The sequence below is a fragment of the Simochromis diagramma genome, unplaced genomic scaffold (assembly GCF_900408965.1).
Source record: "Simochromis diagramma unplaced genomic scaffold, fSimDia1.1 OVJJ01000816.1, whole genome shotgun sequence".
In the NCBI taxonomy this organism is placed as follows: domain Eukaryota; kingdom Metazoa; phylum Chordata; class Actinopteri; order Cichliformes; family Cichlidae; genus Simochromis; species Simochromis diagramma.
Genome location: NW_024386908.1, coordinates 2,500,095 through 2,929,797, shown reverse-complemented (window position 1 = coordinate 2,929,797; position 429,703 = coordinate 2,500,095). Strand labels below are relative to the sequence as shown.

The 429,703-nt window shown below is 41.1% G+C and overlaps 8 protein-coding genes and 2 long non-coding RNA genes across 25 annotated transcripts in view; 7 read left to right on the top strand and 3 right to left on the bottom strand.

Moving 5' to 3' along the window:
- The first annotated feature begins 3,519 nt into the window (after positions 1-3,519).
- Positions 3,520-19,762, top strand: LOC120735983 (solute carrier organic anion transporter family member 1C1-like). The gene is made up of 15 exons (XM_040035874.1): positions 3,520-3,712; positions 3,889-3,995; positions 6,021-6,162; positions 6,383-6,515; positions 6,767-6,891; positions 7,057-7,203; positions 15,390-15,488; positions 15,956-16,204; positions 16,593-16,757; positions 17,415-17,610; positions 17,766-17,931; positions 18,064-18,245; positions 18,767-18,831; positions 18,917-19,034; positions 19,276-19,762. Exons 2-15 carry the CDS (start codon positions 3,945-3,947, stop codon positions 19,484-19,486), a joined length of 2,049 nt encoding a protein of 682 aa, XP_039891808.1. The 5' UTR covers positions 3,520-3,712; positions 3,889-3,944; the 3' UTR covers positions 19,487-19,762.
- A 137-nt stretch (positions 19,763-19,899) lies between these two features.
- LOC120735982 (solute carrier organic anion transporter family member 1C1-like) lies at positions 19,900-40,637 on the top strand. 3 transcript variants are annotated; one of them, XM_040035871.1, is made up of 15 exons: positions 19,900-23,894; positions 28,704-28,838; positions 29,850-29,991; positions 30,112-30,244; positions 30,332-30,462; positions 31,735-31,881; positions 32,780-32,878; positions 33,494-33,727; positions 33,801-33,965; positions 34,741-34,936; positions 35,026-35,191; positions 37,327-37,511; positions 38,396-38,460; positions 38,580-38,697; positions 38,825-40,637. In XM_040035871.1, the coding sequence occupies exons 2-15, from the start codon at positions 28,734-28,736 to the stop codon at positions 39,315-39,317; spliced, it is 2,379 nt and encodes a 792-aa protein (XP_039891805.1). In that variant the 5' UTR covers positions 19,900-23,894; positions 28,704-28,733; the 3' UTR covers positions 39,318-40,637. The 3 variants fall into 3 exon arrangements, with proteins under 3 accessions (XP_039891805.1, XP_039891807.1, XP_039891806.1); XM_040035873.1 differs by lacking the exon at positions 19,900-23,894 and adding an exon at positions 23,904-24,844; XM_040035872.1 differs by lacking the exon at positions 19,900-23,894 and having other exon boundaries at positions 27,595-28,838.
- Positions 40,638-44,811: 4,174 nt separating this feature from the next.
- LOC120735547 (calcitonin gene-related peptide 2) lies at positions 44,812-47,458 on the top strand. Its single transcript, XM_040034942.1, has 4 exons — positions 44,812-45,164; positions 46,390-46,486; positions 46,735-46,875; positions 46,965-47,458. The coding sequence occupies exons 2-4, from the start codon at positions 46,407-46,409 to the stop codon at positions 47,137-47,139; spliced, it is 396 nt and encodes a 131-aa protein (XP_039890876.1). The 5' UTR covers positions 44,812-45,164; positions 46,390-46,406; the 3' UTR covers positions 47,140-47,458.
- A 5,283-nt stretch (positions 47,459-52,741) lies between these two features.
- Positions 52,742-64,105, top strand: pyroxd1 (pyridine nucleotide-disulphide oxidoreductase domain 1). 2 transcript variants are annotated; one of them, XM_040036072.1, is made up of 13 exons: positions 52,742-52,774; positions 53,493-53,573; positions 53,904-54,023; positions 54,990-55,118; positions 55,550-55,623; positions 55,707-55,903; positions 55,995-56,092; positions 57,843-57,945; positions 58,046-58,158; positions 58,765-58,887; positions 61,438-61,575; positions 61,764-61,853; positions 63,833-64,105. In XM_040036072.1, the coding sequence occupies exons 1-13, from the start codon at positions 52,772-52,774 to the stop codon at positions 63,989-63,991; spliced, it is 1,428 nt and encodes a 475-aa protein (XP_039892006.1). In that variant the 5' UTR covers positions 52,742-52,771; the 3' UTR covers positions 63,992-64,105. The 2 variants fall into 2 exon arrangements, with proteins under 2 accessions (XP_039892006.1, XP_039892005.1); XM_040036071.1 differs by lacking the exon at positions 52,742-52,774 and adding an exon at positions 53,069-53,401.
- A 5,014-nt stretch (positions 64,106-69,119) lies between these two features.
- On the top strand, positions 69,120-81,883 carry etnk1 (ethanolamine kinase 1). The gene is made up of 8 exons (XM_040035599.1): positions 69,120-69,417; positions 71,007-71,266; positions 71,909-72,049; positions 74,246-74,388; positions 78,458-78,541; positions 78,643-78,803; positions 79,830-79,903; positions 80,138-81,883. The coding sequence occupies exons 1-8, from the start codon at positions 69,271-69,273 to the stop codon at positions 80,208-80,210; spliced, it is 1,083 nt and encodes a 360-aa protein (XP_039891533.1). The 5' UTR covers positions 69,120-69,270; the 3' UTR covers positions 80,211-81,883.
- Positions 81,884-89,306: 7,423 nt separating this feature from the next.
- LOC120735866 lies at positions 89,307-90,605 on the top strand. The gene is made up of 2 exons (XR_005696360.1): positions 89,307-89,477; positions 89,614-90,605. It is a non-coding gene; the product is annotated as an uncharacterized LOC120735866 (long non-coding RNA).
- Positions 90,606-92,013: 1,408 nt separating this feature from the next.
- On the bottom strand, positions 92,014-93,973 carry LOC120735867. The gene is made up of 3 exons (XR_005696361.1): positions 93,889-93,973; positions 93,421-93,543; positions 92,014-92,792 (listed from the first exon to the last, which is right to left on the bottom strand). It is a non-coding gene; the product is annotated as an uncharacterized LOC120735867 (long non-coding RNA).
- A 44,850-nt stretch (positions 93,974-138,823) lies between these two features.
- sox5 (SRY-box transcription factor 5) lies at positions 138,824-386,642 on the bottom strand. Of its 5 annotated transcripts, XM_040035586.1 has the most exons (18): positions 378,647-386,641; positions 378,202-378,427; positions 279,812-279,888; positions 253,489-253,581; positions 214,149-214,344; positions 205,678-205,900; positions 183,140-183,226; positions 178,218-178,390; positions 176,883-176,951; positions 168,483-168,609; positions 164,832-164,917; positions 156,548-156,712; positions 150,671-150,866; positions 146,732-146,907; positions 143,817-143,919; positions 143,052-143,225; positions 141,891-142,107; positions 138,824-140,259 (listed from the first exon to the last, which is right to left on the bottom strand). In XM_040035586.1, exons 4-18 carry the CDS (start codon positions 253,512-253,514, stop codon positions 139,962-139,964), a joined length of 2,316 nt encoding a protein of 771 aa, XP_039891520.1. In that variant the 5' UTR covers positions 253,515-253,581; positions 279,812-279,888; positions 378,202-378,427; positions 378,647-386,641; the 3' UTR covers positions 138,824-139,961. The 5 variants fall into 5 exon arrangements, with proteins under 5 accessions (XP_039891520.1, XP_039891522.1, XP_039891519.1 ...); XM_040035588.1 differs by lacking the exons at positions 253,489-253,581; positions 378,202-378,427 and having other exon boundaries at positions 386,381-386,642; XM_040035585.1 differs by lacking the exons at positions 253,489-253,581; positions 279,812-279,888; positions 378,202-378,427; positions 378,647-386,641 and adding an exon at positions 224,685-225,078.
- Positions 386,643-405,038: 18,396 nt separating this feature from the next.
- bcat1 (branched chain amino-acid transaminase 1, cytosolic) lies at positions 405,039-419,730 on the bottom strand. The gene is made up of 10 exons (XM_040035597.1): positions 419,312-419,730; positions 416,848-417,042; positions 416,248-416,358; positions 416,000-416,119; positions 415,754-415,914; positions 415,424-415,566; positions 414,765-414,850; positions 414,381-414,521; positions 411,499-411,576; positions 405,039-406,025 (listed from the first exon to the last, which is right to left on the bottom strand). Exons 1-10 carry the CDS (start codon positions 419,339-419,341, stop codon positions 405,987-405,989), a joined length of 1,104 nt encoding a protein of 367 aa, XP_039891531.1. The 5' UTR covers positions 419,342-419,730; the 3' UTR covers positions 405,039-405,986.
- LOC120735849 (lymphoid-restricted membrane protein) overlaps positions 419,048-429,703 on the top strand; it is a 29,466-nt gene continuing 18,810 nt past the window's right edge. For 2 of the 9 annotated variants that reach the window (XM_040035579.1, XM_040035573.1), the window contains exons 1-17: positions 420,178-420,356; positions 421,257-421,972; positions 423,215-423,325; positions 424,158-424,338; positions 425,062-425,123; positions 425,267-425,342; positions 425,494-425,652; positions 425,751-425,868; positions 426,296-426,346; positions 426,507-426,584; positions 426,774-426,830; positions 426,980-427,039; positions 427,368-427,432; positions 427,623-427,716; positions 428,110-428,253; positions 428,404-428,499; positions 429,173-429,324. In XM_040035579.1, the coding sequence (XP_039891513.1) occupies positions 421,312-421,972; positions 423,215-423,325; positions 424,158-424,338; positions 425,062-425,123; positions 425,267-425,342; positions 425,494-425,652; positions 425,751-425,868; positions 426,296-426,346; positions 426,507-426,584; positions 426,774-426,830; positions 426,980-427,039; positions 427,368-427,432; positions 427,623-427,716; positions 428,110-428,253; positions 428,404-428,499; positions 429,173-429,324 (2,165 nt within the window). In that variant the 5' untranslated portion in view covers positions 420,178-420,356; positions 421,257-421,311. Of the gene's footprint in view, positions 419,258-420,177; positions 420,357-420,581; positions 420,786-421,085; positions 421,110-421,256; positions 421,973-423,214; positions 423,326-424,157; positions 424,339-425,061; positions 425,124-425,266; positions 425,343-425,493; positions 425,653-425,750; positions 425,869-426,295; positions 426,347-426,506; positions 426,585-426,773; positions 426,831-426,979; positions 427,040-427,367; positions 427,433-427,622; positions 427,717-428,109; positions 428,254-428,403; positions 428,500-429,172; positions 429,325-429,703 lie in introns of those variants that run through there. The other 7 variants (XM_040035581.1, XM_040035580.1, XM_040035575.1 and 4 more) reach the window with 6 other exon arrangements.

The window sequence follows — 429,703 nt, the reverse complement described above, 5'->3', positions numbered from 1 at the left end:
CATCTCTCTTGTGATAATAGGACCATCTTTATTTAAAGGAAAGGCAAAGCAAGCAAGGAGTACATGAATGGGTGTATAAACGAGTCTTTGTGTTCTCCAAAGAGAGCACACAGTGAAGTCGTGTTAAATTAAACATTTTATTACAGAAACTTACATATATGTGACCTTTACACACACTAATGTTAAATTGTGATGATTATAGCAACACTCTTTGGCCTGGTTTTCTCCTTAAACATAAAAAACAAAGACACCTAAATAGAACTAGCACATTTAGAATTAAAGCAGGTTTTTATTAGTTATCGTTTGATTATCAATGTTTCATTAATTATATGCCTATTAAACTTCATGACACTTCATGATACATCAACTTCATGACATCATGATACTCAGAAGTCCTGCCTTTGCATTTATTATCAGTGTGCGTCTGGGTTTTATCCTAATATAAAAGAAAACTGTGGCAAGCATTCTTGCTGTGGACCTGAATTTGTTGGTCTCTACAGAAACAGAGAAAAAAAGCATGTAGTTACATGTTTTTAAGTGTTATTATAAATCACAGCTGTCATCTTTAACAGTCCAGAAAGTAATGGAAACTGAACATTACATAGCAGCAATGCTAAAATATGCCAAGGGTTCATTTGGTGAAAGCTGTCACAGGCAGTGCTGTGGGTACAGATAAGGTGCTGTCCCCAGCATCTGCTGCACAAACTAGAGATCTAGTTAAAATACTAGGAGATGGTGGAGTGCATTGTTGCGGAGGCCAGGGTGGAAACAGCTGGATTCTCTGTATCATGTGGCATCTCATCTGCTGTGGTGATTTTCTCTTTCTCGAGTGTTGTGAAGGTAAACTTGCACCACTTCATCACACCACTGCTTTGGCTGTGGAGTTACTCAATACCTATAAAGCCAACCAAAAACTAAACTGGCTTGGGCATTCTGTCACAGTCTGGCTGAGGCAGACTGTATGTATTGAGAAGAGTGGACCCAAAATGCAGACACAAAAGGAATGTGGAACAAAACTTGGATTAATAAAAAGCGAGCCGTTTAACGAGGCTGGTAAAAACGGTACAAACAAAGGGCAAGGCAAACTGAAGTAAAACTAACATTAACCTAAACTGGGAGAACTAAACAAACAACATGAAAAACCTGTAATATGAAACCTAGAAACATGGCATGGAGAACATGACGCGAACACAGACGACCAGACAAAGAATGAACAGAAACACAGAGACTAAATACACACAAGGGTGATTAGGGGAAGTGGAAACTCATGGGGAAACAGCTGAAACTAGTCTGACATAACGAGACAAAGGAAGCAAAGCTGTCTACATTGACATAGGACACAGACCTTCAAAATAAAACAGGAAACATAATGAAACACAGACCTGACAACATGAACTTAACAAAAGACATGCAGACATGAAACACACGAAGGGCAAGGGAGACTTAACACAGGGGTAGGAAGACACAGGGGGAATCTAATAACTAAGAACTGTAATGACAACTTAGGCATAATAGGAATGAACTTAGAAAACAGGGACTTAAAGGACTTAAACATAAAAATAAACTAAAACTCAAAATGCTGGGTTAGAAGATCCAGGATCGTGACACATTCAGCATGCGGAAGAAGGCTACTCCAACCCAACTGTCCTCGCCATTTCCTGATTCCCTGCTCCAACAATCAGAAATACCTGGATAAATGTCTCATTTTCCAGGGATCCTGAAAACTATTAAATATTTATTGCATGCAAAGAAGTCAAATCATGATTTTCCTCATTCCTACTTAAATTTGAGTAATTTACAGTTTCTAGTTAAAAGGCACAGCAGTTGCTAAATTTTGGACCAATTGCAAATGTGAAAATGTCTCTTGACTTATATATATCTCCATCTTCAGCTAGATAACATAACATCCCTCAGGACAATGTGGAATGTAGCTATTTTGTTGTGTGAATCAGTTTCCCGTCCCCTCCAATATCAACATAATGCAGCACATTCTCATTCAACCACTGAGAGGTTTGGTGCCCGAAGCTCCTGAACTGCAACTGATGTAAGTCCAGTCTGCTTATTATCTTGGTCCCCACCATGACTCAGAGAGCCATGTTTGCTGTTTGTCTATACGTACACTTGCACAGAGTTTTTGAAGGAACTCGGCTGGTAGGTTGTTCCAAACATCTTGGAGAAGTAACCACAGATCTTCTGTGGATGTAGGCTTCCTCACATCCTTCTGCCTCTTCATGTAATCCCAGACACACTCAATGATGTTGAGATCAGGGCTCTGTGGGCGCCATGCCCTCACTTCCAGTACTTCTTGTTCTTCTTCATGCTGAAGCTTGTTTTCAAAAGCCTGGATCCTTGATGGGAATGCATCATATTATGGAATTGGGAGATGTGGAAAGGCACCATCAGTGCTGAAATATTTTGGCAGATTTTAAAATGACATATCCCATTTAGATGATGGCTTTTTGGGGGGTTGCATACTTCAGCAAGACAAAGCTAAACCACAAACTGTATCTATTACAACACCAGGGCTCTGTGGTACAGGACTCCAGGTGCTTAAATGGCCTGTCTGCTGTCCAGACCTTTCACCAACTGGAAATGTGCCGAAGCACATTACAAAAATAAACATATGACAAAGAAGGCCAAGGGCTGTTGAGCAGTCCAATATCAGATAAGAATGAAACAATATTCGTCAGTTGCCAAAAGAAGAGGGGATGCTGCACAGTGGTAAACATGCCCATATCCCAACTTTTCTCAGATGTGTTTTTAAATTCAAAGTTAGCTAATAATAATAATAATAATAATAAAATAACACTCCCACAAAGCGATATGGGGTAATAATATGTGAGAACTGATCTTAGGCCTAATTCTTTTAAATGTGCAGTGCTAATGCAGTGAAACAGTCACCCCTTCCCGCTATTACAAACACACTTTATATCCATCCAGTGTCCAGATGCACTACACATTATTTTGCTGCGAATTTACAATAACCATGATGTTTGCAGATAGTTTAACAAACAACTGTTAACCTAAAAAAAACCCCATCATTTCACAGCTTTATTGACAAGTTTCCAATCTGTCTCACAAAGGTGACAAGTCATTGTGATTTGATGTGATTTGCCGTACTCACTGAGAAGGACATGCAGAGAGAAAACCATTGTTAAAGGCTATCAATAGGACAGGAAGACTTTGATCACATCTTTGAGGCACCCAACCGTACAAAAAGGCCGAGTTTCTCCGGAGGAGGAAAGTATTTCACTTTGAAAGCAGCAGACCAACAGAAACAGCAGGTTTGTATTACAATAAGTTTTGACCCGTTTCATGCTGCTGTTTGTTGTCTGTTCAACAGGATGGCTACTCAGGAGGCTTATGAAGTTCTCAGAGGAGGATGTGCGGGTCTGTGAATATCTGTGTGTGTGTGTTTGTGTGTTCAGTGAACTTCTGAACCTTTAGATGCTGTTCATACAATCACTCGACGAAAGCCACCACCGCTGTCACATTTGTACTTGTGTGAACGAGTGGCTGTGTGTGAGAGTTGAAGGGGTTGGATGATATTGACATGAAAACAAACTCACATGAGTGGCTGAGTTACTGATTACAGGTGATGTTCACTTGTAATTTGTTAAAGATAAGACTCCCGTTTTCAGCACAAAGTCCTACGCAAAGGGACAGTCTGCCTTCCACCGCCATCCCTCAGAGGACCACTGCTGGTTGTCAGGTAAGTGCACTTTTTTTTTTTGAGACAAAATAGTTGCGTTGATCTTTTTGGGGCAAACTCTGGAAACAAATCAATGCACTGCAGCTAGACACCTTTTAGGATGTTACTACCTGAGACAGTATCTAGACAACGTTAGGGTTTTTTTTCCTGCTCGTTATCTTGTTGTGGCTTTTCAGGTCTTGTGCTATTCCATTTTCTACTGTCCTGGATTTCTCTGAAGCACGGCAGCATCATGAGCGTAGAATCCAAGAAAACACGTGAGGCATGCTGCTCCAAGCTTAAGGTCAGAAACCCTCACTGCTTTAATGACTGGAAATTTAAATGTAAACGTGAATGAGCCAAAAGCCAAACCTGTGAAAGTTCATGTTACTGTAAAGCTGCTTTTATCATCTTTGTGGTATTCTTTGCAAAGCAGAGTTAGAAAGCAATCATTAAATCAAACTTTCAGTTTTTTTGTTTTTTGTTTGGGGGGGGTGGGGGTATATGGCTGTGAGATGTTTTAATTAAATGCCATTTACTGATGTTTACTGCCCCATTTTATCAACAATGTGACAGTTTAATAGTCCATTACAGGCTTATTTGATTTATGTTACATTGCACATAACAGACTGCAATTTAGAAAACACAGGGTACTAGCAGCTCTAAAGTAAGTTGATAATGCCTGTTTATATGAATATTGATTTTGGTGTGTTTCTTTGCTTGTTTGCATTGTGTTGTTTTCAACAAAAAGTCACCAGCACCCCTTGGGAAAGACTGAAATGTCCCCGAACTGTTTGTGATCATTCACAGTTTGTTCTGTGACCTTCAACTTGAGTCCCTTTTCAATCATTAACGATCTTACTGTCAAACGTAAAGCTGGATGCAAGGCTTGCATTCCTAAAATAAAAATAATAATTGATTCATGGCTTTTTGTCAGAAGTCTTCAAAAAAACAAACAAACAAACAAACAAACAAAAAAAAAAACGAAAAACCAAAATGAATGCACGATGCTTTTTTAAGGAACAAATTGCAAAAAATTTTTTTTTAAAAATGCCCGATGTAGTAAATATGATGCAAATTTTAATATTTTTTACATTTTGCCAGAAGGCTCAATAAACACTCCATTTTCAATTTTCTATCAATTATTTTATGGTACAAAGGTTTATGGGGTTCAATTCGGCGACCGTGGCTCAAGGGGTTGGGAAGCGCATCTGTCGCCGGTTCAATCCCCAGGCTCTCTGTCCCAGCCGCCTACTGGTGTTGGCCAGAGGGGCCGATGGCGCAATATGGCAGCCTCGCTTCTGTCAGTTGTTGTGGCTACAACCGTAGCTGCCTCCACCAGTGTGTGAATGTGAGAGTGAATGAATAGTGGCATTGTAAAGCGCTTTGGGTGCCTTGAAAAGCGCTATATAAATCCAATCCATTATTAGTATTATTAATTCAGTGAGATAGTTAAGAAAAGAATGTGTTCAGTGATTAACTTTTCATCAAGCTGGATACATTATATTATGCTAAACACTTTTTTAAATGTAGAACACAGTGCACATCTATAGCAAAATGTTTGCTGTCTGTTTAACATTTTACAAGTTATGGGTTTTCTTTTTTAGGGTTTTTTTTGTATTGCAACCAAAAAAGAGGCTTTTTGGCTGGAATACAAAGAGAATTGTTTCTAACATTACCTAAACTGGTTGCAAAGCTTGCATACATGTTCTTATATTTGTAAAGAATATACTTGCTCATTACAAGAAAAGATATTTCTTAGAAAGAGGACTAACCAATCTAACTGAAAGGGATTTATCACCAATGGTCTTGGTCTTGATTCGTACTTTGGGTAGGTAGCTAGCGATTGTTAGAAACAATAAACAGAGTTTGTCTAGTGCTTAATGTTTTACCCTGATGGGATCAATAGTGGGATCATCTGTTACTCCCAGTGGTGTGTGCTACAACTTTGACAAGATCAGTTCAGGGAAGATGATTAATAAGTGATGGATTAGTGTGGTGAGTTTTTAAAATCTGTTGTAACCACTCTTATTCTGGTATCAGTACTCTAATCCCATCAAATGTCACTTAATGTAAATCACTGGTAAAAGCATTTGTGAAGTGCTGTGGTTATCTTTAGTGTGTGAGTTGATTCTATTATGGGAAACAGTGTCATTCACCTCCCTATAGGTCACATCAGAAGAAGGGATTACAATTCAATCATCCAGGTCACAACAATCATTTTGACTGTTTAAAGAAGTTCTGAGAAACCATTTGGCAGCTCTTTCCAGTAATCCAGTCCAATTAAATCTAGAAAAGCTCAATCTAACTGGTTATGTGTGTTTTCCAGCTCTTCCTGGCCTCCCTGGCATTTGTATATTTTGCCAAAGCCTTTGCTGGAGCTTACATGAAGAGCTCCATCACACAGATTGAAAGACGGTTTGATATCCCAAGCTCCCTGATTGGTGTTATAGATGGCAGCTTCGAAATGGGTATGCGCTTTTTTTTTACTGAATGCAGCATGTTAGCATTATGGTTTATATCAACTACAGGAATTTATCTAATTTATTGACTACAAAGCACAAATTTCAGGTTATGTTATATTTAAAGCAAGATAAGCAGACTGCTGAACTCTCATGCCTGGCAAAGACTGTAGCTGTTCATTGATTCATTCCATAATCATTCTTAGTTATTTTTAATTCTTCTCTACAGGCAACCTGCTCGTCATCGCTTTTGTGAGCTACTTTGGTGCCAAGCTCCATCGTCCCAGACTGATTGGAATTGGTTGTCTGATCATGGCTGTGGGATCCTTCCTTGTAGCCCTGCCTCACTTCTTCCAGGGACTGTCAGTACAAAGTTTCCTTCTTCTTCATGAATATAACAATGAACCAATCAAATAATCAGATTACTAAGAGTTATGTTGAGCTCCCAGAGAATAAAGACTGGAAATGTTTGATAAGATTCATAAATGCCCAAAAGCTGTAATCGCATAAAATGGCTAAAAGTGCATGTGTGTTCTATAGCATCCAAGCAATGAAGGAGTATGTGTACTTACATGTTTCACAATTTTCAGATAATACTTTGAATATTTTCCAGGTATAAATATGAGACCAGTGTGTCTCACAAAGCTGCTGTCAACAGCACTGAGACCATCCTGCCCTGTCTGTCCAACCACAGCATGACTGATGCAGATGACACACTTGATGCAGAGACCAAATTAGGTATTTAACAGCCACATTCCCTGCAATGGATCAGAAGTAAGATCACTCAAGTCTGAAATAGACTGTTTTGGGGTGATTTTAGTCATTTTTCTGTTTTAGATTTTATACACTATTCCGTTCATGATATGCACAATGTAAAGTCAAGTTTCTCCCCCCGCCCCACAGAGTGTGAAAAGGCTGCTGGTTCACCCATGTGGATCTATGTATTCTTGGGAAACATGCTGCGAGGAATTGGGGAGACTCCCGTCATGCCACTGGGAATTTCCTATCTGGATGACTTCTCCAGAGAAGAGAACACCCCTTTTTATTTGGGTTAGTCATCATTCACGGTTTTGCTGTCTTTCACTTGTATTTATTATTTTATCCATTTTTCATAACTGCTGTATCATGAACTTTGACATATTACCCTCTGTTTTTTGACATTTCTTTGACCTTGTACTCAATTATCCCTTGGTGTTTCCTCACCTACGGTGGCCCCTAGAGACAAAGCACGTACAAACTAAAAAACACATGCAAATTCCAAAACACATGCAAACTCCAAAACACGTACAAACTCCAAAACACTTGCAAAATCCAAAACACGTACAAACTCCAAAACACTTGCAAACTCCAAAACACATGCAAATTCCAAAACACATGCAAACTCAAAAACACATGCAAACTCCAAAACACTTGCAAACTCCAAAACACATGCAAACTCCAAAACACGTACAAACTCCAAAACACTTGCAAAATCCAAAACACGTACAAACTAAAAAACACATGCAAACTCCAAAACACTTGCAAACTCCAAAACACTTGCAAACTCCAAAACACTTGCAAACTCCAAAACACATGCAAACTCCAAAACACTTGCAAACTCCAAAACACGTACAAACTCCAAAACACTTGCAAACTCCAAAACACGTACAAACTCAAAAACACATGCAAATTCCAAAACACAACGGAAGTGCTCCAGGATGCTAGGGGCAGTGTTGAGCTTTTGTTATCTAGTAACTACACAAGCCAGGAAGTTCCAATGACCGGATTTGGGGTTTGCAGCCTTAAAGGCCGCATTTTAAGGCCGATTATGTTACAGCGACAACAGAAGGCTTTCCCAATTCAAAGGCTGCTCGAAATGCGGCCCTCAAATGCGTCCTTAATTTCCCTGAATTTTAAGGATGGGTCGGTGTAGCCTTCATGGCCCAACATATCCCAGACTTCATAGTGCGGTGGTGGTGTGGATAATTTTGCCGAAAAAAAACGGTGGAAGCGGAGCGGAGGAAGAGTAAACTTTCAGAAGTAAGTACTGAATATTATGTCACTTATTTATGCGCAAATATTTTTTTAATGAAGAACATTAAACCATTATTGTTGGCCACATGTCGGGAAAGTTATGTGACATTAGCGATGTCTGTACTTTCAGAATTAACTTGGTTTTAAAGCCTTTACTTTAAAAAATATATATATAGTCGACCTTAATCTTACAGAGATTGTGATGATTTTGTGGATAATTAAAGTCAGTCATATATCCACAAACACAACAAGCTGAAAGTCAGTGATGCTGCTCGGTTTGCAGTCCTGAATATCACGGCACAAGCAGGATCCACTGCGCTGTTTAACGTGTGTTTGAACGAGCTGCCGGTTCACTCGTTAAGCTGAAAGAAAGATGCTTTAATCACAGGAGTCACACATGTGTCCACTGCACCATCTGGGAACTCTTCTTGTTTCGTAATAACACAAACACTAAATCCTCCTTCTTTTGTGCTGTTTTGTAGCAGTGTGTACACCTGAGACTGTCACCTGTCTGTCTGTCCTGCACTCTCTCTCTGTTTCTTTCTCTCTGATTGTGTAATAAAAGTATGAACATGTGTTTATAAGTTACACTTGTGTTTGAATCCTGCAGCTTATCACACATTTGATTTCCATGTGTGACGACTGTAAGTGTCCAGAGTGAGGACAGACTGAGGGACCCACTGCTGCACATCATCTGTGAGGCTTTGCACCCCTAATGATCCACCAGGAAAAACTCAACAGTGTGTGAGGAAGAGGAGGAGGAAGAGCCAGCAGCAGCTGACAGATGGAGAGAATAGACAGACTGTTCCCTGTTTGTGAAGGACTGCTAGGAAAGTTTAAAATAACTAACTGTCTGTCCTGAATCAGTCTTATTAGGTAATGTTCAAATAATTTGATCATTCCAGTGTTTTCAGTGTGGGAGAAAGTACTCAGGGCCTTCAAGTTACACACTATGAAAGGCAGCAACAAGTGTAATATTCAGAAACCTAAAGTATGTATCAGCAGCAGAATGGAGCTAAAAATAAATGTTTGTTCCAGTTCTATTAAGCTTTGAGTATTTTGGATTAGTAGCACTGCTGTGTTTGTTGCATCATATTGCTGTAATTGTTTATATGCTTTATATATTCTGAGGTAAGTTGATCTATAGTGTTACATCATATTCTATAAGGATGTTATGTGTTTGTAGACTTTCTGCCCAGTTTGACCCATTTAGCAGAAGCCAGCCTGTTTAAGGCTCTGATATCTATTCTGTATGACTTAAAGCAGTTATGACATGGTCTGATTTTCTCACCCAATAAAGGAATATTTAATATATCAGTCTACTCTTCATTTTATCAGAAACAGTTATCACAGCTTGTACATTTTCTTTTTATAAATATATGGGTCATTCCTACTATTCGGTGCCATTTCAGTGTGATCACTCTTCATCAAAAAATACAAAATTTTGAATTATTTTAACATTTCATCTAAAAGAGGGATTTTCAACCTATAAGAAAAATGTATTGGTCCAGCTAAGGATATTATATTATAATATTTTTTAAAATCAGTCTTTACCCATGACGTGCCAAATGTCCACCCTGTTACAGGACATTCAATTTTCTATTAATAACTGTTTTGAATACACAGTTATAGTAATATTTACATTTTCTAAAAGCTACAATGTCCCTTTTTAAAATCTGCAAGGAAATTTCAAGGAAGTATTTTAAACAAGCATTATATTGAAAGAAGACAGGTTCAGTTTTAAGACAGTGTAATTTCAAAAGATTGTTTTTAGATTCAAAGGGAATATAAAAAAAAAATTGGCTCCATTTTTAAGTAACTTAATTTTGCTGATTCATTCCCTCCCAATAACCAAAGAGACATGCATTATGTTTGTTGATTTGATTTAATTAACAAAAGAAACACACAGGTAACAGGGTGGACAGAGGAGAAACAGGGTGGACAGGAGGTAACAGGGTGGACATAACATCAGTGACAAAAAATACCACCTTAAAGAAACTTTGAACACCTTCACCATGCCCGTCCAACCAACACAGGTAGATACATGTCCACATTAAACAAGCAAATTTTCACTGTACACCCAACATAATGAACATTTTTCTCACACATTTTACCTATGCAACAGACCAGCAACTCCAGTTTTTTTCAAGGAAATCCCACACTTTCCTCTCCAGCTGAACTGACCTCTTATTCAAAGGTGTTGGTTCTTTCATCAGACACACAACCTGGTCATCCCTATACCAGGTTATGTCCTCACGTGGACTTGGCCAGTGGAACTTGTTGGTCCCGTTCTTGTGCATGCATTTCACTTTAACATCCTCTTCAACCTCCAGAATGATTCCTGGGTAGGGTTCACCATCGTAGTTGATAATGCACCACTGACCAATATGATCTTTTGTGATGTTCTCAGGCTGGGTTGGTCCCTCAGTGCAATGTGGACTTGCCTCTTGACTAAGGCTTATCTCCTTCAGGCCATAGCATTCACAGTCCAGTACACCTTTGTCTGCCTGGCAAAGGCAGGTTATGTCCCTGTATTTTATTGTTCCTGGAGAGAAACTGAGTACTTGGTGGATTTTCATGGTTCCTTTGACAGGCACAAGTGTCGGTCCATCAATAATTTCTTTTACTTTCCTCTCAACATCATCTTCTCCCACAAAAAAAAGTTCCACTGAAGTGCCCATGTCTCTCAGCTTGTGAAACATAGCTTCTGCGTTGGGGATATCTCCTCCATGGCGGACAATTGTGTCAGCTGACCTTTTAAGGGTGGCTCCAATACCATCTGGAGCCCCCTTTCCATGGCTGGCCTCAAAAAAGTTCCAGCTGATGTTTTTGAACCCTTTTTTGAATGGCTCTTTTGAGAGCAGGTAAAAGTTGCCCTTTTGTTTGTATTGTGTAGCTGGACCATCGCTGAAGACATGGAGGTGTTTGATAAGAGGGTATCTTTCTCTGATCATGTCTAACACAGGGTCAAGATGGGCCCATATCGCAGGGGGATCATGCCGCCTGGAAGGTGAGATAGAGCAGAATGTTACTGGTGACTGTTCAGCTGCAGTGTACAGTACTCCAGTATGTAGGGTTGCCTGCTGGTGTGACCCTCCGAAGTGGACTGCTTGTACTTCTTGAGAATACTTACAGGAGTAGTTCTCACTAAAATCTACATGTAGCAGACATTCATCGTTTCTCAAATTTTCTCTCAGTTGTCTGTAGGCCCTATACTGCCATCGGATATTAAAGACGTGCCGCCTAAATCTGAGTAGTCCGTCATGAAATTCCCCTGCAAGTGCATCCTCTGTTGTCATGACAGTTGTCTTCACTGTAATTGTTGACTTTTTACCAGATACCTCTCCATCATTTAATTTTTCATTCTCTTCTAGAGACCACTTGGTAAAGGCTATCTCTGTGTTGTTAGGAGGTCTCAAGAGTGTGTGTGTTGTACTGAAACAGTCTTTGCACTCACCGTATGCACAGACTTTGGATTTAGCATCACACATTGTTGCATCTACCATCTCTTCAATGTGTTTTGTTGCTGACAGACCTTGGACGTACAGGGCATTGGCCATGAACTGTAAGTTCTCATGTGTCCTGCACTGACAGGTTTCACGATCAGCTTCTGTGGGCACCACAACCCAAAATGGTCTTAAGGTGCAGAAACAAGAATATGAGACCTGATGCTCAGTTTCTGAAAGAAACTTATGGTGCAGATTCTTCAGTGAATCAGTTAGCAAACGTTTCTGTTTTTTTATTTTCTTTTGAGTTACAGTTTGCTTTCGTCCTGTTGTCATCCGACTGACGTCATCTCTTAAGAAGAAGGCCTTTATTTTCTGCTTGCAATCAACTGGTAATCTATTGCTTTCCTTTCTTTCAAAGGTTATGAGCCCTCCATCTTGTCTTTGACCACGCTTTTTTGAAAAGCCTAGAGCTGTCTGTGCAGCCCTCTGTAGCCTGTATTTCTTTATAATTTTTCCTATTGTCGTTTTTGCAATAATTTGCCTCTCTCGTTCCTTTTTGGTGTTTTTGTATTTATTCCTGATTTCCTCAATGATTGATTCCTGCAGTAATAGTCTTTTCCTAATTGTGTTGCTAACTGTTTCATGACGCAGCAGTGCATCCACTTTAGAACGTGGGGATTTTTTTCCCCCACCCAAACGCTGGCACCTCTTCTTGTATTTTTCTTTTTTTCTCTTTTCCTTTTCCAACAAGGCCTTTAGCTCTTTAATTTCATTCTTGAGTCTCCTTCTTCCCTGTCTAATATTCCTTCGTCCAACAATGTATTGCCTACAACACAGGAAATATTGTCACAATTATTATATATATATGTTTAGATAAATGTTTAGATACAGTATAAGATAGACGTTGGATATTATATGTTTATAATGTATTAGGCAGGTAGACTCTCTCTCTCTCTCTCTCTCTCTCCCTCTCTGGCAAAATCACGTTTTATCATTCAAATACAAAATCTACCTAATCAGCAAAGCATTGAACTGTCAACTCTTCTTCTAACCTTGAGGGTCCTGGTTGCGGGGCATTTTCTGGCTCTAGGGAATATTCTGGACTTAGGGGAGGAGTATTCATAGCCTCAAATTCTGTCCTGCCTTTGGCACTAGCCCTCTGCTTTCTTTTCCTTTCTCGCCACTGCTTTCTCTGTGCTCTCTTCTGTCGTTCACTGAGATCTGCCACTTTCTTTTTTTTCCCTTCCTCTCTGTCCTTTCTCCACTTCTCTTTCTCTTTATTGAGATATATCTGTCTTCTCTCAGGGTCAGCATCACGACGTGCTCGGTAGCGCCGCTGCTTCTCCGCAGCAGACATTGGTGCCATTCCCTGAAAAATGTATACTATTCAAAATCTTCTAAAAGTATATATATACAGGTTAATAATAATTACCAATACACACTTGTATAAATAACCCTAAACACTAAACTTCTATCATCTTACGTCCCCCCTGTTACCATGTGTCCCCCCTGTTACAGTGCATAGCAATAACAGGGGTGACGGTAACAGGGGAGAGATTTTATGCTAAACTTAGCCATTACTACTAGTATGATGAACAACAAGCTAGTACATGGTGACCACTAAGAACCATTTTTAACATGTTTATTAGCCATATTATAAAAATTACAAAAAAAAAAATTGTTTCCACTATTAATAAGCGGAACAGGTTGGACGTGTTATGCTTTGCCACATTACAAAATCTTGCTAAAACATTGAAAAAAGGGTTGATTAAAGAGTGGTACTTACTCGTCTTCTTCTTGAAAGTTTTCTCTCCAAAATATGTTACACCCGGGAGTGTCATGTGACTAAAAGAATAATCAGGTGATGTGTTCTATGGAATTCTTATCAGAGTAACAGGGGTGACAGTTGATTCAGGGACACAACATTTTTTAAAGATTTCAAGTATTAAACATGCATTAATAATAAAAAAGAACATTTGATGAGGAACATTAGAAATAAGCCAATCCAGAAATGATGAAAAATCTAGATTTTTTTTTTTTTTTTAAGTTATATTTGTAACTGAAGTCGAGCAAGCATGACTGGGGACATAGTACTTTAGTGACTTGTGCTAAAATAAAAGTAATTTACTTTTAATGTATTTATCCTGTGTATATATCAATGTGTTCTATGGTAGAGGGGGGTTAAACATACAAGAAAATGGTTTAGAAATAAGCATTAGACAAGTTTTACACTAAATATACCATATTATGTCATTAGGACTCAAATGGCACCGAATAGTAAGAATGACCCATATGTAAGCAATGAGCCAAATTTAGTAATGCCAACATACTGAAGGAACAACATTTGTCTCTTATATATCATACACCTATATATGCACTGTCAAAGATACTTGTCTTTGAGTGAAGATTTAAGGTGATAGGACATATAAATAACTGCAACTTGAATCTGTACTGAAGCTCAGTATTTGACACAGAGTTCATGTTCACTGCTGTAATAGCTAATAATGATTAATATAATAACTATAATATTGGCCATATTATATTTACATTACCAAAGTGATATGACTTTAGTCTCATGAACAACATCAGCTAATTCTTATTTACTAACTAATCTTGAAATAACTGTTCAGTACAGAAATGAAGCCCAAAAATCATGTTTTACTGTCCTGTGGTCTCAGCCCCAGATACTTATCAAATCACACAAAGCTCTTGTAGAAACAAACAAACAAATGAACAAAATATGTTCTCCCTCATTTCTGTCAAACCAAGTTGTATGACACGTTTCCAGCGGTTAGTATCATGGTTGCTAGGCAACCTGGGAAGCGCGACGGAGACTAGACCGTCCCATACAGACAAACTTGCCGTTTATTTTGCAAATCGAGCTCAACACTGCCCCTAGCGTCCTGGAGCACTTCCGTTGTGCTTTGGAATTTGCAAGTGTTTTGGAGTTTGTACGTGTTTTGGAGTTTGTACGTGTTTTGGAGTTTGTACGTGTTTTGGAGTTTGTACGTGTTTTGGAGTTTGCATGTGTTTTGGAGTTTGCAAGTGTTTTGGAATTTGCAAGTGTTTTGGAGTTTGCAAGTGTTTTGGAGTTTGCAAGTGTTTTGGAGTTTGTACGTGTTTTTTAGTTTGCATGTGTTTTGGAATTTGCAAGTGTTTTGGAGTTTGTACGTGTTTTTTAGTTTGCATGTGTTTTGGAATTTGCAAGTGTTTTGGAGTTTGTACGTGTTTTGGAGTTTGCATGTGTTTTGGAGTTTGCAAGTGTTTTGGAGTTTGCAAGTGTTTTGGAGTTTGTACGTGTTTTGGAGTTTGCAAGTGTTTTGGAGTTTGTACGTGTTTTGGAGTTTGTACGTGTTTTTTAGTTTGCAAGTGTTTTGGAGTTTGTACGTGTTTTGGAGTTTGCAAGTGTTTTGGAGTTTGTACGTGTTTTGGATTTTGCAAGTGTTTTGGAGTTTGTATGTGTTTTGGATTTTGCAAGTGTTTTGGAGTTTGTATGTGTTTTGGATTTTGCAAGTGTTTTGGAGTTTGTATGTGTTTTTTAGTTTGCAAGTGTTTTGGAGTTTGCATGTGTTTTGGAATTTGCAAGTGTTTTGGAGTTTGCATGTGTTTTTTAGTTTGCAAGTGTTTTGGAGTTTGTACGTGCTTTGTCTCTAGGGGCCACCGTACCTCACTGCCTAAAATCCTAAACAGTTCAGAAGGCCGCTGTACTCCTCCATCATGGCCAAATCTCAAACTGCTCAATACTTATCTTCTCTTTTCCGCTCTGTTTGCCAGCCTGCATCCATACAGTAGGAATCTTGGGACCTATGTTTGGCTTCATGCTTGGGTCCTTCCTTTCCAAGATTTATGTGGACACTGGATTTGTGAATTTAGGTATGGTATTACAAAAAGTAATTTTTAATATTGTGTAGCAATACTGTTTACCTGCGATGTTAGCAATATCCTGAATGAAGTGTTTAATTAGGCAGAGAAGACTTCTGGTTGACTTGAGCAACACTGAAACTCATTCGTGTCTCAATTTAGCAAAATGTTTTCTTCCATTTGGACTTTCTAACGCAACATGACATTACAAAAGTCAAACCATTTCTTTACTGAGAAATTATGGGTCTACCAGAAGCAAGAGGATTTCACAACACTTCATCCTGTTGACATAGTTGACATAAACTCTTCCTTCACTACTTGGATTAGAGCTATTGACATTCCCTGAGCCAGAGAACTGCCTCCATACTTCTACTAATGACTAAGCTGTTATGATGAAAGGGCTTAGAAGTCACTTATAAAAGTCCTACACATAAAATGTCTGTAATAACCTGCGGTCTTTGCCTTTCCCCTTCTTCCAGACACCATCACCATCACCTATAAGGACTCCCGCTGGGTGGGAGCCTGGTGGCTGGGCTTCATAGTGACTGGCACAGTGGTTCTACTGTCTAGTATCCCATTTTTTTTCCTTCCAAAGTCTTTACCCAAGCAAGGGCAAGAGCAAGAGGAAATTCAAAGCAAAAGCACAGAGCTTGCAACAAAGACCGAGCAGGAACAATTCCTGCCAGAGGAAACCCAGGAGAAAGTCAAATTTCAGGAAATGGCTAAAGGTAATTCACTGCTCAGTAGAGCATTTATCCTAACAGATCTTTAAGAAAGTCTTGTGAAAATGCATAATTTTGTAGATATAACTGCTAGATTCAAATTCCCATTTAGTATAATTTGAGATTATTATTAAATTTTGATCTCAAAAAATCCATCATGAAAAGTATTAAACATGATAAATAGTACATTCTCACTGGGGAAACGAGGTTTAGTAACGAGGTAATTTATGTCATTACAATCAGGCATGCCTTACAAACCCTATCCTGCTAATAGATAGTTTATACAATATTTTAACACAGCAATAATATTTTTATTTTACTTTATATTTACTTAGTTTTATGTGTCTATAAAAGTATTTTCCTCTTCTCTTTGATGTGCTTTGCACTTCACCAGATTTCATTCCATCTCTGAAGCGACTCTTCAGAAACAGAATCTACTCGCTGATTATCCTTGCCTCCCTCGTGGCTGTCAACGGCTTTATTGGCCTGATCACCTTCAAGCCAAAGTACATAGAGCAAGTCTACGGCCAGTCAGCCACCAAAGCCATTTTCCTCATAGGTACGGAGCAAAAACTGGCTTTCATTCACTTTCTGTTTTCTTCACTATGTAGCCCAAGGCAACTGAAACAATGATGTTATTGAAGGGAAGTCTGATTGCGAGTGATAAGGCAGACTGAAAATGCAAGAACTACTCCTTTTCTCTCTCTCTCTGTGTGTGTGTGTGTGTGTGTGTGTGTGTGTGTGTGTGTGTGTGTGTGCTAGAATGTTTGTCAAGTAGCATTTAATTACCAAGTGGCTAACCGGCAGGGTTATTGTTAGAATATGAATTGTTCTATCACCAAACGTTATAAAAACAGTTGGCTGCTGAACAAAACCATTTAATGCAAACAACTTTTGTGTGTACTCAGTACTCTGCGCATGAATGAACATAAATAGACCTGCAAAGTCTGCTTATGGTACATTGCTGCAATTGCAAGAGCTTCTTGCTGGATTGTGAAAACATTATGGAGTTACCTTTTTGTTAAAATAAAACTGGTTCAGAAAATATACGGAAAACTGGAATTTATGCAGTTCCTAAATCCACTTATTTTACTATTCAAGTGCTCCTGTTTATGTGTTACAAGCTGATTTGCAGAACGAATGTTACTATGACAAAGCTAAAATTTTGACACACTGAAAAGGTTGATGTTTATAACATTTCTATCCTTCCTTGTAGGTATATTGAACCTGCCAGCGGTAGCTCTGGGTTTCATCACTGGAGGTTTTTTGCTGAAGCGTTTCAAGTTGGGTATTGTTGGAGCAGCCAGGGTGGCAATTAGTGCTTCTTTGGGGTCGTTTTGCCTGCTTGCCGTTCAGATTTTCGTCCAGTGTGAAAATGCAGAGGTGGCCGGTCTCAGCATGTCATATCAGAGGTGAGTGGAATGGACACACAAGCCTATTTGTTAAGCTAGGTTACACTAAATTTTTGGAAGTTAAATGGTTTATTTTAGTCTTATAAACTAAAAATATGCTCATAAATGTCTCCACTGACAGTGTTAATGTGTCTTTACTTGTCTGTCTGTACCAGAGTCCCTCAAGTGTCCTACAACCCACAGACTTTGCTGTCTCAGTGCAATGGACATTGCTTCTGCTCAGTGAAGCACTGGGACCCGGTCTGTGCATACAACGGCATGACTTATGCCTCACCCTGCCTGGCCGGCTGCCAGACCTCCACCGGAATGGGCAAAGAAATGGTGATGATGGTCTAGACAAACAGAGAGCTTAGAACAGATAAAGATTTACTGTGAATAAAATAAAAAACAGCTCAAACTCACCGACAGACCACAATTAAGACTGATTTTTAACCTTTTCTTCTTGGTTTTTAGGTGTTTCATAACTGCACCTGCATTAATGAGGCAGGACTAGCTGCAAACGCATCTGCAGTGCTGGGCCAGTGTCCCAGGAAGGATGATTGTGACATAAAATTTAAAATCTACATGGCGTTGTCTGTAATTGGGTCCTACATTTCTGCCTGTGGAGGAACGCCAGGATACATTGTTCTGCTCAGGTGCGAGACACAATTTGACTAAAGAACATCTGCTTCTAAGTTTGTGGTTAAGCAGATGTTCAAGCTTTTAGGGGTAACAAAAATCCATTTCTTTTGTGGAGTTCTAGTTTGGCAAACATGCATATACAATATGTACCCAGTGTTGGGAAGGTTACTTTTAAAACATATTCCACTACAGATTACAGAATACATGCCCCAAAATGTATTTTTAATGTATTCCATTATGTTACTCAATGAGAGTAACGTATTCTGAAAACTTGCAGCAATCTTGTATAGAAAACTATTCCGCATGGATATAAAACGGGTCCACGCCGGGCCCGCGCCTCCGAACCGTAGTAAAAACACTAAATATGCCTACAATTGCCATAAATTTTGCCAGTTGATGATTTCTTATTTTTTTTCTCTTTAAATTATCTGATACTATATTAATTGAATTTAAAGTTCCAATCTGATACCACCTTATTGTGTGTTTTAATGCTCACATGTGTATCTGATATGGTATAATTTGGTCAACAATTCAGGTCTATACAACCAGACTTGAAGTCGCTGGCTTTGGGTATGCAGACACTGATCGTAAGAACTCTGGGTGAGTACTAAAACTAAAACCCAACCCACACATCAAGCCTTTAGGGGTAAAATTGTTTTTTAATCACATGTGATTTGTTTTACAGGTGGCATCCCTCCACCTATATATTTTGGAGCACTGATTGACCGAACCTGTTTGAAGTGGGGTACGAAGCATTGCGGTGGCCGTGGAGCATGCAGACTCTATAATGCTAATGCGTTTAGGTACAGTTAAATCTTCATCATTGTGCTTGAATATGTCACTTGTAATGTACCACAGTTTAATTACCTCAATGCAGTGGTTTCTAACCAGTGAAGTGACAATCTTTATATTTTATGGAATTTGTGTACCTAAACTTGTACACAGACAGTTTGACTTGTACAAATATATGTTTTATGTAAACAAAAATGTTTAACATACAAATTAGAGCAAGCAATCAGACAGATGAATGTACTTTACTTTCAGACTTACATACCTAGGAATGATTACTGGACTCTACTTCTTGGCCAACACAGTGTGGGGCTACCTCTACTACAGCATTGTCAAGCGACAGAAGAAAATAGCACTGAAGAATCAGTCCAAAGAAAATGGACAGGAGAGTAATGCAGTGACCAATGGACATGCCAATATCAACATTGCAGACATAGACGACATGGGCACGGAGTGCACTATTTAATGTGTTTTAGGAAGACCACACTATTGTTAAATATAAGTGAATGCCTGAATATTGTGCTGCATCCATACTGGACCAAATATTGGTCATTCTACAGCATCAGTACTTTTCGGAATTAAGCAGTAAACCTTGTTCTTTCGGGTAAAATGTAACAAAGCTCTAAAATGTAACAAAGCTTAATAAAACTAAAATGACACATTTTATACAGTACATCATAGGTGTCAAACTCTGGCCCGCGGGCCAAATTTGGCCCGCAGCCTAATTACATTTGGCCCGCGAAGCCAATACTAAATTATTATTAGAGCTGGCCTACTGGTATTATACAGCTAATATATATATTGTTTAGTATTAAGCTTTGCTTGTTCCATATTCAGTTTTTCAGCAAAACTTGTTTGAGTCCATAAGAAGAGATTCATTCTTAAATCTGGAGGAAGATTTTTTTTTTCAGTAAATATTAACGTTAGCCCGCGACCTTGTTCCAGTTTTGAATTTTGGCCCACTGTGTATTTGAGTTTGACAGCCCTGCAGTACATGAACGTGCAGTCAACAAAACAGAGCAGGGACACATGCTTTTCTTAATATCTGTCAGCAACACACCTGAGCAGAAACACACATTTCATGTATGCTGAGACAAAGTAAGAAGAAAACGTGTCAGATTTTCGAAACAAGCTTGTCTCTGTTCCTCTGTTTAAACTCAAGCAGCATTAGGTCAGGTAAAGCTAACAATGTCTTACCCTACAAGCTTATTTTAAAAGTGATCTTGTGGAGTACTAGTTTGATAGACATGTATATACTATATGTACCACATACTGCTTGTGGTAGCATAACCTGGTAATATTTTTTTATTAGTTAATTTCATAAATATACAATATAAAGTTTTGGGGGAATACACTTATGTGCAGTTTTCTAAAAATCAATACCACTCCTTTGTCTATGTGAAGTCACTTACCTTAGTATAACACAAAGAGTAGAAACATGGAAAAATAGGTAGCTGTCTAAAGGTAACAAACACCTCTAGCATCCCTAAATCTCACATCTGCTCAAGCCATGTAGAATAGAAACTCCAGAAGTCACGGAGAGTTAGCTGTGCTACAGTATTTCCTAACTAGCACCAGTGACTTTGATTTACAACTACGAAAAGACAAACAGCATATCGCTAACTGTGTCTTAGAGATACTTGATGTTACAGCTAGCCTTGCTGCAACAGTAATTTTTAGGAAATATTCTAAGTCCGGTTCTTACTAAGTTAGAGAATGGACTTAGCATATTTCCTAAAATGTGAAATTAGTAGAGTAACATATTATTTTATTAAGTCTATAAGTTTATTTGTACTAAGTTACAGTAGATGTGACAGACATTTACATGTTGTCAAATAAACATACAGAATAGGATCTCAGTATCCACTGAAAATGTGAATTCATTGTTTGAATGTCCTTCCTGAAATATGAATAATTGAGCTGCTTTATATACGTGCTAATCAAACTGATTGTGAAGGCTCATTAGCCATTCAGAGACTGTTCTGCACCAGCTCCAGACGAGCTTATCAGCCATGTTTCCAGTTTAATACCTCACAAACTTTGACACACATTTTTTAATGCACATGCATTTTGAGCCATGAAGGAGAGGAAGATGAGGGGGCCATTGAAAGTTAGTTGCATTTAACAGCTTGAGGTAACCTTTATTCTGAAAAGGTTGCCTTTCAGACACATATGTTACATCACATTGTAACACACAAATCCAAAGGTCATGAGAGTTCACAGAATCCTCGACTCAACAGTGTTTGCTTGGAAAAAGTTCGTAATGGTTGAGGCAGTGGACTGAGAGTGAGTGGGATAAATGAGAACTTGGATTTTATTTTGTTTTATTTTCCTACACCATGGTTGTTGTCTGAATGTATTATCAATCACTAGACAAAATTACTAGCAATAATGATGAGTTCTATATAGTGTTGGATATATTTGAGTTTGCCCGTACATGTTGTTTGGAAATCTTTTCAACCTTTTTACAATTTCTTTTTTGTCCTTGAAAAATATCTCTTGCATTAAAGACCAGTTTTGTCCAGATACATTTTGTTCTGCATTTTTTTGAATAACAACTCATTTTATCCTTTCACTCTAAAAGCGACAGAATTCTCTATACACTCACTAAGTTATGAATCAACAAGCTCTACAATATGTTACATTATTTTAAAAAAAGAGTAGCAATTAATAGTGACAAACTAACAGGTAAATACAATATACAAGACAAAGTAAGAATTTGTACAATTCTTTATGACCACCTTTATTCTTTGACACAGCCTGAAGTCTCTTAGCCAAGCTTTCCTGTAATCTCTTCAAGAAGGGTTCTCCAGGTTTGTGAAAGGACATTCAAAGCTCTTCTTTTTATGTTGGCTGCCTTTTGTATAAAAATGTAACAGTTCCACTGTTCCACAGTTCCACTGTTACGTAACAGTTACAAAAACGTAACAGTTCCACTGTTACGTTTTGTTGTATATATATTTTTTCCTATTTCTTTAGAGCATGACTTTCAGATACTTTATCTGTTGGATATGAACTTTAAGGCCTGCCACATCTTTTGTCTTCCATTTGTCCAGTTTTCTAAACGTTTTTAAGAACACACTACACACCATGGTGAACTTTGCTGTTGCTGGCATTTTTCGTAAAATAAACAAAAGAAATCACCGGATTAAAAATGTTCTGTCCAAAGATAAATGATTTCACTGAAAATTGGACCGAAAAAGAACCGGACTTGCTGGAAATCCTGGAGAGCTATTTCTCAAAAACACCTTAGAAAACTACAAGAAAGTCTGGCAAGGTCACCACTGTGGTTATGACTCTTTTTTTCAGTGATTCAGTCTCTGTGTTTGCAGTTGTGAGTCTACAGAGCCGTTTGAGAACATTGATTCAGAATGATTCTCCTGAAATAAAAAGAAATGTTGTGCTTTTGCAGTGTTAGGGTACATCTTTTTTTCAGTCATTTCAGTGTTTTTCTGGTACTTACTGTCACTGTTTTCTTGTTTCTTTTTTTGCATTTTCATCACGTCGCCTAGTTTAAAGTTGAAGGTTTGGATTACGTAACCTGGCTTTTTAAAATTACATAAGCTTTTTTAAACAAACATTGACTATCCTGTGTTTAATTTCCACTTGTTAAATACTGCTCCCCTTTCTCTTATTGGCCTAGAGACTATGTTTGAACTTAAGCCACGCTGTGTAAAGTGTTATAAATGTTATAACCTCCCTTATGTTATTACTTCTAATCACCTTTATTGCTAAAATGACTATTTGACCTGCTTTAGTTTGGTCTAGATAAAATTTAAGATGTTAGCTTTTTTTATGTTACACTTTTAATCATCATGGTAAAACAGTTAACTGAATCCCATGACATGCTTAGTAGCATTAAGTGTTATCTTATTTCACCTGCAGGCTGTGCTCTACACAAGAAAATATCCACGGAAAAAATATGCAACTTCAGTGCTCTCACAACTTCTATTTACACAAACCAAAGATAATCAGATTTTTAAGCAAGATTGAAAGAATAACATTAACAAATTGAATCTTTAAAAAAAAATCATCTTTTTTTCCAGGCAGTACAGCTGCTGTTAGTCTAAAACGGAGTGCTGCAGTTATGGCCAGCAGCCCTGTCTGAATGCACTTGTAATTAAATTAAATATAGTAGCAGAAGACGTGTAAAGTATTCAAGTCAACTATACTTTTCTGGAGACAAGTATAATTTCTGGTAATTAGTAAATGTGTCCCTCGCTGTTGCTGTGCAGGAATGTGAAGGCGCTAATCATAATCCCTGGAATGTTTGCAGGGACAAAGCTGATTGTGTGACCTGCTGCTTGGCTGCCAGGACCCCTCCTGCGGTCACTGGACTAATAGCACATTCTCGGGCAAAGGTTAATACAGAGACATATTGTTCCACATTTGAGGTCATCATCAAATCCATCCAACTCATCTGGTATCATTTGGTGCGTGAAATGCTGCTTGAACATTCACCACGCTGACAGTTCCCTTTTACACAGACATACTTTTTAAGCAGACTTTTAATCCCGTATAATTCGTCACCATGCACCTGATGTTTTACCTTGTGAGGAAAAATAAAAATCCTTAGGGACTGGTTTGAAGTTATTAATCTTCGCCCCCACACCTCCTCCTTACCCCTTTAACCCCCACTAAATCCAACCACCCACTGGAAGGACTAGCTGGCATGTGTTCGGAATAAAAATGTGTGAGGCCTTTTGTCTGCTTGTACCAAGCAAAAGCTTTGCCCTCAGACGGGAGAATAGGAGCTCAGGGAGAACAGATCTGTCTGCTCTCAGTAGGAAGAGCAATATATGGCTGCTTAAAGAGGAGCAAAAGAGGAAGAAGAAGGGGGAGACCATAGTCCCTTTCACCTGACGATGCACTAGGTATTTCATCAAACTTCCCAAGTGCTTCTTTTGCAGTTGTGATTTTACTAACGATTCCTCTTGCTATTACTAAAAATAATACATCTAAATTTCTTCAAATTCCTTCCACCAAGGATAAGGTGAGCTTGTAGGTCAAGAACGACTTAGACAGTAAGGTTAAGCCGCACTTTGAGTGGGAGTATTAACAAGTCTGAACTTGAAAAGGATTTATGGAGTTATGAGACAAAAGCATACGGACTTTTCTGTCAGATTTTCACCCCCACAGTTTTTCTAACAGATCAGTGCTGCCAAAGTTGTCACTGGAGAGTTTTTCTTCCTGATATGGGCTTTGGCTGGAGCACCTGACATTTATAGACCTGAGAGGACAGTGGATTTTATACAGGTACCATCTGCTTTTAGATTTCACCTCCTTTCCATCACTGAAAACAGACTTGTGCATTGGAACCAAAAGGATTGACTTTGCACTGTAAAAAGTGTTTAGAATTGTTTATAGAGTCGTGTGAATAAGAAAACAACACGACTCAGTAGCTTATAGAGCCAATTTTAGCAGCAATAACTTGGATTAATGGTTTTCTGTATGCCTTTATTAGTCTCTCACATCATCATGATCGTCATGGAAAAATTACAACTTTGCTTCAGTTCATTGAGTTTTGGGGTCATTTGTTTATGCACAGCTCAGGTCCCACATTCCAAAGGAATTTGACTGGATCATTGCAACGCTTTCTTTTTCGAGTACCCTGTTGGAAGTTTGTTGCTGTGCGTGAGATTGTATTGCATTGTGTTATCAAGTTTCAGCTAAGCTTTAACAATCGGACAGACAGTCTCACATTTGGCTCTGGAATACTTTGGTGTGCAGAGGAGTTCATGGCTGACTAAAGCTGACTGCAAGGGGGCCAGGTCCTGTGGCTATAAAACAAGCTCAAATTATCAGCGCTCCACCACTGTGCTTGGTAGGTTTGAGGTCTGTGTGTGCTGCTGTACTGTATTTGTCTTTTCACCAAATGTGCCGCTGTTCATTGTGACCAAAAGCACTTTGTTCTTGTCTGCCCAAAGGATATTGTTCAAGAAATCTTGGGATTTTTTTGAGGCAAGGCAAGGCAAGTTTATTTATATAGCACAATTCAACAACAAGGTGATTCAAAGTGCTTTACAGAGACATTAAAAAACAAACAATAAAAAGCATGATTTAAAATTGATTAAAAAAAACAGTAGATAAAATCAGTAGTTAAAATGTAAGTTTTGAAATTGAAGCTTAACAGTGTGGATTTGGTGCTTTATTCAAATGCAGCTGAGAACAGGTGAGTCTTCAACCTGGATTTAAATAAACTGAGTGTTTCAGCTGATCTGAGGCTTTCTGGGAGTTTGTTCCAGATATAAGGAGCATAAAAGCTGAATGCAGCTTCTCCGTGTCTGGTTCTGACTCTGGGAACTGATAAAAAAAACGGATCCAGATGACCTGAGGGATCTGGAAGGTTCATACTGGGTCAGGAGGTCACTGATGTATTTTGGTCCTAAACCATTCAGAGCTTTATAGACCAGCATCAGGACTTTAAAGTCTATCCTCTGACGGACAGGCGGCCAGTGTAACGACCTCAGAGCTGGACTGATGTGGTCCACTTTTCTGGTCTTAGTTTAGGTGCAACACTGCAAACCAAAGCCCAGTCATGGTATTTTAGAGAGGAGGCTTTCTCTTGGCAACAATGAATACTTGTTCAGTTTTTTCCTCAATGCACTGTCATGAACTTTAACATTTAACTTGCTCACTGAGGTCTGTAGAGTCTGAGATGTAGCTTTCAGGTTGTTTACAATTGTTCTAAGCATTACATGGTCTGACCCTGGGATTCATTTTTCTAGATTGTACACTCCTGGGAAGATTGTGACATGGTGTTAACACACACTTGAATGCGTATAAACACAAATGGCAACGTAAAGCTTGTGTTTTTTATAGAGGTGCTCAGACTCAGTGGTGATCAGTTAATCAAGTGTATTTGATTAACAGCACCTCGCTGCTTACAGTAAGTACTTAGCTTCTCACAGACTCCTTTCTTTTTTACCTGACTGTTATACAGAAACTTCAGTGTTCTGAACAATGGTCTTACTCAGGTTTTGCACATACCCGTATTTTCACGACCAGAAGACGCACCGTACTAAAAGGCGCAGTCTCAGTTATGTGTGCCATTACTGTATTTAACACACACACATAAGGCGCACCTGATTATAGGGCGCATACAAGTATGCATGTTTAAAAATAAAGCGGGAGCAAAACTGAGTTTGGTACTCACATTTTTATTACCGGTAATTGTCATCAATCAAACCCATCGAAGTCCTCATCCTCTGTGTCTGAATTGAACAGCTGTGCTAAATCTCCATCAAACATGCCAGGTTCACTGTCTTCACCGTCAGAGTCACTTTCCGTGCCGTGCGGCTCCTCGGAAATTATGCCGGCTTTTGCGAAAGCTCGAACAACAGTGCCAGCAGACATGTTAGCCCAAGCATCTACAATCCATTCGCAAATTGTGGCGTAACTCGCCCGGCGCTGCCTTCCACTCTTAGTGAAACTGTGGTCCCAATCGGTCATCCATCGCTCCCAGGCCGCTCGCAGCCTTACTTTGAACGGGCGGTTCACACCGATGTCCAGCGGCTGGAGTTCCTTTGTCAGGCCTCCCGGAATGACAGCAAGCTCACAGTTCATTTGTTTCACTTGTTTTTTCACATTGGCTGTGAGATGGGCACGCATAGAGTCACAGATCAACAGCGATGGTGATGCGTGGAAAAAACCACCTGGTCTCCTTACATACACCTCCCTCAGCCAGTCTTTCATCATTTCCTCATCCATCCAGCCCTTTTCATTTGCCTTAATGATGATTCCTGCTGGAAACTTCTCTTTAGGCAAAGTCTTTCGCTTAAAAATCACCATAGGCGGCAGTTTCTGTCCATTAGCATGGCAGCCAAGCACAACAGTAAAAGAAGACTTTTCATACCCCGTTGTGCGTATCGCTACTGTGCTGGTCCCCTTCTTCTCCACAGTGTGACTCACCGGGATGTCGAAAGTGAGCGGGACCTCGTCCATGTTTGTGATGTGGCTGGGCTGGATGTTTTTGTCGGCGATGTGTTTGCTGCAGTAGGAGCGGAAGATGGCCAGCTTTTCATTACCGGTATAATCCGCTGGAAGTTGCTGCGCTACCGTAGTCCTGGTCCGGATGGAAAAATGGCACCGTTTCATAAAACGAAAGCACCAAGACGGACCTCCTCGGAAATGTTCAATTTTCATTTCTTCTGCTAGCGAAACCGCTTTTAGTCGAATGGTGACCGTCGAAACGATTCTCCCGCTCGTTCTTTGCTCGATGATCCACCGCTCGAGTCTTTCCTCCAACTCGGGCCACCTCGCCTTATGTCCGCGGAAACTCAGCTGCGTCTTCTTGACCTGTCGGAGCTTGTTTTCCAGCTTCCTCCACTTGCGAACCATCGATTCATTAATCTTAAATTCTCTCGCCGCTGCTCGATTTCCATGTTCCTCCGCGTAGCTGATGGCCTTCAGTTTAAACTGTGCTTCATAAGCGTGTCTCTTTGCCATTTTCAGGGTTGTTAAAACAACGATGTTCCACATAATGCACATACCTGTCCTTTTATACAGGTATGTGCGATTGTCCGGTATATACGAGCAACGCCCACACTTCACCCTTTAGCGTTCTCATGGTGTTCTCTACTACGCCCTCCTTACAACACACAGGGCGCACTGCACTATAGGGCGCGCCGCACTTTTTAAAGAAAATCTAAGGCTTTTATGTGCACCTTATAGTTGCGAAAATACGGTAGGTATGATTTTGGGCTGAGTAAAGATGAATAGCTTCTCATTACAACTGCATCATTTGCAGTTGGTATCATTTTCTCATGGCTTATTTCCTTTTTCTAACTTTTTGTATATGCATCCTTCATTTTACTGATTTATCTATACTATTAGGACCAGGTTTTTGGACAATGGTATGTTTTAATGTCTTAATGCATGCTTGATCATCCAGGTAAGGAAATCACAGGAAGCTGTCAATGGAAGAATTGTTTTGTCACAGATCCCAGTGACGTCCTCAGCCTCAGCTGACTGCATATTTCCCTAATCTTATAAATATAGTATAGTATATTTGCTGTGAGATAACCTATACTGGAAAATACACACTGGCTAGAGGACAACATCACTGAAGAGTAACTTTGTGAGGCCAGGGCACTGAAACCTGGTCACGCCCAGTAGCTACTCTTTAAGTGATGAGGATGACATCCTGGGCAGGAAGGAACGCTGGTTTGAGTGGGGGGTCTTGTAGCCATTCTTAAACTCTCTGAATAGTGGCCATTGATCAATCGTTAAGATAATTTGCATATTAATGAACATGAACCTGGCCTCATAGTCCATTGTTAGTCAGCGGTGCCAGTTTCTTATGCAAATTATGCACTTATGTTTACAAGGATAAACATAAATGATGAAACATTTCTCCCACTGAAGACACTTACAGAGCAACAGAATTCACTTTCTGGGACAATGACGCATTCTTTGTAATTTTGCCTTTTTGCAACACCGCGAACAATCTGCATGTGACTAAAGTGTAGATGTTCAGCTTCAATTCAAGTAGTTTACCAAAAGTGTATAATAGCTCTTTAGGAATTATAGCAAACACTTCATTTTTAAAGTGTCATTGATCACAAACTTAAACCTAAATATATGTACACTGGCTTTTCTAAATAAGCAAATCCGAAAATACCCACAGTAAAGTTTTATTAGATGAATGCAGCTGAAATATATTTTCTCCTCTATTAAACTAGTGCTCTAAGGAAAGGAAGACCAAGAGGAAAATGGAAAACACAGCACAGGACACAGCCAACATGACGAGCGAAGAGGCTCTGTGTAGCCCCGTCGACCACAAGACCAGAAAGCGCCCTGGCTTCTCCAATCTCAAAGTACTAAAGCTATCTGTGATCAACACTCTGACACCTTTTTTATCCTGCTTTTGATCTCGGACTGCGGTTCATTCTGTTGATGCACTCAGTGTAAAGTGGCCCAGATAAAAATGCCAGTTAAAAGCGTAAAAGGCAGTAGGTGGTGCAGTTGTTAGCGCTGTCTCCTCACAGCAAGAAGGCTCTGGGTTTAAACTCTTACCCCGCTGGCACTGCTGCCTGTTTAGACTTGTTGTAGTTTCCTCTAAAGACATTCGGGTTTTGGTGAATCAGTGACACAAAATTGCCCATAACTGTAAATGTTTTTCTCTTCATGTGTCAGCCCTGCGCTAGGCAGGAAACCTGTCGTGCCTGTGCGCATCTCTCGCTAGAGTGAGCTCTAACAGCCTCCCCTTTTGACCCGGCACAGGCTAAAGATAGATGATAGGTGGATAAATGCTCAGAAAGCCAGATGCACATCTGTTTTCAGTTGATTGAACAACATTTTCAGAGATATGTTTTTCCCAAAGTAGGTAAAATCAAGCCAAGAGCTGATCTTGTGTTGTTACTGAAAATCTCAGCATGCCAAATTTCTGCTCTAAATGAGCTTTCGTCAGACACTTCTGTAGCTGCCCGGAGCTACGCTTTGCCTGATTACAGCAGTACACTGGAGTCATCATATTTCTGTTTTCATCCCTTTCTTTTTTCCATTAATTTTGAGACAGAGTGTCAAAATTCAAAAAGCTTATTGTTGTTAACTGTGATGTCAAGACATTACACCAGATTTTGTGCACTGATTCAACACAACATAAGTTGTAGTTCAAGTTAAGAATAAAGGGGTAATGCAACATTAAACAAGGACCACAATTACACAGTAGAAAGTAGTGGAGACTCAGAAAAGGGGGCAGAATCATTTCCATGATTACACTATGACATTGTTTGGGTATGTAGACACATAGTCCTAGTTTTATCCAGAACATCTTTGCATTATTAGAATGTGAGTTTTTATATTGTCTTCTGTTTTCTGTCTTCCAGCTGTTTATTGTAGCGCTTTCCTTCGCCTATTTCTCCAAAGCCCTGACAGGAACCTACATGAAGAGCTCCATCACTCAGATAGAGAGGCGCTTTGACCTCTCCAGCACACACATCGGTCTCATAGACGGCAGTTTTGAGATGGGTAACATCAACCAGTTCATTTAAAAATAAACGCTTTGATGGTTTTTTTTAGTGATACAGTGGAGAAAAAGTCATTCTTTTTGCTTACTTGATTTCAATCTTTTTTGGGGTGTGTGTGTAGGCAACTTGTTGTTTCTAGCTGTGGTCAGCCATTTTGGGGCTAAGCTGCACCGACCCAGACTCATCGCTGCGGGCTGTTTCCTCATGGCTGTGGGGGCGTTTCTCACTGGCCTCACACATTTCTTCATGGGACGGTACAGGTCAAATTTAAATGAGAAACTTCTATAAGCAAAAACGATGACAGAAGAAATTGACATGGACTTTTTGTTTGTTTTTTGCAGGTATAAGTATGACACGGTGATTCAGGTCTTTCAGAATGACAACCTGAGCATTGCTGCCTGTGTGGATCCTCTGAAAACACTAGATCACGTGCCAGAAATTCAAATAGAGCCTTCGTTGGAGGACAATAAAGGTAAGAGTGTGGAATACATGCCAGGATTAAATATAATTAAAGATAGTAAAACATTCACTTTCACTATTTAGTGCAGTCAAATGCATTTCTGCTTTCTGCTGCAGCGGGTACAGTAAATACCTGTAAATAGGAGAGAATAGCATGGCAATGTCAGCTATTTATTGTTATTATTACTTATTTATTTATTGCTTAAAACTCATGGTTTTTGTAGATTTTCTTTTACAAAAAAAACATGAAACTTTAACATGAAACCTTGTTAAACCTACTAACAACTCACCGGCCAATCAGCTTTCTCCTGGTGCATCTTTGTCACCAGGAATAAACAAAGACACAACAGCATGCACGTCCGCAACAATAAGCCCGGACGCAGACTCTAGAGCTAGCCAACGAGAGACGACTTTTAAAAAGAAAAGACTGAAAGGAGGCAGAATAATAAGAAAGCAGACATTTGTAATATTTATGGTAATGAACTCAGTTTGGCTCTGTGTGCCCATGTGTTTTTCAGTGTTTTTAGGAGCTCCTCTTGTTCCCATTAATTTTGGTCCCTGAGATGGGCTTTAGTTGCAATGTTGCTTCAGTCTCACTATTGTTAAACTATAATTAATTCTGCTTCTCACAAAACCATGTGATGCTCTCACAAAATGCAATCTATTGATCCTGTTCAGCTATTCAGATGAGACGTATTTGGAAAGAAATATAATGGAAGTCACGTACAATGTGGTGATATACAACAAGCCACTATTAAGATGGTACTGAATATCGGCAGATTTTATTCATGTCTTGTTTGACGTAGTCTCCGTAATGAAAAAGCAGATATAGCAGATATAGATGTAAAACTGTGTCTTTCTCATTTTCATGTAACTGGGCTTTTTCCTGCATAGAGGAATTTTTGGCCCCTCCACTCCCACTACTTGCATTGCTTTAATCAATTGGGCATATTGTGTTATATTTTCATAGTTCATTATTAAATATTATAAATATTTCATATTTTACTGAGTAAAGAATATATTTTTTTGTGTACTAAATACTGAGAAAGAACCAGAAAAGACACTGGTGTGTCGTGAACAGGCTGAGGCTGTTAAGTCTGTAAAGCTCATTCAGAGCCAGGAAAATACTGGTGAACCTGATCAAGAGGATCCATGCAATATTTAGTGTGTTTTTTATTGTAGTACGCATGCTCCATGTATAACTTTGATGCTGTGCGAGCCACTGTGTGTGAACTCTTTGTAACAAAATCAATATCACAGATTTCTAGTTTGTGTCATTATGCAGCCTGTGTGAGAGATTCTGGTTCCAGCATGTGGATCTACGTATTCCTGGGCAATGCTCTGCGGGGGATTGGAGAAACTCCAGTCACACCTCTTGGCATCTCCTACATCGATGACTTTGCTAAGGCGGAAAACTCCCCTTTTTATATTGGTAATATGGGGTTCAAAGGGATTTTAAAGTCTTCCACCTGACTTAAAAGGTGTTACTTAATAAATAAATTCCTTAAAATGCCCTATAAGCCATGTGAGAATGCACACATTCATCATTCCTGTATGTACAGCATTTTTATGCTGGTTAATGTGTGATTTTTATCAGGGTAAACCTACAATTAATCTCGTATTCAGTAAATTTAACTGAGGGTCAAGGAAATATCTCATTTTACATCCTATCCTTTAGATCAGGGGTCTCAAACCTGCCGCTCGGGGACCACTTGCGGCCCACCTCACCCCTACTTATGGCCCTTATATCAACGTGAAGACATATAATGCAATTTGGCCCTTGATGTTGTTTTATTAGGGAGGATGTGTTTGTTGTTAAGTGCAATGTTAAAATAAGTTCTTTAAAAAGCAAAAAATGATCTAATATGAAGGCAATATGAGCAGAGACTACAAACATGTGGAGGGATTGGCTCTGTTAGTCTAGTGAAAGAGTCAAAAACTGATGCGTACACTTATGTCTGCACTTTTTTATTTTATTTTTTTAATACGAACAAAATTATTCTGGCCACGTGTTTATTTGGTGGGTCAATGAAAGGCTTCAGTTAGTTAAGAGTGAGGTAAAAAAGAAATTGCGTTGATGTTTGCAATTTTGTCTTGTGATACAATATTGGAAATTTTAAAAAACAAACAAAAGAAAACATTTTTGGAAATATTTGTGGGTGCTTTCTTGTTTTCGCTTGTTTTTTTTTTTTGTATTACTCGACCACTAAAGTGGCCCTCCAATGAGATGACAGTGCCAGTAGTGGCCCACAGCTCATTTAAGTTTGAGACCCTTCTTTAGATTGTTTAATATCACATCGTAGACTTCTGATCTATTTTGTCATTGGCAGCTTGTCTCCAGACCATTACTCTCCTGGGTCCCATGTTTGGCTTCCTTTTGGGTTCCTATTGTGCCAGACTATATGTTGACATTGGATATGTTGATATGGGTAAGGTTTTTCTTTGTGTGTCTGGGTTTTGTTTTTTGTTTTTTACATGATACACGACTCATTATGGTTAGAGCTCATCTTAAAAGTATCCGATAGATGGCAAAAGCTGACAAAATTCAAAGCAGTGATTTTAGCTGAGAGAATATAAAAACCTGTCTGCGTTAGAAACAAAAAGAAAATGTACACATTTAGATCTTTTTAGGCAACCACACATTTTTCTGCAATTTTGCCTATATATTTTAAATCAAATATTTTAAATAAATTAAATCAAATATTTCAAATTGACTGTAAAATTAATGCAAACATATTTTTTTTAAATAAAGTTAAAAGTTTAAAGTCTGCACTTCAATCACATCATGATTATTTGGGTTGACATTGAATGGGATGGTGTCTGGAGGCTAAAATGACAAAAACTGTCTTTGTCTAACAAATCAAGTTTATGTACCGTGTAAGACCAAGAAGCTGGATGGGGGTAACAAGAGTTAAAGAACAACCTTTCACAAGTTAAAAACATTTTAGCCAGTCTACACTTTTGTCAACAGAGATATTTTGATTGAGACTTGTTTATGCGAAGACTTCCTGAAGAAAACTTGAAAATTCTTCTCTTTTACATAGAAAGTGTGACCATCACTCCTAAAGATTCCCGCTGGGTGGGTGCTTGGTGGATGGGTTTTCTTGTGTCCTCTGGCCTTCTGCTTATCTCCAGCATTCCCTTCTGGTTTCTGCCCCGTTCGATGCCCAAGCAGGAGAGTGAAGAAAACCATGAAACTCCAGCCTGCGAGATCCTAAACAAGACAGAGGATGCGCGAAGCAACAACCAAAACTTCAAGCTGACTGAAATTGCCAAAGGTAGAGTCGTCGTCTGTGTTTGCATGTGCAGGTTGATGGTTCTTACGTGATTTTTGTGGATGTTCCTGCCCAGGTTTCCTTCCATCATTGAGGCGTCTGTTAGGAACTCCTGCTTACTTCCTGCTTCTTTGCGGGAGCATCCTGAAGTTCAATGCATTCATCGGTCTACTCACCTTTAAAGCCAAATACATGGAGCAACAGTTTGGACAGTCTGCATCCAGGGCAAACTTCCTCATAGGTAAAAATACTGAAATCAATAAATTACGTGTTCATATTGAACTTTTGATAGAAAAGTGGAACATAGGCGCAGTAATTTATTGACACGTGTTCAAACATACATGAAAATAGTGTTTTTACAACTCTATCAAGCTTGAAGGTCAGCATTTGCAATGACCACCAACACAACACAGCCTGAACACTCCCAGAGAAACTTTCTTTTAATTTGCTACCCTTCAGGAATAGTTCTCCAGGCTTCTTTAAAAACATTCAAAGCTCTCCTTTGGCTGCCTTTTGTTCTGTTCTCTGTCAAAATGATCCCACACTGCTTCAGAGCTTGATAAATCAACTCAGAACAGGTTCGGAGAGGACAGCCTGTGAAGGAAAACTGTACTCGTAGGTGTATAGATACCCAGCGCCAACCTACTCAGGTGTGGATAAAAGCATACCTGAAGCAGGCTTTCAGAGAGAGGCTCACTAGTTTTTGCCTTGGTGGTTCCAGCCATTTTAGCCAACCTGCTATGCATTTTAAGATAAAACCTCTTCTCACTGAAATTCTGGTATTCTTCTCCTTATTTATGTTGCGGCTTTTGAGCCGGGTTGTAACACGTTCACCTTCTGTGAATAAGCAGTGTGTACTTTTAGATAAGGTTTAAATGATCAAAATGCACTCAAATATTTAACATCTAACAAACAAATCATTAATAATCATTAAGGAAAATGTGCTTGGTATAAAGTATGTATATGTGACATGATGTATGACGTATACAAGCAATATTCCCCTGTGTTTCCTTCAGGTGTCCTGAACCTGCCAGCAGTGGCAATAGGGATCTTCCTCGGAGGGCTGCTGATGAAGAGGTATAAGCTGAGTGTGGTATCAGGAGCTCAGCTTTCCTTTGCAACATCCTTTATGTCCTATCTCCTCATGCTGCTGCAGTTTGGCACCAAGTGTGATAACATACCCATAGCGGGGCTCACTGTATCGTACAACGGGTCAGTGCTGAGACAAATATCACTGATTTAGCAACTTTCTTCCTGTGTCCACTGTAGATCAAAATATGCATTGCTTCACTCCCTTGCAGGACAAAAGGTGTATTGTACAGCAGAGAAATGCTCTTCTCTGAGTGTAACAGGGACTGCTTGTGTTCAGCAGAGGAGTGGGACCCCGTTTGCTCAAATAGCGGCATCACTTACATCTCTCCATGCATGGCTGGCTGCCTCAGCTCCAGCGGACACGGCAAAAACACCGTAAGGACAATTACAAGAGAGCACAGAGGTATAATGTAAAGTGTAAACACGTGTATCAGCCACTTGTTGGAAGATATTTGGGTCAAGAATGTCTTGATTGCTGTGTATTGAGGTTACATTACATTTTAAATACTGCTACTTTGTAACATGAACTCTTGATATTTATATATGTCTCATCCTTAAATGCATTTGAACAGCACTCCCATGGTAAATGGATTGCATTTACATTTTCTGCTCTTACTGACCACTCAGAGAGCTTCACAGACCACATGTTCACGGCACTTTGTATCCCTTTCATTTACATTTATACTTTTACTCACACACAGTGATGACACACATCAAAGGCAGTTCTTAGGGTTCAGTATCTTTCCCAATTACACTTCAACACTTTGACACATGGGTTGAGCTGAGGTTGAACCACTGTAACCTGATAAAACATGTTCATAAGCAGTACTGTGGGCCATTTCAAAGGAACACCCTTTATTAGCTACACTGAAAAAAATTAAGAAAATTTAAGCTATCAAAATGCTTTGATAGCTTAAATTCTGAAATAAAATAAATATTTTTTTACAATGCTTTAAAATGTACTGTGATGGTTAATTCACCAGTATGTGAAAGCTCTTCAATCAATAAAAAAAATATTTTTTTTTAATGCTAGAATGTCTGAAACCAGCACCACTGACTGAAACTGACTGAAACTAGTACACTGGGAACAATAGGCTGTGAGGTCAGTTCTTTGATTGTTAATATGCAAATTCTCATGACCATTGATCAACAACCCCTCATCAAAACCCACTGATCAAAGGCAATGAGTACCATTCACAGAGAGTTGGGGAATGGCTGCAATCACAGCATTGTAAGATGGTAAATGGCCTGTATTTGTATAGCTCTTTACTTAGTCCCTATGGACCCCAAAGCGCTTTACACTACATTTAGTCATCCACCCATTCACACACACTGGTGATGGCAAGCTATGTTGTAGCCACAGCTGCCCTGGGGCGCACTGACAGAGGCGAGGCTGCCGGACACTGGCGCCACCATTCGGCAACGGGTGAAGTGTCTTGCCCAAGGACACAACGACCGAGACTGTCGGAGCCGGGGCTCAAACCGGCAATATAATATTTACAGATTTCTAAAATACTTGTGTTTTCTTATTTTTTGTGACAGGTGGTCTAATGAATACCATCCATGTGACTATGATAAGCAGTCAGAATAATAAAAATCCTCCACTTTTCTCACTTTTTATCACTTTAAAAACTATTTTTAAAAGTCTTTTAAAACTATTTTAAAAACTGAAAACTCACTCTCTTTTAAAAGCTCACTCATTACCATCTAATTATTTTACACTTATCAATTAACATTAAAAAAGGGTCAACTTTTAATTAACCCCAAAATGTATTAATTTGATCAGACACATACAGTATATAGTGTTATTTTGTTGCATGTATAATAAATGAATAGAAAGCACATATGTCAGTGTTTGTGATATAGCTTGAGCGTTGCAGTACATTTCAATATTCAGTTTTGTTTTCACAAAATTTCAAGTATTACTCCGAGAAGTTAGCAGAGGTTTCGCAGCATTCTCTGAAACATGATCACATATAGTACTTATATATAATACTTACAGATTAGATTATTTGTGTTGCAAAGATATAATCCAGTACAAAATCATCACTATTGTTGTTCTTCAATGTTTCTACTAGTTGCTGTTGAGGAAGATGATGTTAGCCAGGAGGCATGATGTTACACTGTTGCTACTAAAGCATTTTTCAGCGTGTACTCTCAGTGTATTTTCCTATTGTTGTAAATGTTATTGATTAGCTGTTATGTGCTTTTCTTCTTATGCTCTTGTAAATATCCCCTACCTTTTCTTCGACTATAAAATCCTCTGGGTGAAGTGTCAGATGTTATGCGGAGAGCAGTTTTGTCCCTTGTCTCTTCAGGAAACTCACATCTCAGTTGCTTTAAACTTTAAAAAGTGTAATTTTACGGACTTTTAACGTGTTTGATTAACAATGCTTACTTTTCCTGGGTAGAAAATGCAAAATGAAATAATTTTACAATCCAGTTCCAAAAATGCCTGGATGTAAAAGACATAAAAATATATATAAATGTAAATATTCTCTCTTTCCCAGGTCTTTCACAACTGCACCTGTGTGTCCACCTCCTTTCCAGCAGGCAGCAGTACATCAGTGAAACTGGGCCAGTGCCCTCATGCCAAGGACTGCAGCCGAAGCTTCACTTCCTATATGGCCATATCTGTTCTCAGCTCCTTTATCAATGCTCTGGGAGCCACACCTGGCTACATGGTCATTATACGGTCTGTAAAAACTTAGTGTTGCTTTCATGTCTATTAGCAGCCTAAAGTAGTGGTAGACAGTGAAATGGAAGGACTCAAAATAGTTATAACGTAACGCGGCTAAGTGAGGTGGAGAGAGTATAGATAGATTGGCAGGAACTTGGAAGCGTGGGGGCCAAATAGAGACTGAGCAGGCATGCGGAGGGCCGGTGAGGTTAAAAACCTGGGAGGCACAAAGACAGGAAGGTTTAAACCTTTGACACATTGTCTTCTGCCACAAAAGATGATAGAACGATCATGCAAAGACTGGATAAAATACCTGGTTAGATAAACTACTCAGGATGATTGATCATTTGACATGGAGGCACATCAATCCACTGGCTGCTAAGGAGCAGGAGGGAGGCACTAAAAACACACACAGAGCAAGAAGAAACAAAATGGAAAGGCAGACAGAGAGAAAGACAGAGACAAGATAATTCCAGTGAGAGGAGAAAACTTTGCTGTTTTGATGCAATCAAGTATTGGCTGCTGTGACCCTGACTCAAGGGAAGCATAAACAAAGTTACTTTTTGACAAGTTTTTTTTCTACACATTTCTAAAAGTGTGGTGGTGACACATGCAATGAAAGAACGTACGTAAGTATCACCTGAAAAGGGTTTAAAGGAATAGTTTCACCTTTTAAAGAACTAATGTCCAGCATTAACTAACAGTATTAAGCAAAAACTGCAAGATAGTTCCCCAATAATTCCACTAAAATTTAGCCTAGCCAAAGTCTGTTCCTGCATCCTGCGTATCACTTCACGTCTATCCATTGCTGCTATTGAGACCTGTCAGCCTACTGTGACCAGTTTATTTTTTATAATGTACTCCTTATTTTCTTGATTTGTTTTGTTTTGTACTTGCAGATGCATCACACCCGAGCTCAAATCCCTTGCTCTGGGTATTCAGACCTTGGTAACTAGGACTCTTGGTAAGCTTCAGTACTTTCACTTTGACGTAAAGCATAAATATATGTCACTCTGCTTGAATCCCAAAAGGTTTATTTTCTCTGGATAAAAGTTTTGTCCCCATTGCCAATGCTGTCTGTAGGTGGAATTCCTGCACCGGTGTATTTCGGCGCTTTGATTGATTCAACTTGCCTTAAATGGTCTATGAAGAGTTGTGGCGGTAGGGGGGCATGCCGTATTTACAACTCTGATATGTACAGGTACCCCACGGAGAAATTCCAGTTTACACTATTTAAACAAATTTGCCAAAAATTATTGACTAGCATTATAATTGTTGTAAAGACCTTTGCTGATTTGCCTCAATCCAATTCTGTTCTCTACTTTTAGGATCATTTTCCTGGGTTTGATCACTTGTATCAGTGGCTCCTCTTATTTTTTCCTCATTGCTGTCATCATCCTTCTCAGACGCCAGTTCCGAAAGCCAGAGAAGGACACAGACAAGCAGGAGCAAAAAGCATCAAAGGATTTTGAACTAAAGACTCCATTAAACCTCACTGAGGAGATTAGAGCCAGTCCTGAAACTCCCAACTTACCCAGTGCTACAAAAATTTGGGTAAAGATTGCTACAGATTTGGAGGAAGGAGGAGAGGTCCACACAGTAGAACTGCCCCCTCATAATGATGGAGTAATCTCTACAAGTAATGCGCAGGAGGCTAAATACATGGCAGATACCTGCGCTGAAGTTATTCCTCTGTCTTCTGATGGCACAAACACAGAGATAGTCCGTAAAGAATCCATCGGACACAAAGTAATAGAGAAGCAGGACGATCACATTGATGACAAGAGCAAATTGGAGAAAGAGAGGCAGCAACTAAACTGATGGACCACATAAAGACTGTGTTTAGCAGAGTGGTCTCCAACACAAAATCAAACTGGAATGGATGGAACAAGTCCCAAAGTTTGGTCAAAATATAATTTTCCTGTTAAGAGGGACTACTTTCAGGACAATGTCACGGTTAATGCTAATAGTATTTTCCATCCTTTTTTTGCAGGATGCAGCTATTATAATCAGTGTTGGGTGTTAAATGTAACAAAGTAACAAATCCTTAGATAAAAATTTGGGGGGGGGGGTGTTTTTCAGTTCACAAACTCAATTAGGTACTTTTTAAATATTTAAAAGTACCTAATTAAATATTTCCAGTTGTTTCACAATATTTTTGGCTCCTTTCAACTCATTAGCATCCAGCTACATACTGGAATGTATCCAGTTGTAGAGCTCAGCAAGCATGATTGTGCATATGACAACATTTACATTGCAGAAGAATTTGCATTACTGTGTACCACAGTTATATTTATTGTCTGTCAGCTGCTAAGGAGCTGTGCTTCATGTTTTGAAGTAATCTGCAGTCAAAGTAAGTGGTAAGGCCAGTTGAGAAAGAGACTGATGACTGTATGTGGCATGAATGATGGACCACATTATAACACTCATTAACACACACTTTCTCGGTTGTTGTTCGAACACTCTCGCGGTTGCATCTTCTCAGCTCCCAACCGCCCATACACCAACAACAACACCATTCAGGAGCCAGTTCACTCTCATATGCCAGGGAGGCTTGATGACCCAATGCAACTCAGGTGTGTCCGCCTCCCCGCAGTCGTGCTCCACCACACTCTGCTTCTCCAAAACGTCAGCTAAAGCTTGCTCTACGAGGGAAATTAACAAGCTTGATGCTGGTTCTGTGGAACTGAAGAGGATGCTGTCAACATGCTAATCAATGAAGTAAAGTCAGTACAGTAGACTACAAGCCCTCTGGACGTATAACCAGCATGCTGTATGCAAAAGGGGTTTTATTTTTTGTTTTTATTTTTTTTAGGTAATTTTAGGCTTTAATGTAACTGATTACTTTTTATATCCAGTAATCTTTTAAATTTACATGCTATTTTTAAAAGTAATGTTACCCAACACTGGTTATATCACGCTTAATCCTGTGAAGAAAGAGCGCTACCAGCGGTCCCATTTCCACATTTGTAGAAACAGTCTCTGGAACAAAAATGAAGTTGTGCTGATGTATGTATGTGATCACATGACCGCTTTGCAAGGTCCCAGAATGAAAAATTTTATAGATTACTTCAACTTCTTGAAAAAAAATGTTCTTTTGTGTAAATAAATGGATGTTTGAATGACTAGAATTATTTTTGCATGTATACACAGTACAGACTTTGAATGGAATGCATTTGTCTATAAATGCAGTCATAGAGATGCAATGAAATTGTGAAACGTTTGGGCATGGCAGCAACACATTCAGAAAGTTTGCCTTCAAAGTAAAAGCTCCGAGGCACAACGTTTACTTTGAAGGCAGTCCATCTCCATTTCTGGTTTGTGACACGATCTTTCAAGGTTTTTTTTTTACAGCTGGGCTGGTAAGTAGCAAGTATTTGCCTGAAAAATGGGAAAAACCTCAGGGAACCACAGTTCCCTTTCCCTTTTTTATAGATAATATAAAGTCATCTTCTATGTACAATCCCAGTTCCAAAAGGTTAGGACATTTTAAAATGGAAATCAAAACAAAATGCAATGATTTGCAAATTCCATAAACCACAAAAATGCTAGGTCATTTTGAATTTGGTGGCAACAACACGTCTCCAAAAGGGTTAGTTTACCTGACAACAGCTCAGTAACATGATTCTGTATTGTAATAAAAGCAGGTAAGAGAGGCAAAGTTTCTCAAAAGTAAAAAAGGTCAGAGGTTTATCACTATGCAGTAACCAAAAAACAAAAAAATAAGTATCTCCAGATTGTGCAGCAATTTCAGAATAATTTTTCTCAACATGAAATTGTGAGGACTTTAGGACAAGCCTGAAAAAACATATCAGGTGCCTGTGATCTTCAAGTGGCACTGCATTAAAAACAGGCATGATCACTGACCGTGCCATCCAGAAATGCAGCCCTGTCATGCAAAAAAGAAGCCATAAGTGAACATGATCCAGAAACATTGCTGTTGTCTGTGGACCAAGGCTCATATAAAATGGACCGAGGCAAAATGGAAAACTGTTCTGTGCTGAGACAGACCGACCCTTGAAATACTTTTTGGAAAACATGGAGCCCAAATACTTCAGACTGAAAAGCAGACTTGTCATTCAGGAGGAATATGTGGAAATGTGTCATGAATGTTGAAAACGTTTTAGAGGAATATATTTTTAACCCTAAGGCCAATTCGAAATTGTATACTGCATTTGTTTCAGTAGCATGGCTTCATAGTAGAAGAGTCTGGATGCTAAACTGGAATGCCTGCAGTCAAGATCTTTTATCAACTGAAAACATGATGAGATGAAAAACATTCCAAACAAGATCAGGAATATTGATACGTTTTAGGGGATGGGGGGTATTTTTAGACTGTACGGTGAGGCTCAAACATCAAGGTGAAGTACAAAAGACTAGATCACAAATGTAGCTGCTAAATGTGTCTTTGTTTTCACCAGCTGTTTTGACCAGTGTAAAAATCTGTGTGCTTGATTTTGCGTCAGTTGGGAAAAGGTTGAAAAGAAAAAACACTCCAGAGAGGTGTGAGAGAGAGTTGCTGTGTTAAGAGTTGTGTGAAATGTACAACCAGCCTATGCTGTTAAGCTCCGGGCAGCAGGAGAAAATAAAAGTATTTTTAGGTGCAGATCCTCAGCAGGTTTTGTCCCTAAGCTTGAATCTTTCATGTCACATTTGGTCTTTTGAACAACGATTCCTAATCAGATTTAAGTTTAGGCAAAATCGAGGACTTGTTTTGCGCACAGAAGTATGTCTTAAAGTATGTTTCTTCTCATTAGCAGAGATATTTTTACAAATACCACTGAAATATGAGGGTTTCTCTGCACTTATGCACGCTGTCCAAGAAGAAAGAAAACACCAGAATCGTAGCTTTATGCATAAGACTGCTTGATGTACAAGAGATATTTAGTAGGAAGGTAAAAAAATGCATTCACAAAGCAACAAAACAAAACACCTTCCTGACTAAGATGTCATTAATGCAATTAATTCAAAAAACATGCTATTTGGTTTCCATGTAGAGGTAGATGTTGGTGACGTCAAGTGTTTATTTTTATCTGTGGATGCATCACGGGCCAGAGAGTTGACACACACAGGTGCCGTGTGTGAGTGCTCCTCCCTCGAATAAACAAAAGTGATGAAATCATGTGACCAAAGAGTTTTCCCACACCAATCAGGTAATGCATCGTGCCAAACTGCCCATGTGACAGTAGTTAACTACAAACATGGAAACATTTCCAGGCGTCGACGCTCTCAGTGCAAACAAGTCATAGCACTGCGCTGCCGGCACTCCTTGCTTACGTCCGAATGATTCTCCAGTGAGGTTTCATCCCACTTAGATTCAGTGCTACAAGAATACTAATGAACCATGCTGACCATATTTATTGATGCTTACAAGCAGAAATCTCTGCACTAAAAGTGAAAGGGAGAAAAACTGGATTAAACAGGATTTGATGAAGCTTGTGAAGGTTCACTTGGTTTTGTGTGAGCTTTGTTTTTGTGCTAAATCAAACTGTAAGGTTGGACTTCTCGCATGTACAAAATCAATCCAAGGCACCACATGATGACATGACTTGACTCAATGTTTTCCAGGACTTCCATTAAAAGAAAGAAAATTTCTTTTCTCTCTTCTTCCTCAAAAAGTTGTAAATTACCAAAAGTCCTGAGGCACAAAATCTCTGGTTTATAGCTAAATCAAGTAATTGTTTTCAGACTCTCACGTGATTATGCATTAATGTAAATAAATCAGTCACAACTTTGAAACTTTGAGCTGATATTGTGCAAAGAAATAATAAAAACCCATGTAGCTGCAGAGGAATCAGAAAAATATCCTGTCACTGTCACTGCAGTTACCTTTTTTTTTTTTTTTTTGAAGCTTACAGGAAACTCAGGGAGGTGTTCGTCAGACCGCAGTGGGTTTGGGGGTGTTATACGTCCATTAAGAGTGCACTATATGTCTGTTAGCTCAATCTGCGGTGAAAACCACTAGCACTTACCAGCAGCCTGCTGCCTGTGCTGGCATCTCCCCAGTGAGATAGTAGGATGCTCTCTTTGGCTCACCAGTAACAATAACTATGACATTAAGAGTCATGCACTGTGTTGTTGTGAAACTGGTGGTCTTTTTTTTTTCTTGCAGTGTTTTATGACTACATTTTTATGAGATATCTTTCTGTGAAAACCACAGCTCATCAGAATTGTCTATTTGTATTTGCTGCTTATTTTCTGTAGATTTATATAAATGTGTGTTACTATTAAAACATACTATATATACAGATTTATAATACATATTACATTACACATTACTTAATAACATGATTATCAGTTCAAAGGGAGGCTGATATTCCCTGACTGTAGATAGGAATTTTTTCACACTATCTGTCTAAGTGCACCTTATCGTTCAGTAGCTTTTAGAACCACCTTTAGCAGCAATAACTTGAACTAATCATTATCTGTGTGACTTTATCAGTCTCTCACATTCCTGTGGAGGAATTTTGGCTCACTCTTCTGTACAATCTTGCTTCCGTTCATTGATTTTTGCAGGCATTGATTTATGCACAGCTCTCTCAGCATTTCAGCCAGGTTGAGGTCTGGACTTTGACTGGACCATTGTAACACGTTCATTGACTCCGTGAGTCACTGCAAGGTGCCCAGGTAACGTGGCTGTAAAACAAGCCCAAATCATCACCCCTCCACCGCCATGCTTGACAGCCAGTATGAGGTGTTTGTGCTGATATGCTGTGAACACGGTGCTGTGTAGTACGGCCAAACAGCTCCACTTTGGTCTCATTTGCCCAAAGGACATTGTTCTAAAAGTCTTGTGGTTGTTAAGGACACGTTTTCTGTTTAGATGCGGTGATTAAGCGCACAAGTCAGAGAGCAATCTCTCTTGTTGGGTTTTTATCTCAGTAAATAAAACCTCGATCAATCACCTCTTGGATTCCAAGCGATGCATATTGTTTACTTAAAAGAAAACAACTTAATATTTGCTTATACAGTCTTTAGGAAACTAAATAAGAAGATGCAACTACTAGTCTAGTTTTCAACTTGTCACACTGCTGGGTCGTGCGGTTCTAAAGTGTCTCAAATTTTACCATCAATTCATTAATTAATACTGTGTTGCTTGTGACACGTCCCATCAAAATAATGAGGCACCATTTATTATTGATGATAATTCATCTTCACATGTTTTATTCATCGTCGTTGAAGCCCAGAGGAAGGCGCTAAGGCCAGAGTTTGGTGACCTACAGTAAAAGTTCACTACATGTCTCAAGGTAAATAGGAAGACAGCCTGACAGTGTTCTTCTCCCTGGTGTGGGTTTGTGGCGGGTCAGTCCCATCACGGCAGCTGATGACAATAGTGACGACTGTGATGATGAGGATGGTGACGTATGCAGACGTGCGTGTGTTTGTGTACTGCGATTATCTTTCGTTCTTTTTTTTTTATTCTGCTCATGTGAATATTAAAGAGTGTACATTACGGTAGAACCGAGTGTTATATGACATGTATAAGACCCGCTTTATTCCCTACCCCACCCTTTTGTAGATGAAAATGCAAGGCTATATTTGGAGAGAGCTGATGTCACAAGTGGTTTGAGCAGAGAGCCTATAACTGTTGCAGTCGGCTTGTGTGACAGTCTGACAAACCTTGGAGAGCTCCAGTAGCAGACTGGGATCTAGCCAAGACTACAGAAAGTGAGTATTTTGTCTTTCCTATGGCTTGGATGTCTTTTTCCCCCACAGGTTTTATTTATAGTTGTTAATGAGGTGCTAGAAGAAACTGACATTTATCTCAGTTTGTATATAGTAACATTTTTCTTTAAAAAATTAAAAAGGGAATATTTTAGTAAGTCTATTTCTTGCATATTTTTTAAGTAAGTAAAAGAGAGGTTAGAAGATTAAGTAAAAGATTGAAATTCACATAGAGCACAGGGAAATGTGTAGATGAAATCTACATTAAGTTAGATGATTCTGTGGAAATATAACTAAGACTGAAATGTACAAAAACGGAAAAAAAACAAACTATTTATTTTAAAAAAATATTATGTGTTGTTCTGTAAACAGATGTAACAGTGAGATTGCTGCTACTATTTTCATACGACTAACACAATAAAAGACTTTGTCATCATTTGAACACATATGCAGCTGATTAATTAGTAATGAAATGTTATAAAATGATGTCATTATAATCTAACATTTAAGCTACTCAGCAAATTTGGATATATATTACAAAATAATACATTCTTAATTACTTTTACTTCAAAATCAAATCCCGAAAATATTGCACCCTATACTAAAAATGCACATGGTCAGGACATGTTTATATATTTAAAATATATTCAATGTGAATAAAATGATACGTGCATGTTCAACATTTAAATCTGGTGCCATTAAATTACCTTTAAGAAACCAGTACTGGCAAATGTACTGTCCTAGTTGAAGTAAAATTCTAAATGAATCCATCCCATATTGTTTTTGCAAAGTCAGCTCAAGTGTTCCTTCAGATTTGCATTTAAAAGCAACTGTATTCTAATTATTGTGCTGCACGTTGCTGAAGTTGAAATAATGTCAGCATTTCCAGGAACAACAAGCTTTGTTTTTCAGACTGCTCCTGCTTGAAAATGTCTGCTTGCTCCATTTTATGGTGGAAAAATCCCAGTATCAGATGAGTCGATACCATGGATTTAATTGCTTTTAAAACTATTTCAAAGATTTTTTTAAAAATGCATTTTTGGCAATCTAACTATAACTTTATTGCATTTTTTCAAATATAATTTAACATAGCTTAACACTTATGTTAAACCCTGACATCTATTTTGATGATGTACCTAATTTGTTGGGAATCAGACAGAACTATCACACGTCTCGCTGGTTTTCCCTGAAGCACAATAAACTAATGTAACTCCTGTTGTGTTTGCAGGTAATCACGCTTACAGCATGTATCACCTCAGGGTGCCTGTGCTTCTTCTCATGCTGCTTGTGCTGCTGCACTGCATCACCGCTGCCCCAAGCTATAGGTAAGCCAACACATTCAAAGCAGAGAGCCGAGGTGCAGGAGAACTTTGGCTTTCATTTGGCTCAAATGTTGATAATCAAAGATGGAAACCAACTGTGCTCATTTGTGGGGAAAGTGTTTCACTGTGCAGGGAGAAGTGGGGCTGGAGCTAAGTGGCCACTTTCTCTCCTTGTTCTCGGGAGTTGTGGATATCTTCAAGAGCCTATCATCAATGTCAAATGGTTTAGCCCTTTGTCCTCTGTGATTCAGGTACTTCAGTCCCAGCTCATCCAGCGAGCAAGAAAGCGATCTCCCAGATAGCGAAGCCTGGTTGCTTCCCGGGCTAATCTCCAACCCATTTCTCAGCCTCGTGGGTACACGGCCACGAAGGGGGCTCACAGCTATGAACAGGTAGCAGCATTATTGCTTGATTTCATTATAAAAAAGTTGAAATCTACGAGTATTTTTGAGGTGTTTCTTAATATCTGTGCTTTTCTTAGTCACCATATAGAGAAGAGAAAGTGCAACACAGCCACCTGCGTCACCCAGAGGCTAGCAGACTTCCTGGTCCGTTCCAGTAACACTATTGGTACTGTGTACGCACCAACCAATGTGGGATCTGCCACCTACGGCAAGAGAGACCTACTGGAGCCTTCAGGCTACGTGAATCTCTAGTGCCAACTGAGGAGACTCCACAGCATTTGCAGCAATCCTCACAGCTCTGATGATATAACCAATCATGTAACAATGATTGTGAGAATGACATATATATAATGATGGCAATGATGGCAATGATCACAGACTTTTCTTGATTACTTTCTTAACTTAAGAAACAGTGCCTTTGATTTAAAACATCACTGTATATTTTTTTTCTGCCTTTTTGTGTGTTGTGGCTTCATATGTTGTTGCACAATGGCATGATGGGAATAATAATAATAAAAAACAACCAAATGTTAAAGTAATTCATGGGAAATAAAATAAAGGAAAAAACATGTAAAGCAATATAAAATAAATGTTATTTGTTGTTTTGATAATAAAATTGTAAAAAAAAAATATATTTATATTTTTTAAAACCTTTATGCATTTTAAGCCACATTATTGTATTAGAGCTGCACGCAGGAGCTGTGAGCTGTTAGCATCCATCTGATGAGTACAGAAAACGTTTTCTTTCAGGAGATGTCCATTAATCAAATAAAATTATTTCACTTTGATTATGAGCAAACTCTGAAAGTTGCATTGCCACTGGAATAAACGTAAAAAATGAAGTAGCCATCCTATTTCACGCAGCTCATTAATTCACCCAGCTCCATAACACCAAGAAATAAACAACTCACGTTTGCCATAACGTCAAGCTTTCATGAGGAACACAGCAGCCAAAGAAACTCAGAGGAAATGCTGATAATTCAGCCCCAAATTCAATCTCATCTTTCACTCTCATCACAAGCAAACGATGGTTCAGCATTTTGAGAATAACACTTGTTCACTTTCTTGCTAGACAAGATAAACACCACCTTCATTTCTGTAAAACAAAAAAGTCGTATATGTTGCTGACGCAAGCAAATGCTCAAGACACACAAAACAGGGGAAGCGGTAGGAACTTCTGAGGGACTTTTAACACTAAATAATTAGTCTGACTTCCTGGTATTATGAAATGCAGAAGCTTATGAGGTACCATTTTCTTCAAGTCATTTTTAGTGCCTGTTATTTGAGTCCATATCAAACCAACTTTGCACATCAATGCCATGAAGACGATGCACCCCAAAGCATCCAAAAAGTACCTTAAGTGGCGTGCTATGAACTCATCGGCCACCGTATTATCTACACCTTCTTAGTCCTTCGTTAAAGCCACTTTTTTTTCAGGACGCTCTTAATTCTTCATGGAAGAGATTCAATGAGTTTCTGGAAACATTCCTCAGAGTTTCAGGCCCATATCGACATGACAGCGTCACACAGCTCCTGCAGATTTGTTAGTTGCACGTCCATGATGTGACTACACCTTTTCACTATACTGTTTAAGTACAGGGAACTCATTGTCAAGTTTGAGATGATTTGTGACATGATGCTGAAAACAGCAATCAGAAGATGGGTACACTGTGGTCATACAGGGACGGACATGACCAGCAACAATAGTCAGACTGTGGTGTATAAATGCTCAGTTGGTACTAAGTGTCCCAAAGTTTGCTACACCATTACAACAACACCAGCACTGATACGGGGAAGGATGGATCCATAGTTTGATGTTGCTTACAGCTAATGTCACAGCAAATAATTGAGACTCATTAGACCAGGCAAGTTTATTCCAGTTTTCCAATTTTTGTGATCCTGTGGGAATTCCAGTCTCAGCTGTGACAGAAATAGTACCCGATGTGGTTTTCTGCTGCTGTAGCCCATCTACTTTGTGACTTGATGTGCTGTGCATACATAGATATTCTACTGCATACCTTGGTTATAACGAGTGGTTATTTGAGTTACTGTTCCCTTCCTATCAGCTCGAGGCAGTTTGGCCATTATCTTCATTTTCACCCAGAGAACTGGATGTTTTCTGTTTTTCAGACCACTCTCTACATAAATCCTAGAGATGGTTGTTTGGGACCATCCCAAAGATCAGCAGTTTCTGAAATACTCAGACCAGCCTCTCCCGTCCCAACAACCATGCCACTCTCACAGTCACTGTCATATTTATTCTGATGCTCGGTTTGAACTTCAGGAGTAGACTCAGTTGTTGCCATGTGATTTACTGATTAGATATTTGTGTTAAGGAACAGCTGAACAGGTGTAGCAGAGAAAGTGACCAGTGAGTGCAGGTTTATAGTTTTTATATTGTACCTTACTTCAGTATGTAACCTTCAGTATGTAATATTGCACAGTATATACTTCAGGTGACTAATTTGATTTATGCTACAGTGTAATCAGATTCACAGCTCTTCATCATCATGGCCCTCTTCATCATGGCCCTCTTCTGCTTTCTTCACTTTCTCCTTTATAATTTCCCACCTGCTGAGGGAATTAACTAAAGAATGATGTGACATTAAAGATAGATAGATAGATAGATAGATAGATAGATAGATAGATAGATAGATAGATAGATAGATAGATAGATAGATAGATAGATAGATAGATAGATAGATAGATAGCTTAGCTTTCACGTAATCTGTAAATAAATCTCCTCACTTCTTTTTTAAAAGTCTTGCTCTGGTGCCTTTCTCTCATGCAGATGTGAAGATACATGAATAGGTAAAGTTCCCCATTCTAAGCTAAGTAAAAGTCTAGTAATTGCCACAAATACTGTATTCCCATATAGTCATGTGTTGCCTTTCTGCAGAGGTTATTCAGGGTAATGAATATCAAGAGGCGACGTATGACGCACAGCATTAACCTCTGTTTGATTAGCAGCGACCCAATCATCTCAGACACTGACATCAACACTCCCATGCACGGTTAGCACCTGCATAAAAGGTTTTTCAAAAATAGAACAAGTGCCGGCTTTTGCTGATGAATCCAAAAACAATGCAGCCATTATCCCCCAAACACTCTGACGGTGAATGGGGATCATGTCAAGATCTGTCGATTGCCTCATGTAAAACCACAAATGGCACTGCAACCGCTATCTGCTGCGGGGTTGTTTATCACTGCGGTAATGACGGTTGATGAATGTTTTGATGGAATTTTAGATCTGCTTCATGGCCTGGTGACCACATTGATCGGTGGCATTAAAGGTACAGTTGTGTTTCAATATAAACAAGAAGGTTGCTGTGCCACCAAAATTCAAAACAAAGGACTTTAACCTCCTCTCACTACTAAATTGATTTACATGTCTTTTACAGTAATAAAGGGTCTCTGTAGTGACTAAAATTATTAATTTCTCTGATACTGAAAGTGTTATTGTTATATATATATATTATATATGTATTATATATGTATATATATGCCAAGAGAGCTTCACAAATTACAGCAAATATAACACATATGAATATCACAAGTAAAGAAAAGAGCAACAAGTTGCACCTCAACCAGATTCTTTGGTAGTCATCAACACACTCCTGGCATTATTCTGGCTGGATATTGGACTACTTTTCAGTTGCCAGGAAGTAACAGTTGGCAGCAATTCAACGAGACAAAGAATTAGACTAGACTGATGCTTTAAGTAGGCATGTGAGGTAATATGGGAAACTCCAGAGTACACAGTTAAAAACTGAACACAGTTAAAACTAAACAGCCATAGTAAGACAAGGGAGCTAAAATCCAATGCACACAAGAGAAGCGCTACCAAAAAATCCCCAAAAAACAGGATGTATGCCAAACAGAAAAACACCTACCACAGAGACTAAAATATGACAACATGATTGAGGGAATAAAGGTGAAATAAATGGAAAACTTGAAGCCTAAATTCTAACCTATGAAGAAACTCAAAAGATATTCTTCATAAGCCTGTCGTACAGGAAACCATTAATCTGAGTTATTATTGGTTTTTCACAAACTGCTTTTGCAGTTAAATGAGCAGCTTTTGGCTTAATTGGTGTTAAATAAATAATAGCATGGTCTAACAGGTCATGTTTTGTAGTTTATCTGAGGTTGTAGTCTTCACATTTTTAAGATCTAATAAGGAATAGATTATTTGTCTTATGCCCTGAAACATAAACCATTAAAACTAAAGGACTGACTGTACATAATATAACCAGAAAGAATGTAAGCTTCATTAATTTGTAATATAATGAAATAACGATGCAAATATTATTAATAATAATAACAATAAGAAGAAGAATTATTGATGAACAACAATAAGACAGAGGGTCATTTTATCCAGAGACCAGGCGAGCTACACTTAAGGCCAGTGTAGCATCACTTCTCTTAATAATATCTGAATGTAATCCAAAATATTAATACAAGCTGGTTGTTTGGAGCTGTTTGAGCCTTTTCTCTGAGTTTCTTAAAGAATGTTTCAAGAATTTGTATCTTCAAATGGGGACTTACGTGGACACATACATGGTGCATAAGAGATCTTCATTATATTATATATTATTTATTTGCAATCACAAAAAACAGGGTACAAAACTCAGTCTGTCTCCAAACAATGACCTCCACCCTGTTTCAGTACTATGGACAGATCTCTTCTGAACAAAACAAACAGTGCTGTCCTTGGTTCTGAAATCTGAAACAATACCCTTTATTGTTGTTGATTTTAATTTTGTTATTGCTTCTTTGACTGTCTTTCTATTTACACAAAAAGATCAAACAGAGAGGTAAAAAAAAAATATGGACGCAAACACTAACAATTAAACGGGGAAGTAAAATGTATCCAATAGTACTGAGCAAAAATTTTGAGGCACCCCACATTTCTTTACATGTTGCACAGAAAATTAGAAACATTTATTGAAACATGTCCAAACATAAATGAAAATACAGTACATCTGCTCTTGTTTTTTGGGCCTGTCACTACTATTTTTTTTTCTTTTCTTCCGTTTGCCCAGCTTTCCCCTCCCTTTAAGAGCATATCTCAGGACACCATGCTGAGATATACACGTTTCTGTCTAAAAGCTAAAAAAAAAAAAGGAATAAGTTTTTGAGACTAGCTGATAGCAACAGTGCTGCTGATACGAACTAGTTCTTTGTTGTTATGTGTAGACATAACGCTGGTTCATTCCTCGAGTTAGGTGCCTTTTTATTTTACATTTGAATGATTCATTGTGGTGTGGTGCTTAACAAACAAACACATCTTCTGAAGACGGTCAGCTATGAGTGAAAAAAAAAAATTTTTCCAAAGAAAAACTTCTGATGAACTATTACTCAAGACCACTAAAAAGATTACAAGGAAGTAGGGTAACATAGTAACAAAATTAAGACAGGCTCAAGAAGTTTGCACATTACTGTATGTACAAGACATTTTGTGATCCATAGCTAATTCGTATATAGCACACAAAACTTTAGGAAGTAAGCAGAAACAATTACTACAAGGCTACGGTATTTCTAAATCTAACCCACTGTTATTAGAAGACTAAAATTTAAATGATTAAATGTTTAATCTTTCCTGCTTCTTAGTCAACCATACCTTTGTTTAGGCACAAACATATATTTTCGTTCCTGGAAAATATTCATGGCTCTTTAGGAATTAGATGTCACAAGCACACGTCGATGAAATAAAGCAAAGAAAAAAAATATCTAAATTCTAGATGTACGCGTTTCATAGGTTTTCCTGTCGCTTGCCGTCGCTACGCATAAACACGGAAGTTACAATACTGTGGCCGTGTTGCATTCGTAAACACCCGTAAAATCGGAATTCCTCTACTCCAACCCAGAGAAATGTCAAAATATGGTAAGATTACTTAACTGTGACTTCCACCTTACGTAAAATCCAAACAAAATAGCACCTTAAAAGTTAACCATACTTTCTCTATCTATATCGATTTTAGCTGTCTAACAGTCCTTTAAATCTGTTAAATTAGAATCAAAGTTCATTCATTTCATAATATTTCACTGAACTTTTTCACTAATGGCTTTTAAGACAGTTGCTCACTTAACTCCAAGTGGATTCAGTTTCATATTTGTAAAATGTTAAGCGTGCGGAGGTCGTAAATGATGTCTTTTTAATTTTAAAATTTCTAATTTCCGAGGCTTTTTAAATGCAGCATCAGTCTCATGTGCGCTAAATCAACCTCGCTTCCTCGAGAATAACTTTAAAGTATTTTTGATATTTCAGCCCGACAGCCAGTTGGGCTTCCACGTTTCTAATGTGTGCAGACGTCTCCTCGTTATGGCGGAAAGTGTCCGAGAAATCTTTTGACTGTTAAAACAAATTTAGGCGTCTTCAGAATACTAAGGGTCTGGTTTTAGCTAGGTTCTGTTAGCTGATCATTTCAGAAGAATGGAAAATAAAAAAGAGAAAACGTTTCAGTTTGTGGTCGTGGGGGGTGGCATCGCTGGCGTGACATGTGTGGAGCAGGTGAAATGAGATGAATGGCATGTAAAAGCTTTGCTAGTACAATGCGTGTGCCATGTAGCTACTTAACGTACATGTTAATCTACATTGACAGCTGTCGTCCCAGATTCCGTCCGCTGACGTGGCTCTGATAACTGCAGGTCCCCACATCAAGGCAGTGACCAACTACAAGCAGGTCAGAGGGACATTGATGACGATGATGGTGGCGGTAGCTCAGTGGGAGCTTCATCTCTGACAGAGTTATGGATTTGTTCTCACAAACTCCCACGTTACAAATGCATGCGCTCATGTATTTAAAGTCATCAACTGTACTAAAAAAAAGAAATAATCAGTATTTCATTATGATGATTCATTATGATTCACATACAAGCTGCCTTTAAAAACATAATATGATCATCATGGACACACTGTATTTTACTGTTCGGGTTTGACTATCAACAGGCTATCTTATCACTTCTCTGAATGGCTTTTAATGCTGTAATTTTCCACTGTCCTCCTTTCAAAGGTGTCCAGGACACTGGAAGAGTTTGACGTGGAGGAGCAACCATCTAGTGTTCTGGAAGAAAAATTCCCCAACCTTACTATCATCCATTCTGCTGTTAAATCACTCCACACAAAGTCACATGTAAGGTTTGGCCGCATGTAGGATGCATATGTGACAGCAAAGGCCACACATGTTGTTTACTTACTGTAATTATTGCAGAGTGCAAACTGATTTCATGCAACAAGCACTTTACTATTAACTGTGTACTATTGCCACCTTGTGGACATATGGTGGGCAGGTTCCATGGAACAAGAATGAGATTATTGTTGCAGTACAATAGTGAATTTCACTATAATGAACGGTGCCTCCGTTTAGGAAAACAGAGGAGATGGTGCGTCCTCTGTCTCATGAAAATAAATGATCAACATAACAGTCAAGAGACTGCGTTTTATATCATAACTTGCAAATATGCAAGCAATTTTTTAAATGTGGTAATTGAAATATAAATGTTACGCAATGTTGTTATAGTTTGCCTGATATGAAAGTTTGCTGCTTTCCTTGAAGCACTTTGTTACGAGTTTAGTGACATGTCTCGTAATCAAAGATAATGAGCCAAATCAAAGTTCAAAGTGAAGTGAAGGTTGTCGTGAAGTGAAGGTTGTCGTGCAGGTCAGTCTGTACTGGTTGTGCCTTCATTTTAGACGTCAGCTTTTAGGATTATCAATAATTAATTTGACTTGAGAGGTGCTGAGAGCTTTAATAAAGGTGAGTGTAGCAGATCTTCAGCTGGAAAAGAAAACTGTGTTATGGCCTGCATAACACAACACAAAAAGAACATGGGTGAAGGATTAAGGATGAGATTTGGTTTGATGAGTTGTTTTTTTTTACATTGCAACCCCTTCTCAGGGATTTGCGTCTCCTCCTGGATCGTAAATTAAGATCTTTTGTGTGTTAGGCAAATGTGTTAAATGCTTACAAGGTTAGGAGGATTAAAAGACGACCTTTATGTTTAAATCACACCTTTTTTCAAGAAACAGGTTGTCAGAGACAACAGTTAAAGCTCACAATTGATTGCCATTTCCCTTGTAATGCTCCTCTCTTCGTCAGTGTGTGGAAACTGCAGATGGCCGGGTTTTTGGTTACAAGAAGCTGTGTATCTGCAGCGGTGCCAGACCCAAGCTGCTAACCCAGGACAACCCTTATGTGCTGGGGATACGGGACACAGATAGTGCTCAGGTACAAGCCAAATCTTCTGGATGTTTGTGTAGCTAGTAGCATGTGGGTCTGAAATTCCTGAGGAAACTAACCTCATAAGACTTTCATAGTAACACCAAACAGTTTGTCCAAAGAAAACAGCTTGACTGCTTGTCCTTGTATTTTAGTCCCTCTTCTCTGGTCTTCATTAAGGTGATATTACTTAACTGGATGTGACATTAGCGACTAATTACCAGTCTACTAACCCTTTGAGCTTCTGTACAACTAAACAGTGTTTGAATTTCAGCTATTACAGCTTCTGTAAGATCTTATTGGTTTCACTGAACAAAAAAAGGGTGTTTGTGTATTTTCTACATCTGCATTAGTTACACATAGTCTGTCTGTAAATGATTGTGTTTTATTAATAACCTTTAAACATAGATGAGTCACTAGTTTTCTTTGTTCTTTTAAAGGAGTTTCAGAAGAGGTTATCCAAAGCTAAGAGGATTGTTATTGTTGGGAATGGAGGAATTGCCTTGGAATTAGTGTAAGTCTGCTGCAGCCAGAATGCCATTTGAGCCCACAGTTATTCATGCTTTACTGAGTACTTGTGAACTTTGTGATCTTTAGGTATGAGGTGGAAGGCTGTGAGGTGATCTGGGCGGTAAAGGACAAGGCCATAGGAAACACATTCTTTGACGCAGGAGCAGCACAATTCCTCATCCCATCGCTTGAGGCCGACAAACCCCAAACAGCTGCCCCCTGTAAGAGGCCTCGCTTCACTACAGAGGAAGCAGCTCCCGGAGGCTCACACATCTTCACAGCAGGTTCTTTCTTTTCCTTCCTGTTCTACACTTCTGCTCTTCTCTCCTTTAGTACAGAAAAAAGTATATAAAGCAAATGTTTGTCTTCTCTCAGATAGAAGCTCGCAAGCGTACGGTCACGGTCCTACGGATTCTGGAAGTGCCCTGGGTCCTGACTGGCATGAAGGAATAGCTCTTCGAGGAGCAGAGCAGGTGAGATCCTGTATGCGTGGTTGAAGTCTGTGGGGAGTAAAAAAAAAAGGCTAATGTTCTGTTTGAACAAGGTCCTAAAATGTCTTACATGTTCTGTTTCTGTGGGAGTTGAATTTTCAGAATGTGTTTTTAACTTAAAAACAGTACAGTTAATTTGGGAAATTAGTTTTGTGATCTTTATCTAAATGCATGTCACTTCCTCTGTGTTGTTCCGCCTTTCTAAGATACCTATTGTTATATTTTACAGTGCAGTTAAATGGGTTCACACCCTAACGCCCATTAACTTAATAGCATAGCTGCGGGTACCTTCTGTTGGTTCATTATCAGATTCATAGTCTCAAAATCCCTCTTGAACCTTATCTTGCTACTCAACAGCTATAATGGAAAAACATTTTTTATTTTAGTAGTTAAGTTAATGTCATTGAACTGTAGAAAGTCAAATGGGATTAAACAAGGATTAAAACATTTTGCTAACATTGCAAATAAGGTTTAAAAAGCTTTTTCACCCAGGTTATACTTCTTTTCCAGTCATGCTGACCACTCAGTTTTAACTGTGCATTCATAATGTGCTTTATTCTAAAAGCTTTATCTGACTGTCGTGGCCTGTTTAAAATCATCAGTTAACCAATCATGTAAATCTTTTGACTCCTCCAACAGTCAAAAGGCACATAAACAACATGCAAATTCTACACACACAGGCCCAGTGCTATCCACTATGAGATGTTACAGAACTCTTCCCATAAATTTCTATTCAGGTTTGTTTCAGTGCCATGTCTCCTCATTATACAGTCACAGTCAAAAGAAAGTACACCGTCTGTCAGATCTAAGATTTTACATATCAGGTCACAAAATTGCGTAAATACAGACCTAAAAGCCCAGACCTACAAACTGCCAAAACCCCTGCTTGTAGAAAGGTGCTCACACTTGCTGATGATGAGTTAATCATCTGCATTTGATCAGCAGCACCTGACTGCTGCTTACCCTCTTAAGTCATACGGAAGCAGTAAGCAGTAAGCAGTGGTGTTCCACACGCTAGTTTTGTGTTTCATGTGATCGCGTATTTAACTAATTCTAAGATCTGCTCAGATGATTTTTAATCTGTCTTGATATGTCGAACCTTAAACCTAAAAGAGGGTTTCTTTTTACTGTGACTGTACAGTAAAATCTCTAACAGATGATGTAAAGTTGTTTGTTTCAGACATGGCAAAAATGCAGTGAGAGAAATGGGGAAGTGGTTATTTCCACTTCGGCACACAAAAATAACGTAGGCTGTGGTGGTGAGGCAGCACAGAATTACTGCTAACCTCGTTCACAACTACACGAAATGCTAAACAAGTGGACAATCTAAAAGTTTAACAGTATTAGGTTCTAAAGTTGCTTTTTGCTTCTTTTTAACATTGTTTTACTAACCATTTCAGCCTGGTTGCAATAACACTAGCCTCATAAGGCCGAAATTAATGGTTGTAGCTTATGTAAAAACTAAAAAAAAATCTTCGAAATACAGACTTTTTGGATTACTAGACTCAGTGAGTCCCTGGGTTAGCAACACAACAATAATTTGTCTGACCATCAGTCACAAATCCACACTTACTTTACTGGCAGGGATTAAATATCAAATGATGTGTTGTATGGCTCACTGCACATAGACACATTTAGTAGTTTATAAAAGCCTGAGTGTAGCACACAGTTTATCCTGTCATACTGTCCTCCTGTTCTGACGAATCCCCTCACACTGCTGGCATTTGCTCAGGTGTCCCACAGAGTTTCAGTGGAGTACCAGTGTGAGGTGGAAAAGATCTTCACCTGTGAGGAGCTTCATAAATCCCCAGAGCAAACACTAAGAACTGAGTGTGGTGAGGATTAAATTTACTGCTCTGTGTTTTTCTCTGACCCTGCTCCTTTCTTGCTCACTTTTTTGTTTGTTTTTTTACACTCTGCCCTTTGTCTGAGTAGGAGACTGGCCAGTTTACGTCCGGCTGACTAATGCCCAGACATTTGGCTGCGATTTTGTTGTCAGCGCCACAGGTGTCGTTCCAAACACTGAGCCCTTTCTCCAAGGCAACACGGTAAGAAAACTCATCCATATGCAAAGTGGAAATTCCTAGTGACTCTGCCAGAGCTTTCAGGCTTTGGGAACGTTGTTGTTTTGCATTATTATTAAATGCGTTCGTGCCATTTGTCATTCATCGTACGGTCATGCGTCTGGCCAGTACCGTGTTAGATTTTACCAAAAGTTGTTGAGCTGCACACAGTTTCATGACTGTATCTGCTATGCTACATTAAATACTCATGTTCCCACATAAAGTGCCTTTTCCCTCTTGATTCCCAAGTGTTTTCAGCCTCACTAATAGTACACACTCTACCTCTTCTCGTGTCTGCTCACTTCGATGTAATGTTCAGTGTTTTGCAAGGCAAATTGCATGAGACCTACTTGTACGGCTTATCTATTTTTGTAAGTGGAAATGTGGTTTTAATGCCTCTAGATGTCAGTAAAGCATAGGTGAGCTTTTTCATTACTCTGGTTTTTCAGCCTGTTTGGATTTCCAGCAAAGTGCCACTGCATCAAAGTTAGTGTAAAGTCTACAGCAACCACTCTGATTTACTTATATGTACTACATCTTCCTTTGTTTTGTTTTTTTATTACTGGTGCTGATCATTTCTCTGTGTGAAAGTTTGTGGTTGCAGACGATGGCGGCCTACAAGTAGATGATCACATGATGACATCCGAGGCAGATGTGTACGCTGCAGGTGACGTGTGCACTGCGTGCTGGGAGCAGAGCCCTCTGTGGCAGCAGGTAAAAAAACAGTCAGTTAATCTACAGTGCAGCATTTTTCTCCTTTAAACATTACGTACTGCTCATGTCGTTTAAGTAATCCAGTGTAAAAATTAGAAAAAGTAGCGTACCATGTGTTTCCTGATTTTTGACTTAAAACAAAATTATAATGCCAAGCAATTGTTTCTGTTTTAAGCAGCTTCTATATGTGGAAAACAATTAAAAGTTAGATAATTAGATGTATTAGCTTATGCCATGGCAAAGCATCCATCTGTCCATCCGCAAGTCATAGGAATTGCTACTTCTGGACACAATGAGCAGCTAATCATCTTAATTGTGCTCAAGGTCAAGATTGAGATCTTATGGGTCATTTTACAGGCACAGTTTTCACAACACTCACTACTCCTTCTAGACAATTGGACAGATTTTAGTGAAACAAGATTAGTTTGTCCCAGATATGACTGCTTGCAAGGCTTCTTTATATTCAATTCAATTCAATTTTATTTATATAGCACCAAATCACAACAAAAGTCACCTCAAGGCGCTTCATAGATACAGAGAAAAACCCAACAATCATATGACCCCCTATGAGCAAGCACTTTGGCGACAGTGGGAAGGAAAAACTCCCTTTTAACAGGAAGAAACCTCCAGCAGAACCAGGCTCAGGGAGGGGCGGGGCCATCTGCTGCGACCGGTTGGGGAGAGAGAAGGAAGACAGGATAAAGACATGCTGTGGAAGAGAGACAGAGGTTAATAACAGATATGATTCAATGCAGAGAGGTCTGTTAATACATAGTGAGTGAGAAAGGTGACTGGAAAGGAAAAACTCAATGCATCATGGGAATCCCCGGCAGCCTACGTCTATTGCAGCATAACTAAGGGAGGATTCAGGGTCACCTGGTCCAGCCCTAACTATATGCTTTAGCAAAAAGGAAAGTTTTAAGCCTAATCTTGAAAGTAGAGATAGTCTCTGTCTCCCGAATCCAAACTGGAAGCTGGTTCCACAGAAGAGGGGCCTGAAAACTGAAGGCTCTGCCTCCCATTCTACTTTTAAATACTCTACGAACAACAAGTAGGCCTGCAGAGCGAGAGCGAAGTGCTCTAATAGGGTGATATGGTACTACAAGGTCATTAAGATAAGATGGGGCCTGATTATTTAAGACCTTGTATGTGAGGAGCAGGATTTTGAATTCAATTCTGGATTTAACAGGAAGCCAATGAAGGGAAGCCAAAACAGGAGAAATATGCTCTCTCTTTCTAGTCCCTGTCAGGACTCTTGCTGCAGCATTTTGGATTAGCTGAAGGCTTTTCAGCAAGTTTTTAGGACATCCTGTTAATAATGAATTACAGTAGTCCAGTCTAGAATTACTAAAAGCATGAACTAGTTTTTCAGCGTCACTCTGAGACAGGATATTTCTAATTTTAGAGATGTTGCGCAAATGGAAGAACGCAGTCTTACATATTTGTTTAATATGTGCGTTGAAGGACATGTGTTGGTGAAAAATGACTCCAAGGTTCCTCACAGTGTTACTGGAGGCCAAGGTAATGCCATCCAGAGTAAGAATCTGGTTAGATACCATATTTCTAAGATTTTCAGGGCCGAGTACAATAACCTCAGTTTTATCTGAATTAAGAAGCAGAAAGTTAGCGGCCATCCAGGTCTTTATGTCTTTAAGACATTCCTGCAGTTTAACTCATTGGTGTGTGTTATCTGGCTTCATAGATAGAAAGATGCTCTGTCATCTGCATAGCAGTGAAAATTTATGCTATGTCTTCTAATGAAGCTGCCTAGGGGGAGCACGTATAATGTAAACAGAATTCGTCCCAGCACTGAACCCTGTGGAACTCCATAATTAACCTCAGTGTGTGAAGAGGACTCTCCATTTACATGTACAAATTGGAGTCTATTAGATAGATATGATACAATATCCCCGTGCTTTTGAATTCTCAGTAGTTTGTACAATACAACAAAACTTTTCCATTTCTTTCTGTGAAACAAGCTGTGAAACTGCGATAGATGTGGGTTTTAATCGACACTGAAAGGTGTCAGTTTAGACCCAGCGTGCCAGCAGTAATTCAGTTCGCTGACTTAACGACAAGTTTAATGAAAAATGGTTTGAGAAAGCGCACGCTTGAACAGGCTTACAAAGCTAACTGCACTGCATGGTGAAGGTGTTTCAAACTTTAAACAAATGAGATTATTTAAGAAAATAATTATATCTGGATTTTATTTTTTAAATTAAGAAGCATTTGTCAGTATTTTTAAACTCATTACTTTACTTTGGAAATTAATTTCTCCTTTTTTCCCCGTCACGGTGTATTTTATTTTGTTAGTTTAATCTTAGAAAATGTTTAATTCTGCTTTTTTATGGCTGTAGTCATCCTGTAAAACATGATCGCATACATACACATAAAGATTTTTTGCTAAAAAGAAAAGTAGGCTGTAACGTTTCATACACAATGTTACATAAAGACACTTCGCGCAGTGTTAGAAAAGTGTGGAGAGCAGCTGTCATATTTGCACTGTCATGCATATTTGAATGTAACACTGTGTATGTGTTGTGTGTACAGATGCGTTTATGGACGCAAGCTCGTCAGATGGGTTGGTATGCAGGCCGTTGCATGGCAGCACACATCCTGTCAGAACCAGTGGAGCTGGACTTCTGCTTTGAACTCTTCTCACATATTACTAAATTCTTCAACTACAAGGTAAGAGATGTTTTACTAAAGTGCAGCAAAGTTATTTAAATGATAACTAATAGGTTAAACATCAACTATGCAAAGTGGAAAAGTTTTCATTCTTTTCAAGGTGATTTCACAGGGCCGCATGGTTTTAGCCTCAAGGTTGATTCACAGTGCTTTTTTAAAAAACATGTCTCCTTCTGATTATTCCACAGGTGGTCCTACTGGGAAAGTTTAATGGTCAAGGGCTTGGGCCAGACCATGAGCTGCTGGTACGCTGCACTAAAGGCCAGGAGTATGTCAAGGTGAAACTGCAGGGATAAACAATGTGATGACAGTAAATGGTAAAAGGACTGGTACTTACAGTGCTGTGAAAATGTATTTGCCCCCTTTCTGAATTTTTACTTATTTATTTTGACATACTTATCAAACTTACATGTTTCAGATCATCACACAAATTATATCAGACAAATATAACCCGAGCACGAACAGACACATCCTGAAGTTTGCTGATGACACAGTGATCGTCAGTCTTCTGGTGGGGGACGAGTCAGGCCATGGGCAGGTTGTAGATGATTTTGTGGATTGGTGTGATGAGTCCTTCCTTTCACTAAATGTGTCAAAAACTAAAGACATGATTATTGATTTTAGGAAGTCCTCTTATAGCTCATCCCCTACTATCATTAAAACTGCTGATATTGGGATCGTTGAGAGTTATAAATATCTAGGTGTGGTACTTGACCATAAACTGTGTTTTGAATCTCATGCTGATGCCACTCGTTTTAGAGTACCTCTGAGGAAGACCAAAAGACTCAAGGCTTCTTTTGTCCCTACTGCATCCTGTCTCCTAAATGGCATATAACCGTCCTGGGATTTTCTATTACTATTATTGTCATTTTATATTATGTTTTGTTTACTTTTATCCTGCTGCTAAACTAATTTCCCTTTTGGGACAATAAAGAATTTGAATTGAATTGAATTGAATGTATTAATGGCTATCCCTGCCATTATCTCACTGGAGTGGAGTCCTAAACCCTTAGAAAATAAAACCTTGCATTATTACCCTTCCCAAACTGACAGATGTTAATGACTTTCTCTCATCTGTTTTTGAGTGTTTTAGATTGTGACATGATGTGTTGTTTTTGAGAACTTCAGCCTACATCATGGCAAACAACATCTTGTTACAACAGGTCTGACAGTAAACAAACCTGGGTGTAGCTTGTGAAAGTTAACTCAGCTTTTGAAAACTATGTCATGGCTCAACAAGGGTGGGACAAAAGCATTTTTCACACAGGGCCAGGTAGCTTTGGATAGCTTCATAGTCATCATTTAAAAGCTGCATTTTGTATACACTATCTACAAATGGAGTTCCAAGGCGAAAACTGCTGTCGAAAAAGGCTCATCTCACATTTTCCAAAAAACATCTTGATGATTCCCAAGACTTTTGGGAAAATATTCTGTGGAATGGAGAGACAAAAGTTTAACTTTTTGGAAGGCTTGAGTCCCGTTCCATCTGGCGTACAGCTAATACAGCATTTGATAAAGAGACAATGATACCACCAGTCAAACAAGCAGCAAAGCAGTCCTCGTGATGGTCGAGGACTGCTTTGCTGCTTTAGGACGACTTGCTGTAATTGATGGAAACATGAATTTTTTTTCTTCTCACAAAATCCTGAAGCTCAAGCACACTTTGGTTATGCAGCAGGTCAATTATCCAAAACACCAGCATGTCCACCTCTGAATAGCTTAGAGCAGGGGTGTCCAACTCCAGGCCTCAAGGGCCGGTGTCCTGCAGGTTTTAGATGTGTCCTTAATCCAACACCGCTGATTTAAATGGCTAAATTACCTCCTTAACATTAAGGTCTCCAGAGGCCTGGTAACTAACTAATCATTTGATTCAGGTGTGTTGACACAGGGTGATATCTAAAACGTGCAGGGCACCAGCCCTTGAGGCCTGAAGTTGGACACCCCGGGCTTAGAGAGAAAAACAAAATAGAGGTTTTGGAGTGGCCTTGTCAAAATCCAGGCTTGTATCAGACTGACGACCTTAGCACAGTGCTGAAGGGAGGGCTTTAAAGTTGCCTGTACTGAAGTGTGCATGCACATGCAGAAATACTTTTTCACAGCATTGTAACTTCTTCAGTCTTCAAAATTAAAATCACCAAAGGCTAATCTGGAACCCAGAAATCAATGGGAGCTGCCAGGGTGTCTTTGTCTTTTGTATACAGTCTTTAGCTAATATCAATATTTTGTCCATCTCATTGCAATTAAATGTTTGTTCCAGGTTGTTCTCAGTGGAGGGAGGATGGTGGGAGCCGTGCTTATTGGAGAAACAGACCTGGAAGAAACATTTGAAAACCTGATACTCAACCAGATGGATCTGACGCCATATGGAGAAGAATTGCTTAACCCTGACATTGACATAGAAGACTACTTCGACTGAGCTCTGCTGGAGAGTTTGAACAATGGCAATTTGCTGTGTGAAAGAAAGATTATGTTTGCAATAGTAAATGAAATTATTTATTTTTGCTTTAAATAAAAAAAATTCTAAACCACATGCACTAAATTGTTGGTTGAAATATGTATTAGGTAAAAGTATTTTTGTAGCAGTATATACAATACCGTGCAAGTCTTGAGCCATCCCCCATTTCTTCAGAGTTCAACAATTTATTGAAAAGTGCAAACAGATGTGGACATTTGCACAAGCTTGAAAGTCAATATTCGGTATGACCACCTTTATTCTTCAACACAGCCTGAACTCTCTTAGGCAACATTTCTTGTCATTTCTTCAAGCAGTCTTCAGCAATAGTTCTCTAGGCATCTTGAATGATATTCAAAGCTCTTCTTTGGATATTGGCTGTCTCTTGTTCTGTTCTCTGTTAAGATGAACACACACTCAGTAATATTGAAGCCCAGGCTTTGTGGAGGCCAGTCCATGACTGATAGTGGTCCATTGTGCAATTTTCTATCTAGGTATGCTTTTACTGCGTTATCTGTTTTTGGGATCATTGTCACATTGAAATTGAAGCCATTTCCATTTCAAATATTTCCAGATGGTATGTATGGTTATTCAAAATCTGATTGTACTTTTCTGTGTTCATAATTCCATGGTTTTTGACCAATCGCATTAGACACCAATGGCTAATGCAGTCCCAAACATGACAGAGCCTCCACCAGGCTTTACAGATGGCTGTAGACACTTAATGTGATTCATCCCTCTATAAGCTGCTTCAGATTTTCAGCCCAGTTATTGTGTAGCCTTTTCTCCTTGTTTCCCTTCATTAAGAATGGCTTCCTGACATCCACGCTTCCAGTGAGAAGATTTCTGATGAGGCTTCAGTGAACAGTAGATCAACTGGAGGGCGAGAGGCATCTCTTATTGCTGGATTTTTTTCATATTGCTTAAAGACAAATACTGTTCATCTGCTATAGGTTTTAGGCCTGACAGTTTTATCAATTTTTTAAGGACACCCTGCACACCACGTTGACATACACCAAGTTTTGTTTTTATTATTATTATTACCAATAGCTCTTTGGAAATATTCTTGTTGATGCCAAAATACAATTTTATACCCATGAAACTGCATTATCTTTCTTTCATTAAAGAAATAAAAATTAGTGAGAAAGTAGCCAGTGTCTAAAAGAAAATGTTGAAAAACCTTCAGAGAGTATTGAAAACTATTGCTCAAGAGCACTTTTCAAAATTCCAAGAAGGTCTAGCTGCTTGGAGGTAAATAAATAGAAATGGGTGTGGCTGGAGATTTTCCACAGCACTGTAAATCCATCACTCTATTGTCATGGTTTAAACTAATCATGGTTGATTTAAATCAGATATATACTGAGGTACAAGATACACAGGGTAGTATGAAAATGGCATGCACTAACACTCACTTGACCCATTGATTTTAATAGGCAAACGTGTTCTACGTGAGAGCGAAAAGGAAAATCTCTTTGTTTCTATGTTGTCCTAGTAACTCGTGATCAGATTTCAGCCTGAGCAGTAACTAGAGCTCCTCCCAGGCCTCAGCAACAATCTAGATTGTGCTGCCCATTGTTACTGTGAGACGTTGCTTTTGTGGTATAACTACTTGAAAACCCACCAAATGACAAAGGACAAGAAACATTAAAGGTGTAATGATTTAATCATGACCAGAACGCCCACACACTCAATTCTCGTGTATAGTTTACCTTTAGGCTTCTGTTTGTAGGTCAGTGGTTTTATTTAGTCACATCTATTGACTGATTGGCTGAGTGAGCACCAAAGGTTGAGTTGACTCACTGGACTTGAAAAGTGACAAAAAATAACGATGTAAATGAGCAACAACAATTGTGCAACACAGAATGATATCCTTGTCTTTTTAGTAAAGAAACATGAACAACAAACTCCTCTGCTGCTACTCCTGCTGCTGTTAAAGTTTCTCTGGGCTAGACCACATTTTCCCATTTTGGTCAGTTGGAGTTGCCCAGCAATCAGCAGGAATTGACACTGTGATTGCACTGAGTGGTTTTCCCTGGTGTACCTGCACAGGTGGAAAACGGGGAATTGTTTACAGGGTGAGTCAACACTGCTTAGGTGGCCAAATGAATCAAGATAAAATTCAAGTCCTTGTTTATATGCAAACTGCTGGAGTGGAGGGCAGGGCTGAGATGCCAGGTGCCACTGTAGACAGATTGTGTGTTACTAAGCAACTGAGATCAGGCATAAACATTAGTATGGCAAAAAAGACAGAAAAGGATTATATGCCTAGTTAATTTCCTGCTATTAAAGTTGATATCGCTGAAAATAGGCAAATATGAAAACCAAATAAGATTTTATAATCTTTAATAATCTGTTTTAATTGACTGATTGATTGACTGGAAGTCCCAACTACCCCCAAATTTTGGGTGGTGGCCAGTCCCCCACACCCTGGCATGGGTGATTATAAAGAATTCATAAACATGAATCTGAATCAGCATACTTTATTAATCCCTAAAGAAATAACTGAGGGTTACAGTTGCTCCAGTACAGTAACAGAAACAGACTAGATTATTTAACAATACAATATGTTACAGATTTAAGAAATAGCACGATATATACAAATCACTCAATAATAAATATCAAGGATTGACAGAGGTGATTATAAATAAATATCAAGAAAATCGACAAGAATATTACAGAGTAGAAAAGAGCGTGTTGTTGTTGTACAGGAAGATGGCCATAGGCAGGAATGATTTCCTGCGTCATTCAGTGGTGCTTTTTGGTAATCTCAGTCTCCCACTAAACATGCTCCTATGGCTAGCCAGCATGTCATGGAGTGGGCGGGAGGTATTATCCAACATTGTCTTTATCTTAGACAACATCTGCCTCTGACACCAGTTCCATCCCCACAACATTACTGGCCTTGCGGATATATAAGTTAAGGACATTACTAATGCTCTGTTTTCATCTTAGCATTTAGAAGAGGTAACTGAATATATGTGTCCTTTTCCAAGTAACCTATATTTCACAACAGCATAATATAATAGTGGAAATTATTTTTTTGGCACATTTATATTTTTTTTTAATATGGCCACCCCTAAAAAAAAAAATTCCGGAGGTGCCCCTGCCGTTCAGTCGCACCCATCACCGAGAGGACAGTTGAAACCATTGTAAGACATTGCTCAACCTCACCATTATGTGTGCTATTGACGTCACCTGAGGCAGGGTGTGATTTGGGGTTTAAACACCCCAGGGTTGGGAATAGATTGCAGGTGCATTGAGGAGGATGAAACCTCCATGCTGAAGTTCATCAGAAAACCACAAACACACAAAAAGTACCTATTCTTTGACTCCCCCACCCACTGGAGCACCAGTGGGTGGTGGGACCTTGGGGTGTTGAGGACCCTACACCACTGACAAAAACATTTTCCCTCTAAAGAAGAAGGGAAAGAAAAGGAACACATAAATGCAAAGAAAGCACTTAAAACATGCAGTTAACCTTAACTGGGCCTTCATTATATCAGCAAAGATGTCTCAACATAGGAGAGCCACCTCAACACGACAAGACTCAGGTGTACATCTGTGCCTTAAGGACAAAGGGCACTCTTTTGAGGACCCCAATGTTAACCTTTTGGACCAGGAAGACAGGATGGTTTCTGTGAACTAATATTGTTGAAATGAGGTGGTGGATTATGAAACCAGGTATCACACTGTTTCTATGAACAAATATTGTTTCTGTGAATGAATTTTCTCAAAATGAGGTGATGGCTTAGAAAACCAGGTATTAGCTACTTACAATGACTGACTCCTCCCTAGGCGTTTCAATCCCCATTCTTACCTTACCTCAGGTGACGTCAATAACTAATTTAATGGTGAGATTGGGCAATGTCTCACAGAGGTTTCACCTGTCGACTGGCATGTCCTATGTCTGTTATCACACGGTAAATAAATAACTAGTGGGTTAGCGACTCTCAGTAACAACTCCAAAGCAACTGACCCCACTAGGTGTTGTTGTAGAACTAAAGAACCAAAATATCTGCAAAAACCTCATGAAGTCCAGTTGTGTTTGCCTCTAAGATTGCCTTCCTGAGCCTGGTTCTACAAAAGAGCTCTTCCTTTTAAAGGGCGTTCTTCCTTCCTACTACTGCCAACTCCTTGCTCAAAGTAGACTATTAAGGTTATCTCTCTCACTTTATGAAGATTTCATCATTCAAAATTAAAGGATTTGAGATGAGTATTCATGCTGTCCTTATAATGTGACTTTCCCCACCGCACTTACAGGCTTTTTTTTTTTTTTTTTAATGTAAACTGGTGAACACCCAGGCTGTCTACAAACATAATCTCATCTGTTTTATTGGAATACAGTACTCAGTTCCTAGTAGTGGTTGCAAATCAATACTCAGTATTCCAGTAAATACTGGAAAAGTCCAATTGATGTGTGTGCATTGTCTTTGGCTGTGACTTAGATAAAGATCAGACTGTAAAAACGCAAGGCGTATCCATCGTGCTACAAATACGACTTGACATAGCGATCACTATCTTAGTGACGGATACACTTTTAGTTTTTATTGAAAAGTTATAACGTTAGTACTGGTTGAGTGGCTTCATTAATACAGATATTTAAGCAGATTTACCCTCTCCTTGTCGGCCTAAATTAGTCGTCTCACTTTTAGCGTAAACGTTTAACGTTAAGCCCAGACGTGTCACGCAGGGGATTTCATTCAAGTAGATTGCGGATGTGACGGCAGTAGCATGACGGTTTGCTCATGCAAAAGTGTACGCTTGTGTGTAACACCAGCGACCGCCGCCGCCGCAAAATAAAAATAATCAAAAAAGGTCGAGGATTTTGAGTGATGTATTTGATTGCTGTTCGTTTTTTATCTGGTAATTTGTTGTTGTTGTTGTTTTTGCTTGCATTGCATCTCTGCCAATTAATTAACATGACTTGGGTTTTTTTTTCCATGAGCAGGAAGTCATTTTTAAAAATTAAGCTCCGCCACCGGTGCGCGCTAAATCTTTGAGCATGCGCTTCTTTTGGTCATTCGATTACCAGCATGCATCAGGAGAACATCTTTTTTTCCCCTGGTGGGTGGGGCTTTTTGAGAGGCGTTGCCGCACAGCAAGGACTCAGGGATTATATACCCTGTGCTGGTCTTCGAGCAGTTTCATACATTGCGCATTTGGAAGCAGATAGGTGCACTGCAGTTTAAGAACAACAACAAAATAATAATATTTCAAGTATTTCAACAAATATCGACTCCGCTATGGCTAGCTACATCCATGTTCCCGACGAGGCTCCCGCTGTGCCCAAAATAGATGTGACAGTTGACGAGAACGACTACAGACCTGGTGCACTGAAACTGATGAAGGAGCTGAGACCAAGCTGGAGGCCGTTCGAGATCAAAATGAAGGTGCGGTTTATTTCATTACACGCACTTTCATTTCATGTGAAATATTTACTGATTTTTACCATAGCTTTTAATTCTCTCACATATCAAGTATTTATAACTTTACCGTTTAAAATAAGGGACGTTAGCTATTAAGGAGTAAACCACTTAAAAACTGTTGCCGATGTTAAATATTTACTGGTGTCGTACATTAACTGTTAACGGTTAAACAGGTGGGATGACTTCAGACTTCATTTTTGTGAGTCGCTACCACCAAACCAGGAAATGAACGCAGTGAATAGTTGATCTTTAAATTTGTATGTCTTATTGTTTGTTTGTTTTTTTTTTTCGTTACACGACACACGCAAAAAAAGGAAGGAAAAAAAAAGAAAACAGAAAGAAAGAAAGAAATTGCAAGTGTACGTTTATGTAGGGACTGCGCTAAAGAACGATTGATTTGACTGCGCAGATGCGGGCTCATAATATCGCCGACGCTAAACTGTTCGCTAGATGTTCTTGTTGCAAGTAAATGTTCATGCTGCTTATCCTTCCCACACACCCTTATGCAGCACACACTTTTATATTGTCCTCACTCAGTGGATGCTGATGCTACGCTGTGTCAGGGTGTGACCGTCAAACCATATTAACCCGTGACACACATATCTGGCTATATTCGGAACACGTTTTAACCGAACAATTCCAGTTTGCAGTTCAAGACATCAGACAACTGCAGCTTTGTGTTTCAATGGCCTGCACTATTAAAAAGATGCTATGCATAATAAAGTGTCATGACGTGGATATTTTCAGTTTACTATATTTATGATTTCACGAATAAAAGGCAGTCGATTGTTTGTTTGATTTTTTTTTAACAGAATGCGTTAACAGTAGTACAGTATTGAAGTATGTATTAAACGTAAGGTTCAGGAAGAAATACTGACTCGAAACGCAACATGACTGTGGGCTATTTACATAAGAGGCTTGATCTAATCTTATGAGAGTGCAAATTGATCTTCCAAAGTTTAACACTTTACGTTACCCTGCAGGATAACAGTGTGACAGGTATACATTACAACTATAAACAGACACCCAGAAAGTGGTATTTTTCCTTTCTGCGAACAAAGTGGAGGTGTTTGGTAAATAGTGAGAATGAAAGCTTGTCAGGGCATCTGCTGTTCTTGCCTGTATTACTCATCAATGAGCTCAAAGTGGGGAGTCAGCAAATGCCAGCCATTGCTATCTAATGGAAAATAAAATTCCTGACAGTCCTGTCATTCTCCGTCAATCCTAGATGGAGTAAACAATTAGGGTTGGTATGCTGACCCCTCAACCTTTACAAAAGTGTTCAGAGATTGTAAAGCGAAAATCAGCCAAAATGACACAACCCAAATTTTTGTAGGATTCCGCTTTGCTTTGCAGTATTTTGCCACTTCTGACGCCTCTCAGAACTTATGTAACACCAAAAAGGTGTGGGCTCTCAGGCTCAGAATTTAAATAGAATCATGTGGACAGTCCCACTTCCTCTAATTGTAGGTGTCAAGTTCAAATTTTGAAGAATGGGACAGATGAAATCCCACTGATTAATCTGTCCTCTGCTCTTGTCTTCCTCTCTGCAGTTTTTCACAGATGGAATAACCAATAAACTGCTTGGCTGCTACGTGGGTGCAACCATGCAGGATGTGGTTCTGGTCCGTATTTATGGCAACAAAACAGAACTGCTGATCGATAGGGAAAATGAGGTGAAGGGTTTCAGAGTACTGCATGCACACTGCTGTGCCCCACGCCTTTACTGTACCTTCAACAATGGCCTGTGCTATGAATTTCTGCAAGGAACTGCACTGGAGCCTGAGCACATTCGCAGCCAGCCTGTTTTTAGGTAAAAAAAAAAAAAATCTTGCTATGCAAAATGGAGCTTCTACAGTGTCACTTGACTGAGTGTTATGTGCTCCACCTTTCACCGCCTACCTGTCTGAGGCTAAAAATAGATTCTGAACAGAGTTGTGCAATACCTGCATCAGTGTTTTGGTTGATTGTATCGGCACATTCTAGGCACCAAATATTAGCCTTTTAGCTGGATGTAGCTTTTTTTTTCTTCCCTTTACAAAAATGACATGAACCATGTGATTGCATGGCTCTCAGTTACAGTCTATAACAACTTGCAGAAAGAGTATGAAGCAGTCAATTCCATTCAGTTAACTGGGAAAAGCCATAAAGACAGCAATTGACTACATCCCAGAAATCAGCTTTTGAGAACAGAATAAGTTCGTTTTCAGTTGTAAGGTTTTTAATTTTTCTTGAAATATACCACGAGTTTAAATAAGACACATTAAATGCTGTTAGCTTTAACTTTAATAACTTTTTGAAAGCAGGTTTTTTTTTTTTTTTTAATAATTACTTACTGACAAGACTGCATAATCTGATCCATAATAAAGTTAAAGCAATTCCCCTCCTTTTATAGCCCATTTTTGTGTTGCTGCTTGCTGTTGTAGTTACAGTCTTCTTGTTTTCTACCTTGCAGGCTCATTGCTAGGCAGCTGGCCAAGTACCACGCCATACACGCCCATAATGGCTGGTTACCCCAGTCTGACCTGTGGCTGAAGATGGGCAAGTACTTTACTCTCATCCCCAAATCCTTCAAGGACCCTGAGCAGAATGCCAGGTGAGACCACATAGATCAAACTTAGTCTGCCAGATCTGTTAGAGAGCTGGTTAGTACTCAGGTTCTCATATGTCTCAAAGTCCCAGTTGAGTTTCACTTCTACTGTCTAAAGAAGTGAAATGCATTTCTTATATTGTTCAGCTCACTTACACTATGTATATGTCCATTTTTTTCACGCATGACTTCAATTGACTGTTTCATATAGGATCAAGAATCAAGAGTTGGCATTGTAACAAAAGTGGTTATGTAATGTTTATTACTACTATTATGTTTAGGTTTTGGTATTTTTAAAGACTTTATTAAGTTCTGAAAATGAATTTGCCACGCCTTTTTATCAGCATGGCGTGATATGACCTCATAGCTTTATCTGTGAGTCACACGATCCCTCAGGTTTTAAAGACAAAACACAGGGATATTTATCAGGTGATCGTATCTGGGGAAGTACGTCAAGTCCTTTGCATAGTTTCAGGACATTTGTTTTGCATTCCCAAGAGACTATGCACGTCTTTCCCTAAGTTTTGCTACATCAATGACCAGCAACCTAGAATAGTAAAGTAGCTCATTTATGGCTTAAAAAAAAAAGAGGGGCTGCGTAACATAAAAATTAGTTATGATTACAGTGTCTCCCTCACGTGCTTTTGCCATTTTGTCTAACAGTAATAGCTGCCTTCAAATCTACTGGCACTTAAAATGAATCCAAAACAAACATTTGCTTTATATGCTGTTCCATGCAGGTCAAGCAAATATTAATACTGTAAGAAATACTATTAAGTTGAGTCGGAGTGTAAGAGGCGTGGCATCTCGAGTCTTGTTTACTGAAGTGTCGGAATGTTTAATGAGCACGGACACTGAATACTCTTCTTTCCAATTTCTTGCCACATTCTACAAATGACAAAGAAAAGGAATTCATTTAACACGAGTCTTTTAAGAATCCAAACAGGAAGTACAGAGCAAAACTCTCTGCCAGTGAGTGTTGTGGGAACAGTGTCTATTTTCTGTTCCTGGTGTTCACGATTTGTGCTTACTGCAGTTTAAGCAGTGAGGCCATTGATAAAAGGCTCTAATGTAACGCCATTAGTTGTAAAGATACAACTGATAGTTTTAATCTCTGATTTTTATTTCTTTTTTTAATTCCTGTAGTGATGCTTAGCCACCTTCTTTATTTGTTTTCTGCTCAGTTTCGTTTTGTCATTCTGGGCTTTACTGACAAGTGTGATGTACGTATTTGCATTTAAATTAACAATACACTACAAAAATAGACTACTTGTACCTATTTGCACCTCATAAAGTGCCACATTTGATTTTCTTGCCTTCTAGTGCCTGTTGTTCTGTTCCTGTTTTCTCCCATACTTCTGTTTCTACCTCTACTTTCAGGTTCCCCATACTGACTTATCCATCTCCATCTCCCATTGAATACTGCTCAAAAAAGTAACACTTTTCAATCAGAGTACAACATCAAGTCAGTTAAACTTCTGGGATGTTGATCTGGTCAGTTAAGTAGCAGAGGTGGCTGTTAAGCAGTCTCAGCTGCTTTGCTGTGAAAGAAATGAACAAAAGAGGGACTGACTGTTTTTGTTGTTTGTTTTTTTTCACTAGTTTTATGTTTGGCTAGGGTTAGCGTCACTGCTGCTATCATGAGGTGATGCCTGGACCGTACAGGGGTTGCACAGGTAGTCCAACTCCTCCAGGATGGCACGTTAATATGTGTCATTACCTGAAGGTTTGGTGTGTCTCTCAGCACCGTCTCAAGAGCATGAAGGAGATTCTGTGAGAGCTGGAGAGGGCCATAGAAAGTCCTTAACCCATCAGCAGGACTGGTATTCACTCCTTTGTGGAAGTAGGAGCAGGATGAGCACTACCAGAACTCTACAAAAAAACCTGAGGTCCTGAAGTCCTTTAGTGGACTCTATGCTCACTGCCCAGCGCCGTGGAGCCCGACTGGCAATTGTATTAGAATACCAGAATTGGCTTGGCAGCAGCACCCTGAAAGCCATTAGGTAGCGAGACAAAGTCCTTGGACCTCACTCCAATAGAATAACTCTTTTGTTTTTAACGTGCTACCCAGTTCGTATCAGTATAGATATAAGCCCCCCCCTCCTCTAAATTGAGATCTGATCTGTGTCCTTTAATTTTTTTTTTTTTGAGCAGTCTATGAATAACTTGGTAACCAACTTGTAAACTCTCTGCCTCTTTCAGGTTGAGCAGGGAGGTTCCCAGCGCACGGAGCCTCAGAGAAGAGCTGTTGTGGCTCCAGCAGAGCTTGTCTGTGCTCGGCTCCCCCGTCGTTCTCTGCCACAACGACCTTCTCTGCAAAAACATCATCTATAACCAGAAGGAAGGTGAGTATGACGGGGTGTAGTCGCATACTTTTCTGTGTGACTGAGTGCGAACTACACTGCTCCCTGTACCCAGATATGATTGCATTAATTAGATGATTTCAACCCTAATCACATGCTACACTCATTGTCAGTGTTTGCATTGGACAGTAGCTGTAGAATTAGAACGGTCAGACAAGACAATCTGTGAGTTTGGCTAAGGCTCTTGATTAAATCATTTCTCCAAAGTCATAGTTATAGTTTATTTATTTATATAGTACATTTAATTACAACAGGAACGTTGACCAAAGTGCTGTACAAGAATACAAAATGCCTAGTAAAAAGTCATGGCTGTTAGGGTAAAAAGTTGTGCAAAGAGAAAAGCCCTGACTCATGGATTTATTCTGTTTTCTAAATTTGTCTAATCTGTCGTTCTAATTCTGTGTTGAAAATACAATTAGAAATGTTATCAGCTTGAAAAGGCAGCATCATTGCATCATGCTACATACATAGTCTGTGTTACTGGCAGCATATGTTTTTGGTGCTATGTTGCCATTTTTGTTGGTGTGAATGTGAAGCAAACAGTCTTCGGGTAAACTTACTTGTGCACTGAGCTACTGCAATTATACCAGCCTATGAATCCAGTGGATTTATGTATGTGGGAGGGGGGTTGTTTAAGAGCTGTCAGCCCCCTCGTCAGTGTGTGACGAGGGGCGAGACCCTTCTTACAGCTCCTTGTGTCTAGCCTTTCTCCCTCAGGAATAACAGCAGAGGCTGTGGCTGCCCCACCCTGCCCCAGGGAGGCAATGGAGAGAGACAGACCTCACACACGGTCGGCTCTGAGGGCCCTCGCATACTCTGCCCACTCCTCAGACTAATCTGGATGAGTTCATGGCAGCAGTAGGAGCCAACTATCTAAACTATCTACCTGTCACCTTCTTTTTGCTACTTGGCCAACAGTTGTCCATCTGACAAACTATTGTTCCTACAGTACTGGTTATTACACACCCGTTTTTATAGGTGTCTTTGCTGTAAGTAACTCTGAGCACCACTCAAATGGCTAAATTTTAAAGCTGCTTTCTGCTTCTCTTCAGTTTTTTTTTTTTTTTTTTTTTTTTTTTTAATTTTGTCAATATTAATCACTAGAAAGAAAAGGACGTGGTGATACAGTATTCTGTATTTTTTTCTGTAAACTAACCCCATGATAAGATCCACACTGAATCCAGGTACAGCTAAAGGTCCATGTTTTGGGATTATTTCATGTGTAATATAGCACAGTGGATTTAAAATGAAGCCCTCAAATGTGGTTCAAGTCTAGACCAACTTTTGTTCATGAGAAATACAGTATGAGTTAAGGTGTTGTTGGCATTTACTACCTAGTTACTTCATTTTTAACAATACATTTCTCACACATTGCTCTAATAGATGCTCCTAATTGCACTAAATGTGTGTTCATCGGCTGGTCATGTCAACAAATTCACTATTTTACTCTTGTGACTGAAAACAATTTAAAGAAAACCACTGAGACTTCTTTGAAATGGGTAAAAAATTGTAGCAATTTTTGGAGGTCTGGCTTAAAAAGTCAAAAAATAATAACGTGTAAGTCATTCTTAGTAATTGTCTTTTCATGGGAATAGTTGACAGTAACAATAAAGAATATAATCTAACTTTCAATAAAAAGATATAACTATAAAGCTTGTGAAAAAACATTTTGCCAGGGCGCTCCTAAAAAAAAAAACTCCTGCATACAAATATATTTCTGAGAGTGTTGCCACTTATAGAACTTGAATAAAATCTGTGTTGCACATCAGGCGAAGGCTGAGCAAGGGAAAAGTTCTAGTGTCACCCGGCTTTGCGTCACAATGCAACACTCAACTCTGCAACATTGCCTGGAGCCTGTACTCTAAAGTTAATTTCTTGTATAGGCATGTAAAAGTTTGGGCACTCAAAATGCATGTTTGTGGAATTACAGAAGCATATTACAATCTTCAATAAGTACTGGATAAAAAGATCTAGTGTAATTGTATCTGCCTCAAACATCCAAACAGAACTAAACCACACGTACAAATGACAACTGTAATGGAATGACACCACAATAAACTCTGGGCCTTTCAGCTCCAAGCAAACTTTATTGTATTTCTGGCTGCGCCCACTCAGTTGTCTAAGGTGTCGTTTTTGTAAATGCAGTTGCTGTCTTATAGTGCACTTACATCCTTTTGTTGAGTTGGCATAAAAAGAAACTGAATGACTTCCATGTCACTTCCTGTCACTTCTGTTCAGCTGTAGATGCTGACTTGAAACCACTTGTCTGCTAACGTGACAGCATAAAAGCTACCACTTCCTGCATTGATAAACAAAAGAGCTGGAAGCGGTCATCTTTTTTTCTTTCTTTCTTGTTTTTTAAGCTGTCGCACACTTATAACAAAGGCTGTATTACATTTTCCTGCTTGTTCCTGTCTCTCGGTCCCAGTCACAGGATCTTTTACTCTCCCCACTCCTCTAACTGTTGCTCAGATTTTTCTTTTTCAAAACAACCAAATCTCTTGACTCTGGCCCAAAGCCCTGTAAGTCTGCAGCTCAGCAGCTAACAGCAAGCCTCTCAGAGCTACTTTGCAGAAGCAGTAGTGATGTTAGGCTATTGGATATTCAGCGGACCAATAGGAAGGGAGTGATGAAGGGGAGTGTTAAGTCAAGGGGTGGTGGTTAGGCTTGATGGAATGGGCGTGAAAGAATGGCTAAAAGACAACTGTGTCAGTGAGAGTGAGCATGTGTGAAAGATGTTTGCCCCAACCTTTTCATCTGCTGCACAGGGGGGCTATAGCCACTGCCCGGAGGTGTTCAGTTGTGTCCCGCTAGGACCCACACGCCGGCTGGTAACCCACCTCAAAGTGTCTTTCTTTGTAGTCCAGCACCAACTCAAAATCTAATGTTCCATACACTAGGGTAAAGAAGCTAGCTAAAGCCAAAAATAATTAGTAGAGTAGAGACATTTTAATTAAAAGTACTGTTAAAAAAAAAAAAAATCTGTATTTGTTAATGTCTCTGTAACAACTGGGCTTGTGAAAGTAAGTGTTTGCATTTTGACTTTGACTGGATGCTTCTCTCTTTGTTCATTGTCTGTGCAGTGAAATCACATTTTCAGCAACCTGCAGATGCACTCACGCAGCACCATATTCTTTGAATTTTACCTTCCATGCTCTTACATCAGATTCCAAATGACAGTAAATATAAGTGCATATATTTTGCAAACCTGGCCTGAAACTGGTGCCTACATTAGCGGCTGTGTGGGATTTTGTGTGCGCACTTGTGTGCGTGTGTGTGTGACTCATACACATCACGAGAATTTGTCTGAAGCTCTCAGTTAAGCTGAGAGTTGTTGCTCCTGTTTGTCTTCAGCCATCATCACTGCTGGTGCGTAGTTTCTTAGAACTTGTAAGTAGACTTGTGCTTGTAAGTACGTGGAACTTGAACTTTCTGAGAGCATGGATCAAATAGTGTGGTTGCTGTACATTTGCTTTGGCTGCTCACCGGCTACTTATTTCACATGTGTGAAATGTCTCTCTTCTTTGTATCTCTTTGTATTTTATTATCTTCCTCCTTTTGTTCCCTGTGCCCCGTTTCCTTGTTTCTGTCTTCAAAGCATAACATTGACTTGGCCATTTTCCTTTTACTCTGTGTTTGTGTCCAAAACAAATGTTCTCTGAGAAGCAGGCTCTGCTCCTTTTCCTTTACCATTTGCACATGTTTCACGTATTACAGCATGCTCTGTACTCTTTGATTTCTGCTAATATGTTCCAGCTGCCTTAAGATTTATAACTCAGCTTTCAAATGAACACAGACATGCACATCTTGATCTTTGTTTCATCAAAATTGTCTGTTCCCCAACACTTCTGCTACATTCAAAATGCAAACTCTTACTCATCAGCCCTTAAAACTAGCTCAGTAACCGTGCCAGTCCAGTTAGGAAGTCAGAAAGATAGGAAATTACATGAAAAACCTTGACATTCTGAGTTATCAAAGGGAAATGCAACATAATCATTGTAATGTCTGCCTCCTCGTGTCTTTGTCTAAATGATGACGCTTCTGTTTCCAGGGAATGTAAAGTTCATTGACTACGAGTACACTGGGTACAATTACCAAGCCTATGACATTGGGAACCATTTCAATGAGTTTGCTGGTAAGTGTAACTGAAACCACTCACATGTGTGAAAGTAATTTGTGTTTGCTGCTTTGCTATGGTATAGATGCACAATATTTACTATTATTTCTGTTTTATAGGCCTGAATGAAGTGGACTATAGTCACTACCCTGGGCGGGACTTTCAGCTTCAGTGGCTGCATTCTTATCTCGAAGCCTATAAGGAACACAAAGGCCAAGGTAGTGCAGTCACTGACAGAGAAGTGGAGAGCCTCTATGTCCAAGTCAACCAGTTTGCCCTGGTAAGTATTTGTAGTTGGTCCGGCGTCATCTACTCAATAATGGATGGATTGGTAGTTGGATGTGAAGTGAACACAACAGACACAGCCTGGCTTCAGTAAAATAATCATTTTAAGCCAAATGTTTGCACTGTTGCAGTAAAGCTGCACCTGGTCTACAGTTTATCAGACCAAGCTGCATTTATTTTTTTATTTTATTTTAGCCTTTCTGGATTAAGTATTTGAGCTACCGTATCACCAGCTTACTATAAATCTGGTATATTAGTGTTAGTGTGAGGGATTGGCCACAAAGGTGCACTTTATATTGTGTCTCTCATCAAATGTTGTTTATCACAAAACAAACTCTGTTAAGAACTCCAACAGTATTCTAGTAATGGTGTCGATCACCCACATTTATTTTGTGTGACTAAACGCACATGTGCTTCGGAGAAAATAATAGGAACCGCCTGCAAAGCAAACTTGTCACTTGAAGTCTCGAACTAGTACAAATATTTACTCTGTAGTTTAAAAAGATAAAATAGTTACCTGAACAGACAAATGTTACTTCTGTATAATTCAGCCTTTCCCCCAAAATGGTCAAAAATAAAGCATTAACATTAGACATTGACCAAGTACAGTGAGGTCCTTAGGGCTTGTTCTGAGTGATTCTCCACACTGTAAGCTGTTGGGTCAGAGTGGTGCATGCTATACAGATCACACAGACATAAACTACCTGCTCTGAATATGAGAGAAGGATGACTGACACACTCACTAATCTAGCCACCACATGGGTAACAATAACTAAAGATAACTTGCAGCCTTGGAGAGACTCGCCGTTGTCCCGTGAGACAGATTCTGCCTTGTTTACTCTAAAGAGGAATAGAGGGCAGTGTGGAGGATGGGCAACTGAAACAATTGTATTTCTGTGTGAGCTGTTTGTAATTGCTGCCATAGGGCCTCCTCTAGTTTTATACGTACTTGTGTGTGTGTGTCATGTTCGATAATTGGAAATGACATGAACCTTTCTCTCTCTCTCTCCTTTTTGCCAAGGCTTCTCATTTTTTCTGGGGTCTCTGGGCTCTGATTCAGGCCAGATTCTCCACCATCGACTTTGACTTCTTGGGGTAAGTTGCCATCTTTAAATAATCTAGCGAGCACACTTTTCTTTGAGCCGTTATATCTTGGTGTGGCAAGCACAATTTAGTAACTTAATCACGTTTAAGAACAAAATGTTAAGCATCCACATGGATATTTCAGGATGTTCTGTTATTTTTGCACTGGCATTTCGTGGTAACATGTCACGTACATATTTATCTCACTGCTGGCACTGCTGCTGTGTGTCTCTACTTTACAATCAGATATGCAGTCCTGCGGTTTAACCAGTATTTCAAGATGAAACCAGAAGCGGCTGCACTAAAATTACCAGAATAAAAGCCCGCACCTCCCTCATCATCATCTCCTCTTCGTCCTCAAACCTGCTCTGCACCTCACACGATGACCTCAGAGTGCCCTTTAGAGGTCCCTGTTGAGAAGAAGCCAGACTCTGAGTCCAGTTTAGTTTCTGAAGATCCCCTCTAAAGTCCACATCCATAAAGACTGAATGGGCAATGATAAACACTGTTAATCAGGATAAAGCCCATACTGTCAACATGGGTGTGTGAAGGACCAATTTTAAGATCCGCTATAATGTGAAGTCCACTTGGTTAAATTTATTTTCATTATCTATTCAGTTGATATTTGCATATCAGCTTATTGTATTTATAAGCAGCTCTTCAGATGGCTCAGCTCTGTCTAAGGCAGAGAAGAAGCATCATGTGAGCAAATACATGGCAACTACCAGCATTATTTTTTGTCTTTCTTTAAAAGTTGTCCAGATATTAATCTGACTGCCTAGACACCTTCCTAATATCACATTCATGGGTAAACCCCCTCAGAACCAGCCAAGTCATAGACCACATTTATGACAACGGGCAAATAAAGCCTGCTTTATTTGCCAAGGAGCCAAGATAAATGGTAGAAAATGCTAACATGGAAAGGTCAGTCCTGTCTCTCGGTCCCATGTGATAGGAGCCACGCCACACCAAAAACACTTGAGGTCTGTCTTGTGATTCTTGTTTTCACCCCCACCCCCTACATTTCCTGTCCATGCATGGGTGGTGCCTAAGAATAGCCATGTAGTAAATGTTTTACTTTGTAAAGGTAGAAAAGGGGGTTTCAGGGGAGCAGCTTGTGTTTACCTCTAAAATCTTCCTTAAATGAAATAGTTGTAGATCATTGAAAAGCCATTTGGTTTGACAGTAGTTCTCACTGTACTTCTAGTTTTGTTACTTTTGACACTTTTGTTAACTTAACACAAAGATACATTTTACTGTAATTTTTACATTCCGCACTTGTAGTACTAGATTGTAAAATTGGTGGATTTCACGTGGTAAGTTAGCAGCGTCCATCCTGATAGGGAAGGATTTGGAGTCTTCGTCAATATTATGAATCACTTTTGTCCTAAAGTTCCAAGGACTAAGCATTTTGTGAACACGTTCTCATTTAGAGGTGTGTGTGACGTGGCCTTGCTGGCTGTCAGATTTTTGAAGCAGAGTTGGCATTTATCATGTTAAATGATGGATGTTAAATGGTATGGAAAAGTGGAATTCTGGTAAAAGAAAGTCAAAATGATTATCTCAGGCTGCCAGTGGAACTTGAAGATAATTTTTAACAGCAATAACTATTGAAGTTGGTAAAGAACTCTTTAAACAAACTGTTTTTAAAAGAATCTTTTAGGAGCTTTTATGAAAACTAAGAAAGCGTAGCTCTCGGCGATTTAACAAGCAGACACCAAAGTGCTGATCGCCGTAAACACTTGCAAGAAAAATGTTTAGAAGAACCTAAGCGTTTCAGATCCCTAAACTGTTTAAATGTGAACATGACCCAGCAACTCTTGCAACTGGTTTTTGTTTAGTCCAAAACAAAATCACACGTTTGCAGAGCTCGGTGAAAGCAGTTATTGACACAAAGTTGTCCACTCATACTCATGCAGTTATAAATACATATAGAAGTGTCAGTCTGCCTTTGTGCCTTTTTTTTTTTTTTTTTAAGTCTTATTTTTCACTCAAAGCAATGAACTTAAAGATTATTACTCTTCTGTTTTTAATTAAGTGTTGCTTTTTTTTTATGCTGGAGGATTAAGATGGATAGATAATAAAATTCTCCTGTTGGACCTAGGGTAAATTAGAAATTCTTGTCTTTTAACCTGTGACTTATAAACCCAACCATCTACTTGGTGGTAAAGGGTTTTTAATTTGCTGGTTTGGATTGTGCTGAGAGAACATTTCTAAAGGGTCTCTCGGAAAGTTGTTTGGAGTATTAAGATAGTAGACAAGACTAAGTGTACAAAAAATCCATCTGAATAATTAAACTGGATGAGTGCATTTTCACTGTATATCGAGTAATCTCTCTAGTCTTTTAACTTGAACCACTACATCTTAGAAATGCATTTATATTTAACATTATTGGAGGGGGAAAGGTTAAACTCTGGCCACTGTAGCATATGTTTATATGTATAACTAACGTAATGATAGCTTTTTTTTTTTTCTCATGTGAATATGTGTACATAGAGGGAGGTTTTTTCTAAGAAATGAATTAAGGTGGAAAAACTGCTCAATGTAAAGAGTGAAACTGGAAAAACTAAATATGCTTAAAAATAAAGTATATTTACATTTATGTCTGCTTTTGTCTTTTTTTTTCTCCCCCTGTGGCTTTAATATTGGACTTGGGGGGGTATATAGCAGGTGTCACTGAATTTTCATTTAAAAGTTCATTTTAATTGAAATCTTACAATTTTGACCTTCCCCTTTCTTATGGGTCATATAGAGTGAAACAGCGCCCCTCTACAAACTGTAAGGGAATGTCAGTTAGCCAGACACACTGAGAAAATGCTGGAAAGGTTTTTTTGTTTTGTTTTTTTTCCTGAAAAGTTGCTTCTCTTTATTTGGTCGTAACGTTTTCAGGGGGAGAAACATTTGGTCATTCATCCAAGTGACATCAAGCGCTAGCATTTCCAGCACCGGTAATCATTAATTTTGCAGTTTTAATCCCTACTTGCATTTTATTTGCCCCAAAAACAGTTATGTACAAAACGACGGAGAACAGGACAGGTCTGTACAAAGACTGACTTGACTTGACTTGAGGAAAAAAATCAAAGGAGTGAAAGAGTCAGACCCATACGAGCATACAGAGTGGAGTAAGGACGTTAGCGTGCTGCCCAACTTCCATCACGCACATATTTATTATTATATGGTCCTAAGTGTGAGTGCATACACTCACAAAATGTTTAGTAACTTCAGATCCCTGCAACAAGCCCAGGTCCAGTTTACTTTGGTGATTTGGACTATTCCATTTCACAGCTGTTGTTACATTTTTTTTTTTTTTTTTTTTTCCTTTGCCTTGGCCTGTACAGGAGACGATCTATTTGTCGTTTCAGGTTGTAGTATTACACAACATTTTCAGATCTTTTTTTTTTTAATTTTTTTATTTTTTGTCCCGTTTGGATCTTTAGCCATCAGAATTGTTGTCTTAAGGCCAAGAAAGATGCCAAGCGGATTTATTTTACCAAGTGGATCATCATGGCCTTGCCATATTGGTCCATTTGATTGACCTTTTATTATAATTATGTATTTATTTTATTTTCAGTTGCTACAAATGGGACAGACATGACTGGGGGATAGGACAGGGAGAAAGAAAGAGAGGGAGAGAAAGAAAACCAGAGGGGAGAAGAGACGGTGAGAAAGGGGGAAAGAAAACAAACAAAACACCTGGATCACCTGTATGGAGGAAAAAAAAAAACAGAAGAGAAAGCAAACAAAAAAAGAGCAACATAATAAAAAAACAACACCATCACAATAAACTAGCTAGCAGTAGATACTGAATATTAAACGATATTGTGCAGCACGCAAGATAGACAGCGCACAATGTGCTTTGAGGCAGCAGCCAAGAAAGGTGTAGTCCGCGTCTGAACACCCGTGTGTACACCTGTGTGGATCAGCATGCTTGTATTCCAAAGGTTTCTCCATGTAACGATCTGCTAGGGAGTGTGGGGAGCCACAGCCCCGTCCACCAGGGTATGAAGCAGGTATGGAGGAGATCCAGGCCCCAGATATCCAGAGGCCCCAGAGTACGAGGAGGACCACCAAAAGGGGGGGAACCGTGCCACCCTCCTGGGAAGAGCTGAGTAGAGCCCCAAACGAGAGGTCACCCAGCAGCTACGGAGCAGAGGCCAGAGGGGTTGCAGTGGCGTGCCCGCGGGCTCTGCCGGCAGCCAGCTGTGCCAGAGAGGACCGAGCTTCAGGCCCATCGTGTGATCTGAACATTTTCAGATCTAATAGAAATAAAATAAGTGTTTCTTAATTCATTCCATTTATTGTCTTTATTTATAACTGGCAGTATTGTTTCATTCTATTATAGATTCTTACAAGATAGAGGCAAAATTGTATTCCATTATGCTTTATTAGCTGCTTCGGTGAAAAACAAATCAACAATGCAAAAAAAAAAACCCCCACTGCAAAACAACATACTGGAAAACAGTTATTCATCACTTGATTGCTTCAGTGGATCTGCGCTCGACAGTGCAGCCTGGGCGGAGTAGTCGAACGCAGATCCACTGAGCTCTCAACACAGACAGCATCGTCAGAAGAAAAGTTGATAAAATAAATTAAAAATTTAGTAATAAATTTAGTATTGTTCGATACATATGCTACCGAACCGAAAGCACTGTATCGAACGGTTCAATACCGATACGAGTATCGTTGCACCCCTACAAAACACATCACCTTTATCAGTGATGCATTTTGATTCACTTGGATTTCACTTAGTTTCTCTGTGTGTAAAAACAAGCCAAACCACATGGAAAAGCTACTGCTGATTTGGGCCAGAGTAAACAAACTATAGGTGTGAAAACACTCTCAGACTTTCCAGGAGCCCTGGACAGTCAGACCTAGCCTCTGTTTGCAGCGTTCTTTCATGCTCTTAAATACCTCTCCATGGTGGTGTCTCACTCCCTTTTCACTTGTTGGTCTTAAGAGTGAGTGGAGGTTTAATCCATTAGTGTGTACTATGTAGTCCAGGCAACATAATGTCATGTTCATATATTTAAAGATAATATAATATTACTTTGACATTTCTTTTGTCTTGTGCAGAGATGGAAAAAAATATTTGAAAGCTACTTAAGAGTTGACATAAAGATGTCCACAAGATGGCGACACAACCCACTAAAAGAAAGTACCCACATAGCTCCTCCAGGCTGGCAGAAAGCTCACCACAGGGTACAGAAATAATCCCATTCAGCATTTATTATTTGTGATATTAATGCCTATTAGCATAGATTTCTATATTTAAAACAAAGGCATCTCAGTAATATGCCTTGTGTTGAACATCTACACTCAAATGTACAGGAAAATAGGACATTTCCTTTTTCTTTTCTTTTTTTTTTTTTATGTCTTTTCCTGTCTGGAAGCACTTGCAATCAAATTTATGATCTGATTGCACTAGTGTGGCAAACACATTTCGCTTTTCTGAGATGTTTTCTATAAGTTCTCTATAGGCTCCTCTTGTTCAGGGTTTATCTGCTTATTTCCTCATTTCAATTTGTGTTATTTCAGTTATTACATTATATGTAGTATATTCTGTGACAATGTCTAAGGTAGGACAGACAGGAGAAAGGGGGGGGAGGGGGGGCACAGTAAATAGAAATACACAGCGTATCGCCCACTGCCACATCTGTAAGAAGAAAACAAACATTCAACACCTGGAGTGCAAAAATTAAAAAGCGCACAGGTACATAAATTAACGATCTTCTTGTGGTGTGTGTGTGTGTATCTGTGTGTGAGATACACACGTGTGTGAGAGAGAAAGATGGAGTATGTTTGTGTCTTTGACATGAAATGTGGGTGGGAAGCTGCAATAACGCCACCTAGGAGCCAGAAGCAGACAGAAATGGATCCGGGAGAACCCGGCCATCCGAAGCCCCCAAGAGTACTGAAGACCTCAGGCCACACATCTCAGCGATATCTGCGTATCTGCGGGGCATGGAAAGATCAGGGTCCCAGTGTTCTAGGAGCCCAAGAACCACACTGTTTGTATTTGGTCACTCACTTACCCACTAATGACACAGAGACACATATATCACACATGCACACACATTGACCCTCCCCTTTGAGGTGCCAGCAAGCAGATGCCCCCCGAATAAGCAGTGAACTGAGACGCTGCCAGAGCATCGCATCAAACCACCTGTAGACCTCCGTACCGGGCAGGGTGTATGAAACGGGTGCAGGAAGATGCTGACCATCCCCACTAAGTAATAGAATTGATCAGTGGGGACCAGAGGGAAACAAATTCATCCAGTTAGTTTTGTGAGGAGGCAGACGTTCTCTCCAGATAGTGTGATCTAGAAGTAAATTTCTTTATTGAACAATACATAAAATGTTTTTGGATTTCCAGTTCATGAGCATAGGTTTCTTAGCGATGCATAAGGCAGTATCTATTTCACATATGTCACCTATAATGCACAGCTTGGGTGAGGTTGGGATACAATGACTAGACCATGTGGATAGGTAGGGTGTGCAGACCCATATAACATGCATATAGTTGTGAGCAGAGTTGTCTTTGCAATGGGTGCATGTATTTGAGTGTGTGAGACCCATTTGGAACAACCGTTCTCCTATATAGTTTGTTCTGTAGACAATTTTATATTGTAAGTTGTAAGTTGGGGATTTCAGTTATTTTGAAGGTGTTCAGACAGTTTTGATCCGGACTGATGGAAAGATCTCGCTCCCAATTTATGGTTGGGAGGGGAAATAATTCATTAGTTTTAAATAAAAGTTAACTTTTTTTTTTGATCACCATTTGAGGTTACAAATATTTATTTATTTTACCCAAGACTGATATGAATCTTTAATAGGGCTGTCAAAATTGAGAGCAAACAAAACAACTGCTATAATGCCCTCTGCTATCTTAGTTTAATTGGTCACATGACTGCACCGTGTGACTAACATGCGTCATTGTTTTAGAAAGTCTCCGTTTTCGCTGTCCACACTGCGACGTGAAAGCACCGTTTTGAAATATATGCGTTTCGGGAGCGTTTTCAAAACGTTGCGTTTTCCATCAGCGAAAATTGCCGTTTCAGTGTGGGCAGGAGGCCAAAACGGAGAGAAAACGATGACGTAGCCTAAGTGAGATTGTAAGTAGTGTACTGGTGAAAAAAAGGTGTGATCCCTGACAGTTGGGTGATGTGAGCGCCAAGCACCGCAAAGAGCAAAATCATCCATGTATTGTTTAAGAATATCTGCCATCAGTTCAAATAAACATAAGTGAACTTAAATCAACTGAAATTAAGTTCAACATGCACACAGCTACACTGATCTGGTCCTTTTCCCTGAACACCTGTGTTCATCTGCTTAAATAGTTCATTTACGCCTGGACTATTTCATTAGGTAGGTGAGACAAACATTTCTATACTCAAACCTATACTCTCCTTCCTAGCGGTAAAACTCTGCAGTGTATAGTCGATACATATTACAACAAATCTATTTCTCCATAAACACACTCTAAAATCAGCTTTATTAAATTACCAATATTCTCCCCCTTCTTCACCTGGTCACTTCCTGTGACCTCAGATTAGCCAGGAAGCTATAAATACAGGAAGTGAAACTATATTTCCTCTTGTTCCTGGAACACAGGTAGGTAAGGTGAGTTCAAACTAAACCAATTAACAGGTGAAATAAATAACATGTTAACTTAACAAACTTTTGTCAGAATTGATTTAAACCAATATGTTGTGTTATATAATCTGTAAAAGTGTAAAACATAAACAAACCCAGGATATTAGATGTTTGCCTACTACAGAATACATATGAGATATGGCTAAATCAAAAACAAGAATGTTGACTAATACTACGGACAAATGGTGTTCTCATCCGCTTTGTTGCAAACCTCTTTTCCCTGGAACCAACTCCATGTGTGACAAACCTCAGTGTGATCATGTTTAAACTAATTATTGGAGTGTTGAATGTTTCCTAAAGTTCAGTGATAGTTTGAGTACCTAAAATCAAATATGATAACAACAAAAAAACAAAACGAAAACAGGCTGTGGCTGATTAAACTGGGTGTTATTTGAGCTATGTAGACATTTCTATTAGTGGTAAAGGAGAGCAAAGTAGAACGAGGAGTTGTCTGTATATACAGATTACCCCAGTTAATACAGCCATGGTGTGGTGTTTTGGTTGCGATAAAGCGGGTCGTTGACGTACAGTTTATCGACTGTGATGACAGCTTGGGAGCCTCCTTGGATGAAATTCTCTCGGATCGGGAACTGGGCTCTGCGTCTCTCCAGGATCTCTTTTGGAAACTGGTCGTTCACGCTGAAGTCATTCTCAGCCAGCGGACTGGCCATCGGCACCATTGCCGGGGCCGGTGGAGATTTTTCATTTTTATGGGCTGATGGGGTTTTTTTCCCGTAACGGTATAAACACTGAAAGGTGGTGGATTGGCCAGATGCTGGGAGATGTGTAAAAATAAGTCAGTTGTTTGGTGGTGGCTATTGTGGAGCTTATACAGATTCAGTAACATTAGCAAGTGGTGGAGGCCAGCAGATGCAACACGCTGGCAGGTGGATGACGGAAAGGCAGGAGGAGCAGAGACCCGAGGCAGTGAACTGAACTTCAGGTAAGAAGTTATGACCTGCAGTCTATCTGGGTCAGATATAAACCAAGTTTAGGTGGAGTTTGTTTTCGTTGCGCTGACTTTTTACAGTCAGTTACAATAACTCGTACTGCGTACTAGCTAGCATGACGGAGTTTCTATACAGCTGGGTGGGTGCTATGAAGTTACTGATAGTGAACTTTATTCATAAGGTTAATTAATAGAGTTGCCGTCCCGTATCCAGAGAAAATATTATGCGTTTCGTATTGAGCTGAAAAGGAACAGTTTGTCCCGTACTTCAGCTAGAATGGAAAAAGACACAAAGCTGGAGTTATTCTGTGCCTTTACGCTGTCAGCTGCTTCTTCTTCTCTCATTCTCTCCCCCTCCCTCTCCTGTTGCTACTTCAATCATGAAACTGATCAATGATCAGCTGATCGGCTTTTGTGTCTTGTTTGTTTATCGCCCACTTTGCACCAGAAAAAGGAAACCAGTGGATGTAGCGCTAAACAACAGCATGATCAGCTGTTAAGCTTGATCAGCTGTTGTTAGAATTTATTTAATTTTACTTTCTAGTATCAGCTGAGGTTATCTGGTGAGAGGGAAGCACAAAGAAATACTTTTCTTTCTTATTCTCATTTAAAATGTCTCGTTTTTATTAAATAATTATCTGAATCATACAACCAAAGTTTTTATCTGATGTAAAATGCATAGAAATCATACATATACCAACAAGACTGTGTACGTCACTGTCACAACAGCGTCTGTTTTCATTCAAAGGCTTTATGGCTTTTCCTGTAATACCTGGTGGGCCGGTCTCTAGTCAAAATGCCCGGGCCGATTTTTTTTTTTTTTTTGTCCCAGTCCAGCCCTGCTCTCAGCTCCTGGCTGTGGCTTTTCACCAGCTCTTTCTGTTTGAAGTGTTCGCAATTGGCCATGATCAGTCTGGGTCGACTTCCCAAATGATGGACATGATGAAAAGTGATGTTTTCAGCAACGGCCTCCGGGAGTTTCAGGTAAGTCTGACTCACCATTGTTTCCGGGTCGTCTTCTGTCTTCTCTGGTAGTTTCTTTGACAGTTTCATTGATTTTTAACATTTTCTTCAGAGAGTCAGACCATTCCCTCTGTGACACACTCTTCACTCTTTGAAGGTGGCGTTTTCAGCACCAAGTGTTTCGACCTGCTGCTGGCTGAACTCCACGGACTCACGCGTGCGTGAAAATCTTTATGGAGGATTTCCAAGAGGGCCCGGCATGCATCAAAGCTGGACAGTTTTTGTTTTGTTATTTTAATCTATGGACATCAAAATATTCACCATGTCGTTGTTTTGTGGTGAAGCTCACTCAGGTTAGTCTCAGGATTGTGTTCGTTTGCTGCTGAAGGGAGTCTGCACCTTGTTACCTGGTTTCCCCATAACAACTTGCTCGCAACACTCGCTAATATGCGGCTGCAAACTGTCCAGGTCTTCTTTGCGGTTGTCCAGAATGGTGAAGTTGGTTGGAATGCAAGTACAATTCCTATTGTTGTAAACTTAAAAGCTGTCAATGAATAGACTTGGCAGAGAAAAGAAATTATGGTTGAAATGTTCTCAATGACGCACCGTGCTCGGTGTTGCCAAGATTTTGCTGTGTCTCTCATTACTATAGAATAGCTTCTCCTCACTTACCCGTCTCACTTACCTGTCACTTCCTCCAAATGGTGAGTTTCTGAGGAAAACACCACATTGAAATAGGCTTTGACTGCTTTGCACCACTGAGCTTTGGAGACAGCAGTTGGTTATGCAGCCAATTTTAGTTCTATAATTAATAATGAAATGGACAAAGGATATAACTTATTTAATAAGTGGCTAATTGAACACTATAAGCAGGGATTCTGTGATGTGTTTAGTACTGTGCAGAACTGTAAAGATGAGCAGTGAACACACAAACTTTTAATAGTGCATATGTTTACAGTAACCCAAGAGTTAAATTAGAAACTCAGTCATGCCTCACACCCCAAAACCAAACAAGTAATTTCTTACCATTCTCTTGAAGCAAATCAGGCCTGCCTTTCGTCTCCCTAATGCGAGCACTGTCTTATGCAGTCGAACAATTACAACAGCGCATTATCCAACTCGCTGACTGTAATTCAATTAACTTCCTCCCCCTGGCTTCATCCACCCAGATAATACACACATTAATTAACAACAGAATCCAATATCGCCTGTTCTGCGCCTCCACTTATTTTCATTTCCCATAAAAAGGTCATAGCAGCCACTTCCAGCTGAAGACAATTAGTGTAAGTGCGTAGTAATAGATTACACTTGTATATCACCAAGACCCACGCGTCTGTGACAGGGAGTGGTGAAGTAAGCCTGTTGGTAGTCAGAGGCTATGGCCTGGGAGGAGAGAAATGCTGACACAGCTGTGATGTGCATCCATCAGAGGTGTCATTTCGCCAAACTCATAAAGCCAAATCTCCATGGAGTGGATTTTTAACAACAATTTCATGCTTCAGTTAAATGGAAAAAGTCTGGTTGCTTTCTTCAGCATTTCTCAAGATTAGGGATGAGAATCGAGAACGGATCCCTGTAGAGAACCAGTTATCACTAGTTAAAATCTTGGGATTGTTAGTCACCTTGCCTATTGATCCAGCTTATAGGTTTCACTTCCACTTGAGCTGCAGTCAGCTGATAGTCTGTGTGTTGTAGGAGGAAAACAGTGGTGCAGTCTGGATGTGGAAATGTGATATTTAATGTTTGTATTATTTAAATTTGGTTATACTTCATTTAGATGTATATTTAACTTGACAGTGAAATGGCTTCAAAAACAAGAAAAAGAATAGCTATAAAAAGATTCAAGTATTTGTTCTACACTATACATGAAAGTGCAGAATCATATTCAGAAATAACAACGTTAAACAGTAACTTAACAGAGTTCCTTGGATACTCAGTGCTATAATATCTACAGTTAAAATTCCAGATGTTGCATCATCACTATCAACTGATGTTCAAACTGAAATGACTTAAATATTCTGACTTGAATGCCACTGACTTGAACAGTGGCATTCCATCAGGGGCAAGCACGGCCGTCAATACTTGCCCGTCAATACTTGCCCAATGAAACATACATAACTTAAAGCCTACTAAGTAAAAGCAATCTCTCTCTTTCCATCTCAAACACAATTCTGTAATAAAGCTTTTCCCATTACCTGTTCAAGTGTGAGCCATTGGAATATGGAACATAGATTCTGTTGTTTTCGTGAGTGTGTCCGTATCCTGCTTACAAACTAGTGGCAAGCAACCTTTTTTGGAGGGTTTTGGTGCATGTACGTTGTAGACTAGTCTCTGGTCTTTGACAGGAAACTTATGGGAGACTAGTGCACTAGACAAGCTGCTCCTGGCTGTGCTTTTACTGCTCTGAGAACTAGATGTGTGGAAACGTAGGTACCATAGCATTCCAAGTAAAAGGCCCCGCCATGATTCATCATAACCGATAAGTTTTACTGTATGTTAAATAAAACTTTTAATAACTCCTTTAGCACATTATCATGGAATTATGATAGAGAGGGAAACATGTCTAGTTTAACAAACAGGCAAGTTGAACAGGTGCTGGCTCCACCAGTATTTTCAGGTTAACATCTCCGATATATCACTTGGTTGACTGAAGGTTCAAAGTTTACCCAGCTGTTTTGCTAACACACCAACTTAAGTTTTGTATTAATATTTTAAAAGAAAGCATTCTTAGTACCCTGTGTAAACCTGTGAGAAACTAAGTACATCTTTAGTGCTTCTATAAGACTTAAGAGGGCAAGTAGCTAATCAAATGCACATTATTAACTGACCATTGACAAATGTACTATCTCTAAAAGCAGATGTTTTGGCAGTTTGTTTGTCTGGAACATTCAGGTGTTTGTTAACTCAATGACACAATCTTCCCAAGAACGTCATTTAGCAAATTAAATCTTACAATTCATAACAGTATAGTTAGAAAACCTCTGAACAAGTATATCTGCCCAGCGTTTAAAGCTTGGCTGAAATTGGGCCATACAACAGGACAATGATCCCAAGTGTATCTTTACATTTACAGCAGAATTGTTGAAAAAGAAAAGAATCAAGATGCTGCAATGGCTCTGCGCCCCCACACACACACTCTATTTCTGGAATTCTACAATGGTTTAAGTCCTATAGGCAGGCTAAGCTCTATTGGGTGGCCAACGCTGACACCTGTAAATTCCAATTAGCCATTGCAGGTGCCAGAGTACAATATAGAAATATGACCAGCTTCCTTTTATATCTGCAGCTCAAAAGAAGATGGTACACATTTCACCTCAACCATCTTCTTGAAGATGCCTAAAACAAAGAGACAAGAAAGCAGACACAAAAGCAATCGCACATCAGTGGATTGGTATTGAGGGGCGGGGGGTAGGGTCAGGGCAGTCTCAGTCATCCCTATTCAAAGCAGCAACCTAATTACCAGAGGAGAGGGAAACAGTAATTAGCAGCGAGTCTCACCTCGTTAATCACAAAGGGCTCCTTCGCTCTATTTATATCTGATTAATGGCTTGCTTAAGCATGGCGAGATATTTATGTTTCTGTTAATTGTGTGCAGCTTGTATCCTCCTCTCAGTGCGCTCCTGCGTGTTCACACCCCCCAACAGATACACACACTGACACACCTCCACTACACCTACCACATCTCATTACTACTCACTGTCTGCAACAACAGTCAGAGCTGTCTAAAGACTGTAATTTGTTTCGTACCTGATTTGTTTCATAGTTATAATTAGCCTATTAGCCTGGCTACCTTTCCTGCATTTCCTGCAGCTGTAACAAGGGAAGCCCCTTTTTTCACCTTTGTGTTCTTGTTTTGGATATACTGGTGCCGCTCGGTGAACTTGGCTACACTTAAGACGAGGTAGAAGCACAATATCACGTGAAACTGTAAGCAGGCAGGGATTTTGTGATTTCAGGTTATTACCTTTGTTTATTTTTCTACATCCAAACACTGTTTGTGCAAGCCAAAACATAACCCTCATTTTACTGTGGAGGCACGAATGAGGGATAACCAGGGAAGGTGAGTAAAGGATGTTGACAACGCCACCTGTGGAGAGAGTTACACCCCAGGAAAGATTTTTATAGCCAATGTAGATGTTACACTGGCTACCAAGACCCACAGGCTCGTTATTAACAGCAGAGGTGAGGCAGATCAGTTTTACGAATCAAAATTTATTTAGAAAAACTGCTAAAAGCATAGAACTGTAAAATCAGAGAAGTTCTTAAGGTAGCAGGGCTGAGTCTGCAAGACTGTTAATTAAAACACTTTATTAACAATTAACAATGATTAAAACGGTGCTACCCTAGTAAAACAACAACTCGATAAACTAAACAAAATGGTGGAGACCAAACCTACAGAGAGGAGTGCCCAAGGGTGCCACCAATTACTCACCTGTGTAGTTCCACTGCAAAACTCACTGTCACTCACACTGAAATCTAAATGGTGCAATCTACCTATGTACACTCTCATGCACCAGGGAGGGGATTCCACCTCACGTGCCTAGCCCCTCAACAGGTGGCCGCACCTCCACTAAAGCAATGAAACAACAAAACATTAAACAAATTAGTAAAAGACATATACATAAAGCAAATACACCCTAAGTTACAGTTCTATATAAAAGTATGATTAAAATGTATAAAGCAATTCTGAGTAAAAGACCATAAAACCAGAAGTCAGTCGAGGCCAGTCTATAAATGTTTGTAAGACGATAACAGGCCACAACGAGACAAAACAAGACAGCAGCAGTATGGCACAATCCTGTAACAAAAAGAGGGAAAGAGTCGTCAAGGTCCACCCTACTATATGCCACAGTATAACAAACACAAGAGTCCTACTCACCACTCTCTGAAGGGCAATACTAAAATGAGCAGCTTTCCTGAGGAGCTCTGCAGTGCTTAAGCTGCCTAATACTCTCAACCACCTTGGATGGGAAAAGACTGCCAAATGCCTCCATGTGGTAGTGAAGGCAGCTGTTTCGTATAGGGCCTCTAATTATCAGCTGGGAAGGTGTGGATGTTAGTGCTGCATTCGTGGACACCACGTAAAATCCTACCCCAAAATCTACTTCACTAAATTACAGAAAGCACAAAACACACTGGCATCTAAAATTATGGTTTAACAATAGGAGCTTTTGCATAGTTTTAGTGAGTGCTGGAGGTAGTACCAGTCATTCCCAGAAGTCTGTTGTAGGGTCTTTTTCTGGATAAGAGGAACTTTGAGTGTATTGCGAGTATACTTGATTGTTCATGTGCATACAAATTTTAGTAACTGCAGCAACGCCATATGTCATATAAACATTGGTAATGCATCACTTTGGAATTTGTATTAGCAATGTGAATGCAAACAGGAAAAACCTTGGAATGTATGCAGTTCCCTGAAGACCTACCTCGGTGACTATTTACCTCTAAATGGTCCCCACATTTGTTAAATATATAATTTCCCATTGGTTGTAAAATTTGAGGGTCTGTTCTCATTATTTTCAATATACTCCAAAACAAAAATAAAGTTTGTGTTCCTCAAAAAAGTTTTCAGTCCCCCAACAAAGCTAATAATGGGCTGAAATATGCAAATCCACCAGTGCAATAACATTTTCACCAAATGTGTATTTTTAAGGTCTAATTTCAGCTGTGGTATATTCAGCCATGACCACGCTGCACTTCACTTCCTTTAGAAGTTTCTTACAACAGCGTAAGTGCTGGTGTGTCACATCAGAGCACAGAACACTTTGAACGAAAAGTAAGGCGTGCGATATAATATGTGCATGTCACTACTACCGTGTTTCTACTTGCCTTTGGTCGTGTAGCAAAGGCCAGTGCTCCCCAAGTATCCTGCACACTTGTGGCATCCCGTGACTGTGCACTGAGCGCCACTGATTCAACCACACAGCTTCTTTCAATGTCGTGATTGCGCCTCACACAAAGACTGGAACTTAAACCGTGAGCTGAAGTGATGTTAACCACTAAGCTTGCGTCTCGGGGGAATGGAAACCTTGCTCTTAACCACAGCCTCTGGGTGAGACTCTGAATAGAAAAAAATGAGAGGTCTGTCAGCTATAAAGGGAGAAGCATTCTTCCTGTGTTATTTCAGAGGACCTGTGCGTGTCTGTCTTCACTCCTCTGCTCCTGTCTGTCTGGTGTATGTGACAGGTGTAAATGCACAGTGAGAGACACGTGGAAAGACTGTAAGAAACATCTGTTAGCTGGAGGGTTTCTGATGGGAGCACTGTGTATTTTTCCCCCTTCGTCTTCTCTCTCTTTCTCACTCTGTTTTCCTGCTATCTATCCAACATTCCAGCACAGCTTTGCCAAAGCTCAGTCGCTTGTTGCGATGGAAAGGGAGGCATAATGGGAGAGGATCAAAGAGCTAAACGAGGGGCTAAAGATACTGAAGCAGATTAGCAGCGCTTCCCACAATGCCGACAGCTGCTCATAACCACGCTGGGCCTAAAGATATTGTTTCAGATTAGCGGCAGCGCTACAATGCCCAGGCAGCTGCCGTCTGCTGCCCATATTACAATAGGAGAGGGAGGATCAACGCACACACTGAAAAACATGTGTTATCATCACAAAGGGATTGTCAGCTTCAAACGCCTTACATCCCTCTGCCATCCCTCAGGATCAAACAGGCTGTTTGCTGGCAGTTATCACAGAGCTCTCTCTTCTAGTCTAGTCACATCTATTCTCCACTCTTCACTCTTCTTCCCTCGCTCTCTTTTTTTTCCCACTCCTATTTTATTTCGCCCCCTCTTTCTCTTTCTCAGCAGGGCCCTAATCTCAATCACCGTTATCCTCGAAGCCATCGCTTTTCATAATATGCTCCTGCCATCGCTGACAGACAAATAATCAAGACAATCCCTTTTGTCTGGAGTTTGCTTCGTTCTCCCCCGCCCCTCCCTCCCTTTCGAAATTATCAACAACACAGGATCTTATTGTGGGGCTCTTGATATATCTCAAAGCCATATATTGTTTGTCTGAATTCTCTGACAACCTCAGAGCCATACTCAGCATCATAAAGAGCGAAATGTCTGAAACAGATAGGGGATCGCTTTGTTCTTTATTGTAATGGATGATGAACTCGCTAACTCAATCCACAGCATCCTAAACAGACTGCCGCTGAATGCATTCGCTGATATGAATGTGTCACATTATGAGGCAACAATTACAAGAATTGGATGAGAATTGTTCTTGAGGGGGAAAAAATGACAGCAATTCGTTCACGCAGGAAATGTTTTCCGTCACTGCTCATCTGATTGTTTTTTTTGTTTTGTTTGTTTGGTTGGGGATTTTTTGCCTCTCCTCCGCAGGGAACCATTTCCTAACTCACACACAGACATATAGATATTTAGACAGACACATAAAAATGAAGAGGTGAGGGATGAGACAGACTGAATCTGACAATTTTCACATAATAAAAAAAAATTCTTTGGCTCAGTCACTGCACTTGAAGCTGCACGGACAGAAAACATTTTTGTTACGTGATTGTAATTATGGTGTCTAAATATTTTTAACAATGTTTTACGGCACGTCGTGCCTCTGTGCAGCTTGCAGCCTTTAAACTTTAGTAAAAGCGGCGTGATGTGTTAAATGCACAAATGCTTTTACTCACAAAAAGTCACATGCGGCATATTTCAAATGATTTTTGTTGCTTTCTTTATTTTCCCAATGAAAACATTTTCGCACATCAATTTGGGATCTTTATGATGAAAAGCATGAATGAGCTGGAGTAAGTGATTTTTGATGTTTATATTTCTCTGCATCACGGTATTCGATCATGTCTGCCAAGAACATCACGATGAAGTGAAACACCTAAAACCATCAGCAGTTTAAAAGTGATCTTTTTTCACTTTTAATAACCACATAAAGCCTTAGAAAACCAGCTGTGAGGAGCTTAAAGTGCAATAAGTGACATTCAAGCTCTCATTCAAATTCTGTATCCAAACAAGAACTTGTCATGATCAGGATTTGTAGTTAGTTTTATTTTGCTTTGTAAATTAAATCCATATTAAGTTATTGATACAAACTGACGGGGTGTTAATAACAATAAGAAGAGATGCATTTTTTTTTCGTTGTTCTTCTTCATCAGACAAATCTCCTTTATGTTTGGATGAGAAGTTGAGATACAGTATGATTCACCTACCAGTGTTTTTTTTATTTTATTTTTTTTATTTGAAGCTTCACCAGAATGCCAGTATTTTAATCATATATCTGTCATTTAGTGTAATTCATGTCTTTGCCAAACCACATAATGGGTGTTATTCGTGGTATGCGTGATGCTGGAATTGGAGGTTATGCCTCATCTGCGGAGTTACTCATCCCTTTGGAAGGCGAGATGAATGCCTCTGCGAGTAAAAAGAGCGAGGGTCCGCTGGGTGCCGTCAGCGCCGGGACTTCCCCGTTTCTCCAGTAGATGCCAGCAGTGAACCATTTAAAAACACGGCCACGTCTCGCTCTCTCTCCCTCTCTCGCTCCCCCTCTAAATTGTGAGGGCGCTCTGCATCTAGCTGCTTTGGAGTTGGAGATGGTACAGATGGCTGGCCTAAACGCAACACTTATCCAGACATTTCACTGTTCGCAGAATGATATCAAAGTCAACTCAAAATGGAGGCTGTGCCATCAACTTGAAACAAATTCTAACACTTCCAACAGAATTGTATTGTGAGTAAAGTCGCGGTGGATTTGGTCAGCGTTCAGCACAGATGTCCCCCCTGTGTGTGTTTGCGTTAAATAAAAACTAGTGCTCACATCCTCTTAAAAATTCAGCTGTGGGATTTTCGGGGATAACTGCTCACAATTATAATGTTTTAATCCAGATTGAATTCAGACACATTTATTTATTTCAGAGCGTGAGAGTTTAAATCGTGCTTTAAAACATAAAAAAACGACAGAGTGGTTCAGGGAACACAAATGCCCTAAATTATGGGAAATATGAGGAGCTGAAATAGCAACGTGTGCGCTTTTGTGTTTGAAGTGCTGAAGAAAACGTTAATTAAGGTTTATTTACATTTTTACACGTACATTTAGTACAATTCCAGTGCGAAAAATAAAAATAAAATGTAAGAAACGATTTTCCCTTATTTCTGCCCTTTGTCCTCATCCTGACATGGATTGCAGTCACACAAGCTCAGATCAAAGTCATCAAATTCCCCCACGTGGGCACGCAGACCTGCTGTCATTTTAATGTTACAGTGCAAACGTCACATCACATTGACGCGCGCGAATTAAAGAGCACAAATTTATCTCTCAATAGGCTCCCTTGTACCCTCAAAGTGTGTGCTTGTGTGCGCGAGGAGCGAAGACGCATGCTTGTAATGTGACATTACATTTACCAAGAATACCTTTTATTTTTATTTATTTATTTTCCTCTCTTACAGCCCGAGTGCCCTCTCCTCACTGTCTTTCTCTCCTCTGCTTTTTACTCCCATCCATTAGTTTCCATTAGTTTCTCGGTGCGCGCAACAGTTTTTGGGATTAAATAGCTGTGAAAACACTCGCGGTACCTGCCACTCTCTCAGATCCAGTTTTTCACAAAACATGTTTACAACTGGTTTCGCAAGTAATGCTCACTCTGAATGTGTGTTTTTGTGCGTGAGGTCATCCGCGAGTGTGTGCGAGTCCACTGTTTGGGCTCCAACAATAGGTTATCTGTGCCTATTTCGGAAGGCGGGGCCCCAGAGACCTGGCTCCACTGTGTGATTGGCTGTGAGAAGTTTACTTTGGAGGGTGCTGTATGGTGGATTTTTTTTCTTTTGCTTGGTGTTTTTTTTTTTTTATACTTCCAATTAAATGTGGAATGCAGGACTCTTGAAGGCCATTTGAAGTGTGCTGTGTTTGCATGTGTATGAGCGTGCGTGTGCATGCATGTGTGTGTATGTTTGTTTGTCTCCCTAGCCTTCTCTTTCATTTCCACACACAGAGGTCCGTCTGTGGAGATGAGACAACCTCCCAAGCAGGTAAGATGGGACCCGAAACGCGCTCAGTTATTTTTCCATGTCAGTTTGATTCCATCTGCGTTTGCCGTAGTGACCTTAGGTGGAAACAAGGAGGCTGTGAACACAACCGCAAATTATTTCTTTCTGTGGCAAAATCTTCTCATCCAGAGAGGAATAACACTTTCAGCAAATGTGTGTGAGTCCCCTGTGAGTCATGCAAGACTTCTGGCTCCCTGTTTACTGTTTGTCAGAGGTGTCTTTTGTCTGGATGTGATTAGTAGCCGCCTTTTTTCCTCTTTCATGCGCAGGAGTATATGCGGCCTGCTTTCAAAGGGCCCGCTCGGACCAAAGACGACTATTGTAACTGTAATGTCAGCGAATGCTTCAGTTTTTTTCAAGAGAACTTGAACACAGCGCAAACACAGAAAAACACAAATATTAGCACCCGGACTCAAATGTGAAGAGGAGGTGGAAATAAAAGAGAATTTAAACTTAATGAACATGCATTACTGGCATAGAAGTGCTTTCATCAGACTCCTTTTCAAACGTGTTTTCACATCCCCTCAGATGCAACATCACAGCACCAGTGAATCTGACAGAGAGGAGAGAAAGTCTTTATTTAGACTCAAATGGGTCTCATCTGAAATAATGAATATGTCCTTGAGAAAAACAAAGAGCCCCACAAAACAGGCTACTCTTCTACAGAGGCAACGGAGATGGCAGATAATTGTTTTCAAGTCTGGCACTGCTCTGTAAATGAGTTTGTTCTGTTCTGCAGGCGGCTAACTGTGGCTTTCCTTCCTTTCATTTCTCCCTTTTTCGCAGACACACACACAGCAAGCACGCTTTTTGATTTTTCTTCTCTTTGTCTTTGTTTTCTTGTTATCTGGCCTCCATGTTTACCCTCTCCTTGGCTCTCTTGATACCCTCTTTCTTTCTCTTCGGTCTTTCTTTTCTCCCCTCTTTTCTCTCAGTTCGGCATTCTTAGGAGCGGCAGACTTTTTTACATCTTTGCCTTACTCGTTGTTCCCTTTCTTTGTCTTGTTTGCTCACTAAGCGCTAACAACAGAGGAATTCTCTATTTTGCTGTGCGTTCTTCACAACAAATAGTTTACCTTGACTTCAGCTGCCTCGTCCTGCTGCTTTCACGTCTAACTGTTGTTATTCCTCCACAACAATTGATCATTCCCTCAAAACACAAGATCAGTTGAGCTCTGAGCCACTGTGGACATTTGAGTTGTGCACAGAAGTGTCTGTGTAGACAAGTGATAAACATGGAAATAATGACCGCTATACCTATTACAACGTACACTGTGCAGTAAATTAACTTTTCACTTTTTTTCACTCTGGCATATTTCTATGTGAAAATATTGCGCAGTGTATTTCTCAACAGCATGGATTCATTTCAAGGCTTCTATCCTCCTAACGTTTAAACCATCCAAATCAACTTAGTTCTACAAAGGTGTAGGCCTTTTTCAACTTCAGGATTCAACTACAACCATAAATTGTTCCATCACCAAAAGCACACTGACTAAAGGTGCAACAAAAAAGTGTTACTTTGGTTCCAAGTTTCAGTATTTGGATTTGAGAAGAAAGCAACCAATCAGAACAGGTTTAGAAACTGGTAGTTCATCATCCTGCATAATACATGTAGAACAGGAAAAAATATCAAGAAAACCTGAAGTAAATTACTCATCTCATCTAATATAAGAAACATACCTGGACTAAGTAACCAATCAGCTGACATGTTTTTATTTATCAGGACAAAAATATAATATTTATTTAAACATTTATGCAACATAAAGAAGGTTGAGTCTATAAATGAAATTGCAGTACACTCTATCAAAAATAAAAGCTCATCCCAATAATTGGATTACCACCATAATATTTAAAGTTTTATTAAAGTTTTTTATGTGATATATATTATTATATGTCACTTTATATATCAACAGTGCTATGATTGTTACACCAAAAAGGGGACTTACTTTTTAAATAAGTAGTGCATTTGTTCACTCCTTACTTCCCATACAGAGTATTCATTATATTACTGTTGTGTTAGTTGTGTAATTGTCAGCATAACATCAAACTTTTCACATGCCCACACATCATCTCAAATCTCTGATCAGTGTTTCTATACCAAGCACACATTTTGCTCTTTACCATTACATTCTTGGCCCTTTGTGCAATAAATTAGAAGTAATGTGCAAATCACTCCTCCTCCTCACAAGCTGTAGATCACTCTGCCATTTTTGTCCTATCTCCCATATGAACCGAGGTCTACAAAGAGCAAATGAATGTTGCTAGTCCAAGTAATTGCATATTTCTTTGTGAGTTACTGTTATTTGAGAACTAAATTTGGTACAGAAATGAGTTAGATTTCAATAACACACCCAACACTGGTCAACATTGTCAACAACTGTAGACAACTGAGCAGTGAAGCGCAGAAGAAACCTATTCTACATCAACAGAATTGTCAAAACCTTCTGGCCGGGTCAAACAATCCAGCTGCTGCAGAGACAGCAGAGCATGTGTAGAGCAAGTGTTGTCACTCTAGAATATTTTCAATTATAAGGCAAAATTAATGAAAACTGTGGGGTTTGAGAAAAAAAACAGCCCCTCGCCCATTAATGAATCACAGGAAAGTAATATATAAAACGTAAACATTTGCAGCTGAAGGGAATAAAACTTTTTTCCATACCAAAGTTAGCAAGTTGCCTAGCTAGCTAACTAGCTATCATAGCTACCATTCTTGCTAAATTCTGAGAAAACAATGAAAGAAAAAACAAACTCAATTCAATTCATAAGTTGTGAACTTTGGCTAAAGGTATGGCTGTATTTACCCGTGTCTCATTCATATAGAGAGTAGTTTAACCTGAATGGGATATTTAGACAGGCTTCCCGGGATTATTTTATAATCACAGGAAAATGCAAACTTACACTTAAAGGTATAATAAAAGAAGTACTGTCCTTCCTCCCTTTTCTTTTTCCTTTCCTTCATTCCCTTCTCATTCTCATGGGGTTTTTATTCCCAGGGTCCCACTCTGGAGTGCCTGCTGTCCCTTGAGAACCATATGAAGCCCTCTCTGGCAGGGTAATAATGGCTTTCCAACATCACCTATTTAGACTGCAAGTTTCCATTAAATCTCACCATGTCATTACAGTTCATATTCTTAATTATGCAGCAAATGTCCCCAAGGGAATATCATGGAGGCCACTACTCCACAATCTGTCCATATGGCACTTAATTAAAAGTTTTCTTAAGAATAAATTGTATTCAATTCAATTAAAACTGTAATGTCATACCAAAATAATGGGCATAGCCTCCTACAACGTGCAGCTCAGAACACACACACAAAAAATCTTTTCTGTCTCTCTCTCTTTCTTTTTTTTTTTTTTTGCAATGTTTGCAATGGGAAAAGTGCATATCTCCCTTCCAAAATGGAAAAAAAAAAACCCTAGTAGAAAATATGCAAAAAGCAAATATCACCAAAGCCTCCTACATGCCACCGAGCCCCAGGCAACAACCGCGCTTGAACACTCGAGCTATTTCTAGATTCCACTCTTGGAATTCACACCATGACAAATGAACCATTGGAGTTTGGAATTCCTATTTATCTGCCGCGCACAGAGGCACTTGATTTGGGTGTGAAGAATAAAGGAATTATATGGACAAAAAAACAGACGACTTAAAGGATAAATGATAAAAAATAAATAAATAGATTGTGCGTGTGCTTTTCCTCTGAAGCCAGAGTTGTTTGTTCATCTGATTGAGGGCGTTTAGGTGGGCGTGTCCTTATCATCTGGATGCTCTGATCTCAGTGAAGCAAAGACAATTTCAAATATGCAGCATCTGATATTAAACATCCAGCGTACCTCCACCAAGCTCTGCAGGATTATTTCCAAGAAAAGACAGTTTTGCTTTGAACAATAAATTATATATATATATATATATAAAATCTTTTTTTCCCACATTTCCTTTTTTGACAACCAGCCTGATGTCACAACAAGTTCAGAGCGACAATGAGCGCCGACGCACGCCTCAAGTAATCACACTTTTGATTCAAAAGGCACCTTCCGTAACCTTCCACTCACATCTCAGAGGGTTATCACACAGACGATGAGCATTGATTAGTAGACCGGGAAAAGGGAAATGAAGTCCATTTGGTAAAGTAGGCTGCTGTTCCCCGCACCCCATCTGTTGGGTGTGAGATGCTGACTTCATCTGTTGACGACGCAGCAGTGGCTAGGGAACCAGGGATGAGTTGATTTCCCTCTTTCACTGGTTGAGCAGTGAAGGGCCCTAAAGCGTAAACAAAGTGTTTTTCTTGTTCTAAACACAGTCTTGGCTCGGGTCTGGCTTGGACTTGGCTGCTATGTAGGTGTGTACGTGTGTGTGTGTGTGTGTGTGTGTGTGTGTCTGTCCCTCTGCTGCTCACTCAGCCTCTATCTACAGACCTGATCGGCCCAAACACAGCACCCCACTCCGAACAGGTAACAAATACACATAAAATGTCCGTACGTGCGTACCAACGGGCAACCACACCCACATTCCCGCAATACACACGTGCACACACACCACACACGCGCGCACACGGAGACCAGGCTACTTTGTGAGTAATCATATTGCTGAATGTCAACACATTGAAAGCTTTCCTCTGAATGAAAACACGCATATAAAGATTTTAAGGTTGAGGGTCACATCATTTTTGCTCCAATCATTGCATCTATTTTTCATCTGCTGCCTACACACAAATACTCTGACTCACAGGGAAGAACAGTGGGTTTCAAATCAATCATACAATCACATCAATCCACGCCTTAGCTACATAAAAAAACACAAAAAAAACATGTCTTTCTATCATCGCTGCTATTCACTCAGATGTGAGAGGGAAGAGAGATTATTAGAGCCCGTGCTGAGGTGGCAGATGATAGCCCATCAGAGTTATGTGGCCTCGACCTGCCCTCGCTCCACTGGAAATGGGGGTGAAACGCGGACAAAGCATTTATTTTTAAATGGCTTCAAATATTTCTTCTGCTAGAGGTATGATTGATTTAACTTAGTAGCTGGTGCACCAGGAGGACAGAGAGTTTGTATAAGAGAAACAGTGGCAGCGACGGAGAGCGAGAGAGAGAAAGAAAGAAAGCGAAAATGAATGCGTCCTCTTCCCTGCACAGGAGTATATGATAACTCACAATGTGGGCCTGAGTGAAAACATTTGCTGTCAACAGCCAGTTTCACTGTACTAAGCCAGTCTAACAGATGTGCGCTCACCCAAAGACTTGTGCAGCTGCTGCTGCTGTATGTGTGTGTGTGTGTGTGTGTAAGCCCACTTGTCAATGTGTGTATACGCTTGTGTTTGTGCACCGTTCTGGAGGGTTTATGCGCCTTCATACCTTAAAAAAAAAAAAAGCACCATAAATAAACTTAAAAAAACAAATTTGTTCTTCTTAGATTTGATGTTGATTGAATTACCAGATGAACACATTCTTGGCTATTGTCCTGGTCCCCGGGGCCGACTCAGGCTCAGTTTTGGACCACACTGAGATGGCCTCCGGAATCTCTCTGCCCTGGGAGAGGCATTCAAGAGACCAGGGGGCATCCTGCAGCCCGGTTTAGCCTCTCATTCTGGTTCAGGGCACCTGGGTCGCTGCCCTAACCTCCCCCTTGAGGTCTGGACAGAACTGGGCTTCAGTGCCTGCTTTGTTTCCCCAGAATCTTAAAAGGTAAACATGCTTTTAACAGTGCTTGTAGCTTAATTCCATGGATTATCTTTTTAGGGGTTTTTTTGATGATGATTGACTTGATAGATGTCATTGTAAGTTCATTATTCAAATGTGACATGCAAATTTGTGCATGCTAAGGAATATGCAATAATAGGTACATGTGCAAAATGTAGCTGCTGTTTTAAAATGTTCATCTAATTACCCAAGTAAGGAGCTATTTGAATTACTTTAAATCGTTTTTTATAGCAGGAACTGACATCAACAGACTTTTCAAACATTTTCTACATATGCTAGTCAACTAAAAATAGTTTTGTTTGATGAAACAAGATATCCAAACATGTCACTTTGGAATCTGACAGAAATAGTGAAAAATACTCACAACCAATCATTTAATTAACAGGTGCATTTCTTTTGCACTTTATTTTCAAACAAAGAACCTGCAACATAACAAGAAACAGAGACATCCATCTGTTGCTCTTAGATCACTCACTCGGCTGCAATTGATCATCATATTATTTCAATACCATGGAAGGTAAACAAAGAAACTGCAGCAGTCCTTAAGCTAAATGCATTTTACAGCTCTGGTAGCTCCAAGAACAAGTGTGTTTTGTCTCTTTCCCAGTTTGGTGGGCAGAATTCAGCTAAATAACCTGCTAGTGAGTGGATCCTTATTACCTTAATGAGATCAGAGAATCTTAATTTTAAATAATAAATTGTGCAATTGAATCGATAAAAGGAGACCTACTCTTTTGATTTGATTTCCTGCAGACTGGGGCTATAGCTCACTGGCTCCAAAACAGTGAATCCTCATACAGCCCCATAATAAAACTTTGCAGCAGAATAATAAAAAAAAAAAACATTTCTGTAGTCTGATGCAAAAACATTCTTAATCTCTTTCGCTAATTGCTCTTTAGTTAATTTCAGCTAATTATTATTATTATTATTTTTTAATAATAAGGGTTAGTTTCCACGTTTAGGCACGTTGCTGCTGTAAATGAAATGTTAGTATTTGTACTGTTTGCTAGGTGTTAAATAAGCTAATTTGAAGTCTGAGAAACTGAGAAAGTCTGCTTTGTGTTACAGTCTGCATTATAAGAGTTTGCTCCTTTTGTGGTAAGTAGAATTCTAGTATTTCAGTTCAGCCTAGCAATAAGTAGCGTGTATTTGCATCTGTTTATAATGTAGATGTAGCAAGATGTAGCTTGCTAACATAGCTTGCTAACATAGCTTGCTAACATAGCTTGCTAGCGTAAGTTATTAACTAAATTTCATCTATCAACGGTCTTTTCTTTTTTTTAGAAACAAGGTGATGTCAACAAATCCAATGTTCTTATAAAACACAAAGCTTCTAAATCAATAGGTGACATCCCAGTGGCTACATCTGTGTTTTATATACAGTCCAAGGTTTTTACCAATTTTACTGTCGTCTTTGTGCTAATATGTAATTCCTTCAATTGTAATAGAGATTTTTGTTAATATGTGGTCATGTATAAGGTTTAGCACTATATTGTCAACTTGTAATTCCACAATAACTTATCACATGATATTTCAGAGTGAGCCAAATGTAATTTAACGAGTAGTGTGAGATGTTACTTTATCCATCCATCCATCCATTTTCTTGTGCTTATCTCGTGTAAATTAGTAAATTATTCTATTACTTTTTTTTTTAGAAAAGATAACCATTAATGTACAATACATTTTCTTAAAAGCAGCACACAAATCATACACACACACAGGAGTGCCATCATGCATGTGTGCGTGCATATGCATGACTGGCACACACACACCAGTCTTTCTTCTTGTCTCATTGGCAGACTCATATCCCATCTGCTCTCCAGGGGGGCGGACAGAGAGATAGTTGTCATTGTGGAACATCTCTGCACATGCACACACACACACACACACACACACACACACACACACCCCTCGGTACCAAACTCATCGACACATACACCCCGACAAGCGCACCCCATCAACCCCCTTACATTCACTTTCCTGCATCTTGAGTCCGGCTGTATTCTTCTCTGCTAATTGACTGTCATAACGGCGGGTGAGATTAACTTCAGCTCAATCCGCTGCAAAAGATAAAGGATAAAGATGTGGGGGCCAAACTTGGCTGGGACGAGGGTGTGGCGGCGGCGGTGGTGAAACTGGGTGAAGGGGGCTAATACCAGCACATCTTCTATTTGTTATTGATATTTACAGCCTGCTGCTAGCCACTGCCCCTCCTTTGCTCGTCACCCATAAGGATTAGTGTTAATGGCAGGCTTATAGAGTAAGCGAGCCCCTGTCAAACCGATGTCCCCTCTTTGCCATCTCTCAGATTAGCTGAAGCTTTGTGATGGGCTGCCTCTGCAAGACACAAGCCCCAAAGTATAAGGAGAAGGAGGGAACTTTGTTTAAACTTCTCTTAAAGTGGGAGAAAAGGAGCTTGTGGCTGTGTTTTTTGTGTGTATGTGTGTTTGTATTTGTGTGTGTGTGTGTGTGTGTGTGTGATGAAATCATGCTTTTTCGGTGGTATTAACTTGCGCTTATAGTACATTTGAAAAGTGCTTTTTTATTTTGTGGCAGAGTGAGTGGTGGCAAAGGCTTAAAGCAAATCAGGGTACTGCTTTTTAGACGACATTTACTGGATCCTCTGGATTTCAAAATGCAGAATTATGAACTAATATGAATATAAAGAACAGTAAATAAAATGCATATACTGTATGCTTGATGTGGTGGAACAAAAACACACTTTTATCTATCTTACAGTTCATATATAAGACGTATGACCACTCTCATAGGCAGATCATATTAGGTGGTGATGCCGCTCTCTTGATCTGACCCCCCTACGAAAATCTTTCTACAAAACATTTGACAAAGTATTGAATCCTTGAGCAAGAAGTTAAAAAAGTGTACAGGCATGCTTCTCAGGCCATTTAATACTGGCTGTATTGGGGTCCTTTGTTGTCACATTTAAATGCATGGCATTTTAAACTACCAGGGTTAATGTTAATAACAGGCATATTTCTTCCCATATTTTTAACCTGACCTAATAGGGGGGGTTTTTTTGTTGCCTAAATAACTAGTAAGCAAGTGAAAGTGAGCATATAAAATCAGAGCAGGACGAATCAGCAAGTAAAAAAGAAATGTCAGGCGCTGGCGCCAAAGAACGCCTTGCTGTGTGTCTGTTACGCCAGTGGCATTTGACACAAAAGCAGTATTTGACGCCCTGAAATCAGAACTTGTTGGCAGAGATTTGATGATAAGTGGCTTCTTCACCACAGATGCACAGTCACTGTACCGGTTCTAATTAAGATTTATTGTGTCAGTAATGCTTTCCTTTGGAACACATTGGTAAAGAGCAAGATGATGCAAATGTGACGCGTTGTCGTAAAAGTCAGAGAGTTAAAGCTAATTATTTTATTTCCTTAATTGGTTATTTATTGATTCTTTGCATTGATTTGTTTGCTGCTCTTTTATTTCACGGAACTGATAAAAAATGACACTCAGCAGACCAACACATGTCATCCTTAGCTGTTCTGAAAAGTCAGGAAACGGAGTTTTGTGATTATTCGAGATAAGATGAGGTTGTTTTCATGCATTTTATTAATTTTTGCAAATGCTCAATTACATTTTTAATTCAATTTTATTTATACATTTGCAATTCACAAATGCAGTCAGCTACAATATTGGAAAGAAATTTCAACAATCACAACATTGACCCCCTACGAGCGAGCACACAATGATTAACTATAGCAGCGATGTATAAACATGTAGAGTTTGAAAAGAGGTAAGTGAAGAAGAAGCACTCAGTGCATTATGGGAAGCCCCCGCCAGCCTAGGCCTATCGCAGCGCAACTAAAGGATTGTTGAGGGTCACCTGATCGAGCCCTTACAGCATTATCAAAAAGGAAAGATGCTGTCTGTCTCCTCAATCCAAACTGGGAGCTGGTTCCTCAGAGAAGAGGCCTGAAAGCTGAAGAGCCAATGAAGAGAATCTAATAAGGGGGAAATCTGCTCTCTCATATGTGAGATGACATTTGCAGTCAGGGGCAGTTATATGTATTGCGTGTCTTTTGTTGTGTCTTTTCTGATAGAGAGAGATTATATTTCTCTTGGCATTTATTAAGCTTGTCACCGTGAGTGTGTAATATGCAGAGTTTAGGATACTATAAGTACAGACAGAATCAGTATGTGGTGCAGCCACCCTTTAAGGCACTACTCAGTCCAGTTGCACAGAGGTTTTTAATGTGGTTTCATCACACTGAACTTCAGTGTGTCTCATTTGCTTGTGTTGTCATTTAGTTTCAGACTGATTCGGTGATGTCAAGATCAGGGCTCAGCATCTGTTGCGGGACTGAAGATCGTCCTCTAGTTGGATGTTTAAGTTTGTCATCTCGTGCTGCAGACTGAATTTGTGGCTGATGAGACAACACAGTTTGTGTAATAGTCACAGCCTCTTCTGTTCAGTCAAGCTGATGGACACAAATTGCGCTTCCATTACCACAGGGGGCGTCAATGTTTTTACACTTTATTGCTTTTTCATTTGTTGTATTTCCTTTCACTGTTTTTCTTTTTTTTACATTAAAATCCTAAATTTCAGTACATTTGGGAACAAAATATCCAAGTTAAGGCACCAGCCTACAACGGTCATAGTTTAATTACAACATTTGCCTCCCGTTTCTGGTTTTCGTAGCGTTTGCATGTGCACGCGTCAGTCTGTGTGTAAACACGATAGCTCAAAAAGTTTCAAATGGGTTCTGATAAAATGTTGTTGGGGCGTGTAGTGGGCTCATGTTAATCATCCATTAAATGTGGCTCACATCCACCGAGGCCTTCAAGGTCAACTTAGTGATTTATTGTTTGAAAATTGAAAGAAAAAGCCTTATAACCTAGAAACTATGACCCTTACAGGTGTGGTGTGAACTGTCAAGAAAGAGTTAAACTATCACGTCACATTTAACCTCTGATGTCTCCTGAAAGTGATAATTGTGCCACATACAGCAATTTTTTTTAAACAAAATTTTAAAAAACATTTTTTTCAACTGATATTTATTACCAAACATTTAAACAAATTTTACTAACCAACGAGATGAATGCTACGCATGCACTACAGCAACATAAATTTACTGACATAATCAAAATAATGTCCAATATATTACAATAGGTTTCAACTATTACGTTTCAAATAACAAAATACTGCACATTGCACCTGCTTTTACTGCAGTGTTAACTTCTTAAAGTATGTTTAAAAAGAACAAAGAAAACAAACTAATACACACAAAATATAATAGAATTCCATTTAAGTAAATCCTGCCCGGAGAGTGAGCTGCCTTGGTGGAGGTTTGCGCTCTCAGAGTGCTTCGTGTTAATGGTTGGGGATAAGAGATAAGAATCCAAACGTGCTGAGTGTTTAAACCTTTACACAGCACTGCACATCGATGCCACATACAGACAGAGAACATGTGAGGAACAGTGAAAATCTGATTATATAGATTACAAGAAATTTAAATTTCTACTGTTTAAACAAGGATCAGGGTTGTTGTAGGTAATTATGGCCAAGTGATTTCATGAACACATTCACAAAATGCTTAAAAGAAAAACAGGATTCTTTCAGAGTACAACATTTAGAGGAGGTGGGGGGGATTATTTCTTTCCACTTGTCTTTATTATTTATAATTATTGCACCGTGAAGTGTCATGATGCATTATGTGTGTGCTTTGTCAATCACTGCAAGAGTTTTTAGGACAAGAAAGTGAAAACGTTCTGCATTTACTTCACATTTAAACTCCTTGTTGCCGAATCCTAAAAGTTTCCTCTTCGTTTTTCTTTCTTTTTCCCTTTACCTAAATGTTCCCTGGTCTCCTCCATCCCACGTCCATTTCATTCTTCATTACAATTTTCTCCATTTCACTAGCCTTCTTTGCCCCCTTGTCTTCTTTCCTTCACTTTTCTCCTTCCACTCCTCTTCCCTCTCCTCCCTCCATCCTGGCTGTGCGGATGACAGCCGTGCTCTCATGGCATCTGTCTGCTGCTCCCCAGCTTGTCTGTGTGTGATCAGCTCCTCTCCAGCTCTCCTCCACACTTTATCTCCTCGTCTTAGTGCTCCCTTTTTTTCACAGACCGCCGCTCAGCTGCCTCGCTGCCAACTCACTGTCGCTGTTAACTCACATACCATCTTATGTATTGCCAAAGCAGATTGTGTTTGGAGGGCAAGCAATTAAGGGGGAGGCAAGCGCAAAACTGTAATGTAATTTTGGCTGCGATATTTACGGGGGAGAGGGGGAGTGGGGTGGCGGGCTGTGGTGGTGGTGGTGGGGGGGACGACAAAAAAGCACAGAGGAGGGCTTAAGCGGGTCGGACATTGCAGAGTCAACACCGTCGAGAATAATGATTTTGAGCTGAGATTTAGTGGGACGGAATCTGGCACTTCCCTAATTACGAGAGGCCAAATGTCAAGCCTGCTCGCTGTCAGCTTGGTGGCGGGCGGTGCTGCTTTCTCTCCTTCTCTCGCTTTCACTCCCTCCCTCTGTTTCTTTCTCTCTCTCCCTCGCACGCTCTCCCTTTTTCTGCAAGTTTCTGCATGTTTTATGAATCTCATTAAAAGTCATTAAAAGTGTGGTGAGATTTTCACAGCCTCCACTCCGTGGCCCTGTAGTCCTCTTTCTATCTGTCACAGATCTGAGAGAAAGAAACACACAGAGGGAGAGAGGATTGGGAGGGAAGGGGCGGGGGGCATAAAAACTGAGACAGATTTGAGTCGGAGAGAGGGAGGCATTCGAGGTAAACAAGACATAGGAAAAAGAAAAAGAAAGGAGGACTCGAGGGCAGGGTTTCTAAGTGGATTAGGTGCTAAGCTTCGCTGGGCTAACTCTCCGAAAGGTCTAATTTTTTTTACAGTGCCGCAGCATTATCACCACTTTTCAAGAAGCGAGCACTCTAATAAAATAAGAAAAAGTGAGAATGTGAACAAACACCTTGTAGGAGGGGTGTTTACAGACAATTTGGCCTATCTGGTGATCAACATCTTTCGGGCACAGCATTCTTTTCAATGAAAACTGTTCTGCATTTACAGCTCCCATTTTGGTTGATGCCCGATACAACGCCGGGTCAAAGTCAAGGTCCCTCTGCATCGCTGAGTGGGTGAAACTTCAGATCTTGCTTACAAGCCGATACAAAGACCTGTTTTTCCTCGTTTTGGGGTGGGTCGGGTCGGGGTGAGCGGGCCCTGCTCCCTGTACGCAGCGCACAGTCTTGGCGAGGATGTGCGGCTGACAAAAGAATGAGCTTCCATCGCCATTCAGGAAAGACACGTGGATGGAGGGGTGGGAGGTGAAAACCGGCAATGTAAAGTGATTGGATGCGAGGTGCAAACGAGAGAGAAAGGGAAAGAGAGAAGGCACTAAAAGCAGTTAGTCTGACATATAGCATTCCAGTCCCTACACTGTCGGTCACGCTCCCAATTACACCACTTCAATAGAGAGGCTGAAATCACATTGGCCCCCTGTATTTGTGCACTCCTGCTACAGTGTCTCCTTCAGAGCACACTTCCACACCTACACGCACACACACCGAAAAAGCCTCCTGCCGCCATACAAATACACACACAAAGCCGCACATTGTTGCTGACTGTGTAGCTAATTGAAGTGTGCGGCGCCTGTGAGAGGTAAAAGTAGTTGTGCAACTGCAAGGTGACTTGGCTCACAGCGACAGCATACAAAGGCTCCACAGATGGTCCGGTGCTGGCGAGGTGGTGACGTCCGGTTTTGTGTGTGTGTGTGTGTGTGTTTGTGTGTGACTTGGCACTGCCAGGGGCCCCCTGTGTATTGGGAAGATGTAGTCTTTGTGGGCGGTTACCGGCAGAGGTATGAAATTATGTGTAGAAGGTGGCGGTCATGGTTGTCAATGTATGCAGCTGTGTCAACTTCAAATATCTGCTCAATTTATCAAGACATCACATTTTTGCAAAAGCTCAGCTCGATAGCTGACTGGGAGGTCGAGGCTCACTAGAGCCGGCGAGAACTCCCGGCACGTCGTTTTCAGATCCCCGCGGTCTTTCGCTACATAGGTTAAACATGTTATATAAGTCACTTAGATAACTTAAAAATGTTTGGCTTTTTTTTTGTGTGTGTTTTATTTGTTCATGAGTAAATCGGTATGACTGAGATTAAAGTTATAGTTTTCACACAGCTGAATAAACGTCAAACAGAAAACTGATTAAACAGAAGTGTGAGATGGTAGAGAATTTATTCCAATGTCCTGTTATATTTTAGAGAGCAAAGAGAAGACGGCTAAGTTTATTAAACTCTACCGAGACAGCTGGTGACGCAAATCTGAAGGTTAGACCGTCCAATTTCACAATCTCGCACTTCCAGCCTTCTCGGTCTTCAAAGGACCCGGCCCACGTAGACCGCGAAGGCCGGGTCCTCTGAAGGATGCAGCCTAGAACTGGGACACACCTAGAGAGAGACGAATGTGCAGGAGACCAGTGCTGATTTGCACCACTGAGGTAATTGCTAAAAATTACTATAAATGTGATAAATTAAGCAAATATCCATACTGGAGATCTGAATGGACCTTAGAGAAACTGACCCAATTTCTTATGAACATTTTGAACTTTGGAACCATCGCAGTGAGTCAGAAGGAAGAGTGAACTGTTAAGGTAACATTGAAGCTAATAAGTTAAAAAAGACATTAATGGAGGATTTAATAGCTCAATTCCAATGTTGTAGATCTGCACGGGTGTGGGTGAAGTGGACAAGATCCTCTCTGAGAGTTGAACATTAGAAGTGTGCCGGTGAGTTAAACTGAGACTGGGCAAATCAGGCTAATTTAAAAGCTAACTAGATGCACTAAAATAAAATAACGGGTTGAAGTTAATTTTAATATTAAATGTCATAAATCGATTTTATTTTCTTATCGCATTTGATACCCTGCACTGTATAGAAACGATTGATGTCTCTGCATAGTTTCATTGTGCCAAAATGTTAACACACACTGTAAAACTATAACCTGTGGGCTTTTGTATATATTTTAGCAATTTTGCAAAGGTTTATTTGGTTTGAAAAGGGGGGTTATACTACAAAAAGAGAAAATTACATTTGAGAAATATTTTGGTAATTTCAACTTGTACACTTGAATGTAATTAACATATTGCGTCATCGCTATGCAGTGCAAAGCAATGCTCCTGTAATCCCGTTTGAAGGTGCAGTACTGCAAAAAAAAAAAACAAAACCTACCATAGTTAATGGTTTATTCATGATTTCTGTTAAACATGTGGACCATTGATGAACAAATAAGCTGCCTGTGATTTAAAAATTACATTCCAATTAAGATGCACTGTAAAGACTATTACAATTAATGGTTTGTGCTTGTTTTGGTTAAAGCACTTGCATTATTTATCTATGGCTATATACATCACTATAAAATGTGAACTTAATTAGTAGTAGCCCTGTTGTTTACAGGTTAGGTATTTTGTGGGATCTGTGAGGCCTGGATTTCTTCCTCACGAGGAAGATGGCGAGCCTTTCCCTTTGAACCGAACCATAGCCATTCCGAGTTGGCCCAGAAGGGCAGGTTGCTCTTCCCTCACTAACAATTGCAATAGTGCGGTACGATGAAATTGCAGCAATCACAGACTTTTGACCTTCCGGAATTGACTTGATTAATCACTGACTATTAAGCCGGCAGGACTGGCATATCTGAGCTCAGATAGGATACTGGGGTATTTTTTTTTTTAATTGTCATTTCTATTCATGAAATGTTTTATTGTTGCTATACTGTTCAATACAATTCAAAGCAACTTAACCTGTGGCTCCAGTCATTCTTCTGCACGCAACTCAGACCCCTCTTCTGTTTCAGGCCCCTCTTCTGTGGAACCAGCTTCCAGTTTGGATTCGGGAGACAGACACTATCTCTACTTTTAAGATTAGGCTTAAAACTTTCCTTTTTGCTAAAGCATATAGTTAGGGCTGGACCAGGTGACCCTGAATCCTCCCTTAGTTATGCTGCAATAGACGTAGGTTGCCGGGGATTCCCATGATGCATTGAGTTTTCCTTTCTAGTCACCTTTCTCACTCACTATGTATTAATAGACCTCTCTGCATTGAATCATATCTGTTATTAACCTCTGTCTCTCTTCCACAGCATGTCTTTATCCTGTCCTCCTTCTCTCACCCCAACCGGTCGCAGCAGATGGCCCCGCCCCTCCCTGAGCCTGGTTCTGCCGGAGGTTTCTTCCTGTTAAAAGGGAGTTTTTCCTTCCCACTGTCGCCAAAGTGCTTGCTCATAGGGGGTCATATGATTGTTGGGTTTTTCTCTGTATCTATGAAGCGCCTTGAGGCGACTTTTGTTGTGATTTGGCGCTATGTAAATAAAATTGAATTGAATTGAATTGAATTGAACTCGGCCCTGCGACAGACTGGCGACCTGTCCAGGGTGTACCCTGCCTCTCGCCCTATGGCAGCTGGGATAGGCTCCAGCGCCCCCCGCGACCCTGAAAAGGATAAGCGGAAGCGAATGGATGGATGGATGGATGAATTGAACTCACAGTAGCCCTGCTACTAATCTAGCTATTGGCCCATTCTCTCCTTTTACTTTAACTTCCCTTACCCTATCCTGCACTAGGCTACAATTCCAAGAAATACTTGAGCCCATCTTTACAAAACTTTCAGCATGAAAAAGATCCTAAACGCATGGATTCACCAATGGATTTAAAAAAAAATGAAACCCTTCATATAAAAATCACTCTGACGTCAACTAAGATTTAAATTGGTACATTAATTTTTCATAGTGATTCATTCAAACCATGCAACAGTACATCAACCTCGTGCTGTAGATGGATCACAGAAGATGATCAGATGATGTATTTTCTCTGCAATATGACTGTATTTGTCTCTGCCCATCGGGAAGCCTCACATTAAGTTTTATTGAGGAGAAAAGGGTTACTGCTAATCCTTCATCTTCGCTGTGTTAATGTGATTATATTGTCCTAATCGTAGCTGGGCAGCACAGTGGCATGGTGAGCACTGTTGCCTTACAGGAAGAAGGTCCTGAGACTGACTCCACCATCTTGCGGGGGCCTTTCTGTGTGGAATTTGCATATTCTGTGTGGGTTCTCCTTGGGTATACTGGGTTCCTCCTACGGTCCAAAGACATGCAGTAAGTGGGGCTTAGGTTAATTGGTGAATCTAAATTGTCCATAGGTTTGAATGTGATTGCAATCATGATCAAGTATGAATACAAGAAGTTGAAGAAGATGAATAGATGGATGGAACCATAGTTCTGTAGCTAGCCACCAGGTAGCACTTCATTATATGCAAGCTAGCTCAACTTCAGTAACCTTTCAAGAATTGCTGCTGTTTAGTTTCTTTCTTCGTTTATGTTTGAGGTGAAGCACAACCATAAGTTTGAGTTTTTTAGAAATCCCTCAGTTAGATGTTGGTTTCTCACTTTTAGGTGGAAATTAGCAAGCTAACATCCTGCTAACTCCATTAACCTTTGTAAATTCTGTTTTTTATGGATGCCTGGATGTTACACTTTATTGTAACACTGTAACCATACTGGAGCTTGTAGCATGAAAAAGATCCTAAGCACAAAGATTTACCAGTGGATGGTTCAAAGGAAGAAATGAAGGGTTGTGGGATGGCAACTGTAATATATTTCAAAAATGAATAAAAATGCTTTAATTTGAATGAATAAGTAAGTAAGTTCTTCACCTTAAAGGAAGCACTAAATGCTTCTTGTGAACTTTTACTACTAGAAAAAATTACCCTGTGATGTTGTTCAAGTGCGCCACTTATTATTTGTCAGTACTATTTTAAAGAAGATTAAGTGTTACTATGAAAAATATATATTTTTGCACATATGCATTTTAAATGCATATGCGAGAAGGCAATGTGGCGTACTGAAAAAATCCTCATGAAATATTCATCATTTAACTTTTTTTTGAAATCACAAGTACTTTAAATTATAATGGCAACTGTATTTGGTTAAACAATAGCAAGTCCCTGTTTATTTCCCTTTTTTTTATCGTGAGGAAATGTTTAGTTACAGAAGCAAAACAGCAGCTTGGCCCAAGAGTGATGTCAGCATCAACTCTTTATATCACCTCTGTTACGATCAACCAAAAGACCATAAAATTGATAGACTACAGCATGTGGTGACAAAATACAGGGACAAATTGCAGTCCATAAAAAAGAAAATGGAAAAAAAAAAGAGGGCTGAAAAGAGGGTAATATTAAAAGAGGCTTGTGTGTTGTGTTTCCTCTAACAGTGACTTGTTCAGTTTATTTGAGCTCACTACATGCATTTAAAGAGGGGTCAGAATAGTTGATAATAGCCAAAGTGCTCCAGTAGACCTTTTTGTACAAAGCTACATTTATTTCCTCATAGAATATCTTAAATAGTCCAAATCTAAACAGGAGTTTCTGATTGGCTCATCTGGCCCCATTCTTAGTTCAGACTGAAGCTCTCTTCCAGCGTTCATATGTGAAAAGACACAAATGAAATGTAAATTTTGTTTTTCACCTGTTTCCTGTTTAACCCCCCCTGACTCATGTCATATGTGAGTCAGGTGGGTTGGGAGGAAGCTGAGAACAATCAATGGAGTAAGAAAGACACTGAAGATACAGATGTCATGGTAACGGTGAAAGATGTGTTTTAACACTGTGCCTTCTTGGTTATACATTTACATACACCAAATATTTAAACCTTTCAGAGAACAATGACTCTGAAACTAAGATTTCAATCAGTACATGAAGCTCAGAATCAGTAAGTTTTCATAGTGAGTCATCTGAACCACACAGCAACATATTAATGACTAACCTCGTGCTGTGGATGGATCATCTCCGATGATGACCAGAAGATGTCTTTTCCCTGCCATATGATTGCATTTGTCTATGCCCATTGGGGACCCTCACATTAACTTTAATTAAGGGAAAAAAGCTCATCTGCATCAAGCTGCTAATGTGTTTATAATATCCTAACCATTGCTCTGTAGTGAGCCACTAGGTAGCACATCATTATATACCAGCTAGCCCAACTTCAATAACCCTTCAAGCTTTGCTGCTGTTTAGTTTTCCATCATCATTTATGTTAGAAGTGATACTACACATCACATGTTTACGTTTTTTAGAAATCCAGTCAGAACATTATGGAATTAGCAAGCTAACTTCCTCCCAACTCACGACTCTGTTAAACTTCATAAATCCTGTTTGGATTCATGGGTGATCACCTGGGTTATCGGCCACATTGAACATTTTATCGGAGATGAAAGAGTCTGGGCCATTTCAAACTCTCCATGATGCCACAGTGTTTGTTTGAGTTTGGAAAGAGTTTGGGCCTAGAAATGACTAATGGCAACCAGTGGATCAAAACACTATGAGGTTACAAGGGGGAGACCTTTTTTCCCAAATTCAAGGGCCAGATTTACTAATGTGTTGCACCAGCACAAACTGGATTTTGGTGTAAAAAGTGTACTGTCTGTATTTGCAAAAAAATCACAGTAACAAGATGGCATGTCAGAGGTGGGAACTCAGAGACTTTTGTGACTGACCCTGTTGCTTATGGCATTTACTAACATTGTGACATGCAATCTGCTGCTAATTGTGTCAATATTTAGTCATTGAAAAATACTGAAATAAAGTGACTGCTCCTGTATTTAGAAAACAGCCCAACTTTTTAAAATCATCCCTAAAACTAAACACACCTATCAGCACTATTTGGATAATTGCCTTAAACATGTTATTTTGACATTTGGTAAATCTTGCCCAAAATGTATCATTTTGTTTATATAACATGTGACCCAGACACCTCTACTCTCACCCCCAAATTATTTCCTCCTTCAACAACACAATCTTGGGGCAGTACCCCAGGGCCCCCTTTAAACCACGCCCCTATCTCGCGTTGATAAAATGTCATCTGTTTCAGAGTTTTGTTTATCGATCCTTCACCCATGACACACATTCCAGAGTCTCTGGCTATTTGGGAAAACATTTTACAGTTTTTTGGTGATAAGGTTGCTGCTCTCAGGTCTCAGATCACTTCTCCTGCTAGAGTCTTTGACTCCATTGGGCCTAGCGTGCTATCCATTATTAACGCCTGTCTTCTGACACTCTCAAAAAATGTAATCATGATCTGACAGTCTAAACTCCCTTTTCTGTCCAAGGTGCTAGAGAAAATTGTCTAGCTCCAGGGATCAAATGGTGTTACTGAAATCTTTCAGTCTAGTTTCGAAGCACATCATAGCACAGCAAAAGGTGCCTTTTAGTTTTTAAGGATCTTTTATTAATTGCAGACTCAGGTAACTCTCCCATTATTGTGCTATTAGACCCGAGTGCTGTGTTTGATACAAGCTGGGTGGCTTTTCATCAATATCAGCTCCTGTTACATGTGGAGTCCCTCAAGGACCTATCCTCAGCCCACTGCTCTTTTATCTCTACATGCTCCTGTTAGCTTCAGTTTTCAAAAAATAAATGATCTCATTTTTACTTTATGCCAGTGATTCTCAGATGTACTTTCCTCTTAAAAAGAATACTACAACCTCTTTAAAAGTGTTGCTGGACTGTCTTGCCACCATAAAATCTTGGTTTGCACTGAACTTTTAAATCGTTTTAAATCTTGAGAACTGTTTCACATTTGAGATAAAAATAACCTCTGTTGTTAAAACCAGGTTCCTTCAGCTGAGGGCCCTTGTGAAGCGTGAAAATGTTCTTTCATCTGCTAACTTTGAGAAAGTATTTCATACCTTCATTTCATCTAGGCTTGACTATTGCAATAGCCTTTATTTTGGAATCAGTCAGATTCTGCTTTCTTGTCTGCAACCTTTACAGAATGCGGCAGTTCGGCTCTTGACAGGCGCATGTAAAAGGAGATCTTATTTCCCCTGTTTTAGCTTCTTTGGCTTCCAGTATGTTTTAAAATTGATTTTAAGACTTTATTGGGGGGGTTTTCAAGTCACTATGCATATTCCCAATTTGATTTTTAAGGCTAGCCTCTGGTTTTCCAAGAAGCAGACTAAAGCAGCGGTCCCCAACCTTTTTTGTGCCACGGACCGGATTACAGGGAGTGCAGAATTATTAGGCAAGCTGTATTTTTGAGGAATAATTTTATTATTGAACAACAACCATGTTCTCAATGAACCCAAAAAACTCATTAATATCAAAGCTGAATGTTTTTGGAAGTTTTGTAGTTTGTTTGTTTTTAGTTTTAGCTATTTTAGGGGGATATCTGTGTGTGCAGGTGACTATTACTGTGCATAATTATTAGGCAACTTACAAAAACAAATATATACCCATTTCAATTATTTATTTTTACCAGTGAAACCAATATAACATCTCCACATTCACAAATATACATTTCTGACATTCAAAAACAAAGTAAAAAAAAAATCAGCGACCAATATAGCCACCTTTCTTTGCAAGGACACTCAAAAGCCTGCCATCCATGGATTCTGTCAGTGTTTTGATCTGTTCACCATCAACATTGCGTGCAGCAGCAACCACAGCCTCCCAGACACTGTTCAGAGAGGTGTACTGTTTTCCCTCCTTGTAAATCTCACATTTGATGATGGACCACAGGTTCTCAATGGGGTTCAGATCAGGTGAACAAGGTGGCCATGTCATTAGTTTTTCTTCTTTTATACCCTTTCTTGCCAGCCACGCTGTGGAGTACTTGGACGCGTGTGATGGAGCATTGTCCTGCATGAAAATCATGTTTTTCTTGAAGGATGCAGACTTCTTCCTGTACCACTGCTTGAAGAAGGTGTCTTCCAGAAACTGGCAGTAGGACTGGGAGTTGAGCTTGACTCCATCCTCAACCCGAAAAGGCCCCACAAGCTCATCTTTGATGATACCAGCCCAAACCAGTACTCCACCTCCACCTTGCTGGCGTCTGAGTCGGACTGGAGCTCTCTGCCCTTTACCAATCCAGCCACGGGCCCATCCATCTGGCCCATCAAGACTCACTCTCATTTCATCAGTCCATAAAACCTTAGAAAAACCAGTCTTGAGATATTTCTTGGCCCAGTCTTGACGTTTCAGCTTGTGTGTCTTGTTCAGTGGTGGTCGTCTTTCAGCCTTTCTTACCTTGGCCATGTCTCTGAGTATTGCACACCTTGTGCTTTTGGGCACTCCAGTGATGTTGCAGCTCTGAAATATGGCCAAACTGGTGGCAAGTGGCATCTTGGCAGCTGCACGCTTGACTTTTCTCAGTTCATGGGCAGTTATTTTGCGCCTTGGTTTTTCCACACGCTTCTTGCGACGCTGTTGACTATTTTGAATGAAACGCTTGATTGTTCGATGATCACGCTTCAGAAGCTTTGCAATTTTGAGACTGCTGCATCCCTCTGCAAGATATCTCACTATTTTTGACTTTCCTGTCAAGTCCTTCTTTTGACCCATTTTGCCAAAGGAAAGGAAGTTGCCTAATAATTATGCACACCTGATATAGGGTGTTGATGTCATTAGACCACACCCCTTCTCATTACAGAGATGCACATCACCTAATACGCTTAATTGGCAGTAGGCTTTCGAGCCTATACAGCTTGGAGTAAGACAACATGCATGAAGAGGATGATGTGGACAAAATACTCATTTGCCTAATAATTCTGCACTCCCTGTATGTCCGACAATATTTTCATGGACTTTAAGGTGTCGTGGATAAATACAACAAAATAAAACCAGTACCGGTACCAAAAAAAGAAGATTTTTAAAGCTCAGAAAAGACTGCCTCTTTAAATTAGGACCTCTGACACTTGACATCTTCAAAGCTGCTTCAAAACAAATCTTTGCTGCCTATTATTTAAATGTGACTGATTTTTGACACTTTTCTTTTCCTTTGTTTTCTCGTTTTGTCTTTTATTTTGCTATATTTTCCTGCTCTATCTTGTTCCATTTAGTTGTACAGCACTTTGGCCAACCTGTGTTGTTTTCAAAGGTGCTTATAAATATGTTGACTTTTTTTGAATCCCTGTGTAACGTAGTGCAATTTTTCATGTATGTTAATACGACAAACAATATAAATCTTTAATACATTAGATTATTTACACCATCAAATAAAATGATCACAAAAACATAGGAAATATTGTGGTAATATTAAACATGTGGACCATCAGAAACCTTTTATTTTATTGTTATTTTACGTTTCTATCCTACGTTGGATGATTTATATGTGCAGTCTAGTTACTATGTTGTTAGATGTGATTCAGATATGTTGCTACAGGTGAAGTTAGTCAAGTTTCCTTTCCTTCTCGCTCTGTGTGTTCTTTTATAGTTTTTAATACCAGAGTACATTTTTCTCCAGACAGCGTGAAACAGAAAATGTTGTAAATTTAGATCAACTGAAAAGAGAAGAAATAATGTTTAAACAAGACACCAATGTATCATCCACTTAGTCTGGCAGACATCAGGATCATCTGTTTTGGTTGCTTCAGCCTGCCACCTCACCCATCCACACCACTATCCACACACACACACACACATACAGCCATCGCTCCACTCCTTAACCTCTGAGTGACAGCAAGCTGGAGAAGTGATGTGAGGAGCAGTGGAGAGGCGAGAAGTGGGAACATGTGGGGGAACCCCTACTGGGCACGACGACACATACCCACGCACGTATATTATACACACACACACACACGTCAGACAGAGCCCTGCAGTCCCACCTTTGACACTAAGCTTCCAGAAGCAGGGAACTCTGGCTCATCCTCACTAACACAGATTGGCAGGTGAAGCTAAGCGCCCTCTCGTTTCTCCTCCACTTCTCTCCCTTTTTGTCCGTCTTCTTCTCTTTCTCCTACCTCTGTGCGTTTCTTTCTTGCGCTCACTTTCGCTCCTAGTCCTCTTTTCCTATAGCTATCTGTTTCTTTCTCATACCCCACCACCTCCCTCCTTTCTTTCTTTTCTCTCTCTCCTCTCCTCTCTCTCTTCCCCCCTCGGAGGCTGCAGGCTGGGGTTTGAACTCATCTGTCAGGATCAGAAAGGGTCTGGAGTGACGGGAGACTCCTGTTTCAGGAAGATAAACAGCCAGCACAGATCAAAAATACTCTCCCTTAAACAGGCAAACACACACATTCAGACACGCACACCTACTCGCACGCACAAAGGTGCACACGGAACGATCCATCTCGTGCGACGTCAGATCGAGGGTGTTAGCTCGTTGTCAGCTTAGACAAGGTGCGGCATCCAAATTCAGCAGGCACCTGGTTATTTACAAAGTTAATCGCAGAAAATTCTGCTAAACTTGGCCAGAGAACTCAGGCGGCCTGTGATTGACGGTGACCGAGCAGAGACGCTGATATAGATCTTTAGAGGAGGCGAACATATTTTTGGATGAGACACAGAGACATCTGTATTGAATGATATGTCGAGAGCAGCTGAATATCTTAAAAAAACTAACTTCCTGCTCTCTCTCTCTCCTTTTTTTTTCCATTGCAGACGAGAGCTACTTCAACACTTGCCAAGATGACAACGGTTGCCCAAATGTTCTATTTGATGTTTCGAGCCTCAAGAGCAAGTGGGAGAGAAAGAGTGATACAGAGGGGAGAGGGACCGAGGGAAAACAGAGAAAATAAATGGCAATAAGAGAGGGAGAGAGGGAGGGAGAAAGGGGAGAGAGAAAGCAAATGAGAATGAGAGGAGTGGAAAAGAACATTAGCTCGAGAGGTGCCAAGTTCACTATCTGCCAGCCTGAGGTGTGTGCAGTCCCGGGTGTCGTAGTGGCAGTGGAGGGGCGGGAGGGAATGGAGGGAAAAGAAGGGAAGGAGGGGTGAGGCAGTGGGTGTCAGGTATGTCTCTCTTTCTATCCAAGCATTCCAGCGTGCGCTTTTTTCTTTTTTTTTTTGCTGCAGCTGCTGCTTGCCCGGATAACAAATCATTCCCTACAGCGCCTTCTGGTAACCTCGTCATTCCCGCTTAATAACATTTGGAGATGCTAAGCTTGTAAATTAGCGAATCTGGACCGAGGAGATATTATTTATGCTTGTCTCCCATCCTGAAAGACTTGTCTTGATGGGTAAATTGTGTTTAATTCTTGGAGGAAGCCGTTTTTTTCTGCGCCCCAGCGTGAGATGAGATTAATCCCTTGACAACCTTTGCGGGCGCACTTCAAAATTGCTCCCAAATGTCACCACAGCCGCCGCCGCCGCCACTGCTGCTCCTGCCACCGCTGAGATTTGCAGAGGGTTGGAAAGAAGGAGGGGGGGGGGCACCGTGCAGAAATCGGGGACACTCACGTTCCTCCCCTCGCACACGCGCGCATGCACATATTTTCTTTAAGTGTGTTTTCGTTCCTTCTCCCTTCTTAGCATTCACAGAAGAAAAAAAAAACACACACACACACACGCAAAAAACTCGAGGCACAAGCCATCGCCCGCCCACGTCCACAGACACACACACACCTTGCACCCTCCTATAGATTATGTTCTTGTTACACTGACACACACAAATAAAACTGTCTCACCTCGAACTGTTTGAGCAGCAACAGCAGACACACGCGTTCGCACGCAGGAGCAGTTGTCCTAACGCACACACACACACACACACACACAACACTTACAGCTTGTTCCCCAGATTGCCTTTTACTAATTTGTTCCCTCCGAGTGAGAGTTTGTCTTTGATTTAATGTGTCTTTATGGCTCTTGGTGAGAAGACAGTTTTAGATTTATTTAACAAGAAGACAGACATGGTTAGAGAGGCCCCCGCAGCCTGGAGTTGCTTTTTTCATTTTGCACATAATTTCAAATCCTGACACAAAAAAAAAAACCACCTGCAGGTCTCTCCACGCAGCTCTGCGCACCCTTGGAGTTTGGGGGGTTTGTCCAGAGGCTTCATATCCCTGATCAAAGTCATCCACCCTGTTTGCTGAGCAGGGTGGCCTGGATGATGAGTCTTGGTCCTTGTTCAAGCTCCTCCGGAGAGTCGAGATCAGCACCCCGGAGCAGAGCACGGGCAGCGAGGGTATGTCTCTCTTAATGACCCACAGAGTGGCAAACATACCAACTGTCAACACTCATCCTCCTCCTCTTCCCCCCACATCACTGCATCGCTGTGTTTGTTTCTCTCTCCGCACCGTCTCATCTTCATGATTTACTGGTTGTTGTTGGTTTTGCATGTGTGAGTGTGTGTGTGTCCAACCCCCCCCCCGCCCCGTTCAACTTGCAGCTGGGATTGGAAGTGGGGAGAAAAGAGGAAACGCACGTAATTAGATTGTAAATGCTTCATGATATCTGAGGACTTCAAAGGGCACAACCAGAACGATGAAGGCTCTGTGTTTGTCGAGCGCGCGCGTAGTACGTGCGACAATAATGGCGCGTCTCACATTATCATTATCCAAAGGCGGCCGCTGACCTCTCCTGCTCTGCCAGCTTTTTGCCGTGGCGGAAAACACTCACAAGTTCATTTCACACCAGCGCGCGGAGAGTTCAGCGGGAGCCGCGGCGCGCCTGAAAACAATGAGCTTTAATGTGTTAAAAATGAGTTGCAAAGTGCTGTTACTCAAAGTTGCACCGACATCTGACCGCCGCATTCAAACAGAAAATGACGCGGGTGACTGTTTTCATGCAACAAGTCATTTCTGGTAATTACAGTTATTTGTGGCAACCGTCCCCTACACACCAATTACACCCGTCTGGGGCATTTCAGAGACTGTGCCTATCTGCTTTGAGAGAAAAAAGGAAAGAAAGAAAGAGCGCCGTTTAAAGCAAACAATTGTCACATAAAAAGATAAACACTAAAATAAAAATTTTTGACTTTTTTTTCATTTGTTAAAAAAATCAACTTTTTCTCAACAACACCAAAAACCATGACGTTAACCTCTGACCTCCTCTGGCTAGAGAGGATTTGTCCACTTCCTGTCTGCTGGTCCGCGTCCAGGTCAGTTTCTCCGGGGCCTCTGAGCATGCTCATTGTGACCACGTTTATTTTTAGAGGAACTTTGATGAAATATGTTTCTTTGGTGTGGAGGGGGGGGTATTAAAGTTGTTTTTGCAGAGCTGAAGAGATGTCATTTAAACAGAACATAATCCATAAGCTGAATTACAAGCAGAGACGTCCGTTCCCTCCCAGCTCTTCCTCCCCCCCCCTCGCCCTCCTCCTCTGTGTGTGTGTGTGTGTCTGTGACACAGCTACATAATGTCTGTCTGTCGCCGTCTGAATGTAGGCTGTAAATCTGGCAACGCACATGTAACGGGCACACACACACACACACACAGAGCTGTCCTCTTGCTCAGTAATGCTTATTTATTGGAACACTTTAGAGCCGACGTACTTGTGTCTGTAAATTGACAGCTTGGCACAGTGCTGCAGGGAAAGAGCTCGCTGGACCGCCGCTTCATTTCAAGACCGGCTGATTGGCAAGAATGAAAAATAGTTCCACTGTTACTGTACGCCAGTGACATTTTAGTCCAGAAAAAAAAAAGGAAGAGAAGCAGATTTAACTCTCACCTTCTAACGAGCCGCCATTTGTAAATGCTGCAAAGTTTAAACAGATGGAAGCGCTCGATTTCCAAAGGTACGTTTTGAGTGATTCATCGAAGGAAGCTTCCTCTTAAAAATAAAAATAAAAATAAAAATAAAAATAAATCGTGCCGGATATGTGAAGATTTTACACAACACTGAAATGAAATAACAATTTATTTTTATTGTTTGTTTTTTTTTATTCTGCGCTTAATTTCTCTGGATTAATGTAAAAATGATTTCTCTGAAAGATGATGCACACCTTTAACTCGAGACATTATAAACGGATCATTTGGGATATACTGCAGAGCCGTGATGTAAAAACTGATCACTTTCAAACAGATGCATTTATTTATTTAGCCATATTAACGCCCCACTTTAAAACACAGGTCTTGATCAGGCAAACATTCATATCTGATCATTTGGTCCATAATCTCCAAAATGTAAATGAAGCCCTCACGTTATTATCCAGGGCCTGCTTATTTTTTAATTTCAGTTTTGTTTATTTTTTTTGTAGTAGTTGTGTTTTTTGCTCCCCTGCGTGTTTGCCTGAGAATCATTTTGAAGGCCACATTTCAGATGTGCTTCACCTGTGGGGGCGGGGGCACATCAGCGGCGTCGTTTTTCGCCGCGGCGCGGTGGATGCAGTGAGCTCGGCGCGTTTGACGGAAATCGCTGTTATTTCCAGTCGTGTTATAAACCAAAAATATGCACCTGCTGATCAAACTGTTCTTTCTCTTCGGCTCGTCTCTGTAGAGCAGAACGAGCTCCTTGAGCGGGAAAAAGCCGTGACGGCAAATCAGAAAACATTTGGTTAAACTTGGTTTCGACCACGTCAGTGACGAGAAAAGACGTGTCCATCTCGTTGTGGTCATCCACACTTTTATGTATATGTATAAGCAAAGGACAAATCAAGCAAATTATGCTTCTCTTGTGGTATTTTTGCTCACAGTAGAAATGCAGTTCTTTCACATCATAGTTTGTAGTTTCTGGGTAATTACATTTGAAAATTGCCCCCACCCCCAGAAAGCTCCACTAATTTGTGCTGGTCCAACTTTAATGCACCCGCTGCAGCATATACACAGATATACACAGACTGTTAAATATATGCTTTACACAGAATCACGTTACTGATGGCCAGACCTGCTCGTGAATTTAGAGCTCGCGTTCTTTTTATTTTCGGTGAAAAAACTCAGATCCACCTGGCTGCTCGCTCACCACAGAGAACTATTGAATCATTACTAACAATATAAAGTCAAAAGTTCAGATACTGTGTGTGGACATGTTGTTGGTGATGCTGATGTTGGTGTTTTAACGCCCGTTTTAGGAGCAGACCTTGATATCGGCGCATAAAGCAGGACGTGTTCTTTATCAGCTTTAAGCTTCATTGTTGTCAGCGTGGTTGCTCGAAGGCCTGCAGCCCTCGGCTCTGGGAGCTCTTCCTGAAAAGTGTTTACGGAGCTGTGTTTTGCGGTCGGTGTGGTCTCCCGCTCGTCCCCCAGGCCTCGTAAAAGAGCCTCACCACAGGGCGGCTCAGCCACAGACCGCAATACCAGAAGTCACACATCTGTCGAACAAGCGGCGTGCCGAAGCCTCAGATTTATGTCCGGGGGCCCGACGGGACACGAGGGAAGGGCTGCACGCTTCGCTGTGGGTTTGCAGTCGTTTTAGCTTTCTGGCGCAATTCACAATCATCAAACGCTTTTGTTGCATGTCTCTTGAAGGTAAAAACGACTTGGATTCATAGAGACACGGGTCAGGTAGGGTTGCACTCGAATTTTCATTTGCTTTTATTGAAATTCCATCTCAATTATCAGAAACACTAAAGTCCCACAGATTCAGTGAGAAAACATGATTAGTCTTTCAAAGTACTTATTTTTCATCTAAAAGAAGCACAGTTTTGCTTTTTATATTATTTATTATACTATCTATTATTTTGTAATCACTTTTCTTTTATAAAATAGTTGGAACGAAACCGATGAGGTGAAAATAAATTGCAGTGATTGTGCATAATCGGTGGAATTTCCCATTTGATTAATGCAACCAAAAGCTTTTCATTATCCAGAAAGCATTTCGGTTACATAAAGCATTCATTTGAATTCGTTTAAAGCATTTTCAGAATACTGTTTCGTATTGTGAACGAGACGGTTTGGAATTTCAATGAATATCAATGCCGTGAACATTTGATTGTCCTGAATCTTTCTCTTTCTCTCACACATACTCACACGCGCACACGAGCACGCGCTGCTAGCCCTGCGATGATGGCTAACGCAAGCCGTTTAAACAATCGTCCCAATCCCCCCCTTATCTTCAGGAGTTATGCCTCTAAATCTACTCATAATACACAGCTCACTGAGGGTGTAATCCCCGGGAACATCAGAATAAATCCACACTATATCCGCTACATGCAGACCAGCAGGCCGAGCCAGGGCCATTATGGAAGGGACGGAGGAAGAGGAGGTGGTGTGTTAGCGAAGGCCGTTAATGGGTTGTCTATGAATACATATTAACACCAAGCCATTAAGACACCTCCATCCAGGAAATCCCTCTGACCCTCTGATGATACAACAGCTGTCCAAAGTTGAAACTTTAAACCCGCAATCCCTCCGCTGTCACGTCTCTTCCTGCCTCTCTTTTCCCTCGTTTTACTCTCAACCATACTGTGGCTGGATTGTCCTGGATTTGTCCCAATAGAGAGGAGAAAAAAAAATCTTCCACACAGGACCCAGAGGCAGAGAGACGGAGCCAACCGCTCATATTTGGGGCCCGATGAGAGAGGACGCAAAACCCAGAGGAGGACAAATAAATGACGACAATCAAGAGGGCACTTGTTTTTTGGGGGGAGGCGGGTTTTCGTGCGACCTCGTTCGACCTTTAGTTAAAACAAACAAACAAATCAAATTGATCGCAACTCTGACTCAAAGTCAACTGTCAGGACACATGGCTGTCTGCTGCATGGCTCGTGGCTTCCGTCCTGCCATCTGCAGAACATGAGTTCTGGGGAAATCCTTGTCGTATTAGGAAAAAGTCCAGAGGAAGATGAGGAGGAATAAGTGGGCTTTTTAAATCTTGGAGCAAAGTGAAGTGACGGGGCGATCAAATTAAAAATGCAAACTTGAGCACTTTCTCTCCGTCTCTCTCTCTTTCTTCGCTGCTCTCTCCCTGTGTCTCTCCACCCTCCTTTCCCAGGCCTGAGCGAGCAGCCAGCAGAGCCATCTTAGAGTCGGGAGGGGGAAAAAAAAGGAAAGAAATCGAGGCCCCTGGGCTCTTTGGCTCCTTGGCTGGACGACAGTTTCCTGGCCTGAAGGGGTCAGCGGTGGGCTGTCTGAGAAACTGGCAGCCATTGGGGCTCCAGAGGGGATGTTTTTCAGTAAAAGAGGGGGGTGGGGGGTGTATCTTGTGGCTGGTTGGCACAGAGCGGACACTGACAGTTTCCAAATAGTGTTGTTCCTGCCAGGGCCCGCTGAGCTCTTACACATTACACCAAACACGGGAAAAGACCAGAGGCACTTGAGGCCTGGTGTTATAAAGCCCCTGACAGACTCCTAAGAAAACGATAGGGTGCCTTATTTATTTAGGGTGCGCACGGCAATGTTTTTATAACTCTCAATTCTCCAAACAATTATACATTGCAACATGGTGTATGGAGAGTACGTTCCCTGGCAGGAAGAAGCCTTCATGATTGCTCTAATAAGTGTTTTTTAATCATCCTTAATTTTTTTCTTCTTTTTTTTTACATGCTATATAATATAGTATTATTGCACTTTACTAACATTTGACAATAAAACCTTTTCACAAACTTTTTGGTTGAATCTACCTGTGGTTGCTTTAGGATCAAAACTGCTCGCATTACATTAATATCAGACTGTATATAGAAGATGCACACATCCACCATGACATCACACACTGGTCAGTGGACTGTTGTTCTGAGGCCTTAACTTCAGCATTCGGCTGTTGCCATCATCAAGCTGGAAGTGATCATAGAGGGAGGAGTGCTCCACCACCACTACAACCACCACAACCACTGGGACAGAACACTGTTAATTATTATGAGCGCACGGACCAATGGTGGGATGTAACTTAGTACATATATTGGTGAAGTATATGTTTAATGTACTTGTACTTGTATGTCTTACTTTACTTTGCACCTCTGCGCTGATACATATATGCATATATTGTTCTCCACACTGTTTATTAATCCTGAACACGCCTGTCGGCCAAACAAGCCACGCCTGCTAACACTGCCTAACTGTGAGCATAAAAACAATTAAAACAAGCGAGTTAAACAGAAGTTCAGCTGCTTTCTATTTGTCAAAGATGGCTCAATAAACTTTTGGAGCCAGCCTCCAGTGGCCATTAGTGGAACTGCACTGTCGCTTCATGTTTCAGGCCCAAATGTTGCCACCCAAGCTTCCCAGTAAAAGCCTAAGATTGGGACAGTGAGGAGAGAAACTGGGAATCAGTCATCACAATCATTTGTCATAAACATAACCAATGAAACACTCAGCACTGCAAACATGCTGACAGACAAAGGACGTGATCTCTCGTCGAGTCTGGCACTTTCTATAAACGATTATTTTTACTTTAAGCTACGAACATAAGGAGAGTCGGGTCTGAGCAAAACAGTGAACCTGCGCGGCGGCTCTTCCAGCTCCAGCGTGTGACTGTGTGTGTGAAGCAGAGGAAAGTGTAAAGCGTTGCTGCCTTACTGCTTTGCTGATAACGCAGCCAAGCGCTATATGAGAGCAGTACATTTACATAATGAAGCCATAAGTTAAACGATGAGCCGTTTTACCACGGTTTACTGCGGGTCAAGAGCATCGCACTTAATTAATCATACCTGTGGGTGCAGTGTCACCTTCTGGACACATGCTGCACGCTGCACTCCCACACGCTCACCCTCGTTTCAGCATGTGAGAAAGAAGAGAGGGCGTCTTTGATGCAGAGCAACCGGTTCAGTCGTGAAACCGTGATGCCAGCATCTGACGTCAGGCAGAGCAGTGAAGAAAGGCCCGCGTGACCTCTGTGTGACCTCTGAGCACGACTGCCTGATGAAACATAGTTACAGCCTGAGTCTGCGCTACCTTGAGAGTGAGAAGGAGTGATTGCCTTCCATCCAGCACTATGTCGAGGATGCTTGGGGGAGAAACGCAGCTGATTTTTTATCTAAAAGAAAAAGAAGAAAAAAGTTTCATCCACCCTGATGTGCACTCTTCCTTTTCCCCCCTGTGTGTGAATCATATTAAGTTTAAGTGTACCTAATAATGACTCTTATTACATGTTTGTCTTTGGGAAACCCAAAGCTGCAAGGCAACCAGTACATTTCACACAACGTACTTAAACACACAAAGTGATTTATACATACATGAAGTCATGAAAGATAAATGACTTGAAGCTCGACTGTGTTGTGATGCTGCAGCTAAAATAAACTCCCTCATGGTCGTCCTGTGATGTTTCCATCCGAGCACATTTTTCTCTCTTTAATTGTTCTTTGTTCCTTTTACTTTAAATCTTTCTCAGGTGACTTTCCCCCCTTCGGACTGACAAGCTCTTCCATCTCCTCGCGTTCATTTCTCCTTTCACAGCACTTTTTTTTTTGCTGGATCCTTTTATTTCCAGCCTCCGTTACATCCCCTCGCCTTTTAATGTCTCCCTTTCAGCCTTTTTTACTTATTTGTTTTACCTTCGTCCTCTTTCTTTCTCCCCTCACCGTGTCTTCCTTTTAATCCCCGTGTCTGCTCGGTAAACCCCTCTTTACCCCTCGTCCTCCTCTCATTCCTCTTTACCCTCGTCCCTCGGCTTCTCCTTCGTATTTCCATATCCCCGAGCTGATTCCCCTGTCCCCCTCACTTACAGCCTGTTGTATTCCCTGTCTCTCTTCTCATCCGTTTATCACTGGCCCTTGTTCTGTTAATCCCCGAGGGTTTTGTTTATTTGTGTTGGAGCTGCTTTTACAGCTTGCGACTGACCCCACCTATTTTCTCACCAGTCATTTGAACAGCAGGGCTGCTTTGCAGCTACTCCACCAATTAACATACCATTAGCATAATATTTGCATGTGTGCATTAGGGTGTTGATGGGAAGAGAAAATAACAGTTTTACAGGGTTTTTTTTCATGCCACAAAAAAATATACATATTTCACGGACTGACGTTAAAGCACCCACGGGCTTCTTTATCTCGCTTTGATTCTGCTGCTGCGCGGTGAAAAATCATCCTGTTTTCAAGTTTACTGTGAAAAGTTCTGCTACTCTCGTGTGATTGGCCCACCTACACGTTAGCATCTGATGGTGATGAGTTCAGTCATTTCTACTTGTCTAATTTGTTATGTCACCATTATGGTTCGATCAACCTGTTACATAAACGTCCATGTTTTTTACCTTTTTGGAGTAAAAGATAACAAACAAGAAAAACTTGGTGAAGGTCGGCTGTTTCCTGCGTATGAAATATAAATGAAGACTTGTATATGTTTTGTAAATATTTGCAGGAGGACGACAGGGACACACGAGGTCAAAGGTGAAGGGTAGAGGCTAAAGAGGAGGGTATAACGGTGCCCATTCAAAGTCTTATGAATGAAAGAAGAAAGGAGCACAAATCACTGATAAATACACGCAGACGAACACTCTGCACAGATGCATGAATGGAAATAAACAAATGTCGATGGAGACGCACCGACGGGGATACAGAGGGCTGAAAGTAGGCCAGCTGCCGGCGGATTGAGCCGGCGAGCGTTTCACGTGAGAGCTGCGGCTGAAGCGGAAGGGCGACGTGTCAGGGGCGGCAAGCCAGTTTTCCCGGCCTCGACTGGGGATCAGCCCCCCGGGCCTCGCTGTTCCCCTGCGCGCCACGCCTGTCTCTCACACGCCGCCGCTCTCAGATCTGTCACATTAGGCCCGTCGCTCAAACACCGGCGACGCTTTGTTTTTGTTTGCCTCGTGTCACGCCGATTACTCCGCTCGTTGGAGGACCCGACTGAGGGAAGCGGATGAAGTTGCGCTCAGGTCACGCCGGCCATTTACCGCTAATGTCCGCTTGGTCACTGGCCATGTTTTCCAATCAACACCCCCGCCGCCATCTCACCCCCCGTTTGTCTCAAGGCTCGTCTCGCGTTGACTCACCCCCCTCCCTCCCCAAGAAAGAACAGATGCCAGACACAAGTGATTGAACGTAATTTGTCATGTTTGCATGCAAAGACACAAGGACCGAGCGGGGCTGTCATGTGATGATGCGATATGTTCTACATGTGAAATGTCACACATTAATCCGCGTGCAAAGCTCCTCACACTTAAATCACGGAGAATAAAGTGACTGGGTGGCCATGTGCCAAAATGATTTTTTTTCTTTTAAAAATATATTGAATATACCATATGCCTGCACGTCTATATTTTATTTTACATCTCTGCACCATGTGACTTCGTTTTTATGGTTTGAGTGCAAACGCTTTCTGATAAGGGATTATTTTATGGACTCTTAATGCATCAGCCACCTGATATTAATGGCCAGGCACACAGCCTCTTCTCTTATTTCACTTTTCTCCCCCCCTCTCTTATTTTTTCCCTTTTTTCTTTTACAAAATGAGACATGACTGATGAAATATTTGGGGGAAAATGGCAGCTTAAGTACTTGCTGAAATCATTTTTATGATGCTTTCATTTTGGGGGGGTAAATGATGCTGCAGTTTGTGTAGACATTAGTATGTTAGACTGAGGATTAGCTGCTCTGCCAGGATCAAAGATGAAAGAAGGAGGAGGAAAAAAAAACAGACAACTAGACCCGCAATCGTGTAATGATCTGGGTTGTAGTGTAGAATTAATATATAATTGCATTTTTAAAAATTGTGTTCGCCTCTAGAATCAATGAGATAACAGTGCATTTTCAAAATAAAGGACCTAGTTTTTAACCCTTCTTTTCTCATTTTTTAAAAAAAATAAAATCATAAACTATATTTAAACAGGTTCATTTTAGATTCAACGTATAGCAACCACGGCGATAATTATTAGCAATTTAGCAGTGTGCTGCTATCCTCCCCAGCTTTATGGATAAAAACTAATAAGTAATAAAACAACATTAATACAATCAAATTCAATTCCAGGCTCACGCTGCATGATTTCAAAAGCAATGCCCGCCTTACCCTTTATGTGTGTGTGTGTGTGTGCAGTCCTACCTCCTGCATCGTGCAGTATAAATGGAGTTATATATAATATCTAGAAGGCCTGTTGGCCCTGGCTGCTGTGCTGCACTCAGCTCTCTAGCTGCTCTTGTCTCTGTATAATCCTCCTCCTCATGAATACATTAACGCCGGAGCCTTAAACTCAGCTTAGCTGGGGGCTCAGCGTCACAGCACATCCTATTACCGACTTTAAATCATTAATGTGACATCGTTTTCACTCAATTTCCAAACACCCACGGTTCGAAGAAAAAAAAAAAAAGCTGTATATTTGAGCCGAGGCAGTGCAGGCAGAGGGCCGTGCTCACAGTCACGCCAGGTGCGCGTTCACGCATTCAATTTTTGTTGTTGTTTTATTTTTTCAAGCGATCCACGGGCTACTGGGCCTGCGCAAAAACTTTGAGCAAATTAAATCAGAAAAATAAGCAGGCATTCAAATGTAAATATGTGCTCATTGTAATAGTTTCCCCTCTTTGGTCTGAGCTATTGTGATGGAAATACCCGCTAGATATAAATGTGGTTTAAGCTGAGCAAACTCCTACAGTACACCTTAGGGTGTGTGTGTGTGATTTAATCTGAGTATAGCCACTGTTTGCTTCCTCCAGCATCTCACGTACTGCTGACAATAAAGAAGAAAAAAAAAGAGGGGGGGGATCTGAATCCCCTCTCTGCTCCTCAACTATTCACACATAAACCTTTTCTCAGATTTTACCTCCAGGCCGCCTCTGAAAAATTCACAAAGCCCAGAAGGAAAAAAAAGAAGTCGTCCTCTTAATGTAGGAGTTGTGGATCTTCCCCCATCCTGCCTCTTTATTGCATCAAAAGGGTCTCTCTGTGTGTGTGTAGTTATGGTAATTACCAAAGCACGTAAAATCATCTCCTTGGAGTGCATTTAACTGTTTTCACGCACAGCGCGTCGAGCCGGGCTGTGGAGGGGGTTTAACATATGGACACAGATGGGGGGGACAGTGCTTTAATGGGCGCCCTGAGTGGGGTTTTGTGTTTTTTTAACCCTTCAGAAGTGGAGGCACGAACATCCCCAACCTTCTTAAGCGAGCATCAATTAAAGATTTCACTTTTAAAACTGGTGACAGCAGCACAGCCAGCACTCTGACAGGCCGGGGAGGCTTATGTGGACACTGCGAATATAGGCTACTCGTCTTCTTTTTATGATTAGCACACACACACACACACACATTTCATCACTTACACCCCCCCTCCAGCCCGTCTCCCCGTGTTCCCTTGTTGTGCTTAATTAGGTTATCAGGTTGCTAGTGGGCCATGATTCTTCTCCACGCCTCCCAGCTGGCCCTCTGATTGGAGGGGCAAGAAGGTGGACTTGGCATAATTAACACGTTGTTATGGAGATGATTGAATCGTTTGGCGACACATGGGCTCACATTAAACCACTTTAGAAAGAGGACTGAAGAAACGTCGACACTCCCAGCACTACTACTACTTTAAAAAGTTGTCTGTCTGCTCGTGTGTTTATGCTGTGGTGTGTTCACTGCACTATACCTTAAAAAAGAGGGGGGAAAGTGGCAGTGTACATTTGTATGTTGGTGTGGGGAACCGTAAAGCCGTGTGAATGTGTGGAGGAAAAGAAGTGACCAGGACCAGGACAAGTTTTTTTACTGAACACATTGCTGTCTTTATTAGAGCCTTGTCTGGCAGTAATACTGAAAAAAAGTGAACTTAGAACAGATGGTGGTGGCAGCCCACGGCTTTTTTTCCCCTGTTTTTCTTTATTTCTTTGATATTTTTCTTCTTTTTTTGTGCGAGCGCTGTGACTCTTGCTTTTTCTGTGGCATGGATAACATCAATAAAAGAGACAGTAGGGAGAGGAAGAAAAAAAAAAGAAATATACAACTTATATTACACTGTGTTATGAACAAAATATAAATCTATAACTCTATGTTATATTTACATAATTATCTTTCTTGAATTTTCAAGTTGAGATGGTAAGATATTTTTTTTTGTTTACTAGTAATAATTCTCACTTTGTTTTGAGCTCCACTCATGACTTTGATTGTCTTAAATAATATCATCATCATCATCATTTTCATTGTCTTGATATGGGGACGGACCTTGCCAGCAGGGATGACTGATCTCTTAATGCCCCACCCAAACACCCACCCTCCTGATACTGTTTAAAAAAAATGGACTTATTCATTTAGTCCCCTCTTTCCAGCATGGGGTTCAACAAAGGTGTGATAACAGGGGTGACTATACAGCAAAATTAAGACCCAGAAGCTTGTTATGTGGCATGTAGGAAACATCTATAAGCGAGAATGTGACATGAAAACAGCACACCTGAAGAGCAGTCATGGCTCCTGTAGCATCGTGTGGAGCTCAAACAAAGCAAAGGGCTCCTGATGAAGATACTGCAGACCCACACGCGCACACAGTGGAACAGCCTTGGTGGATCGCAGTAAACACTGCTTTCTCATGATTAAAAAAAAAGTCACTGCTACCACAAAAAACAAAAACAACAACAACAAAACAAAAAAAATGTCTATATACAGGATTTTTTTTCAAGAAACAAAAAGGACAGCATAGGATTTGTTTGGTTGTCATGATAATCTCTTCATTTGAAATGTGCCTGTATGTGTTGTATCTGCACATTTGGGATGTACTGATATATCGGTTGAATATACTATCAGCTAATATTGACCCTCGTTGACAGATATTGGCAAATAGGTTTTATTTGGATTAATTCTTTAAAAAATCCAATAAAAGACTCTAAAACTGGTCAGGTGGTATCTGTTTAAAACAATTTCATTGCTTCACTGGTAAAAAAAAGAAAAAGAAAAAAAAAAGGGGGTGTATAAATACCCCCCACCCAAAAAAATGTATATATATATATATATATATATATATATATATATATATATATATATATATATATATATATATATATATATATATATATAAATGGCCGATATATCGGCCTAATATCGTTATTGGCCGATATTCAATCCTGCTGATTTCGGGATATTAACAAATAAGACATCCTTTATTCTGAATGTTCAAAAAATGTGTGATGAAGATCTGAAAGACTTTCAAACAGGTCAGTATATTTTTGTACAAAAGAAAGACACTGAAAAAATATTGGTATTGGCTGTCAGCTACATTATAAACATCAGTGTTGGTTATGGCCCAGAATTTCATCGGTGCATCCCCCAGTGCGCACACGTGTGTGTGTGTGTGTGTGTGTGTGTGTGTGTGTGTGTGTGTGTGTGTGTGTGTGTGGATCCATGCCAAAGATGTTCCACTGTGTCGCCGTGAGGCAGCCAAACTAGTAAACGGGGACGGGTCTCTGTTCACAGAAAAAGTGACAAACCAAAAACATGTAAAAATTTTAAAAAAAAAAAGAAGAAGAAGAGGAAATTCACATTATACATTATGATAATCATTACAAATAAAATTATAATAACAATATAAAATCATGTTCTTCTTCTCTGACTGCACAGAGTCTGAGTGCTTCTTAGAAATGGGTTCGGACATGATAAAAAGGGTTACGTCTTCAGTTCGGACGAAGGCTGGCGTCCATGTCTGTCAGTCCAGCTCACCCGCCCGCAGAGGATTAATAGGAGGGGATCAAAAATAAAATAACATAAAATAAAATTGCAAAACAAAGCAAGGTAAAATGACAACTTTTTGTTTAGATCTAAATACCTACCAGCTAAATAGAATAATGCTTCATTGACTGTTTCATATGGTCATAAAAACCCAATAAAGAGGAGAAAAATAAATTATACTGTACATAACTTACTAAACTTAGGAAACGTTGACCATCCTTATAATTATTGTTAATAATATTATTAGACTAGAGGCAGTTTGAAGAAAAATAATAATAAAATACAGTATTCAAATACAAACAGAAACACTGACTGGCTGACTTCACCTCAGCTCCGCCCACTGCAATACAGCAGGACAACGTTGATTGGAGGGTGGGGGGTTAGGAAAACACTGGACAGAACACAGTGTGCGTGTGTGTGTGTGTGTTACAGGAAATAACAGCAGCAGCATTAGTTGCCTGTCTTTCTGCAGTATTATTAGCTTTCTTTTTGCGAGCGCGTGTGCAAACGTCCAATGGTGGAGCACACACACTGACACACACTCGCACTGTTGGGATGTTTCGATCGAAGTCGCACTGATGTGTGGGGTTTTTTTTGCCCTGGACGAGATCGAGATAGAGGGATGGAGCGAGAAGGAAACCGGTGGATTGTCTCGCAACACAGTGCTTTTGTTTCTGCTCCGTGACGCCAGAGAGACTTCCCTTTGCTGCAACCCGCCCCTCCCCACACACCGAAAATCCACTCAAAGTGGGACAGTCCACTTTGTGCTGGTCAGTCCCGGCTGGGCCGTCCCATTTGATTCCATGCGATGCAAGGAGGGGAGGGGGGGTAAGCGGGCGGTCACAAAAAAAAACACAAAGGGGGAGAAAAATTGGGGGGGATTGCTGACAGCACACTGCGAGGTTGAAGAAAAGATATCTTTTTGTTAAAAATAAATGTCTCATGTCTTTCAGGTGCTTTACAACAAAAGGGGAAAAAAGAAAAGTCTCTTTTTTCTATTATTATTCAAACTTGTAGCACAAAAACAACAAATCACATTCACAAGCCACTTATTGGCACCGTGTACCTGAGTGAGAATATTATAGAACCAAAGAACAAAAAAAGCTGTTTTATTTTTAAAAATGTCTCTTGATAATAAACAGGTCCGCCATCTTAAAGTGTCATGTTAGCCTTTGACAGGTCCTCTGTTTTTCAGTTTTTCTTCAACAAACGGGACTAAAAGGTTGCTTTCTGAGAGCCATGTTGCTTTCTCTTCACTCGTGGCATTACACTCTAACACCTGCAGTACTATGTGGGTATTCCTCAGCGAGCTTCAGAACTGCCTTGGTCGTCTCTTCCTCCAGTCAGTGTGTAACAGTCAGTGTGAGTGACAGGTCCTGTGCTTCGGTTGATTGATCAAAAGATGCTGGTATCAGGACTCCGGGGGGAGAGGAAGGGGAGGGGATCTGGCTCTATTAGAAGAGTCCATGTTAGTCGGGGGGGGGGGGGGGCGGTGAAACTGGTTCCAAAGCGATTGGCAAAAGCGAAAGGTTTCTTCCTGATTGGTGGGGATTTTGTGAGATTAACCAGCGGTGATTGGCTTACAAAAAAACAAAACAAAACACAAAAAGCAGGCGGTGCTGATGCCGTCCTATTGGGTGATATGGTTCTCGTTATCGCTGGCGTAGTCGCCATCTTCGTCCTCGTAGTCAAAGTCGTCGTACACGTCGCCATTGCTGTCGTCTAGCCTGAGCTCCTCCTCCTTGATTCGCGGCTCCTCCCCCTTGAGGCCAGGCATGCTGGGGTTCTGGTGGTGGTTGGCGTTGGGCTCGGGGCTGCTGGACATGCTCGAGTGCTCTGAGGGCATCTGGGGTGAGGGCATCCCCGCCATGGATAGGGCACCTGGGTAAACGACGCCTGCAGAGGACAACGGCAGCTGACCCTGCTGCCTGCACGCACAGAGGAAGAAGGCTGTCAGCACATTAAATGCAGCGCTCGCAACACTTTTGAAATCACATAAATGTTGAGATCCCTCCCTGAATGGTGACTCTCTCTCTTTGAGCCATTAAGAAAATTATTACACATATGGGGAAAAACTAAATCCCTTTCATATCTGTGTGGTAAATATAAACCTACAGCCTGTGTGCTGTTAGCTTAGCTCCTCATTAAAACTGGAATTGAGAGAAAACTGACAGTTTGACGTCTTCAGTCTTTTCTCAAGCACCAACAGTGATTCTTAAAGCATCACGTCTGAAACCTCTGACATTTACAGTCAGCGTGTTTATAACCTGAGTGCGCGTTCTCAGCTAAACACTCAGAAACAGCTCTTACTTTCTAAACACAATATTGCACTTGATGTGGATGAAACCTCATGGCCTGACCCACACAGAACGCATGATTTATCCTGATGTGTTTTTTAGAACAAATGCTTCTTTTTTTCAGAAAAGAAAAAAGAATTAAACTGCATTCAGTCTGTAATGTTTGGATTCTACATCCATACTTTACACATCTGGATACCCATGTGCATGTGTGGTCACTTAAGTATATGGCCAAACTTTAATGCAAATGGCTTCACCGTGTACGCACAACAGAAAAAAGCCACATTTGTAATTTGTACTCTCTGCTAATAATATTGTTATTAGCAGAGAGGTATGTTTATTCAAATGATGGTTTATGTTTCATGCAGGAAGACAAAACTGATTTATTTCTCTCATAAGATTTTCGTTTTTGGAACAATGGTTTGATTCATCGAGAGAGTTGTTGTAGTTTTTTGTTGTTGTTTTTTCAACAGCCTTTAGTTTCAAATACAGGATCTAAGCATATAAAATTAATAACATTAATACAACTGTAAAGGGACAAACAAAATCTTCCTATGGGCAACCATAAGGTTCAATTCTAAGTGGATAAAACCATATAAAGCATATAAAACTGTAGCTGTTGCTTCTCTTGACTCATGTTTTAGGAAAATTAAAATTTAAAAAACAAACATCAAATCAAAGGTAATATCCAAAAAAACCATCTAAACAAAACTGTGCATTTTGTGCTTATTATCTCATGACACTCACTGTGACCCCTTGTGAGAAAAGTAAGCCTGCATCCTGTAGTTTAATTTCTGATATTATTATTATTATTATTTAAAGGACTGTATTTAAAAACACTGAAAATAGGAAATTTAAATCACACTAAAGGAGAACACCTCCTGCTTCTGTTTATAACTAATTCAGCATCTTGTTGTCACGCCTGTTCCGACACAAAATTCAATTTGTTAAGGTGAGGGGCGGGCCTCGCTGCAGGTAGGCCGCAAACAACAAAAGGAAATTATGCAATTATGCGCTGACTTGCTTTCTCCAAATTTCTGCTGCGATCTTTTTTTTTGTTAGTAATTCATTAAAAACTGAAAGATTGATTGATTTTTTTTTAGGCATTTGATGTGACAGGAAAACAAAGAAAAAGAAACAGTAACTCGTTTAAAATATGAAGTACAAAGTCAAACACATGCCCAAACAAAGTAATTGTTAATCCCTGTTTTCTTACTGGGGAAAAAAAACAACAAACAAACAAAAAAAGCCAACCCACTCACCCCACACTGAAGTACTGTCTCATTTCCTGCCTGCGGGACCTCATGATGGCCTTGTACTCGCCGATGCGCAGCTTCTTGCCGTCCACCAGGCAGGTGCGTTTGGGCCGTGGCTTGTACTTGTAGTCGGGGTATTTTTCCAGGTGCTGCTTGCTGAGCCGAGCCTGCTCCTCGTAGTACGGCTGCTTCTCCAGGTTGGTCATGGCTTTCCAGCGTGAGCCTGCACACACAGAGCATGTATTGTTAGGGATGGCTGCGTGTCTTTGGAAAAAGTAAAATAAAAAAAGGCAGATGGGGGGTTTCCAAAGAGAGCTTTTGTCTAAGGGAGGAAACGTGTAAAACTGTGAAATATGATCATAGAGCAAGACGACAAATAACAGCACAGAGATGAACGATAATGAAAAGCTGGCATCGATGTCGCTGCACTGTGAGCGCCGCTGAGATAATGTTGGACGTTTCACCCGGAAAGAGAACGCATAGAGCGCTAAAGGAGGTTAATGAGGGGAGCAGCGGGGACGACAGGTACTCATCTCAGCTAATGAGGACTTCACTTAACCTGCTGTCATCTCTCAGCTCAGTTTCTGCTTGCAGCATCAGCGCCCTGCATGTGTGTGTGGGTGTAATCTTGAGTATGTCTTCCCCCTGTGTGTTTCATATCTGGTCTGAATTTGCACTTGACTACTGTATGTTTAATGGTTAAAAGCTGTCAGCGCTCGGCTGTTCGCTCTCTCGGTCTTTCTCTCTCTGTTTTCTGCGATCTGTTAGCAATCGAGAGAGCGGGAGGGAGGGAGAGGGAGAGAGAGGAGGCTTATTAAAACCAGATTTCCCTGTGTTATAAAACGCTTAGGAGCTCTTTAAAATGTCAGGGCCGATCCCGGCGGTCTGGGGGAAATGTCAGGCGGCCTCGCGCTGCTTGTTTAATGCATAATGAATTATATCATCATTTGTCGAAGCTGTGCTCTCCCTAACCGTTCATTAACAGCACTTACACAATGCCACTGCTTGTAAGGAAATCACAATTAGTGTATGTGTGCGAGTGTGTGTTTAAGAAAGTGGAAAATACAACTCACACCGGTCTTCCTTTCTCTAGGGTTATTCACATGAGAGGGTGGAGCAAAGCCACTTGTCATTCACACCGTGCGAGTGTAGGTGTGTGATTTTTACCAAGGATCTTGCTGATGTTGGAGTTGTGCATGTCGGGGAAGGCCTGGAGGATCTTTCGCCTCTCGTCCTTGGCCCAGACCATGAAAGCGTTCATCGGCCTTTTGATGTGCGGCTCGCTGCTGCTACGACCCCGAGACTCTCGGAATATCCTGGAGTCTGACACGCTGGGAGAGCCTGGGGAAGGGAACCAGGGTGTCAAACGTATACAGAAATACAGAAAAGTTTTGTTCATTAGACGAGCTAAAATGCTGGGAATTTTTTTCATGGGCGAGAAACATCTGTTGCTCATTAAGCTAAATAAATATCATAAAAATCATTTTTCTCATATTATAAAAAAGTCTGACTGACTCACTGATCACACGTTTGGGAGGACGGCGACTACACAGAGTTTTACTCTGTATGCTCAAGTTCATAGAAAGGTAACGGTTATTTTCTCTTTTATTCAGGAAAAACAAAAAAACAAAAAACTTAATTATGAAAATTATTGATATCATTAAAAGCCTTTCAAATCTTCATTACTCTGTCGCGGAACAATCAGTGAGCGAAATATCGTGGTGAAACAGATAAACAGCAAATTGGTAAACATGACCTCATTTGCAGGCAGGCTGATATCAGTTAATATAAATATTTGGCAGATATACGGTACCAGCCCTGGAAGACTTTCATCTTCTTGTCATCGTTCATCAACACTCACAGCCTTTTTCTCAGTTTAGTGACTCCATGGATAAACTGTGTGTGTGTGTGTCTGTGTGTGTGTTTCCCTACCGTCAGAGTCTCCACTCATGGTGAAGTCCAGCATGGCGTGGCTGAACTTGTTCTCGGCCTGCTGCTTCAGCTGTTGACTCAGACTCTCCAAGGCAGCTTTGTCCTAAACAACACAAACAGTTCACAGTTGCAGTCGGTCAGTGACTGAGTCAGGGAATATGTGAATGAATGAAACCACAAACCTGCAGTGATGCCGAACAATTTCCTTTTGCACCCACAACAAGTCATTCTTGTGACTGACTCTCTGTCTCTGATTTCATAACTATGAAAAGCAACGACTGTCTAATGTTTAAATGTGTCACAGTTTCAGTGACCGGAGAAGCCGACTCTCCGTCGAGAGATGAGAAATTCAGGAATATTCCTCATACTCGCCTTTGATCTGAAACAAATCTGTTTATTTATCGTTTTTCTATCAATACAGAGGCTGCAGACAAATGACGGTTGTAATTTAAGTAGAAAGGCAGTTTGTGTTTTGGTTCATTTCAGTGTCAGTTTGTGGAAGCATCAAATTGTTTGAGTGCGTTATGCCCGCATGTTTGAACACACATCTGTGTGTATTGTTTGCATGTGCAAGAATGTTGATTACATTTACTCCTATCTGGATGTTTGCCGCTTTGTGTGTACACTGCATATTCTGTGTGTGCAATGGATTGTGTGAGTGGGCTTGTGTGTGTGTGGCAACTCCTGGCAGCCACCTGCGAGAGTGGAGTGCTGCGGCTTGCCTCTCTCTTGCAGAGGCCCCCAAGGGTCGACGCATTAGAGAGAGAGAGAACGAGAGAGTGCAGCACAGACGAGAGCGAGGCCACGCCGCACGGCCCCCTGGGTATTTATTACAACCAATAAAAGGCTGATTTACTGAGCATTTACATGCTTAATGCAAGCAGCCGGCACACTCTGCGCTAGAACTTGACTGCAGACGAGCACACACGCTCGCACACACGTACACAGAAGCGCACCAGCGCGAGCGTTTTACAGTTTAATTATACGATTAGGAGCGCTACCCAAAACACTGTCGTCTTCTAAAACAACCTTCCAAAAAGTGTCCCTCTCCATTTACATGTGACCCTGGCGAGCTGGCTGGCTAGATGGAGGGAGGGCAGAATGATAATGAAATGCATTTTCTCTGTTTTTAGTCCAATAGAGTTTAATTGTTAGCGATAATTTCCTCCCCAGATTGGAATAAATACTGCTAAAAAGACAGGAAGAGAAGCGGGAGAATAAAAGCCAGAGAGGCGCGCAGCGAAACATGTTTTCGCAAAGCCTTTTAAAAAGTATTTTATTTGGAATTTTGTATGTTTTTATAAACGCTCAATAACCTGCCAATGGGTTGGAATTATCCAGCCATTCTGCATGCAAATCAGAAGTATTTAAAGAACCTTCCTCATTTCGCACAAATGAAAGCCTCATTCAAACTTCCTTCCACAAAAAAAGATAAGAGCACAAAGTGTGCTTCTTACTTTTAGATCATAAGATTAAATGTGCTGTTTCGAATGGTTTTATGCCGTGTGTGTGTGTGTGTGTGAGGCAGAGATGGAGATGAACAGGGAGACCGAGTGGATGACAGCCTAGTCTGACATTAAACCCCAGTATAGTACATGAGAAACGTGGATTGAATGGCTGACACTGGAGCCAAGACACAAAGTAGCGACAAAACTAATCCTCTGTGTGTGTCATGGATGACACTGTTGTATGTGAACGGCGGGAGCTCGCCTGTTTCACACAAAGCCAAAGGGAACAGGAGTCAAGGTGAGCGTGTGAGGATGCAAACGAGTTATAACTTACAAAAAAATATTCCCAGTGCCGAAACTGAAAATGTTTTATAGTAACAGGATTGCATGTCAAAAAAAAGAAATGTAAAACAGAAATAAGAATTTCTTTCAACAATTCCCCCGTTATTATTAATAAGTAATTATTATATGATTCCACAGTACAACTGATATAAAAAACTTATAATAACAGGAACTTGAACTGATCTAACGAGACATGAAAAATGTCAGTGTTTAAGCATCTAAATGTCTCCACGTAAGGAACAAACCGTAAAATACGTTCCCTTACTCACTGGTATAATTATCATAGTTTCCAGTTCTCACTGGTTATAGTCATGTGTAATGCAGTATGTTACTATCTGTGTACAATGCAGAGATCAGTGTGGGTTAGACACTTTGAAATGTGTCACATCAAAGTAAAAAAAACAAAAAGGAGAAAGAAAGAGAGGGATAGAGCTGTTGAATGTCAGCAGTGCAGATGCTTCCAGCACGCTGTTACCCTGCATGTATGCACCCGTGTGTGTGTTTGTGCGTGTGTGTGCACCAGCTGACTCCCAATGTGTTTAACAAATAACCACAATTTGGCCACGCTGCCGAGGAGCCGGCGCCGTCATTTCACATTACCGTCTCCTTGACGCTCTGCTCTGCCACACACACACACTCACACACAGCCCTGCAGTGCGCCTTACAGACACACTCATTACCTCTGAGATGCCTCTGGTTTTACCTTATCTGGCCCTGTTTAGCTTCAACACATTTCAGCGAGAGCATTGTACACCGATTTACCTCCTACATAGTGCAGCGAGGATGGCATATGGCAAGACAAATTATTACACGCTGACAATGAGACGGTACAGCTTGTGATGACTTTGGAGAGTCGGGTGGATTTACAGTATGTGTTCAGTCCCAACAATTCAGATTTTTAATTTTTTTCCTGGTTTAAAAATGTGTATTTATTTGTAAGAATCCACATACACTTTTAACTTAACTGAACACTTTGCCATAGAAATGAGGTCACAACTTTGATTTAGTGTGACCCAAAAAGAAAAAAAAAACATTAACAAAATGAAGAAGTAAAATAAACCTTTGATCAGCTGTCACACTTGCCCATCATGTTCTGTTACGTAGATGCAATTTTAAGTGCTTTACCTTGTCTGAGCGGCCGTTGTTGAGGCTGAGGTTGCTGACGGCTGCCACCTTGGCATCCAGCACCTGCTGCTCTCTCTTCAGCTGCTCCTTCATCTGCCGAGCCTCGGCGAAGGCCTTGGTCACCGCCTCGTGGTCGTTCAGGTAGGCTGTCGAAGACAGCGACGACAACAAGTCTGCTGAGGCGCAAAGACGGCAAGAGACGGAGACACACGCACACAAACACACACGCAGAGGACAATCAATTAATGTGGATAATCATTAGTGAGTGAATATGTAGGTGGGACTCATGTTGAGCATCTTCATCTCCTTTATTTCCTTTACAAGAAAAACACTGAATAGCATTTTGCTTTAACAGTTGAGCTCGGACGGGAAAATTAATATGTCTTGAGCGTGTGCTTGTTTATTTTTAGGAACCTGGCAGGAGGTTTTTCATGCAGAATAAATCTTCTTCTGAACCGTGAGGTAAAGACATTAACATACACTTGATGAGGGGACTTTGCCAGAGCATCTGTGTATGCCTCTCTCTGTGTGTAGACTCGCACACTCACACAAACTGACCATTTGACTGTTGAGCTGTGGATGTGAGTCAGAGAGCGCCCCTAGGTAGCCTTGTTGCAAGCTGCCCACCACCTCCCACCTGCCATCAGCCTTAAATACACACACACAGCCACTCTAAACCACTCAATATCCTTTAAACGACATTAAAACTCACTTTCGCACATCTGACGGCTGTGACTCTTTTCATCTGAGCCCTCACAGTCCTGCTTTGAAGAGAGGTGGCCACACTCTTATTACAGCTAAAAAGTCCTGCTAATTTTCCCAGTTGTGAACATCTGCTCCGCAAAGATCAGATCTCCCCACTCCTTCTCACTGCCTATTACTCGTATTATTTCTGCAGCTTAGCTTCTGATGAGGCATCTGCTCTGTGTGCACTGCTATCGCCTCTCCCTATCAGTCGGGTAGGTTCTTAACAAAGAGCCCCGGCTGGCTTATGAGGCCTTTATCTGCGCTAATCCGCACCGCTAATGCCATCTCAGGCCAGATTACCAGCTTCAGATTGGTAATGACAGAGCTGTGAACTCTTACAGAAGTCATAACCGGAAAATCTGGATGTGGAAAAAAAAAAAAAGAAAGAAAAGAAAAGAGAAAAAAAAGGGTAAGGGGCAGCAGGGTTGGGAGGGGATGGAAGAGGAAGAAGACAGAGGGTGATGGAACTGGGTGGCGGTCAATTTTAATCTGGAGTCAAAAATGGGTTTTTTTCGTGCCTACAATCGTGTTCGTCGCCTAAACTGACTGCAATGCCAGACATCCAGACAAGTAGATGTGACCCAGATAGAGGGGTGGGGTTGGAGGGGGGTCTTGCTCCCTCGGTCAACTTTTTTCTGAAATCTCTACAGACAAGTGTGATACATTTTAGACCACACACACACAAAAAAAAACCTCATGCAAGAGGTCAGGGGGAGCTGCAGCGCTTTATGACAGCGACAGAGACGAATGTGTGATCGTGGTAGAAGTTACAGGAGCTGACAGCACTTCAGTTCAGTTTGAAATGAGGAGATGGACAGACAGACGAAGAGGCGGAAAGAAGACACATGCCTCAAGCTTGATAGGTGTCAGAATTTGAAAGGAAGCAGGACAGTAGGGCGGATATGAGCAACAGACAAATCCAAACTCACGCATATTGAAGCCTTAAAAAAAAAAAAGTCGACTTTCTCCAAACTTTTTCGTGTTGAACTGTATTTGATTATTAGCTCCAACATGTAAAAAGTACTTTTGTTTAATTTTTAGCTGTTTGTGCTCGAGATTGTTCTGATTCATTTTTGTTCAGGAAGCAGCAAAATAACACGGAACAAGCTTTCAGATAGCGATGTAAAAATAAAAACAGCATATCCCACAGGAATACGGTGGAGCAGAGAAAGAAAAAAAGCTCATTTTATGATTTCTATAGTCTTAAAGAGTTGACCTGAGAGCAGATGACTGAATTCAAATAACCTGAAAAAGGCAGACATAATCTGCACCATCCTGACAAACAACTCGCTTCCACATCAAAACAACCACCTCTCGACTCCATCCCAATTGGTCTGCTCCTTCCATCCCCGATAAACTACGTAACAGGAATCCCAATGCGGCTGTGAGTTGTAATAGCAAACGCTCCGGCGACCGGCTAAACTCGGTGGCAACAGATGGGACCATGAGCTGCAACATAACTGGGATCTGACACACTCGTCCCCACGCTCAAATAATTCAACAGGGATCACACACAAACTTTAAACACTGTAATCCATTTTTCTGAACAAAAAACATCTGGGACTGAAAATCCACTAATCTGATATTAAATCCGCCGATTTGTTGAAAAACAGTGAGATTAGCCGGGAAGTCGGAAAAACTGCCTATTGCACAGGAGGAGGAGGTGGTGGTGCTGGGATTGTGTTTCTGTGCGAGTGTGTGTAAGAGCCTTTGTGTGCGTCTGAGTGAATGTTTGAGTGCGTGTGCTGTCATTGTGTCATTAATGCTGGGTGTTTGCGCTGTCCCGGCTCATGTAAGAGGCTTGTCTAATCTCATTGGTGATACCTCCTGTCTGTCATGCACTCCCCTCTTTATTATTCCCCCGCTTAGTTGCATGGAGGGGGAAAAAGTGCTAATCCTCATCTCTCTCTCTCTTCCCCCCCCTTACCTCCTTTCCCTCACTCCTCTGTCTCTTTCAGTCACTAATAAACACATAACAATGAAGCAGCCCCGCGGGCAAATAGCGACATGGAAGAACAGCACAAACACACTAATTATAGCCTGTTACATATGTGTAATATTTGAACTATCAGTGGTGCGTGAAAAATGGATTAAGAGTACAAAATAGTGATTCATTTATGTCATATTTTGTACGTGTGCATATGGCCGGGTCTGATTATGGTACTGGCACTCGCAACAATGGCACCACTGCGAGAAGAACGCTATTCTTGTCATCAGAGCTATAACTGTTTTTCTAAAAGAAGTTTATTGTCGTTGTGGGAACAACTTCCAAGCACCTTTCACAGGAGAGCATTGAAATATATAAGTGCTTATGGAACTGTGGTAAACATCCACTGACAACTTATTGGCAGGAAAAGAATTCATTGTTTAGATCAAGGACACCAAAACATGGCTACAAGTTACATTTCCTATTCTTTAAATGGCTTTGCTACAAATTACATCAAAGGCTTATCAAACCAACTGTATATTCTGGGGCATTCACTAACATCACTGAACGAGGCTCTGCTGGTTATTTTGAGGTTTCTTCCTGTAAACTAAGGATGGATGGACTGAATGGATTTGCCATCAGAGCTCCCAAACTGTGCAGCAGTCCCTCTGAATCACCACTCTGGTGAATCTCATAATACATTCTTTATTCAGAAAAGATTTTTATTTAATGAAAGTTGGACATTGTGACACTTTTTTCTTATCACGTTTTCTCGTGATTTGTTTGTTTATTTTATGATCCTGGGATGTTTTTATCACTTGTGGTTTTCTTTTGTTCTTTTTTGGAGTCTTCCTGCAAAGCACTATATCATTTTGTTAAATACAAATTTGATGAGTTAATGTTTATTTTTGGTCCATCAACCTATGAACAAGTATGTGGTTTAAATAATAAACATGCACAACCAAACTACTTTGTTCTAAACACTGAATACCCAACTTTTGGCCAGATAAAATGGCTTAGCTGGTCTGTGTAATCCTGTGTAAACATACCTGTAGTGAGTTCAGCACCTGTCCCAATCAATGTGGAAACTGGAGTACCAGTTGCCCCTCAGTCCAAGAAAACAGATATTTTGGTATAGGTTTAACTATTTTACATCTATGTAGGTATCTAGCTTTGCAGGAGTATGACATCAGCACAGTGCAAACTGCTGTGATTGTTTTTTTTGTGTGTGTGCTGTGAATGTGTGAGCATTTAAATCCACTTACCAATTGAGCTGACTCTGGTCGGTGGTCCTCCAATGCTGGAGGGGGCAACGCTGTGCTTCATGGAAGTGGGGTCCAGCTTGTTCGCAGCAGCAGCAGCAGCCGGCACCTGTGGGGAAGTTGGGGGGGAGTTGGGTGACTTGCTCTCGGATGCCTTAGGCTTGGCCGACAGGTTCAGTGGCTGTGCACCCTCACTGTCCTGCAAAAACCAAAACAGCACAGTTTCGCCTGCTGTGACCACCGAAGGAATTTGGAAGCGGGAGGCGCGGGGCCCACCCTCGCCCTCCCCTCACCGAGACCACTTTCAATGGAGGTGTGCTAATCAAACGGGAGCCCATGCACAGCAATCTGAGGCAAGCCCGGGCGGGACGAATCACAAGGTGCATGCCACTGCCCCTTTCCAAACAGCTCGTAATAAGCGAAAAGATAAAGCATAAAAATAACGGCACATACAAAAATAAATATTTGCATATTTTGGTGCGAACCACTGACATTCACATGCAAAATAACCGACTTCCTGTCACAGCAAACTCAACCTTCAAACAAGGCAGTTCATGCACGTGCACACTCCACATGCAGGCTCCGGCAAACATGCACTATGGTGCTTCACATGCTAAAAACAACCAAACACACGAGGACGAGAAACACCTTGAACTCATTCGTAAAACTACAGTCTTTCACAGAGAAAAACACCTCCCTCAGACAGTCTTTAGAGGTGTGAGAGTCTTAAGACACTGAACAGAGGGCTGTCTGTCACTTCAATGTGCACTTGGTCCATTAGAAACGGGGGACCTTCATGGTCGGGAACGTGCGTGCATGTGGGGAAAAGCAGAGAAGCCCTTTCTGCCTCACCCAAAAACGCACCCATAGCACCTAACAAACGATCAATACGACTCTTAAAGCAGCTGGTTTTTGAGGTCCATTTTGTTAACAATATTTATCAGAGATAAACAGAATCCCTCCACTTCCTATTACTCGTACTGCACAAACCTGGGCTGCAATTAAACCAGAGGAGCAGAAGGGGGCGCTCGTAAGATAGCCTTCAATTAATAGGAGTTAATGGAGCTAAAATAATTTTTCTCAATCTGATTTTTATTTTTAGACCAAAGCCTCAAATTTTATTTCGCTATTTTAACTTTTTAGAAAATATGTCCGAGCTGAAATAGAATAACTTTATCTTCCTTAAAGGGAAACTTAGTTGTCCCATAAAAATGATAGCATTTTGCTAATGTGTGTTGATGGGTCATTAAGGTTAATAACACAAAACATAAAAACTAAAACATGGTTAAAATGACAGAGAACGACATGCGTACAAGAAGCAGCTGTTGGGGGAGGTTGACTGTGATCGCTATCATGTGGCTGCTCGTGGCCGCTGCACATTTCGTGAGTGAAATCAAAATGGTGCGTGCTGTTAAGCGGCTTGTGGTGTTGTGACACCCCAAAGATATTTGACTACAAATAAACCTGACAAAAACCTAAAAGTGGAGATCACCTTCTATTGGAAACAGAGACCATTTTTGGAGAAAAAAAAGTGTTTACTCCAAAAGATTTACATGCTTGACGTGTAAACACAGTAAGGATCCATTTGTTCTGTACCATCTTCTGAGCGCCCCGCATGAAATCGGAAATCCAGACACTAAAAAACGTAAAGTATTCCTAAATTCTTTGATTCGATTAAATTCCCTCATCCATCTATCACTGTGTTGCTCGGCACACGGCAACATCCTCAACACAACAGACAGCGTGCTCCTTAAGTAAATCGCCATGTGGACCACCACTGTTATCATGTTAACTGTCATGGCAACATCACCCCTGCTGATGACCTAATCCAATCAGGAGGAACCTTAGAAGGTCACATGACAGGAAGGAAGAATTGGATCGCAGAGGGGCCAGATGTACACAAACCACTCTGTGTAATTAAAACTCCACAATTAAAAGCCAGACACAACATGAGAGGATGGACGGCTTAACGGGTCAGCCAGCTAAAGGCGCACAACAGAGTCAAAATGAGGCCTACAAATACAGTTTCCTTGGTTGTTTCACAACATTCATCTTGTGTATACTTTGGAAAACAGGATAAAAGAGAAATTTTGCCATTACAGGTGTAGCAAAATTTAAGCCTTACAGCAGAGAGAATAGAGACATTATTTGTCCTTATTTTCTGGTCATTAGTCTAATTGCTGCTTAGGCAAAGTAGAAACTGGCATACAGTGGAAAAGAGAAACTGTTGTGTGTATGTGTGTGGTATATTCACTCATTAAGGCCGACTTTCCCTGATTCCCACTCCTTGAGTCTTACTAAGCCTTATGAGCCCCTCACAACTCAATTAAGCCTTTCCAATTAAGCCCCCCTACATGTGTACGTGTTCATGCATGTGCGTGAGTGTGTGTGCACGCAATGAGGCCTAACCGGATTGTCCTTCATTAGGAGGGGTGGGGTGGGTTGGGGGTGGGGGCTTTCTAAATAGATGGAGGACCCCCCAAAGATGCCTTCAGTGAGACAATGGGCTGGAGAAGATGAGGAGAGAAAGGAGAAAACTGAGGAGGATCTTCTCAATCCTGACCCATATTATGGTGGGCTTTGGCTGGGAACGTGTTTGAATATTTATTACAAATAGATAATGCCTATGCCTCTTGTACAGTGGATTGGGGGAGTTTCCCTTCGCGCCAAGCCAAATCCTGTGGTGGGAAGGTGGCCAACCTGCATTATGCCAGTGTGGAGGAATTAGTTTAGACAGTGGAGCTGAGAGGCTTGGACCGACTTGTTTGTGTGTGTGTGTGTGTGTGCGCGCGTGCGTGCACGAGTGTGTGCGTGTGTCACTGTAAGACATTGTTCAACAAGCTCTAAATCTCATGACAGTGTGTGTGTGTTTATGTGTGTGAGAGGCCTCTAAAGCCTCTGAAAGGCTTGGAATCTTGAATTAATACAATTGCTTTTGTGTCTCTCTTGGCTGATGAAACAGTCTCCAGCTTTGAGACCGAAAACATGCAGAGTGACAGTGAGAGCCAGAGGGACACAGAGAGACAGAGGAGAAGCAGAAGGGGAGAGATAACACGTATAAAAGTGTGTGTGTGTGTGTGTGGGCTGTATTTCACTTCTGTGGATGCCGACATGTGAAAGCGACATCAGGGTTCTGCATCTTATCGCAGGAGCTGACGGTTCAATTAACAGGACAAGTGTGTGTGTCACTACAGTTTATCCCAGTCAGGCCTGCGTGCGTGTGTGTAGGTGTAGAGGGGTGTGTGTGTGTGTGTGTGTGTGTGTGTGGGGTGGGTGCTAAGGACAAGACCCTTAAATGTGCCTTTCACTCTTCATCTCTGCATCTTTCCTCTCTTCCGCATCTCTTTCTTCCCTTCCAGCTGTAAGTGACTGTTCAGATATTAATTTCACTGTCGTAGTTTCCTGTGTGGCACACACTCAAATTAACTTGTTGATTTGTGGATTTTCTATCTGACTCCAATCATGCAGGAGTTTTGAAGATAAAACTGGCAGGAATATTGAACACAATATACTTCTATTATTTGAGTAAATGATTTTCATATATGCACTCTTAAATAATGAAGCACAGTATTATGAGTTATAGCAAATTACTGTAGACCCCTGAGGGTCTCCTGAATCCACTTTAAGAAGCACTGTACGAGGCTATCAAGGTTTCACAAAGGGAATTCTGTACCCACTGATAATGCACATCGCCATTAAAAGGATAAATAAGCAATGTGCAGAAAACATATTACTACACAATCAAATAGTCTCAAATAGGGATGCAGTATTGAAGCAACCGGGTTACGTGTGGTGCATTGAAACAACATTGTGTGGGTCTGTATGCATCTGAAGATCCACTCTTGCATATAAGAAAGCTGCATGTAATTGCAGCTGCAGTGATTTGACCGTGTGTGTGTGTAGGTTCTAGTTGGTGCCTAGCTCTACACCTGTGTGTGCATGTGTGCTTTTTTTTTTTTAATGTATGTGTGTTTGTCCGTGTATCACCAGAGGGTAAAGCACTTAAGCAGTGTGAGCCTGAGTCCAAACAGCTGTGAGCAGAGGCGGGCAGTGGGCCTTTAAATGACTAGAGACCTGAGATAGAGCCACAGGGAGAGCACACCACTGAAATATACATGTCACTCGACCAGAGAGAGAGAAAGAGTGTTAAAGGGAATCAGTGAGAGCACCTCAGTGGTCAGCCTGAAAGAGAGAAAGAGGAAGAAAGAAAGAAAAGAGAAAGAAGAAATCAAGAAAGAAAACTCTCCAAAGCACTTATCTAATGTTTGTGAACAGCTCTGTGGTCAGTCTGCGATTTTTCCTCTATGGAGACTGTCGGGGTCCGCCTTGGTCCACTCCCCAGTCAGCCACTCCCGCTGGACTGGGGAGGCCATTACGACTCCCTGCTTCTCCTCCACCACAGGCCACAGCACTTGCCTGTCTTCCATATATATGGTAATAACGTGTGTGACAGTGGGGGCAGGATGGCTGGATGGCAGAGTGTGTGTGTGATGGAGATGTAGGGAGGGGCTGATGGACAAGGAAGTAGGGGTGCAAGCTCTGGGGTCAACCACATGCTTTAATATCTGTCATGAACCAGTCCTGTGTGTGTGTGTGTGTGTGTGTGTGTGTGTGTGTGTGTGTGTGTGTGTGTGTGTGTGTGTAAGTAAACACAGGGGTTGGAACAGGGCAAGAACAACGCAGAAATTAACAGAGACGAAGTTAGAAGTAGCAAAGAAGATGTGGAAGTGGAAATAAAGAGGACAGGAAAGAAGAGTTTAGGAAAGACAAAGGAAAGAAGAAGGAAGGCAGAAGAAGAGGGAACCCGGAAGCTTTTATTTATGTGGCAACAAATGTGAATTCAGCTTGTCGAACTTGGTGGGATTTTGATAGTCTAGAATTACTTATAGACACAGTGCCTGTGTTTATGATTGACTATAACATTTATGAGGGTCACAGAGTGGACAGAGGGTGGTAGGAGGCATGGCTGTGTGTGTGTGTGTGTGTGTGTGTGTGTGTGTGTGTGTGTGTGAGAGAGAGAGGTGGTATGTGTCCCAATGGCCAACCAGATATTCATAGAATTCCACTTGGATGGTCACAAGGCTTCTCCTCGCCCCTATTGGGCAGCCAGCCGAGAAAACGGCAGAAGCACCAATACATCCTGAATTGCGACCAGATACCAGCTGGAAGTTTCTGATAAACCTTTGGTGTTTGAGGTGAACTGATCGAGGACCAAGTTGTACTAAGGTATAGAATGAGAATAGAATGAGAAGCAGATCGCTGCTTGGGGCACTTGTTTGATAAGAGAAAAAAAAAAAAACATAAAAATGTGTCTGCGACACTCGGGAACACATTTTTCAGCTCATGCACTGGAAGTCATTCACTCTCAGCTAGCGTGGTCACACTGGAAAGGCCAGCGTGTGCGCAGTTCGAGTAATTAGGCTGTTAAAGCCTTTTTGAGCATTAATTGACTGGATTTTTTTTTCTCCCCTGAATGAACTGGAAGAATTTACCCGACGCAGTAAGAATATTTCAACTACCATCAAGAATTTTTTTTTAAAGAAATAGAGACTGATGCTGAATTGAGAAAATAAAACTTATGGAAAATACTTCCACAGACAGAAAGCTGAAATATTCCATTGACAGCTTTCTTGCAAACTTGTCGAAAAATAACACTTTAGCGATATCAGAGACAGGAATTTGAAAAGCAGATGTGATTGCTAATTAAAAACTTCAGGAATTAAATGTTATTTCCTAAGCTGTGGATTTTTTATTTTATTTTATTTTTTTAAAACATTCATCAAGTCGTGCTCGTTATTGACGAAGAAACCTTGTTAGCCAGCTTTCAAACCACAAAAACATGCGCACACACACAGATATGTTACTTTTCTTCTTTCTTACCTTGGTTTTATTTGGTGGCGGGGAGCTGCGGACCTTGTCACTCTGTGAATGTGTGTTGGTGGGTGGCGAGTGCGTGCCCAGGTTGGCTTGGGGAGGAAGGCTGCCTCCATGCTGCTTGGCCCCAGGGGAAACCTGCATGGCTGCTAGCTGAGCAGCATACAACTGCTGCAAGGTCAGAGAGAGACAGGTAGAGAGACAGGGACGGGAGGGGGAGACAGGATAGAGGCAAGAGTTGGGTCGGTGGGACAGCAAGAAAGGGAGAAGAGAGGGGGTAAAAAGAGAGGGGAGGAGGAGGAGAAAAAAAGGAGAAGAAAGGATGACATGAATAAATGAATAGTCGAGACCACAAAAAAAAAAGAAAAGAAAAGAAAAAGGCGGCTAAAAAGCTCTGGAAGGAGAGGCCATTAGTGGCCCGGCCTCTGTTTGTGTGACAGAAAGATAGAGTGGGACATCTCCACTGTCAGCCCCCCTCCCACCCCATGGGAGAAGCGCTAACAGCCTCTCTGACAGGCCTCAAGACGGCCATGTCCCCTCCAGGTGCATCGTGGGAGAAAGGCAAACACTCTGCCTATCGAGGTCACGATGGCGAGCCCAGCTCTTGCTCAAGGTAAAAAAAAAAAAAAAGTGATGCTGGAGAAGGAGAGAAATTTGTGACGCTACATGCCAGATGGGACATGCCAGGAGTGTCTAGTGGCCCTGTGATGTTTTTAATGCGTCGACAATAAGATGCAAAAACAGACGCAAATGTCGTGAAATAGGTTTAAAATAAAGATAAATTGATTCAATAACTACAGTAGGAGGCAAAAAAACCCAAAACACTGTTTTCGTTATTCTTATTTATGTATTTAATTAATTTCCAATTAAATAAAAGCATTATGGTGTGAGCTGCGATGGTGCGAACATACTCTGGGATATTTATGCAATAGCATTGTATCACACAAAACAGTCTCTGGCCAGTATTTCCACAGCAACAGACACAGCATAATATTCACAACTTGGACGAAGCTTCAATATTCATAAATGCCTCTTTCTGTCTTTCTGCTCAAAATCATCCCGCAAAGCTCAATTACTTTCATGTTGGCTAATACAAATCTCTAAGACGCTGGTTTTGTGTTCCTCTGAATTGTTAGTGCTTCCTCTGAAGAGCAACATAATGGTTGTTTTTGCACGAAGTAACTGATGTGTTGTTTTTCTTTTCTTTTCTTTTCTTTTTTTTTTGAATAGTTATAATTGTTATTATTTATTTCTGGTGGAATATTTTTCTGGAAGAAGACCATCCTTTTTTTTTTTTTTTAGTTTAACTTCCGTCCTTCTGTTGGTGCTTGGCTGCCGGCCACCGGCGTCAAACAAAGGCCTGTTTATGCAAATGGACAAGGAAGAGATGCTGTCACTGCTGTTTCTCTCTCTCTGTCCATTTGTACCTCACTCTATCTCTCTTGACAGCCACATTAGCTCCTTCTCCTCTTTGCTATCTTAAAGTAAGACATTTATCTCTTTACCAAGGGGGAAAAAAACAGAGACATTCAAACTGTTGGCGTGCGCGCGCGCACACACACACACACACACACACTTGCACAGCGGCATACTTTTTGGAAGAATCTCATATTTGAATATGAAATAATCTCTTCATGACTGCCATTCATTCAAATAGTACAATATTTACTGTCCAACAATTCAACAGCAACGCAAAAGCATGTTTTCTACGACAGTTCTCTCTATCTTTTTCTATTACTTTTATTGATTTTCTAAACTTGTAATTTCACTCTAAAACAGATACCTGCCATTCCAAGAATTGCATTCAGAGGTAAAATAAATAAATAAATCAAAAATACTGTGAAAAGTAACTTCATCCCTGATAAACACTTTGGAGTTATGGAGGGAAAAAAAGGGCAATCCACATTTTTCACTGACTGTTGAGAGCCTTGCCCCCCCCCCACTCACTCTAAAGTGTAAGGCTCTCACACTTTACTGTTTGCTCCTGAGTAGTCTCTTGTAAGTGTAAAATACACATAAGCAAGCATTTCTTCTCTGATGAGTATCTGTATAGATTTCTCAAACATGAGTGAAGTGCATGATTGAGGTACATCATGTGCACTGGATGTATTGCTGCTGCTGTGAGTTCCATGGACGCGGCACAGTTGACCAGCTCGCTGAGATCAGATCAGCCGGTGCTTGTTCATTGCTCTTCAATTAGCTGTACTGTAGCTCCTGCAAAGGAGGGGAAGGCGGGTGGTGTGGGGGTGGACTTCCAGCCGAGCATGAAAACCCCTCACCCCCCCCCCTTCCCTGCTAGCCAAACCCCCCCGGCGAGTGGACCACAGGCGGTGTGTCTGTGTGTGTATGTGTGTCCTGCCATATTCGGACCAGTGGTTCAAAGGCCTCTTTATTTACGGAGTGAATTGAGTTCCATTACAAGGCCAGCTCCCGTCACTCAAAGCCTGCTCAATGGGCCGGCGAGCAATGACACACACACACACACACACACACACACACACACACACACACACACACACACACACGGTACAGAGGGCAGAGGCACTGTGGAGCGTGCCCAGAGCGTCGCCACAACGACATACATGTCAACAAACAGGAAGTGACAGCGCAAAGCCCCCTGGGGTGACTAGAGGAGTGAACACACACACAGATTGGGGAGGGGGTGCAATTGCAGTTGCAGGATGAGACTAAGGAATTTGAAATGTCACTCACAACCCAGGCACACTGCTGAGCTGTACAGCCCTTCCCTCTTTATGTCCCTAATCCCTTAATGTGAAACAAGCAATATGTCAATAGAATTTTTACATGTGTGTCTGTGTGTGTGTGTGTCTGTGTGTAGCCCGACCTCTACTGACATCAGGTGGGGAGGTGATGGGAGACTGCTGGTGTTCTCTGACTGAAAACATGGGGTCACTCTGTGGTATTAGTAGTACTGACACTATCTTGTGTGCATCTTCTCTGACACACACAATAAGCTGTGTCCATTCTCTTGTTTTGCTGTTTCTCTTGTCAGCTTAGTCACTGGGGATCTGTGTGTGTCTGTGAATCTTGGTCAATAATCTGCAGCCTTAGACAGATTACAAGCTTGCCTCATCTTTGTTGTCTGAGTACGCGGGCGCCTCAGAGCGGTCTGAGCTCTATTGTTTACGTGGACATGAGGACTATTGTATAGATCTTAATGGATTCTTCTCTGTCTATCTAAGCGTGTTTTTTTCACCCCCACTTGTGGGTTGTTTTGGTACTTAGAGGCAAAAAAGAGAAGACAAGCCTCGGTAAAACTGATAATGAGTCAGAAGCGTCTGACACAAACGCTGTCCGATCTTTACGTCTTATCAACCTCTTCTTCGATTTTGCTTTCGAGCCTTTGTTCTTGTTTGGAAACCTATGTGAGATTGAACTACAATAAACTGAATAAAAACAACCCACACAGAGAGATTACTTCACCACAATATAGTGGTCAAGTTTAAATAAAATAACTACAATGCTTTCTTTATACCTTGACAGCAAACATCTCAAGTATTTTGGCTATTTCTTTTTCTTTGTGCTCTCTTTAAAGTATTGAATAGAACGAAATAACCAATATTTAGCTTTTACTTTAACATCGCTGGGTTACTTAAAGTGAAAAACTTCTCAACAATGCAGTCTATACTTTATTTTGTAATTTCACCAGAATTTAAAGCCGGAATATAAAAACTGCCGCTCAAAGTACGTGGGACTTATACACCAAAATGTTTCTATGAACTATTTTCTATAAAAATCTATTTTTCTCTTAAGGGTTCAGAAGTTTTATCTGCTATCCCTGCTGCTCACGGGCTCACAGTGCAATCTCAAAAATAAATCTCTCAGCACCTCCAACACTGAAGCATCTGAGAAAACTGCTGTGTTGCTATCTGTCTTCCTTCCAGATAAGGTTTTGTAGAAAAAAAAACGACTTGCGCGATTGATTTCTCGTTTACCTCTCTCATCTGTTCCTCTTTTCCCCTCCCTTCCTCCCTCTAACCGCCTATCCGTTGTTCGTCCATCTATGTCTCCGGTGTACAGTGCGGTAATCCAGGACAATATGTTCCAACATCTGCCTCTCCATATGATGCCTGACCCATGCCATTGACCCTCTTTATACCACGCCACACACACACTTTGTTGCGCACAAACACACTTTATTCCAGTGCTTACCTCCGTTCCCTCATCTCTTTTTCTCTCTGTTTATCCTTTCAGCTGATCATCCTCTGGTACTTTTGCCTTTTCATCGTTACCTCAAATCTCTCTCTCTCCCTCACCAGGATAAGTGGATTTTCTTTTCATTTTTCAATTCTCTGTCTGTCCTTCTCAGTCCATTTGTGTGATGTGGATGATATCAATGATATCAAGGGTCAATAGGGAGCCAGATTAACATGCTCTAATGCACAATGTCACACTCATCCCACAGATTAAGATGCTAAATGCCAACCTTGTACACTCCAAAGCCTCCACTGCCTTGAAAAGCTTCTGTAGAGGATTCAGTGTTAAGCTTCTATTGACTTTAAGAGCCACTCTGTTGATTTCTATGGAGGACGGTTCAAACATAGAAAAAAAGCTTTAAAATCATTGAGTTTAATACATTTTTCTAAGAACTGCACTTATCTCGACACTGTGCTTTTGAAAGGTTTTCTTTCGGTCTTCTTTCTTTCTGTGTGCACATTGGATACACACAGATTAAGCCATTATTCCAAACTTGATTTCTTGCTTCGTATCTACAGTGTATCGCCTGCAAGGAACAAGATTCCAAATAGGACTGAGATTTCTGCGATGACAGAAATAAAAAAAACTGGCACAAAAGAAGTTTCAGTCAGAATCACTTTAGTCAAAAGAAAAACATTATTTTTTTTATCTGCGATTATTTATATTTGGCTGTAAGGCTGTACTCTGTTTAGAGCAGCAAAAGGACCCTCATACAGAACAGAGGAGGCATTAATGACCACAGATGAAGTCACACAGTGTGAACGGAGGAGCTGTGGTGGAGGTGGGTCGCAAAGCGGCTTCCAGTTGTGCAGGAAATGTGGGCAAGTTTAAGCAAATACTGCGCCCTGTGTAAACTTTGCCACTTGGATGCATAAAAATGTATAAAAACTGAGCTATCAGCTTATATGAGCTGATTGCCTGACAACTAACTTTATGCAGGATTGTGTCAAAGTAACATTCTTGTTCATATTATGAACTTTAAGGGAGAATTCATCAATTTAACAGTTCTCTAACTTTAAATTACAAATATGTTTGTTTTTGTACATTTTAGTGGGTTTGCAGAGTCCTATGTCACAGAAAATAGGACATAAAAGACAGAAGTGTTAGTTGATAACGTGCCAACAAAAGATTGTGGGGTTCTGTGTTTTGGCACTTGACAAGGAGTGGAGCCAAGGGGTAACCACAGCCACGACAGACTAAAAGCTGGCCACCCAAGACAACCAGTGGTGAAGCCTATTAGAGGCTACACTCATACTCATAAAACTAGAGTTACATAGAGTAACAGCTGAACAGTTTCTCTGTGGCTGTTGTTCCTACACAGACAGCCTAATAACACAACTGCCCAGTTAGACTACAGCTCTCCTCTAACAGCTTTATCAGCAATAAAAAAAAAAAAATCACATTAGCAACTGCTCAAAGTGTGAGCTACATAGAGAAGCTTAATATATGAGTGTATTAAAAGGACGTATTCATGCCTGCATAGGCAAATAAGTGAGTGAGCAAAAAAAAAAAAATCCTGCACCTATACACTGGAAAAGGAAGAATATCCATAGCTCAGACTATACTGCTTACAGTTTCATCAATGCAAGCTGCTTGTACAGGAGCCGCTGCTGTTTTTAAACAATAACTTCAGTCATTTATTAGCAGAAAATTAAGAGGGATGTATAAAATTGCCAGGTATACTAATTTAAGCAAACTGAACCAGCAAGGTACCAAATGCAGTTTTTGATCCTATATTGTATCAGTGGGTGTATATAATATACCACTTTCCCCAAAGTGAGTCAGTCAGATGTGCTGTGATACCAAAGTTAACGACCTAAACCGGATCAATAGTGCTTAAGATAAGAAAGGCTCTTTGTGGACTGTCAAAAAAGCCCTTTAACTCCTTTTCAAATCAAAATATATTGGATTTGAATTTAATTCAATTTGGACAACAAATATAGATTCTTCATATTCTTGAAGACTAAACCTTAGATCCCAGGCGCACGGGAAGTGTAGCATATGTGAGAAGCGTGTGTATAAACTGTAATCACTATGTTTGTGTGTGTGTGTGTGGTTCAAATCCAGCCCACATGTTGAAATAACACACCCGTGGGCATGTCTGCATGTTCCCCTGAATGCACCTTAGTTTATTGTCCATTGTATCTGAAAATCTTTCATTTTCTGTCTTCATTTGTGTATGCGTGTCGGCTGAATGGGTTCACTCGTGTCTTCCCCGCCAAACCGCTGTGTTGCCGTGGCGACCCGAGGGCCGAGCTAACTGTCATGTCTCGTCTGGGCGACAGAAACACCTCCTTATCAAATGAGGGCGCAGAGACGATCCCAAAGGAAATCCATCCACATTGAGACATCTGTACTTGTGTTAGCCCTGGCAAATCCGTTTCTTTGTGACAAAGCCTTAATCTCAACGTGCGCCTGCGTTTGTGTGAGCGTGCATGTGGATGTGTATTTCTCTTGGAGGATTGGAAGAAAGAAATCTGACTGAGTGAGATGGGTTTTCCTTTTTTTTTTTTTTTGCACTTGTTGTGTTCTTTTGCCCCTCCCTGCTTGTGTGTGTGCGTCTGATTGCAAGGTGGACAAAGCTGTTCGACTGGAGATTTTGAGTGAGTCTGAACACAGTCGAACATATGGACAGCTAGATTGAGGCAGTGATAACAGACAGAGAAAATTATTCTGGGGCTAAACACAAACGTACACACACACACACACAGGCGCGCGAGCAATAATGAAATCAGTGACGACAGCGGGGTCCGTTCTCCATGATAGAGTTACACAGCTATTCTATTCTCCCTGTAGTGTCTAGCATATGGAGCTGCACGTTTTGGCTGACAGGTGCAAATGTATTACACACCCTCTGTCTGACCTTTAACCCATATTTTCTCATCATTCCCCTTGTGTGTAAGTGAAAAGACGTGGAGAACTACATGAAAACATGTGTGTCAAATGCAGCTGTTTCTCTCAGATGTACACAGGTGGCCAAGTGTACTGAGGGTGAGCCCTGCACTAGTGCTTAATGTGTTTCAGACAGGCGAGTGAGAGGATGCCAGTGCAAGCTCTTAACCCCTCTGAGAGGGGGGCCCAAAGCCGACGTGGATCTCTGAGTTCTAGTCGTGTGAGGGCAGACAGTGGTCAAGATTACATAAGTGGCCGCCATAGGGGCACCTATTTTACATACACACAGAGGAAAAGCACGAATCTCATCCTTTTAAGCTGGATAACAGATGTCAGCTTGTTTTCCCACCTGTGTTTTACCTTTCATATTTAACTCTCTCTCATCTCTGCCCTGCTTTCCACAGAGTCCCCTGAGGTGCATGTAGATGTAAGCTGCCCCTTAAATCCTGGGTTCAACTTTGTCATAGTTTCCTTTGTTTGGTCAACATCTCCGAAACAGATAAAATGAAGAATGATTGATTGAAGAATGATTTAATGCTTTGACTTCTGGTTTGTGATGCGAAAAGTTTTGGACACTTCATTTTAAAGGCATGCTTGAGTACAGTGATCCAAACCTATTGCTTAGGTTAGAAATATCCCTCTTTTGGTTTATTCAGAGCCTTCGGTAACGTCTGTGCTGTTAAGGGAGATTGAAATGTCTTCAGCATCACCCCCAAATTACCTCTGACAGCCAATCTGAATATTTCTGTGCTCTACTCTGCATGCCGGCTCCCACTGAACTGCATCAACCACATTTGCTCCCTATCACAGGACAAAGCCGAGGGCTACGCTTACATTTGTCACATCTCTCTGTTTGTGTGTGCTTTTCTTTCCTGAGCGCTTGATCATAAAGATCATGTTTTTGTGGGATCACTTTGGTGTCAACACTTTGGCTGAAAGTGACAGCTGCGCATCCCCCCCCCTGTGGCTGTGTTTGTGGTCTTGTCTAGCTCAGTGGGCAGCAGAATGTGGTGTGAACACTGTCAGGGTTAGGGGAATTGTTCACAATGGCATCATCCCAGGGAGAAGAGAAACGTCTGTGATATATCTGAAGGTTTGTGGCTACTCCTGGAAGTCATTTTTATGTTTCTGGCCCCTACGTTTATTTCTGAGAGCTCAACTGTAGGTGCTATAGCCTTACCTGGAGCTGTAGGGGTCCCAGACCTGGTGTGGCGGCAGCAGCAGCAGCCATCGTTGTGGGGATGAGCTGGAGAGGGTAGGGGTCACCTGAAGACAAGAATCACATTTTTTCTATATAAAATGAAATATCAAATTAAAAACAATGACTGCTTTCGAGCACTTTACACACCAATGGCACCTTATCCTCAATTTCTCCACCTCCCCCCTGTTAGACTAGGATGGCTCTGTGACCCCTTCTCCACCCACGTCTCCATTTTCCTCTCCTATCAGCCTCCATCTCTCTTGTTCACTCTTTCCCCTCATCCTTTTGTTTTTCTCCTCCCTCTCATCCCGCTTTGGTCTCTTGCTCCCTCTCTCCTCTCCCCCATAAACCCTCTCTCCCACCACCACCACCGCTGCCACCTGAGTCCCTTTCTGCAGCTGTTAAAGCCATCCTTTGTGTCCGCTGCCGGTAGGGCCCTAATGAAAAGCCTGATTGTGTGTCCTCCTCCTTAATACCCCCTGACAAAGAGCAGTGAGGTGAAGGGATTCTGATAAAGCCGGCCCCAGCACCGTAATTAAGAGCCGCGACTGCCGATTGCTGTTCTCCGCTCTCCCTTTTTCCCCCCTCAACTGTCTGTTCTCCTGCTTTGTGGACACAGCGCTGCTTTCACTGCTCCCCTCACTCTTCTCCTTTGCTTCTTTCCTTCTTGGTGCCTTCTTCACAAGTTACTCGCTACCTCTCCATTTTGTCTCTTCCTTTCCTTCATCCCTCTCTCGCCCTTCTGTCAGGAGTGATAAATCAAGAGATAGATGGATGAACAGGGCGGAAGAGATGACAGAAGCGAGGTGGAGAAAGAAAGGGGAGAAAGGGGCGAGTTTGGATTATTAGTTAGTAAGTGCAGATAGGCTGCACTGTAATTACTCAGAGAGAGAGAAAGAAAGAAAAAGAGGGACAGAAAGGTCAGAGATAACAGGAAAGAGAAGGTGGAGAGTGAGGGATAGCAGCGAGAGGAGCAGAAGGGAGAAAAGAAGAGGATACGGTGTTTAATTATGGTCATATTGTACAAACATGCTGGTTGAAAGCTCCGATGTGTATTTGAACTTGCTCTCTAACTAAAGAGGAGTTGGTGGACTAGATCGGGCTTTTGTGCCGATATCTAATCCAGGAAACTTCTTTCATCTGAAGAAAACTCGAGAAGCTTCTCAGTGCTTGACCTTGCATTTCTGACCTGAACCTTGAGCACAGTGATCAGCCTCTTGGCTCTATCTATTGTGTGTATTTGCCCGTGTACGTTTTGTGTCCTAGCTTGGCACAAGCCAGACTTTCCTTACAACATATTTTCCCATATATCTTCACTCTTAAAAATAACACACACAAAAAAGAAAAAAGAGGGTGAAAGCAAAGCTGAGACATTCCTTTGTCCAGTTGGGAAGGAGGGCAGGAGGGATTAAAGAATTATTTCAGGACTGTGTATTCTAGGAGATTGGTCTGTTCTCCTCGCTCCCTGGACAAACATGAGCCCAGTGGATATTTATGCTCCTCCTGGGGGTCGCTGTAACAAAAGGGAGAAGGACAGAGAAAAGCAAACATGTTGCTCTTGGCTCGGGGACAGCGACCTAGGCGGACGAGGCTGAGATTTCTCACTGACAAACAGACGAATGAGGGAGATGGATGAGGGCAAGCGATATATACAAAAACATTATCAGTGACACTTTGATGTTACAATTTTGCACATTTTTTTATTTTTATAGAGGCATTATAGAATCTTTCAACATGAAAGCAACAGCGAGACGATGCAGTTTTCTTACCATAAAGAGTAAAGCTTTCTGTGTTACTTTTTTCTGAACAATTTCAAGTTACTCAGACTTAATTTTTGAAAAGAAAAACCTGTGTTTTGAACTTGGGATGTTTAGTTTAGGTTACTCATCTCTAAAACACCCTTTGAATCACTTTAGTCTCATCTCCAAATAACAAACAAATAAAACAGAGTTTGTCAAACTTTAGAGCGGGAAACAGCATATTTAGGCCAAAGTTTTAGGTTTTTCCTGTTTACTCTGAAAGTTAAAGATATAAAACATGGCCAAAATTTCAAATAACAAAGTGATCTCTTAGTATGAAGTTGCACACGCAGACATGTTTTGATCCATATGATATCATAAAGAGTAAACATTAGATCAAAGATCTTTGATATGGTCATCTCAGCCTCTCCTCCAGACTCAAGCACAGAAATGCCACCCAGCTTCTGCTCAAAGCTTCTGTTTGAAAGTGCGAGCCCATCTGGGTTTAAGGAAGAAAATCTAAACTGGCACGTTTCAGACTGTGGATGAATTGAGGGGCCGCGTCAAGGTTTAGTATAAGATTAAAGAAGAGTATTTTGAACTGTTGTTCATGCAAAGCTACCCTAAAAATAGCTGGAATTAAGCTTCCAGCTTTTTTCAAAAAGTTACAACCATAAACGCAGGTATGTTTTGCACTTATTTATTCGTTATCCCTCCCTCGAAGACGCTAGCTGATTTCTTAAACTGCAGCGTGAAAAAAGACTGCGTTACTGTTCAAGTGCTTAAACAGGAGAGGCTTGGAATGCGCAGAAATCCATACTGTGCAAATAAAATGTATTCTTGTCTTCCAAACTGCGAAGCGCCGTGAGAATATGTCAGCGCACAATGCTACACATGTCCTATTTAGAGCTTCACCACCAAACTACATCGACTCACAACAACTTCGAAAGTTGCCAGAGAGTTTTCTCAGGGGCGGCTTGGCCTGCCGCAGTGTGCCAGTCCGGTTGAAGTTGGCTGAGGCAGTGAAAAGACAAGCCCACTACTTGACAGGGTATTTACGTGGGCAGTGGGCGTGGGTGAAGATGGCACTAATTAAAATGGAATGGACTTGTTTGGGAAGCTGTGAAACTCTAAGTGGGGTGGGGTGGGGGGGGGGGGAGTATGCACGAGCCTGTGCGCACACTTACATATTTGTGTCTGATTTGTGTGTGTGTGTGTTTGCAATTCCACAAAGCCATTTCTGGCTGTCTGGACGTGTGTGTGCGCGCGCGCGTGCGTGTGTGGGGGCTGCTTTGGAAACATGTTCTGGCTGCGTCCCGTGTTAATGTGAGGAGAACCTGGGGCAGGTCACATTACCACCCTCCCTCCCCCCCCTTCTGCTAACCCCCCCCACTGTGCATTTATTCTCAGCATCCCCTGGCAAGCACCAACCTCTCCTTTTTTCCTCTCTCTCTCCCCATCTCTGTGTCTCTCTCTCTCTCTCTCTATCATGGTAAACAACACATTGCCACACAGCCGGAGCGTGATAGCCAAAAAAAAAAAATAAAAAAATTCTGCAGGACGCCTTCATTTTGTTGCTTTTATACATCAAAAAATAGACAAGACAAAAGGAAGGAGCCAAAAGGACTGAGTGAGAGAGGGAGAGAGAGATAAAGAGAGTGTAAACAGGAAGGGTGTATTTGGACTGGTTTTTCTATTAAGAGGGAGATGTTGTTATAGGGGCGAGCTCGTCTTTTGGGAAACAACCAGACTCCTTGTGTGGGAAAATGGTAGGACTCTACCTTGCTTGCTTGGTGAAAAACATGTGAAACATCACACATAAAAGCTACTCTGAAAGTTGCACCTATTCATGAATGTACAGCGTGTGTGTGCGCGCACGGATGCCACTCACTGCAGCCAGGCTTGTAGTTGAAGCCAGGGGGCATTAGGAAGCCCTGCTGGGCCGCAGCTGCCGCAAGAGTTCGCTGGTCTGGGGGAAAGACAGGAATCATCAGTGGAGGGAGTTGGCCCTGGACCTGCTGATGAAGGAGGGGGAAGAACAAGGGGGGAGGAAGTCGGAAAAGGGGGAAAAGAAAGGGAAATGAGAAGGCATAAACATTACGACCTGTCCATTTGTACAGCTCTTCATGTGTGCATGCGCTGGGAGCGATATGAACAATGCTGAAAATAAAGGTGTGTTTGCACAGTAACACAATCAAATGCACTCATATACATACACTGTATGCATGTAATCAATGCGCAACACACGGCTGTAAAGAGAGCATCATGTCATTTCAAACACAAAAAGCCACGTCACGAGGACAGTTCACTAAACTCTAACAACAGCTGGCCTTTTCGTTTTATTTGGAAGACAGTGCTCTCTTCCCTTCTCCCTGCATCAAACCTCCCACCAACCAAAACACACACTAACATACAAACACACAGACACAACGCTGTGTGCGCGCCTGTCGGCAGAGAGCCATACGACTTCATAAGGTTTCCAGGATTTTAAAAGGAGACGAAGGGAGAAAAAAAAAAGAAAAAAGAAAAAGAAAAAGAAGCTCCTCCGATGGGTGACTTTGGCAGGGATGACAGGAGAGAGAGAGAAGGAGAGAGAAGTAGGAGACAGATGGTTGCACTAAACAGCGTTCTGCCAAAAACAACACACAAAGACTTGCGCGTGATGGACTGACTGACAGTTTGAGAGGAAAGATAGGAGAAGATAAGGCGAGGAAGACAGGGAGAGTGGAAAAAGGTGGGAGAAGGAAGGAAATAACGGAGAGTTTCTACCTAAAGCTAAGGTGTAACGCGAGATGAAGACAGCAAAGCATCCCAAAGCAAAGACGGTGAAATTGTTCTAAAAAAGTCAGAATGTAAAAAAATAATGCGAGAATCTTGCGTAATCCTCTGAGCCAGCCCTAGGACACATCTTGCCCTCTTTGTTGTTTTTATTCAGTAACGAGAAGCATACAGTTTGTCTTTTTACATTGGCCACCAGTTTTTTGAATATTAAATGGCAAGATTACAACAATGCTGCGCCCACACTGTACTCAAATAAAATTAGAAGTACAAGAAGCAGGTCTTGGAAGTGTAATATATTTAATTAACAATTTCACAGCTTCTGTCAATTTAACTATACCTTTAATGATGTCTTTTTCTGTTTTACAGTATAAACAGATTTCTGTCAGGACCACTACAGTCAAAAGGAAGATTGTTTTTTTCCATCTGCAGTAATTTGTATTTGGCAGTATGCCTCTGTTCCGGGACCTCCCTGTGCATTTGTGGAAAGACTAAATTCAGGAGTAGCTCAGAACAGAATAGGCATCAGTGACGTAACAGATGTGACACTGACTGAGCTTAAAAAGGGATGAAAGGAGGTGAAGTTGGGTTCCACAGCGGCTTGCAGAGGCCACAGCAACCAGGCTGATGATATGCAGCTTTCAAATATGCAAATACGATGCACAGAAAGCTATTAGCTGAGCCATCAGCTGATGTGACTGTCAATGAAAACAGCTGATCTGCCAGGGCTGCTGCCTCAGGCTGACTGTGAAACCTGCCAGAACTAATGCTATGTTCAATTTAAAAGAAAAAAAGCAAAGACGGGCATCCTGAAGTTTCCGTGTTAAACTGTGAGGCTTCCCCGCTTAAATCAAATCCCTGATAATGTCTTAAGGCCCATGACCTGCACATGTCTGGTTGCAAAGCACTTTGCTCCCTCTTTGCAACTAATCTCTCTTCCTCTTCTTCTGTCACTCTTATTTTGCCAGGAGACCAGAGAAGGTAATGGCTGAATAGGATAATGGGTGAGTAAAAGCTGACTGATGTGGAAAATTGATCTGGAATGAAGGAAATGGCTGCACAATCATAAAGAATGGTGGTGGTGCCACGGTACAATCGGGTAATGTCTCAGCAATGTGAGCCCTTTAAGTGGTTAGTGTTTGAGACAGGTAAATAGAAAAAAAAGAGAGAGAGAGTGGCTGTCGCTCAGTATCAACAGTGATTTTACAGTGTACTGTAAATTCCTGTGCGTGTGTGTGTGTGTGTGTGTGTTTCTGTGTCTCCTCCTCATCCCCCTCCTCCCGCTCCTGTGTGTGTCGGCACGCGGCAGCCAGCAGCACTGTAATCAAACTATCACAGCGCAGCTCCTGTTCCCCCCTTACACCAAAAACAATAATTACTCCACCATTTTGGTTAACCATAAACCGTCGTGCCGCCTGCGACGCACGATCAGAAGGGGGAGGCGTTCCAGAGCGACGCTCGGACAGGACCCCTGCGGGGACGAATCACAGACAGAACAGTTCTGCTTTGCCTTTCAGGCCTAATTGGACATATGCTGGAGTAGAGCTGGCTAGAAATGCTGTAATATACCGGAGGGAGGAGAGGGAAGGGGAGCAGAGGAGCAGAGTAAGATAAGTTTGAGGCAGATGTAGCACATATATACTGTACATACACACACTAGTATATCTATATTGTGTGACTCAGTGTCTGCACATGACTTTGCTTCTTTCTTTGCCAATGAAAACGCCACAAAAAGCTACCTTCTCCTCTATATCATCCCCTCCTTTTCTAAATCTCAGAACAATATGCCTGCATACAATAGGCAGACATTAATCAGCCTACAGAACTGTTGCGCATTATGTACAGTATGAGTCATCACAATGGGATAAGGAGATCAGGAGGAAGAAGAACAAAGGGATGAGAAACAGAGACAAGAGTGAGATGGGGAATGGTTTATAGAGAACAATTCCCATACATAGGTTGCTCTCATAGTAGCTGAGTTAGTGTAACAGCTGCTGAGCCGATCAGTAGCAGCAATCGCCTAACGTGCTCACTGACACTCACACTTATCGACTTTCATAAGCCACACAAAGCAGGAAACGTGGGTCGCAGCAAGTTGAGCGAGGGACTCAAAAACTGAGAGTGTGTTTGTTTGTGGAGTGGCTATCACATAATACAGAGGATCAATCACTCTGATACTGTAGGAGCTTTCTTTCCCATTTAATATTGAATATACAATAATGCCTTAAAGCAACTCACGAGCTCTGCCTTGTGATCACACCGTAAACTTTGAAACCAACAAGAAGAAGAGGGAGGGAGAGTGCTATAAAAATCAGAGACAAAGATGAGCTGACAGAAGGAAAAAGAAAAGCGGGAGAAAGTAAGAGTAGGAGAAAGGCTGGATCTATCAGACAATCTCCAGATCTCACATAAAGGAAAAGGCACATCTTAAACAGCAGGAGCTTTGGGAATAATGCGCTCCTCAGCTTCTCTTTCACATCAGGCCCAAAGCGAACATGAAAACCTACAATACACACACACACACACAAATCTTCACACTGCTACTGCTGACGTGGAGAATAAGAGGCGCTGCGGCTTTCATCTGCAAACCCCACCTCCACACCCAAAACAGAAACCTGAAACGAAACCGGATCTGAAAAATGCCTCTAATCAGTGAAAGCTAAATGCAAAACAAAGAAAAAAATTACTCTAAGCAGAAGAAGAAGAAGAAGGGAAAAAAAAAAATCACATATATTAAGAACAAGTGTGAAACTTTTTCTCGAGAAATTTCACAGGGGCAAAGGGGACGGAAAGAGAGAGAGAAGTTGACAATTCACCCTGGCGAGACAACTTCTCAGGAAATAAACAGCAGATAGAGAGAACAGAATGAACAAGAGAGGGAGAACGAGTGAGAGGAAGAGAGACGGAGAGGGGAGCAAGAGTTGGATAATTGGCAGCGAGTCGAGGCTGCGTTCACCACGCGCCAGGCGGCACAGCTTGAACTTAAAGCGCCGCTGCGGCATAATGAAGATGTGGCCGCTAATTAACATATGGGGTGCGAAACAGGTTGGTTGGCACGCGCTGCGCTAAAAACTCCAAGGTAAAGTTATTATTGGGGAGTAATTAGCTCTATGAAGTTAATGCGCCGAACAATAGCTGCCAGCGCCGCACAATATGGCTCGCATCTGAGCGCGCGAAAAAATAGCCCCCGCTAAAGTGCGAGTCCCACAGCTAAAATCTGTTGGCGACCATATGCTCCGGCAATTAATGCAAGACCTGTGTGACCTATTGCTGAAGAGGGGATGTGCGAGCGATAGAACCAATAATTAATTTGGAGAGAGAGAGCGAGACCGAGAGAGAGAGAGGGAGCTGGCTTTTAATATTAGTCCATTAACTTTCTATGGACAGTGGGCTATTAGGCCCGTGTGCTGTGAATGTAGGGGCATGGTTCAGGTGGCAGTGCCACTGCAGGATGCACACACAGGTATATCTGTGCCTGAGAAAGCGTGTGTGTGTGTGTGTGAGAGAGCGAGAGGGTGGGCCTCAGTGGGAAAGGCTGTTTGGTTGCAGTCCAGTTTATTAGTGCATACGTGTGTGTGCATGCTGACACACACTGTGTAAGGAAAACACAAATTACACTGGCTGCGGTGTAATGGGGGTGATTAAATAATTACACAGCCAATTGGGTTAGCTGCTCCTATGCAAAGACTACAGAGGTGCTCCTGCGTTACGTTCATGGTCTGCACCGTGTGCGTGGAAATCAATAAATGTTTTTGTCTGCCTCTTCCCAACAATGAAAAACACAGATAGAGACAGGAGTTTGTGCTTGTGATTGCATCAGGTATTACACTTAGCTTTGTGTATGTGAGATTGAGTTACCAGTGTAGGATGGCCTTAATAGAGACCTTGTTAGCCGCTGTCGCCGCCAATTCTGGGCTCTCTTAAACCAGTCAAAGCATCAGGTGGCTTTACTCATTTTCTGATTTTTTTTTCTCCTTGCTCTCTCTCTGCTCTGCTGCCTTTGACCTATAGCAGTAGTGATTCTTGATGAGATTAAAGACGGCACACAGGGGCAGCGCAACAGGAGCAGACACAGTTGAAAGTGTGTGTGTGAGTGCTTTGCATGAGTGAGTTTTGATTCATTAGGCAGGCCACACTTGTGTTCTCTCATCCCTCTGTTTCAATATATATTGTGCATTTGTGTCTGGCAATTCTATAAAAATGTGTGCGTGTTCTCAAGGTAAGCCCTGAGCCTCACGGCAGGTGAGCTGCTTTCATCCCTGTCGCGCTTCCTCGCACGGCAGCAACAGTCGTCCCCGGCAAACACCGGGGGGAGCCTCGGAGACAAGACGTTTAATTAGAATGAGACGAGACGAGAAGGAAAGTAAAGGGAAGTTTGAGAAAATGTGCTCACCCCTTCAAGCTTAACAAGAAGGCCCCTAGCAGGGGGTAGGAAAGTGTGTGTGCATGTGTTTTTGTGTGTCTTGTACGTCCTTATGTTCACACATGTTCCTGTTTTGGAATTTTCGTGTGGACAAGTTAGATTGAACCCTTGGAATGAACACAAATTTTATAACATAAAGGGTGTTTTTCAAGGTCTCTGCTTAACCAGAGGGAAAGGTTTCGTCATGTTTGGGGTTTTGGTGTAGGATTATGGCAAAGTTAGAGATAACGTACGGTCAGGACTTCAATTAAAGGTGAGGTTTAGACGGTTTATCACAATAAAAGTAAGGGTTACATCCAGGGAAGATTGAGGATTAGGACAGTGTATGAAAGCTCACTCAAAAGTAAAACAATGTGAATGTAAGGGAGAGTGTGTGTGTGTGTGTGTAGTGGATGATTAAAATTAATGGATTGTAAGTGATGCTAAATCATGGATCATTTCAGGTAGAATCAATTAGAGTGAGAAGACAGCCAATCACCGACTTGTGAAGACTAATGAGCGTCTACACAATGAAGGTGCACGTGTGCGTGTGCTGCTCGTACTGTATGCCATTAGCCTCTGCTGCTGTTATGCCCGTCTGTGCAAATGAACTTTCTTACACCGCATTCGGCGAGTGCTGCTGGCCTAAATAGCGAAAGCTAACACGCATATCACTAGCCCGAGAGGGAAAAAAAGAGAAAAGAAAGCAGACACAAGGACAATAAATAATTTGTCCTCTTTTCATGAAGGATGTGTGTCACTCTCCTCTCTTTTTCATGAGCTTGATTATTCGTTTCATTTCATCACCTCTTCCAAGTGGACGGTTGAAAGCATTCTTCACAGGCCTTTGGGGGTTCAAGTCTAACAAAGCCAAGGACGGAGACACACAAACACACACACACACACACACGAAGGGACAGCTGAACTCAGCCTTGTTAGGGGGAAATGCAATCACAAGGGGCTTATCATACAGACACAAAACACACATACACGTACATACACACCCGAACACACTGAACCTGGTGCCCTCTCTCTGGCAGGCCATTGTATTGTGGGATTGTGTGGACAATCTCTTCATGAATGATTAAGCAGTGTATTTCTCAACCAAGTCTTTGATGACGAGTGTGTGTTTGATCATCGAGCGAGTGTGCAGCACTCTCCACGACCGCTTGCGATATGTGTGAACGGGCAAGGGAAGGCGTATATTTTGGATGTTTGTCCGTGTATTCGCATACTTTGTTGTGTGCAACATATATGTGGATGTCTAAGTGTTTTGAGCTGCTGTGATGAGCGCCTGTTGATTGTGTGTCTCTCTTAACGAGGCTGCCTACAGCTGCCCCTGCTTGTGAGAAACTATTGTTGGGCCCGTTCAATGGAGAGACGCTTGTTTGGGAAAAGGTTGCAAAGTCATGGGAAAAGAGAGCTTTGTCTCGGCGGGGTCGTGAGGGAGTGAATCATGAGCGGACGTGTTTATGGCTTCACACACACAGCTGTAGTGCGCGCGCGCACACACACAAGCGCATGGGTTAAGAAACGAACGCATGGAGAAGGCACAGAGAACTCCTCAGACGCAAACATGTGCTCGCTTTTTTTGTCAGAGAGACAAAACGCGGACAATTAAGAATTTAATTCGCGTAAAGCAAATAAACACAGCTGCTTTACACAGTATCGTGGACACACACAGACACACGTCCTACACACATGCTATCACAAGGTTTCTTATCACACAAACCGTGTATGGCTAAACTCTCAGGGGAAAGGGAGTGTGTGTGTGTATGTGTGTGCGCTTTCTTGGACAGGGTGTCTCTTTATGATACAAAGCCCAGCTTTCTCAGCTTAAAATTCAGTGTCATCTGCCTTTACAAAGGGCTGGGCTATTCGTTCCAAGCCACCTGGACCAAAATAGAGGCTCCAGTGTATGGACCCAAAAGTACAATACTTCCATTTTTAAGTGTTACATATATAAACCCACCCATTTTCTCAAGCCGAGGACCAGGCTCACATTCAAAGGGACTTTTAATTTGAATTACTTTGCAGTTTTATTTGACTTTACTGGCTATTTAACATTCACTTTTATACACCACATGATAAGATTTGGCCATTACTAAATAAAGGCCTATTGATTTTGCATTTCATAGGATTCGGTGGTGATGAAAGTCCCTTACAAATCTCCTTTGAAGCGAGAACATAAACAAGTAGCTCATACAACAACCACCCAACTCAAAAATATCACGCAATATTAATCACATCTACAACTGAAACGTTTATTTATTTATTTATTTTATTTTATTTTTTAAACACAGGGTACTACTTGGCCTGCAGTATGAGAGTGTGAGGATTCTCATTTTATTATTATTATTTTTGCAGTGTTAAGAGTGTTTCTGGCATCAACCTCTGTTCAAAAGGGGAAAAAACGTGTGAGTCGTAGCAACCAGGTTAATCAGGTAGGGGCTTAGCTACGCACAAAAAGAGCAAGGATGCCATATTGGACAGTATAGTTTCTATGGGTTTGCAGTCGTACAAAAGTCAACAATGTGGAACTTTCCTGCAGAGCTGTGCCGAGGTGGGTGTGTTTATTTGTACTTTAGAACGTAACAGCCTTGAAATAATCAGAAAATAAGGTTTTACTTGTCTGAGTCTCTCTTTCACACTTGCTACCATTATCTAGGTTGATTAGCTGGTGCTGTATTCCTTTAACAGTCACTCTCAGACACAATGGAATAAACATCAGAAAAGTGGACTTCACCGACAGTGTGACAAGCAAGTTGGATTTATGTAATAATCACTTAAACCGCACATACTGCCAACAGAGTACTTTTGATTTTTCCAAGCAGACCGACCTATTTTTAAGTGATTACACAGGTTGTGTATGAGTGTATGTTAGAGGAGGAGGGGTCACCATTATAAGTCAACGTTGATTCAGGCCCCAAATGCTGATGGCTGAGCATAGAAAAGCTGCAACAATCACAATCACAAAATTGCTATTGTGGGTGATGCCGACACGCGCGCAGACATATTCGCACGCTCACACAAACCCAACACACAAAGGGCACATACACAAACATGCGCGCACATCATATGGATGGCCATGCAGACACAAGCTGGCCTCACCTGGATTTGTTGCTGCAGGAGGTTGATTTTGTGTTGCTGCTGTAGAAGCTGCTGCTGTTGCCGGGCAATCTGTGGACAGAGCACACCATGCGCTTTTAGAACTGCATACAAAGTGCATGCGTGTGCGTTCGTGTGTGCAGAGCCTGTGGGAGATGCGACACATCTGCAGGTCTCTGATGCCCCAGTTGCACGACAGAGGGTCAGTGCCCCGGTATGAAATATTAAAAAGCTCATTTCATATGGACTCAACACCGACCCACTTACTGACATGCTGACAACTGACTGCTTTTGATATACGGATGTTAGCTGAAAATAATGAGCACACAATTTTTAACAGTTAGCCTCACAGGATAATTTAAAGCTGCTTGTTTTCACTTATGTGACTGCGTCTTTTATTTAACTAGGAAAGAATTACACAATTATGTGAAATTTGGCTTCTACAATCCTAGAAAACAGACAAAAATACAAATACTTTTGTTCTTGAAAGGTAATTTTGTACTTTCTTTACCTTTAGTTTTGCATTCAAAACAATGCTTTCAATGAAACACAACAGCTACAGCGAAAACATAAGTAACTTTTGAGCTGAAACTCCAGCAACTCCTAAAAAGAAATGGAGAAACACAAGAATTCACATAGAGTACAGTCTTCATAATGTCAGAGTCATGCACTGTGTGCTGGTGCAGGATGAAGCCAGGAGCACTGTAATGCATTGTGTTTGTCACAGGTGATTTGTCCTTACAGCTGTAGTTTGTGTGTGTGTGTGTGTGTGTGTGTGTGTGTGTGTGTGTGTGTGTGTGTGTGTGTGTGTGTGGGCCCATCCTTCTCTTTGTAAAACCAAGCCTTCCAGGAGCAAAAAAGCATGGCAAAAAAAGGGAAACCCTTCTCTATGCAAATACCTGGCAGACTCTCGCCTGGGAGCTGGGAGTGTGTGCATGTCTCTTCTACATCCGCTCCAACACTACATACCCTCAGCTGATTCCTGTGTAATGTCCTTGTGTTTAAGCTGCCAAAGGCGCATGTCTCTGGCTGCTTGAGCGCTGCATGAGATGTGTGTGTGTGTGTGGAAGAAAGAGCGTGCAGGGGACAGAAAATCCTGTGATTTGTTGCTTTTCAAATCCACCTTCTGTTGTAGACCTATAAGATGCATTTTAAACAGTACTGACCTTTGAAGTTTACATTTTGCAATGCGATCAATCAAACAATGTGCTCCATATACCAAGTAATGGAGACTGAATGGCTTGTTAGTATGGACATTTTTTTTTTCTTTTTGCAGCATAGGCATGGAGTAAACGCCATTTCCAAATGAGGCCCTTCACATGCACCGTGCTCCTATACCTGATCCTGCTGCTGCTTGGCGAGCTCCATCTGCTGCCTCTGCTTCTCCATCTGTGAGGCGGCCAGCTTCTTCTGCTCCTCATGGGCCGCCAAGAGCTGCTCCCTCAGGCTGCTCAACTGGCCAATCATGCCCATGAGTTGGCGCTCTTTCTCCGCCAGGCTGTCTGGGGTACCTAAAGGGCAAGAGTGAAGAAGGGGGGGGCAACAGAGGTCAAAGGTGATATGAAATAAGCAGTACTCTGCTAAGGTTACCCCGTGCTTTTTGAAATTCCACTTCCAGTTTTTAGACTTGATATTTCCTTTGTTAAATTAGAAACAGGCTGATTACAGCTGGATGAGTCCGAGCACCTCAAATATTAAAATTAACTCTGTAGTTTACTGTTTTTTTTCCCAGTTTTTGTAAATTAAAATGGCTATACAAAGGATGGCATGAATCATTGGGGTTGAAGTCAGGGTCAGAGAAACCAAAAAGAAAAAACAGAGCAAAGCTATCCATGACTTGTTAGCTGACTTAATATATGACTGGTTAGGGGCTTTGAATGGTAGAAGGGGGCATGTCAAAGGAAGATGGGTAAAGTGCCGTTTGTGTGCAGCAGGGTTGTAAAACCAGATGTTGACTCATTCTCCTGGGCACAGAAGGCCAGCAGTGATTAATCAAGCCACATCCATCACCGCTTTTATTGCCGTATTGAAATAAAGAAAATAAAGCTGGCTGAGGAAGTATTTGTAAACAGGCAAAATGTGGTGGGAAGAAGAGGCAAAGCAAATGTAATGTCTGAGCCAGAATCGTACGTTTACCAAACAAAACGAATCTTCAGCCAGGTTTGCAAATTGACATTCTTCACTAAAACTTAAAGTACAATCAATATTTATCCGATTGGTGCTGAAATATGGATAAATTTGGAAGTGCTCCGTAGCAGTATTGAGTTGTATTTTTTTTCCTATGAGTGTGCTTGTGAGAAAAAGAGAAGGAAAAGAGAGAAAAGGAGAGTGTGTCTGGTCTGTGTTTACCCTGCAGTCAGCCAACCTCCTGCTCACATTTAGCATGGCCTGACCTTTGACTCCTTAGATCCTGACATACCAGCTCCATTACAAACACGCATACACACACTTCCACACAAGGCCTAAATCATTCAACAGGATGTAGTTAGAGAGAGGCACACGGAGGCAAAATCAGTATGTGTGTGTGCGCCCATGTCTGGTCATATATATTGATGTTTGCCTACATGCCTTTGTTGTGTGTGTGTGTGAGTGTGCGTGTGAGTGTGGAACAGCACAATCCCCCATTGTTCTTCAGCTGCTACCTTTAACAGGGCCACATTCCTGCACCAGTCAAACCAGATGAGGACAAGAAAAGAGGGAGAAAGAGAAGGAAACGGGAGAAAAGAAAGAGAAGCACAGCAGGGGATGAAAGAGGGGAGCCAGAAGACGAGATCTGTGTCCGGGGGGGGGGGAGACGTAGGCCATGTCTGCTGACCTGGCCTTTGACCGCTCGGGAAGGTGAGAGCCATCCATTTGTCTTCCCCTGTTGGTAGCTGCCGCCTCACCCGCCGCCACCCCCACTGCACCCACCGACACCCCCTTTCCCCCCCTTCTCCCTCACTTCCCCCCGCGCTCCATCCATCCGCCAACAATGAACAATAAAGGCAACTGTCGGGAGCACTGGCCGCTGGAAAAATAAACACGCCGCTGTCCTAACTCACAGACTCACCTTTGTAGAGCCAGAATGTATATGTGTGTGTGTGTGTGTGTGTGTGTAGCCAAAGCTGACCAAGACAAGAAAGAGCCTTGTGTTACAAACGTTGGCATGTTCAAACGGAGGGGTGAAGGGGTGTGAAGGAAGGGGAGAAAAAAAAAGAAAAAAAAAAAGAGGCTAAGAGGGGGGTTGCAAAGGTGAAAGGATGGATCAAAGGAGGCTTTTTATTGTAGGGCTTTCTTGTTAGGGTTAGCCTCCCTCTGCACACGCACCCACACATATAGAAAATTGGTTCCAAACAGCGAGCGCGTGCGCGCTGATGTGAACGGACATTCCTCGAACCAGGAGCCTGGAAGACGGTCCTCGTTCTTTTTCTGCAAGCTGTTTCCAGCTCCCCTCTAACGCCGGGGAAAACGACACGCTCAGTAACTGAGACGAGATGTCGAGAATCTCCAACGCCGACATGAGGCGCCCCCGTCTTTTGCTTCTCATTTCTTCCCATTCACACTTTGAGAATTTCTGTGGTCACCCCATAAATCAGCTCGCGTTGCCTCGTTTCTTCAGCTGCTGCGAGGCAGGCAGGTGGATCGATAACTGGTTTCCTCCATTGGTTTACACACATTTCTCCTTAGGCTGATTGCCGCGGCCTGAGCTTACCTACAAACTCCCCGAATCGACACCAACTCTCTCCCTTTTCGCTCTCTCTCACACACGCACACACTCGTGCGCAGGGTAATTAACCAATTTGTAACAATGTAATACTTGTCACTGTGTTCGGTGCTAATTAATGACCCCGGCTGCACTGATAACTCCCCCTGGGTAAGTAAGGAGGAGTGGGGATGAGATGGCCAGGGAGGGAGGGAGAAAGAAGAGGAGGAAATGGATTATAGATGTGAAGTAGAATAAGAGAATGCAGAACATATGCAAAGAAGTATATTTACTTGGACACAAGAACTTAATTTCTCTGAATAATCAAATTAGTTGATATCATCAAGTCAATACTAAGGTGAGAAATTAAGGTACTTAACATGGTGGGTGTTTTGTGGTAGTTTGTAGTAATAAAAACCAGAAGAATTGGTTATCCTAATAAAGTTACTTATAGTCAGACCATTTCTATTGCATTTATTGTTTATTTAAAGATAAATGAGGAGTTTAAAATGCACACAGTAAGTACATTATTAGGAATACCACTGTTGCTCCTGCTAGCTGTGTGTGTACCTGCCTGATCCTGTTTGCCTAATTTGTTTTAGGAAGACCAGTCAACAATTACCTTCTCCTGACCAGTCAGTGGAACCAAGTGAAACTCCTCCAACTCTCTTGCTCTCTCTCAGCCAGCATCCTCTCCCCACACAATATTAGCTGTTCCTTTTAATTGTCGTAATGACTTTAAACCTGGTTTTGTCTCATTATGTATGGGTGGTGTACAGAATGAACCTAAAGTACCTAGATGGTCATATTAAACCTGAGTAAAGACAATAAAGATAACAAGGTCAGTGAATAAGTAATCTTTATGAGCCAAAAGCTTAGGTTTAGCCCTCCTCCAGAAGCTGTGTTTCAGGCAGTGTTTCTATTCTTCAGCCAAAGGAAGAGGATACCTCGGGTATCTAATCTCAGAGTCCAGAAGCCTAAACTGCCTGGTGTTTGCGAGGGTCAGCCAATCACAGAAAAATGGCTTCAAGTACAAAGCTACTATTTAAGACTATAAATGGCACCAGTTTATTTTCTTTTTGTTGCTTTTCTCTTCCTTTCTTTTGAGCAGCTAAGCAAAGCGATCATTTCACACTTTGGAACTTTGGAACTAGACTTTACTGTGTCTTTTCACACAACTTTATTGTAAAAAGGAATGCAGTGTAGAGATAAATATTTAGCAGAGATTTCAAGCAGAAGTAAAAAAGAAAAAGCAAACAGCTGTACAAAGATTATCCCCCCCCCCAAAAAAAAGAGATTGGTGCAGCTTTAAAAGTCTCTGGTATGGGGTTTAAGCATTTCCCCTCATATAAACGTAATGATGAATAAAAATGTTATCCAGATTTCAAGCAATTGTTCTCATCTGTGCTGTCACTTTTTAGTGTGGGGGAGCGACGTTAATAGCATAACACCGTGGGGAGATTTATTCCAGGACTATGAGTTCCATAATTGTGTGTATGTGTATCGCTATGTGAACCGCATGGGGCCTTTTTACCAATGTTTCTTCTCAATAAAGCCAACGGAGCAGGAGGCAGTGGCTCACTTTGTTCCCCACAAAATGCTCTTCAATGGAATTCGATGGGGGCAAAAAAAAAAAAACAAAAATCAAGAGATGCGCTGACAGTGTGAGAGCAATGTGTGCGCTCACCTACACACTGACGCTATTAAAGCAAACACTTTAGTATCTCCGCAGCTCTACCTTTTCTCACAGATTCTTACGTAAGACACGCACCGGCTTAACAGACACAAACGTGCATATGTGTGCTTCCGCTGCATGCACACACATTGCTCCCCAGCTGTTGGTGTGTGGTGCGCCAAGCGGGACGCCCCTACACAGAAATGTCAGCGCGGCAGGGAGCTGGGAAAAGGAGGTTTGATCAATGGAGCCCTGCTCTCGATGGCCACGCTGCTCCGCGAGGCTCTTTGATTACATATTGCTTTGCTTCCTAATGAAGCTCAATTACTGGAGGAGAACGACGGCTTTGCCCTGGAGTTACAGGGAATAATGGCCACAGTCTCTTCTGCCTCTCTTATATCTTTTCCCCTCTCTCGCTTTCGTTGATTCTTGCTCCTGCATATTCACAGCACAGCTCCACTTGTTCCCTTTTTGTGTCCCCTGCTGCCCTCTGTCCTACTCCGCCTGTGTCGCTCTTGGGTGTTAAAGAGGGTTGTTGTGGATAAAATGGTCGATTAGCAGTGAATTAACAGCGAGCTGCGAGACTAGCAGAGACGCCATTAACTTTTTTTTTTTTTGACGCGCTGGTCATACGCACAAGATGAAGCAGGTGTCCTGGTTTAGTTCAGGACAGATCAAGTTCATTTAGGATCACTTCATCTGAATTCAGTTCATATTAGTTCATTTCTGGTCAACTTTAACCTGAGCTGTCATCTTTACAATATGGCCCCATCACTAGATGTCATACCTACCACGCTTTAGGTCTTTCTGCCTCATATATTTAATCTAACTCTAGATGTTTTACTCAATCAAGTTCACAGGGTTAAAGTCTTTAAGTTCTGGCATAATTTAGTTTTACCGTACCTTTAATTTCTCCGACGTGCCCTGAGCCCATGGCCAAAAGTTTATCCTTCCAGTCCTTTGACAACAGCCTCTCAATGCTGGGGGCCTCTGTTTAGGGGAGGATGAGGGGCGGGGGGGCAGGGGAGAGGGAGAGAGAGAGGGATTCAGATGGCTGGCCAACATGACAATAAAGCTCATTTAAAGTCCATTTGCTGTAATAAAGGCAGCAGCGGCTCAGCCTAATGGCCGCATCAGCAGGAGAGAGAGGGAGAGAAAGGCGGAAAGAGAGGAGCTGATAATCGAAAGAGAGGAAATCTGAAAAACAAAAACAAGTGAGCGAAAAAGGGAGAGAGCGAGGGAGCGCAACGCAAGATAAAGAGAGAGACAAGTGGAGGAGATGGGGGGAGAGAGAGAGAGACGAAAAAAGAGAGGCTTTTTTCCCTCTCACCTGCTGCTAGAGAATCATTAGCCCTGTGGGCCCTGAGACAAAGAGGGCCTTAATGCACCCGCCACAATGGACACATTATCAGCTAGTGCTTTGTTTTCAACACACACTCCACGCAGACGCTTACAGGCGCACGCACATACACACACGCGCACAAACCACTACCTAAACACACACTCGCAGACTCACTAATTACAATCAAACTATGGTAACAGTTGTGCACACAAGTACACATACAGTGAGGGGAATGGAAATGTCACACGGGTGAGTGTATACTTGGAAAGATCCAATCCTAAGATGTGTGCACATATAAGCACCGGAAAAAAAGCGAACGCATACACAGATATATGGCCATGAACCTCGAGTAGTCACCCTGTTGGCTGTGATTGACGTGAACGAGGAGGAGAGAGGAGTGATCAGACAAAAGAGGGAGAAAGAAAGAGAGAGTACTTTATTTACTGGGAGCCATCTGCACTTGGGATGGGAGGCCTTCCTAAGGAGAGAGGTTTTACACTTTGAGTAGGGAGATTAACCCTATCAGCCAATGCAAACACACACACACACTTGAATGTGCTCATACAGTATATGTGGCTCCACACATAGATGTATACACACTTGCAAACGCTGACAGCAGGAAAAAAGTTTGTTTGTCCCCAGATTATTTTCCTCCCCCTATAATGACAAGACTGATTTAAGAAAAGTCTTAATCTCGCTGGTGTGAGACAGCCTGCATGCATAAACCCATACACATGCATACTGATGCACAAACACTCAGGTTTTCCACAGAGGAGAGGGGGGGGGATGTCCGGTGTGTCGAGTTGAACAGCTTAGTGCATCTTTTCCTCTAAAAGAGACACGAATGTACACATATCTTCCACACTCAACAACAAATCAGAGTACACAAAAAAGCAGCACTTCGCCTAAACTTCTTTCTTTCCTTCTCATCCGTCTATTTCCCTTTCTGTCCACAGTGGAGTGTTGACAAACCACCTGGAGATTTAAAGGATTTAAACGACACCCGATCACCTGCAAACCTGCACCCAAGCCCCCCTCACATAATCACACACACTCAAAAAATAGCGCACATTAATTTCTGCTTCCCTCAAGGCCTGAATGAGGTCCTTTCCTCTGGCGTGGAGACGACAACATCCATGCCCTGCTGATTACAGTGAGCACACATTTGCAAAAAAACACACACCTCGGGATCAACGCTGAACTTCGAGCCAAGTCCACTTCTCACTTTTTCCTGTTCGTCTTCCCACTGTCCTTGCCCTGTTCTGTCCTTGAGTTTTCAACGCTGCCACTTAACCAGTAAGACAGCAGCCCTAGTGCTTTCACTCAGAAGCCACTGTAGCCTTCAGGGAATCTGTTCACAGCAGGATGAAGGTAGGGCGAAGAGGAGGAGCACGAGTCGATAGAGTCTTTTGCAAAAACATGCATAGAAAGAGTAGAAGAAAGAGTGTGCTCCTGTGTCCCCCCCCACCCTCCACGACAGCTGTCTCACCATCACCCCAACAGGTGCTATTAGCCCCTGGCACTGCCTCTTTCTCTCTCTCCTTATTTTTCTCTGTCTCTCACTCCCCTCCTCCCCCCCCAGCCCCCTCTCCCTCAACAATGACAGAGGCTTTTAAGCCAAAGAGCTTTGACAAGTGAGAGGGAACAACAAATGGCAGTGTCGCCTGTTCTCTTTCCATTGCACTCCCTCTCTGTCTCCATCTCCTAGTTATTATTTTTATTTATTAACAGGGCTGCAGCCATTGTCCCCAGTGACAGGCTGGGGCCACTTTAACTATTAATAAAAGCCAAGAGGCTCTTTCATTGTGCGGCGGATGGCAAAATGGGAGGAAATGGGCAGGAGGAGCTGAGAGGGAGAGAAAAGAGGGGATGAGAAGGAAAGAGGGGATGGCGTGCTGTATCTTTTAGTGGGATGTTGATTGATGTGGCGAACACTAAGAGAAATGAACTTCCACTGTCACCCATGACAAACTGCAAAAATACACGCACACAGAAATAGAGGTCAAGAACCCACACATACATGTGCGAATCAGTTAAAATGATCTGTTTGAACCACAGACTGTAAAATAAAGATGGACATGGACTCTTTGACATCACTCATTGCTTTCTGGGCTTTGCATTTTGAAGCCACAATATTTGGGTGCTGTTTTGGTATCAGAAGTAACCATATTTGGATGAGAGGGTGGCGTGCCAAGTTATTGGCTTAGACTATCCAGCTACCTCTATAAACTGTATGAATGTAATGCAATGATGTTCTGTACCACACAGCAGGCTGTGTTATTCACTGCGTGATTCCATTAAAATTCTCCAAAAACCACAAACATCACAGAGACAGCTGAGAAGATCAATTCAGTGACTCAAATCAGTGGTGGTGACACCTGACAGACAGCAACAGACAACATTTGTCTGCATTGGTTAGCTGTTGTTCGACTGTTTGCTACTGTTAGAGAAACTTTCTTTGAAGTGGAGAAAACATAGTTAGACTCTGACGCTTTTTAAATAAAGTCTCATACCATGTGCGAATTGAATGAAACTGTTTATAAGAAGTAAAGTGTGATTTTTAGAGCACTCGACATTAGCTATATATATATAATGTTATATAATATGAGATATAATGTTAGCTTATAATCAGCTGTTGTCGTTTAGCTGGTCCATTGTCAGTCCTCAATCCAGTTCAGGAGTTGAGGCTTGAGGTGAGGAGCCAGCTGTGTTGTCTCTTTCCTTCACATTTTCCCTTCTTCAGTGAAGAGGACCCCTTTTCAGCTTTTGTCCTGTCTTCCTTCTCTCACCCCAACCGGTCGCAGCAGATGGCCCCGCCCCTCCCTGAGCCTGGTTCTGCCGGAGGTTTCTTCCTGTTAAAAGGGAGTTTTTCCTTCCCACTGTCGCCGAAGTGCTTGCTCATAGGGGGTCATTTGATTGTTGGGGTTTTCTCTGTATGTATTATTGTAGGGTCTACCTTACAATATAAAGCACCATGAGGTGACTGTTGTTGTGATTTGGCGCTGTATAAATAAAATTGAATTGAATTGAAAAGCTGATCAAACATAGGTATGATCCTTCATATCTTGAGTTTGAAGATGCAGACATGAATACGGGTTAACTTCTCTTCACCTTTGGTGTACTGCATATGAGGCCATATGATGTGGTATTTTGTTGTCCACTGTGTGTTCAAAATGGCGGGGCAACATGGCACCTTCCTCAAAATGACACACACTCCTATGTATTTTTAATAGTTTATGAGATTGCTTTCAGAGATATACACATCGTATACTAATCAATGAATCTTTATTAAATAACCTCAAAAAATGACCGACTGTGCCATTTATACTTAAACTTTAAGTGAAAGGCTTTTAACCATGGGAGACTGTGGGGATTAACGTGCTTTTGGAGCCATCCTAGTGGTCACTAAAGGAACTGCAGCCCCAAACTTCGTTTTTAAGCCCCAGAGGTTGCCGTTTGGTTTAGACAGCTTGAAACTGTGACCTGTCTATGCATTATCTTCTTGTTTACTAGTTCATTAGAAGCAAATCGCTTGTTTTTGTCTTCCTTCTAAAAATATATATATAAATACGTCCACGGCTGATGTTCCACAACAACAAAAACAACTTGTCCAATACAAATCGGTTCTTGAAAGACTCTTTCCACCTCGTTCAGATTCAAGGATTTATTTCCTTCAGCTCAGCGTATGGAAATGCACTTAATTCACTCTTCATGTTCCATAATGTTTTAAGAAGTCTTTTTTTTTTTTTAATAAAATCTGCTTGACAGCTGAATGGAAACATAGCAAGAATCTACTAGTGCTAATTACGGGCCAAAAATCACATAATAAAGGAGGACAGCACAACACTTTCCATGAAAATACGAGACACTACTCCCTGTTTCTCTGACGTATGGGATGCTGAGTGTGTATGCGAGTATGTGTCTGCGTATGTTGGTGTTGTGTGAGGTAAGCGGGTGGAGTCTGGTGCCCACGCACGGGTGTGGGTCGCATATTTTCAGGATTGGGTGGTGTGAGATGAGGGTGAGCGAGGATACCCCATGAGAAAGAATAAGGTGTGAGGGGAGTTTATTGTGTTAAAAGAAAAATTAGGCAAGAGGAAGTGTTGAGTATTTAAACTGCAGTTCTCTCCATTATTCGCTTCTTAAGTTGCTTTAAGGATGTAAATAATGTTGAAAATATCACACACACATATTCTGAAAATTCTTCAGCTCCTTGTTTAAACTGTATGATGTCTGCACTGAGTAAAATACCAACACACGTCATTCTAGATGTTTTTCTGCGCATTTCCTTCAATTTATATTTTTTTGCCTGCAACATTTTGGCGCTTGAATCAATCAGAGTGGATTAGGCAGTTTCAAAAATCATCTTTCCTTGTTTTGTCTGTATGGTTTGGAGCGTACAGTACAAACAACTGGTGATCCCACTGTTGTATTTTCATGCGTAAGCGAATGAATTCATCCGAGGGTGACGTTCTGATTCGGATCCCGCACAGCTGAGAAGGATTCTGGGAAAAGCAGAGGGGGGAAAGCGCTGACAATAACTCTGGAATCGTCGGCTATTATTTTGGCTCATTGGCTCAAACGGAGTCAAGCTGCTGCCCTGCAGCCGAGCCAAAACAACCCCGTCCACCTGCCGAGAGACGGAGAGAGAAACAGTGTGTGTGTGTCTGTGCGTGTGTGTGTGTGTTGCAGCAAACCCCCGTCCGGCTTTTGGATCCACAGTAAGCTTTTGGTTCAGGAGCTGCTGGAGAGAGGAGAGAGAGAGAGCGCGAGGGGAGGAGACTCAACCTCAGTCCAGCTTGCTCGGACCAACCTTACGAACAATGCCATCTCTCTCTCTCCTCTCTCTCACTTTCTATTTTTCACTCAGACGTTTTGCCCTGAGTCACCAGAAGCAGCCAGCTCTATTTTTCCTATTATCTCATATTTGTGAAGACTGGAGACCTTTAAAGGAAAAGAAAGGGGGGTGGTGGTGAGGAGGAGGAGGAGGAGGAGGCGGAGTGGTGTGTGTGGAAAGAGAAAGAAAGAAAAAGAGAGAGAGGCAGAGAGGGGAGGAAAAGAGAGAGTATGAGAGACAGAGAGCCCGGGTCCTCGGGTGCACAACAAAGGGGCCTCTGTGCCAGCGCCAGGCCCAGCCGGGCTCAGAGGAGGGTGGAGGATGAAGGAGGAGAACGAAGACAAGGAGGAGGAGGAGGAGGGCCCACAGGAAAGGGCCCTGGCTTGGGACCCGTGGCCGGCGCTTATATCCCGCAAAACAGGCTCCACATTGACTTGGGCCTTGGCAGCCATGAGGAGACTCCATCTACTCCTCCCCCCTCTAACCCCTTCCTCCTTCATTCTCCTCCTCCCCAACTGAGCAGGGGTCAGCTTTGAATAAGCAATTATACAAGCACTGGTGCAGTTTGTCTAAGACTGCCACCCTGAACACAGAAGTATTGAGATGGCAGGAAGAAGCAACAGAGAGGCAGCGAGTGGGGCACTAAAACGTGTGGTGACTTCTGCAGTTAAGAAAGCAAAAAAGCACACACGCACATTAGCTGGTGGTCATCACAGAGACAGAATACGCATGTCTACATGTGATCTAAAGATTCGACTATAACTAGATTAAGGTAACTCTGTGCAACCACCTTAACAAGGTTACCCTAAACGAATCAAAGTCAAAATCACAGAAACATAACTGATTTGACCTGCTCGTCATTTTGGATTTATAGCTTTAATCAGAATTGTCTCACGATACAACAACTGATGAAATTTCTTAATGCATCTAGACATTCGAGTCAGCTATAAAACAAATCTGATTATTCCGAGCTACATAAAAGCACTAATCAAACTTTCACCTTGTATCTGGGTTACACACTGTACGAAAAAGACTTATAAGCACCAGTTTGAGGATGGAGTCAAACACACCTACACATGGATTCGTAATTAAGAACGACGTTTGATTCCAGATAGCTTCAAGCTGTAATTACCTGACTTAATGCTTCACCTAAAACAGATTTATTCCGGTATATCTATACTTACTCCAAAAAAGCAAAAAGCTTGGTTGTTACTATTTACAAAATTGTAGCTAACCCAGTCTCGCAGCAGTAAAACGCTTCAACTTTAACAGTCTTTTACATTATGGAGGTGTTCAAAGAAACTTTTGAATTTGGAATACAACTCACTTATTTACACCCTCTCGATACCGCAGCTCTTGCTTTGCACAGTCTGTCTACCCCCGACTCCCCCCTCACGCTGACGGCGCCAACACGCTCCATTACGAAATGATGATGTTGATATTTTGATGATCAATTCATGTCTGGTTGAGCTGGGCCATGTGTCTGGACACATTTTCATCGATTCCTTCTAAAGACAGTCCAATCGTTCCAAAGCAATGAGGATGGTGCCAAGATTATGGGCAGTCTCTTGTTTATAAAAAAAAAAAAGGGAAAAAAGGAAAAAGAAACAGAAACAGGGGCACTATGTTTCAGAGAGGAGATGTATCAAAAAGCTTTTTGTCCAAACCCACCTCGCACCACCACCTCCGCAAGGTTAGCTGCTAAAAGTACCAATTACTGGCTTGTTGTTGGGGAGAACGGCGCTTGGCAACAGTTGCCGCGGTGGCCGGGCCTCTGTGTAAACACTAAAATCCCTCTCCTCCTCCTCATCCTCCTCCCTCCTTACTTTCTAACCCCCCCGCCCCACCAGTGCTCCGTTTCTCCCACTGAAGCAGAGGATCGCAGCAAGAAACAGACAGAGGATGTGTGTGCGTGTGTGTAGATTCAGTCCTTGGTCGGCCTCAGTGTCCGCAGTGACTCTTCATTCAGAAGCTGCTCCAACTTTAGTTATTAATAAACACCCAGACCACTAGACTAGGGAGGACACCAGCACACGCAGACTCAAAGTATCTGGCATGCACTCACGCTGAACAAAATCAACTTCAGAGAGTTGCGAGGTTGTTTTTCACCTTTTAATGTAAGTTAGGTTTTTGGGTGAAGTGACGGGGAAGGTGGGGGGACATATGGCCCTCCCCTGAAGTGCTGTGACAATCTCAGCTGTGTTTCGGTGCGACACACCTGTTAATACAAACCGTCACACACGTTATCACTTGCCAAAACACCTGAAGTCTAACCGAGCGGGGCGCTTTATTTTAGTCTTAAGTTGTAGAAAAGGGACACGTTTTTATTTTTTTTTCTCTCGTGCTGCAAAAAGAAAAGATCGAACTCAAAACAACAGATGCAGCAGGACTTTTTTTTTTTTGCATTCTAATATTAGGAATTGCATGGATGTATGGCAACATGTTTCCATTAAGTTCTAAGAATAGGCCGCGCCACATAAAGCGAACATTTACAAGGGTGTCAGTCAACAATTTAATAAATTGAAAATCCATTTATCTGAATGCAGAGTTCTGCCCTTCACTCCACTGCCTTTCCCTAACAGATGGTGTTGTGGGTGCTTATGTCCAATTTGATTTGAACCAAACCCTCAGCCAATTTTTACACTGGCATGAAATCTCAGCGAGCCAGATCCACACACTGGCAGTCAGAAATAGCAGCGGAGAGGGCGCGACATTGTGAAAGAACGATGAAGGGCAAAATCTGGAGCGACATTCGAGAAAGTCGCACAGAAACTTTTCCTTGTTGTTTCATTTCGCTTGTGTGTTGTTGCATTATTTTTTTCCCCCTCCTTTCTTCTCTCCTCTGCGTGTTGTTTTTGTGCCGAGCCGGTGAAATTAGCGATGCTATCTTAATGCTGTGTTTTTGCGGGAGACAGAGAAACGTTCCTTTCACACACACAGACATACACACAGCATTTTCCCAATTGCCTCTGTGACCTCCATTATCATTAAATGGTGTTTGATAGGATCTAGACATTTGAATCCACTGCGGACTAATTCAGCTCAGCCCCTGATAGCCGCTGCCACCACACCTTATTAGGGACAAGCTATGGGACTGAACACAGATCCCATTTTCATTTTACTGCCTCATACTTTACAGGCTGAAGAGACCAAGTGTCAACTGAAGTACTGATAACCACCAAATACTGCCTGCTAATTGCCTGGTTAACAAACAGAGCCTCATGAGAGACTTTTGAATAGATAATAGAAGTTCACATGCAACAATGGGTCATGCTGTATTTAAAACTCAATGTATTCACTGAGGAGCCTCTGAAAAGCTGCTCTGTTGCCACATAAAAAACCCTGCATCTTGTGACTGTGAACTTTAAAAATAAAGAAAGAAATAAAGAAATACAACTAAGAAAATCTCTGTTTTACCTTTAGATTTTTTAAATGATCCAATATGTTTTCAGCCTGTTTAACAAGGGTTTAAATATGGCTTGTGATGTAATCTTTCAACTAAACTATGTAAATCGCTAAAATTAGGTTTTCAGCATCTATTAGTTACTTGCAAATTCAAATGCAATTTACCTGAAGTCTTTACTTTCATGGAAAAATCAGATTCATACCAATGAGCTGTGGCTCAACCAATCAGATAAGCCATCTAAAGTAAAAGGGAAAAAAATCATTAAATGTGTTTCTATAAGGATGGAGTTAAATACTAGGGGCCAGTGCTCTTAACGCATGCACATCTCTCCCTGTCAAAAGCATCCTGTTAAAGTGGGCCAAGGCATGTGCACCTTGTGTGCGTGTGTGTGCATGTGTGTGTGTCACACACACAGTGGCTCAGGCTGCTGTAATGGAAAATGACACTTGCAATCTGTCTCGTGGCAATAACCCCTCTTCAGTGCTCTTGTCTCCACTCCATGCACGCACACACACACACACACACACACACACACACGCACGCAACACACTCGACGTCTCTGTCACTGCAGCAGCCCCCGGGCCGTCCTTGTCACTGCACAGCTTTATTGCATCACTTTAACGTGACAACAAAAGAAGACATTGTGTATTGGGCCTGCCGAGTATAGAAGGGGAATGGACCCACGCATTAACTACACAAGAGACAGACTGAGAGTGCGCGCTTCCGTGCGCGTGCACGCATACACACACACGCAGACACACAGCAGCAGCGTTTTCTCTTGCGAGTCATGACATTTTTCGTCTGCCTGTCAAAGCAATGACAGAGAGACAGACAGAACAGCAAGACACTGCTGACACACTAATGCTGTTTTGCATGTTGGAAGCCTATTCAAACAGTGCTGAGCTGAGACTTTAACCTCTTATGTGTGTGTGCGCGCGTGTGAGACTGATGGGTGAAGACCGTTATTTCTGATGTTATCATAGTTTGGCCCTGTGTTGGCTGTTTGATTGACAGTTGGCTTGGCTTTAGAGTGGCTTTGCTTTGCCGGACAGCGGAGGCGGGATCCGCCTATTCCAGTTAACGCGGACGCCGCTGACAAGAGCAAACAGACGCGCACACATGCGCACACACTTCTCCCTCTGTTTATGTGTCTGTTTGAGTCTTGATATCCATCTCTGTCTCTTTTTTGTCTTTCTTCTCTATGTGTGAATGTTTGTTCCATCTGTGCGCTGAACGGCTTGAGACAGAGCATGTTGTAAAGTCTTAAGAATAGCCCACATTGTCCTGTGTGCAGCTCAAAGATAGGGCGACAGACATGTGAGAACCATTAGACCAATGGCAACAACAGTCCAAACAGCAGTGGAATGTTCTGCTGACTAGCATGTGTGTGTTTGCGTGTGTGTGTGTGTGTGTGTTTGCGTGTGTGTGTGTGTCTGACCTGTTGGAGCCTTATGGGTCACCGCGCACCAATTACTCGGGCATGTCAACGTCGCTCCTTGTAAATCTTTTCCTATTCTCAAGTTTTCCTGGCAAGATTACGCCGCAGTTAGGCGAAGAAATAAGTTTGGTTGACGAGATGCCTCGTTGATAACAACTGATGGTTAGGTCACGTTTAGATCACTTAGCCATCTGTGGCTAGCAAATAGGAAGAGTAAAACTCACGCATTAAATGACAGAGTTGTGGGTGTCTTTGCCTTTATTTTACGAAGCAAATTACAGAGATAGACAGAAAGGAAGGGGGAAAGAGCAGGAGAAAGACCCGGAGTAAAGGTCTGGCTAGCCTGGATTTGAACCAATGCCTCTGCTGACATTTGAGCAACTTGATATAATTAAACTATAACGAGGGATGACGTAACAACAGTGAAGTAAAACAACAACCCTGTGGAGGTGACAGTGATGTCATCAGGGTTACTGTACTTCCCCTCAGTCTTTAGACTTACAATTTTTAACAAAAAGCACCAAATACAAGTTTCCAAGTCAACATTTTGGGAGCTGGAAGACAAAGTGTTTGGGAACTGAAAAGTGAACTTCTGCCGCTGCTTTAAACGGCTCCTTTCTAAAGTTGTGAGCTGTGCTTGACAACCCTTTCAGACATATTCACTCTCACACTTAAATCATACAGAGCCAGCAGAAGAAAAACCTGCCTGAAACCAAGCGTTTAGAGAAGTCTGGAGCCCGAGCTTATGCCTCACGGGTATTACTTGTACAAAATGTTGACCTTATTATTTGAAACTTTGGTCTTGTTTAATATGAACATTCACTTCTATACAAGTAATATACTATGGAAGATAACAGTGTAACAGGTCTACCCACTACCAGCTGAAGTTTGAAGTGGGTTAAAACGGCTGTCAAAAAATTCAAATTCAATTTACTCAAAGCCAAAATCTGATTGGAATATCTGCTACGACACTGCTTCAGCTTTTCTTTGGAAATAAACTAGAAACCAATGTTTATCAAAACATATTGTGGTTCTCTTTTTTTAATTAAATCAACCCGCGCTTAATCTTATCATTCATATCTTTTTCAGAACAAGATAACTGAGTCAAGTCGGGTGCATGAACTCTATTGATAAATATCACATCACATTTATTGTAAACCCTTATAAACACAACATGTTGTGTGGTACTTATTTTCTCCCTGAACATTCCTGTCTGTGTTGACCCTCTTTTCCTCCTTCTCCCACAAGACACCCATGACTCCTTGATTGGACTAATTGTCCTAACAACGTTTGGCTCGCTGGAAACTGGAGACTACAGTGGGGTATAATAACCTTGGAAATAACTTTGTTAGTGTAATTCAACACACCAACAAAATGGACGAGGAGGCCGTGATCGGCAGTAAAATGGGGTAAAATATGGTTCAGTTGGTGGGTTACAAAACAGCAACAAGCGTAAACTGACAATCTGATCGTGGGATTGGGAGGCGGGGGGTACACTACAAATAGGGCTCAATATTAGAATATGTGAGTTTGGGAGAAAGAGTGCCAGATAAACCAGCACCACCTTAAAAATGTCTCTCTGTGTGGCTCTTCTTAAGCCACCATCATGAGTCTGAACTGATAAAAAGATAAAATATGAATATATGATTTAAATTGGAAACCCAGAGAAAGAAAGGCACCAGTATCACCACTACAGGGCCAGCAACCCACCATATGACACACACAGACACACACGTGTACCTCCAGTGAGTCTGCAGTCTCTACCCACATCTGATGGAGCCATAAATAGCACTGTTACTAATCGCTGATATTCACAGTTGATCATAATTTTAAATCATCATTTTACTAACAAACTTGAACAACAAGGAACCACATTCTAAATTTAAGCAACTGACAGGCAGAAAATGGTTCTTCATCAAATGTCTTTTACTTGAATGTACCGATTGTGAACATTTGGGTTGACGTCAGTATTTTTGCTGTGTTTCTATAGTTATCTATTCTCTCTTTTGTGCAGGAAACCTTTTAAAAAAAACTTAAAATGAGAAAACTGACCGTGTTTCACACGATCAGAAAATTTACAGAGAGGGCAAAACTGATTTGGCAAAAGAAATTGGCAGCTGACATCACTAAATGTCATTTTTTTTGCTGTTATCCACCAACAAGGAAATTCAGCTGATCCATCAGAGGTTGGTTAGTACTACTTGTCTTTTATTATTATTTTTAGACAAATATCTAATTAAAACTAACTTCTGAATGACAAACTGCTTAATTTAAGATCCCGAAATGGTTAAGTGGTGTCTCTTCGCTTCAAAGTAACTGTCCACAACAGGAAGACTTTTAGCATCGTCATTTAGTGCGCCAAGATTTCGTCTATTAAATTAAGGGACTCACAAGAGTCATATTTCCTGTCTGCTAAATGCCCGCTCCCATGGTTTACAGCCCCGAACACAACTTAAGAAAACGCTGGTAAAGTCATTCTTTGAGTTTAGAAAATTCATCGAGCCCCACTCAGAACATTAAGTATTCTTCTTAACTGGAACCGGTGTGAGTATTGCTATGGTTAAAGACAAAAAACACCCTTAAAAGATGACCGTCTAAGTGAGTCTTTAGCAACTCTGGCAGTGTATTAATGATCACTGCAGTATCTTGTCATATACTCTTTTATACTGACTGTCTGTGATGTTTTGGAAAGGCTACAGAAACACACACCTGGGTTATAGAGAAGACTGGCATACAACAGCTGATTTGCTCTGTCAGTATTACAATGAGCCAAGAGGCCAAGTGCTTGTGTGTGTGTGTGAGTGCGCGTGTGCGTGTGCAAGCACACTTGCATCTGAGCATGTTTGGATGTTTGAATATGTGTGTGTATGTGTGTGTGTGTGTGTTTGTGTGTTTGTGTGTAGGTGACAACTCCAGCCCCAAACTGACTGGCATCTGGCGGTGGCAGTTGTTTTAACAGCTGAGCTGACAGCATTAATCCGAACGCACCCAAATCAAAAGGAGACAACACCTGTTCACTGCTCCTGAGCCCAGCCGAGGAAAGGATGAGGGGGGGGGGGGAGAAGAGGGAGGATGGAAGAGAGAAAGACGCAGAGCGAAGTATGAATGAAAGCAGGGAGTGAAAGAGATGGAGGGTTAGTGATTAGAAGCAGGTGGAAAGAGTGATGGGGACAAAGGGAGGTGGGAAGGAGAAAGATGAAGGGAGCGTGGCGGAGAAGAAGAATTTAGGCATAGATAGGAGAGGGGTAAAAAGCACGGAATGAGTGAGAGAAGAGAGAGATACGAGGGAAAGATGGCATAAAAAGCAAAGGAGGGGATGGGGAGAAAATGATGAGAGCGGGCATACTGCCAGGCAATACACACACGGCACTCTTTCCCTTGAGCGAAGCGGAAAGGGGCAATGGGCCAAACAAGGAAGGAGGGGGAAAAACAGAGGGAAGGGAGGGGGAGAGGTGAAAGGATGGATCCCACAGGGAGACAGAGAGAGGGAAAAAGGTGGGGTGTGGGGTGGCAGACAGAGGAGAACAGCAGCGATCTACCCAGAAGAAAATCAGAGCTCTGACTCGAGTCGCTGATGGTGACCGCTCTGCTGGCCAAGCAGCAGGGAAAGAAAAGAATGCAGCGCAGACCCTTGCTCCTTAACATCTGGCTCAAATAAGGCCGGGGTCATGCTGAAGGGGCAGGTCGTGACCTATGCGGCTGACAACACAGACGCTGCCACTTCATCTGCAGGACCTTACCCCTTTGAGCAGCCAGCCCGGGGTTAATTAATAAAGACCTTGTGGTTTCAAAGGCTGACACACTGACTGGCTGCTGGACCAGACTAGGACTGGTTTCCTGACACACTACAAGACAGATTTGTTACTCTCTGCGTGCTGAAGAACACCACCTTAATATCTGTGATATAGGACGGAGCAGAAACGGTGGGGCTGGCTCGTGGGTGGTGACTACGTGGATAGCTGGCGTGTGGCCATTCGCTATCCCTGATGCATCATGGGAAGCTGTGACTCCTTGGTCAGGTCAAACAGCTTGGTGCATTTATCATGCACGTGTATGCAGACTTGAAAGTATGTGTGTGCAGAGAATATAACTAGAGCTATGTGGTGACATCAATCCCACGCCTCCAATCAGGTTGTTAGAGCCCCTTTACATCCATGTCAGGCTTTAAATCCTGCTCTGGACGCTGCTGACATGGGCGAGAGCGGACGACAGCTCTGACGCTTTCACATCTGTGTTAGAGCTGAGATGTAAAATTGCACTGAGCAGATTGTGCTATTGTGCTACTTTGCAACAAGCCTACATGGATTATACAGGGGAAACCGGAGTGCAGTCCCTTACACACATACTGTATACGTTACCACAATGTACAGCAAGAGATTTGGTTAATGTATGGAATAAAAAGTAAGAAAGTCTGCTAATAAGCTAATCACAGAGGATACTCGCTTCTGTTTAAAATACATATTTTATATCCTACAGAAGGCTTATACATTGGCCTTTATAGTTTGGATTTTAAAGCTTTCTGGTCCTCAGGCTGTATATCAATTACACTACAAGTAAAATTATGTTTTGGTGGAACTTTATAAGACAGATTAACTGAACATGCAAAAGGTTACTAGTGTAACACAATGATATAGTCAATGAATTATGAGGTTTTTATCAGCACCAGAGCACATTAAGCACATTGTTGTGCCCAGTAAGGAAATGACAGACCTGTAATTAACCGAGAAATACAAAATATAAAACAGGCAGCTCATACACTACAGCATATATGTTACTCAAGTTCTCAAAAGCATAACTTGTGAGCAATTTCCACCTATTTAAAGTCAGCTCAGTGCCTTCCTGTGCACGCACTACAAAATGTACACATTAAGAGAAGTTTGTGGAAACCTTGCAGCTAAGTGATACCTTTTTATATTTTGTTGTGGCAAAGAGTCAAGATGAAAAAAAAAAAGAGAAAAACTCGAGCATTTCTTTCCAAAATGCAACATCCACCTACTCACAAAGTAACTGCTGGTATGTCACTAAACTACTTAATGGAAGATTGTTGAAGTTGTTGGCTAACTTGACAATTTTTCTCACAAAGTAAAAATGTTGGAGGGCACAGTTATTTGGCCCCTTTGAAAAACTGGTTGAACTCCAAACAGCAATTGCACCACAGTGTTTCTCAGAGTGTTCTTGTTGCTTAAGTGCCTCGGTGAAAAGTTTGGAGATTTTCTGCCGCATTTCATATCCTTTTGATAAAGTAATTGAGGGACAAATGAAAGTCAGCGCACTCTGCACAAAACTCATTAATCTTGCAGCCATTTTGCAGCATAAAAACATTCCTCTGACTCTCCATGGGAATGGGAGAAAAGACCAAAAGGAAAATGAGAGAAAAAGGAAGAAAAACAACAAGTGGGTGTGCAAATGAAGAGAGTTTATGAGAAAGCTGAATAGATAAATCATGGATTCCGCTGATTTGGTCATGGGACATGATGCTGAATGGAAATTAATGGGTGAGTGCCAAAACACTGGGGCCTGTCTAATATTTGGGAGTTAGGCCTTTATGGGAGACTCACACAAATGCACGCGCACAGAAGCCCAAACATGTAGCACACATGCACAATTACAATCTCACCTTGAAGAAACGCACACCTCTTGCCCAACTCATCATCAGATATCAACAAACACACACAAACACACACACTGTACTCTAGGACAGTCAAACTGTGACTAGGTCACAGCAGCTAAGCTATGGAAGCCCCGGCTGATTCATGAAGCTCGAGCCTTTGTCCTTAACTTAATGCCACGCCGGGGGGGCAATAATACACACAGGCGCACACACACACACCTTAAGAAAAACCACAGGACCCTCTCTCCTCTGTGTAAGCGCTTTTATGCTCATGTATTGGACAAAAGCTGGGGCACTGCTTTTCCCCTCAAAAACACAAACACACACACACTATTCATCTACTTAATATTGCTCATCTGGACACGGAAGAATGGCAGAAAAAGAGTTTCATCCTCAGCGATTGTCTCGTGCAACGCTGGAGAGAGAATGCAACGCTGAAAAGCGGACGCAAAACAATTCAATGAGAAAAGTGACTTGAATGCGCCTTTCATCAAGCCAACAATGGCCAGCCCCACAATAGGCCTCAGGTTCGCCCCATGACGTTGCCTGTTTCTCATGCCACAAAAGGAGAAAGAAGAAAGAACGAAAAAAAGGAAAAGAAAAAGAAATGCCAAATTGACTCGATTTGAATTGTGAGCCATGTCCATGATGATTTTTTTCCCCCTTTCTATAACAAACCCAGCGAAGTTAACTAGCACAATGAGACTCGGATAAGTGGAGAGAACGATAAATAAAAAGGTTTGGTTTTTCTTGGATAAGCAACACGAGGCGTCCACTTTTTCCTGCTTCAAAGTGAGTTTTATTTCAGCAAAAGGTCGTTGTTTCTTTCTTCTTCTTCTTCTTTTTTTTAATGTGGAGATCTTTCTAAGCAAAGAATGTTTGAATTTTTTTACTACTGAGGGCTTTTTTCTTTTTCCACCAGGTCACCGAATAGGTGGTGAAGCATAAAACACAAAACACGAGTCCACATCTCCTTAGGAAAGGGTTCAAGGTAGCAGCAGTCTCACAAGCATGGTGTCAACTTCTCTTCGGCAAATGCTGTCCGTACATTTGGAGCGCTTTGATTGGCGAATGAGAAAAATCACGCCTTTTCTTGCTTCATCCCTTCATTTTTAGCGAGTTGACAAAAGCAAAAAGGAAAAAAAAAATCTCTTTCAACGTCCCCCCTCGGTTTGGTTTCACTTGCTTTCCTTTTCCCAGTGCGACAAGAATAATCGCGGCAAACAATGGCTGCGAGAGTCCTGCTGCACTTCATGTTAATTTATACAACTAACTAATTACCAACAAAGGGTGGAAATCACATAAAGACGTTCAACCCGCTCCCACGCTAGGGGTGTGAACCTGCTGCTGTGTGTGTTTAGATCCATATATGTGTGTGTTGCAGTCTGCAAATTCCCCTCAGGGATCTCTGCTTAAAAAAAAATAAATAAAAAAATCAAGAGGTCTGTGTGGTGACTTGCAAGGGCCGTACATGCCATTGTTGATGTTTGTAGTGTGTGCATGTGTGCGAGCGTGTTTGACGTAACCCCCCAGATAGCAGAGAAGAAGTAGGATTAGGCAAAGTGAGGATGAGGAGGGGGTAGAGGGGAGGTGACGCGACTGATGGACGGATGAACAAGAAACTGCCTCGATCCCTCCGCTTCTCTGCCTCCTTTTCCCCCCCCTTCCTTTCATTCTCTCTCTCCTTCTTCTTAGGAAGAATGTATCCGCCCTTCCCATTGTCACCCATTGGAGTGTACGCAGGCGTGAGGGAGCTCCGGCCACTGTGCGCCTGTGTGGCACAATGGCCTCGCCTAAGTGCTGTCCTATAAAATGCCTCAGTGCTCTCTAAAAGCAAGCCCCTGGTACCCCTCCATGTCTCGAAAATAGATGAAGTGCTGCGCGTACATGTGCGAGCATGTGTCGGTGACTGTGTGCTGCATGACATCTGTCACTGAGTTGGCATTTTCAGTATGGAAACCTGTGCCTTCGAGGAGCTCGGGGCGGCGAGTACGCTCAGCAGTAAAATACCGTTTTGGTTGACCTTAAGGTTGCAGGGCTGCAGACCGGCGTGCGAGGTTACAAGTGTGTGGGGACGAGTGCGTCTCTTGTTTCCGTGCACGTATGTACAAAATTAGGCGATAAAGAAGAGTGGCGAGGCTCTGACCTCAAACATGCACGCTGGCTCGCTGAAACGACAGCGTTGCCATTTACTGACCCCGACAAACACTCTGACAGGAGAGACACATACATCAAATACATGACAGTATTATTGCTTGTACTCTCATTCATATCGATGGCAGTAGACTCAGGTACATTTTTTCTTTTATGCAAATGTTAACGTTTACTTTCAAACTAGTACAAAACTCTTTCCCAAGTTGTATGAAGGAAAGGAAGTGTCACACTAAGAATCCAGTTTCCTGCAGACTTTGGTCTGAATAAAAAGCAAATACCTTTAAAAAAAAAGATATTTCAAGGCTGTTTCTTGTTTTTCCTCAAATCTTCAAATGCTAAAATGCCTAAATGTTGTTAAGTTGAACGGACAGCTCACCCCAGAATTTAATTCACATAGCTTTCCTCTGGCCTGTGGTGCTATTTATCCATGTAAACTGCTGTGGTGTGAGTTGCCCAGTTTTGGAGACATCTGCTTTCTCTTAAATGTAATGGAATGAAACAGGACTTGCCCTGAGGTGCCCAAAGCACCAAGGGAAAAAAAAAGTACCTATAAAAGTAAGCTACAATGTTTCTTTCTTGAAATAATAATAATACATTTTAATGATATAGGTAATATAACGAGGTGGTTGCTCAAAGAACAGCTTTGAGCCTTGTTATAGTGTAATCACATTCGTGTCGGGACAATTTTCATTCTAGAAAACTACACCTGGCGAAACATTGAGATGGTGTGACAGGATGTAAGCATTAATGGTGTCTCCCTCACCTGCGCTCTTTGCTTCTTTTACTGTTCATAGACTGTAAAAAGTAAATACTGTCCACATTAAACTATTTGCAACAAGATTTTTGACTTTTCTGAGTAACTGGGTCTCAGTTTTTGCAACAGAATTTAAGCTAAATACAAAGTCGAAAGTTGTATCAACCAAAAAAACACACACAGCAGATTTTCTGAGCGACTTCAGGCTGGGAAGCTTTGTTTATCCCTGTAACAGCTGAAGCTAAAAAAGAAAAAAAAAAACATAAAAAAAAAAAAACAATCCCAAAGGCTATGAAGCCCCAGTGACTGGTAGCTGTAGCTGGGTAGCAGAGGGTCAACAGACGGGTCCAGAGATGGAGCTCAGCTGGCACTTAATGTGCGAGCCACTTACAGTCCATGCCGCCATGTAGTGAGACGAGGAGAGGAGAAGAGAGGAGAGAAAAGGAGAGGAGAGGAGGCTGAGTGTCTGGTGAAAGTCCAGGGCAGTGGAGGCACCACTCCAGGGGCCGAGAGGAACATCTGTGCCCCATTTAGTGATGTTACTCCTCCTTTTAATTCCCCTCATTTTTCTTTTTGCAGCTTATAACTTCTGTCTGTCTGTATGTCTGTCTGTCTGACTGGGCTAATAGGTTATCACTGGGGGTTGCTCTGTGGCGTATGGGTCACAAAAGGTTAAATGATGACTCCGAGGTAGCTGTCCAGGTGTGCATGCGTGTGCTCGTGCAGCCATCTCTCTTGGGTTTCTGCACCGCGTCTCCTCTTGACCCCGAGCCTCCTGCCATGCTCTGCGCTCTGCACTCATAATTCCATGTAATGGCACAACGCGCACGTTCCAGCACGAGCCGCTTGCCTGGCGGCCTCTCGCATCGAGTTGAACGCACAGGAACGCACACGCACGCACGCTTTGTCATGGCATTTTTATCTTCGCCTTGTCACTGCTGAAGAATTTATTAAAGACAGAACGCTGTGTGTCTGTGTGTGTGTGTCTTTGCACATGTTTTGTAGCAGTGTGTTTGAGAGAGTGTGCCCGTGTGTGTGTGAGTATCTCGCGGGTAGCAGGTGGCCGTGGATTAAGACAGGAGATGAATGTAGAGAGCAGGAGAGCGGTGGAGCATGGTTGGGCCAGGCCATGGGGGACAACATGGCTAGTCATTTATTAGAGGCCAACACACACACCTTACATGTATGCAACCAAATGCAATCCTTCCCACAGCAAACACACACACTTTCTGCCACAAATACATATGCAAATGCACATGCGCAAGTATATGTGCTCCCAAAGGCTTTAACAGCACTCACACTGACCTAGTATCTACTATCTCCATTCATCTAGCCTAAGTAGAGCAGCACTAGCCACAGACACAAAACTAAATCTTTCAAACTTAAGGCATTCTTAGCGAGCGTGACTGTCTGTGTGTCTCTGTGTGTGTGTGTGTGATGTCTAAAGAGCTCAGGGCCTGCCTTCGATAAGTCAAGCCCTTCTTTCTGTTTCAAGATGTTTATCGTTTTCTGACCCATTTTGTGTCCCTGGCCCCTTGTTCACATCCCTCCTGGTGTCAATGTTCGTACACTATGAATGTGTATGTGTGTCTCATTGATCCAGCTGGAGGCTTTGTGTATGTGTGTGTGAAAAAGAGAGAGAGAGAGCAGTAATATTCCAGGCCTTTCATAATGATTAAAGCCTTCATTAAATTTTCATCCCAACCTGCTGTTTGCTGCTAATGGCCTTTGTGAGCCACACAGCCAAACAATAGCTAGCCGGGCACAGAACACAGAAAAGGGATTTCTATCTCACGTTCAATACTGCCCCTCATCGTCCCCCCCCCCACTTCCTCCATTTCCCTCTGCCTCTCTTCATCTTTTCTCAGCCTCCTTTTTCTTCCTTTGCTCTCTTTTCTTTTTTCTTTAGCCTGGGTTTGTGTGTGCGTGCTGGGTCTTGAGGCGCTGGGGCCTTTTGTTAGCGCGTCTCATTTAAACATAGAGAAGCTAATGCTCCAGGTCGGTTTGGATGCTGCTCCGCTGTGGCACTGTGCTAATGGGGTCTGTGAAGACACTGGTCTTTCTCTTCTTCACTTTCCCTACCTTCACCTTCTGTCTCTTCCTTCCCCTTCTCTCACTCTCCGCTGGCTGACTCATAAAGATCCATTATTGTTGTTTTTTTTTCCTGTGCAGCCAGTTCACGAGGTCCAGTGAAGCAGCGAACAACCCAAAACACACCTCAATTACAGCTCTGCTCAACAAACAGTTCAGTTTTTCTCTCTTTCTGTTTTTTTTTCCTTAAAAATGTGCCACAACAGGCCTCTCTATCGACTGGAATAAAAACAACCAGACAGCGAGAGCTGACCAACAGTCTCGGCCTTTTGAAAACTCGGCAGAAAAGCCTGGAAAATAAGGTTAGTGCATCACAGCTTGAAATGAAAGCCTGTTGATGTACTGGCAGAATACAAACACATAATGCACCTACACTTTAAAGGCAAATCCACACTGCACCACTGAGCTGTTTTTTCACCTTTTGGGTATGCCGTTATGTGAGCTTGAGGCTGCTTGGTCAGAGATGTACAAATATTAACGCGTTGCAGACTTGAAAGCTGTTCTCCAGCGACCACTTCAGGCTGGGTCCAAAAGCTCGTCCATCCCCAATAGATGATAAAACACTACATAAACTGCATCCACGGATCGTTCCCCCTAATTGTAACACCTATATGAAGGGTGCATTTCTTTTAAAACCCACCTGTTTGGATTTTTTTAAGGCTTTGCGTCCGTTTTGCTTATGGAAGCAGCTTGCTCACAAACTTGACTACACTTAGCTGATAACTTAACGCTTCACTCTCGCCTAAATATCACTTTCGGCTCCAAAAACAACAAGCATACTGGAAGCCACAACGCAAAACATTCAGTCCAGAGACCAACAGGTGACATCATACCAACATCACGTCCAACTCTGACAAACTGTTTTTGTTTTTGATGGAAACTGACTCTTAATCAACTCGTCTCAATCAGGATCTATTCGGGTTAATTAGATAGGACTTTCCTGCACAACAGGTTTTGGTACGACCCCAACATGTTGCAGGCTCTAAGCTGCATTTCTTAGGGGTGCAGTATATCCTTTAAAGTTGACACTGACTTCTCTGTGAAGCATCCCCACCAATACAGTAACCTGTTATTTATATTAGCACATCTTCCTAAAGGGGATGGACACCTGTTGTCACATTATCTCTTAAATGCATTTCATGGTGACTTAAGCCCCCATTTGTGGGAGCAGTGGACATTAGTGGGCTAACTTTATCTTCTCTAGACTCCAACTGTTTAGCCTGAGGATAAATTTGAGAGTCAAATGTGGGGGCTAATCGAGCTTAACTATGGAGGCCCTGCAGAAAAACAATGTTTGGAATCTGTATCCAACAGAACATGTTACAAAATTACTAAGAAAGGTGATAAGATGATCACTGAGCTGAGAGAATTTTTAAGTAACTGCTTCAAATTAAAGCAGGGAAACATTTGGTGATTTGTTAATCTACTAAAGTATGTTTGGAGGCCTTTCACACTCACTCCAGTGCACACTACACACACAAGAACATGCATCCACACTTGCATCTTATTTGTCAGGTTGTGATAAATATGCAAGGCACGGTGGACAATAGGCCCAAGCAGCCAATGCTGTCTGTCTGTATGCTGGAAAAAAAACAAAGGCTGGCCTCTCATCTGAATGTGTGTGGGCTCAGAACAGAGGGAAAGAGTGAGAGAGAGAAAGAAAATAAGACAGAAAGAAAGAAAGAAGATGATGAAGAAGAGGGAAACGACAACAGAGTGTAATAAAAGTCGGGCGCAGAGCCAGGGAGATGGTGGGGACCTGCAGATCACACATCTGGCTGTAACAAGCGTTTCCTTTCATCACTGACCTTCTGGCTCGTTTTTGATCAGCTCCTCCATCTTGCGTTGTTTCAGTGTGTCCACCACGTCTGCCAGGCTGCCCTTGCGTCTCTCGGGGGTGCCCAGGGTGCCCGCGGCCGAGCCCCCGTCGCTGCAGAGGCGCCCCCCGCCTCCACCCTCTTCTTTGCCTGGTGAGGTAGCATTGTGCTGAGGGTAAGGACTCAGGGAGCTCCCCTTAGTGCCATCCTGCTCCTGGAGAGAGGAAAGAAGAAGAGGGGGATAGGGATTCATCAATTCTTAGCTTCAAAAAAAGCGATTTTAAAGACACAAACAAACTGTAGAGAAAGAAAATTAAGAGGAAACGAGGGAGGAGCTGGCATAAACCCATTCATTATCTCCATCTTTCTTCCCTACTCTTGCTCCTGTTTTCTACTTCTCCTGTTCTTATACCCCAGAGCAACAACTTTCATCCCTGTCCAGTTATCTCAAGTTAGGGCATACTACTTCTCTCTCTCTCAGATCCTCTGGAATCTGCATTTGACTGACTTGGAGGTACTTGACAGAACGAGCACATGAAACAGTAAAAGACTGCACACTCTTTAAGTGTCACGCTAACTCTTCATTACAAAGCGTTCAATGGCTTCCTTTGAGGGATGTCCAATGCTACAAATTCCAAGCCCAACTTTCAGCGCTGGTTTACTTTTGTCCTAAGATTTTCAAAAATTAATGCTGTGGATGCAACTCCGTCAAATTCAGAGATAAAAAAAACAACTCCAAAAACGGCTCTGTTGTGAGGTCAAATCATTCCCCTAAACTCATAAAGAACTGAAAGGGCAAAAAACATCATTGTAGGAGAAAAGACAATCAGCATGTCAGCAAGTAATTATAACGTATGCAGCTTACAGTAAAGCTCTCTTCTATTGCCAACACGTTTAGTTTAACGATGCTTGGAAGTAATGACTGTGGCTGAAAAAAATATTTAGAAAAGTGGACTTTTGCAGAAGAACAAGTTTACCTCTTTCCACTAAACATTGTTTTTCTTATTGTTTTCTTATTATATTTAGAAATCTGTATCAACTTTCACTGCCATATTTTCGACCACCGACAGCTCGAACGCACTTATTTACATTTAAATAAGCGAGTCTGAGTACGGACGTTATTGTTCCCTTTCAAAACGAAAGCTCAAACATGAACAACAAGCCTCAGGACAGTAGCCGAGTGCTAAGTAACTCTTAGCATCTTAATCTGTGACCCCATAAAACCTGTGTTTGTTTCTACAGGCGGCGTTATAGACTTAACGCCGGCTCAGCCCAATTAGCGGTGACACTGAGAGTGAGGATGCCGTCAGCTTCGAGAGGGAACGCTGTTATCTCTTTGTCACATGCACAGATGGATTCATGAGGGTATATATGCTCTACATGCACAGAAGTGCGCTCCTTCTTGAACTCGCACTCAGGTGTGGTAAACTGTGCGTGTTGCTGTTTAATTACAAAAACAAATGAGTCAGTCAATCAGCCACGCAGTCTGTCAGCTCAGCTCTTCGTGGGGTCAATGGTCCACAGGGTTAATCTTTGGCTAATCTCACTACAGTATGGGGCACGCCACCTGTGACAGCGGCACACATACACCGTACCTGTGTTTGTCTTTGTGTGGGTGTGCATCTGGGAGAGACACAGAGATGGACGGGCATGGGGAGGCGGTGATACATTCCACCTTTAATAATGACATTACAGAGCATTAAGGTGGAGATGGTTTTCTAATCATTAACTCGCAGGCTGCCGGTGGAAGTGGAACTTAATACTAAGATCACAGTCCACAGTGAAGTCATTCAGAGTCTAGACAGACTGATCTGTGTCTTTAATTTAAGAAAAAAAAAGCATTTAAATGGGACAATTTAAGAAAAGAAAAAACTCAAAACAAAGTCTCAAATTACTTTTTCTTGACCTTTTAAGAACATAAAACCAGGCAGAGGCTTTCCATATCGATGATGCTTTTGTTGTCGGAAGCCAAACATTGTATGAGAGGTACAGCAGACCATTATCACTTGGCATTTTTGACACTTCGCTGACTCTCTGTGTTGGGCTCTGTGTGTTTCCACACTCTGAATAAGTCAGCGCACTCAATAATTCACTCATCCTCTCCTTGGCGTTCTTGCACATGCATTGTAACAGAGGGACAGATTGTGACAGCAATGATAAGGTTGGAACGTTTGTGTATACTGTATATGACGGGGTAATGAGGTTTCAGTCAGTCGCTGCTGAGGCCGCTAACAGCCTTGTGTCACAAGTGTCTTGTGATTTTAAAAGCCCTGAAAGACTTTGCTCTTCTCCTCTGACCACCTGACCGAGTTGGTTGCTCGTGCCTCTCTTTGTTCCCTCACCCTCTCGCTGTTCTTCAGATTAGGGAAAGTCAGACTTCAAAAATGAGCGGATTTGTGATTAGGAGTTGCATCAGCACCGGCACGACGTGCAAATGTAACGAGACGGAGGGAGAGATAGAGCGTAAGAGTGTAAAAGTCAAAGAAAGCAAGAAAGAAAGACTGAGTGAAATCCCCAGAAAAAAAAAAGAGAGAAGCAGCGTTATTAGAGGAAATGAGAGCGAGCGAGAGCGTGCGAGTTGACAGAGAGATGCATGGAGAGAGAGAGAGCAAAGAGGAAAGCAGGCATCTTGAAGGCAGCGGTCACACCTGTCACATCCCATTTATCTAATCCAGCGCCTACTTAAAACAGCCGCACTCTTTCTTTCGAGAAAGATGTCGCGCAAACAAAACAAACAGAACAAGAATATGCAGAGGGAGATGTGGGGGGGGGGGTGGTCGGAGGAGAGATGGAGTTGGAGAGGAGTGGGGGGTGAGGGGTTGTCGGATCTCTTTACTCTGCCGAAAAGCTGCCAGAGAGATGTCATCTCGCTGCGTCCAACAATGAAGGTCATTTCCCCAATCAAAGGGAATTAGCAGGGAGCCATGGCTTCTTCAAAGACCTGGTACATTACGGCCTGTGACATTATTTATGTGTGAACTCTGACAGACAGCCTTATCCCGAAGGCAACTTAAATGGCTTATGTTTCTCCCCCCACCTCCCGATCAGCCTCCCGGCATATAATCCACACGCCTCGCTGGCGATTTGTACGGCAAAGTCCAAGACAGAGGGATCAAAAAAGAGACACGACACAAGGCAGATTCTCCGCTGTAAATGGGTGTCAGTCAGCCGATCCCGGAGTAACGCAGGTGGCGAAAACTTTTTCTCATCAGCATGCATTTATTCATGAGTGCAAACAGAAATTCTGGCTACTGTAAATGTTCATGCCCTCCTCTCTGTGCATGTCTGTGCGAGCAGGTTTTTTTTGTGCATATATGTGTGACACTGTGAGTGCACCACATAGCCTGTAGGTGTGTAAATGTGTGAGTGTCTGCATATATGTATTTATATGCACTGGATGTGGCAGGCTGGCAGTGTGGGCGGTTCTGCCTTTAGTTTGCAGATGTCAATTCTCTTCCAAATGACTGGAACAAAGTAAAAATTGCGCCCCACTCTCTTTATCCTTTTACTGCCTCTGCAATGGAACCGAATTAAACAACTTTTGTCTTCTTAAGCTCATCTGTGAGGGGAGGTTGGTTTAAAAACACTTAACTCTTGCCAAATGCTATTTTTTTTCCTACAGCCAGCACAGATGCCGCTGTTCATGTTCTTCTTTTTTTTCTTCCTTCTCCTATTCCTTCCGTCTTCTTCTCTCCCTCCTTCTCCGTTGCCCGACAGAAGAAACTCTCTCTCTCCCTTCTTTCTGCGCCACAGCCTGACATGTCTCGGGCTGTGCAAGGTGTATGTGTGAAAAACAATATTTGATGCTTGGCGCGTCGTCGTGGATCAAGGCATGGACAATGTGGCAGTAGGAAGAGCTGGAAACAGCTGCTCAACTAAAATACGTGCCCACGAATACACACCGAGAGAATGTCACCGATCGCTCCTGCGAGGGGGGGGGCGAGACTCAGCCCTGTGCCAGAGCCTGCCAATCTCCACAATATATACACTTAACACACCTCAGATACAGCAAATCCCTTTACATGCCATGGCTAAACACAGACACTGTCAGTGGTGACTCGGGGGGTCCTTCAGGATGAGGACAAGCAAGAAAACACACAACGACACGCATTAGTTTTCTCCTTGCGTTCCAACAATATCGAGCTATGCGACTGACCCCCAAAACTGAAGAGAAAAAAAAGCCAATAAATTACAAAATTTTAATTTGCTGATTCTAATTGTCTTATTGCACACAGTTGCCCTTTCCTTATCTAAAAACCTGCAGCTGTATTTTAAGTAGCAGTTTGGCTAAAAAAGAAAAAAAATACGCCAGTATATTTTACCAAGACCTCTCACTGTTGACAGGCAAGCGTGTGTTGATTCATTAGTGCATCACTGGCATGAGAAATTAAGTGTGACCACTGTGTCTCAAGACTGCTCAATGACTGTGTTAAATCTGTCAAATTCACATTTACACACACACACACACACACACACACACACACACACAGGAACACACATAATCACACATACAAATTAGACAAAAAAGAGAGAGAGGAAAAATGAATAAGAAATAATGCTTGATGAAATATCTTTATAGTTTTCTAACGTGTAAGCGTGCATCTCGCCTGTTAATGAAATAATTAGTGTTTGTCCATTAGCACATTTATGAGAGAAGATGCTTGCCTCTGCCTGATGTGAAAACAGTTTTTTTTTTTGCCAGCATCTGCAAACATAAACATAAAAAGATCTAAAAGAAAGAAAGCAAGAGAAAAATATCTCATTCACGGGCTGTGGGCTTAAACGTTTCCTGTTGTCATTTACAATTTTCACATACATTTACACAGATTTTTGTTTCTCTCTGTAATTTTGGCGGTGTCATAACTGGATTTGATTGGTTGACCTCGCTGAACTCCCGACTAAAATCCTTCCCGTAACGCGTTTGAACTCAGGGTGCTCCCACCCAATCAGGGTCCAGCTGCATAGCGAGAAGTTCGCATTCAATAATTTTTTTTTTTTTAAAGACACCCTTTTTAGCGAAACTACATTCATTTGCAAACCATTATGAGCAGTGCTATTCTTACTCACAGGCAGGGGGGGGGGAATAAAACACATAAGAAAAAAGGAGAAAAGTGAATAATCCGACACCTTTCACGCTTTTAAAATATGCGCGGGTGCCGTTTTCACTCAGTGTGGTTGTGCAGCTGTAGTGGGCAGGTAGAGCAGCCGAGCCAAAGCCAAACAGGCAGGCGAGGCAGCCAGAATGAAGAGGTCAGTGTGGAGCTGAGCGCTTCTCCACCACCGTGTTAATTTACTATGACAAGATAAGGCTGTAATCTGCCCCCCACCCTCTCTCTCTCGCCTCCCGCTGCCCCTGCTGCCTCACATCCAAGTCAAGCAGTCGCCGATGAGCCATTTACTTCCCCCTATCACTTTACAACAACTGCCCTGAGAGAGAGAAGGGGGGAGAGACCATCCCCCCCCACCTCTTTGTAAATCTCCCCTATTTCTCCTCACTCTCCAGCCACTCTTCACTGACAGTCAGCGCTGAAGGGATTGGCACTGTTAAACACCCCCCCTCTGAATCCCCCTTAAAAAAAGAAGAAGAAAAACTTAACACACATCTTGCAACATGCCAAGCAGGCAGTCGGATAAGCCCCCATTCCACCCCCTGCCAGACACACACACACGCGCAGAGGCTTGCACTTAATAATCCACATCAACTATTATTAATAAGACTTTCCACATACACATACATGTCAACAGCCTCCCTTCTGGTGTCCATTAATGAATAAGAAAGCAGCTGTGTGTCATTTTGTCGTGAATATTTAAGGTTTTTGTCAGTCTCTCTTCATGATCACCTAAAGTGGTCAGCCACGACGCCCAAAATATTCATGAGCGTAATGTTTGTTTGGATAGTGTAAATCTAAATGAAGTGGGAATAATCTCAACTACAGCAGATAACCCAGTATGAAGATCTGCATCTCTGCACACCTGTGTGTGTGTGTGTCTTTATGTATTCCCCTGCAATCCCAGGACTTTGGTTTGCAGTCCACAGCTACCACACATACAGAGTCCACAGTAGGAGGGGCTTACTGGCTAATCAGCAAGCTAATTACAGAATTAGCTTTTAATTACAGTTGCTAACCACCGTTTCATTGTTTTATAGCGCGTGGGTATTTATGGTCAGTATGGGGGAAAGGTCGACAGGTGTTATGAGAGCACTGGTATGATAAGGTGTGTATCAAGGTGAAGGGCCAGGAGAAGTTTCCTTTAGGTTTTTTTTGTTTTGTTTTTTTTGGCGTGTGGTAGGTAGCTTGCGTTAAAAAAAATGCACAAGTTGCCTTGTGCCACATTTAGCTACTAGCTAACATGGATTTCCTGGCAGCTAAGGTAGTTATAGGTACATAATGAATCTACTAGTCGAAAAACATAAATATTGTGTTAATAACCCCAACACTCTTATCTCAAAAAACACATGTAGCAAAACCTTTATTTGTACATGCATCCCACATTAAATAATTTGATCATCATTATATAAAAATAATACAAAAGTCAGGGAGGAAAAGATTAAATGTGTTGCGTCAATACTGTTTGTGTCAACATATCACAGCAAGTTTAAAGAATAAATAAACGTCTGATACTCATAAACTAACTAGCAAAAATACAGCTCAATATTCAATTTGAATTACGCAACTTTACATATACACACACTGACACACAGACACCTTTACAAATACAGCGCCATACATTTAGCACCACCAAGCAGCCTCACACTTCATCCCCAAGAAAATGACTCACGCAAATGGCTCACATTTTAGCAGTCACGCAACTGTGCATCAAATGGGCTCAAGGCAACGGCTGGTGGCGCACACATAAAAGCGGAAAAAAAGGGAAAAAAAACCTCTCTCTCTCTCTCTCACACACACACACACACACACACACACACACACACACACGCGCGCAACCAAATTTTATCCTTGAACCTAAAAATGTTCATATTTAAAAAGAAAAAGTCAGCTCCCAGAAAGAACCTGCTTTCTACTTGCAAAGAAAGTCAATTTCTGTTTTTGTTTTTTTAGGGTTCTGCTTCTTTTCACATCTACCGTCAGTCAACAAACAAATAACCTCGTTTTCTTTTATCGTTGTAGAGATACATGTACCTTTTCATAGTTTGGCTGCCATAAGAAGAGTAAACAACATACCAAAGTTAAAGCAGACCCAAACTGTTAATGCATTCAATATGTGAAAAAAAGCTGTTTACTTATCCAGAAATGACTGGAAATCCCATAAAAGCAAAACCATTCTAATTAGTTAAGAAATGCTTAATTCACGAAATTAAAATGACAAATACACAAGGTCGAGGAAGTTAATTTCCAGCTGAATGCATCTGCAAAATGAAACATTTTGTAAGCAAAGATTGTAGATTTTTGTCATACAGGTACTAATTCCATTTTCAGCCCAGGCTGTCTTAAAGACAGAAAACTGCTATGCTTTCAATAATCGCTTAATTCGAGAGGTTGAAACTACCATGACCACAATCTGATCTGGGGTCTGAGCCTTGGGGTTACTTTCAACCCCAAGCCTCTCAAACGCACACAGGTAGACAGCCTTATAGGAAGGAATTGGAAGGGCAGAAAGCCAATGGAGATAGAGAGATGAAGCCAATGACCAAGCCTGCAGTCTGTAAAACTGAAGGTCTACATTGGTAACTTAGACACATTTCTATGCCAAGTGGTTGGTTGTGGTTAAAAAAATGTTTTCTTTTTTGTGGCCTATGGCAATGCAGTCCCAAAGTCACACAAATGTTAGGCTCCAGCTATAGTCTTAAGCACATGAGAGAGCAAACATACAGAGATTCCTTCATGTATTGGTGAGAATCGCATGACTAGCTAACATGGCTAAGTACCATTCCGATGCGGTTTACTGATGACACCAACTCACAGGTGGCATACAACATCACTGATCCCACCAACGATGTCACCTCTGTGGCCTCTTAATGCTGCCTCTAGTTCTAAATACAATAGTTCATAAATAAGGCTTTAAAAACAAATATTCAACAGCTGGCTGCTCATAATCACTGTAGCGTTCAACTACCTTTGCTGACACTAAACATATCTGTGAATGTAGGGTCTGCATTGTATCTATGTATGTAAGGGATAACCATGCAAGTTTTGGGATTATTCTTCTTCTGGGCATGCAAACATAAGATCAATTTTAACTCCTTTTTCTGGGTTATATCTGTTTATATTTTAGAAACTGGAAGCGTGTAGGACCTGCCAACGGTCATTTTTACAAAGTTTTCTTGCAGTTTCTCTACAAAGACTTTTGACTTCTCTGATGAGTTCAGACACAAAAGTTCCTCCAAATGTCTCTTCAACTGTTTCACCTGTAACCCCAAATCAGCTACTGTCACCCACAGGTGTGTGCCCCGAGCGTGAGAAACGATGGGTGAGACTGATTTGAAAACCGTTATTATTTACCATGTTGGGCGGGCTGTCCAAGTTGCGGTTGGGGGGCGAGCGAGGGGACACCTTGTTGCAGTAGGAGGCCAGGGGGAGGTGGATGACACCGCCCAGTCCCTCACTCTCCTCATCCTCCACTCGCTGTCTGCTGGTTGCCATGGTTACCTCTCCATCTGTCCCCCCATATGGAGAGGCTGGTCGCTTGGAAGACATCCTGGAAAATAAATAGGAGATAGAAAGACAAGAGAGAGAAGGAAAAACAGGAGGAAGAATGAGCAACACTCAAAAGATGATATAATAGGCTGACAACTCCACTTATATGTTGGTAGCAATGAAAAGTGTGGAGGCTCCAAACTAGTTCTCAGAAACTCCCGGATAGTTCAAACTTTTAAGTGTTTACCCCTCTGCTATCTGTTTACTGCCTTCCGGTAGACATTCATCTGATCAACCTGCAACATTTCTCCATCTTAAGTTTTCTGGGGAAACCCTTGCCCTCATAAAGACAACAACGGGGCATCTCCTCACATCGACTTTAGCGAGCTTCTTGGCAGACATTCAAACGCACTCTCGGGTCTTACAGTATGTTTACCATCGAGGCCGTTACTGCAAAAGGAGCGCGCTTGGACTGGCATTGTGGAGGAAATGACCATGTCTTGACAATGGGCTTTCACAGAGAAAAACAGATTGTGAAAGAGAGAGAGAGAGTGTGTGAGACAGAGAGGGAGAGCAGTATGTACAGTGACAATAATGTGTGTTTATGAAAACCTCTGGACAATAGAGTGACGGGAAGGAAAAAAGGTAGCAGCACGACAGCACCCGCTGTTTGCATTTGTTACTCTGCCTTTGTTCCCTTGAAAAGAAGCAAAGGATATAAAGCCACATCTATTAGGTGAACTCTGTCTCTCACAAGGTAAATTTGCCTCCCTGTACTTCAGCTGAATAGGGATGCAGTGACTATGCGGCAATAATAGAATTTAATGTGGTTCTCAGCATCGCCTGAGTGCTTTCAGATGCACTTGTCAGCCTTGAAGCCACTGCGACTATGACCCTGGGTAATAGGCTGCTAACGCTCAGTCGCACAGAGGCAACACATGACAGCGATGGAAGGATGGAGGGATTGTGAAAACTTTAGCGGAGGGTTGATCCTGATGAAATAAGCAACAGGCATCTGACTTTCAAACTCCGCTAATTTGTTCCTTCTTTTGACTTAACAAGCTGGTTTTTTTCACTCATCCGCTCACTCTCTTTATCCGGCATCCATATCGTGCCTGCCTGTGATTTCCTCCGTTTTCCTCTTCAGCCTTTCTCCCTCAAATTCTTCCCCTCTCTCCCCTGCCTGTCTCTGGTAAACTGATTACACTCTCAACTCTATTGGATTTCCTCTGGACTGTACATCTGGCATTTTTCCTAGGAGCAGCCCTGCTGCTAATTCATTGCTTATTTACCTTATGACAGTGGAAAGGCAAACAATATTGAGTGCAGCTCACTGGAGGCGATGAGGAAAGCGCCACGCTAGGACACGCAACATGCGGCTTTATCACATCGAAGGAAGGTTACGGTCAAAATCAAATAAACTCCGCTGAAGTATAAGGATTAAAGAAAAAAAAAGAAAGAAAAAGAAACGATAAAGATAAAGAAAGGAAACCGAAAAACCCCTGCACCATAGTGACCTAATTTAATTACATTTAATTGATTTTGGAGGATGCTTGCAATATTCATAGATATACATAATCTAATAATTTAAACTGATTTACAAATTGGAATTTGTATTCTCTGTTTTCGTACTGAGTGTATTTTGTATACAGGATCTTTTTTTTTTTTTTTTTTTTTAAATGTAAAACCCCAGGTTTTCAGGATCATGGAACTTTCCTTCCATGCGTTTTTGAGTTTCAATGGGCTCTGCAGAGCTGTTTAACGCTGCACCGGACTATTTCATCCACTTAGAAGGGACCCTTCATTTGAAGTTAAATCAGAAAATTGCTAAATCACCACTACAGATATATATATATATCTTTTACTACTAAATCAGAAAGTTCTGTACAGCTACAATTGTTTCTTTTCAGTGACTTTCTCGCAGCTTTAATCAAGGTTAGACTGGATGAAGCATGTTCTAGTAGTTACAATAATGTTGACGATGGCTAAGTGCTTTCATGAAGGACGCCGTATAAAGTACACGCAACCAAACACAGAGACAGTTGTCGAAATCAACTGGTTGGTGTATCTGCAGCTGATTTCTTTATCGGTCTCTCCTGGACGCTCTCTCTTGCTCAGCAAAAACTAAGGCCATAAATGACACCTGAAGAATGTGTATTGTTTCGAAATAAAACTGCACAATGAGAGCACTAAAGCAAATTGATATTAAAACTGACTTGAGATAACATTTATGATGCATGTTGGAATGACTGTGGGGAAAGCTATATCTGTGCGTGTGCGCGTGTGCCGCCGCGCTGTATAATGCAAGCGGCAGGCCCAGCTGTACAAACTACACACACACACACACACACACACACACACACACACACACACAGAGAGAACAGAGCAGAACACTGCAGGTCTGTCTTCATCACCGCCTGTTTACTTTACCTCCTTTCACTCTTTCACACTAAGGCCTTTTGTTTCAGACACACACACACCTCCCCTTGTATCCTTTGCACACCTCTACTCCAGCCATAACCCAACACACACACACACACACACACACACACACACACCTGTGATCAGTTTTGAGAGCTCTTGCCTCGCTAATGTTACAGAGACATCTTTGAAAGCATGGGAGGATTTTAATTTGGTTTTTACAACGTTGTTATCCATCATTTAACCACAGTAGCCACAGAAACATATCTAGATATATGGGCAATCCATAGACAAGAACAGTTACACATTAACACAGAAGGCAACACAGGTATCCAAAAGCTCTAAGGGGCAGGGAGAGCGACTTCAATCTCTGGATTTCCTTCTCTCCTCTTCTCATTTGCCCACTCCACTCCCGCAACTCTGCTACTACTTCCTCAGAGGTGGGTGTCTATGAATGGGGAGGCCATTCGCAGCTCCTCTCCGGCTATAAAGTCCCTCTTTCCCCCGTCTGTTCGCCTTTGAAGTCAAATTACTATACAATTGGGCACAGCGGGTGTGCAGGTTTCGCTGGCTACTTCATTTAAAAGTTTGGCAGGGCTGTCATGCTGGTGGTAGACCTAAAGGAAGCGGTCTAAACAGCGAGGATTTAAAGAGATAATGTGATTAATTTCCAGGCTGTCTTAGGTAATAATTAAGGGAAATTAGCATAATTTTGTTTAAAAAAAAAAACGAAACAAAAGAACACCAAGGAACATCTCCTTCTCTGTTAAACACACGAGACACATGTATGTTTCTTTAACATTTCTTTAACAAATGAGATGACGACCCTTTTTTGCCGTATTTACAAATTCAAGCAAAAATAATTTTAAAAAGTCATCTTTTTGCCCCCCCCCTCCATCCAAACTCTCATTTCTTTCACAGAAAAAACACATACACACACAACACCACACAGTGAGAGTGCTAAGCTGAGATTAGAGTGCCACTTCCCTTTGGCTTTTTGATGATTAGTGGCTCCTCAACTAAGTCCCTCATATCACATATGTCCACCGCAGCTAAGTCACTAATCGGACAGCGACGGACGTCCATTAACAGGCCGAATAATCGCCATCAGCGGTGGTTAACTGTCTCCTGGCCATCGCTTACTGTAATCAACACGTCCATTTCACGTTGGCACGTCAGCGACGGCAAGCTTACGCAAGCGTGTTTAAATACAGGCAGCGAGCTTATGAACACGCGATCGATGTTGCTCTCACACGCGAAACATCCCCCAGAAATGCATCCAGACACATTTCAAATGAATTAAGCAAAGTGGGGACAAAGATTTGTTTAAGCTTTGAGGGAGAGCGAGAGAAAGACAAAAGCAGCCATCACAGAAATGTCACAGACTATCGCACACACACACACACACACACCCGGCTCTTTCACTCTGTGTGTCTGGCTGCTAACATAATCATGGTGCTAACTGCTCTTGTTAACTCCTCTACTCAGAACAAGCTTTCAGGGAGCGTGGGAGCCTCCTCTGGAGAATTCCACAGCAAAGTGTGCGTCTGTGCTTCGGCATATGCACGCGTGAGTGTGCGTGTGCGTGTTCGCACCCTCGCTTTAAATTACAACCCATTATTTCAGCCACCACACAGTCAGTTGGATCTATCGTCTGCAGTAAAAATAAGCGCAGAGGCTAATTCCAAAGGGCTGTCAGGAGCCAACGTGACATTTGTGTTTTCGTTATTCCTCCCCCCACTACCACCACATCCACCACCACCTTAAGAGCGCTAAGAACTGCCTGCCTGTCACTCAGGTGTGGGGTCTATTTGCGTGGAAATGTGAGCTATCTTTGAAATTGTTCTCTGAGGGGATGGAAGGGCATATCAAAATAGTTGAGCGGAATGTGCCTTTTAGATAAGGCGCCCAGAGCGTTTTGCCTCAGAGGAGCAGACCGCAACATTTACGTATGACACCTCAGGCAGGAATTTCAACAAATGTTTCCCCCTTGTGTCACGCTATCGCTCCTTTTATTGCCATCTTTTTCTTTTTGTTTATCCTCCTCTTTTTCCTTCTTCACTTCCCAGCTTTCAAAACAATTTCCCCATCTCCTTCTACCTCCGTCTCTCCGTCACACGCTGTTGAACTTATTTGAACACTGCTTGTCCTCCTGCTCTTTCCCTCTCCCCGTCTTTTCTCCCTCTCCCTCCCCCGGTGTTGTCTTACTCACTGTTCCCTCTTTACACAATCAGCTGTTTGTAAGAATGTCGCTCCATCGCTCCCCTCTCTCTCCCTCCTTCTTTCCCTTCTTCTCCGAGCAGACTCTTAAGGATATTGCCTAATATCTATTTATAGACTGTCCTTTCGAACAGTGGGATGAGTGGGGCAGCAACAGAGAGGAAAAGCTGAGATGGAGGCGTAAAGATTAGGAAGGAGGTGGTCAGCGATATTCCCTTTTACTTTGGTGCTGCTTTGCTATATTTAAATATTCTTGACAAGCACAAGATTTCATTTTAGACTCTGAGAGAACTTCGGACCAATAAGCCCTCAAACATTAGCGACTTGTAGACAAAATACCAATTTTATAGGGAGACATTCTGATGAAGTGTGAAAATAAAGTTTAAAAAATTTGTACGAATTTCACTAGAACTGCTGTAAAACGCTGAACTTTCCGTAATCGTTTTCTCTGTTTAAATAAACAGCGCATAACGGGAAGAAAATGTGAACACAGCTCCTGCCTGTATATGCTCATACACTCACAGAGACACACCCTTACACACACACGTATACACAAAGGCGCAAACACACACTCAGCCTCACAAACACAAAGCATCCTCTGTGAGGTGCCCTAAATCGGCGCCCGGCAGCTCAAACCGTGTTTCCTGTCCAGCTTAACCACAAAAGGCAATAACACACAACCCTAATGTCACCACTGTTAATCACACACACACGCTGGAGAAAAGTCATGCGTGTAGTGTGTGTGTGTAGAGAGAGAGACAGAAAATGAGAGAGCAAAGGGGGTGAGCGCAGAAAGACGTGGGCTAACTCATGTGGCCTCTGAGACTACCTCTCTCTCTCCCTCCCTTATTCTGTCTGTCTCGCTCGCCCATTCATCCACCCAAAGCTTTAGTCACCGGAGGGGCATCGCTCCACATACTTACAGTTTCATTTTTCTCCCTCTTTAAAACTTTTATTTATGTCCTTACACGGAGTCACTACGTGATCGTCACTGGCGTTTTAGTGACAGAGAAAAGATAAAGCAAAACGGGAGAAATAAGGAAAGCCATCAACGCAACGGAAGGCCGTGGGAAAATCTCAAGTGCTGCCATTGAAAAAGGAAGACGAGAGGCAGAACTGGGGGAGAAGTGGGGAGTGAGGGGATGCAGACGGCGAGAGGAGAAAAAGTGCATCCGGTGGACGGCGGCCCCGCTCCCCTGGTGTTTTGCGAGGGGGAGACGATGCATAATGTTTATTGAGCGACGGACAGTGTTTTTCCATTGTTGTGCCAGGGCCACTATTTGTGCTGCATTTGTTAAGCAATCCATAAAGGAGTCACAACATTTGTCTCACTGTCAGCGACTTGGCCTGCCCCTGCAACCCCCCCCCCCCCCCCCCACACACACACAGATAAACACACACAAAATGCAAGCTCATTCTCTCACATAAATGACAACACACAAATACGAGCGCACACAGAGTCCCAGCTGGCCTCTTTCTTTCGTCCCCGCACTTTGAAACTCTCCCACCTCGGCCCAAATGGTCTCCTCCTTTTTCCTCCGACCCCCCCCCCCCCTCCCTACCCCCATCTCTCTCTCTCTCGCCCTCGCTACCTGGAAAAACAGAGGTTTCATTGTAGCGCTCCGGGAGGGAGCTCCAAGCTCCTGAAACTGTCTCCTATTGAAGATTCGAAGGATGGAGAGTGTGTAAATGTGAACGGCAGAGAGCGACAGCAAAAGCAACATAGTGGGATTAGCACAACACAAGCTGCCTGGATTGATGGATGGCTAAAGAAATGGGGGAAAAGAAGGAGAAGAGAAAAAGCGAATATACAGTGCATGCACACTGCTAAGCTTTCTGGCTCTGCTGACAACAGAATCCCACCACCTCACCTTTGACTCCAACCCTATGACCTCATGTCATATGACTACACTCTAGTTAGCCTGGAGGAAACACCTCTGTCAGTCTCTCTTGCTTTTTTCGCACGCACTTTTTTTCTTCCCCTAAATCGCTTCTCATCATTCTCACTTTCTTTCATCCCCTCCTCCCCCATCCATAAACACAACAACAAAAACAAATGTGGCCTAATATTTCCCTGTCTCTGCTGGCTGTTGGCGAGGGTCAGCTGAGCACACCAGGGTGGGAGGTCGCGGTGGGAGAGAGAGTTGGAGGGGTGAAGGGTTGGGTAGGAGTGTGCTGAGAAAGGGGAGGAAGTGGGGAGGAGGGGTGGGGAGAGGCTTTGGCATTCTCCTCTGGTATTTTTCTGTCTGTCGTTCTTTCGTTCCCTTTCTTTCTTCTTTTTTTTTTTTAACCCCCCCTTCTCGTTCCATGGATGGAGACACGGTTATCAAGCCTCTCTGGGGACAGACAATATGGTCCAGACAATGGCCTCCAGTCCAAGGTGGTGGTGGAGGGGGCGGGACAGAGAGAGAGAGAGAGGGAGAGAGACAGAGAGAGGGAGGCCAGGACAGGGCCACAGGGGAAGAGAAGGGCAGAATGGCGCATTAGTTTTCAGAGCACGGACACTCTACTCAATTACTCTACTCTCTCTCCTTCAGACACACATTCTCCTTTTCCTCCAACACACACACACACACACACCACTTTAATCTCACCCCTTTTAAATGAAGTACAGCGACACTTGCACTGCAAGCAGCACTGCTCACTCAAATTGGAAACAAGTTGTTATCGGCCAGCCACAAGAACTTGGTCTTTAAAAACTGTCCGTTCCTCTATAATTACAAAACGAAAGCCAATAAATATTCTAATAAACAGAAATAAACAGCAGCGGAAGACTCGAGTCTGATTTAGTGGAAGTTGCAGATTCACAATAAAACGCCGTTCTTATGTCTACAAAAAAAGAAAAAAAAAAAAAAAATCACAAAAGTTTGAAAAGTGTGCAAATCGATCCTACAATGGGAGAATTATTGCTGCCTGACCGAAACAGCTGATTAATATGAACAATTCATCCCATTTCAGGTGTTTATCTGAGAGGGTAGTTAACAATTAGAGGTGCCTGTGCTCGAGTAGAGGGCATGATTAAATGTGCTCTGCCACTGAAGATAAATTAAAGTGACAAATATTGAAACTGTTGAAACGTGTCGAGGAAACCGAGTCAAGTCCTTCCGGCTGCTAATGCCGCTCTAGCTGCTGAGTCCAACGCAACTACTATCACTCCGTATCTGAGTGTGTCCTGCTTAAACTGTTCAAAGTGTTGACACATCCACTGTTGTCTGTCTCTACCCCCTTCATCTCCACTCACACACACACAAGACGGAGAGGACAAATGGAGGGGTGTGAAAATCCACCACTGCTTTAACACCACATTGACAGGGACCTCTTCCTCTCTTTCCTCTCGTCCTCTTACTTCACCCCATCACCCCCACCCGCCCTTACCCTCTTCATCTCTGGCACTCTCACTTTTCTGTAAACCTGCTTCTTTTTCTTTGTGGGTGAGGAATGTGTCAGTTTGACCACATCATTTCTTTTCCTTCATCTCTCCGTCCACCAGCAGCGGCATCGGCGGCTCCTTCAAGTGTCTGTTTTTCTCTCTTCTTCTTCTTCTTCTTCTTTTTTTAAACCCCCTCTCATGATTTGGTTGCTTTGGCTTTCTCCGTTTCTTCCAATGTGTATATTTCTGTTCTGTTTGTGCAAACAGATGAGGCCGTTCTAGCGAAGGCAGTCTGTTTCCACTATTTTCAGTTTCACATTGGAAATTCTGATACACAGCAGAGCACTCAGAGAAGCAAAAAAAAAAAGAAAGAAGAAAAAGTGATTGAAATCACAAAAAAGCAGAATGCAAAATTAGAACATGAAATAATGTAAATTGCAAAATTATGAGTCTTTGTCAAAGCAACAAGAAAAGACAAAAATGAGATGAAAATTCTTGCATTGTTAAGTGAACGACACAAAAATATGACTTCTCACTTGCAAAAAAAAAAAAAAAATCATACATTTACATAGAACTCTTTCAAACTCTTCCCCAACTGCTATTTTTAATAAAAAGTTAATTTTAGCAAACTGCATGATTTTCAAAGAAGAAAAGAGGAATTAGAGAAGAGGAAGTTTGATGGGAAGAAGAAGAAGAAGAAGAAGAAGCGCGGGTGAAGGAGGCGAGCGGGCACTTACAGAGACACAGGAACCGAGAGCATCTCAACCACCGAGGCTGGAGCGCACACACACTCTGGCAGCTCGCGCGCGCTCCGCTCGCCGAGAGACAAGCGCTCGACGCACACACTCGAAACGCACCGCTCAATGGAAGGTTCACCTCGCTCGCCCGCTCATATGAAAATACACACACACTCACGCACACAAACACATGTAGCACGGCCACAGTGATGGAGTGCATTACTGGAAAGCAAGACTTTTAAGCGCTCTCCTCCTAAGTCATTGTAATCCCTGCATTTATCTCCATACATTCTGCTTTTCTGTGTAATCCTTTAAATTTTTAATTCCTCATAGCTGTTGTCATCTTTTTTTTTCTCCCCTCTCTCCTCTAACCACTTTGCCGGATTGAACGGTTTATTAAAAACACTTTTTTTTTTGCCACATCTAAATGTGTTCTTAATTCAAGGGGGGCCCCCGCCCAACACACTCACAACCCACCCGCCAACCTCAGTTTATCTCTGAACAAAAGATTAGTTTCATCAGGGCATTAAAAAAACAAAAATAAACAGAGTGCTACTATAATGCAATAAAAGTCAAGCAGGCAAAGGAAGACAGGAGTGTGTATGTGTGTTGGTATTAAATCGTAGGGTATTATAACATAATCTGTCTCTCGCAGCATTAGCATCAAACAACCATTATTCCACAGGCAAAAGCCACTTGTGTTGACAGTGTTGGGAAAGGGCAAGGTTAGAGGGTTGACACCTCTAAATGAAGCAGGCCTGCACAAACAACATTGAAATTAACATTAGCATAAGGCAAGGGGGGAAAAATAGAAAAACAACACCACTGCCATGGAGACTGACAATAGGATTACTAAGGGTTTGCATGAATTTGGATTAAGTGAAAAATAAATCTCAAATAAACAGAACTTTAAAAAAAGGGAAGCGGGGCAGAGTGCAAACACTTCAAATACAGGATGGCATATTTCTATATTTTGGCCGATTATTTTTAAACAATTTAGTGTTTGAAAAAGAAGAAATGTTGAGTTTATTTCTGACTTGCTCAGATCAACTTCTTATATATTAGGCTGGTTTAGGTTTACAGGAGGAGTTGCGAGTGGACGCACGAGTAGAAGTTGAGGTGAGTGAGTGGTGCAGACGAAATGATGAGAGGAACGGCGCACACGTTCTGACTTTAACACACACACACCTCTGAGTTTACTTTTTCTCTCTTACAGACACACCAAGGTTTTGAATGAACAGAACTTAGTCAGTAAACTCAAAGGAGGGGGAAAGAAAGAGTCCTTTCTCTCACTGTTGTTACAAACGCGTACACATATATTGCTTGATATACGTTTCCTTTGCATATACCAGAAGCATAGCAGTCAATCATCAAGTCTCCCCCCCTTACCGTCTCCCACTGTCACACACACACAAACACAGAGACGCACACACACTCTTCCAGACTCAAACTCAGCGGACTCGCTGAGACAGCTGCTCAACACACACGCGCGCACGGAGTCCGAGTCTTCTCTTCACACACAGCAACTTTCTGCTTTATACCCCTATCCTCCCTGCCTGCATCCCGCTCCGTCCTCACCCTCTGTCATCTGTATGTGAACGTGTGTATGTCTGTGTTTGTGTGCGTGTGTGTGAGAGAGAAAGCGTCACGTACCTGTTACACTCCTGAGGTAGCTCAGGCTCAGTGAGCATGCTGGAGTAAGGGTCCGTCTCTCTCGACAACAACAACATAAAACAGTCCCACAATGCTCAGATGAACAAGGTTAGTCTCCCAAAAACAAGACGGGATAGAAGTGATCCTTCAACCTCACACACACTGCTGATTCTCTCTCTCTCTCTCTCTCTGTGTTCCTCTCTCTCTCTACTCACACACTTTCAGCCTCACACCCTCCCTCTCTCTCTTTCGCTCTGCCTCCGTCCCTCCTCTTCTCCCTCCCTCGCTGTAAGCTGTGAGATCTATGCTCTGCTCTTAAAGGGCCAGAAGCACAGTCTCTTTCTCTTTCGCTCAGTGTGTGACTGTGTGTGTTGGGGTGTGTGTGTGTGTGTGTGTGTGTGTGTGTGTGTGTGTGTGTGTGTGTGTGTGTGTGTGTGTGTGTGTGTGTGTATGCAAAGGGGAGGGGCTGTTTGACCAGAGGGCTCATCTATCTCTCAGCGTAAATGCACAGCAGTGCTGCCCCCTTCCACAAGTCCATCTCTCTCTTGCCCTCTCTCTCTCTCTCTCTCTCACACACACACACACACACACACACACACACACAGTGTTCAAACACTCAGTTACAGATCATGTAGACACACTTCAGAGTGATAGGACCACTACAAGCCCTCATACACTTTATTATGCAATAAGCAGGGAATTAATGACATGACACCTAATAGAACAAACTACACGCCTCGTCTGAACGTGATGCTAGCCGGGTTTTTTTCCAGGTTTAAATTGCACTACTGGGAACTTATATAGTCGTTTGCCACACACAGAAAATCCTGAGCATTAACTGCATTTAACAGGTAATCATTTTCAACTCTTCTGGAAAAACACCGCAAACAAAAATTCACTTAACTTACCTTAATTAATCACTTTTACTGCATTGCTGCAACCTTTTCGTTGGGTTTATTTTACTTTAATATTAAAAGCGACACAAGAGTTCTACAGAAAGAAGTTGGTCCAAGTTTGACAAATGAGTCTAACTCAGTTTGGGCCATTAAACACTTCTACACACTTCTAATGCTCTTACTGAATGTATACATTCTGCTTTCATATTATCCCTACTCCAATGCTGTGGACTCATCCGTGCTTAATTGGTTATCTTGTCTTGTCCCAGCCTCTTTCACTGTCCCTTTGGTTCCACCGTGTTAGGAAAGTGAAGCTGTTTTGTGCTCAACTTTGATTCACATCACGCTTTTGACATGATTGGCCATGCTAACAGAGTAAAGTAAGAGAACAGTGGATGTGAAATAAACCTTGAAACGAGATTAATACGAGGTACCCCAACATTTAAGTGTCTGAATTATTTCAGAGTACTGACTTCCCTACACTACAGGTCAAAAAGCAAAATTAAATGACATTAATACTACTGCTGTGTCCTCTACCAGTCTTACTTTTCACCACACCTGCATTCGTACTTGAGCACTATGCCATCTCTTAAGTTGTTATTCCTTTGATATGCATTTAAAAGCTAATTTTTGTCATCTGGGCCAAGCATGATGCATACAACTCACATCCACCACCCAATCCAACAATTTTGCACAGTCCAAAGCACATTTTCTCACCTATGCTTCAGACTCAGCATACTTTTGTAATGAGTCAAGTTTCTTTTAAAAGAGATGTATATCTACCAGTAGTCTACTTTAATCACCCATCTCTTTGTTTGTACCATCTTGACCTTTCCATGTATTACTGTGCTAACATTTGTTGCTATTAACATCAACATAATGTTAGAATATTTCTTTGCCTTTAATGTAGGGGATAATGTCAAGGATATGCACTACAGGTATTGACGAATGACTTCTATCGTCCAGCCAATCAGAGTGCGCCTGTCTTCATGGCCATAATATAACAAATAAAAACCTTAAGTGACTTTAATTTCCTTTCATTTTCCTTTTTCTTTGATACAGACATTTCATTCTGCAACAGAGAACAGTCTCGTTACAAGAAGACAGCTGAACACTTCCAAAAGAACATATGCCGACGCTCACATGCATGAATGAACGCATGCACACACGCGCACAGTTTCAAAATCACACAATGCACATATGCAACTCGACTGAAACCTTCACCAATCAACTAAAACCATTATGTCCTTAGGTGTGCGTACAACACGAATGCCTGTGTGTATGTGTGCATCAGTGGTGCATGCTGCTTGCAGCCCTTAGTGCTGTCAGTCACTATTAAGGGTGTGTGGTCTGCGTGTCACACACACGGCCAATCCAGCTATTGTTCTGCGGAGCACAGAGAAAAGCAGAGCTGACAGACTGCCACTTCTGTGATACTTTAACACACACAGACACACACATACACACTCAGACACTGAGAGAGGCACACACAGAGGAAGGAGAGAAAGCAAGCCCTGTCACTGTACCTACTGTAGACAAGCAGACACCTACTGTATACACACACACACACACACACAACATGCATACACTGCTGTTAATATAGTGAGAGTACATTAAGATGTAGTGATGAAATAAAAAGCTCATTTTTGACTTGAAACAGCTGGAAACAGCCTTTCACAACATCCATTTGGTAGCTCTTTTAAAAGCAATATTCCTAAGCAGTTTGACTTCAACCAGTTGGTGTGGAAGTAGATCTAATGTTAAGTTTTCTTTTTTATTCTCTGTACTTTTAGTATTTTCTGTCCATGAACATATATAGAAAAGTCAAGCCTGAGACTGCATTACTACATAAAAAAAAAAAAGAAGTAGTTCAAGGTCAGTGAAGTCCTCTTACCTTATGCAGGATCAAAAATTAACTTTCAGGCCCTAGAACTGTTACAAATGTAAAAACTGGACATATGCAACTATATATTTTTTTTCAATCTTATTGCTGAAATGTTTCCAGCAAGAGTTCTAAAGAACAGGTAACACGGTAACATGTTAATGGGAAAGAGTGTCATTACCAGTTGGGACAGAGAGGGTTGGCGCCATTTGCCATCTGCGAGTCTGTCTGCCTGTGTGTGTGTGTTTGTGTTATAAAAGCAAAATGTGGTCCGGGGAACACCTACTGCAGCAGGAAGTACCACAAAGGCAGTACTGAGTATTGTGTTTATTTGCCTGTCTGTCTGTGAACAGATTTTGTCAACAGATTTTACAGGTGTGTAGTTCAGATTAAAATAAAGGCTGACTTCAGGGATGGTTGCAGTTTGACCTATGACATCAGAGTAAAGACAGCTGGAAATAAGGGGACAAGAGCTTCTTACCTCATCTGTATAATATTTACTCAGTTCAGTATCATTTCACGTTCTTTATTTTCTGTTATTGCGATACTTCACTAAATTGTATCCTTACACTTTGGCAATTTGTTTTTATAAGCTGACATGCCAATAAAATACTTCTAAATTGATCTGAATACAACAAAAAAAAATTGGTGGGGACGTGGAGCACAAACACAGGAAGACCCACTAAATTCGGGTGAGGATCCAGATAAATAAAACTGTGAGGCAGGGGGTTGTGAATGACCTTTGAGTGTACCCTTCAATGTTTTCTAAAACATTATGCTTAAGCTCTTTCTTGTGAATTATGTTCTCATTACTAACTCTAGATTTCTATTGTTGGACTACTACTAATATTCAGTATTGGTTCAGTCCCGCACTTCAATTTATGTCTGAAACAAGCTCGATTCTTCCATCCTTGAAGGCAGCTTCTGTTTGATTGGCTGTCCATCAGAAACAGCAAGTTTGAAAAGCAGGTGGGCTTCTGTGGTTACAGCTAAATCCCCCAAAAATAAGATGCCCATATTAGGGTCATCCGCAATTTCTTTGGTTCTGGCTTCGACTTCTCCTCCTCCCATATCTGCACTAACATGGCGTTATTATCTGTGGCGGCACCTATTGCAGCGGCTACCTGCGAGTAAAGGGAGCGATACACTTGTTGCACATTGGTTTGTAGCTGATGATTAGCCACAGGCAGATGTTTTAGGGAGCGGTTACATAGTAGTCCTCTAATGCATTTATCACCCTGTCATGTGTCTATCAATGATATCTTCCACACTCATTTAGAGTCCCTTCAATTGCTGACATCGAGGACAAGAAAGAAAGAAACTTCTAGTTATTTCACCCATTTTGGAAAAGTCAGTAAATGTTCCTGGCTCCCTACGGTCTTAAGTCACCACATTACTGTGAATCGCCTCTCTTTAAGATTTTAGCTCATCCTACTCTCACACATTATTATTTCATTTATTTTATAAATACACTGCTACTTCTGGGTTTTCTGTAAATTAATGCGAACAAGATAAAATGAATCCATCAGTATTTAGTTGATGTATATATAGTAAAGTCATGCGGAAATTAATGTTTTATACAAAAAGTTTGAGCCAGCAACTCAACAGATGTCAGATATTAGCTTCTTTGGATTATCAACAACACTGGGTATAATAGGCAAGATTTCAGCAATGGCAGTGGTGTTATATAAACTACAGCATTTTATAGCATCTGAAACAATACAAAGTCGACCTTAATTGACCCATCAAAAATTTAACAGATACCGCCGATGGACGGTAATGTCTTTACAAGCTGTAGATGACAGAAACACCGTGACTTTATAATTAGATAACCTTTTAACAGCAACAGGTTGCTTTGACTATTATGGGAAATCGGCCTGCACTGAGATGACCCCATGCCAATTTTAATTGTAGGATAAAATCTCTGTTTCTACACGCACTCATGCAAAAGCACCGAGAACATTTTATTAGCAAAAGTACTGATGAATTACATAACACTGTAATTCATGCAATTACATTTATTTTTACCTATGCAGAGACAAAGTACATATCTATACCTTTGGCTTCCTGCAAGACAGCAATATGAACATTTCAACGTCAACAACAATCATGGCTTTAGTTTTCTATTTACCTAATTTAATTCATGGTCAAATAGAGAGAATACACTGGAAGGACTAAATCTAATCACATTCCCAACTAAATTGAGCCTCGATTGAAAACGGCATCTCTCCTTGACCCCGTGAACAGCTGCAAAACCAATGATAACCTCATTTGTGCATTACAGAAACTTAATTTCTCCATTATGCGTCTGAGTCGCCAGCAATTGGTCAACATAACGGAGCAGCGCTGACCTGGGCACACTCTTTAGCCTGCTCTCCGTCCCCGCTGGGGAACACTGGGAGAATAAGGATAAGACTCATATTTGTTGTGTTTTCAATACATGTTTATGAGAATAACACTCACACAATAGCCATGGCCAACAGCAGCTATGAGAGTTCACTTGCCATGAACTTAGTTGAGATTAATTTTTGACTTGACAATGTATTATATAGTCGATAAGATGTTGCAGGGACAATGCAAATGCACAGCAATCAGCCAACCCGAGCGTCATGTATAAAAAGCCTTCTGTGGAATTTGCACAGAAAGCATTTGTGAAAAAATAAACTTTTCTTCTTTTTATTTCAGGGACAACCACAAAATCAACTTTGTTTTTCTCTCTCCTGAAGTGTTATTTAGGTTGTTTTACTGGAAGTTTCCCAAGTTGTGCAGATAGAAGTGTAGAAATATCTCTCTTCCCTTGGATATAAAGGAAGCAGCTGGCATTCCACTAATCTAAAAATCCACAAAATTTGTTCGGAGCATACAGCTAGCTAACATTACAGCTGACTCAAGCGGAACATCCTTACTGTTTACACTGTGTCTCCAGTATGAGCCTTCCATCATAGATAGATGCAGACTGAGTACCTTACAGGTATATAACCAACCGACACAAGCGGAAGCCTCTCCAATCAGTCTCACCTCTGTCTTGGACTGCAGCTGGAGAGCAGGAATTAGGGGCACATGAACCTTCAGTTTCTCGGCAGAGTTTCCGTACAGCTCAGAACTGATGTCCCAGGCGTTACCACCTGCAGGCCATGATAATGGAGCTGGATTATTCAAGGATTTCACAGGCTAAGACAAAAGCGGCCTGTCCAGCAGGGCAGTCACAATTCATCAAATATACTTGAGGCATCATCAATGTGCTTCAGCGGCCTGCCCAAGTAAAGTCTACGTGCAGGAAAGCCTACATGTCTAGAGCCAATATCACCAAAACTGTGCAACTCACACCAAAACAACCTAGAAGGCTCTGTCCTCTAACACAGAGTGCTCTAGGAACAACCAGTCTCCCAATAACAAAGTACTGCCTGCAGTTCGTGTGTTGTAGAAGAATTCAATTAAACAAAAGGACCAGAACTTATTGTTTTGGCTGATTTAAAAAACAGGATTCTGAAGTCATTCCTAAGTTTCAAATGTTTGAGAAAAGTAGAAAGTGTCACAGAGCTGCTCTTCGAGGACAAAGCGCACACAGAACCAAACACACCATCACAGAGACAGGAAAAAAATACCCAGGCGATACAGCAAACATCCACTGTGCTGCAGATACACACACGTATCACACACTCATTCACTACCAAAGGGGAAAAAACACAGAGAGGCTAACATGTACAAACAACACACACACACACAGTCCATTACAATGAAACCGTTGATGGGAGGCCCCCGTGTCGGGACCCTAACAGCTGTAGTGCATTAAGGGCCGACTATGTGCAAGGGCAGGGAGAGACCGGCAGCAAACAATCCCAAAGCCCGAAGATACACACACACATAGTCGCACACATCACCCCCACATTTTCACAAACATTCATGCGCCATATTATGCAAATGCAGAGACACACACATCAGACACAATGTGGCAAATCAGTAGTTATGGACCTAAGAGGGCTTTTCGTGAAAGAGCAAGATCGCGTCTCGAAAATGACAGTTTGCATTTAAATCGGAGAGAAATGAGCATGCTAAAGATTGTTGAATATTCCTGTGCTTTGTTGCTGTGAATCAAAGTTCTGGGGAAGAGCTGTCCAAAATTTTGCATTTACCTTTTCCTTTTTTCTGTTGCAGCCATTCTTCATAAGACAGAAACGGTCAATAATTTGCTTTCAAAATGACTGCTTTATAGTGATTAATGATTATTGGGTCTAGGATCCTAAAAATAAGTTCAGTAGGCAGCTGTACACAATTTCAATGATAAACAAGAGTGCATCAGACTGTGTGTAGTTACACTTCAATCATTAACGTGATCCTCTTTGATAACATAACTATACCACAGTTTCTGTGGCCAAATATTGTGGAGAGAGATAGTCGAAACAACAGCTGACAAAATTATTTCAGCTCAAGTTCTGTTTACTCGTTTATCTTGGGGCCACTGACTGTACCACACTGTCTTAATAAGCAGGTGCAGTATGCTCAGTTGCCAGAGCACCTCCAGGACTTCTTATGTTGACAAAGAAAAAAAAAAAGAAAAAGGTTGAGTTGGAAAGAACAGCCAACAAGTCTTCTAAATTAAAACAACCATTTAGTTGCATTAAAGGACAACACAAGCATTCTATTCTTGCTCCCCCATCTGCAAGTCAAAATCATTGGAGGCCAAACTGCAAAGCTGTGTAAACACAAAAACTGTTTCTGCTTCTCTTATGCTTCTTCTTTCTTATAGTCTTCTGCCGTTCCAATCTATAGCAACTCCTAGAAACATAATTAAAAGTTTTCAAGTTTGGCACCAGTTTTTTTTAATCAGAGTTGGGAACTTTGGCACCACCAATGCACTTATTATGTTTTTTAACCATAAGCCCAATTTTTACAAGGTGGAACACGAGGAACTGTTTAATGCAATGAATTAAGCAGAGTTTAATGGCATCAATTTTAGTCATATTAGATTTTTGGAAAAACCTTAAAAACCCTAAAACTAGTGATGAGGTGGCCCAACAGGGAGTGAAATCAGCAATGCGTTCGTCTATCAAGCAAGCCTAGGCCTGCATTTTAAGAAGCACACACTATATTAAAGCTTTGTCAACATGTTAACCCATTTGATGCTACCACCATACTGCATTTTATCAAGGGGTTTATGGGTAATCCTCAGACCGCACCTCACAAAATCCCTCATATAGAACTTAAATTTTCAAAAACCATCATAGTTAATCTAATTTTACACTGAAGTAATGTAATATCAGCAATTATATTGACACCAAACTTGGGGAAAAAATATCACATTGTGTTTTTCTCTATAATAATTCCACCAGACTTTTATATGCTTTTATAACCCCAGTTGCTGCAGGGGGAGCTTTGTCACTTGAAGGTGACCAGATGTCTTGAGGAAGCTGCTGAAAGAACCGATTCTGTACTTCTTCTTATGAAATCATCTCACCTCATGTTCCACTTCTGAACACTTACAGACTCTTTTTTTTCAAGGTCAAGAAGGAACTGCTAGCCTTAATGCTGAACCTTTGGCATTTGTCCATTTTACATAGCAGCTTGAGTTATCCAGACGTTGAGGTTTTGAAATTGCGTTAAATGAAGCAAAGCTAATTATTTCAAGTTGAGCTGCCTTACTCACACCTGACGCGCTCTCAGCCAATGCCGTGGCAACAACTAGTTCAAGTTTAAAGTGAGAATCAGAATGGAGATGTTCTCTGGGTGAAAATGCTTGCCTGATGTCAGAGAAGAATGGCCAGAGAACTTCAAGCTGACAACATGCCAACATTTACTTAAATAAACCCCTTATTACAACCAAGATCTGCAGAAGAGCATCTCAAATGCAAAACGCATTGAACCTTGAAGTAGATGGGCTACAGCAGCAGAAGACCACACCGGGTGACACTCCTGCCAGCTAAGAACAGGAAGCAAAGGATACAATTTGGGTTCACCTAAATTGAACACTGGAAAAACATTGCCTGGTCTGATAAGCCTCAATTTCTGCTGTGGTGTAAACATGAAAGCATGCCTTGTGTAAACAGTGGTTGTGGTGTAATGGTTTGGGGGATATTATCTTGGCACACTTTGGACCTCTTCGTACCAACTGAGCATTGTTTGAATACGACAGCCTACCTCGGTATATTGCCATTCTTCAAGACCATCTTCTGATGGCTGCTTCCAGTTGAATAATTCCGGCATGCCACAAAGCTCAAATCATCTCACACTAGTTTCTTCTTGAATAAGACAGGGAGTTCATTGCAATCAAATGGCTTCCAGAGTTACCGAATCTCAGTCCAATACAACACCATTGGGATGTAGTGAAACAGAGCATTAATATAATGGATGTGCAACAAGTTTGCAGCAACTGTGTGATGCCATATGGACCAAAAACTCAGAGGAAACCTTTTTCAATCTGTGTCAACAAGAATTAAGGTAGTTCTATTTGCAAAACGCATCGAACAAAAAGTCCAGTACTACTGAACATATCTGTCGAACCTGCTAGGGATGCATCTATGGAGGGATATTTAATTACTAAACATTTCCTGCTGATAAGGGATCAGTACAAACTGTTACAATGTTATCTACCAGTAGAATAACAAATGACTAAAACACAGCTTATATTGTTCACCTTACGGGGCGATCGTGGCTCAAGAGTTGGGCGTTCGCCTTGTAATCGGAAGGTTGCCGGTTCGAGCCCCGGCTTGGACAGTCTCGGTCGTTGTGTCCTTGGGCAAGACACTTCACCCGTTGCCTACTGGTGGTGGTCAGAGGGCCCGGTGGCGTCAGTGTCCGGCAGCCTCGCCTCTGTCAGTGCGCCCCAGGGTGGCTGTGGCTACAATGTAGCTTGCCATCACCAGTGTGTGAATGTGTGTGTGAATGGGTGGATGACTGGATATGTAAAGCGCTTTGGGGTCCTTAGGGACTAGTAAAGCGCTATACAAATACAGGCCATTTTACATTTATAACACTAGCACTAGAACTAAAGTATCAGTGACACAAAGAGACACCAGAAAGAAGAAGAAAAAATAGATCCAAAAATACCTGCAAAGTCTTATTGTTTCTCTGAAGGTCTACACAATTGACATTGTTGCATCAGATATTACGTTCTAGGTTACATCGCAGGAAAGTCTTACACAAATATCAGATAACATTTCAGAATTGCGCATGAAGGCTCTCTCTCCACCTGTCTCTCAAAACTCTTCTCAGTCTCAGGGTGAGCTCATATATCAATACCTATGGCATCTTTTCTTCTCTCCCTCTCTCTCCTCTTTCTAGGGAGAGGAGGACAGAGGAGAGGCCAGTGTGGAGAGGCGCAAAACCGTGTGAAGTGGCTTTATCGTCGGGAGACACGTGCAGGCAGAAGACTCCGTCTGAAGGCTGAGTGGCAGGCGGCAGAAGCCATTAAGATAGAGCCGCTATCTCTTGCTGCCAGGGTCCTCTTAATACAGGCAGGGACTCGGGCCTCTGTCATCCACACATGCGCACACACACACACACACACACAGAAGCACACCTTCACTCCTGATGTACTTTAACTGACACACAGCGAACATGGATGTAGACATGTGCGTGTTCATTTACACTTACAAGCAATTCCTTATCTGTGTGTCTATTTTACCATCCTGAACCCATCAATCGTCACATAGGGAGGAAAACTGAAGAGATAAATGGGCAGGTAGACGGGTGGAGACCAGAACACAGACAAACAAATTACTGTCTCTGCCTCTTTTACGACCAAAGTATAGTGGTGTCAGTAATGTGAGGTAAAGTGCACGCCACATTTACTGTTTTGAGACATCCATGTGTAACTCATAAGATGCCTCACCCTTACCGAACTTGTTTGCATCCACAATTTCTCTCCTTCTCCCGTAGAAGTGGAGGCACTAGTGGAATGGACTCTAGGAGGTTGCAGACTTGTCCTGAAAACTTTTAACTGCTTTACAATTAAATACTAAACTGCCAACATTACTGCATGAAATAAATATTTTGGTTTGGTTGTTGTCAGAGCTGTAGAGTAAATACAGAAACCTGGAGATTCTTGTTCTCCTACAAAAACTCTTCACACACCTTGGATCTGGCTGAACCAAGGTGTGTGCACGACAGAGAATAGTCATGGTAAAAGTAAAGTAAATTCTAAGATTTTCGGATGTAATAAAAATGATCTGGTCCTTATGCACTTGATTGATTGATCCTCACCAAGTGTGAGCACCTCTATAAAAACAGAGGTTTTGGCAGTTGGGCAGTAGAAAACGACTAAACAAGTATGGCTTGTTGAGAAATCACCTTCCTGTTTAAAACGCATGCCTCCATGCCTTAGGTCTGCTAAGGATCTGAAAATGCTAGAAGACTCTGAACAATATCCTTTAGATTTGGGCCATAATGCACAGCACCGTGTGCATACACATGCATATCAGCACAAAAACCCATCATATGTCAAACACAGTGGTGGAGGGGTCATGATTGTGGCTTGTTTTGCAACTATAGGGGCTACAGGAGCCGGGTACCTTGCAGTTGTGCAGTTATCCGTCAACTCGTCTGTGTACCAAAGTATTCTGGAGTCAAACGTGAGACCATCTGTCCATGAGATAAAGCTTGCCTAAAACTGGATCATGCAACAGGACAATGATATATATATAACTAGGGATGGGTACCGGTATCGGTTCTGACAAACTGTAGTAACCAGATCGAAAAACAGCGCACATTTCGGTGCTTTTTTTTTTTCCTGAGCTGTGATACACTTTAGATTCTAGCCAATCATTTTACGTTTCCGAGGATAGTAGGCGGGGCCAGGTACGTACATTCTTTTAGAGCAGAGCTACAGATTAAAAATGCCCAAGGCGAAGCGGTCAAAAGTCTGGCTGTACTTCACAACAAAATATGCAAACTCAGCAGCCTGCAACAAGTGCTTTAAGCTGATACTGTGATACTGTCAAAGGAGGTAACACCTCAAATCCGATGAAACACCTGGCGACGCATAGCGTTTTTTTTTAAAAGCCGAGAAATGCGCCGTATTTGATAGCTTGCTGCGAGACCTCACACCGTGCACATCTACTGCGGGTGTGGTGCCTGTTATCGGACCTGGAGTTAGCAACATCCCCCAAGAACCTGAAGAGGAGAGTCCTGGCCCCTAGCCCTGCCAGTGTAGCAGAAATGATGAGGATGATGATGCAGCAGCAGCCGTTCTTCTCTGCGTGAGCAGCTTAATGTTGTTCGTGTGTAATTTACGTTGAGTAGGCTAACCACGTTATTACAGTAATGCATGTAAGGTGAACTAGCAAACACCATCATAGCTACATGCGGCTGTCTTCTTGTTTGATGGCAGATACTCCCTTCACCCTGGCCAAAAAGCCTAAAATGACCAAAGAAAAAGTGGAAAACAGTTAAACATGAGAGGTTTTTGGACAAAGTTTGTGTTTTTTCCATTGTTTAAGCACTGCTTCCAGCCAAGAGTGATACCATATATGCCCCATAGCTGCAGAAAAGGCTAACATTGTTATCTTTTTACAAAAAAACAGCTGAACATGAGAGGTTTTTGGACCAATTTTGTGTTCTCCATTCTTTAAGCACCGGTTTGAGCACCGTTTAAGCACCGGCACCGTTTCAAAAGTATCGGTTTGGCACCGGTATAGGATAAAACCTAAACGATACCCATCCCTATATATAACAATTTTTATTTTTTAAATATCAAAACTTAGAATTTCAAATCATGTTTTCTAATGCACTAAATTGACCTAATTTTAAAATCTTGTAAGGATCAAAAGTGATCCTTACATCTCAAAACGACAGAGGATGTACAGTAATGTACATTAATTTTTTTTATTTTTGTTTTTATCATGGCTTTATAATGAGGAGACCTGGCACTGAAAAAAAAATCTGAAAAGAAATCTATGGAAAGAGTTTATTTTTAACATGACTTTATCTGCACTGGAAAGGTTTTACTCCCTCTGAAAAATAATGTGGGCCATGAAGTCCAAGCCTCAAACCTACAGTACTTATAGTAATCTTTGGGATCTTTATAGAGAGCCTATTTTTGTAGCACTCTAAGTGTTTTACTCCACTTACACATCTATTAAAAATAATAGATACGAGCATAAGTAAAGGTGATATAAGTAGGGATCACTCTTATGTATCTGATGAGATCAAGTGAAATCTGATCGAACAACTACAACATCTGGCTATTTCCTGCCCTCCAGATGTAAACAGAGGATAACAAAAAGCTAATGAAAGTCACATTGATGAAATTTATACAAAGTATTCAAGGTAAATGTAAATAGGTGGTTTAACTTTAGAGAGAGCCAGCCTAGCTGTCAAACTATGTTGATGACTTTTTGCCTCTTAGTCCAAAAATCAGTCCCCTCTATAAGGTAACACCAAAACATGAAACAAAGCAGGAAACAAAATGATCTCAGAGGTTTTCCACACTTTTCTGCAGAACATCTCATCTTTTTTTTAAAGTTGCAGCATTCTTTCTGTGTGCCATCTGGGTATCCCTACGCTCCTGCATGAATGTATCATAGAGATGTCTGTAGACACAGACCTGTTTACACACTGGTGCATGGTGCTCATCCGTGACGGCCGAAGCGACACCACAGCACACGGCAGCAGCGGTGACTTCACTTTTGGTGTTCTGCAGTGAGTAAGAACAGCAGCGAGTATAAGCTGCCTGTTCGATTGTGCTTGTAGTGCCAACTTTCATGCTATAAATGTCCTAAATAATAGAGTTTATTGTTTATTCTTTATATCAAGAAAGTGATTTTTGGCAAATTTTGACTTGTGAAACTACTAAATTCACCTGTAAAAACACACAAGCTTGAGTATATTGCAAAAGTGTTTTTTAAGGAGCACAGAAAATGAAAAAGTCGGGATGTCATGGATCTACATCAGCATCGATGTACAGCAGGACATTTTTTATCATTTAATTTCTAATTATTTTTGATTCCATCTTATTTGAATGAAACCACAAGGTCATGCCTTCCATCATCCATTCATTTGACTCCGAGACAGTCTTAATCACACATTTTCTCTGCTTTGGCACAAGGTTACCGGACAGAGAATGCACATGCAGTGTTCAAGCCAGAACCCTTTTGCTGCCGTGCCCCTACGGTGAGCACGCCGCTCTAACCGCTAAGGTAAACGCCGCACTGTAAACAAAGCTGTTTTCTTCGCCGACAATGGCAGCGTGGAAAATTAATTAACGATCTGTACTCTTTGTGAAAATCTTAACTCATTCCTAATTAGCTCCTCTCCTTGAAAACATCAAGTCAGTTAATTATGTCTGAGGGAAAATGGTCTGTTTCTGGTGTCACTTATTTATTAGTAAGCTTCAGTGCTGCGAGAGAGGAAGCGGCTGGAGCAGACAAAGTAAGACGAGAATGAAAGGGAGTCTGTGTCACGGCAGGGTTAATGAAACACTAGCCTGGGAAGATAAATAAAAAGTGAATGATTTACAAAAAAAAAAATGTACAGAAGCACACAAATACACACATGCAAACACAAAGCGTGTTTTTACTTAAGGACACAAACTCACACGCTGTAATTGTCCTGCCACTTGATTACAACACAGACACGGGAGACTTTTCCTTGAATTCTTTCTCTTCTCAACTAAGAGCCAACTTTGGACAAGCATAATTCTGCATCCATTCTTTTCTATGCATTTCTTCTAAAGGTCACAAGTCACTGCTGCTACTTTTCATATTATGATAACCTTGAGCATCGCATTGTATTTGCACAGGCACACAGTTAAGTGACTCACACATAGAATCATACCTTATAAGCTATAAAGTTAAAAATGATATGCCAAATTCCTGCAGAATTATGACACCTTATACCCCCAGAAGTCAAAGTTTTAGTAATCAGCATTCTTGTTTAGAGTCTTATCTAATTATGTTAAAGAAATTTGGTTAATTGTCTACACATAAGTTTTAGAGTTGTGTGTCACAATGTCTAACAGAGTCTCATATATGCTGTTTTTTAAGAAAAAAAAATTTCTTTGCAAGGAGAAGTACTGGCGTTCAAAAAATGAACCCTTTTCCCATCAGCTTATAGAATCTGAACACTAACACATGAACTTTATAGTTACAATAGTGCCATTCAGGAAACTCCAGGGTTAAATTCTTGGCAAGACGTTTTAAGAATGAACAAGAATTGAATTTGTGTCTTAAGTTTTGTGGCAACAAGATAAATATCACTGGAGTGAGAGCTTTGGATTTGAAAATCTGTCGATAAGGATAATGTAATAAGATCCAAAGCACCAGAAGACGTACTCTGTACTAAAAAAGCAAAAGGCAAAAACTACTGAAATCTGGCCAACGTGCCCTTCAGGGTATTCTCGTTGTAAAGCATTGAACTGCACCCACCACCCTCGAATACTGTTTGATCTTTAGGTCATAGTCGGAAAACAAGCTCTCATTGTCAATGACGATTCTCAACATGACGGTCAATTGGGCACGGAGGTAAATTTTTGCTGTGTTAACATGGAGAATGTGCACGTGCATGTGGTCTGAATGGGAGTTTAAGGCTTGAGACAACTCTGATTAGGTTAGCGGATGACATCCCTGAGACGAAGCAGGAGAAAACAGCAACTCTCTGCCCACAGTATTTTCAAATCTGACAGATGTGACAGGTCAAACTAGAGGCTGATTTCTAGTCTCATCATAAAAGACAGTAAAATACTTTTAAATATTAAAAAACAGCATAAATCTAACACTTTTAGACTCTAAGCTTTGTTTGTATCCCCAGGAGCTGACTTTACCTCTTCATCCCTTTCTCCCGCCTCTTCCATCACAATCTCTCCCCTCAGTTGTTATCTCTCTCTCTCTCTCGTTCTTCTTCATTCTTCCCCCCCCCCTACTTTTTCCCCCTGCTCAAAGCTGTCAGGATGTTGCCTCCTTGGGTATGAGGCTGAATGGGGGGATTTGGCACCGTTTCCCTCTCCTTGCTCGCTTCAGCCGTTTTTAAGAGCACATGTTTATGCACCAAATCTCTGCACTTTGTGTTTCTCCACGTCAAGGCACAAGCTCAGCCCCAGATTGATGCGGCCTGGCAGCCCCCTGTGTACTTGCTCTAAGCGAAGAAGGGGGACGACAGAGAGAACAGAAGAAAAGAGAGAAAAATCTAGAGTGAAGAGGAAATGATTTTCTGATTTTCTACACAGGCTTTGTGGTCCTGGAAGGCTGTTTAAATGTGTGTTTTTAAGTCCATTGGTGAGAACAAGAAGAGAAGAGACTGTGCTATCCACTGCCTGAGGGCTATGCTGAGCCTATATATATATTTAAGCCCCCCCAATGTTCCTTGCTTAACAATAACGCCTACTAGTTTTAATTTAATTCTGTCATTTTTCTTACTAAATAATCCACTTCCAATTTCTGTGTCACAGCTGGAGAAATAAATCTAATCTTATCGCATAGCAGACTGAGTGTGAGGTTTGACAGAGTTTTCTTTTTCATCAGCACTACTATGTGTGAAAAAGAACAATAAGAGACAGAAGTGTTTGAGAGTGCGCGCCGTCTGCAGAGGGACAGGTGGGCTAAGAGGACAAGCGCAAGAGCTCTGACAATATGCCAAAGTAAGACACGGGCACGGAGAGCTAAGACGACGACAGACAGATAACAGTCGCTCAGAAATCTGAAAAAAAGAGCAGCACTACTTGATTTTTCCTAGCCAGTTGGCCCATGGGCACACCAGTTGTGGTGAGCTTCCTAAACATCGTGCGGCCCAGCGGCCTCCGTAAACCAGCATGCAGTTCACACCCACACACCATCATTACCAGAGAACAGCTTTTCATACAAACTATTTACATCAGATTTTAATAATGACCAGATCTATGGCCAGTGCAGATGTGTAGTTAATCCTAAGGTGTTGAAACATTACTACAGACATGCAGAAGAAGCACAGCTACTTTGACACTTGGGTCAAAGGAAAAGATGATAAATAGCTGCTTTCTAGTTGTAGTCTGGCTTTTTATGGAGAAACCCAAAGCAGGATATGTAAAGTTACACAAACTGGTGAAGCGACTAACTGATTAGAAACTTTTGGTACTTATACCCTCCATCACCATCACTATGGAGATTCAAGTCACACAGCCTAAATCAACTTTATTTGTAAAACTTTGCTTTAATCCCATTATATATGGCACCTTCAAAAACTGTGTTTACAAAGTGCTTTGACAGCCCAGCAAAATCCTGAAGATATAAAGGAATTTAACCTCCTAGGACCTGGCGTCCACATATGTGGACATCACATTTTGGGTTATTTAGACTAAAATACTCAATTTTGCTCTACATGGGCCTGATATCCACTTACAAGTGCATTATACTGCTACTGTTCTATCAAAATTTTAAACAAATATCCTCTTATTTTTCTTAAAAACAAAAATAAGGTTGAAAAAAAAAATCTGGTAATTCTTTGTTTTTACATTCATCGGGCCCCAATATGCCCAAATATCAAAGAGAAATTAAAAATGCATGCCGTGGAAGAGTTCGGGTCTTAGGAGGTTAAAACTGCAAGAAAAAAAAATCTCAGCAAAAAAAAAAAAAAGAAAAGAAAAGAAAGAAAGATTCAAATAAGGTGAAATTAGAAACATAAAAAGGGCAAAGACACAAGATTTCAAATGCACCAAAACAAAAAGATTAGATGTGAAGACATCCTTAAATTTTAGTTGTGGATTTCTAAGAGTTAAAAATACTGCAGTGCTGTCTCCCTGGTAGCTGTTCTACAATTTCCTGAGAAATCAGTGTAACACTACTTTTGACAACTCAGAAAATTGGAGAACCTGGAAAATAGAGGCAAACTTTAATCTTGAAAAACAAGAAAAAAACTAAATGTGGAATATACCTTCAGGAAGAGCACCCCTGTCTAAACACACAGCTGTTCTGGTCATGTACAGAACTAAAATTGATAGAGAGTATCAAGACAGGCATTTGGGCCCAGAAACAGCAGCATGGAAACTTCTCAACAACAGCAGCTAACATTAGCCAACATTGATCAGCTAGCTTTTCCCTGCAGTAATGGTAAGCACCAGCACGACCGTTGGACTTATCTGTATGGGCAACAATAAACAGTACAATTACAACATGAATGCATGATCGTTAAAATTAAAAATGCATCATAGCTACTTGCTTCTCTCGTCTCTGTACCGTGTAAGTATAAGAGCTTAGTTTCTATTCTTAGCAATAATGTGTGCTACCTTTAAGCCATATCATCGATTTCCTTTACACATATTTCATTGCTCACTTTAACTCATCCTGAAAAGTATGGAAGCTGAAGCTTAAATGGTAAAAATAAAGGGTCTTACGTTTGTTTCATCCAAATAATACTGCAAGCTATACATGGGATATTATAGGCTATTATTACCATGCGCTCACATGTCACTTCATGTAATCTCAACATGCAGTGTGCCGTGCCGTTTTTATTTTCTAATGTCTGCCGTGGCAACCCCAACACCTTTTACTACAACCTCCCACCCCCACCCTCAAGTCCTTCTTTTCAAACTGTGGGAACACACTGGCACACAGATGGTTAAGCCCATCCTTGTGATGAGTGGGAAGGGTGTGTGTGGTGGGGGGCTTGCTGCAGATGGCACAGAGGGCATCGCCAATCAGCCTACATACACACACATACGCACCTACACAGGGAAATAAAGGGAGAAGAGGAACAAGGTAAAGACATATGGGGAAGAGTTAGAAAGATAGGGATGCATGTATAGATGAAGGTGGGTGTGTGAGTCCTGTGTCCCCGGGCATGCAGTGTACTGTGTACGTGCGATGGCTGCCGTTAATGTAGCGTGGCACACAAAGCCCTGGCATCTCGCTGGCACCTCTGCCCACGCCGTGCCACACTGAGAGGCACGGTGAGGCCTGCCAGAGGGGCTGGCAAGGCCGTGTATGTCTCTGACTTTGTGTACGCATATGCATGTGTTCATTTGCTTGGTGATTGGTTCGGTGTACCTTCTAAATATGTGTAACAAAGCACAATATGTATATACCATGCTGCTTTTGAAGGTGTGTGTCTAAGTATGCATATATTGTGACCCAGCCAAATACCACACACACACACGCACGCACACACACATACACCGGTACCCCTCTCATTAGGAAGACCCTACCCTGTGTCTCTAATGGCTAAGCCTTTGATATGCAATGACGACTAATTCCCTCCTGTGTTCCACTCTCCGCAGACAGCGCAGTCATTAGACCACGGACATGGACACACACATACACACACAGTTGTGTTTGAGTGGGAATCTAATCATTTAACCCGTCCAGAGGTTCTGATTCTCATCTGTCTTTACCTTATCTTCTGAATTGTCTACCGGGGGACTCACTCCCCTCACTTGTAATGTAAATAGAACAATATTTACATAAAAACATTTGAATTTATCATTAAAAACAGCTCTTCTTGATGTGGAATGCGTCTTTCTGCTCTTTAAGGCAATAAGGTGAAGCCTAATTTGCTCGTTGGACTGTTTGTCTTGTATGCATAAGTTATTCTGCCATCAATCTCACACTGTAATGAGGAGGAAAAATCCGAACATTTAAATGTGCCTACTTTCTAAAATAGAGTATGCATTCTACACTGCAGTGCAAACAACTAGCTTTCTTTTTAAACAAAGTTATTTGTAGCATTAAACTCAATTGGCTGGTGTGGAACATCCAAATGAGCTTCACAGCACCTTTAAGGAAAAAAAACAATCATATTTTTAAATGTTTTTGTCAAAGCAATTTCTTTGTTTTTTAAAGATGCTGTAAAAGTAGTGCCCCTCTCTTTTAGTGCATCCTGATCTTAATGGTGTAGCTAGCAAACTGATGGACTTTATTTACTTCTCCATTTACTCCTGTCTCTAGATCTTTGGTTTGTGACTGTTTATGTCTCAGTGAAACAAAACTAAAACTAGGACGCCAACCTCCTTGCAACTAGGAAAAGTCATATACTGAATTATTTTGCCTTTAGAGACTGACTGCAAATAGTTCCAGTGACCAACTCCCACAGGTTGAATGTGCAACATCATTGACAATCGCACATGTCATCTGCAAACAATCGTGATCCAACTCAGTCTGGCTGCAACCAGTCTCAGACAAGATTGGTGGAAACTGATGAATAATCACTGCCAAATTCACAAACACAGACACGCCAACACGTTGCAATTTATCTGAGTCAGTATGCACCAATTCATCTGCTACGTGTCTCTTTTCAATAGGGTGCACTGGTTGGCAGCTGGTTTTATTCTGGTTATATTCCTATACAAATGCAAAAACAAGATTGGCCTGCAGCAACTGTGTTACTATTTGTGGAGGAATTTCTGGATTTCTCTCTGAAATCTATGAGGTTCTGACTCTGATTTCACAGGTAACTATTGTATTATCACAAATCCCCAACATAACCCCATTCAAACACAAACTGATAGCAGACTGACCGTGTTAATGCTGTTCTATCACCCTCTTGGCATCTTGAAGACGGACAGCCGACTGCTAGTGGTGCAGACCTGCTCCCTGACTTTGAGGCAACCATTTCAAAGGAGTTGTTCCTTATAGAGGGTCAACCGCCTGACATGTCTTTATCTTACACTAGTGAAGACTTGCTACCTCCTCACTAATTTGAGCCTTTTAGCATGCATACACCTGAAGACCACATGTAAGTGCCAGCCTAAAAAGGAAGCAGAGAGTTTTGGTTTAAGTTATAGAAAATAAAGAAAGAGCGGTGAAGTTATGGTCACTGATCTCTTTGTTTGAAATGACAAAGACCTGCAACACAGGTCACATTTGAGTACAGGGTAGTCATGGGGACAAAAACGAAGGTTTTTAGTCATCAGTAGCAAACCTGAGTGTGTGTGCCCATTGTTCTAATAATGCTTCTAATAATACTTTTCTGCACGTCCCAAATAAAACACGATTTCAAACTAAAATGGGGTCAGGAACATTTCCAAAAGTCTCCATTTTAGGAGTCCTAAAATGCCAGGGCAGTGAGAACACTTGGCAAAAGAAAAGGTCGCGTGTCATCTATTGCTGTGGGCCATTATTTATTTCTATCTGCCTGTAAAATGATTTAACACTGTTGCCAATTTTGCTTAACTTTGTATTCATTTAAGCTTTAGATTGCCACTAATCTAATCTTATCAATAACACACTCAAGTATTGTACAGGTGATTAAAATAGAAGCAGCAGATGCTAAGACATCATTCAATTTGCTGTTCAGGCTGGATCGAGTGCCAGACACACTGGATCCCACATACCTCTACAAACAAACTAAATACCCTCCTTTAAAGTTACTAATATATTCACACCACTATTGCTACCTGATGAGCGTTTTCCCCCTCATTTCATAGTCTCTCCACCATCTCTCTCACTCACTCTACAGTGTTTCCTGTTTTTAATATATCTGCAATCCTCACTTAACCATAACCATCACCCTGATCTCTTTGCCCTCTCCGTCTCGTTTCTCTTTTGTTTAATCCTTCCCTAATCCAGCCCTTTTCTCCACTCTTTTCTTTTCCCTTCCCTCCCACCCCTACTCAACCCAGTCCTGTTATCGCTTTATTACCGTGTCCTCAGTTCATTCTGTAGCTATTAACGTGGTGAACAGCTTCACCCTTGCTGATTCCAGCCAGCTAATACAGGTTACACACACTCGAGCTCAGCTGGCTGTGTTGGCACACTACCCTGCTCCTGCCGTCTCTCATCCCGGCATTATAAACCCCACCTAATCAGCCTCAGCGACACATCACGTGTGTCATTGATTTTTAATTAACAATCTGAATTTGAACAACGGATCAGCTTTTAGAGAACTGTTGAATAACTGGTGTACAAACTATACAACATCAGGAAGTTGTGGTGCACCTGAGAGGACAGTGTAAGCGTTGAGTAGCGACACTGAGTCAGAGAAGGGGCTGCGAGGACATACTTAGCAGAGGCCAAGGAACGATTTTGATACTGACAACAGGCTTGGAAATGTGACTATTAAAGTCTGTCACTAGCGATGGTTGCCACAGTTACATTTTATCGCTACTGCGTCAGTAGGTGAGGGTAAGAAGCCAAGGCTCTGGTCAACTGTGGAACAGTGCTCTGTGATGGATTGGGCTTGAACCGATTCTCGATGACAAAAGGTGATAACAGGATTTACCAAATGCTGAGGCGGAGCCAGAGCAGGAGAGGAAGTCATTTATTGACATCTGATTGGCCAGCATCTGTGCCAGTCTAAATTTCATTGGTTGTAACTGATTGCACATCTTGTATTCAGAAGCTCAAAAGGACAAACGTGATTTACGTTGTATGATTTCTCCTATCAACCTCAATCTTTAAGTCAGAGAAAATTATCGAAACCACAGACAAAATCCGTTTTGTTTACTCATTTGCTTTAGTTCAGTTCAATTCAGTTGAATTCAATTCAGCGTTTTTAATCTCTCACAATAGACACCAACCCCTCAAGGTGCAAAAACCCTGTAATATTTGATAACACCAGATAACCCCAGCAATCAGTCATCTTCCCTATGAGCACAACTGGCAAAGGAGGGAAGAGAGAACGGCATTTTAACAGGAAGAATGATTCAGCAGAGCTATGTCAGGGAGAAGGAGCCATCTGGGTGAAGGGAACGAGAAGTGAAGAGAATAAAGGACAGCAAAGAGTGACGAGGACAAATCAAATTATGAGAGAGAGTCAATAACATGCAGCAGTGGTATATCAATACATGGGGAGTGAAAAAGAGGTGAGCGCTGTGGGTAGCAGGGGAAGTCCCCAGCCTACTGAAGTATAACTAAGGGACGATTCAGGGTCACATAATCTTAAAAATAAAAGCTGATCCTTTTTAGAATCGCGGGAGCGATGACCCGATCCAAGATGTCAGACAAAGAAGCAAGAACTGGTGGTCAGTAAACAGCTCTTACTTTCCTTTGCAAGCTGCACAGTGCAGACATTTATGTTGAATAATGAATTGAAATATATCAGTTTGCTCCTTGAATTTGGCAATCAGATGATGGTAAAAGCGCAATCTGCTTGGAATGCGAATACTCCTCCAAATGTTGTACGATGTGTTAAAGGCAGTATAGCTTTCTTTTTCATTTTGTTTTTATTTTATCTTTTCCTATAATGAATGAGAAATAACATAACGTATATTTTTCCGGTGTTTAGCAGCAGGCATTGACATAAAGTAGGTATGAGACAGGCAAAATGACGTTGTGTCACTTACAACAAATACAACAAAATGTTGTATTTAATGGTTAGCTTCAATTTGTCTCCTTAACATTCCGTATCAATGACTTTCATCAGCCCAGTGCAGTGTTATATGTAGGTGATTTTATAGGTTTATAAGCATTAAAGCTCTTTAAGTTAGGCCAAAGTTCTTCCCACCAGACGAGCAAAGGCGTATTCCTACCCTTAAAGATCATTAGAGTCAACACAGGCATAGAGGTTGCAGATTCACCTGTCCTGGTCGACTTTCACTGTCTGCTTTCCCACTGACAAATCATGTAGTCCGCTAAATCAGCCTTATCCATGCTGCTGGAACATCCAGCAGAGACACAGTAGAGACAGAGAGGATAGCTCTCAGTAAGCACTGACACAAAAGCTGGTTAATACTATTGTTCATGACACAGTGGCGTTTGGCACCGAGGCAGCATGTGTTTGTGTGTTCATATATGTACATACAATTCCTTATGTCAACACACGTGTGTGTGTGTGCTTGCGTGTACGTGCATGTATCCGCATGTGCGTATCCACAATACCGGGCTGCAGTTAAGTGAGTAAATGCATTAAAAGGGCTGTTGCGGAGCCCTGCTCGCTCATTGCCCGAGATAATGAGGACGTTTTCTGTCTTCAGTTCAATCAGCACTCCCGGCTCTGTGAGACGGGAGAGCCTAGCAGATGCACGGCACGTAGCAGATGTGTGCTATTGGAGTGACATCTGAAAGTAAAACTCTAGAGCCTTTTTACGACATTGTGTGCTGCTGTTTAGATGCCCGCGATTTGCTGGCACCGAGCGATGGTGACAACAGCAACTCAGGGAACAAGCAAAGGCGCAAAAGAAAGAGGAGAGAGAAAAGGAAAAAGGCAAGGAGAAAAAGGGAGGAAATCTTTGGCAAGGGCCTCGTCTTTGAAGTGATTTGGAGAGAGATGACATACAAAATTAGAGAGTAGCATTTCGCCCTCTCCACTTTGACTACACATTAAACGCAACAGGGAGAAATTTTTCCCCACAAAGATAAATGGCGCAGGGGTGCGCCGCGGTCCCTAAACAACAAAGATTACCTTGTCTGCTCGCTTTCAGAATCTGTTAGGATTTCAAGCCGTTTGATTAAAGTTTTGTTGGGTTTGTTTCTGATTCAGGTACATATAACTTTCCAACTATTCAGTTCCAACTTTTCAAAAGCCAACTGGGGAAAAAAAATTACTCTTTTTCTCTTCAATCATCTCTCAGCCAATCAAAAACAGATCCTTGGCCAAAAACACTTAAGAGGAAAAAATATATACAAAGTGTTTGTCGCATACAAAAGGCAAGAAATCTGAAAGAATAAATGGCGAGGATTTATAGAGGGACTTCTTTCATTGTATACTATAGAAAAGGGAGATGGTTTAATTGGACCAATAGTGTCTCTCTGGCTCTGAGTAACATGATAAGTAGCTGCTATGTTCAGATCCTATATGTCTGTTCATCTATATATGGCGGTGTATCAGAGTCATACGGTTTCCTTATTCTTTACTAACAAACAACTGCTATTTACTATTCATTGTGGTATAAATTTCACAAGGGTCGAATCAACAGGACAACTTCAGCCATAATTACTTAGAAACAAGATGCTTAAGTAGGCTGTTTCGTACCACACCACGCAACACTTGCCTCTGTTCAGAGTTATTAAAAACAGTGAAAATTGCGTGAAAACAGAATATGTGAATAATGACGGCGGCGTTAATAAAACAAAAGCACGTGGAAGATTTAAATAAGCATCTGGAGTCGAGCAGAAGCAGCCATATACCACGCGTGAGTCACACAGAACGATCCTATTCTTCTGTGAAGAACAACGAGGTGCCCTAATTTAGTTGTCAATTAAGCAAAAAAGGAAACTTTTCAAAGCTCTGCAAAACTATTTTACCCCCGATTCCCACAAAAGGAGACAAAATGTATTCAAAAATATATTCACCATAAAGATAAAGATCCAATTTAGACGGTGTGTAGGTGAATGTTAAACAGATTAGTGGGCACACTTGGTGAACATAAGAGCATTCTTCATTCACACGAACACACACACACATATTTATTTGTGCCTTTGAAAATGATGCATTGTGTGAACATATATTGTATAGTGCGAGGCCGATCTAGAGGGAGTTTTATTGTTGTGCCCACGGGAGCAGATGTCACTGGCACTAACTCAATACTTTCTCTCATTCTGTCTCTGTTTGCTCTCATGCTGCGCTCCTCTCTCCCTCTCTCTCCATCTCGGGGTGTGTTTTTCTATCCGTCTCCCTTTTTTTGCTTGGACCAGATGGAGAGATGCTCTGCTCCAAACCTTTCTCACTCAGGATCACAATGCTCTCAGTCATGTGATCCGGTCTGCTATTTCCTGCCTCTCTCTCTCTCTCTCTGTCGCTTTCTCTTTCTATCCATAAGCGCTCGTTCTTCTCCTTCTTTCTCAGTATCCTCTCCCCCCTGACAAAGCCTGACAAAGGCCTTTCATTTCTTCTAGCCTGCTTGTCCTCTGTGTGTTTGTACTGTACCAAAGTAGTCTCCCTCCCTCATTGTATTCTCTCTCTCTCTTTGCAAAGAAGGTGTCTAGGGGCTGCAGGGGCCCTGCTCTGAGACAAGGGGCCTGCCTCGGCTCAGCGAGGGAGGTGGCAGGGGTGGGAAGGGGTCTGTGTGGTGAGTGAGAGAACGAGGGGAAGAAGAAAGAGCAAAAGCGACAGAGTATATTATTTCATTAAGTGCTTTGGAGCTCGGCAGGGATTGGGGAGTAAAACCTTGCAGCTCTGTGTGTGACAAGGGCGCGACCTCCCGCAACCTGGGAACTCAATCCACACACATTGCGCCGCTTTCATCTGATACTGGGGGTGTGTGAGAGCTCTCAGTCACTGGTGCTGGCTGGCTCGCTGAGGGTGCTAAGCTTTTTAGTCAGGGCCTGCTGAACGGAGGAAAGGTGGCGAGAATGACGGAGGGAAGGGACGCGAGAGGAGGAGGAAAGGAGGGAAGGTAAAGTGACTAGAGTAGGGAGGGTAGGTAAGGAGAGGACAGGGGGGGTTTGCCTGAGCCCCGGTAAGACAGAATTGGGCATTGTCGCCGAGCAGAGTAGAGCCGAGCTAGCCCATTCTGTTGATCTGAGCAGGATCCCGGAGAAAACAAAACTGCATTGTTCCCCGCAGATGGAAGCCAGTGTCTCCTGGGTAACAGCATTAATCTCCCCTTTTCTCCTGCTTCCTCTCTTGTCGGGGCCATAATCGGTGGGCTCCTTTCAGCAGCCGAGCCAGCCTCAAAGCCCAGGCTCCTAACTAGCCTCCTAATTAGCTGCAATTACAATGAAGACAACATGATGAGATAATAGAAATTTGCAAAATAATGACATACCACGGGAAAATATTCCTCCTCCCCAAGCACCATTTTTTTCCCTCCGGGAGAGGCACAATGGAGAGCCGGGGCCCTTTTCTGAAAGCGGGGAGCTCAGAAAAAATGGTGGCGCATTATGTGGCATAGAACCCTATTGTCTGCCTTCTGGTTGCTTCAATCAACAGGCCATTGTCTGGCTGCTTAAATCAAAATGACTCAAATACGGGCTCCGTAATGATGCCCTCTCAGCACCGCATACTGAACACAGAGACAGATTGAGGGAGAGAGGAGAGGAGAGGAGAGGAGCTCACCATGCAATGTAATGCAGGGCAAAATAATTAAGATGAGGTAAGAAAAGGGCCCGATCATCAAATATCCCAAAGTGTTGAAAATCAGGTGGGAACAACAGAGAGCAAGGAAACCAGCAATGGGACTGCTATTGACATTACACAGTAGTTTTCATCTGGACTTGTTACACATTAAATATTTCTGAGTACAACACGTCACAACTTCATGAAATCGAACGTGACAGCGAGTGAAGCAGTAGGAAAAAGGTGGAAAGACAGAAGCGGAATAGCAGGATAGAGGGAGGAGGAAGATGATAGAGGGAAGGAGGAGACTGAGGTAGACAGCAGGTGGTAGTCATGCACAGAGGAACATTTTTAACAACTCTGATCGGTAACGAAGGACAGAGTTACTTTTCTATTAAAACACTTTACTGAGAAGAAGAAAACCGATGGCATGTTTACTCTTTGCTTTTCTATATGCTTTGTTATAGCTGCTGTGAATACTATCCGTCCTTTTGTTGGTTGTTTTTCAATATAACTAACATTAAAGTGTTAATAACTTGTGTAAATTAGATATAAATACATATTAAGGAGCTAGGATTTTTAATGGAATACAGTGACCATCACTCCTGTGTTCCAGTGGCCATGCTATTGTAACAGATTGTTGTGTTGGAATAGCTTCTGTTGGTCACAGAACAAATAGTGTGGCTAGGTTTGTCCATCATAATGGGTTTAATGATAGTCTTAAAATATCCCATAAAAAGATCTCTTCTATCCAAAATTCCAAAAACAGACTGACCGTAATAAGAACAGGAAGAGAGACAGAACTTTCTCTGCTCCCTTTCAGTTTATTTTCATTCCCGTCCTTTTACTTGACAAAATTCAGACGTTTTTGGTTTGTCTGGAATAATAATTCAAGCATAAAAATACTGGCATGAACCAGTGTCGTGTCTTCACGTGACAGATATGTTATATGTCAAGGAAAAACTATACTTTAAACTGTATCTTTGTTCTCAGTTTTTTGGTTGAATATATGGAACTTTCAAAGATATAAAATAAAATAGCATTTCTGTACCAACAAGGCTGGCCTTTCAGTTAATCCAACTGTTGTTTGCTGAAGCCTCATCATAAACGACCTCAATGGAAGGGAAACAGGGAGAAAATACTGAGGCATGCCAAATTACACAAGAACTGGACTGAGCGATGAATCAATTTAAAAGGAGCTCTGTCATGGTTTGGGGCTGCATTTCAGCCATTGGTGTTATGGATGTTATCACTGGTCATATTTTGATCAACCACGCAACACCATCTGAAAAGCAGTTAAAGCATAGGTGGAAAGATAAACACAGGCCTCTCCGGTGCTCGGGCTTCAACAATATTGAAGAAGTGTGGGATCATCTTGATAGAGAATGGAACAAACATCCAAAGAAGAGCTGTCCTTCAAGAAGCCTGGAGAACTATTCCTGAAGACTACTTAAAGAAACTACACGACAGTTCCTCAAGAGAGTTCAGGCACTTTGGAAGAATAAAGGTTCAAGCTCTTTACAACAGTACAGATTCTGTTTTGGCCTTGCATCCTGTATTTCCATGTGTGTTTGCACATGTTTTAATAAACCACTGCAACTAATTACTCATTTCAAGAAATGAGGGACAGATCAAGACTTTTGCACAGTATTATACCCTAAAACTCTCTAGGTTGGAAAAAAAAAAACACCTGACAAGTCCTCAGCTGGCACTTCTATTAAACAGTACATGCAAAACACCAGACACAACACTCAAGAGGAGACTACTGAAGGCTGGCCTTCTACACAGGGTTGTTAAGAAAAGGCCATATGTGACCTGACCAAGAACAGGACAAGATTAGAATGAGCAAAAGCACACTGGAGCGAGAAATATCGAAAGATGAAGGAGAGTGAGTGTGAGCCCAAAGTCTGAGGATTGGTACTGGATAAAACAAAGATTATCACAATGCCATGACGTGCTGCTTGAGTGGAGTGAGTTTCCTCTAACCACAGGATAATTACCCAAAAGACAGCTTCAAACTCTGTAGGAACTATTTAGAAGAGTAGTTTGTACAGTTTGCTCTGAGAACAGTGAAGTTCAAGGAAGTATAAAAACCCCCAACTTTGGTATTTTCTTTGGATCAAATATATTTTCTTTTCTCCTGAAGTATTATTTTTAGCAAATAATTAACACGAGAGGCGACTTTCTTTCTCACCTGTCTTCAGGCTCGGCGTTCTTCATAGCTCTCGACTTCTAGCAGGTTTGTGGGTCTGAAGCAGTCTGTCTGACACACAAACACACAGCAAGACTGACATATTGACAGACAGATAGGCAGAAAAACATGCAGACAGACAGAGAGACAACAGACATATGGACAGACAGACAGGCAGATGGACAGAAGGGCAAAGGTTAATATGCAGGAGAAGGGCTGAGAGTGTGTGAATCTGTGCATGAATGTTGGGTGTGCATGTGTGTCATGACAGCTGGAAGCTTGTGTTGTGAAGCTGAACACCTGAGACTGGCACAAACACAAACACACATCCGCACTACGACAGTAGCACATAATTTTCTTTTTCGTTTTTTTCCCATTAAATGTGATGTTAATTAATCCTGGTCTCTTGTAGTTTTAATCCCTGTGGCTTCTTCACTGGATACCAGATAATGCCATCACTACCTTTTGCCCTCACAGACCACAACCAGACAAAGAATTTAAATGTATTTACAGTGCCTATTATAAAGTGTTACCCAGCTGAGATGTACATGAACCAAACATGTTAATTGTAATCTCATGTGACTGATCTGCACCATTTAAAGTAAAATGTTCTTTCACAATTCCTTATAGTAAAGTGGACCGGAATTTATATAGCCTTATCTAGTTTAGGCTTAGTACTCAAGGTGCTTTTGCACAGCAAAACCCCGACTGTCATTCAGACAGCTAGAGTGATTAAACGATTAGCAGTTAGTGATGCAGTTAAAAACTTCAGGGTAATCCCATTGAAAGATGCTGGTATTAATCTGCCGGGTGTAGGAGGTCACAGGCAGAGGTGCAGCAACCTTAAAAAGCAGAAGCTTCGTTACCTCTTCCTAAACACAGAGGAGTCCCGTTGAGTAATTAGCTTGTGTCAGATAAGTTGACAAGCTCGTTAACACGCCACATCATCCGATACTGCCGCCTTTGTTTGTGTAGGCTTCTGAGAGGAAGTTAGCAGTCTAATTAGCATAATTACAACTGCTGATTTATATGGGTGTAATTAGCAAGCAGATTTCTGCATGTTGTGGTCTGATGGAGATACGCTGCTGCGAAGGAAGAAGCTGGAGACCAGATTCCCTTACGCTTTGCAGTATGCCAGAGTCATGTACACACAGTTCTTTTAGTCCTCCACACACATATATGGATAAATACATGTAGTACAAAGATGGTTAAAAATAAATACATATATGTCTAAACTGTACATACACACCAGTCACTTCCCTCTAAATATTTTCAGAATAATAGCAGCAGGAGAACATTGAAACTTTTTGCCTCCATTAAAGGTGAATAAATCTAGACAAGCCTCATCTAACAAACTGTTTTCGGAACCTCTACTTAAAGCATACCAGTTTGGTTTTTTTGATACCAGATTACATGGTCTGAATCCCCGTTAGGAGATTTAAAGATTCTTCAAAATAAATTTCACGCGCCTAATAAAGAAGCACTTTGAGTGGAGGCACTGAGAGAACAAGAATGGAGGAACAAAACAGAGGCATGATCCGTCTGACAACTTGGCCTTAATTGCACCAGACGTTCACAGTAGGACAGTGAATTAGTGCAGTTACCTCTCATCACTACTGTAAAAGCCCGGGGTCGGTAGATTACTGTACCACACTCACATACAGCATAGACGTGCTAATACACACAGTGCCGGGTGCTGTCTGGTGATCTTAGCAGTTTTCTAGGTGACATGGGGTGAAATTGGGGTCAAAATGAATCTCAGTGCCAAACCAGTTAACACAACAATGTGGACACTGGGAGTGTCCTGGTGGGGCACCATGCTAAGACTTATTTTGTCTGCCTGGCATGGCAGAGGACAAACCTCTTATTTAATCATCAAGGATTCTCTCATGAGCCAGAAAGGTGTTACTCTATTGGAAAAGGGTAAAGTGTAAAGACAAAATGATGCATTTTAAAGCAGTGTGTGTATCAACTAAACTCAGACATGGGTGGACAGTTAGTTACTTCACTCCTACAGAAGAAGGACAAAAATGTTAAAAACTAAGAATTTTCTAGCATATAAGAGCAATAATGCCGGAATCATCAGATGCTTCTTTTTTTGTCATGTAATAATGAATTGAAGATTTTAAGAAATAACAATATATAACAAGTTAATGTGACAAAACAATATCACAGTATAAAAACTAAAAATCTTGTTATAAACTAGAAAGTAAGTCACAGGAGCCCAAAAATTCTGAGGATTATGAAAAATGACCTGAAACATGTTTTTGCTGGTTTGTCAGGATAAATTCAGTCGCTATTTGACTTACAAGCGAATCATTTCATCTTTATTAAATCTGTGGAACAACATCTATCTCATGTGACCCTATGAAGGGTTCCCAGCCCTCACAATCGCGAACTATTGCCCTCTAAGATTCATTACAAATCATAATTAGAGGGGTTTTTTTTCATTTAAATTGATGTCTTTAGCCTCTTATTATTAAGATTAAGATTAAGATTATGCAGCATGATTTAATCTCAAATATTGACAAACAGAATTAGCAAATAAGAGGATCCTGATTCCAGGTAAGTTCACAGTCACACGCTGTAAATGTCATCGAGATGACAGTGTGCATCAGTTTAAGTCCTGGCATGTATTTACACATGCACAGATTTCCTTTTAGCCCGTGTTCGTGCCCTGGCCACACGCACAGACACACACAAGCAGGGACCAGTATAAAGGCCTGATTGATTTCCTCACACACACACACAAACCAATGGATTGGGATGTGTGCATTTGTCACTGAACATGCGTGCATGTAAGTTGTGGATTGACTGTATTAATTAATGCAGTGCAGATGAGTCCCCTCTGAGCTGTCTAATTAGACATTAGCATGGAGATGTAATTACCTGAGAGGGCTCAACACGTTTCACTTAACTACTCTCCCTCCTGCATGGCACACTGAGCAGGTAGGGCTCAGGCTGACTGGTTTGTGCGTGAAAACGCCGATGTACTGTACTGAATGTGTGAATTTGGCTGCATTTTAAATGGAGTTTTTATGCTCTTTCAGATGCAGATGGTAGCAGTAGATTGCAAAGACCTAATTGATCTGCTCCTAAAAACAAGCTCCCCTTGTCCATCCCTCTGTCCCCTACTCTTTGTCAATCATTCTTTCTTTTTCTTCCATCTGTGATACACTGTAGCAGGTCATCCTTTTTTCCTTCCCCTCTCTTGAGTAGAAGTGCATTAGGCTTCTCTACTGAGCGACATAGGTTCGATTCTTGATCAATATCCACCACTCTACTGGCAGAAGAAAAATAAAAGGTCCCTCTCTGCTCTTCAGTCTCAAAAAGCCTCCCTTCCTCTTGGAGGAGAGAAAGAGAGCCCAGATCTGTGAGATCTGTTTGCCAGCGTCACCATAGCAACCATCACTGCCAACCTTGACACTGGAGTTGCATTGTCTGGGACCCTGACATTAGATAAATAAATTACACAAACCTTTGCTCAAACATCAGATAAATACATACAAAAAAAATGCAAAAATCAACAAATTTCTACGGTCTTTGATCAAGATAATCCAAAAATGAATGCATAAGCATGACGCACGATTTTATATGCATGTACAAACACAAAATCATCCACAACCAAACACACACACACACACACTAAAATTTGCCATCCTCTTTGATAAAAACAGACTGTTAGGCTGAGCTCAGAGGAGACTGTCAATACAAGACAACAGATTGTGAGAACCCCATGAACTCCAATACAGCCTGCAACACACCTCTTAGAGCACCAGGAAGAAATCTATGGGCTGCTGCAAGCATTGTCTTCTTATCTGTAGATGGTTCTGTCCTGTTTCCTATGAGGATCAATAGCATTAGCATGTCTGACAGAGAAAGAGAAAGACAGCCAGAAAAAAACAAAGATAAGAAGAAAAACATGCTACAGCCGACTGCTGCTCTTTGTCCAGAGTCCAAAAGTCTTTTAAAAAGATGGTTAAAAAAAATATACGTTTTTCTTTTAAATGGGATGAACCAGCATTAAAAGCAAACTGATTCTGGTACAGTGTTTAGTTAAGGGAAAATAAGATTTTTTTAAACTAACCCGATGAGACTAACGGGACTGACACAACTACAATAATGAAAGCAATGTCCAATAGCCAAAAAAGCAAGTATAGTAGTATGGACATCACCCAGTTTTGTGAAAGATGGAGACAGTAACACACTGTATCTAAATGAGAGTATTACATCTGAAATAATTAAAAAGATTACTCATTTAACTTAAACAGTTAAAGCTATCAAAGACACCAAGAGCACACAAGTTAGCTCACGGCTCTAAACAGCTGTGGTGACACGGATGTGCTGCACATCATGAACAATAAGCAGCAATACAACTTGCTGGCATGGCTACAGCTAATGACAATTCAGATGACACAGCTACGGGCGGTACTACAGAAGAAGCGACAATTGATGTAGTTTTATAAATAAATCAGTTCAAATTCGGACGGAAAAAAACAAAACTGTGACAAAGTCGGGCAATACATTGAATAAGTCACAGCAAATTTCTGTTAATTATTACCAAGGTGAGACTATGAACCAACAATCGCAGAAGTTTCTACAGAGCTGAATTTCAAGTTCTTGCTTAGCTGCTGACTTTATCTGTTTACAGTAGATGCTAGCTCCTACGGAGGAGCCTATCCAAGCTGCCGCTGAATAAGAAGCCGGCCACGAGACACCTATGATCAAATTCAGGGTCACCAGTTAGCCTAACGTGCATGCATCTTTAGACATGCAAACTCGACACAGCAGGATCCAAGAGAGTCGGCTCGCTCAGACCCTCTTGCTCAAGATTGTTTGAGGGTGCTAACTACTGCAGCACCACGCTGCTTGCCATTAAACCACATTATAATATAATGAGCTGAAAAATGTTAAAGAGCTCAGCAAATCCTAGAGATAATAAATAAGCATGTGGTCCAGTCTTGATGCTGATTAGTTCAGTTACCAATGTATACTTTTTAGAACAGGAAACTAACTGATTTACACAGAGAATAAAGGGAGATATTATGATAAAATGCTTTGGTTCATATGTACCCCCAAAAGTATGAAAACAGTCTGAGGTGACCTATTTTCCATACTGAATGTTTCACGGCTGTTATTCAGCTGGTCAGGCTGAGATAAATTGAGTAAAAAGTTTTGATTCCCCAACACTAAAGTGGTGGCGGCTACAAGAGAATGCTAATGGAATCGTGAAGCAGCTTATCATGTGAATGAGAACAATAATGAGGAGACAAAGCAGAGACAAATCCATTGTAAGTGAGGTGGAATTATGTCGGCTCAGTGGATTATAAAAGGCCTTGATCCAGTGGGAGTTGAAAAACATGGCGTCTGTTCTCACACATTTTTACACGTGCACACATTCGTGCACGCTACAGCATGTCAGAAACACGCACACAATAATACACACTAACATCAAAACACACATATGCATAACACACAACTGTACACACACAGAAATAACCACAAAGACATAAACGTCAAACCTTGATATCTACTCGTGCTGCCAGATAATTGAATTAATTCAGCCGAGGAACAACTTCACAGATTAGTGACTTAACTTTCCAATAATAAGAAAAAACTCAGCCACGCGTGATAATTACATTTGTCTCAAATGAGGGCAGCCGTCGAAATGGATCATGTATTGCCATGCGTCCACAGTTTAACCCACACGCTCGCATGCACACGCACAGACACCTCCCCTAAGTGGCTGTGAGATAAAGACATTTTTACAATTGGAAAACAGAAGAAAGGCAGTGTGAACGTGGTTTCAGTGTATTTGCTGCAGATACATCAGGCTTCATTACTTCAATATGGTATGTATGCACTGTCTATGTACTGTCAAATTTCTGCTTGCCTTTTATTCCTTCAAGTAGTTCTCTTAGTTCTGATTAAAGGGCAGTTGTTTCTACCACTATATTTTAATGCTATGGGGTACCATCACCAGCTGCTCTCCTAGGCTGTGATGCTGGAGTTCTTCAGACCGCCGAATTCAAGCAGCTGGATGACATTAAGGACCAACAGCAGCAACTTGGCTAGCAAGCTGGCTGACGGTAAGTACCAAGGCTAGTTGGTAGCAACAACTCAACTTTCAAAATGAGAATGCTTTGCCCCTTTTACATCGGAAGTCAGACGTCAGAATTAGGAGTGAAGTCACTCCTGATTTGACATTGTTTCAAGTAGCAATAGTCGGAAAAGCAGGCTTTCTTTTGGTCCCTGGCAAGGTAAAGCCATTCATGCATCTCTAGCAGTACAATGCAATGCCTTCTTTTTTTTTTTTTTTTGCACTTAAAAACACAGCTGTGCCACTTTCATGGGTCGAGGCTGGTCAGAGCTCTTTGTGTGGCTTATTTAGTGCGGCACAAATAAACAACAGTGATAATACAGATTGCAAAAACCATAAAACTTGCAAAGTCGGGTTTGGCTTCTCGACTTTTCGAGTTGGAAATCCAACTTGGAATTTCAAACTTTATATGGAATGTAGTGTAAGAGTGAGGGGATTCAACCAAACCATTTATTGGGAGTAACACAAAGCAATGCTTTTTCCCCCCAAACTGTCTTAAACCTCATTTGGAAAACCCAAATGTAAAGCTGATAGATCATGTGGAACTTTAGTTTGCATAGCAATGCCAATCTGCTCATTGGCAGGCCCGTCCAAATACTCTATATTTTTGCTTGTGAAACAAGACGGAAAAAAAACAGAATCAGAGCCACGGCTGAGGCACAGTTCAACCTGAATTCAATTCAGCTGTGTCCAGTGAACAGTCAAGGTTAGAAATATGTGGCATCAGTGGCTGACCACACTAACCCTTTTCTAAAATCTATTAGAAAGCTTTCCAAGGAGTTATCTGTTGTAGCAGCAAATTAAAGCTCATGATTGCCAAATTAAAGTGTAAAGTGAAAAGCAGTCCAAAAACTGTAACAAATTTAAGCCTTTACCTTAAACATTAAACGAGTTACAACAAATTCCCTTACTAAAGAGGTTAATTTTATCTGGATCTCATAAAAACAGCATGCATATACACACACAATCATCCAATCACAAGCAGCGTCTTGCAGCGGACAGGCAGGTAGAGAGGAAGCTAAGAAAGGTGCCATGCCGTACTTCATAGTCCCACAACATTGAATTCTCAAACTGCAAAAACAAGCCATAAAAATTCCAGAGAGTTCATTGAAAACCTCTCTAGTTACCCTTCACTCCCCCCTCTCCTTCACCATCCCTCTCTTCCTCCCTCTTCTGCCTCTCCTATTTCTGTCTATTGTCAGTACAAAGCATCACATTCAGGCCCCAATGACTTCTCTTACGGCTGTGGTAGGCTAAACGGACAATGGCCGTATGGAGACAAAAGCTAGTTTATTAGGCTGAAGAGTGACAGAGTAACAGGCTGTTTGTGTGTGAGAGAGAGAGATGGAGAAGGAAAAGAGGAAGACAGAGAGAAAGAGTGGCCCTCTGCGTTCCATTGTGGCTGGACTCACATCTGGTGGCCATGTGTGACCGGAGCAGCAGGGCTAATGATGGGCTTCCTGAGGCCAGCTCAATTAGGCCAGGCCTCACCGGACTCCCAGAGAGAGAGAGAGAGGCAGAAAGAGAGATGACTATCGACATGCTGGTTTACCGTTTGTGTGTGTTTGTGTATATGAGTCAATCTCCACTATATACATTCCCCTCCTGCTTACGTGTGTGTGTGTGTGTGTGTATATAGACAAGCATGTCTTTCCTCTACTGATGTGCGTTTTCAGGCATTTGTGTACATGTAGTTCACCCTGACACACTCCTGATTTTTTTTTTTTTTTTTTTTAAACAAAACAACACCTCCCTTCAACACACATACACAAGCATGCGTACACACACCCTCCCTCCTAAGCAGGCTAAAACTAACGAACAAGCTGTAAAGCCATTAACGGTTAGGGCACTGCTTTGATGGCCCCAATATACAATTTCCAACACACTTAAAATTACACAGGGCAAGAGCTTGCAACCATGTCCTAAGGCATCTGTGCCCATGTCTGTGTGTGACGTTTGGTATGCGTGTGTGAGTGTTACATTATGTACAAGTAAGCACCAAATCAGGTGGGTTTCTGTGACAGTCCTTTATTATTCCTGGTTTGCAAACCGTTCACCCCAGAAGACACAGGCTGACAAATACAAACCTAATAAACAGCAAAGAAAAGCCCGTCTGTCTGTGTTAATAAAAGGCTTTATTGGGGAAATTTGATGCCAATTCTTCCCATAATCACGTGTTACTGGTCAGATGTGTATAATTAGTATTGCATAAGCAATCGCACAAACAAGAACTGGGGTTATTTGAGGCTTTGAGTTTTAGCGAAAGAAAAAGGACACAGGTTAAGGTTTCAAACACGATGCTAGTCTGCGTCCTGTGTGTGGTATACGGTGACAACACATGTTAAGGTCAAGGTTTCAAGATTTCAGTCAATTGCTTAATTTACGGGGTAATTTTGAGTAGATGGAAACACTAGTACTGTAGAGAGGAACAGTCCTACGAGAAGGAATTACTCCCAAAACCATTACGCAATACGAATCAGCAGCACCCCGTGTGTAACAATTGAATTTCCTATTCTTTAATTAGTAAAATATGACACAAGGAAAGGAAGATATTATCATATGTTGAAAAACAGAAACTATCAGAAATCTACCTGGAAATCGCACACACTTTGTCTAACAACAGGGCTCCCTCTGAACCAAAATGTGTCATCTGGACAGCTTTTGTAGATTCTGAAATGCTCGTAATTGGGTACCATTTCATCCTTCTGCCCCTGGTTTTGTTTTTTCCTTCATGGCTTCCTCACTGATCAGGTCTTTGTTGTGGTGCTTCTCTATCATTCAGGTGTGGTCTGTGGTAAGAAACCCACTCCACTGTCCGTGACTGCAGCTGGTGATTGTAGTCCTACTTCTGGTCTAAAGAGCCACATTGCAAACACGAGAGACATTGCTTGGTTGTCTTCCCCTGACAATCTCTAGTGCTTTCTTACAGTTAAAATGTTGATGAGGCTGATAAAAGGATCTAAATGTGTGAGAACGTTCACGAGATCAAAGATTCAGTTTAGCTGCTGAAGACGAACTTGAACCCAGAAGCAGTTACTTGATCTTCTGTCCACATCACCTTCTCTCTCTCTCTCAAACATTAAATCAATAATAGTCAACTGCAGTGTTCGATCCCCATCTGTTTTCAGTGGCTTCTTTTGTGTGGCTTTACAGAAGGTTTCCGTGGTTACATGCGCTCCCTCTGTGGAGGGGAAGTGGTTCTTTAGCTGGAGAATCACAGGTTTCAGTCAGGCCATTACTGCCCCGTGTAGGCACCATGAAAGCTGATTATCATTTGCGACTGCTTCTAACCTTGTCTGAACCAGTGTTGTTCAACAGGTGTCTGTCAAGTGCTGAAAACACCTTCTGTGTGTCTAATAATTGTGTGCATGAAGCAAACCCACTAAGTTAATGGCGTCTGCTACCTGTGCTATTGTGGGATTCAAAGTGAATGACTGGATTAACTTTGGGTTACACTGTACTGCTAAAGGTTTGCTGTATTAGAATGTGATCCTTTCTGAATACATTTTTCTTGGTCAATGTCAATGTTGATGTGTAGCTGGTGGAAAATCTTGCCCTTTCAAAAGTGTAGAAATGTGCAGACATGTGTAGTTTAGTTGTGTTTGGGAGGTGAAAACAGTTCAATGTGAAAGCACATGGGAACGGTAATTAGCTAAGATTTGCTAGCTCTCTTACACAATCTAGTGGTTGCTAGTTTTGGGGTCATAGCAGTCAGTGTGAGACACAGGCAACAAATAATACTTTGGTTAAGCTAACAATGTCTTATTTCATTAATTGTAATAATAAAAAATTATTACAGGTTGTTACAGAGTGTGATGGGCGTGGTTTGTGGCACACCTGAGCTCTATCGGCTCATCACGCCTCCCCTATTAAACGTGCTGGCACCTGAGGACGTTGTTGTTGCTGTTGTTGTTGTTGCTGTTGTTATGTTGTGTGTGGCTGGCAGCTGAAAAGCTGCAGCCGAGTGTGTAAAACGACAACCGGGAAATAAAAGTGTATAAACTGAACTATGCGGTCGGGTCCGTCGTCCTCCCTGTCACACAGAGATTAAAAGAAGCGCTGCAATATAAGCACAGCGGGGAAAAGGTTTGCTTGCAACACTACACACTAAAGTCTGACCGATATTAGCTATTTGCCAATCTAAGTATCTGTTTTTATTTCAGCTGACAATTAAATGGAAATCGAATTACATTTTAAAGTAAAGCAGAGACAACAGAAACACAACAGGGAGTGAACAGGAACGTGGGGAAAAAGTGAGGAGATGACATAGGAAATGGTCCAGGGTGGAATCAAGCCCCAGCTCCCTGCAGCCTTTTGGGATATGGATCTCCTGCTCAACACAGTAAGCTATAGCAGCACCCTAATGGTTCACTTTTAACCTTAAAAACAAGATTATACAAAACAACCACATGATCCTTGTGACTAAAATATTCTCTCGCTTTCAATAAATAGAGCTTGGGAGAGTTATTTCGCTAAAGGTGAACTCAACATATTATTTTGTACCTTTTAGGAAGAAGTAACTTTTATAAAAAACACCCAAAACAGTTTAAAAATCACGCAGCATGGGCGAACAAAAGAAAAAGGCATCCAGCCATTAATGCCATAAAGCCGCATAATGTACACAAACACACACAGTAGGAGAGCAACTTTGCTGGTCATCAAGGACAAACTGTACCACCTGTTAACAAGGCTACAGCGGCAAACCACTGGCACTTCTTCCTTCAGTCTCATTCTCTGTCTCTACAGGAAATGAGCGGGCGAATAAGCAGACAGAGATAATTACAGGCCAAACAATAGCTGTCATTTCTTTCCACATCAACCTCCTGGCCCTACCCTCCCACCGACACAACACGGTTCACTGTAATCCGTGTCCACTTGGTGGACAGAGTGGCTTCATCCATCTATTCTGTTTGTTTGCCCCTCTCCTCTCTCCCTTTGCTTTGACAAAACAAAGCATGTTAACCTTGAGCTGAGAACAGCTTTCTGCTGGCGTCTGAGGAGATATTAAGAAGGTGATTAAGTGAGATTGATGGTACTTTAATTCCCCGACAAAAATAATGGCTCTTTCCTGTTGTTTAATCTTCAATCTTCATTAAATGAGGGACACTCAAGAGACTATGGTTTTTAGCCAAAAGAAGGCCACGCTAACAAAGGACACCATCAAGGATGGTATTTGCATGTTTAATCAAAATGAATTGTAATTGAAAGTCCAAAGGAGGGTTTGGGAATGCAGCAAACTGGAGCACGAAAACAAATTGTTTAAACGTGTGAAGGTAATCCTTGATTCTTTTTTTGGAATTCAGAGCATTTGACTGCAATTTAGCCACAGCGTAATTAGAGCACAATCGTCTCCTATGCATATTACTATTGTGAATTTTATTTCCGCTGCTGGTTTGGGCCGACTTATGGATTTTGCTCGCTGCTGCGACCTTGTAGCCCAGGAAAGCTTATCAAACGAACTAAAGAAAAATAAATAAAAAGTTCTGTTTTCTTAACTTGAGAAAAAGTAACATTTTGGAGATAGAAAGTTGTGAAAAAACAAAACAAAAAACAAAACAAAAAATAGAAACAAAAGCTATTTACATTTTCCCTGGAAGGTTCAGGACTAGTTTGAGAGTATGCTGAGGTTTGTGCGGCATTAGGTAAAATGCCCTATGACCTCCAGAACGCAGCAAGGTCCTGTGCTGGAGTTTTTGTTTTACACAAAAATCTTTTTTGTGTAAAGCAAAAACTCCAGCACAGGTTCAGTTCTTTTTTTTTTTTTTGGTGGATGGACTGTCCTTGAGCAAACCAGCAAACCCCTATCATTTCCCAGAGGCGCTGTCTCGAATTTGACCCTGCATTCTGACCTCCCAGTGGCGAGAGTCTAGTGAATATAATATTCTTACTTTTGGGTGATCAATTCCAAAAAAAAAGAAAAGGCCAATAGAAGCAGCCTCGGTTTTTCTCTCCTACATGGAGGTCAGAACACAGGGTCAGCCGAAGAGCTACGCTCAAACAGCCGATAAGGATTCAGTGTCTTGCTCAAGGACACTTCAGCAGGGAGGACAGATGCTGAGATTCCTTCAGTTCAAGAGCAGAGTCTTCACTAAATACAGCCCCCTGCTGCTCTCAAAGAACCTGCATGAATAATGTGTATTCAGTATTTCAGAACTCTGTAAACAAGCTTACCGGATGCTAATTATCAGATACAAGGTCTTACATTTAGGGTGACTGCTCAAGGTCATTTTATATCACGGGAAATCAAAAGAAGAATTAAATAACAGAATGAAGAGAATGCAGGCTTTTTATTTGACAACAATAAAATAAACTGTGGCATAAATCTCTTCAACATTTAAATCGAAATCCAAACTGTGCACAAAGTCTCAAAAACGGGATAAAGAAAGTAAGTAAGAGGCTCTAACGGATATATTAAACTAAAGATTGTTAATTTAAACCCGTTACAGAAAAACTGGTGAAAAAAATGGCAGTTTACTTCCATCCCCTTTGTGTCCTTTTCTATATTTTTCTATCAGTGACATTCAGTCAGTTTTGTGTGGTGGCCTAATGACTGACTGCAAATAGATGGACTGTCAAACAGCACATGCAGATGAAAGGGGTCCTGTCGTGTCGCGCCGACATTTTGACACCATATCTGTGCATGTATAAGCGAGCTAGTTTGCCTCCGTGCGTGGGTGTGTGTGTTTGTGCATAAATACACGTGATGAATTGACTGCAGATTCGTCTATAACCGTCTCTCTGTACAATAGAGGCTATAGCAGCCACAGAAACAATCCTTTTAATCTACTGCATCTTTCGCCGCATCTCAGTCTGATGTCCGACTGCACAAAGAAAGGTTGGGGAGGGCTCGGCTTGGGTGGGTGGAACAAACAACTGGGATGTGCCGTCTCTCTTCCTCTAACCCTCCCTCCCTCTCAGTGGCTTCAAGGTCTGCTTTGGCGTGGAGTTACAGTTAGTTTACTCACCATCAAAGCAAACCCAAACTTCTGAGTTCTCTAATAGAGTTATGTGTGTACATGCTCCATGTGCTGGTGGACAGAAAATGAACGATTGGAGTCTCTCTCTCTTTTTTTTTTTTTAACAACTTCCTAGCAAATGAACTGCACCAGCAGAAACTAAACCAACTTTCTTAAAAAGTTCATCCTATCTGTCATCCTTTCTTCTTTAGTCTGTTGCTTCTTCATCTATTTTCTATTTATCTCTTCCTCTGTCATATCCACACTCACACACAGTACCAGCCGCAAGTTTGAACATTTAATAATCGTTTCTGCCTTCAAATCATTCCCTGTACTAAACCCATGCCTACCAAATAGTGCCTAATCTAGCTCATCCTCCTGAGTTCAATGCAGTTTTATCAGCAAGAGATGAGGGGAAAAGGAGCTGCTAGAAAAGGTGGGGGGGGGGGGGGGACCTAAAGGAGAATAGAGCAAGAGGAGAAGGGAGGAGGAGAGAAGGGGTCAGCAGAGGTAGAGAAGAGTAGATGAATGCAACCCCTGTTCCTTAAACAAGGCCTGGGTAAACAGGAAGTACAGCTGCGCTTTCTGTCCCCGTCCCTGTGACTCTGTCTTTCACCTCCTGCACCTCCCTCCTCGGCCTGTCCAAAAATACACAGCATTCCTCCTAGAACACAATTACGTTTCCCTTATCTGATACTCTTAACTTGTGAATATAATAATGCACAAAAGCCAGTAAAAATGGAAGCAAACACACATAACAAAGGTCTTGTAGAATATCTCGTTGCCATCTCGTCACATGGTGAGGAGTCATGATAGTTGGCAATCTAGACACGCAGCTCCCCTTGGTGGGCCCTAATCCCCCTATTTCTTTAAGAGAGAGAGGGAGTAAAGAGGAGGAGAAAGGAGGCATTGTGGTTCGAGACAGTGCAGTAAAAAGAGGAGCGTACAGTACCAAATTGAGGTCGCAGCAAGACAATGGCTGCCCTTCACTGGCTCATTCACACACGGTCTCCACACAGCTCTATCAAACGCCTCTTTCTTTTCTTCTTCCCCTCTTCTGGTCTGTTCTTTCTCTTTCTTTCTCTCACGTCCGCCTTTCTTCTCCTCATCACAGAGGGATGGGGGATAATGAAAGGCCGGCTCACCCAGGCTGTTCTGGGGCCCATTGCAGAGAAGAGGACCCCTCTCCCTCTCTCTTCTCTCTCAGTCCCTCCTGCTTTTGTCACTGGGTGCCTTCTCATCTTCTCTGTTCAATGCCTTACACTAACTCCACCCACAGCTTTTGTTTTGGAGGGGAGAATGCATAATTCAGCACGATGCATAAAGGTATCGAGAAAAAAAGAAGAAGAAAAACGGCACAATCACACCTTGAAACCCATTTCTGATTTGTGTTTAGTGCCTTAATTAAAGAACACATCCACATGGAAAGGGTTAATATGAGCAAGGTAAAATTCAAGGAAAGTACAAACCATTACGGGGTTAAAAACAAAGTGGATTTTGCAGCATGTGCTGCCAAAAGAGTAAAAATCTTCAGCACCTGTGGCTGTTGATGCTGTTGGTGAGCACAGTGCTGAAGATGATGGGAGGGAGACGGTGCAGTGGGATAGTGTCACACTCCATGCACTCGCTGGTTTTGGCTTTCATCTCAGTGCAATATATTCGTTTGTGTAGGCTTTACATTTAACATGGTTTATATACGTACTCAGGATGATCAGCTGTGCTGTGCTCTTTTTAAAATTTATGTCATATACTTTAGAGCCCCCTTTGCCTTCAGAACTGCCTTAATTCTTAATTCCTCAGAGATCGTGGTGCATATTACCACGATGACTTCAGACGGTTTACTGGAGATTTTTTTTTAGTTGCACATCCATGATGCCAATTTCCTGTTCCGCCACATCCAAAAGGCGATGTACTGGCTTGAGACTGTGGAGGCCGGGCTCAAGCACAGTGGACTCATTCTCATGCTCAAGAAACCAGTTTGAGATGATCTGGTGGAAGGAGCCATTAGAATATGGGTACACTGTGTTCAATAACTGAATATAACACAGAGCACATTGAACTTTAGCAGGCTGTCTAGACCACGTCTACATGCCTTAATGAGATGCTCCCATCTTATTAGCTGAAGATGTGCGCCTAATGAAATGGCCTGTCCGTGTAGAATCTTATATGATCTAAAAATGTTGGCAAGTTTTGCTTAGTCACTTGGTCCTTGATTGATATTTGTATTCCTGGATTTACATCATGGGACTTGAGGAAAAGCATCCAGAGTAGACAAAACGGTCAGTTCACATGACCATGAGTATCAAGCTAGGCGTCCATCCATTTTCTTAACTGCTTATTCAACTAGGTCATTGGGTATCTGCAGTCTAACCCATCTGTCAGCAGGCAAAAGACAGGGTACACTGTGGTCCCTAGTCATCACGGGGCTAACAGGGAGAGGCAGACACACACACTCTCACATCACCACCTACTGTACAACCAACAAACTCACCAAACATACATGTCTTTGGACTGTGGGGGAAAAGGGCGAAGCACCCAAAGAAAAACCAAGCAGGCAAGGGAACACAAACAAATTCCACTCACAAAGGTCCCAGCCAACCGAGAGGTTTCGTTGGTGTGAGGTGTCAGAGACACTCAGTGCATAACCGTGCAACCCTACCACGACTATGACAATTAACATGTTTTGTAATCTTGTTTTCTTGTGCGCTCTGACGCACATGTGAGCTGTTATGGAAGAAAACAAATGTAATATTCTGTATTCGGGAGGACACACAAATGTGTCATTCACAAAGTCACATAACCTATGGACTGCTTGTAAACAGATAAGACCATGACGAGTAAAATATGTGCCGATGAATGGATTAATAGAATCCAGAGTTTCACACGCAGACAAAAATCTGTGAATGCGTCTGCACAGAAACAAGTTAATAAGTGAAGAGGGCAAAAGCACCTTCGGGCTACGTGGGTCACAAAGGCTCATCCTCAAACCTAATTTGGCTTGGCAAACCTAATCGTTCAAAACTGATCGAATACAGAATCTGTTGGAGGCCTTTAACCGGTTTGCTGCGAGACAAGGGAGAAACAGGGATTGGCATTGTTATTTAAACCAGTGAAAAACTGTCTCGCAAACGCATTTAAGCAGAAGGACATGGATTGCCTGTAGGGTTGAGCGCATGATACTGTTAAGGTGGCCATTATTGCCCCAGTGGGAAAACGCTCATGTTCTTTTGATGGTCAAGTGCTCTTCAGGGGAAAGCAGTCATATCTCATCCTACATATAAACAATGGCTTGTAGTTCAACATGTACAAACAGGGGCGTAGAGAGAGGAACCTTGATATATTGATATATAGGCAGTGAATATTAACTAGAGATAAAGGCGGGGGTTAGAGGTGTCACCCTGTTGGTTTTCTGTTAAACCTCAATATTCAAAGCAGCTTGATTTTTATTTACATCAAAGTCACAGTAAAGAGACATAAATGTACTGTATAGAAACGTATTCTTCATCTGGATACCATAGATTACAAGTCTCCAACTGTTAGAATACAGTTTAGACAAAGCAAGTGTGTATTAATATTTGCAAAATGGGAATTTTGACAGCAGTGAAGTTTGCGTTTTAATATAGCTAAAACAACAAGAGCAAAAAATTTTGCGCCAAAGGGCTTTGAAATGCACAACACAGATCTTTGGTCCCTCTGGTAAAGCTTGTTACTGCCAGCCTTCTTCAATCCTGAAACCTTCTATTTTAAACTTCATGTAAGCAATCATATTTTAATGTGAAGTAAAATTAAATTAAATATCTGTTTATTTCTTTAGAGTTGTGGGACAGTTGTTAGCCCAAGACCAGGAATTTATCTTGGGATCTTATATTTTAACAGCATGCCAATCGTGGCTATTTTTTTTAGCTTGTATTGGAATTAATGCGATAACTTATTATCAGATTCATATCAAATTTAAATGTAATCTGCCCTATTAAAGTCGGCATACAACCAGTGCGCGCAGACAACTTCATGGTCAGCCCTCTGTCCTCTTGTGTGTGTGGAGGGAACAGCTGCTTGATCAATCATAAACAAAATGAGACAAAACAGGAAGTCATTTCTGCCTTTTGTTTTGTTATCTGCCTGTTATTGAGTTTATCTGCCTTCCTTAACTTTTTTCCCACTGGGTGTGTTTGTCAGTAAAAAACTGGTGCATAAACCCACCCCCCAAAACATAGTCTGAGCAAGTCAAAAGCATAAGCCTGGAAGAAAGTCAAGTAACATGTCTGATACCATTTTAAGCTGTTCAGCTGAAATACAGTCTGTGTCTTTCGTCTCATGCTAGAAGTGGGAAATAAATCTGTATGTCTGTCTGCCTATCTCACCAGATAGCACTGATCTGTTTATGTGTTTTGGTCACACAGTCACATCATGGAGAGTGGATAGAGTTACCTTAACTAGGTGCACACGGGCCCCATCCCCCAACCCAGCAGCAATGCATCAGTTATTGGCAACCGCACAGAGGTGTGATAGGACGACTGGACTGTGGAGCAGATCGGCCAACCCCAACAGGCAGTCTATGTTCCAATCCTCATCTATAGTCACGAGTTCTGGGTAGTCGCCAAAAGAACTAGGTCATAGATACAAGCAGCTCAAATGATTTTCCTCCATGATGTGGCTCGGCACAGCCTTAGAGTCGCTGTGAGGACTAACAGACAGGAAATTAATGACACAATGTAACATAATGGACATGCGTGTCACAATGCACAATGTCACAACTGAATTATGAGTTCGTCAATATAATACATTATAGCGTTCAATCCCAAAAGTATTCCGTCACCTATCCAAATAATTGAATTCAGGTGTCCCAAGTCGTTTTCACATATGTGTAAAATCAGCACCTCGGCGTGCAGACGGCTTCTGCACCTGTGACACCTGTGCAACGAGTCCAGTCGAGCCAGGCCTTCTCAGCCAACATCAGTGTCACTCGAAGAAAGGTCAAAAATTCTCAGAAATACACTCCCAAACCTTGTCTTCAGGGAAGAGTTGAAGCCATTATGGGATGTCACTCGAGTTCATATGTGTGCGAAAGCAGACAAGTGAATACTTTTGTTAATATGGTGTATTTAAAGGGCAAGTATTAAGTTGTCAACAGGTACATTTGAAAATCGCTTGTTATAGACTGTGCAGCAATCCGAAAGCTGGTATTAAATGGTAAAAACAGTCACTGCAGTGCTCTAATTCAGGACATTGCCATTTTTCTTTGCAGCTTACACAACACATACAATTTCAAAGTACCAGACAGGAAACAGGCTGACCATAAAACAGTTAACTGGAGGACACAACACACAACAGGTGGTCAGACAGACATGGTACTAATGGAACTGATTGTAGATCTAGTCAGAGAGGTGACGCTCAGTGGCCCCGAGGGAGCAGACAGTGGGCCTGACCTTCCAATCTTACATACAGCGCAGCCACTCTCATGCTGTAATTACCTGTCACACTCTGAGCGTGTGGGTTTTGGAGGAAGGGGTGTGGTAGGAGACAACACTTGCACTTGACCCTATGTGCAACCCAACCCTCTGTTTGGCAAAAAATGACATGAAAAAAAAAAAAAAAAAAAAAAGCACTAGTGACATGCGTGTCTACCTGAGACCCTGACTCCCCTGGCCCTCTCCCTTTCTGGTTCCCAGTAATTACCTGTGGGCCTACTGAGCGGTGGGGACCACTGCGTGCTGCCAGTGAAGCACTCAGGGAGATGTGGGATTGATGCACACTCGGCGACCTCTGTGATTGGGGTTAACAACAGCCTCATTTGCATTAAGAGATGGGGCTTTCATTAGCTACAGTAGCAAGATCTCAGGTGAAGAACACACATACCTGCACACATGGCCACACATGAAACAATCAATCACACACAAACACGCACGGTGAGGATATAGCATTTAACTTTTCAGACATAACGCTCTTTTTGCATGTTTCTGTAGCAGAACTTTTACAAGACAACACATTTTCTTTGATTGAATCTTGGCAGCTACACTGGTTACTGAACAACAGTACATACACGGTACATATGATGAAAAAAGTAACTCCCTCAAAACTGGTTCACAGGCACTAAATAACTATAGACTTTGGTTTGTACTTATTAGCCCATAATGTCTGATAAAGAGCGGATCTATGCTTAGTTTGGCCTGGTGATCACCATCTATATATAAAAATAGAGGCCGGACCCTCTCAGCCTCCTATTAGGTGCACCCATGTTATTAATGTGAAACTCCATCGTCACTGTGAGTTATATAAGAACGCTTCCTCATTCGCATATGTTTGTGTTGGTTACCTTACAAGCAGGGTGACTATCAAACAACTGCAGCTGTGATACCTTCTTCAACAATCTGCTTCAAAGTAATAAAAACTGTTGATTACTGATTAGATACTGTATATAATCAGCATTAAACGAGATAAATGGGCAACTCAAACAGGACCCTATATATATTAGCTTCTCAGTGTATCAGCATGCCTACACCAACAAAGGCTGGCATGTGAACATAAAAACTGCTTCTCTAAAGATTAGATGCAAAATAACACTGGAAAATAAGTAGGTGGGTTTTTCTGACGAGCCAACATGAAACAGCGCACCGTGACCAGCAGTGTGTGTTGCTTCTTACACATTCAACACCCAAAAAGCAACACTGGAATTTATCTGAAATTTACTTTTTCACAACGCAATGGTCCAGGATCTGTAGAAGATTAAAAAAGTCAAAATGAGATTCTTGGAGAAGGTTTTGGCAATGACATACTTAGCCATGTGCAGAATATTCCTCCATATCATCTCCCAGCACCACTTAGCAGAAGCAAATCCTGCAAGCACCCCTGAGACAAACAAGCCAGAACAAACTGGTTTTTTTTTTTTTACCTTCACCAGAATGGGCGCTTGCAGGTTTTGTTCTGGCACCGAGAGATTCTGGCAAAACTACGGTGCCCCATCTTGAACTGGAACAGGTTTGATTCACCACGTTAAAAATGAAGTTTCTTCATAACACTAAGCGATACAAACATTTGCAAGCACAGAAAAGCCATCACAGACAATATACAACCTAGGACAACTCAGTGTATGTCAGAGGAAAACAGAGTCACGCTACAAAGCGGACACTTCCCTCTGTGACACCTACAAATGCTCACACACACACACACACAGTCACACACTCTGTCCTGCACTGTCATGTATAATTCAGCGTGTGGCCGGGTGGGCAGATGCCTCATCCCCAGGGGGTCCCATCATGCCTTCACTAGGATGAAACATTTAACAGCACAGGACAAAATGGAACACGTTCAATGAAGAAACAGGAAGGGTTTTGGAAGAACACAACATTACAATTGTAGTCAGCGCATTATTGCTTTATATACTTACATATCAGTCCTTTAAGCCTGTTACTAGTAGTACAATAAATGAATAATAAATGAAGGGATGAAGTCAAAGTCTCAAAGCTGAGACCACTGCCATGAAAACTGACACACAAGTTAATATCTGAAGGCTGTGGGGCTTTTCCTTTAATAATATTGCCCTTGAAATAGCAAACATTCAAGTCCAACATACGTTTAATCAAAATTAAAAACGAACAGTTTGTAATCTTAGTGTGTCACAGCCTGGCTACCAGCTTCATCAGGTCGTTCCATATATTTAAACACAAACAATATAGAAATGAAAAAACCAACAAACAACAAACTTTAAAAAATGATCACAATTAAGTGTGAATGAAGTGATGGGGATGCTTTCAATGAGTAAATCATAGTATGGGATATACAAGTACTACAAGGTAGCTGAGGTTACAACTGTGCTGTCGAAATTTTCACAGAAGTTGTTTCCATTCAGGAAATAAAGTGGCAACGATCAACCAGAGACTCCTTGTCTTCTTAAAAACACAACGCAACAGTCGAGGAGTCCGTTTGGGCTGACCTGTTGCAGCGGGGTGAAGCAGAAACCGGTTACACAGGGAAAACTAATAATTCAAAGTACCTTGTGAGTTTAAATGGGACTCCCAGGGTTCTTGCTGGAAATTAGACTTCCAATTAAGCCTAACCAAAAGAAAAAGTATTTAAAACTGCCCTACTGATAAACATTTAAACATACATTTGAATAACACTGGCTGAAGACTGCATTCATACCTTAATGGGAACACACTTTCACACAGAAATGTAAAGGGCCGACTCAAACACAGCTTCTCCTTCTAAGACACAGATACTTGGAGAAAACAAATAACCACTTGCCTGCATGCACACAAACACACAGACACAGACAGTCTCACACACACAGTAGCGGGTCATTAAGCGAATCGCAGCACAGCTGTAAAAGTGCTTTTATAGCAGCCTAAGTGAATATCGGTACAGAAACAATATGGCTGCATAATATCAATATCATGTTCCATATTCAGCGCATGATGATACAAAGAAGAGGAAGCTGTGCGTGAATGCGTGTGTGTCTGCGTGAGTGTATATGTGTGAATGTGTGCCAGCGCTTGATGGAGCAAAGGCGAAGAAGCTCTGTAAGTGTGAGCAGATGCTGATGCTTTGTGTGTGTGTGTGTGTCTCTGCGTGTGTGTGCGCGTTTGTGTGAGAGAACCTAAGCAGGCCTGGAGTGAGGCCAGGCGGCTGTAGACTGTGCATATTAATGTGTTATAACCTTGACACAGACGGCGCTGCTGATGCTGTAGAGGAGCTTCCTCTGATGACATCATATAAGAAGACAGGAACTCCTGCCTGATTTAACAAAGCGAGACATGACTCCTTACAATACCTTCCATCTCCACCCCCCTCCCGACTCCTATATTCTATCCCGTTCCTGTCTTTTTCTTTCCTTTAACGCAACACCCTCCTCCACCTCCATCAGTACCTCCCGTCCCTCATACTGTGCCATCTGTGTACCTCTCCAGTGATTCATAACTCTTCTTCTCTTGAGTTTGTCAAACAACTCTTATCCCTCCCAACCAAACACTGCGCGCTCACACACATCATCAACCCATTCCCTTCTTTCCTCACACCTGCTGAACCATTAGCTACTACTAGCATTCTACTTTCTCCTCAGTAAATCTTCTGCTTTTCTTCCTGCACTTCTCTTTCTTTAATCCAACCTGTCCTCCTCACATTCCTTCCCTCCCCATCCACATTCCTTTTTGCCTTTCATCCTCATCTTCTCTCCTGTATTGTATCACCATCATATCTTTTACTCTTCATCACCTACTACCGCTTACCTTCTATTTCTTCCTTTTGTCTAACCCCGAGTGCTCTGCATTAACTCCATCTTCTTCCACTTTCAACCCCCTCTATCATAACTTCTTATAACCTTGTCTCCTCTCAACTTATCCCTCCAAAGCATGCACACTCTGCCCTTCTCCCCTCATCTATACTATGCTACTATCCAGCTGATCACGCTGCTGCTGTTTTTTTCCCCTCTAACCCTCGCCCTTTTGTTTCGTCTTTTTCTTCTAATTTCATCAACTTCTCTTCTCTCCATTTTTCACCCAACCCTCACCTCCTGTGCCTACTCGTATTTATCCTGACTGAACCAACTCTGCCCCTTTCATCTTCACCTTACATCTTTCAGCTTGTCCTCTTTTTTTCTTCATTTCTTTCAACTTTGTCCCCTCACACCCCGGGTCTTCCACCACCTTACTGGCCTCTCCTTTGCCCTTGTGGATCATTATCATCATTCTCCTCCCATTTTCTCTCCCTCTGTCTCTCTCCTTTGTGACTGTATACAATTCTGGCTTCACTACTAAACTCTTTCTCTCCCTTTCGGTCTCACTGTGTTTCCATTCTCTCTCTCCTCCACCCCCCTTTTCTCTCTCTCTCTCCCTCTTTCAGCTCACTGCCAGGCTACCACAGCCCAAACTGTTCAGCTGCAACTGTTCCAAGCCCAATAATTACAGCTTGTCAGAAAGAATTAATTTTCTCATTTCTCATAAAGACGTGTAAAAAATTACCATGTTATTATAACGCTGCCACTCTCTTGAGGCACCAACGAAAACCAAATTTAATTTCGGAAATTCTTCCCTCGCACATTAAATTAAACACATAAATAAGAGTTTAGGAATTGGGGGGAGGTTGTCGGGCGGGGGAGCATATGTTCGTTAGGCCAGCCCCAGCTCTGGGTAATGGCCGTCGTAATGTTTTGATGGGCCCGGCTATTGGTAAGCACCAATACATTTGCATGATCACCGTCGCGGCAGGCAAGCGAGCTGCCAATTAGCTCTCGTACAGCTCTGGACAGTGCTGGGAGAGAGAGAGGGAGGACATGAGATCTGTTTGGCATTAGAAACACACAGCAAGATATGGAACAGAGCTAATTAACAAGCACGTATGGAGAAAAGCAGATTTACTGCAGCGAGATGCTCTAAGGGACTTTTCATGGAGGATCGTATCTGTTTAATATATGTTAAGGAAAGTAGAGCAAGGCTTGCTTCAGTGCTGATAGACTGAGATGCAGTAACATCAATTAGAAATACATTGTCTTTAAATAAAACATATTGAGCACCATTCTCAGTTACTGGATAAAACACTGCATCATATACTATACTGACCCTACTTCTGGCGTGACCTATGACCTCAGTAAACACTTTCCTGATTTAAGCTCTTATTTAAAGGTGTTCATTTTGTATTTAGAGCCAGACAGAGCCCTACAGCAGGGTATGCTCTGACTTTACTGTGCTGACGATATAACGTCGTCTTGAACTAACCCCACAGCAGCTTCAGAAAAAAGCTCAGCTTGAGACATCACAATGTTAAAAGCACAAAAATTTAGGACTAAAAAAAGTTTAAAAAAAGGTATTTGCTGATAGGTAAGGGATGGAAGTTAAGTTGTATTTTATTTGGCCTTAACCTTTGCATTATTAGATGCATTGCCACTGTTACTCACACCTTTTATTTAAGTCCTTTCCTCTTTCCTCCGCCCTTCCTTACCATTTCACAAAGACGTTTGTTTCTGTTATCTGTAGAGCAGAAGGTAGACATTGCCTGCCTTCAGGGAGAGGCCTACATGCACGGATTCATGTGCATTTTTAGCCCACAAACTTGTGAACGTTGCTGCTGCGCGACTCAGAGTGTTGTCCTGATACTCATTCCTTCTTACTGTTCACGGCAGGCCAAAACAACCCCCAGGCGAAATGTCCCGATACTCCCAGCAGGCTGATGATCACGTAAGTGTAAGATAGATGACTATACATTAAAAATCCCTGTATGTACAGCAATGTTTCAGCATTCCTACATCATACAGTAGATCAATGACAGTAATGTAGTACTTTAGGTATCATTTGCCAAGATTATATCTCCATCTGGCAAATTATCCAGTTCATTAGAAGACTTCAACATGTCGTCACACATGTATGCCAGGCCAAAAGAGAGAAAATGCAAGGGAAACAAGCAAATGCAGGTGTCACAGCTCCCTTCTGAGCCTTTGAGTTATTTCCCGATGACATTTCACACACTGTTTGGTGCTTACAAAATGCAGAAGTCGAATACTAAAAGTGTGAAGTCAGACGTTAGAAAAGTGTGATCAAACTGATGTAGAACATCAACCCCTCTCAATCTGATAGGAAACTCCCACAATGACACAAACTCACCCAAGCACAGATGAACGAGGTGTCCCCTCCAACTCCCCAGCACAGTGAAGACAGGGACTTTCCCTGCCTGCAGCACGGCACGCATATACACACACATTCCCAAGCGCACACACAGAGAAAAAGGTCACCCCTGGTTGGCACACACGCAGTAGGCAGAGTCATGGCTGATTTGACAAGGCCGCGACAAACGTTCATACATCCATACAAGTACACAGTGGAACGCACGCGCACACATGCGCACACACACACGGAGCACGGTCAGTGTAACCAGTGCCAACTAAGTCTCCTCAGCAAAGCAGCGATGGGTCTGCAATCTGTGATCGTGACACTGCCTTGACACACACACTGTCTGGATTTCCACTCACACGTAAACGCATGCAAACACACAAAGAGCAAGAAAACACTACCACGCTATTTTATGGTCATTTGTCTTGTATCTGGTTTTGCTTTCACTGTCTTCCTCTGACTCCGGGCCCTGCGCACCACACAGTTCTATCCACTGTGACATGTCCTTATATTTATAGGAATTCAAACTGTCGAATTTATTTCTTAAAGTTTTGAGATGAGTAAGTTTTGAGATGAGAAAGTTCCAGAGATAGAGGCATATGAGTTTCAGGGTGTTTTCACACCTGCTATGTTTAGTCCGTTTAAATCCAACACTGGTTTGATTTCCTCTTTAGCGGGGTTCGTTTTATTTTGTGAAGACTTCGCATTAAAGACAATCTTCATGCTGTAATAAACTAGAACTTGCCAACCGCAAGCTAGGCCCACCTTAAAACAAACCCTACTGTATATCACTAGATGATCTGTTAGAAAGCTCTCATGCACTGGTTTGTGACATGTTTCAGTTTCAGTCTATCATGTGGAGGATACTGAAGAACAATGGTGTGTATGGCAGGGCTGCAAGGAGAAAGCACTGTTCTCTGCAGAGAGCGCTTCCCATCTGCACATGCATGAGTCAGAAGACTGTTTGAACAGTGTTTCTTGGATAGATGAGATTAAAATAGACATTTTCATTTACGTGAGAAGGGTTATATATATGGAGCAAGAAAAAAAATGCATCACACTATTAAAAATGTATCCCAATCAAGAAACATGGTGGCATTGGTATCTTTGGTTTTTTGCTGCATCTGAGCAAATATGGCTTGTCATTACTGATGAAGCAATAAAACTATTCAATTCTAAAATCATCAGGACATCTGTCAGTGATCTAAATGATAGGAAAAGGTATGATGATAGGAAACAATGACAGAAATAACTGAAAAGAGCCTGAAGTGAGCACTGAATATGAGGACACAGACCTCAGACCTGAAGCTGTTCTAATGGTCTAAAAGTCTTCAGTGCTAACCCAAAGGACGGTTCACCGGGCACCTTAAACATTTAGCTGCAGTCACTGCTGCACATGGGATCAACTCAGACACTAAAAGCAACATTTCAAATGCTTTTTCGCTTCACTGATATGCAATGGATCGTTTTCCTTAAAACTATTTTGTCTAATATTAAACCTCACTTTAGAAATTTATTAAAGTTTCAGGTCATGTTTATGCAGAAATCTGGAAAATAATAAAGGGTTCACATTTTCTTCCCATAGCTGTATGCCTATGTAGACTAAAACAATAGACTATATCTGGAATATCTGAGTTATAAAGTGCACCACTCTTAACAGGAAAAAAGGCCCTTACCAGTTACTTGATGAGCAATATGAAGGAAAAAATATCCAGATGTAATCAGCTGCTTTGTCCACTTAGCCCCTTCAAACCTGGACACAAAGAAGAAAACAATAAAATAAAGTAATTGTATGACTATCCTGTGGTACATAAAATTTTTATTTTAAAAAAAATCAAAGAGGGTGAAACTGAGAAAGGGAGATTTATCAGTGGGAAAGTCACAAATAAATATAAGTTTGACTATTTGACTTTTTCGGCTTTTTGACATTTCTCCCATTAAAGGCACATGTATGGTGAAGTAAACTGCAGCCATACTGAGTCCAGTGGTCATCAGACTTTCCAGCACACAGGGCTTCTATGTGACAAATTGCTCTGACTCATAACGTGAGAAGTAAAACTGATGGTTTACAGAATAAAGACACAGAAAGTTAGAGGAAGGAGGAGAACGAAAAAAGCTGAAGGCGACAGTCAATAATTCTATCTTAATGAACCTTTCCTTCTTTCCTTCCTACTCCCTTTCCTTTGCCTGACCCTCCCCCCTTTGCTCCCCACATTCTTCTTACCCTCGCCCCTTCATACCAGAATTCTTACATCTATAAATATCAACAAGAGAGTCTATAGAACTACATACACACATACTGTAAACACACACACCAGTCTAAACCAATGAGCACAGTGGCGTATTGTGCCAGCAGAGCCAATACACACTTCCACGGCCATTACTCCCCATGGAAACAGGCGAGCGCGTTCGCACACACATGTGATGTTGACGTTGTACCCGCACAGTGGCTGCCTTAGACAATAAGCTATTTCAGGGCCAAATCGCTGACAAAAATCCATTTTTCCACCCCACTAAAAAAGATCAGGAATGAGGGAGGGAGAAAGAGCAGGATAGAGAGAAAAGCTGAAATCAAATAAACAGTGGCGTACATCTCTCTTAAGCTGGATTTATCTCTGTATTTTGTCATCATTCTAATTTATTCCCCAACCTGCTTACAATTACCGCCTTTTCAAAACTCATATTGCCGGCTTGTTGTTGTTCTAAGAGAGATTGCGTGGTAGCTGCAAATGAATGAGCGGGGGACTTGCATAAGGTGGAAAAGCTCCTAGTGTACTTTTGTAGATTATCCACTTGATACCGATTCATTTTCTCCCTCTCTTGTCACAGTTTTCTAAAGGAGGCGATGTAGGACAAACATGCAAATGCACACAAAACACACACACAAATGTACGCGTAGATACAAACGCACACAGTACTGTAGCGGAAGGGAGTGGGCTCATCATCTTTAGTTGTGATTACAACACTTGGCAAGCTCTCCCCTGCCTGTTTGCCTGCCTATTGCCTTACAAATGGATTAGTAAGCCCTGTTCCATTTGTGTGTGTAGCTTCTCTGAGATTTAGGCTGACTTACAAATAACACCAATCAGATTTGGGAGCAGCCATTGTGTCGTCTTTTCTGGGGGAATATTGAGCGATATGATTTTTGGGACAACACTGGAAAAACCTTAGGACTGTTTGTACTTGTGCGTGAACGCATGTGTTGAGAAGATTTTTACATGTCTCGTAACGAGAAAGTCTGCCTTCGACTTTTGGAGTCAGTCAGCAGTTAATCCCTGAGAGGACTGCTCACTCATCCCCACTTTGCCTGTAATATAAAGGACGACAACTCCAATCTGAGAAAGAGAGGAAAAGCAGGCAGGCTTTCCAATGTACACGATCTACAGAGCAGAACTGTTCAGTTCATTGTGAAAACGACTGACGAAAAAGACAGAAAAGCTTTCTGAGAGACAGGCAACTGTTTCGGTCTCGTACATTGTTGGTGGATCCCAAATTTGAAGATAGAACAAATGTTCTACTAAAAGCTGCGTGTGCCCCGACATCTCAGTGTACATGATAAATGCACTGCATTTATATAGCACTTTTCTAGTCATACTGGCCACTCAAAGTACTTTACAAGCCGTGTAACTGCTTCTGTGTGTGAATGTGTGAGGTACTTTTCGAGAGGAAGGTTACAGCAGAAATAGTACGCAAGAAGCACCAAACAAAAGAACAGTCGATCAGCATGCATTTGGCCCCATTTCTATGGAGAGAAATTTGCCTCAAAAGTGTTACAAATGCATACAATATGATTCACAAGCATAAACAAATGTAGTCATGCAACTTTTGAGGACTCACAAATGCGTGCTCCGATCCAGACACAAATATGAAGCATTGTGATCACATGGAAACTATTTTACAAATGCGTACATCCAAACCTGAATAAATGGTGATTATTTATGCACAGCGTAGTAAGTTCAGCTTCCCGAATTGGATCGTTTTCTCTTTCAGTGCATACAAATGTTTAAAATTACAGTTAACATCCCTCTCGCTCACTTACAAAACCTTAAATGCAAATGCACCAGTCGCCTGACACGCACAGATCACATCGCATGTCCACGTGGGGTTCTGAGGCAAATTTGCAAAGATCCACAAATGTAAGTTGAGTTCATGTTCCAGTGTAAAACTGGGACATCTCAGCTTCCTAGGACTTCTTCTTTCATAAATGTTTTTAGAAGAAGTCGCTCTCAGGAGCTCAGTCAATTCCAGCGTGGTACCATGACAGCATACCACCTGTGCAACAAGTCCAGTCATTAAATTTCCTCCCTACTAAATATTCGACAGTCGACTGTTAGTGGCATTAAAACAAAGTGGAAGTGATTGGGAATTACAGCAACTCAGCCTCAAAGTGGTAGACTACAGAAAATCACAGAGCGGGGGGTTTGTGGATGCTGAGGCAAAATGTGTGCAGAGGTCACCAGTTCTCTGCAGCCGATCGATACAGACCTCCAAACTTCACATGGCCTCAGATTAGCTCAAGAACGGTGCACAGAGAGCTTCATGGAATGGGTTTCCATGGCCGAGCAGCTGCATCCAAGCTCACTGCAGAGTGTCAGATGCAGTGGTGTAAAAGCCCACCAACACTGGACTGCAGACCAATGGAAATGTGTTCTCTGGAGTGACGAATCAGACTGCTCTGTCGTGCAATCCGATGGATGAGTCTGTGTTTGGCAGTCGCCGGGAGAACGGTATTTGTCTGACTTTGCCAAGTGTAAAGTTTGGTAGAGGGGGCATTATGGTGTGGGGTTGTTTTTCAGGAGTTGCGCTCGCCTCCTTAGTTCCAGTCAAAGGAATTCTTAATGCTTCAGCACACCAAGACATTTTGGACAATTTCATCATTCTAACTTTGTGGAAACAGTTTGAGGATAACCACCTCCTGTGCCAACATCCCAAAATTCCCATGAACTCCTAAACCTTGTGGAAAGTGTTCCCCAAGTGGCAATACTACTGTACTACCTCAAAACTTGAGGCAGGTAGTTGGAAAAGTAATAATCAAGTTTAGAGTTTCTAGTCATCTGTAAAGCAGCTTGGCCCAAAGTTAAATTCTTTCATTAGTTTAACTTATTAGTTTAACTTCATAATTGCCCAATTGTTTCTCTGATCTAACAGCATCTAATTCATTTATTTTTCCCTGAAGGGGAACAAAATATCTCACTAAAAAATTATGGATAAATCATTTTTAAACTGGATTGACTAAGACTCTTGCTGAGCTTAAGTTGAATTCACAAGCTGCGTAAGTATTTCTAAAATAACGCATTAAAGTTCTTACATATAAACCTGAAGTCACCAAAATACAAAATCTGGAGTTTGGAGTCATACCACAAATGCAACAAATCTGAATCAGAAAATTGGCTGCATGGATATTGCCAAATCAGATTTTTATGCCATAGGGTCACGACTCAATAAATGCCTAAAATTTGGTAAGACTAATAAATCTTAGAGAGCATACAACAGTTATTCTGGGTGTAACATGTGTTTCACTAACCAGTATGATGGGAAAAACTAGACGAATCACATCCACAACATTGATTACAAATGTAGTTACACTATGGGGAAGAACAAAACATACTGAACTTGTAAATCTCAAAATTTATGGGAAGGGTGAAAGCTATTTACTGTGAAAAACAAAATTATAATAATGTTCACTTATTAAAAACTGGTTTGTAAATCATCAGTGACAATTATCTGAATGGTTATAAAAAATTTATATGGTTAATTAATATTGCAATAACATATGAAGCAGTGCTAAAGCTATAAGCAGGTGCAATATAATACATTAGACATGTAGGATTTATAAAGTAATCAGATTTCTTACACAAACTATCTTGACTGGTGATCTTAACACACACAAAGAATTATAAGTGCCCCAACTTAGTGAAAACGTAGCTACAGTGGACACACATAAAAGACAAAAGCAAAAGCATCTGTTTTAAAATAAATATGAAACCTTTTTGTTTGATGATTTGCTAGAATATGCAGAATTTTCTGGTCTTTTTTTTTTTTTTCAATACAATAGCAGAGTTGTTTTGGGTTTTTTTGTGTGGAGGACTAAAAATTCTTTGTCTAACTCTTAGTGACTGAGCAGGATTAAAACAGTATTAGAAAAACATATTGACATATAATATGTGTGCACAACAAAGGCTGGCTCCTTGAAAATAAAACATTTTTTCATGGTTTATTATTTTCTAGGTGTGCTCAGCATTGAAGAGGTGATTCGGGTTAGTCGATCAGAGGTGAGAGACTCTGTTACCCAGGCACCAACTGCGTGTTTTTTTAAAGCAAGCCCGATCACACATATGATTTTAGCCTGAGATCAGCACAAAGAGTTTGAAGTAGCTTGCTCCAGAGCAACTATCTGGTCACAAACTCTCCTCTACCATTTATAAACATTATAAAATGAGAGCACCAATTTTAGTGGAGGAGAACAAGGAGTGTTTGGTATATGGGAAAAGTGATTGTGTGCGAGTGTGTGTTTGTGTACACATATGTGTTTCTGCCAACCCAAGAGTACAGTTTGTGTGAATAAAGCTTTAAGCTGAGCCTCCATTAAGCCCCTTTCAACACAATGCCTTTCTCTCTGAGAAACTCTCTGATGGAAATCTGCTTTTGTTGCTGCAGTTCAATGTCCCTGCTATCTCCTGATGGAAGGAGAGAAAGGAAGGTCTGAATGGGCCTCTATAGTTTTATGTTCCAGACAGTTCACACACACACACATGGCAAATAACACACAGTCCTTGCTCTTCTACAATGAAATCAATGCTCTCAGTTTTCATCTCTGCGCACAGCATCTCACAGTGCCAAAGGCTTCTTGTGATCAAACACCACATCATGTTCTGCAACTTCTGATACTGTTGCTAACACAGTGCTGCTTTTGTAGTTCAGTGTTGCTGTTCATCCACATTGTATTCAGCTGCAATAAAGGATGGATTTTTTGGGGGGGGTCAAACAATACAAATCTTTTTTTTCTTGCTTACTGATTATTTATTTCCGATGCCATTACCCCTATATTTGCCTTACCTTTACCCTCAACTAGTATTGATTAAATGAAGCTCTATAAACTATAAAGTCATGTATTATTCACCTGCAGTCCCCTTGAACAAAGTTTTAAAAGCTTTTAACTCCAAAATTACATGATCGTAGTAACAATTTGGCTTTTATTGTTTTAGAAGAACAATAACATTCTCATACTCATAACACAGATTGCCAAACAGTGTGAGCCAGTCTGTGATGAGTCTCTTGGCAAAAGGGGACTCGACTTAACTGGTTGTATTCCAGCTACATTCCTACATAAACCAGGTTTGTAAGCACCTGTTTCATTTTGCATTTAAGCTTCTGTCCTGCATCAATTATGTTATTATTTATGGAGGAATTTTGGAATTTCTGTCTCAATTCTATGAGGCTCTGGTTCGACTCTGAATGCAAGTAGTTAATGTGTCAGTACATGGCAACAGGTTTACAATTTTCACTGATTTATCACAAACAAATTACATGAAATTGCCAGTTTGAGCACACTGACTGCCTTTTATTGACGTCTTGATGCACTAAACTTGCTTTGAAGACTATAGCTGACAGCAAGCAGCTGCCATATTGGTCCCATTGCACATTGTCTCTAATATGACTGTTTTCTTAGTATGACTGTAGCATAAATAAGGCTGATCAAGACCACACACCAAAGCACAATAGTGACAAAGAATGTTTCTCAATTTAGCTGAATTGGGACTTTTAAAACAAACAAAATATATAAAAAGAAAAGTGAACCTATGTTAGGAAATACATGCGTGGTTTGAACAGGTGTGCTGAGCTGTTGGTGCAAAAGTTATCATGGGGTCAGGAGAGTCTTAGAATTGAGCCTGATTGTTGAGAAGGATAAGACTTTAAAAAAAGGAAAATGGACAAAGAAGACAGAGAAACACAAGCACAGCTTTAAAGACGGGCTTTAGTAAACAGAGTGGGAAGATCACAGGACTGTTAGCCGGCCATGTATCACCGAGACATTTAAAGTAAGCTTAAGAAAGAGAATCCTTTTAATGCAAAGATTAACACTCAGAGATAGCAGCCTATTGACTGCTACTGTATTGGTTTACATTAGACGGTACAGGTAATGAATGCAATGGCTGTTCAGTGTACATGCAAAACACTGATTAACTGGAACCATCTGCATGCAATCTACAAAGACACTGTCACACACAGTTAATAAACCTCAACCACACACACACACACACACACACACACACACACACACACACACACACACACACAAAGATTAGTGCATACAGAGCCTCACAGAAGACAGCAACAGAAGCATGAGGAGTCTCGAAATGAAAATGAGTTAATGCACAAACACAGACAGTGACTTCTACAGATGGGTGACTCGAAGCATCTGACTGGGTGAAATGTGAGTGATCTGATTGAATTATAGACAGGATACAATGGAGACAGACCGCCAGGGTCCGGCCTGTAACCTCACATCACTATTGTGTCCGCCAGCATGCCATTAGGGTGAACACAGGACAACGCTGAAGGAGAGAATGAGAAACCAAGCCTGACGATATTTTCTGGTAAAAAGAGTTTGGTTGCAGTTGGGGCAGAGGCAGCTTCCATTAAATATGGCACTGGGGAAACAATTTTCAAAGGAGACCTCCAGCCGGTCATAGCAGATGGCTGCCTAACCCTGATTCTGCAGGTTTCTTCTTGTTAAAAGGGAGTTTTTCCTTCTCACTGTCGCACTTGGGAAGGGGGTCATCTGACTGTTGGGGTTTTCTCTGTATTCTTGTAGTCATTACCTTAAAATATAAAATGTTTTAAGGTAACTGTTGTTGTGATTTGGGGCTATATAGATAAAAGTGCATTAAAAGGAACATGGGGAGTTTCTGTCATTTGCCATTTCTTTGAGCACTGCAACTTCAAACTGACTCACATCCTATTTGTGGTTACAAGAAAAACTCAGAAAACCACACCCAAAAACAGTTATTCAAGTCATCCTAGCCCTTAGTATTTTTATTAGCACTATTTTTGTGTATCATACCTTTAAAAACTCGTGGTGCATGCTCCAAACTCAACATTTGACACACCAGTCCAACTCTTCTTCTAGCCGTATAAAAGTCCTTGCAACTTCCTGGAGAATAACCCCAACCATAAAACTTACAAAACATGCAACGCTTTATATGTGGATTAGCCTAGCTAGTGCCATAGTCCAAGCCTGATTTCAGTAACCCTCAAAAGCCTGGAAGGTCTTCAGTTTCTCTTTATTTAGGCAGTACTTTTTTTCTTTTTACAAATACTTTAACCAGAATATAGTATAACATCTCTGAATGCCCACTTGCTCCTTACAGATTACTGCTAACTTTTAAATCAACCCAAGCCTGAAAATTCAATTTTTCATGGATATATGGATGCTAGACTTGAGTGGAACATGTGAGAATAGCTACACTGATCCCTTCATTGTAGTCAAAGGAGTTTGGAATGTTTTCAGCTCTTAATGGTGCCTCTGTGCTCAGTTAATTTATAGAGCGTGGAGAGCATCTAAACCCAGAAATGGCTAATCAAGTCGGACTTAACACACAGTTATGTATAGTTTGTGTATGAGCAACAGCAGTAGCAGCATCTGCTGGGGTCACAATGTTGAAGTCCAATCTTGTTTTATCAAATTAATACTGCCCTTCTCAGCATGCTTCCGTGAACACACACAAACACAGTTGCACAGTTGTGCACCTTCATCACTTAATCATGTTATGCATAGCGTGCCGCAGTACAACACAGAGACAATACACACAGACTCCAAAACACTATTACATTATTGAAGGGTAAAGGTTAAGGAGAGAAGACATCATTGCAGGGTCATCTTTTCAACATTTCTTTACAAAGTCTAATATAAACCGTTATAATATCTTTATAAACTTATGTTGAAATTAAGTTACTGTTCCATCATAAATATTTAAAAAAAAAAACAATGAACTATTCAAGCCTTCAACAGCAAACATCAACAGTACGTTACACTATTCCATCCTCAATTCAATATAGAAAACAACATTGCAACAGCTATTTCATTTATTCCTTCATTCATTTAAAATGGATTGTGGTTATAATTCGGCATTCTGTAAATGATAATGTTAACAATAACGAAAAGCACTTCATTATATTCCACGGGCAAATTAATGCCCTGGAGAGCATTATATGAAATAAAGGCTGGTCTAATATTATACAGACAATGCACCACTGAGTCCAAAGATGTCATCCTGAACTACAACTTGCTGGAACAAATGTGCTTAGCAATTATGCATCAGTGACATCAGGGTATTGTATTGTTGTATGGACAAGGACGCGTCTCAGCACCTTGACCCTTTCTCAGAGCTGGCCAATAGCTATTCAGAGAAACGGTTTCTTTTGAAATACAACATCCCTACTTTTCTTTGCCAAGTCTAAATCAACCCAGGTAATTAGAATTCTATAAACAAGGAAGAATAAGGCCTTTCCTGTGCAGTCTTTGTGAGCCGGAATGGGTACAATGCATGACTGATGGATGTCAGGACACCAGATTCAGAGCTCTGAGACCGCTACAGAGCTACAAACAAACAGACAAACATTTTAGAGATGGAACGTCACAAACAAAAATCATAATGCCGTTATGTCCTGTTGTCTAGAACTCTCAAACAAATGCCTGATTATTCCTTTGCATCATGAAGTTCATCCAGTGAACTTCATGATGCACTTCAATTTTTTTTTAGTTGTAATAAACAACCAGTGTCTGAAGCTTTGGCCATGGAAAGAACAGGGAAGGACACTTGTAGTTGCAGGGGTACTACTGGCAACTGTTGGCTGAAAAATTCTATAGATTTGTTGCTAAAGCTCCATGAAAAGTTGATAAAGTTGTTGCTAACAAAGTGAAGTCTGAAAATTACTGTTTTGAGTGGGAGAGATGGCAGACACCCAAGCTAAGATTTTATATTTACATACATTAAAAAAGGAGAATATTCAAATACCAAATTAAAAACAACAAAATACAGAGTAGATGAATATTTGAATAGTTGGAGATGAACATAACTATGTTTTAAAATCAGTTCATGCAACATGAAAATACTAATTGAAGTTCCACATCTTTAATGCAATTACTAGATGTTAAGGTTAAGAACACACAAAGTTCTGGAAAACGCAGTGTAAGTTGCGATGAAAGAAAAACAGTGTAAATGACCCACGGCAGATCCGATGACATCAGCATCTCTTTTATTAACACACGCGGTTGCTGTTCACAAACACCAACAACAACAACACTAACCGAGACCCAGTACAGACTTTTTATGCTGGCGAGGCGTGACTGCAGATGCCGTGCAGGTGCATCCATCTCCCCTGCAGCGGCAGTGCAGTCCACGCGCTGCCACAGAGAGTTTTTCAGTTCAAACAATTAAAATGGTCAGCCTCTATTGTGTAGTTTATCACCAACAGCAACAATGAACTTATGGGATATGGAACTTTTACCATCTACATTTCCACAATAACTAGCAAACTTATTTTAAGATTAAAAGTTCATTTCACTTATTTTCCTCCCTGAAATTAGCCGGGGAGACTTGTAATCATCGTTATTATCATCTGCTACTTTTTTTTGCAATGTTACATTATTTTTATGCTAAAGCTGCTCCATCAACACAGCTAGCATTGAACCTGTTTCAATTCAATTTTCTGCAGGACAGTTTATGGAAAAGAAATTACACTAGAAGTAAAGACGTGTTATTTGCTGAATTTTTGATGTTCAGTTGCAGGTTTCACGCTCTGTGGAGTATTCATGGTTAGTTTGGTGTAGGTCCAATCACTGGCATATTTAAATTACTGAAGATACTAATCATCTTCTAAACCCTTACATGCTTATTACTTTTAATGACTGTTTTGTTTCTGGTCTCTAACAGGGTTTCATTCTTGCACTGTCAAGGACAGCCACCCAGTTTTTTTGTTGTATTTTGAATGAATTAATGCCTTTTATTGTCACAGCACACTCATTCACCTCCAGTCACTACATTCACGTCTGAGAGAAATAAACATAGTTTCATAAAAGCTCTGTTACTTTAACACAAAAACCCATATACTGTCTAAAAGGGAATTTCATCAACACCATAGCTGTATCATTATGCTATATTATATATTAGATGCGACCCTGATGGGCAGAGAGGTAGTGAAAGATTAGGAGAAAGGCCAAAGTGCATCACTCAGGCTTGTTTTTCTCCATTCTCTCTCTGCCTCTATGTTTCTTTCCACCTTTCTCTCTCTGACAGTTGCTGTACCACTAACACCGCCTCCACAATTAGTGTCTTCTCACCGACTATACACAGATACACGCACACACACATACATGGTGACACCCCAGGGCCCTGCACAACCCAAACAGCATAATTAGACATCCCCTAAACAAAGCACACACTCTGTAATTACTCTGTAATGTTACATAGCACAGGGGACTCAACAAAAGCCATTTTCCTTGGATCAGCCAGTACTGTGCACACACTCTATACTCTTCTCTCATGTGTCTCTGACTGTGTACATTTTTATTGATTTCACTGGGCAGAGAATTCCCAGTGGCTGTGTTCTGGTTTGTGAGAATAATGCACAAGTCACTGAGTGCAAGCGTGACTGTATCTATAGGTATGTATGCTGTTGCTTACATATATGCATGTACAGCATGTGCGCGTACACACACAGACCTCGACAGCACATGAAGTCGCAGAGCAATTGAATGTCTTCATCTAGCGTTGCTCAGTCCAGGGAGAAAGACATGCTAAGTATAGAGAGAGAACTTGCACACAGACACAAACACACACTCCTCTTTTCTCTCTCCCCATCTTGTTGCTTCTCAGTCTCCAGAATGGGACATGACTAATTTCTCCAGACAGAGCGACAGCATAAACACAGTGCTGAACACATGTGCTGATACCGTTCTTGGCAGGACTCCCTTCAGCTCCAACAATCTAACACCACCACCACATCTGATCACAACATGACAGACGCCCCCGAACACATCCACCATGTTCCCCCTCCTCCCTCTCTCACCACCCCTTTTTTTCACCACCGTGTCCCCGAGTCAGCACAGATATTTCACTAAGTCCAGTGGCAATAAATTATCTTGCTCCGTGCCAGGCAAAGTAGTGTGAAATCACATTAGATCTTAATCAGAGACTATTGTGTTTGCCTTGTTGGATTTTTTTTCTTTCATAACAGGCGTTATGTTTTGTTGTGTTGAGTTCGAGCTCTGAAAGTATCCTCACTGTGGGGCTATATCAGAAAGCATTTCTTCTTATGCTGATGCTGCTATAGAAAGAAGTCTAAACATTTCCCCAATTTTGGTTAAAGACGATAAAAGTTTAGAGACTCTATCCAATGAAAAAAAACAAGATATTCATTTCTGCACCAACTTTTTTTTTTTTTTTTTTTAAAAGAACGGTCCATGACGGGTGATGATCCTCAACACAAAACTCAGGTCCAGTGGTGCATGAGAAAATTATCTTGAATATAAATGTATTTATTTATAGTTTTTTGTTGTTGCTTTTTTTTAATCCGAGTCCTTCAACCGTATGATATGACACCTTGTTATGTAGTTACCTAAATGTGCTGATGCATTTTATTTGGGACAGCTTGTGCAAAAGCGAATATATCATTCAAAAATCTTTGTGACACATTTGATGACTTTCATTTGAAGATCTGAAGTCAACAACTGTGGAAGAATTAGGCTGTCACCAAGTTGTGGTTTTATATTCCACAGACGGGTAACAAAAGGAAAGTAGCTGAGTAGTATGGGAATTACTTCTGTTTAATAACCCATCCATTCACTTCCACTTATCTTTTTTCAGGGAGTTCAGAGAACTGAACTCAGAAGACTACGATCTGACCAATCAGACGATTGCGATTAGTCGACTAATCAGATCATGCATCCATTGGACGTAAAACTACAGCTTATTGCATCAGCATGCGTCTGCACTTATATAACTATCATTAGCTTACAGCTTGAAGTGTTTAAGGTATGTGCTAACTAAAAATAAAGACAAGATGATAGTTTATTAAACTTTTAATAAAATTTGCAGATTGTCTCGGTGGAGTTTACTAAACTCAGCCGTCTGCTCCGTGCTATCTAAAATATACCAGGACACTGGAGTATATTCTCGACTATCTCACACTTCTGTTTAATCAGTTTTCTGTTTGACGTTTATTCAGCTGTGTGAAAACTGTAACTTTAACCTCAGCCAAACCGATTTACTCAGGAACAAATAAAACACAAAAAACAAGCCAAACAATAACAGTTTTAAGTTATCTAAGTGACTTATATATCATGTTTAACCTGAGTAGCGAAAGACCGCGGGGGTTTGAAAACGATTTGCCGGGAGTCCGCTGTTCTTGCCGGCTCGAGTGACCATTGAACTAGCTATCGGCTAAATGAACGGCTAGCTATCGGGCTGGCGGGTAACAGACGTCTCCAAAAACATCGGAGCACTTTTGCAAATATGCGATGTCTTGATACCGAGCAGATATTTGAAGTTCACACAGCTACATTCTCACCTGAAAATAGGTTAAACGTTTATTTTGTGACCCAGAAAGAGTAATAAGAGTAATATTAAAACTAAGTAGCTGCTGCCATTGTTGGAAACTGGAATTGGCTGAGCCGTGCTATGAATTCTGGGATAGGTTGGGGCACAAAGGATACGCCCGACCCATCCTTCAAATCTGGGGAAAAGTAGGATGCATTTGTCAGCTCCATTTGCAGAAGTCTTCGAATTCGGAAAGCCTTCACCACGTCGCTGTAACGTAATCGGCCTTCAAATGCGGCCTCTGAAGGATGCGACCTGAATTTGGACAACGCTGCGATACCAGAGTTGCTTCTTCTTCTTCTGGGTTTAATGGCAGCTGGCATCCTTGTACATGCAGTGCTGCCATCTTCTGTTTCGGTCTGTTATTACACTCTTAAATCCTACTACTTATACCTGAGTCTTTCAGGATCTTACAAGGCTTTAAACAACGTTTGATAGTCGGCGTAATCGTGACTAGTTGACTAAGCGTGGCAGCCCTAATACCTACACAGCAAGACTGAGCCAAAAAAATAGGAAATTTCCCGTTAATTTTCACTTACATTCTGTGTATAACAGCCTTGAGACTCAGTATCTTGTCTTTTAAGGGTAATTTGGTGATAGATTGGCCTAAAAAGATTTTTCGTTAACCAATTATTTTCAACTTATCTCAGTCCTTGTAACAACAGTTAATTGCAACAAAATTACCAGCAAATCTATCATTTAGATCTACAAACATCTGTGGAAAATCTCTGTGAAATGTGTGGAACATGGAAAATTTCGGCATACAACAGTAGTGGGTATTTGTTGAAAATAACACTGAAACTATATGAGGTTGAGTAAGCCACATCATAACTCATCACCGTTTCTTTCCAGATCCAGGTGAGTGAGAGTGTCAAACTAGCAGGCTGACCTTTATGAGCAATTTCACTTTCAATAACAACAGCCCATGAACTAGTGTGACACAATGAATGGTCTCCATGTGATGAGCTTCCTTTAATGAGCTGCACCTCACTTGACAACAGATAAAAATGAACACTCTACCTCTTAATGATGTCCGTTAGGCCTAAAGATCTTATCTTCTTCCTTCTCTCAGAGACAATCAACACAACTTAACAAGTCTTTTCAATCACTAAGTTAATAATCTTAGGCATTAATTAACCAGTGCACAGGAAAATGAGGAGCAACTAAAAGATACTATACAAAACCTAACAGGAAGTACAAAGATGCTCCGCTAATTTGAAAGAAGTCTAGAATTTGATTTTTACACACTGTAAAATCATCACCAGCACAGAGTGCATAGAAACTATTTTTCATAGATCAGTAAGCTATATTTCACGTATTAATGGTTCCACCAGTTAGCTAGCTACAACTATCAACCATGAAAGAGTCATTTTTCACCAGGACATGTCCTTCAACGCACATATTAAACAAATATGTAAGACTGCTTTCTTCCATTTGCGCAACATCTCTAAAGTTAGAAATATCCTGTCTCAGAGTGACGCTGAAAAACTAGTTCATGCTTTTATTACTTCCAGGCTGGACTACTGTAATTCATTATTATCAGGAAGTCCTAAAAACTCCCCGAAAAGCCTCCAGTTAATGCAAAATGCTGCAGCAAGAGTCCTGATAGGGACTAGAAAGAGAGAGCATATTTCTCCTGTTTTGGCTTCCTGTTAAATCCAGAATTCAAAATCCTGCTCCTCACATACAAGGTCTTAAATAATCAGGCCCCATCTTATCTTAATGACCTTGTAGTACCATATCACCCTATTAGAGCACTTCGCTCTCGCTCTGCAGGCCTACTTGTTGTTCCTAGAGTATTTAAAAGTAGAATGGGAGGCAGAGCCTTCAGTTTTCAGGCCCCTCTTCTGTGGAACCAGCTTCCAGTTTGGATTCAGGAGACAGACACTATCTCTACTTTTAAGATTAGGCTTAAAACTTTCCTTTTTGCTAAAGCATATAGTTAGGGCTGGAATAGACGTAGGCTGCCGGGGATTCCCATGATGCATTGAGTTTTTCCTTTCCAGTCACCTTTCTCACTCACTATGTGTTAACAGACCTCTCTGCATTGAATCATATCTGTTATTAACCTCTGTCTCTCTTCCACAGCATGTCTTTATCCCGTCTTCCTTCTCTCACCCCAACCGGTCGCAGCAGATGGCCCCGCCCCTCCCTGAGCCTGGTTCTGCCGGAGGTTTCTTCCGGTTAAAAGGGAGTTTTTCCTTCCCACTGTCACCAAAGTGCTTGCTCAAAGGGGGTCATATGATTGTTGGGTTTTTCTCTGTATCTATGAAGCGCCTTGAGGCAACTTTTGTTGTGATTTGGCGCTATATAAATAAAATTGAATTGATTGAAATATATGTGTAAGGAAACACAACTAATGGATAAATCGCTAAAATAGCTGTCTAAATTTAAGGGTGCACAGCTTAAGCAGTTACTAAATCCAACAGATAAATTGTGATAAAGCTAAAAGCAATAGCTACATTTACTTAATGTAAAAGATGGATAAAGTGTGGGAGCGACCGTGACTCAAGGGGTTTGGGAAGCGCATATGTAACCGGAAGGTTGCCGGTTCGATCTGTCCTGGTCGTTGTGTCCTTGGGCAAGACACTTTACCCTACCGCCTACTGGTGTTGGCCAGAGGGGCTGATGGCGCGATATGGCAGCCTCGCTTCTGTCAGTCTGCCCCAGGGCAGCTGTGGCTACAACCGTAGCTGCCTCCACCAGTGTGTGAATGCGAGAGTGAATGAATAGTGGCATTGTAAAGTGCTTTGGGTGCCTTGAAAAGCGCTATATAAATCCAATCCAATCCATTATTATAAAAAAATGTAATAAATGAATGAAAACAATAAATGCCGTTAAATGAATACATACTTAAAATAGTTAGTTATAATAGACCATTTAAAATCTTTTGCCAAAGCCAAGATATAAATGGAGAAAAAGCTAAAACTAACCGACAAATGGCTAGAGTAGTTAGCTAAAATGCTGCCAATCTGCTGTTAATGGATTAATGACAATGGCTGCATTTGTTGTGTGTCCATTTTTGTTTTTGATACTGACAATTAAAATTACCACCAGTAGCTTTGGCACTTAAATGCTGTGCTTCGTGCCATCATCACCTTTTTAGTATTGGTATCATAAAAACATTTTCAGCATTTGTAGTTATTTGTTTAAATGACAGCAGACATTGATTAGAGCCCTATCCTACTAGGCAGGTTCAACATACCCAGGGCACCGTCCTGTTATCTTAATTCACCCTAACATCAGCAGTCCGCTTCGGTCGCACAAAGCTGGTTATCAACTTTCTAAGTTAACCCACGGTTTCCCCTGTGCATTCACATGAAAGGGCGGCAGCTGATTTTACAAAGGAAGATAAAACTACAATATTAGAAAAACATGACAGATAATACAGACTGATAGTAACACAGCAGCTACAGATAAAGCAATGATATATAAAGTGCTATACAGTAGTTCAGTATTCAAAGGGCTGCATGAATGTGTGAGTGCTTTAACTGCTTTGTTCAGTAAGACAAAAGCCAAGTCTAGTCTATGAATAACGTCTAGCCTGTTTGAAACCTCGAACGAATGCTGGTAAAAATTTCGACTGCGCAAGTTAACAGACTTAGCAATATGACAGCACTATCACTACAAATCAGATGGATTATATTCCTTTACTTGTGATTTTTCAATATCCCTATAGGATATAATCTTAAAGAGTTTTTCCTCATTTTAAATGGAATAGTTACAGTAGAGACAGACAGTTTGGGGAAGGAGATACTGAGCTACCAACAGGATTTTCTCCCCGGCAGTATGGACCTTAAGCACTATTTGTCTTAGTCTGTACATAAAAGAGGGATGGAGCTTTTAGGTATGAAGTGACGCCAACACAGAACAGATTTAATCCTACATTCTTTCAAACAGCAACCAGAAGGCAACTCCTCTGATAGCAAAAAAGAAAAAAAGTCCAGTTGTGGAAATAGAATTCTTGTAGTAGTCCATGAGAAAATTACACTTTTTTACTTTACCTATTACTTCAGTAAACATTTACCTAATGAGGACATTCATTTGAATTATGGTGACATATAGAATGGAAAAAAAAAAAAAAAAAACTAAAGCAAGGTATGTTGTAAGGGACAGCTACGCTGTAACTGACAAGTGACTATTGTAGGGGTATCCAATAAACCAGTGGATGACTGAGTTCATAGATCATCACCAGATATTTATCTGTCTTTATCTTGTTTATTCGTGTTTCCTGACTGAAAGGCTCTTTGCAAGAAACTCATGCAACTACCTTTTTATAGACACCGATGTTTAATGATTAGGTTATACAAAGCATGCACTTGAAGCAGCACTCATCATTTAACTAACTTTTCAACTTAGTTTCATGTGCAACTAAAATAAATACATAAATTAGGGCTCTAACTATATCTCTTTAAAAATAACAGAAGGCTATTCTAAACAGATGCTTACACCAAACCATTCGTTGATGATGTCAACAGGAAGATGACTTGCACCGAAAAGTGTCGGCTTCCAAATCAACGTAAGATGCATGAAAACTAAAAACTCTACATTAGCGAATCAGAAAAGAGCAAACAAGAACACTTAAAAGTACTGAATGAACAGAGGATGGATTATCCACAAACTCGGTTTTATTCAAACAACTTTGAGAAAGAAGAAGGAAAAGGAGAAAAACGAAAGGCCAAGTGTTTACAATGAAAAGGTCGCACACAGTATAAAAATGAGTTCCATGAGTTTGGAATTGAACTCACTCTATAGGGGCATCCACTACAATGAGCCCAAATATTTACTTCCCTTTTTGATGTCATACTGCTACTTATTTCTGTCTTTGCAAGTAAACATATGCCTGATATACAAACGGAAAAAAATGTGTGGTTTTACCTTAAGATGTTTAGAAGCTTAGTGTACACAGTCACTTCCTATTATTTGTGGTCAACACTATTTTACATGTTCTGAGTTTTTATACGTCTTTGTGGGCCTGCCCGCATTAGCACATTTGTCTTGCTAGTGAGTGTGTGTTTGACACTGTAGCTGCTACGTGTCTTTTGTCAATAAACTTCCCCATTCGCTGTCGGGGTGTTACGGCCCTAGCAGGGCCTCTCTCCTCCTGAAGGTGCCTGTGTGGGCGTGTCACACTACCTCTTCTGCCTGAGGTGCCACCTTTCCCTTTTACACAGCTGACTCACATCAGTAATTAAGGAGATTTAAGCCCAGGGAAAGGTGAGCTCTGGGCCAGAGTGCCATTGGTGTGGTTGCAGCTAGTGAGCTGTGTTATTGTGGTTTGCAGCTAGTGAGCTGCTCTCTTTCTTTTTGGCTTACGTTTTACTTTATTGACCAACGCCTGAGTTTTGTTTTTCTTAAATGGTCATAGCGGCTTGTGCGTCTCTTTGAGTTGAGTTTGAAAGGGAACTTTAATAAAACTCTTTGATTTAACCCTTTTGCCTCCTTGACTCCTTTTTCTGACCCGGTCACTTTTTGTTACTTCCCCCTCCCCGCCTAGACCCCTCAGGGGAACGTAACAGGGGAAAGAGTTAATAACCACACAATGTCATGATCGCTTTTGGTATTACATTTTTACAGTAAAGACACTGCACAAGTTTGGGGCTTTAAACTTGTGTGACACAAGCAAAATACAAGTTTAGAGTAAACGCAACAAAGAAACCATCTGCCATGCTGCCATATTAACAATCTGTCCAATAACAGAACTTTGGCGTTTATGCTATATGGCTCAGGTGGCCAAAATGCATAAATGTTCCACAGACGGTAACATCAACCTTTAACTGTTTGACTACTTTCTGAAGTAAAACCAAACACACTTTGCAGGAACAAGTCACTTAAAAAAAACTACAAAAGCCTTTTAAATTATTCAAAAGAGCAACGTGTTCTGCAAAAACCCCCACATCACATTCATGTTTATATTTTATATGTTTATATAACTGAGCCTCTGTATGAAAGAAAAATCACAGTTGAGACACGTGGGGTGGATGTAAAATTGGGTTTGCTGCAGTTTGTAGCACAGCTTACATCAATTCTTCAGGCCTGAAAACTTGACTTAAATATATGAAATTAAGATGGCTCAAAATTTCAGGAAAACAAATATGAAATAAAGTCCCACTTTACACTCACTCCTATTTACTCCAGTAAGTATCAAATAGAGTGAAAGTAAAACTCATTCTTTTTTAACTTTTTTCAAATGGTTGACTTTTATGACCAGAGAGAGAGCGAGAGAGGAACTGCCCGCCCTCAATATGACAAAATCTTATTTATTTACTTAGTTCATACTAGTGAGCAAACATTATGCTTGGAATGAGTTATGTAAAGTGCAACATGGTGCTTGAAACTACTCGAGGTGAGAGCTTCAACAATCAACTGTCAAGGTCAAGGTCAAGGTCAAATTTATTTATATAGCACATTTCCAGACAGACGATGCTGCACAAAGTGCTTAACAATATAAAAACGCCATTAAAAAGAAACAATATAAAAACAATAATAACAATATAAAACAATGATAGGACATAATTAAAACAATAAGACTATAAAATAAGACTAAATAAGACCAAAAAAACCCAACAAAAAATATGTCTTTAGTAGTGATTTAAATTGATCAAGTGTTTGTGCAGATCTAATATTTAGGGGAAGACTATTCCAAAATCTGGGACCTGCCACAGAGACGGCTCTATCGCCACGAGATTTGGGATCAGTCCGTGGGATGGACAGCATTAATTTTGAGCTAGACCTCGTGACTTTTCCTGGAGCATAAACAGAGACGAGCTCAGACAGGTAAGAAGGGGCTCGGGCGTTAAGTGACTTAAAAACAAAAAGTAAAAGTTTAAATTAGATCCTGTAGGAGACAGGAAGCCAGTGCAGGGAGGCTAAAACTAGAGATATATGATCTCTCCATTTGGTGCCAGTTAGCAGACGAGCAGCTGCATTTTGGACCATCTGAAGACGATGAATGGAGGCCTGGTTAAATGACACGTTCGGGAGGTATGGTTTTACCATGGCTAGTTGTCTTAACTGAAATAAGCAGGATTTGACTACTTAACTGAAATAAGCAGGATTTGACTACTGCACTCACCTGCTCATTCAATTTAAAAGAAACATCAACGTAGACACCGAGGTTTTTTTACATGTGTTTTATTGTAGGATGATTTTAAATTAAGCATATCATGTAATAAATATTAAGAATACTGGCAGCAGCCACTTCTGGCCCTTAGCCTCAGAGTAGCTGCACCTATAGCATGAATTTCAAAATCCTACATCACCGCATTCTTGACTCATCACTTTCATAAGATTTTCAGAAAGCTAGACTTCACCAGGATTCAAGCTTATCTGATATTTACTTGCAGAAGCACCTATAGTATGAATACATAAATCCTAGGAGACTTCCTTCTTAAGTTATCACATTCACAAGATTTTGAGAAAACTTAACCTCTGTCCTTGACCTTGAGGTCATCAAAATTCAAACTTGTCCAAGACTTTAAGTAGCTGCACCTATAAAATGTCAAAATCCTACATCACCCCGTTATTAGTTATTACATTCACAAACAGGGTTTCCACATCAGACTGCCTGGTTGCTCGGGGTAGAAGCAGGGAAAAAAAGTAGAAACCATTTTAGCCATTTCCCATTTCTTCCAGCAAACTATAGAGAGCATAGAGAACTATAACTCCAGAGATATTGGGATGCTCGCCCAAATTGCAATGTGTAAACCGATGTCTAAAAACAACTCAAAGGAACAGAATGACACACTTGGTGGAACGAAAAGGGTGAAAGCCTTTTTGTCATCCTTCTGTTCTGACAAAGCTCACCTAACAAGCTTTAGTTGATCAAACTGCAGCACAACAGTACATGGAAACATGAAAGTGAGGACAATGAGCCAGCCTTGAAGCACAAGCATATACACATACAAAAATGTAAGTATATAAGCCTTTTTGCACGTCTGTATGAGTGAGTAAAGGCCTGTTCACAAAGTGTTTGTTTCAACATGGAGGCCACACATTTGCAGGAACACTTCACTGGTCCTTTCTTACTTGCTTTCCTCTCAACCTCGCTTCCTTTTTTTTATTTGCCTCCTGTTTTTCTCACTCTTCTTCCCTTTTATCCTAGTAACAAGGGACACAATCAGTTTTCATAGTTCTCCCTCTCCCAGCCAATACCATCTGAGCAAGGAACCACAAACAGACAAAAGGCCAAAAAAAGTGAAATTATTGATTTGATGTCATTGTCAATTAGAGCCAAGAGAGGAAAGAAGCAGCACAGAGAGGAGACAGACTGAAAGTGAACCGTTGGTCTCACATAGGTAACATAAATGGAGAAGAAAAAAATGGAAAAATAATCTTACGTCGACCGATGAAAAGAAACACCATTAAGCCTGGAAATATCCCCTCTAAAAATGTTCACATATATATATTTATTAACCACCATGTAAACATGTGTGTGTGTCTCTCTCCCTCTCTCCACATGTGTAAAAGAGCTTGTCACTGCTGGTGGCGATTAACACATCATTTCTGTACCAGTGCACACTAGGAAAGGCAACAGCATCACAAAACAAACACAAAAAGTCATGTGACACAATAGGCGGAGGACCTACACCAACCCACACGTTCTTAAGCTTGTGATTTTACAAGCACAGCTGTGTCTTTTCTCAACACCATTTTCAATATAAATTGATAACTGAGATACATATATATATATATATATATATATATATATATATATATATATATAAGCTGAGAATAAAAGCATGGTTCCATCATAGTGCAACCAAACACTAAACGCTTCTAAAATTTAGATGTGTGGCACCAACATTCAGCACAGACCTGCCCGTAATCTGCCTCTGATTGGTTCTGACCCTAGTATTCTTCTTCACTGAATGCAGCTGACGGATAAAAACGGGCATTTGTACATGTGGGGCAATCGTAGCTCAAGAGTTGGCAGTTTGTCTTGTAATCAGAAGGTTGCCGGTTTGAGCTCCGGCTCCGACAGTCTCGGTCATTGTGTCCTTGGGCAAGACACTTCACCCAATGTCAGAGGGCCCGGTGGCGTCAGTGTCCGGCAGCCTCGCCTCTGTCAGTGCGCCCCAGGGCAGCTGTGGCTACAATGTAGCTTGCCATCAGCAGTGTGTGAATGGGTGTGTGAATGGGTGGATGACTGAATGTAGTGTAAAGCGCTTTGGGGTCCATAGGGACTAAGTAAAGCGCTATCCAAATACAGGCCATTTACCATGTGAAACCGCACCCTGGGTTTCTCATTAAAAGACATTGCAACCTTAAAAACATACCGGTTATTCAAAATAAAGACAACTATTTGCTTTTTTTGTCAAGAAAATGCTGTCACTGGCCCTGAAAGGCCTGTTCTGGACATCGTCTATAGAAGTAACTATTCCGCCACTCGTCTCCCCTTGCCCTGACGAGATACCAAATCGTGACCCAGAATCCTCCATGGTGACAGCCTTATCTGACTCGGGGCCACAGCAAGATCCTTCCACATGCAAAAAGGCAGACACATAGGTGTTGTGCAAAGAATGCTTTGTCTAGCTTCCATGGCTGAGACATGATAAAGATCCAGAACAATGTGCTACACCACACTGCAAAAAACATTCCAGGAGTAACTTGAGGAATCGGACAAGGAGTCCAAGACACTGACCAAGCCAATCACATCATGGTCCCATCCTCCAGTGGAGAGGACCCAAGGGATCTGCTGTCAGTGACATGCATGCCCCAAAGGGTCAGAACTATTCCCACAGAACAAAGGGGCTGCTTATGGTTTATCGGTATAAATGAAGAAGCTGACACACAAACCAGTCTTTATGCATCAACTGAATTAAAAACAAAACAAAAAGGCCCTCAAGCGTCCAAAGCAAAGTTATAAACATTTTTGTTAGATTTTTCAAGTAAAGTTTGAGCTTCTGTTGACACAAGGTTGGTCTCTTTATAGACAAACAATAAATCCAGGTCTAATTGTACAATTTTTTTTCCAGGTAAGGCAAAAATGCTCTTTTCTAAATCTTTAGATTAAAAGTGTGCTATAATCTTGTCTGGACCCTACAGAAGGCCGCATACTGCTGTCATAGGAAACCAGTATTGAGCTTTATTTGAGCAGTTCATGCATGCAGAGTAAAAGGTCTGTCTGAAGAAATTGTGAGTGACAGATATTGAGGAAAGAAGACAGTGTATTGATCTCTACTACAGTGGCTGAGGTTGAAGAGGAAAGGGAAAGAAAAAGGAACATGGCTGAATGAATAACCTGTGATAAAAACAATTCACAGCATATACCCTTTAATCTGAAGACTGCTCTATTTTCAAGAGTCCATTACATACAAGTTACAGTGGAAAATCTTTTTAAGTCAGAGTAAGTCACCATCGGTGGGCTTAACTCATTTTTAAATAAAAATTTTATGAAATTCTATTGTATGACACAAAACTCATTAAATACAGCCCAAATAATACCACAAATATCTGCATGAATCGTGAGGGCTAAACAAACTGTTAATAACACTGTAATATTGTCTATGGCATCGAAGTTGCACTCTGAATGTAGTTAAACCAACCAAAGGGTAGAGCAGTTAGAAGAAAATGTGCAAAAAAAATGCCAATTCACATGCATAAAAAAAATATTGCAAGGAATCAGTCATAATTAGTAATAACACATCTGGACGTTTATACATGCTGTGCATACGCTAAAGATAAATGCTATGAGATGAAAAGGGGTTAACAGAGCAGAGGGAAGGAAACAAGTGAGGTGGGGGTGGAGAGGGGGAGACTGTTTGCCATCTGACTTCGGACTAGATACAACTAGTGGAATGATAAATGTGTGTGTTTATGCGTGTTTGCATTTTGTGCACATGTGTAGGAGATGGGAGAGGGCAGGGTGAGGATACTGTTATTTTTCAGAGGACATGATGTCTCATTGCACATCACACACACACACACACGTGCACGCATACAGTCAGGCCAACACACACGCCGTGTGTCACTGCGCATTACTGTTGCTTTCTGTGGGCGCCGCGTCCAGACAATGACAGGCAAGCAGGAGCCACAGCATAATGAGAGAGAGCAGGGGCCTTCACTTATACACACACACACACACACACACACTTCCACGTGCACACACACATGCAGAGGGCAGTCGGCTTCACTCCGTCCCCTAGCCTCTCAATTACCCAGCAGGCTTTTAGTGCCACTCTGCTCCACTACAGCAAATTACCCAGGGCCCTGTCTCACTTAGAGACCTGTGACTGTGTGTGAATGTGTGTGTGTGTATGTTGGAGGGTGTGGGTGCTTGACAGAGGTAGCGAAAAAGTGTGTGTGTGCGTGTGTGTGTACACACCGTGTTAAAGCGAGTGGCTCTGAAACAGTGGCTGGAGCCCAGCAGAGGCATGTGAAAAGCTAATAAAAGTGTTTGAATGCAACTGCCATTAGGCTAATACCTCTCCACAAGTACGACACACATGCACACACATAAACGAGCACACACACACACACAGTAGGAGAGGGGAGAGGAGAGGCGACAGGGTCAGCTACCGTGCCCTCTCTTAGATCAAATGTAGCTCTCTGGCTGGCTGAGAGAGCTGGCTTTTATTGAATGAGATATTAAAGAGTTGTTAGCTGAAGAATACTGATACAAATGGCTACTGATGGCTGTTTAATTGCATCACAATTTGGTGTAACTTTTAGAAAATCTGCCCTCCCACCCACTCCAACTCTTGCTCACCACTCTGTGTTTGTGTAATTTATAACAACGTCAAAATCTGCTACAATCTCCATCCACATGGAGCTACTGTTTCTACTGTAATTGATGCTTGACACTGTATTAAATCTTTACTTTCAAGCATCTCATTGTTCTTGACCAAAACTCCCTTTTATATGTGAACAGAACAAGCCAGAAATGTGAAGTCACAGAGATGAGAACATCGACCACTCATCGATCCATCGACCCGCTGACATTTTGCTCACTGGGTAGTTTAAGGATAGAGACGGCGTCTGTACAACTCTGGACTCTTCACTCTGACCCAGTTACCTTACTTGAAGCCATGTGGTCCATGAGTTCAGTTAGATGACTGATGTATAAAAACAACATTAATGGAGAAAGGGCTCAAACATTAACTGTTGATCTGGTTTGTTGAACTTATGTGGGCAGATCAAGAGAAATGGACAGCAACTAACTGCTGTCAGCAGCAAAAACACGGCAGCGGGGTTTAGTGAAGTGAAGATTTCAGCGTGTATTGATTAATTTAACATGTTCTTTCATGTATTATTGTAAGATGACAGAAAAGAGAGTTAATACATTAATGTAAGTGATAAGAGTGGTGTTAAGCGTGACTTTGGTTCCTTGAGCATTATGCGAGGATGTCAAATAAACTGAAGCTGCCGCAAAGTGTGACAACTGCAGAGACTGAGAGAATAATCCTTGGACTATTCTGCTTCAGGAAGCATTGTGTTGTCTGAACTGTTAATTTCATCCAAGCCAGAGGTCTGAATCATCATGAGTTTTCTTCTTACCTTTCATCTTCTTCTTTTGCTGACAAAAGACAGTGTCCATGACCTGCCAGGGTAAGGTTGTCAAGTCAAGTAGTCATGCCCACGTGTTTCTTTGATTTACAACAGTCAATCATTTCTTTGTAAAGACAGCAGGCTGGCTAAAGGTTGAAAACTGTTATAATGGTAAAATCGTACATAATTTTCTTAAGACACCTCAGTCTATTCATTGTCTGTTTTTTGAATGAATGGTGCATTAAATGCGAGCACTTTCAGAACATACTTGAACTTCTTCACACTACAAAAAAGTTTTTTTGTTTGTTTAAAATTAAAAAGTTTTCATGCATTGGTCCAGTTCAGTTCTGATGAACTTGGTTATATGTATGTAGCTCTTGAAATAAAATGCCTAAAGTCCTTTATTTGATAGGCTATAGGCTAATTGATAACTGCAACAACATTACGTCATTCAAGTGGAACAGCGAAGCGCAAGTACGAAAGACAAGGGGGTTGTCACATGATTCGGAAGGCATTGTGGGCATTGTAGGAATTCTGGGCTCAGCCAATCAGAGCCAGCGGATTTCGTTACACGGGCATTTTGCCGTAACACGGGCAGAAATATTGCCGTTAAGTGCCCCATTTAACAAAACTTGAATTTTTCGTTAAATGGGGTATTCGTAAGTCGGGGTTCCACTGTATTACGATTACCTAGAAATGTGTGGTAGTCTCAGTGTGATAACCTGGAATCTAGGATGGTGCAAAATGCAATATTGAATGTTTCGATTGATGATGATTACCTGAAATCCTAGGAAACGGAAAAAAAAAGTCGGTGTTTGCTAAATATAAATGTTAGAATTACGACTCTAACATGCTGTACAAGCAAAATGATGGTCTAAATCTTAAAATCTCTTAAAAACAGTGTTAAAATAATGTTTCTGGTTATTGCAAAGAACCCACCACACAGGTTTTGGTTATTAGCATGGAATTAAAAATCATCTGTTATCTTTTACTATGATGTTACAACTACAACACTATTCTATTGCTAGCAGGTCGTATTATTATCTATATATTACTATACTATTATTGTTTAGTCTTGCCTCATAAGTATACATTTGTATCAATACTTATTTTCTTCCGTTATTACCCAATTAATAAATATAGAAGATCTTGATATTGCTTTGGTAACTGATAATCTTCCAGTTTTATATTATCAGTGTTTCTTTCTTATTACCCCACTATTACCATATTATTACCGAGCTGTAACAGAAATTGCTGCCAAAATTATTATCTCACAAAGTCAAAAATATTGCTCTCGCACACGTTCTTGAACAGAAGAGACATTTTAACAGAATGAAACTAAATTTCACTTAACCTGACAACGGCATGACATGAAATCAAATAAAATCCACCTGCAGCACACATCTAATTGAGCAGATTGGTATCACATTGACTAAATTGCCAAGGAGATGATTTGTGCCAGAATAAGATAAAGATAAGTGAAATTGGTTAGAGTGAGTCACAGAGGGGGAACGATGTGTGTTTGTGTCTGTGAGACACTGTGTGTACACACGGTCTTTTTTTCGTCTCTGCTCGCTTGTTAGCTGCGTTACCGTGTGTCTGGGTCCACATTAATGTTCACTCTACCAAAAACGCTCTCGCTTGTGTTTACTTGTGTTTGGACGTGCATGGATCTGTGCCTGTACTGTACATCCCTTAACTGGATCTGTTAATTAACCTAGAGCCCTGCCCTGGTGATATGGTGAGAGACAGCAACAGAGAGGCAGACTGGGAAAAAGAGAGAGGATCAAAGCGGGGGTCTGTGGCCAGGGGGCCCCCTCAGCGCTTAGATGAAATGCTGTGGCTACAAACTTTAAAGACTTCCTGCCATTAGCCTGGACCTTGTCCCCTCGCAGGCCTGGACCTCCTCCTGCTTCCCTACTCCCCCAAACAATGGCACAGAAAGAACAAGGGGGAAAGACAAAGCACAATGCTTATAATGACAGTTATAGAAGTGTAAAATATCTACAGTGAAAGATGAATAGGATTTTCACACACAGAGTACAATATAACTAGACAGAAAGGACAACTGATTCCTACATGTCCACACTATGACCTAAAAATAAAGCGCTCTCAAATCATTCAGAAGAAAATGATGTGTACATCTGAAAATACAGTTCATTATAGTTTTTCGATTACTTGATGATGAAGTTACAGCCATGGATGAAACAAATCTTTGTCTCCTTGAGCCGGTTTTTAACTTAACTGACTCTATTTCATAATTACAGTAATACAACAGGACAAAATCACATTCAAAAGGCATTTCAGATCAAGACAAAGCACAAAGGTGGATTAACATAGGATTAATATTGATAATAGATAATATTGTGTTTAATTAGCATATTCATTCATTTTCTCTCACTAGTTGACCCAAACTAAAACAATAATTTGACCATGTTTTCATACGAAATTGAGCTACTTTTCCTACAGTCCCAATAACACTGCGCAGCAAGTGCCAAGTCTTGCTTTACCACCACACACAGGCACAGCCCTTGTGTCAATGAGTGGCTGCAGCATATTCTCTCAATCGCATGGTAGCTTACATAGACATGAACGAGCTGTGCATGTGAATTAACTTTCAGAGTTTTCATTTTACATCTAAATATAGATGAAAAAATCTTATGTGTGTAGTGATTTTGTCAGATCACAGCTTGGTTATGAAATAAGGATATTAACAGCACTTACCAGCACAGGATAATAATGTAGTTTTAATAGAAATGATAATAGAAAAATATGTAAATAAGAAGAGCTTTATTAGGAGTCTAGTTGTATTAAAGTATGCAGGAAAGCAGAGAACAGCAAAAAAGCAAAAAGATGGAAAGAGTTGAGGAGTACTCATACTATACTAGAGGATACGAAACGATACCACTACTATGGTAATTAGTTCACCATTTCTAAGAGGCTTTTCCAATGAACGACGGTAGCACTGCAGGAACACGGATGGAGAAGGCTCACTCTTTAAGGATCAGACACGTTGTAGCCAACTTTGTGGAAAATACCAAAATATATATGATTCTGTGCCCATGACCCTTCTTGATAAGAGAGCAGCCAAAAGTAGCAATCACCCAGCACTAACGATGAGTGTGCACGTTCACATACTTTAGCCATATGTGACTTTGCACTTTTATTCTTGCGAAATCTAAGACCTCTCTCAGTCTTGTATGCGTGCTTTAATTCTTGGCTGTCTTGAGAGCAAGCGCCTCCACCTGGGCTATATTAGAGAGAGGAAGTGTCTTTACTGTCCTTTTTCTAGGGCACACTCACAAAGACACACACACACACACCATGGAGAGCCAGGGGCATGATCTGACCATCTCTCTGGGCGGCGGTGAGCATAGGAAGCTCACCAAGGGCTAACGAGGGAGGATCAAAGAGCGCATTACCATGCCTCCCCTCTTCCTCTCACTCCGTCTCTCTCTGCCTCTTTTCCTCTCTCTGCCGTTCACAAGCAATAAGAGGCCCGCCGGCCGCCTGTCCTTGTGCTTGTTAGTCGGTGACAATAGGACGTGCCCTGAGCCAAAGGAAATGAATTATTTACCCCGCTCCCTCTTGTACTCTTGAAGAAAGAAAGGGGGGGAGAAAAAAAACACCTTTTCTTGTTTTACCATTGAACTCACAGCCCTCATATTACACACACGCCTTGTTCTGCGGCCTCAGATGTTAAACGCTCAGAATAATCCTGTTCCCTGCTGTTGATGAAGATGTCTGTCCCCAGCTTTCCAACGCAGCATACACAACTGATTTTAAAAAAAAAAAAAAGACACATACTCCAAGAGATATGCAGAGACCGGGTGTGTAGACAAGGTTATTTCAATACCAACACAAACACTCAATCACATCTTGACGCACATTTCTTTTACACTTGTTGAGCACAGGGCAGCTGAGGGTACTGAGAAACAACAAGGAAGATATGGTGAAGGTTGGAGGGGAGGGTGTTGTGGTTGGTGTGTGTGTGTGTGTCTTTGACTACACGGGTATGAGACTGCCACTGACAAGCATACGTCTGCTAATTAATCTGATTATGAAGAGACAATTAAATCCACGATGAGACTTCATATCCCATGACCCCCGGCAGTGCAGCGAGACCCTTACAAGCTAACACTGGCCTAACCAAAGAGCTGACAAGAGCTGACAATGGCTGACATGAGTGAATCTTTACAGTGTGTGTGTGTGTGTGTGTGTGTGTGTGTGTGTGTGTGTGTGTGTGTGTGTGTGTGTGTGTGTGTGTGTGTGTGTACTTGAAGCTACTTTCTGCACAGTACAATATGCCCTTGGTGAAGTGCTTTCATAATTATTTCATTTATTCCCACACGTATTCTCTCCCCACCTCTCTCACTTCTCCAATCACACTTTTTTCCTCATCATAATTCTTCATCACACCCCTTCCTCCTCCTCGTCTTCCTCTCCTCTCTTTTCTCATCTGTCCGCCCCTCCTTATTTTCTGTCTGTGCTTATCTTTCTTCCTGGCCCTGGCTCTGTTCTTACAAGCCATAATGACTGTCTTTGAAACAAGGGGGAGTAATGGTCACCTTGATAATGATGATGGTCGTGTTGGTGAAGCGGCAAGAGTGGCGGAGGCGGAGCTTAGCCTGTCAACACAGACTCACCTCACTTGCTCTCCTGTCCCAGCAACAGCGTACGAGCAGAAAACTAGTGAACAGTTAAACTGGAGATTGTTCTTTTCTTTTCTCTTATTTCCTTTTCTTCTTTCATTCCCCACTCCACCGTTAGATCAATACTGAGCAACTGGGGGCCCTTACAATGTGCTGCAGGCTACACTGGGGCTTATGTGGGCCCTAGACAATCCATCTCTATACACTTCTACTGGTGGGGGACATGAAAGCAGCTTCATTAGCTGCGCCAAAAGACTCATATATTTCTCACAGGGCATAAAAGGCCATTGTAAAAACGCCCTCTGTTCCCTTTCAAACATAAAACGTGTCAGACGGCACAAAAGGATTCCAGCCATCACAGAGAGCGAGGATCATTACCGAACAAGTCGGCAAAGGAAAAAGAAGCAGGCCGTGCAAAGTGAGCAGAGCGATGAGAGGAAATCATGATTAGAGAAAAAAAATGGATGGATGAAGAAAAACGGCCATGAAGAGAAGAATGTGATATGCCCACATAGCAGAATATTTCCAGATAGACCTTTATGCTTCAGGCAGCTCTGTGTCTTTTTTCTTTCTGACTTCCTGTGTGTACAAACCTTGAGTTAGGGGAGCATCTGCTCTAAAAGCTTCGTTCTAGAGTCCTTGGACAGATAATGACTGTATTGCTAGTCTATTATAAACCCCATAGGCCTTGCACACCGTTGTCACAGCCTCTCCCAAACAGCCTCCACAATGGAGGCGGCTTTCTGGATTTCAATAGTCCTGTTTCCCCCTTCACCATCCGGCACACATCTGCAGTTAAACTGACCTCACACATGACTGGCAAAGGAACTCAATTACTGGTAGGGTACTACGGTGAAAGCCATCTCAGTTTCACAATGGCCAAACTGGCATTGTTCAGGTAGCAGATCGCTGCGCTTGTGGGGAGGTTGTCCATTATGAAATATAAATGGAATTCAGATGTTATGAGTTCTATGGGCAAGAAGAAAAAAGAAAATCGATGCTTTGGATGTCAGTGCTGAGACCCCTGACAAAGGAGGCTGATTGAGATTGACCTCTGCCATAAGCGGTACAACAGACAATACTTTATCTCTTACACAAGCTCTTTATGCGATGAAACGCAGCCAGCAATGACCCCCTGATCTGCAGCATTGTCGCCCAGAATTCTTTTAAGCCTTTAAAGCACAAGCAAATGAGTGTGCAGCCATGACCAAAACTAATGCAGTGGCAGATATTTCGGTAGGAAAAAGAAGAAAGAAAGCAGATAAAGCAAGGTGGAATGAAAAGGTTCGGAAAATATGAAGAACAGTGTATAAATCTGCATTAAATTACTAGTGTTGGGTCATATGTGGCAGTAATCCAGGTGAGCACTTGGTTTTGTTCTTGCAAATCCACTGCTTTCACGAGGGCTTTGTGATTTTGAGTAGATGTAAAGAAGAGCATTAAACACACTGAAATGAATACACACATCTATCAAATTATTTCAAGGCAGTCTTCCGAGTTGAAAATGACAGATTTAGCGATATTTTTTTCTTTAGTATCAAAACGAATGCGACTTCTAAATACAAAGTTCTTATTTAACGGTCTTTTAGAAAAAAAATGTGAGAAAAACGCCTGACTGGTGTGATAAAAGAAGCATTTGAGACAGTAAAATTTGCATGCCTACTCTGTCGCTTTGTGCTTCAATTCAGACAGATGTAACTGCAAAACCTCATCTCTGACTGACCTATTTAGAAATTACTGCCCTGATAACACAACAAAAACAACACTTTGAAATGGGGTGAATGTGTGTAATGAAATAAGTTCCCATATTTGTACCGGAGCAGATCAACTTGTCTGCGTGGCTTAAAAGACTCCTTACATTATTAAGCTACACTGCAGTGATTTGTTTTCAAGTACAACAAGGCTTGCTGTGCCTTAACCACCCGTGTTGAGCTAAGGATGTGTGCGAATATATGTGTGTGTGTGCACGCACGTGTGCGCAGGATGGGAAGAGGAGGGGGGGATTGGAAGGGACACCAGCGATCACAGCAGACGTGTTCAAGATGGAAAAGCCACTGGTGACCTGCGTAGGAAAGACTACAGTATTAGTCCAACAGCAGAGATTACATGGTACTTACAGGAGGTCAGGCTCCAGAGAGCGCACCGGGGAGGGAAACAGGAGGGGTGAGGAAGGAGGGGGGGGTGACAAGAGAAGATAGCGGAACTGCTTCAGTACGTCTTCACAGCTTTTCTATTAGTAGGACTCTACGTGCGTTTGCTAAAGCGAGCGCACACTAGTTCTGCTTGTTATCATGACCCATCAGATTTGCCTAGAAACGGAGCTACAGTCAGTGTTACTTCCCAAAATCAAAAGTCTCTTTATTTAAAGTTATTCACTCTGACCTGAGCACCAGAAAAAACAACTTTTTTTTTCCCCATGTGCAGCTTTGTAAGATTTTATTCGACATATACCAGTAATTTTTAAGAAGAAAGTTACTCAGTGCATGCAAATTCTAGTTTGTAGTTACAAGTATTCAGTGAAATTACACTGTGTTAAAGAGTAAAACTTGTATAAATGTGTATAGATCTTTCCCTGTTAATTCATTTTCTCCACACCGTTTCTTCACATATGATCATTTTGGTCATAAATGAGAATTCAGACCTAATGTGAGGTTCTTCTTACTGTAATTTATCACGTTCGTGTTTTACATTACTTGACTTTTTTTCAAATTTATTTCAACTATGATACAAGCAGCGTGAAGAAATTTGTTGTGACCGAAATGTTATTAGAGAATAAGTGATTCTCTCTACAAATAATTTTTAAGTGTTGCATCTATGTGAGTGTTTTACTATCTGCTTCATGCTTTAGGGAAAAGAAATGCAGAAAGGATTACGATTAAATTAGAATCTGTGTGAATCTAATAATACATCTTACTACTCACACTATAATGGAACTATTTCTCAGGCTATTTATAATGGAAATGGGCACGATTGAAATGACATTTATCTCCGAAATCATCATTGACTTTAATGTTTTGATTTTGATTGTGATAAATGCTGTCAGTTAGACTGTTAACCGAGAAGAAGTCACCAAGAGTGCAGGGGCATTTTGGGGTTAATAAACAGGTGATGCTCAGGAATCGTCTCCTGATTTCACCCCTTTTTTAAAAATCTTTTTTCCTCTTAGGTTTTATTAATATGCTCAGGTATCTCAAGTTTGCTGTTTCGCTTTGTTTGTACTATCGTTTGACCTTGGCAAGCTCGTGTAGCCATGGGCACCTTGCCAGAGACCCTACTAATAAGGTGGTTATTGCGAGGCTGCTCTTTTCCTCTGCACAGGTAAAATGACTGAAGTGGGCGCACAAGTGAAACTTGTGGAAATACAGTGATCCGGTTTGGATCAGCAGGTGTTCATTACAAAGACTTTTATTAAAAATACAGCAAACTAAAAAAAAGCCTTTTAGTTTAATGAGTTCCGTATCCAGTCGCTGGGGTGAAAAAGAAATGTTGGGGGCAGATCTCATACTTCCTGATGGCACATCAGTTCACTCTGCTGCACCGCTTGCACTGTTTTCTGAAGTGTCACTGCTAGTTATTTGTTTGGTGTGTGCATGTTTTTTCATTAATGGGGATTGTGTATAGCAGAGTTACAAGGCCATGTGATGGAGGAGAGAAGAAGAAAACTAAATAAAACAGCAGGCTGTAAAACATGTCCAGCAGCAGCCTTGACGATGAGAAATTGCATTCCAACCATCTAAAAAATGCCCCTCAGTTTTTCTGATTTTGTCACACTAATGTGTGGTCATGTGCCAGTTTCCAATACACTTCAACACACAAATTGTAAAGACTTCAGAGCATGTCATTCATATGATAATCTGTTGTAAGAGGCAACGTTAGTACATTACATTTGTACCAGTTAATCTGACAAGGCCATAACAAGAATTATATAAAGTTCAGTTCAATCTTAAATCCACTGTTGGGGTACTTAAGCACATTAAGAGTAGTCTGACCAGTATGAATGCAGACTGCAGTCTATGTAAAGTGAGTCCAAGTGTATCTGAATAATATGTTCAAAGTGCAGGGAGGCACAGTTGATGGAGATAACTTATCTCTCCCAGTCGGCAAGGGAAAACTTCTGTCACTTGGCTGGAGCATATGATTGCAGGTATATGCAGATTCTATCGGTGAGTCGTGAGTATGGAAGCTTATCTGGAGTTTGCAGGAGGCAGCTCTCCTACAGTGGGATCCACAAACACCTGTTGAAAAGGCGAACAGGAGCTGCTGAACTCCGCACGATAAGAGGCAGTGGTTAACGCACCAGTCGGACTGAAAAGTCCAATGTTGACGGTAAAAACAAATGGGAGGAGAAAAAAAAAACAAAAACAGAAGTTGTCATCTAAAATGTGTTTCTTTGCTCTGAGAAAACACACAGAGCCCGGGCACAAGCAGAAATTTGATACACTCACGCGGTGCCGTTCTTCTTCTTTTTTTTGTCTGTTTTAACAGGGGTGAAATGTTGAAATCCAGACTGGCTACGTTGAATCTTTGTGAAGATTAGCAAGCGGAAAGCACATGTGCTCTGAGGGAGGTTCACCGCAATAATTACCGAGCGCTCCCGGTTGCATCTGCCTCATGCTAACTGGTGGCAGGCCAACCAACAACATGCACTGAAAACAACAGTCCCTCTCTGCTGGCACTGCTGCCGCTCGCTAACTGCTTTTCTCTCCCCCCCCTTTTTTTTTAATCTCTCTGTGTCCCTCAGCCTTTTTCTCTCCCCCTCTCTGGCCCCATCTGTCTCTCTTCCTCTTTCATCTCTTCATCTTCTGCAACTTTATCACATTTCCCTTATTCCTTTCTTTTTGCTCCTGAGCGTTCCTTTTCTCCCCTCCTACTCTTGTTCCCACTCCTCCTCTTCCATTCTCTCATTCCTCTCTGCACCCAAGGCCATGTGGTCCAGGCGAGGTAGCAGGGTGACAGAAGCCGGACCCTTTGGTGTTGCAAGTTTCTTATCTCACTTACGAGGTGACGCTGTGCATGTGTTTGAGTGTTTGTGTGTCTCTGTGCCGTGTGTGGTTTGTGAGAGCAGGGCACTGTTCTCGAGGGCAAAGCGAGGTGTGAGAGGATGATGCACTTGATACACTGTGAGGAAGAAGCGAGGGAAGTGGAGAGAGAGACTTCCAGAGGGTGGGTGGGAGGTAGGAAGGTGGAGGCCAGGACTGAGATGCTTGCTCCGAGTACGCCTCCTACTGGACCTCGATTTAGTCATCAAAGAGCCATGAGATGACTTAGTGTTTAACCAGGAGGATCTCCTTACACATAAAACAAGACTGGAATTCTTGAAATAATTTTCCAGACTTTATACAACCTCGTTATATTGTGCAACGAATTCATGTTGCCAGTGTTTATTACCTGTCAATAATGACATTTAAATAAAACTGAGATGGGTAAAAAAAAAAGAAAGAAAAAAAAGAAAAAAGGGCCATTATTTAGCTATTAGCTATTTTGACATAATGAAAGCTAGATGAACGTCCTGTTAAACTTGGGAGCTACACTTTCAATAGGTTTAAAAAATAAAATCAGTGTACCCTCTCTTAAAACTACTGAGTTTTATGAATACCAAAAAGATGTCTGTGAAGGTTCTCAGTCATCCAGGTCATTGTAGTCAAAGGGGCTTGCAAAGAAAATCGTTTGGACCTGAAGGAGCCTGAAGGAAAAAAGAAGGAACACACACATGTAAAGGAAGCACTCAAAACATGAGGTTATCCTAATTGGGCGTTTATAAAGTCAGCAAAGAGGCACAGAAAAGAAGATCAGACACCAGCGAGAGAGGATAAGAAGGACAGACGCAACAACATTGTCATCCCCTATGTAGCCGGTGTATCAGAAAAACTCAGGAGAGTTTTCTCCAAGCATGACATCCCGGTGCATTTCAGACCCAGCAACATGCTCAGACAAAAACTGGTTCACCCGAAAGACAAAACTCCAAAACACAAACTTGACAATGTGGTGTATGCTGTACAGTGCAGCGAGGAATGCCCAGACCTCTACATTGGAGAGACCAAACAGCCACTTCACAAGCGCATGGCACAACATAGAAGAGCCACCTCCACAGGACAAGACTCAGCTGTCCATCTGCATCTTAAGGACAAAGGTCACTCTTTTGAGGATGCCAATGTTCACATTTTGGACAGAGAGGACAGATGGTTTGAAAGAGGATTGAAAGAAGCCATCTATGTCCACTGTGAGCGACCATCTTTGAACAGAGGCGGTGGTTTACGACACCAACTATCTGCCATCTATAATCCAGTTTTGAGTTCCCTCCCCAGACGCCTTAACGCCCACTCACATCCTGGGCCATCTGACCTCAGGAAATCACATGATAAGGTGGGGCCAGGTTTCACAATGAGCTCACCCAAAACCCTGGCTGATTGGGACCCACACCCAGTTTCACACCTTGGCTCAGGTGATTAGAGGATCATCAGGGGGTCCTTTTGTCCCTCTTTGGGGGGATACTTCCACTGGGTTTAAATCTGGGAGTCTCTGCCATTTGACCTTAGAACTGAAGAAGCTTCTCGGATGAGAGGTGAAACGTCTTCAAGCAATACGAAAAAGACTACAGTAAAATTGTATACTGTTGACTTGTTGTTGACATTTGTAGAGGAATTTAACGTTGATTTAACTGATTTTTAAATATAGATGTTTTTTGCCAGAAACGCCAGAATGTCAGGTTAAAGCTTTCATTTCAACAACCACCAAACAGCTAAAGCAGCCAATGAGAGCCAATGAGAGCAGATAAGCAGATTCCACACAAAGACATAAACACAAAGCGCGGAACAGACGCATCAGAATCTGTGGGGTGACGGCTTTCTCACCCGACAGCATGTACACAGACCCGACAGTGTGTACACGTACACGCTGTCAGGGCTGAACGCCGACATCTCACAGATTCTGATGCTGCGGGTTTTGTCGCTCTCCAACCAAAATTCACTAAACTAGCAGCAAAAGAAGATCAAAACTACTAAATATTGTTATTAATTCCCATTTGCTGTTTTGATTCCACCACAATAAAAAAAATCACACTTCTTGCACATCTCTGTCCCTCTCTCTAAGGGTACTTCAAGAACAGTTTCCCAATCTCAAATCTGTTTTCTGCATTATTTGCTTGCTTATCTTGCACCAGTCTACCGTTGTACAGAACGCTGTCGGCTAGGGCTGCCACAAACAATTATTTTGATAGTCGACTAGTCACCGATTACTTTTTGCGATTAGTCGACTAATCAGATCATGCATCCATTAGACGTAAAACGTACAGCTTATTGCAACAGCAGCATCTGCTCTTATTTAACTATCATTAGCTTACAGCTTGAAGTGTTTAAGGTCTGTGCTAACTAAAAATAAAGACAAGATGATAGTTTATTAAATTTTAATGAAATTTGCAGATTGTTTCGGTGAAGTTTAATAAACTCCTTGCTATCTAAAATAACGAGACACCGGAGTAAATTCTCCAGCATCTCACACTTCTGATAATCAGCTGTCTGCTTCATGTTTATTCAGCTGTGTAAAAACTATAACTTTAATCTCAGCCAAACCGATTTACTCAGGAACAAATAAAATACTAAAAAAAAAAAAGCCAAACAATAACATTTTTAAGTTATCTAAGTGACTTATATATGTTTAACCTGAGTAGCGAAAGACGGCGGTGGGTTTGAAAACGATTTGCCGGGAGTCCGGTGTTCTCACGGCTCTAGTGAGCCTAGCCCCCGGCTAGCTATCGAGCTAGTGGGTAACAGACGTCTCCGAAAACGTCGGAGCGCTTTTGAAAATATGTGGTGTCTTGATAAACTGAGCAGATACTTGAGGTTTACACAGCTACATTCTCGCCTGAAAATATGTTAAATGTTTATTTTGTGACCCAGAAAGAATAATAAGAGTAATATTAAAACTAACTAGCTGCCGCCATTGTTATAAACTGAGCTGGGCTGCGCTATGAATTCTGGGACAGAGCTGCTGCTTCTTCTTCGGGGTTTAACGGCAGCTGCCATCCTTGTACATGCAGTGCTGCCATCTTCTGTTTCAGTCCGTTATTACACTCTTAAATCCTGCTACTTATTCCTGCGTCTTTTGTGATCTTATAAAGCTTCAAACGACGCGTCGACTATTAAATCAGTCGTCGACGATTTTGATAGTCAACGCAATCGTGACTAGTCGACTAATCGTGGCAGCCCTACTGTCGGCCATTGTGTTTTTTTGGTTTTTTTCCAAAATGACTTCCGACAAGAAAGCCTCATTTCTGCTGTTCAATACCAAAGACATTTAAACTTTTTAAAATTATGCCAAAATAGCTGTGTCTCTAATAAAACCTCTGCAACTTTGCTCTCCTGTCACTTCTTTGCATTTTTAATTTTCTTTTGTCAGTCATTATAAATGCAGATGTAGGTTACTGATTTCTTGATATTTCCATTTTATATTTAGAGTACAACAACGAAGTTGTACAACAACTTTGTAAAACTAATTACCTATCAATCAGACCCACCTTTATAAAAGAATCACAATAAGTAGTAACAATAAAATACACAAAGAATGTTTTCAAATGATTGCCACATGTCCTTCTTTTCTGCAAAACAAAGCTTTTTATGTTCGGCTCTACTGGTTTAGAACATCTATAAACACTTACCTTCACATGTAGTTGGACAGTCAGTTTGTTTTGAGCGTAATGACACCTTAAAGCACTTAAATGTTTTTCTCCAATCTGGACTACCATTTAACTGGCCATTTTTGTTGATGATATTTTCTTCAAAACACTCAACACAAAGTGGATGTATGTGAAAACACTGGTCTTACATTGTGAACAAGGACAAGCTGCTGTAACGTACCAGTGCTAAATTTGTCACTGGGTTTATAGGTGAAACTACCACAAACGCAGTTTCGAGTAGTTTGGCTGGTGTTTGTCTGCCTGGATCTTTCTGAGCCACATCCATGGTCTCAAGGATCGACAATGGTCACAGTGACTATGAAAGATTTGCTAATCAAGACTATATGTAGCTTGTTTTATTTTAAGTCAATTTTAATATAAAATCTAATATAATCTAATAAATGCCACACTGTAACATCACATACATAATTACTGCTCTGTTTTCTTTGAAAGAAAACAACGGAAGGGATGAAAGATGTTTCTGGTTATATTTTTAAATTAAAGCTTAGTGTAACTATGCATTTGTAGAGATGCACAAACTTTGCTGTTAGGTGAAATACTGAGTGGGAAGAGTACGGTGCAGACTGGAGGAGAAATAGGTGAGAGACGATGTATCACATAATGAAAATTTTACACAGTGAGTACAAGGAGAAGCCTGCCCATGGATAAACTTTGTCAAAACATTAGTGCTGCAAGCATAAAAGACATGCTAGCAAAACTTTATAGATGTGTACAACTGACTTCTTATGTTCACAGCTCTCATTTTTCATAATGTTTTATCTATTTGAAACCCACTTTGACCAGGAAAGTTGTTAGCAACGGAAAGTTGTTACACTTTATTTACTCTTGCACTTGATTCATGTTGCACAATGTACCCACAGACGGGGCCCATATATGCAAATCGGTATGCAGGAGGAAAAAAGGACAGAAAAAAAAGGCACAAATGAGAGTTTATTTCACCAAAATTATTATAACACTGGTTAAACCGTGAATCACAGTTCATTTTGTTTGTAGACAGCAAGAACTGGTTTAACCTACCATTATCAGTGAATGTAAAAAGAAGGAAATCAGCTAAAGAGGTAGAACAGTCTGGTTCTTAAATTCTTTTGTCTAATTAGTTTGTATAAATACGTGTTATACACTATAGAGGTCCCACCGTTTAATCTCTGAATTCAGGTATTTTCAGTCTCATTGTCACAGGTGTATAAAATCAAGCATGCAGTCTGCCAAGACAAACATTTGTGACAGAATGAGTCGTTCTAAAGAGTTCTGTGAATTCAAGCATGCCACTGTAACAGGATGCCATCATTCCAACAAGTGAGCTGTTAAACTTTCTTCCCTCCTAGATATTCCCTGACCAACTCTTGAGTGTCAATTTTACAGAGTGGAAGTCTTTAGGAACCACAGAAACTCAACCATGAGCAGTGTCAGTCAGTGTTAATGTGTGTTTGGATTAGATAATTTGCAGTGCCTCAATAATGCTATGCTTTTTATTAATAAGTGTTATAAAGTTATATAGTGTAGTATTAAGTGGACACAGCCCTAAAAAATAAAGGCATTAGACCATGTGTCCTTGGGGAGTAGAAAGCTGCAGACTCTCGCTCATGCTTGCTGGGAAAATGTAGATAAGAGGGGACCATCTCTAGTGGAAAGTTACTGAGACCCTGTTGTTTAGACTAGAATGAGAGAGCTTCCGTAATAAAACTGTTAGGGGCGCATCACCATTTTCAGATCCGCGGCAACGTGTCAAGCAGGACGCATCTCCCTTCTAGAAGTAATGTGAAAGAGAAATAAAGTGTTAAATGGTCTACGGAGCAGTGTTTTGTCCTCCATCGGATGCCTCTGAGGAATCAAAAGAACTCGGTGAAGTGTTGATATTTACAGGTGCATAGTGAGTAAAAGTCTTCAATGATCTACTGACTCAATAACAAAACCTCCTCCAAGACATGACTTTCCATGGCTGAACAGCACCTGTTAATTTAAGAATTCCCGCTGCTTAGGATTGGCAGGTCCATGCTTGCACCTGTCCATGAAAGCAGGGCATTTATTGTTTTTACGTTGTGAATGCATGCCACAGAAATACCCAGACCACAAAGGTGGATTCGAGCACACTGTCCTGCTGTTTGTCTGTGGACAGATTTTGTCACTACCGTGGCATCACATCCATGCAGAATACAGTCAAGAAACTTTACCCAACATCAAACTGAAGCCCAAATTCAATGATAGTTCTCTCTCTCTCTCTCTCTCACACACACACACACACACACACGGAAAAGTAAGTGTTGCATTAAAACTGAATATTTATTTGGATTTCAAATCTACCGTCGCTACCGCAGGCATGGCTTGAGAGTGCATAGCAACCTTTCATATATATATAAAGAGAGAAATAAAAAGTCTCCACAGTACAGATTCTCTTGTTGAATATACGTGCGTTAAGAGGCAGAGGTCTTTAGCTGCCTCTGCCTCTCTTCAGCCTTTAGCTGACAGACAGAGCAGAATGGCTTGACTCTTGGATTGGAGCCCTTTTGTGTGTGGCACAGACGCCGAGCAGACATTGCACAGCCGTTGCGTGGACGTGGAGGCCTCGGGTCGCCGCTACACTGTTATTAAAAACAGTGTGATAGCATGTGGGCTGTTCCCTCTCCTCTCCCTGTTTCTTCTCTCTCTTTTCTCTCCTTCAGCACGATCTATCCCTCCTCTCCTGCCCTTCTTTTCAGTAATAGAACTACTGCGTTCTGCATATCTTGTTTATATGTATTTCCCAGCTTGAGGCATTGAGGCAGCTTTCACACTGAAGATCTGCAAACTGTATTTTACAAGAGGAGTCTCTGAAGCCCTCTATTCCTCAACCATACATTTCGTACACTGTTTATCTAATGGGCATCTTCTATCATCTGTTTTTCTACTTCTCGTAAACTTCCTCGACTCTCCTCAAGAAGAAAAGAAAAAAATTACAGCCTTGTTGCGAATCGTCAGCTGACTTGAGCACCATCCTAGCACGCATCCCCAATTTGTAGACAAGTGCTTTTCAAAGCTGCTTTTTTGCAGGGCCTTGAATAAGATGGCGACTGTTCTCAAGGTTTTCAAGTAAACCGTGGGGAGAAAAACACATACTGTCATTCAGCACTATGAGGTGAAATGGTAAGTATTTGGAACCAAAGGCTTTTTTCTGACCGTCGGCCTGCTCTTTGAAGTAAACAGTGTTTTAAAAAAAAGAAAAAAAAGTCTGTTTTGGCCTTTTGAAATTGTCAGTGATTTTTTTTAAGCAGGTTGTACTCTTCATCCAGCATTAAAAATACACTTCCATACTCACATGCACACAAACACAAATACAAAGAATAGATTAGAAACATCATTAAATACAATAATGATGACCTTTTCTCACTATTTCCGAAGTCTTTTACTGTGTTGCACCTCGGAAACAACAGACAGAGCCATAAACTATCTGAGATGTGATGGCTTATTCTAACAGAGGCAAAAATCCTCATTTCACTCTCATTTCCCTGTTCACTTTCCCTTGTGAGTGCTGTAAAATGGGTTCTATTACAATACCTATCACAAGCCCCTTTTTAAAAAGTGGATACAGATTCATGCGCGCAGGTATTCAGGAGGCAAAGCATTCACATTACAAAGACTTGAGAGAAATGTGTGCGTTCAGGCAGAACGACTCATATGCATTGGCAAATTGCATGCAAAAAGTTAGCCTTAAAGATCCGGTCTTCAAGCCAAACATGGGATGAAAGAACATCAGGAGAAAAAAAAAAAAAAAAACCCACACACGCTGGCAGAGCGGTGCAGCCAAGCAAATGCTGTCTGTTCAACGTTTAGTCTGCCAGTTATCCATTCTTTTAAGCCCCTCTCAGGTGATTTGTAGAAAACCATGTAACATAATGCATGAGGTCAGTGTTTTCTTAACAGCTATATTTTGATAACCGCTCTGTTAATTAAAGAAGGCATGTCCTTCATGTAACTATAGGAACTCACCCATAAACGCTTAAGTAGTAATTATTAAATGGGGCACAGGGTTGAAAAAAATAAATAAAAAACTAAATAAAAATAAATTCTCTGCAACAGTATTGATACCAACTGTACTGTATTTGCTTCCTTCTGTTGACACAACTTCACACAGCACCGGTGCAGACACGAAGGCACACAGCCCCTTCCCTCACTGAACAACACTTAAGGAATCATTTAAAAGGTCAATAAACCTCCCATTTCAAAGACAGTTAAGTATTAAACAGTTCTCATAAATGTGAACCTGTCTGCACAAACATTAATGTTAGCCACCTAACTATTAGCAATTATGCAATAGCCACAAAACCCTGCCTTGGGGGGGTCACCAGGTAATTCTGGTCCCAAGTCTGGATAACTAGGAGAGTTATCAGAGTCAGAGACATTTACTGATTAGAAAAATGTTAAGTTATGAGATTTCAGATGATGTTCAAAGACATCAAGCACTCCGTTTTAATCATACTGACATCATCGGTCAGACAGAGTTGAGCCATTTTCACACATGCAATGTACCTTTGAAATTTTCTCCCAGCAAAACTGTCTGTATCAACACAAGTGATGTGTCAGAATGGGCATTAAATAGTCTTTAACGAAGCTCCTTAAACCTAATGGATGAACCTGCTAGCTCTCAAGTACAAATGTAATTGCTAAACTACGTCCATGTGAGAGAAGCACAGGTAAAATTCAATACTCTTTTCTGGCATCGTTGTATTATACTCAATTGTATATAGCATTTGTATTCTATTTTATTCTTTTGTATATAGTATTTTATTCTATTCTATTGCGCATAGTATCTTATCCTTATCTTATCCCAGTGTTTTTCGAATTTTTCTATGTAGCTTTGCACTGTCCACTTTCTGCTGTAACAAAACAAATTTCCCACGTGTGGAAAGGTTATCTTATCTTATCTTAATTACACGCCGAGTTTGCAGCCTCTTGTAGCATATACTCATGTGGCACAAACTGAGTTTGCTTGCACTGGAGGTAGAATATTTTCTGGAGTGTCCTACATTTAAAAAAACAAAACAAGCAACAACAACAAAAAAAATCTTCAGATTATGTTGAGACATTCTCCAGCTTAGAGGTGGAGTCAGTCCAAGCCTCGATCTGTAAGTATGCAGAGGTGAGAGAATTCTTCTTGTAGTCCCATCATTCCTTTACTTTTATGTGGTCAACCAAGCACAACACTGTACAGAAGTCAGGTAGTTCAGCAGTCAGCTAATCAGTCAGTCTGTGAATACAGAAACAGGTGGGATCGAGTCCGAAGATCTACAAAATGTCCATCCACGGCTAACCTCATTACAGGTTTGAGAGGAGCATTTATACCCCACTCCAGCCATTCCACCACCCAATTTGAGCCCACTATCTTTTTGTTCTGTTTTGTGGTACTTGTTCATCCTCATCATTCTCTCCTTCTGTTTCGTCTTTCTCATCTGTCTCCTCTAGAAGAGATGCGTCAGATGTAAACAAAGACCAACGCCAGCCACTAATTAAATAGATGAGCGGTATTAACATAACCTGAAAGCCCAAGCCAATTGTACCCCCACCCCAACTTCCCTTTAATATCCCTCCTCCTCATCCCTCCATCCTTTTTTTTTTCTCCTTTCTTTTTTTCCCCCCTTCTTGTTGTGATCCAAGCAGTGAGCGCCAATTGTGGGCAGTGTAATTACCATTAGGACAGAAAAGCCTAGCATGTCTTTGATATGGTAATGATGCTTCATGTACACCATGTACACCCTTCACCCCCCCACCCCATCACTAACCAGCACACACACACACACACACACACTTCTAAATAATCTCACCCATGAATATCAAATAGGGCAACTCGTCAACACCTGATAGTGACGGCTACAGTTCTGCTTAAGGGTGATGGGAGGGGTGAGAGAGCAAAAGGGATGGAGTGGCAAAAGAAAGAGTGGATGGATGATGGACAAAGCGGCGAAGGGCAAGGTTGGAGGCAGGGGTGTGGCTTAAACACAAGTGGCAAAATTACACTGCCGGAGAGAAAGGAGGGAATGACAAAGGGAGGGAAAAGACGATAAATTCTTGACTGAAGAAAAAAGGTGAAAGGGTTGTGAAGAAGGCAAGTATACCCTCAGTTATTGTCGCCCCAGCTTTAATTATTAATTGCATTTGTCAGGAGTCATTTAGCATCTCAGTGCTGTTCTGACTGGACAGGAACAGCCTTGGACTGCTAAAATTGTTATAGTAACATTTCCATCTTTTCTCTGTCCTTGTTTTCTTTACCCTTTCTGGTCTGATCATAGAGACCTTTTGTCTCCTCACAGCTTCACCTCTGCCCCTTTCTCTTTTCACTTGTAAAAAGACTTACTTACCCTCTCTTTTCTGACTCTTGCTCCCCTCATCTCCATGAGTTCTCATCCTCTGTCCAAGCTCTGGCCTCCAGCCCATGGATGGAACAGGAACAAACCGACTGCACAGCTCCCTGCTGTCTCCCTCTCATCCCGACTACACACACCACCCCGCCAATGCCCCATCAGTCCAAATCCCGCAGCCTTTCCCCTCAACGCCATGCGGCCCTGGCCAGCAACACAAAATAGCCATGGACCTGGATCCCATAAACAAGAGAGCTTGACAAGTCTCTAAGGGACACAATGCACAATGTCACATGCACTGTACATTGCTTTTGTGATTGTGTTTTTAAAAAATGAATGCCATTGGCTTAACAATTTGAATACTTTGCCACCTTAAGAAAAATTTGCATCTGAGACAAAAATGGCAAAACTTCAAGTCAAAAAGAAACTTTATGGACAATGTAATCACAACTAAACCTGTTGAAATGAAACCCAAGTGTTTACTTATCAGAGAATGGATATATAATGTTATGATATTGCATATGCATTACACTGGCACAACCCTCAGGCAATGTTTGCTACAACTTGCCCACATACTGGAAAGTTGTGGCAATTGTTTGCGCATTCAATGTGCATACATTGAATGCAAGTGTGAAATGATCTCTCTATAAAACAAATGTTTTTCACTGTACTCATTAATTTATCACATTGGTATATTCTAACTCATACCTGTCTCCTCTAAATTATGCATTTGTACAACTGTATAGCTTTGCCAAAGATGCTCTGGAAACAATATAATAGGTCTGTTCTTAATGCATAGAGTTTTAGAAAGATGGTTAGTGGAAGGTGCAGGGTCCAAGATTGTAGAAGTGATCCTGTGCATAATTAGATTTAGTCTACTAAAAAAAAAAACTAAGGTTAGAAGACAACTTTTCTAATTTTACAACATTCATTGCCAGAAAATGCAGTTTAAAAAAGGTTATGTAGAAAATGCCCATGTACTCCATCCTCTTCCTTGTCAAAACGTGGCACATATTAGCCCTCATGGAAAGTGTCTATGAAGAATTTTTTGAAGGGATATCAGACCCCCAAATAGAGCCACAAAAGCCTTCACAGAAATTGATTCACACGTGTAGCTGAACACCCCAAAATGTACAGACTTTGATGTGTGAAGGAATTTGGTCTTTTGGAAAGAATGCAGTTTCAATTAAACACCATAAAGTAAACATGTCGTGTCTCAGGCCGCAAGCAATGTCTTTTAAAGCAACCAAAACCAGCATATTGCCATGAAAATGTTAGTCATAGTTAGGTTTCAAAGTTAGGAAACTACATGTAAAACTTTCAAGGTTCAATAAGAAATGGGATCCAAATGACTCACGAGGAAACCAAATGTAAAACTGACCATTATATATAAAGGTAGGAAGCTAATATCAACAAAGTGCAAAAATTCACAAAAGAAAACAACCTGAACTCAAGAAATCAAAGAAACCAAAACACAAATGGAGAGACATGAGAGGCTAAACAGATGCATTGATAAAGACTATAAATAAACACACGAGGCAAGCAGGGAGATACCAAAATAAAACAGGAAATGAAACATGGAGAACTTGAGCACAGGAGGGAGTATACATGGAACAAGAGCTCGCAAAACACCAAACTGTATCCAAGACTAAAAACCCAGTAGGAGCTGGAAACACAGAACTCAAGAGAATACTTGAACTATAAACACCTGACGTGAAGCCAACATAGAGACTAGTGAGTAAAAGAAACTCAAACCCTGAGAAACAATTAAACTCTAAACAGAGAAAAAAATTCAAAAGACATGTAAATTATACAAAACAGGAACCAAACCAATCATATAAAACTAAAAACATTTTTAAATATGACAGACATATTTACTGTTCATATTTTATGTTGCGACTGCTGTTACTAAAGTTACTGCTGCCGGAGGTTTCTTCCTGTTAAAAGGGAGTTTTTCCTTCCCACTGTCGCCAAAGTGCTTGCTCATAGGGGGTCATATGATTGTTGGGTTTTTCTCTGTATCTATGAAGCGCCTTGAGGCGACTTTTGTTGTGATTTGGCGCTATATAAATAAAATTGAATTGAATTGAATTGAATTGCTGTCTGGATCAGTTTATACTAGAGGGGTTTCCAGAAGAAAAGATACTAAGTTCAGTGGCTTAGAGGCAGAAATAGTAACAGAAGGCCTTTATTTTGGGGTCTAGAGGCATTAAAAAAAACCTAATAAACAAACAAGTCAGTTAAGCTTGTTCACATGAGGGAGTGATCAATTTTATTAAATGAACATCACTGGACTGATGTCAGCTGATCAGAAAAACTACACTGAATCATAATATTTGCTGTGTTCTTTTTGTTTTCTTTTTAAACTTATAAAACTGTTTTAAGCTGTTTTGACTGAAGAAATGATTAATGGGAATAGCTGACTAATTCAGATAACATTAGCTAACTTTACCACTGTAGTATAAGCGGATGCTTAGGTCCGCCTGGCCATCCTGTGTTTAATGCAACAATAAAACCCTGATTGGATCAATACTCTATGATTAACTCAAACCATACAGTGTTTGAAATAAGGCAAAATCCACACAGGATCTTTAGTTAACACAAATTGCTGTTGTTACTTTTGCCCAAGTAAGGGCCTGATAATCAATTTACAATGACATAAGATGTGGAGGAGAAACCCAATTAAACAATATTTGTTTTGCTTGATAAATGGAAAAAAATGATTATGCAAGCACCATTACGTCAAATCTGCCGCTTCTGGGCAATAACAACTTTAGGAAATTGTGCGTGACGTGCTGATATCAACCACAGGCCAAAGCGTGCGTCTCAGTCACATCAGGTGAATGAAAAGTGTGACTGGAGCAATATTTGATTCATTGTTACGCTGCTGTTAATTTACTGTAGGTACTTGCTTTGCGACTCATTCGGGACGTTCTTATACATGTTTTATTTTCTGTTAACTGCATTCAGCATTTTAAAGGAGTTCAAAACATTAAAAAAAAAAAAACCCTTGATGATCAAATAACACTGAGGGTAGGAGAGTAGGTGGAGGTGAAAGAGGGTGAAGGTAGGCAGGCCATGCTGCTTGCTTTTCCCCCTCGATTCGCTGGCTCCCCAGTGGGTCACGGAGAGCAGAGGGAGCCCCGGTCGATCAGAGGGGAGCCCAGATGGACCGAGACGTGCACGCACACACACTCACATACACACACATGCATACACACACACTCAGTCACTCACATGTCATATGTTATCCCATCTGCACCGTCACCAAGCTGCCTGTAACCCCAGGGCCTTGAGGGGAATACGGACATACACACACACTGATACAGTATGTACACACAAGCAAACATAGTCAGTCACACACAAAGGTTATGGAACTGTGTGACTGTGCACGCACGCACACAAACACACACACAAACACACAGAAGAGGTGTTTACAATATGTAACTGGAAGTGAAGATAACTGCAGCCTCTCTTGTTCACTTGAATGGAAAACCTGTGCTGTAACGCAGACACACACACACACACACACACACAACACACACACACACACCACACACACACACACACACACACACACACACACACACACACACACACACACACACACCACACACACACACACACACACACACACACACGGTTCTCAATACGAGGCTTTTCACATGTTCAAAGCAGTTCTATAGGTAAACAGTTGCCTGATCCACCATGCATTTATCCTATAGAAGTATAAAGACACTGAATCCAGAAATACACAGAAACAGTTCTCATTCAATGTAAAGAATGCATAGACTGACGATGTGTAAATACATATAGATACTGCCAAAGTAAAGAAATGCTTCATTTTACAGCTGACAAAGGAGCTGGTAGGCTTTGCAGTACAACCAGCAGTACATGAAAGAAAATGAAGAATGGTGTTTAGGGATATTCAGTACACACTGGATTTGACTGCTTAAAGAACTGATCTGAAGTTTGAACTGAAATTTTAAGAAGAACTTCTAACTTTTGCATTACTGACTGTTAGTTGTTAGAAGCAAATTAGTTCAGACTTCCACCCGGTCTGCATTTGTATTACATAACTGTAATTGTTACTGTAAGCATTACTGTATCTTCTTTTCTTTGTATATTGTTGTAATCTGCACTGCGGCACTTGTGTGAAGCACTTTGCACTGTGGTATTTTTAAATGAGCTACAGAAATAAATTTTGACTGATTGACTTTGAGTTACTCAGCTGATTATGATATTCAGTGCAATTTAATGACACCTGGCCATATCAGACATATAAAAAAAAGTGAGTACATCTGAAATGTCAGTTGTGTAAAGGTTTAATACCCACAAATGCAGCAAGTACTGTGGGACAACGTAAAAGGCAGGAAGTCAAAAAGCAAAGTAGGGTTACAGCGGGCAGTTTGGATTATTATTTTGTGTTTTTTGTTCATTTTTTGATAATGTTATTTATTTACAACCAGTCTGTTGTAGTAGCAATATTTTTATTTTTTTAAATACTACAGTACTAGAGTGTTGTGGGTGATATATTGAAAATTTCCAGGCATCAGTCCAACATCTGGTGATTGCTGCTAAATTTTAGATTTAATGTGTGCATGAAAGTGGGGAACTGGGGGTGTACACACCCACTCCCCACCTTCATGCACACACTCACTCATTGCAATACATTATAATAAATCACCCATTTGAGATCATTTAAGTTCTAATTTAGAAAGAAAACTATTACAACTTGGGAGATATTTTGTCCGTGTCTGCTTTAAATGAACAAACACGCGGCTGTAGCACATTACATTAAGTGATCAGGGAACACAACCTGTAATTTGCAGTGATGCTGGTAAATAAATAATGATCTTAGAAATTTGTTAAACACTTAAATAGAGACTTCCTCCCTGGTGCTTTGTTGCGTTAACCTTGCAATGCCGCTGCATTCACTAGTCATACATTTCATCATCGTCAGTGCACAACTCTCCACTCTAGCTCAACGCAATAAAATGACTGGAGTAGGTACCTTGTAGTGCTTTGCAGCAATCACACTTCACAAACTAATTGTTTAATGAGTTGAATTCCCAAAGAGTAAACTCCTAAGTTACCAAAATCAAACAACAAAAATCACACAAACGATCACCTAACAGTCCTAAAATAGAAAAAGAATATCACCAATGGACTTATACATCATCAGAAAGCCTATATTTCTACACAGAAGAGCTACCTTGTCAGGCCAGGACTCTGCAGTTTATTTACACCTACAGGCCAGTGGACACTCTTTCAATGATGAGGATGTGCACATCCTGGACAGGGAGGAACGCTGGTTTGAGCGCGGAGTCAAGGAGGCCATTTAAGACCATCTCTGAATCGAGGAGGGGGCCTAAGGGTACATCTTTCGCCATCTTACAATGATGTGATTGCAGCCATTCCCCAACTCTATGTGAATGGTACTCATGGCCATTGATCAATGGTTTTTGATCAATGGTCATGGCAATTTGCATATTAACGATCAAGGAACTGACCTCAGAGCCCGTTGTTCATTCAGTGGGCTGGTTTCAGTCACTGTTCATAAGGTTGGTGGAACCTGCAGTCAGCTGAGACTGAAGAAGTCACCTGGATGAGTGACGAAACGTTTCTCCCAGTGACAGCGCTACGTCCAGATGAACAAAATCAACCTTCAAGGGTTTGATTGTTTTTTTTTCCCCCCATTATCATATGAATCCAAATTTTTAAATGCTGAATCAATAAAAGCAGCCATACAAAAGTGTGCTGAAATTCAAGATCCTGCAGTTTTAAGTTTGTTTGCACAAACTAAGTTCATTAGTACATTGTTATCATTACTGAAAGTAATGCCTGACACAACCACTAAAAGCAGACCTTCGTTATAAGAATTTCCCTTTAAACATCACTTAAAGGGAAATTTTGCAGTTGGAGCAGCTCTCATCCAGCTGCACACAGGAAATTGATCAAATGTCATGTCTACTGTTTGTTCTCACACATACCCTGAACTCTGACTTTAAATAAAATCACATAGGAGAATGAACTAAAGGCCTTAAAATGGATGAATCTACATGTCTAAAACAACAAATATGCTCACACACAGACGCCTTTGTCTAACAGAATGAGACCAGTAATCTTTCCTCCACTTATCTTGGGCGCGTCAGCTAAATGGGAAGTGAAAAGTCAAATATGAGATGTCACATTCAGTTTACCTCCTTGCCTACTCACTTCATCCCTTCTCCCTCTCTCTCTCTCTCTTCATCCATCCCCCCGTTTTGTTGTGCATGTCTCTATTTGATTGCATCTTCCTCCACCTCAACATAATGCTTACACAATACAGCTCCCATCTGGGTGATGGTTGTGTATCGGCATGTTGAGTTAATGGATTTTATACAGAGCATGGAGCGTTTAATCGGAGAGTGGAGTAAGAGCTTCTTAAGAGACTGACAAAAAGAGAGACACAGCGGGAGGGGGATGAGGAAATGAAGAGAAGACAACATGAGATGCAGAAAAGGAATCTTTGGGACTTAATCCTTCAAGTCATCTCACCTGATAGTTGGAAAATTCATTTTACTTTATGGCCAAAAAAGGCAAAACCATATCACACCTTGTTATCACATCTGCACGAGCCAAACTAAGCTTGGTACACCCACACATTTGCTGTGTGTGACTGACTTTTAGATATGTTGATCAACTTAATTGTGCAAGTTTGCGGATTTTTTTTTTAAGTACACACGGAATTGTACTTTTAAACTATGTATTCTTTTTTGTTAAACACACATGAACATAAATAGGAACATAAATGGGAAGTTCCTGGTTCACAGCCCAAAACTCTCCACAGAAGGTATGATTACCTAATTAACCAATGAGCTGGAGACTTAAAAGGAAAGGATCATTTATCAGGTCAGTATGACATCACAACATGCATCTCAGGGCTAAAAGGAGTCTTGTTTAAAAGCTGCAAAGTTGTGGCTTCTCCGCATGCCTGTGCAATCCTCTCAAACTTGGTTAATTACATAACACACCACTTTGCAGGTGTAAAAATCACTGCAGTCCATTGAAAGTCCCTCTGGAGACTCCAACTGATGGGAAATTGCAGTAAAGAGTTTAATTGTTGAATTGAGAACACTGGGAGGTATAAATTCTTTATCTGGCACTCTGGAGAGCGTTTTCTTTGTTCCTGTCGGTGGGAGAGATAACAATTCCTCCCACCGTTAACTACCTGCCTGCTTGCCGGCTGGGTTTTGTTGTGTTTTTCTTGTGTTTTGTTGCTGCTAATAGGCCTAATTGGCCATAACCCAGGCACCCAGAAAGGCGGGGGGAGTGGTTAATGAAACTACCTGCTCTTTATCCCTCTCTCCTTCGCCTCTGTTCTCCCTTTCTCTTCAAGGAGAGAGAATTCCACAGAGGAACAGAAGGCACATTTGGAAAGGCCGTTAGCCCAGACAATCCATGTGGCCCACAGCTCTTTGCACATAGATGCAAGTCTGGGAAAAAGGTGGAGGAGAAGTGAGCACGAGCTAACAGAACATAAGAATGAGGAGCAGGAAAAAGAGAAAGGTTTGTGCGGGCTCCGAGAGAGTAAAAGAACAAAGCCAGGTAATGTTTATGGATGACGATCTTTAAAGGCCTGCCGTTTACTGAGCAGCACTTTGATACTGAAAAGACCCTTGATTATCTCTGGGTCAGGATATAGAATGTCTGCTCTTGATGTTTAATTAACGTAGCTGTTTTGTGACGGTTTAATACGTCAAGCAGGCGTTTTGATCTCGCCACAATATGCCATATCATATAGCTACAGAAAGCCATTGATGTGAGATTCATTTATTCTGCGTCGAAAGCCCTGCTCCCCCCGTTTGATCTGTACAAGGTTAATCTTTAACTGTAACATTGCTCACTGCATGTCTGTGTGTGTGTGTGTGTGTGTGTCTGTGTAAGAGCGAGAGAGTGTGTCAAGTGTAATTGTACTTTACTGTCTAGGAATAAAGCCAAAAGCATCAGCATTTCTTTAAATGTGAGTGTTCTGACGTTATAAATGCACCCTACAAGAATACATCGAAGCACCTCTGTGCCCACATGTATACGTGAATGATACTGTGTTGCTAATACTCCTCTGAGATAAAGGCAGTCAAACTGCCCTGCCTTCACTCTGAGGTAATACTATGAGAACAGTATGTTAGTGGACAGATTGTGTGTGTGTGTGTGTGCGTGTGTGTGCGTGTGTGTGTGTGTGCACGCATTTGGAGCAATGGGACCTGAAGGAACACCGTCAGGACAATCTGTCGCCCCTCCGCCTGGGCCCTGGGTGACAGATGATGTGCTCCCACTGCTGAGCTTTGTGTATGTATGCATACGTGTGTGTTTGTGTGTGCGTGTCTGATGTATGGCATCAGGCTTGCCATGATAACAATGGCTTAATCCCAGCCATGTTGTGAGAGGTTTCACCGATATTAACACAAAGATTTTCACTTTCATGCCTCAACGAGCTTTTATAGTACAGTGCATGCCTCTCTACCATGTGGACTACAGGATCTCCTCTCTTCAGTGCACCATGATGAAGATGCTCATCATGGCAGCAACTGTACTGACAAGTTTGGCAGTCTCTACTGGCCTTCTACATTTAAATATACCTGGTGGAGTTTAACAACCACAAGCAAAAACGACTAATAGCAATGTACACTGCCCGTGTCATATATACAAATTAGGATGCACACACGTTACAGTAATATACAACAAGACATATTTCTACAATGTGCAAAATGCACCATCTGACCCCTTTAAGATATACTCTTACAATTTTTTCTTCGAGCTACACGGCCAGCATGTGAACAATGTCATTTGCACCTTGTTGCTTATCTGCATGTATGCACTATAAAAAGCAAAAAAAAAAAATCTCACAAGCCTTAAGGCTGCAAAACATTCAGCATTTACAGAGACTAGCTTTCATCTTGCCATTTCTCCAGTTCCTCCTAGATGATGTGGATCCTAGCCTGGTTTGGTGCAGATGCTGGCACTCCCGATAAAAACCTCCAGTCTCCTGTTGCAGCATTGCCTTTGTGTCATGGTATGGTAGCTGAACCTTGTAGTGAATCACACAGTGTTAATGTTTCACAGTTAAAAGTGACAAGCTGCTTCCAAAGACTGAGTGAGCAAATGGAAGACAGTCTCTCCAGAAACTAGTTTTTGGCACATGCTGAGTACATCTTCCTATCTTGGCATATTTCATTTAAGTCAAATGAATGTAAATTCTCAGTTTTCTCATGGAGCACCTTCTTCTTGTCTTCCTTTCGAGCGCCGTGTATTACATAAAATCGGTTCGAGGTCAGTAAACACAACCAGAATTCATACATAAGGAGCAATCTCGATTTTTGAGAAAATTAATGGATTTTTAGGGTGGAAAATATGTTATACAGGAGAATTTAAAAAAAAGAATATATTGCAATATATATCATTACCGCACATGCTTCAAATTATACTGCGATATGGATTTTAGGTCATATCGCCCAGCCCTAGTGGATATTATACATGGTTATGCTGAGGATATGTCGGCTAATTTCCACTGGAAATGCCTTTTGGTTAAACTGTCAGCAAGGATTTACATTTGCACTGTTAATTTTTTATATAATTTTAATGCACTTAAAAAAAGCTGCTTGTTTAAGTGAAAATACATTGATGTTTTTTGTTTTGCACTAAAAAAAGTTGAGGAGTTGTAAAGTATTTTGTCTAGTGTCAACTATAGTGTCAGTTATATCGTTATCGCAAATTTTCAAATGTATATCGTGATAAATATTTTTGATCATATCGCCCTGCTCCAAACACACAGCACCTTCAAAAAGGAACAGAGGGACCACAAGGCCCTTAGAAATACTGCATACTCCTACCCATCCAGCCACACACTTTCTTTCACTATCTCTCAGATGTGCATGGCTTCAGTGACCAAAGGCCAGCCTTTTTAGTATTACTCACCCCCGTATTTACAGTGAAACGCAGGGATAAACTAACCCTTTGTTACAGAGCACTTAAGTTCTGACGTCTGGTGTATACATGCAGCAGAGTAAGGATGGTGCGCCTGCGTGTGTGTCCATGGTTGTCAGTGCATTTCGGACAGTCGTTTGTCTCTTAAACTCAAACAAAAGAGCATACATCCTCCATCACAGCTCTATCTGTTTATGCCATCAGCTCCTCAGCACCCGCAAGCTTGTAAACACACCAACCCACCCACTCTGTGCCTCTCTCAAACACACACACAGACACACACACCTAAAAAAGGGGTCACATCACATGTTCACATTCACCTAATAAGTCCTGGTTAACATTCATAGCCAAAGCACAGGTCAAAGGATTTAAGGAATCCTATAAAAACAAAAAAAAAAAAACCCACACACGCAGACACCCAGTTAGATAAATGGTAAATGGCCTGTATTTGTATAGCGCTTTACTAGTCCCTAAGGAACCCAAAGCGCTTTACACATTCAGTCATCCACCCATTCATGCACACATTCACACACTGGTGGTGGCAGCTACATGTAGCCACAGTCACCCTGGGGCGCACTGACAGAGGCGAGGCTGCCGAACACTGGCGCCACCGGGCCCTCTGACCACCACCAGTAGGCAACGGGTGAAGTGTCTTGCCCAAGGACACAACGACCGAGACTGTCCAAGCCGGGGCTCGAACTGGCAACCTTCCGATTACAAGGCGAACTCCCAACTCTTGAGCCACGATCGCCCAGTTAGATGGTTTACCTCCTCCATCTCAAGTATACACACCTGGCCTGAAATGATTTCTTCTGAGATTTATAACTCGTAATGTGTGTGTGCATGTGTGGAAAGTATCAGAAAGACTCTTTTTCCATCTCAGCCGACTGGAGGCTGGAGAAGCGCGTTGCTATTAGTGTCTGATGGACAGAAGATAGCAGCCTATGAGAGTGTTGACGTAACACTGCAGAGAACAAGAGACAGAGTCAACAAACTTACAGAGTGTGATTTTAAGAAGGACTGCCACGCCAATATGTCTGTGCACATCTATATGAAAGCTGTGAGGACTGAACTCTGACACCTTTCTAGCACTTCTGCAAGATTACAGGATGGCCTTTTACAAACTTCTACAAAGTTACTTTTTAACAGTTAGTTTCTGCTCGCTCTACTTTATTTTTAATCCATTTACTTTTAGTCTAGTTTGCATTATTACTATATGTAACTAAAGTAACTTTTACTTAACTGTATTTCTATTTATGTAGAACTTTTCAAAACCAAGCATGAGGCCAGAAAATGCCATCCACACAACCACTGCAGGTTCACATCACACTGACTATGTTTAAGATTTACGAGTCCTGTATACTGGAGTGAATGGACCACTAAAGCATTGAAGAAACCAGACCTGCTTCCCTCTGGATTTTTACTCAACAACAATATAACTTTGAACAGAAAAATAACATAAGTAAATGGGCTAAACAGATGTTTAGCCCAAAGTTTTCATTGATTTTTGACTGGAAACCAAATGAAAGGCTGATTTTAGGAACAGCATGTAGGTAAGCTATTCGCAGAAAGTGTGTCTGTCACATTGACTCATGGTAACAACCTGCTCTCCTAACCTCTGCTGCTGACCCAGAAGCTATACAGGAAACCAACACACAACAAAGTGATCCAAGCGTTTGGGCCGGTGACCCCATTAGTGGAGCCTCGCTACTACCCCAATTTCAGCTAACATTAAAGACAACTGGACTTGATGGAAACTGGATCAAACCCAAAGCTCCATTCCTAGCCTGCCCACTTGGCCTTGCTTCTTGGACAGAGCAGAGGAGCAAAACCCATATGTCAGACAATATAATGCCCTGTGAAGCATGCCACTCTAGCGGTATCTGATAGAAAGGAAAAACTGAGCGTGCACACATACACACAGGGTCCGATTTGAGGACACGGCTTTCTGGATGGCCGCTCTGGCAGATGAAGAGACAGCAGTGACATACAGTCAATTTCAGTCAAAGGGCCCACAAAAGTGTGTGCATGTTTGTGTGTTCACATGCACTTGTCCACACGCATATACATAAGTTTACACAAGTTTGTGTATGCATGTTAATGTTGTTTGTGCATGTCTATATACATCATCCACTGCATGTGTGCATATATGCCTGTCAGTCTCAACAGGCCTGGGAGTGCAGTCCGTGTTCTAAAGTGGCCGTACTGTTACTGGGGCGTGCTAGCCATCACTCAATCTGTCATGCGCGCACGCACACACACACCCACACCCACACACACTACTCAAGCCATCTCCTTCTCTTTGTCCCTTGTCCAGATGGCATGTTGGTCTTTTCTATCCTATTCTGTCCTCATGGTCCCTCAGTACTGAGTCTCTGGGCTGGCAAGAGCCATATGCCTAAACTAAGCTGACCCAGCTCACACCTCACTTTCCATTTGCCCGACAGGCTGTCAACTTACCTGTCTGTCTGCCTGGCTGTTTTTCTTCCTGCCTTCCCATCAGCTCTCTTTGCTCTGCTACTGCAAATTCAAAGCCATAAATACAACATTAGCTCACTTTTTTTAAATGAAACTCTGAAACAAGCCATAGAAGGACAAACTGACCTCAGGGGTATTTTCAGTGCTACCACACAAAATACATTTCAAGAGTCAAGCTCCATATGCCTCTTTTGTCTCAGCTGTACTTATCTGCCTGCTTCTCCCTTAGCTTTCACTAACCACACATAGAAATAATTAAACAAATAAATAAAGATCCCACTCTCCCTGCCCGCCATGTGCCATTTCTCCATCTCACCGTTTACCTTTTAAATGGTCTCACATCTCCAGATCCCTGTGCCCTATGTTACCCTAGTTTAACCCCACCTTTGGAAACAAGGAAAATTCAGCAAGGGCATTTTGCCCAACAAATTCTCGAGGTCCACCACTATAAACAAAACTTCTCAGTCCCGAAAATTTGATTCCGTTGATCTGGACGTAGAGTTTTCAGTGGGAGAAATGTTTCGTCACTCATCCGAGTGACTTCTTCAGTCTCAGCTGACTGCAGGTTTCCCCAAGGTGGTTGATCAACGGTCATGACAATTTGTATATTAATGATCAAGGAACTGACCTCACAGCCCATTGTTCATTCAGTGGGCTAGTTTCAGTCACTGTGCAAAGGCACTGTTTCAAAGATTGGGGAAACCTGCAGTCAGCTGAGACTGAAGAAGTCACTCGGATGAGTGACGAAACGTTTCTCCCACTGACAACGCTGCGTCCAGATGAACAGAATCAACCTTTTGGAATTTCCTTGCCTGGATGATTGAGCATGCATCAAGACAAAGCATCTAAGTTCAGAAAACTGGGATAGCTGCTTCCCAGATTCAGTGAGCTGCCAGTTAAAGTGATAAAAAGCAACTACAAAAAAGTCGATCTTGAATCAGAAATAAAGACTCTCTCTGGATGAGCTGTTTAAGGGTTTAAATATATTTTTTTTCTTTTACATTTTAACTGTAACTGTATATTGGAGAATAAAATAAAATAACAGAAAAATAGAATATAATTCATGTAAACATAGTTACGTCCACAATGACGATGCATAGAGGCAAAATTTAGCAGTTTTGCCTTTAAACGTCACAACGGTGGATTTTTTTAATCAGTCAATCAGGATATGAAAACTTTCAGCTTTATTTTAGGGGTTTAATAACAACTACACACTTGACTGAAAGTTTCATGTCCAAGTAAGGCCATTGTTGTTGTTCTTGTTCTTGTTCCATAACAAATGGAGTAACTTTTGAACTTGCATTTGGTAGTTGTTTACTATAATTCTCAATATGAGGTCCAAAAACATGTTGAGGCAAGTAGTGGAAGCAGTCATTAGACTGAAAACCCAAATAAACCCATCAGAGAGATTAAAAAAAAACCTTTAGGAGTACCCCAATCAACAATCTAACATTAATAACATCAACTGATCACAGCATGCGTTTCAATTACTGAAAACAATACTGAAAGCATCTTAAGGAAGAAAACACAGCATTTGTTGAACGCTGAAAGTCTGCATCACAATCATATCTTGATGATTTCATTCAAAAGTCACCATGCTGGTGTACAGAGGCAAGAATACAAAAAAATTATCATTGTCTTATGGACCCAACACTGTTTATTTAACCATGAAACACAGTGACCTTGACCCTGAATGCATGCCTCTGGATGTACAGATTACTGAGACAAACCCGAGGAGGTTTTGTGGCATATGTAAACATTTGTCTAAATCTGGGATGTTCGTTTCAGGTCAACTGGAGTTTCAGATGCTTTTTTGTGACACTGTCTTGTCAAGAAGAGAATTTACTGGCATGCTTTGTATAGTGTCTATGGAAAGAGACAGAACTTCCCCTTCCTCATACTCCTCTCTCAGCTTTCATTATCTTGGTTACAAATAAAATACAAAAGTTTAAGAGCAATTTTTAACCAGTGCCACCAGTTAAGGCAGGGGTTTTCCTGTACAACGAAATTTTCAGTGCCCCCCCGCAAAAAAAAAAAAAAAAAAAAAAAATCTCCAGTGTTGTAATAAAATTACACATTTAACCAACATAACAGACATTTTTACTTCTCAAAATACCACAAATGAGAGGAAGATTTTCTGTAACATTTATTTTTCTACTTCTGTAAATACAAAAAGAAAATAATAGTTGGGGATTTGGGACATGTTACAGTAATAGATCGTTCTTTACCTCATAGCCGTTCTTCTGATTTCCACATCGATTAATAATTTTAGCATGGGTGGTGATGGTGGTGGTGATGGTGGTGGGGAGGGGGGGGCAGCTGCACATTATAACTCAACACTGAAGAGAAAACTGTTTTAACAAAAAAATAAAAAATAAAATAAAAACCCAACAAAACTATTGTGTATGTGACTCATGGCTGTGCACTAATCTCCCTCTATCTAAACAGACGTGCACCCCTCTTCCTCTATACTCTGTCAGATGTACAGATATGATGCTTACTGGCTGCCCACTGGCCCCACAGAGGCCAACTGAAAATGCCGATTGGCTGGATGCTGACTGTGTAGTCATGGAAACTGACTTGAGCCCTGTGTGTGACCTCATGAAGGCCACATAAAAGCTGGGTTACAGAGAGAGAGAAGAGAAGAGACAGAAAGGGGTGTCCATGCATGTGTTGGACAGTGAGAGAGCGAGAGTGTGTGTGAGGGAAAGAGAGCATCAGTGACAGTGTCATTCAACCCACTTGATGTATGATTTTTTGGCTTACTTTAAAAGTAGTCGCTTGTTCACTTACTTAATATGGTGTGTGTGTGTGTGTGTGTGTGTGTGTGGGGGGGGGGGGGGGGGGGTTATGAAAATAAAAGCTGACCTACAAGCGTCTCCAGAGAGGTGGCTCTGCAGCCAACCCTGTTAAAAAGAGAGCTTCAGCTGCACTCCACGTTCAGAGAAATAACAGCCAGGTTGACAATACTACAGCCACACATATACTCACCCAGATGAAACACCACTAAGGAGACATTACAGCAAAGTAAGATGAAATAGAAGTGTGTTGCAGACATCAGAGAGATAAAAGGACAATGTACTGCAAAGAAAACAGAAAATCGATAAATATACAACAGAGCAGAAAGAAAAGCGGCAAGAAAAACAAGATGGGATAAAAAGAAAAACAGCAATGACTATAAAAGGAAGAACTACAGTTGGTCTACCAAGGTAGAGTAACACAGAACTGCCAGCATAAAACAGCAACTCAGAACTTTGAATAACCGAATATAATGGGGGGGTTTGTTTGTTTGTTTTTTTCAGAACATCTTTTGTGCAAAATCTGAACAAAAGAACGACTCTTTCCTCCAGGAAATGACACCAGAACTCTTTTTTTTGGAGGTTGTTTACAGCACTCGTCCTTGTCCCACAATTTCGGAAAACAAAAGGAGCAACTGTATTTGCTCTTTAGAAAAATAAAGCTGTAATTACTCATTAAAATACGACTTTGTGGAGAAAGCGCTGCGCTTTCTTTTCTCCTTCCTGGTGTTTTTGTTTTTGTTGGTGGCACCTTGTCTCAAGTTGTGTTTTACTAAGATAAAGGAATTGGGTGAAATTTTGGGAACTTCAAAGCAATATTTTAAAACTTTCCAAGCAGTTAGTCTCAGTCCAGCCACTGGACTGACTGTCCGTTGAGGTGGAGGTGCGTAGGTCTGCAACACATTGCTAGCTTACTCATATCTCATGCTCAGAAATTTGCCAGATATGAGAATGAAGATGTCTACAGTGCTGCTCTGATTCAAAGCACTTAAAATCTATCACATGTGGCACTACATTTGCTAGTCATGCACAGTTTTAAGATTGAAAGCAGAGCGGAAAAAACTAGCCTGGCTATGTAGAACAAATAACCACCAGTAATCATCGCCTCCCGAAAACGAACCAAGAATCTTTCATGTGTTTGGTGAATATATATATACACCACTACTCTACGGAGCAACAAAATTTTAGCAGTTTAGCCTTTGTTTCTCTCACAGAGTGCCAAGGTAGTCCCCCTCACCTATTTCTGGTCTTTGTGCCAAGTTAGGCTAATTAGCTGGTAGCCATCTTTCCAACCTTTCAGATGGAAGCATAGCTTTACAACCTGGTACAATAAGTTTCTACCTAAAATCTATAAAATGATAACTTCATATAAATATGGGAAGGGGATAAATTTTTGTACCGGAAGCTTCTGATTTCCATTTGTAGTCCAGGTTCTACAAAACAATAATGTGAGCATGCTTTGGTTGCATGCAGGAACACACAGCTCACAGCTTGAGGTTTTTTCTTCTACATAAACTCCCGACAAACCAGGAAGTTTATTAGTCTATAGTTGCTACACAGATCTCTGCAGATCTATATTTATATGTTACAGCTGTGTATTGTCAGCAAAGGGAAGTATAAAAAAATATGTTGAACAGCCAGCAATGTGGGCTAATTGTTTTATCTTACTGAGTTCTATTCAAAACTATGCAACTATCTAAAAAGTAGGTAAAGTAGTATTACATTACCACAGGGGTAGATGGTGTTGCCACACGTTCTTGCAACTCCTGCACATTTGTAAATGGGTAATAAATATGCTCACAAATACACTTATAGATGGCCAAACCGAACATCACACACAGTCAAAGGCACACTTAGTGCAGCCGCTGAGAACGGGGACACAGCTAATGAAGCTGAGGACAAAGACAGCTCATTGCCTGTGTGAAAAACAAACTGTGGGTAAACATCCAGATCATTGGATCTCCTCTTGGCAAGCCTCAGCTGCCTTTCTGCCACATCCAGTCGCAAAAACGCCACCCTCCTCCCCTTGTTCCAACCCAACACCTCCCTCTTAAACATCAGCCATTAGATAAACACTCACACAGGCACACACACACAACAAACACACACACACATATAGTTCCATTTATTACTCTTTAAAAAGGTCACCGTTTTCTCTGGCTAAGCGCCCTGCGCTATTGATAATTTTATGCATAAACAAATGGCAAATTTGTGCCACATAAATATGTATTAGCAATTAATAATGGTGGTGTGTGTGAGGGGACGCCAGGTGCATGCCGAGTGGGGCTGGCTGGCTACTGGTGGAGCCTCTGAGGTGGACTGGTGGCTTTATGCAGCTAGCTGGTCTCCCTCTCCTCCACTCTGACTGCACAATGGCCACTTAGGCACTCTCAGCAAAAATAAGACACACACACACACACACACACACACACACACACACACACACACACAGTACAGATACAAACACAATTTGGAAGACACATACATACACATTTATGAAATGTAGAAGCAGAAACTATTAGAGCTGCATACAGTTAAGATGCTAAGAAACAGATTTGCATATAAACTCTGCACATACACGGCAAGACGTGCAGGAACTGTACACAGAGGCGGGATTGAGCGAGTGCTGGTCCAGTGGGTTGAATGCGTCCTCAACCTCACTCACTTAGAAAACAATGCATCTGTTACTGCACATTTCACACTACTAAGAGAAAATGAAGCCCAAATACAAGTTTGAGACATCTCGGGAAGTTAATATTTTCAGTTATACCCAGAAATCTGAAGTGGTTCAAGCACCGATTTAATTTGCTTAATGTTTTTGTCCAGCTATATTGAGCATATTCATACAGAGTATAACTCTTCAGGTTTTGAACAGTAGAACAGTTGCACTGCACCAAATAAAAATATGTAAACTTGCACAAACTTGCACAAGCACAATGATCTGCCTGAGTTTCAAAAGTCAAGAGAAAACATGGAAGTGTGAGAGAAAAAAAAAAAGACTGATTCATGTTCACTGAGCTACAGTATGACAAGTACGTGCCAGCATAGTGAAAAATGTTTCAAGTTCTGTATTAGTGCTGCATGATAGATATCAACAGAGAAGTACAGAAGAATGTGCCCAAGTTCCACATTTTTGATATTCATCATCTTTAACCAGAGCAAATTACAGAGGAGGGTCTTCTAGCATGATACAATGAACACATTTGCTACTGATCAATCACCCGTAAGCACATAAGTCAATACAAATCAACCCCAACAGGACATTGAAAGAATTTAGTCAGAAAACAGAAAGCATTTAAATATGGTGCAAAGGTTCTCAGCTGATCTTTTAGGACAGTAAAACCAGAAAAGGACATTTAAAAAAAAAAAAATACTGTGCAGGAGTTGCAGTGGCTGTGTGTGTGTGTGTGTATGCATGTCCGTCTGTATATGTGTGTGTGTTATGTTGTCCGTCTGGCGTGGAGAGAGCAGGCTGGCTCCCCTGTAGAGCAAAATCACTCTGCTTGGCTAAACACAATCACACAACCTCTACCCTACTCACATGGCCCACTGAGAAACAGAGAAAGCAGAGGGAGCCTACATAGATATATATGTATATGTGTGTGCGTGTGTGAGTGCGAGTCCCCTATGAGCACTCGCAGTACAAAAGGCAGCCCCATCTGTTCCATTGTCACAGGGTCTTTAATACGGATCAGATAAACATGACATTTGGGATGAGCCGCCAAGCTCATGTTATAAACCCTGACATAAGAATCCTGTCTACCACTGTGTGTGTGTGTGTGTGTGTGTGTGTGTGTGTGTGTGTGTGTGTGTGTGTGTGTGTGTGTACCATCCTGTCAAGCGGGAAAGCAGTGCAAATTGACCTCTATGTATCCTGTATATGTAATTTACAATATTCCTTCTCTTTCATCTACCTGTGTGTTTGCCCCTTTGTCGTGCTTACCCCTATGTGTGTGTGTGTGAGTTGCATAACCCACTAGTGCTCTCAGAGGTGCAGGGCACGGCTGACACGCAGGATCTGTAGCGGCTGTGGGAGGATTAGCGACCCATTGGCCTAATCAGAGAAGGTAATCAGACCTTCTCTGTCATCACAACAATCAGTCAAGAGAGACACACATCTGCCTATTGAGCTCAGCTCTAATGCCATAATAGTGATGAAACATCTGGTCATTTAGGGCTCAATGCAATCAAGAAGAGGGATTGGGACAGTTGCAGATGGCAAACCTATACTCATTATCTTTTTCAGGCAACTGACACACAGACAGGGGGATATGCACAACACAAAGGTTATAGGTCACACTGCTTCAGTAACTATGAGCTCACACTGTGAGAACTCGTCATCCAGAAGGGAGAATGAACTTGATTTCCATCATTTAAAGCACCTTTTCAGACTTTGTTCTGTAGGGTTCAGAAGAATCATTGCTTTATGCAAAGCGATAACTAAAGGATTACTTGATTAACGACAACTGTAAGCGACTTCATGCCTCCGCCAAGGCTGAAAATTCCCTCCACAACTCCCATGAAACGAGTCCCCAGATGCAGATCGGTATCTAAATCTGGATTTGTTGGCGTAATCAACATAGTGCCCCCCAATTTTTCTTTTTTCAATCTGATATTTGTGAAGATAATAATCATAACATTTCTGATTCCTTCCCCCAAAAACAGTCCATCATTTCTAAGATAGGCCGCGGTGCATCTCTGCTAAAATTTAATGCAAACACATCTGGAACTTTCAAAGCAATCATGCTAACAGACACAGAGTCAATCACATAAGCTCTTTAGAATAGGTAATCAAACAAATTACTAATAGATTTATATTGAAAAACAACCATTAATCCAAGCACTTGTAGTTGTCAAATTCATTTTAATAGTGACCGTGGACTATAATATCAATAATGCCTGAAAATTCATCTAAAAGCTTGCAACAGTATTCAAAATGTCTAGTCATGTTTCTACACCACATGTAACCCACTGTCTGTAACTCATGTACAGTAACTACAGTAAAAGCATCATCCTGTGGCTTCTACGCTCATGTAAAAGCAAACAAATAATCAAAAATCAACTTTATTTTTACAGAAAATTTGTAAAGGCAGTTTTTTTTATTACGTGTTTAAAAAAAGCTCAACATTTTAGTTTAGTGTTGTTTAATACAGAGCAATGTGTTAGATTTAGTCATATTTTAATGTGTGTAAAGTAATGACAGGTCATTGCAGTCCTATATGGAATGCAATGTTTAATAAATGCCATAAAATATTAACAACCAAACACAGCCTCTTCTGGCTTAAAAAGAATTTGGTTGCTACAAAGGTTTCCACAGATTTTGTTTCCTTTGCCCTGCCCCCTCAAACCAGAAGTGTAACCAACCACCACAATCACATTCCACACTGTCTGAAGCTGTGGGCCAAATTACCTTACTGACAACACACACACACCAAAACACAAAAAAAGAAAAGCGCAGACACACATACACACACGTGTCTAGTGTAAGTGAAAACTGACCCCCAGTGAATACCCCAAGGATTTTGCGAATGAATGTGTGAAGCCTTCTGTATGTGTGTTTCCTCTCAGGCTCTGTGTCTGTGTGTGTGTAGCTGTTGCGACGCACAGTCCAGTCAAATGCTCTGGCAGAATAAAAGAGCCATTGTTCACCAAGGTGGTCCCAGCAGGAACTCCAATTCTAGCCTTACCCCCCACACACACACACACACACACACACACACACACACACACACACACACACACACACACACACACACACACACACACACACACACACACACACACACACACACACACAAATGCAAACATGAACACAGAGACATATACATGCATTTACAGCACACACACATTTATTCACACACAGCTTGTAGGACGTCAGACAAGCACACATTATACACACTCCTCTCTGACTAATCATAGCATTTTGTTGGAGGGTGGCAGTTGCACAGAGGTAAATATTTGGCTGTGGGATGTAAACGCTGGTCTGTGTAAATCAGACATGCATGCACAAACACACACACACACACACACACATACTCATGGTAGTCTGTGTAATTCAGACATAGTTACTTCCTTCCTATGGGGTGATGATGTTTAGTCTCCCCACACCGCAATCTGATTGGTGCGTTTGATCTCATCCACTTCCTGTTTAAAAGCACCCTGACCTCTCCTTGCTCAGATCTGGGATCAGCATTCGTCAGACAGGTTCATGTGAGCCACATGTAGGAGGGTTGATAGCTAGATAGCTGATTCATCCCAACTGTCTGCGTCATCTGGTTAATGGGAGCGCACTGGATGAATGAACTGGTGTGTTACAGGAAGCTGTTTACATCATTTGAAGCAGTTTTTTTTCTTTAAAAAGGGAGGAGGCTTGCACAGAAGCAAGTGCTACTTTTTTTTTTTTTGTTGCGCATGTGTGATTAGGGCTTAGGCTTAATGCAGCCTTGGTGGTGGGGGTGGGGGGTAACCACAGCCATCAAATGGATGTTAAATGTAGCTGCATACACAAAAGACAGTGTCATCAACCTTTCACTGAGGAGTGTAAACACCCTCAGAAAGATTTATTAGTTTATAAGTGTGTGAGATGTTAATGTGAAGATATCAAACATATAAAGGGAAAATGACAGATGAAAAATTTTAAATGCAATACGAAGCATTTTGTCAGTCAACTTCACGTTCAGTATATCCTTACAGCAGTTATTTGATAGTAATAAGGGAAGTGAACTGAATATTCAGAATCTGTGATAATACATTGTGTAGTCAACTAAAATATATTAGGAAATGGCAACATTGTGTTAACTTTTTTTGACATCCACAAAACCCTTCAGTATTTTAACAAAGTCAATGATTGCACAATCTATAAGAGCAAACGGTTTACATGAGCCTTAAAAAGAAGATTACTGGTGCTAAAAGTTGTAATCTCTTAATCTCTTTCTCTATTTTAAATACAGCAGCTAGTTAAAATCTAGCACAGTGGCCTTGTGATCTACGGTCATATTGGCTGATTTTGCTCCTCTCGATTTCCATCAAGAGTCAACCTCCAGTGCTACCACAGGAAGTGGTGTGGCCCTGTAAGCAGCGTTTAAAAAGAACCACTTTGTCCACCTACAGTGAAATCTAAAATTGATCACTCTTTCAAGGCCTGGATTATAATCTTTAAAAAAGGAGAAAGAAGATGTGGCAGTTAATCAAATATAGAGGGGATACACATGAGACGTATTATGAGAAACCTTTTCTATGAGACTTTTATATTAATTCTTTGCGCAACTGTTTATGTTGATAGCTGCATAAACACTATTTAAGCAAACACGTCACCTCCACAGACCTGACCAAATGCTGCATAAAGTGGCCATGAAAGCTGGATTACCAACTTTAGAAAGTCATAGAAATTGTCCAACACAGCCCACAAATTTGGATGCAGTGCAGAAGGAAAGCATTCCTTCAAGACGCTGCTTGATGATCCAACAAGATGTTGAGTTGCTCTGCTGTGCGCTACTCAGAAAAGCAGACCTAAAGCAAACCCACACATAAAGCAGCTGAATAACAGTTAAGCACAAACAAAACAGAAAGTGGAATTTCACAAACACTGGGCAGAGTGTGGGGGTTTTTTTTTAAAAAATAATTTGTTATCAGAGTTAGACAATTATTCAAAAATATTCTACCATGCTGGTAAATTCCATTTAAAAATTCTGCCAATTTTAACTGATCACAGTGCAAAGTCAGTGGTAACCAAGGAGCTTTACCAAAACATTTCCACAAAGTATGTACAGTCTTAAAAAGATTCTTGGTGGCAAACTATTCCACTTCCAAATACACAGGACCCAGAAACAATCAGTGGAAGAAGGGATCAGTATGTAGCTCTGTATGTAGAGTACGACATGGAAGTATTTTGCGTTTGAGATAACGGATTTGCAAAAGCCAGTCAACTCCAAACAGCAGCACCCACCTGTTTTCAAAGAATTCAAGCTGAGTTAAGTTTCAGTTCATAATAATATCCAAAGTGTAGTCTTTCTTATCTTATCCTGCAATAAATGTTACTATTTTGTTTGAGACAGCTACATTGTAAAATCAGTCATGTTCCATAGATTAAAGTGTTAGCAACAGCTAAGTTTAATGAATAAGCTAGCGCATAGTGTTTGTACACTACTCAGCCAGCAATCCTAATCTTTCAGTCTTGTTAAATATAATTTTAACAGTTCTTGGTCTGTACTATTGTTGCTTTTACTTATAAAAAAAAAATAATAAAAGATGTTCTGAACAGAAACAGTTAGTGATATGGTAAATAGGAACATGATAAAAACTTCCCATAAACTGATGTTTGCAACATGTTTTGTGCTTTTTGACAGTTTAAAAAAAATATTATTAAGTCATTATAAGGGCAAAATAAAACAGGTTTATTTGTATTTTATTTATGGAGTTATAATATTTTTATGTAATTATTTTCCAAGAATGGTTTAATTCATCTGGTAACAATTAAACTTTTGGTATTGTTATTGCATATCCAGCAAGCATGGCTTATAATATAATAAAGAAAAATGATCCAGTTCACTTGTATGAATATTACTTGTATTTACTAAACAACAAATGAAATAAGCAGATATATTAAGGACGATTTTGTTAATTTGTAGTCCTAAGGCTGCAGAAAGTTCTCAAATCTCTTGGATGTTTGCCATTTCTGGTACACGTTACAGAGCAGATTGAGTGGTTTGAATTAGTGAAACAAAAAAGTGGTCACTTATGAGAACAATGTAATAGGAGTACTGTTAAAAAAAAGAAATCACACTACCCACCACCCTATCGACACACTCTGCAGTCTTAAAATAACAGACGTTAAGAAGGAGAAACTTCTTTAAGAAGAAAAGGGAAGCAAAAAGGGACATGTCACAAAGAAAAGCCTTTAAAAGAAGAGGAAGGAATTAAAGACAAGACATGAAAATGTGATTTTGCTAAACGTGTGCTTCTGAGAAGTTACACATAATATCACTAAAAGAAACACAAAGTCATTTTACACCAGTCTGGTGACAGCTTCTTCAAATTAGACACACACGCATCAATTTTATGATTTTATTTCTTTGCGAGACTAAGAGCTATAGTAAATCCTATATTTCTTTCTCTTTAAAGTCAAAACACATGCTTAGAGATATTTTCAAAGGAACTGCTGTGGTAATGAGAGGACATGTCAATGTTTTGATCCTTCAATGGCTGATGTGTGGCAAAATCAAATGGCCACTAAAGTCAGCACTCCAGCTGCAGTCCATTCTTTGATATGACCTACATGGTCACTGTGGAGGTGGTGAGTAGTGGGAAGCACTTGTTTGTACTTGTTAAGACATTACAGTCTATGTCTGAGTTTGCCTTTGACAAGTGTGGGTTCACACAAACAAACACACACGTCCTTACACACTGTAGCGTGCACTATGGGGTCTACGTACTACCAAGAGTGAAATGTGGCTCTGTGGAGGCTGGGCTCTATTGCAGATTTACACTCATGACCCAATCAGTAAGAGTTATTAAACATAATAAGATACTGAGCAACTTTCATTAACTCTGCTTTGGGTATCATGGAAAAGATGAGGTCCAATCTATGCAAACAAGTCAAAATTTTCAGGGACAGGTGAACTTCCAGATTAACAAATACATGCAAGAGCAGTCGATACAGTGCTTTGTGACTGAAAGTTCTGTTGTTGCTTAGCTGTGATACACAGTGCATCACTTCCTCACTTACAAGTTTACCAAAACATCACACAAGCCACAGAAACAAACAGAAGATGACGACTCTTTGAAAAGAAGCGGATGCTAAGAGACTGGCCTTATCTGATCTGCTTGTGTAGATTTTACACTTATCTCATCATAGCATCATCATTTAAACAATGAAAAAAGGGGGAAAAAGTTGTCGAGTGTTCAATGATTTGAGTGGCATCGGTACTGGTGAGATTAGGAGGTAAACCAAACAAAAAGGAAGGATGTGGGTGTTGCCCAGCCAGCTCCAGCCTCCTACCTGCTGCACATATCTCTTTTAGCGGTAACAGCACACACATGGACACATGCACTTTTCCATACTGAGCTTTGACAGGGAGAAGGAGAGGAGGAGGAGGAAGGCTGATAAAAACACTTAGAGCTGTCTTAGATTTGACAGGGTGAGTAAAACACACCAAGCACAGTTTACTCCTCATATCCACAAAAAACATGCCCGCTCACTGATGTGTCTATTCATTTAAGGCGTCACACACACCCAAGAGGTATCACTTCCTCTGTCAGCCAGCTAAATTACAGCTCTTCTTCTTCTTCTCTTTTCTTTTCTCTCCATCTCTGCCACCTTTGTTTGGGAGACAGAACAGGACAAAGACACCGTCTTCTCATTCTTTCACTTTCTATCCCGCTCTAACACAAAACCAGTCTCTGCTCAAATCTGAGCAGGCAGACGTACCAGATGTGCTGCTTAATGTTTTAATGTGATTAAATGTTCTGAGTCAACCAGCCGCATTAGAGAGAGAAATATTTTTGAGGGGTTGGCAGAGGTTGTGTGGGTCAGTGTCCTCATCTGCCTTCTGAAGACAGTCAACGGTTGTTTGTGGCTTGGCTGAATTTTATCATTGTGGACAATAAGACTCAAACCCACCTGACTGTCAGGCAGGAAAATTAGGAAAACAGCAACAACAGTTTCACATTCTAAGTATAATGAAAGCATTTAAGCATTAGGGAAAGAACATGTGGAAATAAGCAAAGTTACTGGAATTCACCTGTAAAGGTATTCATCAAGCTGCAAAATATAAGTCAAAACAATTCATTCACAATTACAAATGACAACCTTGCACTTGCATGACATGAAAGATCAGGGAATCACAAAACTCAACAGGAGTCATCCTATTAGCCTCCCACTAGTGCTGAGCAATATATTAAATTTTTATCATCACAATACGAGCATGCACAATGAGCCCCTCACAAAGGACTTGCTAAAAGGCTAACAAACTGTTTACTTGATATTTTGTTATCCCTTCCATGCATTCACACTTTGTGTGCAAACATAGATGGATCACTGCATATGTTAGATCAAGTGTTGGAGTTTCCCTACAAGTATTAGGCTTAGGTGCAGTGAAGAAAGCCTAATGAATGAGAGAAGCTCTGCTGGATGTTTTCTGTTTCGTTTTGGTGTCTCAGCCTTCAGCCTCTCCGCTGTCTGACACACACAAACACACACAGCCAAAAGCTGGGACACCGAAACCAGATGAAGTGAAATATAATGTTTTACTAGAGTTAAAAATGACACTCGATTAAGAGCACTCAAAACCTCTAAGAGCCCTTTAATAAACCACCTGTTCATCCAGCTAAAACATGTCGCAAAGCGATCTTAGCTACTACCTACATCACGTTTTAAACGACCATAGCGGGCTTGTTAAACTAATAGTAATCAGCATGAACGACTTTACAAAAAAAGTTGTTCATATCTCGCACAAATGCTAGATTAGACTGCCACATATTTTGAATTCTGGCACTTTCTTAAGATCTAAGCTGCAGGCTGAGAGAACTGTCTTGGCTGTCTAGCAGCGTTACCTTCAGGCAGTGAATCCACATCAGCAGCTGAGAGAGGATGACAGAAGACATGACTGACAGTGACTGATGTTTGTGTTCCTAATTCTCTCTAAATTTCACTCAGTGTCTTCATGTCAGGAGGTATAATTTTTTTTTTTAAGTTTACATTTAACCAAGTGAGAATAGATTAAACTTTACAACAAGTTACAGGATTTTCTCTCACACCGTTTTGATCCTTCCATTGCTCATACCGAGGCTGCTGGCTTGTGACGTGCTTGTGGCTAGCTTTAGCGTTGGCCACTTTTCCTTTGCTTCTTTAAAATGCCCATCCTCAGATGGGTCTGATTAGCTTTGTTGCTAAAGATGTCTTAGTGGTGGTCTTCCAACTATTTACACTGGTGAACTTTGTGGCTTCACTCATAGTGAGAACACAAAAACATGTTGGCTGTGCTTGTGCTGTGCATGCATCAAATGGACTGGTTAAGATTGGCTTGTGTCCCCACTGCCTTGGACACACGCATTTCACTGCATGTTGTACTTTGTAAGACTGTGTATGTGATGAATAAAATTTGAATTTATTTGAATTTGATTCACCAGTCCAAACCAAGAACCGACTGACTCCTGTGCTGATTTATAGACCTGTTTCATTTCTTTTCAATTGTTCAGAATAATAATAAGTTGTAAAACATTTAAAATGATATTAACGTAAAATACCTTCAGAAAAGGAGAAAGAGTATCCATACTACAGTATAAATGCACCCCCTTTTACACTGTAGCCATAGCAGGCACAATGACCTCTCCAATCTCAGCACCTAAGCCTTACATAAACCTGTGCCTGTACTGAAATCTATAGATAATTTTGGGGAAAGCCAGGGAGCACCCTCTGAAAAGGGATGCACACTTTACTTGTTAGATTACCACAAGTCATATAATTATCATCATCAACTCTTATCCAACACTGCAGATATTCCTCGCAAGTGAGAATGCTAAACAATTTACGCTGCATGTGTAATTCTGACCCACTGGGTCGTCTTAGACTTTAGGCCTTGTGTAAAAACAAACAAAAATGAAAGAAGTCAAACCAAATCTGATTAAAGCCAAAGGTAAGTAAGAGGAGGGAAAAAAGTCTGGGATAAATGGACCTGTGTCCCATAAGACTCAGGCTGAGAATCGAAACTCTGGGACAAATGCACAGCTAAATCTACTTCAAATGAAATGGAACAAATAGATTCAAACATAAACAGACACCTAGAGTTTAACAAGACAGTGATCACCAAAGTGAAGACTGACTTGCCTTCTGTTTTCATCATTTTGCAGGCAAATCTCTGAAATATTGTGCTTAAAGGGTATAAATACCTCAAACACAAACAAATAGACTATTTCACATCCAGAAGTGGAACAAGAGTGTTAATTCTATCTCAGCATGATAACAAATGCTATTTAAAGGAGATTAATTCCACAAGAGGATTAGTCTTCACACTGGCGATAACGGGAAGTAGGCTTGGGAAGCAGGGGGGTGGACAACATTTGATCTCACAAACATCTAGCTGATCCCAGGTGTAAAACGCACTGGGGTTCAAAAGACAACTGCATATCTGTGCATGCTCAATCTCTTAATTTTTATTTGTGTGTTTGTGTTGTATTTTGCATGAGTTGTGTACGTTTGTCTGCCAGCTCTACTCTGAGAGTGCGTTTGCTGATTCCTGTAGGCCAAAACATAAGCTGTGCCCGCTGGCTTCTTCCTTACAGTGGTAGCATTGATGTCAGTTGTATTACCATTTATCTTTGAGTGACATATCCAGTTCATGAAAAAGCTTTCATTCGCTCTTCAAAACATGCAGCGTCACACAGGAAAGTCATCTGTCATGCATTAAGTGATGTGATTTACATTTCTGGTATTAACCAAAACAACTTATTTTGAACTGAACAAAAAGCTAGGTGCTTAGCAAAAACAGCAATACTCGCCACAACAGTACACAGAGCAGGGAGAAAAGGAGCAATGGACACATTAACTTAATATAAATGGAAAAATGCACAAAAAGCTGTACACCAATCCTGTCTGTGATGTAAACATTTCTTCCCCACACGAGTGCTTTTTACATTTTTAAATCACAGAAACACACTAATTGCAGATATCAGTTATCGTGGCTTTTTAAAATAACCGTCTTGGTATAAAACGAATAAAGGACCTTAACTTTGAAGTAGGTTTTCAGTCTAAAGCAAGACTGTACATAAAGGATGTACAGTATATCCATAAAATAAAAAGTGACACTACAAAGGTATAACCTAGTGGTTTATAAAATCTTCAGATATGGTATGTTTACATGCACAGAAATCAAAATGTTAAAGGGTGGATTAGACTGATGAACTGACCACACTGAACACTTACATAGTAGCAGCTTATCAGACTGTAGCCTCACCTTAAAGCATACCTTTCTTTTATTTGTCCATTTCACTCTAAATGAGACTATAATTTATTAAATGTTCACTATGTTGTACTAAAAATTAATTATTGAGACCATAAACCCCCTCAGTAAAATGTTTATTGGGGTTATAAATGTGAGAAACATGGTCACAGACATGCATACAGTTTTCTATACAAAGAAGTCGCTCCCTACTGCCCATTAGAAAGCATTCAAGTTTAAGGCACTTTCAAATTGGATTCCCTTTTATGCTGTACCCATCTTCTATGGACTAACTAATGACTTGTGAATAATGATCTTAAATTGTCCATCCATTCATTCTCCTTATCCATGTCAGGGTCATGAGGGTGATACCATAGGGCGGAGGCAGAATACATCCCGGACAGGTCACCATTCTGTTGCAGGACTAACACAATTTACAATTATCAATTAACCTAACCCCACTAACTGCATGTCTTTAGACTGTGGCAGGAAGCCGGTGTACCCGGAGAGAACCCATGCAAATACAGGGAGAACATCCAAACTCCACACAGAAAGACTTCTTTGGTTAACTTTTATCTCTCCTGTTTGGTAATAATGGCATTGGTGGACTTTATAAAGAATATTCAGTTGTTCACAAACAGGCTTTGATGAATCAATTGGTCATATCAGTGACATCATCTAAACCACAAGATCCTTCAGGCTTTAAGATACAGACACAAATAGATGCTGACTCACACATGACACATTAGATACACACTGACGCACAAAACGCTTTTGCATTGGTAAATATTCTCTCACTCCCTCTCTCCAAGTCTTGTGCTCTCTCTTACACACTAACTCTCTGGAGCCCACTTAACACGAGTGTCCTCTGTCTTCGTCAGATGCTCCCTGAGACTAAAACAGAAATGCAAAATCCATCCACAACAACACACAAAAAACTAAGACTTGCCAAAATGTAAACTTTCTTTTCTTTGTCAGAAGAAACAAAAACAAAAATCAAATCAAGGCTCCTTCTCTCTCCAAGAAGTTGGTGGCTGCACTTTAAGATTGTTTTGGTGCTCAGTTCAATTGCTGCCCTACGCTTTTAAAAATCAAGACAGCTTAGGTTCTTCCAAGTAAATTACAGTACTGTGTAAAAGTCTTGACCCAGCCCTCATTTCTTACTATTTGCTTCCAAGGACCCAGATTTGTAATTTCGCAAAGTGATCTTGAACAATAGTTCTCCAGGCTTTCTGGAGGTCTATCAAAGTTTTTCTTTTTACACTGACTACCTTTTCCATCGGCTTCCCCAGAGCCCAGACGTTAGAATTACTAAAGCAGTGTGGGAACTTCTAGCATGACAATGCAACAAAAGGCAGAAAAAAGGCAAAGAAGAGCCTCAAGAAGCTCTTGACCTTCAAGAAACCTGGAGAACTACTCCTGAAGACTAATTAAAATACAAGAACATTTGCCTGAGAGAGTTTAGGCTGTTGAACAATAAAGGCGATCACACCTTTGTACAGAATTGTATACACTGTTTTTTTCTTACATACAAAAACTTCCATTTGTGCTTCCATCCATACTGAATATGTACACGAGACAAATAAAGCTTCATTATTTTTAACCCCCCCAAAAGAAAATGATTGCATGTATAACATGTAATCTAAAACATCTATAATTACAGTACAAAAGCTGTAACACAATGGAGCCAAGTGGTATTTTAAGATTCATTATGTTACATGTGCCTGTTGCTTCCTGTTATTCCTGTGTTTGTGCTGCTTGTTCACTCACATCATCTCTGACCTAGCCTTTGTTGTTTCTTAGTCAGTCCACTGCAAAAAAAAAGAAAAGTTCTTATTGCTTTCTTTGCTCTCGTTTGTTTGGCACAGTACAAAGAATATCACCAGATAAGTTGGTAGTTAGAAGTCATGTTTAGATCAGGAGAAAGTTCCAGTGGGGAAGCCAGCGCTGTATCTTGAAAGTCATTTTACACAATGACATGTGGCTACTTAAAAAACAAAAAACACCTTCATGTAAGCACAAGGTGGCGAGATGTTTGGACGGTCTGACTGCGCATCCCTCCCCCTGCCTGCTCAGAATTCGCAGCGCCGCCTAATCATCGTCATTACAGCTGTTTGAAAAACTGTTTCCAAACAGGCAATCAAAGCCTGTCTCGATAATTAGCGAAGGGGAAGACATCTTTGTGAGCAAGCTGCTCCTCTCCCTCCTCCCATTGCCACCAATCTGAGAACACAAAAATCAGATCCTATGAGAACACAACAAAACCTGCACATTTGTGTGATTCTCGGGATGTGTCTGTGTGTGCGTATGTGCATGCAGCGGTTGCACTTATTGTGCTGCCGAGACAGCTTGACTGAAAACAAACTGACAAAAAACATTTGAAGCAGAAAAAAGGGGGAAAAACGTGCACACACAACAACCTGTCAAGAGCGAAATGCCTCTAATTTTTCTGTCATCTGCCAGCCGTTTAACAAGACGAGAGCGCTCTGCCCCCACACTCCTCCTTCAAACCACAAGAGACAGAGATGGAGTGAGGAAGAGGAGGGGAGACGGGAGGAAAAGAGAAGGATGGGAGAGACAGACAGAGCATCTGATATGTCTTTTTCCTATCTGAAATCATTCAACTCACTTAACCTTTTACTTTCTCTCCAGGTTGTGATCTTTTGCTCCTTCTCTTCATCGCCCCCTCTTTCCTACCTCAGACAGTAGAAGAACAAAGTGTATATTTGTAAGTGTCAGGGGAGGCAGGGTAATAAGCACTTAGCCACTGGCCCAGTCTCTCTCAGACCAAACCTCCTGCTCTCTGCCTCTGGCTCTCTCTAAGGGGGGAATGGGGTTTATAGTAAAGCTCCTGCTCACTTTAATATGGTACATTACGCTGATGCTGCTGTCAGCTCACATGAGAGTGCAGGCGGTGCGTGCGTGCGCACGCGTGTTGTCTGTCTCAGCAGGTTTTCTTCTGGCTTCTACATACATTTGAGTACATTTAGAGCAAACGTGTATGTAGCATGTGTGTACGTGTGTGGTGGCAGCTTTATTTCTCTTGCTTCCTCATCAGAACAGCCTCGGGGAGACAGGCAGACACATGAAATATTTAACTGTCGTGTCTTTAAAAGAACAACAGATGCTTTGTTCTGCTAATTAGCACTTAGCATAGAGAGCAGTTACAGTACAGTTGTGTGTATGGATGGGACTGTTATTCAAACTCAGCTGGGGCTTTAAGCAGCCAACTTGACATGCCATGTCCAATTCTGCTCCCTCTCCATCGAACCTGGTGCCACAAGTGGGGTGGGCAGTGGTACAAGAAGGTAGATAAAGACCTCCAGCCAGCACTTAGCAAGAGGCAAACAACTCCAAACATGAGTCAGCATCAGCTATATTTTAACTACCAGCAATGAGCAAAAAGCCAGACCTGCAGAACATGTATAGTTAATTTATGTTCTTATTCTCTTATTAACATCTTGAACATATCAACTCCATCCTTCTAGAACAGTAAAGAAATAGTTTTGGTTTTATTGCATTGGATGTCTGTGAAGGTTCTCTGTCATCCAGGTCATTGTAGTCTAAGGAGCTTGGAAAAGTATAATTGTATTGGATGTAAAATGAGAGATTTATACTGGAAGGACATGGAAAAATACCCATTTTTTAGATGCCTAATTGATTTACTCTTTCAAGCAAACTCTCAATGAGTAAAGTTCCAAACTATTCAAGAGATATAAAAAGCAGTCAGCTAGCATTCTCTCTTTAACAGAGTCCTCAGCTCTACTGAGCAGCTCAGTAACATCAAAAATTGCAGAGTGAAGCATCTTAGGAGTCATTTTCATGTACCAACTCTTTTGTCAGGAGTTACAGGTCTGAAAGTTTGGTAATGTTCACTCTGACTGCGTTAAACATTTGCACTCTCAAATGCATCTCTGTAGGGTAATTACAGTCTAATAAAGTTCAGGACTGACAAAAGAAAAGCTTGAAGGACAACATTCCTAGTAACATACTTCTCAATGTCATAAACAAATTTCTATTTACTCAACCAACAAAAAGTTTCACTTTTTAAAGGCGGTAGTGTACACCTCCACAAGGTCATTAATGAACAGCCTTAAATTTCTCCATCAATTCAAAAATCTCAGAGCAGCCATGATAGCACAGTGCAACCCAAAATGATCACATAAAACATGAAGAGAAGAAAAGAGGGCGAGCGCGTGAGTGAGATCAAGTCAGAAACACATGAAGGATATTCTCACTAGTCCTCTGGAATGTAGGCTTGAGGTACATTAGACAGTTGTTTGTGAAAAGACTGCAATCTATTAGCAAAACGCAGCACAGCTCAACCCAGTCCACTAGCTTTGTCCTTATATAGGGCAGGCTGGTAGAGGGTCATATAACACCCGAGTCATAGTAAGCCACAGCACAACATAAATTAAGACTGAGACAACCAAGGCTAGTTTGAGAAAACAAAAGGCTAAGACTGTCTGCTCCAATTCTGTCACACAGAACAAAAAGGGAAAGAGAGCAAATTGTGTAAAAGTAATATTGTACACAATATGGGTCATTGTTACAAGCAAGACTCTCATTTGTTGGTGCCTTTTTCAGTAGCTATGTCATTCTTGATAACTGAACTCAAACTGAATTCTGCATGTGTGTCGGGTAGTTGTAGTGGCATGCCCCTCTTGTCCCCCCTCTGCTCAAAGATGCTCGTCTCCTCTCCTCTCCTCTGACACTTAATCAATGCACTGGAAGTAGCCTTTCACACACAATCTAATTATATGGAAATGAAGGGAAACCAGGGGGCCTATGCTAAGTGTGCGAGCATGTATGCCCGCACGGATATACTTGCACTAAGGTGACTGCTCACAGTGACAGAGGTAAGGAAAGCGCAGGAAAGCAAATGGGATCCGCATACACATAACAATAAAGCTGTAGCTGGTGTAGGTAACAACAGGTTCTTATGACCTCTCGCCATAAGAACAGTTTCTCTCGCTCTGCTGTTGGACTCATGAACAATAACCATAAGACTGTTCCCAGCACTAGCTCTGATTCAAACACATGACCCTGTATTGTGTTCTGTGCACCTGTTCCATTTTTGCACTGATCATCCCCTGCATTCATGTATATATATCAATCTGCTTCGCACGTTTTATTTTTATTTAAGTTTGTGCGAGACATACGATAAGACAAAGTACCGCAGCAATTTCCTAATGTTGTAAATCTGCTCAACATTTGGCAAAAAAAACCTTTCTGATTCTGATTCTGAACAGGGCATGCACAAAATACACATTCTGAGCTATAACTCAAGAATAGGCCTACATATTATCTGAACTGTATTGTTATTGGTCCCTATTGTGCTCTATTTCTTACCATTCATCAGGATCTGACACATGCATGGAGCTGTAATCTTGTCCCAGAACGAGCGTGCATGCGAGTGTGTGTGTTTGGTGGTGAAGGTGATGATGTAGAGTGGGGTCAGGGTTAACTCATAATAAATCCTGCATGTGCAGCCATTAAAGTGAAGCTACTGCCCAGGCATTTGTCTATGGAGTCATCAATAAAGTGTGATTGCTCAGTTTAACATGGCTACTGTCCTAGCTGTCTTTTTCACTGTTTGAGTTTTAAATCAGCATACAAGCCTATTTATTCATGAACATGTGCATTTTATCTAAACCTTTATTTCCTAACAGGCCATTTTGGATGTTGGAAAAGTTTAAGGTTTGTTTTTAGCACTCTAACTGTACTGCACTATTGTCTGTCACAGCCTCTTTTAATGCTATGCTGCTACTACTACTACTTACAAAATCAAATCAAATCCTACAAATGAGGATACTAGCATTTATTTAAACTGTTATGAACAATCATAATATTAAAGTACTTTAAAGCTGAAGCAACCCTGAAATGAATAAGATGATGGATGGATGTGACCGTCATTAATTTAAAAAAAAGAAGCGTAACCCCAATGTGGGCACTTTTGTGAAATCACACTGGTGCTATTGGACTTTTACTAGACAACATATCTGGACATACCACGTCATCACAACAAGTTTCACTAGTAAGCAGGCTTTATCCATCAAGCCAAGATCTATCAATTTAGTCAGAAGAACAAGTTAGTCCTTAGGACTTTGGCAGATTGATGTTATGATCATGTTTATCAAATCAAGCGTTTTATATGAAAGCCCTGATATCTTTGTCTAATCAACTTTGAATCGTAAAAGGGAAAAGATTGCTGACCTCTAATTGTGTAATTTCTTCCTTGGCTGCAGCGATGCAGAATTCCAGCATGTATCAGTAACACAGAGCAGTCATAAAGAAATTATAAATGCTTTATCAAGTGGTATACATTAGTAGTATATAATGTTCAATGTTTTTCCACAGCAGAGCTTGCTCATGCATATTCATTTTTTATACGTTAATTATTTTTTTTATTACCATTTGTTTGTTATGTACACGCATATAGATTTTTAAGATGCCCACCTTGAAGCATGTATAACTAACTATACACGTAGTTATGTGTTTCATTGTGTTGGCTCACTCCTTTATGGAAAAAAAATGATATGTATGATATTTTTCAGATGTTCTTTTTGTACTAAAGATTATATAAAATAAGGAAGTGTAGATTTTAAGTCTGGAAAATCAACCCATTGCAGATGTGCCTTAAACTTAATTTACTTCTTATGTGTAAGCAGAGCAATCCTTTTGGTCTTACTGTTTATAACATCATTTCTTTAAAGTGTCGAGTCTAATAATATAGCAGAAGGTGGCCTCACCTTGTGATTGACAAGTTGCTGTTATATGACCATGCAAGACCCTCAGTTTAATTCCAACTGTGGGCACTGTAATCTATAGACTTTCTAAGTTCATTTTAGTTTAACTGTAACTGATAAATGAATAGACTTCTTGCAACAGTGAATAATAAAACAACGCTAATTCTCAATCCACTATACAGTGTGCATAAGGCGATAATGTTTCCACATTACTGGATAGAGTTGGTGCTACTTTGGTGTGTGCATGTCAGAATATGTGAATAACAGCAATACAGTGAAGCTCACGATTGAGTCAAGTGATCTGACAGCTGTCAGTTGAACCCATTTCAGCTCAAATACACACAAACACAGACAAGCATACACACACACACGTCAATTATGGTGAACTGAGCAGTGGTGAGCTGATTGGGTAATATGTTTACTCCCTGCAGCCACTGTCAGCAACAGACCAACTATACAGTGGACATCACCTGGCACACCAAGAATCAGACAAATGCACAAACATATAGTAATGTGCAGTGTGGTCAGGATGGCAGGATAGTACCACTACCGAAGCTACCAACAAATCGTAAAGAGTATATATAACCACAGATGCAAAGACTGTACCACATGCATATATAGACACATTTACATAGACACCTATTTAATCTCACTTAATAAGGAATTCCATTTGTTGGAGCTGTAGGGTGACATTAGGGGTGTCACCAGAACTGATAGTTAAGATACCAATAAATATCAGAATTCAAATTAAGTACCACCTCCATGATGCTTCTATGTTCCATACTTGATGGGCCATAATAACGTGATAGCACACTCTGTACATACCGCAGGGGCGTACCAACAGAATTTAAAAAGAAAAAAACTAAACTCAAATGGGAAAGACTACGCTGATCGGTTAATTTTCAATTAATTGCCCAGTCATAGTCCACATGCACAGGAACAAAATAAACTACACAAGACAGTGGAAGAGAGTGACCTACGTGCAGTTGCCATGATAGCGCTGCTCCACCTCATTCACAAGACAGACAGTAAAGGTCAGCTATGGAGGAGCTTTCCATTTGTTGGACAACAAATTGTGTGTGTGTGTGTGTGGGGGGGGGGGGGGGGGGGGGGGGGGGGGGGGTGTTTGCAAAAGATGGTGGTATCATGCTTTTCAGGGCAAGGGAGGAAATTCTTCCAATGTGCCAAGTACCTAAAAGGACCTCCATCCATGTTTAACTAAGCTGGACAGGTATTTTGTTTTGGTATCTGGTATCAAGAATCACATAATTCAGCTTGTACTGGTATAGACTACTAAATTCATCATATCGTGACAACACCAAAAGACATGGCTACAGCGCTGTGACTTTCAAGCATCCATGGCAGCAGCACATGGAGGCTCTACTTACACAACTATGCTTCATGATAAATAATCATGGTTAACGCTAACATGCTGATGCTAACAATGTAGATCGTTTACTTTTGTTGCCCCCTGAGAGATGAAACTTTGAGGTATCAGTTCAAGATTCTGGATTTCGCTCCTTATTGGAGGAATTTGCATAACAATGTGCTGCACCCATGGTGTGCTGATGAAAGAAGTTTGAAATCTGAGTAGTGACGCTCTTGTTGGCAGTAGCTGCTACAGTCAGAAATTTGTTGATGCACATGTCTGTGACTGAATTACCACCACAGACCATAAAGTATTTGCATACAGATAAGCTTAACTCCAACAATTGTTATGCATCGTTATTACTGGCTCAAAAAAACCTTTTTTTTCTTTTTTTTAAAAATACGGTTACTGATACGGTATACTGGCTCATGCAATATTACTGCAATTCCTTTCTTCTCTATGGCTGCTGAAGAGTTGCTCTGAATACTACAGGCTAGGAGCTAAGCAGACAGTAAGACACAGGAGCATCTAGAACTTTAAAGCAAATTTTAAATATTAAAATAAATCAACCCTCTTTTATCAAAGACTAACAAATTTAACTGGATTAGCAAAAATCTGACTTGGAGAGAGCCTTGTTGTTTACAATTTTAAACAAAGCATAAAGTTTGTACGGCAAACCAAGAAGTAACATTTTGACTTGATGTTGTCACTTGCCTAAATTAAAGGTCAGTGGATCAGCAAAGTCAGGGCCTCTATACCCTGGGGTCTCAGGGCTCGCAAAATCGCTAGCCCGACGTCCCAGAGCTAGCGATATCTCCGGTCGGGCGACCAAAATCTATCTCAGCCCTGCTCGTTGGGCTATATGATAACCCAACGGGCGGGGCTGAGATAGATTTTGGTCGCCCGACCGGAGATATCGCTAGCTCTGGGACGTCGGGCTAGCGATTTTGCGAGCCCTGGGTCTGGACATATCTGCACCAACTATCTGTGCTACCAGTGTAATAACTGTTTACATATTTCTGTGTGAACCAAAATGTTCAGAAGATTAACTGACAGAAATAGTGAATTATTTTACACCAGCTATTATTATCAACTGAGTGAAACTGCAGGTGCTGAGCCAGGAGAGAATAACAAAACAAGTTATGACTTAAGTCTTCAAGTTCAAGGCCCAAACAAAGAAGTCAGAAACTCTGAATCCATGTCTATCAACATCAACTGAAAATCAATCCAACGCTAGATAATGACTATTTTAGTACAGATATGAAATATTATTAAAACTAACAAACTGATCTGCAACATGAACGAAGTAAAAAGAGGAAAGAGGGAGATAACAACAGTTCATGTGAAGCAGGAACACTGGACCACACCAATAAAACCACACACATCAGAGACAGAAAGGACAAACAAGAAGAAAGGAGCAACACAGGAAGAATTAAGAGGATGTAGGCAATAAAACAAAAGACCAAAAGACTTTAAGAGACAACAAGCGATAGATGGAGACAAAGTGATAAAGAGTGTGTGTGCGCATGTTTGTATTCATTATAAAAGTGTTCAAATTGTCTTGGCGTCCTATCAGGTGGCATCAAACCCATGCGCGATCTGGAGGGGGAACTACAAAGTGGATCCTGGGGCCTGCAGAAAGAAGCCTTTTTGATCGCGCTAATTAAAAGCCATTTTGTTTAAAACAAACAGACACAAGTCTAATTGGCTCTTTTCCATAAGAAAGGGAAGGATGCTGAAAGTGGAAGAACGCATGAAGGAGGGAGGATGTGTGTGTTTCTGTGCGTGAGGTAGAACTGGATCAGAGGGAAGCTGTGCTCGGCTGGCACATTCGCTGCTTCAGACACACAAGCATACGTAAACAAGGAAGCACACTTTTTTTATTCTTTTCTTCTTTTTTCTTTTTTACTGTGACGCACTACTAAGTATTCCCTAAACATAAAGTAAGACAGGAATGCAAGTCTGTAAGGGGATAACAGGTGGAGATGCGGACAGTTAAAACGCACACAGACACAAATCCAAACAGGCAAAACATTTCAAAGAAAACTGCACGTCTAACTCCACCACACAGTCTATTAAACATCAGCTATTAGTGCCATTACTGTTTCTACAGCACATAACATCTTGTCAGCTTTCATTCATTTGACTGTTTTTCTTCAAAAATCACAGAAAAGTCAACTGGATTATAATAATTTTTCACTACTTTTATAATAACGGTGAGAACGGGACATTCACTCAATGCTCATGGATTGAACACTGTGTCAGGTAAAAATTTGCATGTGCTAAAATTTGAATATTTTCAGTAGGATGCACCTTAAATTAGTCCATGATATGAAGATGTTGTGTAACAGCAAGGTCAAAAGTCAGACAAATGGCTTTTTAGAAAGTCAAAAAAAAAAAAATGAACAGGTGTATGTATATTTTAACTCCACCACATTATAAATGGTAACGCTGAAATCTAACACACAAAGCTGTTCCTTTCCAAACTGTCAATCGTTAAATTGGACTAGAGGTAAATAATTTCTGTTACGTTGCTTGTCAACATCACAGCAGATTAAAAATCCCCGAGGAGCGCAGTATGGATACACTGAACATATGAGGGTACATACACGCACACCTGGGTCTGAAAATGGAACATATTGTCTCCCTCCATCTCTGAGTCATCAAATCATGGCCTGCAGCTCCTGTGGTCGATTTCATGTTGTTCTCCTAAGTGTGACTGAACTTAACTGAGCTGAGCTAGACTACAGTCTGAATGATGCTGGACCTGACTACTGACTGGGTCCAACTAACCCAACATAGAGACAGTCTTATTTAACTGCTGCAATCATGCTAAAGGAGCTTTTTATTTCAGGAATGCCACAGACACGTGCCTAAGTGTTCAGGGCTAAGTTGTGAGACTTAAGTATTCCTGCTTTCATTTTATACACATAACCACAATACATGTCACACGCACACAAATAAGTGACACCCAAAGACTGTTTGCATCCTGAGAGATGTAGGAGATTTTACATTTTTTTCCATAATGTGTCTTTACAGATTTGCCTGTAAAATGAAATGCAACATGGAATGTCATCACACACTTCCGCTTTGTCTGCATCTTTAAATATCACACACAATGCAGAGGCTTCAGTCGACCCATCTACTGTTGACTGAAGCTCCATTCTTAAGGAAGGGAAACAAGGAGAAATGTTTGAGGTAATTTGAGGTCAAATTACATAAGAACTGGGCTAAAAATCAGTGGCAACTGGTCTTTTGGTGTAGTGGTTTCTGGTTCACATCTCCATCAGACATAACTGACTGCTTACAGCTATCTGCGTCATCTGCAAAAAAGCAAAGATGAAATCTTAGGCCACCAAAGTGGAGACTCTCTACCACCTGGCACAGATATTCCACCCATAAAAATTATGAACAGAATCGTGACAAACTGCAGACCTGGGGAAAACCAACACTCATCGGAAACAAACATCCACTGACTTACTGCAGGAGGCAAAAGCCATATATGCTGTTCTGTTTATGCTTGCACATTTTAATAAATCCTTGCACATATTCCCCCTTTTTGCAGTGAAATATAAAGAAATTAGGGGTGGTTTGAGACTTATGATCAGTTTTCTACCATCGCACACTTTCTCTAGGCATAAATTGTACACAAGGAAAAACTGCCTCTCTGACATCACAAAAACAAGTTACAGAAAAACACACAGCAAACATCTTCCTCACACACGACTCACAAAAGTTTCACAATCTCACACGATCATGTTCACAACTATAGCAACAGAGAAATGGGCCGCTTGAAAGGCAGAGGCAATAGAGGCCAATTTTAACAACGCACACAATACACCACATTAGAGTAGCGCTTCCCAGTCTTACCGCAACACAAACATTCACTTATCTATATGATAATAGGAGGGCGCAGAGCTCAATGTGACAACAAGAGAGAAACGCAGCACAATGCCAAGCAACGCCTGTAGACAGAAGGATGTGAGATGTAATCTTCTCCAAAGAGAACAAGAGTAAGAGGGAAGAGAAAAGAGGGAGATACACGTCTTTATATGCAATACAGAGTAGGGTCTGTTGACAATGAAGCTGTCAAGGAAAAAAAAAGTGTAGACAACAGGCTGTTGTTTGGGGAGGAGTATCTTTAGAGGAGAAATTGATGCTGGAAAGGGGATGAAATACAGGAAGAACTGTGATACAGGAAGTTCTGACAGCTTTTACAATTGCAACTGGTGAGTGTAAATAAAGTATGATTCTACACCTGACACACGTACAATGTCTCTCTTATATCTAATGTACGTTTGAACTGCTCTAGGTGAAGCATAAAGTGGAAAAAAATAATGCGAAGGAGGATGTTTCTATCTTACCTGTGTGGCGTTTTTATGTATGAGCGTGCAAGCTTAAATGCAAACCATGCTTGTTGAACTTCAAATGAACAGCTCATAATTCTGGAGAAGTGCTTATTCGTTACCTTTGACGAAAAATTTGATAAGATCCATTAATAAGTGAGGAGTAATGACATGTTTAGCAGATTACAATTTAAAGACTGTGTGTGTGTTGATGACAGACTAACTAGTATTTGGTCAAATGTTTTAACCAGTTGCTTAAAACGTTTTTCCACCATGTAGCTTCATGCACAATTTCTATCCACCGTGTAATCTCGTGGCGCTGGGACGGCTGGCAGCCTTAACCCAATTTCCCTCGGGATGAATGAAGTATGATCAATCAATCAATCTTCCTGCCATATTAAGTGTACCTATCAGTTGCTTGGTTGGCAGTGCTTGGTTATCTACTCTTGGGTCACACATCACCAGCTTCCAGCATCTCCTCCTCGTTGACAGTGTGTTTTTGCCTCAAGTGGTGAAGCATGTTTGTTTTTCCTGCCTTTAGCAGGAAATGTTTAGTCGCATATTTTGCAAAGTACTGTTCTTTGTTGGAGGTTGCTCCCCTTTTTACGCACGAAATCTTCATCAGAGGCTGAGATGCTATTTTTGCTCTCATATTTCTGAGATTGTACCACTGCTGTACACGCAAGGGAACGTCAATGCATGACTTCCCTACATCATTGCTTCAAGATATGACACTTGTTTAAACGGTATAAATATTTATACTGGTATTATCACAGATGATGAGGCACAAATCTACCTGAAACATTCTGAAAACTGCACTGAGGTACTTATAGTCTACAGACATAATAATTTCTTGAGAAACTGACTAGATAAATAATGGAAAATTGACTAACTGAGGGGAATTAATTTATCTATTTTAAGTGGATCAATCAAGACTTGTGATTATCAGGTTACATTCATGCATACACACTTCTGTGATAGTCTCATTTGCATGTGATGCAACCTCTTAGGAAATGCAACCAAGTATAAATAGCTATATCTGGTAGAAATATAACATGTAAAAATGGAACTCAATATAAATATGAAATACTGACTTGTAGGGGTGGGGGGGGGAAAAAATTGATACTGTGTAGTATCGTGATATTTTGTTTGCTAATAATGTATCGATACAGGGACAGCAGAAATCGATATTTTGTTACAAAAAAGTTTTTGTGGAAAAGTTTTCCTCTGACTTCAGAGCATGTTGATCCTTTTTCTGAGCAAGAATCCTGACATTCCTTCACTGTCCAAATGTAAATGGTAAATGGCCTGCATTTGTATAGCGCTTTTCTCGTCCCTAAGGACCCCAAAGCGCTTCACACTACATTCAGTCATTCACCCATTCACACACGCATTCACACACTGGCGATGGCAAGCTACAATGTATTTAACTTTTTTTATGGCAGCAATAAACATGACAGTTTACTTATTTTAATTTAAGACACGTTTTATTTTAATTAAGTTTAAAACGTTTTTATTTAATGTAAAATTATATTTTGTTTTAATTTACTTTCTTCAGTTGCTGAAGGGGCTGCATAGTTTTCACAAATTGCATAGTTTAGAATAGTTAATATAGTTATATATAGTTAATAGTTAATAATTGTACCAGATGGTTGCATTCAGTTAAGTTGGACTAGACTATAATACAAACCGTTCAGTTTGTCAACAATAAAACTGACTGAAATGAGAGAAAGACTGAGTGTGAGACTTTGTTATTAGATAAAATGAATATTGATAAAGTTTACCTTTATGTACAGAATCTGAGTATCGCAAAATATTTTTAAAAAATTGCAATAATATCGTATCGTGCGTTAAGTATTGTGATAATATCGTATTGTGGGATGTATGGTGATTCCCACCTCTGACTTGTGCAAAGATGTTTCTTTCAAATAACATGCAATACGTAACAGGCTGTGACTGTACCTAGCCTCTTCCTAGTAGTAATGCTAGCCTAAGAGCCAGTAGTTCTGGATAATTCAAATTAACTCAGTTGCTTCCAAAGTCTTCCATCTTTTTACCCTGCAGTGATTTCTTCTGTGGTAACTGTTGTTCAAAGTGTATTAGCTCCAACTCCATCATGGTCAGCTCAGTCTTAGTCTGAAATACAGGGTTCATTTTATTTCCTAATAAAAATGATCAGTAAAATAATCAGGAGATCAACAAATAATAAAAAGCGATCCAGCACGGGTGCCCTTCTTCATGTCCCGGATGGAAGGACCCTCACTCTACCCCAACGACAATTACCACCCATGGCGCATGGCAAAAGAGCTTTCTTACCCCTTTCATCATTTTTCATCTTCTGATGTTTTGCCATGTTTAGTGGTAGTGGTAGTGGGGGGCCTAGCTAGATAATGAGATAACATGATAGAATAAAAAAGGTTCTGAATTACAGTGGAGCAAAAGACCATGCTTTCAGCCACCACGAAAACCAATAAAAACTTATTTTTGTAAAATGAGTCACAAAACTTTCACAAATACGTATTTTTTTGGCCTTTAATACAGTCGAGGTCCTTTTGGATTCCCCCTGTTTCTGGTATATGCAAATCTGGGCAGATATTTTTCCTGTCATGCTAAGCTAAGCTAAAAAAGCCCTGATGTTCCAATTCCTGCTCTCTACTTAACAGAGATTGCATTGATCTGCTCATCTCAGCACTTTCTCCAAAATACTGACCTTTTCCTCTCACGCTAGCCTGCGTGTGACAGGACAACAAATAATCAGAAAGAAAGAAAGAGGGGAAGAAAAGAGCAAGAGAAATCACAAAGGAATTACACTTTCTCCTGGCTCATATGATCTATTATTAATCCAATTTTGCACGGACTCTTAAATTTTTGGGGGGGGGAGAAAAATCACATTGAGCAAATTAATGAGGTAAACGTAATGATCTGAGATGATCAAAGGATATCAGTGTTGGGCAAAGTATAGCCACCAATTAGTAAAACAAGCGCAGGAAAGGGACTAAAATATGCACCAACGCTCCTGATGAAAAGACGGGGTCAGAGAGAATGGACTAATTTCACAAATGAAACGACGTACAGCAAGACAGGCCCGCGTGTGTGTGTGTGTGTGTGTTCCAGGAGGAGGGGTGTGTGTGTATGCGGGTCATGTTTGGATTCCCCCTGGGTCTACAAGCAGAGAGAGTAAGAGAGGTCCCACAAGAGCAGCAGGAGAGGAGCTGGCTTTACTTTGATAACAATAATAAGGTAGTTCTCCCTCACTCTCTCTCTTTTTTTTTTTTATCCAGCTTTGGCACAATGTGTACTGCCGCTCTCGTTTGATCCATGAAAGAAGCTTGTTATGTTTTTCTTTCCCCCCCCACCCTTTTTTTTTTGAAGAGTTTGATGCACAAAGGAACAGGAGAGTGGAAAAAAAAAAAAACTTTGGAAATAGGCGCCCTCTGTCCGAATTGGACTTCGGTTCGTTAGGAAGGCCTCGAGAGGTGTACTTCTTTTTGTTGGCTTTTGTTTTGTATATTTCTGGATTTCGCTTTTTTTTTTTTTTTTGAAGGGGTGAGAGTTGCTTGACCTTCTGAATAAGTGTCTGCAGAAACTAGTTGCAGGGGATCTTATACCCGGTTTCAGTTCCATATTTTTATTCTTCGGCTCAACTAGCTTACTTTGCATGAGTGACATTTCAAAATAACTGTTTTTCTTGCACTTGGCTTTAGCTCCTCTTTCTTTAAGCTAACTTCACTCAGGATGGATGGATGAGTTGTGCATATAAAGTTGATTCTGCATGTAATGGTGCACTTAACAATATAATGCTACCATTATATTGTAAGGAAAAGATGGATGACGAGACAGAGGTTATGCACCACTTCACAGTTGTTGCCAGTGAAACAGCACTACAGTAAGTCAAATTTAAGGTCACTTACAGACAGCAAAAAATGGCCTAGTGTATAGTAATTCTTAATCCTTCAAGTGCATCAGCTAAAGAACTAAAACAATATAAAACGTTAACATTTGCCCAATTTTTATTTTTATTTTTAAAAATTATAGTAAAGTGTAAAATGCCTAAACACTCTTTAATATGTTCCTTACAGTTTCTACTATAAGCTTTTAACATTTGCCAACTAGATTATCATTTATTGGAAGAAGGGTGGATATCATCCTAATGCCCTTAAGGGGTCTTCAGAGATCTGCTCAATGTTAAAGACTTTAAAAAAAAGGGTTAAAATTTTTATTGATGGTGTTGATTTCCAAAACAGAACAACCCCATAATCTGTCTCTGCTCCACATTGAGCAAGATTGATTGATTAGTACAATCTATTTAGTCCGGTCTCCTGGTCCATAGAAACAAGACAAGCAAACAGCAAAAGACAGCAAAAAACAAAATATATTTGCTATGTCAGTGATGTAAAGTACAAAACTTCGATTTAATTATGCCAAAAAAAAATGTTAAAAGTTGAAATTCAATCATAACTGAAGCTCCCAAGGCCATAAATGACAGATAAAATGAAATCCAAGTGGTTTTCTGGTATATGGAATGAGAGAGTTAATGTGTACTTCGTGAACAATGACCAACCTTCACAAACACACACAGACACCGTAAGTGCCATCGAAAACCCCCCAAAGATATTTCTAAGCTCATGGAATGAGCTAACAGGTCTGACTCTTCTCCCTTCCTCTCCCTTTCTGCTTCAAACATGTCTTCCATTTCATTCCACACACCTCCACAGATCATGTGTTCGACTGTCCCTTTCCGTTTCATCTTTTAAAGTCAAATATTATAATTGCTCCACTGGGAACAAAAGTACACAACACATTTCTCACTTTAATAACAATGGATCATTTTATGCTTTTAATAAAAAATTAAAAAATAAAAACATAGGAGGTAGCGGAGAGGAGCAGATAAGACAAAAATTTGAATTTTAATCTTGACCTTGGAAAAAAGAAAGACCGGTGGGGAGTAAGGAGGGGCGTATTTCGCTGCCATCCTAATTTTTTATTCTTGGCTTATGTATCTCTCTAAGCCTTTGTATGTCTACATGCTGGACTGAGATGCTGGTAGGACAAGTCACTTAAGCCCATTACTCTAATAATTTATATGTCTTGGCAGCACACTCCTCAACCGTATTCAAAGCCTACAGATACATAAAAAAAGACATCTGTTTGAGAGAAAAAACAGAAATATCAGCTAAAGCGAAAAACACAGCGATTCAGTCTGCAAAGGTGGACTTGTTTGAGGTTCACTGATAAGGCCAATGATAAAACTTATAACTCTCAATATAAAAAATAATGATAATAATAATAAATAAAGCAATGAAGACACAATCAAATCAATGTCAGAGGGGAAAAAAAGAAAGTTAGCTGGCAAACTCACAGTAAAAATCACAAACTGCTGGGAATTTAAAAATTTAAAAATTCTAACAAATAAGAGCTTGACTGATATCTCATATCAATGCAGATATCTGGCGATCTAAAATCCAATATTTCCATATATCAGATGATATTTTTATTGCCTTTGGGGCAACCCTACCTCCCTTCTGTGGTAGAACACAAGTAAAACATAACATTTCTAACTCTGCACTGTTTGCAATCAACATCACCGTTACCTTACTTGGTCATGCTGCCCACAGTATATATATTATTTTCCTCATCATTTGTGGACGACTCCTTCACTGCTGCTATCCCTGCTTTTCGCATTACCTTTCCCCCAGCCTGACTACGTCATCATTTTGGTAGTTCTCAATGTTCTGCTGATGTCTCTTATTCTCCCAAGAGAATTCTCATTTCATTCTTATTCTCATTATTCTCATTAAACTGTTCTAAATTTTCACGGTTTTCTGATTTTTAAAAAACTAAACCTATTTTGGCTGCTTTGTTTGATGTGGGAGACTTTTATACCAGTAGCCCTTCCTGATGTAACCCTCCAAGGAACTTATCCTAGGATCATTGGCATATTAGCCAAATGCGCTGATCACCAGACTATGAAGCCACTGTTTTTTGACTTTTAAAACAATCAACTTTTCTTTTCTTTAAATTGGGATTCATTTTACATTTGGGATTTTTTTGTCATTTCACCTTTAATTTTCTAGTAAATTAGTCACCAGAAAAATACCTTAAAGGCAACACAACTACTGTTGGCAACTGAAAAAATTAAGTTTAAACAAATTGTTCAGCTGCTCCTGAAATCCACTTGCTCAACATGTTCTTACTGTTGGTATTCATAGGCTCACTTTTTCTTACAAATTTATGAAGCCTTCAAATAGGGCTGTGCAATATGACCAAAACCTCATATCCCAATATAAACATTTATCGTCCTGACAACAATATATCACAAACATTTTATGTTTCTGTAAATTCTGTGAATCTTGAGCAACTGGACTTGCGTGAAGTGTTTTCAGCTGGGCGTCGTGTAACCGGAGTCGAGTGTTTTGACCGATGCGTGAAACTATACACTTTTAAGCATAAGTTGTAACGGCTGCCGTTTTCTTTGTGAGGATTTATTACACGGCGTGCTGCGGGGAAAAGCCTGTTCTAACGTTTGAGTCTAAGCTTTATTTGGAGCACATTGTAGCATCCCTGGCTGAATGATGGTCTCTTATACTGATGCTTCACAGAGGTTTTATTGGAAATGTTTTTATTGAAACATTCAGTGAAGACACCGTGAGAGCTAGGAGCAAAACAAAACCATAATTAATACCATAACATCAAAGGAAACAAATTTCTCCTGCTCACATATAGCATATACATCAAATTTACATCACTCAATTCATTATATCACCTCACTAACTTACAACTACACATAAAGGTCAAGGTCAAGGTTAACAACATAAACTCTATTAAACGACATTTTGATTGCATGCAACTTATTCCGTTAAAGGAAACATTAACAAACCTTGTGCCACTGTCAGCCAGGTACTAATTGGCAAAGTAAACGTACATATTTTTCACTTTAAGGCATACCATTTACCATATCCTAAAAGAAACGTTACTGACAGCCCTTTAACGGTTTTGTGCCAGTTTCCTGTTTCAAAATAAAAGCATGGATTTCAAAATAAAACCGAAGTGCCTTTCAAACAAACGTAAAAAATATTTACCAAATTTAAAGGTCATTTACACACGTGACGGCTCTTTTTTTGTATCTCATCCATAAACTCTCTCCATACTCTTTCACGTGATTCTTACGTAGGCGGTAGAAAAGGTTTCCCGTGTTTGATTCTGAGGTAGGGACCAGTTTCCTGCATAATTTGCATAGTACAGTTTTCTGATCGGTGTCAGACTTTTCATAACCAAACCATGTCCATGCTACAGAGGTAGCCCCATGTTCGGGAGCAAGGTCCTCAATTTGTTTTGACTGGCCTGTTTGTCATTATTTCAGTTTATTTTGAAAAATCTCAACAGGATCTTCAGCTTTATTGTGAAAGGCTTACGTGGAAAATAAACAAGCGGACGGCGGAGCCACATGCTGTGTTTACCATCGTTGTTGCTAACGACAAAGAGTAAAAACAGTTGCTTATTCGTCTGTAGTGTGGTTATTATAAATATAAGAGAAAAAGAGAACTTCAAGAAATTAATATACCCACTACAGTGACCATCAAAAAAAAAATATTGCCGTAAACAGTTTATTTTGCGACACCACAAAACAAACGATAGCGTAATATAAAACGATAGACGTTTTCATATCGTCATCCGATATATATCGTTATATCGAACAGCCCTACCTTCAAACAAGCTTCAACCCTGACATGGATCAGACAGTGACTGTCCCTATTTGTACAATTCATCATAAAAACCACCCAGTACTGGGCAGGGCTGGGAGGCGGTGATGCTCAGATTTTTATGCACTATCAAATTGAAGTTCATTAAACTTTCATTGCATGTGTTTATTATTTTCATTTTGGCCAAATTTATAAATTGGCTAAAGTGACGTTTAGGGAAATAAGATGCATTTCACAAACCCCATTAACCACATTTGTAGATTATAAACTTAAACTAACCAAATTTTTTACTGTATTCTCCAAACTGATAATAGCACAAGCATTTAAGAACTACAAAGTGCAATTACTGCACAGCCATATCTCTCAGTGAGCTAAAAATATGGACAGTCATTCAAAGATAACACACTTACTGGAAGTTACTTGGAAGGTGTTTAATGAATAATTACTGTAACCAAACAAAGCTCCACTTCAAATGCCGGCTGTCTGTTCCAATTTACACTCAGCTGTTATATTTCATTAGTCTACAAGTCACACAAACATACTCTGATAGCGAAAGAAGAGAGGGATATGCTCCAGCAAGTCACCACATGTTGGGGGATTTGTTTACAGCTTCCTGTCTTGTACGAGATCAACACCCCGTTAAATCAGTGACACTCAAACGTGCAGCTTCTTCACCTGAGCCCTAACCTCATATGCGTGTGCACAAACATCCGTGTGTGCGTGTGTGTGTGAGAGAGAAAGAGCGGGACCATGACCGAGGGAGAAAGAGCACCTCATCAGTCGCATTGGGAAAATACCATTCAGAGACTGACAGATGTCTCTCTCCGTCTGACTCTTACCTGCATCTAACAATGTGTCTCGCTCCGTGGGCCTGGGGACATGCATACACCCACTTTGACACACATGCACAACAATGTAACAAAAAAACTCAGTGTGCCTGTCTGTGCGTGTGTGTGTGTGTATTTCTGTGTACAGTACATGTTTGTGTTTTCATCACTGTCTAAAACAGAGCGGAAACCAATCCCTGATGCTACGGACAGATAACAATATCCACCGCTGCCAAGCTCCCACAATAACAACTGGGAGCGCAGCAGCAACTGATACTGTAGGACTGTAAATAGCAGACGCACTTCACATTCGGTGCAGATACAGTATCACTCAGCAATGACTGCAATTGGTTGTTCAAATAAAACAAGCACAGAGGGTGCAGGGAACTCTGAATACAAAATAGCACAGAAAAGAATAGCCTAATAATAAAATCCACAGCTCTGATGGCAATATGTCAGAAATAAAAATACAGCTGCTTTATCCGTCATTTGTCATGTACTATAGATGATGAAGTCAGATCTTGCTAATGGAGAAAAATGGTTTTACCTCAGTAATCTTTAGTAGCTCAGTTATACTAATAGTGTCAGACAAGACTGGATGGTAAAAGAATGAGCTTTGCAGTCTGCTTTAGAAGTAAAAACGTAGATCACACAGAAGCACAATCCCTGAACCAGCAGAACACTGTTTTATGGCAGAATCTCTTTACACCTGAGCAGCTTTGACTTTTACCGCCTCTCATTCTTTAAGTCTCTTAAAGAACGACGGACAGGGGAAGATGCTGACCCTAAAATTACACAGTCACTGACACAGCACACATGCAATAAAGGGAGGCTTTACCCTGCAGGATGCCGAGGCAAGTAAGGCACAGATAAAGTGCAAACAAATAACAAAAGCTACATCTCAGGCCTCATTTAATATGTTATATGTTAAAGTTCATGACAACATATTTAGAAAAAGACTGAACAAGTACAGCTTGTTTGGAAGGGTTGCCAGGGGAAAGCCTTGTCCCTCTAAAAATAACACGGCAGCACCCCTTAGGTTTGGAAAGTTGCATCTGACCAAACCACAAGAGCTCTGGAAAAATCGCTCTGGACCAAGGTGGAGATGTTTACCCATTAAGCAAAGCAATTCACAGCAAACCAGCACAAACACTTCGTACCAACATCAAGCATGGTGGTAGTGGGGTGATGATTTGGACTTAGGCACCTTGCAGTCAGTGAATCAAACTCCTCTAATGGTGTTAGTGAAGTATTGTAGGAGTGATTTAACTCTTTGGAGGTGAAATTACAAAACAATGCAGACACAGACACATGAAAGTTAGGTGTACCACAACTCATTTTCACGGGGATTTATTATTTATCCAAAAAACTATTTTGCTTGTTATTGGCTTAAGTGAGAGTGGTAAAAGGTCGCGTAACCTGAGGTCGCTACCGATGGTCAGGGTTTTAATCTGAACATAAAATTTCCACCGATCTTCATCTGCTTATCCCATTCAGAGTTGTGGAGGCCTGGAGCCTATCCAAACTGTCATAGGGTGAAAAGAGGCATACAGCCTGGACAAGTCACCAATCGATCGTAAGGCTAATGCACAGAGACAGACAACCATTCATGTGACAAATTTAGAATCACCTCATCCATGTGTTTGGACTGCGGGAGTATCCGGTGAGAACTTACGCAGACCCATGGAGAGCATGCAAATTCCCCACAGAGAGGCCCCAAGCAGGATTTGAGCCCAGGACCTTCTTGCTGTGAAACAACACTAAAAACCAGCCAAAACTAGAAAGCCAAGCTATCTCACTGTGATTAAGACAATTTTAATACTGAATAAAGATGCCCCTCAATCACTGTCTTGTAGATAATCGTGTTACTATAATTGTGCTAATTTGAAAGCTTTGACATTAGCACAAGTCCTGTTCTAAACTATTTTCCCTGCTGCCCTTCATTCTGTAAGCCTATGGAGTTTGATTAAAGCCATTAAAGTGGATGCATAATTTAGACGAACAAGGCAACCAAACCAAATGACAAACTCAGCTAATTCTGTCATAGCAAAATTACTGATAGCATCTTCTCTGATGTGGACATCGGGTCAGCTGGAGGCGCAGTCGAAGATTGCAGCGGTCCCAGATCAGATGTACACACTGGAACTCTTTCCCATGTTGCTTGTCTGTGTTTATTGTGTTATGGTGTGCTGATATCTGTGCATTCCTGTATTATCCTTTTGTGTTACACATTTCGATGTTTCTTTTTCCTCGCTACCTAGCCTGACCTGTCTCCCCAATGTGATGTTTGTGTATTGTATGTACGGTCAGCAAGGTCTGTCATCTCAGTTGTGGGCAAAAGACCTGTAACTGACAAATAAAAGCTATCTCATCACATCTCATCTCTCATCTCATTTCTAGGAAATGAGAAGCAGCCATAAAAAAAGTAAAATAAACCCAAAATATTCTGATGAAAACCTTGAACAATTACAGATGCAACTGAAGCTGATTCCCTGCAAATGCAGAACGGTTTCCTTTGTTCACCAAAGAAAAACACAAATGTGCACCTCATGCACGTGTAATTTTCTAAATCCAGTATAAGCACAGCCCTTTTAAAAAAGTTTTCCACATGCTTGCTAATAGATACTTAAGAGATCCAGTTAATCCCACACAGACCCACAGTGTCAACAAAAACAAAAGCCACGGGCAAAATGTAAGTATCTATAGAAACATTACAGCATTAGAGAACTACCGCTCTCTCTCCTCAGCTCGTCCACCATCCCGCTCCTGCTTTTTGAGAGGCAGGGCGGTGATTGGCGGAAAAAAGCCTCCCTCAATCCAATCCCTAATCCCCAGCAGGCTTTTAAAACATATGACTGGAGGAGGACCAGCGGCGGCTCTCTCACGCTGTCCTCTTCCAAGCGATATTTTCTCTGTGCTGTAGCTGCAACAGAAGCAGCCGTCACAGAAGAAGCGAAGAGAAGCTGTGCGGTGGGGGTTTAAAAATTTAAAAAGGTGCTCATCCACGACCGTGTACCCTGTTCTGCATGCTCTGAGCCTTGGAGAGCAAAGTCGCACTGCCAGGCTGCCCTTGTTGCCTTCGCTTCTGCAACTTTGACTGCATGGTGGGAGGTATCCCTAGCTCTTTAACGACTTACCGGATGCTGCGCTGCTGAGGAGCCCGTCTTTCCTGTGACTCCCGTTCTCCACTGGTCTCTCTCACTGAAAGACAGGGAGGTGATGGAGGTCGGTAGAGGGGGAAGACTGCCGCCGCTGCTGCTGCTGGTGATGGTGGTTTGGGTGCTCACATTGATTTGTGTCACTTCTCTGTCTCTCTCTCCCTCTTGCCACACCACCTCTTTTCCACTCTCTCTCTTCACTTCACTTCACATTACACACACATGCATGCACACATACAGGACAAGATTTGGGCAAATTACACAAAGCTGAGACACTAAGGGCAGGAGAAGTCAATTTGTTTCCTCTTCACAATAGCTACTCCTCAAGTCAAGACATTTCTCTTACCAAGAACAAACTATTAAAAGTCTACAACTGATGTGTAACCAGAAGGTAAAATCTAAAACACATGAGGTAAAATCTGACCTGAAGCTGTAGACTGTCAAGAGGAATAACTTTGAATGTGCCACTATCATAAGTTGTAAAACACTTCAAAACCACAAGCTTTATATTCCATCTGCCTTAGAACCAGGTTTCTGCCAACTACAGTAAGTAGGCTCCTTTGAATGACTACCAGGCTAGCAAATAATACCAATTTTAAATGCTGCCTTGTAGTAGGTGGGTTTACTCAAAAAAAAAAAAAAACCCAGACGTGTAATGTAAAATCCTCAGTGTCACCTGCCCTGCACTAAACTGCGAGGGAGAAACCACACCTTGAGCCGGAATAGTTGCAGTCAGTCATTTAAATGATTTGGTGACGTTTACATTTAGCCCGAGGCTAAACTTTGGCCTACAATGAAAGCAAGCTAGTCCAAAACTGGGATATTTTCGCTTAAAGGCAGTTGTGGCTACTATTTCTTTTTTTAGTACGTCTACTGCTATCGAAGTATAATGGTTAACTTTCAGAATAAAACACTCACCCTTCGGCTGCAGAAAAACAAAAAAAAGATATTTTTTTTCACACACCTGTTAAGCTCGCGAGGACCTTGACTAAACTGTCTAATTTGCATACATTGCAGTGCCCCCCTTCTTCTTCCCCATTGGTCCAAACCGCTCTTTCCTAGTTCACTCATTGGCTGATTTAATTCAGATTTTTCATTTTTAAAAACGACATCGCATACTTAATTTAACTTGAACTTGAACATTGGAAACTAAGTAAATTTGGCAGGCGGTAAATATTGGGGGTTTTCTTATATGTTACGTAGCCTTTTTTTATGTGGTGCCGAAATTAATTAAAAACTGGTCCTCATCCAGACTGCGAAAATTCACATGAAGGCCAGAAAAAGGACTCAAAAAGTGGAGAAACGTTTGGCACATGGTTTGTGAAGTAGAAGCCAGACAGAAAAATATATCAGATGAAAATAGGCCATGTTTTTGCCTAGATAACCTGTTTGATAAGACAATGGTCTTTGGTTGGAACCATTAGTTCATGTCAATGAAATTGGGACAACTTGTGCATTTATTAGTAGAACCCTGACTTTGATAACTTGTGAAATAAAGCTAATTATTTGTCATACAGTACTGTGTAAAAGTCTCAAGGCAACTTTTATTTCTTCATATTTTGTTTGCAAAGTACCTTCTTGTAAGATTTTTTTTTTTTAATGCTCTTGAGCAATATTTCTCAAGGAATTTTGAAGGGTTTTCAAAGTTTTCCTTTGGACTCTTTTTAGATAATTTAGCAAATAGCCAATTTTAAATAGCATCTGTAGACACTTTGTTGCTAGTAATTTGTTGCAAAAACACATAATTTGTACCAATTTCTTTAGCTGAATCTATGAAAAATACCAAAGATAAGACAATTAGACAGGCATGTGTTTGTGCACCAACATTGTGATTCCCAAATGCATTGAGGGAAAATTTGGCATATATTGGCAGGTTGTCCTTTTAACGCAATTGAGGAAACTACATGCGTTCACCATCCAAAGAAGAGCTTTAAATGTTCCTCAGCCTGGAGAACTAATTCTAAAGACCGCTTAAAGAAATTACAACAAAGCCTGCTAAGGTGATGATACCAAATACTGAATTTCAAACTCATTATAATTGTACAAACTATGGTTAGGGCTTAAAAACTGTATTTTATCTAAGTTTGCACATGTTTCAATCAATCAGTGAATATTGATCACATACTGTGATTTTATTTCACAAAATGACAGCATGAAAACACCCCATGAAGATTCCATATGGGTTCACACTGCTCCCTTTCCTGAAAATCATCAGAAAACATTCAAATAAGAAGAGACTCATGACAAATGCACAAATGGACAAGTCTGATTTAATGTTTGAGCCACAACCTTTTGTGCTATTGTTCAACACTCAGCCAAAATTGTAAAAACAAAATGCCAATAACTATAACAATAAATGCATGCTGGGCACAAGTCAAAATTATTCTGCAGCTTTCTAACAGAGTTAGACCACATTTGTGATGCTACATTAACAACTGCATAAGCCGTTAAGTACAATTTTCCTGGATGTTAAAAATCTTGGCACCCACCAGAGAGCTAATGACCATTCACCAAAGGAGAATCACCAGTACTGTGATACAAATATTGCCATTTTTTAGATGTTGAAAACAATTGTGTATAGCCATAAACAACAGGCAAATGTGCTGACTTACATCAGGTAAATTAACACAGACTTGTTTAAACAATATGCATAGCCAGTTGTGCTTAATTCATTTTTACTGATACGCCACCAAATCACAACAAAAATCACTTTAAGGCACTTTATATTCTACGGTAAAGGCCCTACAATAATAAAGAGAAAATCCCAACAATCAAATAACCTCCTATTAGCAAGCACTCAATGACAGTGGGAAGGAAAAACGTCCTTTTAACAGGAAGAAAACTCTGGCAGAAGCAGTTTCAGGGAAGGGCGCCGATCTGCAATGACCTGTTGGGGGCTTAAGCACATAATAACTTCCTAAAGACCCATTCTGAGCCAGGAAAAACCCTGCTGTTCTTTTAAAATAGCGCCTTAAGGCAACTGTTCCTGGGATTTGGCTCTATATATAAATAAAATTGAATTGTACTGAATAAAAAACAAAAAACTTCTTTTGAGTAGTTTGGCCGATTTATCTCTTTGTTTTTTTTTCTCCAACATGGGATTGATGTAGGGTCTTTTCTCAATGATGTTTTACTAAGTCGCCCAATCAAAGAACAATATGTAGGCAATGACATCCCCCTGCTGATACTGACTGAGCTGGGAGCTGCTCAAGACTGGGCACCACAACCAAACAGGCATCAGACACAGGACCTCTTAACCAGGAAGGTAAGCAATGAAGGTTCTGAAGAAAATTTACTCACACTCAGTAGTTTAAATCACATATTCTTTGCCATTGTCAGACCTCAGCCACTGTACATATATAAGAGGTTTCAGGCTATTTTGCACCATTAAAACATGAGTGAGCGGGTATCCTGTGAAAGAATGCCTTTCTCTGCAAATGCACAGCACAGGAAGGACAGGCTGTACAGTACTCATTAAGTCTCTTGAAGTCTTTAACGGTGCTACCAGCCTGCAGCAAAAAATCCATTCATAAATTTTCTTCACTCATTTTTGTTAAATCGATAGTAACAGTCTACTGCCACGCTGGAATATTCTTCATCCGGACAAACAATTGTGATGTAAGTTGTTGTTATTGATTTAATCATTAAAAGGATCCAAAAATATATACTTTTTTTCTTAAACATATTTTTGGGATGCAGAGACTTGGAAAAGCTTGGTGATATCATGGTGGAGAGGACCGATCAATAGACACTTTCTGTTGTTTTCTCCTTTATTTGCCAGCCATCTGTAGCTCCCAGATAAGCTTCCCTGTCTTGCACTTAGTAACAGCATATTTTATAAAATATGTTAACATTAAAGCATTTCACATTGATTAGTGGGCACTACTTTTTCCTTTGTGATGGTCACCAGCTGCAAATTGTCTTTTTGCCAAGCTTCTTATTTGCTATCGCATCGCTGTTTGACTCAACCAAAATGATTCACCCTAAATCACTGTTACCTCGCTCTCCATCCATGTATGCTTAGTTGTTTCTAATGTGCGTCCCGCTGCCCACTGTACCTTGTAAATGCCACAGTATGCCTTTGCAGAGGAGAAAGAGGGCTCAGGGGCAATCAGCAGAAGCGTGGGGGCAGAGCGGATGCGCTTCAAAGGCTGTCAAAACTATATTATATGGTTGATCCCTGTCCAATTCACTTTCACAGTTCAATAGCTGCTGTATGTTAAAGCTGAAAAACAAAGACAATCATTGGTGTCTCATCATTCTAAACTTAGCGCACAAGAAGCTTTGTCTGTGTGTGTTGGAGAGGAGGTTGGGGAGGCGGTCAAACAAGGGAAAGTCTCAGCAGAGTGACCGCATAGGTCAGGTTTGACACACTTTATTATTCATTCACTGTCTGTCCTCAGCTGTGCTTAGCTCATCAGTGTGTGCGCACACACACACACACACACACGCACACAGAGTTTCCCCTAGGTGCGGCTTTTACTGCACATATGCGCCTGGACGATGCACAAATGTCAAGAGCAATAACTGGGATGTCACTCCAAATTCACTCTCCTCTCTTCAGTGTTTAGCAGCTAGGTAACTCAGGGATCTGTCTTTCTCTCCGTCTCTCTCTCCCATGGTGTGAGTGTGTTTCTACATATGTGTGAGTGTGCCTGCGTGTGCCCTAACGTCTCAAGGTCTAAGATGTTATTGTTTATTCATTTCAGTTCAATTTACCTTCAGGTGCTTCAGGATGACTGCTAAATTATCAATATTATTACAGTATAAACATATAATCATTTCTCTATTTTAAAGATCCCTCGTATCTTTAATATCACACCTGGAAATTTTAACCACCATCATCCTGCAACTCTTTGTCTTCTTAATTTACTACAAGGTGAAAACTGAGATATATTTACTAAGAAAATAGCGCCTCCATTCCTGGAAGATTCCTGGGAACTCGTGGGTGTAGAGCAGGAAGGTCCAACACTTTATTTTAAAACAGTTTATTTGTTCTGTAAGCGTTGATATGATCCTTAAACACCACACCTCTTAGTATTTGTGGGTCAAATTTCCATGTACTCTGATGAATTTAGTTTTTATATTTGTTCTTTACTCTTTGTTTTAATCTTATGACATACTATCAGATTCTCCTGTGTCCTAATGCGATCTGATATTACCCTGTCTGTTGACTTACACAGTCTGCATGCCAGCTTTCCTTCTTGTCTTCAATATAGTTGCTCTTTTCCAGTCTTACTGACTAAAGCTCACATGCATTCATACGTTCTTTACACTAAACTCCTGTACAGTGCTTTTCCTCTCACATTCACTCATATGGCAGTGCTGTCTGCACTGGCTGTGTTGCTTTCACTCTGTAGTATGTTTAACCTCTTCATATTTTTCTAAAATTACAGTTCTCTTCCTTTGTTTGATCAGCCAGTCTTCTGCCAGGACTTATCCACGTTCGTGATTGGTCAGATGGTGCCAGCAGCAACCTTTTCATGTGAACACACTCATAATTAAATTAGGAAACCCTACGTTAATTTGACAAGTTGGTAACCAGCTTCATGTGACTGCTTATCGTCAGTGCTGATGTTAGGGTTAGTGAATTCACTTAACAGAAATATACCCCTAGCATGCTGAACTTACTTCATAGTGCAGGCCTCTTGCTACCTGTATTAGCTGGGATAGTCCCAGTACCCACCTTCCTGCTGCAGCCCCATAATGGATTAAGTGTTTTAGAAAATTAAAGGATGGAAATCGCTGCATAAGCTAAGAAATAGTTCCGAAAGCAACAGTTGCATTCACAGACACTGTCACCTTCTCTGTAGCATGACCTGGCATAAAGTGGAAAAAAGTCTAAAAATATCACAAATGCGATGGCATACATTGCATAGGGGAACTTTTACATTTGTGAAGGTACCAATGCCTTATATACAGGTTTCTGAGCAATGCATGCTATCATCCAATGCTTTCAAGAAGTCATTACTTATTTCAGCAAGACAATGCTAAAACAACTTTTGGAGGTATTCCAACAGCACGGCTCAGAGTTGGGAAGACTAGCAGCTGTCCAGACCTGCCACCGACTGACACTTTAACATATAACGTAATAAAACTCTTCCAGCTGAACTTCCATATACAATAGGAATGGGAAAATATTTTGCTTTAAAACCTGGTTGCTGATGCAAATACTTACAAACACTTACAGAGCGCTGTTAAAAGAAGCTGTGATGACACGGCCCCTTTTTCAAAAGTATGCTACTGGCATAAAATTCAAAAAGAGCAAATAATTAATTTTATAATTTTCATTAGAATTAAGGCTTTAAGTAACATGAAAATCAGTTTTGTAATTGTATTTGACATTGCATTTGACCTTTTGGGAAAATTGGAGAAATTATTAAATCCCTCGGCACGAACAACGATCTTTTCCAAGCTGCAAAATAATAATAACAATAATAATAATAGTACCCTTCAGCATAGCTGTATGATGTAAACCCAAATGAAGGCGTAGTCAGGAACCTAGACCAAATCAGAATTTAAAGCATGTGAGCGGTATTTCATAGGTCTGCAGTTTACAACATGTCGAAGGAGTAATATTAGTTGGAGTTTTGATAGCTTCCCCCAGCTGAAATGTACATATTTAACATGTTTAACTGAATGAACTGTTTATGTAAACTTTCGCTTTTTAATGACTTTTTGTGGTAAGGCTGACGGGATAGCTGTTCTTAAAGGATACAAACTGAAAACCTTTCTCTTTGTCTAGACCTGCATTAATATGTTGCTAATACAACACTGTAAGAGCCTCCTTGTTTAGGTTTAAAAGGAAACGTTGCCACAATCTGTATTGGTATTTTTTTTTTACTTCAAACTGGGCACCAGAATTACCCTAATTTGTTTAAAGCTGTTCCCAATCAAGATCATGTGCAGCCCTCTCCCTGCCTCTCTCTCTCTCACTTTCTTGCATGTACAGTCGGTTCATGAATGTTCTCATTTGTTTTTTGTGTCAGCCCATTATGACCATTACATTTAATGCTTAACATCTTATAATCAATTTCCTCTCTTTTAAGAGCACAAAGCTGTCTTTGACCTCTCAGCCATTCCCACTGGTTCCTTTGAAGATTGTCAAGATTTCTGTCATGCCATATAACTTCTATCATCCCATCAAATACATCTCGAATATTAATTTTGATGTATTTCTTTCCTTACGCACAAAAAATAAATTGGGAAAAAAAAATGCATAGCATATAACTACTAATTGTATTAGACAGAATAAATACCGTAAAACGTTAGGGGGCAATTCATGATTTTTTCCTGGCAAATACTCGGCCTCAGAAAGAAAGCTTTGATAAAGGTCTTTGATTTTATCAGCAAGTACAAAGGGCGCGCAGACAAATATTAATCATGTATCGTTCTTTGCTTTGAGTAGGTTGTAGTACAGCTACCTTCTCAGGATTTGGCAGCTTGTATCAGACCCCTGGGGCCTGAAGCTCAAGTGTCTGGCCAAGAGACGCCCCGCTGGGTCAGTAAGGATGGGTCCGTGCCCCACGCTCCTGCACTACAGAGCAGTCCTATAACCAGCCTTTGAAGCCCAAACCAAACCGGTGACATTTGCTGGCGTTTATCATCACAAATCTACTGGTGAAAATCAAACTTGTGCTGACACTTTTTATTCAAGACAGTTTAATAAAACAAAGGAAGAGCGGTCTATCTCTCTCTATCACACACACACACACAGGTTAAACCTTGAAAAACTTCTGAGCAGAGAATACAACTCGAGCCGTTTGTGGATAAAGTGGAATTACAGTATGCGAAGTTGCTGCAGAGATGATGTAGTCTCTCTGTTTTGTATTCTTCTCTTTACATGTACCGCAATAAGGCAAACTATAAAAAAAGCAGCACTTAAACACACAAAGTGCAAATACATATAAAAACTGTCACATTCTACTTACTTTACTAAGACTCTCTGCAATTATTGAAGTCTGTTTTGGGCAAACTTAAAAAGCAAAAAGCAAAAATTATAACACTGGTAAGTAAAACAATTAAATCAAATCAAACATTCAGCTCCTTTTTTTTTTACATGTATGTGTCTGAACTCTTCTTTTCCTATTTAGCCTGAATGCCAAGAATGTTTCACACAGAGCAGAGATCATTTTGTGAAACATGTCAATAATCTTACCTCCTGTCAGGCAAAGTATCCCCACAGCTGAGTCCCGCTCACATAGCTCAGGCTCAACCACCCTCTAGTGACTGGAAGCCGGCATTACAATCACACCACAACAATCTGCTCTTCTTAGGAAGTATCCCACCGCCTTTAGCTTACGTTTCTACATGTATAAGCTTTCGCTAGACAAATATATCATGTTGTATCTATCCACTGGCCAAGCCTATTCCAAGCCTGAGAAATGACAGAGAAATGCAGGAAGTCGTTGGAACATAAACAAGGCGCAATGGAGGAAGCAAGGGTCAAGGCGGCGCTTCCTGTTCCGAAACCACCACTGTGTGCCTGCAAGCAGACGCCAGGCAGCTGTGACACAAAACTTCTCTTATTAGTGTTATGATCAGATATCCCCCTAAAACTGCTCGCTCTGCATATTCAACTCATCTGAAAAACACATAGTACGATTTAGGGAAGTGTATAGTCATTTCCACCATGTGGTTGGACCAACAACTAGTAGGCTACAGTATACAGATTTCTGCAAAACTAAAAATGTTACACTTGTGTGTTTCGGGGGTTTTCAGCATTTGTTTTTGTCATTACTTTGCTACTTTTTTCTTTCATTTTTGATGTCTTACTTTTGGTCACCAGCTCTATAAGTGAACTTATCCATAATATAAAAATAAACAGTCCCTCAGTTACCAGCGCCTTGTATGATGCTTTGATTATTATTTTTATGGCACGCTAACCGGAACATTATCCCAGCTTTTCTGGAATTCTGAGCAGTGCAAATAGTTTTATTCTGACTAAGAAACTGATGACACAGTTTCAAAGTATCTGATGTAAAAAAAAAAAAACCCAACAAAAACCTTACAGTTAATTAATCGTGAAGGTTTAAGTTGTGGTTAGACATTTATTGCATAGCTCCTGCTTCACTCCACAACATTGCATTGTTACATAAATTTCCAGTAAACAACCTAACATTTAACCTTGCGTAGCCTCAGTTTCAACTGTAATGTTAGGACTAACATTGGGAAAAGTATGTTTTTAATTTAATGTAACAATACTAGACAACAGATTCAGATATCAGATTTTTTTTGTGGTGTGGTGTGGTGGGGTTTGTTCACCTACAATCATTGTGCTGCTGCCAGCTTTGATTTCCTGTGCTTTTTTTCTGTGTTTAATTAGTACTTTCCCCCCCTTTTTTTTCTTTTTTGCAAATGAATACAACCAGAAACCTGTTCAAAGTCATTTGGGGGTTATGAAAACCTCCATTGTCAGATGTCCAGTCTGGATTAGATTCATTTGCCGGCCAGACAAAACAGCAGCATCTGGCCAGCATTATTATAGCATATCATAATGAATTCGTAATCTGGTATTATTTAAGCATTTGGTATTATTCTCAAACTCAATTACAGTAATAGTAGCATAATGATTTCAAAGGGTTTACATTTTGGGTGGCAGACAGGATGCGACCTATCTCGTTCTCATTCTCACACACAGACAGATTACCTCAAAAACACAGGAAAATCACCTCGGTTTCCATTTTGGTTATTACATGCTACGCTGAATAACCTTTTTGCAAAATGTGCTCGCTCAGTTTCTCCGTTTCATTCTGCTTTTTCTTTGTGATCGTTCCAGCACTGCAGCCCACAGTATGCCATGGACCATAATGCTTGCTGTATTCCACTCAAATGTCTTATCAACACTTCAGAGAAGACGCAGTGCATCAAAATTTAAGGGGAGACATATGGTATACATGAGAATGATCTCAACAGACTTAGTGTAGTGTATACACAGTAGCATCTGTATCTTAATAGTCTATCAGCAATGGTGAAGGGAGAATGTGAAAGCTCTGAGGGATTTAGGAGAAAGGATATGATTACATTTATGTCCCATCAAGCAGCTTGCTGGATCCAGGGGAATGCCTAATATATGTCTGTATTTGGTCGCCAGCTTACATCTGTCTGCTTATGGATTTATGACTTCCAAACTATTTGGGAAAAAAAGGCGCCTCTCGACAGAGCCAGTGACTAATAACTAAAGCCGACAGGGATGGCAGGCAAACACACGCGCGCGCGCGGATAGACGTAACGACAAGGCTCGGCGACAAGGAACAAAAGAGTCGAAATCTGACACATTCCCTCTGACAGAAGGATAAAAGTCATTCGCCCCTCGAGCCATGCTTGCACACACTACACACATGCACAATTTACTTCTTTTTCTGTCACGCAGAGTTTTTGTCACAAACATGCACATAATGTTTCATTTAAAGAGTGCTCAGCCTTTAAAGCATTAACAGTGAGCGTGATTTTTATTTTAGATATCCTTCTCAGTAAATATACAGAGGTAGATATGAACTTGTGCCACTGCAACTTTAACGGGCGTGTGACAGGGAGGGCAGTCTGGCCTGGTTCATGTTGAATCCAACATACTAACCATGATTTTGTTTTTCCTATAAGGTTGAATTTCAGGAAAACAGCTCTAGGAATAAATCTAGGAGAAGCAAAGAGAGGAGACAAATTAAAGTGAAAACGTTCAAACCGAATAAGGGAATCTTATCACTCTAGTGCTGTGTGGGGGGCATTTTTTGTCTTCTCAAGCTAGACTGATAAACAAGTTGTGTTAATAAGCGCTCTGCCTGGAGGGATTTCTATTAGCAGTTAGGTTGACCTCTTCTGGATGACACTAGAGATGCCCCTGACTGACTGGCCACGGACTGGAACTGGTGACTGGCTGGTTAGCTTCCCGCATGCCCATTGCTTTCATGCACAGCATGCTAGCAGTGGTTTGCGTGGAAACTCTTCTTTGTGTGAGTGAAGACACAGAGTTTGCCACAGTCAATCATGGGAAGATCAGCACAAAATGTTTGTGAAAATAAACCTAATCAGACGCTTTAATCACCTTCACCCAACTGAACATGAACAGAGCTCAGAGCCAGTGATAAGCCAGTAGACTCAGCAGGAGCCTCGGTGTGAGCAAAGGATCAAAGCGGTTGAGTGAAAAATAATAACACGGTTGAAGCCCTGATTTTGTAACATACTGGAAAATGATAGAAGTATATGACATTTGTTTTGTTCTGTAAATCTGTTACACTATCTTTTATTCGATAAGGTAAATTATGTCAGGTAAAGGTGGGTGTCCAGCAGCTCACTTTCAGTTAATTATTTGTAACTCTTTCAAGTCACAAGGGGATGTGGATTTGCTCATTTGTGCACAGTTGGACAACTGATTGCGAAGTCTGGTTTTGGGCAATTGCACTAAATCAAAATGGCAAAGTTGTTCTCAAAACCAAAACACAAGGCCAGCTTTCTCAGTGCAGCTTTTTAAGTTTAAATCTCAAGTTTACATGGATAATATCAAATGCATCCCGTGTGGTGAGCACTGGAGGCTGAACGGCTTTTGACACCTGGGTAGGAATGGTGATGAACAATTGAGCATTAAGCCGTTAAAATATGAGGGTGGAGACAAATGGAGGCGTCAGCATTGGCAAAAAATTGAAATAATAAACAAGGGAGAATAAGAGGGGAAAATGAAAGAAAGGTGGAAAGGTGAAGAAGATGTGAATGGGTAGTGGGGGGGCGAAGGCAGATTGTGTTTGCGAGAGGCGTTTAATCCCCAGAAGCATCCTGACGGCATCTGCTCCGTACAGATGGGGATGAAGGGATGTTGCAGTACACACATGCATTGTGTCAAAAAGGAAAAAAAAAGCACTGTTGAATGTTGGAAGCTTTTTTCTAACACCCTCGAGGATCATGCTAAGCATAAGGTAAGGGAGCCTGGTTGTGTTTCATAATTTCCCACACTACAAAGACCACTGGAGCTGTGGCATCAGGTGATTAATGAACACAAAGCTCTTTGTTTCTCTCCCTCTCTCTCTAAATATGTTCTCCAGAAACGTTCTATCTATCTCGCGGTACAGCACAGAAGTTGGAATGGCGAGATTGTCTGGGGAAGCAAATGTGCTATATATGGTTCATCCATCCTGTGTGGCAAATGTACATATATGAAAGCGTCGTGCGAAATGACTTTACCGTCATCATTTTCTGTTTTTTAAAAATTAAATTCAAAATTCACTGTCAGTTCTTATTTTGTTCTGTATTACATGCACAACAGCCTTAGTTTTTAATATTTTAACGTATACTCACTTTTACTCAATGCTTACCCACTTACATTTAATAATATACAGCATAATGTCTTTAGGGATTATTAAAGATTGATTCTGATTGAGGTGAGCAGATCAATCCAAATATTGATTGGTATCAGACTGATACTCATGCAATATGATCGATACTTTAGTTTGTTTCCATAAATTGATGGTTTATCTCATAAGTCATGACATACTGCTTTCACCCACATAACCTGTCGTTTGAAGATAAAAATATTGGTATAGGTAATACCGCCCCATATTTTCTTGGTATCTGGTGGATACCAAACATACCGCTAATACTTAAATGCTTACTGACTTACTTATTACATATAATTCCCTACTAAATACTTAATTAACACCAAAACTGTAGATCTTCTTTTGGCATTTAATTAAAGGCCACAGTGCTTCCTGCAGTGGCACTCAACTGGTTGTGTAAACACACACACAGGGATGCTGGGCTGTTGAGATATGCTGGGAAATGAGGAGTCCTGACTCCACTGCAATCAGTGGATTTTGAGTTTAATCTTGGGCCTCTGTTTAACCTAGGGTCTATTAGTATTATATCACGTAAAGCAGGGGTGTCGAACTCCAGGCCTCGAGGGCCGGTGTTCTGCAGGTTTTAGATCTCACACTGGGTCAACACACCTGAATCAAATGATCAGTTCATCACCAGGCCTCTGGAGAACTTCAAGAGATATTGAAGAGGTCATTTAGCCACTTAAATCAGCTGTGATGGATCAAGGACACATTTAAAACCTGCAGGACACCGGCCTTCGAGGCCTGGAGTTCGACACCTGTGACGTAAAGGCTCTTAACTCCTGGAACAAGACCATGTGTGGAAGATGGTGCTTCAAAAGCCTTTGGTAGAAGTGCAAGCAATTTTAAACTTGAGACTTCCCCGTAAGAATTTGGTGACAAATTTAAACAATGGTGAACAATTTTGGGAAAATACACCAGAAAATACAGTTTGAAAGCATCCAAGCTTCTTTTTTGACCCCAGTCTTACGTATTTTACCACTTTTAACCTCATTTGCTGCTTTTTTGTGCTTTTGGCGCCATTACCTTGTTAATCTGTCATCACTGGGTCCATTTAAAGGTGGAGGATTTATTGTCAGCTGAGACACGGAGGTGAGGTCACGGCATATCAGAGTGGCGCAGTTTACGACAATAGCCATTGTTCCTGGGACCAACGGGAAGTGTCTGCATGGGACTTCCTGCTGCAGATAGTGTACCTCTGGAGGGCAGAGAGGTGTGTGTTTGCACATGGGTTCATGTGCGTGTCACTCTGATGATGATTATGCCTTTGTTTCAGTAGCTGATGTCATCTCTCCTGTTTTGTCTATGACATGCAAAATTGGGTTCCTTCAGTTATTTTTCGTCTTTGCTGATTCTGGGTAAATTGCCATGCAATGCCGCTTTCATTCTTATTTCAACCTCCAAACTTGCGTAACATCCCCATGCTTTGCACACACACAAAACATTTCGTGTCAAACCGAAGCATCTACATGTCATCTGAAGGGAAAAAGGAATGTATGATATCGGCTGTCCTGATGACAGATATTAGTTTCCAGTGGTGTTGAGAATAAAAAGGCAGGAAGTTGATGTGGATGCGCGTAGACTTCAGAATCGAAAAAGAAAAAAGCAGGTGCAGCATACAAACAGAAAAGAAGGTTTATGTGATTGTGATCGGCTCTATGAGTCCCTTTCACCAGTTAAAATCGCTAAAAAAAAAATAATAATAACAGAGAATGGCATCACTCTGCTAGAAAAAAAAACTGCGTGCACCCAACAAAATTACCACTTAACTGCTACAATATCACAGCGTTTGATATGTGCCGGCCCAACAATAGGGCCTTCCGAACCTCTTTCTTTCTCACTCTCTCCCCCTCTGAAATTATAGCCACGATCAATTTTGATAATGCAAGGGAGCAGCGGCATTCATTGGAAAAAAAAAAAAGAAAAAAGTAAAATAAAAATAACCATCTTGATTATTTTTTTTCCAGCTGTGTACTTTCTTTGCCTTTCCAAGGTAATGGTAACAATTTTCTCCTTTCAGTCTCACTCGAGGCCTCTTTCTCTTACTCATTGGAGAAATGTGAAGCCGTTGTTGTTTTTTTTCCCCTGTTTTTTTCTGCAATGCTGAAAGCCTTTTGACCCACAAAGTAGGGTTTTGTTGACAGATTGATGCTTTCACACAGTGACATTAGCTGAATCGCCGGTGTTCAGAGGCCCGCGGTGCCACTCTGGAACAAATGCCCTGGAATTTTCCCAAATAATCCCCCTGTGTGCCTGTCTGTGTGTGGTACAGTGCTGATCTCCGGGGAAAATGGAAAGCATCTATCTATATAACTGTCTGTTTGTCAGTCTGTCTGGACTGCCTTTTACTAATAGTTGTCTTTTTCAAAGGGGGTGGAGGGATAGAAGTGCAGTAACCTTTGATGTGAATAAGGGTGGAGAGAGGAAAAGGGGCAGGAGACTTGGGATTTTGCGATGACAGCTAAGGTATTAACACTCGGTGACACTGGTGCAACATGGTATTATGCCCTGACAGCAAACACAGAGGAGGAGAGAGAGTGAAACGGGAGAAAAGAGGAAATGAAAAAGAGAAGGAAAAAAATATAGAGAAGTAGACATCATCCATACATTTACACCCGCATTAGTCAAGGTGTAAATAGCTCCCTGTTACTCTAATTGCCAAGGCTGTGTTTCAGCGTGCATTTACCATCTCCAACAAATGAAATTACACATGCACTCTTCTGCAAAACAGGGACTCCCAGTGCAACTAGAATAGTTTTGGTGAATAGAAATGAACCCCTCTAAGAAATGCTAATTTGGGTTAATGTTAGTGTTTACTCTTAATACATTTTTTTCATTTAGCTAAATGGATCAATAACTTGTGATAATTTGGCATTATTTTTCAGCGATGGTGTTATATTAGAATGTTTGATTGTTGTACTGTAATCAGCAAATAGTGTAATTCTTGCCCAAAAGCTACAGTGGGTTTGAATTTGTATAAAGTTGAGGCTTTTTCCACTGACACCATGATATCCTGTTATCCTGCCTTTCTCAAAAAAACATCACTAGTGGTTAATTGGCATGGCTTCATACAAACATCTGCATGCTAAACATGTCTTCTGTCATACATAACCTTGTTTCTTACATTAGGAGTGAACATTTTAACTTTCTAGTAAAAACTCTAACCCCTGTGGTAGCAGTTTTCGTTAATCATTTGTAGGGGAATCTTACATATTGCTTCTTTAAACCTGTGTATCTCGCTCCTGGTCATTTTTTGTTGTCATGGTTCTGGACTGGCCACTTTAGTTTGACAGACTAAGATTTAAAGAAAATGTTAAACTCAGTTTGTGTAAGAGTTGGGTTTCTCTGTAAAGTCTTTTAAACATCTATTTTATTATCACCGTATAAGAGTTTTTGGACAAAGGAAGAAGTTTTGAAAGTCAAACGTTTTCTCTTTCCTTCCTGATATCGGGCTAAGAATTGGATGAGCAGAACAGTATGGATGGAAGGGTGAATGGATGGATTTCAGCTGCTTAATATTTCAGGGGATCCTTCGTCATATTTGTAACATTAAAGTGCAATATAATTGTGCAAAGTTTCACAGTCAGGCAGGACAGTTTAGCACGTGGACTTTTCTGCTACAGAGACTTCCTGATGGGAGGAAGTTTTGTTTTTGTTTTTTGTTTTTCTAAGTGCTTTTCTAGCTAACATTCCCACTCCAACAAACATATGAGGAACAACTCTGAGTTCAGTATCTTAAGTATACTTCTGCACACAGACTGGAGATGACCTGAACTACCTATCTCCTGAGGCACAACCACTGAAGATGGCACACCCACAACTCTTTGAAGGTACCTCCACAACACTTCAGTGATATTGAGGTCTGGACTTCGACTGGGCCAGTGCAACACCTTGATTCTTTTCATTTCCAGCCAATTCTGTTGTAGATTTGCTGCTGTGCTTGGGATCATTGTCTTGTTTCATGACCCAGCTTGGGCCAAACTTTGGCACGTAGCATGCATCCAAACTTTCCCAGCAACAAAGTGGCATTATCAACTTAGAAAAACAGTTACCCATTTATACATCAGAGCTCAGATGGAGTCATGTCTCTGGCCACCTGACGAATTAGCTGCAACTTTTACTTCGCTTTTAGCTCTATTCTGGTCTCCACAAAGATGAGATTTAAGAAAGAAATTCAGTCTTATTATCTGCTCAATGCTCCACTATGTTACTGCTAACTTGCTGGGCAGGTGGCACACAGTGGGGTTTTTCACTGAGAACAGCTGCGTGTTGTGTCTGGAAACAACACTGACGGTAGGAGAGAAAGGTCAGCTGAACACTTAATCACAAAATATTAAATAACCCCTGGAATGCACAAAAAAAAAGTTGATCAGTAATTGCAAATGGCATGCCCAATATGTCACTAAACGCATGCCGGTGTTAAAATAGAGTTCTGCCTTTAGCCTTTGATTCTGGCCAGGGCAGGCTGAGTAATGTTGTCTTTGCATACACATACAAGGTATTGTCAAGCCTCGCTTGCATTGGGTCACAGCTGCGGGGAGTTCAGAGGGTCCAAGACCTGCACTGCCAACCCCCCTTTCCCCAAACAGACACACACACACACACACACACACACACACACACACACACACACACACACACACTGCCTTGTCAAAGGACCCTTTGTGCACTGTTGTTTTTTCAGGAGAAATACCCTCTTTATTCCTCTGGAGGGAATATAAAGCAGTGATCACCTAATCACACACACTGAGAAACCCAGTGAGCCCCAGCACACACACACACACATACTAACATGCACACACAAAAATACATGCGTTCTTCCACTTTCAGAAACACTGCACACACATTTGTAGGCACATGTAAATGATCATACATTCATGCACAGACTGAGGCAAACACACACGAACAATGGGTCATTTATGTCCCTCTCTGCACCCCACATTCAGACTTGGCAGGCGTGTGAGGGCTCTGTTGTTTCAGCGACCTGGAGGAAAAGTTATGTGCTCTTAATTTAAACACCAGGAAACACACCTCTTTCTCTCACACCCACACACACATATACGCTCATTGTTTGAGTATGAACTGTGGCATACGCAAGCAAAGTCAATAAAGTGACTATTTAAAGACGGTTTGGGGAAAACATACACGGAGAGAAACAGAGTAAACGATGATGGTTCTTAGACATACAATGTGGCAACATTACAGCAGTGTGAAAAAAGTCGTGAACCTCATTTCTTAATAATTTTTTCCTAAGAAAATGGAAAATAGGTGCAGTGATTTATCGAACCATGTCCAAATATAAAAGGAAACAGAGTGTGGGGCTCTTGGGAGGTCAATCCATGACTGATAGTGATCCATCATGGGGGGGTTTTCTCTATTAAGATATGCTTTTCCTGCATTGGCGGTGTGTTTGGGATCATTGTCATGCTGAAAAATGAATCTGTTACCCAAGGTTTGCCACTTCTTCTTTTGTCCTTGTTTTCGCAATTATTCTAAGCCAAGTTTTCCGCAAATAGCTCTTTGGGAATTATGTTGTTGATGCCAAAATACTAATTCGTGAGTGTCAAACTGTGTTACATTTGGGATTTTTTTTTCTTGATGGTTCAAAATGATGTGCAAATGGTGTGTGTTTTTTCAACATGGTGCTAGTTACAAAGTGCAATTTAAAAGCTACCATTTTTATGACTGAGTGATCCACTGGTCAGTGTTAAGAGGCTTAATATTACAAAATCTAAAAAAAATTTCTTTAATCATGGTCAGGTAAAAGGACTGGACTGAAAATGAGCGGGGGGAAAGCCGATGTCAAGACCTTTAGCAAGCCTGGAGGACTACTGCTCAAGAGCATTTTAAAAAAATTACAAGAAAGTCTGGCTCCTTGGAAGCAAAATATGAAAAAATGAGAGGTGGCTCAATTCTTTTGCACAGTACTGTTTATACAACACAGTCTGTTTGAGGCAATATGCAAAAATAAGGCAGAAGAGGTGCTACATGAATAAAGAAATTCTCTAAAGTAAGATAAGTGTGTGTGTGTGTGTGTGCGTGTGCATGGTGAGGGGGTACCCGTTGAGTGCCGTGCGCTCCCCTGGGAACACAAGCACAGCTGAGAGTAAATGGCAATTACTGTGTTTAACTGTTTTATCCGCGCTCAGAGGCAACCATACATTGCAGATTCCACAGAACATCATTAAAACACACTTAGATACACGCACACGAGCACTGTGCTCGTACGCACACACACACACACGCACACACACTGTCACATCACGTCTGGTGGCTTATTCATGCCTGTCACATCGTCATTTACTCAACCATGATGGAGTGATACAAATACCGGCAGACATATTTCAATATTCTGCTGGAGCAAATTATGATATCTGATTAGCAAATGATGGAAAAGGGCGTCTCACGCACACACAGCAGTAGGCACACGCAGCACAAACACACACACACATCCAGAGTTCATTGTAAAGCCATGATTTTAAGCTGATGGATAGACTCACCAGTTAAGTATTATAATGTGGTCGTTTACTATACAGTTAGAGAGGAAGTCGGCATGGAACAGCTTATAATATTAATATTACATGCAGAAAATGTTGTTTACACTCATATATTAAAGCACATCTATAATCTACAACAACAATTATATATTATAGAGAACAGTGTAGAGAAAAACGGTGTCAGAGAGGATGTAAAGCAATTTCTTCTTCTGCATTTTAAACCTTTTGGTAAAAAGCATTTACAGTATGCACTCTTCAGCCAGGTCTTGATATTTCTTTGAAAAACCTTTATTCAGTACACTGACAAACAATGCAACAAAATGACTTTAAGTCACCGGGCGGTTTAATCAATAAAGAGCTTTCTCTGTATCAGACATAAATGCACGAGTGTGTTTGTTTTATGTCTTACCTTAATTTAATGCTGTTTACATTTCTACTTCCTACAGTAAAGCAGCTCAGATATGAATTTTGACAGCATAAGAGGAATGCGGAATAAACAGAGAGGAGAGAAAGGTAGCTTCTTTCCACCTTAATGTGAGCTGGCATTTGACAGGGATGTGTCAGACTTGTGTGAGTAATGAGAGAGAATGACTCTGTGTGTGTGTGTGTGTGTGTGTGTGAGGGAGAGAGGACATAATTCGAAGACAGACAGACACTCACTCTATCTGCTGTGGTGGTATGTGCTGTTGCTCCGCAGACAGACAGACAGACAGTTGTTCATTGGCCAGTTGGCTGCCGCGGTCGCTGTGCTTGCACGCCAAGGTGGTCAGCATGAAATGGGTGGCGCTGCATATGTGTGTGTCTGTGTGAGTTGGAGTGTTTGTGTGTGCATGTGTGTGCGTTTCGGTGTGTGTGTGTGACTCACTCCCACCTGCAGGGATACAGAGCAGTGCCAGCCGCCAGGCCTGGAGAACATTACTCACCGTCAGGACCGACGTCTCCATTTGACACACGCGCACATACATACAAAAATATTCAGCGCGCTGCTGAATAATAAGTAGGTGTCCTGCATTCCAAGGCAAAATGTGCCCACCTGCGAAATGAAGTACATACTACACCCACAGTGGCTGGCTGAGGGAAAGCAGTCGCATAGAGATGCTTTGATATTAAGCTTTTGTTGTTGTTGCTTTTTTATGTTTGGTATTTTACCAATAAATCATCATTTTAGGAGATGGTTTCAATGACCACCAGCATAAGAAAAATTCTATTTGCTTTCTTTATGACAAAAAGTAATAGAATTAATGTGCAGGGGGACATAAATTTTAACATAGCCCTCAGATTACATGTAAGAAGTGGAATTAACAATAAAAGGTTCCTCAAATCCGCAGTTATCCCCTTGTTAAAACCTCCGTTCCTCTCATATTTTCCCTAGTTGCTGAAATTTAAGTGGTCACAAGGGGTGAAAAGGTAAAGTATAATGTGTTTTATGATCATTACCCTTCAACCACAAGGGCTAAATCATCAATCTAAGAAAGCAGCATCAATGTGCAAAGGAGAATAAAAAAATAGAAAGGATTGTAGGGTAAAAATGATGCAGTCCCCCTAGTTTTTAAGTGCATCACAGTGCAAAATTTCCACACACTGACAGTGAATTAAAGCAGCTTTAAATATAAGATCTTTTTATTCATCGTGCAGATAAAATGCAGACCACTTCAGAGTGTCGGGGAAACAGTGGAACTAAGATATGACAAATATATGATACAGTTATGTATATAAAGTAAAACTAAACTGAAGTGGGGCACTTTCAAACCTGAAAACGGTGCTCTGTGTTTTGTTTTGGTTTCCTGGGTTGAACAGCATGTTTCCACGGTTTTGTAATGTGTTTTCTCTGCCTTGGTGGGTGTTTCCTAAGTGTTACCAAGTCATCAGCAAACTTAAATATAGACGGAGAAAAATTAGAACAAATCCATATTTAGTGCTACTGTTCTTTAAAATGGGACCAACCCTTCTAGGTAAACTTGGCAGTGAGGTCGTTTCAGGCATCTCGGAGAACGCACCGCAATCGCTCCATGAGTTTTAGGTTCTTCCCTTCTGCCTGATTGTTATGATGTAGAAAGAAACCCCCCAGATGGGACTGCATGCTGGATAGGATGTTAAACATCTAGTGTACATATTCGACCCCTGTGTTTTCCTTCATTCAAACTCCAATTACTTGGCCATTACAAATAATGTAGAGTATAACAGCGTTAGATGCCCTTATAGTGCAGAAGGAGGTGAATGCATTAGTGGTAAAAAAAAAAAAAAAAAAAAGAGAGCGAAAGAGAGACTCTTGTTCAGTCCAAAATGAGACTTCAAGTGTAGTGTGACAGTGGAGCATCTCCATTACAACGCTGGTGAGAAATAAAACAGCTTTTACCACAAAGCAAATCAGGCTTTGGCGCTGAAGCTGTGTGAGTGACACTGATCTCTCTCTTTGCGTGCGTGCATGTGTGTGTGTGTGTGTGCCTGATCTTTATCCATCCATCCACCCATCCATCCATTTACTCTAAGCTCTTAAGCAGTGCTGCTGTTAAAAAAGTCCCCTAAAACTCTAAGCCAAGACCGATAACATGAGCGACAGAAGGATAACGCTGATGTAATGTCAGGCGCACACAACTGACACCCAGTGTTACCCTCGTGTTAACAAAACCCATCACAGTCTGTCTGTCCGTCCGTCTGAAGAAGACGTGCTAATCTCCTCTTAATCACGAGCTCTTATTTACCAAAAAGAAAAATTTTAAATACATTTTTATTAATGCAGCAGAGAGGGAGGGTTGGAATGAGGGAGAGGAGGGTGATGGTGATAGCGGTGATGGTGATGATGATTTCGTGATTAAATGATGCCATCGTTGTGTTCGTGGATTAAGATGGGCATGGAAATAGATTAGTTCTGCAGTGGTTTTTCATCATGATTGGCAGGCCTCCAAAAACTCACTCCCTCTCCCTTTTTTTTTCCATCTCTCACCCTCTCTCTTTCTGCGTCTCCCTGTGTGAGGCAGTTAAGGCGCAGGTTTTGTAGACAGAGAGCACCACCAGCTGGTGGAGAAAGACGTGGCACACTTCCTCCTTTTTCTTAAGTTGAATTCAGAGCTGGGTTGAGCGGCGGGGAAATCTCTGCAAAGAGGAGAGTTGCAAAGTGTCTGCCTGAGAGGATGCAACTGAACAGAAGAGGCACCAAGCACAGGACAGGGGTGTAAAAATACCTCGGCCTAATTCTGCTCAGAGTGTCTGCATGAGTGATTGCACCTCATGTGTTTTAAAATTGGGCTTTTTGACCATTTATTTGTGTGAAGGACCGCTTACAGCTCTGTGCTCACTAGCTCTTTTCTCTGAGTGAAGAAAGCGCTCTGTTCTTCTACCCGTCAGAGGTTTAAGTGGTTGAGAGTTCACAAGGTCATGGTTTTGGTTCCACACTGTACATCCTGTTTCATGACTCGCTGTTAAACTTTTCTGTACTAAATAAACAGTGTAATCCGCCCCAAACCATAACCAAAGGATCGGTTGTGCTCCCCATTAACAGTTTTGCAACTTGGCAGTCACAGTTTTTAAATTGTTTTTTTATTACGTTGATTTAAAAAAAAAAAGAAGAATTTAGGCAGCATTACTGGATCTATACAAAAGCTTTTATGTAAGAAAATCTGATTTTACAGTAAGACTAACAGACCGAGGTATGCTGGATGGTGATGCTATTGTGTTCCACCCAGCAGTACTGACAGTAGACCAGCATCTGTGCCTCTATATGGAGTCTGTGTTTGGGTAACATTAATCTCTATGTACTTTCTATGAGTTATGACTCTCTGTGAAGAAGCTGATCATCAGTTCACCTTTGCACCATCAAAACCTTCACTAAGAGTAGATGTGATATCGGCCCTGCTGATACTGTGAACATCACGCCCCAAAAATGCAAATTGCAAAGGGATTAATCAGCATTAGTTTGCATTGTTTCCTCCATATTAACTGTGCAGTAAATGCATGATGTTCTTAAACACCCTTCTGCCCCTTAACACCCGTGATCAGCAGCAATTGCGCCTCTTTCTGCTTCTTTACAGCAATTCTGAGAGAAAAACACTGAAGAGACACAAACAGACAACCACAATGGCACTACACACACACACACACACACACACACACACACACACACACACACACACACACAGTTTGATTCTAATTGGGTGACCCAAAGCCACTGATATCATCTGCCATGGTGTGAGACCACAATCGCACCCAGAGCGAGCGGCGGTGCAGATACACCGCCCCGTCGGAGGAAGACCGGAGGAGTGAGGGAAGGAGGAAGGTTAAAGAAAAGGCGAATAGAAGACAAACAGGCCTGAGATGAAGAAGGAGAAGAAGAGGGAGAACACAACAACAACGACAAAAACACATAGTGGCGCCGAGTTCATTAATTAGAATTTCAAATTGGACAAACTCAAGATGACAGCGTTGCGCTTGTCAAATCAGATCATGCCCTGGCGGGATGAGAGAGAGGGAAGGCAGAGAGAGAGAGAGAGAAGGAGGCATACTGCTCAGAGCCAAATACCACTCTTAGTAACTGAATGGGTGCCATCGCTCCGTCTCCCCCTTCTCTCCATTTCCTCTGATTATGCCGACCGCCTCCCCTCTGTCCTCGCGTGAATGTCACGGCTGCCTTAACGAGGAGTGACAATTAAAACATCATCACCGTCTTCAGGCTGAATGGGAGCGGCCTGCCTGGGAAACAGAGAGACAGAGAGAGAGAGAAATAAAATAAAAGAAATGAAGGAGCTACAGGGGGGGGGGAATACTTTAAGAAGAGAAAAGTGGAGAGATACTTTGGCAATGTACTGAACTCTGAAAGCATGAGCAGCGCCCCTGGGCTAGGACCTGCCCGAGGAGACCTATAACCAGTGACCTCCTTAAAATCAGTTTTTAAAAACACATCGTGACAGATTTGATTTGATGTGTTTTTTAAAAAAAAATCATTTCCCCATTTACTTATAGTGTTAGTGCAGTGGTTCACATATTTACCTACTAAAAGTAAAAGTTCACTAGTTGAGCTCCAGGAGGAGACAAAACTCTTTGGGGTTGTGTCAGACGGGGCATCTGGTGTAACAATCTGCCAAACCAACCATGTGGAGCTACCCACTGTGGAAGCCTTGTGAATAAGGAAGCAACCATACTGATTATTGATCTTGGTTTCTTTGCTGTCCTTCTTATCTTGTCATGTCTGGTTTATTTTTCTTTGAATTTTGTATTTTTTGCTTGTTTTTCACAGCGCTTTGGAAGCTCTGATTTTAAGAAGCTTCTATTACATTTACTGATATAACCGCGAAAAAAGAATACCATAAATTACCAGCTTGCCGCTGTTAGACACATACTATTATAAGAATCATCTGATCAGCTCAAATTAAATATAAGTGACGTAACAGCTCAGGTTTACCTTTGTCCCTTCTTAAAGCAACCGCCTGTCTTAGATGTAATGTTAATGATGTTAATGAGCTTTTAGAAGCTAATTTATAACTGATGCTTACTCAACAAACTGCCTGCATTTAACAGCAATAGGAAGGAAAAGGAGGATTATTATTAGATGCTAAGAGATGCTCTGTGGCTACTCCACCGGTGCCATCGATTAGGCGGGCTAGACAGCGTTTGGCGTTTTTAAGTCTGTGTTTTGTGTCTGTGTGTGTACATGTGCACTCAACAGCAGCTGTGCACACTGCACACAGGGAAGGAGCTGCTGCCAAAATGAGCCATCTTCAGAAAGATCCAAAAATTGTCCAACCACTGGGCAACCCCGCACACACACACACACACACACAAATTATGGGATGCACAGACAGATTATGACGGCTTAGTTTAACGACAGTTTTAATAGCACATGAATTTACTAGTGGACACAACTTACCCCCATCTTTAAGCTAGCTGAATCCACGAGTGTGTGTATGCGTATGTGTGTATATGGGCACACACAAACAGATAAGCACTCTCCATTTTGATGGCTTTCTGTTATGACTCCATAATGCTAATTACTTTGGTTATGTTCCAGCTTCTTTCAGGGAGACTGTGTGTCTGTGTGTGTGCGCACAGAGGATGACAGAAAAACATTTGCATCATTAAGAATTGTCGAGGCATCTCTGTAAAGCCAGGCTCTGACATCCTGAGAGGATTCTGCACCGCCTGTCCAGAATTCCACTTGACTTTCACGTTCCCTGTATCAAACAGGACTGCCTGGACTCCACTGCTGGCTCTGGTTACTTCTGCTTTTCCTCTCTCTTTCTCTTTTCCTTATTCTCATTTCTCTTAGCTTTCCCTCTCTCCTCTGAGAGTGTGGGCGGCACCTACCTGCACTACGTGGCCCTCCCAGAGGTCTGCTCTAGCAACTGGCGGAATTCCAGTGGATGCACCTGCTTCCCATTTCCTCATCAGTGTGCATATAAAAGAGCTGGTTCAACATCCACTCGTCACCAGGTCGTCACAGCCATCTCAGCTTCTGGTCCTCGATCTCTCAGCTCGTTTTCCAGTCAGTCGATTCAGCTCTGTTTTCCCTTGGAGTTTCTCTGGATGCACAATCACCCTCTTATTATTACTCACATGCCTGCACACTTCTCACCACTCTCCAAAGAGGAAGTTAACCACCTGATGTGCTTGCTTATTTCTGAACCCACCTGTTAACTCTTTCAAATTGGCATTCCATGCTGTTATTGATCCTAAGATTGATTTTTAAACTATTTGTAAATATACAATTTAAATGGTAAATACACCTCTTTACCTTTGTGTAATGACCCACAACATACAGCCTGGAGCATTATAGAACTACTCATGCATTAGTACTTTGTTTAAAACCATTGCACGCTGCTATAAATGCTTTAGATGTTGACTTGCATCGGCACCGCAAACATCTCAGTGAAAAAGAAGTAGTGATTTCCAGCACACACACAGAGTATCATGTGTTCCATTCAAAGGGTCTTTCTTTGTCAAGGACAGGGTCTTTTGAATGGAACATCTTCCCCACATTGAAAATACAGAGGTGAGATGCATGTGGGACTGCATCCTTCTTCTTACACCTCATACGTTTTCCTACATATCTGCCAAACCAAGAGAGCTAGAAAGAGTTCAGTACATTTATTAGATGTGCAAATAAAAGAAGGAAATAAGTTTTCCTTCCATGATGTGTGGTAAGACCCCATAGAGAATCTTTGAATACAGCTACGTGTTAGGTGCTGTGACGGTGAGAGACTGATGCATTTCTCGTGTTACATTAAGAACTGTGAGTCTACAGCCAGCAGCCAGTAAAACTCAGCAATTAACATATTATATCTCATTTTGATAAAGCTTTATCTTAAGGTACACATATTCACCATTAACTTGTGGCTTATAGGCATGTACATTTGTAGCTTATTTGCCCTTTATTAACCATTAGAAAACATTTATTATTATTATTGACTTATTCTTCCAAAACCAAACTCTGTGTCCTCTGAGACATTAGCTGAGTTTGCCCTTAATAACCTCCTAATCACTGCTTATTGATTATAAGAGTCAAACTGCTAGTAAGCTAGTTATGGACAAGAGCTCAATTTATAAGCTAAGTTTAAAACATGGCTAATTACACAGTATTAACAGTTTCTAGTCAGTTTCATCAGAGTAGTCTATATTTAAGTGGAACCGTTATCATCATTTCCAGTTCCATATTTTTATTTTCTATTTTTTCACCATTCAAAATATTACTCGAGTGATGTCCGCGTACTTAGATCTGTTTCCTAACTCTTATTGGAGGCGTTAATCAAACTGGATGAAACTTGCTATAAAAACTGTTGAATGTTCCAGGATTATCAATATCTATATAGCTTTTGGGAATCATAACTTTTTTATAACACTCAAATTTATATATACATAGATATATATAGATATATATATAGATATATATATCTATATATATCTATATATTAGATCACATGCATGTTATGAGCATGCGTAGGTGTATGCTGTTGACGTATATGTTACGTATACCTGCACATTGGTGTTTCGTAATACATGTTGTTAAACTATTTTTTTAGTGGAATGTGTTGTCATGGTTATTTGCAAACAGGTGTTAATCAAGAGGTGACACTAATAGCGCCTGTAACTGATGTATGTTGCAAAGAAGAAGGACAATAACAATAACTATGTTCTTATTATTTATTATTCATTCTTACAGAGAGGCTGTGTTATTCATCACTGTTTGTTTTATTCAATAATATAATGAAGATAAAAAGAAAAATATCACAATTAACATACATGTCTGTGTTTTTATACATGATCGTAAAAATACGCACTGCAGGCCTGCTAATGACCAATGAAAGGCCTGTAGGTGCTTTTTGGTAGTATTTCTTCATTTTCTTAAAGAGGCCTTGATGCAGTTCATCACCTGCATGGAAAAAAGATGTTTCTGCACCCTGTAAGGTCAAAGCTATCTGCTAGTGACCAAAGTAAGTTTTTCATACCACACTGTATACCTTTTTACAACCAGTTTCAATAAGCAACACTAACCAACCAGTCAGGGAAGACACCTTTGTTTCTGTTCTGTTTCTGTTCAGCTTCCTGGTTCATCATACAGAAAATGAAAATTTTACTTCCAACACAACTTTAATATGTTTAAAACATAAGCATCCTTGACAGACATTGACTTTTAAGTTCATGTTTTTATTTTAGACCTCACGAGTTCAAGACATTTTGTAGCAACTTTGAAATTCTTACGCAGTCATGTGAAACTTATCAACGCTGGGATGCTGGGAAGAAGTTACAGAGCAAGTCCTCATGGCGGAGATAATGTAAGTTATTGTGCAGCATTGCATGAGACGTTATCCTACTTTATTAACTACTTTGGACAGTTCTGTGTTTGTGTTAAATTTAAGTGTAAACCTAAGTAAAGGAGTCACTTATATTGCAGTTAAATTCCAAATATTGCACATACTTTACATTGCTTCACTGTGTCCAGGCTCCTTCGACACTGCTACACCATGAAAGTCCAATCACTAGGTGTGCGTCCGTACTGCAACAGAACCAAGGTCACGAAAAGGTTACGTGAAAATCTGGTCCTTTGGGGCCCGCACAGAAGAAAATTCATGCCACTAAGTACTAAACTTCTCTCGCCTCAATCTGCTTAATTGCGAGCGCAACACAAATCAAAAAATGAACTCAAATATCCGTAAGCGAATCTGCAAACTCAGCCGCCAAACGGAACACAACACAACACAGAGAAAGGAACTATAATAAAAAATCAAAACAAAATGTTCCCCAATCCGTGACAGCCGCGGAGACAAATCCAATTATTTGTGTCTCATGTTGCAAATTTGTTCTAATGGTCGAAGTGAGAAAGTAAATAAACGCCTGCGAAGGGGAAACAAAAGAATGTGATTTCTAATTAACTTGAAAGAGAAACAGCAGGGCGACTTAGTAAACCCATCTTTCATCTGCTGCCTCAGACCACTCGTTTGTTTGTTGCACAATGTTGTCTTCAAGAGGGGCGGGAGGAAGAGCGTGTGTGGGGGGCTAACACTGCGCTGCTTCCCTCCAAATGAAATGTCAACAGATTTAACAGCGCTGCGGAAGGAGCGCAGCGTTTTCCAGCGTTTTGTCAATTTTATTGTTCATTAAGCTACGCACCCCCCCACCCTCCAACCCCGTCCCCTCGCCCCTCTTCCCCCAAATCCTCTTCTTCCTCCTCCTCTCGCACTTGTTCGAGGCTTCATTTGCAGCATCTTGGCTTTGAAGATCACAAAAGGCTGAGGCAATAATTGGGTTTGTGCAATTACGACAAGCTTAATGAGAGAATTCGGGAGTTTGTCTTTGCCCCTATCTGCAACTCTCCATTAGGCCAGCGACTGTCTCTACTCTGTCGACGAAGGAGGATGTTATCGCACACAAAGATGGCGGCAGTGCATTTGTCGCACATATCACTTACAAGGCCTGGATGATGGAGAGAGGAGATATGCTAATTGACCAGCGCAGACTTGCAAATACAAACAAAAAAACAAACAGAGAGCAGAGAAAGTAAAGAGAAGAAGACAGACAGAAGGCAAGTTGAAGCGATAAACTAATCAAAGTGCTTAGAGGACATTTAGGAGACCAAGAAGACATAATATCTTTATAACACTGTAATGCAGTAGTGAGGCCTCCAATGCAAATGTAGTCAAAATAACTGATTCTGCTTTGAAAGTCCTTCAGTTTCTCTCCAAGTCCAGAATGTCAGAACACCGAAGGATGTAGGAGATGTGATCAACAGTTAAGGTAACTGACCTCTAAGAATCATAAACCCTTAGATGACTTAATATCTCCCACACAAGTCCAGACAGCTGCCATCTTTTAGTTTGTTTGCAGGAAGTTTCATTCTGATCACTATACTGTGCACTATGTGATTTCATCAGTGGTGATAACGCATATGGGTCTATAGCTATGCAGTTGCATAGCCCAGCACTGGAGCAGTTGAGAGGCACCACCAAAGGCACAGGAGGATCAGTCCGAGTGTACACCAGCACACAGCTCATTGAAAACAAAGTGGGCCCTATGTGACCCTCAGTGTAAAATGAGTACAAGTGCAGAAGTAAAAGTGCAAGAGCACAGCAAAGGACTTGATCTAAAAGTAGCAGCCACGAGTAGTAGACGTAGTAGTAGACGACGATCTCGAAGGAGAAGTTCAAGTCAGATGCTGGGTGGCTATGGTTCTGGAGGTAAAGCAGGTCATCTGCTAAATGGAAGCCTGGTTGCTCCAATCTGAATGCCAAAGTATCCATAGGCAAGATGCTATGGATCTGTGTTGCTCCTGATGCATTCATAGGAGTAAGAACGTTCAGTTTCATTTATATGGGGTCAGAAACACTTAATGAGCTCTATATTATAAGGTAAAAACTCCTACAATAATACAGAGAAAACCCCAACTATCAGACAACCCCCTATGAGCAAGCACCGGGCAACAGTGGGAAGGAAAAAAGGAAAGAAACCATCAAAAAAAAAACAAACCAGGCTTATCTAGGGGAATCCATCTGCCATCTGTCAGCCATGACTGGGAGAAAGGACAAAGTACTTAGACTTGTGTGAATGAAACATGTTGTATACAGCACTTTGGGTGCTCACGTAGAGTAGTAAAGTGCCAAATAAGACCCAGTCCATTTAAGATTTTTAATTTATTGGTAGAAGCCACTGAATTTTATAATACCGCCTCCTGTAGTTTCACATCCAGCACACAGAAAACATGCAGAAATGTTTTATTTATTTTGGTTTTTTAATTTATCTGCTGTACCACTGAAGACATTCTCTGTTATGATTACGGCCATGTCTTGTCTGTCCCTGCCTTCTGTTTCTCATATTCCATTTTCATTTCTGAAATTGCACATCTTCGACTACTTTCACTTTGTTATAGTGACTCTCACCAGAGATGTGAGTGAAGGAGTTGAGGAAGAGACGGGAGTCAAGTCAACTGGCACTTAATATGAGACATCTGTCCTTTGGAGCCTCTTTTTAAAGCGATGTCAGTCAAATATTATATGTGTCACAACTGCATCATAGATTTTTTTGGTTGGAGCTCAAACAAAACACATTACTGCTGGGATTGGTTTACGGGTCACAGGCAAGAGGATGGAGAACAGAGGAGATGAGAAAGCAAATTAGAGAAGTGAGATAACCTTTTCTCTTTTGTTACTGCTTGATGTCACTTTCTGTTTAACTTGGTAGTGTTGTGTTTATTGGAGCGCTTCCTGTTTTTCTGATTCCCAGACTGTTTCCCCTGTTTCCTATTAGCTACTAATGTGTCAGTTTACCCTCCACCTGCCTGCCTGCTTGTGTCTTGGAGTTGTTCCCAGTTGGTTCCCTTTTGGTTTGCTCTCATTAATTATCACCCATTCGGATCATTGATTTTTCTCTGTTATAAATACTTTGCCTGGACTTTTATTAGACGCATCCTGCTACTTCCCTGCAGGGGCATTAATTGTTTTTTCTCTCCATTCAAGCTCATTATAGTTTCATTTGCTACCTGCCTCCCTATTTGCTTTTTCCTTACGAGTGTAAACTGACACATACAACTGGTTCTGAAGCCTATTCATAGATTAATTCAAATATCCTAGACTAAGCCTTAATTTTAAATGCCTTTTTTAAAGCCTAGTTATCTAAAGTAATGGACAGTGCAGAAGAGAGGAAGAGAGTGCAGACAGGGTGGAGACGAGTGTCAGGAGAAAGATGGCAACAAGAGTGAAAGGGAAGGTTTACATGATGGTAGTGAGACCCGCTATGATGTATAGTTTGGAGATGGTGGCACTAACAAAAAGCCAAGGGGTCAAGCTAGATGTGGAAGAGTTGATTTTCACTGGGACAGACAAGACAGGACAAGAAATGAGTGCATTAAAGAGACAGCTCAGATTGATTGGTTTGGAGACAAAAAAAACCAAGACTGAGATAGTTTGGACATGTGCAGAGGAGGGATAATGGAATACTGGACAAAAGATGTTGAAAATGGAGCTGCCAAGCAAGAGGAAAAGACGAAGAGGAAGATTCATAGGGTGAGATGGAGCAAGATGATACCCTGTGAGGGAGCCAAAAGAGCTTTAGGCCTATTTAGACCTCAAGCTGCATCACATTGCGTATGGAGAATAGCTTTGATACTAAACATACACTATATTACCAAATCATTGAATTCAGGTGTTCCAATCATTCCCACAGACGTATAAACCTTCCAGTCATGAACTGTCCTCGCTACAAAATGTTCCACAGTGGAAGTGATTGGGAATGACAGCATCTCAGCCAGAAGTGGTAGGACAAGTAAAATCACAGAAGCACATAGTGTGCAGAGGTCGCTGACTTTCTGCAGTCAGTCGCTACAGACCTCCAAACTTCATGTGGCCTTCAGACTAGCTTCATGGAATGGGCTTCCATGGCTGAGCAGCCGCATCCAAGCCTTACCTCACTAAGTGCATTGGAAAGTGATGGATGCAATGGTGTAAAGCAGAGGACTATAGACCAGTGGAGACGTGCTCCCTGGAGCGATGAATCACACTTCTCCTTCAGGCAATCTGAGTCTGGCGGCTGCCAGGAGAACGGTACTCACCTGACTGCATTGTGCAAAGTGAAGGGGGACTATGGTGTGGGGCTGTTTTTCGGGAGTTGGGCCTGACTCCTTAGTTGAAATGAACTCTTAATGCTTCAGCATTCCAAGAAATGTTGGGCATTTTTTTCCAAGCTTTGTGGGAACAGTTTGGAGATGGTCCAACATGACTGTGGACAATTGCACAAAGCAAGTTCCATAAAGACATGGATGAGCCAGTTTGGGCTGAAAGAACTTGACTGGCTTGCACAGAGTCCTGACCTCAGTCTGACAGAACACTTCTGGGATGAATTAGACTGAAGACTGCAAGCCAGGCTTTCTCGCCTAACTTTAGGGGCTGAGATCAAAAATGTGCTTCTGTAAAAATGGTCAAAAGTTCCCATAAACACACTCAACCGGCTGCAAAGGGTGGGCCAACATCATGTGAAAACTAAGAATAGGATGTTACTTAAGTTCATATGTATGTGAAGGAAGACCAGCAAATACCTTTGGCTATATACTGTACGTCAGTTTGTTTCTATAACATGTAGGATGTTGAGGTCATCTGTTAAGCATGCACAGGTACATTTCAGTTGAAAACACTGTTTGAGGACAAAATGCACTGTGCTGAGAACTAACAAGGAACTAAAGTAAGGATCACACTCAAGCTCATATCGCTGCTAATAGGCTCATTGCACAGCACAATAACAGAAAGAAGGCAATACACAACAGCCTCATTAACACAAATCTAGCCTTCAGCAAAGCATATTATGAATCTCTTTAAACCTGCAGTGCTGAGTAGACTTTAAATGTGACCTGATTATAGGCCATGTACAATATTACCAAGTCATTACTCATTACTTAATGAGATATTTCACTTATTATGTACTTACAGCAAAATAATGGAATCGGTGGGTGTATGATAAATAACGACCGACGGGGGTTTGTTCAAAAAAATAACAGTTTAATAGTTTTATCTCAATGACTTACATAATAACCACTCAGATAACCGTTCTGTAATGCAATTATGGAGATGCAAGATAAGTGAATATTTGGAGGGAATATTTGTTTTTAATAGGTCTTGCCTTTCATCAGCCACATTAATCATTTAATTTAGTAACATTTCCATTTATTTGCCTTTTTTCCAGCGAAACCTTTTAGTTGTTGTCTACCAAAAGTGAGTAACTAACAAGCCAGGCCTGTGACAAATTATAACACTGCTGTCATTTAGCCCAGTAAATCCAGCTCCCATCTTTTATTTTGTAGGATACTGCTCAAGTTAGAGTGTTTCGCATTACTGAAGGCTTTATTCAAAGTAATTTAATAATACTTGAGAGAAGAATCCTTGGGGTAAAAGGAGTGTAAAGAACATAAATGTTCAATCAGCTGTTACTAAGCTCGAGCAGGCATCTGTGGGAAAACAGTGTCAGCATATGTGTGGGCATCCACCTACCTGTATATCCGTGAGTTCTTTTGTGAGCCGTGATGTCAGCTTCACCGACTGCTTATCTCGACAGGGGATATGCAAGTTCTAAAACACACAGTTTTAATAATTTTATTGTCTCTGCAAATCAACTTGTTGTAAAATAAGTTTAGAGAAAAGGGTGAACATTAAGTGAGCAGATGGAGTTAACGCAAGAGGCCACAGGGTTCTGGTCACAGGATACCATGAGCCTCATTATTCAAAGCAATCCCTATAAGTATTAAAGTATGCTATTTTCATATTAAACCATTAATCAAATACAGATGGTGGAGCAGGCTTTTTTCTTTACATTATAATTTCTTAAAGGGAAATGTAATCACAAAATGTATATTTCTTTAAGCTGTGATTAAGCAGAATGTGACATGGCAAAACTTTTTGCAAAGTGATGCGCTGTATACTCACTGGCCACTTTATTAGATATACTTATTCAACAGCTCATCCCCACGTTGACATGCTAAAGCTCAAAGTGAGCATCAGGATGGAGGAAAAAAGGCCATTTAAGGAAATTTGCCATCATTATTGGTGCGTTTCAGAGAATGCTGATCTACTGGGATTTTTCCACACAACCAACTCTGGGGTTTACAGGAAATCATCCGAAAAAATGAAAATATCCACTGAGCCGTAGTTCTCTGGGGGTAAATGCCTTGTTGATGTCAGGGGTCGCAGGAGAATGGTCAGATTGCTTTGAGCTGGTAGGAAGGCAGTGACTCAAAAAACTGCTTGTTCCAACCATGATATGCAAAAGAGCATGTCGAGCCTTGAACCAGATGCTGCAGCAGCAGAAGACCACAGCAGGTGCCAGACTTATCAGTTAAGAAATTACTGGTGACCGCCCGCAGTGCTGGTCAAGTTACTTGAACATAGTAATTACATAGTGAGTAATTACTGATTTCTTTTCCAAGAAAGTAATCCAGTTACTTTGTTCAAATGAAATCAAATTAAAATTCAAACCTATTTTCTGCATATTCCAGCATATAAAATAAAATAATGTTTTGTGTTTACACTCACTCTTTCAAATAGATGCAAGTAAAACACAGCAAACAATAAATAAAATCAAAGACTCAGCGGCACTAAGTCCTGTTGCTCTTATATCTATTGTCAGCTGTTTAGCAGGAGTGGGACGGGTGGAGGTTTGTGCTGCGCCGCAGTGGTCACGTCAGTGGGGGGATCCGGGGGTTTCTCTGTGAATGGCACATTCCCATGGCAGCGTGGTCGGTGCTTGTTCAGATTTAAAGTTTCATTTTTCACTGTCGAAAGACGTTTTCTTCCCACGCAGAGCGTACAGCAGACGTCAGTGTTTTTAGTCACTTTTTACAGAATCAAACTCAAATTAATGTAAGTACGTCCAAGCTTTAAACGCTGCATGGTCGTACTCTCTCCTGCACTCCATAATATCCATTGTTGATCTGCACACGTCTGTTGCTGCCACGGATGTCGCGCTCGGACGTCATTGTCATGAGACACTCTCACACACAAAATCACGGTTTACTGATGCAGTAACGCAGCGTGCTTATGGGAAACTAACGGTAATCTAATTACTTTTTTTTTGCAATAGTAATACCTTACTTTACTCATTACTTGAAAAAAGTAATCAGATTACAGTAACGTGTTACTTTTAACACATTACTGGTAGATTCATAGAAATCCTATGTTCCCTCATTCTTGAATTATCAGATTCAAAAGATTTCAGTAAACTTTTGAAAACTTGACCTCTGACCTTGAAGTCACTGAGATTCGAACTCGTTCAAGATTTTTAGTGGCTGCACCGTTGCTCCGGTCTCAAAATTATCTTGTGAAAAGCGTCCTTGGGTTTCTTGAAAACCGCCATACAAATCTATGTTATTATAATTGTTATTATAATCACAAACTTGGGTTCCATGCCGCCCACTTGCCCGATGAGGTAACAAAAATACCCCATCAAATTTTACAGCTGAGCAGTAAAAGGGAAACTGAGGCTACAATTTGCATGGGCTAAAACAAAAACATAAAACAGAAGACTGGAAAAATGTCGTTAGGTGGTAGAGTCAGAACAAAATGAAACCGTGGATCCATCCTGTCTGTGGTGTAACAGTGTGGAGGATATGTTTTAGAACATACTGAACTCCTTAGTACCAACTAAGCGTCATTTAAGTACCACTGCCTACCTGAGCACTGTTGCTGACTGTCTCTTTGCCTTTATGTCCACAGTGTATCCACCAACTAATGGCTGCTTCCACCAGGATAACATTCCCTGTCGGAAAACTCAAATCATGTCAAATTGGCTTCTTGAACATGACGATGAGTTCACTGTTCAACCAAGCCTCCACATTCACAGATCTCAGTGCCTTTTCGATGTGGTGATACAGGAGATTCCCATCACAGATGTGCAGCCGACAAATCTGCAACAGCTATGTTATGCTATCATGTCAATATCGAGCAAAATCTCTGAGGAATGTCTCCAGCACCTTGTTGAATCTGTGCCAAAAAGAATTAACGCAGTTCTCAAGGTAAACCTGAAGGAAGAACTAGTAAGATGTACCTAATAAAGTGGCTAGTGAGTGTAAGAATACCAAGTTAGCTAAACTTGCTATTTAGCCCAAGATTTCCAGGAGTCCCAGGATTTTATGATCACACTTCACTGGTGGTTATCATTAAATACTGTTAGTATATTCAACTAACATTTTTAAAACTATAGCATTTGCTGCAAAATTTGAATAAAGTGAAATATCTTTAACAAAAACACGTATCAGTATCTTTAGCGATCCACACTACAGTACATTAAGTGTATATACACTTAATGTATGATTGGATTTAATGTATATAAATTCGTTTCAGAGAGGAAACATGTTGTTTGTCCCTCATGCCTACAGTACCTCTCCCAGGTAGACAATGTGTCCAATAGGGCAGATCATGCAGGCAGTCCCGCTGCCAAACATCTCTTTGACCCGCTGCTGTTTGAGAGCACAGCATAACTGGCTCATGGTGAGGTAGCGCTCTGTCACTTTAAACTCACCCTGAAAAAAACAGAACAGCAATCTTTTGAAAATGCATTCATGCACTGTAACCTTTGAGATATGTCATCAGCATCTGTTGTACTGCTGTTGTTAAAAGTGTGTTCATCTGTCCATCAAACAATAGAGAGTCAGGCATGCAGCTACTGATATCAAACAAACTTCACAGATTACATGAAATTTTACACAGGAAATCTCTTTTTCTTTTAAAAACATGCACATCTGGACTCTATGTGTGTCTGTTACCCATTTCCTGGTTAGTTCGAGGATGCTCCGTCGAGTAATGCCTGGGAGAATGATGCCATCCAGAGGTGGAGTTGCAAGCTCCTCCTCTATTAGAAAAAGAAAAACATTATTTGATATAATAAAAAATAAAAGAAATATGAGGTTTTTTGGCAATATTTTCTCACTGTTGTTATGGATAGACTGTATATTAAAAGATAACCTTGTACCCTTTGATGTAAAACCTGGTTTTGTGGACTGTTATGAAGCCTCAACCTAAGAGCAGTTCCACTTCCTGTTAGACCAGCTGTACAAAAATGGTTGAAATTGAGCTATTTACAAAATGGACACATTAGTAAAGAAGGTTTAAAACTAGCAACAAAAACCATAAACACATCAGAAAAGTGTTTACTGAGGCAATAAATCAAGTGAATAGCAGTGTAGTTTCCTCACAGCCATCCAAAGAGCTTTGAGTTCTTTTTTTGACTAGAAAGGTCACCACTTCCTGCTTATTAGACAGACCTAGGTTTATGTCCATCGTTTCTATACAGTGCTTTAAACCTACATTCTTTCTAATGACCAGCAGGGGGTGACTTTTGTGTGTAATTCTGCCATACCAAACATACGGAGCCCCTGAAAGTAGCGTCATCGTTATTAAGATACAGTCTCTGCAACTGACCAACCTCCATCCTGATTGATCCAGTGCAGGAAAATATTCATAGTTCCTGCCTCAGTTATCTGGTGGTCCTGTCCATACAGCCAGAGCACCTGCTGACACCCGTAATCATCGGCTTCGTACTGGGCAAACAGGGAGCATCCATAGTTCCTGTGGAAATCCAAAGTAAGATCATTAGGATACACCTGTAAAAAAAAAGACTTGATCGTTCTGCGTGTTATACATACCCACACTGTAAAATCTTAATTACCAAATCAAACTAAGTCTTATATCAGAGTGCCATGGCTGATATCTTAGGAAATTTAAGCAAGCTTTCATGCAGTATGCATCTACCCACCCTCCCATCTTGCAGTCTCCAGTTCCTCCTTTCCAGGCCCGTGTGTATTTTGGGTCAGCCCACAGGGAGATGGCATCTGCCTCAGAGTTGAAATAAGAGCCAGCTTGACACAAGATCACATACAGCAAGGCACGGCCAGGCCGCTTTACGCCCAGAGAAGGCTGCCATAAACACATTAAGGAAATTAAATTGTTGTTCAGTTTTGGAAAACATTCGCCCCCACAAGAACGTCACCATCCTCCTCACCTCAGTGCTAATAAATGTTGGCCTTATGTACAGACTTGCTGAGTCTGATTGAGGAACCCAGTCCTGGTCAATCTCTACCAATCTCCTGATACACTCCAGCAACTCTGTCTGATCAAAGGCCTGGAGGAGTGAGACAACAAAAGACAGAGGGCGATAGCAAAAACCTATTCATCATTGTTTTTCCCCCAGCTCATTCGTTCATTTATTCCCACATTAAGCCCCTTTGTTTTTCTCTACATCCATCTTACAGGCAGACAAGCTCTCTTGGCAGAGTCAGCCATGCGGCTCATGTTGAGCATCGGTCGGAAGAGACGCAGTCGGCTGTCATCTCCGCGGTATACCTTGAAGCCTTCAAACAGCTATTGAGAATACAGAGAACATTGAAAATACTGAATTCTCTTTAACCCTGATGGCTTTTTAACCACACATTCAAACTGTAAACTGAAATAATGCCAACAGCTTTATTCTGTTAGTATATGCTTTTATTTTACTGCAGTACAGATTATTGTTTATTCCATTAAAGCTCAGTGTGCTATTGTCCATTAGTCAGAATTTTACAAATTTTGTCTTTACTCACTACCAAATTAAAATAGGTGTTAAAAACAGCCTGGTATAAATGGTAAATGGCCTGTATTTATATAGCGCTTTACTAGTCCCTAAGGACCCCATATCCAGTCATCCACCCATTCACGCACACATTCACACACTGGTGATGGCAAGCTACATTGTAGCCACAGCCACCCTGGGGCGCACTGTTATTTATAACATAAATAAGAATTTGAAATGTGAATCATGCAAAGCTACTCTAGTCGAGCTCGTAAATTAAAATAAGGAGGGGTTTGGTGTACCTGAATGCCATAATGTAGTGAGGAACAGGCTGGGTGGAGGGAAAGATTTGTGAACGGCCTGATGAACGGGGCTTGCCAGCCCTCAGTCACGCTCCACTCGACAGTCAGCATGTGGTCAGTGAAGACAGTCCCGAAGTCAACCACATGTGGCTTGGTTTTTAGAGCTGGGGACAGCTGAACAACCAGGTCAACTGCCTGGTTAAAAACACAGAGCAGAATTATTATTATTTCTTTTTTAAAATAAAGGGATGCATGAATCTGAATCCAAGCTGTGTTAACATTTACGTTTGCGATCACATTTCACCAACTGATCCACTAATCAGGGAAAAGCGCTCCCTGCAAAGTCTCATGAGCGCACTTTCTGATCATAAGCATATAATCTGCATGCTGTGGCTTTCTTTGCAATCCTCACCTCTCCTCAGAGACAAATGCAGCACATTAAATCATGTTATATAGAAAATAAAGTACTCCTTCTGCCATGCTTCATTAGTGATACAAAACAACAGGACGATGCAGCTGCACCATTTTTGCACTGCTCATTTTGAAGTTGACCTTTGTGACCCTGCCCACAACAACTGGTGCTCCTACCTAAATGCTGGCTCTCATTTGGCTATTAAAGTATTTTCAGTGGCTTTGAAGCATTTATGTCACGACACTGAAATGCAGGTGCCGTCATCGGTGCACCGCATCTGGAATAGCCCGATTTTGGTAACAGACATTGATTGTCTCTGAGACCCACTGTGTTCATAAACAGGCCGTGGCTATGCTTTGCTGCCATGCTAGACCATATTACCCCATCCATGTTTGGCCACCAGGGGTTGTTGTAACACCAACATCGATATAAGGTAATTCAAGAACTGGACAGTTAACCTCCAGTGATATGGCTTTATAATTAAATCAGTGGGACTGGAACACACAAATGAGAACTGCATTGAAAAAGCAAAGCAATATTTATCCCCCTAGAAGCTCTCTGTCTCAACTAGACCACCCAGAGGTCAAAGATCAGTGGGTTAAGTATGAAACAGAACAGCATCAAATTAACACTGACGCCTTGAATATGAGTCATCCAGTCTCTGAGTCCGTGATGTCACCAAGCTACCTCTGTGTTGCTGCAGTGACAGCAGGTTGAGAGAGATGTGAAAGATTTATCAAGAACTATGTGAAAAAAAGGAACAGTTGGGAGTGCTGTCCTTTCCTGCTGTTCAGCAAGACGGAATAATGTGATCCTTCTTTTGAAGAGACACTTCCTGCTGGCCAGCAGTCAGTTGTGTGTTGGAATTGGCCAGGATTAGATCGGCACTTTATCCACTCCCTTCTGGTGCAGACGGTTACTTGCTCCATAATCCCAGATTACAGTTCTGGTGGCTAGTGGTGAGTGACCGCGGTACGAGCACTGCGTGAAATTGATTAGAGGAGTGCAGTTATTCTGTCATTGTTTTTCAATCATTCTGAACATAAATACACAAATGTGATGCACGTCTTCTCTGCAGACAAACCAAAGTATTAGCTCCTATGTCGCACACCTTCACAGAACAGCACCGGAACGCAGTGGTAGTTTTAGAATGTGACAGCATGCACCGTCCTCAGAATGAGCCATAATCCTTCTTCGCTGCTATCTGCATCCAGCCAGTGTTCGGCTGGGATTAAATGGCTATAAATATGAATGTAGCTGAGTGTCTACAATGTGCAAGAAGAAGAAAGAAGGCAGCACAGGGCGTCTGACCTGGGTACTCCCACTACAAGGCAAATTGAGTCCCTTCATGTGAGGTGCCTTTCAAATATCTGACCTGTCAGAAAATAAGAGGTTTCAGGATAGAACCGATGGAGACGCTCAGGTACCAAACATACAGGTCAAACTGCAACACATAACTCCAACTTTACATTTCTTTCAATGGAAGTGAAAGTTGGCAGACATCTCCAAGCCCGGGCCAGTGTGCGTCTGCACATGTCCACCCTAATCTCTACCTGAGCCTGCTATCTACTGCTCAGGTGGTCAGGGTCAGAAAACAAGCAAAGCCCCAGCTACTTAGCGTGAGCTGGGAAAGTGGATTCTGCTGAGCAGGCTGCACTTGTGACAAGAACCAGAATGCACTACATATCCCCCCCCTCCCTCCTCTTTCTCCCTTCTCTAAAAATGGCAGCATCATCAAAAGAAAAGGCTTACTCGGGTTGACAACAAATGGACTTCTTTAAGTGCTGGGATTTGTTGGGATTCGTTTTTCAAGTGTTCGTCGTCACAATATGAACGCCGGTTCATGACTGACTCTCAAGGCCTTTCGGTGCTGCCCTTGGCAACATGAAGAAAAGCAGCGGAACCGGAGTATCTACTCTGTAGGGGAACGGGGAAGATTTTTAGGTGCTGAGAAGCCGAAGAATCACCAAGATGCTACACCTGGAGCTGCTACTGAGGGTAGGTGTCTTTAAGACATTGATAGAATTCAGACACGTGAATTTGATTCATTACCTTGAAGCTCTGAGCACTGTCGTCAGCCATTCGGGTGGTGGCTCGGTCGCAGATGCGTCCCTGAAAACAGTGACAACAATCTAAACAATATCAAGATGGCAATAAAAATCAACAGCATACAAATGTGTCTGGATTGTACAAGTTTTTATTCATATAACCTGGGAAAGCTGCTTTAGTCAGGGGGAGCAATAAACCCCCTTTCACATTACTAATTAAAGTGGCTTGTTTTGATATATAATGTGCTGCACTCTTATTTCTACTGAACAACATCTACAGAGCTGCTGACTGTGTGAGTTTGTGTTATACTGTATATTGCGACATTTCTCTTTAAAATAATTAGCTGAGTGTGAAATGCTGATATTGTCACTGCAACTCTTTTTGTTTGTCACACTTGGTTAAGAGGTGGGATTACAGGAAATAGAGATGAGATAGGAAGTGTGCTTACTACCAGATTAAAGAACAAACATGGTCACTGACATTTAACAGTGCTTTAATAGTGATAGTTACCTTCAGAGAGGAGACGTCACACCTGAGGTCGCTGTGATGGCAGTGAAGCCGGCACTGGACCTCCAAGTTGTACTTGCTAAACCGCTTACACTTAATCTCTCGAATTGAAACCAGTCCCATAACTGAGTTGTACTGGCAACAAAAATCAAATGAGCCCACCTTGTGTTACAGGCAGGAAATAAGTCTCTTTCTCTCTTTCTATTCTCTTTATTTGACCTGTTCTATTTTATTGCATTGGTAATGGAAATAAGGTTATAGGACTGTGTCTGAGTGTGGAGGGGAGTAGGCTTGTGGGACACAATTAAAGGAATGACTATAAAGCGAGACTAACGTACTGTTAGCCTGCTACACTGAGTGCTGTGTCCCCTTGAAACCACAGGGAGGGGGTGCTGACTCACTTTTTAGAGTCAGAAACACCCACCGACGTTTTAACTCCTTCTGCCTCGAGCTTCCAACTACCTGTGCGCGTGCTCAGCTTGAGCATCTGGACAGTTGGCCAAACATTTTGTGGCGGATTCGATCATACGAGATTAAAAAGGTAACAAATATCTGCATATGTATGAATATTGAACAAGGATATTTAAAGAGGTTTGCATGTGCATGACTGACTTCAAATGTTCCTATAGCGCAGTTTATTTTTATTTTTTTACGTAGATATGCGTACAATTAGTAGCTCGTTCTATAGATTTTAGTATAATTAAATGACGCCCACTTTTAAACTTAAATGAAACGGGGTGTATTAAAAGAACAAAACAAACAAACCTAAAAGCTTTGCTAAAAAACACACACAGAGACAAAAAAAAAAACGCTTTTGTGTATTTTTTTTTTTTAATCTCGAGCTAACTCTGGAACTAATTGGCTCGTTCTCACACCTGTGCGCCAAAGTAGGTGAATCATCGAATCCGAACACATGTGTTTGAATCTGTTCGCATCATGAGATGCTACCGTTTTACAGCCTTGTAGACTGGTTGGTATATAACACTGTATATCCTCCTGTTACATTCATGCCTTATTAAACTATTTGGGCTTTTAGTTAGATTTTAATATATTACTCATTCCCTTTAAAAGATATCTTCCTGCTTATTTACCCTTCCTAACACTGAACCTCTAAATAGTTGGATAACTTGAATGATCACATAGCTCGTTTTTGTTATTTGGTTCCTCCAAAAAACAAGAAAAAAAAATCCCCAGTCGTTCTTATATAACACTATTCACGCTGTAGTTCTATTTGCCCATTATCTGCTTCTAACCTTGGAGTTAGTCCAACCAAAGATAAGCTGTCATATACGCGGTGAATGTGCTATTTATCCAGTGCTTCATGGTGTTATGCTGCTCAGTGTTTGTGGTTTCCCTGCTGAAAAACCTGTGTTTGATATTGCAAGGTTCTATTTTAATTCATTTTTATCAAAGCGGTACTTTCTTGTCCTTTTTTTTCCAGACTTCAGCCTCTCCTCTAGCCAGGAAACCAACATCACACCCTCGCCATCAGCAGCATGGACTATTGCACACCTCAGCCGTCGCGCCGGCACAATCCCGTGGACAGCATCTGCCGCAAACTGCAGACGATTCAGTGGCGCGGTGACCGAGAGCCCAATTCACCTTTCCAGATTCCCAAACTGTCCTCCAACAGTTACGACAGCCCTCAGTGTGGCCTCAGGCACAACTTGGAAGCCATCCTGAAGAAAGGGACCCTCCATAGAGACAACAGGGAGAAGGAGAAAACGAGAGAGATGGGGATGCCGAGCAGAGCAGCTTCCCAGCATTCCTCTGTCCTTCTGACCACACCTTCCACTCCTACATGCAACCGCTCCACACCAGCTAATGTCACATACACTATCACTAGTACTTTGGGGGAGCGGCGATGTGCTGATGGAAGTGATTTAAGACAAGTTAAAACGTGGCAGGGGTATTGTTCGACCCCCACGGGCCAGTCCAAGGACTCCCCTTACTTTACATTCACACGAGGACCTCAGTCAGCACAGCCTGATAGCGAGAGGCCGAGCAGGAGCCCACCTCTGTCTCGTAACTTCACCCAAAGTCGCAGCACCCTCTCCTACAACCTCAACTTCAGTTCTGCAGACAATACAAACCCTGCTGAGTGTGAGCTACCCTACCCAGCTCTGGTTGTGAAAAGACTGTCTATGGGAGATGGAGGTAGGGTGCAGAAGTAGCTTCACCGATCATTAAAACTGTCAGTTGACAAAAATTATCTTTGCACAAAAACTGTTACATCAGCAAAAGATCCTCGAAAATGATTGTAGTCACGAAGCTGTGGATTAGAAAAGCATGGAGATGTCAAACTGCAGATTTACTTCTGAATTAAAAGTCTGAATTAAAACCGCTTGTGAACAAACGACCTCAGCAAGGCATGCTTACCAATCGAGCAAAGCAGACTGCCCCAGGGCTTCAGAAGCCTTGCCATGCTTCAGGTATAATATAATAGTTGTGGACTCCTATTGTGCAGGATACACAATGGGGGCAAATGTTAAACTGGTTTCTGATTTATTAACCCATCTTTTAAAAATAGGTTCAAATATGCAGTACAGTGTTTACAGTACATTAACATTACCTAATCCTTAGTTTCAAAGTAAGCATAAAAAAAGTGATTTTTAAGTGGCAGGCATCAACATGAAAGCTTCAGTGCAAAAATATGTCTTAGAGCCGAGGCTGGCTTTGTTACTCAAAGCGGTACCTCTAGAGTTTAATGTGTTTTACTTCACAATGCCCTCTTTATGCCATCACAGACAGGGTTTGAACAACTAGCACTTTGGAAGTGTGTAATGTTATGTACTGGAGCATCTCTACCTTGTCCTCTGCTGGCACAGTGCTTTTTGTCAGAGAATGAGCACTCTGGATTTTCCTGCCCAGCATTGGTGCTCTGCAGTCGGGATGAACAGCAGGAGTGACTACAAGAAAATCATGAACTATTTCTTTAAGTCCTTGTCTTGAGGAGGGTGTCACTGTTTTTGTTTGGACTTTCTTCCTCCGCACTGGAACTAAATCAATCAGTAAATCTTGCCACATATCAAACATCGGGCCAGTTAGAATTCCTGGATGGAAGCGGCTGTAAGAGGAAAGAGTGGCAGAAATTTGGCCCAAGAGCTTATTTTTAGTCACTGGTGCTGGTTCAGAACTAGTTTTCAGACAGAAACTATGTAACATTTTCAGATTTTCGCTTCCAGACGGTTTAATTTAAATTCAAGACTGTAGATTATTAATTAAAAGCAATAATTACTAGCTGTAGTTCTGAAGTGACTTTCCTTTTGTGACTCTGTAATGGATAATGTTTCCTCGTTATACTGTCACACACTCCGTGCTGTGCCTGCAGGAAAATGTATCATGTGCTTTCTTTGCTACACAGCTGAATATTCTCTGTGTTTGGTGTGTTTTCTTCAGGGCCTTCAGTTGCCTCCGAAAAAGGGAAGGAGAATATGGCTGAAATCAGTCTCATCTGTGAAGAGAATCTGCTCGACACCATCTTCCATGCTTGTGATACCCAGCGCAGAGGTACGGCCGTATGTGCTCGCACAGTAATCAGTCAGTCAGGCACTAGCCATTAGCTCAATACAGAAGCCTAACAATGAATTTGAAGTTGCTATGTAGCGTAGTGCAACAGTGCCTCTTTTGTACAGACTGCAGAAGTCATTTCTTCAGCTTAAAACATTTGCATAGTATCAGTCCTCTCTGCGCCTTCCTCTTGTGCCTGCGTTTGCTCACAGCCACTCTCATATCTCAGAATGTGAAAATGTTTCTTCTGCTTTTTTACAGAAGCTTCTGTGTTTTCTGACATGTTAGTGATTTTCTGCTGTGACTCATGGTGCTGCATGGATGGCATATTAATAGACAGAGAGAGGGGTTTTTGTTTTTTGCCTCTTTCTTCTGTTTATAAAACCATTTTTAAACAGTTAGACAAACCTAAAAAATATATATATTTTTTTTTATAACCACCAAATCTGATTAAATCCAAGGTTGCAGTCTCTTCTTGTGTTCGGGCTACTCAGGTGATTTTCAGAAAAATGGTGCGCAGACCTGTTTTCTGATTACTGTCTGAAGCTTGTTGAGTAAAGTCGGCACTGAGAAATGTGTGAAACCAACCACCAAAAAGTTAACTGTGGCTCAGTCACTATGGTTACTGCTTTTGCTGCCTACACCTATAACCACAATCTGTCACAATGTATCTGGGGGTGTTTAACTGTGCAAAGAAAGAAAATCTCAACTTGAAATGAACAAGAATATAAAAAGAGTGTCTTCAGCTTTATGATCAGATAAAGTTCTTTTATGTCTTGAACATCAAAGTGTATCTAACTGGTCTTTTTTTTCCCCCCTATTATTTTTCTAGGGAAAGTGTATGTGTCCCATATTGTGGACTATCTGCGTCACACCACCAGTCGCAGCTCTGAAGATAGCGGATTGGAGGAACTTTGCAACATGCTGGATCCAGAACACAAAGACGTGTCAATTGATCTGGACACATACCATGCTGTCATGAGAGAGTGGATCGATGACTGCCGCAACAATGGGTACTAGAAAATGTTACAGTTATATTTCAGAAATATGTATGTCGAAAGCTTTTCAGTTTAAAAAGAAAAAAAAAAAAAAGCTAAGGATTTGTTAGGTCTGCAATTTTATGGTGAAACCAATCAGACATTGTGAGATTTGCAGTATGAATGTGAACATCCTGGAGCATCTGATAAGGTGTCCTAATGGCAGTAGGCTTCACATCTACTTGATGCTTAATATTTCCATATAGGAAAAAGAAATCACCTTCAAGGCATTCTTGTAGGAAGTTAGGTATTGAATAAGATGAGCTAAACTAAATATCCACTCACAAGTGGATTTCAGAAAAAAATATTTAGTTTGTTTTAGGTGAAGCCATGGAAAATTAACGTTTTGCATCTTAGTCTGATGTGTGGGCTGGTTAAAGTGACATTGCATAAAGTGAGAGTAACTGCTGCATGACGTATCTTTTTACTGGTGCGTCTTGTTACTGAGTAGAAAAGAAGGGTGTCTTCATCATCATCATCATCTGACAGCGAAGGTTGCTTAGATATAGATAGAGAATCTATCGATCTAGTTGCCTGCTTATAATATTAATATTGACTGTGTGCCAGTCGGAGAGCTCTCTCTAAAATGCTGTCAGTATGTTTGTGGATAAAGTAGAGAGTAGTTAGTGCCTTCCAAATTCTGGCAAAGATCATAAAACTACCTTATCTTAATGTGTTGTCTTCTCTGGTTTATCTCAGGGAACGGCCAACAGAAGATGACATCACCCAGGAATCAGTAAAACTCAGAGACAGCCTGTGTGGTGAATTTCCATATGATCACATACATGATTGTTTTTTATACCCTTTATGTTGTGTGTATGGGTCCAGTGTTGGTGACACCAGGAGCTTAATTGATGTAATATATGTTGGATTGTGATTTTTATTTATTTATTATTTTCCCCAGCCAGGAGGTCGATGCTGTTTAATATGACCTCAGGAAGCTTGGAGGCATTTGGAGGGGAGGCATCCAGAGTTGAATTGTAAGAGATTTTTTGTGCAATACCGAGTGTTTGTTTATAATGTGACCTGTTACTGCCTATATTTGTCTGTGACCACCCACGCATGCCCTTGATCTATAAAGCTAAGATGCGTTATGCCTGCATGTGTGTATTTGTGTGTTTTCTTCCTCAGTGAAACATCAGAGCTGGTGTACTGTGTTGCTGACCTCCAGATGAGCAACCAAAAGCTGCAGGAGGAGGTAAAAAAGCTCAAGCAGGTGGTGGAGAGCATGGAGGAGAGTAACCAGAAGCTTGCGGAGGAAAACGAGGAGCTACACAATCAAGCAAAAATGTAAGATGATTTTATACGCGTGTAAACATACAGAACACAGACACGGTATTAGAGCAGTCACAGTAGTAATGTCCATTTGTACTTGTCGTCTTTGACAGTAACCAGCAGCTGGCACAGAAGGAGAAGATGTTGAAGGAGGAGGTGGAAGAGATGAAGGCCACTCTGAGCTGTACGGAGGAAGGCAGAGCCCGTGCCTCCGCACACAGCAAACATGTGGTGAGTCAAAAGTGTTGAAATAGAACTGTCTTATTTTTTTCTTTTCCGCTGCCTTGCAGCAGTTTTCAGTCAGTTATGGTAGTTTTATGAAACTTGTGAGTTTTTTCTTTTGTTTTAAACTGAGCACTTTCTTGTTTGAGATCTTTTTAAATGTCTTATTTGAAATCAGTTTCTCTTTAGCAAACAGGTGGTTGAAATATGGACAGCTGGTGTTAATATTCAGAATGAGATCTTTTCTGATTGGATGATAAGATTTATTTGCTATGTGCAGGTTTGTACACAGTATGTACCATAACTTGTGAGGACGCATTTATAATAGTAATCTGTAGTTTAGGGCAAACACTCAGAATATATAACAGAGCCAAACGCATGGCCTATGTCTTTTTAATGTTTATTATATTGATTTTTTTTAAATTTTTTTATCCAGGAGAGGGAAAACCAGAGTCTCATCGCTAAGATTGCTTCTCTTCAGGAAGAGGTGACGATTATAGCACAGTTCACAGTGAAACGAATGACCTTACTGCACGCACACCAGTAGCACTCAGCAATTCCTAGCCCTCTTGCGTAGTATAATGTCACAAGTTTGTTCATGAAAGGATGTGTCCAGCTGCTCTAACTCCCCTCTGATGGTTCCTCAGAACTTTAAGGTCACTATGGAGACAGATGAGCTTCAGAGGAGAATAACGGAGCTGTGTGATATTAACGCTGACCTTCAGGTACCTTTACTGTAAAATATACTTTTATATTTTGAACTGTTATTTTATCTCTCTCTCTGTGCTTCACTCAAATATGCCCTCAGTTCTGTATTTGATGATATCTGCAGCGCTCATTGAATTTCTGTTTCTGCCATGTTTAACTTGCTGTGCTTTCTTTATATTATGTAACTGCTCTTTTGTTGTCCTCAGATGCAGATTCACTCTTTTGACGCAGTCATTAGTGAAAAGGATGCAGTGATAGTAGAGGTCAGTACCTAATCTTGTTGAATTTTTATTTTACTGTTGCTGATTATCTTTAGAATCTTGCATAATGATAGAAAATGAGTGTTTTTTTGTTTTGTTTTGTTTTTTTTCAAAAAACTCCCACATTTTGTGTCATTTGCATTCTTATACAGAAAAGCAGACAGATAGATGAGCTGAAGGCAGCAGTGGAGGAATACTCTTCCATTACAGAGGTTGGTGTGCTCAACATCCTATCAGCTTTTGAGTTTCTACCTTGCTTGATTTTTATTTTTTTTGTTATTTATAGACAGAAATATATCACTGAAGACAAAAAGCCTTCAGCGACACATTCCTGTCCTCTGTATTAGTCATCAGTGACACGCTAGCAGTTTGGTGTGTTGGGTTCAGATGTGGGAATGAAATCACCTGCCCTCTATCCAAACACGCGCCTCATGGCCCACATGTTTATTGTAGTGTAGAAAGGGTAGACTGCACGGACGGCCTTTAACTATCTAATGGGTTGGGATGACTCATGATTGCGTTATCTGTTGTTGACTCCAGCTGCTGAGGGTGGACAAGAACAAGCTGGAGAGGCAGATGCAGATGATTCTCCCAGACTTGGCTGGGTGAGTGAACCACAAATAACCTGAAAATAGAAATTTGAGTTTAAATGTTTAGACTGAGGATTGAGGGACAACTAAGACAAAATGGATTGAAAAGTTTTATTTTGTGTGCACATAGATTCATCTTCACTTTTTCTATTAAGTGTCTTTTTCTTAACCTGAACATCAATTCCCTTTCTCCTGTCTCTTGCAGGGCTAGTCTTTCTTTGTCAGTGGCTTATCGGATGAACCAGAGCAGCTCGGGATCCTTGCAAACAGAACTGGCTCTGGCACAGTCACCACTGGAGGTCAGCACTCTCATGCTCTGTCTCATTTATTCATCTTTCTTTTATGCCTTGTATTACTGCCACTTCTACCTGCTTTCTGCTGCTGCTTCATTAATGTATCCATCTAGTGTTGTTTTAGCTTGAAGTTTGATGTTTACTCTTATTTCTTTGCACAATGTTTTCAGTATCTGGTCTTTTGCTTCTGATAGCGAATGAACTGTTCTTTGATGATTAGTCTTTTCCAGAGTGTCTCACATAATCGGTACACATTGCAAAGCAACACAAACCGCTGTCCTAACATCCGATGCAGCCATTCACAGGCCGCATACTTAAGAGACCACCTTCTCTGCAATAATAATAATTTTTAAGAAAGCCTTTGACTTGTTCATATAAATCTATTGCCCCTGTCTACAGGCTCCCCATGGAGTTGACTATTTGTCCTCTACAAGCTTTGCCTCCCCACTGGATGAGACTCTGGACAGGGAGGTGCTGCTGATGCTGCAGGGACCCAGCCCTGAACACATGGCACTGGAGTTCAAAAACCTCATAAATAAACTGGTAAACCAGTCTCTCTTATGTTGTATAACATTCAGCGTTTTCATTTCTAACTGCACCTATTTGGAATTTGAGGTGTAGGGATGAAGTTGAGTTGCTGAGGGTTGTGTGATCCTGTCTTTTAAGTATTCCTCTTTCACTTTTGTCTCTCAGAAAAGGGACTTCAGAAAAGAAACCGACTCTGTCTTAACTTCAGTTAGAGTTTTGTTAGATGACCACACACAGACAGAAGGCGACAGCAGTCTTCAGGTGAGACACTTTCACATTCACATTTTGAACTTTACAGTCAGCATCAGCCTAGCTATAATGCTGTCAGTGTTGACCACAGAATAAGTGTCTGTGTACGTTTCTGGGTCTGAGTAATTCAAGTCTGCAGATGGCTATACTTTTTAAAATATGAGTCATAAAATTATATAAATTATTCTTCCTCCACCTGTTGCTCTCTTTTTTTCCATTTATCACAGCCTATCTGCTCTTTCTATCCTTCCCACCCACCATTTCTGGTCTCGAGAGCTCTCACTTATATAACTCTCCAACAGGCCCCATCCAAGCAGTGCTGTTTAGTCAGTGTTTTACTGTGAGCACAACCCACTTCCCCCTCCTCTTTCACTCTTTCTGTATCTCTCTCGCTCACTCTCTCTCTGTTTCTCTTCCCCCCTCCTCCTGCATTGTTGCCACTCTGCATTCATTAGCCACGTTCTGCCATAAAGCAGTAAACATGCCAAATGAGACAGAAATCATTAGTGTACCTGAGCTGTGCCAGTGTGTGTTTTGCTGGTTCTTCAGCGTGCTAGCTGTCACGGAAAGAGTTTGTGTCAGTTAGGTGTCACAACTTTTGGGGGCGTAAAAGACACCCAGCTATTAAATCTGCGGCCTTTTTACTCGAGCGAGAGGCTCACCCCTCAGCCTCATCTTCCTACAGACGGTGCAGGCCGAGCTGGACGCACGTAGGGCAGACTGGGTCCTCAGCCTGGACCAGCTGGCCCAGTACACTGACTCACTGGAGAAAGAGCTGATCAAAATGGCCGGAAACATGAGGAGGTCCCGCACTGAGATCCTCCACCTTTCTGTCAGGTGAGTACATCTTTGCTGTATGCGCTGCCTGTTCATGTGTAGCTGTGCATGCGAAAAAAGGTGGGCAGTCAGAACCGAGCGATCCGTTAAACACTAACGGCAGTTCTCGTTTTGAGTCTGGTATGAGAGAGGAGGTGGATGAAAGATTAATGCCAGGGAAAATCGATGTAAGAGAGCAGAATTCCAGTGGATCTTGTGGCGGCTAATCAAAGACGACTTGCTTTTAAGGTAGGGAAACATTTTTTTTTTTTTTTTTGAGGCGGAGTTGTTTTGAGTAGCCGTGATCTCATTGGTTGGATTAAACACTTATAGGCAGAGCTAAAAGAAAAAAATCCTGCTAGAAAGTAATACTGGCACCACTGAAGATAATGAAGACTAC

Excerpts from the sequence above, each read along its gene's own strand:
- LOC120735983 (XM_040035874.1), top strand. The coding sequence starts at position 3,945 with ATGAGCGTAGAATCCAAGAAAACACGTGAGGCATGCTGCTCCAAGCTT. Across the intron at positions 3,996-6,020 it reads CATGCTGCTCCAAGCTTAAG|CTCTTCCTGGCCTCCCTGGC; the intron begins GTCAGAAACCCT and ends TGTGTTTTCCAG. Across the intron at positions 16,205-16,592 it reads ATTTCAGGAAATGGCTAAAG|ATTTCATTCCATCTCTGAAG; the intron begins GTAATTCACTGC and ends GCACTTCACCAG.
- LOC120735982 (XM_040035871.1), top strand. The coding sequence starts at position 28,734 with ATGGAAAACACAGCACAGGACACAGCCAACATGACGAGCGAAGAGGCT. Across the intron at positions 30,463-31,734 it reads TTCGTTGGAGGACAATAAAG|CCTGTGTGAGAGATTCTGGT; the intron begins GTAAGAGTGTGG and ends GTCATTATGCAG. Across the intron at positions 31,882-32,779 it reads AAACTCCCCTTTTTATATTG|CTTGTCTCCAGACCATTACT; the intron begins GTAATATGGGGT and ends TGTCATTGGCAG.
- LOC120735547 (XM_040034942.1), top strand. The coding sequence starts at position 46,407 with ATGTATCACCTCAGGGTGCCTGTGCTTCTTCTCATGCTGCTTGTGCTG. Across the intron at positions 46,487-46,734 it reads ACCGCTGCCCCAAGCTATAG|GTACTTCAGTCCCAGCTCAT; the intron begins GTAAGCCAACAC and ends TCTGTGATTCAG. Across the intron at positions 46,876-46,964 it reads GGGCTCACAGCTATGAACAG|TCACCATATAGAGAAGAGAA; the intron begins GTAGCAGCATTA and ends TGCTTTTCTTAG.
- pyroxd1 (XM_040036071.1), top strand. The coding sequence starts at position 53,324 with ATGGAAAATAAAAAAGAGAAAACGTTTCAGTTTGTGGTCGTGGGGGGT. Across the intron at positions 53,574-53,903 it reads CAGTGACCAACTACAAGCAG|GTGTCCAGGACACTGGAAGA; the intron begins GTCAGAGGGACA and ends CTCCTTTCAAAG. Across the intron at positions 57,946-58,045 it reads AACACTAAGAACTGAGTGTG|GAGACTGGCCAGTTTACGTC; the intron begins GTGAGGATTAAA and ends TTGTCTGAGTAG.
- etnk1 (XM_040035599.1), top strand. The coding sequence starts at position 69,271 with ATGGCTAGCTACATCCATGTTCCCGACGAGGCTCCCGCTGTGCCCAAA. Across the intron at positions 71,267-71,908 it reads CGCAGCCAGCCTGTTTTTAG|GCTCATTGCTAGGCAGCTGG; the intron begins GTAAAAAAAAAA and ends TCTACCTTGCAG. Across the intron at positions 78,542-78,642 it reads CCATTTCAATGAGTTTGCTG|GCCTGAATGAAGTGGACTAT; the intron begins GTAAGTGTAACT and ends TCTGTTTTATAG.
- sox5 (XM_040035585.1), bottom strand. The coding sequence starts at position 224,761 with ATGTTGTTGTTGTCGAGAGAGACGGACCCTTACTCCAGCATGCTCACT. Across the intron at positions 205,901-214,148 it reads TGGACAGCCCGCCCAACATG|GAGCAGGATGGCACTAAGGG; the intron begins GTAAATAATAAC and ends TCCTCTCTCCAG. Across the intron at positions 140,260-141,890 it reads AGACAGTACTTCAGTGTGGG|GCAGCAGGGTCAGCTGCCGT; the intron begins GTGAGTGGGTTG and ends CTGTGCGTGCAG.
- bcat1 (XM_040035597.1), bottom strand. The coding sequence starts at position 419,341 with ATGGCTGACGACAGTGCTCAGAGCTTCAAG. Across the intron at positions 416,359-416,847 it reads CACTACATTATGGCATTCAG|CTGTTTGAAGGCTTCAAGGT; the intron begins GTACACCAAACC and ends TATTCTCAATAG. Across the intron at positions 406,026-411,498 it reads AAGAACTCACGGATATACAG|TACGGACGCACACCTAGTGA; the intron begins GTAGGTGGATGC and ends GTTCTGTTGCAG.